The sequence below is a fragment of the Plasmodium berghei genome, assembly GCF_900002375.2.
Source record: "Plasmodium berghei ANKA genome assembly, chromosome: 14".
Classification (NCBI taxonomy): Eukaryota; Apicomplexa; class Aconoidasida; order Haemosporida; family Plasmodiidae; genus Plasmodium; species Plasmodium berghei.
Genome location: NC_036172.2, coordinates 87,598 through 532,899, shown reverse-complemented (window position 1 = coordinate 532,899; position 445,302 = coordinate 87,598). Strand labels below are relative to the sequence as shown.

The 445,302-nt window shown below is 22.9% G+C and overlaps 118 protein-coding genes and 2 non-coding genes across 120 annotated transcripts; 63 read left to right on the top strand and 57 right to left on the bottom strand.

Moving 5' to 3' along the window:
* Nucleotides 1-1,035: 1,035 nt before the first annotated feature.
* Nucleotides 1,036-3,093, bottom strand: PBANKA_1412500 (conserved Plasmodium protein, unknown function; the record flags this gene model as incomplete). The annotated part of the gene is made up of 1 exon (XM_034567453.1): nt 1,036-3,093. The coding sequence occupies one exon, from the start codon at nt 3,091-3,093 to the stop codon at nt 1,036-1,038; it is 2,058 nt and encodes a 685-aa protein (XP_034423948.1).
* Nucleotides 3,094-4,081: 988 nt separating this feature from the next.
* On the bottom strand, nt 4,082-7,681 carry PBANKA_1412400 (conserved protein, unknown function; the record flags this gene model as incomplete). The annotated part of the gene is made up of 1 exon (XM_034567451.1): nt 4,082-7,681. One exon carries the CDS (start codon nt 7,679-7,681, stop codon nt 4,082-4,084), a length of 3,600 nt encoding a protein of 1,199 aa, XP_034423947.1.
* A 1,082-nt stretch (nt 7,682-8,763) lies between these two features.
* On the top strand, nt 8,764-9,963 carry PBANKA_1412300 (ankyrin-repeat protein, putative; the record flags this gene model as incomplete). Its single annotated transcript, XM_034567450.1, has 1 exon — nt 8,764-9,963. One exon carries the CDS (start codon nt 8,764-8,766, stop codon nt 9,961-9,963), a length of 1,200 nt encoding a protein of 399 aa, XP_034423946.1.
* A 1,587-nt stretch (nt 9,964-11,550) lies between these two features.
* PBANKA_1412200 (conserved Plasmodium protein, unknown function) lies at nt 11,551-21,492 on the top strand (the record flags this gene model as incomplete). The annotated part of the gene is made up of 2 exons (XM_034567449.1): nt 11,551-12,055; nt 12,260-21,492. 2 exons carry the CDS (start codon nt 11,551-11,553, stop codon nt 21,490-21,492), a joined length of 9,738 nt encoding a protein of 3,245 aa, XP_034423945.1.
* A 701-nt stretch (nt 21,493-22,193) lies between these two features.
* On the top strand, nt 22,194-22,994 carry PBANKA_1412100 (Maf-like protein, putative; the record flags this gene model as incomplete). Its single annotated transcript, XM_034567448.1, has 1 exon — nt 22,194-22,994. The coding sequence occupies one exon, from the start codon at nt 22,194-22,196 to the stop codon at nt 22,992-22,994; it is 801 nt and encodes a 266-aa protein (XP_034423944.1).
* A 1,415-nt stretch (nt 22,995-24,409) lies between these two features.
* Nucleotides 24,410-30,220, top strand: PBANKA_1412000 (conserved protein, unknown function; the record flags this gene model as incomplete). Its single annotated transcript, XM_034567447.1, has 1 exon — nt 24,410-30,220. The coding sequence occupies one exon, from the start codon at nt 24,410-24,412 to the stop codon at nt 30,218-30,220; it is 5,811 nt and encodes a 1,936-aa protein (XP_034423943.1).
* Nucleotides 30,221-31,415: 1,195 nt separating this feature from the next.
* PBANKA_1411900 (conserved Plasmodium protein, unknown function) lies at nt 31,416-36,209 on the top strand (the record flags this gene model as incomplete). Its single annotated transcript, XM_034567446.1, has 2 exons — nt 31,416-32,517; nt 32,752-36,209. The coding sequence occupies 2 exons, from the start codon at nt 31,416-31,418 to the stop codon at nt 36,207-36,209; spliced, it is 4,560 nt and encodes a 1,519-aa protein (XP_034423942.1).
* Nucleotides 36,210-36,729: 520 nt separating this feature from the next.
* PBANKA_1411800 (DEAD box helicase, putative) lies at nt 36,730-39,123 on the top strand (the record flags this gene model as incomplete). The annotated part of the gene is made up of 1 exon (XM_034567445.1): nt 36,730-39,123. One exon carries the CDS (start codon nt 36,730-36,732, stop codon nt 39,121-39,123), a length of 2,394 nt encoding a protein of 797 aa, XP_034423941.1.
* Nucleotides 39,124-39,581: 458 nt separating this feature from the next.
* On the bottom strand, nt 39,582-40,449 carry PBANKA_1411700 (peptidyl-prolyl cis-trans isomerase, putative; the record flags this gene model as incomplete). The annotated part of the gene is made up of 3 exons (XM_034567444.1): nt 39,582-39,704; nt 39,805-40,078; nt 40,163-40,449. 3 exons carry the CDS (start codon nt 40,447-40,449, stop codon nt 39,582-39,584), a joined length of 684 nt encoding a protein of 227 aa, XP_034423940.1.
* A 423-nt stretch (nt 40,450-40,872) lies between these two features.
* Nucleotides 40,873-42,822, bottom strand: PBANKA_1411600 (methionyl-tRNA formyltransferase, putative; the record flags this gene model as incomplete). Its single annotated transcript, XM_034567443.1, has 1 exon — nt 40,873-42,822. The coding sequence occupies one exon, from the start codon at nt 42,820-42,822 to the stop codon at nt 40,873-40,875; it is 1,950 nt and encodes a 649-aa protein (XP_034423939.1).
* A 686-nt stretch (nt 42,823-43,508) lies between these two features.
* PBANKA_1411500 (conserved Plasmodium protein, unknown function) lies at nt 43,509-52,110 on the bottom strand (the record flags this gene model as incomplete). Its single annotated transcript, XM_034567442.1, has 2 exons — nt 43,509-43,566; nt 43,754-52,110. 2 exons carry the CDS (start codon nt 52,108-52,110, stop codon nt 43,509-43,511), a joined length of 8,415 nt encoding a protein of 2,804 aa, XP_034423938.1.
* Nucleotides 52,111-55,074: 2,964 nt separating this feature from the next.
* On the top strand, nt 55,075-55,427 carry PBANKA_1411400 (ubiquitin-like protein nedd8 homologue, putative; the record flags this gene model as incomplete). The annotated part of the gene is made up of 2 exons (XM_034567440.1): nt 55,075-55,213; nt 55,330-55,427. The coding sequence occupies 2 exons, from the start codon at nt 55,075-55,077 to the stop codon at nt 55,425-55,427; spliced, it is 237 nt and encodes a 78-aa protein (XP_034423937.1).
* Nucleotides 55,428-56,814: 1,387 nt separating this feature from the next.
* On the bottom strand, nt 56,815-60,280 carry PBANKA_1411300 (eukaryotic translation initation factor 4 gamma, putative; the record flags this gene model as incomplete). Its single annotated transcript, XM_034567439.1, has 4 exons — nt 56,815-57,513; nt 57,662-59,882; nt 60,023-60,084; nt 60,221-60,280. The coding sequence occupies 4 exons, from the start codon at nt 60,278-60,280 to the stop codon at nt 56,815-56,817; spliced, it is 3,042 nt and encodes a 1,013-aa protein (XP_034423936.1).
* A 2,594-nt stretch (nt 60,281-62,874) lies between these two features.
* Nucleotides 62,875-69,312, top strand: PBANKA_1411200 (conserved Plasmodium protein, unknown function; the record flags this gene model as incomplete). The annotated part of the gene is made up of 2 exons (XM_034567438.1): nt 62,875-62,939; nt 63,402-69,312. The coding sequence occupies 2 exons, from the start codon at nt 62,875-62,877 to the stop codon at nt 69,310-69,312; spliced, it is 5,976 nt and encodes a 1,991-aa protein (XP_034423935.1).
* A 525-nt stretch (nt 69,313-69,837) lies between these two features.
* On the bottom strand, nt 69,838-71,133 carry PBANKA_1411100 (2-oxoisovalerate dehydrogenase subunit alpha, mitochondrial; the record flags this gene model as incomplete). The annotated part of the gene is made up of 1 exon (XM_034567437.1): nt 69,838-71,133. The coding sequence occupies one exon, from the start codon at nt 71,131-71,133 to the stop codon at nt 69,838-69,840; it is 1,296 nt and encodes a 431-aa protein (XP_034423934.1).
* Nucleotides 71,134-73,382: 2,249 nt separating this feature from the next.
* On the top strand, nt 73,383-73,583 carry PBANKA_1411000 (conserved Plasmodium protein, unknown function; the record flags this gene model as incomplete). The annotated part of the gene is made up of 1 exon (XM_034567436.1): nt 73,383-73,583. One exon carries the CDS (start codon nt 73,383-73,385, stop codon nt 73,581-73,583), a length of 201 nt encoding a protein of 66 aa, XP_034423933.1.
* A 1,172-nt stretch (nt 73,584-74,755) lies between these two features.
* PBANKA_1410950 (apical ring associated protein 1) lies at nt 74,756-74,947 on the top strand (the record flags this gene model as incomplete). Its single annotated transcript, XM_034567435.1, has 1 exon — nt 74,756-74,947. The coding sequence occupies one exon, from the start codon at nt 74,756-74,758 to the stop codon at nt 74,945-74,947; it is 192 nt and encodes a 63-aa protein (XP_034423932.1).
* A 718-nt stretch (nt 74,948-75,665) lies between these two features.
* Nucleotides 75,666-78,896, bottom strand: PBANKA_1410900 (translation initiation factor IF-2, putative; the record flags this gene model as incomplete). The annotated part of the gene is made up of 1 exon (XM_034567434.1): nt 75,666-78,896. The coding sequence occupies one exon, from the start codon at nt 78,894-78,896 to the stop codon at nt 75,666-75,668; it is 3,231 nt and encodes a 1,076-aa protein (XP_034423931.1).
* Nucleotides 78,897-79,550: 654 nt separating this feature from the next.
* Nucleotides 79,551-80,369, top strand: PBANKA_1410800 (mitochondrial ribosomal protein S35 precursor, putative; the record flags this gene model as incomplete). The annotated part of the gene is made up of 1 exon (XM_034567433.1): nt 79,551-80,369. The coding sequence occupies one exon, from the start codon at nt 79,551-79,553 to the stop codon at nt 80,367-80,369; it is 819 nt and encodes a 272-aa protein (XP_034423930.1).
* A 34-nt stretch (nt 80,370-80,403) lies between these two features.
* On the bottom strand, nt 80,404-81,537 carry PBANKA_1410700 (conserved protein, unknown function; the record flags this gene model as incomplete). Its single annotated transcript, XM_034567432.1, has 3 exons — nt 80,404-80,481; nt 80,606-80,687; nt 80,831-81,537. The coding sequence occupies 3 exons, from the start codon at nt 81,535-81,537 to the stop codon at nt 80,404-80,406; spliced, it is 867 nt and encodes a 288-aa protein (XP_034423929.1).
* Nucleotides 81,538-82,468: 931 nt separating this feature from the next.
* PBANKA_1410600 (GYF domain-containing protein, putative) lies at nt 82,469-85,725 on the top strand (the record flags this gene model as incomplete). Its single annotated transcript, XM_034567431.1, has 2 exons — nt 82,469-82,738; nt 82,981-85,725. The coding sequence occupies 2 exons, from the start codon at nt 82,469-82,471 to the stop codon at nt 85,723-85,725; spliced, it is 3,015 nt and encodes a 1,004-aa protein (XP_034423928.1).
* A 946-nt stretch (nt 85,726-86,671) lies between these two features.
* PBANKA_1410500 (malonyl CoA-acyl carrier protein transacylase, putative) lies at nt 86,672-87,865 on the bottom strand (the record flags this gene model as incomplete). Its single annotated transcript, XM_034567429.1, has 1 exon — nt 86,672-87,865. The coding sequence occupies one exon, from the start codon at nt 87,863-87,865 to the stop codon at nt 86,672-86,674; it is 1,194 nt and encodes a 397-aa protein (XP_034423927.1).
* Nucleotides 87,866-89,988: 2,123 nt separating this feature from the next.
* On the bottom strand, nt 89,989-91,824 carry PBANKA_1410400 (V-type proton ATPase catalytic subunit A, putative; the record flags this gene model as incomplete). The annotated part of the gene is made up of 1 exon (XM_034567428.1): nt 89,989-91,824. One exon carries the CDS (start codon nt 91,822-91,824, stop codon nt 89,989-89,991), a length of 1,836 nt encoding a protein of 611 aa, XP_034423926.1.
* A 2,259-nt stretch (nt 91,825-94,083) lies between these two features.
* PBANKA_1410300 (M1-family alanyl aminopeptidase, putative) lies at nt 94,084-97,278 on the bottom strand (the record flags this gene model as incomplete). The annotated part of the gene is made up of 1 exon (XM_034567427.1): nt 94,084-97,278. One exon carries the CDS (start codon nt 97,276-97,278, stop codon nt 94,084-94,086), a length of 3,195 nt encoding a protein of 1,064 aa, XP_034423925.1.
* A 2,130-nt stretch (nt 97,279-99,408) lies between these two features.
* On the top strand, nt 99,409-99,870 carry PBANKA_1410200 (cytochrome c, putative; the record flags this gene model as incomplete). Its single annotated transcript, XM_034567426.1, has 1 exon — nt 99,409-99,870. The coding sequence occupies one exon, from the start codon at nt 99,409-99,411 to the stop codon at nt 99,868-99,870; it is 462 nt and encodes a 153-aa protein (XP_034423924.1).
* A 927-nt stretch (nt 99,871-100,797) lies between these two features.
* Nucleotides 100,798-102,258, bottom strand: PBANKA_1410100 (conserved Plasmodium protein, unknown function; the record flags this gene model as incomplete). Its single annotated transcript, XM_034567425.1, has 1 exon — nt 100,798-102,258. One exon carries the CDS (start codon nt 102,256-102,258, stop codon nt 100,798-100,800), a length of 1,461 nt encoding a protein of 486 aa, XP_034423923.1.
* A 2,365-nt stretch (nt 102,259-104,623) lies between these two features.
* PBANKA_1410000 (26S protease regulatory subunit 7, putative) lies at nt 104,624-106,196 on the top strand (the record flags this gene model as incomplete). The annotated part of the gene is made up of 2 exons (XM_034567424.1): nt 104,624-104,692; nt 105,003-106,196. 2 exons carry the CDS (start codon nt 104,624-104,626, stop codon nt 106,194-106,196), a joined length of 1,263 nt encoding a protein of 420 aa, XP_034423922.1.
* A 1,201-nt stretch (nt 106,197-107,397) lies between these two features.
* Nucleotides 107,398-108,777, bottom strand: PBANKA_1409900 (AP-1 complex subunit mu-1, putative; the record flags this gene model as incomplete). The annotated part of the gene is made up of 1 exon (XM_034567423.1): nt 107,398-108,777. The coding sequence occupies one exon, from the start codon at nt 108,775-108,777 to the stop codon at nt 107,398-107,400; it is 1,380 nt and encodes a 459-aa protein (XP_034423921.1).
* Nucleotides 108,778-110,581: 1,804 nt separating this feature from the next.
* Nucleotides 110,582-111,856, bottom strand: PBANKA_1409800 (ATP synthase subunit gamma, mitochondrial, putative; the record flags this gene model as incomplete). The annotated part of the gene is made up of 3 exons (XM_034567422.1): nt 110,582-110,635; nt 110,801-110,890; nt 111,050-111,856. 3 exons carry the CDS (start codon nt 111,854-111,856, stop codon nt 110,582-110,584), a joined length of 951 nt encoding a protein of 316 aa, XP_034423920.1.
* Nucleotides 111,857-112,849: 993 nt separating this feature from the next.
* Nucleotides 112,850-114,430, top strand: PBANKA_1409700 (alternative splicing regulator, putative; the record flags this gene model as incomplete). Its single annotated transcript, XM_034567421.1, has 1 exon — nt 112,850-114,430. One exon carries the CDS (start codon nt 112,850-112,852, stop codon nt 114,428-114,430), a length of 1,581 nt encoding a protein of 526 aa, XP_034423919.1.
* A 582-nt stretch (nt 114,431-115,012) lies between these two features.
* PBANKA_1409600 (meiosis-specific nuclear structural protein 1, putative) lies at nt 115,013-116,467 on the bottom strand (the record flags this gene model as incomplete). Its single annotated transcript, XM_034567420.1, has 1 exon — nt 115,013-116,467. One exon carries the CDS (start codon nt 116,465-116,467, stop codon nt 115,013-115,015), a length of 1,455 nt encoding a protein of 484 aa, XP_034423918.1.
* Nucleotides 116,468-118,408: 1,941 nt separating this feature from the next.
* Nucleotides 118,409-118,946, top strand: PBANKA_1409500 (protein ISD11, putative; the record flags this gene model as incomplete). The annotated part of the gene is made up of 2 exons (XM_034567418.1): nt 118,409-118,513; nt 118,788-118,946. The coding sequence occupies 2 exons, from the start codon at nt 118,409-118,411 to the stop codon at nt 118,944-118,946; spliced, it is 264 nt and encodes an 87-aa protein (XP_034423917.1).
* A 355-nt stretch (nt 118,947-119,301) lies between these two features.
* On the bottom strand, nt 119,302-120,204 carry PBANKA_1409400 (mitochondrial ribosomal protein S15 precursor, putative; the record flags this gene model as incomplete). The annotated part of the gene is made up of 1 exon (XM_034567417.1): nt 119,302-120,204. One exon carries the CDS (start codon nt 120,202-120,204, stop codon nt 119,302-119,304), a length of 903 nt encoding a protein of 300 aa, XP_034423916.1.
* Nucleotides 120,205-120,857: 653 nt separating this feature from the next.
* PBANKA_1409300 (tetratricopeptide repeat protein, putative) lies at nt 120,858-124,458 on the top strand (the record flags this gene model as incomplete). The annotated part of the gene is made up of 3 exons (XM_034567416.1): nt 120,858-123,971; nt 124,090-124,208; nt 124,347-124,458. 3 exons carry the CDS (start codon nt 120,858-120,860, stop codon nt 124,456-124,458), a joined length of 3,345 nt encoding a protein of 1,114 aa, XP_034423915.1.
* A 1,278-nt stretch (nt 124,459-125,736) lies between these two features.
* On the top strand, nt 125,737-126,201 carry PBANKA_1409200 (RNA-binding protein, putative; the record flags this gene model as incomplete). The annotated part of the gene is made up of 1 exon (XM_034567415.1): nt 125,737-126,201. The coding sequence occupies one exon, from the start codon at nt 125,737-125,739 to the stop codon at nt 126,199-126,201; it is 465 nt and encodes a 154-aa protein (XP_034423914.1).
* A 1,848-nt stretch (nt 126,202-128,049) lies between these two features.
* Nucleotides 128,050-129,293, top strand: PBANKA_1409100 (ras-related protein Rab-5B, putative; the record flags this gene model as incomplete). Its single annotated transcript, XM_034567414.1, has 6 exons — nt 128,050-128,281; nt 128,434-128,545; nt 128,672-128,795; nt 128,956-129,012; nt 129,119-129,155; nt 129,268-129,293. 6 exons carry the CDS (start codon nt 128,050-128,052, stop codon nt 129,291-129,293), a joined length of 588 nt encoding a protein of 195 aa, XP_034423913.1.
* Nucleotides 129,294-130,532: 1,239 nt separating this feature from the next.
* On the top strand, nt 130,533-131,144 carry PBANKA_1409000 (ER membrane protein complex subunit 7, putative; the record flags this gene model as incomplete). Its single annotated transcript, XM_034567413.1, has 1 exon — nt 130,533-131,144. The coding sequence occupies one exon, from the start codon at nt 130,533-130,535 to the stop codon at nt 131,142-131,144; it is 612 nt and encodes a 203-aa protein (XP_034423912.1).
* A 651-nt stretch (nt 131,145-131,795) lies between these two features.
* PBANKA_1408900 (conserved Plasmodium protein, unknown function) lies at nt 131,796-135,965 on the bottom strand (the record flags this gene model as incomplete). The annotated part of the gene is made up of 1 exon (XM_034567412.1): nt 131,796-135,965. One exon carries the CDS (start codon nt 135,963-135,965, stop codon nt 131,796-131,798), a length of 4,170 nt encoding a protein of 1,389 aa, XP_034423911.1.
* A 3,286-nt stretch (nt 135,966-139,251) lies between these two features.
* On the top strand, nt 139,252-139,992 carry PBANKA_1408800 (zinc finger protein, putative; the record flags this gene model as incomplete). Its single annotated transcript, XM_034567411.1, has 1 exon — nt 139,252-139,992. The coding sequence occupies one exon, from the start codon at nt 139,252-139,254 to the stop codon at nt 139,990-139,992; it is 741 nt and encodes a 246-aa protein (XP_034423910.1).
* Nucleotides 139,993-140,625: 633 nt separating this feature from the next.
* On the bottom strand, nt 140,626-141,237 carry PBANKA_1408700 (conserved Plasmodium protein, unknown function; the record flags this gene model as incomplete). Its single annotated transcript, XM_034567410.1, has 2 exons — nt 140,626-140,954; nt 141,132-141,237. 2 exons carry the CDS (start codon nt 141,235-141,237, stop codon nt 140,626-140,628), a joined length of 435 nt encoding a protein of 144 aa, XP_034423909.1.
* A 715-nt stretch (nt 141,238-141,952) lies between these two features.
* Nucleotides 141,953-144,817, bottom strand: PBANKA_1408600 (conserved Plasmodium protein, unknown function; the record flags this gene model as incomplete). The annotated part of the gene is made up of 1 exon (XM_034567409.1): nt 141,953-144,817. The coding sequence occupies one exon, from the start codon at nt 144,815-144,817 to the stop codon at nt 141,953-141,955; it is 2,865 nt and encodes a 954-aa protein (XP_034423908.1).
* Nucleotides 144,818-145,996: 1,179 nt separating this feature from the next.
* On the bottom strand, nt 145,997-146,767 carry PBANKA_1408500 (ATP synthase subunit O, mitochondrial, putative; the record flags this gene model as incomplete). Its single annotated transcript, XM_034567407.1, has 1 exon — nt 145,997-146,767. One exon carries the CDS (start codon nt 146,765-146,767, stop codon nt 145,997-145,999), a length of 771 nt encoding a protein of 256 aa, XP_034423907.1.
* Nucleotides 146,768-147,792: 1,025 nt separating this feature from the next.
* On the bottom strand, nt 147,793-148,404 carry PBANKA_1408400 (conserved Plasmodium protein, unknown function; the record flags this gene model as incomplete). Its single annotated transcript, XM_034567406.1, has 1 exon — nt 147,793-148,404. One exon carries the CDS (start codon nt 148,402-148,404, stop codon nt 147,793-147,795), a length of 612 nt encoding a protein of 203 aa, XP_034423906.1.
* A 560-nt stretch (nt 148,405-148,964) lies between these two features.
* Nucleotides 148,965-150,065, top strand: PBANKA_1408300 (conserved protein, unknown function; the record flags this gene model as incomplete). The annotated part of the gene is made up of 2 exons (XM_034567405.1): nt 148,965-149,046; nt 149,182-150,065. 2 exons carry the CDS (start codon nt 148,965-148,967, stop codon nt 150,063-150,065), a joined length of 966 nt encoding a protein of 321 aa, XP_034423905.1.
* A 368-nt stretch (nt 150,066-150,433) lies between these two features.
* PBANKA_1408200 (vacuolar protein sorting-associated protein 18, putative) lies at nt 150,434-154,849 on the bottom strand (the record flags this gene model as incomplete). Its single annotated transcript, XM_034567404.1, has 1 exon — nt 150,434-154,849. The coding sequence occupies one exon, from the start codon at nt 154,847-154,849 to the stop codon at nt 150,434-150,436; it is 4,416 nt and encodes a 1,471-aa protein (XP_034423904.1).
* A 1,077-nt stretch (nt 154,850-155,926) lies between these two features.
* Nucleotides 155,927-156,703, bottom strand: PBANKA_1408100 (ribosomal RNA methyltransferase, putative; the record flags this gene model as incomplete). The annotated part of the gene is made up of 1 exon (XM_034567403.1): nt 155,927-156,703. The coding sequence occupies one exon, from the start codon at nt 156,701-156,703 to the stop codon at nt 155,927-155,929; it is 777 nt and encodes a 258-aa protein (XP_034423903.1).
* Nucleotides 156,704-157,844: 1,141 nt separating this feature from the next.
* Nucleotides 157,845-158,447, top strand: PBANKA_1408000 (H/ACA ribonucleoprotein complex subunit 1, putative; the record flags this gene model as incomplete). Its single annotated transcript, XM_034567402.1, has 1 exon — nt 157,845-158,447. One exon carries the CDS (start codon nt 157,845-157,847, stop codon nt 158,445-158,447), a length of 603 nt encoding a protein of 200 aa, XP_034423902.1.
* Nucleotides 158,448-159,365: 918 nt separating this feature from the next.
* PBANKA_1407900 (HORMA domain protein, putative) lies at nt 159,366-162,509 on the bottom strand (the record flags this gene model as incomplete). The annotated part of the gene is made up of 1 exon (XM_034567401.1): nt 159,366-162,509. The coding sequence occupies one exon, from the start codon at nt 162,507-162,509 to the stop codon at nt 159,366-159,368; it is 3,144 nt and encodes a 1,047-aa protein (XP_034423901.1).
* A 2,397-nt stretch (nt 162,510-164,906) lies between these two features.
* On the top strand, nt 164,907-166,946 carry PBANKA_1407800 (U4/U6 small nuclear ribonucleoprotein PRP3, putative; the record flags this gene model as incomplete). The annotated part of the gene is made up of 1 exon (XM_034567400.1): nt 164,907-166,946. The coding sequence occupies one exon, from the start codon at nt 164,907-164,909 to the stop codon at nt 166,944-166,946; it is 2,040 nt and encodes a 679-aa protein (XP_034423900.1).
* Nucleotides 166,947-167,330: 384 nt separating this feature from the next.
* PBANKA_1407700 (protein phosphatase PPM6) lies at nt 167,331-169,692 on the bottom strand (the record flags this gene model as incomplete). Its single annotated transcript, XM_034567399.1, has 3 exons — nt 167,331-167,357; nt 167,556-167,611; nt 167,808-169,692. 3 exons carry the CDS (start codon nt 169,690-169,692, stop codon nt 167,331-167,333), a joined length of 1,968 nt encoding a protein of 655 aa, XP_034423899.1.
* Nucleotides 169,693-173,747: 4,055 nt separating this feature from the next.
* Nucleotides 173,748-174,897, bottom strand: PBANKA_1407600 (60S ribosomal protein L24, putative; the record flags this gene model as incomplete). Its single annotated transcript, XM_034567398.1, has 3 exons — nt 173,748-173,909; nt 174,427-174,576; nt 174,718-174,897. The coding sequence occupies 3 exons, from the start codon at nt 174,895-174,897 to the stop codon at nt 173,748-173,750; spliced, it is 492 nt and encodes a 163-aa protein (XP_034423898.1).
* On the bottom strand, nt 174,030-174,284 carry PBANKA_1407650. Its single transcript, XR_004611908.1, has one exon. It is a non-coding gene; the product is annotated as an uncharacterized ncRNA (non-coding RNA).
* Nucleotides 174,898-177,375: 2,478 nt separating the features above from the next.
* On the top strand, nt 177,376-178,461 carry PBANKA_1407500 (conserved protein, unknown function; the record flags this gene model as incomplete). The annotated part of the gene is made up of 1 exon (XM_034567395.1): nt 177,376-178,461. The coding sequence occupies one exon, from the start codon at nt 177,376-177,378 to the stop codon at nt 178,459-178,461; it is 1,086 nt and encodes a 361-aa protein (XP_034423897.1).
* A 3,024-nt stretch (nt 178,462-181,485) lies between these two features.
* On the top strand, nt 181,486-185,610 carry PBANKA_1407400 (mRNA-decapping enzyme 2, putative; the record flags this gene model as incomplete). The annotated part of the gene is made up of 1 exon (XM_034567394.1): nt 181,486-185,610. The coding sequence occupies one exon, from the start codon at nt 181,486-181,488 to the stop codon at nt 185,608-185,610; it is 4,125 nt and encodes a 1,374-aa protein (XP_034423896.1).
* A 1,878-nt stretch (nt 185,611-187,488) lies between these two features.
* Nucleotides 187,489-190,186, top strand: PBANKA_1407300 (tyrosine recombinase, putative; the record flags this gene model as incomplete). Its single annotated transcript, XM_034567393.1, has 13 exons — nt 187,489-187,864; nt 187,991-188,081; nt 188,196-188,259; nt 188,343-188,401; nt 188,517-188,577; nt 188,664-188,777; nt 188,895-188,955; nt 189,050-189,200; nt 189,343-189,437; nt 189,582-189,618; nt 189,742-189,801; nt 189,894-189,954; nt 190,088-190,186. The coding sequence occupies 13 exons, from the start codon at nt 187,489-187,491 to the stop codon at nt 190,184-190,186; spliced, it is 1,329 nt and encodes a 442-aa protein (XP_034423895.1).
* A 463-nt stretch (nt 190,187-190,649) lies between these two features.
* On the bottom strand, nt 190,650-191,810 carry PBANKA_1407200 (conserved Plasmodium protein, unknown function; the record flags this gene model as incomplete). Its single annotated transcript, XM_034567392.1, has 1 exon — nt 190,650-191,810. The coding sequence occupies one exon, from the start codon at nt 191,808-191,810 to the stop codon at nt 190,650-190,652; it is 1,161 nt and encodes a 386-aa protein (XP_034423894.1).
* Nucleotides 191,811-192,385: 575 nt separating this feature from the next.
* On the top strand, nt 192,386-196,423 carry PBANKA_1407100 (conserved Plasmodium protein, unknown function; the record flags this gene model as incomplete). Its single annotated transcript, XM_034567391.1, has 1 exon — nt 192,386-196,423. The coding sequence occupies one exon, from the start codon at nt 192,386-192,388 to the stop codon at nt 196,421-196,423; it is 4,038 nt and encodes a 1,345-aa protein (XP_034423893.1).
* Nucleotides 196,424-197,809: 1,386 nt separating this feature from the next.
* Nucleotides 197,810-199,180, top strand: PBANKA_1407000 (conserved Plasmodium protein, unknown function; the record flags this gene model as incomplete). The annotated part of the gene is made up of 1 exon (XM_034567390.1): nt 197,810-199,180. The coding sequence occupies one exon, from the start codon at nt 197,810-197,812 to the stop codon at nt 199,178-199,180; it is 1,371 nt and encodes a 456-aa protein (XP_034423892.1).
* Nucleotides 199,181-200,585: 1,405 nt separating this feature from the next.
* Nucleotides 200,586-215,381, top strand: PBANKA_1406900 (conserved Plasmodium protein, unknown function; the record flags this gene model as incomplete). The annotated part of the gene is made up of 2 exons (XM_034567389.1): nt 200,586-209,033; nt 209,235-215,381. The coding sequence occupies 2 exons, from the start codon at nt 200,586-200,588 to the stop codon at nt 215,379-215,381; spliced, it is 14,595 nt and encodes a 4,864-aa protein (XP_034423891.1).
* Nucleotides 215,382-216,027: 646 nt separating this feature from the next.
* Nucleotides 216,028-216,467, bottom strand: PBANKA_1406800 (40S ribosomal protein S27, putative; the record flags this gene model as incomplete). Its single annotated transcript, XM_034567388.1, has 2 exons — nt 216,028-216,109; nt 216,301-216,467. The coding sequence occupies 2 exons, from the start codon at nt 216,465-216,467 to the stop codon at nt 216,028-216,030; spliced, it is 249 nt and encodes an 82-aa protein (XP_034423890.1).
* Nucleotides 216,468-219,226: 2,759 nt separating this feature from the next.
* Nucleotides 219,227-226,077, top strand: PBANKA_1406700 (carbamoyl phosphate synthetase, putative; the record flags this gene model as incomplete). Its single annotated transcript, XM_034567387.1, has 2 exons — nt 219,227-219,254; nt 219,644-226,077. 2 exons carry the CDS (start codon nt 219,227-219,229, stop codon nt 226,075-226,077), a joined length of 6,462 nt encoding a protein of 2,153 aa, XP_034423889.1.
* An 801-nt stretch (nt 226,078-226,878) lies between these two features.
* On the bottom strand, nt 226,879-227,325 carry PBANKA_1406600 (CCAAT-binding transcription factor, putative; the record flags this gene model as incomplete). The annotated part of the gene is made up of 1 exon (XM_034567386.1): nt 226,879-227,325. One exon carries the CDS (start codon nt 227,323-227,325, stop codon nt 226,879-226,881), a length of 447 nt encoding a protein of 148 aa, XP_034423888.1.
* A 1,582-nt stretch (nt 227,326-228,907) lies between these two features.
* Nucleotides 228,908-230,932, bottom strand: PBANKA_1406500 (conserved Plasmodium protein, unknown function; the record flags this gene model as incomplete). The annotated part of the gene is made up of 1 exon (XM_034567384.1): nt 228,908-230,932. One exon carries the CDS (start codon nt 230,930-230,932, stop codon nt 228,908-228,910), a length of 2,025 nt encoding a protein of 674 aa, XP_034423887.1.
* Nucleotides 230,933-233,128: 2,196 nt separating this feature from the next.
* Nucleotides 233,129-235,630, top strand: PBANKA_1406400 (tripartite motif protein, putative; the record flags this gene model as incomplete). Its single annotated transcript, XM_034567383.1, has 2 exons — nt 233,129-233,262; nt 233,437-235,630. 2 exons carry the CDS (start codon nt 233,129-233,131, stop codon nt 235,628-235,630), a joined length of 2,328 nt encoding a protein of 775 aa, XP_034423886.1.
* Nucleotides 235,631-236,597: 967 nt separating this feature from the next.
* On the top strand, nt 236,598-238,438 carry PBANKA_1406300 (FHA domain-containing protein, putative; the record flags this gene model as incomplete). The annotated part of the gene is made up of 3 exons (XM_034567382.1): nt 236,598-237,801; nt 237,965-238,184; nt 238,354-238,438. 3 exons carry the CDS (start codon nt 236,598-236,600, stop codon nt 238,436-238,438), a joined length of 1,509 nt encoding a protein of 502 aa, XP_034423885.1.
* A 754-nt stretch (nt 238,439-239,192) lies between these two features.
* PBANKA_1406200 (TOM1-like protein, putative) lies at nt 239,193-242,795 on the bottom strand (the record flags this gene model as incomplete). The annotated part of the gene is made up of 1 exon (XM_034567381.1): nt 239,193-242,795. The coding sequence occupies one exon, from the start codon at nt 242,793-242,795 to the stop codon at nt 239,193-239,195; it is 3,603 nt and encodes a 1,200-aa protein (XP_034423884.1).
* Nucleotides 242,796-245,080: 2,285 nt separating this feature from the next.
* PBANKA_1406100 (DNA-directed RNA polymerase subunit alpha, putative) lies at nt 245,081-247,226 on the top strand (the record flags this gene model as incomplete). Its single annotated transcript, XM_034567380.1, has 2 exons — nt 245,081-245,195; nt 245,332-247,226. The coding sequence occupies 2 exons, from the start codon at nt 245,081-245,083 to the stop codon at nt 247,224-247,226; spliced, it is 2,010 nt and encodes a 669-aa protein (XP_034423883.1).
* Nucleotides 247,227-248,576: 1,350 nt separating this feature from the next.
* PBANKA_1406000 (conserved Plasmodium protein, unknown function) lies at nt 248,577-248,840 on the top strand (the record flags this gene model as incomplete). The annotated part of the gene is made up of 1 exon (XM_034567379.1): nt 248,577-248,840. One exon carries the CDS (start codon nt 248,577-248,579, stop codon nt 248,838-248,840), a length of 264 nt encoding a protein of 87 aa, XP_034423882.1.
* Nucleotides 248,841-249,638: 798 nt separating this feature from the next.
* PBANKA_1405900 (conserved Plasmodium protein, unknown function) lies at nt 249,639-250,862 on the top strand (the record flags this gene model as incomplete). The annotated part of the gene is made up of 2 exons (XM_034567378.1): nt 249,639-250,053; nt 250,249-250,862. The coding sequence occupies 2 exons, from the start codon at nt 249,639-249,641 to the stop codon at nt 250,860-250,862; spliced, it is 1,029 nt and encodes a 342-aa protein (XP_034423881.1).
* Nucleotides 250,863-251,142: 280 nt separating this feature from the next.
* On the bottom strand, nt 251,143-253,110 carry PBANKA_1405800 (ATP-dependent RNA helicase DBP6, putative; the record flags this gene model as incomplete). The annotated part of the gene is made up of 1 exon (XM_034567377.1): nt 251,143-253,110. One exon carries the CDS (start codon nt 253,108-253,110, stop codon nt 251,143-251,145), a length of 1,968 nt encoding a protein of 655 aa, XP_034423880.1.
* Nucleotides 253,111-253,834: 724 nt separating this feature from the next.
* On the top strand, nt 253,835-254,752 carry PBANKA_1405700 (DnaJ protein, putative; the record flags this gene model as incomplete). The annotated part of the gene is made up of 1 exon (XM_034567376.1): nt 253,835-254,752. The coding sequence occupies one exon, from the start codon at nt 253,835-253,837 to the stop codon at nt 254,750-254,752; it is 918 nt and encodes a 305-aa protein (XP_034423879.1).
* Nucleotides 254,753-255,279: 527 nt separating this feature from the next.
* PBANKA_1405600 (U3 small nucleolar RNA-associated protein 6, putative) lies at nt 255,280-257,913 on the bottom strand (the record flags this gene model as incomplete). The annotated part of the gene is made up of 1 exon (XM_034567375.1): nt 255,280-257,913. The coding sequence occupies one exon, from the start codon at nt 257,911-257,913 to the stop codon at nt 255,280-255,282; it is 2,634 nt and encodes an 877-aa protein (XP_034423878.1).
* A 1,125-nt stretch (nt 257,914-259,038) lies between these two features.
* PBANKA_1405500 (exosome complex component RRP40, putative) lies at nt 259,039-260,138 on the top strand (the record flags this gene model as incomplete). Its single annotated transcript, XM_034567373.1, has 3 exons — nt 259,039-259,637; nt 259,828-259,912; nt 260,073-260,138. The coding sequence occupies 3 exons, from the start codon at nt 259,039-259,041 to the stop codon at nt 260,136-260,138; spliced, it is 750 nt and encodes a 249-aa protein (XP_034423877.1).
* Nucleotides 260,139-260,204: 66 nt separating this feature from the next.
* PBANKA_1405400 (U1 small nuclear ribonucleoprotein A, putative) lies at nt 260,205-261,880 on the bottom strand (the record flags this gene model as incomplete). The annotated part of the gene is made up of 2 exons (XM_034567372.1): nt 260,205-260,263; nt 260,533-261,880. 2 exons carry the CDS (start codon nt 261,878-261,880, stop codon nt 260,205-260,207), a joined length of 1,407 nt encoding a protein of 468 aa, XP_034423876.1.
* A 977-nt stretch (nt 261,881-262,857) lies between these two features.
* On the top strand, nt 262,858-263,976 carry PBANKA_1405300 (RED-like protein, putative; the record flags this gene model as incomplete). Its single annotated transcript, XM_034567371.1, has 1 exon — nt 262,858-263,976. The coding sequence occupies one exon, from the start codon at nt 262,858-262,860 to the stop codon at nt 263,974-263,976; it is 1,119 nt and encodes a 372-aa protein (XP_034423875.1).
* A 1,880-nt stretch (nt 263,977-265,856) lies between these two features.
* On the top strand, nt 265,857-267,298 carry PBANKA_1405200 (conserved Plasmodium protein, unknown function; the record flags this gene model as incomplete). The annotated part of the gene is made up of 4 exons (XM_034567370.1): nt 265,857-266,657; nt 266,766-266,821; nt 266,989-267,051; nt 267,232-267,298. The coding sequence occupies 4 exons, from the start codon at nt 265,857-265,859 to the stop codon at nt 267,296-267,298; spliced, it is 987 nt and encodes a 328-aa protein (XP_034423874.1).
* Nucleotides 267,299-268,759: 1,461 nt separating this feature from the next.
* PBANKA_1405100 (V-type proton ATPase subunit H, putative) lies at nt 268,760-270,575 on the top strand (the record flags this gene model as incomplete). Its single annotated transcript, XM_034567369.1, has 3 exons — nt 268,760-268,822; nt 269,099-269,991; nt 270,164-270,575. 3 exons carry the CDS (start codon nt 268,760-268,762, stop codon nt 270,573-270,575), a joined length of 1,368 nt encoding a protein of 455 aa, XP_034423873.1.
* An 868-nt stretch (nt 270,576-271,443) lies between these two features.
* PBANKA_1405000 (MORN repeat protein, putative) lies at nt 271,444-275,217 on the bottom strand (the record flags this gene model as incomplete). The annotated part of the gene is made up of 1 exon (XM_034567368.1): nt 271,444-275,217. One exon carries the CDS (start codon nt 275,215-275,217, stop codon nt 271,444-271,446), a length of 3,774 nt encoding a protein of 1,257 aa, XP_034423872.1.
* A 2,888-nt stretch (nt 275,218-278,105) lies between these two features.
* PBANKA_1404900 (26S protease regulatory subunit 10B, putative) lies at nt 278,106-279,287 on the top strand (the record flags this gene model as incomplete). Its single annotated transcript, XM_034567367.1, has 1 exon — nt 278,106-279,287. The coding sequence occupies one exon, from the start codon at nt 278,106-278,108 to the stop codon at nt 279,285-279,287; it is 1,182 nt and encodes a 393-aa protein (XP_034423871.1).
* A 479-nt stretch (nt 279,288-279,766) lies between these two features.
* PBANKA_1404800 (SAM dependent methyltransferase, putative) lies at nt 279,767-282,886 on the bottom strand (the record flags this gene model as incomplete). The annotated part of the gene is made up of 7 exons (XM_034567366.1): nt 279,767-279,835; nt 279,935-280,025; nt 280,159-280,262; nt 280,422-280,483; nt 280,609-280,819; nt 280,934-282,463; nt 282,677-282,886. 7 exons carry the CDS (start codon nt 282,884-282,886, stop codon nt 279,767-279,769), a joined length of 2,277 nt encoding a protein of 758 aa, XP_034423870.1.
* A 2,418-nt stretch (nt 282,887-285,304) lies between these two features.
* PBANKA_1404700 (conserved protein, unknown function) lies at nt 285,305-286,825 on the top strand (the record flags this gene model as incomplete). The annotated part of the gene is made up of 1 exon (XM_034567365.1): nt 285,305-286,825. The coding sequence occupies one exon, from the start codon at nt 285,305-285,307 to the stop codon at nt 286,823-286,825; it is 1,521 nt and encodes a 506-aa protein (XP_034423869.1).
* Nucleotides 286,826-287,805: 980 nt separating this feature from the next.
* PBANKA_1404600 (conserved Plasmodium protein, unknown function) lies at nt 287,806-288,225 on the bottom strand (the record flags this gene model as incomplete). Its single annotated transcript, XM_034567364.1, has 1 exon — nt 287,806-288,225. The coding sequence occupies one exon, from the start codon at nt 288,223-288,225 to the stop codon at nt 287,806-287,808; it is 420 nt and encodes a 139-aa protein (XP_034423868.1).
* A 933-nt stretch (nt 288,226-289,158) lies between these two features.
* PBANKA_1404500 (conserved Plasmodium protein, unknown function) lies at nt 289,159-292,875 on the bottom strand (the record flags this gene model as incomplete). Its single annotated transcript, XM_034567362.1, has 1 exon — nt 289,159-292,875. One exon carries the CDS (start codon nt 292,873-292,875, stop codon nt 289,159-289,161), a length of 3,717 nt encoding a protein of 1,238 aa, XP_034423867.1.
* Nucleotides 292,876-294,701: 1,826 nt separating this feature from the next.
* PBANKA_1404400 (conserved Plasmodium protein, unknown function) lies at nt 294,702-296,322 on the top strand (the record flags this gene model as incomplete). The annotated part of the gene is made up of 2 exons (XM_034567361.1): nt 294,702-295,281; nt 295,460-296,322. The coding sequence occupies 2 exons, from the start codon at nt 294,702-294,704 to the stop codon at nt 296,320-296,322; spliced, it is 1,443 nt and encodes a 480-aa protein (XP_034423866.1).
* A 1,295-nt stretch (nt 296,323-297,617) lies between these two features.
* PBANKA_1404300 (conserved Plasmodium protein, unknown function) lies at nt 297,618-298,484 on the bottom strand (the record flags this gene model as incomplete). The annotated part of the gene is made up of 1 exon (XM_034567360.1): nt 297,618-298,484. One exon carries the CDS (start codon nt 298,482-298,484, stop codon nt 297,618-297,620), a length of 867 nt encoding a protein of 288 aa, XP_034423865.1.
* Nucleotides 298,485-299,305: 821 nt separating this feature from the next.
* On the bottom strand, nt 299,306-299,917 carry PBANKA_1404200 (conserved Plasmodium protein, unknown function; the record flags this gene model as incomplete). Its single annotated transcript, XM_034567359.1, has 1 exon — nt 299,306-299,917. One exon carries the CDS (start codon nt 299,915-299,917, stop codon nt 299,306-299,308), a length of 612 nt encoding a protein of 203 aa, XP_034423864.1.
* A 2,040-nt stretch (nt 299,918-301,957) lies between these two features.
* Nucleotides 301,958-303,085, top strand: PBANKA_1404100 (site-2 protease S2P; the record flags this gene model as incomplete). The annotated part of the gene is made up of 2 exons (XM_034567358.1): nt 301,958-302,742; nt 302,878-303,085. 2 exons carry the CDS (start codon nt 301,958-301,960, stop codon nt 303,083-303,085), a joined length of 993 nt encoding a protein of 330 aa, XP_034423863.1.
* A 361-nt stretch (nt 303,086-303,446) lies between these two features.
* On the bottom strand, nt 303,447-305,705 carry PBANKA_1404000 (mitogen-activated protein kinase phosphatase 1, putative; the record flags this gene model as incomplete). Its single annotated transcript, XM_034567357.1, has 1 exon — nt 303,447-305,705. One exon carries the CDS (start codon nt 305,703-305,705, stop codon nt 303,447-303,449), a length of 2,259 nt encoding a protein of 752 aa, XP_034423862.1.
* Nucleotides 305,706-306,278: 573 nt separating this feature from the next.
* PBANKA_1403900 (AAR2 protein, putative) lies at nt 306,279-308,123 on the top strand (the record flags this gene model as incomplete). Its single annotated transcript, XM_034567356.1, has 2 exons — nt 306,279-307,689; nt 307,858-308,123. 2 exons carry the CDS (start codon nt 306,279-306,281, stop codon nt 308,121-308,123), a joined length of 1,677 nt encoding a protein of 558 aa, XP_034423861.1.
* Nucleotides 308,124-309,497: 1,374 nt separating this feature from the next.
* On the top strand, nt 309,498-319,764 carry PBANKA_1403800 (translational activator GCN1, putative; the record flags this gene model as incomplete). Its single annotated transcript, XM_034567355.1, has 2 exons — nt 309,498-319,439; nt 319,600-319,764. The coding sequence occupies 2 exons, from the start codon at nt 309,498-309,500 to the stop codon at nt 319,762-319,764; spliced, it is 10,107 nt and encodes a 3,368-aa protein (XP_034423860.1).
* A 297-nt stretch (nt 319,765-320,061) lies between these two features.
* Nucleotides 320,062-321,054, bottom strand: PBANKA_1403700 (AP2 domain transcription factor, putative; the record flags this gene model as incomplete). Its single annotated transcript, XM_034567354.1, has 1 exon — nt 320,062-321,054. One exon carries the CDS (start codon nt 321,052-321,054, stop codon nt 320,062-320,064), a length of 993 nt encoding a protein of 330 aa, XP_034423859.1.
* Nucleotides 321,055-322,390: 1,336 nt separating this feature from the next.
* On the top strand, nt 322,391-323,587 carry PBANKA_1403600 (protein AMR3, putative; the record flags this gene model as incomplete). The annotated part of the gene is made up of 1 exon (XM_034567353.1): nt 322,391-323,587. One exon carries the CDS (start codon nt 322,391-322,393, stop codon nt 323,585-323,587), a length of 1,197 nt encoding a protein of 398 aa, XP_034423858.1.
* Nucleotides 323,588-324,506: 919 nt separating this feature from the next.
* PBANKA_1403500 (MCL1 domain-containing protein, putative) lies at nt 324,507-328,340 on the bottom strand (the record flags this gene model as incomplete). The annotated part of the gene is made up of 1 exon (XM_034567351.1): nt 324,507-328,340. One exon carries the CDS (start codon nt 328,338-328,340, stop codon nt 324,507-324,509), a length of 3,834 nt encoding a protein of 1,277 aa, XP_034423857.1.
* A 1,046-nt stretch (nt 328,341-329,386) lies between these two features.
* On the bottom strand, nt 329,387-330,496 carry PBANKA_1403400 (DNA-directed RNA polymerase II subunit RPB11, putative; the record flags this gene model as incomplete). The annotated part of the gene is made up of 4 exons (XM_034567350.1): nt 329,387-329,437; nt 329,620-329,791; nt 329,914-330,000; nt 330,426-330,496. The coding sequence occupies 4 exons, from the start codon at nt 330,494-330,496 to the stop codon at nt 329,387-329,389; spliced, it is 381 nt and encodes a 126-aa protein (XP_034423856.1).
* Nucleotides 330,497-332,802: 2,306 nt separating this feature from the next.
* On the top strand, nt 332,803-337,641 carry PBANKA_1403300 (NLI interacting factor-like phosphatase; the record flags this gene model as incomplete). Its single annotated transcript, XM_034567349.1, has 9 exons — nt 332,803-336,105; nt 336,265-336,351; nt 336,471-336,519; nt 336,621-336,691; nt 336,806-336,885; nt 337,001-337,067; nt 337,144-337,199; nt 337,309-337,375; nt 337,567-337,641. 9 exons carry the CDS (start codon nt 332,803-332,805, stop codon nt 337,639-337,641), a joined length of 3,855 nt encoding a protein of 1,284 aa, XP_034423855.1.
* A 1,150-nt stretch (nt 337,642-338,791) lies between these two features.
* PBANKA_1403250 lies at nt 338,792-338,913 on the top strand. The gene has a single exon (XR_002688191.1). It is a non-coding gene; the product is annotated as a small nucleolar RNA snoR16 (small nucleolar RNA).
* Nucleotides 338,914-339,266: 353 nt separating this feature from the next.
* Nucleotides 339,267-340,697, bottom strand: PBANKA_1403200 (cyclin, putative; the record flags this gene model as incomplete). Its single annotated transcript, XM_034567348.1, has 6 exons — nt 339,267-339,307; nt 339,431-339,515; nt 339,618-339,714; nt 339,863-340,065; nt 340,164-340,343; nt 340,476-340,697. The coding sequence occupies 6 exons, from the start codon at nt 340,695-340,697 to the stop codon at nt 339,267-339,269; spliced, it is 828 nt and encodes a 275-aa protein (XP_034423854.1).
* A 584-nt stretch (nt 340,698-341,281) lies between these two features.
* Nucleotides 341,282-344,788, bottom strand: PBANKA_1403100 (conserved Plasmodium protein, unknown function; the record flags this gene model as incomplete). Its single annotated transcript, XM_034567347.1, has 1 exon — nt 341,282-344,788. One exon carries the CDS (start codon nt 344,786-344,788, stop codon nt 341,282-341,284), a length of 3,507 nt encoding a protein of 1,168 aa, XP_034423853.1.
* A 2,108-nt stretch (nt 344,789-346,896) lies between these two features.
* PBANKA_1403000 (small heat shock protein, putative) lies at nt 346,897-347,343 on the top strand (the record flags this gene model as incomplete). Its single annotated transcript, XM_034567346.1, has 1 exon — nt 346,897-347,343. One exon carries the CDS (start codon nt 346,897-346,899, stop codon nt 347,341-347,343), a length of 447 nt encoding a protein of 148 aa, XP_034423852.1.
* A 2,254-nt stretch (nt 347,344-349,597) lies between these two features.
* Nucleotides 349,598-351,405, top strand: PBANKA_1402900 (PUB domain-containing protein, putative; the record flags this gene model as incomplete). Its single annotated transcript, XM_034567345.1, has 2 exons — nt 349,598-351,046; nt 351,202-351,405. The coding sequence occupies 2 exons, from the start codon at nt 349,598-349,600 to the stop codon at nt 351,403-351,405; spliced, it is 1,653 nt and encodes a 550-aa protein (XP_034423851.1).
* Nucleotides 351,406-351,607: 202 nt separating this feature from the next.
* PBANKA_1402800 (conserved Plasmodium protein, unknown function) lies at nt 351,608-352,159 on the bottom strand (the record flags this gene model as incomplete). The annotated part of the gene is made up of 1 exon (XM_034567344.1): nt 351,608-352,159. One exon carries the CDS (start codon nt 352,157-352,159, stop codon nt 351,608-351,610), a length of 552 nt encoding a protein of 183 aa, XP_034423850.1.
* A 2,035-nt stretch (nt 352,160-354,194) lies between these two features.
* PBANKA_1402700 (CorA-like Mg2+ transporter protein, putative) lies at nt 354,195-355,870 on the top strand (the record flags this gene model as incomplete). Its single annotated transcript, XM_034567343.1, has 2 exons — nt 354,195-355,536; nt 355,734-355,870. 2 exons carry the CDS (start codon nt 354,195-354,197, stop codon nt 355,868-355,870), a joined length of 1,479 nt encoding a protein of 492 aa, XP_034423849.1.
* A 1,652-nt stretch (nt 355,871-357,522) lies between these two features.
* Nucleotides 357,523-360,349, top strand: PBANKA_1402600 (DNA ligase I, putative; the record flags this gene model as incomplete). The annotated part of the gene is made up of 2 exons (XM_034567342.1): nt 357,523-357,713; nt 357,844-360,349. 2 exons carry the CDS (start codon nt 357,523-357,525, stop codon nt 360,347-360,349), a joined length of 2,697 nt encoding a protein of 898 aa, XP_034423848.1.
* A 1,615-nt stretch (nt 360,350-361,964) lies between these two features.
* PBANKA_1402500 (condensin complex subunit 2, putative) lies at nt 361,965-365,201 on the top strand (the record flags this gene model as incomplete). Its single annotated transcript, XM_034567340.1, has 4 exons — nt 361,965-364,544; nt 364,665-364,721; nt 364,831-364,918; nt 365,095-365,201. 4 exons carry the CDS (start codon nt 361,965-361,967, stop codon nt 365,199-365,201), a joined length of 2,832 nt encoding a protein of 943 aa, XP_034423847.1.
* A 456-nt stretch (nt 365,202-365,657) lies between these two features.
* PBANKA_1402400 (conserved protein, unknown function) lies at nt 365,658-366,896 on the bottom strand (the record flags this gene model as incomplete). Its single annotated transcript, XM_034567339.1, has 5 exons — nt 365,658-365,749; nt 365,874-366,016; nt 366,301-366,488; nt 366,572-366,667; nt 366,804-366,896. The coding sequence occupies 5 exons, from the start codon at nt 366,894-366,896 to the stop codon at nt 365,658-365,660; spliced, it is 612 nt and encodes a 203-aa protein (XP_034423846.1).
* A 2,538-nt stretch (nt 366,897-369,434) lies between these two features.
* PBANKA_1402300 (conserved Plasmodium protein, unknown function) lies at nt 369,435-394,163 on the top strand (the record flags this gene model as incomplete). The annotated part of the gene is made up of 1 exon (XM_034567338.1): nt 369,435-394,163. The coding sequence occupies one exon, from the start codon at nt 369,435-369,437 to the stop codon at nt 394,161-394,163; it is 24,729 nt and encodes an 8,242-aa protein (XP_034423845.1).
* Nucleotides 394,164-394,665: 502 nt separating this feature from the next.
* On the bottom strand, nt 394,666-398,210 carry PBANKA_1402200 (tetratricopeptide repeat protein, putative; the record flags this gene model as incomplete). The annotated part of the gene is made up of 6 exons (XM_034567337.1): nt 394,666-397,256; nt 397,373-397,459; nt 397,624-397,689; nt 397,820-397,856; nt 397,968-398,074; nt 398,186-398,210. The coding sequence occupies 6 exons, from the start codon at nt 398,208-398,210 to the stop codon at nt 394,666-394,668; spliced, it is 2,913 nt and encodes a 970-aa protein (XP_034423844.1).
* Nucleotides 398,211-399,176: 966 nt separating this feature from the next.
* Nucleotides 399,177-399,855, bottom strand: PBANKA_1402100 (conserved Plasmodium protein, unknown function; the record flags this gene model as incomplete). The annotated part of the gene is made up of 2 exons (XM_034567336.1): nt 399,177-399,293; nt 399,604-399,855. The coding sequence occupies 2 exons, from the start codon at nt 399,853-399,855 to the stop codon at nt 399,177-399,179; spliced, it is 369 nt and encodes a 122-aa protein (XP_034423843.1).
* Nucleotides 399,856-401,652: 1,797 nt separating this feature from the next.
* On the top strand, nt 401,653-406,940 carry PBANKA_1402000 (sodium/hydrogen exchanger, putative; the record flags this gene model as incomplete). The annotated part of the gene is made up of 2 exons (XM_034567335.1): nt 401,653-406,563; nt 406,785-406,940. The coding sequence occupies 2 exons, from the start codon at nt 401,653-401,655 to the stop codon at nt 406,938-406,940; spliced, it is 5,067 nt and encodes a 1,688-aa protein (XP_034423842.1).
* Nucleotides 406,941-409,068: 2,128 nt separating this feature from the next.
* Nucleotides 409,069-409,953, top strand: PBANKA_1401900 (LisH domain-containing protein, putative; the record flags this gene model as incomplete). The annotated part of the gene is made up of 1 exon (XM_034567334.1): nt 409,069-409,953. One exon carries the CDS (start codon nt 409,069-409,071, stop codon nt 409,951-409,953), a length of 885 nt encoding a protein of 294 aa, XP_034423841.1.
* Nucleotides 409,954-411,642: 1,689 nt separating this feature from the next.
* On the bottom strand, nt 411,643-412,656 carry PBANKA_1401800 (conserved Plasmodium protein, unknown function; the record flags this gene model as incomplete). Its single annotated transcript, XM_034567333.1, has 1 exon — nt 411,643-412,656. The coding sequence occupies one exon, from the start codon at nt 412,654-412,656 to the stop codon at nt 411,643-411,645; it is 1,014 nt and encodes a 337-aa protein (XP_034423840.1).
* A 1,124-nt stretch (nt 412,657-413,780) lies between these two features.
* On the top strand, nt 413,781-415,049 carry PBANKA_1401700 (SNARE protein, putative; the record flags this gene model as incomplete). Its single annotated transcript, XM_034567332.1, has 5 exons — nt 413,781-413,811; nt 413,966-414,080; nt 414,221-414,328; nt 414,426-414,510; nt 414,762-415,049. 5 exons carry the CDS (start codon nt 413,781-413,783, stop codon nt 415,047-415,049), a joined length of 627 nt encoding a protein of 208 aa, XP_034423839.1.
* Nucleotides 415,050-415,716: 667 nt separating this feature from the next.
* On the bottom strand, nt 415,717-416,604 carry PBANKA_1401600 (methyltransferase, putative; the record flags this gene model as incomplete). Its single annotated transcript, XM_034567331.1, has 2 exons — nt 415,717-416,233; nt 416,438-416,604. The coding sequence occupies 2 exons, from the start codon at nt 416,602-416,604 to the stop codon at nt 415,717-415,719; spliced, it is 684 nt and encodes a 227-aa protein (XP_034423838.1).
* A 251-nt stretch (nt 416,605-416,855) lies between these two features.
* On the bottom strand, nt 416,856-417,563 carry PBANKA_1401500 (ATP synthase-associated protein, putative; the record flags this gene model as incomplete). Its single annotated transcript, XM_034567329.1, has 3 exons — nt 416,856-417,038; nt 417,164-417,272; nt 417,502-417,563. 3 exons carry the CDS (start codon nt 417,561-417,563, stop codon nt 416,856-416,858), a joined length of 354 nt encoding a protein of 117 aa, XP_034423837.1.
* An 812-nt stretch (nt 417,564-418,375) lies between these two features.
* On the bottom strand, nt 418,376-420,760 carry PBANKA_1401400 (conserved protein, unknown function; the record flags this gene model as incomplete). Its single annotated transcript, XM_034567328.1, has 1 exon — nt 418,376-420,760. The coding sequence occupies one exon, from the start codon at nt 420,758-420,760 to the stop codon at nt 418,376-418,378; it is 2,385 nt and encodes a 794-aa protein (XP_034423836.1).
* A 2,908-nt stretch (nt 420,761-423,668) lies between these two features.
* Nucleotides 423,669-424,436, top strand: PBANKA_1401300 (40S ribosomal protein S7, putative; the record flags this gene model as incomplete). The annotated part of the gene is made up of 2 exons (XM_034567327.1): nt 423,669-424,087; nt 424,271-424,436. The coding sequence occupies 2 exons, from the start codon at nt 423,669-423,671 to the stop codon at nt 424,434-424,436; spliced, it is 585 nt and encodes a 194-aa protein (XP_034423835.1).
* Nucleotides 424,437-425,149: 713 nt separating this feature from the next.
* On the bottom strand, nt 425,150-430,094 carry PBANKA_1401200 (ATP-dependent RNA helicase DHR1, putative; the record flags this gene model as incomplete). The annotated part of the gene is made up of 3 exons (XM_034567326.1): nt 425,150-425,279; nt 425,373-425,798; nt 426,025-430,094. 3 exons carry the CDS (start codon nt 430,092-430,094, stop codon nt 425,150-425,152), a joined length of 4,626 nt encoding a protein of 1,541 aa, XP_034423834.1.
* Nucleotides 430,095-431,052: 958 nt separating this feature from the next.
* Nucleotides 431,053-432,084, top strand: PBANKA_1401100 (deoxyhypusine hydroxylase, putative; the record flags this gene model as incomplete). Its single annotated transcript, XM_034567325.1, has 1 exon — nt 431,053-432,084. The coding sequence occupies one exon, from the start codon at nt 431,053-431,055 to the stop codon at nt 432,082-432,084; it is 1,032 nt and encodes a 343-aa protein (XP_034423833.1).
* A 1,826-nt stretch (nt 432,085-433,910) lies between these two features.
* PBANKA_1401000 (conserved Plasmodium protein, unknown function) lies at nt 433,911-442,256 on the top strand (the record flags this gene model as incomplete). The annotated part of the gene is made up of 4 exons (XM_034567324.1): nt 433,911-435,839; nt 436,016-438,107; nt 438,329-438,857; nt 439,007-442,256. 4 exons carry the CDS (start codon nt 433,911-433,913, stop codon nt 442,254-442,256), a joined length of 7,800 nt encoding a protein of 2,599 aa, XP_034423832.1.
* Nucleotides 442,257-443,294: 1,038 nt separating this feature from the next.
* Nucleotides 443,295-444,724, top strand: PBANKA_1400900 (conserved protein, unknown function; the record flags this gene model as incomplete). The annotated part of the gene is made up of 9 exons (XM_034567323.1): nt 443,295-443,370; nt 443,450-443,454; nt 443,579-443,672; nt 443,842-443,870; nt 443,969-444,028; nt 444,126-444,188; nt 444,276-444,352; nt 444,478-444,523; nt 444,683-444,724. The coding sequence occupies 9 exons, from the start codon at nt 443,295-443,297 to the stop codon at nt 444,722-444,724; spliced, it is 492 nt and encodes a 163-aa protein (XP_034423831.1).
* Between the last annotated feature and the right edge of the window lie 578 nt (nt 444,725-445,302).

Genomic DNA, 445,302 nt, shown 5'->3' with positions numbered 1-445,302 from the left:
TTAAAAAAAATTAATACACATGAGATATATTGTGCATGCCAAGTTTTTAATATTAATTTAGGGCTAATTAAAAAAATAGCCAATTTATATTGTTTTATTAATATATTGTCATTATACTGTTAATAATGTTTAAGAGGGGTTTTTAAATAGAAACTGTTATTATTTTATAAAATTATTAAGTGTAGCAATGTATATATTTGCAAGGACGTATGTATATACATCGATGTTATATATATGTAAAAGACGAAAAAAAAATAAAAAATTAACAGCTTTTTATGTTTTGTTACTTTTTTCCAATTCCAATGGTATCCTTTAATTGTTGAGAAAGTTAAATACCCCCCTTTAAAAAGAGTCACAACGTAATGTGTAGGATAAAAGAAATTACAGCCTGATAATACGATAGAATATTTTAAATAATATCGGTGCATATGAAATAAAAAAAGCACCATACATCTACCTTCACCCCAAAAAAATGTGAACAAAAAAATTTATTATAACAAATGAAAATTATGAATGAACCAATAATGGGAACATAACTAATTCTATGTTCTGACTGACTTCCTATTAATTTACAATATTCTTTTAATATTGATATGCCCAAAACTTATTATCTATTTTTATAACAAATGGTGAAACAACTATATAGACATTCTAAAAATCGGAAAAGGCGTTTGAAGATAAGTACGGTATTATGAATATATAAAATAGAAAAATGATAAATTATGTCCATAATTAAAATGTATTAATAAAATATATAATTTTTTTTTTAAGAAAATTAAATTCATAGAGAATATATTTTCATATTATCATAAAAATATTGTTCCAATCACTGTATCTGTATAAATATGCATGCATATATATGACTGTATTGAATAAATAAAAGTATGACACATGAAAAATCCCCATAAAAAATAATCACTAAAAGGGGGTAATATGCAAATCAATTAATGAAATACTTATGTATCCATGAGGTGTATTAAATGTCAAAAAATGGGAAAAATAATTAATAATATATATAGCTTTATGAAACAAATTTTATGAGTTATTTTTAATAGATTCGATAGATGTTTCAATATCATTTAATAACATAACAATAACATCTAATTTATTCAAATTAATATCATATGCACTATCTCTTTTCGGATTTGTATTGGCCTTTATTAATGTATCATTTTGTTCTTTTAAAAATACAGATCTTTCTATTTTGATTTGATCATAAAAATATTTTATTTTGTTTTGTAAAAAGCATGTTGAATTTTCATCAAAATTTAGTATATGCTTACAAAAGGGTCTGAAAGATTTATTTAATAATACCATTTTTACAATATTTAATACAACAGTAATTGAATCAGCATATAATAGTACTGAATCTTCACTTATTAGTGTAAAAATTACATTTTTTATTTGAGTTCCCAATTTGTTTATTTTGTTTGTTTTATATTCTAATTCACTAGTTTTATTATTTGATGTAAATAGATCCTCCCTTTTATCTGACATAGATTCAGATAACCCCTCATCAGTTATAGTGAGCAACATTTGTTTATATAATTGATCCTTAAGATAGGAAGCAATAGTGCTTTTAATTCGATCTGATGTAGATTCTATTATCAATTTATTATATAATGAAAAAAAAACATTCCAAGAAAAATTTCTCATAATATTGCTAACACAATTATATATAATTTTTGTATAATTGTGTTGGTCATTATATGTATGAAATATTTCATACATTTTTTTAAGAAAATCAAAGGGCCTCCATTTAAAATTATAGATATTGCCATAATATTCATTATTATATATTTTAATATTTCTTGAGAATATAGTAGAAATAGATATAAAATGACAAGCCTTAATATATAGATTATTTTGCGCATATTTTTTGGCTTTATTTAAACATAAAATTATATTATAGGTATTTCTAATCATTAAATTAAATAAATATAATTGTGAAAATACGAGAGGAAAGGCATTTGTATTTATTCTTTCTACTAAAATTAAATAAGACAATAATGATATTTCCAAAGTTGTATTTTCTAACACACATGATTTTGTATTAGGTATTAAAATATTAACTCTTTCTAAAATTCGATATAAATTGGGGTTAATTATGCTAAGTCTCCATATTAATGATGATAAGCATGCCCTAATAATATGATCAGATTTATTTCGATAGGATACTAGTGGTATAGTTTTGTACACATTTATGCATTCATTATAATCTATAGAATCATATTTTATATAAGGGAAAAGTTTCTCAACATTTTTATTTAAAGGTAGATAAAAATTATGATAACATATTATCCTCATAATAAATGCAACAATAGAATGTAAAGCTACATCTTGTTTATCATCTTCCTGAGATTTAATAGATTTATCACATAATATATTAATAAATTTACACATAGATATTAATGTATCTATATTGTTTATATTATCATTATAATATGGTTCACCATCTATATTATAAAATTTGTCTAAAACTATTGGAAGAATTTGAGCTATATATTTTGCTCGTTCTAATGTAATTTTATTTGCTACATGTGCAAAATATTCTAAAGATAATAATTTATATTGATAATTTATATCTATATTATGAATTATGTTAATAAATAACATATAGCCATTTTGTGGTAATATATTATTACTAACTACATATAATAATTTTAAATAATTTATATGTTTTGTACAATTATTAATTATATCATTTCTATAATCATTTACAATATATTTTTTTAATTTCTCATCATTTATTTTAATTCTATACTCAGCATGGGTAGAACATGTTTCGTCCCATATTAAAGATGAGTTTATTGTTTCTTCATTTTTTTTTAATTCTTCACTATTTTCAATGGTATTTGCTTTTTGTATATATATTATTATATCTGCTAAATAATTACTTATGCTATTATTTATTTGACCCACATTTATATTATCTATAATGTAATTTACTAATTTATTTGTATTTTTAATTAAATCTTCATTTAAATAATTTGTTATCACTTGTAAATTTTTGGGATATTTCGGATCCTCAAGATTAAGAGATATTAAAATGTCTACTAAATCGCTTGGAATATCATGTGCATTACCACCCATTTTATTCACTGTTTATATATAGAGAAATTATATTTGTTAACTCACAATAATACAATCTGAATATGTATGCTTATATAGCCTTATAAATATACTCATACGAAAATATAGTATATATTAAATATTATTATATTTAAAGAAAAATAGATGAATAAGCCTTTGCATAATCAAATGTATTATAAACTGTCACATTGAGGTGAAAACATATGGTGGGAAAAGTGTAAAATTAGAGAATATATATTGTATCTATATATGCTGTAAAACCAAATTTTAAAACTAATATAATAAAAAAATTTCATATAGAACTGTGAATTTTAAATTATGTTTTATTATGATAAAATACAAAATTATTTAACCCGATTAAAGCAAACATGATGGTATAAAAAATGAATTAAAAAAATATAAATAAAATAAAAAAGCTAAATAAAGATGGCCGACTGAAGTAGTAGTATAAAATTATTATATAAGCAGGTAACCAAAATCAAGTTAACAAAACTATCATGCATTGTATACTTATAAAAAAGGATAAATATTCAAATTTATTATGAAGATGATTCCATATTTTTGCCTGTTACTTGCTATTAGAAAAATTAATTAAATCTATTTATTTTTTATTTACCAATAAATTTAAATAAGAATATTTTAATTAATAAAAATTAAATTTAATATATTTTTTTTGTAAAATTTAACACGCAAAAATATTCATTTTTAAGGATGGGCATTGACCTTTAGAACGGAAGAAAAATATTTCTTATTAATTTTCCATCAATAAAAAAATAAATGTTCCTTATAAATATGTTATCAACTTATTTACATTATTTTTTTATAGTATATGTTTTATACCAAAAAATAAATTTCACTAAATGTAAAAAACAAAAAAACAAAAAAATAGTATACAATATTGATACAGATGCGCAGATGATATAAATGTGTATTATGCAACATTAAGAGAGAGAATGCAAATGTATATAGTGTTCAATTTTTTTTGTAGTTATATATTTTTTTTAATAGCCTTAGTTCTGATTTTTAAGTACTTTTTTTTATCCTGATTATTGATAGATCTGTTCGTTTTGTTTACTAGGTATTTTTTGGCGTTTTCCTGAGGCACGTTTTGTTTTTTATACTTTAAATAATTTGCCTGAGTATTAATTTTATTTTTGGTATGATTATATACAAGTGCAGAAGGTGTTGATATATTATTTTTATTGATTTTAATTTTAATGTGTGATTCGGTATATGTTTTAAAACGATCAGCTAAAGCTTTAACGTCATATATATTTTTGTCATGAATGCTGTTATTTGATTGCTTTATAAATTCATTCCACATTCCATCATAAAATGACAAAACCACATAATTTTCATGTCTAAAAACTTTATGTTTTAGTTGTATTTCTCCCATTATATATCCACTCGATTTATGAATAGGTGCCGATGGTAATGGGTCAATAATAACATTATAATCTTTTAATAAAAATGGGATAATATATAATTGCTTAAATTCGATATTTTTTTCATAATTTAATTTTAGATAATTAAAAACTTCTTCATATGGCACATTTGAAGCATATTGATTATTTATTAGCTTTAATTTGTAGTGATAATAAGATGTATTTAATAGATAATGAAAATTTTTTAAAAAATTATTTGTATCATTTTTGTTATTTAATAATGTTTTTGCACTATTGAAATTTATAGAAAATTTTTTAGGCATATTTGTAAAATTATTTAAATCTATATAATTAAATAATATACTACATTTTAATATTTCATATAATAATTCATATTGCTTTTTATTAAATCCTTTAACATCTTCTACAATTCTTTTAATTATAAAAAACCATGATGTTGGACAAAAATAATTTGTTAATAAAAAGCTATATGATAAATACAGTAATAATTTTTTATTGCATGTTAATATTATTTTATGAACATCAACAAATTTCCATAAATTAAAATTATGTCTTCCACTAATTCCAAAGGCTAGTGATATATCAATTAAGCAATTGGGGTCTATATCTGAAAAACTATCTTCTGTTTCATTTGCAGTGTTAGAAATATTACTAATATTATTTTGATTATCATATTCATTAATTGGGATTATATTATTTTCGTGATTTTCATCATGATTATTTATATTGTTTAATTTTTCAATTAATAAACTTTCCAAATATGTGAACATTTGAGTATAATGATAAGGATGTATACTTAGAGACATTATTATGTTTGAGATATTTTGTTGTGTCAATTTATTTTTATTTGTTTTTATTTTTTTTTCAAAAATTTGTATGGTTTTACTTTTTATAACCTCATTTTTAATATATATTAAATATAAATCAAGAATAGATGAAAAACAAGAAATATTATTAATTTGGCCATCACAAAATTTGATTAATTCATAAAGTAATGCAGATCTATCTATATATTTACCATTTATCATGTTATTTTTTATATTTTCCATTTGTTCATAATTTTCTAAATTATTTGTTTCCCTATAATGTATATCTTCTTCATTTATATTTTCATTTGTTTTGTAAGACATTTCGTTATTTTGAAAATTATATTCGTTTTCCAATTTGTAAACAGGTTGATCAGGTATAGTACCATGATTCAATGAATTATTAACATGTGATATATTTTCATTAGTATTTTGATTTTGTGGACTATTAAAATGTTCATATTCTTGTCTATTATTTTTCATATTATTGTTTGTGTTATTAGACAATGGCATTTTATTTACCACATCATAAAGGTTTAAATAAATACAAGCAAGATTGTTTGGAATAATAAGATCATTATCTTTTTTTATTTTATCTATAATTTTGTTAATTATTGATATTTCATTTATATCTTTACTAGTATAATATTTACTGTTCATAAGTATTTTCGTATTTTTGAAATAATCAGTTAATAAAATTAGATTTTGTTCATTCATATTGTCTATATTATAATATAAGACATTTAAAATTTTTCTATTAAATAATTCATCATTATTATTTATATATATATTTAATATAACTAATAATGTCTCGATCGAAAAATTATTCAAACTTTTTTCTAAATTGTTCATAATATTTCGATCATAAAAAAAATTCATTTTGTGATGAAAATTTTGGATATATTTAAAAACTAAAAGAAGTTCGTTATTTTCTGTAATAGTTTCATTACTATTATAACTATATTTTTTATAGCTGGGTAGTGTATTTAATAAATCCGATTGTAAAACATTGATAGATGTGTTATTTTGTTTACTAAGTGTTATGGGGTTTAAATGATTTAGTGAATTTGAATTATTTATAATAATATCAGGATATTTGTTATAATGCTCGTCATTATATTTATAATTTTGCGAATTTGGTACAGCTTCTATACTCGTACCTTTATAACTATTATTTAAATTGGAATCAAATAAAATACTTTTATATAGGTATTTATCATTTTCTTTAGAAATTGTTGAATTTGCATAATTCGAAATATTGCCATTAATTATATTATCATTTATCTGATCTGTTAATGATGAAGTTGTATAAAATTTATGACCATTATTATTATAACTATTTTTAAATTTTTCATCAATAACATATACAAAGAAAGCGTCCGGTTCTTTTAAATAGGAATTTTTATAAAAAGTGTTTATTATATAAAATATTTGAGCAACTTTTAAAGAATCTAATTTGTCTATATGCAAATAAAATTGTTCTTGTAGTAATTCCATAGTATCCTGACTTAGTGGATAATTTAGATAATATAAATATTTATACAAATTAAATATGTCATGTTCATTAATAAAAGAAATGTATTTTATTATATATTTGCTTATATTTATAAAATACTCTTCAAAATAGTTTTTTAATTTTTTTGATATATTCTTACCAGTAATACTATTATTATTTAAATTGTTGATAATTATCAAATTGTCTAAATTGTTATGCGAACTTTTTTTAAAAAATATATTACACAAATTTTTTAAAACATCTAATATGACACTAATAGTTATATTATCATTTCGTAATTTGCTCAAAATTTTGTTTATTCTGATTTTATCACCTTCTGATTTATAAGAAATGTCTAAATAATCATGAAGTTTATTAATATATATATTTGTATTATTCATACTTCCATTATTATTATTGTTTGAATTTAATCTCCCCTTTATTCCATTATTTAACAATATTTTACTACTCCCGCCAAGGAGAGTATTTTCACTTTCATTCACATTTACTATCGTTTTATTATTTTTTATATTGATAAAACTGTTTATTGTATAATTTCTTTTTCCGTTTTGTTTATTCAAGTAAATTTTGGTATTTTCTTCTTTTCCATCTTTTTTAATCCTTATATTCAATAAATGTTCACTACCATTATCACCATTTGAATTTACATTTTTCACGTTATTTTTAATGCTATGTGATGTGTTAAAATCTGTTTTATTTGTGACGTTACTCACATTACTGCTTGCGATATTTCGATTTACTATTCTTGCATTTTCCTGTGCATTTTTTTTTTCAATCTCAATGTTTCGAGCATTTTTTATTTGCTGAAAAAATATTATATTTCGTTTCACCTTATGAAATGTGGTCCTTGATGAAATCATCTCCAAAATAAGTTTTAGATCACAAGTCAAGGGGATACAAAAAGTGGGAATATATAAAAAGTTATATGAAAGCAACCACAAAAAATGTGCAAAAAAATTGTATAAAAAATAAATAGTACATTAAATTTTTAATGCAAATCGCTAGTAAGAGTGATAAGCATTTTCAAAAACTTTGGGGTGTGAAAAAAATTCTCCATGTGGCCAACACTAAATATGTGCCTTTTTATACATTTTGAATAATTTCACCATATATTCAAAGCTAATTAAAAGCACAATTGTGTATATATATAGATAATATCAAAACGCTATATATATAAACATATATGTATGTAACTATGTTTGTTCAATATATATACACTGAATAAAATAAATACCTGACAGGTATTTGGCAATATAATAAAAAAAATATCTACATAAAACTATGGGTTATTCAAATTTTCACAAATAATATGGAATAGTATATAAGGCAATTAATATTTCTATATTAAAAAATAATATATATATAAATAAAATAAAATTCTGTTGCAATATGCTACATACAAAAAGATAATAAATATGCACGTGTATAACATTATGTTTGAAAAAATATTATACAAGTTAATAATTTCTATGAATTTTTCAAAACCGAAGAATGGATATTTAATATGCTGTAACTTTAAAAAAAATTTAAATGGTTAATAAATATATATGCATAATGAATGAAAATAGGGAATATCCCTATATTTTCCGCTCATTTGTTTAACATATTTTTTTCGTCATTTTTATTTGTACTATATTTTATTATATTTTTTTGCACGTTCATATGGTCATACAATTTATGAATACATGTTTTCCGTGTTTGCATTTTGTTTTATTTTTGATTTTATTTATGAAATTTTTTTTTCTATTTTTTTAAAAATTATTATTGAGCATGGCTTTATAATTTATTTTTATTTATTACACAGAGGAGGAAAAAAGCCATATGACATAATTATGTATTATTCTGTTTTCATTCTGTTTTCATTTTTCTATTTTGTTTGAATTTTGGGGGGCATTTTTAGATAACTCAAATAATTCCATTGGCCTTTTTAGTTGCCTTTAAGATGAGTTCTAAGATATGGAAAATTATAATGAAAGATGATTTACCCAAATTTGAACAAATTTTAAAAGAAGAAGATGTAAATTTAAACGAATATAACAAAGAAGGGTTGACTTTGTTATTATATGGCATTGAAAAGGGGAGCATTGAATGTTGCAATTATTTAATAAATGATCAAAATGTAAATATATTTTTAAAAGATAAAAAGACCAAAGAAAATGCATTGATGAAATGTATGGTTATTGGACACGATATAATAAATATAAGTAAGCTATTAATTGAAAAAAATATTAATGTGAATGAAAAAAACAGAGATGGGAAAACTAGTTTGCATATAGCTTGCGAACATAATTATTTAAAAGGCATTGAATTGTTATTAAAAAATAAAGCTGATATAAATGCAATAGATATCCAAAATAATACACCATTAATAACATCCATCAAAAGAAACAATGAGGAGGCTGCTCGATTACTAATTGAAAAGAATGCAGATATTAATGTAAAGGACAAAAATATGAATTCAGTTTTACATATTTGTGCTAAAGAACATTTATGTAATGTAGCTCAATTAATACTAGAAACAAAAAAAGTAGATATAAAAAATTGTATAAATAAAGAAAATAATTCGCCTTTACATATCGCAGCTAAAGAAAACTTGAAAAATTTATGTGATTTATTTTTAAAATACAATTTTGACGAAACATTAAAAAATAATAATAATGAAACATATAATGATATTTTAAAAAAACATGAAGAAATTGCTTCCCATAAAAATGAAGAAAAAGAAAAAGTATATAAAGAAAAAGAATTACGAAAAAGAAAAAATTATGAACAGGAAATGTTAAAAACGGACGTATCTAATTTTTTAAAATTATATAATTTAGAAAGTTTAGCTCCCAAATTTTACAAGCACAATTACATATATGTTGATCAAGCTTTCTTACAAATTCAAACTATCGCACTAAAAAAAATGAACATAAGTAAAGACGAAAGGAAATTATTTTACGAGGCTATTGATAAATATTATGAACAAAATGAAAAAGAGAAAAATGAAAGAGATTTGGAATATCAGCGACTGTTAGAAGAGCAAAAAAAAACGAAAATGTTAAAATACGTGGCTCATGTCGTATTGCTTATATTCATTTTTCTATTTATATATAGTATATTTATATCGATAAAACGACGTAGGCAAATATTTTTTTAGATTATCATATAAAAACAGGTGGATAAAAGCAAAGAAATGATGAGAGATCAAAAACAAGATAGTAAAACAATGTAATACTATCTTTCGATTTATAATTTATGTTGTAGAAACAATTTGCTCATATAAGTTTATAATCATTATTCCCATTTTTTTTATTATTTTAGAAGACTCAACAAATATGCAATAATGCAATCACACATTTTTTATTAACTCATTTATAAAGCATATATATATTCATATACTTTTACGCTAATTCATATTTTTTTTTTTTTCGTTATTTGGTTATTCATTTAAAACGTAATTACTATTATTTCTCTTTTTATTATGTTTTGTCTAATTATTAAATACGCCTATAAATATGGTATGTCATAACAAACTTTAATATTTTTAAGTGTAATTTATTTATGTATATAAAGTTTTTTTTCGTTTAAAAATATTTTATTACAAAATATACATTGCTACCGATTTTGTGTAATCGGTGATAAGTTGGCATTCATAAAAGATGGAAAAGAATAAATTATTAGCACAACATATCACACAAATGTGGTAAATTAAAAATTTTAATTTTACTTCATTTTTAATAAAAAATCGTTTTTTTGTATCGTTACATATATTTTTCTTTATTACCAGCATTATATATATTATTGATTTTATAAAACCTTTTAATAAGTCATGCAATTTGAATTAATATTAAGCGGGCATAAATTAGTTTTGTTTATTCATTTTTAGCTATTTTAAATCGTCTATCTATTTCCATAACATGTGAATAATATGATTAAGATATATAATCCTCAAAAGGTACACATTTTTATTTAAAACACATTTTTTATGTTTGAACAAAATATTATGATAAATATTTATTTATTATGTAAATAAATGCAAAGTAATGACTTTGTTGGTTTGGCATATAATTTAGGATATTTTATATTGCTTTATTTTCTATACATTTTTTTTCTTCTTAACATTTGAATATATCCTATTTTTTAAATGGATAAAACCTTAAATAAATATTTTACGAAATTTTTTTTATTATCATAATATAATAACTCAAGGGAATTATTCTTATTTAACATGTAGTTATTTCAACTAAATATCAATTTATTTATTGGGGATATATAGAATATTTTATATAAACGCATACATAATATATTATATTATATACATATTTATTTATTTAGTAAATTAAATTTTGTAATAAGTTTATACAACCTTTTCAAATTATTATATTTAAATATTCCCTTTTTATTTTTTTATATGAATGTTGAAATTATAAAAGTATTTCAAAATGTATTTTCCCATTTTTGAGTATTTACAAGTTTTGATATTTTGTCATAATACTATGTAAGAATATTTCGAATATTAAATTATTATTTTCATAACTATATAAGCGTGTATAATACATATATATGCAATAGCGCCAATATGGAACCTTAAGTTTCCGATTTTACAAATATAATCTTAGCCATTAACGGTCTAAGTTATTTTGTTTCTACAATTTGATAATACGCCAACTCAATTAAGCTTCCATATATAATTTATCAATTTTTTTGATAATAAAAAATATTAAAAAGGTGAAATAGACTAAAAATGGATTTAAGCCCTAACTCCTTAAAAATGGATAAGAAGTATATCAATAACTATAACAGTTTAGAAAAAAATTATTATTTTATGATAAAAGAGTATGAAACTATATCAAGCTCAAGAAGCAATATTGCAAATTTTAGGATAATGAAAAATTTGTTAATCATAAACAGTATAATAGATGAAGTGAAAAAAAAACACCTTATCGAAATTTTTGAAAATTTGGATAAAAACTTAGTATTAATATTAAAAAAAAATAACCACAATTTTATTTTAAAACTATTAAAAATATGGTATATAAAACTTTATGCATGTACAGACTATAATATCAATAAGCATTTCAATGAAATATTAGAGATCATTTTTTATAAAAGTTTATCTAATTCCGTTTCCGAATCAAAAATCATATATGAAAACTTATCAAAAAATGTAATTTTGCTAACTTCTTTAGTTTTGCCTAAATTCAAGTCAGCGATAATCCCTCACATTCCCTCCTTAATTGAATACTCAAGTAATGACAATAAATGTGTATAATAAAAGATGTATAAATATATTTATGCCTGTGAATATTTTACATACTTATGGCCATATAAAATATGCACTCCAAATGTGTGGGCATAACAAAATATACTTGTTTTTATTACGATTTATTTTACTGATAATTCCTTTTTTGTATTATATTTCTACACGCAATTAACATCATTATTTTTTTTAGAAAAGGTAAAACGATCAAACAATGGAGAATTGAAATATTTTTATTTTTCGTGTATGAATAAAATAATAAAAACACTATCAATAAATTATTTAGACAGTGAAAAAATATATAAATTTATGAAAAGAGAAATAAGTGATAAAGAAGAATTGAGTCAAAGTAAAATAATAAAATGCCTTAGAAATATTTTTATAATTCATCCTGAATATTCTATTATAGAATGTGAATATTTTATAAGTTATATAACTGATAGTATAAATTTTAATAAATATAAAAATATAATAAATGTTAAATACATTATTAAATTTGCTAGCGTTATATTCAGTAATTTGGTTAATATAAAATACAATAAAAGTAATAATTTATTATTAATTAAAAATGGCGCAAAAGAAAATATTGATAGTATAGAGGCTATGCCTGAAATAGTAAACAATAAATTTTATGATAAAAATAAAGATTATTACTCTAAGGAAAATAAAAGAAATAAGCATGATGATGAAAAAAAAAAGGCATATTTTTTTACAGATATTTTAAAAATAGCAACAGATGAAATTATCTCAAAAATAAATAAAATAAAAGTAGAAGAAAAAGATGAACAAAATTATGTTCATCCCGAAAATATTAATGGGTTTTTCTTTCAAAATAATAAAGAATTTAATAAAAAAATTGTAAAAAAAAGAAAGACCCCTTTGTCTATTTATAATTTCCAATCATTCATTAATCATTTCAAAAATATTATATTAAATATTTTTTCAGATACTTATCATGATTATACATGGGTGAAGAAGTTATTTTTTTTAAAAGTCCTCAAAAAATATAATTATTTCGATGAAGTAATATTATATAGTTTTCTTAACGTGGACAATATTAATCGAAAATATCGAAAAACCAAATTTAATAAATATGAATTTTTCAAAACGCAAAAAAACCAAGAAAAATCATCATCTTATTCCTCTACAAATGTTAATCAAGATAATTTTATAAATCACTTGCTAGAAATAGATTATAAGTTTATGATGCATAGAGAAGAAATAAATTGTGATGAATTAAATGTAGCACCTTCTGAAGATAAGCGTATTCTAAAAATATACAACTCTTTGATTCATAATACTTTATTGAGAATAATTTTTCTTGAATCCTTTAAAAATGTATTATTTTGTTCTAAAAAATTTTCTGAAAAATCAATAATAAAAATTATAAAATATTTTATCAGCCTTATAGATACTGTCTGTTCAAATTGTGCAAAAAAAAAAAACATAAAATCCCCTTTATATACAAACAATATTTCAAACTGTTTTGAAATAAAGCATTTGATATTTTATTCAACAAAAATAATAAAACAATTAATTAATCACAGAAAAAAAGACACTTATACAATAATAAAAGAAAAAAAAAAAAGGTTACAACGAAATGAGAAATGTAAAAATAGCTATAATCAAAAGCATGAAAATAATTCGAAAAACTTTTGTGATGAAACTAGCGACGATAATATATTTATAAGCCGAAAAAATGTTGCCACAAATAAATACTTTAATAAGCAATACAACAATTTAGATAATGGAAAAAATACCAAAACTGTAGAAAGAAAAGAAAAGGAATTTGTTTATAAAAACGAAAACACTTCTAATATTTTTCGAGATCAAAAAAGTAAAGATATGCTAGGAAATGAAAGAAATGACTCTTTATGCAATTCTCCTTGCGTTAATAAAAAAAATTTAGAAACACAAAATATAAGTAAAGAGGGAGAAGGCTATTATAGTACTAATGTCAATGAGGAAAATAGTAATTGTAAGAAAGGTATTAAAGCAAATTACGAAAATGATAATGATTTAAAAGGAAAAATAAATAGTGATATATATATGAAAAATTGTGATGAGGAAGACAAAGGAATAATGAAAAGAGAGGCAATAGGAAATAATAATGATTTAGATGAAGATAATGAGGAAATAGAAAAGCAATCACTTGAAGATTTAAAGATCCGTATTTTTTTAGAAAGCCAAATAAAGAATTATCTCATATTAAATAACAACGTAGCAAGTGATGTAAATGAAAGAAAAAAAAATAACATCATATTAAAAGTTTTAATAATTTTATATAATGAAATTATAATAAATGATAATATCGAAAAAGAAAAATATCGAAAGTATGAAAAAATTATTAAAAATATAATAAATAACATGAACGGTATACATATTGATATAGATATAGTAAGATATATTATAAATTTATTTCTAAATATTTTTATAAAATTTCCATATTATATATATAATTTAATATCACTATTAGTTAATTATATAACTATAATTAATGCAAATTTTATGACATCCTTAACATTAGATACATTTGATGATGTGGAAAAACAAGTCAGTATTCTTATAATAAGTTCAATTACATTAAAAAAAATTATTTATCAATCTATATCATTTTATAAAATATATCATTTGGACAATTTAATAGTGTCTATATTTGACATATGTAAATTATTTCTTTCAAAAATTCAAGTACATCCATTAAAAACGATAAATGAATTAAGGAGAATTATCTCATATTCATTAATCCATTCTATAGTTTTCATTATAATAAATCAAGTAATTTTCACTGAGTATAATAATAAGTATTTAGATGAAGGTATGTTAGAGAGAACAAATGTTGCTAGAAAAAAAAGTTTAGAAATAAATAATCCTGTTTTTAGAAACTCTTTTTCAAGTTGTAATAATATAAAATGGTATTGGGTTATTTATCAAATATTATATGGAAATTCTATTTTTCGACTTTTAATTGATATACTAAATGAAATGATGAGTGAGATTGATAAAGCTAGAATAGAGTGCTTTATTAAATCTTATGAAGAGCAGATTAAAAAAAAAAAAATGAACTCGTCAAATTTTTTTCTTGTAGATAATTTATTTATTTTAGTGTACATTTTGAAAATTATTTATATATTTTTATCATCTGAAATTGTTACATTTCTTTTTTTTGGTCATATATACAAAATAGTAAATACGTTATTTGAATTATTTTATAAATTTCATCATATCACTGAAGAATATAACAATAGTGATAACTTGGAAGAAGAGAGTATTGAAGAAAATAATGTTAAATCTACATCTAAAAATGAAGACGATGAAGATACCAAAAAAATAAAAAAATATTTGAGTACAAATGGCGTAATTCAAAAAATGGAAAAAAAAATTTATAATAAAAATGCAATTTCTAAAAAAAAAGAAATAAAAATGTTTTACTTCTATGAATATGGTTTTACACAAATGTGTAGGTTGGTAAATATTGAAAACATTCTTCTCATATTTGCTATATATTTAATAAGAATTATATACAAAATTACAATTTTTATAAAGTATCAAAAATTTGGAATAAACTTAACCCAAGAAAAGGAAATGAAGGAAAAAGACATCGATATTAATATGCAAACTGAAAAAAAGTTGAATAACTATGGAATAACCAAAGGAAATGTGGTAAACTCTTCTAAATCAAATGCTATAAATAATTTTAGTGAGAGTATTGATAAATTAAACTATCCCAAAGCAGGGACTTTGGAATATAATGAAAAGGAAAAGGAATTAATGAACGTAAATGAAGCCATAGCAAAAGTAAAGGAAAGCAAAAATGTCTATTTTTATTTTTTCTTAAACTATATGATTAATTTTGTAAAAAATAAAGATAAGAACGATTTTAGCAATTTGATAATAAATATATTTAAAAAAGAACAAATTAAATGCAAAAAAAATCCGAACAAAACAGAAAATGAAATTCCAAACGATTATAATAACAAATCCCCCTTATTACATGAGAACTTAGAAAAGTTAGACATATTAAATATTTTATCAAACAATTACGATAGATATTACAAATTAACATTAATCAATATAATTGAAATACTCGAATTATATTTGAAAAAATATAATTTTTTCATGAAAATTATTAAAAACATATCTAGATGTATTTTAAATGTTGATTTAAATAGAAACGAAGTAATGGTTTATTTATTAATACTCGATAAATTTTTAAAAAAGCAAATGCATAATAAAAGTAAGGTCAAATTATTTAAACATATATTACCTATAATTAAATTATTAAATAAAATGAATAATAACAATGGTTTATTGAATGTGTTAATCATAAAACTCATGGGATATTTTATTAGTCGTAATAATAGTGAAATAAATTCGTATATTATAAATTTGTCTATAAAGCTATATAACTTTTTTTCGAAACGCATGACTAAGGAGAACAATTTATATGTTATCTTTTCCTTTTTAATTAATAATATAATTTTATCCTACTTTAAAATAAATAGTAAAAAAAATGCCACAAAAGGGAAATCAATAAATTATTATCAACAACCTTTTATCCTTGAAAATGGAAATACTAATATAGAAAAATATATAAACATAAATAATAATGATAAAATTGTGGATAATAATTCAATTCTTGGTATTCCTTTTTTAAATATTTCTTCTATTATAAAAAAAAATGAAAAAGAATTTATTTTTAAGCTCGACATTTCCAACATAAAACATTACGCTACTACTTCTTCAGTGCACATTTATTCAAATGATTTAACATTAAACCCTAGGAAAAATAAAAAAACAAAGAAAGGGGAAAAAAAAAACCTTTTTATTGAACAAAATAAAAATCGCGAACAAATTGATAAAAAGATAAAAACAGAAAATGAATGGAATAATAATGGTAGCATGGTATTAGACGAACAAGAAAATAACAAAAATGCATTAATTAATGAAAAAAAAACTATTTTCAAACTATTTGATATTTTCCTAAATATGCTAAAAATAATTCCACAGGAAAAAAATATGTTTATCTACGTTTTAAGAAATTTTAATTTGGTAATAAAAAAATCCAACGGAAAAATTAGTGTAGACAGAATAAAAGGTTGTTTAGATATCATTCTGGCATATATATTGAAAAATGAAAATATGGATATTTACAATTTTAAAATTAAGAAAGCCAAATGGGTATTGGTGTTTTTCAACAATTTAATGAGGGCTCTTAAAAAGAGGAACAAATGGGATAACATAAAATGGAAAAAGAAAAAAATCCATGATACGACAAAGAATGATACAAATGAAAGTTATAAAAATATTGCAAAACGTGTTAGAAAAAGTAAAAAATATTATAAAGAAATAGAAAAACAAATCTTTACAATTTTTGAAATAATGCTCAATTCTTATGAAAAAAAAATAAACAGGCGTTTTTTTAAGACAATTAATAGCTTATTTGATTTGTACAAAAAAAGTAAGATGAAAAAGTTTATGAGCAAAATATCTATTCTTATACAAAAGAATATTTTTATTTCTAATAAAACTAAATTAATAAAAAATGCAAGTATATCCCTACTAAAACTGGTGAAGAAAAAGATATATATTCCTATGCATGAAAACTTCGATTATTATATTATAGCTCTTTACAATTTTTTTATTAATGATGATGAGAATGACATAAAAATGATAAAGAAATACTTGTTTAATATATTAAAATTTAGAATACTTAAATATTCGTTTTTTAACGTCAATGAATGGATAAATTTATTTGAAAATGTATTAAATGCTAAAAATATAATTCATTATGATATAAAAAAATATGACTTTGAAAATTCTGAATATGATAAAAGTGATTATAACAAAAATTTGGATGATACAAAGCACGAAAAGGAAAATAATTTATTAACAAATGAACAAGTATTAAATGAAAACAAAAAAAAAAACTCTATTTTTTACACGTCTGTATTCAGTGAAAATTTTTACTTTAACATTCATATAGATTTCTTGGATGAAAATTATACAAAAAGGAATTTAAATAATAAAAAATCATTATATTTCAACATATTTGAAACAATGAGCATTCATTATACATTTTCTTATCAAACTAAATTATTTGTTATGAAATTATTATTATTTTTTTTGGAAACAATAACATATTCATCCTATATTTATATTCATAATGATCCCTATTATTCGAATTATTTGAAAAAGCGTCTTAAAGAAATTATAATTTATAAGGATTATCAAAATAAATTGTCATCTCATATTAAAGAAATAAAAATGGTTGCAAAAAATAATCAGAATACAGCATTTCCTGTTGATACAAACAATTTTAATGAAACAATAAATGTCCTTTCTTCTAATGGTAGTGTTGGGCTTTTTCGAAACTCTAGAAAAATTAGTAGTGAAAAAAATAACCTCCGAAATAAAAGCCAAGATAGTGATAGTGATGATCTTGATAATAACACAACTAAAAATCATTTTATCTATAGTGATGAAAAAAAAAACATAAAAAATTATAGTAATATATATGAGAATAAAAATTTGCATGCAAAGAATAAGGATGAAATGATAAAAAGACTTGAAAATATTGAACACATTATTGAGATAAGAGAATGTTTGAGCAATTCCAAAATTATAGATAAAGGAAATTTTAAAAATAATATGAATATTGAAAAAATTATTGATAAATTTTCATTATATGATAATTTTGAGGTATTATTAAAAGTTATATTACATAATATAAACTATGGAATAAAGTTTTATAAATTGTCTAAACTTGCTATGAAAGTATTAATTGTTTATTTAAACATTTTCAAATTTTCTAAAATCATTATTGATGAATTATCTACTAATAATGAGATTCTTTTATTGCAAAATTATGAAATAAATATTTTGGCTTCTTTAAAAACATATTTCGAATCATTTAAATATATATATATTAATGATAATAACAATTATGAAGATGTAAATAGTACCAAAAAAAATGGTGAAGCTCAGCAATTTTCTCATTTCTTTTTATATCCATTATTTGATATATATAATTTATTTTTATTTCTCAATGATATAAAATTGTGTAATTCTAACACTAAACTTATAAAATATTTTTTCCACTTTGCAATAAAAGATAGTACAAATAAAATCAGTACTTCATTTGGAAATAGTTGGAGCTGTGAAAGTGGAAATACCAACAGCAGTGGTTGCCAAAGTAGTATTGATAATTATTCTGAAGGATTTACCGAAATAATAAAAAGTGCTAATAAATTAATAAACAAAAAAAATATAATAAATACATCGCTATTTTTTTCCGAATTTGATGCATGTGTGTATTTTCTATTTATTTATAAATCATTTTGTTATTATATTATAAATAATGAAGAGGCTCAAAATAATTTAGCCAATTTTAACATGAATTTTGTTATAAAAAATCTTAGCTATATTTTATACGATACTATGATTTTATATTTATGGTCATCAGAAGGCAATAATAGTAATGGGCAAAATGAAAGGAATTTTAATTTTATTCATAATTTTTTTACATGTGTAAATGAAAAGGCTCGATCTTTATCTCTTTTTTACTTTTCTGCATTTCCAATTATTATTAAATTTTTAAATGTAGTAAGGAAGAAAATAATATTGGACAAAAAGTATTATTTTTTTTTCAGAACATTTATTTTGTTCATACTTTATATTTTGAAGGAATGTATAAAAAATATAAATGAGAAAACACGAGAAATATATTTTTCCTTTATTTTTAATTACTTAATTATTATTGGATGGTTCAAAGGTGAATATATTAATGAAGTAAATGAAATTTCATCGAGAAATTGTTTATCAACGAAAAGTAACCAAAACAATGATCCGAATTATGACAGTAAGAATAATAATATAAATGAAGAAAAATTAAATAAATGTATTTATAAAAGTGAACAGAATGATAAATGCAATAACGATGAATCTAACAATGAAAATTTCAAAAATAATTGTCACAGAAATATTAATAGCCTTGAAGAAATGAAAAAAAACACATTTTTAAGGACTGCATTGTATTATATATTAAAATATACCGTTTCTTATATAAATGAGAATAATTTACATATAGTATTAGAATTTATATCAGAAGTTCATAATAATATTATAGAAAATAAAATTGAAAAAAGAGATAAAGTGGTAATATATAAAGTATACACCCTAAGTATATATGTTGTAAGCAAATTTTTAAATAATAAAAATATTAATAATGTAGAAAATGCAAAATTATTATGGAATACATTTTTAAATTGTTATATTATTTTAAACGAAATAAATGATAGTAATTTTAAAGACAAAATTATATTATTGTTACAAAAACTATTTTTAGAAAAAATTAATTTATTATTAGACGAAAAATTATTAAGTAAGTTATTAAAATTATTTTTTCATTATTCTTCAATTAATAATATAAATAATTACTTAACAAAAATAAAACAAAATTATAATGAGCGTATTATAGACTTTTTGAAAAAAGAAGATTTAAAAAAATTAAAATTGGAATATATAAAAATAATTGTCTTTATACACTTTGTTAGCTCTACTGATATAATGGAGGATACATATAAGTCCTATTATGACAAGCAAATTTTGGATTTGTTTATATTAATTTTGAAAATAATGAAAAGTATGTATTTTTATGGAACAACATACAATGAAACCAACAGTACTGAAAATATCCCTTGTAATAAAATAAATGATAAAGATATAGACATCAAGCTTTCACATATAAATAATAATAGAAAACATATTATTATATCCTCAATAAATATTATACAAAATATTTTGTCTTTAATAAAAAATAATAAAGAATCATTTATTTTTTATTTTATATGTAATGTGATAAAAAATGGAATGATACCTATATTTATAACAAATTATTCAATAAACAATATTTCACCATATAGTTTAATATCAAGCAATTCCTATATAGAAGATGTTATTTGTTATTCAATAAAAGTATTAAAAACATGTTTTGATGTATTTTTTAGTAATTTAAATATAACAAATAAAATGTTAATTCCATTTATAACCTTTATTTATAAAGTTATAGATTTATGCAAAAGGGAAAATATAGTAATAACAAAAAGTTATTTAATATATGAAACGAATCAGGAAAAATATTGGGATCTTTTAGAATATCAAAACGAAGAGCTAAATAATTTTACAAAGTATGAAATATATATTGTTGATAATAATATGACCTTATATTTTAAAGAATCAATTAACATTTTTAGAAATATAGCATTTAAAAATCCAGAATTCTTTAAAGACATTCTTTCCCTTATAAATGCAAAAGAAAAATTACTCATATATAATTTGATAAAGGAATCTATTGATTTAGAAAAACAAAATGAACAAAAGGACAAAAGCGTTGGTGAGAAATTAGATTTTAGTTTTGTAAATTAATGGGCTAACTTAACAAAAAACGAAGGAAATAAAAAAATCCCCAAATTATACATATATTATCATTACTGTTTATTCCCATTTTAAGCGATTCACATATATTTCATTTTTTTTTTTTGTCACTATAAATAAAGCATTGGAATGTTTTTTCTAAAATTGGTATATTACATACATATAGATAAGATGCATGAATATTTTTTTTGTTATATTTTTTAATAACATTTTACAACTATCAATTCTTTGTAATATAATAGTTATCGCTTTTATGTTCAATACGTAATAACTCCGTCGCTAAAAACCGCAAGGATTAAATAAAAAAATATGCAATTGTTTTGTGAATATATGTGGTGATTTTGTTATTTTTTTCTATAGAATGAAATAATTTTTTTTACCAACCTTAAAAAAATAAAATGGTAAAAACCAATGTATCGACCACACTCATTTACTTTTTCCAGGAACCGTTGGCAAAATAAATTAAAATAAAATAATACTTATATATCATATTTTTCTATACATGGAAATCTGAATAATAGTGCTTATTCTACCAACAATTTTTCTATATATTATTTATTCGTAAACTTATTTGCATATATATTTGATTTCCTATATATTTGGTTACATTCTTTATTTTTATATATTAATTTTTATCCCTATTTTATATTTTACTACGCAATTTGTTTGCTAGATATTTGAAAGAAAACAAAATGGAATGCTCGAGTGTTATAGGGTTGGGAAATATTTTAGAAGATGAAAAAAAATGTTTAATATTATTAGCTAGTAAATCCCCTAGGAGAATAGAGTTAATGCGATTAACAGGAATAAAAAATATGTATATTTGCGAATCCGGATTTGAAGAAAATTTAGATAAAAAATCGTTTCCCACTGCTGAAGAATATGTTAAAGAGAATGCCTTGAGAAAAGGATTTAATGTAGCAGAGCATATTTGGTTTAATAATAACAAAACCGATGATAAGGATAAAAATGAAAAAAATTATAAACAAAATGATAATAATTTTGTTGAAAATGATCTAAAAAAAAACAATAATACAGATCAGACTTATAATTATCAAATAAAATCTATTAATAGCTATTATAATCCATTACCTAATATAATTATTTCTTGTGATACTATTGTTACATTAAATAATGAAATAATAGAAAAGCCTTTGGATAAAAATGATGCTCATAAAATATTAACAAAGCTATCAAATAATACTCATTGTGTATATACAGCTGTGTGCATATTTATGTATAAAACTAAGACACCTATTACATTTGTTGAAAAAACCAATGTATATTTTGATAATTTACATGAGCATGATATTTTAGAATATATAAAAACAAAAGAGCCATATGATAAAGCTGGTGCTTATTCAATTCAAGGACTAGGAAGTCAATTTATTAAAAAAATTGATGGATGTTATTATAATGTTATGGGGTTACCTGTACATAAATTATCCAAAACATTGGCAAAATTATTTATTGAAAATAAAATTTTATATTAACATTTTTACAATATTTATCAAAAACTTTTTATTTTTTTGAAATTTATATGAAAACAAATATATTTATATATGAATGGTTTCTTCGTATGCATTTTTATGTAAATTTCACTAATTTTTTTAATTTTAAATTGAAATAAATAGTGTTTATGAACATTAGGCACTTTATATTTTTTATAACGAACTATATAGTAATCACGCCGTAAAAAAATTGTATACAAAAAAATACACTATCAAAGTAGTGAAACATGCAAAAAAAGGGTATATATAGATATATATTTCTCAATTATATTAAATTTTAATGTCTTAACAATTAGATACAACTTAATATGGAAAGCAACGAAAAACAACATGCACTGTTTTGCAGGCATACTATAAATAATAAAACGGGGGTAATATATAAGTGGTCAAAATGAGAATACTAAAAGAAAGTGAAAATATAAAAAATATGTGCATACGTATTCGCTATATATGTATATAGCGTATGCATGCATACTGTACGGGTGCATGATTATCATTTGGTATTTTCTTTATAAATACAACATTATACAATAAAACATAATTCAAAAAAAGTAAAATAATCATATATGTTCCACCATAAGAACTAATGATTTCGAATTTGTGTATATTTGAATAAATGCATATTGTCTACAAAAAATATTATTATTTTTTTTTCAAAAATAAATGATCACAAAAATTATGTTTTGATTAGAATGCACCTAATTCTTTAAGTATAAATGAAGAATAATTGCTCGAGTATTTTGAATAATTCAATACGCATATGTACGTATATATTATAACATATTTGTATATCTTCAAATATTTTTATGTAGACAGCCTATATAAATTAAAATTTTATAGTTTATTAAATTTTTTTATCATTTTTTTAAATTTAAATATATCATAAATAATATGTAAAATAATATTTGTTCTTAAAATGAACTGAAATTGAGTTTGTACATTAACGAATATATCTTTATATTTTTTTTCATATGAATTTTTAAAACAGATCAACAGTCAATTTGCAGACTTATATAACTTTTCATCGTTAACAAGCTTACACATATTCATTTATTTGACGTAATAAAAATAAACAAATAAGTAAAAGATATATACATAGACTATTAAGAACTAATTTTTGTCAATAATTCTTGTGTATATACATATAAATCAGTATTTTTTTTTGTGTGATTTTACATTTTTAAATAATGTTGTATAAAGATAGCTAAGAGTGGAATTTACCTATTTGTTAAAAAACAGGTATATAATAAAATACAATTTAAAAGACAAAAAAAAACGCATAAATAGAAATACAGTTTCATAGAGGTAAAAAAGAAAGAAGAAAATAAGTTGAAAAGTAAGTAGTCAGAGCAAAATATATATATTTAAAGAGACTTTTTTATCTTCAAAAAATAAATATGGCTTCTCTTTATAGAATACAGGATACAGTAACAAATAATGACTTATCAGGGAGAGATCATAATGGCAAACCCCATAAATTTAATAAATCATCTATAAAAAAAATGGTAAATTCCCCAATTTCAAAACAGCATAACCCCCCAAATAGTAAATTAACAAGTAAAAAACAATTAATTGGGGCATATGTGAACGATAAAGGAGTATTACAAAATATATTAGATAAAACAAGTGAATTATTTAAATACAAAAAATTAAGAAACTTATTATTCAAAAAAAATAATAAGCCTAAAAAAACTAATAATATTGGGATAAAATATAAGTTTATGTATAATGGTACCAATTTAGACAAGTATGATAGTTTTGAAATTCGAAATAAAATTAATAATAACAAAAAAGCAGCGACAAAAATAAAAGAAAAAAACACATCTCATGTTAGAAAAAGTAAAACAAACAATTTTAATAAAAAATTAAATAACTTAAATATAAATAAGACAAACAGCTTGAAATTCGACGAAGAAGTGAATAATGATTTATCAAAAGAGCATAAAGACGAAACAGAAAGTAGTAAAACAACAGAATATAATTACAAAGTAGAGATAGATAAAATTAAAATTCCATATATAATAAAATTATTAGATAAAATGAAGAAAAATGAGAGTAATGAAAATAATCAAATAACAAACTATTCTTATAATAATAACCTTTCACACAGTTTCAGTAATACAACATCAAACGATGCTCAATTTAATTGGGAAACTAATTCTTTAAATAAAAATGATATAATACAAAAAAAAAAGTCAAAATTTTTAAATAATAAAATTAAAATATTTAATAATTTAGTAGAATATGTAAAACCATCAAGGAGTTATAATATTGATGTATGCCATCCTTTATATAATTTGTTGTGTAAAAATGAAAAATCGTATTTAAGTTCTAATTGGCATGATAGAATAAATTATGCTTTTCGAAATATTTGTGGGTTAAAAAATTATATTCATGATGATAAAACAGAAGGGGAGCATGAAAGAATCTTTTATAATGAGTTGGAGTTATTTCACATGTCTAGTAATATAGGAGCATGTGGACTTATATATTCATTATTTTTAACCAATTACAAAGTTAATAATTATTTTCATAACGATCATGACATTGATAATAGTAGTGATAGTGACGATGAAGAAAATGAAAATCGTAGCAATCTTATTAATATGTTTAAAACATGCTTTATTAAAGTAACTAAAGATAATTATCCTCATATTTATAATATATATAAACCAAAATTTGATGACGATTTACTATTTTTATTTGATAGTCTTGTTTTTACTGTAGTTTTGGGAAGTAGAAAAGATAATATTAGTTATAATTTAGCAAGAAAAATATATAGTAATGATCTTAAGGGAAAAAATGTGTTATGTGATTGTATATTTAATTTGAAAAATGATTCAAAATTTTCTTTACCTATAGCTAGCCAAATTGATTTTATGGGGATGCGAATAATTTCAGAACCCTTAATGCCTTTAACTAATGATTATATTCCAATTGATGTAATTAAAGACATATATGAAAATGTTGAAATTACAGATACCTCCAGTAATATAGATAGCGATCAAAATGAATATTACAAAAAAAAACATAATTTAAGAAATAAAAAAGAATGCAATTATATTTATAGTGAGAAAAATAGCTATACAAAATGTTCAGAAAATAATTTGTCAAATAATAGTGGAGATAATTTTAAAAATAAACAAATATTTTATGAACGACTAATGGTAGAAATAGAAAATTATGATCGTACATTATATGACCAATTAATAAAAATGAGTGATTATGTAAACTACAGTTGTTGTATTTTGCCTTTTGGAATGTCAAATTATTTTGAAAGTAGAATATTTAAATCTCAAAATAATGTAAAACTATTTAAATCAGTTATAGATAATTTATATATAATTAGAGGAGCCGAAGAAGTATTACCTCCAATTGTCTCAAACATTAATAAAGATAATTTTATCACACGATTGAGATATGAATATATAAAATATTACCACGAAGGGAATCCTTTATGCAATACAACACTTGCAATTAATATAAAACCTGAAAAAAAATTCGAGGAAAATGATGAAAAAAATAAAAACAATATATATCATTTAAAAAATGTTAGTAAGCAATGTTTTGATAATATTGATAATTATATTTTACCTAAAGTAATAAATTTTATAGCAAATTTTAATGATAGTTATGATATAACTCACGTATATCATTCCCACGGTGTTAACATTCGAAATTTGGGTTATATATTAAATAATAAAAAGACGCCTACATACCTTTCCGAAGTTATATGTAGAGAACTGATTTGTAGAACATTGAAATCTATACATTATGAGAATATACATTATTTTATAACAAATGTGCTAAGTGTGTCTAATTTTTGGAATAACGGAATCCAGAGGGAGGTAAAAAATCGAAACAACCCCAAAATATATAATAATAATGCACAAATAAAAAATATTATTAATATGGAAAATAATGAAAAAAGAGATATTATTTTTTATGACGAATATAACAAAATTGCTGATACATTTGATTTTATCAGAATATTTGAAAATGATGATAACGATCAAATGATGTATAGAAAATGTCTTAAATTAAAAAATGATAAGTTTATATGTTTTTGTAATGATTGTTTGAAAAATTGTAAAAAAAATCCAGAATTAATACCACATAAATTGGTAATTAATTTAATAAATTTAACCTTAAATGTGAATAGTGCTAGTAGTATAAAATTTTGGAATAATATTCTTATACCCCATTGTATTAAAAAATTTCAGATTAATTTAAATGATCATATAAAAATTCGAGAAATAGAAACGTATGGACTATTATCATGCTTAGAATATCATTTAGGTATTTATTTTAAAGAACATTGCAAACAAAATTATAAAGTTCGATTACCAATAAAATTGGATGATATGTCTAATTTTAGTTCAAAATGTGAAAAACATTTATTTCCCAACGTTGATAATTTTATACACATTTTTAGTGCAAATAGTAGTAATGGAAAAATCAAAAATGAAAAAAAAAGAAATAACCATATGAATAAAAGTAAACAACCAAAGTTAGAAAATAATGGTATATATTTGGGGCTACAAAAAAATAATAATTTGAATGTAGATAAAAACAAAAAAAACAAACATATTCATAATTTATCTAATAAAAAACATGACAACGAAAATAATTGTACCGATAAAAAACGAGAATGTAAAGATATTCGAAATTTTATGGAAAAAATACAATATGAAAAAAATATTCTTCTTTCAAAATGTGATGATAAAAACAGGGAAACAATTCAATATGAGAATAATTATATTTCTTTATTTTATTCTAAAAGTAAATCATCTTTTCCAAAATATTCTACATTGTCTTTTAGAATTATAGAAAAGTTATTTTCCAATACAATAAGTCAAGAAAAATTTAAAATAAATAATATACTAGAAGAAAATGTTCCATATATCATTAATATAAAAAATAGTGACTTTTTATATGTAAATAGTATATGCAATGTTGGATTATGTGGAAAAATAAAAAGTTTAATTTATGAATATAACATTCCTTGTCATCCACATTGTATACTTAATAAAAAAATGAAATGTATAAACTATGTAAAAACTAAAAAATGTATATATTTATTATTAAACATTAATGCTAATAAAAATGTATTTGAATTAACAAAAACATTTTTATATTTAGCATATTTACATTTTGAACATGGTTATATACAAAAGTGTTTAAAAATATGCTACTATATTTATAATATGATTCCGAATATAGGTACATTAAAAAGAGATATACTTATTTTAATATTACAATGTAAGATAAAAGAAAAACAGATTGATGATGCTTTAATAATTTATAAACTTATTCTAATATTTAGTGAAAGATATGATGGTAAATATAATGTAAGCGCACTTTTTTCTAATATCTTATTGTCTGATTTTTATTATAACCAATCAAATAGTGTTGAGATAAAAAATAATTCCAATAATAATATTAATACAAAAAATGATAATATAATTAAAAGTAATTACAATGAAGAAACTGATATGTCATATAACATTAATCAACTCAAAAAAACTGATAGCAATCTTGATTTAAAAAGTAAATATTTGTTAAAGGCATTATATTATTCTGAGTGCTGTTATAAGATAATAACATCATTGAGCGATATATGTTTTCACTATATATATATATACTCTTTAATGTTAATGGGTAATGTTTTAATGTCTTTAAATAAGTTTCACAGAGCAATAAAATATTACAGTTTATCATTACAATATTCGATCAGAGGGAAAATGCCAAGTTTTATTATTTTACTAAGCAAGTGCTTGCTAGCAGATTCGCTAAAAAATAATGGAAATTTTGATAAAGCTATTGAACTAGCAGAAGAGTGTTTAAACACGTTAAAAAGTTCAACATTTTGTTCGCACAATCTTATTCTTCATGTCATTTTTCATTTAGCTCAGATGAAACAATTTATTGGGTGTAAAGATTTATTATTTCCAGATATTTTATTAAATAATATTTCTAATGTTCATATTAAAAAAAAAATATCACTTCCTGATTTTATAATTTTAGAAAAAAATTACTTAAATGAAACAAATATAAAGCATAGAAATGAAGCTATAGATTTATATATTAAATTATATTATAAATTAAAAAGTCTAAAAAACTATTCTATGGTTGTTGCAAAAGATATATTTGGAAATTTATATACAAAAAATGATGAATTACCAAATACAGAAAAGTCGAATATAAATCATTTAGAAGATAAAATGGAAAAAATATTTGATATAATAAAAGAAATACTTAAAATAAAAATCATATCACTTAACATGAACAAGCAGTTTATGATAGCTTCAAAACTATTAGCCATAGTTTTATCTAAAAATTCATCAACATTTGTCAGCGAATTAACATTAAAAAAAAAGAGAGATAAAATATATGAACAATTTATACAAAATGATATACAATACAATAAAATGGAAAAAAAAGACAGTAAAAAAAATATTGAAAAAGAAAATCAATTTTATTATTTAATTGATACAATTTATAATAATGATAATAAAATGAATGAACTATTTAACGATGGATATATAAATAACGGATCAAGTAATAATGAAGATAATTTTAATTTAGATTCTATCAATTTCCATTTAATTAAAAACAAACAAAATTTATTTAATCGAAATCGATATACAAAAGATTATGATTATATATCAATTGAAAAAATTTTATTTGACAACACATATTTTAGTATAATAGACATATGCAAATATTGCTACATTATGTGTGATAAATATAATACAAAAAGTTACAAGGAAAGTTGTGTTAGTAGTAAAATGCGTCCAACTGTTGACATAGGAGATAACAACAAAATAAATTACAGAGAAGAAAACCACGCATTTTTATTAAATCCAAGTATTTGGTTTGATGTTTTGTTTTTCAATACAATGAAGGGTGTGTGCAAACATATAGAACTTATTATGCTTATAGATTTGATCAGATTGTTTTTAACCCCAATACAAAAACAATTAATTTTATTTCATATAAAATCTTTAAATAATATTAGAGATAATGAAGAGTACTCTGAGTATGTGCAATATATATTAAATAATGAGAAAAATAATAATTTAAATATATTTAGAGAAATTGACCAAGAAAATAAACCCAATATATTCCATAATATATTATTATCTCAAACTACAAATTGCACTGATGAAGATGAAGAATCAAAATATTTATATAACAAACAATAAAAAAAACAAACCTTTTACCTTTTTCAGAATATTTTTCATAAAACAAAATAATATATTTATTTTCATAAAAATTATGTTTAAATTATGCTTGCAGATAATAACAAGAAACATACACCCTTACTAAACACTATAAAAAATATCGACTATATATTCCAGTTTTAAAGCATAATAAAGTGAGTATAGGAGATAATTAGGATCATAATAAAAACCCTATCCTGCAGCCGTTGATTCTATTATCACTATTAACCTTAAATATAAAATTTGGAGCTTTAAAATGTAAAATATCGAAGAAGGAAATTTTATTGCATATTAAGTTAATTTTTTGCATATGTTTTGTTTTCTTATAATAATTTTGCATTGGCATTCCATTTTGTTTTGTATTAATTGTAATGTAAATTATTGGCTATATATATCCATAAAATTGTGTTACACATTTGAATATATGATAAGTGATTTTTAAAAAACAAATAAACAATAATATAAGGCATATAAAATTATTATTAATTTCATATATTTTTACCATATTAAAGAAATAAAATAAGGAATATTTTCATTTGTGATACTTATTTTATTTTTTAAGCGTCTTTAAAATATGATATATTTTTATGCAAAAATGTGCATACATGGAGAAAAAAAATATTATATATATTAGATTAGTTCTCTCAAAAAATAATATTAATATAAGGAATTTCATATTATTATAAAATGTTCATAATTTTTAATATATTAAATTTTCTTTTGTTTTGTGAAATTTACAAATATCTCAGAGAGATGGAGTTTAAAAAGTAATATGTGAAATATGCTCATATAATAACACTATATTGAATAAATTTTTATATCAATAGATACTTAAGTATTAACAATATCACGATACATGTATATATTTTTATGTATATATAATATATTAGTCATATTATACGTTATGAATAATACCGTGTCTTTTAGTCATTTTGAAAGGACGAAAATTAAGCAATGCCATCGAAATAATATATCTTAACTTCAATACTACAGAAAATTGTTGTAATAAAAAAATTTATATATACGCTATGCATATATACATATTTATGTATCCAAGCATAGACGTATATGCAAAAAATAAAACAAATATCATGATAGGGAACATATACACACGTATATAAAACTTTAATAAATTATCGTAAAATGGAAAGAAATTCAATATAAAGACTTTTATAAAATGGATATAAAAATAAATAATAAAGGAGAGGAAAACCTAAATATTCCAAATGATGATGATTTAAAATTTTTAAAATTTTATTCTAATATATTATTTAAATATGCAGAAGACGAAAAGGAGCATTCTAAATTATATGTGCTGGCAGGGAAATTAGAAAATAAAAAAAAATGGTTAAAAATAAATATTGATTTAATTTTAATAATCCTTTTCTTTATTGTTATATATACTTCAAATAGTGTAGTGAAGGTAAAAAATTTTCAAAATTTTCTATACAATGATATAAATGAATCAAGAACATTTTCAGAAACATTTTATAAATCTATAAGCGATGATATAAAAAAAATAAATAATAATTTTTATTATAACCCTCAAAAAAAGGATTTTTCTATATTTAAAAATATACATAGTAAATTTGAACTGTCTTCATGGATTAAAAATACCTTTACTGAAAAGGTGGCACAAGACAAGTTTTTAAATAATAATATTTTATTTGGAAAATGTTGGAGAATAACTATGAGATTATATAAAAAAAATAATAATGAACCAAAAAATATATACAAAGATAAAAAAATATATGAAATATATCCAGATGATTACTTTTCAGATGAATTAGAAAATAAAGAAAATATTAGTTCTACATACTTTGGAGCAAATTGGAACTATTTATTTTCATATAGCAAATCATACAAAAAATTAGGAGGTTTATATCAAATAATATGTGAAAAAAATAAAGAGAAAATAAATGAGCAACTTTCTCAGGGTACTTATTATTCTACGAATTACCCATATTTTATACCAGCTATTATATTAACAAATTATAATATAGCTTCTGTTTCATTGGATTTTTTATTATATAATCCTTTGTTAAATATTTTATCATATAATATTTTAAAATTTTCTTTTTTACCTAATGCGAAAACGCATAAAGAATTAATAACCTTATCAGCTTCTACTAGCAAATTTAATAATTATATTTTTCTCATTTCATTGTCCATATTTATTATATTGTTTATTATTCAAATTTCAAAAAATGTTCGAAAATTTATGTTGGTTGGATTCCAACTGTATGTTAAATCGTATCCAGTCAAATTTGCCCTTTTCGGTAACTAAAAAGAAATTTATCTTATTTTTTTAATATGTAGAATATATGTATATATTTGAATTGTAATAGTTTAGACAGAGAAATGCTTTATATAAGTATTTTTATTTCAGCATGCCGTTTTTTTAATGATTTAAGCTTGAAAGTCTTTTGCCCATTCAAAAAATTATTCCAACTTTTCCGTCTTTTCATTTTTCATTCATTTATTATTCATTATTTTTTCCTATTTGTTCGTAGTTACCTTTATCATTAATTTGGCTATTCTAGGTATATACATTTTGTACCAGTTTCATCTTCCAATTATTCAAGTGGCGTTTAAAGAAGGAAAATATGAATTTGATGGATTTTATTCGAAGATAGACAATAATAATATTGTAGATTTAATAAATAATATAGGTTCGCAATTATTAAAAATAGAATTCATTCGAAATTTTTTTATTGGATCATCTATAATAAGTTTTATTATATGCTCTTATGTTTTTATAAAACAATTTGGGGTTTTGATACAAAAATATAATAATGTTGAAAAAAGTATAAAAACAGATTTTTTGTATCCATTTTTTATCATAATAATTATAATATTTGGATGTTTGGGTATATTCTCACTTTTTAGCTATAAACTTTTTATCCTTCCAGAAAAGATTAATTCTAACATACTTAATGTATTTATTTTTAATGCGTGTATTATATTTGCAAATTTCCAAAGATTTAATATTTATTCTATAGAAAATAAAGATAATTTTATTTCTTACTTTTATTCTGTTTCGCTTTTAATTTTTATTATTACTATAAGTTATTCGTTTATATTTTTTCTAGCCATTAAATCGTTTTTTAAAAGAAACCAAAAGTTGCGCGATATGTTTACTAATTTATATTCCAAAAATTTAATAAAACATGATAAAAAAAATGAAGAAAACGAAAAAGACGATAGATATATTAGGAGAAGTAATAGCAAATATAATAATGACGAACATGATATAGAACCACTTAACAATGAGATTGTACAAAACAACAAAAAAAATATATATATGCTCGAAAATCGTGTCTCAAAAAATTATAACATAAATAATTATAATATTCCAAAGGAACAAAAAGAATATTACAATGAAAGGTATGAATATCCCAATAAAAATTTTAACAATGTAATATACGAAAAATCGTTAGAAACTCATAATAATGATATAAAAAAATATAATTCTGAAATATTAAGTAGTGATAGTAGTAGTGATAGTAGTAGTAATAGTAGTTATTTATCAAATGGTTCAACTATTTATGAAATAGATCCAAACAATTTGAATTATTCAAATTTAAATTATAAAGATATATTAGATATAGGTAGAAATCAAAATAGTCATAAAATGTTGAATGATAGAACAAATTTGGAAGAAAAAAAAAAAAATATTTTTTTTAATATCGAACAAATTTTAGACACATTTTTAAATATGAACAACACAATTATGTCTTTATCATATAAGGAAAAAAAGAGTATTTTGAAAAAATACAATAAATGTAAAACGAAACATAGAGGAACCATAATTTCGATATATTTATGCACATTAATCATTATGTTTATTTTATTATTTTTGATTAATGATTTTAACAAAGGTAAAGAATGCGAAGACTTATTAAGATATCAAATAGAAAATATAATTTATCCACCAAACAGAAATTTAGTAGATACTATGAAATATTATAATCTTAACAAATTTATAAATGTTAGCATACGTAATGAAAGTTTAAATTTCAATAAAATAAAAAATAAAAGTGACATAATTGAATGGATAAAAAATACATTTGTAGGTTTTTTAAAAAATGGGTCTAATGATGCAGAACATAATAATAATTCTCATTATAAAAAATTTAAATGGATAGACATTTTCAATATTCGAAATGAAAATGTAAAAATAAGGATAAAATTTAGAGAAAAAATAAAACCTATAAATAATATTCTTACTTGTGATTACACATTAAAAAATTGCTATACAAATATGAAAAAAAGAGAAATATTTGAGCATAATTTAAATAATATATCGTTGCTAATTAATGATTCAACTGAAGAAATTAAAATATTTTTTATTTTATATGATAATATTGATCAGCATAGTGTTTTAGTAAATATATGTTTTATTATAACACCTAATGGACACATAAAAAAGAATATAAATTTTGATCATTTATTTTTTAATTCTTTTAATATTTTCCATATCAAAGGAATAATAATCAATATAATGTTTGCAACTATATTAATATCATTATTTATAAATATATATTTGCATTTTTTTAAAAGTTTTTCCTACTTCAAAAATATTTATCTTTCAATTTTATATAGTTCTAATAATACCAATACTACCCCAGGCGGTTGCATGTTTCGAGATTTAAATAATTTTTCTGGGCCGGAAGAAAACATACATGCATCATATGATTTTAATAACTATAATTATAATAGCCAGCAGCCAATAGATTTTTATACCGCTGATCAGTATGGTAACTATCCCGATTATTACACCCCTGATAACTTTGGGGGTAATTACGCGGAAAATTATGCGAATAATTATGGAGGAATTTATCCGAATAATCAAAACAGAGTTGACACACATATATATCAAAAGGATTACAAAACTAGAGCTGGAATACTATTAAAATTAAAAATTTTTTTGATATATATTTTTGAATGCGATTTATTAAATTTGATCATTTGTCTATTTCAACTTTCAACCATTGTACTATGGCTAGTTATGAGCATTTATATTAACAAGATAGAATACTATCATAATTTTATGGACATATATTATGATATATATATAACTTTATTTGGGATATTTTCAAAATTTATAAGTCTATTTTATTTAGTTATTTTTTTTCTCATAGTTAATATGTTTATTTTTTTGTCTGATTTTGTTAAAAAGGAAAAGTTATTCGAAGCATTGCGTCTTAACAAAAAACAAATAGTGAAATTTGGGTTTATATTATTATTTGTTTACCTGAATTTTTTTTTATTTAATTATTTTTTTTATGGATTAGATGGATTTAATGATATGGCAATATCTCAGAAGTTTATGCATTCATCTTTAATATTATCAGGACTAGCTAACATTGAAATTTATATGAAATGTAAAGTTTTTTATTTTATAATGTTCATATTACCACACTTAATTTTTGTACGTTTTCTTTTTATATATTCGTTATTGTCTCCAATTTTAGTTAGTTATTTAATTTTAATTAAAAAGCCAACATACAAAAAAAAAAGAAAAAAAAATATAATCAATAAAAAAGATGAAGATTATTCAAATTTTACACTAACGCATTTAAGTAATGAGCAGTGGAAATATTTAAATGAAGACATAAAAAACTTTTCTGAAGATGAAACGCAAAAAATGCTGATGTATTTTGAATATTTTAAATCTAACTTAGAAAATAATAATATCTCTATGGCATTAAAAAAAGAATCAGAACTGTTGATGGAACGAGCAAAAAGACTAAAGTTGAATTTGCATAAAATTGAATTACAATGGAAATTTGGAACTAAGCTTTTATTGTCATCAAATGCATATCTCGAAAAAATGAATAAACAAATAACTGTGAATGAGGAAACAATTTCTTTAGATAAGAAGAAAATATCAACACTAAGGAAGTATGTAGAACTAAATTTGGATTCAGATAATATAAATATGGGAGACAAGAAGCACCAAAAGTAGTGAAAATTAAATAGCATACGAACAAATTTAGAAGCATAAATTTGTTGTATACTCAATAAATTGGAAACTAAAAAAGTTGCATATGCATATATTTTTTTATCCGGAGTTAAAATAAATATAGAGTAATTTACACAATTTTTTAAAAGAGTAATACGCTATATAATATACATATATTTATTTAGTTAATTCTTGATAAGCTTTCAAGATCTGGAACTTTTTTTTATTCATATACTTGATTAATATTATATATCCATAAATATGCATAATATTATTTGTATATTTATGCGCTTCTATTTTTGCAAAAAATAGTACGCCATTGTGCATGCTTTTGTAAACTTGTTATATATGTAGAAAAAAAACAATTAAAAAAGAATTTGATATGCTTGTTTTAATTATTAAAAAAATTGATTCATTTCAATTATTATGAAAATAGAAAATAATTATAAAAAAATTAAGGAAAATGATTGAAGTAAAGGATATAAATATCACATTAAAACAAAAATAAATAAAATATAATTTTATGGAAAATTATATAATTGTATTTTTTTTTTTGTTAAAATGCTTCATATCTATTTTGAGTAAGGCTAAAAATAGTTTTTTCTACAAATATCTAATCTGTTTGTTCTTAAAAAATATTTTATACTCAAAAAAATGTGTAGTTTTGAATAAGAATACTAATATTTCTTATATTTGGAATATTCGCCCTGTTTTAAGAACAAATTTTATTTTAAAAAATGTCGAAAAAACGAATAATGACAACATAGCGCATTTAAATAAAAAAATTGAGAAATGGGGAAAAAACCAAAACATTGTTTTTATTGAAAATACACGTAATAATGATGAAAATAAAGTAAATTACTTAAACGGTGAAATAAAAAATAACAATGGAATACAAGAAATAAAATATTTAAGCAATCTTCAAAAAAATTTCATATACTTATTAGAGCGTAATAATAATGTTATAGTGCATTCTAAGACATCCAGTGGAAAAACAACAATTTCCTTATTTTATTTTGTATTAAAACATTATTTTAATAGTGAAATCATTTTTGATGAAGACATCGAAAGAGAAAAATTCTTAAATCAATACTATTATGATGGAAGATATAAAAGCATATTTAACTTAAATAAACAACAAAATAATAATAAAAGCAAACTTAAATATATACCATTTAGTGAAAAATATTCAGAAATTTATGATATACGTGAAAATAAAGATTTATTGCTTGAAGAAAGCTCTGAAAAAAATGTATTAAAGAAGGGGGATAAAATTCTCATACTATGTCCATCAAAAGAGTTATGTGTACAAACTTCACAAAATATATTATCCTTTACAAATAATGAGAATGGCAGTATAATTAAGCTTTTTATTGATAAGCATGATAACTCCAAAAAAGTGAAAAATAACAATGTAAGTAGTAAAAGTAGAGCGAATCATAGTATCGATCAAGTATATGAAAACATTGAAGTGTGTACAAATAGTGGTAGTAATTTAAAAAAAAAAAAAAAAAAAAAAAAAGGAATACTAAACAATCATAATTTTCTGAACGAAAATACGACGATAGATGAAATGGAAAATATAAGGGGTGCTCTTTTTCTTGTTGGAACGCCTTTGTGTTTTAAAAATTATATGCTAAATTTAGAAAAAAATGATTTAAAACATTTTTTAGAAAGTATTAAGTATGTTTTTTTTGATGAAATTGATAAGTTGCTTCCTTCACAAAAAAATAGATCTTCAAACAACCAAAAAAAATTTATAAAAAAAAAAAAAAAAACAGCTTACATGATACTAGAAACTATTATGTATATGAATCCCAAAAAATTAAATTTTATTGGATGTTCTAGTACCCTAAATAGAGAATTACACAGAAAAATATTTAATCTATTGAGTTTGAATAAGAATAATCTAAAAAAAAAAAATGTTTATTTGTTAAGGGAAAAAAATAATATGCTAGAAGGGGAAGGCATTGTAGAATTAAACGTAACCAAAGGTGAAATAACTGATACAATACTAAATGATATGATGAACCCAAATAATGATAATTCTCATATGAACAAAGAAAAAAAGGATATAGGTAATGATGAACAGAATCGATCATTAATTGATGACATCAATTATAGAAGTGCAATAGAAGAGGAAACCAGTTTAAATGAGGGCAACCAAGATGAAGAAGATATTTATAATATGCTAGAATTAAATAACCCAACAAATTTGCAAAAGTATGTAATAAAAGTTCAACTTCCTAAAAATATACATCATTTTTATCATATAACAAATGATGATTTGTTTAGTAATAAAATTAAAGGTGTTTATGAAATTGTAGAAAGTTTTAAAATGCAGAAAATATTAATTTTAATAAAAAATGGTTATTCATTAATGAATACGAAAAAATATTTAATGGAAAAAAATATTTTTTCTCTTTTATTACATGAAAGGTTAGAAATATCAAAAAATGAAAATAATCACTTTTTGAAAAAAATGTGTAAAAATTACGAAGAAATAAAAAATTTAAAAGAAATTGATATTAAAAATAATGAGGGACTAAAATATACAAATAAATTTCCTATTATTATTAGCTCGTTTGATAGCATTCGAGGCTTTCATATAAATGACTTAGATATTGTTATTTTATGTAATAAGCCGACAAATTTAAACGAATATATTCATTTGTGTGGAAGAGTTGGAAGAAGAAAAAAAGTTGGATATTCAATTATATTAGAAAATGATAAAAATATTAATATTATTAAAAATTGGCTAGTTAATATAAAAACTAATTTTTATAAGTTACACTTAAAAAATAATGCTACAAATAATATAAACGATATTGATGATAATATAATCGAAAAAAAGAAAAACAATATAAATTATATCACATCATGCATACTAAATGAGCTAAGGGATGACATTCTATGAAGAATCGCCGTACTGTTTTGTGACTTGGACAATAAAAATAATAAAAGACTTATGGCCAAGCTCGGCACATTTTTTATTTTTACATAGTAATACCTACAATGGCAATTTTACTAGCAGTTTATTACTACGTATTTAATTTTCTATTTGTATATTTATCTTTTTATATTTTTTATAATTAATATATTTATTCATTTATTAAATTTGATGAAACAAATATGCCTATTTATTTTTAAAGCACATTTGGCTTATTTTATTTTCAGCCATTTCAATAAAAAAATATATAATTAAATAATAAAAAGGGATATATAAAACAAGAGGGTGGAATAAAATGATGGCAAATAAGTTAAACATATTTCTTTCCTTTTCTAAAATTTATGATATTAAAAATAACATACAAAAACAAATAAAATATAAATAAATTAAAAAAATATCCGTTTGGGGTTCTATGTAGCAAAAAACTAAAAGAAGGAGGTTATAGCAGTTCTTAAATAATTAACATTTTTTTTTATTCTTTCAAGCAATGTATCATTTTCTTCTCCCTTTTTTATCACTTTTACTATATCTATTTCATAAATAAGGGGCTAAAGTAAAAAAAAATAAGACAGATAAAGTAAAATAATGATGATTATTAAAACTTTCTATATAATATATTTGATTATTTTTATTGAATTTTTTTTATACTTGATTAGGAAAATGAATAGGATATGCTAAATGGGGAGGGACAATACATTGCCTTCGTGTGTGTTTTTTCATACCAATTACTATTTCATACATAGCCTTTATGTGGTTTTTATCATAAACCCCAGCTTTTATTTTAGGTGGTATAATACTTTTGAATGTTGATTGAATTATTCGAAAATCATTTGTTGTTTTTCCTTGGTAATGAATATAAACAATATCCCCTTCTTCAATTGGATCACCTTCACCGTCTAGTAAATCTTTATATAGTATTCCACTTAGAAATTATAAAAATGAAAATAAGTTTAGCAAAAGTTAATGCTAGTATATATATATACATGTGTGTATGCACAAGTTTTACCTTTTTGTTCTTAAAAATTTAGTATCCGTCCTATACTTTTTTTGTAGGTATGCGTCTCCTCTATCCTCCAAATAAGATATTCGAATGTTTTTTGAAAGTATATATTTCTTCACAATATATAAATTTAATGAAACAAAAAATATATTACAAAAATCGTGAAATTTTGTAAAAATTCGTTTTTTTCTACGGTTAAATAAACATATTTTATGTGAACATTTTTTCATATTATCCAGCTTAAAAAAAATAAATCTATTTATAAGGTTTATCATTTTTAGCATCATTCTCATGGATGAGCTATTTTTACAATATATATCATATGATAAATTTTTGTTTTATTTAACCAAAGAAAAAAGAGTTATATATATTGGAAAGTAGCAATATTTAATGCATTTTATTTAAAATCTAGGAACAAACAAAATAATATTTCGAAAAAAACGTCCAACATGAAGAAATTAAAAAAAAAAGAAATTATTTATATGGATATTTAGGCGAGAAATTAATTTTTAATGCAAATTATGTTTATAAGTTAAACTTTATCCACAATAAAAAAAATAATATTAAATATCAACATACATATGTATTATATGCATTATCGCATACCAAATAAGTTGTACACAAAAAAATTATTAAAAAAGAGACTAAGATTGAGGTGTGTTATAGGGTAATAAAAAAAATAATAATAAAATTATTAAAAAACTGTATTTAAAAGACTAATATAATATAACTCCACGATTAATGCTATTAACAAATGTTATGGCATCCACAATTTGCTTATTTTTTCGTTGTAATTTGTAAATTTTTAGTAAAGTATTATTTTTGCATAAAATGTTTATGGATTCTTTATCGACTATTGCATATTTTCGAGGAATGCCATCAAAACACTTGTGATCATCCATTGTATTAAATGGGGTATGTTCATAAATATTATCATTTTGAGAAATTGGTAAATTATAGGATGTTTTAATTAACTTTGCTTCAATTTTTCGAATTTTATTATCATGTAACAAAAAAAGTGTGCATTCTGCTTTGGGCCAATTTATAAAACTACGTACTTTATTATGAATATATAAGGAAGTAAAACAAAAAAAGCAGACATATTTTTCTTCAACTTTAATTTTAGAAGCATAACAATTATTCGTATAATATTCGTATGACGCATTATTACCATTTAAACATTTTTGTGATAAATTCGTAGAATTATTAAATTGACTTGATTGTGAATGTGGAAATAAGAACAAATTCTCTATCTTGTTTCTTTTCCGTAAATTGATATTTTTGTCATTGTGATTGTTATAATAGTAACTGTGAGGATCGTATTTTTGCTCTGGATATTTAGTATCAGCGTCTGCTTGTGAAAATGAAGTTGAGTCACGTTCATATAATTTAAGATTTGACAAAAAAAATATATTTTTCATAAAATGTAATATTCCATATGTAAACATGATAGTTATTATATCGTTAAAATTAAAATGGGAATTAAATAGAAATTGTTTTTTTATTAAAGAAGTGCCAGAGTCGATTTTTAATTTTGTTAAAAATATAGTATAACCAAATAAAGATTCGTTATTTAATAAGCTTCTTTGAATAGGTGATGCACCTTTATATGATGGTAATAAACTTGGATGTAAAGTGTATATATTAGTATTGATTGTTTTAAAAAATTTAGTATTAAATATTTCCCCAAAAGATATACTTACACCTAGATTAAACTGTTTATTTTTTAACAAATATATATTATTTTTTAACTTATCATAATAAAAAACATTTATTTTATTTTGTTTAGCATCCTCTTCTATTGGAGAATTATTTATAAGTAAATGTCTTCCCTTTTTTTGGGGGCTTTTTGTGATAACATTTTCTATAACAATATCATTTCTTAACACTTTTATAATTAATAAAATTATTTTAAAACATAAAGAACTGAATTCATTGCTTCCAATAAAAAGAAGATTGATTTTATTTTCACTATTATTGCTACATTTTTTTCTTTTTCCATAAATTGTATTTAAATATTTATCTTTGTAAATATCATGAAGCATATCTACAATATCATCTTTCTTTTTATTAAATTCCTCTTTTATATTTATATTATATATTTTCTTATGTAATGTATTTTCTATAATTTTAATTATTTCTAAAAAAATATTATAAAAATACATATTTTGAGCAGAATATATGACTAATTTTGCTAATATATTCTTTTGGTATATTATACTCCTTTTATATTTATCAATATATATATAATACAGTGGGCGCTTCGAGGGTTTAAAAAATGAATATTTTTTTTCTTTATAAAATATATGTGTAAGGCCAATGTTGTGTGTTTGGTCCAGACTGAAATTTTTACTAGAGCATTCAAAACATTTTATAGAGCATTTTGTTCTTATATTTTTTCCACTATTATTTCCATTGTTATCACTATTGTCCTCCCAATTATTCACCCCAAATTTCAGTAAATTTAAATAATTTTTTTTATTTTTTAACGGAAAATGAGATGTTATATTTTTAAGGCTAGTAATTTTTATCAAGTAGCTCACATTTTCAATGATATTATTTTTTTTATGAAAATATGACTTGTTAATATAACTTAATTTGTAAGAGTAGCTTCTTAAAAGGGTTATTAAAAGTATTTGTACAACATATGAAATTCTTATATTCATATTATAAGTATATTTATATTTTTTACTGAAGTATATTCATGTTTATTTGCCTGTGCAACATTCCTAGCGTTGGCTAAATGTGTACTATAACGGTATTATATATCTAATATACTTATTTATATGAATAGCTTTATCATCTTCAGAATGGTTACAATTTGAAACAGCTTATACATTTTTAATTATAGTTTAGCAGAATATTCATTTTTTCTCTTTAATTATCACTATATATATAACAACTATTTCGTATTCTCTTTAATTAAATACAATATAACATTTTTATCGTTATGCTTAATTAAACGTGGCCTTATTATAATTATTTTGATAATTTCAAATATTATTCATGACATTTTACTACGTGTTTTAACAAAATACTAAGTGTATAATGCTAGTTAATATAGTAATTTATTGTTTTGAATTTATGGTATATGCATTATTTGATGCTAACAAATTGCACAAAAAAAACAACAAAAGATGTAAAAAAATGAAATAATGCAAATAATGTAAATAAAAATAAAATAGAGTAGCAACGATTACATCTCAAAGAGATTAAAAAAAATTTTAGCAATATTCTGCCGAACTAATGTAATCAAAGGAGAAAACTGCATATTTATTTTTTTTTTGATATATATATGGATATGCATTTCCCCATATTTTATTTATATTTCCTCATAATGGGCTTGCAATACTTAGCCATTGGTGCAAAACAATACTGAAGGAACAATAAATCTCTCAATGTCATATTTCCTGAAAAATAAACAAATTTATACATAGATAATATGGTAAACGCAGTCATATATATAAGATAAGGAAAGAGTAAGCCGATTTTCAAAACCTTCATAGACGTATACACACATAAAAATGAAAAATATAATTTTGTATAAGGCATAGAATGTGAAATTTATGGTTATAAAAAAAAATATATTGTTGCTACCTTTTATTTCTGTCATTGAGTATGCTAAACGTAAGAATTGCTGTACTCGAATTGAATGCATCAAAATTAAACTGAGGTGATTGCACAACATTTGATAAATCTTCTGAATGAGTTTCAATTTGTTCATAGATTATATTTTGTTTATATTCATTCATATTATGAATAGATGTTTTGGACCCATTTATACAATAATATGGATCGGTTGTAGAAATGTGATTATTATAATTTTGTGTAGATATTAAGTTGTTCGCATTTTGAAAATTACTAATTAATTCAATTTCTAAGCATTTTCTTAAAAATTTTGATTTTGATAAAGATAATTTTTTATGTACTTTTTTTTTAGTTATAGCTATAATTTTTAATTTATATTGCTTAGTGTTTTTTTCCAAAATATATTTAATATTGTCTTTTGAATTAAAATGAGCATTTATTAATGGACTCTCATAATGTATGCTAATAATTAATCGTTTTAAAAATATATTTTTTTTATTTATTATAATAATCTTAAAAAAGAACAAATCATTTAACAAATTTTTTTTAAAAACATCACCGCAAATACTACATAGCATTTTGGGGTTTCTGTGAATACACAAATTATTTTCATTGCTAACCTTGTCATTTGGATTATTAATATTATTGCCATTATTATCTTCATCAAGGTTTTTGCAATCATTACAAATAGATTGATTATACCAAATTAACATATCATTTTCTTTTATATCAAAAATATCATTATACAATTTTGAATGAATTAGCATACTATCATTCACAAAACTACTAGCTTTAGAATACCCTTCACTAATTAAATAAAAAAAATTTGATTTATTTTCAAATAAGCAATACATGTTTAAAAGCCCAGTTTCTTCGTTTTCACATTTTTTATTTTGTTTTCTATTTTTTGAGTCATTAATATCTTCGTTTTTTAATTCTTCAGAAGGTATTGTCTCGTTTGAATATTCTAGGGTATTTTTCGCTGGTATTAATTTTGACTCACCAACTATCTTTTCTTGGCGCGTTAAATAATTGGCTCCATACTTTTTATGTGGAATTTTGTTAGAATTTAGAATTGTATTACTATTATTTCTGCCATGTGTATTATTGAAGATGGTTTTCTTAAGCAAGTTTCTGTTTGCTTTATTAGTTTTGTTAGCTTTATTTATTAAACGTTTATTATATTCCTTTTGAGGGCAGTATTTAGTTAAATTATTTTCTTCCATTTGTCTAATAAAATCAATGCTTCTCGCTATATTGTCCTCATTCATAGTTTTATTATAAATATCACTTTTTGTGTGTGTTAATTTTTTTGTACTTGCAGAATAATTAATACATTTATTTGATTGATGTAAAGAGTTAAGAAACTGCTCCTTTTTATTTTGGGGTGTTTCGTGTGTATATATATTTGGTACGTTTTTTAGTGAGTCTCTTATATCCTTTTTCTTTTTATGCATTTCAATGTTTGATATCAAATAGTTTGACATTTTATTAGTTTTATGGATTTGTTTCATTTCATCTGATTCTCCTGATACATTATTTACATCGGAAAAAATTGTATTTTTATCAAATTCCCTTGTTAAAATATGCTTACACATTAATTTTTTGGGATTATTATTTTTAAAATTATTGTTTGGATTTTCTTTATATATATGTTTTTTTTTATTGTTTTCAAATGCTAAAAATAAGGAGTTTTCTTTTTGTACATTTGAATTATTTGAGTATTGGTCCTCTTCGATGTTATTATGCTCATTTGATAAAGTTCGGGGTTGTTTTTTTATAGCTCCTATAAAGAAATTTTGGTCAATTATATCACTGCTTTTATTTTCATTCTTATCACAATTATAGTCAGTTTCCAAATGGGAAGAATATGTATTAATATTATAATTACACAACGAGTTTTCCAAAAGTGGAATAAAATTTAGTTTACGCATCTTAATATTATTTAAACTTGATATAAGACAATTAATATTTTTTTTAATTGTTTTTTTTTTGGAGTTTTGTCTTTTTTTCCTTTTTTCCAAATACATTATTATGTTAAATTCTTCTTCAGTATAACCAATACTTCTCAAAGGAAATGAATCTTGAAATTTATAATTATTATTTTCGTTGTATAATTCTTGTTCTATAATTTTATTAAATTCATCATTTTTTATTTCGTCCACTATTTGTTTTTCACTTTCAGTTAGTGAATTTAAGGATTCCCTGTTAATATTATATTTTTTTAATAGTTGATCATCTATTATTTTTTTTTTAAATGCTAATTTTTTATTAGCTTTATAAATTATATTATTAAATCTGTTAGTTACTATATTTTGTTTGTTAGTTGAAAAAGATTTACTATTTGTGTTATTGTAAAAATCGTTTTTATCTATTTTATCCTTCCAACTTGCAATTTTTATTTTTTCAGAAATTTTATAACCATTCCCATTATAGCATTGTTGTTTGTCTTGTATATTATTATTTTCAATCAGCATTGTTTCTTTTTTTATTTCAAATTGTTCTGAAGCATTATTCTTATACGGTAGGTCCAAATGCTTACATGTCGTAATAATGCTCTTATATATTTCACTCGTCTCAAAATTTTTATCGTTGTATGTGATATTATTTTTGGAACCACAATTATAGGGTGGGTTATAATTTTTATACATATTGTAGCAATCATCACCAAAACAAATTTCACTTTCATTATCTCCAATATTATTTTTTATGATGTTTAATTTATTTTGTTTACTATTTTGATCGTCATGAGTATTATTTATTTGTATATTTGTTTTGTTTATACAATTTAGACAGTTTATTACCTCGTTATTTCCGATATTATTTTTATTCACTTTTGGTATGTTATGTTCATTACTTAGACAAATAAATTTATTTTCAGTTATTTCATCATTTTGTATGTTTTTATCAATTGTAGATTTATTCAAAATATCATTTGAAGTATTATTTTTTTTTAAAAACGCTTTTGAAAACAGCGTTTTTATTTTTTGTAAAATTATTTTATCCTTAAAATTTTTAACAAAAATAAAATCATTCTTTTTGGAGGATTTTATATCAGATATAACATTATATTTTTTTTTATGTAAATTAATAGAAAAGTTATTTGTAGAATCATTAATGTTTATGTATAGGGAATTATTTTTATCTAAGTATATGTATCCTATGTTTTTACATGTCCATAATAAAATAAAATTGGAATAAAAGCTTTTATATACTTTTTTCATAGATTGTTTAATATTAGTAGTTTTTTTTATATTCAAATTGATATAATCTTGTAATAGTTGATCAGCAAAATTTGGATGCTCGCAATTAAAAGGAACAGATTCAGTGATACTCTCATCTTTTGCCTTTTCATCAGATTTATCAACAGTTCTCAAAAATGAATTTTCAAACATTTTTTTGTCTACATCAGAAACGTCACTATTACATTCGTTTAGGTTGTTTTTATTATTGTCATTACTATTTTGTAAATTTATATTTTTCCAATAATTCTCAAATGGATCATTATTAATATTATATTTATTCAAAGAAATAATATTTGGGCTTATATAACAGTAATTGTCGTTATTAGGGGTATTAATATTTATGACATTATTCTTCCCATTTATGTTTGTATTTATAACTAATGATGCTCCGAAAATATTGTTTTTATATTTTTTAAAATATTTGTTCGTTTTTTGAAAATAAAAATTTATGACTATAGTAGTATTATTCATACTTTTCTCTAAATTTATATCATTTAATACAAACATGAACCTTAAACAATATTGCTTTGTGTTTTTTATTATTCCAACATTTGATGATAAATTTGTTATATTATTATTATTTGATAATTTTTCTTTTCTTTGTTCTAGGTCAGAATTGTCGTTATTAATAGCAACTGTGTTTTGTTTTTTGGGGGTGATTTTTTTTTTAAAAAATTTCAAATTTGGGAACAGAGAATACTGATTCGGGTTAATGGAGTATTCTTTTTTTATATTTTTTAAATATATTTTGTTACTTTGTTTTGAGGACGTATTAAAATCTCTTTCCTTTTCAAAAACATTCAAAGTTTCAATTGTTCTATTTTTTATCCTGTCTTTTACAACATCCTTTGCATTATTCTTATAACTTCCTTCGACACCATGTATATCGTTTAGATTCCCATTATTTTTTTCAGTATCTATAAGTTTACTATTTGTTTGAATTTCTATCCCATAATCGAAGTCAGATATATTATATGTGATTAATACGTTTTCGTTAGAACTGCTTAATTGTGGAATTTTACTTTTATTCAATAAGAATATATTATTATTTCGGAAATCATAACAGGTTTCATCATTATGCTTATACTCTATATTTTCTATTTTTTTTACAATTTGTTTAATTTCCGTGCATTCTTTGTTTTCATTTAAATCTTTTACTATATATTTATTTTTCAGATTATCGCTTTCTTTACGCATTTGACCAAATTCATCATCCCTGATAAAATTTATGTTTTCTGTTAAATTTTTAACTATTGAATAGTCCAAATAATTTAAGCTTTTTGTTATTTCATTTGGATGTACACATCTGGATTTCTCAAGGATGCATTTGTCTGCTATATTTGCTCTTTTATTATTTTCAAACTCTAAATAATTTCTAAAACGTTCTTTTATATTGAATTCATTAAATATCATGTTTTTTACAACATTTTTACAATAAATTATTTTAGTTCGTATTATATTAGAAGCAGAATTATTTTTCGTTGCAAACAATGAATTATCCATTTTATTGATTTTTTTAACAGTGTAGAAAATACTTTTCATAATTTTCCTGACGCTATTAAAAAACATTTTACTAAATTTGTATTCCTTCCTAATATTGGTTTGATCAATTTCATTTTTATTTTCGCTATTAACATATATTATGTTGTTCTGATTGTCTTTGACATCTTTATTTCTGCTTTCATCACTTAGATTTTCCTCTGCATTGGAAATGTTGCAATATTTGATGATTTGATTTTTTGGACAATTTTCAGAATTTATCTGTGCGCTTAATATAATACATTTTTGAATATGTTTTTTTATAAAAGAAACGAGGTATATTATAAAAACATAATAATTATTTTTTATTTTTAGTATGCTTGATTCCTTTGCGTCTTCCATGGGTTTTATGTTGTCCGATATGTTTTTAGTTTCATCATTTGACTTATGTTCATTTTTTAAAGAGTATTTATTCACATTGTGTAACATATTTTCGTTAATATTATTTTCATTGATATATTCGTTCTTTTCATATTGGTTATGATCTTGCGAGGCATTAGTATTACTGGATAGTATTGAACTTCCTTCGATATATTTTATTTTTTTTACTTTTTCCTTTTTTATAAGAGTATAATTCTCTAAAGAGCATATTACTTTTTGTTCATTGATGTATTTTTGAATTTTCGTTTTATGATATATATTAAAAAAAATGAATATAGAATCTATTACATTATTTTTATTATAGACATTTTTATTCAATGCTTTGTTAATAGCATTCTCTATTTTCATTATTTTAACACATGGTGTACAATTAAGAAATTTTAGATAATTTTTAATATTGATACTATGTATTATATCATTCTTTTTTCGTTCTTGTATATAATTACTATATGCATATTTTTTTATTTCTTTTAAATTATAATAATCGTTAAAAAACTTTATAAATTTCAGTAATTTAAATGTGGTGAATATTTGATGCATTCGCTTGATTTTGTTACTTCCATTTTCAATATTGTCTTTAAAATTATTATTATTGTAAAGATTTTCATCAACATTATTCAAATTTGTAATTTCACTATTCTCTCGAAGAGCATTATTTTCGTTATATATTCGCTGATTAATAATTTCCCTTATATAATAAGGGAACTGTTTTATTATGGCTGTAAATTTTTCTTTTTCCAAGTTTCCAAGTATTTCTATAATTTTATTAATAGGCAAATATAGAATAATTTTTGCAGATTTTTTACAATCAATTGGATGGTTGCTAATAATATCTTTAATTTGATTTGCACACAACGGTTTACAAAATATATCATAATTGTTTCCACTTAATTCATTTAATATGAGAAATATATTAGAACTATCTAACATTTTAATTAATTTTTTTTGCTTTCTTTTCTTTTTTTTATAAACTTTGTGATCTTTTATCGATGACTCGACTGGTATTGTTGGGTTTCCATTTTGAATGATTAAATCTATTATCAGATTTTTAGTCGGTATTGTGGTTATTAGTATATTTAATTTTTTGGGTGACAAAGAATATAAACATTCGATTGTCTTATTCTGAGGTAACGAAATAAATATTTGTATAATATATTTCATAGATATATCATTAATAATTTGTTTTAGAAAACTTGTTGGAAATTTATGGATAATGGTCTTAAATTTATTTACAGGTATGTAATTAATATATACAACAATTTTCTTAATATCACATTCTTTTAATAATATTTCTGTATTTTTTTCATTTAAATAAAATAATATATCAACAATCTCTGGTGAATTAAAAGATTTACATATTTCAGCAGCAAAATAAACAGACATATAATTTATATTTATGCATTGTGCCATTTTTTTAATTGATAAATATTTCATAATTTTAATAGATTTATGTAAAGGCAGGTCATTCATAAGTCTATTAGTGGTTGAAATATATAAATCGTTAGTTATTAAACATAAATTTTTAGATGTCAAATTATTATGAAGTATATATAATTTTTCATAAGATATATGATTAGAAAGGGGGCTGATTTTTTCTATAGGCAAGCATTCAATTATATAATAAAATTTGCACAATGAAATTGTATTTATGATTTTTATTATAATTTGTTCTGTCATTTTATTAAATATATATGTCAATTTATTTTGTGGTAAATTTAACAATATACTTATACTTGTATTTATAGAAATGTTTTCTATAATTTTAACAATTTTATCTTCTTTAAATATAAATATAAAACTTTTATAATTGTCTACATCTAATAGTTTTATTATTTTCTCTATTTTTTCTATTGATAACAAATTTAAATACTTTACTATTTTTGAATTTTCGTTAAAAGGGATAGACAATCTAATTATTTGTTCTTCACTTAAATTTTCTAAAATGAATTTTATTTGATCTGCGTTATTTTTCAGGGGAATAGGCAATTCTTTAAAGTTGCTTAGATGAATTTTCTCAAGCTCAATCAAGGTAGCATCTTTTGGTGTAAATTCGAATGCTTCTTTTACCAATGCACTATCTTCAACCGAATTAATGTTTTCAGGTAAAATATTAGAATGTTTGAGATTTTCATTTATATTTTTTTTATCCATGTCTATATCTTTAATATTTTTTGTTTTTTTTATCGCAACTTTTCTTTTAATTTTGTTGTTAATTTCATCAATATCATTGATAATAGTGTGATGAATATTTTTATAAATATCTGATTTACTTACATCTGAGCATTTTTCTTTTTTTAATTTCGTGTTATTCTCAATACTGAGGGTTTTATCTTTCTTTACAGTACAGCACTTACTAATAAATACATTTTTTGTACCATTTCGAATTATTATTGAATTTTGTACTTTTAAGGCACTTCTTTCAGAAATTCCAACACATCTACTACCATAATTATTTCGAATAGAAGGAATAAAACCATTTTTCCAATTTTGTGTTTTGAAAATATTACGTTTTATATTTTGTTCTTTATTACAAATTTGTATACTTTTTATTTCTTGATTTTTTAAAAGGCTATAATTGGTATTACTATCCTCAATGCTTTTACAAGTATCCTTATCCTCTTTAACATTTGTTTTTTCAACATAATTTTGTAATATTCTTTTACATGTTATTTTTTCGTATATATAATTCGAAGATTCATTTTGATATTTTTTTACACCGTTTTTAAGCTCTTTAATGGCATCTAAATTATTACTAATATGGGTTTCATCACACTTATTTGATATATATTTATTGGACGAATTATCAGGAGTTATTGGTTCCTTCTCATTTAAATTATTATTTGTAAATTTTTTTTTGGAAGCATGCTCATTTATAGATTTATCATGATTTATGAAAGATTGAGCCTTTTCACTAATAACTACATTTGAATAGCTAGGGTTCTTTTCTAAATTCGAATCATTCTTTTTATTTAATAGCATGGATGTTTTTTTTTTTTTTTTTTTCGGTTTTTCGTTTTTTTTTTTATACTTTAAAGAATTATAATTTTTAAATTGTTTAACCTTTTTTTTTCGTTTTTCTTGTGATTTTGATTTGTTATATAATTTTATTTTTTTGTGTCTAATGGAGAATTTATGTTTCCCTTCTTTTCCTGTGTGTTTTTTCTTTTCTTCTATGTCTGTTCCAACATTTGTTTCATTCATTGCTGAAACGAATAAAGAATAAATAGAAATGTATTTCCCTGTATATTTCTCACTCTCGTTTTCTCTATATTCCTACGTATCATGCGTCTATGCGTGTCTATATATGAATAAATTTTATGAATAAGCGAGGGAACGTGATAACAATTCTTCAAAGCATAAAATGGAGAGATAACTGTGCATATATATAAGCTTATTCAATGAGTATGTCACTGTATTTTGCTATATATATTTTTTTAAGAAAAATAGCATAATTTTTTTAAAAATATACATAAAAATTTCGTAAATATATGTTTTTTTCGATCTACAAATAATGAATATATATAAATATAACAATATTATTAATCCTTTACACTAAATTGTAGTCACAATATATGCTTGCATCAAATATATACGAATAAATATAATTATTTAAAAATATATATTAATATCAAAAATATGATTTTATAGGTGTGTTGCGTTAGCAACATCCATTAAAAATGCTTGTGAACAAAATTGGTTTAAATAAAAAAAATAAAAATTAAGCAATTGAAATTAATTTATCAGAACAATTCTTTTAATAAGCTCATGAAATAAAATTGCCATATTTTTATGCATATAGATGTATTCATGTATAAATTTATAAAATATTCGAAATAAAAGTAAATTTGGAAATTTTTATTATATATGTTGATTATAACACTTATTTTTTTTTTTTTTAAATACTTCGAATAAATTTTTTTTTTTTTTTTTTTAATTCTACAATATTAGAATATTTCTCATAATAATTTAAGAACAAAAAGCGGGAAGCTATTAAATTTTTGTTTTTATTTATATGCTACTTTTTACAGATGTTTTCAGTATTTTTACAATATATGTATATATATATTTTTTTTTGTGATGATAGCGTGGCGGGCAACCATTTGGTTATATTCTCAATTAATATGAACAATACATTTTATTTTAATTGGTTATAATATCCTTATGTTTCTACACGTGTGCGCGTTTATATCAATAACAATTTAGTTTGGTTTTACAAGTCTTATATTTTTATTTTAAGAAAAATAACAAAAATTAGAGAAAATGTAAATCCCCTTTTAAAAGAAATCCCAATATAATATGCAAAATTCTCTCTATATACAAAAATATATATAATTATAATAAAACAAGGTCTAATTGCATACGCATGCAAATTTTTCCTTTATTAATATTTTTTATGCGTATTTCAGTTCAACTACACACAATATTTTATGCTATTATTTTTATTTCTATTATTGCTATAACCATCATAAATATTATTAGTATTTTCTTTTCAACATAAGTAATTAATTCTGGTATAGGGTTGCATATTTCTTAATTCTAAATGTTGTTTCTATTTCGTTTTCATTAAAATTCTTATTTTTGATTAATATTTCAATTTATCTTGTTTTATGTTTTTTGAATATTATATAGGAACCCACATTTTGAAAATCAACGTGTATATGTTGTATACTTTACCGAATTATAAATAAATTATATGCATATTGTTTAAAATTCAGTGTTTTATATATTTATTTATGAGTTTTCAGCCTTTCATTTATTGCGATATTTTGTGAATTAAAAGAAATATCGTATAACCAAATGCATAGTTATGAACGTGTGTTAAAAGAAAATAACATTCATCGAAATTTAATAAAAGTCCATTTTTTATAATTTTTTTGTGATTATTATTAAAGAAAAATACCGAGACAATCATAATAAAATACAACAATAAATATAAATGCAATAAAGATATATTTTATTGTCTTGCATTTTCAATTATTTTTTGATATTTATTGCATATACATATTGTTCATATCATAGAAACCAAAATAAAAGATAAATAAAATTACAATATAATAGAGCAGACAAAAACAAGTTATTAAAAAATAGTAATAATGTATACAGAAAATATACTGTTTATTGCGCCTATTCTTGAACTATTTATGCTTCAAAAGGAGGCGTTAAAATTAATATTTTTAAAAATTTATAATAAAACCAACAAATATTTATATAAGATATATTACTATAAGTTGAGAAAAATGTAAAAAACAATTATCACATAAAATAGTAAGAATAAATACTTTTTGAAACCCCTTAAAGATCTCCATATATGTGTGTGAATCCGTTTTATTGCAAACACAATGCCTTAAATTTTTTTTTCTATTTTGCATATTTTTTCTTATGAAATATAATGATATTTTTTTAATATATATTTTCATAGAACTTCAAAAAAAGTAATTTATATGCTTTGGTAGAATTCTATATTTTGCTTTTAAACTATATACAATATATAACATAGTAAATGAAAAGAGTATCATGCGCCAAATGTATGCTTAATGTGTGATGGGTATAAAATTCAATTTTTGTATTATATAAATGCTATCACATTATACACATAACAATAAAATAAAAAAAATTATAATTTTCTTTTCTTAATTCTTTTATTATATTCAATTGTTTTTTGCTTTTTTTTTTACAATTTATTCAATTTTTTTATATTCATGTTTGCGATTAATAATACGCAATTGGTATGTGCAATTAAAGCTTATCGAGGAACTTATATTAAGATTTGCCATAAACAATTAAAAGTAATTTAAAATTAAAACTTATAATACCTTGATATTTATTTTTTTTATATTTAGTAAATTTAATTATATATATAGTATACAATTATGCATACATAGGCTATTAGGTATTCTTATATATGCTACTTAAATTGGTATTTAGCATTTATTATAAAAGAGAAATATATTTTTTTTATAAATACAAACACAAAGGAATTACAAAAAAGAAAATTGCAATTAAATTGTATTTTATAAAAAAAAGGCAACATTAAGCCAAAAGAAGAATATATCATACTAAACGTATACACATCATAAAATGTATTATGAAATGTAAAAATAAAAAATAGTCATTATCTTAAATTGGGGATAATAAATAATAATAATTTAAAAATAAATCAAGAAAATGCAAATATTAGTAAAAACACTAACAGGAAAAAGACAATCATTTAATTTTGAGCCTTCTAGTTCCGTTTTGCAAATAAAGATGGCTATTGAAGAAAGAGAGGGCATTGATGCGAAACAAATAAGACTTATATTCTCAGGTTTTAATTTTAATAAAATTTAATAAAACTTTTATATTTCATTTTTTGTGTTTAAAATAATATTTTTGAAATTTTCACTAATTTATTCATATTTTAAATTTTATTTTATTTTAAAGGGAAACAAATGCACGATGATATGAAACTAAGCGACTACAGAGTTATACCTGGCTCAACAATTCATATGATTTTACAACTAAGGGGAGGAACTAATTGAAAAAAAAGGAAAAGCAAAACAAATAGCGAAATATACTCCTTCGGCCTTGGAAATTTGATCAGCAATTTCCCCTCTGATTATTTCTTACGTAGTAAATACTATATATATTTTCTTTATTGTTTAGTTTCTTATTTTTCTTATATTGCTATTATTATTACTTTATTTTTTTGTTATATAAAGGATATCTAAATACCAAATATATTTCCGATTTAGCATTACACAACATACGCTTATTTGTCCAAACAATAACTTTGTAACTTAATTAAATATTCAGATATTCGTCTTTTTTTATATTTAATAAATAAAATTCTGATTATAGACTCATATAAAAAATATATGGCGAGCCATTACAAACGTATTACAATAAAATGATATTAAAAGAAAAATATATAGCTCCAAAACTGTGTGTAGTTTATGCAAAATAAAACATAAATAAATTCGTTATTATATTTGAAAAGAAAAAATTATTAATTATTGCAAATTTTCTTTTTTACTCAATCCAATATATCATAGTAAATAGCTACTAATTATACTTTCTATATCACACTAAGTGTATTACATCCCCTTTTTTAATTACATATATATTTCCATGTTTATATACGTATTTTTTTTATTAAAATTAAATTGTATTATTTAAGTAGAATAAATATACACAACGATATATTAAATTGCCTATAAATATATACTATGTGGGTAATATACAATTTTTAAAACTTTTTTAAAACATGTAAGTTTTATGTTTTGATCATTGTGTATGATCATGTTAAATGAAATCAATAGTGTATAAATTAAAAAAAAATAATAATTTACTATACATTAAATTATTGTATTGTGACAGAATAATTATTTTTTAATATATTTCTATAAGTTATGAAATTTGTTTTATTTTTTTGAATTTATTTATTTTTATATGTTCGTATATAAGCATCTTCAACATAATATATATAATTAGAATTGCACATATGCAACATGTATTGTGTATATAATATGCATAATGAGTTATATATATAAATTCACATAATTGATACATATAATTTTTATTATTTTATATATGATACAACAAATGAACTTTTATTATTTTTTTATGGACGTAATGAAAGCAGTGGCTATCATAACTTTTAATTATATGATATTTTACTACTCTTATTAATAGCATTGCAAATATCGATATTGCAATTATTACTGCTATTATTATAATAATTTGGGGTTTTAAATTAGAATGCGTAAAAAAGTATATACATCTGTATATAATTACTTTGTTTGTAATTTTCTAAGGACAGATTTTGAAAGTACAATTATTATCCATTTCATCCTAAATACATAAACATATGCATCACATATGTTTCTAGGTGTGGTTCCATCCACAGAAACACCTTCTATGCTAATTTTATTTTTTTTGATTTAACTTACTTAATCTCTCTTGTTCTTGCATATATTTAGAGTAAGACTCATTATTCCTTATGTTGTGCCTTTCACCTACGATAACAATATTACCTAATTGCGCCAAATGAATTGACCCTCCCATCATTTCTTCAGTTTCTAATTGTGATCTTAATTCATTTAAGCCTTTTGCTGTATCTTTGTGTGTTTTTTTTCTCCATTCAGATAATCTTAAATCAAAAACATCTTGTATAACAAACTTAATTCTTTTGGAATACATTTTTTTTCTTTGTAATTCCTTTAATCTACCAAACCATGTATCTAACACATTTTTATATTTTTCCATTTTATCAATAAAAAATCCAGTTGAATAAATAAGCTGAAGAAATGCTTCTATACAATATTCCTTAGGTTCATCATATGCTATTAATAAATCATGTGTAATACTTATAACAATAGATATCGATACAATTTGTCTTTGGAATAATTCTCCTATTAATTTTACTATTCCAAATAATCTTTTTTTTTGCTTTTGCTCGGCAAAACTTAATTCTTCTTCGTTTTCATCATTTTTTAATTTTTCTTTCATAGTCGATTCAAAGGTACTAGGTAAATTCTCGTACTCTTCTTGAATTTTTTTAAGCAATGCAATTTCAAAGGATGATTTTTTTTTCATCTCAAAATTAGGGGATCTCCATTTTAGTGCCTAAAACAAAAAAATAAGCATAGAAAAAGTGAATAAAACATATTATAACAAAATTCAGCTTTACTCATAAACATGATAAGAAAACATTCAAATGCGTATATAGGAATAATGTAAAAATATTATATGATTTCGTTTTTTTTCTTTTTACCTGGCAAAGATCGGCATACATTTCTGACCAATCATGTTCCAAAACAGCCTTATTAATAACTTCATTTACAACTGTTTGTATTTCATCAGTATTTATACGTGAATCCATAATTTGGCACATTTTTTCAGTTATAATGGGGAAATTTTCCACAGTTAATTTATTAAGTAAACTTTTGATTTGCCTTTTCATAAATTCAAGAGGATGCATGTTTTCTTTTTTTTTAAATACATATATAGCTTTAGAAGGCTTGATAGCTTCTTCCTTTGGCTCTTCGTTTTTATTTTCAGTATTTTCAATTTCTTTAGCACCTACAGTTTCATTATTTTTTTGGATATGTGATTGAATATTATTAATATTATCTAATTGTTTTTCTTCATTTTTTTGTTGTGTGGAATTATTAGTTGCGTTAAGTGTTTTTTCTATTTTTTTTTTATTAACTAAATTATTGGTATTTTGCTTATTTTTTTCTTTGTCTATCATATTATTATTTTCTTTTGTATTATTATCATTTTTTCCATTTTTGTTTTTATTTTTTTTATTTTTTTTTTTATCGCTAGCTAGTGATGCTGCTGGTATGTTTAAATTATCTGGTGTAAATAGGTTATCTTTCTTCGATTTTATTTTTTTTTTATTTTTATTATCATTGCCTTTTTTTGTCATATCATTTAAATTTGCACCTAGTTGGTTTAATATAACATTTTTTTGTTTAATAATAGAATTAATGTCTATATATTTATCTTCTCCTAATTCTCCCCATTCATCAAATTCTTCATCTCCATTGTTGTTACTTTTATTATTTGACGTATTCATGTGATCAGAATGTTTATCATTAGAATTGTTGTTACTGGAATTATTTATGATATTTTTGTCATTATCATTATTATTATTGTTAGTATTACTATTATTTGTAGAATTATTATTAAATGCTGCGAATGTATTCATAATATATGTACTAGCATCCATATTACCGGTTGTATTTTTTATTATATTATTTTGATTATTATTTTCATTTGTAAATTCTCTCTTTACAAAATATCCGTCATCATTATTATTGCCTCTCATCGTATCCATGTGAGGCAAATTAGATGAATCTATATTTTTTTTTAAATTATTATCATTCATATAATTATTTGATACATTTATATTCGAGTAATTATTTACATCATTGTAATTGTTATTTTGCATGTAAATATTATTTGGTTGATTCATATTTTCATTATTTGGAATGTTCATAAAATCCATCCTATTATTTTTATTCGCATTATCATTAACCACGTTATTCTTTTTATTATTCATAAAAAAAGGATTTCGTGAATGTTCCCTACTGGTGTTATTATTGTGCGCATTGACACTTGGGCTTAAATTATTATTTGAATTGTGATTATTTCCGTAGTATTTTGTATTTTCTTCTCTAAAAGACATATCATTTTTTATTACATTACTATTATTACTATTGTCGTATTTTGATTTGTAATTAGGTGAATTATTCATTCCACTATTATTTTCATTTTCCATATTACTATAATTCATGTTTTCATCCATGCTTATATTTCGGTTCATTGGATTATTATTAGATTGCTTCTTATAATTAATATTTTGTTTGTTATCCTTAAAATTTATATTATTAAAATTATTAGAAGAATCAGTATTATTTTGAGAACCAAATTTATTAAATTTATTGTTTTTAAAAAAAACTTTGCTATTCATATTGTTATTGAAATTGCCATCAGGCAAATTGTTGTAATTGCTGGTATTTCCCATTTTGGGATTATTTGGATTCATTTCACTATTTGCATAGTTGCTTAGATTGTTCATGGACAATATGTTATCACTATTATTATTGTTCGTTTCATCTCCTAATCCGATTGTTGTATTTGTATTCCCGTATTTCATGTTAAAATTGTTTCTATTTTTATTGTAGTTATTTTTAAAATTTCTGTTAAAATTATATTTTTGATTTTCTGAATTATTCATATTTTTATTATAATTAGATTTGTTAAATTCAGTGTTATTATTCGCATTATTTATTTCGTTGTTAAAATAATTTGTTCGGAAATTTCCTAAATTACCATCTTTATCCAATCTCCTATTATTTTCATCTGTTAAGTTATCTCTTTTATTATTATTGTCATTTAGCTTATTTGTATTTCTAAAAATTTTATTAGATTCATTTCTCAAACCACCCCACTTATTTCCTGTATTTTCATTGTTTTTGTTGAATCTAAGAGAAAAAATTAACAAAAAATATATGTACATATAATACAAAGCTCGTAAATATATATAGGTATATGTGCGTATCTATAGCATGTCAATGAAAAAGGCGTGTGATGTATATGTTGTATCAATTCATGTTTTTATTACCTCGTTCCGTTTTCGTTGTTTCCTTCTTTTTTATTAGTATCGGTTTTTATATCATCTTTAATCTAAAAGGGTGAACAAAAATAATATATTTATATATAAAAATAAATGTTATAATATGAAAATACACAATACACACAACACATTGAACAAATATTATGAGCATGAATGAAAAATAGCCAATTATAATTTAAAATTTACTTTATTTACGTTTTTATCAATATTTTGTACATTCTCTTGCTTCACATCTATACAGCTCATTTTTTTATATTTTTATGCTTTTTGCGTGTATTTAGAGTTAATGTAAAGGGTATTATATGATTATGATATGTTGAAACATATATTTTATTTATGTAATAATGTATAATAGTTTCTATGTAATGTAATTTATTCTTTGTACAAATATTTAAAGCACATAAACATAGAAATTGTAAAAAAATAATAAAAGATATAATAATAATATATAAGAGTATGTATAAAGTTATTATAAATATATAATTTCTATACAATAAATAATAATATGCATTTGTTTGGAAAAAAATAAATTATATCATATATAGATTTAATATGATATACTTATTTAAAAGGTTTAAAATCCAAACAAATGTAATTAACACATGAAATAAAAGGTTAATCACTAATTTTAAATAAAATAGTGATATTGGAAAAATTGGGTATTATATGTATAGATTTATATGTACAATGAACATATGTTTTCTCCTATTTCCATCTTATTTTTTATTTTTTCCTCAATAAATTTAAAAAATATATAAAAACGCTAAAGCATTCTTAATATGAATATATTTATATATATCATAAACAATATATACAAAATGCATATTTACTGCTTATACATTTATATATGTAAATGTAAATACGTATAATGTTTTTTTATTATATATAAAAAAAGAGGTGTACGTATATAAATAATAATTCCATATACTAGTTTATTTTTTATTGATTATTTATTATTTTTTTTTTAATAAAAAAAATGTATAAATTTGTAAAAGTTGATCATCAAATGACGAAATTTGTTTGAATATTTATATATGCACGTTTGAAAAATATATTATATATATGTAAAAAAAAATAAATAATACCCTTTTATTATTTATACATTTATTGCCATTAAACACAAATACGCTGCTAACTTGAGAATATTAAAGTAAAAATATTTCAAAAGCATGTATTCAAAAAAATAATGTTTTAATAAATGGGATTAAATAATAAAGTTTTATTAAAAGCTCATTTTAATGTTTTTTATTTGTGTTTAACAAAATTCGGCTTACATTTTTATTTTAAAGAATATAATGCATAAATCATCGTTTTTCAATATTATCGCATAATATTTATTTATGTTACCCATTACAGTTGCAATATACTATATAAATAGATTGGAAGCTTTTATATTGTCATTATAATTGTAAATATGTATGAATTTTTTGTTTCATTGTATCCAATTTTTATGGCTCTTATTTAAAGATAAAAAATATATATTAAATAATATATACGCTTTTTTGTTAGTTCTTTGAAAATTAAAATTTTATATAAGTGTAAATATATGGACGCATTTATTCAAATATTTATTTGGGTATATTTTTTATTCCTATATGAATAGTTTGTCCTCATTAATACTTAAAGGCGATTATATTATTTTTATATTCAAAAATACGTATACAATGAATGCTTTTAACATTGTCATTTTTTTAAACGAATATGGAAATATAGACTGTTCAGTAGATCATATTATGAATGCTTAATGTTAATTAAATATATATGCACATATGTAAATATATGAAATATTTATATTTATATTTATTAACAGAATAAAATGATAAAATGAGGTAAAACAAGTATGCTAAGTTAAAAAAGTGAAAAATCATAAAAATAAAATAGCAATACAAAACCACATCGTTTTTCTGATACGATAAATTTAAAGTAGTATATAATGTATTAAATTATGTTTTTTATGGGTACACAAAATAATAAAATTTTTATACCCCTTAAAATGAAACAAATATTAATATATTTAAAAAAAATAAAAATAAGGAATGTATTTGGAAACATTATACTTAATTATTAATTTATCAAAGTTTTTTTGATTATTATGGCACCAAAAAAATTCATAAAATGGTTCAAATAAAACATAAATTTCCGTCTGAGTATAATTAAATAATATTGCTGAATATATCTCGGGAAAAATACCGTCTGCAAAAAAAAATTATTATAACATTCTATAACTTATATAATACTTATGTAACATTTTTATGCAGATTTATAAATTTTTGTTAATTTAAAATAGTTTTGTTCATTTTTTTATCATTTAAATATTTTTACGTCATTTACTATTATTTTATTATCATATTTTTTTGTGTGTGAAGTAATACCAAATCAAAGCATAATCAATATATTTTTGCATAATTTTATATAATTTCTTTGATTAGGCAATATTATATATATATATATATATATATATATATATATATATATTAAGGTATGTATGAATTACAGTGTTTTTGTTAAATAATAATTGACATTCAATTTTATTTATATGTAGGAAAATAAAGAAAATATAAAAATGATACCTATATTTATATATGTTATTAATAGCACAATTTTCAAAATGATTAAAGAATAATATATAGTCAATTAATGCACAAAACATATTAGTTTTAAGGCATTATCACTATTTAAAAATATAAATATATATTTAAATTTTAATATTGTTATAAGTAATAAATTGATAAAAGGGGGTAATTACATATGTGAATTATCCACGTTGTGGTTAATCCCTTTACAAATATAAATACACAATTGTATTTAGAGTATTATAACAAATAGGGGGGGAAGTTAAAATGACTGACTCTATGAACTTGAGAGATTCCACCAAATCTCATGAACTTTTCATAGGAAGTAATATGTAAGCATAAAAAAAGAGAAAAAGGAATAATACATCCATAGAATTCATACACATGTCAATATTAAATTATACCAGCTTTAACGATGCATCTTTGTAAACGTATAATTTTTAACGCTTATTTGGTTTTAAAATGTTCATGATTTTATAAAATTCATTATAAGATCTATATGCATACATATACATGCAAATAGAATAATAAAAAAAAAGTACACACGAAAATTTTTTTATTATAAAATGTGTAATTATTTGAAATTGTAAATGTGTCAAAATGAATGTATTTGAAAATTGTTGTCGTTTCAATGAACACAATAAAAAAAATAAGCAATGTGAAACATGCGTAAAAAATAATGTATATATAAATGTGTGTATGCAATTTGTTCATTCATCGAATGTCTTTGTTATGGCTATTGTGTTAAATAAATGAATAAATTATAATATTTATATTTTTCCATTGTTTTTCAGAACAGAAAATGTGTATGAGAACGAAATAAACGCTATGAAAGAATTAACTAGCTCAAATGATGTTGGAACGGGAATCGAAATAAAAAAAGCAATTCTTAATGATGAAGGAGAAATAAAAAAGAAGCATACAAAAAAAAAAATCGATATTATGAGCTTATTAAAAAAAGAAAAAAAAATATATAAAATGGAAAAAGGGTCCATTTCCGATATATATGATTCTTATTTACTATCTAATCCAGAACATGTAGATCAGCAAAAATATTATTTGTCCTTTAGTGAATTAAATAAACATAATTTTTCTGATAAAAATGCAAATACCAATGCTAAGCATAGCGATAAAAGAAATTCCAAAAATGTAAGGAATGCAAAAAAAAAAATGAGTATAAATGAGAAGAAATCAAAAGACGATAATAATAATGTAAAGAGTAAAAAAAAAAAAAATAGTAACAATAAAAAAATAAAAAAAAGTCTAAATTATATAGGTAATTCTAATAATGCTGAAGAGGAAACAAAAGCACAAAACAGTATGGACAAGAATTTAAATTTTGAACCACATGAAGATTTAAAAAGAGAAATCGAAAAGATAAAGGAAGATATAGATAAAATAAAAAAAAAAGGAAATGTAAAAAGGATTTATGATGATTTAAAATATATTTTACTTTTTCAAAATGAAATAATTGATATATTAATAGAAGATATAAGAAAAAATAAATTAAAAACAAAATATGAATATTTAGAAGATAGTACAATTAAAGATGATATAAATAAAGTTATTCTAAACCAAATAGCATTTGATCTTTTAAAATTTAAATATATTAATACTAAGTTAAAAGAATTAATTTTGTGTGTTTATGATACGAAAAAATTTAATAATTTAATAAAAGAAATTATATATAATAAAATAAATGAAATGAAAAGGATTGGAGACCAAGACGGAGAACTTACTTTTGCTAAAACAATGCTATCTTTTTTATATAAACAATTAAAATATTCTTTAGAAGATGAAGTACAAAGTTATTATACCAATATAAAAAATCTAAATGATGATATACATAATATAAAAAAAAATATGATGAACTTAATTTTTAATTCAATAGATAATATGACAACTATTCCAGCTCCTGAAAAGGTTTACAGCGTTTTAGGAAATGAGCAAATAGAAAAAAAAAAAGAATACGAATATAAAGCTGCTCAAAAAAAGCAATTAATATGCCCGCCTTATTATAGAGATTTGAATGATTTTTTTTATTTATACGACTCTATTTATACTGATGATAAAATAAATTCTGCTAAGGCCAGCGTAATATCACAGTATATGAACAAATTTAAGAATTATTGCATTGTAGATAAAATAAACAAAGGGATAGAAGATGTCCCCAATGATGATGCAACTCCTCATCGAAATGTATCAAATAAAAATAGTGAAATTAATTTAGTATCAAAAGTTTTAAATACACCCCAATTATGTAAAAGCTCTCATGAAACGAAAATCCAATCATATCCTGCTCATTTACCACATCAAAATATTTACATTAGCTTGCCAAATAATTTGACTAATAATTCAATTGATATGTCTATAAATGATAATGTTATTTTGAATAATAAAGATAATAACCATAGTTCTTTAAATTACAACAACGATAACAACACTTCAAGTATGCAATTTGGTATTTTACCTAATATAAAACCATTAAATGAATACAATATTGATGAAATAAAAAATGGGTACATAAATATGAATACTCAGAATATTAATAAATTTTATAATAATTATAGGTTTACACATAATTTAAATATAGGTAACCGGAGTATGCATAATAATATTCCTATCAATAATAATAAAAATAATAATACAATGATGTCATTGTCATTTAGAAATAATCCAGAATGCAATTTATTTTGTAATGGAGATACAAGAATTTCAAGCGAACAAATTAATTGTAGTAATTTTATAGGTAATTGCAATAATATACAAAATGAAATATATAATAATAATATTCTGAATAAATGTTTAGACAATAATCATAGTAATAAAATAGCCATAAGAAGGGTTGAAAATTTGTATTATGATCCAGATAATATGCAAATTATAGCAAATAATAATTTTATACCTTCCAAATTTTCTGTTGATATTGATCATAGTAAAAATATAAATAGTAGTCAGCATGGATCTAACATAGAAAATGTAAACAATGGGATTCATGTTCATGACAATAATAATGATAAAAATACATACGTAAATAACAACATTCATTTGAGAAATGATGCAATTAGGAATATGGATATAAATGTGGATAATGCTCATGCATACACAGGTTTTGAAATATTGTCTAATAAAGAAGATTTTAAAAAAATAGAAAGATTTTTAAATGATAAATGGGGTAGCTTTAAACTTTTTGAGAAATGGTTAAAAGATTGTTCAAAATGGCAATGGATAGATTTAAAATTACAAAGAGAGTATATTAATAATAATATAGAATTAGAAAAATTAAAAGAAGAGAAAAAAAAATATTTAGAAAAATGTATAAATAATAAAATAAAAGAATTATGGTGCGGTCGCGTAAAGGGTTTAATGAATGTAAAATTGTGTAATATGGAAAAAAAAATAGCAAATGAATTTTCATTAAACAATATAGTTAAAAATAATATTCATGAGGTTACATTAGATTATGAAAGAAGTTCAATGTGTTATCAGGACTTATATGCCCAACTTTATGTAATTGGTTTAAATAGTAAAAAAATAGAAATGATAAAAAAAATTAATGAATTTAAAAATAATAATATTGATGGTGAAGTCAATGCTCAAGAGAATGGAAGCGACTTAAAAAAAAAAAAAGATTCATCAAAAAAGAAGGGATATGTGCACTCTTTAATTTATAGTTTCAATAAAAAATCACACAAACAAAATAAGAAAAAATATAGCATTAATAAGGATACAATACAAACTACTGAACCTTCTAAAAAAAAAAACTTAGCAAAAAAAGCAGAGAATAGAGGAATAACTGCTAACAATAATAATGAAGATGGAGGAGAGATAGAAAATAAGCAAAAAGAAAACAGTATAGAAAATACTGTTACTACTAATAACAATATAAATGAACAATACAAAAAAAGGAATAGTGAGGAGACAGATAAGCGAAGTAATATAAGAACGGATAAACATAATAATCCAAATCTTGGTAAACGAAATAGTTACAATGAAGAAACTGTTGAAGATAAGGAAATAAAAGAAACAAATAAAAGTAATGACGAATATTATGGTAACAATTCATACGAAAATAATATGTCCTACTTAGATAATAATTCCTTTAAAAATAACAATTTAAATAAATATGAAATAGTTGAAAAGAGTAATAGTAATATAAAAAAGAAAAAAGGAGATAACGCTGGTGGATCTTTTTTGGGCAGTTTCTTTATGTTCAAAAGTGATTATAATAAAAAGGGTTCTCAAATTGAGTCAAATAATGGGTCTGCAATTATAGAAGGCAAATCGTATGACTCAATTGAAGGGTCTGATTATTCGTTCAAATATAATAATAAAGAAGATAAAAAAAGGCACATGAAAAAAAAAAATAGTAAAAAAAGTAATATGAGTGCTTTTAAAAAAATATTTAATTTAAGCAGAAAAAAAAAAAAAAAAAAAGGAGATAAATCCCCATCCCTAAAATCAGAAGACAAAATTAAAAAAAAAGACAATACAAATGGAAGTAATGTTGAAAATAATGAGGATAAATATAACAACGAAAACAGTAATCAAAGTAGCAATGAAGAAGATGATCATATTAATAATTATAAAAAAAATGATGCAAACAAAAAAAAGGTTAATAAAAGTGATAGTGATGGAAATTTAAATAACAAATCAAGCTCGTTAGAAGAATTTAAATTTGATGAAGAATTTGAATTTCAAATTTTAAAAAAAGAAGTAGGTGATCATTTGCATATTGAAGATGACATTGAAAAGAGTATAATATTTGAGAGATTCGACGAAGAAGACGAGTTTGATATTGATACAAATAAAATCAATAGCTCTTGTTCAAATTCGAATGATTCGAATAAATCAATTCGCCAATCTGATCAGATTGAAACCAAAATTAAAACTAAAAAAAGTAGTAGCGATAAAAAAAAAACGATTGGACTAAAAAATTTACCAGGGAACAAAACGGACAACCTCCAAGAAAAAGAAAAAATTGCTGAAAAGGTGAATCAAAAAGATGAATTTAAGAGCAAAAAAAAAAATTCGGTAGCATCTCATGAAAATAGTGAAATACTTGAAGAATATACGAATTTGTCTAAAGTAATTGCAGAAACAAAGAAAGTAAAATCAGATGATAGTTCGAAAAGTGAACAAGATAAAAATAAAGTAGTATCGTTAGAAAAAAGTGATGAAAATATGGAATACAATGCTTTGAATATTGTAGATAAAATAGAACACGATGAGGTAAAAGAGATGATCGAAAAAAATATTAAAGAAAATGAAACAGAAAAAGGTTCAACGAATAAAAGTAAAAGAAATGATTCTATTGCAAATTCATGTGCATCTTATTATTCAAATGGAAATGAAACTTATTATGATAAATATTCAAAAATAGGAATTATCGAAAAAAAAAATAAAAATAAGTTTAATAAGTTTTTAACAAATCTGGGCAAATTTGGTTTTAAACACTCAAAGAAAAAGGGAGAAGAAAAATCAAATTATAGCCAAAGTGTTGTAACAGATAATGATGATAATGCTTCTTTAAATAAAATTGATGATCATAAAAATAATCCAGACTCATTAGAAAAAGAAGACTATATTTTAGATGACCCTCATCTAAATTGGGAAACTGAAAAACAGATTCTACATAGTGATGCAAGTGAAAAAAGTTATAAATATCATGGTAAGAATAATAAGGAAAACAATAAAAATGAAGAACCAGCCAAGAAAAAAATGAGTAAACAAGTTGATAAATTATATTCATATATAAATAAATTAAAGGAAAAAAAAAAAAGTGCAACAAATATTGATATGCATAATCAAAGCTTGAACATATCAAAATATAAAGAAGAAGAAAATTCGAAAGTAGATATAAAAATTATGGAGAAGAAATACGATAAAAATAATGTTAACAATATCAATGAAACAAATGAACATACCAGCAATACTAATAAATATAAAATGAAAAATCCTGGTGATAATATTACTATATTGAAGAAAGAAAATAACGAATGTAAAATAAATGAAATAGAAGTAAACTATAACATAAAAAAATTGGACAGTGAAAATAGTAGTATGGATGAAAATTTATTAGGAAAAAAATATAAAAGCAGCTCTTTTGATAACTCTAAAAAGTCACCAAGATTTGGAAATAGTTCTAATGATACAGAAGGTATAAAATGCGATGAAGATTTACCTGAAAAAATTTTAATTGATTCTTATTTGGATCAGTATTCTAAGGATAGTAAGAGTAGTGGTGGGAATAAAAAAAAGAAAGAGAAGAAGAAAAAGAGCAAACAAAACAATGAACGAAATAATTGGGGAAAAAGTAAAAGCATAAAAGAGGAAAGCTCCTTTTCTATGCTATATTATGAAATAAATAGCAATAAAAAAGAAAAAGAAAATCATAATGAGATCATACTTTCAGATGATATGATTGATAAGAAAAATGTCCCTAATAATATGTATAATGAAATATATCTTCATAATAACACATATTTAGACGAAAATTCAAATAAACCTCAGGATGACCAAGATTGTCTTGATTCCTTTTCGCTGAAAAAAAAAAACAATGATGATAGTGCTTCATCAAATTCATTAAATGTTGTAAAATTGTCGAGTTTTATATCGGTACCAGATAGCCAAAATGAAGATAGTAACCAAAATTGTAAGAATATATTAAAAAATGAAACCGATATGAATATATATTTGTCGTAAATAAGGAAAACTTATGAAACATTGTGAACAATTATAAATAATGCATATTTTCATTTAGTTATATTTTTTACATAATATTTTATCATGTATTAGCTTGTTTTATTTATTGTTTTTGTTGATTTGTCCTTGATATACCTTATCAATAAATAAAAGATGAATTATACTTTATCCGTTGATTAATTATTTTACTGTAATTTTTTATATTTTCTTATGTTTTTGTTTATAAAAATTTGCATTTACAAAAAAACACGATTTTTTAAATATATATAATGGTATATGCATATATATATGTATATAATTTTATTATTAAACAAATTGTGGAAATAAAATTAATGAGTATCCGCATTTGCTCTCCCATATATTTTATTTTTGGGGGAGCTGTAACAGGATTATAAATATGAGAAAATAATTGGTTTTCTCATAAGCTCGAGCATATATCGCCACAGTGTTTTAATGTGTTTTTCACATTATTTTTTTGTGGACTTAAAAATTAGTGTGCAAAAAACAGTATCAAGGGAATTCAAACTAATTTTCAAATCTTGAAGTGTCATAATTATTTTTATTTTCCTTAAAAAATTCCTCAAACTGTTCTCTTTGTTCCTTAAGGTTCCAATCTTCTTCATGATATACATTTTCAAATAATCCTCCTACAATATTATATCTTTTAATATTTTCATATTTTTTTAATTCTTTTAATACCTTTTCTTTGACACTTTTTCTGTGTAGTTGATCTTCGTTATCTGTGTACAAATTTTTATTTTTTAAATACAAGAATAATCTGCTTATTGGATGAACTCCTTCTTTTTTCCATGCATCATTTTCTTCTTTTGGTCGATACAAACTCGAGTCGTCCGAAGTACTATGATGCCCATACCTGTAGGACATAAATTCCATAAAAACTGGCTTAGATTCTTGAACACAAATATCTCTCATTTTTTTGGTAGCTAAATAACTAGCGAACAAATCATTTCCATCGACCCTGATAGATTCCACACCTAATGATAATGCTCTAGGAGCAATACCGTCTCCTCTATATTGATCTTTTATAGATGTTGATATAGCGTATAAATTATTTTTACAAATAAACATAGTTTGGGATTGTCTTACAGAGGAAAAATTTACAGCAGCATAAAAATCGCCTTCAGATGACGATCCGTCACCACAGAATGTAGCAGCAACTGCTTTTTTGTTATCTAACTTTAATGCATAACCACAACCAGCAGCATGAGACAGTTGCGACCCTAATGGTGTAGTAATTGAATGAATGTTTAAATCTTTCTTAGTATAACATATACACATTTGTCTTCCTTTGCCTTCATCATATTTCGTTCCAAAAAGTTGATTAAGTATATCTTCATAAGTAAAACCTCTACTTAATAAAATACCAGTTTCTCTATATTGGCAATATAAATGATCATCTACAGTTAAGGCTTTACCGATTCCATATTGTAAGCCTTCTTCTCCATCGTTTACTATATAAAATGATATTCTTCCTTGTCTTTGAATACCATAAAATATTTCATCCCATATCGAAAATTCCACCATCTGTTTATACAAGTTTAATACTTCTTCATCTTCAAACGGTGCAGTGTGGCCATCTAATAAATTTCCATTCGTATCCAAAATACGAAATATTGGAAGTTTTGCAACTTCATTTACTGTTTTTAAATCTGTAGAAAATTCGGAATGAATTAACCCATCTGTGTAAATTTTATACCCTGAAAATTTATTTTGTTTAGTTAAGTTACATATCTTTCTTTTGGAACATAACTTTAGGAGTTTATTATTCCTGCATACAAATTTTTGCAAAGTGTTCATCATGATTTTAAACAATAAAAAATATTACACTTTTTATTCAATTCAATACTTTTTGTTATCCCTAGTATTATTATTATATTATTACATATGCACGTATTATATATAATTACACAGTATACATAGTTTATTTGTTTAACACAGTTTACATTTATATATATGCGTACATATATTTATCATAAATTGCTTAATTAAATAAGGTTCCAAAGAAATAGATTAACAAGCGGATATTTTTTTCCTTTTTAAATGTAAAAAAAAAAATAATTAAATATAAATAGCTAACAGAAGAAAAAAATATATGATCAGATAAATAATATTTTTATCGTATATGAATGTGTTTTAAAAATTACTTGTTTATATACATACGCAACGTTTTCCTTTGTTGTTTTTTGATGTGTATATATTTTTACTTAGTATATCATTTCGTACCTTGAAAATATATGGATGGATAATTTTTTAATAAAAAAAAAGATATATATTCTCAATATTGTGTTATATATTATTAATATATGTAAAATTATATTTTGTTATAATAAACACCAAAAAATGTAATAATATCATAATGTGTAGTATGTTGCTATTTAATGCCCTGAGTTATGTATATATATACATTTGATTTGCTTATGTTAAAAAAATATTGAAATTTATATGGTAGAAAATGCTTAATATTGTTTTTTTAAGCTTATAAAATAAATTTAAAGTTAAGAAAAGTGAAAATAATTATAATGAGAGAAAATAATATATATAAAGGAATACAGGATCACACTTGCTAGTTATATTTAGTAAAAACAATTAAAATGCAATATACTTGGATTATATTCGTTATTTTTCATCGATTTTACAATTGTATCAAACAAGCTTAGTAATCGCATACTATTATGAACAGTACACACATACAATCATATGCTACTTTGTAATAATATGTAAACGCCGTTGAATATCATATTCCTCACATATGATATAATATTGGGCGTCCTCAAAGATATATTTTTTTGGGTTTCCCATTGTGTTTAGTTATGGCTTGTGCCTTATTTTTTTAATTTCTTGGTGAGTCATGAACAAATTTTATAGTTAATTATGCTTTGCAAAAATGTGTAATTAAGTTAAAAAGGGAAAAAAGATAAATATTGAAATTTTTACCACAAAATAAATAAAAATATCATTTAAATATTTTACACACGATGATTATCGGAAATTACATCATTATACAATTATAAAATGGCTTGTTGTGTAAGTGATGCTTCGATATATAAAGAAAAGGCATTATATAATAACTTCTGATTATATATTATTGTGTTTTTTTTTCTAGCTAAAAAACACATATTTAAAGGTACATGCACAGATTAAAAATTATATAAAATTATAAAACCGCATTTTTCTTTATTTCTGAATTTGAATGCCAAACTTGAACAAAGAAGGCGGCTTATATTTTAAAAGACAGTAATGTTACTCCCTTTTAAAAATATGTTTTCACACATATGTAGTATTATGTACATAAATGTCTTTGTATATATTTATTTACTTTAATAAGCAAAAAACAAATAAAAATCATAAATAAATTTTAGCAATATCAAAAATACAAGTTTACAAAAATAAATATTATTTAATTTTGTTCTTTAATTAATGAAAGCTTGGGTTAAATAAATAATAATGGTTTTATAAACACGATTTGTTGCTATATATATTTTTATGCTAATATGTAAAATTTACAACTGCAAATTAATTTATTCAAGCTTTGTTTGATAAAAAATTATAACTCTTGTTGTATTTTTACTACTTTTAACATTTAAATTTTATTAACATATAATATTACATTATTGTAAATTTTACATCGCGCGCGTGCAATTTAGCTTTTAAAATAACAATTTTATATATACAAAAGTTGAAATTCCATTAATTGTCCTTTGGATTCTTGCGCAGCAAAATAACAAATAAATCATATATTAATCTAATAGAAGGCATTTAACACTTTTAACATTTAATGCCAAATTAAGAAATTTAACCACAACATTTTTTTAGATTTTTATATTTGTATGTGCTTAAAATATGAAAAATGCATAGGAAAAAAAGAGAAAATGTATATATTTTAATACTCATATTTTGATTGTAAATAGAGAAATATGCATATTTTATATATATTTTTAAGACAATTATGCATAATATATTTTAATACTTCATCAAATGTATTAAAGTGTATAAGTTAAAGATTATTTTTTTAGTTGTAACATATGAGATATATTTTTTTCTTTTAGAAAATGATTACAACAGTCGTATCACCGATGGTTACATTACAGTCAGCCCCAGTTGTTTACACAACTACATATAATGTAGTACCGCAAACGGTTGTCTATACTTTTCCTCAAAGCATACCAATTATCAAAAACATTCAAGTTATCCCGGCTCCCCAGGTTTGCCTTAGCTATGCCTATACTTCTCCCGTAACAGTAATAATATAACATAACACTATATATACAACATGGAAATCAAAGAATGCAAAATAAAACAAGCCACGGAGAAAATGCGCTTAAAATAGATAAAAATAAAATTCATTAAGATAATAAATATTCCTTATGAAGATATAAACACATTTTTAATGTAAATATGTTGATTTATATAAGCTGCTTATCATATAAATATTTATATATTTATATTTAAAAACACCGTTTACTGTTTTTTTTAATAAATTACAGAATGGTAATATTTTTGTACACATGCATTATATCTTATGTTTTTGTTATTAAATCATATGCTTTATTTGTTACACATTTTTTTCCTTTTTATATTATGCTATAATTTTTTTCATACACATAAAATGCTTTAGTTAAAAAGGCAATAATAAAAAAAAATATTTTTTAACGTTTCTCACAATTTGTATGTACATGAAAACTAGTATAGTTAGATATTGTGTACTATTAGATCTTTATTACACACACTAAAACATCCAAAAAATATTATTGCGTGTTAAAAAAAAATAATTGGAAATTTTTTTCTATATTGTGGGAAATATATATATTAATCTTGGTATTATTATGTCTAAATAGCCAATTTTAATTGGTTACATGGAAAAAATACATATATTGCTGATAATTAAAAAGCTATATATATATAATAAAATATAAATTTATCATAACAATTTATAGGGTGCTTTATGATGTAACGAAGAAAATAGCTATTTTATCATTTGTATAGCTACTGTTATTAGAAAAAAATGTATGCACAACATATTTAAAAAAAAAAAAAAAAACAATAAAGCGAAATTTATTTAGACAATTAAAAATCGTTTTATTTATATTTTTGTAGGTAGCTATTTAGTTAAAAAATAATAAATTAAGTTTCGATATTATTTTAATTATTAAATTTATTTTCATTTAAAATATATATTTTTTTTTCATTCATTATAAGAATTAATTAATTTTTATGCAATTTTCAAATAATTTTAATACAATTTTTTTTTTATTTTTACCCTCAATTTTAATAACATCAATTATAGTATTATTATATAAAATTAACATTTTTACATCAGATTAATATTTTATAACATATTTTTACATTCTCCATATTAGTATTTGCATATCTAATTGCTTATTTCATTTTTTTCTTTTTACTTCAAATTACAAAATTTGCAAAAATGTCTATCCTATATGCCCCAAGTTCCTCATTAATATACAAGGAGTGTATATCTGTCCCAGTTGTGTCAACACCATCCGTATATACCGTATACACAGCACCTTCTCCAACTATCATAACTACACAAATACAACCCCGTCTTCCAGTTGTTTTTATTTCTAATCCAATAGGTGGCAAAACCATAATAATATGAGAATATTGAAAATTTACAGTGATTTGTATTGATCAATGAACCACAAGCACATTGAATAAATAGTATCATTATAGAGATAAATTAATAAAGTTGAGAAGCGCGTACACAATGTAAGAAAGTTAATGAAAGAAACAACTACATAAACAAATCTGGCACATTAGAAAAGAATAATCTATAAGCATATTTCAATACAACCCTACATATCTTCAATGTTGTTATGATTAAAACTATTGCGATTTTAATAAAAATGTTATTCGATATGTAACCTTTTTTGTTTTTTTCATTTTTCAATATATATATGTTATGGTTTTATGTGCATTTTGCTTCACATAATTAATTTTTGCATGAATTCAACAAATTAACATAAATTTACGAATTTTGGAGTTTGCTTTTTATTAAATATATACATACATATAATAACACTTTTTAAAATTTACAAACATCAACATATTTTTATATTTAATTAATTATAAAAAAACAAAAAAAAAATAATATCGTGAATGCACATGAGGATACGCATATATTTAAGAATATATGTGTGAAATTTAATAGAACACATTTAATAAACTATGGTTTTAAAATGGGTAAAATTAAATTTTATGAATAGTAATAATATTCCTATTATAAAAATATTATTCAAATATGTGGTATACTTCTTTGTCGATTTTGAAAGTTTTTATTAAAAATATTGAATATAATTTGTGAAGTATACATTTTTTTATAATCCTTCTTGTGTCCTTTCATTTTTAAGACTCCTTACATACATGTTATGGGCCATTAAAGCTTTTATATTTTTAATCCTTTTAACTATATCATCGATGACATCAGTAAACACGTCAAACTGTTTTATTACAATATTGGAAAGGACAGCTTGCTTTACTGAATCAGGTAATACTTTAACATGAAATGCGTAAATACAACAATACCCATAATTAGTTTCTACTTCAGCATGCACAACATCATTTGGAGTAACAGGCCCTATTCCTCCATGAACAACCGATATTTTTACATTATATTTGTTTTGAATGTTTTCAAATTCATCTAAAAAAATATCAAACATTCCAACATAGTTAGTTCTTATAATAATAGGTATAACAGGAATATTTTTTTTTGGCAGCTTGATTTCTTCTTGTTTTGATGAATTTGAATCAACTTCTTTATTGTGGTCATTATAAAGATAATTGTTAATTTCTTCTTCAGTTAATTGTTTTTCACCTAAAACATTTCTTTTTGTAATTTCATTTTTCAATATCATTTGTTTTTCATAAAACTGTTGCCTTTCCTTTTCTAGTTCTCTTTGTCTGGTTTTGTTTCTCCAAATCTCCATAAGTTCTTCATTTCGTTTTAAAACTTTTTTAGACCATGTATCTTCACTTTCTTCATAATACCAAGGCTCATTTAATTTGTTCGATCTTTCGTTATATTCTTCTTTGGCTATGTTTTCCAATTTTTCTTTATTGAAAGATATATTATTTATAGTATTTTTGTTTTTATAGTATTTGTTTTTTCTACCTATTTTAGTGAATCCTTTTTTTCCATCTATAGCATCGTTTTCAGATTTAGAAGATCGATCTTCAAGCATGTTTTCCATTTTGTTATGTTGTATATTATTATTTGCTTTAATATTTTTACTATTTTTCATTGGCTCATTCTTTTCTTGCACAATATCATTGAGGAACATGTTTTCCTTGGGGTCACTATTATTTTGCGTATAATTATTATTTATTCCATTCATTTTTTGATTTACCATAGAACTTGGACCATCCTCGATACAAATATCCATTTGTGGAAAATGCTGCATATTTGAATTACAATTTTTATTAAATCCGTCATATATTTGATTAATTTGGTCAGAGTAAGCATAATTTGAATGGAGTAATTGGTCCTCTTTATGATCTGTAACTTTTTTGGAATCAGATAAGCTATTTAATAAATTATCATTATTTGCTTGACTATCAAAAAATATAACTTTTTTTTGTTCAGGTATTAAAATGCTTTGATCATCATCATTTTGTAAAAGTACGTTTTTAATGTAATTGCTTTTATCATTTTTGATTTGTTCATATTTATTTTCCTCTTCTAAATGTATTTCTACAAAATTATTTTCTTCTTTTTCAATTTGTGTATTACTTTTATGAAAATCTTTCATTGTTACTTGATTAAAAATATTATTTTCATTTCCTATTCCAAATTCTTCAATAGCTTTTCTTTTTTCTGACATTTCAAGTCTGTTTTCATAAATATCTTCTGCATAAAATTCATTTTTTTTCATATCATTTTCCCATGAAACTTCAATTTCTTCTCCACTAACTTGTAAAGTAGATAATTTTTCTACCATCAATCTGTATTGACATAAACGAAATGCGTCATTTTGTGATAAGGTAAATATTAAATCATCTGTTGTTGCACTACCGTATTTTTTTTTTATCCCTGATATTTGGACAGCCATACCAACTGTTGCATATGTACAATATTCTTTAAAATTACTATTAAATTTATACATTTTTTGAATTTTTCCGTAAGCTGAGCCACATATAAAATAATTTCCTTCAATAAAAAATCCATTTCTTACAATAACATGAAGTATAGTCCCTTTACTTGAGTCTTTAGTTATATCTACAACAATTCCCATGCCAAATGGAGTTTTGTCTAAAGCTAATAAGCAATCAGATTTTCGAATATATTTTTTTAGCAAGCTCAAGCAATATTCTCTTTTTTGTCTTCCTTTAGTTTCATCATTGGTGTTGTAAAAACTATCAATTTCATTATTATTAGCACTATTTATATCTCTTAATTGTGTATTTTTTTTGATCCCATTTTGATTATTGTAAAAAACATTGGCACTGTGATATGGCAAATTAATATTTTGTTTTATAAAATATATTCTATTTATTAATCGGGGCAAATTATATCCAGTTAAAGATGATATGGTTATGGAATTATCTATTTCGTTTGAATAATTGTGTTTTAAAATTCCTTCGTCAAACATTTTATTACATTGATTTTTTAGTTCCGCTTTTACTACTAATTCATTTTCTTTATAAATATCAGCTTTGTTCAAAGCAAAAATAACAGGTATGCTAAATTTATCTGCATATTTAATTGCTTCTTCAGTTTGAATTTCTGCCCCAACTTCTAACGAAATCAATATTATTAATATATCGGAAAGAAAAGCAGCACGACCTCTTAAAATTTGAAAAACTTTATGTCCTGGTGTATCTAAAAATGTGAACTTGTAAGGTTCCAATTCGAAGTGTATAGGTTTTATATTTTGTGTAATACACCCAGCTTCATAATATGCTAAATTATTGTTGGTAACTTTATCTAAAAGTGTTGTTTTCCCATGATTTATATGCCCTATTACGGAGACAACTGTGTAATAGTTATTTCGTTTTTTTTTTGATTCGTTTGATTCGGTATATTTGTTTATTTCATCGACGGGAATAGAGAACGTATCATTATCATTGGTCAAATTGTTATTATTAAATATATTTGATTCACTTTCAGTTTTACTTTGATTTTCATTGTAATTTCTTTCAATTTTATAGGTTTTTTTATATATGTCTTCCAACGAAATATTGGATCTATTTTCTTCTTCACAAAATAATTCTGGTTCAATAAGCTTTGGTTTAAATTTAAATACTTTACTTACAAATGCCGCTACATTATAAGGTATAATTACATTCCTTTTATTTACTGTTTGAAAAACTCTATCATTTGAATCTTTCCATCGATATTTATTACCACACTTATATACATTTGCCACTTTAAAACATATTTCATAATTTATATTTAGCATTAATCGAAGCTCATGTATTGATATATATGGGGGTAATAAAATAATTGGAGATTTCTGCTTTCGGCCTGTTACCAATTTTTCTCTAAACACTCTTCTTCCAACAGGTATATATTTTCCTTTGTAGAACAATTGTCGATTTAAAAAAAACATTTTTTTTAAGCCTTTTTCATGATATCATACCTATTCTATATATGTTCGAAAGGATGAAAATGAAGGTGAATGGAAAGGAGAAAAAAAAATGCGGCAGCATTTCAAAAATAAATCACATTTTTCCAATCAGTAGAAATATGGAGTATACTTTGCTTTTTCTCTCAAAATATACGTATTATTTATACGAAAAAAAAAGATCAGGTTTTTAATAAATTAAAAATATTCAAAAAGGTGAAAGTGATGAAAATTTTATAAATTGAATGGCGTGGAAAAATTAATAAATGGTAGATCTTTGAAATTTTTTTTAACGTGAAATAATAGGATTTCCTTGAATTGCCATGTATATATATATTTTTTTTGATAATAAAAAAATTATTGTGTAAATTTATTTGTGAAAAATGGAATACATCTATACATGCGAAATATATAAGGAGTAAACATTTGTTGTTTTTTTTTATAGAAAAAATACAAATTTAGTAGAATTTCCTAGATTATTGTAAAATTTATGATAAATCACTCCTATTCTATATATAAAATAATATGATAAATCACTATTAATATGAATAAATGTCAGAATATTTATAAGTCATATAATCCAATAAATAAAAAAGCAAAATTATATAGGCAGGTATACATATATCAGCAGAAACGACGATGGTGATACAAACACTTGCAATTAATAGCATAATAAAAAGATATGGTGTAATTAGGCCGAAAAAAATTGTTCCTTTTTCATGGGTTCAAGAGTTTCATAATGGCATCGTTAATGCTGAAAATAAGTATAAACATTTAGATAGTTTGAATAATAAAATGTATTATATGCTTAACCAAATTCGAGGGAAAAAAAATCGTAAAAAAAGAGAAAGAGTAAATTTAAATGCTGAGCAAAAAGCTGTAAAAATAAAAATCCCTCCTATAAGATTAGAAGATCGGACAACAATATGTGAACCCCCAACGGTTATAAGTAAAAATATAAAAAAAGAAATAATGAAAGTGTGTATAGGAAAAGAAAGAACAAGACGACATTTTAAATTCAGAAATAAATATAGGATAAAAAAATTATTAAATATGACCCATGATAAAGAAAATATAAATGATGAAAAATCTAAAAAAAATCCAAGCACATTTATAACACCTTTAACTAAATTGCAGCATGAGTCAGTCTTGCCAAGAACACTAAATCATGACCGATTTAATTTTCCCCATAATTTTCATTATTCAATATTATGGCATGGTTCGTCAACAGTAGATTATGAAGATAATACGATATGTTATTTTAGTTCAAACATAAATGATTTATCTTTAACTCCAAAAGAACAAAAAAAAATAAAAGAAATATTAGGAACAGAGCGAGTAGACTTAAAAAATGATTTAATATATATGGAAAGTAATTTTTTTAATACATATAATCATAATGCTGCATATCTTGGTGATGCAATTCAGTTTTTAATGAAACGAATTAAAAGTTTGTAAAAACAATAAATAAAATAGTTAAACAAATCGTAAATTAAAACAATCGATAATCAATGTATTTATTAAGGGTATCGTTAGAATATTTCAAGTTATCCAAGTTTTTCTTTATGCTCTGCCGTGGATGGTAAAAAATGGTAAAAAAAAATGTATGAGTAATTATTCATATATGAACTAACCAAATAATATTTGAAGGAATATCATGCATATAAAAGTGTGCATACAATACGATCCAATACCTTCAATTCGTCATCTGTGATTTTAGTGGTAGGTATTTGTTTTGCCAGTAAGTCGAAAATTTTGCTGTGCTTAATTTTTACACTGTATAAAAAAAAAATGGAAATTATAATAAAGGGGAAATCTGTTTATTATTTTTTCGAGATTTTCATTATAAATTTTTTAGTTTATCATATTTTATTCAAAAATATAGATGAGTTTTTTTTTTAATTTTTTATAACTCTTACTTCGAATAGGAGTTTATAATTTTTAAAATAATTTTTGGTGACACATTTATGTCAAGATTTAAAGCTTCATATATATATACTGAGGCTGCTTTAAAGAGGTCGATATTTTTGTGTTGTATTTTACTATATGAACCAATTATATGAACATAGGAAATAAATAATTCATTTAGCTGATTTTTAGTTAAATTTTGTATATTATTTTTTTCTTGTTCATATAAATTAATTATTGCTGATGATATTTTGTTTAAAAAATTTTTATTTACTTTGTAAAAATAAGTATATGATAAACATATTAAAGACAAGTCATGTATTGAATAATTATCCAGTGAGGCTAATATTATATCAATACTATTTTCATATATTTTACTATCATTAATTTTCATTTGTTTAAAATGATTGATAATTGATGATAATTCTTTTGGTGTCAGTTCTTTATTTAGTTCATAAAATTTATTCTCTATTAATCTCCAAATATGTAAATCAAAAATTTGATAATTTAATGTTTTGTTACTGAGTTTATATAACATATGTCCACTTTTACAACTTTCTATTGATTTATATAACTCATAAAGGTAACTTAACGAATCTCGATTTTTTAAATTATTATATTGACTATACCAAAGTTGTTTTCTTGATAAAAAATTATAAAACTGATTCTTCAGAATAACGGTATATGACTTACGTGTTTTTATCATATTCCCTAGCATTTTTTTTACACTTTATATTCTTGAACAATTTTACTATTTATTATTAAAAGTAACATCCTTATTTAGTGGGATATGTAATATTCATTATGTGTATTAAGGAGTTTTATTTACCAGCCTATGCTTCCATTATTTTATAATTTTATATTTTTGTTTTTATTGTACATACGTATATAATATAGCATATAGTAGTTAACCAGGATATGCATATTTATATACTTATACATACTTATATACGTGCAATTAATCAAATGGGTGTTTCTCTTATTTTGAAAAATGCTCATAAAAACATAATATATTCCAGCCAAATTAAATAAATAAAAAATTAATAACAATATTAAATAAAGTAATAATTTTATATTTTTCTCAGCAAAACAATTGAATAATTGAAATTTAAATCTAAATTTTTTGTAAACATAAACCGTGAAAATGTTTTGAGGCGTGCTTTATTGATATACGGTAGCGTTGGAAAATAGTAAAATTATATATTTTTTTTTGTGCTTCCAACAGAGGAAAATAATTGAATGCATTTGTTGTGTAATTATTTGGATAATACATACATTTTATAAGTTACATAATTTGAATACGTATATTTATATACATATTAATTTGTTTAATTATTGTATGCATATCATAATTTACATAAAAATGGAAAAAGGGTAAACACATTTTCGTGTATTGTTTTTAATCATATAGTTCTATTTTTTAGTATAAATAAAAATAATATTATTCCTTTCTTATAATGTTTTATCTTTTTTCTTTTTTAAATGTGCCAAAATTTTCGATTTACCCTTTCTTATAAAATGTAATAAATGATTATAGATTAATATAAGATTAATGTGTGAACGATTTTTTCGGTTAAAGAAATTGTTGGAGATTTTATTCGCATATATGTGAATATATTACATATAAATGCGTGATTAAAGCAAAAAAAATGGACATGAATTTATATATTCATAGTATTGAAGTAGAACTAAATGAACTTGAGAAATATACAAACAATGTTCATGAAGAAAAAGAAGATAATATAATTTATGGTTTACATATAAAAGTAGAAAATGATCAAAAAAAAGAAATTGGAAATGAAAAAATATATGAAACACCATGGTACATTTGTATTAAGCATGGACTTAATGAAATGTGTATGATGTCTTATGAAATGAACATTTCTCACGCTTTTAACATACTGGATTGCAATGAAACTGTAATATAAAAATATATATATCCATGAAAAATATGAAAAACGCATAAGAATCAAATCATTGTTTAATACGTAATTATTTTATGATACGTTCTACATGTTGGCAAATATATTTGTGATTCTTATTTCTTATCGGGCTGTAGCATCTTTATAACATGCTTTAATATTTGTGTTCAATAAAATCTTCATAATTTGATTTATATACTTGTTTATATATGTATTTATTCATTTATTATTATTTTTAGCAAACTCTCATTTTGTATATACTTCGAAAAGATATGAAAACGGACAAAGTAGAATATATCCATAGGCACGAGTTAAATATAAAGGATAAGAATTATTATGACAAAAATAATTGTATTTATTTTGAAAATAATACAATAAAGGGGAAAATAAAATTGTATTTAAAAAATGGAATAATATATAACCATTTATTAAATAAAATAAAATCAGACGAATATTATAAGGACATTATTTTAAAAAAGGAAATGCAAGATAAAAATGAGGGGGAGTTGAAAGATGAAAATTGCTCCGAAAATTTTATGGAAAAACCAAGTCAAGATGATAACGATTTTTCAAGAAATAAAAATATAACAAATGATTTTAACGAAATTCTGAATGCGCGTAAAACATTATACTGGGTATATTTAGATGATGATAATAATGAACAGGGGCCATTTAACAGCCAAACTATTTTTAATTGGATTTTAAATGAATATTTTGAAGATAACACATTGATAAGATTACATGATAAAAAAAAGTTTTACAACTTATATGAAATTATTGATTGTATAGAAAAAAATGTATTACTAAATACACAAAATGGGGGTGTTTCAAATAAAGACGTAGATGAACAAATCGTTGAAAATGTAAAGGATGATGATTATGAGAAAGATTGTGAACAAGTAGATGAAAATTGCTCGAAAAAATCCCCAAAAAATGAATATATAGAGGAAAAAGAAAGATGTATTGAGGATTGCAATGATATGCAAATAAAAGAGAATAATAATGGCGCCAAATGCATAAATGATGAAAAAAAAGAAGACAACAATGATAAAAATAAGAAAAGTGTGAAAAAAAAAAGCAAACAAGTAAAAGTTCTAAAAAGAGAGCTAAAAAAAATAAAAGAAGAGATGATCAAACTTAAAAAAAATAATTTAAATGAAAAATATACGATGGAAAATTATGATGAAAATAAGAAAAAGGAAAAAAACAAATCGTATGAAATGCTAAAGAATGAAAAAATATATGAAAAAGGAAAAATGATTTTTAGGCAAAACAATGATATAGTTAAAAATGAGTACGAAAATAAAGAAAATAATAAAAAAAATGATGATTATAATGATGAGAATGAAAATTCTGATATACAAACTATGGTTCAAAGTTTGCTTAATAATACTAATTACAATAATTATGAAAAAGATTGTGATAAAAATGACAATTTTGAAAAATATTTAAAAGAATATGAAAAATCATCAAATAATTTTTATAAAAAAAATGTTGAAAATATAGAAAAACCATTTAACGATTATAATATACAAGATTATTATGAAAAAAAAAAAGGAATTGAAATTGTTATGAGTAGTATAAATCAAGCTCAAGAGTGTATATTAAATATTAGGAAAAAAAAAGTATATTCATATTTAAATAGAATTATTAATTTAACAATTCGTGATCAATCAATTTATATTAACAATGATGAAACAAAATTAAATTATAGTGAATATTTAAATTTTGAAAATAATCCTCAAAATTTTAATATTCAAAGCAATGCTAATTATGTTAAATGTCTTGATAAATATAAACCAACTATGATTACACAAAATAATAACGAGAATGAAAATTGTATATTAAGATATTCAGGGAAAAACCATGGAACAAATTTTTACATAAAATCTATAAACAAATTTGAAGATCATTCAATTGGAAATTCGAAGAATTGTATGTCTAAGATTGGAAATATTGGATTTAAAAGTAAAGATAATATTGATGAAATAAATGGGAATAAAAAAAACAAAAGTAATAAAAGCAAAGTAGAAGAAACAACTACAATGTGTTTTAATATTTCTGGAAATAATTCTGATGTTAAATATTCCTATAATATGAGTTATGGTGAATTATTAAAAAAAATATTATTTATACAAAGTAACATAAAAAATTGGTTAAAAAAAAGGAAGGAATGGAAAATGTATAATCTGAATAAATATGTCAATGAAAACTTGGATAAAATAAAAAATGTTAATAACTCAATACACAACGATATATATCATAAAAAAATGAATTATGAACAACATAATGTAAAAATTGACAAAAATAAAATAAAAAATTGCTTAATTTTTAATAATTATAGGAACAAAAATTCACATTGTGAATTTAAGACAGCAATTGATACATATAAACCATATTATAATGTTTCAGATCGAAAAAAACAGGGGAAAAATAATAAAATTGATCACGAGATTAATTCGAAAGTTTATTCAATTTTACAAAAAGAAAATATTATACCAAATGAATTTATAAACATTGACAACATACGAAGTAGTAATAAAAAAGAAGAGGATTCACGATTTTGTAAATTACGAAACGCTGATTATATTTTTAAAAAAATTCAAGATATTAATAAATACTATATCACAGAAACGAGCAATTCTTACAATGAGAATATTAATTCACCACTTAATAAATATGAAAATAAAAGACAAGAAAAAGAAGAACAAAAAACATTTCTTAAAAGAGAACATGATGAAACGGTTAACGAAGTTTACAATATTAAAAGTGATAATGTAAATATCGATTCAAATCAGACAAATATAAATAAGAGCATGGATTTGCTCAAATTTTCAGACGTTTTAAATAAGTATAAAAATTATTATATTAACGGAAATCATATGAATGAAAATATAGATAATTTTAAAAATTACAAAAATTTTGTAAATAATTTAAACAAATATAATTATACAAAAGATAGAGAAAATATTGATATTGGGTAAAATGGATAAGTTATTCAAAATAACCGTTTAAACAGTACATCAACTTTAATAACACACTGTATAAAATGCATGAACAAATAAATGAAACATAAGTTGTGAATTACTTTATATATGCTATTTTACTTTATTTTTCCTTATTTGGCCATGTCTTACAAATAGTCAAATAGGAATGTCTAAATACAATTTTTATGATATACTCGATATTTTCAACCCGTTAATTTATTTTTTTATTTATTTATTTTTTAGTATAAACATGGTATTTGTATCAATAACGATGTTAACCTGTGTTTCGATGTGCATTTATTTAAACAAAATTATCATCTATATTTTTTTGTTAAATATATATGCATGTTTTTATTTATTCTTATGGTGATTTTTTTTGGTATTTTGCTATAAAAGAAAAAAAAACACAACACCCTTTCAGAAAAAACATCTTTAATATATACATTGTTTTAATTGGTATGCATAGCAAACGAAACTAGTTTGTATAATGCCCCCCAAAATATAAATATTTCTTTTTTAATACGTTTTTTTCCTTTCTCGTTTGCTTTTAGCATTATCGGAATTATAATTGTTCAAAATATAAATGCTTTTTTATTAATATAATTGTATTTCCGATTGAATCTTTTGAATAGTTAATTTATATTATAATTCAAATTTTCTATTAGCATAGATATAGGTGTAAACAATTTAAAAAAGGGACAAATATCAAGCGATATTAAAAATATAAATTAAATATCATATATGAAAGGGATATGAAAAAATCAAAATAATTTAAGAACATAAATATGCACACTATGCAAATATGCAATTTCAAATGTATGACATATATATTAGGTAATTTTGCAAATATGCGCAAAAAATAAATAATAAAAACAATTAAGGAAATATAAATATGTGTGTGAAATAAAATAATAGTGCATCATCTTATTATTATATAACGTGACTATATATATGGCGTTGCTGTTTTTTTTTTTTTTGAAACATCCCTTAAAAGGTTTGTATTAATTGTACCTGGACCCAATTCATAACCAACCTCATATCCATTTTTTAAAACATTTTCTAAACATTCATTGATTTTAATTGGACTAGTTAATTGCAAAAGCAATAGATCCTTAATTATGGAAGGATCATTATAAGCACAACCATCTACATTTGATATTATTGGAACATGTAATTTTTTTAATTGTATTTGTTTTAATATATTTTCTAAAGTTTTTCTTGCAGGAAACATATAAGAAGAATGAAATGGTCCCGATATTTGTAATTTTTTTGTAAAAGGTGCTTTATATTTTTCCTTAGCTAATTTGTTAAGATACTCCATACTTTCAGGTTTTCCACATAAACCAAATTTTTTTTCTGTCATATAACTGACGATCAAAATGTCATCATTCATTTTTTTATTAACATCGTCAATTAATTTATATATATTATCAATAGTTAAACCGACAATTGCTATAGTTGACATATTATGTAATTTAGCACAATTTTGCATTGCCTTTCCTCTTTCTTTTGTTAAATATACTCCTTCTTCAAAAGATAATGAACCAGAACAAGCTAGTGCCGAATATTCCCCTAATGAATAACCCATACATAAATTTAATTTTTGAACTATATCATAATTTTCATTTTTTAATTTTTCATATGCAGCCATAGAAACCGTATAAATAGCTGGTTGTGCAATCTCAGAATCTGTTAATTTTTCTATTGGACCATTTTTAATTATTTCCATTAAATTATATCCTAATATTTTACTTGCCCGTTCATATATTTCTTTTGACTCCTTATAATTATTATAGGTATCTAAACCCATAGATAAATATTGCTCTCCTTGTCCTGGAAAAAAAAATGTATATTTAGAACTATATGTTGTAATTCTATATTTTTTAAATTCATTTAATTTCTTTTGTATATAGTTTTCATTTTCACTAAATTTAAAAATGTTGTCTATAACTACATCATTATTACACTTGTCTTTTATTATAAATTTCCTAATATTATTAAATTTATTTTTTCGATTTTCTATTAAATCGAATATTATTGGATCTTTTTTTTTTAATAGAAAACATTTATATTTTTTAAAATTCAGTATTATTATTTTTAAAATTATTATGAATGAATAATATGTTTTCAAATGCATTTTGATTAATATTTAAACAAGTCTATATAAACAAAAATGTGTATCTTTTTATAATGTAATAATTAATAGGGCAAGTACTATATTGTGCATTTATCATTATATATTGAGTTAGTATCTTTTTATACGTGTATCCTAAAAATATGTATCACGTTTTCGTAAGCCACTTTTATTTGAGATATAAAATGTTTTTTATTGTTGTTACTCTTTTTAATAAATAGGAAATATATTTTTAAATATGTGTGTACGAAACTAAAAATTGCAAAACAAACATCATATTTTTCTAGATATATGTATACACTATAAATGTGAAGTTCTATAAAATTTACATGGATCAATTGGTGTATTCATTCATATATATTCATATTTGTATCATTTTTATTAAGTTCAATTGTTATTTTGTTTACAACTAAATAATTTTAATTTTTTAATATATTTATATATGTACATAGATTAATTAATTTAAAAACCGTATAGAAATACTAAATTTTGTGTTATATATATTCATTATTGTTTCAAATTGGAGTATGCTTATTTTTTATTTTGTGTATAATAAAATATTGTAAAATCATAATAGCAATAAATTGTTATATTTGAATTATTTAAATAATTAATTGTGCTATTTTTTTTACAACTTTTGATTTATTGACAATGAAAATTTGCAGCTATGCACATATGTGTATGCCACTTTCCTGTTCTGGATTTTGTTTAAGCAACGATCTCGACATATCTACGAAAATTAGGGGATGTTTACCCACTTAATAAATAAAAGTAATAAAAATAATTATAATTTGAAAATATAGAATATGTATTTTGCACAATTAAGTTTATTATATAATTATTTTGAAATAAATAATTTTTTCATGTTTTAATCTATGAAAAAAGGGGCATACAAAGAATGTTATAAAAATCATTGATAAAGCATAGCACACATATATATATTATAAGCGTGTAAAACGTATACCTATTTACAAGTTTATAATATTTTATATAGAATCTTATGTCTTTGCATATTCTGTTGATTTAAGAGTATACGAATAAATTTGTGAAAAATTGGAAGTACATATATTATAGTGCATTTTTACTTGCTAAATAAATTCCAATGTTCATTTATGTCTTAAAATTATAAATAAATATATTTATCATAATAAAATGAAAAATATTTATTATAAGGTTTGTTAGTTTTGTTGTATTTATAAAATCATTCTAACAATTGAATAAATAATATTTATATACCTTTCTATATAATGTTGGTATGTAAAAAATATTATTTATGAGTAAATTAAAATAATACATTTTAATATAACAATATTTGCATATTTAATTTACGGATAAATAGAACCTTAAATAATGCAAGGAAATATTATCGGATGAAAAGAAAGAAGTTATAATGGGAAATTACAAATGTATATGCACAAAATAGATGGACATTAAAAAACATAACTAATCATGTAGCCACTAATTAAATATATAATCCTTAAACCGAAAAAAAACAATAAAAAATAATTAAAAACGAGTACCATGATAGTAATATTTTAATTGTCCATATATGTATGTATATATTTGTATAACTGTTGTCAATTTTTTATTGCTTTAATGCATTTGCGCAAATATTTGCGTCAATACATTGTAATTTGTTCTACAATAAATATGTCATATGCATAATATATTACTGCTAGTAAACAAATCAAAAATAAAAAAAATAAAAAATTCAAATATGAAAAATTTCCGAGAAAATAAAATGTAAAGACAAAATAAAAAATATCACCATATGAATTATTTAAAAAAGTATAATAAAATTGGCGATATCATAATAGCTTAGAAATATTTCTCGTTAAAAATATATACACAGAAATATTAAATTGCGCTTCAAGTAACACATATTAGCAATTGTGATGCAGGTATATGTATTATAAACGATTTATTGGTCGTACGTCCTTTTCTGTGAATAAAAATAAATCCACATACATTCCGGATAAAATACGAAATGATACAGATTGGAATAAAGATAACGTAGTCTGAACGGCATAAACTAGCGATAAAACGGCAGTATTCACGTGAAATATAATTGTATTTCTCCAAAAATGTATGACAAAGATATGATCAGCCCACAAACAGTTTTTGGCTTATTTCTCAGCTAAATTCCTCAATCCAGTTGTTATTTCTTCTTCCAAAGCCTTAAAGTATTTCTTAAAATACTCATCTGAGTTTTTTGGAGATTCAAATTTCATGTGAGTAATTTTATTAATGGTAGGACGCAACGTATTGTAAATTGATCCCCATCCTATTTTTCTTTCCCTTGAATCATATTCTTGTAAAGTTCTTAAACATTGCACATAAAAATGACATATAATTCTCATCATACCTACAGTTTTTTGTAATGGACACATGTAATCATAATCACTAAAAGCATTTTGTTGTAAGAAATCTTCTCTGATTATTTTTGCAACTTCCATAACAACTTTTTGGTCTTCTGATAAGGAATCTTTTCCAACTAACTGTACAATATCATTAAGATCACTTTCTTGTTGTAATATATCACTTATTTTTTTTCTTAGAGATAAAAAGTCTGGGTCAAAATTGTCAAAATATTGTTCTAATTGTCTACCATACTTTGAAAAAGATGTTGACCAATTAACAGAAGGGAAATGTTTTCTTTGAGCTAATTTTTTATCCAATCCCCAAAAAGCTTGTACAATTGACATAGTAGAAGTTGTTACTGGATCTGAGAAATCTCCACCTGGTGGTGATACAGCACCAACAATAGTAATTGAACCGCTACGTGAAGGTGATCCAATGCATTTAACTTTACCTGCACGCTCATAAAAAGATGCTAACCGAGCACCTAAATAGGCAGGATAACCACTATCTGCTGGCATTTCAGCTAAACGCCCTGATATTTCTCTTAAAGCTTCTGCCCATCTACTAGTACTGTCAGCCATCATAGTTGCATTATAACCCATATCACGAAAATATTCACATAATGTTATACCTGTATATATACTAGCTTCTCTAGCTGCGACCGGCATATTAGATGTATTAGCCACTAAACAAGTTCTTTGCATAATACCAATATCTTCATTCCCAACTCTAGTAGTTAATTCTGGGAAATCAGATAAGATTTCTGCCATTTCATTACCTCTTTCACCACACCCAACATATATTATAACTTCACTATTCGAATATTTTGACAAGGCTTGTGATACACATGTTTTACCACAACCAAATGCCCCTGGAATAGCACATGTGCCTCCTTGTACTGTTGGGAATAATGAATCTAAAACTCTTTGGCCTGTTAATAATAATGTATCCCCTGTAACTTTTTCTAATACCGGTCTTGGATCTCTAACTGGCCATAAATGTGATAAACCATATGTGTATTTTTTCCCCTGATATTCTAATTCAAATATTTTATCTTTTAATGAATATGAGCCATCTGGTGCAATATAAGTGAGTCGGCCTTTAGCATTTGGAGGGGCCATAATTTTATGTTCTTTAAATAATTTATTTTCATCTACATATCCAAATATATCTCCACCAGTAACTATATCATTAAGTTTTAATTCTTTATTTCCATAAAAGTCCCATTGTTTTTCATGATCTAATGCAGTCATGTCTATACCTTTAAATATATAAACATCACCGCAAGCATTTGCAATTCTTTCTAATGGTCTTTGTATACCATCATATATATTATTTAATATTCCTGGGCCTAACTCTACAGATAAAGCATTTCCTGTTTTAGTTACAGGATCTCCTACAGATAATCCAGATGTATCTTCATATACTTGTATATAAGCATAATTTCCTTCCAATCTTATAATTTCTCCTACTAACTTATTCCATCCTACTTTTGCTAATTCGTACATTCTTGTGCCGCTCATATTCTCGGCTATAACTAACGACCCCGCAACCTTATATACTATTCCCGGCTCTTCATTTTCAGCTACATTCTTCGTCATTTTAATGTGGAATTTAACTAAAAATTGTTTAGGGCTTTTAGCATATAATGATGACGTTTGAAGATATTACTTAACACTCTAACTTATATTGTGACGTATGAAATTGTAAACAATTTAAATATCTATATAGATATATCGAAAAAAAGAAATTGGATACGGAAATACGAAAAGTGTATGTTAATTAATTATTAATAAATATATATAAACATTACTGCATAATATATACAATTCATTAAGTAAAAATTATGCATATATATATATATATGTATGTTTTATATATATCACTAAAAATAAAATGCGACAAAGTATAGCTTATTAAAAATATAAACAATAAAGCTATATAGGGTTCGCTTCAAAGTAATATTTAAAAAAAGAATAATTTAATTTATTTAAAATTATAAATAAATTTTCATAAAATAAAACATATATATATATATATATATATTTATTTATTCCTCATATTAGCATATTTGGTTCATTGGATTAGTATATACTATGAAAAAAGGTATTATATATAACTATGCATGTATGTGCTTTCATTTATTTCCCCATTTTACATAACTCTGGTACTTATGAAATGTTATTTTCCTCTTTTATTTTTCAATATAAATAATTAATAATTATTATTTTTTTTGACAGTTTTTTAATAGATTTATAAATTATTCCTTCTAATTCCCTTATATTATATTATGTTTTTTTCTTTTTATTAGAGCTTTTAAAATATAAATCCATTTTTAATTTGTTTACATTTCTATAACAAAAATTTCATGTAATATAATATTTATTTTCTAGAAAATTTTACGCATTAAATTATCCAAATAATAATTTTTGTATATATAATATTATATGTACATTATAAATATGCAATGTATATAGCTTATGCAACATTCCTGCGTATGTATATATGCAGAATTGCATTATAATTATATAACATATATTTATATGTATAATTTATTTGTGTCATATGTGTATTGCTCTGATGTTTTGGGATTGTTTATTATCCTTTTTTGTTTGTGTAAGTATAGCGGGAACATGCATATATGCTTATATATTTATTTATTTTTATATTTTGGGGAAACTATGTCAATTGATTTTTCGATAAATAATTATTAGTAAAAATGCGAAAGGATTATATATATATTTATTTCATTTATGATATGAAAATAGTGTATTTTTTTAATAACTATTAGTACATATGGATATTATAATATAATGGCCATTTGTGTGTGCATAAATAATAATTTATAGAAAATAAAGCTCTTTTTTTAACCATAATTTTGCGAAAAAAAATCTATAAAAAAACAAAAAGAGGTATATATTTATGGGTTTGTTTTTCCTTATGGATACCCAATTGTAAACCATAGAATTGTATTCATTTAAAAAGCTTAAATAATACTTTATTTTGCCGTCAATGTTGTATTTCTTGTTTATATTTTTCTTATGAAAAAAATAAATATAACATGGGTTTGACAAATGACATGTAAGAACCAACTTAATTCAACACTTTCGGCGAATTAAAAAGTGAAGACATTTCATACAATTATTGGGCTCATTTTTTTTATATACATAAGTGATATATTGTAAAAAATAAAATTAAAAATTTTATTTTCATAAAAAGTAATTATGCCTATTGTTTATGTCACATAGAGAACGACATTTTTTTCTTCTGTGAGACTTTCCATATAAGGAATACAATAACAATGTGTATAAGTGATTGTGCTTATGCTAATATTGTATGCTTCTAAAATGAGTATATCATGTATGAATTTGTCAGAATATTAAATTTATTCTAACTTTGTTAATGACAAATAAAAAGTCGAAGCATTGTTCTTTATCAAAAAAAATAGTACCGATAATTTGATATTCGCCAAACTACGATATTAAGGGAATGAAATGGCGTTTCTACAGTGTGTGTATGTATAAACGATTTCATATAGAGAATAAATGTCATTTTGATAAATCACCTTATTACTATTGTTATTACATTATATTATATTTTTCCCATAAACACAAACGGGAATTTATAGGATAAAGATATTAAGAGTAGCATTTGTTTTCAATATATGTTTGTAAGAACTCAAGTTCATTTTCTTCCATTAATTATAAGAAAAAAAAACACATATACTGCAAAGTGGGAAATACATATATTATAGGGCATATAAAAATGTAAAAAAGTTCAAACGAGCAAAACGATATCCATTGTGAAAACACATGTAAAATGTATTAATGTTACAAATATGAAAAGGTAAAACTTTACTTTCACATTTTATTTGTTAATCTAAGTAAATATTCTTTCAAGTTTGGAGAGATATTTTCCATGTTCAACATTCTGTTCATTTCATCATGCATCAAAGCTTGTCTTTTTAAGTCCAATTTGTTCCATAGTTTGAATGGGTCACATAATTGTGTTGCAACCATAGGATTAAATTTGTCAACTTTCATGATAACATTTGCCATTAATTTGTATCCTTTACCTGATATATCATTAAAGGCTCTTAAGTTAGATGTAAATGGTAAATATACAGCTCTGATATTATTTGGATTTTTACTATCTTTTAATATTTCAACTTCTAATTTTTTGATGATACTGTAAATATCTGATCTATCTGATCTTGAGACCGTTTTTAACCATTCTTGTAAAAGTAATTCGTCATTTTTAGATAGTTTATATGTTTTGTCATATAAATCATAATAATCATCTCCAGAAAAATAGGAAGATGCTGATAAACTAGCTAACCAATTAGATGGATATGGGGAATTAGATTGTTCCTTAATATATTTTAACATATGTGGATATTGAGCTTTACTTAACATCATCAAAATAGAATTTCTTAATTTTCTCATATTTAATTGATCAAAATCAATATATGATTCGTCTTTAAAATGAGTCATATCATTTGCTTTGCTCTCAGTGTTTTGGAATATGCTAAAAAGTACAGGATTTAATCTGCTACCAATTTGTTTATATATATAATCTTTTGTATCTGCTAAAACAATTGGATCAACTTCTTTAATATAGTTCATTATATATCTATCACGTGGTAATGCAATAATGTATGATTTAAATCCTGGATCAGCATGTTTATCTTCTAACAAGTGTTTAATTGCATTAATAAATTCATCATTAACTGGAGTTAAAGAAAGTTCTAATACATTATTCTCTTTAGTTTTTTGAGATATTAATTCATTATAATTTTTAATTATTTGTTTCATATATAAATCAATACACACATTATATCGAACAAAAGCATCACTATCATATTTTAATAATGCTATACGTTCTTCGTCAGTTAAATTATCTTTAATATATACCGGTGCTGAAAATTCTCTAAATAAGGATGGAATAGGTTTTTCTGAGACATTTTGAAATACAAAAGATTCTTTGTCTTTCTTTAATTCCAAAACAGTTTCAGGAATAACATCTTTACCATCTTTTGGGCTAATAAAACCAACTTTGACTGGAATAAATAAAGGATATTTTTCTTTTTGGTTATCATCTGGATATGTAATTTGTGATAAATTTATTGTAAATGTTTTTTCATTTTCATCGTAAATATATTCAGCTGTTACATGAGGAGTACCACTTTGTGAAAACCACAATAAATATTGATCTAAATTTTCATCTGTATTCCCTTTTTTCATTTGATATGCTTCATTCATAGCATCATTAAAATCTTCACAAGTAGCTGTTCCACCATCATGTTTTTTTAAATATATATCGATACCCTTTTTGTAATAATCGTCTCCTAAAATTGTTTGATACATTCTCATGACTTCACTTCCTTTATCATATACAGTATTAGTATAAAAGTTTTCCATACTTATATATGATTCTGGTCTAATAGGGTGAGACAAGGGTGATGAATCTTCTAAAAATTGGACACTTCTTAATAAATCAATATGAGTTAATCTGAATGTAGCTGTTTTAGTAGTTTCTTCAGAAAATAAATTTTCTCTATGTACAGTTAATCCTTCTTTTAAAGTCAATTGAAACCAATCTCTTAAAGTGACTCTGTTACCAGTATAGTTATGGAAATATTCGTGGCCAACAACTGTTAATATTCTTTCGAATGAAAAATCAATGGATGTTTTTTTAGATGCTAATAAAGAGTCTGCATTGAAAATGTTTAATCCCTTATTTTCCATAGCACCTACATTAAAATCAGATACGGCGACTAAATTTAATCTTGATAAATCATATTCTAAACCGAAATAATCTTCATCAAATTTCATAGCTTTCTTTAAGCATTCTAAAGCCCATTTTAATTTTGATACATATTTTGCTTCACTATATACATATAATTCGACAGGCTTTTTAGTATATTTTGTAACATAGTTATCGCTTAAATGTTTTAAGTCACCAGCAACTACAGCAAATAAATAACATGGTTTTAAATGTGGGTCATTAAATCTAGCTCCATGTCGACCTCCTGGTATGTCAAATTCATTAAGCTTATCACCATTACTTAATAATACTGGGTATTTCTTTTTATCTGCTGTTAAAGTTACATCGTATTTAGCCATCATATCGGGACGATCAATAAAAAATGTGATTCTACGAAAACCAGTAGCTTCACATTGTGATACAATTATATCCTTAGATTTATATAAACCAGTTAAGGCATAATTAGTTTCAGGGTGAATAACAACTTCAGATAAAAATACAAAATTTTCTTTTGGCACATTTTTTGCAAATATAGTTAAAAATTCATTATCATATGTATAATCTTCACCTTCAGTTAATTTATTATTGTTGATAGATATTTCTTTAATAGATAATCCTACACCATCAAAAACAAGATCTTCATCAGCATAATTTTCATTAGTACACATATTTAAGGATGATCTAACAATAGTTTCATTATCAAAAATATTTATATTTAATGTAACATTATCAATTGTAAATCCACTTGGTTTGTAATCTGTTCTGTAATGAATTTGTGAATCTTTTGATTTTTTGAAAATTGCTTTTTCTGTGGAGGTATCTTCACCTCCGTTATTATTATCATTTTCACACAACATTCTACCAATATTAGTTTGTTTATTTTCGGTCATATTAATTCCAAAATTTCTTTTAAATCCCTTAAATAATTCAGTAGCTTCGCCAATAAACTCGGTATTTTTGTTACCTGATTTGGCTGTTAAGTGAGATTTTGAAATATGAAATAAATGTGCACCACCAAGTTTATTAATATTATTTAAAATATTTTTTTGTAATGATTCACCAGTGAAATATTTTTCTAATGAAAAATTTTGTATGAAAGGTATGCTTTTTGATATTTTTGAGGAATAATGGTGCGTTTTTTCCCTTAACACACGATTTACTATACAGCATGAATTTGATCGTATAGTATTATTTATCATGCAAGTATTTTTTTTATCAAAGGATAAATTTTCGAAAGTTAGTATTATTATCAAAAATAAATTAAAACACAAAAGCTTCTTCAATACCATCTTGAAATTATATAGAAATAAAAAAAAAAAATCTACATAAATATATACATGTGTATTTGCATATAAATTAAAATAATTCAAAATATATAACTCATTTTAAGTTATTATATGCATACAAACATGCTATGGCAATTTTTTATTAAAAATAACTTCAAAGCAATCATCTTTATATATGCGCATAATTGTGTATAATATTTAGTAGTGCATATATTATAGTATTATGAAGTTATTTATATTCCGTCAACTAAAAAAATGTTATTTTGTACATATCCAATATATGTATGACATTAAAAAATATATATATAATACGGTTAAAATAGCAAATGCCAAGGGATACAATAAGTTAAATAAATTTATTTTTTAATAAATTAGTCCTTAAATAATATATATTTCTATTAAAAAAAATAATGCCGCGGCTTCTAATATATTTTAAAGGTATATCTATTAATTATTTGATGTTTAATTGCTTATTTAATTTAAAAGTTGTTATTAGCATTTCCCCTTTTTTATATTTTTATATAATTATTTTTTTATTTAGCACGCATTTATAAGCACAAATTTATATAATCCGTAATTATAAATATTTGCAAAGTATATATGATTTACTACGCATGAATAGAAAAATTAATATTAATTGTGCTATATTATAAAATATTTGAATTAATTCACCCCTTTATAATACTTTATTTTATTATATTTTTTAAAGCTATTATTATTATATAATTTTTATAAATTTTCCTATACACATTAGGGGGTATATATTTAATAGGCAACATATATATATTAAATTTGAAGAATGGTGGTTATATTATATAATAATTTGTTAAAAGTTAGCATATAATTCCCTTTATACTATTATTATATATTGCTATTTCTTTATTTTTTAATAAAACTATATATATGCGTTAGCTTTAAAAACAACATCTCCGCAAATTCACATATATAATTATTATATTATAAAAGTTAACATTTTAAACCACATATATATATAATATAAAATTACTGAAAGAAAAACTCTTGCGCTTTTAATACAATTCACATTATGATAATATTTTACAGCAGCGTTTTGTTAATAGAGCTATATTGGTGAATGGAGATTTCAATATATGTAAAATGAGTAAAGCGAAAAAAAAATAAAATAAGTTAGTTGCCGATTATATCTTTTCAATTTCAAATAATGAAAAAAATTATATTTTGGAGATATTAAATATATTTAACATGAAAGCAAAGGTATATTTTTTTTTTTGATAATATATTTACATTAGAAAATAATTTGTAATTCTTTGGTGGTTTATAAAAAACAAGTTGGTATGTTGTTCTAAGTATAAAAAGGGAAAACATGTTTTTTTATTTGAATAAAACAATAACTTAGTGCTTACGTGATAAAATAATAAACTTGTAATATTAAATACTAACGTGTTTTACACCCCATTTTTGGTATATAACATGAAAAGGAAAATTATATATTAATCGAACGCAAAATTGGTCTCATAATTTGTGCCATTATTTTTTAGTTAAGATATATAAATTTATTAAAAAGTGTTTTTATACTTTTGAAAGTAATTATATATTTACATAACATAGGATTTAAAATTCGAGAAAATTAATATTCAATAAATGTGTGTACTATTAAAATTTATGAAAAACAAACAAATTGGTATATTGTATGTATGTTTATCTCCATAATATACTATATAAATAGTTTGGTTAATTCTACGATATTGCTATGGATTTTTAATATGTTTTTTATAGCTATGCATTTTGATTATATAACAATCTCAGTGTATGGTTAAAATAAAATGATAACATATTAAACATTATTACAGTGACATTAATTTATTGTAAACATTTTTACATATTTGACCAATTTTATTCTTTTGCTTTAAGATTGTATTTTTCATTTTGTAATAGTACAAAAAGTAAATAGCATATTTTTAATATAATTAAATACCAATAAGAGAAAAAAGTTAATGCGCACATATATTTTTTATTTTTTTAAAATTATACTTGCGAAGTAAAAGAGGAAACGACGTTTTGCAACATATTTAATCGAATATATTAAATTAAAAATAAAAAGATAAAATAAGGCATAAAAAAATTAAATATATATGAAAAGTTATAGAATATATAATGAATTTATTTAAAAATAAAAAGGATATATATAATGATGATTTTCAAGCCAATTTTGTATTGCCCCCGGGAGACAAAGTCAAAGGTGAAAAACTATTCAAAAAACATTGTAAGCAATGCCATTCAATAGCACCAGATAATAGCCAATCTAATTCGGGATTTACCAGTTGGGGGCCTTCTTTATTTAATGTATATAATAGAACAGCGGGGATGAGCAAAGGGAATTCGCCATTTCAAGTTTCACCAGATATGGAAACATCCGGAATTATATGGAATGATGTAAATCTAATGAGATATATGAAAAATCCAAAACAATTTGTTGAGGCAAATATTGGTATGAACTTCAAAGGAATTGCAAATTTTCAAGATAGAGTTGACATTGTTCATTATTTAAAAACGATAACTTATGATGACCCTCATGGGCAAGAAATAATAAAAAAATATTCCAATAAATCGAAATAATAGCTAATTTTCATAAATATAGTATATAGAGAGATAATAATTTATGAGCAGCGATATAATATACCATTTGTTTTATTTTATATATACGTGCGTGCCTATGATTTTATTTTTTTATTCGTTTGATAAGCGCCTAATGCTATCATCTTTAAATGCAAGCATATATGTGTGCTCTTTTAATATTATAAGACTTCATGATCTTCAATAATTTTTTATGTAATATTTATTTTCTTTGAATATTTTGTTTACGCACATAATTTAAAAATATGGTTTTTTTAAGACATATAAATTTGTGTGATATTCTATTATATGCAAAATAAGCAAATTCTGACAGCATATTTTTTCGTATTTAGCCATATAATGTATTATATATATATTCAACTGTTTTTATAAGCATACATAATATACTTGTGGTGATAATTACAATAATAAATTAATAAAATGCAACAGGTTTTTTATCTTTTAATATTCTTATTGACAATAAATTATAAATTGCGATTTAATAACAATAGCTACTTTTAATTATAAGTTTAAACGCATTAAATAAAAATAAGGGTATTTAACTCTTACAGTATGAAAAAAATGTGTAAAAAAATAACAAAATAGAGAATTGTTTTTTTTTAGGACAAAATAAAAATTATCTTGTTTTGTCATATATATTTTTGATTTTTTTAAATAATAACAAAACAAAATGAAGCGGCATTCACATAATAAAATTCAAAAATAATTTATGTTAGATAAAAAAAGTATCATAGTATATTTTATCGATGGAAAACGAAAATAATTTTATGACTAATACTATGATGTTAATTGAATTTATTTATGCATTCTTTAATATTTAACTTTAAATGAACATAGAAAAACAAATATTGAAATATTTTGAATAGTTCGAATATTTCGTTGTATATTGTCTTTCTTATTAAAAAAAAATTACATTATATTGCAACGTAACCTATCAAAATTCAATTCCAGGCTATTGACTTCTACAGTATCATATATATTTTCTTGCCATTTTTCACAATGGAATTGAATATATGCATCAAAGTTTTCATTTTGCCCATATGCAAAGTTTCCATAGTAATAATTTGGATTATCTTTAAATTCTGGAGGGAGGCTTATATTTTCTGCGTTATCATTATTATTATGTTTATCACTTTTAATATTATCATTGCTTTTTCTCATGGTATTGTATGAATTAATTTTTTGTGCGAATTTTTTTATAATCATAGGAGTGCAATCATAAATTGAACATAAATTTTTATTAATATAAAGCATGTAGTAATTTTTGAAAGAAAAATTACTAAATAAGTTGTAAATATTACATTCTTCATTTGATCTCCCTATTCCTTCGTCTAATAAATTATCAATACTTGCATCATCTCTAAAAACCGAGGAATTTGCGCATTCTGTAAACATGCTGTCTACGTCATTATTTATATTAGAAAATGCACGATCAAAAATAAAAAAGTCTTCTATATTTTCATTAGAATCATAAAATTGTTCGTTTTTATCATCTTCTAATAATTTTGAATCGTCATTTTGTTTGTCTTTTAATGTTTGTTGTAACTTATTAATATCATCAATATATAAAAATAATCTAGATATTCTTTCATTTTTTAAAGCATCCATTTTATCAATATCATTAATATAACCAATTTTTATATGCTTGTCTAAAAAATTATTATCATTATTATAATATATAAATGAATTTAATTTTCTTATTTTTTCTCTAAAACGTTTATTTAAATTATTTTTATAATCTTGGCATAAAGCTTTTATTGATTGAATTTTATTATTACCTAATTTGAAAACACTAAATACATTTTTTAAATCTTTATTTTCTAATATTTTTTCGGAGTTCACTCTAGTTGTTTCATTATCGACTGTCTCAAATTTAACCGCATTTTCATCGTTTTTATTTTCTTCACTTAAATTTATATTATCCTTTTCGTTTTCTTCTGTGTCTATAGCGATATTGTTATCATATATATTTTTCTCATCACCCAACTCAGTTTCATTGGTAATAGATTCATTAGATAAATCTTCATCCGAATTATTTTCACCTAGTTGGGGATTTATTGATTTATTTTTAAAATTATCATCTTCCACATTATTACTATTTTTATTTATGCCTTTTAAGTCAATTTTATCTATTTTGAGATTTTCATGAGCTTCAAAATATTCACTATAGGATTTATTTATAACACAGGTACTTTCGTGTGATTTATCTATTGAGACATCGTAACTATTATTTTCTAAAGTTTGAGGGGCAATTTTTTCATCTTTATTGACATAATTTGCATTATCATCATTTTTCTCATTATTTATATCAATAGGGAGCTTTTTATCATCGTAGAAAAAGCTATTTATCATTTTATTATATCCATGCATACATATATTGTGTGTTTTCGCGTTTTTTTATTTTTTTCTTATGCTTTTATTTTATTACATTCGGAATTTTATTTGGTGTTCCATATTATTTTAAATCCTAATACAAATATGATATAACAATGACAACATAACTTTATTGTATATATAATGCAAAAGGCAAAAATTAATAAAATATTTATGTACAAAAATGGTAATGCTAACAAAAGGGCTAAATTATTTTTTTTATGAATTATAACAAATTTATAATATAAAGAAATAAAATTTAAAACAAATATATAATATAACAAAAATAATGAAACAATATATAGAAAAAAGTATAAAATATACAAAATTAATTTATGTTTTAAAAATATATATATATATATATATATATATATATATATATATATATGGGTAATACAGTAAATATTTTCATAAAAAAAAATTTATATTTTTAACGGTTAGCAATTAATAATGATTAATAAAAATATAATTTTATCCAACTATCAATTATTTGAGTACAAAAATTAAATAAAATTTTGCATAAATTAAGATTATTATATTTGTTTTGTTATTAATTTTTTTTAATTTAATTTAATTTAAAACGTATGTAAATTCCATTCTATGAACTTATTATCGATATGAAAATAAAAAGGGGAATTATATTTACAATGATTGTTAAAATTATATAATAATATATTTGTTTATGCTATATTTAAAGGAATATATATTTTTTCTCCAAACATAATTATTTCCTTTGTCATGAATATTTATTGCAGAAAAAATGTCCATATATTTTTGGGTGAGCAATTTACCTATTAAACAAATTATACGTAATTATATTCGTTTAATCAAACATTTATATTAATTATGTCATGGAGATGACGTAAATAATGATTAATATATATTATAAAAAGTAAACAAAATAATTCTATCTTTAAATCGATATAAAATATGGTTTTTCTATATTTATTTGACTGTAGTAAGTCCAACTATTTGTGACATAACAGAAATATATTTATCTCTAATAATGCTCAACTTACATTATATATAAAAAATATATCCCTTTAAAATATAAGTAATGAAGCATATAAACGAAATATATAATGCATGAATGCATTATTTCTTATTAAAAATTATCTTTTCCTTTATGTTTATCCTCTTATGGTAATAGGCAAGCACACCTCATAAGAATATAATATACCGGTAATATATCAAATTCTTAATAGACGCTATTTGAAAAAGGTTATTACATACTTATTAAATTGGGGTGTTTTTTATTTTCAACGTTCTTTTTTCATAAAAAGCATAGGAAAATATATTAAATATAATGTAAATGTACTAGGAAAAGGTGTCATATAATTTATAACATAAACTACTAAAGCCCATATTAAAATCGTATATTTATAAAATTTTATTTAAAATTTTATACAAATCTGTGCTATATTTGTTATGTATATAATGCAACATTATGCTATATTTATATAAAGCCATGATATTATTAAAATGCGGTTTCATTATATACTTTGGACAAATGTTTTTAATATGAGCAATAAACTGTAATAAGAACAAATAAAATGGATGAATAAAAAAATATATGTATATCTTTTGTAAATTTTATAATGATATAAAAAGGAGGTAATAAAATGCTTGAGTGATACAAAATAATAGTAAGTAGTGTTTTTGAAATGTTTGATAAATTCTGTGTTTTAAATTATTTGTTATAATTTAAAAATTATTTTAGATATTAATAAATACGCTGATTTGTAAGATTCCAAATATATATTATAATAATTTATGGATATTGGCACATTTTTTTTTACGCTTTACAATTTAAAGACTTTTAGTATTGTAATTTAATTTTCTTTAAAAAAATATGAATTTACACCTTTTACTACATTTTAATTATTTTTATAATGAAATAATAAACAAATAAAATATGATTACAGCTTATTTCTTTTTTATTACACTTTTAATTTATTTTATTTTTACTCCTCGAATGTGAAATTAAATTACGCCTTTAACTTAAATGATAAATATATATGCAATAATTTATTTTTTTGAATAATAATATGCTTACAATATGTATCAACTGAAACATTTTCTTTAGCTTTGGCTATTATTGTATTTATAGAATATTTATTAGCACATAAATTTTTAAATATTTTTTTTTCTTTTGTTTTTATTTTATTATTTTTTCCAAATAAAATTCCAATGAGTAGATAATAATAAATGCATTGTTCCTGTTTATACTGGATAATATAAACGTAAATTTTTGTTAAGAAAAATATTATAAATCAGTTTATATTTTTATATATTTTTCTTAAAAATATTAAGATAAAATATATTTGGTTTTCAAAATTTACGTGTACCTGTTTAATTGAATATGGAAGAAGAACCAGCTACTCAGTCCAAACCATTAGATGATGAGGATATAAACATTTTGAAATCATATGTAAGGAAAGAGCGAGCTTTTTAATAATTCCATCTATATTTTTACATACTTATATAGATATGCTTGTTTTATTCATTTGTTTAGTGTGTATGTATTTTTTTTTGGATGGAAACTATTCCTTAAGTGAAATGCATATGCATAGAGAAAATGAGAAATGTGTTTGTATATGGGGAGGGTCAATTTATTATACTTTCATCAATTATATCATATCAAATTTATTTAAATTTCCCCAATTCTTTTTTTTCTTTCAATACTCTTATTGTTATGATTATTTATCCTTATGAATCCTTGTTTATTGTTTTTTTTACAGGGTTCTGGACCATATTCTAAAAGTATAAAAAAAGTGGAAAATGACATTACTGGATTGGTTACTAACATTAATAAGCTATGTGGGGTAAGGGAAAGCGATACAGGGCTATGTTTGCCAAATCAATGGGACTTGCAATTAGATAAGCAAATGTTAAATGAAGAGCAGCCACTACAAGTAGCTAGATGTACAAAGATAATAAATTCTGATACCGATCAAACAAAATATATAATAAATGTAAAACAAATAGCAAAGTTTGTTGTCGGCTTAGGCGAGAAGGTGGCACCTAGTGATATTGAAGAAGGCATGAGAGTTGGGGTTGATAGAACAAAGTATAAAATTCAAATTTTATTGCCTCCTAAAATAGATCCTAGTGTTACTATGATGACTGTTGAAGAAAAACCAGATATAACATATAATGACATTGGCGGATGTAAAGAACAATTAGAAAAATTAAGAGAAGTTGTTGAAATGCCTTTATTACAACCTGAGAGATTTGTAACTTTAGGTATTGACCCACCTAAGGGTGTTTTACTTTATGGGCCTCCAGGTACAGGTAAAACATTAACAGCTCGAGCTATTGCAAATAGAACAGATGCTTGTTTCATTTGTGTTATAGGATCAGAATTAGTTCAAAAATATGTTGGTGAGGGGGCAAGACTTGTTAGAGAATTATTTCAAATGGCTAAATCTAAAAAAGCATGCATTTTATTTATCGATGAAGTAGATGCAATAGGAGGATCAAGAGGAGATGAAAGTGCCCATGGAGATCATGAAGTTCAAAGAACTATGCTTGAAATAGTAAATCAATTAGATGGTTTTGACAATAGAGGTAATATAAAAGTTATAATGGCAACTAATAGACCAGATACATTAGATAGCGCTTTAGTTCGGCCGGGTAGAATTGACAGAAAAATTGAATTTAGTTTACCAGATCTTGAAGGAAGAACACATATTTTTAAAATACATGCTAATACTATGAACATGAGTAGAGATGTGAGATTTGAACTTTTAGCAAGATTATGCCCTAATAGCACAGGTTCAGATATTAGAAGTGTATGTACAGAGGCAGGAATGTTTGCAATCAGAGCAAGGAGAAAAACAATTACTGAAAAGGATTTATTACTCGCAATCAATAAAGTTATACATGGTTGTAAGCAATTTTCGGCAACTGGGAAATATATGGTGTATAATTAAGTGTTACTGAATATCCTTGCCCACATATGTATATGCTCATAAAACTAAATAAAAGAGAAAAGACATGCACGATTTGTCCTCGTTCTCACTATTAGTAAACAAAACATAGCTGTGTGAATACACCATATCCAAGCTCATCCCCAAAATTAAAGAGCATATCTGTGAACCATTAAATTTTTATTAATGCATGTATATGGGCACTAGAAAAAGGTTACTCTTTATATATTCCGCTTTATATTGTTAAATAAAAATTAATTTTTATGAATATATGCATATAGATATCATTTATTTTATATTATCGTTTTTATTATTTTTTTATTGTATGCTTTATGCGATAACTTTAAAAAATCAATTTTTTTATAGTATCTAAAAAAATATATATTAAATAATTGGATTGTTCAAACATTTCAGTGGTAGATGATTTTATTAAAAAATTAATCCATCCTCTATATAAATATGTATGCAAAATGTGCCCTAATTAAATTGGGCATATATTGACATAATGCTACTTAATAGTAGTATTCATATTTATTTTGAGATTTGCATAATTGCAAAGAAAGGTAAAGATAAATTAAATTATTAATAAATGTAATAACTTTATAGTAACAAAATTGTATGTAAAGATATCTTGAAAAATGTTCAACTTGTTTGCGCCTCGATGCATTATATATTTGTGCATAGTTTGTGAGTTAATAAAAATTCAAAATTAAGTAAAAGAACCAAAAGTGGTTTACTGTATTTTATTATGTTCAAAAAAAAATTAAGTTTAGAGAAAAAAAGGAGAAAAACTGTTCAATATGCATATGTGGGTGCAAATGATTAGGAAACAATTTTTGGTGCAAAAAAAAAAAACGAACCAGCACAATATTGAAACTTCTCTCTATATATATGTACATCCATATATGTAGAGGGATAATAAATGAATCACATTTTCCATTGGCCCCTTGTTGGTATTATACACATATCAGAGAGAGGTATTTATTTAACGAAAAATTGTAGATACCTGAAATAAAAGGATAATCTCTATTTGCTATTTATATTGTCGGGTTTGTTTCGTCGGGTTAGGTATTACTATCACCATTCCCCACTTACACATTACGAAAAAATAGGTGTATCTTTCTTTCGTCCTGGGTGTATTAGATTTTGATTATTTTAAGGAATAAATTGCTGTCATTATTTTTGATAAATTCCAATTAGCTGATCATGAAATTCTAACTTGATAATCCCCATTTTGTGTGATATATCTAACCCAAGGCAAAGCTTGATAACCACTTTTTTCAATAATTTTTAAATATCGTACAGTTATACCTGAAACAGTAAAATATGGGATTTCAAACTTAACATTTACAGGCCGTTTATAATATATATCTTTATTTTCATTCGATACAATTGATGGTAAACCAAATTGTGCATTCATAATATATTCCTTTTGGCCTTGAAATTGTTTAATTTTCCACAATAATATATCTTTATCAGGGTAATATTTAACAGTACCAATATAAGTTTGGAAATGTGGTGAATCAACATCTGCTGGAACTGGCAAATGAAATTCCACATTATTAGCAATACTTTTATTTTTAAATTGTGATTTAGCTTTAACGATATATTCAATTTTTGTGAGAGATTTTTTTGATATATTTATATCTAGCCAAAACAAGGGTTTTACATGAGTGCTTAATCGGTACGTCATTAAATTAAATATGCCATCAGGAGGTATAAAAGAAATTGTTCGATCGTTTTCAAATTTTGATAATCTTACACATTGATGAAATTTTATATCTTCTAGTTCTACTAATTTTGTTCTATTATTATTTATTGCATTGATATTACTCGAAACAATACCAGAATTTGAATTGTTATTTCCCAAAATATTATTATTTCCGTTATTCCCAAGAGTTGAAAAGTTGGTCAAGTTTTTGTTAAATAAAAGCTTGTCATTTAAACCAAGTTTCAATTCTGGCATTCCAGATAAATACGATTTCATTTTTAAACAACCCATAATTTCACTTCGTAAAACAGTGCCATTAGATGAAATAATAATATTTAAACTTTCAACAACATCTAAAAATATTTCATTTTTTTTATATTTGATTCCTTCATTTCTCCAAGATACAGAATTTGTTATAGCAGAAGGAATTTTTACATTTTTAACAGTTAATTGATGAGCTTTGTTTTTTATGTATTCTCTTAATATTTTAACTTCACTCAATTGTGGAAATCCATTATCTATCATTTCATCTAATAGTTCATAAGTAATGACAAAATTATCTTTTATACTTTCTTCTTCTAATACTTTAAAATAATCTTTTAATACTTGTATTAATTTATATAAAAAAGTAATTATTAACGTTGCATTGCTATTTTTTTTGGTTATTGCTAAAATATATATATTATTATAAGCAACCCAACAATATGTTATACCATTTACATGAAAGATTGGCTTTATCAAATTATCTTCTTGATCTATTACACAGTTATAAAAAACTTCAAGTAAATTTGCATTTATTTCACCTCGGTAATTTCTGCTTATTATCACTTTCCCCTTTAAATCGATAATAAAAATCGCACTAATACACGCCATGATCTTTAGTAGGTATTTGATAATTCTTTTTTTGTGTGTGGATTTTTCTATTTATGTTCCTACTTTTTTTTATAATTTCGTTTATTTTTCTACATACATATATATGTATATATTCATGACTATTTCCTTACATCATATATTTTTTACCTAGCTTATGGACTTATTTCTCAATATGCTAATTAAATATTCTTAATACGCGTGTGCATGTCGCTCAGTATAATCTCTTTGTGCTAATTTTCTAAGCAGGAATAAGTATGTACACCATGCGTGTATATATATGTAAATTTTCCCAACTTCGTTTACTGCGCTTCCCTTTTTGTCCCTTTCCTAATATGGTATATAATATTTTTGTGAGTCAAGATGACTCGTTAAGGATATAATTATATAAAATAAATAAATATCATATATATATTACTTATGCTTCCATGCGTTTTCTCTTTTTGGAAATCACAAGAAACCACAATAAATATTCATATTTATTTATAATTATTTTTTCGTGAGTTAGGAATTAAACTTATTTGGGGTATATGGAAAAAACAAAGGAAAATATTAAAAATATAAATAATTATAAAAAGTAAAAAAAAATAAGAAAAATATGAAAAGGTGTGAAAAAGAGTATGAAAATATATGAAAAGTATAAAGAAAAAAAATAATATGCATATATATATATATATATATATAATATATATAAAATATATAAGTGCAATTAAGCTAAGCAACAATCTAGGAATTTCCAAAATAATTAAATAAATATAAAATTAGTAATAACAATAAAAATTAAGAATGTTAAAATATTATTTATTTGTTTAACACTATAACAATGGATACTTTGTTTATTTTATTTTAATTCCATTTTTCCTATTTTTTGTTTAATACTTTTTTTTTCACACTTCATTATGCCTTATAGTTTACCACAATAAAGCAAAATATTTACGACTAAATGCTTTTTAATTAACTAAAAATATGGCTATACTTGTATGTAATCAATTTACAAAAAATATATTTATACCCTAACACGAGAAAATAAAAATACAATGAACTGTAGCAACCCCCCTATTGGGTCTATACTACTATATTGTATTTGATTTGTATACTCATTTGGCAGTTATTAATTTTTGTTATATTTTGTTAAATTTAAATGCCTTTCCTATTCACTATTTCAGTCTTATCATTGAACTTTTAAAGTCGGTGTTTTATTTTATTTTAGTAATTTCCTCATAAACGATATAAGTGTATCTTTTTTTATAGTACCTTTGTATAAAAGCGTATCCGTAATTTTGAAAATGCAAAATGAACATTCTAAAAGAAATATATGTAAAATAAGAGTAAACTAATGTATTAAAAGTAACATAAAATATGATTTTAATTTGTATACATAAGAAATAGATAGAGCGATTTTTGCTTCATTTTTTTCGTTAATTTATTAATAAACCCCGCTTTAGTGTTCAATACTTGTATACTTTGTGAATATGCATTACACCACTATTTTAAGCACAAATAGCTATTTTTAATTTCATTTATCTATTTGCCTTTTTTTTTTTCGAATTGAAGAGGGGTATATGCGCTCGGTAATTATGGAAATATGGATTTTATGTTTAAATTATGTTTTGTGAAAATTCCAAAAAATATAAAACATTATATACAAAAATAAAAAAAATGAAAAAAAACATAAAAATTAAAGGAATCAGTATATTCCTATCTGTTTTAGTGTTTGGCCGGTCTTTATTTTCTCAACCAAATGAAACAAACTTCACGCGTATGCACATTCTATACATTATTTTTGTCTGAAATTTTCTCTTATAAATTATAAGGCATTGGCACCAGATATAATTTCAATGAGTTCTAGGGTGATTTTCGACTAACGGTAAAGAATAAAGAAAGGAAAATAAGTATATATGGGTGAAAGGATATATGCCAATAGCATAGGCAAAATTATATGTTTGTTTTCTATCTTTCTGCATGCATATTACAATATGAAGGAGTGCAGAGTTATTAAATGGGGAATGCACACATTCATATATACCTGTCTGGCTCTGTTATATCGTAGGGATAGAGCACCGAGCATATCCGTAGCACTCGATGATGCATTGTCCATTGCTGTCATTCTAGCAGACTACAAAGTAGAAATATTAAAAAAATTGTATGAATATTTATATATAGCATTTCACGTGGTGTGTAATTTTTTTTCAATATAATTGTATATATATCCATTAATATTAGTTTGTATACATAAATATGTATTTGTCATTTTTTAGAGCCTTGTTTATATTACTTGCTCAGAGGCGAGGTTTTCAATTATACAATTATATATTATAGATGTAAAATAAAACTCGTAAACATCCTTAAAAATATAATCGAGTTCAGGTTCGAATTCGAAAGTCGCTAACTCTTTTTTGTTAATTTTGTTTAATTGTTTTTGGGAAAAAATACTTAAAATTTTAGTATCAAATGAAATAGCAGATTTAAAATTGTTGTATACAATAAGTAAATTCGTATGATTTTTTTTTAATATAGATTCAGCAATATATGAACAAGTCATAAAATTGATTGGTATCTTATTATATTCACTATAAACAGCTTCAAATTTATCACTATGTAATCTACTTAAAGCCGATTTTATTTTTTCGCCTATTCCGTATAATGATATTTTATTTGGTGAAATGTTATTAACAAGCTCATTGTCTATTTGATCATTTTCTAAAATATTTTTACATATTCTTGATATCGATGAATTTACACTACCACATAAACCTTTATCTGATGATATAGCTATTATAGCTAAATCTTCATTTTTTTTATGGATATCCAATTGGTTTAATCTATTAAATATATCAGCTAATGGAGTTGAAAAATATTTGCAATTTTCTAATCGTTTTTGATCGCCTTTAAATTTTGAAGCAGCAACCATCTTCATAGCCTTTGTTATTTTCTGGATCGACTTAATTGATTTCATACGAAGGGATAAAGACCTTAAGTTGTCACTAGCAAAATTTCTTTTTCCAATTTCAGGGACCATGCTATTATAACCGAAAATTTTCGCACGTATAGCCATTCTGCCTGCTTCCATCATTTTGCTCATAATTATGTTATGTGCGTATGTGTAACAGACTTACTGATTAGGTAAATTGTAAATTGGGGACGCAGAAGAAATCAAAAATACCAAGGATGGCTATGGTACACAAAAAAAGTTACAATTTATTCTTATGCATTAGCATAATGCATTTTCTTTTTTTTATTTTTTCTTTAAATAATAATCAGTGTAAAAAATAATAAAATATCGTTTCTTTCTTTTTCACATGTTTAAGTTAATTCTTTGCGTTGCGTGTATAACACAGGAAACAATAAAAATAAGTAAAAAAAAACATGAAAAAAAAAAGTTAAAATACGTATGTTTATAATAAAATGCATAGTGTGCTGCGTAAATCATGGTACTTGTTTGCATCCGCTATAATTCAGTGTTTATTACATCTTAAAAAAAATAGCGCACAAATTATTTTATACTATTTTGATTTATTTTTCTGGCTTTTAAACTTAATTTTTTTTGGGGGAAACATGAATCTGAAAAATAACATTTAATTTTTTAGTTATTTCTCTTTTTTTTTCATTTATATATATATATATATATATATTTTATTTACTATTTCTTCGACTGTTGAGTGTATTGTATAGGATGGAGCTCAACAAATAATTAAAAGTTTATATATATAAAAAATAATACTTACATGGATACGTTTTTTTGTATTGACAACATGATAATATAAATAAACGTGGAGGAACGTTATTAATCTTTTTTAGCTATAATAAAGTTTGGGGTTTTTAATGCTTATTAAACCACGATTTTAATTATACTTGCCTGAAATGGAAAGGCTATTCAAATAGCGATTTATAATACGTTCATGTATAAATATATTATTTAGATTTATTAGTTTATTTCCATAAGATTAGGTATTCGTGAAAAACAAACTAAATAATCAATCCTATAATTTGTTTTCACCATTTGTTATTTATACCACTTTTATTATACTATATATATTTCATCATATTGATTTACCCAGGATAAAAAGGGAACAAAATGGTGGAGTCGCTAAATGTGTCAGCTACTGATGTAATTAGACTAATACTGCAATACTTGAAGGAAAATAATTTGATAAGATCATTTTATATATTACAAGAAGAAAGCAATGTAAAATTAAATGCAACAAGCAATATTGATATTTTAATAAGGGATATTAATAAAGGGGATTGGAAAAATGTATTATTTAATATAAGTACTATAGACTTATCTGATGATACATTAATGCATATATATGAACAATTAATATGTGAATTAATTGAATATAAAGAAAAAGAATTAGCAGAAAATATAATGAATGAATGCATAATATTTAAAAGGATGGAAAAAAAGTATTCATATAAATATAAAAAACTGGTAGAAATATTGAACAGTGCTAATAGTGGTAACAGTGTAGGAAAAAATATACTCTATGATGGTATGACAAAAGATGAAAAAAGAAATAATTTATGTATGATGATAAATAATGAAATATCATCATGTGCGCCATCAAGATTACTAGCTTTAATAGGTATGGCATTAAAATGGCAAAATGAACATAATATTATTAAAAATAAAAATGGCGAATTTGATATATTTAGAAATGTCGAAAAAAGTGAAATAAAAACTATTGATGTATATCCTGAAAAAATATTAAAAAGTATAAATTTTGGTAATGATTCAAATGTCGAATGTTGTATTTCTTCGTACCAAAAGAATTATTTAATTACTGGAACATCAGACGGGTTTATAGAGATTTGGAATTGGTATACTGGAAAATTAAATATGGATTTAGAATATCAAAAAGAAAATAAAATTATGACACATGATAATGCAATTGTTAGTTTGTGTATAAGTAAAGACGATGAAATATTATTGAGTGGTGATTCTAATGGGGTTATTAAAATATGGAGGATAAAATCTGGCTCATGTTTAAGACAAATTAATGCTCATACTAATGCAATTACATCTATGCAATTTAATACTGATCAAACACAAATATTAACATGTTCATATGATAATACAGTTAAAATACATGGATTAAAATCATTAAATTGTTTAAAAGAGTTTACAAATCACTCATCACTTGTTCATTCGGCTATATATACATTAGATAATTCAAAGGTTATTTGTGGTACAGATGAAGGTAAAATTTTTATATACAATCACAAAAATTGTGAATGTATAAATTCCTTTTATGTATATTATAATATTAATGAAACGATTATATACCCAGCAGTTATTAATATTATACTAATAACCAAAACATTAGACGAATTAATTTTGGTATGTTCTAAATCACCTTATTGTTATATTATGAATCTAAAAGGGAAAATTATTAAGACATATACCAACATAGCGGATAATGATATGGATAGTGAACAATATGTTAATTTTGTTTATGCATGTTTTTCTCCAAATTATAAATACGTATATTGTTTAGGAGAAAATCAATACTTATATTGTTTCGATTATATAACTACAAAATTAGAAACACAGATTAAATTACATGAAAAAGATGCAATAGGTATTATGCATAATCAGACACAAAACTTCATGGCCTCATGGGCTCTTGACGGATCTCTAAACATAATACAGTAATAATGATTTTTTTGAAAAAAAAAACGTAAAAGAATTATAAAAATTCCAAAAAAAAATAAAATCGAAACTATATATCATAAGAAGTAATATGAAAAAAAAAAAACTATATTTTTGAAATTGATAAATAAAAATTTACTCCTTTGGGATGTAATAGAGACGAGAACAGTCAAATTGTAAAGATTAGTAATATGTTTTTTATAAAGAGTAAAACGAAAAATCCATAATAGTATTTATTTTCATATATACAATAAAATTATTTTTTCTATTATACAATTAAAAATTGCAAATATGTATATTCACCTTACACAATGAGGATATTTTACATACGATTTGTGCTAGCCCCACTTTATTGAAACTTCACACGCACGTTCAATTAAGTGCATATATATGCGTGGGTTGGATAAATACACTTAATTTTTAGCTCATTTTTGATGTTTTATTTTGTCCATTCATTTAATTATTATTTATTTTAAAAAAATTAATTAGTTGGCACCTTTACATTTACTTGTTTATATATATCAGTTTTTTATTTAAACTGAAAAAACTTTCTACAAATTGTCTTCCGCCATGTGAATTAATAAATTAATTTGTATTCTTAATTTTGTTGTATTCATGCTCTGGCATTTTTTTTAGTATGTCCTTGCTATACTTATCTAGAAGCTTGACTTTTTCGTGATTTATTAAATTTTCATAATATGCTTGCTCTTGTATAATTTTTTGTTTTTCCTGTTCTTCTTGTATTCTTTCATTTTTAACTGCTTCTTTTTTTTCTTGGAAGGCTTCATAAATCTCCTTTCTGTATTGTAATAACTTTTCTTTCCTTTTTTTATCAGTATATTGATCAATTTTGTCTAATTTTTTTTTCTCTTCCAAAATTTCGATTTTTCTTTGTTCATCCTCTTCTCTCTCATGCTGTCTTTTTTCTTCTTTTAACTTAACATCTTTTTCTAATTGCTTTAACATTTCGTTTTTGAGTTGTAATTTTTTTTCATTTTCTTGAATTTCTTTTTGTTTTTCTTTAAAATCATGTTCATCAATATATAATTTATTTAATAATTCATCTATGTTTTCTTTTTCTTTATGCACTAAATATTCTTTATGTGCTAATTCGTTAACAACTTTTTGTTTTTCTATACTTTTTTCTTCTTTTTTTTTGTGGAAATTTTTCATTTGATTTTCTCTTTCTTTAATATATTCATTGTTTTTTAATTCTTCATTTAATTCGTTTTTTTTTTCTAATTCTTTTTTTTTATTTTTTAATTCGATTTGTTCTTGAAATTCTTTTAACAATTTTTTCTGTTTTATTATACCCTCTTCTTTTTTTTTCCTTTCTTCTTCTTGATAAGATTTCACAATATTATCCATATTACTTCTTTCTTTTAAATTTTTATAGTATTTTTCCTTCTTTTTCTTACTATTTTCATTAATTTGATATTGTAGCTCTTTTTTTGTTTCCATAATTTTTTCTTGATTTATTTGTTTTTTTCTTTCATCATCGTTTTCTTCTTTTTTTAAAATTTTTTCCATTTGTTCTCCTATCCTGTTTTCTTCTTCTTCTTTTTCTCTTATTTTTAATATTTGGGCATCTTTTATTTGATTTTCTCTAACTTTTAATGTTGCAATTTCATCTAATTTTCCTTTTAATCTTTTATATCCCTCATCATTTTGTAAAGCGTGTTGCAATGCTTTTTCTCTCAAAATTTTATCAGCAATTTCTTTTTCTTCTTTCTGCTTTTTATTTAATAATTGACATTTTTTGGTTCGTTCCTCTTTGATTTTTTCACTATCAAAATTAACAGACATAGCATAATCATCTTCTCGTTTGCTACTATATTCATTTGCTTCTACATAGTTTTCTTTTATTAGCTCTTCAGCATTTTTTTTATTTTGAGTGGCTTCATTTTTATCGATAGATATGCCTTGAATCCTACTATAGTTGTCAAGTTTCATATCCGCTCTTATTCTTTCACGAGCATATTCATTTTGTTGCTCTCTCTGGATTCTTGCATTGATATTTTTTTCATTATATCGTTTCATTTAGGAGTATATATGGAGAAAACAATATATAAGTAGGTATATATATATAGGTTAGGTATATGTGTATATGCGTGTGTACAGTTACGTTCTTATGCGCGTATTCACGATTTAGCTATTTTAAACAAAATTTGTGCATAGTTTAGTTGGACTTATTGAACTCTTGCTATTTTTATTTTCTTCAAAACATCGATAAGTATTTTGCTCTTATAATTTGATTTTTTTTTCTTATTAGAATAATTAAAAAAAAATTTGTAAAAATTAAGAAACTAAATTTTTTGCGTAATTAACGAGCTAAATATGGTTTATTTTATTAATGATTAAAAGGGTGATAATATACGTGTGTAAACGGGTGGAAAATATAAATTTTTAGTGAAATAGGATAAAATTTTTAATCATCTATGCAAAGTTTTAAGGGAGAAGAAGGAATGAAAAAAAATAGTAAATAAATTGGAGATCTCTTAATAAAATAAATATATATATGCTTATGAATCAGGAAATTTGGTATCATGCCTGTCTTTTTTTTGCAGAATATTCTCTACATTTTTGTATAAGTAATTAAAATTGAAGGAATATAATATTTCATTGTGAAATAAGTGAATATTAGTAAAAGTAAAGAAAGACAATCTAGCATTTTAATTTTTCAAAATTTTTAATACTGCACAATTATGCGTAATTGTGTGTATATATTAAGCGCATCGAATGGGCTAAAAATGAAGAAGCAGATTCTCGCTATTTATTATCAAAAGAAGTATATTTATTTATCTTCACTTTAAAAGTTACAAAAGGAATATATGTCTTTTAGTTTTTCTTTTAAGAAAATATTTCGAAAAAAATTAATGATAGATTTCTCAAAAAACTACATATATGCATTGATTCCATATGCTTGAAACGACAATAACTCATACACAAAATTTTCTCATTATGTAAAGAGAAGAGAAGTTAATGAATACAATTAAGTTTAAGAATATATATACGCATTATACTTGCACATGCTCGAGTATTAATATGAATGTGCATATTTTTCTTTATTTTTCTTTCTTTATTTATTTATTTAACTGTTATACACCAAAAATGGAATAAATATGGAACTTGGCGACGAATTAACATAGTATTTTCATCTCGTTATTTTCAATCTATTTAAATACTAATTGAACGAAACACCATATTTATTTTCCTAATATTATTATTATTATTAGTTTTCACTGCTATTCAGATATACCTTAATTATAGTTATTTTTTTAATGATATAAAAAACGAAAGCATTTAGTAATTGTTCTTAAAGTTGTGATTATACATACGTAGCCATGTCTTAAATTTTATTATTCAAAAAACTGAATTATATATTACTTAGGATTTATGTAGTTTTTTCCATATGATTGAAGTTATTTTAAAAAATTATAATAAAATAAAATTATTTTAGCAGAATTTATACTTTAATTTTTCCCTATATAAAGTTAGTATATATATATAAGATCATTTTTTATTTGACCCATTTTATTTTTTAATTTGCATTTATTGTTTTATTTTGAATGGTTAATATTATTTTCAAAAATAACTAAATTTAACTTGTTCACCAAGCCTGTTGACTTTATTTCATTCCCCAAAAATAAAATAAATGAATAAATTAAAAAATAAATAAAAAACAAACAAAAAAAAAAGATTTTTTCGGATTATTACAGTCTCCATTCTTATTTTAAGCATATTAATGTAGCAATTTGCACATTGAAATTTTTAAAATAGGGGACATTCCTATATTTCCGTTTTTCTGCAAAATATGTAAAATTGTTTTACAAAAATTTTCTATATAAAACTGTTATATTTATTTGGAAAAAAGGGAAAAAAAATTGTTATATAAGGTAATTATTGCTAACTAAAGCATTTACAAAGATATCAACTTAATGAAAATTTAAAATATTTACCATAAATAATTTGTATTATATAATGAAAATGAACCAAGTAAAAAAAATAAAGCTTTTGTATCGTCAAATATTGAGCGAAGCATCCAAATTTGAAAACATAAGCTATAACGTTTACTTTACTAATAAGGTTAAAGCAAAAAAAATATAAATATATATAATATTAAATAAAATGATTAAAATTCATTAAAAACCATATATACATATTCGCCCATTTGATTGTATACTTATATGTATTGCGTATGTAGACTTATGTATATAAACATGTATCATGGAAAATATTAAGCAGCACATCGTTTGCATTGGGGAAAACATTAAATTATTTCAAAAGTGGGGAAGCTCCTCTTAGTATATATTATTATAAGAAATTATAATTAATTAAAACACTTTTCTACTTTTTACAGGCTAAGGAAAGCTTCAGAGAATTTTTTAGTAATACAAATTATGATAGTGAACAATTAAAAGTTTTTGAAAATGAATATAATGATTATCTCAGCATGCTAAAGAGACAGACGGTAATACACAACTTATATCACGTCGACAAACCATTGGTGTCAAAATAAAAAAAAAAGTGGAAAGTTATTCAAAAAATATTTGTATAATAGGACTTTTATGTTTTCATTTTGTTTTTTTATTGTGTTTTATTTTCTTTATTTATTCCGTTTTATGTATTTATTTTTGTTTAATGTTTTATTTTATTTTTTAACTTTGTATGTAAATTTGATTACATAGATAAATCATTATTAAAAAAAATATATGAATATATAAATTAAATAGCGATTTTCCAAAACACTAAAAAAATGAAAAATATAAATCATAAATAATCATCATTAGAATGACGAAATAAAATTTATGGCTAATTTAAATGAAATAGTTATGGTTGATCACAAAAAAGAAAAAGGAGTGTGGATATAGTTTTCAAAAAAGCATAGGAACAGGGCAATGCCCCAAGCCAGGGGCGGTTGGGTTATAAATAGTATAAACCCCCTTTTGATAACTTTCTTTTACTCCATATGGCCATGAATTAGAAATTTGTGGTTTATATTCTTTTGGTAATGCATAATCAGAAGGTGGTTGTTCTATTGGGTGCCTTGTATATCTTACTGTTTGGCCCTTCGAGTTTTTTAATGGCCTAGGCCTATATTTTCCTTTCCACAATTTTTGTCTAATCAAAAATTTACACCTATCACCATCAACAGCAGCGGCATTAATTGCTTTTGATCTGTCTCTGGAATCAGGAATTGCAAATAAGATACATTTAATTTTTAATAAATTGCAAGTATGTTTGTATAATTCAAAATCGGTTTTATATAAATATTTCATTAATTTTTGCCGTCTAGCTAATAGTATAGACATGGTTTTTTTTTTGGGATGATCTTTACATCGTTGTATTAAATGTGCTCTTAAATTTAAGATTTTTTCAGTTAAACATCCAATTTGAACAGGTGCACTACCCGTATCAAACGGCCTTCTTTGCAATAATCTTCTTATGCTTAACTTTTTAAATTTATGTATTTGTTTATTGTTAGCACAATTTAAATGTAGCATATTTATTATATTCTCCTTCAGGTGTTTTATATCATCATATTGCCATAATCCAATATAACCATTTGGTACTTGATTTCGTTCAGCTAAAAACTCTCTTTCCGCTTTTAAATACCATTCAGTTTTTTGAGCATGTGTTTTTATTGCTGTTATACCAGTATATCTATGAGCTTTCACTCTTGACTCATACCTTTTGGTATTTTTCAAAAATCCCATTTCATTGTTTTTAAAATGTAAAAAATTAGTTCTACCGAATGTTTTGCGAACAAAATTCATGCTTTGTATTTTTCGGTTTATCTATATCCAGTTTAAAAAATATATTTTTTAAATATAAATATATTAAAACATATTGAATGCTGATAATAATACTAAAAATGACAGTAGTAGGAGTAAATAAAGTGACAATACTTGCGAGTGCCTTTTTTGTTACCTTAATAATTATTTTCTTTTGGTTTTATTTAAAGGAAATTAAAAAAATATAAAATTATTTATAATAAATCTGCAGCTATTTAAAAAATAATATCGTGTAAATGTATAAATAAATATATGTATAATTAATATTATAGGTATGTGAAATAATTTTATCTGGGCCGATGGTGATAAATAGCGATATTAATTTTGAATTAAGAAAATATTTTCAGAAAAGATAAAATATTTCTGAGAAAAAATATAAGTGGATAATTATATAGAATTTGTTTCGGCAACATTATTAAAAAATGTTAAGCGATGCAAATGATAATTAAAAATATTATTTATTACATTTCTCTTAAAAAAAAATATTTTTTGAAAGTGACTTCGATTTTGAAATACATTATAGCTACTTTTCATATACATACAATATATGTATATATGGATTTTATTATTATGTAGATTTAACAAATATAAGAAAATTCCAAAAATAGAATAACTAAAATATAATATTTGCATCAATGGATAATTTAAAAAAAGTATTGTGGTCTATAGAAGAATTGATTTATACGAATAATCAAGATGAAGATATTTACGAAAAAAAGGAAAAGAAAATTAAAGAGTATTTATTAAATTTGTATAAAAACTGTTTTGGTAATGAAACAGAAAAATTGGAAGACAATGAAAAATGGCTAAGTGAAAATTCTACAATATTAGAAGAGTTAGTTGTGGAAAATGGAAATTTTTTTAATCTTTTAAAATTAGTTAAAGAATGCAAATATGAAAAATGCATTACTAATTCATGGGTTAGTAGCATATTTAAGTTAATTTTAGAAAAATTTAAAAATGAGAACTATTCAACAATTTACGAAATAAAAAGAGAAATATTTAATTTTATTTCTGCTGAAAAAGAGCAAGTAAAGAAAAGGATAGAAAGGGCAGAGGGATTAAAAAAAGAGGCTAATGGTTTATGTATTTTTAGTTGCTTTTTTTTTTTTTACGAAATGAAAATTTTATTGTGTTGTAATATTTTTTTAAATATGTTTATCCAGTGCAATTGGACGGGTCCATCTCTAATCATTAATAATGAAAAGATCAAAAATAATGAGAAATCTGAAGAAGATAAATATTTTAACGAATTTTTAGATAGTATAAAGATAAAAAATGACGATTTTTTAAATTCATGTTTAGAATTTCTATCACTTGAAGGGGAATATATATACGAATATTGCAACTTGATAAATGCCTTTTGCTTATGCATCATATTTTTAGGGGTTCTAAACAATTTTAGTAAACATGATGATGAAAAAAGTCCGCATGGAAAAGATTACAATAATTTAATGGCTTATTTAAAAAATAATGAAGATAAAAAAATGGAAATACGTGAAGAGAAAAACAATGATGAGGAAAATAGTTTAGATTCAATAATTTTTGCAAAAAGTAAATATTTATGGAAAGCAAGAATTTATTTTATATGGCAGAGATTATTCTCATCTTCAAGCAGTAACTTTATGTATGTATTAAAAGTACATATAATTGATACACCTTTTAATATATTTAAAAACATGAGCATATTACCAAATAATTTTGATTTAATAGAAAGAGATTTTGACTTATCTGAAACAGTAGATATATTTAGTTGTATAAGCGAAAATGCAGATGACAATAAAGCATATTGTGATTTATTTTGTGAAAATTATATTTCTGAAAAATTTAAAATATATATATTATCAAATTATGCAGTTTATCTGTCTTTTTACAATTATACATATGCATATGATAAATTACTAGATATATTATCAGAAAGTAGTAAATTTTATTATACATTTACTGGTCGCATGGGTATAAAAAGAAAATACCAAAAAAATCCAGCTACTATTTTAGTGTTGAAAGTCAAATTGGGAGATGAAGAAGATAATACATCGACTGTTTTTAAAGAAATAGAGCCTCTAAGTGAATATGATATATTAAGAAGCGATTATAAAATTATAGATAACAAGAGTGTGGATAAAGAAGAAAATAAAACTGATTTGATTAAACAAATCACTGACCAAACTAAAGATGAAGCGTTTGAAAATAGAGAGGACAAAAATTGTATGGCTCTCGAAGATGATACATTAAATGGGGTCTGTAATCATGTAGATGAGAAAAAGTTTAATGTTTGTGATGAAAATAATTGTATAAAGAATAATGCCAATAATAGCGAAACGAATAATAGTCTCTCAGAAAATTCACCAATAGAATCTAATGGAAAAAAAACTTGGAAATTGAAAGATTTCGATCCGGATACTGACATATTAGAAGAACCTTATTTTTTTGATTCGCAAAATAACTATTTTAAAATATTATCGTTTGACGAGCAAATAGCGTTAATTAATTACTGTTTTTCTATAATACGTTTTAATCCACATTATGACGAAATAAAATTTGAAAAGCTAAATGCTATAATATCAAGATGCTTAAAAAGCTACGACGTTAATATTGAGAATGGGGAAAATGGTAAAAGAGGAGGAAATCATTTGTTGCAAATAAAATATCAGAACTATCTTTTACATTCGTGTATACTATGGTTCAAATGCAAATGTGAATCATTCAGGTTAAAAACTGTTGACCGCTCTCAAGCTCAATTAAATGAGTTATTAAAAGAATATTGTAATGACGAACCCCCAAATAAAGAAAGAATAAAGTTTATTTATGATATATATTACCCTACTACTTGGGAAATGAAAAAAGAAGTAGGAAATGTTATGACTAAAACAGGCTCTGTGGTTTCAGCTTTTAATATTTTTAAAGATTTAAAATTATGGGAAGAAGCTATTCAATGCTTAATAGAAGCAGATCGAAAAGTTGAAGCAAAAGAATTATTAGATACATTACTTGAAAAAAAAAAAAGTCCACCATTAGTATGTTTATACGGTTTAGTAAATAGAGAAAATTGCCTTAAATATTTTATAGAGGCATGGGATTTATCAAACTATAAATATTCTAAAGCAGCTCGGTTTATAGGGAAACATTATTACAACAAAGAAATGTATTCGGAATGTTGTGATTATTTAGAAAAGGCACTAGAAATATCTCCGTTGTTACCAGATATATGGTTTATATTGGGGTGTGCATATATGAAAATAGATAAATTTGATCAAGCTATAAAGGCTTTTACACGCATGATAAGTATGACTAATGAGAATACAGCTATGGCGTATGGTAATTTAGCATATTTATATATGAAAAATAATGTTTATAAAGCAGCAAAAATATGTATAAATCAAGCAGTAAAAATTAATAATAATGAATGGAAATATTGGGATACTTATCTTAAATTATCTATTGTACAAAATGATGTAGATAGTTTCTGTTTGGCATTAACTACATTATGTCAATTAAATCAAGTCAAACAAATACAACCTTGGGTATTTGATTATATATCTGACCTTATTGTAAATGACAAACAAACCATAATACCAAATAAAACCGGTTTGAGCTATCTCGACAAAATTATTAAAACTATGAATATTATATCTGCGCATATTTCAGAATATGATTCATTCTGGAATGCCTATTCCTTTTTCCTTTTTGTAAAGGGAGAATTTGAAGATTCATTTGAGGCAAAGATAAAGGAAATACGATCAATAGAGGTAATTCTTTCATTTAATATGTTACTATAGTTTACTTATTTTTGCTATCCATCTCAGTCATTTGTTTTGCTCATTATTTTATTTATTTAATGTTTCTTTTGATTTTCTGCATTTGTAGAGTATGATACAGAGGTGTAACGTTATAAACAAAATTGAAGTATTAGTTTCAAAGCAAGTGAGTGCCGTCAAATTTATATATCACTTGATGAAAACCCACTATACCGAAGATAATAAGGGGTATGTGATAATATGCACACATATAAAATTGTGGAATGCGTTTATGCATCATTTTGTTAAGTTCATCGTTTATCTAATTTTCTTTATTATCGATATTTTTATTATGCTATATAATTTTTATTTTCTTCCTTATTTCAGAATATTTATGTATCAACTCAAGAATATTATCGAGTCGATTTTAAGAAAGGAAAAATATATGAACCACAAGGACATAAGTGAATTATCTGAAATTATGGAAGTTTTAAAATGACCATTTTTAAGAATGCTATTTTTTTGTTAAAAAATGATTTTATTACTAAAAATTTGAGGCCAATACTAATTGCGCGCGAGCACGTGCGCATATATATACAAATAGAAAAATACGACATTTGTATTTTTAGAATGCATTAGACAACATATTATAATATTTTGCATAAATTGTTTAACGTTTTAATTATAATTAAAATTTTCATGATAATACGTATACTTCATATATATATGTATATATTGTTATGTTTATGTTTTTATTGAATAATATATTGTTTCAGCTATTTTTATATATTTTAAATATTATATTTTTTTATTTGTTTCCTATTTAATAGGCTTTATAACTATAGTTAAAAATGAAAGGATTTTAATTATTAAAAAAAATTAATTACAATTTAAGTAATATAGAATAAATTAATATGTAGCTTTTTTTTTTCGGAAAACATTTGGCTATTTGTGTGTGGTGTAAAATATATGTATATGGCCATTATTAATAGTGTGCATTTTTTGGTTATTATAATTAAAATAATAGTGCACACAATATTAAAAAAACACTTACTATTTAAGTATAAAAGTTTAAATACCAATTTTACAGATTTTTAAATTTGGCTTGTTTTTACAACATCATTTCCCTTTATATCACAAATGAAATTTTTCAAATATAGAGATTTTATATTAAAAAAGTTGCAAAAAAAACAAAAATTTCATAACAGTTATTTTAATGAGTGTGCATATATGTTCTTAAAAAAAAGTGGTTTTAAAAACTTAAAATAGCTATTATTTTATACCAATGAAATTATTTTTATGACATGTACATAAAAAAAGTAAATTGTTACAGCTAAAATGTGCCATCATTTAGCTAAATTTCCAACAAAACATTTATATTATATATTTTTTTTATTAAAATTCATTTTATATATTTTAATAACTATATATAGTTATTTTTATTATTAATTTTTAAATATTTTTCTCTCACAGCACAATTCTAATATTTTAAAATTAATTTGTATTATGTTATAAATAAATATATACACATAATTTAATCAAAATTTCTCAAATTTTGGAAAATAAAATATATGTAAAATATTTAATGTGTCTTTTAATGGAAAACAATCATAAACTTTAACAATTATTGTAAATTAGTAAAATTAATTCTATAATTTGAATAAATTGCATTATTAGTAAAATTAATTCAATTTTTTCGTTTTTTTGGTATTTACCTATTTAGTTATCGTGCAACTTTTCCATTATTAACTATATTCATTTAATTAAAATATCAAAAATGGCAATTACAAACTTGTGCGGAATGCCAGGAGCCCAAAAACCCTCCACAATGAAAACATTTCTCACAAAAACACAACATGATATCACATTAACATCAGCCGATACAAGAGTGTTTATAAAAAACATAAAAACAGGTGTTACAATGAATCAATTTAAAAAATCCCTAGAGAAATATGGTGCTTTACAAGTTTACTTTTATGAACCAAAAGAAAATGATGAAGGATGGGCATGGGTTGGATTTGAAAACAAAGAAGCCGCAGAAAAAGCAATTGAAGATGCCGAAAAGGCTTTGGAGAACAAAGAATCCTCAGAAAATAACGAAATCAATTCAAATTTAGATAAAAATGAAGATAATGATAATGGCTCAGGTAGTTTTTATGTTGAAGAAAATGATGAATCCGTAGAAAACCTAGAAAATGAAATTAATGAAGACGGAAATGATAACGATGAAGAAGAAGATTAAATTTATTACATTAAAAAAATATATACTTAACTAAAATAATTATAACTGGTTCTAATTCATAGCATTTATATTGTGCAATTTAAATATAAAGATGGTTAATTAAAATAAAGTTTTGATATTATATGCATTTTATTTTTTTATATATTTTTTAGGGATTATTACTATGTTTTGTATATTATTTTTACTTTTTTTACGAGTATTAATTGTTTTATTATAATTTTTGATGAATTTGGAAAATGTTTACTTAAATATATATAAATCATGACTGGGCAACTATGAATTAAATAAATAAAATAATAATAATATACATTAAAACAACTTATGATATATATACCAGTAAATAAATGAAAATGTTTCGGCCGTGCCACTACCATTTTTCGAATTTTTTTTTATAAATAGTAAAACGTTCGATTTTTTATGTGGTATAAAGAGATATTTTATTATGTTTTTAGTTTTTGTGAAATAATTGTTTTTTCAATTTGGTGAGGGCATACAATTTTCTCATATCACTAAAAGTATAATTATACATACATATATATTATAAAGGGGTGTCCATAACTAATTTACTATTTTCATAAAATACAAAAAGATTACAAATATGGATATTTTTAAATATAAAATAAACATATATTTTTCCTTTTTTGCCATTGTAAGCATATGCATAATTTCCGTTTTTAATTATTGAGAAATATGCATTGTAAAATTGACAAGACATAAGCACATTAAAGTTGAAGAAAACATTATTGTCTTTTTGTGCTATTATAATATGTCGATATGTGTTTATATTTCCAAATTATCAGATAGAATTATAAGGTTATTTGTTTCAAAGAAATAAACATATAACTCGTATAATATTTGTTTTTATTTTTACATAATAATGGAATTAATGCAGCTTGATAGCAAAAATTGAAATACAGATTGATAATCCAATTATATATATTTAAAATTGTTAGTTGCTTTGTGCATTTTTTATTTTAAAATTATTCAATAGTTTTCCAAATAAAAATAAAAAAAGAATAGTTGAACCTTATTATTTTTTTCTAATGTAACCAAATTTATTGTATATAGATAAATAATTCACATTCGAAATTAGTATATAATAATATTCTTTAAATATAACATTTTATTATGGAGAGAACTAACCGATTTGTAAATTTATATTATTATGAAGGTTGGGTATAATATTGTATAAGCTAATATATGGAAATTATATAATGGTTAAAAGATTATTATACCTTTTGCTGTTTTATCCTTATTCTTAGAATATATGCTATTATGTATTATATATATTTTTTATATTATTATTTTGTAATATATAATATATGGAAAAACTAATAAAGTAGAAAATAAACACAAAATAGCTTTTTTCAAATTTTAAATGTAGGGCAAACAATATAAAAATAATAATAAAATACGTATGCAATGTTTAAAATTTAGTATTGATAATTTAAGTAGTATATATGGATACAAAGGAAATAAGTCATATGCATATATATAGAAAACCAATATTATATTTTTGGAAAATTGAAGCTATTGAGTTTGAATAAAATAAAAAGGAATTAATAAAGAAATGTGCATATAATAGGTATGTAATGTTTTTTAAGTTAGAATATGCTAATATTGTTCTAAGGGGAAAAATATAATAATAGTAAACCAGGGAAATAATAATAATAATAATACTTATAGTAATAATAGCAGTATAATAAAAATAATATTAATAATATAGAATTAATTTAGATAAAGTGGAACTAAATTAAGGGAAAATAAAAGCTATCCCCAAAATAAATCAGAATATTACCATATATATATATATATATATATATATTTATCAGATTATTATACATAACTATGGGGTGTGGATCAAGTACTCAAAGGCCTCAAACAACAAAAAATATAAACGTTTTAACATCATCAGGAGGGCAGCAAAAGGAAGATAAAAAAGTTAAAGTCGTTTTATTAGGTGATAGTGGTGTCGGAAAATCAAGTATTGCTTTGTATTTATGCCATGGTCGTTTTTCAGATAGTCATCAAGTAACTATAGGAGCAGCTTTTTTGCACCATACAATTCATTTGAAAAATGGTAACCAAAAATAAACAACACTTGAATAAGTTGCTAAAACGTATGAATATGTATTTTATATGAACATTGTTTGCACGGATGGATAACGTAGATATATATAAACTTCTATATGATTATATCATCAAAAAATATTGGTTTTTCTATTATTTAAGGGGAAACAATGAAACTTCATATTTGGGATACTGGAGGACAAGAAAGATTCCGAGCAATGGCTCCCTTATATTATCGTGATGCATATGGAGCTATTGTTGTTTATGATTCAAAGTAATTTGAAAAAAAAATATATGCTATATATTTTTCGTCATAATTTGATATTACATTATATAAAAAGGTGCAAAAATAATCCAACAATTGGAAATGGAAATTTTTTATTTATCAATCCAATTGCAGCAATGTCGATTCATTTAATTCGTTGAAATACTGGATTAATGAAATAAAGTCAAGTGGGCCACGAAATTGTTGTATTATGGTTGTAGCAAATAAAAAGGATTTACCACAAAAAATAAATTCAGAGGTAAAACGCCGTAATAATAAGAAAATTAAAAGAAATATAATTTGTTTCAAAAGACTCATTATATTTTATAGAAACTATGATAATTATATTGAGGCATATCACATTTTATAATTGTTTTCAAAGTCATTAACATATATATATGTATATATTTTTTTTTAAGATGGTAATGAAGTTCTGCAAAGAGCAGCATGTTTCATTTATTGAATGCTCTGCAAAGGTATATACATCAAAGAATACAAATGAAAAATAGTGAACAATATTTTTGGTTGTAGCACACATTGCGCAAATTTATTTATAATATTTTTTTTAATTGCTCTTTTTAGACAGGAGAAAATATTAAAACCTTATTTGAACGACTCGGTATGCATATTACTATTTGGGGTTGCTTTTTAATAATGGAGTTATTAGAGAACATATGCATAAAATTATTATCCACTCATTCATTTATTTGTTTTATTTTCCTTCTTTGCAGCAAGCCACATTTATTCACGGTTTTAAAAGTGTTTATTACAGTGAACCGTTCAAGAATTATTTTTTTTTTTTTTTTAAGTTTTAACTATAGTTAGGTTTCCTATTATTAATATTTTTAGTATATGTTCTTTTGGGATATCATTATGTTTCTTATAATAAATTTTGTAATATAGTAATATATTTTATATTATAAAAGTTATATGTTTTTATATTTTTTGGCTTAACTTTTCACACTAAAGAAATGTTTTAAAAAAATAATGAATTTTGAAAAATAATAAGAAACTTATGAAATAAATTGTTTATTTACATGTTTTAAAAAGTGTAATTAAACTTTAAGTTGATAATTTTTATTTTCCCTTATCTTTTGTATATAGTGCATTCAAAAAAAAATATATTCTAATATATATATCGTTTTATGCATTCGAAGGTATTTTAAAAATTTGGTAATTTTGCAAATCGATATTGTTCTCACATAATTACTTTGTTTCATCATGAATGATGATAAAAAAAATAATTCAATATAAATAAATATAATAGATATATTTTTTACAATATATATTTACTGAATTTTCTATTAAATTTGGCATAACATTTTCCACTGAGAAATTATTCATAAAATTACAAAAAAATAATTAAAAAAATAATCATAATACTATGTACGTATATGATATATATTTTGTTAACGTAATTAATATGCTAAATAATGAATATATATCGTTTTAAAAAATGTTGCATTTTCCATTTTTAGTAAAATACAAATAGGTAAACCATAAACTTGTGTAGTTAAAAAAGGCGCTTTACTAATGGTATTATGCATAATATTGTAAAAGTATTTTTATTTATTTGTAAAAGAAGCAACTTTTTTCTAAAATGAATTAACAATCGCAAGGAGATCGTATCACAAACAGTAGCTATTTCAACACAAGAATATATATCCATATATTTATTTATATCTATATATGGCTAGCTTTTGTATTTTTTTTTCACAAAGGTACACAAAAAGTGAAGAATAGTTGCATATATATAACATAGAAACCTAAGTAACCATTTATACGTACACATCTATGTATAGAATAGTTAGGCATATATACATATATAATGAATGTGGGTATCGTTTCTTTTGATTCCATTATTGGTATATAAAAGGTATAGTTTTAATCTAGTATTATATGCACTGTATCTTTTAGCATTTTTAAAAGCAGATAAGACATTTATAAATTCAGAATTTCTTGCGTAAAGAAAATTTTTCTTTTGAAAATAAACATTATGATGATAAGAGAGAAATTAAATTTTTTGAGCGTCTTTTTTTTGGTAATTTTTTTTTATGTGCACATAACAATATCAGAATGTAAATCCGATTTTATAGAATTAAACAATAATTATGTAGAAGGCATAATAAAGGCGAAATTAGATATTTTAGCCGAAAGTACTGTGTATTTGGATTCAGATATTTTTGTTAAACCGCGAGCCGACGGTTATTTTATTTTTACTAATGTAAAAGAAGGAATATATGATATATTTGTTAATCATCCATATGTTGAATTTAACAAATTTCAAGTTGAAGTAAAAAAAAGTATAACAAAAAATAATGATAAAATATATATAGTAAGAGCGTATGAATACATATCTCCATTTGAGAAAAATAATTTAATGGTGACACAAATTGTTTTTGAAGTTAATAGCATTTTTGAATTCCTTGTCCCTAAAAAGACTTTTTATTTATTTAATATATTAAAAAGTCCAATTTTTTTAATTTTTTTATTTTCCTTAATTTTATTAAGTGTTTTACCGAAAATGCAAAAATTACAAGAAGAAGTAAATGAAGAATCTACGAACACCGTCACATATAAATCTGGTTTTATCGAATCTGTTAAATAACCTTTAATATCGAAAACACGGTATAATAAAATTGTGTGTGTATGCTTATCAATATGAGACTCTATTGTGCTATCATGTTTTGTTACTATTCGTAAATTGCCTGATTGCTCATTCATTCATCAATATATTTTTTTATATGTTCGAATTTATGTCGAACGAAAGTTTATTAATTTGTATTTCCAAGTATCATTGTTTTTGCTTAGTTTTTTAATTAATAAAACAATTAAAATATATATACGTATGTAAAAAAAAATAAAATAATATTAAAACAAAGAAAATGATAATAATCAAAATATATGATAATAATTGAATACATAAGAAAATATATCACATAATCATTAAGAGTATAATGAGTTTTAATCCTTTGGGGAATTAGTACCACGTACAAATTCTCTTCGCCATTTAGTCCATCAAATGATTATATGCAAATGAATAAAGATTTTCATATAACAATATTAAAAAACTGCAGTTATATTATAACAATATGCATGTGTGCATGTTTTACAAAAATTGGCAATGGAGAATTTGTCGCTATTACTTATTATTCAGCTATGTACTAGCAGATTTATCAATCGCTAATTTTTTTAATATAATTATTTTTTAACTCTTAAGAATTTTTTCCGAACTAGATGGTTCTCCTGGAGATAATGGTTAAGAATTAGTCGCATTTGTACTGCTTTCATCGTGTTTTGAGGTATTATTATTTTTATCTGGTTGTTTTTCATTTTTTATTACACTTTTCTTTTTATTTATCTCTTGACAATCGCATCTTTTATTTACTGAATTGTCATTTAGGCGTGATTTTTTGAGACGATTACTTTGTGAATTTATGTTTTCATATTTTTCACTACTGCATTTACTAATTGATTTTTGTGAATTGGAATCGTATGATATTCCTGTATTATTATTTATATGCTTCAACTTTGAAGTGTCTTTGTGCTTTCTTTTCATCTTTGATTTTTTATGACTATTATTATTTTCTCGTGTGGAGCGATTTAGTGAATCGGTATATGAAAAATTGAGTCTTTCAATATTTGGTACTATTCTACTTTGGTGTTTGTTTTGTAAATCTATTTGGGCAATATTATTTGGGGTCTGGGTGATAGTATGCGTATTATTGTTCTGATTATTATTCAATTGGGAAATTATAGTTTGGTGGTTAACAAAATGTGTGTTGTAAGGCTGAGAGTTGTAAAGCTGAAAGTTGTAAGGTTGAGAGTTGGAAGGTTGAAGATTTTTGGGATGACTGTTAGAAGGTTGAATATTTTGAAGATAGATACTAGAAAGTTGAAGGTTCTGAGGATGGATGATAGAAGGCTGAAGGCTCTGAGTATGGTTGTTGAAAAGTTGAAGGTTTTGAGGATGGATGTTAGAAGGCTGAAGGCTCTGAGTATGGTTGTTGAAAAGTTGAAGGTTTTGAGGATGGATGCTAGAAGGTTGAAGGCTTTGAGGATGGATGCTAGAAGGTTGAAGGCTCTGAGTATGGTTGTTAGAAGGTTGAAGGTTTTGAGGATGGCTGTTAGAAGGTTGATGACTTTGAGTATGGTTGTTGGAAAGTTGAAGGTTTTGGGGATGGCTGTTAGAAGGTTGAATATTTTGAAGATAGATACTAGAAAGTTGAAGGTTCTGAGGATTGCTGTTATAAAGTTGAAGGTTTTGAGGATGGATGTTAGTAGGTTGAAGGTTTTGAAGATGGCTGTTAGAAGATTGAAGGTTTTGAGAATGGCTGTTAGAAGCTTGAAGGTTTTGAGGATGGTTGTTAGAAGCTTGAAGATTTTGAGAACGGATGTTAGAAAGCTGAAAGTAGTAAGGATGAATGCAGCCTTGATGTAAAGCAATAGACTGAAAAATGGGATGATTCGAATCAATATGATAGTAGCTTGTTTGATTTAAATTGGTCACAGGCATATTTCCTTGACGCAAATTGTTTTGGTTTAAACTAGTAGAACGTGCCATATTTAAATTTAAATTAGATGGAAATGCACTTCTGGTTTGTAAATTGGAAGAGTTAGCATTTGGTTGTTGTAAAACGTGTGGACGAATTTGTCTTATATTTATATTGCTATTGTTTTGATTGGATTGAGCGAGATTTCTAGGGGGATTATTTCCCAAGGGCGTGCTATTTTGTTGTTCATCCTTGGTTTGTGTTATGATTTGAGGTATATCTGTTATGCACTTATAGCATTGGAGGCTTCTACGAAACTGTATGATGGGTTCATTCATCGAATTTGGCAAACCAACATGATATGTGAATATTTTGTTGATTAATGCGTGCTGAAGAGATTTATCGGCGCTTATAAAAAATTCTTCTGTTGAACTAAGTATTTTAAGTTTATTTTTTTGTTGGATGTGATATAAACACATCTTTTTGCGGGTAGAATTGGATGCGTTTTGCATTATATTTCTATTTTGTGTATTGCTCGTACTCCCTTGCTGCTGTATTTGAGGATTTTGTATGCCTAAACATTTCATAATAGATATACTATACGGATCGAAATTTATTTTAGGCATTTTTTCTGCGTCGTCTTTTAATACCAATAATTTTTGTGGATTTTTTGTTTTAATTGCCTTTGGATTAAAATCTGGATTAAGATTTAGGTAAACTGCTGTGACGATACCAAAAGGGAATTTTAAAAACAGCGAGCATATATAATGATATGGTGATGCAATAAAATTCTTTTTAAAAACCGCCAAAGCATCTAATATGGATTTGAAAGCGTAATAATAACATGTTTGATCTTTTGAGTTATATACCCAATCTAATAAATAAAATTTATTTAAAAAATCGGCAACTTTCTTCCCTGTTTCTAGATTTAAATATGGGCATGCTATCAAACAATATCCTTTATCCAGCAAAAATTTGTTTATATGTGTGTTGTATACCCGAACTAAAAGGCTTGGAGAACAAACATATTTCGACTTCATCTCGTCTACCTTGTGTATCACGCATATATCCTTAGTAGTTGTCTTAAACAGGTGAACTGACACTCGTTCATCTTTTTCTGCCCTTGAAAATGAAATTATAGAATTTTCGATATTAGTGTTTGGATCATCAGATTGTTCTGATAGTTCATTTGATTCATTTGGGTCATTCAGTTCCGTTTCGGGCTCTTGCGGTTTTCCTATATTTTCCATATAAAATCTTAAGAAACTTATGTCGACATTGGAAAAAATCAGATTCCATATACTTTCTTGTTTAAAATGCTTCTTTATAAGCTTCATCATTTTATTTATTTCTGGGAGCTTATTTTTAATACTAAATAGCAGCTTATTCAACTCGTTATAATTAATTTGCGCGAATAGGGAATCAGGCTGCAAATAATATACAGATGCTTCTATAAATATTTTGAGCCCATTTACGTCAGGCATAAGTTGAATAACTTTTCCATTAATTATAGTTGAAACTTTTGAAAAAACAGTCCAAAATTCTTTAGCATATTTTTCATTTTTAAAATATATTAAACCTAAGGTACCAATGGGGAATTCTTCCGGCTTATACAACTTTTTAGAGATAGAATAAATATTGGATATTACCATTTCATTCTTTGTGTAAGATGGCCCTGTAGTAAATAATATATCAAATTTTATTATGCCTAAATGGCTAGCTAGTAATTCATATTTTCTTGGAGCCTCATCAACAGATGAATAAATTTCCAAAAAAGTATTTATATACTCAAAATCGAACATATCCAATAGATCTAATGTCATATCCCGATTTTTATGTTTATAATACATATCTATTAAAGATTTTAATAAGTATGAGTCCGATACATTTAAAGGAAGATTTAAAACGCATAAAATATTGCAATGGCATATCCATTTTTTGTAATCATGATCGGGACTTTTAAATATTATTTTTTGATATATGCTTAGCGGATATTCCCATTTTCCGTTATAGATATAATCAGCTATGTTTGCATTTTCTCTTTCTGATATAACTTGTTGTTCGCTGATATTACTTTCACCAGTTCGATTACTTTCAGTATTGCCATTTTGAGCTAATGAACTTATATTTGGAGAATTTAATGATTCATCTAAATTATTTGATTCCGGTAGTTTCACAATATCCAAAGCTTCAGCCACCTTTATATCGGTATTAATTTTTTTTGAATTGTTATTATTGGCTGAGTTGACATCAGTATTTACTTTTAGAATTTTTATACCACCATAAAATTTGCTAGCTTCTTCCATATTTCGATTTTCTTCATCATTGGTTTCGTTAAGAAATAATGCATTTACCCATCTAAATGAATTATTATCATCATTTTCATTTTTTCTTTCATTAGTAATATTATTGTTATTTACATTCTCTGGATTTTTCACCTTTTCTTCAGTGTTATTCAGGATTTGTTTACTATGCGTATTTACATAATCATATAGCACCTTTTTGTATTTGTTAGATTCTCTATTTGTGTCTCTATGCGTTGAATCCGAAATTATTTTCAAAGAATGGGTATCATGATTAGTTCCATGTTCATCATAATTCGAAGCTATGATATTTCGGCTATGTTTATTGTTTTCCATAATATTATTGCTTTCATTATTTTTTTTTATGATAGTATCTTTATTAGTTTTATTTTCATTTAAATATTGTTCTATGCCTTTTTCACTTTTCTCATTATATATATCATGTTTTTTTATCTCCTCATGGCATGTACTCTTTTTTTTAGAACTGCTATTGCTATTAAATTCGTCCATATGGGTTATTATATCAAAATTTTCTATGATATTAGCTCTTTTTCTTTTTGAGGTAGAGTTGTGTTCGTTTTGACTTTTCATTTTATTTTCATTGGAGTTTCTTATGTTTTTCTTATCTTCCATCTTGTATTGCGTTTTTTTAAATCGCTTTTTTTTCTTAAAAGTCGTACTAATAAATTATTTCAGTAATATACCGAAAATATGCAAATAAATTAGAGTACTAATAACACGGCAGTATTTAATCTATTTGAATTATTTAATAATTTGTGTATGCAATATGCAATTAAATTGGCGACCAAGCAGATATAATTAATAAAAAGAAACAAATTATGTATTTTAAATAATGCAATTTTTTGTTTATTTTTTCTATTATTATTAATATTATTTTATTTATTTTTTTATTTATTATTTTTTTATTGATTTTCTTTTTCTAAAATAGAGGTAGAGGCAATTTAACACAATTAGAGAAAATTAATTTCACTTTTTTATGATGTAATAAATTATATAATGTATATTTTTAATGTGCAAGTGTGGACTGTATATAAATGAAAAACAAAATAAAGCAGGTTCACAAAAATATATACATACGAAGAATATTGTATGGATTCACAAAATTAATATATATAATACAAGCAAATATATGTAATTCATAAAAATTTATGTATTAATATCCTGAATGGTGTAATATATATTTTGTTGAATAACTTAGGTAAGTTTGTTCAAAAATACAATAAATTAGGAGCAGACGAAACTAAATATAAGTATGTAAATAAACACAAATATATATGCACATGTATATATAATGTGTGTATATAATAACTGCAAATACAAATATAGTAAGGCTATTTTTATATCTTAAAGTTAACTACGATAAAACGTATAAATATATGAAGGCATATGAAAATATAATTTGGTTGCACATGCAATGTAAATAAACAACATTAAATTGAAATAAAAATATTTAAAAGCTATTATATTATTTAATATATGATAATATAGGGGCTCGCAATTAAATTAATAATTCCTTAAAAACGAAAGATATATAATAACATAGAATCCACGGATATATAAAATATGTATATTGATAACTAAATTAAAGGAATGTAACGTATTCCAAGGACAAATAAGTATATTAGTTGGTTTATTAATACAACTATTATATTGTAAGGTTGGGTATATAATGTAGAAGTCCTTCAAAGGGTAAATAAAGATCCAATTAGTATAATATTTCAAAATTAAAAAGAATAAATAGATATACTTTAATTATATGCAAATAAATAAATAGGCGGAATATGTAACGTATATATCATATAGGATTTATATATATATATATATATATATATATATATATGGCGTGTATGCTAAGGTCCTTATTGAGGGATGTTATAATATAGATTATATAAGTATGCATAAATATGACGAATACGAATGGGTATTATATATTTTATTGTTTAAAAAACGTTATATAATATATTTAGTGAATTAATCAAAATTGAAATACAACTATTATAAGCGTTCATAAAGGTATTTTAGTTATATATAATTATTCAAAAGCATTCAAAACAAAGTTAAATAATAACATTAAATAAAGTAATAAACTTTAAAATTGAAAAATGTTTAATTTTTGGAAAAGTGTATAAACTAATTTTATTGTTAGGTTATTTAAAATGTTTAAATAATTGAGTTTATTATGTGTAAATGTGTTTATAAGTTAATGATAATAAAATTTTTGGTTAAAATATTATTTAAAAATAAAATAAATATATAAAATATTTTATTTTAATTTAAAATATTTTTGTATTTTTAATTTATAAATTAAAATATTTGGTGTACTTATTTTGGTTTTGGGGGTATAAAATTAATAAAAGGGGCATAAATCTACGAAAATTCTATCCATTTGGTACTATAATTATTATATTTTAAAAAAATAATAAAATAAAACATGCATAATTTTATAGAAAAAACGATATAAAAGTACATAGACTAACTAAAAAGTATGAAAATATGATACATCCCTAGAAAATGTATGCTAAAATATTTCGTGCCTCCAAAAATACTTAAATAGCAAATCTAAGGCATTACACTATAATTAAAAAATGCATTTCTATGTATATATTACTAATATTCGTAATTTGCTGCATGTCAATATAAAATATATAGAAATTAATAAATTGCAATAATCTAGGAAAATATTTTCTCTATATAGAAATACATAGGGATACATAGACTTAGTGTTCCATTGCATATATATTAATATATAAAAATATCTAGACGATTTTGCGTACACAGTTGCACCGTTATAATAGTTTTATGGGTTATCATAGCGAAAAGATACATAGGAAATATGCATTTTACTAGTATATTTGAGTACTATTAACTGATAATATTCACATTTAATCCCCCAAATTACCGAATGTATGAAATATAGAATGTATATATATTTATATGTATTCCTAAAATATCATATTCTAGAAAAAAATAAACCCCTTTTATTATAATAAAATATGAGAGTAATTTTAAATGAATAAATTATTTAAAGACGAGAACATATTATTATATCATGGGGTGTACTTTTTTTAACCCTGCATATATTTTTTTAATTAGGAATATATTATTTATTTTGTAAATTTTACTTATAATTTTGGTTTATATTATTGACTAATTAATTTTTTTATATATTTTTTTGTACCTTTTTTGGCTTTTAAATTATTTTAAAGTCATTTATAGCGTTGAAATGCAAATTGGTTTTGACCTTTTAGGATATTCAACGAAAATTCAATTTAATAAATTTATAAATTTTATAAAATTATTGGAAAAATATATTGTTCGTAAACATTGTCTGTTTTTTATAGAAAGGTGCTTATATGCATGTATTTATACATTGTGTTTGTATTGCGCCACCCTTTACTGTAGCGAAATATAATGCAAAGGTAAATAAATATATTAAAAATAAATTAAAATATATTAATAAACAAACAAATGGATTAATAAATAAATTAATATATATATATTACAGAACGAAGCACAAAGCAATTGAATAAATGGATGTTTAAGAGAATACGAGTATATATACGTATAAATGATAATCAGTGGATAAATTAAAAAAAATGGGATATTAAAAAATCAGAAAAATGCTAAAATTAAAATATAATACCTATATTATATAAACAATTATATATTTTTTCCATGTTTTTAAAATATTTTGTATATATTATACATTTCATTAAGGGTAGTACATAGGTTATGTACGTCTATGCTTGTAGAAATTCGTTCGCATATACATATCCGCAGCAAATAATTACCCACGCATTGAGTAAATATGTCATTCAATATCATCTTATATGTATAAGTTATTTCCTCAAGTTTCTATATACAAGTATTGAAATTATATTTATCTTTCGAAATAAAAATGGATGATAAAATGGGTAGAGATTTAACCACTCCATTTATGGAGCAAAGAAAACTTGCAAAGGAATTAAATCCAAGAAAAAATTGGCTTAAAAGAATATTAATAAATAACAATTGGTCAGATTTAAAATTATTTATAAAATCTGGTGATTTAAAAAAAAAAATTGGTGATTCATGTACTAATTGTCAAAGAAGTGTTAAACATATATATTATTTAAGTAAAGATAAAATATTTTGTGATATTTGTGAAGAAATATATTGTTTATATTGTACAAAATATATAGATGTTATGAAAGATAATCAATCAAAATATATAAAATTGAAATTATGCAGAGATTGTTTTATATATATTAATGAATTAAAATGTATTATTCATCCAAATTTAACAATTGATAAGGATGCGATTGAACTTGTAAATAATTTTAATGAAATTTCTAACAGATATACAATTACATGTAGTAACATATCACAATTAAATGGACTAATTTTATTATGCCAAAATAATATGGAGTTTTGGGATAATTTTAAATCTGAAATAGACCAACTTCGAGGTATTATACAAACCGATATTAAATTTTTGACCACTATGAAAAAAAGTAAAATTGGAGTAAATAACAATTTTATACTTAATAAAATGGAGAAAAATTTATCCCAGTATTTGAAAATTATTAAAAATAAAATTACCCCTGTAGCTTTTGACGTTCTAAATAATACACAGGAATTGCTTTGCAAAAATAAATGAGTAGACATATAACTTATTTTGGCTATTTTCTATTATTGACTGTTGTCATATTTGATACTTCTTTTTGTTTGCTTTTTTGCTTTGTTATTTTTAATTATCCCGATTTTATATTTATATCCATTTAATCAAATATTTTATTATTAATATAATTAAATATTCCGTTTTTTATTGTTTGGTATATCCTTTTAACTTTCATAAGTATATAATATATATTTTATTTTATTGTTATTATTTTTTCGGTATTTACTATATTATTATTCAAAATTCATTACATTTTTATACCCCCTAAACAAATTATTAATTTATGAATAACGAATTATTTTAATATGCTTTCAAATGATCAGTGACTTTTTTATTTGATCATATTTGCCAGAATAAAAAATGTCATTATTAAATGAATCGAGAAACTAATAATTATATAATTGCCAAGTTATTGCTATTGATTATTTTGTGTGTGCAATAAGCTAACATTCAAAATAAAATAGGGTATCTTATTATGATAAAAGAAAATATATATTGAAGATTTTTTTTTAATTTATTTTTTAATCATTATAATTTTATAAAAAATATATTATAATAGGGCATATAAGTATTTACAGCTTTTTTACTATAGTTACTGGAATAAAAAAACGCTTAGCTGTTTATATATCGTATATGATTTACATGTCTTTTAAAAATAAAATAAAAAATAAAGAATAAAATAGCAAATATGAATATAAAAAAAAGAAGAAAAACGAGCATAGCCCCATTATTTTCATTATGATCATGTACATTATGTACATATCTATAAATATAAGATCCGTGATTTGATGTATTTAAATTTTGCATCAATCGTGTTGACCCTAGTATATCAAAAAACTTCGATGCTTTTAATTGGATATTTGAAAAATTTATATTATCTTTCATTATCTCAAAGTTTAGTATGCCTTTCGCTTGGTATGCATCCGGGTTGTTTTTATTTCCTTGAAAAGGAAAAATGAATAAAATTATGAAAAAACATAAAATAAAGGTATGACAGTATATAAAAATAATAATATAATTGCGTGTACGGAAATCTGGGCAAATACCTCAGCAAAGTAATATAGTAATTTTATATATTTTTCCTTTTCTTTCTTTAAATATATGATATAAACATGTACCTTTTTTTAAATTCCTTTTTAACTCATTTTTCCTAACGGCATTGGTTATTAAATACTGACCATAAACAATAAGGCATAAATATAATATGATTGCATGCGCCTTCATTTCGACGTGAATTTCTATTCATTTTATATATCTGTTAGGTCATTTTCATAAATTTCGATTTTACGTTATTTTCAGCGTGACTGCTGTTGTTATATATAATATATATACTCTATATTTTTACACTATTATTTTGATATATATCGTGATAATATGTATAACAGTAAAAAATAATGTATATGCGATGTTTTATTTATATTTTTCAAAATTTTAATAAATATAGATACATATATATATGCGCATTTATTTATTTTTAGCATTTGAATACCACTGAATATTTATATATACAAATATAGATGTGTATACAACATATAAAAAAATATATATGCATATATTTGTATGTATATTTTAAAATTTTGTTCCTGTCTTTTTGAGTTTGCACCATTTGGCACTAGACAATAAATAGTCATGGTGAATGTATGCTATTATAAAATATATTTTTTAAAGTTGTAACTTTTTTTCACTGCAATATTTTGAAATACAAAAAAAAATATATAATGCCACTACTGAAGTTATGAATACAATTATGGACACTATATTAGTAACATGTGAACAAATTACGCAAGTATCATGCAATTACAAAGTAAACTATAGATAATCAAATTCGAAAAAGTGAAATGACATATAATGAATAAAACATCGACACGCACATGCTATAAATCATATATATGGCTAGATAAATTTTGATAAAAAAAACACACATAGATATATATGTATACTACTCCTGCACGAATCTGGAAAATATTTGAAAATGTTCGGAATGATCTTTAAACTCTTTTGGATGGTGTGCGAAAATACTAATCATTGTATTATATTTGTCTTGGGGCGTTGATGCATAAATGCAATGTAGAATAAGTTTAATCTGTAATAATATTTCGCCCCTATTTTTTTCAATGTCTGTATAATTAAAAAAAAAATTTGATAAAAATATGGTTATGTTATTAGGGATAGCTGATTTTATTTGATCGCTTTGAGAATTGGTTAGATTATTTTTTCGAAAAACATTAAATAATAAATATAATCTATATACTATATCGTAGTTATAGATTTTCATATGCTCCTTATTTATTCTAAATAAAATATATATACATTTTAAGGCGTCTATTATAATACTTATATTATTGGATTCGATTAAATAAAAAATTATGTTGATATATTTGTGTAATAAAAATGGTACTAGCAGTGGATGATAATAAAATGAGGCTAATATATTTATGCAAATGGAAGAACATAATATTTTATTATTTTTTTTTAAGGATAAGGTATTTATTAAATTTTCCAAAGATTCAATTAAATTTATATTTATTTCTTTTTTAATTTTACATTTTATAAATATATATATTTTTATAGCTTCATTTTGAGTATCATTGTCATTATCTTCAGAAATAGCAGCTTCATCCTCACTTATGAAAGAAATCAATGCGTCTATTTTTTTACTAATATATTTAATGTGTGGACTTTTTTCGATATTTATTTTTGATACAATAATTTTAATTATAGATATACAAGTTTTTTGAATATTTTCATTGGGAAAGTTTATCATTTTAAAGCATATAAAAAGTATATCATTAAAAAAAGATTCATATTTTTCTGAAAATTTTATATTTTTGGTGAAATGTATAATATTTTCTTCTATCCATTTCATTTCAGATTCCTTTTCAAATTTGTTTAAATATGACAAGTTCCAGTCAGAATAATTGTCATTAAGGATAGGTTCTGTTTCTTCATCTTTTAGTTTGGTATCTTTTGTTTTGGCATCTTTTGTTGTTTGAACTGGTTCACAAAAAATAACTATCGTATAAATTATCGAGACAATTACTTTTGAAATGGCATTAGAAAACGCATCCACATATTTATAATTCAATGTTTTATGCTCATATGTGCTTTTAAAAAGCATAGAATTATAGACAAAAACATTATATTTTTTATATAAATATTCATTTAGCAAATTTGTAAATTTGTGGTCATTATCATTGTTATAATTAAAAATAAACGAATTGGATAGGTGGAAAAAATTTAATTCGTAAGCATCATCAGAGGATATATATGCCCATGTTGTTAACCATTTCAATTTATTAATAATATTTTCTGTATTTTTAATTAGTATATCATAATCAGGAAATAAACTTTCTGTGTCCACTATGTTTGTACCTATTTTTTTTTGCTGTGTATTCAAAAATACTTCTTCTATTTTTGCCTCAGAAATATCAGTCTCTTCATATTTCAAAATATGCATTACTAATTTGTGCATTTTTTGACGTGGCAAATTATATCTTCTTTTAAAAAAGGAAATATAATTATTTAGTAATTTTTTAATCAAATTGTGTTCATTTGTTTGGTCTTTGATGTTATTTATTTTATCATTCGATATAGATGTGAAAATGCTCTCCAACAACAAAAAAAAGAAAAACAATGATGAAATAGTTTCGTTAATAATGTTATAACTTTTAAAATTATCATATACAAAATAATAATCAAATTTATATAATTCATTTTGTAGATTGATATGAAATACTTTTTGAAAATATTGGTCCACATTTTCTTGTCCTTCGGCTTTCTTAGATATCCACAGTAAAAAATAAGGGGACATAATTTTAAGAAGCAAAAGAAAATTATTTATATTAATATTTTTACTATTATAATTTTGTAAGTATTGATTTTTTTCTAATGAATATATATTTGTATTAAATGGTATATCAATAGTTTTATATAAGATGGATGGTGTGCTGCATTTTTTGTAAATTAATGTAATATTTTTATTTTCATCAACAAATTCAATCCAATCCTTTTCATATTTTTGACTGTGAATGTTTTCTTTTTGTTTGGATAAAAATAATAGCATTTGTTCGCTTGAAATATATTCATTATTTTGATCATCAAGGCATTCAAAAATATCAACAATTTTATACAAGACATAATATATTTGACTTAATCTTTCTTCTCTTAAATTATGGTTATTTTCTATTGGAATGTTATAATATAAATATATCAAATAGCAATTTAAAAATATATAATTGGGTAAGTTAACAAAAAAGTGTAGGTCCAAAATGTTTTTTTCAAGTTCTAGAAAGGACGAATGAACAGTTTTTTTGAAGTGATATTTTTGATTACACTCTTTTTCACTATTACTATTCCTCGACATGTCATTTCCTTCTATACGTATTTTTTTAATCAAGTCCTTGAGGATGGATATCACAAAAGTTTGATCATCATAAAAAATCAAAAGTTTAAACGAAAAATTAACAAATATTTCACATATATTTTTACTTCTTTCGTAATATATTTGATTGAAAAAAAGCAGAACCTTATATAAAAGGTAAATATACAATCTTAAATAAAAACCTATTTGTTCATTGTCCTTTTTTATAATTTCATTTTCAAATTCGTTGAGTATATTTTTATTAAGTAAGTTTATATTTGTTTTCTCATTATTGCATTTTTCTAAAATTTTAGCCATAGTAAAAAGGTGATTATGATGTATGCATTTAGCAATATCATCGATTTCGTTTTGATTTGTATCTATATAGTTGTATAGTTCAAAAAAATTTATATTTTCTAAAAGAAACGTTATTTTTTCTTCCATTTTTATTTTTGTTTGTATGCATGGTATTATGAGAGATGGTTGTGATACATAAGTTGGGAGTAACATTCAAAATAGAAATTTCTCATGCATATTGAGATGATTATATAAAAATGGCTATTTACTATTAACAAAATAGAACTATTTTATGTTTTGCATTTTTTTGTTTAAAAAATATTTCAATATTCATTATTTAAAACAGCTACTTACAATAATGAATGCACCAAAGGTATTGTTATTTGTGCTTATCGGATTTGAGACTCCCCACAAAAAAGGGAAAAATTATATAATAGGAGGTATTATTACGTAATGTATACTAAATTATTCCATTTCGTATACAATATAGAAAAATTTATATTAAAAGTTTATAAATAATTAAAAAACTCTGCGTAGCATAATAATGAATTTGATGGTGATAAACAATTAAGAAAATGTTAGTGGGAAAAAAAACTTAATACTTAAAATGCATTTTGTTTACTTATGTTAATTCAAAGAATAGTATAATTTTATAAAAAATGAAAATAGTTTCCCTTAAAGTTTGTGCTTTAATATTACTATATTTTTTTGAGTATAAAGTGTGCAAAAAAAAGAAATAACAAAGCTTATAGGGCGCGAATAATAAAAGAGCTATAAAAAATGTAAGCACTTTTTGGTACTACAATTTTTGTCATTTTTGTGCAAAATGTACACTCCGCATTATATATGTATAATAGTTTTCGCAGAAAATGGAGTGTTAGTGAAAATTGGATATATCATAGCTTTTTTTCGTGCCTATTAGGAATTGTTAAATTTAGCATCATAAGTGTTGTACAATTTTTTAAAGTTGTATGAACTACATATAATGATTTTATTTTTTTCAAAAATATGTATATACATATATAGCATATCACCACTATAAAGATATACTTTTCTTGAATGCATCAATTAGAGAATATCGAAGTGTGCAGCCAAAAGAAAGCAAATAAAAACAAAATAACAAAAAATTGTAATGTAGGAATAGTATTAAAACAAAATAAAAAAAGAAAAAAAATGAGTTAAAGATATTAATTCACATTGCTTGAGGAATGTACACATACATTGGGCCAATGATGTTTTATAAAAAAAAAAAATACATAAATGCACATATATATATATATATATATATATATATATATATATATATATATATATATGAATAAATGTTCATGATAAGGTGCTTCTAATTTTTTCAATCTTTGACTTTGCGGAAAAATCAAAGATTTGGTTCCCAATTTGGAGTACTAATCCCCCTAATATGTTTTTGTCAATTTTATATTCTATCAATGGATTTAATTGTTTTTTAAGTTTGGAAACAATTGAATCACTAATTTTTTTTTTATAGTTATTGTCTATATCTCTAGCAGTATAAACAATGCATTTTATTTCCTTTCGATCTTTCATTAATAACAATTCAAACTCTTGTATAATTTTTGGTAAAAAGGTTAATCTTTTTGAATCAAATAAAGATTCTAAAAAGTTTCCTGTCATGCTATTAAAATTATTATTATTATGTTTTTTACATTCACTTTTTAAAAAATTTAATTTTTCTTTACTATCTATATTTGGTGTGTGTAAAAATGTTTGAAATGTTTTGTCATTTAAAAAATTATTTTTAATAAATAATAAATCTCTTGTTATTTCATTTAATTTATTGCTTTTTTTCCCTGCATTATATAAAGCTAAACTATATCTTTTTTCTATATTATCTCCCATCGATAAATAATATTCTTCTCCATCTGTTTTTTTCTCTTCCATAGATTTTGTATTGAAATATTTGATTCCTTCATAGTTGCAAGGCTTATTTTTTATTCCAGGATTTATACTTTTATTGTTTAATACTGAAAGAAAGGAATAATCGTTTTTTAAAAAATGTTTCCACTTGACTTGGTTCGGTAAATGAGCAAATTGACGAGGGGAAATTATTGCCTTTTTCATCTTAACAAGGGAGGATACTCATAAATATATATTACTAAAAATTATAAAAATCTTGAATATAATTAGGCAATTTTAGGGGTATTATTTTTTTAAAATGAGAAATATACTTAAAAAAAATTCTAAAAGGGATGTATAAAATTGAATAACATTTTGAAAAAAAAATGCGCTAATTTTTTTCCATTTCTCTCAAAAGGTTAGTACAAATAGGTGACAATTCGTTGAAAGTGTGTTGAAAAAAAATAATTAATTAAAATAAAAATAAAAAGCATAAATATATGTGAAATAATAGTCCCTGTTGTGTTAAAATAACGATAAGCAATTTTAATTTTTTCTACATTTAGTATATGTAAATATTTATGTGTAATTATATTATGTTAAACAATTTGTTAGGGGAATGTATATTTCGAGTTAATAATTGGGAAAATAATGTTTTACCATTTAATTTAACGAAAGTAAAAAAAATATATAATAAGAAAAGAATATTAACATATTATGCACCTTGTATGAAATGCATAATTTAATATCATGTGCATGATTAGTTCGCTATTTTTGTTTGTGTTTTCATTTTTTTTTTGCTTATGGTATGGCGAATAATAGGTTTGTTTCTATTAGGCCTGCCACGATATTTTTTATTTAAAAAATTCTTATATACATGATAAAGATTGGAAAAAAATTTATGATATGTTAAGTTCAAAAAAGTAAGAAACTATTAAATTGTTAAATTTTTGTATTATACAAATATGATATGCATGTAACTACACATTTTGTTTGAATATATTGTATCATTTATCTTGTGTACATTGAAAAAAGCAAACTCACACATCCCCATATTTATGAGAAAAATGTGTGGGAAACAAAAACAGGTAATAATAAAATAACAAAAAAATGTATATATAGAAAGCAAGCTTTCACTTTTAACAGGAAAGTTTATGTTGAAACACAACAAATGGTGATAAAAATGTAATTGAAAAGTTATATAAAAAAATATAAGCATAGGTTTTTCGGAGTATGATGCATTTGATGTTTCAATTTAAAGAAGGATGATTACTATTTATAAACATTAACAATTTTCTTATAATTTTTGCATCCTTATAACAATCTGGCATCAATTCATTTGCACATAAGTAATCAAGAATTTCTTTTTCTGACAAGTTGAGGAAATTATTTAAAATAATAATATCTTCATTCGTTAATTCATTTTTTTCATAATTTATAAATGTAGTTAAAATATATTGTAATTCTATATACCCTAAAGTCGAACTTTTAAAAATTATTCTTTCAATACTTAATTTATCTTCATAAGCTTGTTTAGATATATTATATTTATTATTTTTATAAATACGGGTTTTATTTGTTGGGTATTTTATTATTCTATTAAAAAAAAGTTCCTCCTTTTCTTCACCATTTAAATTCACACTTATCGATCTGTCTCTTTTGCTAAGTGAGTCATTAAGATCTTTGGTTTTATTAAACACTTTGAATAATCGTTTTCTTAAATAAAGTTTTTTTTTTATATCTTTAAATTTTGATGGCTTATACAAGGACACTGTGGCAAAAAAACAAGTTATCAGTTTCCTCGGCGAAGGAAGAGGAATAATGCTGGGGAATTGGTCAATTGGCGAGAACCACACCTTCATGTTATTCTTTCATTATTTAAAAGGCTGGATTAAAATTGACATTCAAACAATATCTATGTAAATTTTAATGACCGGAATAAAATTGTGAAATAGCAGTATATGATTGGGTTATAAACAATTGAAGCACAATAAAAAGGAGGGAAATAGTAAAACAAAATAATTTACTATAAAAAATATCTACATATATATATGGATAAATGGTATTGCCTTAACTATAGTTTTTTATCTCTACAAATTGGTTCCTAAATATCAAAAAAAATTTAATCTAAACATTTATTATATTAATAAATGACTTTAGAAATATTCATAAAAAAAATGGATACGTAGCGATCCTATAGAAAAAAATTACTTACATTTTTGTAAGCTATATTTGTATAAAATTGAAATATATATATTTTATATTCCTTTTAATTTTTTACAATGACCATATAGCATAAATTTGTAGAGCATTTTTTCCTTAACGAAATATATAATTTGTTATAATTAAATTATAGAAGGAACATTTTTCACATTTCGTTGATATATATATATAAGTACGTATGTGCAACTGGTACTTTTTAATGAATAAATTAGTTAATCGAAGTTTCAAGAATGCAAGATTTGTATACACGTCAGCTCCGCGAAGGAATTCAGATGATACAGGTTTGTTGAATTATTTTATACATGATTTAAAGTTTTGACGGTTAACTAGATTTGACAGTATAAGATATTGAATTATTTGATTATAGTCGTGGTTTTTGCATACTGTTATTTTCTATTTCATTTTTACATTTTTAGGTCCATTGATAAAAAAGAAGAGACGATTTTTTGACCTGAAATTGTTCAGGCAGCACCTAAGGAGACAAAAAACGGAAGAGATCGAAAATGAAAAGAGAGAAATATTTAAAAGTTGTGCTAAGGAGGCTCCTGAAAACTGGAGTGTTAAAACTTTTTTAGAGAATATAAAAATCGGTGAAAATATTGATGAAATTGAAAACAGTTTTAAAAACTGGGAAGAATTTATAACAACAACCCCCAGTGAGTTATATAAAATAGAATGTTTAACAAATGAACAAAGAAGAAAAATATGGAAATATGTAAATAAATTTAATTATGGTTTATATCCTGAAGATAGTTATGATGATTTTGTTAAAAATTTTCAAGCACCTCCATTAGAGAATGAAAATAAAGAATGGACTTCAAAAGACGAAGATGAGCTAATTTATTATTTAAATTATTATGATGTTGATTTTGGAGATCCATGGTTATATATTTCATGGAAAATGAAAAGAACTTTTAATGATATACAAAATAAATATATAGAAATATATTTAAAAGGGAAAAATCAAAAAAGGAAATGTGAAATATGCCTAACAAAATGTACCACGCCATTATTAATGAATAGAAAATTTAAATTGGATCCTCCATTTATTTTTTTTATACCATCTTCTCTTAATTTTCCTCCCATGACAATTTATGATTATCAAAAGAAAAAGGAATTGATGGGTTCTAATAAAAATTGGAGTGAATATAATTGGGATGAGGAAATGGACCAAAAGAATAACAGAAAAAATGATTCTCTTTCTGAGAAATCTTTGAAAAATGACCCTTTTTATCCCTCTTATGGGTCGTTGATATTTTCGTCAAAGTTTTTGGTTTTTGTTGATCGAACATGTTTTTAATTGGATATAAATATGTTCGCATATTTGTACATATATTCATGTGCTTATTAAAGGAAATATATGTTTGTTACAAAGTTGATGATAAAGAAATTATTATTATACTTGTAATCATGTGGAATTGTAAAATTATTTTACGTTTTTTTTTAACAAATTTTAATTAAAATCACACTTCTCAAAAAATAAAATAATAAATAATGAAATAAAGGTACGAAAACAACATAATCAGCGCATTAAAATTAGGAGAAATGTTCAAAAATATTCGGAAAAAATACATAAAATAAGAAAAATTATGAAAAATTATTCAAATAGGCAATATACACTTTTATTTATGCATGGGAAGGATACATAAAATTAATGTGTGAAAATGCTTACTCATTTGATATAGCCCAACTATCTGCCAAATCATACTCGCTTTGCGAAATGAAGCTTTTTGTGATTGAGTTGATGGAAAAGGATCCACAAATAAAACATTCTTCGGTTAGAATTTCATTAATTTTTGTTTCGTATAAAAGAATATCATGTTCATTTTGACTAGCAATAGCATTTTTATAGTTAGTAAGTATAGAATAGAAGTGAAATAGATTTTTTTTTGATTTGTGATTGATATAAAGATTTAGAGAACATACGCTATGAAAATAATGATTACATGAAAATACGTAGAATTTTTTATAATATATATTTTTTTTACAAATATAACATATATCATGTTTATTTAGAATAACATATTTTTTTTTTATATCTTTAATATCATTATTTAATAAGTTAATTGTTCTTAAGTTGTCTTTTATTTCTTCTTTTTTTGCTTTAATTTTAATATTATATACATCCAATAGCGAACATATATCTGTTTTTAAACATTCTATAAATGTATTTTCATTAATATAAGGTAATATATCATGTAAATTTAATATTGAATGCGAATCTCGGATTAAATTAATTATTTCTTTTAAGTTTTCATTATTTAAATTTTTGGAAATATGCTTTATTATTTTTAAAAATAATTTTTTTTTCTCTTCTTCATCTTCACATACTAACACGGCATTTTTTGCAGCATCATAATCATTTAACTCTAATGATTTATCTACAGCTTCTTCGAAATATTTCATTAATATATATATGTGTGGAATAAAATTATCTTTTTTTTTTTCTTTTAAAAATCGTATAATAAATAAATAATCAAAATGTATAGCCGAATTTTTTAGTCTATCTAATAAATCTTTAATCTGTTCATCTTTATCATTTTCTATATATAAAATAAGTAAGCAATTTATTATGTGATTATTTTTCCAAATGCATTCAAATGTGTATATATAATTCTCTTTTTTTTCCTCCGAACTTTCTTTTATCAATTTGTTTGCAATATGTTCCAAATATTTTATACATTCATTAGTTCGTTTATCATAGATATCCTGAATATGGTTATGATGCATTTGGTTATCTAACCCATAATTTGATGTCATTTCTTTAGGGATATTTTCAGCATTATCGTTAATTTCACTCGTTATTTCTTTGCCTTGAGGTATATTTTCATTTTTCTTTTTCTTCTTAAAAAAGTAAGTAACTATAAACATGCAAATAATTATATTAGTATAATCTTCAATTAAATTGTCGTAAAAAATTAGCAATTCAACATATTTTTGCGGAGCGTGAAGATAAAGAATAAATGAATGTTCTTGTAAAACTTCTAGTAAGAAGTTTTGTGGGAATATTGTTATTATATTAAGAAGTAAATTAAACTTATTATTATTAATATAATAATTTACTATATATGTATAATCGTTACATATATATTTATAAAGTAATAAAAAATTGATACAATTAAAATTTTGGAATATTTCGAGTATTACTTCATTTAGTTGATAAAAACTTTTAAAATGTTTTAATAAAATTATTAAGTATATGCATACTTCTAAACATTTGTAAGAATAAATACTTTTGTACAATTTTTGTTTTATTTTTACATGATTCTTATGGTGGCTAATATCATTTTTATTGTTATTATTTAAAAGTGTGTATTTCTTCTTGTATCTTTCTATATCACTTACAAGTAAGCTTTTTTGGCATTTTAAAAAATTAAATATTTCCACATTTTTCATTTTATAGAATTTTAAAAAAATATAAAAATTTTCACTTTTTGTTAATGATTTTATATTTACTTTTTTCAAAATTGAAATATCAAAGTTATATTTATTTTCGTGTCTTTCTTCTTTATTAACAAGTGTTTCAAAAAAAAGAAGAAACGAATTTTTGTTATTTTTGTAAATATGTGACTTTTCTCGAAGTGCATCAATCTGTTTAGTGGCATTACTCTTATTTACTATTTTATCAACCTCTTTGATATATGACAAAGCGTTTGCCTTTTTTTTAGATTCTTCTATGTCATTAGATATGCTTCCAATCGAACTTTGTGGTAATTGATTTTTTTTATTATTTATTTGATCGTGTTCAATTTTACTATCTTTATTCTCGCAATCATCATTTTCAATATTACATCTTTTGTTATTTATTTTTGACAATTTTTTTATTGTACTACTTGATGTGTTTGTATTGTCACTTAATATATTTTCTGAATCGCTTGCCCACTCTTCTAACCAAGTTGTCCATCCTTCTTCTTCAGTAGAAGATAGTTGTATCGAATTTGTTAATTCTTTGTTGTGTTTTTCATAAGTGTCGCTAGTACATTCTTCCGATATGTCATCTACATCAGGATTGGCGTCATTTTCGATACTTTGGATTGATTTTTTAGCGGAATATGTAAGCGAAACGGTTCTATATAAATAATAATATAAATATATTGAGTAAACATATAAATGAATAAGCCATATAAAAAGAGATACTCGGATTATATTATTATAGCAATGTATATTATTATATAAAAAATTTGCTATAACAAAATACTGTTTTTTATGCAAAAATGATATTAACATATCTTCTGTACTGATATTTGTATATTTATATTGATCTATATCATATTTATTATTTCGTATTAAATACTTTTTCATTTTAATTTGATCATTATGATTATTCGTTTCGAACATTTTTTGAATATATTTTTTTTTTTTTAAATAAAACATATCATTTTTATTTTTATTTATTAATATTTTAAAAATATGTTTGGATGTACATATCCATATTTGATTGTCTAATTTGTCTTTCATAATTTTTATTGCATGCCCATAAGTTTCGGTTGATAATATTTGTTCATATACTTTTTTAAAATTTACATTATTAATAATTATTAATTTTTCTTCTAAAAGAATAAAAATATATAAATCATTTACACACATATCTACAATAACATAAATGTTATTATTATAGTTACTATAGTTATTTGCAAATTCGTTATTTGATGCATTTGGTTCATTATTCTCTCCGTCCTTCCTATTTTCATTAATATCATCCTTTTCATTATCCTTACCATTTTCATTCGAATTGTAGCATATTCTATTAGGTTTACTATTATAAATAGATTCATAAAAAGATTTGACAAAGGCAAAGCTTTTTAAATTTTCATTTGTATATATACCTATATCTAAGAAATTTACTATAACATAATTATTATTTAGATAAAATTTTAAGTTTAACATATTTTCAGTAATATTACTGCAATCATCATCATGTGCATAATCATCTATATCTTCACTGTTGTCATTTATATTACCAAATTGTGTATATTTATTATCATGATAATTATTTCGTTGTATTTTTTTTTTATTTTGTATTTCTTGCGTTTTTTTTCTACCTTTTTTTATAATTTGGTCATTTTCACTATTTTCAGTTAGAGATACAATATTAATATCGCCATCCGAACCACTTGATAATGTAGAATTGGATATACTATCATCTGTATCGTAAAAATATGTTTCAATTTTATTTTTAATATGCTTATTATGTTTTATATTATATTTAACATTTTTTTTTTTTTTATAATTATTAATTTTGCTAATAAATACACATGATCCATTAACCCAAAATAAATAATTTTTATTCCGAATTTTTTCGATTTTTAAAATAGAGATCAAAGAATCTACAGAGCATTCATAAACTTTTGTTTCGTCTACTAAATTGTTTGATGTAATATTTTTGGTAGGTGTTTTAATATCGTTCGTATTTGTTTCCAGTTTTTCTGAATTATTATTGTTGTCATTGTTATTATTTTTACAATTTTTAATCGTGTAGCTAATTTCATGTAAACTATTACATGTAGTAAAGTAAATAATTCTTAACAATTCATTATTATTTCGGGAATGATGTAAATCGATATCTATCATATTAATATCTAGTATTACTAACTTATTATTTGAATATATAACTTCGTGGTCTTTATAATTTTTTGTTTTATTATTTATGGACATTTCAATAATTTCACCATCTTTAGTTGCTATTAAAAATGAATGTGCATTTTTTATATCAGAATAATCATTAAAACATAAACTTGAAATATTATATTTTTTTAATTTAGCTAGATTTTGCACAATATTATTTTCAAAATGAATATAAACATATTCTTTATTTGCTAAACATATAAACCCATGATAGCAGTTATTATCAAAAAATATAGATCTTATTTCGGCTTTATTATTTGATGCCTTTTTACTATAAAAGTCAATGTAAGATAACTCATTTTCTTCGACATAATATTTTATGAGTGTATTATTACAAAAAACGATATGTATGCATTTGTTGTTAATGCTAAAATGAGTTATTCTGTTTTTTAGAAGATTTATATCCCCATTTTTAATCTTGAATAACTTCAAGACAAATTGTTTATCCTGCTTGTTCATTTTCACCTTTTTTCACTTTGCAAATCTTCCCTATTACCTCTATTTATTTTCTTTTTGGATATATGATACTATATAATAACTGTATTAAGAGAGAAGCTCATAAAACATGAAAACACGATTTGGGCGTGTTGAAGAAAATAATTATTTAGTAATTTTTATTTATTTTAATGCAAAAGAAAAGAAAAAATAGCATGGTCTTGGCCTTAAAAAACGATATAGTATTTATACTACATTTTCTAAACTGATAAATATTTTTTTTTTTTAACTAGCTAACTCCAAAAAAAACATTTTTATATTTTTTTATCATGCATATATTTTACATAGGTATTTTATGCATTTTATAATTATGTATAATAAATCGTTTTGATTTCTATAAATTGAAACAAATCTGCATCCGTTTTTGTATTTATTTATATAACACAGGAACCATTAACATTGAATTGTTATTCGATTAAAAAAACTTGGATTATAAAAATAAATATTTTGATTTTTAAAAAATATTTACAAAACTTTTTGATGTATATATTTTTCTCGTTTTTTTTAAAAATGAAAAATAACAAAATGTAAGATATGAGCTACTGGTATTTGGGGGTAGGAACCAATTTGAATAATATATATGTAAAATATGTGAAGAATTTAAAATTATATTGAATTTTATTTTATAGAATATTATTAAAGTTTTTTTTATATCATAGCAGAAAAAACATGTTTATTTGTGCAAATGAAAAATCCATTACTAAGAATCGTATATATATTTGCATTAAGCTAATAATGCACATATGCAAGCTATATAGCAAAAAAAAGAAAAAACATATTAAAATTACATTAGACAATAAATATATTTTTATATTAAAAAAAAATGCGAAATATGTATTATTTAATTATGCAATATGGATGAATGTGTATATGATTGGAAAAGGGGAAAACAATAAGCGCTCATACATATATATGAATTGAGAGGAAGGTGTTCCTTCCTATAATTTATGTTTAACAAAAAAATAATATATAATTTCAAAAACGTTTATAAAAATATAAATAATTTTTCATATATTAATTTGAAAGGTTTTTCTGCATATTTTAGTAGTATCCTTCTTTGGAGGAAAAGGCACCTTTAATTTGTATATCCTCACTTATTTTTTTTCTTCCTGTAAAATTTCTACAAACTAAGTATATTTCACGCGATTCACTTCGAGAAGCTTTTGGTTTGGCAGTATTGACATACTGAAATATTGTTTTTAAATACGTTTTAAGATTATTTGTTTGGCTACCTAAATACATTTTAACAATATAAACCCCCCCTATATTTATATATTGTTCCATAAAATTTGTTATAGATAATGTGAGTTCACAAGAATTTAAATGATCATCAATTTTGTTACCAATACATGCAACAGCTGCATCACTTAATATAATATCAATTTTTTTATCTTTTAATACTTCTTTTAATTGGTCATCTACATTATCTTTTCCAATTTCTGCTTTTATAAAATGGACATTTGGTAATGGGTCCATAATTTTTTTATCAATTGCAATAATTTCATTTGTATAATTTTTTGTTCTTTCTAAAATAACTTGGCACCAACTACCGGGATACGAACCAATATCTAAAATGGTTTTATTTTTTTTTAAGAAAAGGTATTTATTATCTAGTTCTATTAATTTAAATGCGGCTCGACTTCGATAATTTTCATTTTTTGCTTTTAACACGTATCGATCTGTTATTTGTCTTTGAATCCATTTACTCGAATGACTACTTTTTTTATTATATATTTTTGGCAATGCTTCTTTATATAGCCTTATGTAGGTACTTTGGAACATAAAATTTTTCTTCAGGCACAAGTTTGGCAAAATCATTTTTTTTCTCTAAGTATTTTCTTTTCATCGTAGTTATATATGTATACATATACATGCATATATATATACATATATGTATAGTTTGTATGCAACATATTTTATGTTCTTTTATGTATTTTTGGCATAAATGAACATTCTCAAAGTTTCTGCTTAGCAAATTAAGTAATTCTACAAGTATTTAAATAGTTAAGGCCATCTTATATTTTTTACCTTAAAATTTTTTTTATATGTTTGTACTATTTTTATCTTGTATATTTTCTAAATCTTTCGACGAAAAGTTGCACATGAATTTGTATGTTTTTTAGGCAATAATTTCTGAACCCCAAAAATATATACATGCATAATAATAAAAAAATAAAGAATTTACTTTGAATTTTTTTCCAAAAAAATAATAAACCTTTTTGCATATATATGTACACCTTCTCAATAATATGCAGCATTACAAGCGAAAAATATTTGTAATTTTTATATTTAATTTAAAAAAAAATATATCCAAATAAATTGATAAAGTTAATATTTTTATAAATTTAATGGGGGAATTAATAAATATATAGAAAATTAAATGACGAAGAAATAAAGATAAGCATTTCTATTGTTAAATTGGTTATTGTTATTATTTATATTAGCATAATAAACACAAATGACCTCTAGATTATATTTAAAAATTATAATATAAAATATAATTTAATTAAATAATGTAAAAGAGAGGAAAATAAAACTCGTACATAACTCATAAAAAATCGTATACAATTTTTATTATTTCCATTTTCCATTTCTTTTATATATTTTGTGGCATTCGCCTTTATATCTATATGCATATTTATATAATACATATTAATAATAATTTTATACATATACAATTAGTATACGATAATTCCGATGGATATTGAGTATATACCAAATAAGCATAGACAAAAAAAGAGAGTTTTGTAATACTATATGAAACAAAAAGAAATTTAATAAAAATTTGTAAAGCGAATTTTAGTATCAAGAATAGTAAAATAGGCCATACTTGTATACGTTGCATATAATTTTATGTATTGTATGCGTGGCGATTGTGCATCTACAATTTCAACATTACTTATAATTGTAAGTCAATAGAATATCCCAACAAACTACATAGATTATAATTTAAGATACAATGGGTCAGTTTAAGCATCATAAAAAAAACAACTTTAAAAAGAACTACGATAATGATTTTAAAATGGGAAAAATAATTTTGGGAGGGACATATTTTAAATCTTGTGAAAATGATTTAGTAATAAAAAATTCGTTAGAAAATTTAGTCCCATATTTTAATGGTAGAATATTTTTAGAAAATAAAGAAGAAATAGGAAAGGTTGAAGAAGTTTTAGGGCCAATTAATGAATTCTATTTTTCAGTTAAATTGAAAGAAGGAATACTAGCAAAATCTTTTTCAAGTGATACTAAATTTTATATTGATGAGTCTCAAACTTTACCTTTAAGTAGATTTTTGCCACAAGACAAAAGCGCAGAAAAGAAAAATCCAAAGAAGAAAAAGACAAATAGGGATAAGAAAAAAAACAGCAACAATAATGTCAATAAAAATTTTAATAAGCAAAATAAATTCGGATCAGGAGGAAAAAATCGAAATGATCGAAATAATTGGAATAACTCAGGAGGTAATAATTTTGGTGGGGGAAATCGCAATAAAGGCAATAGCAATTTCAAGAACAGATCGAATAGTGGTCGTAAATTTGGAAATCAACGGGGTAGATTTTGAAAAGAATTTCTACGTATATACATATCTTTTATTTTATATTATTTGATTTTTACTGTTTTTTATGTTTACATATATATATATATATATTTATTCATTTTGTTATTAATTTCTTATTATGAATGTATTATCTTATTTGGGTGGGGCAATGAAAATATACCTGTGCAACTATATGCATAAAAAATATATATATATGGATTGCCCCTTTTTTATTTGTTTTTTGTCGAAATTTAAAAAATTAAAGCTTAAAATAGATAATTTTTTTTCTCTCTTTCTATATATATGAGTATACAAAGGTTTACTTTTTATTTATTTTTTAATGAATAAAAGTAAGCGCAAATTTTTGTCATTCATTATTTATCTCTATTATTATTATCATTTATTTTTTTTAACTTTTTAAATTTTATCATTATTATTTTATGTATTTTTGGGGGCATACTTAAAAAACAATTATGATAAATTGTAATTCAGTTTAATTTATTCGCTTAGCTGTCTTTCAAATTAAAAGACAATGTGGTGTTTTTTTTTGTTTGTAGTGCACCCTTTTTATTTAGTTTATTATATGATTTGGGGTTTCCTTTTGAGACTAAAATGGGATAAGTGTGTGTATACACAGCTTTTTTATTAATTATATTTTGTCATTTTATGTTTTTTTCATCAAACGGGTTTATGATAAAGAAAACATGCATTGACAAATATATATGCATGTAAAAGCAAATATAAAAAATTATTGTGTTTTTTTTTATTACATAAAATAAATAAAGTTACGAAAATAAGTTTATTCCTCTTGCGGTATTAAAATGCCATATGAAAATATATTTCATAAACAAGAAAGCGTGTGTTTTCTCTCAATACATGAGTATATATTAAAATGGGGAATAATATATACAACATATTTAGCATTAAATATAAAATTTGGGTTTAATCAGCTTTTATATTATCACAAAAATCCTTTGAAGGGAAATTTTCATTTTCTGTTAAAACATTCTCGTTTGAATTTGAACTTTTATTTCCCTGAAAAATGTTTTCTATTGGAACAAATATATTACTTTCATATCCTTTGTTTTTTATAAGTTTTTTTTTTAAGACACCTTCTTTCATTAATCTGTTCATTAAAGGCTTAGATAGTAAAGGGTATATTCTAAGTCCCTTTGTAATTATTTCTTTATTTACGTATTTTGTTTTTTGACATAAGCTATAAACGTCATCATACAATTTTTGGATGTCATTATTAATTTCAGCAGCTTCTTCCAATTCGTTATTTTCTGCAATTTTAGCGATTTCATTCGTGTTGCCTTTTTGCATTGATAATTTGTTCAAATTATTGGTGGGTAAATAGGATGGGTTGTCATTATTAGGCGGATTAGTTACATGCTTACTATTGTCATAAACATTAGAAATAGGATATTTAGTTTTGTCTATATCCTTACCCTGTTTTTCTAAATTCTTTGTATCACTTTCTTTCGAAATATCGAAGATAGTATTTTGTTCATTTGAAGATTTATCAATATAATTTGCATCATTGTTTGTGGAATATATATTGAATTTCTGTTGATCCAACATTATCGAAGTGTTATGAGCTTCAGTGCCATTTTGCAAGTGCCCATCACCATTTTGATAATTTAAATCCCTATTTTTTTGTATGCTTGTGCTTTTAATGTTTTGTGAGTTTTTATTTTTAACAAAAATATAAGAATTATCTTCATTTTTTTGAATTATATTTTCGTTAATAAGATTGTTTAATACATTATTAATATCATTAATGGATGCCGTAGGTATTTTTTTTTTAATCCTTGATATATCTAATATTTTATATCGAGTAATATAAATTTTGATTCTTCCTAATAATTTGTTTTTTTTGCTTATTGTAATATGTTCATTTATAATTCGTTGTTTTTCTTTATCTATTCTTCTATTTCGTATTTTTTCTTTGGTATTTATTTGAGATTTTGGTGACGAATTTTGATTAAATTCCTTTGAAAAATTATATCTTCTACCTCTGGTATTCATTTGAATATCATTTTCTTCGCATGTTGCTTCCTTTTCTTGTAATAATTTGTCAGTGGCCATTTTTATTGTAGACGATTGTAAGTCTGTTTCATTTATTGTATAATTATTTTGAGATTTTTTACGGGTTTTCAAAGGGAAAGTGGTATTTATATGTGTGTTGTTAGGATGATAATTTGATGAAATTACTTGAATAGGATTATTTTTTTTTTTATATTTATTTTTTTTGATTTCATAACCTTGATTATCATCAGATATACGATTTTTATTTTTTTTATAATTTTCTATTTCTCGTTTTTCAACTTGTACGCAATCATCTCCATTATCATTATCATTTTCATTTATATTATTTTGAGATATAATTTTTCCTAATTTTACACAACATTCATTGCTTTCAGAATTGCTACTATACTCTGGATAATTATTTGATTTTAATATTCTGGCAAGAGAGGGATTTTTTGTCTTTCTTTTTCTGGTAATGATTGAATCATCAGGATTAGTGTTATTTAATATAGATCCTGCTAATAGTTTATTTCTATTTGTTTTTCTGATTCTTGTATCACGTTCGTTTTTTTTTATTTTATTTAATTGAAGTCTTTGCCCATTTGTAATATATTCATTATTTTGGGTAAAATATTGTTCCATTTTTGGGGCGTGAGCATAGTGTTTAGTTCGTCTGTTTTTATAAATCCTATGTGTATGATCTAAATAGTTTTGTTCGAGTGTTTTATTATTTTCATCATCATCAGTAATTATATAATCATTTTTATCATCATTACGTTTACATTTTTTCAAATAATTTTTTAAATATTCATATTGTTCTTCGTCATGAAATAGTGAGCAACATTTACTTTGTTCAGATTCATACCCATTAGTTTTATGTATATTAGTATAATTTCCATAATATTTATTTATACAACTATTATAATATTTACTGTAAGTACTATTACAGTATTTATGATGATAACTATGAAATGCATCATCAGTATATCCTTTATTTATATTCCTATTATAATTATTAGATAAATGTGTGCCTAAATTAGTTGCGTAGTTATCGGCATGATTATCGATAGCATTATTTTGGTTATATTCATTGTGCATATCTTTTACATTTGTATTTGATTCCATTTTATTAGAATTGCTATAATACTCATATGCACTATTTTCTTGGGTTGAATTATTGCAAGTTGAATTAACAATAATAGATAAAAAATGATGCCCTGTATCGATTTTCCCAACAAAATTTTCTTTAGGCATGCTCATAAATTTTAATAAATCTCTATTCCCTGGATTTCTAAAATAAGGAGGTTGATAATTATATGGAACAATTTCATCATAATACAGTAGCTTCATAGATAAATATGTTTTTTCAGGTAAAGGGCTTAATGTTTGTGTTAATAAAACTAATGATCGTAATAATTCGTATGTTTTTTCTTTTGCATTTTTTTTTAATAATAAAGATGGTTCTTTTTTTTGTTTCGCCCCATTTTTATTTAGTAGCCTATCCTTTATATTTTGTAATCGATTCAAATTGTAATTTTTTCGTCTTTCTTCCATAAGCCCACTATATTCCATCGCACCGTTATCATTATTATTATTATTATTATTATTATTATTATTATTATTATTAGCAGTAGTAGTCGTATTGTTTCCGAGGTTATTTGGATCGTTATTTGCTGACGTTTCTAATGTTATGTCTATTTCTCCTCCCTTTGCTGTGTTATAAGAAAAACTAAATTTATAGCACTCAAGCGTATTATCATATATATCGTTTATATCAAGAATTAATATACGAAGATATTCCTTTTCTATTGCATCAAAAACCCCTTTTTCTAGCCAATTTATTATCATGTGTGATTCTGAATTAATTGGTAATAACCTTTTTAATTTTAACTCTTGTATACAAACTTCTTCATAAGCTTTTTCTTCAAATAAATTGCGTAAATATGTAACCAAACTTATTCCCAATTTAATTATATTTTTCATCATATTTACAGAGTCCTGCTTTGTTAAGGCCTCCACATTGGTATGTGTTCTCACAGACATTCGAGAAATCATTTTCGAAACAATAATAAAGAAAAATAAAACAGTAAAAACGATTTATGAAGCGTATAATGGAAAATACTGAAATATTAAAGTATTTACATGCAAAGGATAAAGCAGATTTATATATTTTTTCTATGTTTTTTGTATTATTATTATATTACAAAAAATGATATAACATATTTACTAAGTTGATATTAGCCCATTTTTTAGTTCATTTTTCATTCATAGTAATTGATTTGGATTTAATTTTTATTCCATTCTTTTGTTTAAAGTGAAATTAAAATACGCTTTGAGAAAATAAATATTGAGGTGACAATAAAAAGACACAAAAAATGGCTATATAACAATATGTTGCAATAATAGGTACAACTAATAAAATGCGCATATATATAAATACCTACATATGTGTAGTATCATAAAAAATATTTCTTAAAATAAACAATTATTGTGTGACAAAAATTTTATTTGTAAAAGCATTAAACAAAAATAATAAACAATATATTTGTAAAACAAATGCTTAATTATTTTATTATTTTGTATATATAGCATACATAAGTATTGCTTTTTTTTCAAAATTTTATAGCATATAAAACAAGATTTCACATATTAACAAAAATACCAAGACAATTACACACTGAATTAAGTATTTTCATAACAATGGAGAATTCAATATAATTGACGTTTATTCGATATGGATGTATCTCTATATATACACTAGTATTTATCTATATCGGTCATATATATAATCTATATATAGGCATGTGTGCAATATACACCCATTATGTCATTTAATACATGCATATTATGCAGTATATATAGGAATCATGTGGAATAAAAAAAAATAATTTACTTTATAAAAAAAATATGAATATTAAGTATAAAATATTTAATAAAGCAAAAAATATAAATATATTATTATGACGATTTCAAAAGACATAAAAGAATGCATATATGTATATATACTGTGATGATAATATTAATAAATTAATATGTATTGAAAAAAGAAGGGAATTATAATCATATAGAAAATTATAAAACGAATATAAAAATAAAATAAACTCGATATGTAATATATAATAATCATAAAATGGTTGGAAAAACAAAATAAGGGCGATATATCAATAGAGCATTATTGGAGTGAGAATTAATTTGTTAGCAAAACAATACATTACAAATAATGATAATTAATATAAAAATAAAAAATAAATATTATCAATAAATATATAGAAATATAAAAAGTATCAAAAAAAGAAAAAAATATATTATAAAGCTTTAATTTTAATTGATATAGTCGTTCATAATATAAAACAATATGTACATCTAAAAATATGCATAAATATTATATAAATAAATGATTCTGTAAAGCTAAAAAAACTATTTATAACGAAATAACCAATACTCAATGAATATTTTCCAATAAAATTGTTTCATTTTTTTAAAATTCCCGTAGTATATTTTTGTACTTAGCTTCTAAAGCTCGCCACCAACTCTAGACATAAGTAAACAAAAAAAAAATAATAAATAAATAATAAAAAATAAAATATTAATAATATACATAAAATAATTAAAAATATATAAATTAAAATAAAATGATAATATAAAACAATAAAAATTTTGTTAAATATATTTTTTAAAATCTAATCATCTAAGAAAATAGTATTTTTATCAGTTTTTTTGTTTCCAAAATAAAATTATATGTATATGCATATATAACTTAAACGATAGCAGCTTTATTTGAAATAATTAAAGTAGCAGATAATCTCAGTATATTAATGTTATCATTTCAAATAAAAAATTGAAAAATGTTTTATTTTTATTATGGTATGATGACACGCTAAAACTTTGAATTTATATATACAAATATATAGAGAGCAAAAGTGCTATATGGGAAGTCTATATTTTATTATTTGGTTTTTCAAAGTAGATAAAATAAGTTGGGATGCATTGCTGTAACATATATGTATTTTTTTTTAAGTTTGATGAATAAACCTGAAAAATACATGGTAAAATAAGTGTGCATAAATATATATGTGGATATAATTGAATTATATATATTCATATAAATTTTCTTAAATACGTTTTATGTATGGATATATATATAATTTGTGATACCTTGAGAATGGTTTATTTTTCCTATGATATAATATGATTGTTTTTTTTTTTTAAGTTGGTGAATTTTTTTCTTCAGTAAATAAAATATATAATAAAAATATTTATGAGACTGAAGCTGTGCCATTTTTAGGTTTTCTTCAACCTAATGTAGATAGCTATATATTTTCTCAACATTTTTTTATCATATGCCTTTAGTTTAATGATATATACATAAACTTATAGCTTTATATTTGGTATGTTTTTACATTTTTTATTATAATTGTATGAATCTTCTTGATTTTTATTATATATTAAAGAATGAATGAAAATCAAAAGAAAAGAAAATCGAGGTGGGGAGAAGCACAAAAGAAAGATGATACAGAAAAAAATGAAAAGGATAATCAATCAGTTAACATTTTAGAGAATTTCGCTTTAAATTCTAAAACACCATTAATTAATAGCGTTGGAAATAGTGGTAACATATTCGCCCAAGGATTACCAAATCCTATTTTAAATTTACCAATATTATCGTCAGCAATCCATTTAAATATATTAAAAGCTACTGAATCTGCGAAACTCGCTATTGAAAAAGCAAAAAGAGCAAATAGACTTAAAGATGATATAAAAAATAATATAAATAAAATAAAATATATACCGAAAGCATTAAAATTTGATGATCAAGGAAGAGAAGTTGATGATGATGGTAACGTAATAAATATAAAACCAATACCATATTCAACTTTAAAAGTGAATATAAATAAATTAAATGAAAATAATATTTTAAAAAAAAAAGAAATTTTAAATGATGGTGATGAAATAATTGAAGATTCAAAATGGTTTGATCCTCGAATAAAAAATAATAATAAAAATGATAATGTGATGAACAAAAAAAAGAATGCTTTAAATTTTATAGTCCCGGGTTCATATATTAAACAACAAGCAACCGCAAAAAAATTTTATAACAGTAAATCAAATATAAATAATGATATTAAAAAAATGTTTGAAGAAAAAAAAAAAAAAGGACAATCTTTTGAAGAACTATCATTAAACTTTTTAAGAAATGATATAAATATAAACCCCAACTTGATAGACATAAATAATATTAACAATGTTGCAAAACAAAAGGAATGGTCTGAATCTGATAAATATGATATTGATGAAAAATGGGATATCGTAATATTTAAAAAGGTCGAGAATAAGGGTAATTTAGAAGAATATATCAGCGGGCAAATAACTAGTTGGAATAATAAAAATATTAATGACGAAAAAGAAAATATACATAATGACAGCGAAAATAACGAAGCAAGTGAAAATGTATTTGATAAAAAAACGCTATATGAAGTTAATAAGAAGCTAAGAAAATGTGAGAATAGCAAAATACTTGTTTTAGGAAACTCTGAATTAATAATTAATAATACCTTATACAAAATAAATTTGAAAAGAATAACAAAATATATAGAACATCCAGTTCCTTTAAACGAGGAAAAAAAAGAAGAAACAATAAATACGCATCATATGTTTTTAACGCCCCTAGAAAGAAAGAAATTAAGAAAAAGAAAAAGACAAGAAAAAGAAAGAGAAAAACAAGATAAAATAAGAATTGGGTTAATCCCCCCACCTCCCCCTAAAATGAAATTATCAAATTTGATGAGGGTTTTAGGAAATAGTGCAGTTGCACAGCCATCAAGAATTGAACTACAAGTGAGAGAACAGATGAAAGAAAGAGAATTAAGACATTTTGAACAAAATCAAGAAAGAAAATTAAAACCAGAAGAAAAAAGCAAAAAAAAAATCAATAAATGGAAATCGAATCCAGATGAAGAAAATGAAGTTTTAGTTATATATATAACAAAAGTAAATAATAAAAAACATATTTTTAAGATTAATATAAATGCTCAACAACTGCATTTAACAGGCGTATTTGTAATGACTGTTCTTTATAATTTTATAATTGTAGAAGGAAAACATATATCAATAGAAAGATATAAACGTTTAATCTTCAGAAGAATTAAATGGGATGAAGACGAAATGGAGGGCGGCGAGGATGAAGAGGGAGGTGATGGTATGGGTAATGGAAATGACGATGAAAGTCGAAATAAAAATAAACCGACCTATGAATTTGATAATAATGATACAAATTTCAAAAATAATGATGATACAGATTTTAGCATTATAAATAAAGAAAGGGAAGTTAATTGTAGTTTAATTTGGAGTGGTACTACTAAAAAAAAAAATTTTTTAAATTGGAAAATTCTTGTGGCTAAAACTGAGATGGAAGTCACAGAATATTTAGAGCAACACGATGCTATGCATTATTTTCACATTATTAAAAAACATCACAATGTATTGGAAATATAGATATGAAGAAAGTAAGCCAACTATGTGAAGCCGAGATGTGCTTGTTTTCGATCTGTTTCCACACATAATTTTCCCTGTTTTCGTTTTTTTACTTTTTCATTTAAACTTGTTTATTGTTCGATTTGCACAATTGCGCAAAAAATTTTACAATTGTTTACTTAACAACTTATCAAATATAGGTAAAAATATTTATTATAGTAATAACTATAGATTATTATTAGCATGCTTTCATTTTTTACTGTTTTTTAAATTTATTAAATCATAAAAGAATTAAAAATAAAATCAAACAAAGAAAATTTCAAAATTCTTGTTAAAAAAAAATTATGAATAAAAAATAACAAGAATTAGATTAATCATCAATACTTCAACATACAAAAAAATAAGTTAGAAATATAGAATAGCAAGAGTCATCTGAAAAGGAAAAAATATATTTTAATGATATCGTTTTGCACATAAAAATGTGTGAAAATATATTGGGGGCATAAATTAGAGAAAATCGGCATCACGATAAACGAAAAACAAGTACGTCCAAAGATACAGATGAGAAGGTTTAGAATGTAAGCACAGCACACGCATAAGATATATTTATTTATTTATTAGCTATGTTACATCGTCGACGGTATCAATTCGTTCCCATCTTCTCCATGACTCTTTAATTATTTCTTCTGCAAAAAAAGAAAAAATATAATAATTTATTGTAAGCGATGAAAATATAATATGTATGAAGAAGCTAAATTGGCACCATGTGATGCTCACGAATCAGCGTAATAATGGGACATTGTGATAATATGGGGGCGCATTCAACAAATTAATTATATAAATGTAAGTTATAGATAATGGTTGATGTTTTGAGAGACATACCCATGGCAACATGAACTTTTTTCTTTCGTTTTCTCGAAACCATTTGGACACATTCCTCACTACTTATAAATTCCCATATGCCATCAGTAGCAACAATAATAAATTTATCTTCATCTGATTTATCGAAAATTTTAATAGTGGGCTCACAAGTGACACCAATAAACGAAGAGGTAATATCCCCTATAGCTCTACTCATAGCTAAACCGGGATACATTTCATTTTTTACAAAAACTCTATATGATACATCTCCTTGTAATTTTTTAACTTCACCACCAAATGCTTGAATTCTATCTTTTTCTAATTTTAAAGAAGGTTTATGATCTTCTGTTATATTATATGCCCTATATGTATTAGTTTTCGCATCGTGTTTGCCCATAACTGCTCTACTATCACCCGTATGAGCAGAGTATATTTTTTTTGTTAAAAAATTATATAAAATAATAGTGCATGTTGTTCCACTTAAATTATAATCAATAAAATTAATATTGATAGGATTTATATTATTATTTATACAATATGAATAATTAACTAAATAACAATTTATCATATAAAATATTGTTTTCATTGTGCGCACAGGGTTTTCAAATATTCGTTCGATATTATATGAAAATATTAATGGAAGAACAACATGGGAAAAATTACTTATATCATGCCCTGATGGACCATGACCATCAAATACCATAATTAAAATCCATTCGTTTGTTTGAATTATTGTAAAATCATCTTGATTGGGAAAATCTAGTTTTCTTCCTTTTTTGCATGCTACCGATATTTCTGCATCACATGAATATGATGGCGACTTATAAAAGAATGTATTTTTATCTTGAAATGGTTTCACATTTTTTTGATAAAAACAATATGCCCCCATAACAACAAATGTGATTTTGATATCTGGTATATTTTGATCATATAGTACTTCCGTAATATCTCTATATGTCGATTCATTTCTATCAACAGATTCTACGATTTTTGAAAATGAGCATTTTTCTTTTTTTATTTTTAATTCATATTTAAAATTTTTCTTTCCATTTTTTTCGTCTTTTTCATTATTTACATTTTCTAAATTCGTTTTATATTTTTTTTTTAATTTATTACATTTATTTTTTATATATTTTTTTAATAATGTGAAATCATTTTTTAAAAAATTATCGATGATTTCTTTTGGAAAAGTTGGAAATTTTATAACATCATGATTAATATTTAATGGATTTTTTAATGCATATCTTTCTCTTTTATTTCTATCTAACATATCAACTATATTGTTAGCATTAAAATAAAGGAAGAGACTAAATAAAAAAGTAACAATAATATCAGTATCTCGTATGTCACTTAATAACATATTGCTATAGTTTATGTTCAAAACATTTTGTTTTGGTTTTTTTTTTGGAACCTTTGGACTAATTATAGTTGTTATATTTGTGGGTGCTACACTTTTGTCATATAATTGACTTGGTTTATTCATCTCACAATTACAAGATATGGAATCACTGTGGGTTTGTGAATTTATAGATTTACATGATTGCGTATTTTTACCATTTTCGGTATTGTTATTATCTTTGGTGTCTTTTTCTTTAAGCTCATTTTCACTATTATTATGTTGAACATAATTTTCAATTTCACTATTTTCATAACTAAGAGGAATATTTCCTTTTGCATTATGACTACATTTTTGGTCGTCTGAATTATTTATATCATTACTAGTCGTTATTCCGTTACTACTATTAGCATTAATGTTGTTATTTATTTTATTTTTTCGAATTTTCTTTTTATATGGATCACTACTATCTGAATCGTACGCATCTTCAAGATATAAATCCAAATTTGTAAATGTATTTTTTTTTTTTTTTAATTTTGAATAATTTATAAATGCCATACAATTACCCATAATTGTTAGATATTCTGAAAATGCAACGGAGTAGAAAGGGGGTATAAACAAACACGTGTGAATACATATGCATATACATATATGTATTATTTATTTATGTTTGATGGAATTATACTATACGAAATTAAATTAAAAAAGATAAAAATATTTTGTTTATATATAGAACACAAATGATGAATGTGAATATCAAGATTGCCTGAATTATTATATATAATAAAATATCAATAAAAAAGAATAGAAAATGCTTTATTATGGCATAGTAAATAAGTAATAATTAAGCATATAAATAATAAAATAGAAGAAAAAATGCAACTCTTTATATATTTACAAAAAATTGATAGTAATAAATAAAATGTCTATATTTAAAATATATAACTAATTTGTGAATTCCCAAAGGAAGTGTAAATAATATAGTGTATATATTACAAGCTATCAATGATTGGTAATAAAGACAATAACAATATAAATCAAAAAAAATACAAATAAAAAATCATAAAATTTGATTTAAAAGCTAAAATGCAGTGGAATAAAAATAAAGTATATACAGAATAAGGTAAGATAAATACAGAATTAATCAACAAAAAATGAAGCATATATTTATTTGTATTTAATTAAACTTTATATAAATAACTGAGGTATATTCTTATTTATTTTAAATAGCACTTCATAAAATAAATAATAAATATGCAATGGCATTCAATTAAATGCAAACACCTAATGTAATTTATAACGTATATTTTACAAAATTTATCACCACGAAAAGTGAAACTAAATAAAAAAAATAATAAATAACATATACGTCAAAAGAAACGGAATTATACTTTAGAACATATATGTCTATCTGTATATATGTATTTCATAAACTATATAAAAATAAATATTTGGTCTTAAGACTTATACATAGTTAGATTTAGCTAATTATAATAGAGCAACTTAACTACGCGGCATATTAATCACATTTAAAACAAAATCATATATAACACAAAATTATTCACACACACATATATGTAATATGTATAAATATTTTATAAAATTAATAAACAATTATAATTTTATAATATTTGATAAAATTTTAATAAAAACGATTTTAAAAATTGCTCTATAATTTAAACATATACTAAAAATACATCATAAATGAGTATTTGGATTTATTAACAGCATCCTTTTTTATTTTTTCCCCTTTTATTTAAGGAAAATTTAAAAAATGTATCAGTTGCAAATAGATAAGCTTCATTATACATTCGTAGTGACGAAAAAAAAACAAATAAATGGATATATAAATAAATATATATTTCATATAGGTTAGCAATTTCATTTATAATTTTAACTAGCATGCTGCACATGAAATTAAGAAAAAAAATATATAGCCATATACTGAAAAAGGTGTTAAATGAAGATAATTTTTAAAGGCATAAAATTAATGGAAATTTTTCATAACATAAAATGTGGAATTAAGTTTATATAGGTCCTTTCCCAATCAAAAATGAAGAGGGAAGTTTATAATAAATTAATAGTTACATCGTATACCTTAAATGAATGCTTCATTCAACTAAAAAAAAATTATATATATAAATAAACATGAATATAGGTATCTTCATGCAATTTCGTAATTATCATACTAGGACGAGTATAATATATATAATATTTAAGTACATAAATATCCAATAATGTTATATATACTCACAATATGCATGCTTACTACTATTATGTTGAAAAAAAGTAATAGTTTTATGATTTATACAAATTATGCTATAAAAAAAAATAATAATAAATATATTAAAACCATCTAACAAAGATCATAGACAAAACTTGAAATAAAATAAATAAAAACATTTGTTTTATGTGTTTACGAGGTCCATTACTTATTTGTACAAATATTGTAACAGACTTTATATGTCCTATAAAACTTCTATATATAGTTTATCACGTCAAAAAAAATAAAGTATAAATTTTTTTTATTTCATAAATTAAAAAAGCGGAAAACGATTACATGATTTATGTATAAATAAATATATTTGTGTGTATTACATGAAATTATAACTTTAAAAACTTAATTATAATGTGTGAAATGTTTTACTATTTTTCTTTTTTTTTTATTTTTGGAGTATTTGTTTTTTTTATATAATGAAATAGAATTATTATGGAAAAAATATAAAAATTATAATAATAGCTGTAAATTAAAAAAAAATATAATAATCTATAATGCGCAGTAAAATGAGTTACATATATATATTTTTCTAAGTTTCGCTATATATGTAATGCATGTTCGAATGTATATAATATATATATATATATATATTTATGCGTAAAATTGCCAATATTCAATTTATTATTAAAAATAAACTAAATTACGCAAAAAATAAAAAGAACCCAAAACTCTGGAATTAAATACATAATTTTCCAACATTACCTAATATTGTAATATAAGATTTAAAATAATTATGGATATAAAATAGGAAAATAGTAATTTATGCGCTAAAGTAACATATTTACATAATTCAAAAATTTATCTTTATTTACAAAGTATAAAATATAATCAAATATTATATATAATTATATAAAAATTTATATTTATGGTAGTAAAAAATAATAACTAAAAAATTAAAAAAGTATCATGTGTATATATATAATAAATTTATCTTAACTAAATATTTGTTCATTAAACATAATGTATTTACTCTTAATATCCTTTGGATGTTATACTTCTATTTATATGTATGCAAAACATATCTCTGCATACAGACATGCTTAAATGCATATGAAAATATATACTTGAAGGTTTTATTTGTATATAATTTTACGTATTGTATCATTTTATCAAAAAACTAATTCATTGTATAGAATACAGTAAAAAATAATAAATATCCAAATAAGTAACTGGAAACTTTATTAAACCCAAGCTTTTTAATACAGTTACAACTATTAAATTATATCGATATATTTAAAATGTTAATTCTCTAAATATTAAAAAAAAGCATTTCAAAAAATTGAAATAAACAATGTACCATATAATTCAATAAATTCTGCTATATGCTTTCTATTAGCATGTTCCATTATTATTATGCATGCATATGTATATATGCTTCTATTGCATGCATTTCTTAATATATTTAATGTTATTTGATTTACATTTGGGGAAATTATTGGAATATAATTGATAATAATAATTTGCATAATGACAATAAATATTACGTTTTAATTGTACATATAAATGTATATATATGTATATTTACATACCAATTTTACCTTTTCGTCATTAAATGCATTTTCTATAAAAAAACTGTATAATTATTAGAAGGAATATACTCCAAGGCGTTTATTAAGTGTCCCTTGTGTGCTTCAATCAATATGAAATTAGGAATATATATAGAAAAGACAATTTTTAATAAAAATGTGCTATAATATAGTTGCACATTAATAATATGTAAATAAAGCATATAAATAAAGGTTATAACTAAATATATTGTTTTAATTTTCCTCATATGAATAGGAGCATATTAACTTAATAATAGTGCAATATACTTATCAAATTTATATGATTAGTCTTATAAAACTGATTATCTATATATGTTACAAAGATATTACTATTTAACAGATACTTTAGATTGATTAATGCTTAAGCAATATTGTGAAGCTATTTGAATTATCTTAATTTTATTTTTTTTACTTTCGTGTTTTTAATATTATAGTATTAATTGAATAGGTACATATATTTAATGCAAACAAGACGTATATATTTTTTTATGAATAACAGTTATTTGCAATAACAACAATGTTAATTTTTGATGTTAAAGTTTTTTGTTCTTAAAAATATATATAATATGTTGTAATTTAAAATGTTTATCAACTTAAATTTATTAGCATATAACATGTTATCAAAATACAATTGATAAATAAAGATAAAAAAAAGGAAAATAAATTTAGAGTGTAAATAGTAATATATATAATAAAAAACATATTATATCTATATATGGGTATACAGCATCTTTAACAACTTTTATATTATATCACAACAGATACATAATAGACGACTTCTTACTATGCATAAAAATAACTTATTTTTTCATCATTTTATGCATTTTGCTTTTGGCTAAATTCATTAGTTTATTACCCTTAGTAAATTCTTTTTTTTGTTGAGCTGGTGCTACACTTTTTTTTTTATCATCTTTACCTTTTTTTTTATCTTCTTTTTCTTTTCCTGCAAAACGTGCTTTATTCTATAACACGTAAAACAAAAAATAATAATAAATATGTGATGAAAAGGATAAATTGCAGTATATTTTTATAAATGCATTAACAAACAATTCATTGATGCATATATATTAGTATTGAATAAATATTTTTATAGGGCTCTATAATTTGGTAGCTTCCTTCATTATTCAAAATGAAAAAAGAAGAAATGAAGCTAAAATATTTTGTATATGCATAAACAATTATCATTTAAAATAAAAAAACAAATAAAACATTTGTCATTATTTAAAAACGATAATGCATATGTATATATATAAACAGAAGCCTCCTTTGCTTTTCGAAGTTTTACTACGTGATAATATGTTTTAATGCCAATATTATCACGACTCTTAAACTTCAACGAGAATATATAATAAAAAGCACTAATTCTTTGTCGTATTTATTTATTATTGTTTTGTTAATATTGCAATATTATCGTCATTATATGGTTATTTTATTTGCATATTATATATGTTTTTGTTCATTCTCTTTTTTAAAACTTACTTTAGCTTCAATACTTTGTACGTAGGCTTTTCTGTTTCTTATATCTTCGACACTTAAACCGCAAACAGCCTTTTGCACTTTGATGGTTTTCTTATATCGTCTTCTTTGCGTGGCTTCGACTTTTGTTTTTTTGTTATTTCTTCTCCAAGTCTATAAAAAAAAAAAAAAATTAAATATTAAGTAGGTAAAGATATTATGTTATATGTCTTAATTCAATAGTAAGAGTTCACATGAGCATGGAATATAATTGTATATTGACTTGCTCATATATTTCTTATTTTTTGTAATTACCTGTGTCCATCTCAACTTAGCGGCTTTCTTTTTTTGTAAGGCAAGTGAAGCGAATTTTGAAGATAAATAGAAATATACTTTACCATCCTTGGCAATATATTTTTGTCCTCTACCAGGATATATCCTATATTCACTGAAGGAGCAAGCTTCCGTTTTTACTGTTGTTTTGATTGATGCCATTTTGTTTTCCTTTTTTTAAACCTGAGAATGTTATAACAAAATGAAAAATGTGAAACGTGACGAATAAATATAGATAGTGGTAGCGGTATATATCAAGGTTTTCACAATATCAAAAATAAAAGAAAGATATACAATATATTATGGCATCATTTTTTAATATATATTTATAAACATGCATATGCATCATATATATCACCACTGCTATTATATCAATATATATTGTGGTTTAAAGTAATATCAAAACTATACAAATTTTATATTTTTAAAATATCTTTTGTATTTATATATTTAAAATTATGTAATATTTTTTCCTATAAAATATGTAGCATTTACTAAAAATTTGATATCGGCATAAACTTTTCAAAGGTGTAATATATGTTTTCAGTAATATATTTTCCTCGTTTTCTTTTTGTTTTTTTATATTTACTAATATGATATATCTGTTAATTATTATATACAGTGGAGTTTTATGCCTTTCTCAAAAAGCATTAAAATGTATATACAATAGCATAATATAAATTGACTATAAATATATTTATATATTTTTTTTGATTATTCAAAAAAGCATAATAAATATATACTAGTTTATATATTATAACATTTATTTATTATTACCTTAAGGTGGTTTTATTGTTTTTTAGGCTTTTTCCGTATAAGAGAATTGTTTATAAAATTATTTACCAATGAAATTCTTAAAAAAATTAATTTTCCTTATTCCTTTTTATTTATAATATATTTTTTCTTATTCTTTATTAAAAATTTTTTTTTCATTATATATAATATTATATATGTAATTTTTTATTATTAATTTGCAGCGTTTCTTTTATTACATTTTCTTATTCTATTGTTAATAAACAATTTTATCGTAAAACATACACTTATTTTTTAATATGTATATATATATGACAATATATTTATAAATAATATAGGGATTGGAAGAGTACCACCTGCAAAAAATATAATATATGCATTTAGGGTTACGGAATTTTTTATATATTAGCAATTATTTTATGCGGCAACGTTTTTTATGGAAATATATTATATAATATATAGGAAATATATTCTTAAAATTTGTAATTCATTCCTCTATATGATTTGCTCTTATATAATAAATAATATATATTTAAATATAATAAATAAATTAAAATTAAAAAAAAATGAAAATACTAGAAATATATTTAATTTTTTTATTTTCTTTTAATATTTGACATTATTGTTTTTTGTATTATTACTATCTATATAATATGATACAAGGATATTTTGTTTTTGAATATGTATCCCCTGAAATATATTTCACTTTGATCCCTAATTTTTTGTCCCACAAAAATAGCAAAATTTATTTTCCGGGATGGTAATAATTTAAATATATAATAATTATTAATGGAAATTATACTTATTTATAAAAAAAAATACAATAATATTTATACAATTTTGTATAATTCTTAATTTTAGCATAATAAATTACATAATTTTTTTAATAAACGGGTTTTTTAAATGTTTTCGGTTTATTACTTCCATAAACAAAAAGTGACAATCTTTTGTGTGTATTGTGCTGGAACATGCATATATAAAGAATATTTTTCTTTTTTTATTATTTAAAAGGTTTTTTATGATATGACTATAAATTTTGGCAATATTATTATTATCATGTGGTATATATATGTACCTTTTATATAATTATTTATGGCAACTCAAGGTTGTAGAGTCCCTCTTTTTTATAGATGTAAATATATATCATTTGTTATTATTACTGCAATGTAGGAACGTGTAGACATATATTAATATCAATATTATTGATTTATGGATTGGATTTATTTGTTAATCTTAAAGATATGTATATAAAAATTATAAAATGCTTTATATATGTTTTTTGGTTCTTATACCTACTTTATATATCAAATTAACTAGGATAATATCTATAATTAAATTTCCAATCGTTTAATAATATAAGGCGCGTATTTTTATCAAAAATCTGTTTAATTCTCACAATTTTTTCAAATAAAAAACGAAAAATAGGGATTCCGATCGTACCGCATTTATATAATATGCAGAAGGCATATAAGTTGCTAAGTTATGAATATGTATGATAAATATGGATATAGAAATATAAATATCCACTAAAAAATATACAGAATTTTTTCTTTATGAATTTCCACATTTTTATTTTTTTATTTTTATTAATTTATTTTTATTTTTTTAACATTTTTTTTAATATAAAAATTTATAAATTTAGTAAAGCTTTTATAGTTATCATTTAATTTTTATTTTATTTCTACAATTCGAATGTATATATTTAAGTTTAATGCATTTAGTTTAATTTAATTATCACCTTTTATACAATTTTTATGACATCTTTCATGTGTATCTTGTAAGAAAAACAGAAAATCGGAGAAAATATTGGGTTATATGTTTCTCTATTTCTCTCCATATACATATAAATAAATATACTCAGAAGAGGAAAAGATAACATTTTTAATAATGGATTTTTTTTCGTGGAAAGAAGATGAGATAAAACCGGATGAGAAATTAATTAAGGAATTAGATGAGGGTTTGATTAAACATGAGGATGTGATAAGAATATCAAATTTATTGAAAGACTTTCGTTTCTTAAAATTTGACAATTTAAATTATCACTCAGACAAATGCATATTAGCAAGAGAATATGCAATTATATACATATCGACATATAAAAAGCATATCGACTTGTTAAAAGACGATAATATACAAATGGTAGTAAAAACAATAAAAAGAACGATATTAAGTATCAAGAATATAATAAGCAATGTGACAGAACAAATATTAAAATGCTTTAATATGATAAGAAATTTATATAATGATATATTAAAATTAAATAATATATATTTATTTGATTATTGTTTATTTTCAATAATTAATGATGTACTAGGGATATTAAATGACGAACAGATATATCAATCAAAAGCATCAATATGGGGTGTTTCAGCTTTTTTAGCATTAATAATTTCAAATTATAAAAAGGCATATTTTATATATAAAGGAATAATGTCTTATAAATGTATTTATACAATCCCTTTATTTATAAATGGCATAGATGAAGTAATGAAAGAAAAAAAAATTTCACAAGACGAATTATATAATATTATCCTTAAAGAAAATGATGAAAATATTTGTTCAAATTATTCAAGAATTGAGGCTTTTGTTAAATTACATTTATCACTTTTTATAATTCTAAATGATACTAGAGAAGTATGGAGTTACATATCAGAAATATTAAATAGCGCTTTTAGACGAAAGACATATATATATTTTTGTTTAATATATTCAGCACTTGATGTTTCTTCATATTATTGTAAAGTTACATTTGGTCCTTTTTTTGATAATTTAATGATATTGCTAAAAAACAAATTAATGCCAATTTTAGAAGAAGAATTAAAAAAAAAACCACCTCCAACTAACTTCGAAAAAATTGTAGATTATTATGTAAAAAAACTACATGTTGAATATTTAAATGATAATCAAAGTTTTCCATTCCCTGAGGAAATAGTTATTATACCTGATGAAAAGTTGTTATATATGGGGTTATAATTGTTTTTAGTTCGAAAGAGACATCTACTAGTTATAGAAAGGGATATGCTATCCCCTTTAAATAGTTGAGGGAGTTATATTACCTACACCATTGTTTCATTTATTACGTATCTTATTAGGGAATGCTTTATCGTTTATTTTACTATACATTTTTCTATGCATTATTCATTCATTTATTTTTTTTTTGTTTTTTGTGTAAACTAAGCTTTGCAAAAATTGACTCATTATGATTAAATAAATTTATTCATTTAAATGGAGCATTAATAGGCATGTCCAAAAATGCATATTAGTGAAATTTATTTCCTCTTTTCCAATTTTTGAACTTTTTCTTTTAATTTTTTAGTACAAAAATAAGGACACAATAATTTTTTTAAAATAATACATATATTATACGCATATTTATAAAATTATATACGAATAAATGTTTGGTATATATTAGGCATTATCCTTACACTGGTATATACATTACATAATATTGGGGGGGATCAGTGGATAAAATGTTTATTTCCTACTTATTTGCTATTTTAACCATTTACAAGTTATATAAATTAATACTTACTTTTTTATTAAAAAAAAGTATACTAAAGAAAAAATATCCTGTACTAAATAAAAAAATTTTACAATTACGCAATATATATTCTATTTCATAAAAAAGGCGACGCTGATTTTTTGGAAAATTATCTTTTAAGAGATTTTCACAATATTACAATTATATTGCAATTTGATTTTTTATAATTTCTTTCCAAACATATTAAAAAATGTGTACAGTAAATGGAAAATGTAAATGGCAAAGAAAAATTAACATAATTTTGGTGATCTACAATATAATTTTTTTTCTTTCTTTTGTCACATGCATAAATATGTTGAAAAAAGCATTCTAGCATATTTTTCAAAATATTTCTATACAATAATATATTACTGTTATATTTTTGATTTATTTGCCAATTTATAGTTTTTTTTCCTGATGAGAGGAATTAAAAAAATAGGCTTTATTTTATGTACTTATTTTAGTTAAAAATAAAAACATTATTAAATTCCAAAAATTAATATCCGATTTAAATATTTTTTAATAAAATTATTCCTAAATTAGTGATTTATTTGATGTATGTACGTGTAAATTTTTATTTTTTAATTTTATTTGAAAGAAATTATTTTTCGCATAAGGGGACGTACAAAAAAAAATATATATTTGAGTAAAGAGAATTGTTTTAGATACATATTAGTAAAAAGGCCTTTTTTATTTTTTTATTTATATGTTATTTTTCGTTTCTTTCTTTCTGTTTTTTTTATTTTTAAATATTAAATGTAAATTGTTTTAAGTCCATACGCCATGTATAATCTGTTTATATAGTTATGCATTTATGAAGAATATTATAACGAATAATAATATGATATATATTTTATATTTTTTTTCAAGCTTCATATAGAAGGAAAAACATATTTATGATAAATAGTTTAATTTTTCAATATAATTATACTTTTCATGTAATGAATTTTTATTTGAAAATCAGTAGTGTACGTATTTTCGGTTTTTTAACTTGAGGAACAAACAATATTCTTAAGAATAGAATATATATAAGGGGTATATTTTCACTCATATTATTATATAATATTAATTTTATTCGTTTCTCACGCATACCTCTAATTTAAAAGATTTTAAATGTTATAAGTTACGCGTATTGTGCTTTGTTTATATATATTCATATTGTGTTTATTTTTTTTTTATATTTATTTTTTTTTTGTTAATCATAATATATATATATAATAATATATATATGTGCATATGCTTATTTTTATTGAAATTTACATTTATATTTCTACAACTATTTACTAAGCGTTAATTTGAATGTTGTATTAGTTTTATATATTATTCATAGTAGTATTATATATATCATTATACATTTTCTATATGTATCCACATTATAAAAAGTAGTACATGATATACACAATTCAAAATGGGAATATAAAATGACTGTTTTTTCTTTTTTTGTTTTTCATCATACTAAAAGTAAAATATTATTAATTTTATCGTTGCATATAGAATATCCTCTCTGTTATTTATATTTTTAATATATATTTATTATCTGTCTTTTGTATTATTTCATACTTTAAAGTTTTATAATAACATATATGCTTTTATTGATTAATGCATATTAATAAAAAAAAAATATATATTAAATAAATAGAAGTGCAGTCATATACACACAGGAACATGTGAATTCAGTTAACTGTTTATTTCATAGTTTAAAAAAAATATTTATAAAAAAATGTAATAATAAATATATCGATATACAATGTGTAAAGTATACAACGTTTTAGTGTTATAGGCGAATACTAAAAAAACAAATTGTTCTATTTGTTTTTTTTATTTACCATAATTTTAGAACATGTAACGTGAAGTTTTATATATATATCAGTATGCACTTATATATTGATTTATTTATAAATATTTAATTTCGTTTTATTACGTCACTTTTTTGATATGTAAGCAAATATATTTAACAGATTTTTGTTTGGTTTACAATATTTTGTTTATTATTATTTTTTTTAATTTAATTATTTATACATTATTTTTTTAAAGGCATATGACCCTGATATATATAGGGGCAAACTAATTAAAGCTAATAAAATATTTACGTATATATGTATTAATTTTTTATATGATAATTAAGGTATTCTTAAATTCCAAAATATGCTTATTGTAGTTAATGATTCTAATCGTATCTTATTATTATCATTTCTTATTTATATTTTTTGATGTTTTGTTAATAACTTTTATCATTATATTTTTCCTGATTTATTAATAATTTTTTTTCTACATACATTTTTAATTTTTTTTTCTATCTTAACACATATTAATACGTAATTACGTAAATATATATATGAATGTGTATGTATTTATATGCGCATATATATGCATGTTTTTAAAGCTTTTTTTAAGATGTAATTAGAATAATGTTATCCTATATATATTGTATTTAATATTTATTATTTTGTTTATATTTATATTTTTTTAAAACCAAAATGTATATGAAAAAAGACTCATATAAACATTATTACAAGAACGTACATAAGTATTCAAACAACACGGGGAAATCAAAGAAACTATTTAGTGCTCAGAGAATTAAAAATTTAGCTAAAGATAAAAAATTATTAGACGATGCTTTATTAGATTGTTATGGGCGATTCATAGCTTTACTTCCAGAATTTTTATTAAAAGACCATGTGCATTTATATTTTCAAATTCAAGAAGCTTATTGGTGGTATGATGATATGTGGCAAGACAAATATCCTGATAAATTACCAAAATTAAGTTTAAAGACATTTGGCTATTTAATATGTGATGATTGTCCAATATTAAAAAAATATGTACCCCCTTCAGCTCATGAAAAATTTTCATTAAATTGGAGACGATATTGTAGAACTATACCTTTAAGAGGAGCAATTTTATTGAATCACAATTTAAAGAAATGCTTATTAGTAAAAGGGTGGAGTACAGATAATTGGTCTTTTCCCAAAGGTAAAATTGATGAACTCGAAGAAGATTCGGTTTGTGCTTGTAGAGAAATTTATGAAGAAATAGGAATAGATATATTTCCATATATAGATGAGCAGGTGTACATAGAAACACATATTGAAGACCAACCAATTAAATTATTTATAATACCTGGTGTAAAGGAAGACACACAATTTCAACCCAAAACAAGGAAAGAAATAGGAGCGATTCGATGGTTTGAAATCGAAAAAATAGAAAAATTTTTCTTTTATAAAAATTATAAAGGAAAAGGATATAATTTATTATTTGATAACAAAAAAGAACGTATTAATGCTTCAGTGGTTTGTCCTTTTATACCAAACTTAATAAAATGGATAGGAATACTAAAAAAATGCATAAATGGAAAATCTTTAGATGAAAATGCATATGTATCAAGTAGTATACTGTCTTATAGGTATCAAATAACTGGAATTGATGCAAATATTATTAAAAGTCTTCAAAAGGTCGACGCAGATTCAACTGAAATGATAAAAACCGCTTTACCTAAAAGTGATGATGAATATTTTGATGGTTATTATGATAATTCTGAATATGTAGCAAAAGATGCGAAAATGATGGAATATAATAACAAAGAGCAAACCGAATTATCAGGAAAAAATGAAAACAATTATAATGAAATAAATGATTTATTAAAAACATGCATGAAAAGTAAGGATAGCAATCGAAATATAGAAAAAAAGGGAGGAAATAATATTTTGTATATGAATGGGGGAAAAAATGTTCAAAGCGATTCGCATCGCAATGATATACATAATGAGACTGTTAATCATACTATTTCCAATGAGCATATTAATGAAAAAAAAGAAACCTTTCCAATTTTATTAGAAAAAAAAAGTATAGGGAATTTAAAAATATATGAACATGTAGAAAGTTATAGTGATGAATCAATGGATTTTTTAAAAAAGGGAGATGGTGTAAAAGATTATCTAAAAGTTGTACATTCTTCTACGGCTATGAATGATATGCTAAAATTTTTAGAAAATGATGAACAGGAAAACAGTTGTAATGATGGTAATAAGAGTGAGATCCCCAAAATTTATAATAATAGAAATATATCCAATACAAATAATACTGATGAGACTGATGACGACTACAGTAATAACAGTAACAAAATTAATGAGAATAAAATGGGTATTAATAAAAATGGCGGTGAAAAAAAATTAATTAAAGATGGAAGTAAAGCACTTGGCATAGGAAACAATAATTATCGTGATAATATGATAGTAGCGAATAATGATTGCAAAAGTACTTTAGTAAAGTATGTTAGCAAAGATGTAAAAGGTATGGATTATAATAAAAAAAAAAAAATAAGTATTAGTAGTAATGGAAGCATTAGTAATAATAAAGGGAACTATGAAAATTCTAGGAATAGCCGAAATGTTAAGAACGGTAGAAACAATAAGCATAATAATATATATGGATATAATTTAAATAATAATAATTATAACTATTATTACAATAATACGAAGGAATATAATACAGCTATGAAAGGTGGCAATTTGGATTATTACGATCGAAAATACCGATATAATTTTAATAAAATAAAAACGGGTCATTTATCAGCTTTACGATTGAAAGAAGTAGGTTTAAGAAGTTTTGATGATCAAGACATAGATAAAAGGAAAAAATTGCATTTACATATATATGGAAATAAAAAAAAATTATATAAAACAAATAAAGATTTATATAGATATAATCAAAAAAGCATGAAAACTGGGTACAAATCATTAGATGATGAATCAGTTCATTATATGCAAATAAAACATAAAACAAAAGATGCGTGTAATGATAAAACTTTTGGTTACAATCATTCAAATGGCTGGAGTCCCGAGGATATGTTTAAATTAAATGAAGAAAAATTCGGTGTCCATTCGACTTATAATATAGATAAATATACTACTCCATTAATATATAATGAAGAATGTGAATCACAAGTTAATAAAATTGCGATGCAAAAAATAAATTTTAATCAGAAATTAAAAATGTGTAAAAATGGAAATGATCATGGAAATAAATTAATTACAATAGCCAAATCTAATAATATAAAACCTACTATCACTATTAATAATCATACTAATGATCAAGAACCAATTAAGGAGGGAACAAATAGAAAGGGTGTCATGGTGAATCGGGACGAGCATAAGCATTCATTAAGTAATGGGAATGGTGCATATGGAATTTTGTCTAAAAACCCTTTGAGTACTGAACCTGATTTTAGCAGCAATAATAATAATAGTATTAGTAATAAAAATTGGAATAATAATGGTGCTGAAGGTAAGGAAGTAGAGTCCCTAAATAATGCTTGCTATAAAAATGAGATAAAAAGAGAAGATACTGACAATAACATACTTAATAGTAATGTATCAATTTTAAAAGACACTTGTGAAAATAGTTATTTTCAAAATAAGAATGAAAAAAATAGTATATATAATTCTAAAATTGGTAAATTGGAATCGTCTTATAATAGTAATGGTGATATTATAAAAGGTCTTAAGCAAAAAAATGAAAAATGCCATATCAATTATGATAATACAGATGAGGATATGGAAAATATGAGAAGTGCTAATGAAATACTCAGAGAGCAATTTATTCAAAAATTTAGAAAGGAAAAAGCTGGAATATTAAACAGAATGGGTTCTTTATATATGAAAAATGATGTAATGAGAACTGTTGGTAGCGAAATGAATAGCAATAAGAGGGAATTAGTCAAGGCTATTATAAATAATTATTATAAAGAAAAGGGGGTAATAGAAGGTAAAGAAATTAGAGAGAAAGGGAAATCAGAAAATTCTGTAGATGCTCGAGTATGTCCAGAAAGCACAGAAGATATAGCAGACAGGAGATACAAATTGAAACAAATTTTGAATGGAGGAATGAAAAATATGAATTTAGAAAACGATACTATGAATGAAATAATAAATAAGAATATAATTAATAAAATAAATCACCATGAAATGAATAAAGGTATTAATAATATTGGAAGTAATATGAACATTGGAGATATTATGACTGTTAATAAAACCGCAATAAATAATGATGAAAATGTAAAAATGGTAAATAGAAAAAATATGAATATACCCAATATAAATGATTATACAGAAAAAATAAAAGAAAAAATAAATTCTCAAAATGTAGAATATATAAAGGAGAAGCTAGAAAATGGGTTTTTAAAGGATAATAATTCAGGTAAATTTTTATTAGACTTAATTAAAGGAACTAAAAAAAAGAAAATGACGGATGAAAACGTTTTCGATTCGATTAATAACTATAATAAGAATTGTATGCCAGAAAATATCAAAATTTTAAGCGAACAAGATATATTAAGTAAATACTACAATAAGGAAGATACTAAGGATGATATAAATAATAATATTGATGCTGTGAATTATGCTATTAATAAAGTTGGTTGGCAAAGGAATGCTAAAGATGAGGAAATAAGGAATAAAAAACATGACGATATTGAATTTGTATCTAAAATCAATAATAGTAAAAACGCACAAGCTTCTTCTATTAATACAAATCATAATTTTAATGAAATAGCTATGATTGAAAAGCTATCGAAGCATTTAAACAGTTATAATCCTTATGAATGATCCGATATTAACTCTCAAATGTCTATGGATATGCATATATCACGGATACGAGAATTAACATTTTATTCCTGAGAAGTTCGAATTTTGTACGAAGTCTTTGTTGCTAATAACAACGATACCTTATATATATTATACTTAGTATTTCAACAAAAGTATAGTTATATAATTTTATATCATGTTTACATTTTTATTTTAATAAATGCAATATATTTCAGTCGCGGTAATTTATATTTAATTAACTTTTTTATATTTTATTTCCACTTGGCCATGTTAATATTTTAAACACATATCTTATACACATGTGTATGAATGTATTTACATACGCAATGTATATATTTGTGTATATACATGGGTGGAAAAAAAATATATATCCATTTATAGATAAGTTACATATATGGGAAAATCTATATATGCGTTTAATTTATTGTGTATATAAATATACATAAATAAATTTACTATATTATCTATATCATTTATATGAGGGCACATTTCGCTGTATTTTATTATTACCTTATCGCAATATTTATATTTTAATAATAATATTGTTTTTTTTCTTTTATTTTATAATTATATGTAGAAACATATATATAATTATTGTATTTTGTTATAACATAATTATATATTATAAATTCACCATTGAATGTTTATATTTATTTAAAAGCTTTAATTTTTTTTAATGAATATTTGTATTTGTGTTTTGTGTTGTCAATAAATTAATAAAAGTAAATAATATAAAATAATTGGACACAAAACAAAACTATAGTAAAATTATCACTGAATAAATCACTAGAGTGATAAAAATAACTTTTTTAATTAATGAATTTTCATTTTAATGTAATTAATACATGCTTACAATTTTATAAATATAATTATTCTATTTTTTTGCTATATACAATTGTGCTTGAATATAGCTACTTCACTAATCATATAAACATGGGTAACATGGGATAAACGCATATGAGCATGCTTTTAAAATTTAGTTATATCTAAGAGAGTAATGTTTTGGTGTTCAAGAGTTTCCAACATAAAATATATTATCATGTGTGTGAAATCTTCACTGTTATTCATATTTATTTTTTTAACTTAAAAAAATAAATAATAAAAAAGAATTACAAATATTAATTCCACTTTAAAAGTAAAATACATAAAAATAATTTGATACCATGAATACTTCAATATTAAAAATGCAAAATAAAGTAAATATGGTGCTAAAAATGTGTAAGGAAATGATTAGTCTATTTATAAGATTTTTTTTGCGAATAAAAAAGCGGTGACATATAAATAAAATATTTGGCAAAAATCGATTATATAAACTATTTTCACAAAATAAAATATATATATTTACAATTAACACATTTTATTCATAATTTAGGTTTATACAAATTGTTGTATATGCATATATATATATATATAATAGCTATAATTTATTAATTTTTATCTATTTAGTATTATATGTATTATTTACTTTCCTTTTTTGGGGATTATTAATATACGTGAAATAAAATGAGATCGTTCACAAAAGTAATGGATTGATAGTTGTTTTAGAAATATATAATAAAAAACACAAATAAGTAAATGAGATAATGTTGTGAAATAAATTTTTAGGCTACTTCATTACATTTTAATTTATACCAAGAAGGATTAATACCTTATCTCTAATTTATTAAATGCCCAATTGGTGGAGTGCAACAATAATAATATACACCAATTTTCAAAAAGATGTTATGCTTTTCATGTGAAATATAAATAGGGATAAAATATATTTATTATTTTCCCTTTTTGTTTATTGATATTGGATGGAAAAAATAAGGGGCATAATAAATAACAGTAATATTAGTTGCAATTAGTACAATATAAGTAACATCAGCAAATGAAATAATGAAGAAGGTAATGGAAGCTATTTTATGTATTTTTTTTGTTAATAACCTGAGGAGTGTTAAGAGTTTTATTGCCAATACAAATCATATATTTGATGTAACCAATTTCAAAAATTATAATAATTTAATAAATCCGAAAACAAAATATTTTAAAAATAAGAGTGTGTCTATAAAAAAAAATATAATATTTTTAAAGGATTATGAAAAAGCAGAAAATGATGATATAGATACCGAAAATACCAGTTCAAGCTGTTCTAATGAGAATGAAAAAACTATTAAAAAAAAAAAAATTAAGAATGTGGGGATAAAAAAGAAAAAGAGAAAAAAAGTTAGTAATGTATTAAAGTGTAAATCATGTACTAAACCCCTAAAGCCCAGTAAGAATATATGCGTTATAATAATGAATTCAATTTAAACGATTCACAATAGTGTATATGTTCATATATTAAAAATATTTTATTAGTTAAAATTAAATTTGAACATTTATTTATTTCCAACATCAGGAGCCAAGTTTTGCGTTCATTGTGGTTCGAATGTTTCGGTTGAAAAAATTAAACTGAAGAAATATATAGAAGATATTTATTTGCCAATAAGGTATGCTGCACACATACACATATATATTCGTAAATTATTGTGATATATTCCAATATAATACCATATATTTAATATTCTTAATATGTTGTTTCGGCGATTTTGCATTTTTAACAGAAAAGAGGAAGTCAGTGCAAACACATATCGCGTTGAAAGAGGATTTTGGAATGATATATTACCAGTAATATAAAAAATTATACATTATCATTTTTTGATATTTTTATTCGATAATTTTGTTCACATTTATTTTTATTTTTTGTAAAGAAATTGGGAAAATACGAACTTCATGAATTAGGATCAAACAATTGGGAAAGCTTTTTAAAGTAATATTTTATAAAGAAAAATATGAAACTCACTGGACTCGGTTTATTGTGATTTATATGTGTGCGCACATACATACATATATATATTTTTATTTATTTTTTATTTTTTGTATAGGTACTTAAAATCAAAGAATTGCTCTCCAAGGACGATGGCCCTATATCAATCTACATACCAGGTAAGTTTGTCTTTTTTTTTTACAATATTTGATTTTCGTATTCATCATATATTTACAACATTGTTATATTGTTTATTTTTTTGAAGCAATCATTAAAATATGCTCTGTATAGGGATTATTTAAAAAGTGTACATAATTTTCGTAAAATAAAAAAAAGTACTATTCCCAGGAGAAAAACCATTCCTTTATCACCGAAAGAGGTACCAATATATTTTTTTTTAGTATAATATTTACACAAAAGGATTATCGCCAAATGCATATATACATTATTTGACTATATACTTTATGTTGATATCGTTTAATTTTGTACACTTCAGATTGAGTTATTGCTAAAGAACAGTGGAGATATGCATAGAGCTATATTTGCCACAAGTATAGGTATTGGATATAAATTATTTTTTATGCATAATATGTATATATCAAATAGTATTCATTGGTATATTTAATACATTAACTTTTTAAAATAAATTAGGCATAGGCTTGCGTCCTTCTGAAGTATTAAGAATTCTATGGGAAGACATAAACTTTGAAAAAAAGGAAATATTTATTAAAGGAGAAAAAACAAAATATAGTAACACTGCTATACCTTTGACAAATTTTGCTTACAATGAGTTGATAAAATGGTATTTCTTCATTTCCACATAATTATATTTTAATAGGAAATATAATTTTCACTCTATATGAGTTATGGTTACTACCTCTTTATATATTATTGGGTACACTATTTATGTTACATATATATATTTTTATTTTAAAATGCAATAGGTGGGAAATAGAAAAAAAGCCATCAAAAGGATTATGCTTTTATCAGGAAACTATCAATAATAAATTTAATTATACAGACACGAAAACTCCATTAAGTACTTAATTATATTTTTTCAAATGCATTTTAAGATTTAATAATTTGGGAGCATAAAAAATTACATATTTTTGTCCCCAAACTAATATACTCTTTCTATATGTAACACCTCATATATAATCATATATTAACTTATTTTTAATAGAGACGTTTAAAACAGCATTAAAGGGGGCTGCTAAAAGGTAGAATTATTTTCACATACATACAAGAAATGGAGGAAAATGGCGAAATTTCATTTAGAGCTATATATATTCACTATACAAATATTTATAAAAAATATAATTACATGAAATTTTATTATACAGAGCTGGAATTGAAATTAGCGAAGATGGAAAGAAACGAAGAATATTTCCTTACTTGCTAAGGTAAAAATATATAAATAATTTTCTTATCATCTTTATATTGGATTATGGACGTTATTTTTAAATAATTATAATAAATATATAAATATTTTTAGGCATTCCTTTGCAACTATTGCTGCAACATCTAACCCTCCAGTCCCATTACCTGTAGCACAAGTAATTTCCCATTTATATATTATATATATATATTACTTAAACATTTACATATATATTATAGTTAATAACAAAAAACATAAAAAAAAGTGTGTACTTATGACTATAATGCATAATGTTCAATTGTTTTTTATAGGCAATTATGAGGCATTCCTCATCAAAAATGTTATTAGATACATACACAAAAGCAGGTAATAACATAATTAGGGATGGATTAGATAATTTTAAAATATAAGGCAAATATTATAGGCATACATATATATAATATTGTTAATTGGGGTGGTTTAATCATATGTCTCTTTGGCATATCAAACATCAGATGTGCGCTTTCAGTATAAATTAAAATCAAATTATATTCGTTATATAATGTGTACATATATATGTGAAAAAATCATTATAATTTTTTGTTATTATTTTTGAAAACGTTCATGCATACTTTTTTTTTCGTTATTTTGTTTTTTTTGTTTTTTTATAATTTTTCAAAATTTTTATTTACATAACTAAGCAGTATTATGTGTATCCATGTTTCACATTTCAGACAGCCACGTAATTATTTGGATTTCATTAATATGACTATAACATTATTTTTTAAATTATTTTTCTATCTGTCTACGTATTATAACCATTTTTTTATATATACATTTTGTGCGATTTTGGCGAAATATTTTAACGTTTTTAATATCATAAACATTATATTTTTAAATATTTTGTTTATTATTTGGGATCATCTCATTTTTGTCATTTTTATTATTCATTTCCTCCTCATTTGTGTCATTTTTATTATTCATTTCCTCCTCATTTGTGTCATTTTTATTATTATTTTCCTCCTCATTTGCACTTAACTTGTTCACATGTGGTGGAAGATTCACATTTAAAATGGATTTTTCCATTCCATTAATAGCTTCTTTATCTACTTGATCATAAGATTCAATAGTATTATTTTTTTCAGATAAATGATCATGCGTTTTATTATCTATAGATGTTGTTTTGTTTACTAAATCATCGGCGAGTTTATGCAGGTTTGAAGATGATATATTGTAATGTTTAATATGATTTTTGTTCGTGATATTTGGATATTTAACTTTAGGCGCAGCATAATCCTTAGGTGTATTAAAAAAAGACTTATTAAGGACATTCGATGCCATGCTGAAAATAGAGTTTATTTTTTCGGTTTCCATTATAAGATTGTAAATATTTTTTTTTGATGAATGATTATTAAAATCCTGAAGATTCTCACAATCTCTTTTATCGTTATGGTTATAGGTTCCATCATAAATATAATTTGTATCCTTTAAATCAATTTCTGGGTCAGATGGATTATTTTTTATATTCACATTTTCAAGATTATTTTCGCAATGTGACTTTTCATTATCATTAGTATATTCTTGAGGTATTAGTTTATTAAGTGCATATTCAGAGAGTTTTTTATCAATTATATTATTTTGATCATCTCTATTTTGATTGCTTTGCCCATACATATTGTTATTATGAATTAATTTGTTTTCATCATTATTCTGAGATTGAATGTTATGCGCATAATTAATGCCATTATTATGAGGGCTAGTAGTATGCCCATGCGGCTTAGTATATTTGTTTTCCGTAAGGTGATTAGGTGAATATTTTGATTGAGTTTGTTTTATCTTATTGATATTTTGAGAATATTCGATTTTAACTTCATTAACAATGCTTTTAATATGATTTTGTAAATTTGCATTTTCTTCATCTAATATTTTATTTCTATATTTCACCACTTCCATGTTATCTGAAATAATGGCAATAGCGTTTTGTAATTCCAATATCCTTCTTATTATTTCATTGTTTGATACCTTTTCTAATTTTGCGTCAGATAAAGGATACATTTTTTACAAACAAAATAAGGATATATCTAAAATATCATTGTTATATAAATTTTAAAATCTTATTATGAAAATCAAAAACAGGAAAATAATATGTACATAATACATACACGTGTGTGTATACAGATATATATTGTATGCTGGGTTTGTATATGTTTTCATTAATATGATGTATACAAAAAAAAGTAAATATTAACAAATCTTTTAAAAATTCTGATAGTTTTATAGGGTGAAAAAAATATTAATAGTATACCCCAGCAATTCGGAAAATAGTTATTCTTAATATGTATACATATTATTTTTTTTTTCTCTAAATTTTAATTAATATATCGAAAAAGGAAAAATATAAAATGTGATTAAATATTATACAAGTTGAAAAAATAATTGGCAAATTAATAAAAAAATAATATGGAAAAAATATAGAAATATTTGAGCATGATAAAATAAATGTAAAGATACAATATTTATAATAAAGGAACATGAAAAAATCAATAAAAATATGTTATATAAAGGCTAAGCACAGGAAAATCATAAAAATTAATATGACGATTGAACTATATGAAGAATTATAAAATATTATGGACAAAATATTACATAAGAACAAGCTTTCTTTTGTATGTTTAAACAAAAGATTTTACATAACGAAATCAAGTGAAGTAATTAAAGTAAAAAGTAATAATAGTAATAATATTAATAAGAAAAAAACACGATTTAAAAATATATATATAGATTTTTCTTTAAATAAATATATAAACATCAATAGCTTAAATGTAGATAAGTTTATAAAAACACCCATACACTATCAATCATTTCGAGAATTAGTTGACACCTTAAAATGTGCAAGTAATGTAAGATTACAAAATATACATTTAGTTCGGAAAATATTAAACTCATTAGAAATATATATAATAAATTATTTAAACAATCGGGATTTATACAACGAGTTCAATAGGTGTAATGAAGACCTTTTGAATATGAATGAAAATGATGATGGCGAAAATGCGATTGTTCCAAATAACATAGTAACGATATTAATAAGTTTATATAAGCTGAAATATAGAAATGTGAATTTTTTAAAGTTGGTCGAAAATTATATTTTTATAAATAAAAACAAGTTTAAAATATCTCATATACATTTAATATTATATATATATGCATATTTTAATAGAGTTAATAAAAAATTTATAAATTCTTTACTTGTTATAATTTTAAATAACCAAAATATATTAAATTCGGATAATATATTGAATATATACACGTCTTTATTTTATTTAAATTGTAAAAATGAGACAACTTTACAATCGTTGTCAAATTATATTATATCAAATAAATTAAATTTTGACATTAATGCTATTATTTTTCTATTGAATAATTTAAAGAAGTTAAACTGTGCTAATACTGATCTTTTAGAATATTTTAGCCATCATATAATTTTAAAGTTAGATCTATTGATCCCCCAAGGGAATATCGAATATGTGGACTCGTTTTTTTTAAAACGAAATATTCAAAATGCGTTAAATGAAAATTATGATAAAATAAGCAAAAACGATGATGTTAAAAGAAATAATATACACTCCCAAAATAATAAATTATCAACAAATTTAGACAAATCAATAGATGGATACGGATCATTACATAATAAATATATTATGGAAAATAAATATGTAGATTACATATATGAATATTACAATAAGAAAGATATAGAAGATAAAAACAAAAATAAAATAAACTTACTAATGGAAGTTTTGATTTATTATAAATACTTTAAAGAAGATATATTAAAAGCTGTATATGAATATTTGTTAAATAATCTAAAAAAATTTAATAATGAAGACATTTATCAGATTTTATCCAATTTATATTTATTTAAAATAAATAATTATGAATATATTAAATTGTTAAATAAAAAATTTCTTTTAAGTATGTGTCATTATTATGTTCCATTTTATAACAAGTCTAATATGATTGTTTTTTTATTTTTAAAAATGTTACTTGAAAAAAATAATTATTGTAACATTTTTATTGATCAAATATTATTATATAAAATCAAGGAAAAAATACTTACACTAAATAAAGAGGAGTTTTTGGCTTTTCTCAATAATCATAAAAATACCAATGTTATAAAATATTTGTGTGATATTTCTTTAATTTATTATGATTTTTTATCACCACACACAAAATTAAGAACAGCATTTGATTCCAATGATGAATGTTATAACACTCATTCTATGGGCCAAACTAACTATACTGTAAACTTTGACAGAATTATAAAAAACAATGAAGAACAAAACGAAGTGAAAAAGAACGAATATTTTTTAAAATTAGGATTGACGAAATACTACAAGAATCCTAATGATGTTAATATATTGAATACACCAAAAATTAATAGCAGCAAACAAAATTCCAATGCATCATATATATTATATGAATTTAACGAAAGAAACAAATTACAATCCTATGATGAAAAATATTTATTAGATCTTTTTTATTTCTATGTTGAAATTGAATATTATGAAGGAATATTTTTATTTTTAAAAAGTTTATTTAATGGTGTGAAATGTTTAAAAAAATTTGATCCTTATATTTATTGTAATTATGAAAATTATTATTCGAAGGATGAAAAAGAGAAATGGGAAGAAAAAAATAAATTTTTAAAAAATATAGACAAGGAAAATAATATTTTTAAAAAATTCAATGCATTAAATATTATACATATTTATGAATATTTTAAAACTGTATTTTTGTCTTATGACGATTTTGTTTCAAAAAATAAAAAATTAATAAACTCGGATTATAAGAAGAGCTTGCATTATTTTTATTTAAGTAACTGCATAAATTCTGAATGTGTAAATTTGGATAATACTTTTTCACCAAATGATGAAAGGAAATGTAGCTTTTATAACAATAGTGGAAATAATATTAGCAATAATTATAATTACCACGATGCAGAAATAAAGCACTTTAGATCTAGGAATAACAAATATTTATTAACCAATTCAAAGATAAATTATATTAGCCATAAAAATAGGAATGAGGAAGCTAGTTATTTTGGAGGGAATAAGATAGCGGAGAATAATTTCAAATTATATGAAATACCCACAAAATCTGTAACCAAAAATAATTCTTATAATATTGAGGAAAATAAATTTGGAATGAACAATATTGATAAATACTATAAAAACAATGAGAGTATAAACAGCAGTGAGGTATTATTTGACCGTGACATTTTTAATATAAATAATTATATTTATAATACTTTAAATAATATATTTATATATACCCCAGTAAATTTATATGCGTTATACACTCATTTCTTTGATTCGAGAAATATATTTTTATTGTTAGAAAATATTGTTTTCAAGCTAAATTATGCAACTGCAAATTTGTTATCTTTAGTAATTGTAAAAATATTTCAATTATTAAATAATGAAGCTTCAGAAGAAAAAGTAAAAAAAAAATATATATTTTTTTTAAATTTGTTCCATGAATATTTATTAGGAAATGAAATTAATAATGAAAAATTTGAATATAAAAATGTATATAATGATAATATCGACGGATGCTATAATTTGAATTGGGAAGACAAGAGACTAATAATAGATCACATTTATCAAAATTGTATAAAAAAAGATAAAGAAATACCAGAAAATATTAAAAAACATATTGCTTATATATTGTATAAAAATAAAAAACATTCAAAATATGTAAATAATGACATAATTTTGAATGAAAATTTTTTAAGTTATTTTTGTGAATATATTTTAAAAAATGAAAATACACTGCACACCCAAAAAACAAACTTTATCAAATGTTTTTATTATACTATGCCAAATAAATCTCTATATCTTATATTGAACTCTTTGTATTTTGGGAAGAAAAATCGCAAATATATTCAATGTTTAGAAGTGATAACAAATATATTTATTTGTAGATATATTCAATATAAATATAATAGAAATGAACGTAGTACAGAAATAATGAGGAAATCCAAACAAGAAACTGGAAATGAAGAAAAAATAAAAAGGGCTGATGATAAAAGTAATAAATATGATTATTTAGGAACAGATAATGATATAAATGATGTTGATATACATGAAAGAAATATGTTCCCTTCTAATTTTAGCGCGGATTCAAATAATTTCGATTTTAGTGAATATTCTTCTTATGACGAAAAAAATAAAAAAGATGCTTGTTCCAATGATATTACTAATGGAATAAATGATAGTAATGAATATACAAACGTAGAACAAGTTGAAGATAATAATAATGATGAAACAAAAATCTATATGCAAGCATATTATTCAATAGTAAAAGTTCGATATTTTCATGAAATTCCAATAAATAAGCATATATTTCGTGAATTATGCATAAACATAGATTATATTGATAAGAAAAAATTCATTAAATTCCTTTTCTTTTTATATAAATATAATTTTGGAGAAATAAAATATATTTTAATGTTACAAAAAAAATGTGCTTTATATATGGACCTATACTATGCGCATTCAAGTTGTCGAATTATCGAGTTTCTTTGTAAAAAATTAAATATTAGTATCGATGAAAATCCCAAATTTGTACCAACAAAGCAAACATCTTATGACTATGAGAATAAGTGACGCTGAAATGTGTATACACATATGAGGAAATTTTACATGTATAATATATTATATCTTTTACAAATTGCCATATTGGGAATATGGAAATTCCTCGCTTATATGCGCTAAAACGTTATATGCTACTGTCCTATTCATACATGTGTACATATATATAGGTAGAGAAGACTAAGTCGAACTTAAAATTATGAAAATATATTTTAAAATGCATAAAAAATGAATTTGTAATTTTTTTCAATTTTATTTGATATGGCAATTTTTTTTTTAATTAAAATTTTTTAAGTTTGTAACTTATTGTTTTAAAAATAAAAATATATGTTATTTATTTTTTATTTAATTATAAAAAATATCGTGTTATATCTACTAATGAGCATTAATTCGCTATTTCGATATTTTCCTACAAAAACTATATTCCACTATTTGTATATTTTTTACTTTGTTATTCATATATTTTAAGTTATTTTGCGAAATATGGTGTAAAAAAAGTATATATATTTATTCTCATGAATTACTTAAACATTCTAAATAAGCCAGCTTTGTGTAAATGGGGCATCCACAAATATATATAATATATTATCTTATTAGGAAAACAAAAATTGTATCATAAATTTATGTCCATTCTGTTATTGGCTGCCAAACTTGTAGAATAAGAAAAGAAAGAAAAAATATTATTCTTAGGAAAAATAGTTTAATAACATAAATGATCCAATAAATCGCAATTATCCTATTAATTAAAAAAAAATTCCCCGTCCATGAGTGATATTTAAGCATAAATATGTATTTACTTGAGTCTCAGAAATACGGAAATAAAAATTGTTAATTTATGAGCATTATATTTATATGTATTGTATATATAATGATAATTTACGTATATCCAACATGCATATAATAATGCGTACAGCATAGTATACTTTTAAGTATAATGGCTATAATATTGTGTGTACGAATTGCGTACATATTTTTAATGTAGAATAGTATGGAAATAATTTTTGTTTTTAAGAATTTTATTTTTAATTTATATTTTTTTCGTTTTTACTAAAATTAGTAATTTCTGCATTATATAAAAAACAAAAAATAAATAAATGAAATAAATTGAATTAAGGAAATATTTAGGAAAATATTACTTTATTAATTTTTTATTGCATTTCCTATGTTGCATATAATAGCTATGAGTCGCAAAAATTCAAAAAGGAAATGAAAAATAAATGTAATTAATATATATACATGACTTGATAATAAATATATTTAATTTTATACTGTTTTTCTTTAAATTAGGTTACTACAGTATATGGAATATTGTGTTTGTATGTGTAAATGACGTTTATATACATTAACATTATTTTTGCTATATATTTTTTTATGTGTTATAATAAATAAAATTTTCACGAAATGAATATCGATTATATGGATGGATCAATTATAAATGATATAATAAGAGCAGATATTGAAAGGAGAAAGAAAACAATAGATGATATAATAAATTTTAAGGAAAGGGTGCCATTAGTTGAATATAATAAAAAGGGCAATGAAATATATATATGTTCAGAATACTACTTTATAAATAAAATATATATTAATGTGATATATGAAAATAATAAATTTAAGTTAAATTTTGTGGACAAAAATTATTCAAGCATTGAAAAAAGAGAAGAAAAAGAGGATCACATCTTTAAAATAGGTGGATTGGAAAATATGGAAAAGACAAGAAGCTTTGAATTAGATATAACAAATATTGAACTAGAAAAGAGTATATTTAATGAGATTGATAAAATTTCAACTAAAAATGAAGATGTAAATGATTCGCAAAGCAATAGTACCACGAAAGATGTTATATATGATGAAATCGGAGTTGTGAAATTTGACAAAACTATAAACACTTATTTAGATAACGAAATAATAAATAAAGAATTAGATGATTGGGTTCGTTATATAAAGGGTGGAGCAAGAAACAATTATATAATAGTATTAAGCGGTACATCAGGATCTGGTAAAAGTACATTAAGTTGTTTGCTAAGTCTATTTTTAAATATTAATAGAATTTTATCGACAGATATAATAAGAGAAATTTTAAGAAAATATGACACAAATGGTGATAAATATCTAAAATTTTCAACATATGAATCATGGAAATTAGTTAATAGTGATGATGAAGAATATGATGAAAATCTAAATATGAAGAAAAATGCAACAAATATAGATAACGGAATAGGATATAGTAGTAGAGTAAACGACGACAAGGCATATGATACTCATCATTATCCTAATTTCAATTTTTCAAACGGAAAAATTAGGGATGAATGTGAAAATTATTCATCCAACTATATAAAAGATAGCATTCCTCATACATTATTAAGAAAGAGATGCATTGAAAATTATTCAAAACAATGCGCCCTTTTGTTTAATTTCATCGATGAAATTATTAATTACCATATTATAAACAATGAGTCTATAATAATAGAAGGTGTACATGTGAATGCAGATTTAATAAATAAACTGAATAATAAATATCCAAATAAAATAATATACTTTTTAGTTTATATTAGTGATAAAGAGACAAGTATTAAACGATTTTCAAGTAGAACTATTGATTCAAATATGGAAGAAAATAAATATATTAAAAATATTAATTATATAAATGATATACAAAATATTTTAATAGAAACTACAAAAAAATTAAAGCATCCAATTAACTATATTGAAAACATAGATATTTATAATTCTTTGGAGCAGGCTCTTAATATAATTTACTCATCTAACTAACTCAGTTAATATAGAGAGGGAAAAAATATATATATATATGTACTAGGAAAAACGAGTATTTCGTTAATTACATTATTTTTAGGTTTTATTTGTCTTGCTGCGCTCGTGTTTGAGCTAAGCCTTATTTATTTTTATTAATTTTTTCAAATATTTTTTGCAAGCATTTGTTATTTATAACATTCCACTGTTATTCCAACTATGTTCATTTTTATTTTTCTGTATTCCTTAATTCGTCATTAAACACATATTAAAGTATTATTCAGCTTGTACATATATATATAAGCATATATGCATGTGTGTAATTTTATACTATTTTACAATTTTTATCATTTTATTATTGTTTTTTCCTATATTTTTATGAAACATGATCGTTTCTGTAATTTATTTTAATATTTGAAGTATATTATTTTTTTTATGTATTCATCCTTATTTACTGTTTTCGTTTTTTTTCCATACACATTAGGAGTGTCGTTTTATTTAAAATTATTCATCCGTTTATTATTTATATATTTTATTTATTATTGTTATTTTTTTAAATATATTTATCAGTTTTTTACTACATAGAATGTAGAATAATAATTAATTTTCATGCACATTCAGTTTTTGCTAGCTTACACCTTTTTATTATATTTTCATATTATTTTGGTGAAAAGTATAATAGTGTGTTACAATAGATTAGTGAAATATGGTTTATTATATTTTTTTCAGTTTTGTTTTATATTTATTTTTTTATATGCAAATATATTAATTCTAAGTTGCGTCAAACACATATATATATTTTTTAAAACGCCCCATAAAGGACCATAAGTAAATAAAACTAAATTAAGCTTAATTTTGCAATAAATAAAATAATAAATAATAAAAGATTCATTGAATAAATGGAATAATAAATCTTTCTTTGTTATATTATTTTTAAATACAATTTTTAATATATTTTTAATGGTTATTTCTTAATATATTAATCAGAAAAATGTATACACTTTTTGATGCATAAATATATGTATTTTTTGCGTGTACTTATAATCTGATTAAAGTGCATAAATTACCTCAACTTTAATAAGCAAATAAGTGAGATGGGGGAAAGATAGAAAATCAAAAAAAAAAATATATATATCCGTATTCACGCATTTATATTTATGCACTTGTTCATGTAATTATCTGCATAATTACTTACGTAAGAGTTTATGTGCAAATGTGTTTTTTATATATGTACTTGATGGGATAATACTGAAAGAAGAACCTTCAAAAAACATAGTAGGTGTATTTACACTCATTAGTGTTTATTACATTTATGTATCTTTTCCATATTGCCCAAAGAAATGTGTTTTGGGCTTGTTATAAAAATTATTTATTAAATGAGGAATGGTTTACTTTGTAAAATTCTATTAAAAACAGAAAAACGAAAATGCAAAAGAAAAAGCATATGAATAAAAAGAAGAGACATATAAAATCTGTGTCAAAATTTCATTGCAACCATATGCAAGATTTATTACTTAAGGAAATATATGAAGGTTATAATGATGAAAACAATGACAATGTTTATTTAGAAAAAAAAAGGCGAAAAAAGAAAAAAACGCAAAATAAATATGTAGAACGATTGAAAAGTTTATACAGTGAAGTTAAATTAGAAAAGTGTTTAAAATATGGTTTGCAAAATATAAAAAAAATAAAAAAGAAAAATTATGCAGCCAAAATAATTTTTCTGAAAATAATAGGGAATTGTTATTTCTATTTTGAGAATTATAAATCCAGTTCTTTGACATATATATTATTGTCAAAATATATGAAAAGAATTGTAAACAAAAATAAAATAGAAATATTTTATAATGCCGGTGTAATATTCACGAAATACTTTTTACAAACAAATAATGTGTCTTATTATTTAAGTGCAAAATCATGTTTTAATTATTCTTTATTATATAATGATAAAGAAAGTACGCGCTTTAATGAACTTATATACAATAATATTCGACGCATATTTAAGAAGTATTTTATAACTGACATGACTAAGAATATTATACAAGGATATAAAAAAGAAACAAATACCAACAACAGTAATAATAAAGAAATTAGTGATTTGTATAACAGTATTCATGATAAAAACAATACTCATTCATATTTGCCCTTATATAGTGGAGAAAAATGGAATGAATATAATTTTTTAGATACAGATTTTCCTCTATGCTTATATAATAGCATTGTGTTTACCGCTGATGTGTTTAATTTGCCAAAAAATAAGAAAAAAACGTATCATCGTAAAATAATGAAAGAGCAAACTTGGTATTTTAATAAAACAAACAAATTTATTGTGAAAAATAGTTTTGAGGGTATGTATGAGCAAAACGGTATGCATGGATACTATAATGATAGTAAAAAAAATTGTATAATAAGAAGGAATCCACAAAATAACGTGAAACATTCATATAATGATAATTCGTTAGAACCATTATCTTTTTTATGTAATGGTAAAAATAAAAAACTCAGCATGAATGTATACAATAATAAATATATAGATTCTTTAAAAAATAGTAATTTAAATGATAAAATATTTAATAATGCAAGTGATACTTCTAGTGATATAGAATCTGGAAAAGACAATTTTACAAATAAATATAATTCGAATATAAAGTACAATAATATTAGAGAAAAATATTCAGGAAATGTGTCTTCAGATTATGATGTTATATACAAGGGAAATAATTTATTTTACAACCATAATTTAGGGGGAATTAACAATTTGAGCGTAGGAAAGAATATGAAAAAAATATATAAAGGATATAAGATGAGTTTAATAGATGAATATTCCGATGTTATAAATAATAAAAATAAGGACATTGGAATAATAAAAGTTCCCAAAAATAAATCATTTGTGGATTTTTTTCGAAGCATGTATGAAGCATCTTTGAAAAATAAATTTGATGTTGTTCTTAAATTTTACGATGAGCCTGAAGATGAATTAAATTGGATGAGTAAAAATGGATCAAATTCTGGAATAAAAAGGGGAAGAAAACGGAAAGACGAAAAAGAAAATTATATGAAAACGCTAGGGGATGATATTCATGATGTACCTATTGAATATAATAATGGAAAAAATATGAGTTCATGGGAGTCGGAAAAAAAAAATTACACCGATTCGTGTAGTGAGGAAATAGATTCGATTGTAATTAATAGGAATGATAGCTTATGTAACTATAATAACTTTCAGAAAGGTTTTCAAAGAAATATGACAAATATTTATGATAATAATATTTTGAATAGAAAAAATGAAAATGTGATAAAAGGAAATAACGGTTATAATGAATTTGTTCACCTTATGAATTTATATAAAGAAATAAAAAACGAAATTAATTATATTCGGTGTAATTATAATACCATGGACAATAATTTTAATGACAAAAAAGAAATAGAGGAAATAATTGTAAATAATATTAATAAATTCAATAAAAAAAGAATAAGAGACAAGGTGAAAAAATTAAGTCTTTATAATAATTATACGCTCTCTGATGCTGCCGATAAAATGATAGATAATATCAACAGTCTATTTGTTATAAAAAATTATTCAAAATTTTTAAAAAGTATAAAAAAAAATAACAACATTAGTCATATATATTATTTATATGAAAATATGTATGGAATAGATAAATTTGATCATATTAACAGTAGTAATATATTTAATATATCTCATTTTATTATCGATATATTTTTATTAAAAAATATTAAGGAAAAGGATTATTTAAAAAAAAAAATAAAAAAATTAAAGTATTCATTTAAAAACATTTTTCAATTTAATAGTTTACCTGTACATTTGAAAAATATCATTAATGATTTATCTACACACAATAGTAAACAAATTAAAAAAAATGAAACTGTAGATAATATATATATTCAAAGTTTACTGAAAAAAAGGAAAAAAGAAACAGATATAAAAAATGTTTCGAGTGATTGTAATGATGGAAATAGTAATAATTCTAAAAAGGGTGTATCAAAAGTAAATGAAAATAGTTATATGGGCAATATCAAAAAAAAAAAAAAAAATTTTAAGAGTGGTATGATGAATGATAGTAACAAAACTAATGAAAATAATCTAAAATATTACTTGAATAACAAATCTGAAATTGAGAATGAATTACAACTAATTATAGAAAAGAGGAAAGATGGAAATTCAGTAAATCATAGTATTGAAATAAGCGAGCAAGTTATTAATATAGAAAATGAGCATAATAATATTAATTGGGATGATAAAAATATTTTAAGAAATGATTTGGAAAGCCTTTCAAGTAGTTCCACTGGTGAATCCCATTTTAACAAAATTCCTAAAGTATCATATAATTACAATATGGAAAGAGAGAAATTATATATTGATATGAGAAAAGAAAATAATGATATGTTTGATGATATAATAGATTTTTATGAATTTTTTAATTCATCAAATGTTAGTTATTTTACTAAGCATCGAATTGAAGAGATTACATTGATATTATTTTATCATTATTGTAATAATAATTATGGTTTTATGCTAAAGGATTTTTTGCTAAAAATATTTATTTTTTTTACATACAATAATATTATAAATAAAAAAAATATTCATGAATATCCAAGTTTTATAAAATTATATGGTTTATATTTATCTAGTATTAATTGTGACCCCATAAAGCACTTTTATCACAATATTGAAAGGGATACAGAAGAAATAAATAATTTTAGAGAAATACATAAAAAATACCGAGAACAAAAAAGTATAAATTTTACTTATGGAAATGATTGGACATCTACTGATGAAAGTGAACTAAAATCTGATGATTATATAAGCGTAATATATTGCCATTTATGTATGCTACAATTATTATATAAATGTTATTTAAAGAAATTACACAAATATACATATTTTCCTAATATGAATTTAGAAAATATTATAAATAATACTTTTGAAATTTTAAATTGCCTATTAATTAGACATAGCTATAATAAACAAATTGGAGAAATAAAATCACACGTTTTAATTATTTTTTTACAATTTTTATATATTAATTCAAAATATTATTTTAAAAATGTTACATTTTTTCTTAATAAATATGATATTAACTATTTAGTAAAGAGTGAGCAAAATAATTTCTATAGTGCTAATACGGAGGAAATTGATAAGTTTGTTATTTATAAAGACATCGCAGAGACTGTGCCTGGCAATGATGGAACTGACATTGGACAAGAGATATCTGAAGAGACAGTTGGGTCGATCAGATGCGAAGATGAACTAGAAAATGAAAAAGACGCAGAGGAGAAACAAGAAGTAGAAGCAGAGAATGAAACCGAAGAGGAAAAAGAAATAGAAGAAGAGGAAGAAATAGAATCAAAACAAGAAATCGAAGAGGATGAAGAAGAGACGGAAAAGGAAGAAAGTAGAGGAGAAGATAGCCAGATGGAAAACAATATATGCGAAGAAAATGGCATAGAAGATGATGAGGAGGGCTATAATAATTCAGGAAGTGGTGATAAAAACAGAGAAGAATCTAATGATATAAATGAAAAGAATAGTAGTAATTCGAGAAGTATTGATGAGGGTAATAATAGAAGTAGTGACGAATATATTGATGACCAAAATGGAAAGAGGGACAATGAAAGGAGCGAAAAAGGGACGGATTATAAAATCATGAATCAAATTGAAAACCGAAGTGAAAAAATAAGTAGCACTAGAAGTAGCTCGAAAAGTGATGAGGAGAACAGTGGAAGAAGTAGTGAATTTAGTAGTAACGAAATGAGCTATTATATTAAAGAAGCAAATAGTTACAGCAATGAGGCTAGCAAAAGCAACGAAGTAAGCAATAGTAGTAGTGTGCTAAGTGTAGAAAGAAATACAATAAATTGTGATAGTAGCGAACATGTCTATAATAAAGATTTTGCAAAAGAGAACATTATTATGGATAATATGAATTATGAAATGACAAAATTTGAAAAATTTCAAAAGTTCATAACACGGCTTGATGAAAATATAAATATAACATTTTCGTCGTTTTTAAAATGCTATAATAAATGTTTTTTAATATTAAATTTAGGCATTCACCAACATGAGATATTAAGGAAAATAATACGTCGAAAAATAAAAAAGATAAAAAACTATTGTAATAGTTTATATAGTATATTAAAAATAAAGAAGTTACCAATTAACAATAATTATAATTTTGTACTTGATGAAATAAATTATAATCTGCTTAATAAAAATATTTTTTCAAAACCATCTTTTTTTAAAGTTTTAAAAGAAGACAAATATGTTTTTGAATTGTATAAATATGACAGCAGTAATTTAAGAAATATGTATGAAGAGAATAAAAATAAATATGGCAATGGAAACCGTAAATATATCCCAGATGAAAATAATTTGTTTAAAATATTACTATTATATAAAAATACAAAAAGGGATAAATACATGAGAAAAAAAGTAAGTATTGCTAAGAAGCGTTATATCGTATTATTGAACTCTTATGAATATATTAAAAAATTGATATGCAATGAATTAAAAAAAAATGATATTTTAAATTTATATAAAAGAGCTAAATCAATTGATGAAAACTTTAATTCAAGCATTGATTATCTCCATTCCTTATTCGATTCGCGTTTGTGTTTTCTATTTTTGAGTTATGAGCTTCAAAATGTTATCATTGATTTTTTGAAAGACTCTATAGATTTTATAATTTCTGGTGTTGAAAAAGATGCTGAAGTAGATGAATTTAGAAAAGTAAGAAAAATATGTGTATCTAAGGGAATACATAAGGATAAGTATAAAAGAAATCGAACTGATAATATTATGCGTTTTTTTTTGGTTAAAAAAATTATGAAAATTTACAATATAATATTTTCATTTTTTTATTTACGCCTTAATTCATTTTTAAAACATAACGCAAATAAGTTATACAAAATTATTGGGAAACGGGTGGAAAATGTTTTTTCTTATGATGACAAAGATACTTGGAACACTTTGAACATGTTCAATTTTATAAATTATAGGTATGGATGTTCATACAATTTTTTAAATGAAATTTTTACTTCATTCCATATTTTTGTAAATAATTTGATAAAAGTTGATGTATATATTCAATTAGACAAAAAATTAATAGGAAAAAAAAAAAGCGTTAAGAAAAAATATAATTTGTATAATTATCATCCTGGTGATAATGATGCATACAAAAATATGAAGACAGCGCCTATGGATTATAACGAAATACCGAAATACCCCAAAATGAGAAAGAATAGCTGCAGAAGTAATATGTGTGAAAAAAACAAAATAAATGGTGTTTATTTTAACAAGAATAGAATATATAAAATAATAAATGAAGTGAAGAAAAATGTGACAATAGGAGGAAAGTTCAAAATTAAAAATGATATATTAGAGAAAAAAATTGGAACAAAAATAAACAAATATTTCGGTTTTTTTATTAAAAATAAAAATTTGAAAAAAAAAGTTATGAACAAATTTGACAATACATATAGAGCACATGAATTATATGTGAAGCCAAAAAATAATAAACCAAATAATAACAACTATACTTCATTTGATTTTGTAGAAAATGCTGTTAGTTATATGAATAACGCATATAATAACAACAAAAATGTGAATATTCAAAAAAAAAAAATCATGATTAAAAAAAGCATTAAGAAAGATACAAATGTGGAAAGAAAAATCTTCAGTTTTCTAAGGGTGTATCCGAGGTTTCACTTATACATAAATAAATACAGTAATGGTAAATATGAAAAGATAAATTTAAAGAGACGAAAAATAAAAAATATAAGTAGAAAAGTGGGAAGACGAGGAAACAATAATATGTACATGCCGCAAAAATTATGGTCTAATAAATCATTAATTAAGCATATGTATAAAAGTAAAACAATTATTGATAATTATAATAAATTAAACAAACTGAAAAAAAAATTTAAAAAAAAATTAAACAATATTAGTCTTTTTAAATATATACCAATAGTTGATAAACATGGTAGTAAAATATATAGTTCTTTATATCGGACATATTCTCATATATTATTTATACTTATTTCAATATTATATATAGAAAACTATAACATTTTACATATTCGAAAAAATCATGACTTATTTATGAATAACGATATATATAATACATATTATATATTTGTGCACATTTCAAGTAGTATTATATTATTATTATCATCCCCTTTGCGTACATATCTACACTTTAATCCGTCTGTTGGATCCAAGAGGATAAATATTTCAACGAAAAGAGGAATAACTAGAAGCATGAACAGCCAAAAAATTTATAGAAATGAATTCCAGAATAGTAACATATCAATAGCGAAAGATGAACAAGAGAAGAAAATAAAAGGGCATATGGAGGAATGTAATATATATGTAAACACTTTACTGTGTTTTAGCTATACTAATATTTTATTGATATCTAAAAAGGGAAATAATAAGGGAAATAAAATAAAAAGAAATAAATATATATACGCATTTTGTAATTTAATAGAAAATATATTACAAAATGTTATGTTTTTTTATGAATTGTATAATAGTGCAAAAAATGGAAATGATATTTTAGAAGTAGATGATAATTTTTCAAAGTTAAATAAAATGTGTAAAGAAAATAACTTAATAGAAAACTATATTCCCATAAAAAATGCATTAATTTTTCACTCATTATTTAAATATATAATACCAGACAAATATTGTAACTATTTCAATATAAGGGAGTCAGAATTATATAATATGAAAAAATGCTCACTTAATTTATTTTATTTTTCTTTAAATATATTATTAACAACATTTAACACAGATATTTCTATAAATATAGAAAGGTGCTTATATAATATTAACTATTTTTGCTATGAAAAATTATATTATGAAATAATTTTGAGTAATGTAAAAAAAGTCATAAAAGGATTAAAACTTGATAATAGAAAATCGTCTTTTAATTGTATATATTCATGTGTGTTGTATTATTTGCATAAATATGGAAAAAATTGTACCAATTCATTAAAGGTGGAAACAAGCCATAACAATATAGAACAACGAAAAAAAAATGATAATAGTAATTGCAGACCTCAAAAATATTCCCAATTACAAGATTCAGTTTCTTCACTATATAATAAAATAAATGAAGTAAATAATATATTGCACGTGTATAAAGATAATAGCATAAACGATGATGAAAGTGATGTAGGACGTGATGTAAAAGGCCAATCCTATTTATGCACATATGGGAAAAAAGAAAACGCAATTTTCGATAATGCTAATACTAATTACGGCTGTAAAAATGGAATACATGAATTAAACAATAGAGAAAAGATGAATCGAAGAGAAGTACTTTCTAAAATAATATATGATATGGTTGAACCATATATTGATATAAAACATATAGAAGTGTATAACAAAATATACAGAAGTCATGATTCTATTAATAGTCTTATTAATATTTGTTTTTCGTTTTTATTTAATAATTTATTATTTTTAAAACCAGTTTATCCTTTTGATATTCCATCTAAGGATAAAAATGAAAATGAAATAAATGAAAAAAAAAATAATAATAAAATAACAAATTATAATTTTGATATATTTAATATCAAAATGGATAAAATGAAAGCATCAGAATTATTTTTATCGTTATACATTCATAAATATATGCATAGCATTTCTTTGGATATCAAAAAGCTAGTTGATTATAACATGTTTATGAACTTATTTTTTTGGATGTCAAATAAAATGCATACTACAATTAATCATAGGAATTATGTTTATCTCAATTATTCATTTTATAATGTCTATTACAAATTTAACGAATACAATGTTTTGCAGTTTCTGGTAAATTTCAAGAGGTCCAAAAGCGAAGGAAAGGTAACCAAAAAATCAATGTCTGATGTGCATCTTGCCACTTATATAGTTATTTTTGTTATTTTTTTGTCAATTCATTATTATGGCTTTTCTTTATCAAATTTCATTTTTTGGCATTGCATTATGTGTCTATATGTGTGTCTATCCATTTGTTTGTTTACTCATTTCCTCAATTTTCTCTTTATTTTATTTTTTGACTATTAGGAATTTATGATGTCGTTTGTGAAGATGTTTGAAAAACTTATTTCTCTAGGTAGCGATTTAAGTTCTGATTTTGCAGATCCGCTAGCATATAACGTATATTTGGATTATATGAATGATTTGTTTTTAAATGATGATTATTACTATGTATGCTTTTGTGACTATATAAAAAATACGTATATAGAAGAAAATGATTTGAATCGAAATGAATTTGAATTTTTTATGACGGAATTAAATGAATTAAATCCATTTAAAATAGGAGAGGATGTGAAGAATAAAATTCATGAGGGTTTTGGAATGAATTACCTAATTTTAGTAGTCAAAAAAAAACTGTGTGAAGATATTTGCAAGTATAAAAATATTTCTAACGATACCAATAATATATTAGAAGATTTAGATCATGTTGATATAAATTTAGATTATAAAAATGAAAACATATATAATTTTGAGAATAAAAATGATTTAATATGGGAATTGAAGGAATTACACGAGGAACAAAAAAACAAAAAAAAATTAATGTTCAAAAGTTTTAAAAATAGATATAAGATTAAAATAAAACTAAACAACAACCCATACTATTTTAAAAATATATATAAATATTACAGAAACAATTTATTTATTTTAATTAACAAAAAGAATATAGATTATTTTGAAATAATAAAGGTTATAAATAAAAAGGGATATAATCATTTTAGTAACATGTTTTTTAGTTACTTTATACATATATTGAGTGAAGTAAAATATGATTACAGTAGACAATACAATTTTAATATTCAGAAAATTATGGATAAATTAAATATAGGTTTAAAGGCGTCTTTTTACAATAATAAAAATGTAATGTTATATTATTATTTATTTCAACAGTATTTTTATTTGTACATATTTTCAGAGTATAAATATTTTTCTGAATTGGTTTGTTCAGAATATTTTTTACTAAACTTATCTATGAAGTCAGTAAATAACTCACTATACAATACAGATGCATATAGAATATATTGTTTTTTGAAATTTTTGTATATTAAAAATATATTAAATCATACAGACACGCTTTTAAATTTTTTGATTTATATATATTATAAATATTTCTGTTATCATTATAAAGAAAAAGACGAGAAGTTTCCTCATTTTATTGACATGTTTTTAAGTATCCATGAGGAATCGTGTAATAGCACCCTTTTGTTCGCTAACTATAAATCAAAGGAGATAAATTTTGAAGCAAATCTGGAAAAAGGAAGTATGGTTACAAAAAATGGGTTAAATAGTTATATTGGTGAAATTATAAAAAATCCAGAAAATGAATCAAACCAGGATATATCTACAGAGTCAAATCCAGCTTACGAATTCAAGCATAATGGTAGTATGATTACAGATTCTATTTCTAATATGTATAAAAATGAAGATATAAATAATGAAGAGAATGAAAAGGAGAACGAAGAAAAATATGTTAAAACCGATGAGAGGCGAAATGAATATAGTAATGCGAAAAATTGTAATTTGGTTTTATTAAATTCTCAGGATAGATTTATAAATATATTGTTTTATAAAATATTAATAAATTTTATAAAATCAAAAGTAAATACATTGAACTCTAAGTATATATTTGATAATGCGAATTTTTATATTTCGTCTTATATTAAATATTTGCTTTTTTATACATTTGAAAAAAAAAATAAAGTTTTTGGTAATGCATTAAAATATAAATATTCCTTTTATAATTTTAAGGCATTAAAAAAAAACTTAAAATTGTGTCTATATATAAAAAATTTATATTTAAAACAGGACTTGTTCAATAGTAATATATTATCCTTCTTAAATCTAGAATCGAATAGAACAAAGAAAATAAAATCAGCAAAACGAATTTCAAAAAACATGAAACAAGTTAGAGGTGAATCAATTGATGATTTAGTTCAAAATATAAACATTTATAAAAATAATAGCACTATTTGCAAAGCTGAGGAGTTTAATTTTAATGATGAAAATGTTATAGAAAAAATATCTGAGAAAAGTGAAGAAAAATATAATGAAAATAAAAATGTTTGTAATGATAATAGCGAGGAAAATAAACAATTATTAAATATACTTGGGTGTATGCAAAATGAAAAAAAATACAGAAAGAGATTAAATATAGAAGATGAAAATGATAATGATGATGTACATATGACAAATAAAAAATTGTGTATAAAAGAGGAAAATATAGAATTCGACGGCGAAATAAAAAATATAGGAGATGGAAAAGATGAACATAAATTGAATCCAACTATTGAGGAGAGAAAAGAAAGCGAAATAATGAAAGCGAAGGAAATTATATCAGGGCAATCAACATATATAGCAGATATTAAAAAAATTAAAATAGAAATCGAGGAAAATAGTAAAAGTGTGGATTATATAAATGCTGATAGTGAAAAGGGGAAAGGAAATGGACATAATGGCGACTTATCAGACAGTACACCTAAAGAAAGGGATAAAGAAAATTTAAATAAAAAAAAGAATGAATTCAATATAGGCAAGATAAAAATAAAAACTGAAAATGTTAATGAGATAAATAAATCACTAAGCAAGTTTAATAAGGGAGATGTTTTAATAAATTTGTTTTTAGAAAAAAAAGAAAATGTACAAAAAAATATATCAATAAAATATTATGTTAAAATTTTTAATTTTTATTTAAAAAATAGAGTTCATGAATATTATATAAATTCATTAGATTTTTCAAAATTTCAAGATAAATCAATTTATTTGGTATTTATATTTTTAGGGAAATTATTTAATTTCTTTGCAAATTCACTTTTATCATATATTGATGATGACAATTTTAAGGCATATAAAAAAAACAAAATTATAGTTCGAAACAGAAATAAAACTGATCCGGATTCACTTGAAAAATATTATTCATATGAATATCTTCTTTTGCATTTTATTCTAATTTCGATTTGTAACTATGCGGATACCTTGTCTTTTTTATGCATGAGTTTTATGGATATTAGTCACCTGAGGAAAGATGAAGAAGAGAGGGAATTTGAGGAAGCGCAAGGGGTAGAAGAAAATAGGAGTATAGAAGAAAACGAAGAAGCCCAAACAGATGGAGAACAGGATAAGGAATGTGATTCATGTGATAAAGAAAATTCTAAAGGAATAAAAAAAATAGAGTTGATGAAAAACTTGAAAAATTTAACGATAAGAAATTATACTGATTTGTGTGAATCTAACAATTTCAAAAAAAATATATTTACTTTGAAACCGAGTTTTTTAGATACAAATATTTATTACATGTTCAGAAAAAAATCTATTGATATAATTAATAGTGATAAAGAAAGTGCAAAGATTATAATACCTATATATAAATTATTAGTAGCACGATTAAAAATATGTTTATACAACCCTACATATTTTTTCATTGCTTCTTTATTTAGCTATAAATATGATACAAAGTTATCAAACGTTTTATTAAATTATATCAAGAGCAGTGATTTTAATATTAAAGACATTAAATATTATATTTGTGAAGAAAATAAAATGGAATCACAATCAGAGTTCCAATGGGATAAACATAAGGAAATTAATAATAATGAAAATTCTAAATGTTTAAACGCATTGAAGGAAAATGATTCTAGAAAAGACAATAATAATTTAGCTAATATCACAAAAGATAATCCCCATTCTAATCGCGAGCAATTTGGAAGTATAGTACGTGGGCTTTTTATGAATATGAAAAAGAGAACCTTCAAAGTGGCATCCTTATGTCGTGGTAATGATAAAGAAGTAGATACATCCAATTCTGAAGCATTAAATAGTTACAATAACAAGAGTATAAATATGAATGCCCCAGATTATGTAAATTATTATAATAATTATCATGAAGATACTGATTTTAATTATAAGAATATACAATGTTATGGAAATCCTTCAAATAATACCGAAAGCGATGATGCTGTAGATAATAAAATGGAATTATCGAGCCAAACGCATGGTGAAAATTTTGCACTAAATATATTAAATATGAATAAGGAAAATTCAGCATCACCTGATATCAATAAAAGCAATATTAATATAAGAAACGAAACAATAGATTTAACTAAGGATATTGAAATAGATGGAAATAAATTAAGAGAAGAAGGAACATATGATATAACAAAAGTAAAAGTGGTAATAAATAATATTGTAATAAAATATAAGGATGTTATTAATGATATAATTGAAGGATTAGATTTTATATCAGAAAATAAAAATTGTGAAAATTATAATTTTCATGCTGCTTATCATGCATGTACATATTATTTTTTGCGAAAAAATTATGATAAATGCATACATTATATGAAAGTTTTTGTTATAAAGGGAGCATTTAAAGTTTGTAAAATCGATTCAATATACCCAGATTATTACAATTTATATTGTAAAAGAATACAAAGACGTGAGTTTTGTATAATTAAATATTGCACTCTTATTTTAGAAGTAAGTAAAAGTGTTTTAACAAATCTTCTGTTAAAAATTAACGATAACATATGCTTAGAATATAAGAAATTGCAAGGAAATATATGCTCTGATAATTTAAATGTCGAAATTAAAAAAATTTTATTAGAGGAAAAGTTATTAAATATTAATAAGGATGAACAAAATAAGGAAAACACGAAAGAGTCAAATTTTGGTAATAATATACCTGACCAAGTAATGGATGATAAAATTGATACGAATATAATTCAAGACGATAGTAATACAGGGAAAGTGAAAGAAAATAACGATGAAATAAATTCCCAGAATAAAGATACAAATATTGAAGAATGTGACACTAAAGAAAACAGTATGAACTTAAATGATAAAAACAGTAGTGATGGAGTATATTGTAAAAAAAAAACAGAAGACTATGAAAACGATCAAAAAGAGAATAAATTATTAAGTAAAGAAAATAAATGGGTGTATTTAGGTTTTGAAAACTTAAACCATTTAAATGAAATTTATGATGTATTAAAAATATTATTTGAAATATATATACATATAGGCAAAAAAATAAAAAGATTTAACGACTTCAAAATATTAGAAGATGCTACAGCTATATATGGATATAATATATCAATTGTTAATGTCCTTTTCACACTTATTATTGAGCACTTATGTTTTATTTTCGAAGTTCTATGTTATTTTACACCACATGTATTAGTATATCCAATTATTTTACTCTTTGGAAGTGAGCTAACAAATGATGATAATCTTGAGGAAAGTATAGTTATTGACAACAATTCTCACTCGAAAATTGAAAACAAAAATAATAATAGTAACAATTATTTTTACTTAAATAAAGCAGCGCATAATGAAGAAATAATGTACAATAATAGCGCATGTGCAACCATGGACTTACGAATTTTTAAATTGTTTAGAGAATTTATAGCAAACAAATCCGCAATTTTTCCGTCTGATTTATCTACAAAAATGCATAGTGTGTTTTTATTACTATGTAAGAAATTGTTATATTATCAAAATAGTGAACAAGACATGATAAAAAACATACATAATTATCATATTAAAGGAAATAAAAAAAAAAAAAAAAGTGTAATGAAATTTGTTACAGACGCAATGAATAATCCTTATAAAACCAAACTTTCAGATTTTCTAAATTTAATGAAAAATCGTAAATTTTTAAATTGTAAAAGTTATATAAAATGTGAAAATATTAAATTTTTATCAGGTAAATTGGTTTATAATAGTAAAGATACTGATATAAATAAAAATTCTTCCGAAATTATTCAATTAGATGTTACAAGCGAAAATAATAACAATCCAAGTATAGAAAACACACTACCTACTTTGGGTAATACAACGAACAATTTAAATAATAAAGTGAATTCAGATTTATTGCAAAGTAATGATTCACTAACTATAGAAAAAGATAATGAAATTTCTATGTACTATATTAAGTTGCATAACGATATGAATATATGCTTATATGACGACTTTGATATTTTTAATGAAATTCGAACCAAGAACGAAGCATTAAATTATGTCAATTCAATGCTAACAGATAAAAACCTAGGATCGAAAAAAATGGATAATAGTAACTTGAAAAAAAAGAAAACTATGGAATCGTCTATTACATATGTTAAGAATTCGATACGAGAGCGAGACTTAAGAAGATTAAATAGGGAAAAAAGTAAAACTTCGTAAACAGTGATAAACGCAAGATGAAGATTAAGCTATATATGTTACACTAATGCATAGATGGTAATGTTTTAATAGGATTGAGATTTTCCTATATATATTTATTTATGTTTTGTCTTATTTAGTGTTTTTTTGTATATTTTACAAGTATATTACATATTTTTTAACGCTATAGAATCAATCATTTTTACAAATTTTTAGTAATACAAATATATATGCACATATTACATATGTATCATATACTTATTAATTTTTTTTTGTGCTATTGTAATCCGCACATATATATGATGATATAATATTTTGATTCTTTTTCTAAGTTTTTTTTGTTATAATATCTAAATTTAAAAAATTGGCAAAATAAAAATATTTGTAAATATTTACATATGCATACACATGTATATATATACAATTTTATGTATTAAAAAAAAAAGTATATTTATTTTTGGGGTGGTCTTATATTTTAATTATTGAATATATATAATAAATAACATTTCTTAATATGACTACAAATTCTATTTCTTGAAGGGTAAAAAAATTCTTTCACAACTCTTATATATTAATAAAATACAATTTGTGTTCCATTATTATCGATCTGTCAAAATCTTACTCTCTCTCTGGTCTTTGTGTTTGGTTAAATTATTTAGCTATCCAATTATTCAATTTTTTTCCTAAAGGAACAACCCTCTGTTAATTTGCATTTTCCCCCTGTTGGTTGACATAACATAATATTACAGCTGCATTATGAGGAAAAAAAAATATGTATTTGTGCAATAATTTATTTAAAAAATAATATCAATAAGTTTAAGCAAGTATATATTATGCATAATGCGTGATATATAATATGCTGAATATACAGATGTTGTGCGCATACAAAGTGTTGCATATTAAAGAAATAACTAAATAATCATTGAGCTTTATGCTTTACCTTCCACATAATACTACATTTTGTGCATGACTGAACAAAGTTGTGATTTGAAGACATCCTGGGCATTTTACATCCATAAAATATGAATTGGGGCTTGGAATTAATCTCTTTAATTTATGTTTCTTGGATTCTTCAATTGGATCACGATTTAATAAATCGACATTCATTTTGAGTTATAAATATTAAAATGTAATGAAAAGTTTAATTTGTTTTAAAAAAATATATATGTTTATTTTTTTTAATTATATAGATTTATTAATTGATTCACAAAAACCCTAAATCTACTCTTTAAATAATGGAGATATGTATTATTATTTTTTAATCTTTTATTTAATGATATATATTTAAAAAAGTAAAAGAATTTTTTCCCTAAAATTTTTTTTTTATTTTTTTTTCTTTATGGAAATTTTTTATTTAAAATATTTTTATTTGTAATTCTTTTTGCGATGAAGAAAAATTATTATATTGTAAAAGAATATGCTACTTGCTAGTATTAGTAAAATTATTTTTCACCCTTATATGCGCTTAATATAGATTTTAAGGGGAACATCAAAATGAAAAAAGGAATAATACGAAATGCACTATTCTTTGGGAGTTAAACACGTAAATAATTTAATATGTATTATGTTATATATTTAAAATTAATATAATTTGTAAGCACAAACTACATAGGAGGCTATACTAGGAAATTTGTTTTTCATATATTTCTCTATATATTATATATGCATATAAAAAATATTTAAACCTTACATTTTAATAGCTTTTTTTTTACTTTGCATACAATAAAATATATAAACCCATTGACGATTTTTTTAACGTGGTAAGCTTTAAAGATGTATATATTTGTATAGCATATACTAGTATATGGTTAAATAATATAATCCCCTATTATGAATAAAATATTATATTGCCAAGGATTTTAATAGTATATATATTATTAATAAAGAAAGATGTAGCATTTAAAGGGGTTGGGTAAGCAATTGCTATTTTATATATGTATATTGTATATATAACGAGAATTATTATTATCGAGCTTATTAAATTTCATATTTATTGTATGCATTATATATAAACTTCATAATGCTATGAATTTACGAAAAACAGCATTATTAATAAATGCGTTTATCCCTATATTATGCATACATGTTTTTTAAGTATATATGTAAATATGGTGGTTTCTATAAATAAATAAATATATATATATATATAGCAAAATAATTAATATAATTTTAATATTAAAAAAAATAATAATTTCGTTTAAAATAAATTAAAAAATTGACTTTATATGATTTTTAGTGGCAAATTATTATTTAACAAGCATTTTTATTGTTATTTTTAATATGAAAAAAAAACTACAATTTCATATTATTAAAGAAATAAATTAGTTTATTAATAATTTTCCAGTTGTTTCCTATTTAAAGATATTTTGTTTTAATAATAACAAAAAATATACTAAGTTACATATGTTTTTCAATAATTTTCCCCAAAAAAAAACAAAAAACGAAACATTAACACTTTATTTAAATAGCTTTGCATGATTTAATTATACTTATATTTAACATTTTATTTTGTTTGTAATTTTGATCTTGTTCTCTCAAATAATTTCAACACAATAATAAATATAGTCTTTGAGTTAATATATCGAATAACTTAAAATGAGAAATGTATAAAAAATTGTTGTGGGCTTTTGGGTAGTATATGTAAAAATAATATTTTTGTAAAATTGGGATTGCCCCATCCAACTGGTTACTATATATTATTCTTTTATTACATATGTTTCGCAGTATTAATAATGTTTATTTATATTTTTTAACAATATTCACACATAGTAGAATTGTTTAACATTTAGTGGGGAAAAGAAACACGCACATATATATATACATTTATGTTCGTATAAAGGTAAATATATTTCTTTAACAATGTGCTCTTATTTAACTCATTCATATATATACGTGTATGCTTACATATATAATATAAAGAAAAATATGAAAAAACATTTATGAATAATATTAAAACAAGAACAATATATTATTCAATATAGCCCATAGTTAATTATCAGTATATAAAAAGTAGTAGTTTGAATATTTTCTCCTAACCATTTATAAATATTTGTAAAAAGTAATAAATTAAAAAAAACGACTCACCATGATCTGTGTATACAGTTATATAAATATATATAATATGTATTTATATATATATAAATACCCTTTGATATGCTGCTATATATACATAATGTGAGAAAAAAAAATTACAACTGGAGAAAACAAAAAATATAAAATATCATTTGAAACAAAGCAATGAATATTTTATAAGAATATCGTTACAAACATATCAAAAAAAAAAAAAATAAAAATAAAAAAAAATAAAAAAAAAAAATAAATGGATCGATGATTAAATATCTAATGCATATACATAGAAAATTTTATTAAAAATAATTAAAAATTATATATCTACATTTTGATATTGCTATAAAAAAATTATAATACATTAAATAGTGGCGACAAAGGAGCAAATAGTAATGTAGAAAAATGAAATAAGTCAATACAAATACTAAAGTGCAAGCATATAAATAGTAAGTAGTAATGAAACAATAATATATTAAAATTTTTGTAAAATGAGGTAAAATATGAATATATGTAAATTTAATATCAACGTGATAATGCAATCTACTTAAAAGTAAATCCTTTATTTTTATAACATTCTGTGTGAAATCGTATATCACGTATGTAAATACCAACATATATTCATATATCTTAAAATAGATATGTATGAAGGCTTTATATATAGAATAAGAAAATAACAATAAGAAGCATGTGCATAGTTCAAATATTTTTAAGCATTTAAATTATATAAATTTCATTTATTTTTTATTAATTTTCTATATTTGCTCAACACTTATAATTAAAAGATAAATTCTTAATACAAAATGGATTCTGAGTTTTGGCCAGACCATGGTACGATAAAATATATAAAACACAAAAAATATATATATAGAGAAAGTTGGTGTATGTATATATAATATGAGTACATATTCATGTGATACACATATATGTAGATGTATAAAATAGTTTAACAAATCAAATTGTTTACTGTTTACATCTATATATATATTGCCAAGTGAAAATGCATGCAATCTATTTATCCCTATGAATATCATACATAGTTAATTATGAGGCAAAATAATGTGGCATGAATGTATACATTAAGTAGATAATGTTCTGCATAGTTTAATAAAATTGTGATTATATATATATATATCGTTACGCAATTTGTATTGCATTTAATTCCTTAAATATGTATGGATATTATTAATTTTTTTTTTTATTAATTTTCTTTCATTTAGAGTACAAAACAGTGGGAAAGCTTATTCTTGAAGATGGAACCGAATTTGTTGGATATAGCGTAGGGTATGAAGGGCATACATGTGAAAAAAAAATACAATGCGATGAAAATGAAGATATTACAGAAAAATGTGGAAAAAATATAAATGATGATATATTATTTAGAGGTAGTAGAATTGAAAATGATGATTATATAGTTACAGGAGAAGTTATATTCAATACAGCTATGGTTGGATATCCTGAAGCATTATCAGATCCTAGTTATTTTGGTCAGATATTAGTTTTGACATTTCCATCAATAGGTAATTATGGTGTAGAAAAAGCAAAGCACAACAAATTTGGTATAGTAAATAATTTTGAAAGTAATAAAATACATGTACAAGGTTTAGTAATATGTGAATATAGTAAACAATCATATCATTATAATGCGTATATAACATTAAGTGAATGGTTGAAAAAATATAAAATTCCTTGTATTGGTGGAATAGATACTCGAGCATTGACAAAAATATTAAGAGAAAAAGGTAGTATGCTGGGAAAGATTGTAGTATATAAAAATAGAAATAATATAAATAATATATATAAAGAAATAAATTTATTTGACCCTGGTCAAATTGATGTTACAAAATATGTATGTAATCACTATATAAGAGTATTTAAACTGAAAAATATTACATTTATAAATAATGAAGGGAGAAATTACATGAATAAAAATTCTAATTACTTATATAAAGAAAATAATAAAGAATGTGATAGTTATTCAAATTTAGAAAATGTCGCATCATCATTTGAAAAAATTGATTATAATAAAAATTCAAATTACCATTCATTGTTAAGAGGGAAAATGAATTTATTAGAATCGTCAGAAGAAAATATTAAGCATTATAGTAACTATCAAAATTTTAATGATAATAATGACGAAAATAACTCTTTTAGAAATTTATATGGAATGTGTGAACATGATAAATATTTAATAGATATTGAAGAAAATAAAGAGTATCATGAAAATAACTTAGATGAATATGGATATTATAACATCGAAGGGACTAAAAAACATGGTTGTGGACAGAAAGAAATTGGCAAAGAATTTAATATGAACAATGACAATAGCACGTATATAAAGAAAACGGTGAGCAATAAAACATTTTTGGATTTAGTAAACAAACGAAATAATGACAAGGAAAAAATTATAGTAATTGTTGATTGCGGTATAAAAAATAGTATAATAAAAAATTTAATGAAACATGGTAAAGATTTACCATTAACTTACATTATTGTTCCATATTATTATGATTTTAATTATATCGATTATGATGCAGTATTATTATCAAATGGGCCAGGAAATCCAGAAAAATGTAAATTGTTAATTAATAATTTGAAAACTAGTTTGCAACAGAATAAATTAATATTTGGTATATGTTTAGGTAACCAACTATTGGGTATATCATTAGGTTGCGAAACTTATAAAATGAGATATGGTAATAGAGGTGTAAATCAACCAGTTATAGAATTATTAAATAATAGATGTTACATAACTTCACAAAACCATGGGTATTGTTTAAAAAAAAAATGTATATTAAAAAGAAAAGATCTAGCTATTAGTTATATTAATGCTAACGACAAATCTATAGAAGGAATTTCACATAAGAATGGTAGATTTTATACTGTTCAGTTTCATCCAGAAGGGAACAACGGTCCTGAAGATACTGGGTTTTTATTTCGAAATTTTATATTAGATGCATTTCATAAAAAAAGAGAATATCGTGAACATCTCCCACAAAATATTATACATATAAAAAAAAAAGTGTTGCTTCTTGGTAGTGGAGGTTTATGTATTGGACAGGCAGGGGAATTTGATTATTCTGGTACACAAGCAATAAAAAGTTTAAAGGAATGTGGTATTTATGTTATATTAGTTAATCCTAATATTGCTACAGTTCAAACTTCAAAAGGGCTAGCAGATAAAGTATATTTTTTACCAGTAAATTGTGAATTTGTTGAAAAGATTATAAAAAAGGAAAAACCAGACTTTATTCTTTGCACATTTGGTGGACAAACTGCATTAAACTGCGCCTTAATGTTAGAACAAAAAAAAGTATTAAAAAAAAACAACTGTTTAGCTTTAGGTACTTCATTAGAATCAATTTTAATAACTGAAAATCGAAGTATGTTTGCTGAAAAATTAAAAGAAATTAATGAAATAATTGCCCCATATGGTAGTGCAAAAAATGTAGAAGAAGCTGTTGAAGTAGCTAATAAAATAGGCTACCCCATTCTAGTGCGTACTACATTTTCTTTAGGCGGTTTGAATAGCAGTTTTATAAATAATGAAGAAGAGTTAGTTGAAAAATGTAAAGAAATATTTTTACAAACTGATAATGAAATATTTATAGATAAATCATTAAAAGGGTGGAAGGAAATAGAATATGAATTATTAAGAGATAATAAAAATAATTGTATAGCTATATGTAACATGGAAAATATTGATCCATTAGGTATACATACAGGAGATAGTATAGTTGTTGCACCATCACAAACATTAAGCAATTATGAATATTACAAATTTAGAGAAATCGCTTTGAAGGTTATTACTCATTTAAATATTATTGGGGAATGTAATATTCAATTTGGTATAAACCCCAAAACAGGAGAATATTGTATTATAGAAGTAAATGCAAGATTGAGTAGAAGTTCAGCACTTGCTTCTAAAGCTACGGGATATCCCCTTGCATATATATCAGCAAAAATTGCTTTAGGATATGATTTAGTAAGTTTAAAAAATAGTATAACTCGAAAAACAACTGCATGCTTTGAACCATCTCTCGATTATATAACAACAAAAATTCCACGATGGGATTTAAACAAGTTTGAATTTGCTTCGAATACAATGAATAGTAGTATGAAAAGTGTTGGTGAAGTTATGTCAATTGGAAGAACTTTTGAAGAATCTATACAAAAGTCATTAAGATGTATTGACGATAATTACTTAGGTTTTTCTAATACTTATTGTATAGATTGGAATGAAGAAAAAATTATTGACGAACTAAAAAATCCTTCACCTAAAAGAATAGATGCTATACACCAAGCATTTCATTTAAATATGTCAATTGATGTTATCCATGAATTAACTAATATTGATTATTGGTTTTTATATAAATTTTATAATATATACAATTTGGAAAATAAATTAAAGTCGTTAACATTAGAACAGATGTCATTTTATGATTTAAAATATTATAAAAAGCATGGTTTTAGCGATAAACAGATTGCTCATTATTTATCTTATAATGCCAAAACAAAAGAAAGTGATGTGATGAAATATCGAGAAAATATAGGGCTTCATCCTCATATCAAAGTTATCGATACTTTATCTGCTGAATTTCCTGCTCTCACAAATTATTTATATTTGACATATCAAGGAACTGAACATGATGTTTTACCATTAAATATGAAGGTAAAGAAAAGAAAAGACCATAAACTAATGGGCAGAGATCATAATGAAATAAGAAATAGTATCCCACAACATTGGCATAAAAATAATGAGAATAATAATAAAGTTGTATATGATGAATTTTCCTTTAATCACGAAACATCCCAACAAAATGGGCTTAATTGTTTAAAAGCAGATATTAATAACTCTGAAGAGGCAATTAAAGTTACCAATAATGATGGAGGAAAGGATGGAATGCAAAATAAAGAACAAAATCCAGATTATACCACAATACCATCATGCAAATATATGAATAATTATGGAAATGGTAGGTATATGGGACATGGGCGAAATGATATGTTTAATTTGAAAAACTTTTTAAAAAATAACAAGAGAGAAGAAGATTTTAGCGATAATAACCAGCAAAATTCGATTGGAGATGACAATAAGAAAAAGTGCCCATTTTCTGGAAACAAAAATGATTACCACAATTTTGGAATGCATCAAGGTATGAAACGCCCAATGAAAGAAAAAAAAGAAAATTGTATTCTTAATAACAAATGCTATCCAAATAGCACAAAAAATGAACAGAAAAATGAAAATGGCAACCCAAATGATGGGAACCATTTGGAAGAGTTTAAATCAAATCGTAGTTCTCATTCAACAAATGATCAATTATATTTAGAAAATTGTAATACATCAGAAGATGAGGAAAATAATGTAAACCCTGATAAATCAATGAGAATGGATGATAATAGAGGAAATATAAATAATATTGCAAATAACTCATATTATATTAGAGATTCTGTATATAATAATGAATACAAAATAAATAAGATGAGGGAATTAATTAATAATGATAATAAGAGCGAAGTAATAAAAAGTAGTAAGAATTTTGCAAATTCCACAAATAGCAAATGTGAATATATTAATAGTAATAAAGAAAAAGCTAAGAAAATTAATTATAATGATGAAAATACAATGGTATATAACACGAACGAACAAGAAGAAAATGAAAACAAAAGCCTCAGCAATAATAATAGAATGATATCAAAAAATAATAATAACTTGATTAACAGCTACAATGATGATAATAAAAGTGACTGTTTTTCAGAATTATCATATATTCAAAATCACAAGAAAAACATTAATGATATAGAAAACGATTATGGATATGAAGATTTATATTCAGGATCTGATAACTGTTATAGTAGTTATAGCATTAGTATGAACGATGATAATAATGATAATAGTGTGCTTGATTATGAAGAAGATGGATTAAACTCGGAATTATCATCTATTAATTCTGAAAATGATAATATATTTTATGAAAAGTTTAATGATATTGGATTTAAAATAATTGATAATAAAAGCGAGATGAAGAAGGAAAAGAAGAAATGCTTTATTGTTTTGGGATGTGGATGTTACCGAATTGGTAGCTCTGTTGAATTTGATTGGAGTGCAATACATTGTGTTAAGACCATAAGAAAATTAAATCATAAAGCAATATTAATTAATTGTAACCCCGAAACAGTTAGTACAGATTATGATGAAAGTGATAGATTATACTTTGACGAAATAACAACCGAAGTTATAAAATTTATACATAATTTTGAAAAAAGTCAAGGTGTTATTATAGCTTTTGGTGGTCAAACATCGAATAATTTGGTTTTCAGTTTATATAAAAATAATGTAAATATATTAGGATCGAGTGCAAAAAGTGTAGATTGTTGTGAAAATCGAAATAAATTTTCTCATTTATGTGATTCCTTAAAAATAGATCAACCTAAATGGAATAAATTCACGAAGTTATCAAAAGCTATACAATTTGCCAACGAAGTTAAATTTCCTGTTCTTGTCAGGCCATCTTATGTCTTATCTGGCGCAGCTATGAGAGTAGTAAACAGTTTTGAAGAATTAAAAAACTTTTTAATGAAAGCTGCAATCGTAAGTAAAGATAATCCAGTTGTTATCTCCAAGTTTATTGAAAATGCTAAAGAAATTGAAATTGATTGTGTAAGTAAAAATGGTAAAATGATTAATTATGCTATATCAGAACATGTAGAAAATGCAGGAGTTCACTCAGGAGATGCAACTCTAATATTACCTGCCCAAAATATATATGTAGAAACCCACAGAAAAATAAAAAAAATTTCTGAAAAAATATCAAAATATTTAAACATCTCTGGGCCATTTAATATTCAATTCATTTGCCATCAGAATGAAATAAAAATTATTGAATGTAATTTAAGAGCATCAAGGACATTCCCATTTATTTCGAAAGCATTAAATTTGAATTTTATAGATTTAGCCACAAGAATTTTAATGGGTTATGATGTTAAGCCAATAAATATATCGTTAATTGATTTAGAGTATACAGCTATTAAATCGCCAATTTTTTCATTTAACAGATTACATGGATCGGATTGTATATTAGGTGTTGAAATGAAATCAACAGGAGAAGTAGCTTGTTTTGGTTTAAATAAGTATGAAGCTTTACTTAAATCTTTAGTTGCTACAGGTATGAAATTACCTAAAAAATCAATTTTAATAAGCATTAAAAATTTAAATAACAAGTTAGCATTTGAAGAACCATTTCAATTATTATTTTTGATGGGATTCACAATTTATGCTACTGAAGGAACGTATGAATTTTATTCCAAATTTTTAGCATCATTTAATATTGATAAAGATTCAAAATTCCATCAAAAACTTATAAAAGTTCACAATAAGGATTCCGAAAATATATTACCAAATATAACGGATTTAATTATGAATCATAAAGTCGAAATGGTTATAAATATAACTGATGCATTAACAACAAAAGTTACTTCGCATGGATATAAAATTAGAAGACTTGCTTCCGATTTTCAAGTACCTATAATAACAAACATGAAATTGACATCCTTATTCATTGATTCATTGTATAGAAAATTCTGCAGAAAAAAAGAAAGAAGACCTTTTTACACTATCAAGAGTTACGACGAATATATTAGTCTAGTTTAATATGAACACCATATATTAGAAACTCAACTAATTTCCTCTTTTGACAATATAAAATTATGGCTATTTGTATAGAAACATTAGTAACCAATTTGTACTCACATATATATGCATTATCATAAGTTAGATGTTAAACCCCTTTATGTATACAAAAGTTTGCGGGAAATTGGTTTGCTGCAAAGAAAATGCTAAGTTTTGCAAACGGTGACCATACTATTAGTATATTTTTTATAATTAGCAAACTCATACTATATTAATTTTGTTCTTAATGCTTTTAATAAAATGTTGGCGCATTTTTTTAAATATTTTTATAATTTTAAACGAGGGTATAGATATAAATATCTACGTTCCGTATTTATATATATGCATGGTTACATATATATCTTTATATGTGAATAAATACCCTTCAAAAGAAGTGTTATATATTTTATGCAGCGACTTTTCGCTTGTTATTTTAAGAATGCATATAAAATTGCTTTAATTTATTTTCCCATTTTTATATTTACGCATAATGTATAAAATTCAAAGAAATACACATTACATATAACTTTTTAATAAAAATCAATTTAATAGTCTTTTAAAAATAGTATTTGAAAAAAATGTACTATGAGTTCATTGCTATGCATAATAATGTTTATGCACATATGAAATTATGTCATTCAAATGTATAATCCCCATAGCAAAGGGTGAGATTATTTATATGATTGGCAGATTAAATAATAATACATAGTATATTTGAATTAATGTTCATCCAAACCATGCCTATTATACAACTTAGCATTGTGAGCATAACTCATTTAGGGGTTATTCTAAAGCTTGAAGTAATATATCAAAATCGTCGTTTTCTTTGGGGTTTTCATTATTTTGTTCACCTTCTGTATCTTTATTTGTGGCATTTGCACCACTATTATTATTGGAAGTAGTTTTTTTATTATTTTCTTCTTGTATAGCTACATGTGTTTTTAATTGATCGTATATATCTAGAAATAATGAATCATTTAAGGAATTTAAAATGTCTCGAACAAAAATTGTAAATCTTTTTTCATTTTCACAATGTTCTAATGCTCCATCAGTTATATACAAAATAAATAAAGATAAACATTTGCTTAAAGTGTTAAGGGCTTCTTTTCTTATTTTATAATTTTTTAGATCTATACTATTATTTATTATTTTTAAAATAACACTGTTCGGCAAATCAAAAATGGTATCTTTTAATAAATTGATATCTGGAATCTCTGCTTGTTCTTTCATTTTGTACTAAGTAAATCTATTAGTCCGTGGAATGGTAAAAAAATATATTACATATTATATATATCTATGCATACCTGAAGTTTATTATTTTTGATTTCACATATGCATATTACGCGAAATTTATGAAAAAAAGCCCAAAAAATTTGTTTAATTTTAATTATAAAAACTATTTCTTCTTTCATACAATATCACAGAATTCGAAAATATGTACATTTAATATATATATTTATATATTCTTAATTTTTTTTTTCATATTTTTAAAATATCTTTAGACAATCAAACACAGGAAAAAAATAACTATACACATGCCATTATATTAAGTTACATATACGCACAAATATAAGATAAAAAATATATATAATATGTATAAATGGGATGGAAATTGTCCAAATAAATATAAGACTCCTTTTATTTATTAATAAATGTAAATTTTTACATAATATATATTTTTTTAATTTTCTTTTTAAAGGGTGTGCCTTTTTAAATACTTGCGATTGCTCAAGGGAGAAAAAAATTTTAAATAATTCAAAAATTAAGAATAAAAATAATCGCATTAAAAGCATCAAAAATTAAAGCAATCATAATAATTTCTTTAAAATAACGTTTATAAATTTTCGAAAAAACTCAAGAGAATAGGAGTTTAGAAATGAAATAAAAATTACAAAATATTTTACTAGGGGAAAGGTTATATTTAAGTACCTTAAAGGCAATAAATGCTACTAGAATATATTAGCATATGAATTACTTAGTGTTCATTTTATATGAAGTTGTTTTTTGCATAATAAAAAATATTTGTAAATAGTAATACACATATGACACTTATGTGTGCATATTTATTTACTTGTGTTCCTTTAAAACTGCACAGCTATAAAAACTTGTATTTTCCATTTGATGCAACATTGCTTCATTTTTTTATTTTATTTATTAAAAATGAGGCATGAAACATTATTATTCACATATACATTGTGTATTTATATTAGTTAAAATTTTCAAATAATTTCCTGTTAAAGGGGAATGTAAATATATATACACATTATTATTTCTTATGCATATAACTTTAATACGATTTTTGATTAATATTAATCATAAAATACATATCATGGAGACTATTCGATAGTGAGGAATAATAAAACTAAAAATAAAGGAACGTATTGAGGGTGTGCAAAATATTGTAAAATATAGAAAACTATATGAAATGGATAAAATTTAGAAACATCTACCAAAATTAGCAAAAATCAGGAAATTAAATAAAATTAAGTCGAATTATACCAAATAATAGCAAATATCAAACTTGAAAATTATATAGATCGACAAAATTAAAAAGATTTATAAAAAAGTATGAATGCAACTTAAAAAATTCGATAATTAAGAAATAAGAAATGATGTTTTAAAAAAATAAAAATACGCATATAATAACAATGTATTAAAAAATATATTTTTAAGTAAATAGGAAAATATGCAAGTATATGTATACAATAACCCGTGCAATGGGAGGTTATGTGTTATTTATTGTGTGTATCGCTTCTAATGTTTTTTTTTTATATGAACAACATTTCGATATCTGAAATGCACAGAAAGTATACTACTTAAATAGTGGATTTCGCATGTTCAAAAGGGATTGTTCATATGTTTTGATATCCAGATTTTTACAATATTGTTTTTGATTTATATCTGTAAACGATAATTTCGTTTTTGCATATTCAAATTGGTGAATTTCATCAATATCAATTTCTCCACAATTTTTGTCTTTACAGCATTTATCATTTAAACAGTGTTTACACTTAAATTTGTTCATACAATTTAATGATAATGATAATTTATCTTCTTCTAATTCATAAAATGTAATAAAATTTTTACAGGTAATTTTTTCATATATTTTGATTATCACATGCTTGATAACTATAGTTGCCATTCTGAGGCAATTGAAGGTGTCATTTATTGTAAAGACAATATTTTGTAATGCATAAAATAACATAAGTAAATGTATATGTATATTATTATATACATAATGATAACAGAAAAAATTAAAACTATGTTCATATATATCTCTATATACATATATATTATAATAAATTGATAAGATATATAATCCCATAACTAAAACATAATGAGCAAATATATAGCAAAATAATTTATAAAAAATACCATACATTGTTAATATAACACTAAATTTGTTATTATCCTTTATAAATAATTTTAATATAAATAATGAAAAGACAATAATTGATATTACAAATAATTCTCCAAAAAATGAATAAACAACATATTTATATATTTTATTCATTTCTATATAAATATAACTCATAACATATGTGTTGTCTATTAAATTTACGATATCCATTTCTCTTATTAATTTATTTACTTCGGTGTTGTTTTTTTCTATCTGTGTAGCACGATTTATCTCGATGTTATTATCAGCATTATTTGCATTGTCATTGTTTTTATTGTTAGTATAGCCATTTCGATTAATGATTACTTTATTGTCATTATACTTTTTGCTAATTTTAAAAAACATATCTAAATAATTTTGCTTATTTTGGTTATTTTTTAACACATCAATATGACCCATACTAAAGAATGTGTTAAAATTCCTTACCATGTTATTTTTACTTTCTAACTTATTTTTAATAACATTTTTTAAATTTTCATATTCCATTAAATGCATATTTTGAACATCAATTCCACTTTCATTACTTTTGGTATGTGGAAAATATGAAATTAAATAAATTCCAATCATTATATTAATAAATAATGACATTAGCCTTAAATACAATGCGAGTTTCTCTTTATGTTTTTTATTATCTTTATATATCATTTCGGATGTATAATAATATGCATCATTATAATAAGACATTTGCCTGGATAGTTGTTTTTCATCTTTAAACATATTTCTTTCGTCATTAAAATTTTCCATTGATAGCATAAAATAAGAGGATATATTATTAATGCTTCTTTTAAGTCGTTCATTATAATTATCGTTTATATTTCTATTATAATTATTATTCATTGATGAAATATTATTCTTTTTTGTTTTCTCTCCTTTTTTATTTTTTTTTTTATTTTTACTATTTGTTTTATGTGTGTTTTTTTTTATTATACTGTTTATTTTTTTTAATTGGAAAGATTGATTTGATTCTAAATTTTGCTTTACAAAATCTTTATCTATATAAGCATCTTCTTCGTTTATTTTTAGAGAAAAATCATTGGTATTCCTTTTTGTATGAATTTCAACGTCATAATTTTCATCATCAGAATAAACATCTTCCTCTTTGTCATCATCGTCATATTCTTTATCTACTTCATCCCATCCCTGTTCATCATAATTTTCCTTGTCGTTTTCGATGTCGCAGTATTTATTATCTGCATAATAATCATATCGTTTTTCATTATACTCACTAAAACTTACTTTTTTGTCTAAATATTTATCTTCTAAATCATGACTTTCTAATAATTCATATCTATTATAATCTTCCTCATAACTAATATCTTCTTTAAGTACATAATTGCTAATAAATGAATATATTGTTAATAAGTTACTTTCATTATTTTCGTTAACTTCTATATGTTTTTTACTATTTTTTTTGTCAAAACTGATAGAATTATCCATTTCTTATCTTCATTTGCTTCGTTATATACATACATAGGCATGCAAACAAATATATTTACTTATAGTGCATAAGTATATATAAATGCATAATATACACATTACACTATGAAATTTCTCCCTTTAGTTTTCATATTTTTTTTATCAAATTTTATATTAACATTATCCAATTTAATATAAATATTGCATTTAATAAAAAAATAGACATAAAAAAAAAATTAAATAATAAATTGATATTAAATTCGCTTTAAATTGATACGAATTAATAATAAATAAATACGAAGCGCAATATAGAATATCGTATAATTTTCTTTCTAAAAAAACGAAAAATATATTGATTTAAATTAATGCACAAAAATGCATTCCAAAATTTACGATCCTATTTTTTTTATATCTATATATATAAAGTATAAATAATTACTAAAACAAAGAAAAAAATATATTTTTATTTATTTATTTTAAAAATATGAGAAACGAATTAAAGTAATATGCAAATGTTGTCTATACATTCCCCTTTCACTATAGTATACATATTTTAATGTTCAAATTATTTTTTATAATTAAAAAAAAAAAGCAGCAAGTAAAAACGACATTAGCTTATTCTACTACACACATATGGGAAAAGATGAAATAAAAAGTAATTACAAAGATTCATATTATTTTTTTATGAGCTGTATAGAGGTGATGCATTGGTAAAATAAGAATGAACATTTTTTCAATACTAGCATAGTTTTTGCTATTAATTTTCATTTTACATATTTTTTTCGTGTTATAATTTTTATATGAAATTGAATTGAACAGTATTTCAAATATATCTACAAGGAATAGTATTACCCATGTTTTAGTGAATATGTGTATAATATATTTGTGCAGTGAGGGAATATACCCACTTGATAAAATCTAATATCAAGGGCATATCAAACATGATTCCTAATCCTTTAAAATTATATATTTAATATCTCCATTTTAAATATTTTTTATTTGTGGCTAGTATATATGGTTTGAATTTTTTTTCAACTGGTAAAAGGATATATATGGTAAATAAATAGAATATAAAAGCTTATGCTAATATATGCAAATATAAAATATCACAGACATAATGTTAAATATTCTTCCTTATAAATGATGTGAATAAAATATTTTAAGAAAAAAGATATAATTTGGAAAAAATTAATTGGCATATATGCAAGCAAGAAAGTAAAATTTGAAATTAGGTATCTTGTTTAACCAAATATAAATTGGCAACATATTATTATATTACCATTTTATTGTGATAATTGTTTGCTTAAAAATAAATACTACAATGACAAATAAAATATTTTTTATCTTTTTATGATGAATGGTAAGCATTTAACTGAAAGAATAATAGATTGTAATCATAATACTAGGAAAACAACAAAAAGACAATAGGGTTCCAATACAAACGTAAATATGTTTGCAGTTAGCATGTGAGGTAACTTTTAATGAATATATTTATTTTTAAAATATATCATAAATCTTTCATAAATAAGAAATATTCCAATAATGGAATATAAAAATTATATATATTTTATACAACATTTATTATTTCATTGTTTATTAAAAACATCACAAATATTCCATAAAAGACAAATAAAAAAATAAGCGTATTCCTATCCTTTATGCACATATAATATGTGCATACAATATATAATATTACTATTTATTATATAAATTTGATTGTATGATTTCAACCCTTAATACACACACAGCCACAAAAAAAAATACACATATCATTTGTTCTTTTTTACACAATGTTACATAAAAAAATATTCATATGTTTTGGAAAAATAAATACGAAATAGAAATATTTTCTATTTATATTTTATAAATATTTTGTTGATAGAAAAAATTGATATATGCATTTTATTTTTTATAATACGATTGTTTTAATGGCACTATTTTTGGAAATTTAGCATTGTATATTCTTTGGTATTTGGAGCAGTAGGCAATTATTTTTTGCGTAAAAAATAATAAAAAAAGATCGACAAATTTTGCCGACAATTTTTTTTGTTCTTCGTAAAATTAAAATAATGGTAATTTATATTTTTATTCATAATTAATTTGTTCAATATTATGATTATTCTCCATTTTGCTTTGTAGCATTATCGTTTGGTAATTTTATCCTAATATTTTAATATCTTATACATTTTAATATAATAATAAATGTAAGCAGAAAAGATGGACATCATTTCCTCATCAAATAATGATATAAATTCAGAGGAAGAAAATGGATTCAGCGATTTTGAAAATGGGAACACCCAAATTTGTAAAGAAGATACAATAAGTGAATCATGCGAAACTCAAAATAATAAGTAAGTTTTATGCAATTATAAAATTATGGGAATATGCGCAAATGATATATTTACGTTTAATATATTCCAACTTTGTTATATATGTTCACATGAATATGTACATATGATAATTCTGTTTCGATGAAAAAATGTTTATTCATTACTGATACATACACATTTTCTCCCATTTTTTAGAATATATAGGTGTGCATACTGTAGCAGAAAAGTGGAAGATGTCCTGATATGCTCATGTAAACATTTAATGTGTCTAACATGCGCAAGTATGCAACTACAAGATAAATATGATAAATTTATGAAAGCATGCTCTAGTGCAAAAATTATAGAAGAAAAAAAAGTAAATTATAAAATAAATGAGAGTTTTAGAAATTGCATAGATATAATAGACAAAATTAATAATGATAAAATAGAAGATATATTAAAAAAGGAAAAAATAGGCTATGTTACATGCAATATATGTAATATTAAAAATAAGCTTACGATAGATACTCTTGAACTTTTGACAAAAGTTGGGTTATTTTCATCTGATGTTTTAAATATTCATACATTTTATTTTAATTTAATTGGAAATAACAATAAAAGAATAAAAGGGTTGACCGAAAATTGTGTTAAACAACTAAGTTTAGAATATGATGAATCATATAGTAATGATATGCCAAATAACAGGATATTAAAAAATGATAAATTAAAACAATTGGCAGTTTCAAATAATAAATATAATTATCTTGAAGAATATGCAGACGACCTTGATAGATATTCATATATATGTAATATATGCTCATTTAGTGAAGCAATAATATACTGTAATGATTGCATTGAATATTTGTGTGAAAATTGTTGTAATAATATTCATGAAATAAATACGCCAAATGGCATGAATAGCAAAATTACACCCCATGATTATTATAAAATAGATAAAAAAATTATAAATCTTAAAAAATTAGTAAAACCTCCAAAAATGTTTTTAAATATAACAAAAGAAGATATTGAAATTATTGATAATACAGATCGAGATAGTTTTGATGGACATTTTTCAGAAGACGATGAAAAAAAGAGAAATAATAAGATAGGGAATTTTAAAGTGGAAGGGGGTGACGATTCTGATTTTGATAATTATGATGAAAAATATTTCTATGAAAAACAGAAAAAACTAATGGAAAAGAAAAACAAAAAAGATAATAATATAAAACTTTCACACAAACTAAATAATTTAGTGGAAAATATGAAAAATGGAAGTAGTTATGACAGTGTGCATTCAACAATAGATGGGACACTTGGGTCTATTAGTGACTTAGGTGCAAATTTTTTAAAAAAAAAAAAAAAAAAGGGAAATAGACGAATGCGCAAAAAAAATATGTATGGATCTAAAATAAAATATGGTGAACATTTAAATGGAGAAACAAAAATGCTGCAAAAGAGGGAATGGACGAGCTTACAAAAAGGAAAAAAAAATAAAATAGGAAATATGAACAAAGAAGAAAGTATATGTGTATTTTCAAATGATGAAACTTCTTCTCGAGTTGATATTAGTTCTAGTGAAAGTTCATTAAATTCGTGTAATAGTGATGATGGAGAAATATGTATAAAAAATATAAAAATGGAATCCATAAAAAAAAAGAAAAAAGAAATAAGAAATCCTTCGTTAAATAATGATATAATTGCTAATAAAACCTTTACAAGTATTGAAAATATAAGATGCAATCATCATTATAATTATCCTATACAATATTTTTGCCATACTTGTTGTACTAAATGTTTTTGCTCAGAATGTGCTATTAACGGTATACATACTTCTCAATGTAATATAGAAAATATAAATGCAGCTTTTATAACAGTTTTAAATAATTATTTAATTCAATGGAATGAAGTTATTAATGAATTAATAAATGATTTAGAAGTAAATTTTTATGAATCTCTTGAAGATACTAGAAATGATTGGTCTTCAATATTAAGCGAATGCTATTATAATATAAGCAGTAAAATAAATTACATAATTAATAACATGCATAAAATGGAAAAGGATATATTTAATCAACTTGATACATATATGGAAAATTTCAAAAAAGACAATTTAGACTATGTCGAACTATTAAATTCCAAATATGATGATATTGAGAATACTATAAGCATAATCAGAGCGAATAAATTTCAAAAAAACCCAATTGATTTAATTAAATTTTATAATAATAATATTAATATAATAGACAGAACTCTTATTCTAAATAAAGATTTTAAACCTATAGAAGATTTATCAAAAATACGAGAAAGTAAAATTTTTTACATGGATTTATATACTTCTCAAATAATTAGTTATCTTAAGCATTTACAAGTTTTTTTATCCTCAAACTTTTTAGCCCCATCTATTAAATAATCTCATTTTTTTAAGAAAAATGAATTATGAAAAATGCGCATAAAATTTCCATATACGCATACGTCATCGTGTGTTTTCTATACATAGAGTTTTATCCCTTTTTCTGAATTTGCCTTCCTGATGTATATAGTTTGTATCGATTTGTTATTTTTCTTTATTTTGTTGGCAAATTTTTTATTCAAATAAATATTTGTTTACAATAATACCTTTATGTGCATGTATGTGGACACAACTTCCACTACAATTTATTAACTATGTATGTGTATACATGGATATTTGTTTCATTAAAATTGGAAATTTATTTGGTAGGTTTATAAAAGTTAAACTTTCAAAAGTAAACCCTTTTATTTTTTTGTAATATGGAAATATAATATAAAATAGTTATGATAAATTTAAAAATAAATGTAAATTTATAACATAAAAAAGTTGAATGAATGCAAAAAAAAAATTAATATTTATTTCGATTGTTTTTTCTATTATAGCTATTGCCACGACTACCGTTACTATTGCTTATTTTTACCATTTTCCAGCTTTATTTTTTTTTTATATCCAAAAATATAAATTAAATTCGAAAAAATATTTATTATAATTTTTTTGTTTTTGCACATAAATCAATGCATTAAAAAAAATAGTAAAAATAAAATGATACAGGCGCAAAATTTTACTGATTTAATAAAGTGAAAAAAAATATAAAAAGGAATGGAAATATAAATGACGATTGGAAAAAGAAAATAAAATATAAACGCCCCCTCTAATTCGATCTAAAGAGCAAATAACCAAGCAAACATATAAAATAAACAGGTAAATATATATTACTATTTATACAATATAAGTGCACACTTTATATATGACATATCCAAATACTGTGCGCGTATTATTGCGCATCAAATTGATGAAAACTAAGGATATGATGACTAAAACTTTTAATAAGATATATAGAGGATAGTTATTGTAATTTGTTTTAAAAATGCATAACGATAACATAAGAAATTCAAATAGTATTGACAATGAACAAATACTTGAAGAGCAAAATAGAAAGATGAAAAAATCTGAAAGCTATGATTCAGACAGTAATAAATCAAAAAAAAGTTCCTTATCAGAATCTTCAAGTGCAGGAGAAATAAAAAAGAATTTGAAAAAAAAAAAAGAATCTTATAATAATCGAAATCGTTTATACGATAAAAGAAAATTATCTCGTGAGAGAACAAATCAAATTGATACTAAAAAAAAAAGTCGTAATGATACTAGAAAATCAAGTATGAACAGAAATTTAGATTATAGGGAAAAAAAAAGGGATATAAGTATAGAATATGGTAAAAAATATACTAATAGTAAATTAAAGAAACATATTAAAGATAGTTCATATAGTGATGAAAATTCCGACAGTCAAAGTATAGAAAAGCGGTATAGTAATAACAGCATCGATAGTGAATATAAAAAACGTCATGTTAAGCGTAAACACTCCCATATTGGCGAAAGAGAAAAAGATAATAATTCGGATTATGAATATTGGAATAATAGGAGGTTTAAAAATAAAAAAGAAAAACTTGATGGGCAACAAATAAACATAAGAGATATACATGAAAGGGAAATAAAGGGAAAATTTGATTATAAATATAAACGATTTGAAAAAGAAAATCGTAGTAAAAATAATTATAAAGATAGTTGTTCAAAAAATAGATATAATGATTTTTATGATGGTAATAAAAAGCATGACAAAGACAATAAAAATAAATATAGGAAATATGATGATAATGTATCAGAGCATGATAAAAGAAAAACTAGCCGATATGATAATAGTAGCGATGAATATTTTAGAAAAGAAAAAAAAAAAAGTTTCAAAGACAGCAATGAAAGAAACGGGGATAAGGATGATAAATACCAAAACAATTATACCAATGATGAATACAACAAAATCGAATATTATGAAAACAATAATAATAATTCAAAAAATGATAAAGAAATGGAAAAACCAAATGAAAAAAAAAATATAACTTCTGATAATAATGTTCGAGAAGGGCAAAATTTCAACCCATCAGGTTTATTAGCACAAAACAAGGATTATAAAAATGGTGTGGAATTGAAATATACAGAAAGCATAGATTCTGAATTTCCAGACAAAAAATGGAGATTATATGTATTTTTAAATACCTCCACGGACGAGCCTCATGGTAATAAAATTAAAAAAATGCATCTTTTACAAAAATAATTGTACCAATTAATGCATATATAATCGTATAAAAAATTAATATATGTTTATTATAAGTTTATTTGAAAAAATCAATTTATTAGTACAAACGCTTATGTTTTTTACTGGGATTTATCACTTTACAGAAATATTGCGTATTCATGAGAAGCCCTACTATTTAATTGGGAAAGACGAATTAGTGGCAGATATAATATTAAGGAATATAAGTATATCAAAGCAGCATGCTGTTATTCAATTTAAGAAACATGAAAATAAAATTTTGCCTTTCCTTATTGATCTCAATAGCACAAATGGATCATATTTGAATAACGAGAAAATTGATCCAAATAAATTTTACGAATTAAGGTGAATTTAAAATTTAGATATAACGGAAATAAAATATGTTTTATATAATTGTGTATATATTCGCACAAACATGAATGTATGAAAAATATTCTTTTGGCACGATTTATGATATTTTATTTTTTAATAAAATATAGTATATAAATATATAATTTTGTTTTGTTTTTCATAGAGAAACAGATCTCTTGAGATTTGGAAGTTCAGGAAGGGAATATGTTTTACTTTATGATTCGTATGAAGCGCCTACAAATGAATAATTTTCAATTTCCTACTCAGACAAAAAATAGGAAAATAATAAAAATATTTTCATATATAATTATAAATATATTAATATGGTATAAATATTTTTTTAAGTATTTTTAATTAGCAGCTTATGAATATTTACTTTTTTGTGTCTAAAATATTGATACATTGCATGCTATATATGTGTTTGATGTTATGGAAAATTTTTACATTTAACAATTGTTATATATTTATGTATATGTAAACTTGTATATTTGATTAAAACAAATCTTATGCTCATACGAAACGCTTGAGTTTATAGAGCGTACGTTATTCTATATTTTCGAGCTAAGTGTAATAACATAAAAAAGGACGTAGGAAACATCATGGCGTTTGAATAATTCCATAAGATTAATAAAAAAAATTGACAACAGTAAGTGTAACTACTAACATTTTTTTATATGTTATTAAAAACCATATTATTATTTTTTTTAATTTGAAAAATGTTTTTTTATACATAAAAAAAATTCAAATAACTTCATCGGAGATAAAAATTATGCACACAAATGGTTAAGCACAATAAATATGAATATAAAAATTTGAACAATATTTAAAAACGTTTTCTTCATACAAAAAAAAGGTAAACATATAGACGAACAAAGAAAAATCAATTAATAACGATGCAATAAATATTTATGTATAAATTGAGAAAAAATTCCACCTCTTTTATTTAACTATTTACAACGCAAAGGAATATATTAAATTATTTTATAAGATATAAACACATAATTAATTATCATATTTATAAATATTCATATTTTCAAAGTTATAATTTAAATCGTCTATAGCTTTTGTTATTTCATCGATATCATCAATATTTATATCGTCTGAGTCTTGATCATTTTTGGAATTTTGTTGGTTTTTATGAAAATTCAGGCTTATATCGTTATCTTCATTATGAATATTGTTACTTTTGTCATTGTGGCCATCTTTGTTCATATTAACACTATTCACAGAATTTTTTTTATTTAAATTGTTAAGAGGTAATTGATTATCATTGTCTAACATATTTTCTTTACTATCATTATTTTTATTTGCTATTTTATTATATTTGTTTTCTTCTTGACTATTTAATATGTTAGATTCTCTCTGTTTTATTTCGGAATTTGTTAATTTGTCTTCTTTTGGGTCATGAATTTGATTGACAGTTTTGCCATTATATTCATCACTAAAAGACGTGCAATCTTTTTGTGTGTTTATTTTGTCATTTTTGTCTTTTTTATCTGTTTTTAACACATTATCATTTTCTTCTGTGCAATTGACATTTATTTTACTCATATCGTCCAAAATATGAATATTTTTATCGGATACATTTGGATAAGTTATTTTATTATCATTCAAATTAAAATCAAATGCTTCAAAAATATCATCATAGTTTTTATTGTTATTATTGCTGTCTCTCTCTTCTTGTATATTATTTATAACATTTTCGGTTTCTTTATCGGGGATAAATCCCATATTATTACTATTTTTTCTGCCTTTACTCTGTTCACTGTTTTTACTTGAAAAAGTTAAATTTTCGTAAATTTTATCTTCAATATCATAATTTACATTACTCTTTCCAATGTTTATCGTATCATTGTCAATATCATCAATAGGAATTGAATTTTTAGAGACAATTTTACTCATACTTTCTGAGTTTTTAATTTTTTCAGGTATATCATTATGGAAAATATGGCTATTGTCATTAATATGACTTTTTTCAACATTTATTGAGCCATTCCAATTGTTCTGTATAATATTGTCAATATTTAGTATGTCCAAGTTATTATTTGTTATTTCTGCACTATTATAATTACTTTTATTACTTTGGTTTTTTTGATTTTGAAGTTTATTTTTATTAATTTCATTTTTATTTGTAAATAAATAATCTAATTGATCTTCTAATATCGATTCCTTTTTATCAATCTTCTTTTTTTCTGAATTATTTTCCCTCATTATGTTAGGAGTTGTGTTGTCAATAATAATGGGCAGATTTTTAATGGCAACTGCTTGTAACTCTTGACCATTTAAAACATTATTATGAATAAAATTATCTTGGTGTAGTTGTGGCATATAATTGTTGGAATTTTTGTTATCGTTATTAAACGTTTCTTGTTCTTTTTCGTCATTAAATTTAAGCTCGTTAAATACGCTATATATATCATCTATTTCGTTACTTTTGTTCGCTTGTGTAGGTTCATTTATTGGTTTTTCTTGGGAAAAAAAAGAAAAAACATTTTCATTACTATTTAAACTGATGTTTGAATTATTCATGGAATTATTATTATTATTATTAATCGTATTAGAACTTCGATTTTCTGGGAAATTTTCAGCAGAAACCATTTTGTTAAATCTATCAACCAAGCCGTTATTATTAAAAAATAATTCATCATTTACTCCTATCATATCATTATTATCACTACCTGGTTTATCATTTGTTGGTATATTTTCTGTATTCCATGGATCAAATTTGTTAAAAATTATTTCATTCATATTTGGTAATGTATTTTTTTTCTTCTTTTTTTTTTCTTTTCTATTTTTGTATTTTTCTTTTGTTGATTGTTTTTCATCACTCATTTGTTGTTCGTTATCTTTTGGGAATTCCGTTTCTTTTTCCCTCTCAATTTTCATTTTTTCAAAAATGCAAATTTGATCATTAATATAAAGTAGTGAATTCAAAGTAACAGAAATATTAATATTTCCTTTGTAATCCGATAATTTATTGATACTGAGTAAAATTTGATCTGAATACTTTGATATGACATTTATACATTTATATTTTTCACTATCATTACTATCCATATTTTTTATTTCTTTTAAAATTCTAATAATATTATTTATTTGTGCTAAATTTAATGGTAACTCATGTAAAATATTATCATCCGAAAAGGATGGTGAATTTTCAGCATTTTTTACAAAAAATTTCTCTGACTTTTTTATTATAGGAAATGTAATTCCTTTTTCTTTTAAATTTCTATATTCCATAAAAAATGTTGTAGCTATATGTTGGTATAGTATAAATGAATCATGCCATAATTGTAGCATAAATAATATTTTTCTTTTTATAAAATGAAGTCTTGGATCTGTGGCGACTCCAGGGTGTATTATTGGAACGATAAGAAATTTTGATAATTTTGATTTAACATTTTTTGTTATTGATTTTTTTAATGTGGTTGTCTTTAATAATGCACTTATCTTTTTCATAAAGCTTTCATCAATAAATCTTATAAAAAATAATCCTAAATTTTTAACACAGAAATTTAAAAATTCTAAGGATATAACTACTTCTTCAGGCACATGTTTTTTTTTTAATTTTTTTCCAATAATTTTAATCGTATAAATTATTATATTTACTTTTTCTTGCATATATGTTAATACATTATATGCTCTATATATATCTAAAAATATTATATCATTTAAACAGTTTATATTTTTATCATTGTATTTTAGCATCTCATTTGAGTCAATATTTCCATGATTTCTTAATAGATTATCAAGACATATATAATATGTTTCATCACTTGTTATATTCCTTAAATTATTTATTTCACTCATGTGATTATTGCCAAATCCTTTTACTTGATATTTTTCATTTAATATTTCTTTATTATTTAAAAAATTTTCTAAATTTGAGCTATTAATGCTATTCGTATTTGATATTTTAGAGCCATTGTTACTATAAGTACTTATGTTACTTTTATTTATTGCATTATTTCCATATGAGTTATTATTATTATTATTATTATTACTGCCATAAGCATTTATTCCTTCACTATTTCTGTTTCTATTGTTATATACATTGTTTTCATAATTACGGAAAAAATTAAAATCATCTTTTCCATTATTGTTGTTATCTTTACCAAAAAAACTTTTGGCATTTGTCATATTGCTCAAATAGCTTACCCCTTTTGAAAAATGCCCAGCTCCTGTTTGTTTATCGTAAGATTTATTATCTAATGAAAATCGTGATGAACCTCTTCCATTAAAACTATTACCTCCATTATAGTTACTACTATTATTTGAATTATTAATATTGCTCATTAAATTATTAAATGATTTAATACAAGCATTTGATAATGCGGTAATATTTGAACTGTTGAATAACTTCATTGACTTTTTTTTTCCAAATTTAAATTTTCCATCAGATGAATTTCTTTCAAGACGTGATGGCATTCCCCCTCCTGTATTTTCATTATATTTCCAATTTGAATTATTTTCCTTTGGGAAATTGCTTACGTTTAAATTTCTATCACTTATTACCACATTATTATTATATATATTATTTTGTGTCGTTAAATTTATTTTATTATCTTTTGCATCCTTTCGCTTTCTGATTCCCCCGATATCCATTCTTTATTTTTGACATATAGATCTAAGTATTTTCTTTTCTTATAATAGTATTGATTGAATTATATATTGCGCATAGGCACAAACTTTCGACAAAGAAATATATGTAATTCAGTCGAAAATATGCATTAAAACGAACAACTATTTATAATAACTCAGGATTTTCAAAATTTTTAATATTTACGATTTGATCGTGTATAAAATAACATTAAATGTTTCCTTAAAATGGAAATACAGGAAATTTATGCTCGTTTTTTGGTACTGCTTTACCTTATTCTTGTGTTTATTTTTTTTAGAAAAACAATTGCTCATTAAAAGTTAAAAATGTATATAAATAAAATTAACTGGTTTCTCTATATGGGATACAGTACTGTTTGTGTATTACTCTGGAATTAAAGAAAACAAAACACAACAATAAATTACATTTGATCATTTCATTGAAGATAATATAATAATTAGCCACTTTTGGGAAAATCTTAACATATTAGTATGGGAATTTAATCATTTCAATCAATAAGAGACATAAATTACGTATATATTCATTGGTGATACGCTTAACAATTGATAATATACATAACATGCATATCATTAAATTTTATGAAAAAAAAACATATATATAAACCCTTAATTCGTGGTCATTAGCAAAAATAATTATATAATTAAAAGGATATATAATATATTTTTTTAATTTAAAATAGGCTTCCCCACGAAAAAAAAAAACTTATATTACATATTTTTAACTATAAACTTTATTCTTTAGGATTTGTGCAAAATAAAATATGTATTATAAAAAATATTTAAGTTTCTCATCGATAGTATAAAACGTTTAAATGGTAAAAATCATTATTTATAAAATATATAAATGGTAAATAAATGAATATGTATATAATAAAGTAATATTCAATTTTCGAAATGGGTTAGCATTAATATAAGAACCCTCAAAACAATAAAATTAATAAATGCATTTGTGTATATATAATTATTTATTTATAAAATAAATAATTGAAATTGTATTTTTTTTATAGTTATTATTTTTTTTATGTTAAAAATAGAAAAAAATAGTAGTCAATTAATAGGTAATAAAATAAAATCAAAAATGAAAGAAAAAAAATAAAAACAATTTAATATTATTTTTTTTTCTAATTTTATGCACACATCCAATATTATAGGGAAAAATATATTATGATGAATAAAAAATAAGGAAAAAAATACATAATAGAATTGTAAAAAAAACAAAACAAAAAAAGCAGGAAAAAGCGAAAATATAACAAAATTAAAATAAAAAGCAAAGTTATAACAATACATGATATAGAATATAAAATTTTGTATTGGGGTGATGGTACATAACAATAATAAACCAATATATAAGTAATCTTAAGACAATATAAAAACAACAATAAACAAGTCCCAAATAATGATAAAATAATAATTGATTGATACAAGAATGGCGAAATGCCAACACAGTCCAAGAAATTTTATAAATATATTAGAAATATAGATATATGTTGCATATATATTTGTAAATAGCATATTGTTATGCTTATAATTTATAACTTTTTTGCAATAATAAAATTTAGAATTGCTATCTTAAATTAATCTTGTTTGAGGATAAACTGTCGTTTCTCATAAATTAAAGAATGCATAATTGATCAAGGGCAGGGAAATAAAATTTATTAAAATCCAATTGAACTTGTAATTTATCTTATCAATTTAGTTCATATATTTAGCTAATTTAATACTTAAGTGTAGTTTGATATACAAATAAAAATTTTTTTTTCACAAATAATTAGAACAAACTAGTTCGTTCTCCAATTGGGTGTATTCACTTGCCACGTAATCATAGTAATAATTGTACTATTATGTATGGCGCAAATACATTAAAGACATCACATATAAACAAATGCAAGATATATTTTATACGTAAGAATGGAAAATAATATATATATTTCTTATGTATTACACTTTGAGCATTTTATAAATTAATTAGTGCTTAATAGCATAATATAAGGTTATGCTTCTGAGGAAAATAAAAATGCTTTGACAGCAAAAGAAGAAAGTATTTTTTTCTTTTATCTTTTTTTGGTATATTTGGAAAAAAAAACAAATAATATGCATTTAGTATTGCCTTGTGTTAATTTATATGTATTTTCTTAAATGCATAGTAAGATGAATATTGTGGATAAATTTTTTAGTCCTAGCATAAAGTGGATATTATTGAAAACATATATATTTAAAATAAAATAATAAAACAAAATAAGCACGAGAGTGAAGCGCATAAGTAAAATATAATGCTATTATTGTTGTTTTTTCTGTTTATTACGGCCTGTAATTATTCGTCTTATTCCTTAATTTCGGGAAATAAAAGACTATCGTTTTTGCCTATCCACAGTGATCATTCGCGCCGTAATAGTGAAAATAAGATAATATAAATATTATGATTCCTCCATGTAGTTTTATTTAACAGCTACATGTTTATGTAGCTATATATTTGCATAGCTTGTGCATTTATGTGATTTACAATTTTTTTTACATTTTTTAGATAATTATACGAGAAATAAGAATAGGAATTTTAGACCTTATTATAAAAATGAAAAGCGAAAAGCGCGAAATTTTGGGAATAGAAATATTTATAATTTAGTTTGGCTAGACAGCGAAAATAAGGATGATAGAAAAACTGAATGGTTAAATAACAAAAATAGTTCTAACAATGATAGCATGAGTAATTCTAGTGATGTTATAAGTGATGATGACATTGAAAATGATATTACTGACAACGAAAATGTGTCAAACAATTTTCATCGATTCAACGCCTTATATGAAGGGGATGGAGACACTGACTATGATAATATAACTAGCGAAGATTCAAATATAACTGATGAAAATTATGACAAATTACTTGATACAGAAGGATTAAATAATGATGACAGAAAAATAATAGAATCGGAAAATAAAGTAACAGATAGACATAGGTACAATGTTTATGATAATGAAATAATAAAAAAGGATTCAATAGAAATAGATATGGATAAAGCTGATAAAATAGAGAGAGAAAAAAGTGGATTACCCCCATATGTATATGAAAGTGGAAATGTATTTGAAGATAAGCCTATGGATTATGAACCAGAAGTATATGATTTTAATACATATAATAAATATTTTGATGAATTATGCAAGGAAACAAAACCAATAATTGATTCGTACCAATTAGATAAAGATTTATTAGATGATACATATTTTGATGCAAAGAAAGGAGGTCCTAAAACATTTGGGTTTAAATTTAAACAAATTCAACCAGTAAAATATCATCAAGGGAGATCATATACATATTTCTTTATGCATTCACACGAAGTTGAATTATCTCCTATTTTTTTAAATGCATTTCGAAGAGTTGCAATAAAACATTTAAAAGGTGGTAGGGTTACAGCTTTAAGAATACCTGGTATGAAACATGAATATTATTGCATAGTTGGTGTTCGAGAAAATTTTTTTGATTTATCACAAAATTTAAGGCAAATAACATTTAAAAATGTCCCAGAAAATGCAGATATGAATAATTATATAATTGGGAAATTTAGAATAAAAGGCCCAATGATAGTTGTAGCAGGTCATATGCAATTACCAAAAAATATTGAGATTATTAATAAAAATCAGTATATATGTTATGTTGCCGCCGGAAGTTATTTAGAAATGGATGTCAAGATAGAAAGTATAGAAGAATATGTAATGCCAGAATATGGATCTCAATCACGAAATAGAGATATATGTAAAGACAATTTTATTCATTTTTGTAGTAGTTGTACACCTGTAGAGTATTTTGGCTTTACTGGGCAAAGACGAGGAATTAATTTAGATATTTTAGGCGAAATTAACATTGTCGAAATGCACACCGATGGATCAATAACTCCGAAAACAGCACTTTTAAAAACTATTGATTATATGTCAGAAAATTTCCAATATATAGAAAATGCTTTGCATAATAATTGTCATTCATGTGAAGATGGATCAGTAGAAGAAGAATTCCGAAATCCTGAATTTTATATGGATAAAGAAAGATATACCGATGTGCCATGGAATAAGTACAAAAGTACTTTAGAGGAAGTTGAAGAAACCAAAAATTGGCTATATAGAAAAGACGTGCATAGGCAATATAACATTGATCCAGAGAGCGAACAATCAAAACAAGAAAGAGAAATTTTATGGCAAAAGAAAAAAAAAATGCAGATGGAAATTAATAAGAGAAGAGAGCAAATCAAAAAAGGTCCTACTACAGAAGAAGGAGAAATTATACCAGATGATGAAAGACATGATTGTTTGCTAGATTGGCCAGTAGACAAATCCGAGAGAAATATGAATCCGCCAAGATGGGTCATAGAAAGGCCACTCGATAAGACACCCCATATAGGCCACGAAGAAATTTATGACGAAGGAATTTGAAACATTGGTGCTAAGCAGAAGTATTGCTTTAATATTGTCCTAATAGAATACCATATTTTTAATTATCACTGAAAATCGGTATTAATTTTTTTGTGTTACTATTTTTAAAGAAAAACAAAATTTTATGTAAATAAGCAAACGATGAAGCTTTTTATTAATTTACATGAAGATACCAATATTTTATTGTTCATTGATAATGACTATAAAATATATCCATTTATATGTGGATAAATTGAGAAAAAAAATGTGTCAAAATAAACAATTTTAAAAAACACACACATATAAATATATTTTTTTATACAGTGAAGGAGGTTATATGTCTACTAATAATTAAAAAAAAATATATATATGCATATAATTTTGTTAATTTAGACCTTTTGTAACATATTTTTTGGTGTTTTATACATAGTTTGTTTTTTGAGACAAATGGTTTTATACTCATTTATGCGAATAAATAAATATTGCCAATCATCAAAATATGCGTATATGTTTAAATTCGCTGTAGCTGTATTGTTTTTCTATTATTGTTTAATTACGTTTTTATTTTATATTTGTTTAGTAATATACTTGAAAGACTTTTAATATGCAAAATTTCAATAAAAATATATTTAATTATTTTTTAAATATATACCAAAATTTTAAACATGTTACAGAGGTAATAAAATTATTTTTAGTATAAAAAAGTAAATAATGTTTATATGTGGGAATTACAACATTAAAAATAAAATAAGAAAAATTATGTATACATTTTAATAATTCAAAATTTAATTTACATGTTATATATATTATATATATAATATGCGATGTAAAAAAAATTATATTTTTAATTTGAATATATATTTTGTTTTTGAGTAAATTATAAATAATTTTGGTTTTTTTCGTTTGTTTATATATTTTGGAAATGTTGAATTAGCATGTGTTGCATTATAATAAAATTGGTTGCGTTATAAAGAAAACACACTGATATTTGCCAAAATATAAATTAATATATACATATAAAATGCATTATAAATATATTTTGTTCTAAATGTTACCTCCTTAAAACTTTTCTTTAGTTATATTCGGGTACAAATGCAATATAAATTTTTTATTATAGTTTAAAGTATCGATTGTAGAAGGTAATTTAAAAAACTCATAAAGAATAGCAATTCTCCATTCATTTGAAAAACGAAAGAGTAATTTGCACATATAAGTTCATGAATAAATGAACAAATAATATCAGTATATATGTGTGTATATGAAGACCTAATGGATGTTATAAGCACATGGATATGTCTTTATCATTGTTTTTGTTTTCAAATTATCGAATAGGAAAAAGGGGTCAACTATAAGTAATATTAATATATAAAAATGTTAACATTGATCTCAGTTTGCTCTTATTTATTTTATACACATAAAGATTCTATATTAAGTTTGGTGGGGTTAAATAGCGAAAATGGGAATGCCGATCACCAAAATGAGGGAAATATTCAGAATAAAAAAAAAAGGAAAAAAAAAAAAAAATATGATGACGAAGTAAGATATTTTTCAGATTCGTATATTCGTAAAAAAATGTATATATTAAGAACATATAGCGATGTTGATTTTCATAAAAAAATATATTATAAAAATTGAAAGACAAAAAAGAGAAAATATATTTTTTTAATTAAATGAGTTAAACCACAATTTTATTTATTATTTCTTATATCGTAAGTTTTTATAATTAATCTAAAAGTGAGACTAAAAATACATTTATATTTTGAATATTATTATTATATACAATTCTTGATATTTTATATTATATATAAGTGCGTGTTATTATATTTTATTTTTGAAGCTTTTAATTTTGATGAATTAAAATATTGGCTTTATGTGACTAATAGTTCGCCAGGATTAATAACAATGTTATATTTTGGAATTCATATAATATTTTGCGTGTGATAATATTCATAGAAATATTATATATATTTTTTTTTTTTACTAATTTGCACCTTTATAATTATAATTAATATCTCTAAAAATACTATTATTACGTCGTTTTTTTCCATAATATTTGGTTATTCTAAATAAGTACAGTAAAAGACAGTAATTAAAAAAAGAAAAAACGTGGAGAAAATATACTGTTAAAGCTAATATTATTATTAGAATTTCTTAGGAATATGAAATAACTTGTACACAGTCGCATGCACCCTATTTAAAATGGGTATTTGAACAATGATTATTGTATTATGATTCAGAAAAAAAATGTAAACATAAGATGTATTATTTGTATCTATCCACTTTTATATATGAAATATTATTTTTGAATATCCTTATAATTGCGGGTCTAAGATTGTGTATGTATATATATTTTTGTTTTTTTTCGTAAGAATAAATTTTAGAATATTACGCAATATAATAATAAAAATATATATTAGGAAACGAATGTAAAAAATGGACAATTCAGATAATATGATAAATTATAATAATTCATTTAATATAGATGATTTGAAAAATAAAAAATATATAAATATAGAAATACTTTATGAAAATGATTATAGTTTGTATTCACCATGTATAGATGTTGAGGGATCGTTATGTGTTACTTCAGATAATGGTGATATGCTTAAGTTTATATTAATAAATTCCAAAAGGGATGATAAAAATAGCAATTTTTCTACATCGTCAGAAGGAACAGTAGATAGTGATGAAGATTATTTGGATGTTGAAAATAATGAAATAATTGAAAAATATGTAAAAAAACATAAGAATAAATTCCATGTACAAAAGGAAGTATACGTAAATATGGATTTAACATCAGAATGTTTATCATCAGATAACGATTATAATTTCTATATATATGACCCAGGTAATTTATACGCTTTTCTGCACACATTATAATATAATATTTTATTATAATATAGATATACATAATATGATTAATACGATTTATTAGATATTTCGGTATATGTATATTTTTATGAGCAATATAGTCGATTCATTATACAATGTTTATATTTTAGCATATATGTTTTTCTTTTGATTCTCTTTTTCGATATCATAGTAACCCGAGGGTTGATGCTCATAAATAAGGACAAAAAAATGGAGATATATACTGACGAGTTTGAAGGCCATATATTTAAAGGAATAAATAATTTGGTGTATGATAAAGAAGATAACATTTTATATATTGTTGATTCAGGAAATATGCAGGAAGAAAATAAAAGTAATTTATATTACATAAATAAAGATATCGAAACAATGCTTCCAATTAATATTGAAAACATTTCATATATTAATAATATTTGTTTATATAAAAAGAACAAAAAAACAATTATATATGCTTGCTTAACTAAAGAAAATCGAATAATACGATTAATAAAAAACGGAAATTCGTATATGAAAGCGTGCTTTTTATATTTAAATGGAAATTATTCACCTGTGTATATTTGTACAAATAATATTAACCTTATAATTTTACTCAAAGATTTAAGTGGGTGTGAAAAAAAAGGGAAAATTTTAGAAGTAAACATAAATGGAAAAATTGTTAATTCGGTTTATATTAATGGAAATGAGTTTAATGGAATATGCTATGATTACAACATAAAAAAATATATTTTTATAGAAAAAAACATTATTTACACATATGGAAATAGCAAACTCAATCGCGCCGCCTAGTGTTTTTCGGAACAAAATAACAAAATGAAACAAATAACGAATTAATGAACAAGAAGCAAAAGTGATTCCATTATTTGAATCCAATCTTTCTATGCATTTTTGATGGCACAAGAGAATTTTCATTTGAGGGATCTTCCATTTCATTTTAACATAATTTAGATTGATGCATTTTTATTTTATTGTTTTTATCATTGTTGTAGTTGATTCGTTTTGCCATTCCTTTGAGTTCTATATTTATTTGATGGATTTTTGGCGGAATCCCTTAATCTTTTTACTTTTTCTACAACAACAAATCGTCCAAATTCTTTCTTATTTTAAGCTTCACATTATTTTGCATATTTAATGTTACAGCCAATTGATTTGAAATATGGGGTTGTTCAGCTAAGCCAGTAGAAAGAAGAGAATTGTTAACTGTATCAATGATTTCATCATCAGTTAATTTAAGTATAGTATGTTTTGTTTTGTAAAATCGCAATAAGGATGAATAATATGCATAAGCTAAATACAATAGCTGTGTATTTGACATCCAGGTGTTTAGATAATTTGATACATTAGCATTTTTTAGGATATACTCATTTGGGTTTAATTTTTGTATATTTAAATCTTTTATTTGCTGATAAAATAATTCATCTGCTTCATTTAATAAAATAATACTAATACCCTCCTTATCGCTTCTAGCTGTACGTCCAACTCTATGTATATATTGTTCTCTTGATATGGCACAATTTATTTGAATAATTAATGTAACATTTGGATAGTTAATTCCTCTTGCACTTATATCTGATGTAAACAAAATTCCGACAGATTCTAATGCGAATCTATTTGATGTTATTTGCCTATATATAGGTTCTTTTTTTCTGTGTATTTCATAAACTGATATTTTTAGCTGATTTTTGAATAAATTAGCGTAAAATGATGTAGCTCGAGCAGTTGGGAAAAAAACTAATATCTTATAATTAAACTTATTTAATCTCATATGCTCAACTAATAAATTATATAAAATTATAGTTGTATCAATAGATTTATGAAAAATAGCATATTGTTTTAATTGATCATTAGTATGTTTTGAAATATCTTTTATACAATTTAAAAAAAAATAATCTGGTTTACACATTTTTTTTCGTATTTCATTAATATTATGACATAGTGTTGCAGATAAAAGAATATTTCTTTTTTTTTGTGGCAAATAGGTTAATATCCTATCTATGTCGTTTTGATATCCATGACTTAATAATTGATCCGCCTCATCAATTATTAACATTTTTAAGTTTTCGAATAAGGTATTAAATAAATACGTGCATTCAAAATGATCTAATAATCTTCCTACAGTACATATAATAATATCTGGTTTAACTCTTCTTATATTTATTTGATCTTCTCTTCTTTTTACACCCCCAATTAATGTCAAAACATTAATATTATTTTTAAAAGTTAATAATAATTTTGTTTCATTATAAATTTGATTTGCTAGTTCTCTAGTTGGAACTATTATAAGTGTATGGACGCTTATAATTCTATTTTTTATTATATCATCAATTACTAAAAGTAAATATGATATAGTTTTTCCAGTTCCTGTTTTGGCTTGAATAAGTAGATCATTTTTTTTTCTTTCTTTTATTACATTTTCATATATGATTTTTTGAACATCTGTAAAATGTTTGTATTTAAAAACTTCTATTAAACTTTTCCTTATATCTTTATCAATCTCGTTTGCTTCTTCTATTGACACATTTTTGTTATCATGATCTGTTTTTTTGTTGTATTTATTTTGTTCTGTGATATTATATTCATCAGATTTATTATTCCATATTAAAGTTTCATTATATTTTTCTTTTTTATTTATACTTCCTTTTATTATATTTGTTGGCTCATTAAGTTTATTTTGTTTCCCTATTTTATCACTTTCCTGTGTATTTGATATACCCTGATTTATAACCGTTTTATTTTCGCATGATAATTCTTCAATACTTATTTCATTTTGCAGTGTATCAATATTTGTGTTACTTTGCTCATTACTAATAGTATTACTATTGCGAATTTTACTGTATGATATATTTTTATTAGTGTAGCCCTTTAAAAATTTGTTTTTATTTTCACAAAATATGCTATTAGTCTTACTCACATTGTGTATATGTTTATTCTCATTATTAGAGAAAATGGAATGTTTAAAATTGGCATTAAAAATTAATAAAATATTCTTAAATTTGTTGCAACTATATTTATTATTCAAAACAACGGAATGGAACATTTTCTGTATTTCCTTATACGTTTTTTTCTGTCTCCCCAATGTAAAATATATAATAATGTTTTAGTTAATCATATAAAAAATCCATAAAAATATGTATTTATATATACTTATGAAAGTTTAATTGTTGTATACATTTTTAATTATATACATATAATATCATTCTTCTACATTTAATATATTTCATCTTTTATTTTTTGCTGTACATATGATAATTACCAAAATATGCATACATTTATACTGCATAGAATATGATTGCTAATCCGTATATTTTTTTTATGATATATATACCGAGTCCTTATAAAATTATATAATACTAATTTATAAGAACATATTTTGACTTTTTTTTTATCATTTTCAATACCACTCTTATATTTATAATTATATTTGTTTTTCTCAAGTTTTATATGAATAGATATGTAATATACTGTTTTAATTTTTGAGTGTTCTCCTATATATGCATATATTTGGATCCATTTAGTAATATGTAAAAAATAAAATAAGCTAAATTTTATTGTAATCGTTTTTTGGGGCATTTCATAGAACCATCATTATTATATAACAATATATTTTTTTTTCAAAAAAATATTATATTTTATAAACCAATTTTATCGAATAAGTAATGTATATATGAATACTGATATGCTGTGTGGAAAATAAAATGAATGAAAAGGAACATATTGAAAATAAAATACAAAATGAAGTATCAAAATTGAATACAATCGATATGGAGAATCAAACAAAGGAAAGTAACCTAAATTCAGAAAGTGACAAACATGATGAAGAAAAAAATGAAAACCCTGCTTCTAATGATGAGGGGGATAATATTAATGACTCTCAACTCGACGAATTATTTGAAGATTTTTTAAAAGACGTTGAAAGCATTTCATCAAATCAAAATATCGCCAAAGAAACAAATAAGCTAAAAAAGGAAGATGCTGAAAAGGAAATAAACAGAATATTATCTAATAAGAATAGTTCACCATTTGAAATACTTGGAATACATCAAAATATAAATATTGATATTATAAAAAATAGATATAGGCAATTATCAATTCTTATTCACCCCGATAAATGTAAACTTGAAAAGGCAAATGAAGCGTTTCATATTTTAAACACAGCATATGAAGATTTAAAGAGAGATGGTATTAAGGAACAATATAAAAGTGTTTATGAAGTTGCAAAAAAAAATATAGTAAAAAAATTAAATTTAAAAAAAAAAAAAAATGATATAAATGAATATCTAAATATAGAAGAAGAATATGAAATTACTAAAGAAATACAGCAATTGATTAATGAAGAATGTGAAGTTTTACTTAAAAAACAAAAAGAAAAATTTGAATATGCTCAAAAATGTAAACTAGCTAATTTGAAATATGTTCAGGAAAAAGAAGAAGAAAAATTAAGAGAAGAACTCAAAAAAGAAGAGGAACAAAAATTATGGGCAGAAAGACGTGACGAAAGAGTAAATAGTTGGAAAAGCTATAAAAATGAAAATATAAAAAATGAAAAAGAATTTCATTTATATAAAAATATTAGTAAAAAAAAAGAAGAACGAACAGAAGAAGAACAAGAACAAATTAAAAAAATGTCTATAAAAAGTAATGTGGAAAATCATACATATAAGAAGCGAAGGAAAAAATGATCAATTCGTTTTTTTAATCAGTACAATGATAAATATAGGTATATGATACCACAAATGATATATTTTTTAGATTTGTTTTTGTAATGCCATGTAAATGTTTTTTTTTAATAGTGAATATTAGATTTACTATTTTTTGATTTAATAAATAAATGAATAATAAATGAACATTATTATCACCAATCTTATTAGGGATAGACATACTACTGTGGCTATTGGCACATTAACATAATGTGCTTATAATTTTGTTTTATCTTAAAATTATTTTAAATTCTTCTCATAAAATGAGGAGCAAACGAGTTTTTTTATATATTCAAATAGTTTTAAACATATTAAAAATAACAAATAGAAGGATAAGTTTAGAAGGAAAACAATAAAATTAATAATATTTTGGTGCGCTTAAAAATAGACACACTGTATGGATATATGAATAAATATAAATATATGAAAAACTCCAAATTTACGAAAAAATATTTTATTTTCGTCTCTTTTTAATTATGAATTTTTTCCGTTTATTTTTATTATCATTATTATTTATTTATTTTTTGGGGGGAATTTTTGTACACTTTATCATACACTTGAACCAGGCTAGCCATCCCCTTTTTGATCATAGCGTTTGTGCTACTTTTGACGTTATGATATTCTTTTGTTATTTTAATGTACAAGTAATTGGCTATTTCATCGTTATTTAAAAATATAATTAACTTTAACACAGTTTTTATGATTGTCATTTTTACGAATATATTGATTTCTCTATTAAGTAATGATAATAATTCGTCGATAATAAAAATATCTTTTTTTGTATCATTATTTTCTGTTTTATTTATATCAACTTTATCAACATCGATACTTTCTTGCTTTTCACTATATACATTATCATGATAAGTACTATTTTCGCTATCGCTATCGTCACTTTTGTCGCTCTTCTCACTGTTGTTACTCATATTATCGCTGTCGCTTTCGAAAATGTCATTTTTATCACTTTTCAGTTTATTTGTGCGATTATTTTGTTTAGCTTTTTTATTTTTTAAACTTCCCAAAGTTGCATATTTGTTTGTGACTTTTCGTTTTTTCGATACTGAATTTATTGAGTCTGGGGGTGTATGTGTGAGGTTATTTTTATTGTTGTTTTTATTTGTATGACTTGTTTGATTTTCTCTAATGTTTCTCATATCAAATAAAAAGAAGTAAAGTAAAGAAGATATAATGTCCTCGTTTTTATTATTTTCTTCAAAGTTATATATGTGATTATTGGGAGGTGTCGATAAGCTTTTATTTTCAAATAAACAGACAGAAGGAAAAAAATTTAATTTTTGTAAAAATTTGTATGTATCTTTATCTTTTTCTTTTATATATTCCATATTTATTTTAAAAAACTTATGGTTATTATCACATAAAAATATTTCATCTTTTAAAAATTTAAATATTTCTAAATTTTTATAATTTGGCAATGAAGGTTCTTTCATATAAAATAGTATATCCTTTTTATTTTCATCGTTTTTATTATTATCTTTATTTTGAAAATGAATAGAATTTTCATTATGTATAATATTATCATTTGGCCATTCTGATATTATATCTGATGATGAATCATTTTTTTTTGGAAGGATGACTGTATTATTCATGCTGTCGATTTTAAAAACATCGGAGATGTCATCATATTCAAAGAATAATTGAAATATATTTTCTAATAGAAGACAAAATAGATAAATCATAAGTTCATTGTCAAAAGAATTGAACAATTCAATTAATAATTGGTTAACTAGAGAATGGTTAAAATACTTTTTAATATTTTCTATTTTGATAAGTGGATCCTTGCCACATTGTGCATAAAGGGATTTTTTCATAAGTATAAAATCGTTATCTTCGAGTGTATCTATATTAAAAATTTGTGTGCATTTATTAATAAATAAATAATAATAAAAACATGGTTGATCAAATTTATTATTTTCAATAGAATTCCAAACAAAATTTTTAAAATCCTCATATTGTAAAACATAATTTTTTACCCACTCATTTTTTTCCATTTTAAAAAGTATATTTAAAAGTAATATTATAAATATGTGTAAATTATATTTATTTTTTTCAAAAATATGAATATATCTTTTGCCTAGAAATATTAGAACATCTAATCCATATTTATCTTCTTCTTTGATGTAATTAAATTCTTCTACTTTTTGTTCCTTTTCAGCAAGTAAAATTTGTTCATTTTTTTCATCGATATTCATTTTTAGTATATCATTCTCAGATTTGGTCGTTTGATCATTTTCACCCAATTCATTTGTTAGGTTCTTTTTTTGATCTTTGCAAAAATCTTCAAACTTATCATTGCCAGTTTTGTTGAAGATGCTGTTTGAGTTATCATTTTGGTATTTAAAATTTGTTAACAATTTAAAGAATATGTCAAATTCGATAATAAAATACAAAGCATTTAAATATAAGCTATTTGGAACAAATAGCATAGCCCTTATATATAACTTTCTTGTATATAATATATTTTTCCTTATATTATAAAAATAATAAAGGTAATACATCCATATTAATTCATTATTCATATGATATTTCAAGCTTGTTAATATAGCTTTTTCTAATTCGTCTTTTTTTTTTTTTAAAAAACAAAAATTAAAATATAATAACCATATTTGGATATTATTATAATTTTTTTTTAGACATTTTTGGAATATTTGTATTATTCTTTTTACTAATGAATTATCGGATACACTGTGTTGTAACAATACTTCAATTTTTTTTTCAACTTTTGCTATATTATTTTTATATTGTTTAATATAATTTTCATTTGCATTTATTTTTTTCGTTAGCATTTTAATTTCTTTAGGGTATTTTGTATTTGTAATTTCTTTCTTAAAATTGTTTATATTTGTATGATAAGTTTTTATTAATTTTGTATATTCTGCAATTTCATTTAAAAGGTCTTCTTTTTTTTTTGTTAATCTTTTTACTCTTAAATTTTCTAAGCTCATTTCAAATTCTAAATACAAAATATAATTTACTAACATAGACATTGAACTATTAATTGTGTATTCATGATGCCTTCTTTTATTCAATATTGATTTTATTTCGCCTTCACTAAATAATTCTTTTCTCCTCAGATCGGTAAACTCATATACCATATTTTCAAGAACATTACATACCCTACTTATCATTGTTCCCACACCTTATTCAAATAAATTGGGCATATAATATGTTTGTACCAATGTAAATATAAATTACAAAATAATTTTTAATATTTATTATATAACCATACAAAGGCCTTAATCGTATATCTTCCCAATATTCCTAACAATCCATTCCGTAACAACGGTGAGAAATAGTCAAATTACGCGATATTTTAACGTTTTGACGTTGCTTTAGGAAAAAGTTGTATATATACATTCCCCAGATAATTTATAATAGTAGAAGTTTGTCTTACAAGTTTCAAGACGATTTATTAAATACTAAGAATAAGGTAATTTGCAAAACTGTTCGAAATTTCCTATTTTATTTATTATTATTGTTACTTCAATGTTACTTGGAAATCGTATGTCACTGTTACAGCTTTGATTATTATAACTATTATTTTTATTTTATTACTTATTTTTTTTTGTGATTGTTTCCATAATTTATTCTGTTATTGATAAGGCAAAACCAATTATACTTGCAACTTTTATGCAAAATCCAAATATCTATATTTTTTCAAAACATTTTGTTAATAATTTTAATATGATTATATAATTAAATGGCTGTAGAAAGCGTAATTTTTAATTATTTTGACAAGAAAAAATATATAATGAAAGCAAACAAAAAAATAAAAAAAATAATAATGTAAAAAAGTAAAAATAATCGTTGAAAAAATATAAAAATTATAGATATATAAAATAAAAAATGGGAAAAAAATTAAGACTGCATATAAAGAACATATATATAGAATGAATATGTACCGTATAAAGCGAGTGAATTTTTTTTACCCATTTGTTTTATATTTCTAAGAATAGTTGCTTATGGTCATATAGCTATTTTTTATTAATATATTTTTATTAAAAATATATACATTTTTAAAAATAAATAACAAATATTATATTAGAAAAATGGGGAAATAAATAAATGCAAAATTTAAGTGTATGCAAACATTATAAATAATTATATACTGGATCATTTGTATGCATATCGAATATGCATTCTTTGAAGCGCCTTTATAAGTTATATGTATAGTATGTATATTCTTACATGAATGAAAATTTTTTTATTGCATTTATTTATATAATTATTTTTGACAAGTAACAACGAGCACAATGAAGAATGGAATTGTGTTGAGTGGAGATTATATAAAGCTAAATAATGATCAGATTAAAAAAGTAAACAAAAGTAATTTTGAACAGATTTATGATAAAGAATATGAAGATTTATACAGAAGTAAATGCTCAGGTATTATGTTAAAAACACCTTATTATCCGTACAAATATGATATTATGAATACTAGTCATAAATACATACCAAAGATTGGCGATTTAGTTATAGGGATAGTAAAATCCAAAAAACTAGACTATTATCAAATGGATATAAATAGTAATTGTGAATGTATTATACATAAAATTGAAAGTTTTAAATATGCTTCAAAAAGTAGTTTCCCAAATTTATTAAATGGTACATTATTATATATGATTATAGAGAAAATAAATTTAGATAACAATATGGTTGTAGCTAGTTGTATAAACTCAGCAGATGTAAAATCGTGGATAAACTATGAAAATTATTTAGGAGAATTAATCGATGGCTTTTTATTTGCTGTTAATATATCATATGCAAAAAGTTTAATAGGAGATAAATGCTACATTTTAGATTTAATCGGGAAGGATGTACCTTATGAGATAGCTATAGGGCACAACGGATGGTTAGATAGGAAAAAAATATATAAGAGCAAGATAAAATAATACGGAATTATTTATATTTCGCTTTTGTTAAATTAATTTACATGTACATATAAAGTATATGCATATCTGTGAGATTTGTAATAAAAATGTAGATAATAATTTTGGTAATATATGATTATATTATCTATTTTCATATTTTATTTTTATTAGGGTTTGGATAAAAACAAATGACCCACAGGAAACAAACATGATACGCAGCGCATTAAAACATTGTTATGGAAAAACAAATATACAGGTTCTACGTGCATACATACAAATATATATACTCATTATATGTACACAGATTGTGGAGCAAATATTTATAGAGAAATCATTCTACATGTATTGTGCGTTTTTTTCTTTTAAGTGTGCACTTTTAAAAATAAAAAAAAAATTTCATTTTAATATTTTTTTAGATGGCCGTATTGTGGAAGTCGATTTATAATTTATACAAAAAAGGGAACGTAAAAAATAAAATATGAAAATATATCGCCAGGTGTTTTTTATTTTTTTGTTTAATTATAAATAATTCCCAAAAACAAAAAAGGTTATCGTTTCGCATATGATATTTTTAATTTGGATCCTTGTAATTCGTAATTTTGCAAGGCTGAAAAAATGGAAAACGAAAATAATATGTGTATATATGTATGCATATGAAGAGAATAAATGATGCATGCATGATCATATGTAAATTATTTCATTATATATATTTTGCATGTGCTTTTGGATGCATAAGCTACGCAATTGTTAATATTTTTCCATTTTAAAATAACTAAAAATTTGTCGTATATCCCAATAGGGAATATGTACATGAATAAATAAAAATAATATATAAGAAAGTGATTTTATCATTCGTGCAAATTTCAAATAATGTACCTTTCATTGCGGATGTTGCAGACGATTCGTCTGTATAATCAACAAATGCAACATTTCTCTGTGGAATAATTCTGGCTTCAACAAATCCTGAAAAGGCTTTAAATATATCATTAAAAGCTTCAGTATTAACATTTTCATCAACATTTTCAACAAATAATATTTTATATGGAATTACAGGATTGTTTTGAATTGGTGCATAGCTATTCATAGCATAAAAATGGGGGGGATGAATACTAGGAATATTGTAATTAGCATTATTTTGTAAGGGATCTTCACCTTTTTTGCGTTTTTTTTCTTCGATTGCTTTTTGCTGAGCTCGGGCTATTAATGTTTCTTTATCCATTTGACTTAAATCAAAATTTTTATTTTTTTCCAATTCATCATTATGCATAGCTTTAATATGGTTTATTTGCATTTCAAAATAATTTTGTTGCATTTTTTCAAAAATTTCTTTTTGTTTTTTTTCTCGTTCAATAATTTGTTTAGGTTTTTTGGGGTCTTTTGATCTTTCTATAAAAGTGCCATTTCTTTTTGTATGCACATCACTTTTATTATGTGAATAATTTATTTGCATAATTTTTCCGAATAAAACAAAACCTTGCAATGAATTTAAAGCTTTAGTTGAACTTTCGATGGTATCATATACAATCCAAGCTTGACCCTTTCTCCAAAAAGATTTCATAACAATTATATCTTCAATTAGCCCATATTGGTTAAAAATGTTTTTTAAACTTTTTTTCATATCTTCACATTTTATTTTATCATTTAAATTTTTTATATACAATGTTTCATTGGGTGGGATATTAGGATCTGCTGTTATTACTTTGTTATATTTTAAAAGTTTTAAATAAGTTTTACTATTCATATAATTCATGGGATTATATAACATATTATGGGCATTTTGATACATTGCTAATGGTAAATTATTTGTCATCCCATCTGCATTGGGAAACATATTCATTGGCGTATTCATATTTTGAGGGTACGAATTATATATGCCCTTTACATTGCTCATCATTTTGTTATTATAATTTGCGTTTGTAAATATGGGATTATTTTGTGAGTTTATAGAATTATTTTTATTACTATCATCGTTGCTATTATTTTCGCTAGGGTATTTTTTTGAATCTGGAGGGGGAGGTATATCATAGCTCCATTTTCTGCTTCCAGCATTATTCAATCGGCCATTATTATTAATTTGTTCTGAGTTATTAATATTTATAGCGCCCGAATTTTCATTATTTGGATTATCTTTGTCTTCATTTAAGTTATTATCATCCGGATTCGGAGCATTTTCCTTATTGTTATCATTGGAACATGTTTCATTTAATGAATCGTTGCTACTCATTTGTTTTAATTTCTCATGCTTTTTTTTTTCAAAAATTTTACATATTATGTATTTCTATACTATTGTTATAGTGAGGATTATCTGAGATATAATTAATACAACTTGATAATATATCACTTTAATGAAATTTGCAAGTAATTTGTAAGTAATTTGCAGTTCCAAATATATCATACAAATACCTGGAGTATCCCTTTGAAATTGTTAACACCAAATTAGGAATTTGCAGTGTATTTGAAACTTAGATATTATATTGTGGTATATATAGTTATAAACTTTGAAATATTAAAGGTTTAATGAAAAAAAAAAATATATTTGTACAAAAACTTTTTCAGTTTAATAATTTGTGTGAAAAAAAATGTAATCAATATATGCATGAATCACAAATATGATGAATATTTTTTCTTATTGTGATACTAATAATATGCATATATAAAATAACGCTAAGAAATTTTAGAAGAAAAAAATTGAATGCGCAACGATTTGTTTTATAGAAATTCACTTTATTTCGTCCCATTTCGTTTTCATTTTGTTAATAAAAAAATTGAAATTATTATATACATTTATAAAAAATTGCCATAAGTATAACATAAATATATATACATATTTATTTGCTAGTTTGTATACTTTTAATATATATTTTTTGTAAATTTCTCATATAATGGTATATATTAATGTAAACTTAAAATTTTTTTTTCATACAAATATTAATGCTATATGAGTTGACTATTATTATTTCCTCTTATCGTCACATATCTATATTTTTTATTTTTTCACATCATTTTCGTTCAATTTAATATTTATTACTTTTAGTTTTTATTATATATATTTTTTAATACTAAAGAATGACCGTATGAATTCTGATAATTACAATCGGTTGACGATATGCATTATATAGTTTTGGCTCATAATAATAGCACATAATAATATATATATGTTACGTGTATTTTTTTGCATATATACACAAATATCCATGAATAATGCCTAGCGAACTCACAAATAGCGATTTCCGTCTCATTTTTGACAACTATGAAAAGGAAAAGAAAGAAAAGGAAAAAATAGTGTTACAAAAAGAGGAAAAGAAATTAAAAAGAAAGCAGAAATATTTATTAAAAAAAAAAAGAGATGAAAAAGAAGAACAAAAATATAGAGACAGAGCTGAGGAGAGAAGAAAGGGAATAATAAAAGATATCGAAGATGCTAGTGTACTATATAATAATGAAAATAATACAATTGATGAATCTAAATTTATGGGTGGTGATGTTGAGCATACTCATTTGGTTAAAGGCCTTGATTTTTTATTATTAAATAAAGTAAGGAATAAATTAATTGACAAAATAAATTCAGAAAAAGAAAAATCCAAAGGAAATAAATTTGTTGAAAAATATAATAATATAAAAACATTTAATCATGAATCAAAGCAAATATTCAAGTATTTTTTTTTATATGAACATCCACACAACATTCATTTTAAAAAAAAAATCGAAAATTTACATAATAATATTATGAATAATATGAAATTTAAAAATTTTAATAAAAGTATCCATTCAATTAACTATAAATTTAATATAAGTTCAGAGATAGAACAAAATGACATACCTATAAAATATATATATGATATAAATGATGTAAAAGTATGTCACACATATTATTTAAAGGACACGATTTTAAAAGAACTTGATATTTGTTTTAAATGGCATATGGAAAATAGAAAAAAAAAAAAAAGCAAAAGATTGCCCAAAAGACCATTAACAACATTTTTTTTTAATGATAAGCAAATTAAATATGAAGATGAAGAAGATATTGATATTTTTAAGAATGATGGTACAGAGATTAAGAAAGATGAAGTGATATCTGAAAATAACAATGATGATGAATCAGATTCGGAAATGAGTGATGCTACTGACGGTAACAATATAGTGACAACTAATGCATCTCAAAATAATAAAAATAATGTAAATTTTGAAAATAATACAAACTTGTTTATGCCCCCTAATATAATTAAAAAAATGAATAACAATGTTACTAATAAAAATAACAACAGTTTAACGGGAAATATTTTTTCAGATACGTACGACGAATGCTACCCTCGATATTAGAAGCGTAGCTATTTTGTATCCAATTTACTTAATTTTCTTTTACTTATTCATTTTTTGTCATAGTATATTTCTCAAAAAAATATATTAACAAAATATCGAAAAAAAATACTAAGATACAGTCTATAACATTAGAGGCATTATATATACAGCGTGTTTCATAAATATTTTGAATGACGCTATATTTATTGCTTCATTTTTATTTTTATAAATTTATATTTTGTTTGATGTTTTAGAATTAACATATATAAGTTATTTTTTGTATGTTCATGTCTATTAAGGATTGTCTTTTTATTTAGCCTTTATTTTTACCTTTTAATTAGTATGATTATTCGAAGTAGTACTAATGGAAGTAATAATATTATCATTGATATTTTTTTATCTACATTTATGTTGTTTTATTATTATTTTTATTTCCCCCACATTTTTTTAGTAATTTTGACCATTATAATATAGCACTATATATTCTTCAAATTTTTTTAAGAAATATTTCAACCGGAAACAATTATATAATGCTGATTTATCACAAATCAATATCTCTTTTAATGTTTTTTATTTAAAAGACAATGAGTAAAATATCCTAACCAAATAAATAAATAGGTTAATTTTTATTAATAAAATGTACTTATATATGCACGAGGATGATTTATAAAAAAGTATATATGATAAATAAATGCGTTTGTTAAAAATAAACATTCCACATATAAATTCCTTATCGATATTATATGGAAAAATTAAACCTTCAAAGAATTATATAATCACAAAAATATAATATTTTAAAACAAATTCGTTTGATAAATTATTTCGTATATATATTTTTTGGCAATGCTAGCTACAGGCACTTTTATTTCCCCCTTTTTCTTTTTTTAGTATTAAATATTAAGGATAAATTAATAATATAAATATATATGTAAATATGAGTACACGAAAAAATATGTTTAAAAAGTAAATATGATATTGAAGAATTTTTATGGAAGGTTAAAATACTTTGATGAAATGTTCTGAAAATTTACAAAAATGTACAATTATAAATATCATATATATGGTATTGATAGTTTAGACTCAATTTGTGAAGAAATTTATTTTTTAAGAAACTGTGTTTACTATTCAAAATGATAAAATATGAATAAAATTGCAAAATAAATTCATAAAAAATGCATTTAAATATAATAATAAAAAATCAAACGCATAAAATATATGAATATATTTATATGTATATATGTGCTTCATTAAATTTATTGCATGTTTATATACTATTTTATATTAAAAATGTATGTAGCATATAAGGCGGCATATTTTATTGTTTTATATTATTATTTTATTATTATCGTACATTTTATGATTGCTTAAAAGGATTAAATAGCGAATAAAATAATATTTATCTTATAAATATTGGTAAAGCTTATCAGAAAAGTCAAAATATATTGGAACTGAAGTGAAGAAAATATGAACTAAATTAAAATAATAAACATTTATATAAAAATATTATTATATGCATTTGTAATAAAACTTATTTTTTCCAGAATGAGTAATTAACCCTATTTGTTTGCTGCTGCCTGATTTATGTTTATACACAAGCTTATCAGTTTAATGCAACTTTCAAAGAATTTTTAATCATTTCATATTTTTAAAATAATTCACACTATTTGGTATAGATTAGTACTTTTATGAAATAATGAATTCAAAAACGTTTGTCGTGTATTGAATAAATAAATATATTTATTATTATTCATTTATTTAGTTAATTTTGTTATATGTGTGTTTATATGTTAAAATGGTCTGATTTTTACCCTTAAGCGAATGTTCATACATACTTACGTCTATAAACCCAGTATAACCTCATACACATGTAAAATAATATTTTGAATAAATAAGTTAGGATAATGCTAGGGAAAAGGAAACTTGGTGATACCCAACCCCAAAAAAAGAAAAAAAAATGGGTTGAAGAATTAGATAGCGATTCAGAAGATATCGATTTAGACTATTTAAATAATTTAGACGAAAATGATAAGATTCAATTAGAAGAGGTAAGTGACAAGGAAAATGAATTGTTAGATCAAGTGGAAAAAGAAGAGAACAAAGAAAATAAAGATGGATCGCAAAATATGGAGGATACAATAAATGATGGTAACAATAATAAAAATAAAAAACGTCGTTATGATTGGATGAGTAGCGATGACGAAGATATACCAAGTGATGATGAGGACGAAGATATTGAAGAAAATGACAATATTGAAGATTTTAATAATAATATAGAGAATCAGAAATATAAAAATGGAAAGGAAGAAAATAATAATGATATTAAAAATAATTATAGTAATCCTATAGATGAACATAAAAACGAAATTAACAAAATTGGTGATATTGATGATATTGAAAAATCGTCAAACGAAATAATTGAAAATATAAATAAATATTCAATAGATCAAATAGACATAAAATTCGAAGAAATTGAACATATTATAACTTATGTTTATTTTCATAATATTCATTTTGATTGTATGACAGAAAATTTAGTTACATTTTTAGAAAATCATACTAAGAATAAGATTATACAAATTAATTCAGATAAATCAACCAATCATGCAGTTATATATAAATATGATGAAAAAAATGATGAAAAAGTTGTCATAAATAAGTTTTCCCATTATGGAAAATTGTTTGTTCATGTTAAAAATTATCAAGTAAATTATAAGCCTATTTATTGTTTTTAATTTTAGTATTTTTTAAGTTATTTTTTGTTATTTGGGTTTAGTTATTTCTTTATATTTTTTTTTGTTATAATTAAAAAGGATGTTCTTAGGCTCCTGAAATTAAATGAAACACAATTCATGGGGAGAATAATAAAGTAATTTTTATATTAAATCAGCAACATATTTAGTATTGCATTTATAATTGTATTTATGTGTGCATTGGTAATTTTTCCTGGAATCAGGATTATATATTTTTTAAATATAATAATTATATGCCCATTATTGAATTAAAATATAATGCATTTTTTCATCCCTACATAAGATCGGCACAAGCTTACCGAAAAAAAAACAGTTTTTTTACTTTGCAAACACCATCTCATTACAAGTAAGAAGGAAAGGCATTATAAGTGTACATGCGTGTGTATATATAGAGATATTAGTTGAAATTCTTTTAAAGCATTATTTTTTGAAAGCGCTGGAGCTTCTTTCTAAATATGCTCATAACAAATTCGAATTTGTCATGTATAATTGTGTATATGCGTAATTTTGCTTATTCTGCCAATAGGTATTTTATCCAGGTTGCAATTAATGAAAAAAATAAAAATAATGCAAGCAAAACATGGATGAGATAAAAAAAAAGGGAAACATTATAGCATCGGAGTAATTATTTAGGAAAATAGGCGCCTTTCCAATTTTTTCGTGAAGTATCATTATAATATATGACACATAAGTATATATATTTATATAACATTTATAAAAACATACATATGGTGCTTTGTGCGCGTGAATATGTAATTTTTTATTTTTTTTTAATTATTCATAATAACATGTTTATATATTTATTAATATTTATGTGTTTTGTTTTAATTTCCCATTTTTTTCTTTAACATTTTCATTGAAAAATTCATACTTTTTTTGTATTAACACATAAAAAGAACTTTCATATTAATAAAGTTATAGCACATTAATGAAATAAAAAAATATGAGACAATTTTTGAAAAAATTGTGTACCTCTATTATGATTCAATATATTTTGGTGTATTGTTTTTTCTTCATATAAAACCTTTTATTTTGGTAAACACATGAACAAGTTTATAAAAAATATATTTGTGTATATAACAGGTAAGCGTGTTACATTTAATAAATAAAATCACGTTTTTTTAAAGAAACAATGTAAGGGTTTAATTAATCCATTGGTTCCGAAGCATTCCATTTAACTAATCATTTATTGCATTTTTTTTCATTGTTTTCTCAAGTTACATGATTTAATCATTGTTTTATTTAACAAATACCGTTTAAAAAATAAATGCGGATACAAGCTAATCAAACAACGGGACAATGTATAACTTATCTGCTATATTAAAAAAAAATAAGGCTACCGTATACAAATAATAAACAAATAAATAAGAACTTTATTGAGAATATTTAGAATGGAAAATTGAAAGGTTTTTTTTTTCAAATAGATTTAAATAATCATAAATATTATATATGTAAAATATAATATATAGGCTTGAATATTTTGTTCCTCATTATTTATTATCCAATATTATTTTATTCTGATAAAAAAAATATATATGGCGCAATAGTATGTTTATTATGTGTTAATTTATTTCATTATTTTGTAAAAAATGTATATTATATATATATATAATATACATACTATAATACCATGATATTCATAGCTATTTGCATATGCTTATCCTATTGAACGCATTTTCCAATTTGTGTAATATTTTATTAATTTTATTTTGTGATATTTACATGTATATATACATATGATGAATTATTTTATATTTTTTATTTGGCTTTACGACGCGATTATAAATTAAATTTCAAACTAAATGAAGTTTATGTAATATAATAAATTATATATAATGATATTATTTATATATAATGTATAATAATTAAATTTAGTGATTTTAATCTTCCCTTTTCTTTTCCATTTCAAAATATTACGAAAAGAGTTTAATTTGTTTACAAAATCATAATATAGTTAATCTTTATTTTACGTCTTTAAAGTTGTTTTATTATTATTATTATTATTATTATTATTATTATTATTATTTTTTAGTACCTTTTTTTTTAAATAAATAATGGCAAATGATAATGGGATAAGCGTTATTAGGAAATTTGTAGAATCTGAACAAAAAAATGAAGTAAGAAATAATTTTTGAAAAAATGAATATGTATCATTTGTGTATAATGAAAAAAAAATGAGAGAAAACTAATATGTGCAATATATGAATGCGTGGTTACATGTTTGTATGAACTGCATTTGTTATATAAGACCGATTTTTACTTTATAGTGTGGAAATGCAGTTTTATTTTCCATAAAAAACAATAAGTATTACATTAATTATTGGGATGAAATAAACTGAGGATTAAAACGTGCATATGCAATATTCATGCTTTTGTTTTTTTTCTTTATGTAGATATTAAATGATTCGATTTTAAATACTATGCCATGTTATGACAAATACAAGGATATCAATATATTGTCCGAAGAAGAAGTCGATTTATTAAAAAAATTTCATGATATGAACAAAAAGGAAAAGTTTGATTATTTCAAAGATAATTCTATGATCGTTAGTGTATTATTTAACTGCTTAAAAAACGATTTTAATGCCCATTTAATTCAATATGTGCTAACAATTTTTTATGAAATTATAAGAAATGATGGAAGTTCTTATAGTTATATATTAAGTATATTGGATTGTAAAGAAGTATATTCTCATTTAATGAAATTGTGCACACATAACGATACTTATATAACTGATAAAAGCTCTTTCTTATTGTCAGGTAGCTTTTGCTATAACAATAATTATTTCACAGATATGGATATAAGAAATTTTATTTTAAAAATTGATTTTTTTAATGTAACTGAAGAAGGTAAATTGGATATATTCATAAATATACTAAAAATAGATGAATATAGAAAAGATATATATGAATTAGAACAATTTTTAACAATACTAAATAAAAACTTAGATGTAGCCAATAATAATGCTAATAAGCAATATAAATCTGTTTTTTGTGTATGGCTACTTACATTTAAAGATTTTTTCATTAAAAAATTATATAAAAATAACATTATTTCAGTTATTATAAATTTATTTAAAAAATGTCGAGTTGAAAAAATATTAAGAGTATCCCTTAATATCATTAAAAATATAATTCATATGGATGATTGTTTTGAAATTGTAGTTGATAACAATATAATACAAACATTAACTGTTTTACAATATGATAAATGGAGAGATAACGACATATATGATACCATAGTTCAGCTTTTACATAAGTTGGATCAGCGTGTTAAAAATTACAGGTAATACTGATTCATTTGTTTTATAGTCCCGAAAAGATATAACTATAGATAATGATAATTTATATTCGGATAGGTTACGATATTAACTAATTTCGATGTTTTTGATATTTAATATTTGTTATTGGCATTATTTTTTAATTATAATTTTATTATGTTTTCTTCTTTTTTGTAGCAATTTCGAGCGATATTGTCATGAGCTCTCAAATGGAAAACTAAAATGGTCTATTTTGCACACAGAAAAATTCTGGCTAGAAAATGTGATGCAATTCGAGAAGGATGAATTTAAATCCATACAGCAATTAGCAGATATAATAAAAAAATATGCACATAGCATACTACAGAAACCGCAATCGAATGAAACAAAAGAAGAAATAGATAATGTAACTGCCGCAGTGGCATGCTTTGATATTGGCGAATTTGCTAGATTATATCCAAACGGTAAAAATATATGCCAGAAATTTAAAATAAAAGAAAATGTAATGCTCTTAATTGCAACAAAAGATAGAGATATTGCTAGAGAAGCGCTATTATGTGCTCAGAAAATTATGTTGAACAACTGGCAAAGTATATCAAACACAAAATAGCCAAATATAAGAGTACTAAAAGGAATTAGCAATATAAAAATGTGGGGATAAAAAATAAAGTACCTAAAAACGATCTAACATATGAATATATTATAAATTATTTCCATTTTCATACTCCCACATATAATTTTTTTTTGAAAGTAAGCAATATAAGTGCTTATTTGAAATTCTGTAATCCCTTAAAATAACAAATTACTATTATTTTATTAAATTACTTTTTTTTATGTATTTTTTTCTTTATATTTAATGTATTAAACCGAATTTATCAATTTTTAAGTTTTATTTAAAAATATATAGATAGTATTGAACATGTGATACCAAATAAAAACATAATAGCGTTTTAGATTGGTGTTTAAAAATGTCACAGGTTTACCCTTCTCTACATTTATTTTTTTATGCATTTTTCAATTTTTAATTTTTCATTTGATTTTTTCCCCTATTAATTTTCAATGAAGTTATTATTAATAATTGAAATTAGTGTACATACATATGTGTCTATATATGCATACGTGTGTCTTGTTTAATGGAAAGAGCTAAACAGTGAAATAATTTTTATTTATTATATTTTTTATGCTATACGTTAATGCCTAATTAAATCGTAAAAACATAGTATATGTTTACACATTATCTTTTAGTCTATGTATTAAAAAATGGCTAATATTAAACTTATTATGTAGATATCAAAAAATGAAATTTCAAAAAAAAAAGTGAAATTCGCGAGAATAATAGTGAACGCGCGAAACATTTCGTTGACAGAAAATAGAAAATTCGAAAAATAAATGAAAGGTCTAAAGTGGAAAAATCGACAAATAAAGAGGCTTCTTAATAAATAAATTTTTAAAGTATTAATGCTGTATTATTATTAATATCATTTCTTCAAGAAATAGTTCAAGTCAAACTTAAAAGGGCGATGCAAATAATTTATAAAACTAGTAGATTGATCAAAAACATCAGACATGATACTTGATAATATATCTGTTAGTGTAACATTTATATAGGCATCATGCTCATGATTTATATGCAATTTGTCCGTTTTAAAAATATCAGGGTTTATTTTTTGTTTACGAAATAATTTATGGCATGCATCTGTTGCTTGTTTTATTTGTTCTTTTTCAAATTGATAAACTTTTAATTTATCATATTCATTATAATATTTTCCCATAGCATGAATTTTATCTTTTTTAAAATATGACAAAATATATCTATTTTTATTTTTATTTGATTTTTTTTTTTTGTATATATATACACCGATACCGTCTTTTTTTGATTGATTAATGTCCCCTTTATATATTCCATTTTTTAAATTACAAGAGCCAAAATGCGAAATTTTATTTTTATTCCAATATCCAATATATATAGTATGGTTAGAATCAAAAGGAACATTAAATGGTATATTTGTATTAATATCGATTCCATCATATGCCTCCAATTTTCTTGCCAATGTCTTAGTATCTGATAGACTTAAATTAAATTCATGTTGATCATTAAGCTTTAATTGTTCTTCATAATATAATTTCCCAAAACCTTTTTTGAAACCTCGTTGTAGGTTACCACAATAAATGGTATTGTCTTTATGTCTTAATATATAACAAAATTTATCAATTACATCATTTTTATAATAGCCATGATATAAAATTTTATTATTAGTGTCAATTAGTATCCCTAATCCATTTCTTTGATATTTTTTGGAAAAATGGCCATAAAATATATATCCATTTCTAAAAAATATTTTCATTTTTTTAAACTTTTTATTTATATTTGATATTTGTATTTTTGATATTTTTTCATCTTTAACATATATATTAATGTTATCATGAATTTGATCTTTTGCAAAATTCCCTTGTATAACATATTTTTTATTCCTAATGTTTAATGTTCCATTTCCTTCTCTATATCCATTTTTCCAAAATCCAATATATGAATTTTTATTATTATCTTTATTTTTTAATATACCATAACCATGAGGTAAAAAATTTTTTAATTCACCTTCATAAAAAAAATGTTCATTATTGAAAAAGCCTTTAGGGAATTTTTCGTTGGTATTTGGTTCTCCTTTATTGTTTATTGGTCCAAAATATTCACTTTTATCAGCATAAATAATTTTTGTTAATCCTATAGTTTTACTTAGTATGGGATAATACAATTTTAATTCATTATTGTTTTTCATACATTCAAAAAAGTCTTTTTGTAATTTCGATGTTTCATTATTGCTGCAAAAAATTTCTTCCGTCCATTTTTTCGTATTTTCATAAAATTTTGGGAAATTTTCACTCGTTAACTTTTTATTTTCGTGTGGTATATACTCATAATAACGTGATTCTTTTGCATTATTAATTTGATCATTTCCTCTATGATTTTGATATTCGGCATTATTTTTGATTTCCATTTTCATATTTGCACCACTATTAGAACGGTACACCTCATCTATTGTTGAATCACTTTGATATTCCTCCTCCTCAGTTTCATTATAGCCACTTTTAAATTCAAAAGATGGATATCCAATTGCATTTTTAAAGTTATATTGGTTGGCTTCGAAAATGTCTTTTTTCTTTTTTATATTTTCTATATTACTTGAACAATAAAATGAGTAGATATCCCATTTTTTTAAATATGGGAAATAAATATCTATAATTTCTTTTTCCCAAAAATCAACATTATTAGTCGAGCTGTAGCTAGCCATAGCTGTTTTTTCTATTTGTAATAATAAGTTTTTATCAAAAGCTGGTTCATCTTGCTTATGCTTAGTTTTTTCATTTTGTTTGTTATTTTTATGTTCATTTTTGTGCTTATTGGAAAAATTGGTTTTAATAAGTAAGGGGCATAATTTATTAATTTTATTTGTTTCTATTCCTTTTACATATTCTTTATCTATTAATGATATGATACCCTTGCCGACTATTTCATCGCGATAAAATTCCCCTTCATATAAATACCAAATGTTAAAATATTTGAATAATAATTTTCCTTTTCCATTTTTTTCTGAATTTAGCCAGTCTCCATCATATATTAAACTATTACATTTGTCATATAATTTTCCTTTCCCATTATATAATTTATTTTTAATATTACCTACATATCTGCAAAACATTTCTTTATTTTTATTATAAAATATTAATTCTTTGTGTACAATTTTTGTGGGGTCTTCACTAGGTTTCCCGCTAAAAAATGTACTTGTTCTCATTCGCTCTATGGTTCTTAATATATTTGAAAATTTATATTTTCCTTCATTTTTATCAGCATTACTATTTTCATTAGAAATGTCTACTTTTTTTGCTTGATTATATTGTTTCATTTCAGAAGTTTTACATGTATTTCCATCGTCTTTATATTCGTTTTCATTATAACCTTCAATTGTTTTTTCATCTGATGATACCTTATATCCATCAAGGTTGCTAAATTCTTCGCTTCTAATATGCCTGTCATCTGTAACAGTACTACTTTGTGATTTTATTGTATTTTCGACATTATTATAATTTTCGATAAGTTCATCTACTTTTTGTTTGTAATAGTAATGGGTAAATATATTTAATTCATACCAATTGTCTTTTCTTGGTCTCATTTCCCTTTTTACATTAAAACTATAACTTGAACATAAGATTTCATTTTGAAAAATATGATTAGAGGGTTTAATATAAAATATAGTTTTATTATTTTCATTTTCTAGATTTATTTGTATATGCTGACTTTTTGCATCGACGTAAAACATGTCTTCTATTATGTTATCATTATATTTGTATATTTTAAATATATTTAGTGAAATTTCTTTTAATTTTTGTTTAATTAAAATCTTATTTGTTTCGTTTAGGTTATTAAATTTGTCATAATTAATAGTTATTTCACCCCTTAGCTTAGGAATAATTGATTGTTTTATTTTTATAACTATTTGGATATTACTTACTTCATTATCACATGAAAAATCATTTTCATAAAGGTATTCTCTTTGACACATATAGAAAATACATGAATTTTTTTTTAAAGAATCTTTTAAATTAAAAAAGCAATCTGAAAAAATATATAAAATTTTTACCAATCCATTTATTTCAGAATTCGTAAAAAGAGAATTTGTTCGTATTTCATCGTTATTAGGCTTCAGCATATCGGAATTGTGCATTTGTTCTTTATTTAGATCTTCGATTTTTTTTTTTTTTTTTTTTTTTTTTCTTCTTCGAATTCTTGCTTGTTCTATCCTTTCAGTAGGCATATAATTGTTATTATCAGCATCGTTCCCTTTATTAAATGATGTAAGCAAGGAACTACTACTATCATCATAATTACTACTTAAATATATGTTTTCAGTAAATGAATATTTATAAAAATCTTTGGTTTTAGATCTTTGATTATATATTATTTTGTTTTTATTTTCATCATAAACATCAGCCGTGTCTGTTATTTTGAGTAAATAATATCCTTTATCGATTTTCCATGATATGCTATTATTATATTTATCAAAAAAATATATAATTAAGTCATTATTTATTATCTCTATATAGCAAGGTAATAATTTATCATCCTTATATTCCTCTTTTTCCCCACCATTTTCATTATTATATTTTTGAATAGGGCTGTGAATATTGTCCAAAATGCAAGTATTATTATAATTGTTTATTTCTAATTCTTTTTGTTTATCTATAAATAGATCCATTACTATGCTGGTTCTTAAAATGAGGAGCCCGTGATATCCTTTCTTGCACACACAAAAAAATAATAGGAAAAAATATTAAAAATATCCGTTTCTTTCCTTGAAATTACTATATGGGATAATTGTTTATGAAAGGAGATATGGCTGCATGGATGAGTATTATCATTTCATTGTTTTCTTAATTGGATGTCTTGATTTTTTTTAAATGCATAGACTTATTATATGAAATTATATTTTCAAATGTAATAATAGAATAATGTATTAAAATAAATTTTAATCAATTTGCATTATAATAAGGCTTTTATAAAAATGGTTCAGGAATATATTTATAATATTTCAAAAAAAATAATAAGACATACATTCAAAAGGAAAAACAAATTCCTTGTTCTCATATTGTGCCATTTTTATTTTTATTTATTTTTTCTCTCACCACTATAATTGATAATTCAATAAAAAAAATGTAGACAAATTCAGGTATTTATCATATTATTTTTAAATGCACATATTATGAGGAGCTTATATTTTTGCATAACTATTTTATTTTTAACATTCATTTTATACACATTCTATATACATTAATACTTATAGTATTGTTAATATTATTTATATTATAGTAGATATAATAATTGCTGCTTTTGGACATTGCACATTTTTAAAGTGTGTTTAAAATGGATTATAAAATCGCAAATTTTTAACATAAATTTTTAAAAATATAGTTTATTATTTCATTTGACTTTTTAAAATAATAATTCCTAATTTTGATATTTAAGTAGTAAGCCTTTTAACATTTTTATAGTTTTAAATGCTTCTATGAAAGGAGACAATAAAAAAATATTATCTTTTTCTTTTTATGTTTTCTTTTTAAGCTTATTTTTAATAAGTATAGAACAAATGTAATTCACCCTAAAAATAAGATTCAATTCCACACTAGCTGCTAAAATAAAGTTATTTAATAGATTTAATATTATTTTTAATGTTAGTAATAATATTGCAAATGTTAAGAAGTGAATATTTTATTTATGGCTAGCTATGTAGAACCATACTCATTGTATGTGCAACATAAAAAAGAATTTCACAATGTTATTCCCTATATTTATAAACAGTGAATATAAAATAGTAGAAATGTGTGGCATTTCGTTATGCTTACTAAAACGAAATGATTTAAAAAAAAATGAAAAATGAAAGTATTAATTTTATCGATACATATAAACTTTGTTGGGCTTAATTAAAAATAGACAATGATATATAACCATTTCGCCTATTAAAACATGAACATAGGAAATTGCTTATATGTCAAACACTTCAAAATTGTAAACGTTATTTATTTGTGAATATAAATGTTTTTTCTACACACCTCATATGAATTCCGATTTCGAAAAAAACATATTAAATGATGGAATAAAGATCCATGTATATAAGTACAGAATTTTCTGTGCATAAAAAAGTTTAGAATAATATGTATTTTCACATAGGAAAATGTTAGTACATGAATTTAGGATTACATAGATTATAAATTTTTATAATTTGTTCTCAACATGCTTTTTCTTTCTTTTGTTGTGTCTAATTTATTATTTTGGGTTATTTTTTTGAAGTGGTTTTACATGCCCCATAAAAATGGTATAACTTATTTTATATAAGTGTTATATATGGGAAATGAAAAATGGTAATATCTTATGCATACATGAACGATAAGAAACTATGAAAAGAATTTTAAGAATGTTCTAATTTTTTAATTGGCTATAATATTTTAGAATGCCCGTTAAATTGCTATTTATTTCGTTTTATTTTGTCTTATGATTTTTATATATTTTGTTGGCACCCTTTAAAATTTTTTATTATTCTTAATCACATGCACCTATTTTTTATACAGCGAAAATAATCCTAAATAAAATAATATAAATAATAAACAAAATAATAGGTATTATATAACAAAAATAACACAAATGTAAAGTACCATTTATGAAATAATTATTGATCGGCATTATACATAAAAAAATCCCTGATATAACTTCGTATTAAGCATTTATGCAAACATATATATACACTATTTATGAAAAACATTACATAAAATCCGGAATTAAAAAAAAATATATTTCGAATAAACTACGTTTATAATATTGAAAATAGCACTTTAAAATTAAAAAATGTTAATTGTATCATCTTTTTTAGCACAAAACTATAAATTATAGTTTTTTAAGCTATGTTATGTATCGTGGATACATGACACACATATAATGCGCATATATGAATCTTATGAATAATATATACATAATTGATGACGATTTTTTTTTCTAATTCTAGAAACTACAGATATTGTACTTATATTGAAAAAAATATATTCATATATAACATATTTTTTATTTTATAATTTCCAAAATAAATGACATAATAAAGAAAAATAAGTGATATATATTACAAAAAATAAGTGACATAATACAAAAATAAATGATTTAATTACGAAAATAAAATAACTGCAAAATATAAATGATACAATCAAAAAAAAAAAATATATATATGACTAAAAGGAAAAGATACAATATAAGTAGAAAAAAAACATATTGTATTTTTTTTAATGATTAAAAACAAAGGAACCGCAAAAAACAAACAAAAAAATAGTGTGGAAGGTATGAAATTAAAGATTAATATGTGTATATTTAGCAATATGCAGTATTTTATGTTGTTAAGGAAATAATTTTTTTTATTACGCATTGTGAAAAGTGATCATTATATGTATGCGTAGCACGAATTAATAATATTTGCATAAACACCTCATGGGTTTGCAGATATAATATATTCAATGTACACTGCTAAGGGTAGCAAGAATTAGAATTATAAACTTTTATTATTTTTATTTCATTATTTTTTATTTATTTTTTTCATGTGTGTGCAGGATGGATAATAAAGAGAGCGTAAGATTGTATGTGAAAAAAGTAATAGAACATAGAGAAATAGAAAGTAAAGTAAAAAAATTAAGGTTAGATATAAAAGAATTGAATAAAAAATATGAAAAAACAGAAGATAATTTAAAAGCCTTACAAAGTGTAGGCCAAATAATAGGACAAGTGTTAAAACAATTAGAAGATGATAAGTTTATTGTGAAAGCATCAAGCGGACCCAGATATGTAGTGGGGTGTAAGTCAAAAATAAATAAAAGTAAGTTAGAGATTGGTACAAGAGTATCACTAGATATGACAACATTAACAGTAATGAAAAGATTACCATGTGAAGTAGATCCATTAGTATTTAATATGATAAGTGATATAGATAAGGGTGAGAATAGTACAAATAAAGTAAATTATAACCAAATAGGTGGATTAAGTGAACAAATAAGGCAAATGAGAGAGGTAGTTGAATTACCAATATTAAATCCATTTTTATTCAAAAGAGTAGGAATTAAAACTCCTAAGGGTGTTTTATTATACGGTCCACCAGGGACAGGAAAAACATTATTAGCAAGAGCTATGGCTTCTAATATTAATTGCAATTTTATGAGAATAGTTGTTTCATCTATAGTTGATAAATACATTGGTGAAAGTGCTAGAATTATCAGAGAAATGTTTACATATGCTAAAGAGCACCAACCATGTATTATATTTATGGACGAAATTGATGCCATAGGTGGACGAAGATTTTCTCAAGGTACTTCTGCTGATAGAGAAATTCAGAGAACACTTATGGAGTTATTAAATCATTTAGATGGTTTTGAAGAGTTGGGAAATGTTAAAATTATTATGGCTACTAATAGACCTGATGTATTAGATCCTGCTTTGGTTAGGCCTGGAAGATTAGATAGAAAAATTGAAATTCCTTTACCAAATGAAACGGCAAGAATTGAAATTTTGAAAATACATGCAAATAAAATGACTAAAATGGGGGATATAGATTATGAGTCTGTTTGCCGATTATGTGAAGGTTTTAACGGAGCGGATTTAAGGAATGTTTGTACTGAAGCAGGAATGTTTGCTATCAGGGCTATGCGTGATTATGTTATTGAGGAAGATTTTTATAAAGCTGCTCGAAAAATTAACGAAGCCAAAAAATTAGAAGGGAAACTAGAATATGAAAAAATATAAAAACAAAAAAAAGAGATAATCTCCTAATTGCTTAAATAAATTAACGAATGAGCTGCTTTTATTATAATAATTTTTGCAATTTTGGGAATTAACAGAGTTATTATTTTATGAAAAAAAATTAAAATAATATTTTTAAGCATAGTAGCAGTTGTTTCAAGGTTTTAAAGAATAAAGATTTTTAAACATTATATGCGAAACAAAATATATACATATGTGTGGACGTATGTATGAATTTATTTAAATATATTCGAAAAGCTTTATTGTGTAGCTAGTTGCTTTTTTAGCATGTATCATGTGTGTGCGTTTTTTTATGTTTATTAGAAATATAAAATGTATTTATTTCATTTATCAATTAAAGCATCTTTGTTTAAATAAAATTTCCATTGAAGTGCTATATGAATAAGTTTAAATATATATATGCATATGTATAAATGCGCATATGTATGTATATATATTCTTAAAAGCTGAACAAAAATTAGCTAACTTTTTTTTTTTTTAATTTCATGTAATTCAAGTTCCATTATCTTCTTTTTTTCATTGTCAACTTTCTACAAAAAATATGCAAATAAATATATAAATATGTATATATTTGTAAATATACACAGACATATATAGATCAACAATTATATTAAAAAGTTTATTTTAACCTTATTATAATCAAATTCTAATAATGCAATTAATTCAAAGTGTTGTGTTCTAGGAAATGTATCAATAGGGATAATTTCCTTTAATATATAGCTGAAAAAACGAGAATAAGTAAAATATCATTTAATGGAGGTAATTGTGTATATAATATTCTTACTTTGGCTTTGTAGCATAACCAAAAGCTGGTATAAAATATATATATGTATGCTTTTGTTTATTTTAGTACCCCAAACGTATTAAATGGTTAATATCCCTTAATTGGCTATTTACATTACATGATATGTAAATAATAAATCTGGGACATAGTCCTCGTATCCATCTTCTGAATAACTAGGTTATGATTATATATAGGATAAAAAATATATGAATTTGTATCGTTTTTCTATATAGTTTTAGTTTTGATGCCGAATTAACAGTATAATATGTATTATATATGTGCATATATATATAAACAAATTTCCTTTTATTCATATTTGTTCACATTCTTACCTTTTCGCATCCTTTTCGAGGGGGATTAATAATAATAAGATCAGGAATTGATATAACAAAATCTGTTTTTTAGAAAAAGGTTGTAAAAGTATCGATAAAAGTGGAATAAGCAATATTATCCGTTTAAAAACTATAAATTTATCATTAGATCATTTTTATTTTATAGTTTATCTTTTTAGTTAATTACCATTTGATGAGATATTCCCATTACTTATCTCATTTGAAGATAATGCATCAGGATTGATGCCCTTTAAATTTTGAGAAGTTGCATTACTCAAATTTTTGTAGAAGTTTTTACCAATATCGTTAGCGGTATTTTTGTTTAATTCTTTAGATTTCCATTCTATTAAAGTTTGATAAACAACATTTGGCAAACTAGTATAAGGGGAATTTGATTTCTGCAAGTGTAGGGGGAGGAATACACATGATTCTATGTGAATATGATATAAATGTATATATTAATAAATGTGTGTGTGTTTTATATGTAGTAAAAATATTAGTGTTTGCTAAACTTGTAGATTTTCCATGAATTCATTTTCGCTATCGATAGAAACGTATTGAGCATCAATTTTGGTCTTGATATTGTTATAAAGGGTGTAGTTTTTATTTTTGATGATATTAACTATATATCGTCGTATATGTAAGTTTATTTGTTTTAAATCATTATGATTAAATAGATTAATATGAATAGGCTTTACATTTTGTATATTATTTAATTTGATATTTTCTTCTAAATTTTTAATATTCTCAATAGAATAATCGACACTAATAACATGATTAAACATGCTTGAAAGTGGTAAGGAGTAAAAACCGATACCACAAAATAAGTCAAATACACATTGCGTTTGAGAACTTATTTTATAATTTTGAATTAATTTAAAAACAATTTGAATAATACATTCATTTAAATACTGATTTGGTTGAAAAAATGTATTAGCTCCTAATTTATACGTATAATTATTATATGTATGATAAATATAATTTTGTCCAAATAATGTAATTTCCTTTTTTATTTGTTTTAATTTATTAGTTTCTACATTGTATAGTATACCTTTAATTGATTTGTTTTTTATAGCTAGATTATTTGCAATATTAATCATGTTTTTTTTTGCTTCATTGGTTAATGTGCATCCAATAAAATTTATTAAAATTTGATTTTCAGAATTAGATACACTATATTTTATATCGACAGATTTTAAATATCCATTATTATTTATTTTGTTAACTATATATATATTATTTTTTTTAAAATTATCAATTATTTCGTTTTTAATGTCTCCATATATTTTTTGTATTTGTTTATCTTGAATATAACATTCATTTATATCACAAATTTCATAACTATGTCTCTTATAAAAACCTATTGATAATTTATCAGTAACTGAAAAATGAAATGTCGATTTATTTCTGTAATGATAACAATCTGAATGTATAATGTCATATATTTTGGTATGGCCATGGTTTTTATTAATTTGGTTATTATTATTTTCATATATATTAGAATTGCGAGTATTACTATTATAGTATATATATGAGTCGCTATAATTTTTTCCTATTGGGGATTTATTATTAAGAGAATTTTCTTCTCCTTGTTCGTTGTCCAAATCATTAGACATATACTCTTGTTTTATTTCGGAAATTGTAATAAAGTCTTCATTGGTTTTTTCATTTTCTTTAACGAAATGGTGATCATTTTGCAAATAATTTTTGTTACTAATTAATATATCTATCTTATATTTTATGCATAAACTAATCAATAATTTTTTTTTCAATTTCCTCTCAAAGTCATAATTAATGTGCTGATACATACACCCTCCACATTTAGAAAAGTGCTCGCATTCAGGTATTATTTCATATTTACTTTTTTTATTTTTGCAAAGAACTTGGAATGTTATTTTTTTTTTTTTTTTGTTTATATCCAATACTTTTAAATTAACCTGCTCATCAGGTATTAATAAAAAAAACTTTAGAAAAAGTAAGAAATAATGTTTAGTGATATATAGGGCTATTTCACCATATCCATGTGGGTCAAAATTATGTACCTGTAATAGTATTGAAGAAAATTGTAAAAATGGGTACGGAATATAATGAAAATTATCATACAAAGCATACACAAAAGACAAAATTTAAAAAAAACACGTGTAAGGGTATTTCATGAAGTAATAAGTTTTATATTTGAAAAAAATACAGAAACATATTATATATACATTTTTTTTGTATAATAATTTGTTTATTTTCCATAAAAAAGTACGAACCTTTACACCTTGAATAATTTGATTTTCATATATGTCGTTATATATGTTATTTCTATATATTTTCAATTTGTCATATTCTTTACTTTTATTAATTGGTATTATTTTTGTTTCACATATATCACTGATTTGTCTTTTAATAATATTGAAATTAAGTGCATTAGCTTTAAACTTATTATAAATAAAAAGTTTGTTATAACGTATAATATACATTATGTTTCCTGTATTCAAGTAACTGTATTGCGCTTACCCATTATGACAAAATAATGGGGTTCTAAGAGATGATGTACAGGCATATATAAATGAGCACGATAATGTAATTCTAGCTAAAAATATAATTTAATATATATTTTTTTCCAAGACGGTTTTAAGATTTTCATCTAGTTTTATGTAATAATTTGGCAATGCGGCATTGTATCACATATTAACCACTGGTTCCATAGCAACATTTATGTTGATAAATAAATAGCTTATTATACACATATACATTAAATTAGTGATTCATCACATGATCAAAAATTATATTAATGTAATAAATGAAGAAAAAATAATCGTACAAGATTAAAATTGAAAAATTGTTATAAAATGTTAAATAAATAGTATAAATATTTATTATTTATATTTTTAATTATTATTTTTTTATAGAAAAAAAATATCCGTTATGATGACAAAGAGAGTAGTTTATTGTTACGCACTAGGAAAAATTATATTATGAAAATATTAAGTATACAACATTGCTAATTATAAGATAAAGGGAATTATAAATAACTGTATGAATTTTAATAGAAATAGGATAGAGTAATGTGTTTCTATTTTAATTACTATTTGTTTCTTAATTGAATACCAGAGAACAAACCTTAAGAGATAAAACTTTAGAGTTTCATATATTTGCATGAAATATCATTTAAACAATACATGCTAAAGAGCAATTATATGATTAATTTATACAATTAATAATGCTATTTTATTATTTTTAATTGTAGCATTTTTAATATATTTGTTTGATGTTAATAAAAACATATTAATTATACATTTTTCGATGGTGTAAATAAGTGGAGAGTTGTTATACTAAGATCCACTATGAAATAAATGTATTTGCGTATGGGTATGCATGGTTATAATATATAAGATACTAAATTTAATTTGGCGCGATTTTTTTATTTACTTAAAAAATAGTATTTATATATTAATATATCTTAAGTTGTGAATAAAATATAAATTACAATTCTTGCAAAGGTGTAAAAGATATAATTTTTCACTAGTATCGCGGAAGGAATTAGCATGTTTTTACACACATATTTACGCATTAATACATAACAAATAAATAATAAATATAATGGATATGCCTTGTTTGGTTTTTAATTTAGTCGTTATGCAACTTTTTAACTATCATAAGCTTAGTACATATCTCTTAATTTAAGAAAATTTGAAAAAAAGAGAAAAAATGGAAGTATATAAATTAAAAAAATAATAAAGAACATTTAAAAAATGGCTAGTATATTAAAATTGCGTGTAATATATATATATCTTTTAGTTTTCTTTTTGGGCTTATAACTGTATATATTTCGGTTTACTTTTCCATTTATTTCCGTTTATATCGTATACTTTTGTTTATTTTTTGATATACTTTCCTCCTTTTGATTTTTCCATTTTTAGTAGCAATATTAATCTTACAGTTTGATGACATAGCTAATTAGTAAGATTTGCTTCTTTATTATTTTATTATTATTTTTTTTATAAAGTATTCATCTAATATTTAAAGGGGTATTATATATTTTTTTCTTTTAAGTATTATTGATGGAAATAAATAATTTTAGCAACGCCTTGTTAAAAATGGCCGTATACTTAATTATATATTGCATATATAATGTTTTTTTCTGATATTTTCTTTCACTTTTTTTTATAGTGTATTTCCATTTCCTTTTTTTTGATAATATAATTGAACACATCCCATATAAAAGCATTTTTCCACTAAAATCAACATGCTTATTCAGAATAAGCTATCATTGATATACCAAATTTCGTATATGTTATGCAATGCATATATTGTATGAATTTATATCTTTATTCCATAATTTATCATATGTTTATTAATTACATATATATATAACACATATGCTTATATCAACACATAAATTAATATTTATGTGACCTAAACATGTAACACGATTTTGTAATTATTTTTTATTTAATTTTTATTCGCGTTTTCCTTAGTGTTTTCCATTTTTTAAGCTCATATTATCATTTATAATGATAATAATAAAAAAATTTATTTATTATACATTTTGTATTTTTAGTTTTTATATTAATTTGTTACAAGAAAGAACAAATACAAGATGCTTTTTGTAAAGCAAACATTTCCTTGCCTTTTATTTTGTTAATTTTTTTCACCCCTCTACCCTCCCAAGAATAAAGCCGAGGATATATGATAACCTTTGCGTATTATTTCTTTTCCTAATACAGAATTTCATTTTTTTTATGGCTTTTATTCCATTACACTTTATTTTATAATTTTGGGGGGTGTAAATACATATAAATATGTATAAATATATATATAAATATATGTGTATATATATTTTTGTGTAAGTTTGTGTGTAGGTATTGTGACCATTTAATTTTTTATTTCAAAAAATGAAATTATTTCATATAATTTTTTTCCTAATCATATTATTTATTAAGGAAAACATTGGTGTTAAAATATATTCAAATGATTCGGTAATATTTGATATAAATAGTGTATTGAAAAATCGACTTGCATCATTATACAGAAAAGGAAACAAGTTAAATAATTATTTTTTTTCATATATCGAGAAAAATGGGAAAAAAAACAAATGCTATAAATACATACAAGACACCTTGTATGACTCGAATACACATATTATGAAAAAGGAAGTTTTTAAGTGCTTAAATGCGAGTAAGAATATATTACAGAAGACATTTCATGATGTTATTAATAAACTATTTTTATATATAAAGAATGTATTTTTTAAAAAATATTTTATATTTTTCCTTCTCTATATAATAAATATTAATTGCGATGCATTAGTTGGCCAAATTAATGACCCATATATATTAAATAATTATAACTTAAAGGAAAATGCTTCACCTGCTATTTATAATATGAAATATGATGAAATAGAAATACCAAATACTAATGACATTAAAGGTTGGTTAATAAGATCAAATAAAAAAACAAATAAGTTATTTTTATTGTTACACGGATACAATAGTAACAGACAGGCATGCTTATTCTTTTTAAACATATTAAAGAAATTAAATGTTCATAATGATACTAATATATTTATACCAGATATGAGAAATTTCAACGAAAAAGGAGTTGACGATATATATAACATATTAAGGTATTTTAAAGATAATATGTCATTAAATGATGTAAATGTATACACCCAATCCTCAACAAATCTCCTCGTCCTTTTATTATCAAAACGTTATAAAAACAAGATCGTGAGTAAATCAAAAACGAATTTGATGGGAAATATTATACCGTATAGTAACGACAAAAAAGCAAATGCTAATCAGGATAATGCAGGAAGTAACATCGAAAACACCAATGTTAGTAATAATAAGAGCAAGGAAGATAATAAGAGTACCAGCATTAGTAATGATAATGTAATTTATATAGACAAGTATATATTTGATTCGCCAATATTAAATTTACACCGAACAATTAATGCTCACTTTAAATTAAATGATATTGAAAAAAAAATCAACGACGAAAAAGTAATGCTAAATGCTGATGGAAGTAATATATATGATAAAAGAAATGTATTGAGCTATCTTATGTCTTTTTTCATGTGGCTATTAAATAATCAATTAAAAGGGCATTTATATGATTTCAATTTTAATAAACTATTAAATGAAAATGATATCAACCCATCGAACATATACATTTTACACTCGTCTAATGATAACATTTCTTTAGTGGATATATTATCATCTGAAGTAAGGCAAAATAGATTAGTGTCGTTAAAAAATATTTATATATTTAAAAATGGAATGCATGCAAATATACATGAGTCATCACAAACAGAGTATAATCTAATAATTAAAAGAATTTTAAAGGGATTTAATATTTTCGACTTCCTTCGATATATACCCTTGAAATCAAAAATGAGCTCTCTGAATTTTTGAAGACAATATATTTTTTTATCTGTTATTTGGAATGTATAGAAAGTGAATAATAAAAGATGTTATGAATTAAATTTAATGGAAAATAAGAAAGGAATATGCAATATTTAATTTTGCAAAGAAAACATGGTATTCATCAAAAAGGGAAACAAGTAATAACAAGACAGTGTACTAATATTATATATGTGTAATTTGCAATATATAATATTATTTTTGTTTTATATGGAAGTCTAAAAAAATATACATTACAAGAATCGAATTTCTAGGCAAACGCATATTGTAAATATGTGTATTTCGTGGGAAGAAGATGAAATTGCAAATATATATGGCTTATCAATTTATATTTTAAAAATTAAATTTATCGCTTTTATATTTAATTACCCTATTTATTAATACATCCACTTGAATGCTCCATACATTCATGTGATATATGCATCACGCATTTTCATGTTTCTGTTTATTAATAATATTTAACATACATATTTTTTATAAAATGACTTTTTTTGCATACTTTCGCTATATATAATTTTTTTTTTAAAGAATGCATTTTAAAATATAACGTGTTTATACATATACACATATAGATGTATATATATGAGTTAATATTATGAATTTTTTTTTCATTTCCTTTTTTTCTTTTTTTATTGTAACAATTTTTAACAAAACACAAATTGATTGTTAAAATAAAATATTTTTTGTTTTTCAAATTATGGCCTTTCCGAAGAACTTATATGTATACTTCATTTGATATAACGTCGAAAAAATAAGTAAAACATAAAAAAAAAAATTAAATAAAAGAGCACGCACATACAATTTAATGTGATGTAGTAAAGTAGATGAGACCGATATTATGTTATTTTTAAAATTAATCATATAAGTGCGTGCATTGTATGGTTTAATCGGGCTTTCCCTTAAATGTACAATAATATATATTTGAGTAAATTTAATTAGGGATATTTTATTTTTCAAATGTATGACCTTTATTATCTATTTTTTTGTGCATACCTTCTTCTTGACTTAGTTGATGGTAAATTAAGGACCCGTTTTTTATATGATTTCCTGGCCTTCCATTTAAAGTATAGTACTTTCCTTGATGTATCTACTTTGCATATATCGTTATTGTATTTTTTATCTGGTATATAAATATAACTGTTAAATAAGTTGTATATTTGAACTGACCTATTTTTATTTGTTGCAATATCCGTTACAAGACAATTTAAAGCGCTACGGCATTGTTTTATCCTATTTAATTTTACTTGTGGTTTTACATTTATTTTATCATCGATTATATTTTCATTAATTTTAAACTTAAGAAAATTAGATAGACTTTTATTTTTTACGTTAATTGATATTTTCGAAAAATTTAAGTTATTCTTCACTAAACTAAAAAACGATGGATACATATTTGCACAAATATATATTGATACAAAAAGGGGATAAAAAAATACGTATATTTATATATGATTCACACTTTCCTGTGGGCTATGAAAAATGTCAAAATTGTGTATATCTAAGAAATTGCTCAATTAATTATTTCATGTTTATATATCCAATTAACACCCTTCTATAGATTATTTGATTTCACACAATACATTTTAACTTGGAGTAAAAATAATAATAATGAATAAAATAAAATATCGATAAATATATAAAATAATAATATATAATAAAGGTATAGAGAATAAATATACATATATATAATATAAATATAGAGTAAGCAATTTTTTTCTACATGCATATTTATACATGGTTAATTAACAATCTCGGGAAAATAACTTCCCACATAAATGATATTAAAATTATATAAATTGTTACAGTAAAGGTATTACTTTATAAAAAAACTGAAAATCACCAAATTATTTCTGGGAAAATGGGCAAGAATAATTATTTAATTTTTTCTTAAAAACGCATTTTATGATATAAAAAAAAATAAGTTATATTCGCGAAAAAAAAGAAAACAAATAAAATAACAAAAAAAATTAATAAAATAAATAAAAATATTAACAAAAGTAAAACGCCAACAAATACAAAAAAATGAGAAGCAATGTGTGTTGTTTATTGGATCTTCGCTTTTATTTTATCTTTAAAGATAAAAGATAAACTCGAATTAATTGTTGGTAGGTTTGATATGCCATATTAGCAGCACCAAAGAAAAATATATATATATATATATATATGCTGTTATTTTAATGACAGACTTTATGAATATACGGATAAATTCCCCAAGCTAGCATATCTTTCATGGGCATTATTTGACATCAATAAAATTACTAAGAATAATTATATTTTCTATTTCCTGTTCAGTGTAACTAAATGTATGATCATCCATATGAAGGTTAATGTATACAACAAAAATCGGTATTCATTTCATAATCTAAATTTTTAATTCGACTATTTAAAAATTTGTTAATTTTTTGAATAAAAATTGTTTTAATTTCTAGGGTTATGCATAAGATAAGCTGAAAAAGTACAATAAATGATATGAGAATGAAAAAGGATGTGTTTGATTGCATAGGGAAATTAAAGAGGTCTCCATTTTGAAAAAAATATATACTATAGATCAATAAAAACATAATAATGATAATTAAAAAATTATAGTATCCCCTTAGTTTTAGGGATAAAAATGTATTCAGTTTTTGTTTTTTTTGCTTTTTTAATATTAAAAATATAAGATCCTTTATATTTTCTTCTGTTGAATTTTTCTTTTCAAGTTTTGTATTAAAATAAATTTGTTCTATATTATTTTTTTGTTTCATTAATTCATGTCTAGCTGTATCACTAAATTGTGAAAAATTATAGTTTTTATTTGCATTGATGCTGCTATATATATACGCATTTGTGCTTATATCTTTTCTATTTGAATGCACATTGTGAATATCCATCGTTTCCTTTTTTATGTATGGGAAAGGTATATTAAAAAAGAGACTATTATTACTTACTTTATTATTATTTTTATTTCGGATTAACATATCCGTTAGGTCTCCTTCTACCTGTTTTTTATTCATAACATTTGAAACATCGCATATATAATGCAAAGGTGGGTTAGTGTTATTTGAGTTATTATATAGTTCATTTATATTGAAGATGTTGCTGTCATTTTTATTATATTCTTCATTATTTTTAGAATCCACCTTTTGTTTATTCTTAACTTTATAGTTACTATTTTGTATTTTTTTTATATATTGTATAATGCTAATTTGTTCTTGACTATTTTCATATTTTTGTATTTCTTGAAAAAATAAATTATATGTATTTTTGTTTGCAAACAATATTTGTTTAAAAATGGAAGTATATTGTGGAAATACCTTATCTAAGGCATAAACTAAATTGGCTTTATCAAGAGAAAAAATAATTTCTCGTATATGACATTTAATGAAAAAATAATAAAAATTATTTAAAAGGAATATATACAATTCCACAACAATAAGATACATAACATATATCGTTGTTTTTTCAATATTATTATTGTCTTCAAATAATGTTTTGTTTTTTAATAATTTATAAAATGAAAAAATATTTAAAGTATAAAGAAAAATATGAAATAAAAGAGATATTTTTTGATATTTTAAAATATTGAATATAGTTTGGTTTATATTATCAGCTATATTTGTATATATTGAAATTCTTTCATTTACATGAATTTCGTTTTTGTGGACGAAAAAAAAGACAGAAAAAAATAGTTTTATTTCGGTTTGCTTTATTTTATTTTTGAAATAATTAGTGTAATTGTTCAGGTCAGTTGAATATGGTTCACTATTAAAATTTCGTTTAACTGTTTCAAAATTTTTTTGTTTAATCAATGCACTATAACTTGAATAGGATTTAGCATTATTTTCATTTCCCTGAAAATTTACAATGCGATTTGGCATTATATTTTTTTCATTTTTATTTAGATGTATATTCCTTTTTTCTGTATGATTTTTTCTGCATGATTTATTGTTTTCTATTTTTATTGAAATATATTCTTTTGAATTGAGTTTTTCAAGTTTTTTAATTATTATTTTTGATTTATTTTTCACAATATTTTTTTTATTATTATTCAAAATTATTTGCCTTTCTTCCTTTTTATTATGATATTTTTCATAAGGACTATTATTTTTCTCAGTTTTTGTGGTTAAATTCGGAAAGTTGCCATTTTTTGAATTGTCTTCATTTTTTGTTACCTTTTGTAGTGTGCCCTCTTGTACCTCCTTTTCTTTTATAATAGCATTTTGTAAATTATTAGGATTTGTATTTAACGAATCTGCTAGATTATTAAGTTTGGAGTTATTTTTATTTATGTTACTACTATTGTTATACTTAATTTTTGCTTCATATTTTTCTAAATATATTATTTCACTTATGCCGTTGTCTAGGTGTTTTAATTTTAAATTATCTGGGTGTAATGTATTGTTGTAATTTTGATCTTCTACCAGTTTTGTGTCAATATTGAAATGGGATATATTTTTTAGGTTGCTTTTTTTGTTATTTGTGTTTTCTGATTTTGCAAAATCTTGCTTTCTTTCGAAGATGGTGCTGTATATATCATTTTTTAATTCTTCAACTAAAATGTTTTTTATATCATTTTGTTTTTCTTGATGTATTTTTTTTAATTTGTTTATAACTTCCTCATGTTCCTTTTTATGCATGTCTGTTTTAATATATGAATCTGATCTCTCAACATTGTTTGATTTTTCTATAGACTGATTACGTAATTTTTTTTTTTTTTTTTTTGTTTTTGTTTTTTTTTTTGCATTTTGTTTTATTTTTCTATTGAAACTTGGGTAAAGTGAAAATGTGTTTATTTTGGGGTATTCATTATCGTTTTTTTCAAATTCTTTTTGTACCAATTTAGCATTCTGTTTGTTTATATTATAATTATTAATAAATGAATTTGCATTTTTTCGAATTATATTTACATTACTAATGTTTTTTATGTTATTATTTTGGTTAATATTTTGAAAAGACAAAATATATGGTTTGTTTTCTTGTGTATTGTGTAAATTTTTTATATGCTCGCTTGTATTATTTTGCTGTGAATGTAAAATATTTGAATATTTAATAATTTCACGAATACTAATAATATTTGCATCGAGGTTATATTTTTGGTTCAAGTTATTTTTTACTATATCATTTTTATAATATTCTTTATTGATAAGTTTGTTTACATTATTTGAATTAATATTAGATAGGTTATGGTCATATTTGTCTATATTTGATTGTTCACTATATCTGCAAGGTGATTTTATTATACAATTTTTAGAAATATTTTGAAGATATCGATGCTTATATATTTGTAATAAATTTTTAGAACTTGAATCGTATTCCTCTATATAATTTTTATTATTTTTAATATCGTGACATTTTTTTATCAACTTCGGTTCTTCTTTGGGGATAGATGCATGCATTGCATCTTTATCTGAACAATAATATTTTTGCTTTAATTCGTTTTCAATTATATTAGATTTCATGTCCATGCAATTATTTTTTCTATTCGATTTTATACCGTTTATATTTGGAGAAATGTTTTCAGAAGAATGTATATATTGTTTTTTATTTTCCACAAAACAATTTTTATTATAATTTATAGAATATAGATAAGAATTGTTGAATTTATTTACTTCATACTTATTGTTTTTTATGATTTTATTCAAAATGATCGATTTATTTGCTCTTGGCTGTTTTTTTTTTCCTGGAGGTGACTGCATAATATAGTTATAAGACAATATTTCTGGTTTAATGGACATGTTGTTTAAATTTTGTGCATTCATATTTTTATCATAATTTTCTGGAGAATTGAGGTAGAGCGAGGTTCCATGATACGGGTATATCTTTTCTTCATCATTAACATGATCATTATTATTATATACTTTAATATCCTCTCCTATTTTTGAATTGGTAATTCGTTTTATTTTTGTTCCATCTTGTAAAAGATAATTAATTTTTGATTCATATTTTAAATAAAATAAAATTTTATTATTTTTTTTTTTTTTTTTTTTAATATTAATTGGATGCTTGACTAACTGTATGTTTTCATCTTTTGCTAATGGTGTATGTGCAGAAGAAACTTTCATTCTCTCTTATTAATTTTTTTAAAGATATTATAAAATTTTATGATTTTTATTATGCTCAATTAAAATAAAATGGTGTATGGTAGGTTTAGACATTATATATCAGTGTCAAAAAATAAAATTAAGATAGAATTATCGAAATTTTCCATACAAAAAAGGGAAAATATTAAAATGTTACACTTGTATTTTCACGGGAAAATTAATAATTCCTTTAAAAATAATTTTTTCATTTTTTTTTAAATACGCATTTTTGGTATATGCATATAAGAGAAAGGAAATGGGAAAACAGTAACAAAAACGAAAGAAAAGTATTTCCAAAGTTTATTAAAATTTATATCGGAAAAAATTGCTAAATGTTTGTGTGTAGCAAACAAAATATATAATATACGTTTTATATTATTTTTTTAGTTGTTTTAGAACAAACAGAACGATTATATTATTTACAATATTGATTGCTTAGGTGTTACCAAATTATTGAAATTTTCATAACCTTTTTAATATTCGTAAAAAACATTTTAAAAAAAAGGAGAAAAGGAGAACTATTTTATTGTAAAATTAAAAAACAATTTTTTAGCACAAAAAATAAAAATACCATTCGATTTGTTCAGATGCCTACCTTTTTCTGCCATTTATATATTTTACATTTTTATTATTTCACCACTTAGGTATATTTTTATTTTTTTTATGTAATTATACATATAACAAGAATTATTAGGAATTTGTCTGAAATCAATTTCCTAGTTATATGATTATATTTAGAATATAGGAAAATAGAATATCTTATCAATATCGAGCAATATATAGACATGTATATGATTGTGTAGATATATGGATAATACAAATATGCATATCCATAAATGGGCGTTGTGCTTTCTTTATCAATAACATGGTAAATAATATTTGCAAAAAAAATAAAGCAAAGTTAATCATATATATAAAGGGGGGGGAGTGGTGATTTTTTCATTTTGAATGATATAATAAAACCATAAAAAATATTTGATTAGATGGTCATATTGAAATTGCAATATTATATTTAGAACAATTTTTTTTATGCAAAAAAAGTAAGTCATTGTATTTACCATTTAAAGTACGTATATAAGCTGAGTATTCCATCGTAATTTGTTAAAATTGTATTAATGAGTCGTAGGATAGGAGGAAAACGTACATTATATGCACATACTCAACAGAAAAGGAATATTATATATCATATATAACATAAAAAAAAATTCAAAAATACATTATATGCAATTTGGGAAGGGACTTATATATCCTAATATTAAATAAAAAAACTAAAAAAAATTTTAATACGTATAATTATAATATATTTGATAGTGGTTGGAGACGAAAAAATTAATTAGCATTTGCAATAGCGAGTTCTTAATTTTGAATGGCTTTTTTTTTTTTTTTTTTATTATGCGTATACAGAATATTGATAAATGAAGCAAAGATATAAGGCGAATTTTTTTTTATTTCCAATAGCTGTTTATTATTTTTTTTTTACGCACTTATTTTACATTTCATAAGAAGATACAATATATATTTTATATAAAGCATTTCTTGTAGATATATAAATTTGGTATTTTTTATAATAATCACAAAATATATATTTATATAATGTAACTTCCAATATATTTCCCCCTTTTATATATAACATGTTTATTATTTGCCAAAAAAAGGCATAAATGAACGATAAATAAAAAAAAAAATTTTGAAATAAATTTGTATAAAAAGCCTTAAGTTATCCTCAAAAATATATTATATATGTCTAATGTGGTATATTAGAAAGTAAATTATATAGAATATAAAATTATTTGTTTTTTTTAAATCAAATGAAGTATTTTGAAAAAGATGCCCATGATAGCAGACCATACTACGAAAATAGGAAACATGGATTGATAAGAAGCGATTTTAAAAAAACTTATAAAAAAATAATATGGCCAATTAACGCTGGATTATATGATATTGATGATAAAAATATAAAAAGGGAATTGTGTGTTGTAGTAACAAATATCCCAGTTTATTGGACAAAAGATGATATTTTATGGTTTTTTCGAGAATATTTTTATAAGCTAGCTATTGATAAAAATATACAATTTCCATTAATAGAGCATGTATATTTAATAAAAAATGATAAATTGGCAGTTTTGGCTTGCCATGATGGATCATCAAAAGAAACAATTGAGAGTTTATCTACTTGTAAGTTAAAAAGTGGCAAAGATAAAAAAAAAATAGTTTTATCCATTAAACCATACCAAAAAAAAAATGATATGGAAAATAATGAAAGAAATAAAAATAGTGAAAAGGAATACACATATGACACTGATGATAATTCAGACAAGGAAAAACAAAGTGACGAAGAAAATAAATCTAATAGTAAAATCATGACTCGTTCTTTAACTCCGCCAAAAAGTACGAAAAAAAGGAGAAAGATTATTGAGTACATATAGCGTAGTTATTTCATATTGATACTTGTGCATATAATATATTTATAAATATGTTTGTTTGTTTTATGGACTTCTTTATTTTCTTTTTTAAGTACCTATAATGCATAATTCGATATGCATTTCCTTATTTGCACAATTTTTAGATAACGGAATTGAATGGCCAAATGATACAGATTTAAGAAGTTGTAAAGATATGGAAGTAAGAAAAAGACTTTGCGTTTTTGGAAGAAATAAACCGTTGGATTGGGGTGTAAAGGAGTTATCAGAATTTTTAACTAATTATTTTGATATCTTAAAAAAAGAGCATTCGAATTTTGAAATTCCTCAAATATCAGATATATGGGCAGATAAAGGGACGCATTTAATTACTTTGGCATGTAAAGATGAAAAATCTAGGTATAATATATTATTAATTAGAGCGTGTTATTTAAATGAAGAAGATGCAAAAAACAATTTAAAATCATCTTTAAGAGTTTGGTTACAATTTGAAAAATGGAGTTCATTTAGAAATACATTTAATAATAAATACAAAGCAAATAATAATATTATAAAAAATTATTATAATAAATATTCTTATATTAATGAACGTATAATAGATAAGAATAATTATAAAAGAAAAACTTTTAGAAAACCAACATATGATGAGTTTCCAAGAAATAAAGTTAATTCATTTAGAAATGATATTAATAATCAGTCAATGAAATTAAATAATATATCTAATAACAACAATTATTATTATAGAGAGGATAGAGGTCGAAAAAATTATGATAATACGCATGGCTCTTTTTCAAATAATGGACACTCTGGGAATTTTAATAAATATAAAAAAAGAACTTCCCGTTCTCGATCTCCACAAAATTATTATAATAAAAAAAGATTCGAAAAATCACAATCCATGGAATCAAGAAAGAGACCATTTAATAATCATTGGAATAAAAATAACAAACCATACAATCACCATTTGGGGGATAAATTCAATAGAAAATCATCTTATTTTGAAAAGTAAAATTCGGATATAAGATGGAAATGTATAAATATATTATATATATTTTGAAGTCAGTAAATTTGTCCAAGAAATGATAAGCTAAATATATGCTTGGCAGTTTTACTATTTCCCCCTTATTTATTTAACTTTTTAAATATATCATAATCGCTCTTTTGGATTAAACCCACTTCATTATATTGTGTATAATAGCACGTGTGAAGTTATGCGAATAAAATTTCGCGCTATTTAACCACAACTCTTATTTTTATTATTTTTTTCCTACTCTTATCCCTCATTTATTTTATGTAAGAACATAAACACAGATTATTTAGGTGTAATTTATATGGCGTTTTGTTTATACAATTATTAGCATAATTATTTTATATGTTTGAGGTTGATATAAATTATAAAGATATTAAAATATGGAGTAATTTATTTAAAGAAAACACCCTTGTTACCTTTAAAAGATTCACACATATAACAATTTTACAATATATAGTGTGCATTTATAAGCAACTGTATATATCTTTACATATATTTTATTGAAAATAAAAAAATAAGTTTTCAGAAATGTGAATAAAAATATTTAAATTATATATAGATTAAAAACACATGTAACATTTTTAAAAAAGTGAAAAATAAATAATTAAATTGCAAATATGTAAATATAAAATATCCAAATATTATTTTTAAATTATTATGAATATCAAGAATAACAAGTTAATAAACCATTCGACAATTAAACAATGTATCATCAAAATAGTCTTATAAATATGTATGCATATTTTATGATTCATTCATAATTATACGCAGAAAAATAAAAATATATATAGTTATTACAGTTCGGATTTTCAATCCGTTTTAACAATAAAAAAATATTTAATAATGTTTGGAATATAATTTATTCGTTTGTTAATAATTAAATAAATATGATCATCCTTTACATTTTGCATAATTCATATTAATAGCTTTTTTATTTTGCCGCAATTAATAAAATTTTATACCGGTGTTAGTATGAAATAATTGTGCCTAATTTTCATTTAATTTATGAATTTTTTTGTAAATTAAATTTTATCTTGCTTATATTAAACTTTATTTTTCTTATTTTTATGTCTAAGTAATTTATTGCTTATATAGATGTTTGGATTTATGCATATTTATAATCTGTATATTTTTTTGTAATTAATGTATTTCAAATAATGCTATTCGTATAATATAGCATGGTAAGTTATTACTATAACTAGTTTATTTTAATTCATTTGATTTATCTTATTACTTTCTTTTTTTTTAAATGAAATAAGACAGGAAAAAAGTCGCTATATAAAGTTTTCAAATTCTATAAATTCTTGAGTATTTAATTCAATACCTAACTTTGGTTCATCATTATTTATGTAAGATATATGATTTTTTTTTTGTTCCTTTCCTATAATGTTATAAAAACCATATGGTATATCTCGGTTGTTTTTTTTGTGGTTTTCTTCACCCTCGTCCTCCTTTTGTTTTTCAATTATTTTATTAACTATTTTTAAGTACATCATTGGATCGAAATTTCGATCCAATTTTTGATTTATGGCGGTATTCGATCTAATTAATTCCTCTAAATAATTTTGAATTATATAAAGACTATAAAGTATTTTACTGTCTAATCTAATGATGTTTCTATGTAGTAAATCAATGGTTTGATTTATTTGATTAATTTTAGTTTTTACAATATTTTTTTTATATTCTTGTTTATTAAGTAATGATGCTAATTCCTTGGTATTTTCTTTTTTTTTTGTGAGGAAATCATTTAAAATTGATATAATATCATTCTTTCTTTCATCATACATATCATATTTTTTATTTATGTTGCAACATATATTTTCAATAGTTAAGGTATTTTTATTAATTTGTATTTTTTTTTTGTTTAACTCATGAAAGATGCATTTCATTTTTACATTCATATTATTGATTTCTTTTTCTGTATCGATTATTTTTTTTTTTAATTTATTTGTTTTTAATTCTGTTAATATATTATTTTCCTTTTTTTTTAATAAAACATCTTGTTGGTTTATCAATTGCTCATAAATTAGATTGGAGGAATGTTTTATTTGTTTAATTTCATTCTCTATGTTTTTTATTTCTTTTTCCTTAATCGAGATATTGTCTTCTATATGCTTAATTTGACTTTCTATATTGCACATTTTTAGAGTAACTCAAAATGTGTAAGATATATAAATACTATTGTGTTATTGAAATTGTGTACTTATTGATTTTCATAGCCATATACTACTTTGGACTTTTTTATGAGAATTAATGAGGAAATTAAGTTCACACTTGAATTAAAAATTGTTTGTATGGGAAAAGATATTATTATTTTGATATTCTTAAATAAATATAAAGTTATTTATGTATATACATTATATGTATACACTCCTTCATATAAATATTTCTTATTTCTTTTTTAATGAGTATACATTTATAGAATGTAATTATTTTCATTATATAGAATAGACCATTTTATATATATATGTAGGAAGCTATATGAAAAAACAAATTATTTAGCATATTTTATCTTTTAATATGCTTATTAAAAATCAATATATATACATGTATATTTTTGCTCTTTGCTATTCCAATAGGATTAATTATAAATTTATCATTTCCCATGCTTTAAAAAAACGTAATAATAAAATAATAGTGCATGTTGTGAAATTGTGTGTAAAAATTTTTTTTTTTTACAAATGGAATATAGCATATGGTGCTTTTAAAAAGTATTTTAATAATGTTAGCTTTGTAAAAATAAAAAATATATACTATTTTAAAAATAAAATGTAAAAGTCAATAGTTTTAATTTACAAACCTTGTTAAGCAGGTGTAGACTTTGAGAAAAGTGGCGAAAAAGACATTGCTCATAGTATTCACAAACGAATGAATATATAATAAAAAGTGGGAAACGCTAAATGCATAAACTTAAAACAAGTTGATTGCTGTTAAAGTTTAAAAAAATATGGTTGAAAAAAAGTCATATTTTTGTATCACCCAAAAATGAGCTATGAGAACATTCACTATCTGGTGATGATTTTTCATAAAATATTGGATTTAATTTTTTCCTATTAATTTCTTCCATTATTACGTCTTCATTAATATCGAATTTTGGATTTTCAGTGGGTGTATTATTAGTAGAATAATTATTATTGTTGTCTATATTTTGGCCATAAGTGGAATTTTGATTAAAAATATGTTCTTGATTTTCGAAATTTGGAGCTTGATAATTTAACTCCTGTGCATTTGTTAAATCACATTGGGGCATTTTATCTGCTTTTGTGCATTCTTCGGTTTCTTCGAAAACATTATATTTTTTATAAAAATCCCAAAATGATGCAAAGAAAGGGGCAAAAAATGGAGCAATAAATGCCATTGAACTTGTTAATATTGGGCTTGAAGACACAGCACCTTGAGATGCAACTACACCTGGTATTACTGTGTTTGGTATGGCTGCTGATAAAGGAGCAGTCGAAGAGGCTATTGCAGGGGTAACAGCTGGGGAAATAGTAAATGGTATACATCCACAGCATGTGCCTGAACTAATCGATCCTGTTATGGCAGCAACGAACGAAGTTAAGTGGTGCGGCATATTTACAAAATAAAGAAATGATGTGTTGGGTATGTACTTATTTATATATATATGTGTATTCCACAGAAAAAATGATAAATACGGAATTTTATAAAAAATATTTAGGAAATAATTTGAAATAATTTAAAAAAATGATAAAAATAAACTAAGTATATCAAATATAATTATAATTATGTTTTATTTCTATAACTGTATTATGATACCTTTTTTAAATAAAAAAAAATCATAAAATTTGTAATGCATAATATTTTTAAAAAAACGAGATAACGAATAAATCTCAAGAAAAAATTAAGGTTACATTGATATAATAAATATAAATTTTTTAATAAAAAATTGTCATATTTTTATTTTAAAAAAATATTTTGTTTGAATAAATAGAAATACAAGACGTATTAGAGAATGTATTAATTCTGTTAGGACAATGAATATATATGTATGTATATATTGTATACTCATGCATTAAATAGCATACTCTGCTTTTTGTTTGCACTTTTTTTACTTAATATAAGAAATATATGCCATGTCATTAGCAAGGAGGATACCCAGATTTACAACCTTAAAAGAAAATGCTAAAGTATATATTAATATGGGAATCTGTATTATATATAGTACTATATAAAAATGAAAAAAATATTATATAATTGTTCTTTCGTTTTTTTAATTCGATATGAGAAACACATAATTGAAAAAGAGAGAAAAAAAATAATATTAATTTTTAATTTAACGTAGTAATGCTAGATTTTTTAATAGCCATAAAAACATAGGAAATAAAATGCAATGCTTATGCATTTATTTAATTTTGAATGGAAAGATAGAAATCTTAGATAGGGAAAATTTTTGTAGAAATGGCATATTGGAATAAGTTTGGGCTTATGGCACAATAATACATGTAAACTCCAACATTCTTGAAATTTTCAAAATAGTAAATTTTTTATATGGTTTAAAAATTTTAAATAGTCTATTAATTAAATTCTACACATGAATAAATTGATAAATCAATAAGCTTGGACATATATAAATATTGTATGCTAAAAATGATGAAAAATACACTATAAAATAAGAGGGTTATTTTATTCCTACATTTCTTTAGGTTATTAACTTAAATTTTGTGAGAGATTATATAATTAATAGTTTTTTATAGTATTAAATGATGGGTATTCAAGTGAATAGTTAATATCATATTATTTAGCTATTTTGTGTATATGTTTTTTTAGTCTCACTTCAAGGATAATATAAATATATACGAATGAATTTAAAAATGAATTGCTCTACTTATTTTAATTCACAAATATGTGTAAGAGGATAGTGCTTCGTATTTTTATATCTATTAATATGATTACATATAAAAGGCCCAAAAAATGTGTAATGATAAAAAATTATTTATAATCGGCAAAAATTGTATTAATAATAAAAAGATAATAAATAAAAATAAATATCCAAAAAATATATACATCAATAAATGTATTTTTAATATGAAATAAAAACGGGAAGAATATACTATATATTGTAAGCATAAATTAAAATAAAAAATGAGTTCGTTAATATATTAATTTAAAAAAAATAAAATATATCGATATCAAAACAGCGCATTTATGTATAAATATAAGAAAAAGTCGCTTATGCATAATATAACAAAGATATTGTATACGTTAATAACAAAATTAAAATTAAATGGTAACTTGTGTATTGTTAGTGTATAAGAATGGAATGTAGCTATGAGTATACAATCTTATGCATATTGTATATGTACTGATATATATTAAGTAAATTATTGTAAAATAATTTAAAATATGTTAAGGGTAATAACCAGGGTGAGCATAAAACTGTGGAAATAAATAATAATAATAAGAGTAAAAAATAAGAATAAAAACATTGTTATATGTGAAACCAATGATTGATATTTTTAAAAAAATAAAAAAACAAACATATTTGGCGAGTGTAATTGAAGATATCATTAAAATGATAAATTTATAAACATGAAGTATAATATGTAGGAAAGAAGGAGGAAAAGGATAAAGAAAAGAAAAAAGGGGAAGAAAGATGACTTCAAGAAATATAATATCATATTTTAATGATGTTCAAACGGAGAAAAAACAATTATCAAGTAATTGGTTGTTAATACATAATGAAAAAAGTTATTGGGATCATAAGGATCAAAGTTATTTATCATTTATATTGTCATTACTACCATTATTTTTGATAAGTGTAATACATTTATCAATTATACTGAATGGTTATTATATTGGGCATTTATTCTTAACAATATCATATTTGCTTTCCATTTGTTTTTTTATTATATACTTTTACAATTCTTATACTATATTTATTTTGTTTGTATTTTTTTCATTTATAATATCCTTGTGCTTACATGAGTTTGCTCATGCTTTAGTTGCTTACAAATATGGCGATATTACCATGGTTTATAAAGGGTATTTATATTTGGACATTTTTAATTATTTGGACATATTCCATACATTGATAATACCATTAATAACATTATTTATAACAGGATTTGGCATACCAGGAAATTTATATTGGTTACAACTGCATTTTATAAGAAGTAGATTTCAGTTATCTTTTATATTTTTGTCTGGTCCAATATCAGATATTTTATATATTTTACTATTTGTTTTTTTTTATAACATGTACACTTTTTTTAAAAATAATATAAAATTTAATGTGAAGCCACATCCTGCTTTATTCATATCTTTAGCAACATCAATATCTTTCCTAGTAGAATCATTTCTTTTAAATATTTGTCCTATTCTTGGATTTGATGGATGGGGGGTTATCGAGCCATATTTGCCTTATTTCTTAAACGATATGTAAAAATAAAATAAAAAATATGAAGGAATTATTTAACCGTTTATATAATTGAATGTTATGGATTTGTATTAACAAAATTATTTAATAGATGCAAATGTGCATTTTGCACATGTTTTTTTTTGTTTTTTTTTTAGAATCAACGAAGAGATTGTGTACAACTTCTTATCTTACGTGTGTCCACTTCTTGTTTTTATATATTTTAATTTTATTGAGACAAAATTTTTTTTTTTCACAAAAATTACAAATTATATATTACAAGATCTTTTGGGAATTGCAATAGATCATGCAGCCTTTGGCGCCGATTCATTTCCAACATTGTATTCATATCTCAAAAAAATGTGATGTTTTAAAAATATATACACAAATGTGTGCATTATTATATGCATATATATCCTTTACTTTTTATTTTTAAATAATATATTTTTCTGTTTAAAAGTCTTTGCTATTTTTTCATTTTTTGAATATTTAACGTAAAAAAACAAATTTTTAAATAATAGTAGTATAATATTGATATATAAACAATAGAAAAAATAATAAGCAATAGAAATCATATATTAAAACTTTATATTTGTATATATATAACAAATTAAATTTTCTACAATAAACCAACTTTTGGTTAAAAAGGGGAATGGGATAAAAGACTATTATGGAACTTCAAAATGAATGTTGGGATAAAGTGTATATGTATTTGGATGATTTGGATTTATTCGAGGTAATTGGTGATTATAATAAATGGCCTTAATATATCGGAAAGGTAAAGTGGCAAATAATCAAAGGGGCATACTTGTGCCTTATAATTATCAGTTATAAATGAGTTAATATTTATATTAAAAATAGAATAATAATAATCTGCGAATTTATCAACTTGTTGCAATGTATTATAAATTTGGTCTATATATGAAGATTTTTTTTTCGAAATAAATGGATAAAGATAAAATTGGAAAAAAACACTTAATAAATATTTTAATGATAAAAATATCATATAAATATTTTTATCAATAAATTTATCTTTTAATTCCTGAGATGTAATCTTTATCGTTAATTCGTATTCTTTTGAAGCTATTTTAAAATTACAATTATTTTCATAGTTATATATAATAAAATCAATACATGCAATAATACTATTACATAATATGGAAAATATATCAAATTTGATATTTGTATACGATTCATATTTTATTTTTTCTGTATTTTCGAACTCAGTCGAATTTTCAAAATTAAGAATTTTACATAAGCTTATTAAAATTAATGAGCAATAAGGGAATTTATATGAGTTGTCTATTTTATTATTGCTATTGATGTTTTTTAATAGTTTTAATACAATGTTTATTTTATCATAGTTTATATCCTGCTCCTTTTTATTATATATGTAATATAACAAAGATTGAATTAAATACTCATAATAAGTATATTCAATTTCTTGAGCCTTTTCTTCAATTATTTCAATATCTTCAATTATATACTCTCTATTTATATAAACAGCATATTCCTTTGAATAGTCTAGTAGAACATGGGAAATATTTACTTCATATTTTTTAATTAAGTTAAGAAGTTCTTCATTTTTTAAAGCATTTATTACCATTGATTTATTTGAATTGTTAATTTGTGGTTGCTGTATGTCTCTGTTATTATTGTTATTGGGAAGTTTACCCTTAGTACTAATAGAAGAGTCTTGAAAGTTCTCAATTTTACATTTTCGATTATTTATATTATCCTTAGAAGATGAATTTATATGTATATTAAAATTAATTCGTACTAAGTAGTTGTAAAAATTTTGTAAAATAGTTCGGGTTTGGGAAGCTATATTTAGATTATTGCATATTTTAATCATATAAGCAATTGCTAAATTAAGGTTATACTTTTTACTATATATAATATAACACATCGAAATTATTAAGCTAATACTATTAATTTTTTGTTTATTTGATTCATCTTTTATTCCATCATTACATATTATTAAAATATTTTTTTTTAAATTATTAGGCTGATACTTATTGTTATTTATAATAGCATTATTTTCTAATATATTTTTTCCAGACTCGTTTATAGTATTATCAGAATTATTTTCAATTTTTACGTCTTCTATATGATCAAAATTTATGTTTAAAACCATACTACTTATAATGTGAGAAATCATACAATTATCTAAAAAATTAGTATAATTTATGGAAGAATCTTTTTGGAAGTTTTTATATTCAAGTTCTCCTTTTGCAGTATTGTACCTTAAATATTTGATCCCTTTATTATTTTTCATAACAAAACCAGAGGAAGTCAAATCATATATGCATAATATTTCTAAGTATTTATATACAAGCGCATTATTAATATGGATCAAATTTCCTACATAGACGTTGTCACATATTTTTATGGGATAGTTAATATATGAAGCCAGAGAGTCGATACTGCTAAGACTATTAATATGATTAGTTGTGATATTAAGAGTAGTATTTACAATAATAGAAGGAATGGCAGCACCTTTTTGATCACCCTTTAAGCAAAGAAAATAAAATTCTTTTTTCCAATTTGCATAACCTCCTTTTAAAAAATAAAAATCAGCTTTAAGATCTGAAAAATGAAAAACCACAATATTATGATACTTATTTAAATCCTGAGTATCTTCATTATCATAAAATATAATTTTAATATTTTCATTTTTTTTTTTTATTATATCATTTTTAATTGCATTTATTTTGTTAGCATCACTTATGTGTATAGAATTTTTAATATATCCCTGATTATGGAAGTTTTCATTTCTTATATCTACGATAAATATACTTTTATTTTTCCCCTGGTCTAAAAGGAGTTGCATATAATTATATAGGTAGAAGGGATTTATTATTTTAAATTTTATTTTTGCATTTGATAATATATTATATTGATTGCCAGTTCTGACGCTGTTATTTTCCTCTTCGTTTTTGATTTCCTTTTTCAAAGCTTCAAAATCGATGGGATCATATATCATGTTTTGCAAGAAAAGACTAAACAAGTTTGAAATAAAAACAGAGGGACGTAGGAAACGTTTATTCCTTAAAATATATATTATAAGCGTTATATTCGAATAAAAATGGAAAAAATGCGACAATTATATAAAATAATATTCTTATTATATGATATTAATGTATTGCATTATATTGGCGTGATAATTCATGCATCCTTAGTATATGGCCATTTTGGGAAAATAAAAAAAAACAACAATAAGGAATAAAAAATAGAGATTATATTTGATATGCATATATATTTTGGGATGCTTCTGTTCGTTTTATTATTTATTTATTATATTTTTTTATGCATTTTTTTTATATATTACATTTTAAATGCACAGCTTAGTAAATATATTTAAATAATTTTAGGAAGTAAAAAAATGTGTTACGAAAATAAATGAAGAGTAAGCAATTTTGTAAAAAATAGTGCAACGGTAAAAATTATGGGAAAAAAATAAATGTTTTATTAAATTTTTTAAAGCAAAGTGATAATAAAATATATTCGATTTTTAGTATTTTTGTCATTAGCAAATAAAATAAAATAAAATAACAGAATGATTGGAACAGGCGTTTCAAATGGAAACCCGAATGATGGAGACAATTATTTTTTGTATAACGACAAATGCTCTCTTGTTTTGGTAATTGATTATGAGGCGAAAAATGAAAAAGATGTCTATAAGAGTGCAGATAAAAATGCTGAAAGTAATGTAATAAGTTTGTTGGATAATATAAATTGTGAAAAAGAAAATGAACTAATGAGTGAAGAGTTGAATAATAGAATAATTAATGAAGCAAATTCTGGAATAAATAGTAAAAATTTAACTGATGAAAAATTTGAAGAAATGATATTAAGTACATTCAAAAAGAATAATTTTGGAAAAATAAACAATAGTAGTAAAGAACATGGTTCATTTAAAGAAAGTATAAAATTGAATGTAGGATTAGATTATTCTAATTTTTCAATTGATACACAATATAAAATTATTAAATTTATAACAAAAGGAAGTCATTTTCTTTATTGGAGTGATGATGTATTAGTTGGTACTAGAAATGATATAACTAAAGAATTTAAAATGAATGAAATGAAAAAAAATAATTGTGAAGAAATGAGAAATAGTAGATTTGTTTACTTTGATGCAGAAAATAAATTATTAGTCTTAAAATATAACTTAAAAGATAAGAATTTTCAATATTTAAAAGAAGAAAATAGTATTTATAAATATTTTTTTGATCTTCATAAAATTGATTTTATGGATGATAATTTAATCAAATATAATAAAGACTCTATTATGATTTATCCATACACATATACAAAAATATGGAAAAGTGTAACTAGCTATATTAATGATGAAGTAATCAATAAAATCGAACCTGTTAATAAAACGTTTTCTTCTTCTTTTTTAGAAGAGGGCAAAAAAGATAAGGATAGTGGAAATAAAGGTGAAATAAATTTTTATAATCAGCCATACATGTTTTATTCTGTAATTCCAAAATATCCTACAAATATAGCAAGTAAAAAGGAGTCTAAGAAATATGAAGAAAAAGAAGAAAATGACGAGGCATATAATGATAAAAACAATAAAAAGGAAGATGGTGTTTCAGAAGAAAGCAATGGATATAAAAATAATGAAATAGATAATTACACGAAGAATACAGCTTATTTCGAATGTATTAATATTGATAATAAATACAACAAGTATATTCCCTCAAATTTAACTTTGATAAATTTAGAAAGATATTGGATACTGGAAGAAATAATTAAACAAGAATATACATACATATATTATAACGATGAAAAAAAAGAAGCGTTCTATAAATATTCAAATAAACTTTTTTACATTTTGGGGGAATTTCAATTTTCTTTTATACTATTTCATATAGGGTTTAATTATCAATCTTTTATACAGTGGAGAAATTTATTTGAACTTTTTTCGAATTCTCAAATTTTGGTGACTAAGCATGCAGGTAAATTGTGTCTCTATTTTTTTTCCACTGCATGATTATAAAATTGTGCATATGAATTAAGAAAGGAATATATATATATGGTTGGCTATAGTGAGTGAATAAGTGTAGATATATATTTTACATGTTAAAAAAAGTACATATTGGTCCGTATTTTTTCTTTATTTATAGATTTCTTTGAAAAGTTATTAAAGGTTGTAAGTATTCATTTAAGCTATTTGAGTGACGATTTTTTTGATAATAAAGAAAATAGTTTCATTCTTTTTGGAGTTTATAATATTTTTGACATAATTAGCAATATAGAAGATACTCATGAAAATATAAAAAGTGCTGTTGATTCAATAGATATAATTATTTATAACAAGTTAGGTCTGCATATCCCAGATCTATCTTTTGTATATGAGGAATATCAGCCAACGTATGTTAATGATGACTAAAAGTGATAATTCTATGATCCTACAAAAAATATAAAATCATAATAAAACTTTTAAAACATATATAAATTTCTTTATGATCCAAAACGTAGAGATGCCAACAATTGGCATTTGCCATTTTTAACTATATTGTTAGGATTTGCTGCATATGCCGTTATATATTTTTTTTCCTTTTTCATTTTGAATATACAAACTCTTTGGAACATTTATAGAACAAATGAGAGGTTCTCATTGAAGGCCAGGTTTTATATAAGTATTAATAAAATGATTATTTAAATATATAAATTATTATAAAATATATAATATATAGAGATAATTATTTGATAATTTTTATTTTGTTTTTGTATCCTTATATATTCCGTCACTTTTTCTTTTCAATTTTTTTATTCATTTTTTTTATAAAAAAAATATCCATGAATAAATGTTATGTGATAATGTAGAAAAATCGCCATAAACTTTTATACACATTGTTTCCCCTACTTTTCTAAAGTTTGGGATATGCATGTTATTTATATATGCGCATGTATTCATTTATATATGTATAATATAATTTTTCAGAAAATAATATAAATTTTTTATTGAGAGCAAATATTTTATATTTTTGAACAAAAATTGAGATATCTACTAGTACAAAATACATGCACTTAATATGTTTATTAAAGAATATTACTCAAATTATATTCTGCATAAAATATTATTACAATAAAAATATTTTAGTTGAGCAATGATGTTAAAAAAAATATATTAAAGATAATGCTGAAAATATTTTGTTTAAAAAAATATGAATTAAGCATAAAAAACAACTTTCATGCTTTTTTACATTTAATTTTTTTAGATTTTATAGATAAAAATATAACAAAGAAAAACGCTAAGAAATAATACAAAACCGTTATAATTAATACATAAAATATTACTTTAATTATACACAAACGTGTGAAATTTTTTAAATAAACAATATTTTACATATATATGTATATATGCTTGTATTTTTACATACATTTGTGAGGACCATCAAATGAGGCTTATCAAATTGTAGGGCTTGGTATTAGCTAGTATAAATATATGCATAAAAATATACAACTCCTACATTTTTAATTAACATAAATGAACAAAAAGCTGTATATGCATATATAAAATCACAATTGTGTTATAGATATAGAAGAATGAACTTGTGAGCATAATATGCTATATATATAGTACCTTTTCTTTTATTTATAATATTTGTGCTTATCATTCAATTATACTTCTCTATTCTGATTTATTATTTGTCATTTGCATTAAACATCAAAAAAAATATTTCAAAAAGTTATATAAGTTATTTCATTAATGTTTTAAATATTACATTAATTATAGCTTTTTGATACACCATTTTGTAAAATGGAAAAAGAACGTACTGACATAGAGGAAATATTTAATTTTATATATTTTAAGGATAAAATAAAAAGAGACAAATTTGAATATTACAAAGATGAGATTAAGAGTATATTATCCAACAACAATGAAGAAGAAATAGTTGAGCTTGTTAATTTGCTATTTTTTACTAAAGACATAAATTATATAAAAAACAATTTATCTATATGTTTACATTTACTATCAAAAGTCATAAATGAATTAGATAATGAAAATTTGAAAAATAATTTGTATATATATGTATTGAAAAGGATAAATAGTAAAATACACTTTATTGACAATTTTAATAAAGCATTAGTCTGTAAGAAAATATTTTTCTTTTGTTCAGAATATGAGAATTTATTAAAAGACATAAAAGAATTAACATCATTTAATAATTTATTTATAAGTTGTTTCGAGTTTTTAGATAATTTATTTTATAGTAATGATAAATTAGAAGAGTTAAATACAAAGTATCGTTTGATAAAAAAAAATATAATAAAACAATTGATACGTATATTTGTTAATATAGGTAAAAATGATGATATAGAGAATGACTCCAAAGGGGTATACAAATTAGGTGGTGATGAAGAATTATTAGAAGGCGCAGATAAACGATTTAATAATTTTTTACAGTTGTGTAATTGTAGTACGAATGGAAAAGGTATTTATTACATTGTTGTAGAAGCCTTTGGACAATTTTTAAATAGATATAATAATAGTTATAATTATATAAACGATAATAAAAGATATATAAAAATATTATCGCAAGGATTTATTAATCTTTTAAATTCAAATAAAGAAATACTATTAAAAATAAATAAATCATTTAAATATATATTTCAAGCATGGAGTGATGAAAATATTTTTGGTACAATACTAAATAATTATCATAGATATGACGAAGTAGCCTTAAAAAATGCATCTGCTTTTTATTATTATTGCGAGTTATATAATAAAGACCATTTAAATAACTTGCTAGAAATAGTTATAAATTTGAAAAAAAATAAAAATTTGGATAATTGTGATATATTATATTTTATTATTTTTTATAAATTCCACATAAACAATGATAACGATACAATATTAAAAAAGATGTTTGAAAATAGTGTCAAATTAAACTTAGTAAAATTTAATGAGAAAATAATTTTTTTAAAAAGTATAAAATATCTTTTATCTATGGAAAAGAGTAAAGAAATAAAAGGCATTATTCTATCAAATAAAAATATGATAATAAAATATTTAAAAAACGATTTAAATGAAGATGTACAATTAGAAGCTTTATCATTTTTGAGAACTGTTTCATGTGTTTTGAAAAATGATAAAGACATATATTCATCTTTTTCTAATTCAGTTTTTGAGATTATGGAAAAATTTGGGAAAACAAATGAAAAATTTTTGTATGAAGCATTGTTATATTATATTGGTTCTGTTAATATTATAGACACAAATGAAAAGTTTTTAACTTACATAAAAAATTTATTAAATTTATGTTTAACAAAACAAATATTGAAATATATATTTGGTACGAATTTATTTCTTCTTTTGTTAATTAAAAGTAAGCATCTATCATCTGTGAAGAATATTAATTCTTATATTACTGAAGGTGTGAATAAAAGTATATATAACAAAGATGTTATATTTTACCTATATGATATAAATGAGATTAAGAATATTCCTTCGAATAAGTTTTTCTTTTATTTGTATTCCCTTTTACTATTGCTTGAGCAAATGGTTAACGACGATAAAAGCCTATGCGTTGAGTACATGAACAAGGTGAATAAAGATTTTTTAAAATATATTTGTTTTGATGAAATAAATTCAATGCATTTTCAAAATGTATTGTTCAGGGAAATTAATAAGAAAAATAAGATAGAGGATTCAGTAAAACAATCATCATATAAAGTAATTGGAGCTGGTTCTCGAGTTGAAAGTAAAAAAAGTGAGAATAATTCTCAAATAGAGGGCAAAAAGAGTGTGCCTATATCACAAATAGGAAGCAAACAACTTGAAGATAAAAATAAAAAATTAGATAACTTGCATGTGTTAATTTTTGGAATTATTTTGGGGTTTCTTAATTATTTAGAAAAAAATAAATATGACAAAAAAAGCGATATATACAGAAAAACAGAAAAAAGTTTCCAAGGCTATACATTGAGTTTAAAAAATGGCAAAATAATTAATGAAGGTAATAACGAATATCAAAATTATGTCGAAGATTTTGAAGTTTTATTAGATATATTGTTAATGAAAAAGGAAATATATGAATTATTTGTTTATCATTTTTATATATACCTATATATGTGTTGGGATACAGATAAATATCGTAATAATAATACATATGTTTTAAAGAAATTTATTTACATATTATTTTCTTATGCCGAAAACGTTGAAATGGATCAGATTGAAAAAGAGAATATCTACATGTTATTATTTTTATGTTTTTGTCATGAAAAACTTTATTATAAGAGTATGAAATGTTATTTAACGCGAAGAAGAATGAAAAATGTAATTTCAAGAAAAATTTTAAATAAAGTTAATTTAGATACAGTATTAGCTTTTATATTAAAAGGCTCAAATTATTATAATAATAAAATACACAAAAAGGTTTGCTTCAACATGATTGAATCGCTTTTATTATTGAAAGATGCTGAAAGCAATGAAAATGGATTTGCAAAAGATAGAAAAGAAAAGACGGTAGATGATTATGCATTAAACCATGATAATAAAATTGGGATAAAAAAAAAAGAAAAAACAATATGCCATATTTCGAAAAAGAACATTGTAGGGGCAGATCATGATGCTAGATCAAATGGTCGAATGTTGATCACAATAAACGATGATAATATAAAAAACAAGTTAATAGTATTTACAAGTAACTTAATTGATATACTAGATGAAAAAAGTGTAAAGAATATTAATGAAGATGAAATCGAAATATGCAAATGCCAATATAATACGTTATATTCTGATAGAAATGTATATCAAGCAACAATTGAAGTTGAAAATAAGAACATAAAAAGAAACAAACATTTATTTTCAATGTATGATGAAGAGACTGCTGAATTAATTATGGAAGAAGAATTAAATAAAAATAAAAAACAGACCAATACAAATTCTCCTAAAAATAAAAAGGGTGTAAAAGGAAAAGGACTAACAAAAGAAGATCTTGAAATTGAAGAAATAAAAAAACAAAATACCATACGTAAAAGGGTCTATGAAATAATTGAAAGGAATAAATATATATTAAATTGTATTAAAGAAATGAGTTATATTAGTGACATATTTAATGCAAGCCATATAAATATTTTTATAAAAAAAATAATGGTATTTTTAAAAAATGATTTAACATCTAGATACTCTCAAAAGTATCTAAATGTAATTATTAATAATATGATTAGTACTAAAATGTTAATATGCAAAAATAAGATTACTAGATGCTTGTATAATATAAGTAAATATAACAAGGGTGATGATTCAGCTATATTGATATTTAGTTCTTTTAACATTAACAAAAAAATATCCTATGTATTGACATTATTTTTATTTCCTATAATTCTTAATAGTATTAATATTATTAATGATAAAGATTCTACATTAAATATATTAAAAACACTGGATATTTTATTGCATTCTAAAACTAAGATAAATGATGGGGATATTATCAAATGCTTACAAATATGTTTTGATAAATATCCAGATTTAGATACAGAGCTTGAATCATTTTTATACAATTTTAATTCATATTTATTAAACCAAAAAAATATAAAGCAATTTTTACAATTATGTATAACGGATAATGAGCAACGCCGATTTGTTATCATCAAATCGTTGCATAAATTTGTAATAGATAATTTTTGTTCGAACATTGAGGTAGATATATATAATGATAAAAGTAAGGAGTCTATTGTGGAAATGTTTAATGATGAATTTATACACTTATATATTAATATATTTAAAAATGATTATAATAAAGATACACAACAGATGTGCATAGAAATAATATCAAAGTTGAATATTGCACCTGTTTCTGATCAAAGTAAATTAATAGATTCATTACAAAAAGAATGTTATGATTTTCAAGATATGGTATGTAAAACAATAGCATTTTCGATCGATAAAAAAAGCACCAAAGATTTAACTTTGCAATTGACATCTAAATATATAATTTTTAAGGAGTATGGTAAGATTGGTATTTTAAAAACTATAAATCAGCTAGCGAAATGTTATTATATTAATGTTATTGATAATGTCGAATTTATTTTAAACTTTTTATTGGGTTTATGTTTAGAAGAAAAGTCGGATATAGGCAAAATAAAAGATTATGTAATTTTATGTGGTACTTCTGTTATTAATAAATACAATGAATATTTGTTAAAATGTATGAAGAAATACCAACAAAATGGAAAGAGGAATAAATCAGGTTTTATTAGGCGTACTAGAGATGAAATGAGCATAATTGATGATTATAGCGATGAAGAAAATAGTTGTGGATCGGATTTCTTATATTCTGACGATGATATGGAAATTCTATCCAATAGTAGAAATAATAATGGATCGAGCAAACAGAAAAATAACAAAAATATCAGTAAAGAATTATTCGAAGAATCATTTAAGAAAATATATAACGTTTTGAACAAATATCGAGATAATAAAAAAAGTAAAAATAAAAACACTGTGGATTTAATCGTTGTAATGTTTTACGGATGCTTAGGATCGAATTTAAAAAAAGAATCGTTAGAATTGCTGAACAAATTAATAGAACAAATAGTGCATAGGGATACGGATAATTTTACGCAAATTGAAATTAGCAATATAATACCCAAGTTTATAGAAAATTTAATGCAGGGTAGTAATGACGATGGAGAGGAGGAAAATGAAGACATTGAATATAACATAAATGGCGAAAGTAATAGATCGGAAGGAGCATCTATTGATGATAAAACTGGAAAAAATAACAAAAAAAATAGTAATAATAATGTGGATGGCAAAGATAATAAAACCATTGTGAGTGGTAAAGAGAATAAGAAAAAAGCGAAAAATGCTAAAAAATCGTCAATAACGGGTGTTTCAATAGATAGCTTAATTTATTTAGAAAAATATGATGTTAATTTGCTGATAGAAAATATATTTAACTTATTATTTAGTAACAAAGAATTAAAAGTAAGAAAAGGATGTTGTCTTTTATTAGGTAGTGTTATAAAGGCGCATGGAATGAGTATCCTAAAAAGTTATAATATATTGGATAAGATTAATTCGAATATTAACTCAGAAGATATCGTTAAAAGACAAAGTTTTTATTTAACATATGGGTGCTTGTTTAAAGTATTAAAACATAAATTTGAGCCATATATCTTAAAAAATTTTAAATTGTTATTAGAATGCTATAAAGACAATGTAAATAACATAAGGGTGTTAGGTATAAATGTTGTAGAAGAGATATTAAATGATATAGGGATATATGGTTTGAAAAAGATTATGCCTTTTATTATATTTAATTTAAAAAATCAGAGTATAAAAAGTAAGGATATAATAGCATATTTAGATATACTACATTTAATAATTTCTAAATTTGATATAATAAATAATCTTGATAATGAAACATTAGTAAGTTTAATAAATACAATATGTGAATTAGTTTCAGATACAAACGCAAAAGTAAAAGAAATATGTATTAAAATATTTAATAAACTTGAAAAGAATATAACAAATATGGAAATAAAAAATATTAGTAGGCAATTATTATTATGTATATATTCACCAAATGATAATCATTTATGTGATTTTTTAGATATGTTTGCATCGATATCTTTTGAGTATAAAATTAATAATATATCTTTATGTTTATTATTTCCAATAATTAAAAAGGGTATTAACAATATAAGGTTAGACATAAAGAAAAAATCGCTACAAATATTTTACTTTTTAATACACCTGGTAAATGATCAATCGCTATTTATTATATATTTTGATAGCATATTTAAAACGTTAGCAGTCTTATTAAATGATGCAATACCAGAAATACGATACCTTACAGCGAAATCAGTAGGAAATATTTCCCAGTTTTTAGATATCAATAAAAAATTATATTATATACAATATATATTTAATATTTTATTAACCACTTCATCATTAGTTGAAAAAAGTGGCGCCTCTTTGTGCTTATGTTCAATTTTATCTAAATGCTCTGAAAGCATAGCTTATAAGTTTATTTCAAAAATGGTTCGAATGATTGATGTTAAGAAATATATAGAAGCAAAGAATATTCAGTTGAAAAAAAGTTTGAAGGAAAATAATGAAAAAAGTAGCAAAAGTAAAAAAGATGCAGGAAGTAAAGAGTTGAAAGGAAAGAAAAAGAAAGAAAATGCCACAAATAAATTTAAGATGGAATCTGAATACTCAGAAGACGATGAGGATTATTCTGAAGAAATTGAAGATGAAGAAAACAGCAGTGAGGAGAGTTATGAGTGCATAAGTGAGGAAGATGAAGAATATGATGCTGAAGATGAAAATGAAGAAAATGAAGAGGAAGATATGAGTGATAATTCTTATGAAGAATCCGATCTTGAAGATGGTTATGAAGATGAATTTAGCGAAGAATATGAAAAAGAAGAAGGTAGTGATTATGATGAAGAATATGATGATGATGCAGCATTTACAGATGAAATGAGTGAAAATAATGATGAATTATTAAACAAAGGGGATAAAGATTATTATTTAAATGGATATTATTTAATAGAAAAGAATGAGGATAATAGTTATTGCTTAGAATTCGATGATGATTTAATTAACTGGAAATTAATATACGATAAAAAAGTAATAAATAGTGAAAATTCCAAAGAGGGTTTAATTGGTTTTTTTATTTATATGCCTGAATGTGAGCCATATTACACTGAGAAATTTTTAAAAAAGATATTTCAAAAATTGATGTTATGTTTAAATGATAATAATGAAAAAATACGAGATATTACATTAAGAGCTTGTAAAGTATTAATAAATGCTTATTCAAAAAATAATACGTCATTAATTTTGAAATTTATTGAAAATAAGATATATAATAGATATTGGCGAATACGAAAAGATAGTGTATTATTACTAAATGTATTAATTGAGAAAAATTTAGAAATAAACAAAGAGGAGAAGGATATTGGAAGGTTGCACGTATTACATGAGCGTTTTTATTTTATGCTATCATTAATATGTATAATGAAAAATGATAAAAATATAAATGTTAGACAAACTTCTTATAATATATATAAGAATTTTGTAAACAAAAGAATATTACAGGAAATGTGGCCCATATTATTAAAAAAAATAACTCAAAATTTATCATCAAAAAATAATTCGAAACAATATATTAGTGCATTGGCATTAGGTGATTTAGTATTCAAAACCGATTCTAATTCCTTAAACACAATAATAGAAAATATGATTAAAGATTTTAAAACGACAAAAAATTTATCTATAAAAAAAGGAATTTCTCTTGGATTTTATGAAATATTTTCAAAAGGCAAATTCAATAACTTAATAGTAAATTATATACATGATATTATTTACATGATAAAAGAATTAGCATGTAATAAAAATGCATCAGATATAATTAAATTGTTATCATTATTATTAGTAAATATTGATAAGCATGTTTTGAAAGATATTATCACTGAATTAGTTAACACAATAGTTAATAAGAAGGATGATAAGAATAGTATCAACTCTTCTATTTCTGACGAATTAATAAGTTTCAAAAGTATAAAATTTTTTTTAAATATTCACACAGATTTAGTCATTGACTATCTAGTTTCCAGTGCTTTAAACCCTCCATACAATTTCGGAAAATTGAAATTATTATCATATGTTTCATATGCTAAGTTAGATTCGTATTCTCATTTGTTCATTAAGATTATTCACATTTTTATCGGATTGATATTTTTTAATTTAAAGGATGCAAATAATTATCCATATGATACTAAGAAATACTCAAATGTGGAATTGAGTTATAATAGCAAGGATAGTGATATTCGAAGGAAGATAAATAATAGTGGAAGCTTGAGTGAATTTGAAAAGGAAATAGATAAGTTTGATCCAAATTCAAGTAGTAGTAATGATAGACATGAAAATTCGGAAATTTATAATAATGCTGAAAAGGATCCCAAGTTTAATGAACTATATAAATATAAACAAGAAAATAGTTTAAATTTCGAAGAAATAATAATTTGCTTGAAATTATTTTTGAAAAATATTAATGAAAGAAATATAGATAGCTTAACCGAAATTTTATTTTCTGAGTTGAAAAAATATGACTGTAAAATAGACTTCTCATATAGCAATATCGAAAAATATAAATGTGAAGAAACTTGTGAGGGGATATATGCATTGGAAGAGTATTCAAAGGTTATTTATGAAGATAAATTAAATGAATTAAAAGATAAATGTGAATATGCCAATTTTTATGGAAAGGTACGGGAAATAATTTTATCTATTTTAAAATATTTATTAGATATAATAAATGAAGGGGATATATGTTCAACTAGCAATGAGCATCAAACACAAGTAGAAAGTGTAAATCACGGAAGCACAATTAAAAACGTTATAAATAAAAAAAAACATATTCGAAAAAAAATAAATATACTAAATGAGTATAGAATAGAAACTTATCTTACCGCTTTGTCAAAATACGCATTTGTGGATATAAATAAAAACGTATTAGAAACAGCTTGTGTTATTTATATGTATTTAATCGAGTTAGTTAAAAAAATCGATGGCTCTTATAGTTATATTGATACGTTTTATAGTATTATTAATAAATATAGCACAGATAGCAATTTTAATGAAATTCCTGATGATAAATATGAACTAGTTGGATTAAATTTAAACAAGCCATTATTTTCATCGTTCATAAATTTATTTACAAATGTAATATTGTTATCGCCGAATTTAGATATAAAGATAAAAGCTATTGATACATTGAGAAAACTATTTTTATATACGAATAAAGAGATATCGAGTGGATTTATTCTAAAAACATCGGGGGCATTAATACGTATATTAACAAATAAATATATAGAGCAAGCAAAAATATATATTTTTTCGACTTTTGAAGTGTTAATTAAAAAGGGAAGCAATTATATAAAACCATTAATACCACAATTACAAACCTGCATTATAAAATCATTAAATAATGAAAAGTTAAAAAAAATAATTATACATATATTAAATATTATATCAGAAAAAAAATTAACACGAGGAGATTTATTAGTAAATGACTTATTAAATAATATTAATGTCCAAATTAGTTTACATCAATCTATGACAATATTAATGGTATTATCAAATATTTTAAATAATAGTGATTTAAATATTAAAAACATCTTAAATAAAATTATTACATGTATTAAACCGCTATTTAATTATGCGAATAATGAAATATCTTTTTATTCATGTAAAATTTATGTATTATTGTGTTTATTTCACGCACCAAATAAAAAACAATATTTAGAAGGAATATTACCATTATCCACTAAAGACAATATAGAAGCAACTACATATTATTTTATGTTGCATTTAAGTGAAGTAAATAATTTTTATGATATATTGAAAAAAGATAATTTTTTGGACAATTTCAAAACATTATATATTAATATGTTGAAAGATGGAAATACCAATTTACAAAATATTAATTTCCAGATTTTTTATAACTTATCAAAGTGCGACGATGATTGTTTAATTTTTATTTTTAACAATTTAAATTTGTTAAAATTACCTCCTTTTGTTATGATTTCTATTGAAGTACATCGACATTATTTTAAAGCAATTAAAAATATATTCAAAAAGAAACCAGACATATATATGACAAATATTCCAAATTTTTTGATTGTTGTTGAAAATATTTTAATGTGCATAAGTACTACAATTCATGCTTTCAAGCTATTGGTAAGATATTGCATAATATCATTTGTACATACTATATGAATACATGCATATTATATATTTTTATTATAGCCCAATCGTTGTTTATTTTTCAGTATAAAATTCATAAGCCCATTTAAAAATATTCCAATTCATTTTATCTAATTTTTTTTTTCGTATACAGGGAGAGAGATGCGCCTATCGCTTATTTGATATAGGCAACAAAAATCAGTATGAAGCTAAAATGACTATTTTAAAGGAAAAATTGGAAGATAAAAAATATAGCAATTTAGTTGATTATATAAATACCGTTTTGGTTAAAAAGGGAAATATAACTGATTCGGAATAGTTATACTTCGTTATTCTGTTTATTTACATTTTAAATATTTTTAATTTTTTTCAAAAATGGGCAATATATGCTTGCCACCATTTTATGTATATTTAGAGTGATATATGCGTAACTGCATTGAGAATGTTTGTATTGTGAAATGAAGTTGTAACAATAAAATTACTAATTAACTAGCCATTTTGGCATTTAAATTTTAAATTTAAAAAATAAAAGTAACAAATAAACAAAACAAAATAAAATTAATTAAAAAATATTGGAATATATATGTGCGCATTATGTGTAGAGGAATAAGGAAAGTCATTTTAGGTGTATTCGTCCACTACGCACTCTATTCCTTTGGGAAACAAATTGGTAATTTTTAAAAAGCTTGTATCTTCTGCACATGACTGCTAAGTTATAAGCTTCAAGATAATCGTTATTTTTTATTTTAAAAATTTGGTACTTTCTAATTCCCGCTTCATTATAAGTGCATATATATGCATGGTACGAGGAATCGTAAAAAACTCCTCTATATCCACTTTTATTTTTATCAGGAACGATTTTTACTTTTTTTCGAATATCATAATCATGCCTAACAACTAGATTAGTACTATTATTAATTATCAAATGGTCTTTACTGTTATCTTTTTCGAGATTTCTTTTCCTTGTATATTTTTTATTATATTGTTTGGATAGTATTATAGCTTTATTCCTAGCAGATTCAAATTTTTTTTTTTTTTTACAGCTAAAACTTCGGAAAACCTGAATGCCTTGTTTGTAATAGTAAACCAGAAACCTTTTTAATACATTATCATAGACTATATTTTTTCTGCTATTTTGTATTAAACCAACACGCTGTCTTCTTTTTTTTTTGGGATAAAAAAATTCTAACCTTTTAGCAGAACATGTATTAATTACTCTTTCATCTTTTTTTTTTTTTTTTCTTTTTAATCCTCCACTTCGCCCACTAAAAAACATTTTATCCTTATAAAATATATTCCCATAATATGGGCCTACATTATTATTTATGTTATTGAAAATCCCATTAATAAAAAGCGAATTATACTTAGGGTAAATAAAATAATTATTACTTAAGGCGTAATTATAACAACATTTATGTTTGAATTGATCGTTATTTATTTGTTCCTTTTGTTTTATATCCCCTTCTTTTATCATATAATTTGATACATTGGTTAGGATGATGTTTTTTTTATATGCGTTTAGATCATTTTGTAGAAATTGTTTGCTTAATATTTTATTTCCTTGAAAGTTATGTGTATTAACCATACAATGAAAATATCTAAAAATCATTTTATTTTATGTTACTATTTCCTTTTTTTTTTGAATCTTTATTAATTTTTTACATAACGTGATTTATACAGCATTTTATGCAATAGCCATGACATTGTAAAAAATGGAGTAAAATGCATTTTCTTCAATTAAAAGTATTTTCTAATAGGTATATCCCAATTTTTATCGTATATAAAATGTATTGGCATATAATACATAAATAAAAATATACTTACACATGTATACCATTCAGTATTATCTATAATAAAAACAGTTTTATGCCATATATTATGGACCTTACTAAGCGATTTACAGCATATATTTATACGCTTGCAATTTTTTATTAGCAGATTTATTACACATAATGTCACTTTATTCGTCCCTTTTATTTATTATTTAAAAAACTGAAGTGTCATAAAATTTTTTAATTAATTTATTTATTTATATTTATATATTATGAATAAAGAAATGGCGCATGCCAATGTTTAGTAAAGGGCATGACCAAAAATATTTATAATAAGATTATTTTTTTTTACAAATTTATATATTTACTAATATATTGCAAATATTAATCGCCAAATAAAAGAAGTACAAATTATTATATGGATATATCCGTATAAATGTGTAAACGGTTGAAATAAATCATGATATTAGCCACTTTGATACATATAAATAAGAAAGATTGATGATAAACTCATATATACATATGTTGGAACCTTATAATATATACATGTTGGCAATATAAAATATAATCACCCTGTACCAACGATATATATATATATATATATATATATATATAGATAAACTTATTTTGCAACTAATTTATAATTAATATGTATAGATATAATAGCATATCCTAGTATTATATATATAGAAATATGAATACTTTATAGATAATACGATGGAATATTAAGTTTGTTCACTTGCTCACTTATTATTTTATCTGTTTGTTTTTCAACACATTTTTAGCGCATTATAAATAGCAATTGTAGTTGTGTGTATGGTGACATTAGATATATGTGCATGTTTTAATTTAAGCAAAAAGAAAGAACTACTATTCGTATTTGTACGATGAACTTTGAAATAATTTGTATAGATAAAACGATTTTTAAATGAGAATGAAAATAAAGTGATACTGTTTTTATGAACACCCACGAAAAATTAACATAATATTTTAAATAGAAAAAAATGTATTAAAGTTCATATGGATGTTAAAAAAGTTAAAAAAAAATAAGGGAAAACAAATAGTAAGTTATTTTGAATTACAAGAACAATATATTTTTTACTAATATAACAAGAACCAAATAGAGAAGGAATGCATAAATTTATAAAGAATAGAAGAAATGAATAAGATATAATGAGATGGGCATTAAATATATTTAAACTAATATTAATAATTTTTATAGAGATTCCAAAATATTATGAAAATTTTCCTTTTGTTTTATGCAATATAAGTTATGTGAGTAATAATAAGACAAATGAATATAATAAAATGAATAAAAACGTATTTACATTTTTGAATGTAATCAATAATAATTATTATAAAAATGTTTCAAAGTTATATATGACTAAAAAATTTAAATATAAGTATAAGAATTCACTAGAAAAACGAATAAGAAAAGGAAGAATAAGAAATGAAATAAATCAGAAATTAAAAAAAAAAAATAGTGCATACATGGTTATAACTGAAAAATTAAGTAAATTAGATCCAGATCAAATATATTTTAAATATGACAAAAATATATTAAAAGAATATGAAAATATAAAAAATATATATAAAAATAGAAAATTAGGAAGAAAGTTCAACCAGTTTGATTATTGGTATTCATCAAATAAAAAGGAAGCAAAGTATAATTATAGCAGACATGTCAATTTTACTATAACTGAAAACAATTTAAATTTTAAAAATGTATTTTCTTATTTTCACATTTTAGAAGTAGTCCATGAGCGGTTCAAAAACAACGCTTTTTATATAAATGGTTTGCAATCTTTTATAAATAAATATTATGACCCGGTTACAGGAAAACGAATTAAATCGTATGATAAAATTAAAGAAAAGATAGAAATGATAAAGAGAAATGCTAATGGAAATGAAAATGACAGCAAGCTTAAAAAAAGTGAAAACATTGTACTTTCTAAAGGTGATATATCCATGAATACTATTAAGAAAGACAGTGAAACAAATAATGAAGAAAAACAAAGGAATGATGAAATTAAATCGAAAAAATATATTTTTGAAATGATAAAAGAAAACTTAAATGATTTTCAATGTGAAAATACAGTTAGCGAAGATTCTTCATTTAAACTGTTTGGGTCATCTACAAGTTGCCTTTTAAAAAAAAATGGGCCTATAGCATATGACATTAAAAATCCGTTTATGAAATCAAAATTATCATCAAAAAGGAGGAAATATAAAGAAAGAAAACTTTTTGATATAATTAATTTTAAATGTAAAAATAGACAAGAGCGTTTGATGCAAACCGCAGTAAGAAAACTTGCCAAAAGGAAACTCAAAAACGAAAATTATATACTGGACGGTATGACTCCTGCATAATGCACATGCTTGTAAACCAAGTTCATGTATGTTTATTTGATCAAGTAAAATACAATATTTTTATCATGTTTAGGTTCTATAGCAAATTTGTCCAATAAACATTAGCATTATTAAAGTTAATTTCAAAGCGCATCATATTATATATATTTAGTAGTAATCTTTTTTTCTTTATGTTTAAAAAGTATCTTTATAGAAAAGATTAACAATATATATGTATACACATTTGTGTATTTAACACTTGAAAATTGGGTGCATGCTTTTCCATATATCTTATTTTCTTTTTTTATATTAATTTTTTTTTTATGAATTTATTTTTTCTAGTTATATTAAACTTATAATTATTTATCCTTATTTGTAAACAACTCTATGCATTTATACTAGACACCATATATGTATAAGAAGATAATCCCCTCAAATTAACATGAGAATATGTTAAAATATTAACAATGGAAAAATTCTAATACTGAAATAATTTAAGTTTTTTTATATTATTATTACTATTGTATTGCGCATAAATGCATTTTAAAATGTAATTCAAAGCAAATGGTTAAAAATGTTAAGATATAAGAAAAACGAGTAAATAATAAACTGAATAATGATACATAAACTTGTAGATATGTGTATCGATTTCTATAATTAACATTTTGAATTGTTAACAAAACATAAAGATAATATCTTATAGATCTATGCACAAGCAATTAAAAATAAATGCATACATATATAAGTACGAACTAAAACATTGAAAAAATAAGCTGGTTCAAGCACTTGCTAGCTTTGCTGTGTTATTAAAATTGGCTATGGTTATATAGAGAGAAATAAAAATAAAGTTATTATATTGGTCATGCATATAGACATTGACATTACGTAGTTTTTATTTATTCGATTTTTTGGCGTAGGGTTTTGATTCGTTTTTACATAATCAGTTTTCCTTCAATTCAGTGAAGAAATTTTCTAAGGTGTTTTTTTTTTTAATTTGTGTATTTTTTTTTTCTTGTGTGAAAAGATTATCAACACTTATATTTTTGGTGACTCCGGTAAAGAATTTATCTAAGAAGCGGTTATCTTTTTTATCCTTATTTTCTATATTATTATTTTTAATACTATGGGTACTATATATTTGAGTAGTTGGCTTTATACCATTATTATATTTTGTTTCATTTTCTGAAATATTGTGATTATTGCAATATTTTTCGTATATTTCCTTTCGTTTTTGATCTTCATCTTTATAATCATCTTCATAATTTAAATTTTCTTCATATTTTTTATAATTTTCATCATCAATTTGTCTTTTTAAATATTCATTTGTAATTTCGCTATGTAATGCGCTGTACTCATCATCTACTAAACTTATAGAAAGCATCATGTTTTTAATATTTTTAAATAACCTTGATGTTTTGACAGCTAGTTTTTGATTTTTTGTATGGTTTTTAAGCAAAGCAAACATACGCATAACCCATTTGTCATATAATTTATTAAAGGATTTTAGTGTATCATTAGCAGTTTTATTTTTTCCATCATTCATATAATCATAATATATATTAGCAAATAATTGTTTACAATAAATATCAATTCGAGATCTAAGTTCATCGTATTGCTCCCAAGGTAGGTTAGTGGATTCATTATTTTTCGAATCATCATCTAGTGATAAATTCGGATTTGTTTGTAATAATTTTACAAATTTATCATATTTTATCAAGTTGCATTCATTCATAACAATGTATTTTTTTTCTACATTATACCCTAAGCAACTTTCTATTATATTTGATCTGGGTTCTGTTTCATTTCTATTTAATTTAATAACTGATATTTGTTCATAGTTATCAAAATATAAAGGGTAATAACTACATTTATTGATTGATTCGGCTTCGTTTTCAATAAGATCATAATTGTTAGAATTTTCGTTTTTCTTTAATTCATTATTTTCTTGATTTTTCTCAAGTGAAGTATTTTTTTTTACTGGTTCAGAGGAATTTAAATTATTCATATCAAATACGGGAACCCAATCATAGACAATATTATTATTTTTTTTAAATAATGGGTATAATCCATAAATATAATTCGATGTATCTTTTATATATGGTACACCAAAGTTTGACATATTTATCCAATTTAAATATTGACAAGATGGTAGGGATAAAATATCTTCATACAATATTGTTATATGATATGTATTATATTTATTTGATTTAATATTTGTAAAATTTTCATGTATTTTATAAAGTGTACAATTATAAGTGTTATTTATATTATAGCTAGTAACATTTTCAAAAATATATGGACAAGTAATTATAAAAAGTAAATGTTCATATGCGCTGATAGCTACAGGTATGCCTTTTAATAAAATTGTATTAATAATATAACCGTATACTGAATATATTCTAAGAAAATTGCTTGATGTAACTATTGCAACAAAATTATTTCCATTTGCTACGCCTTTTATTAGCTCGTCATTTGGCAAATACTTATTCCATATAACATTATCCTTTAAATTATGAAATGTTAATATACTATTTGTTTTTAATTGAGATTTTTCATAAGGGTTTGAAGCTAAAGCAAATCCATGTACACTTAAAGAGGCCGATGTAACATTATACAAATCTGTAATTTTTTTTTTCCCTACTTCTTCACCTCTAAATAAAAAAATGTATATATAAGTTTTATTGCCTTCTTTTTTTTTTGTTATATGTCCAATATCGTTCCAAAACATACACCATTGATCATTTATATTTTCAGGTTCTTCACATAATCCAGGAGATAAAACGATAAAATCATATAGGTTAATTTTTGTTAGACTCATCACTTGCTTTTGCAATAAATCTACTTGGGTTTTTAATTCTCGCAATTGATCAAATTTATACTTAACATAACTATTAAAAGCTGTTGGATTTTCTTGTTCTTCTTCATTATTGAATAAGTAATTCACATCTTCCATATGAGTGTCACCGTGCTTATTATTTAGTATGACGCCTTTGTTTTTATTTATAAAATCTTGTAAATTATATTTCTTCGAATTGTATATAGCTTCTTCATTTGTGTTGCTAATATTGCTATGATTGTCTAGATGTTTATTGTGTGTACTAGATTTATCTGAGTTATCACTGTTATAAGCACTTTCTTCATTTTTTTGAGCATTGTTTTTGATTTTAATTTTATTATTATGAATATTTTTATTTTCATAATATTCGACTGGATTATATTCTCTTTTGTTTTTTTCAAAAGTGCTTTCTCTTCTATTTTTTGCAATTTTTTTGTGTAAATGATCGTTAAAAGAAGAATCTTGGCTTTTATCATCATCCAAAATGCGTTTTTTTTTTCTCTTTTTTTTATTACTATTATTATTATGCTCATCCTCAATATTGCTATAATTATTTGATTTTCTGCGTAAATCCACTGAATGAGAATCGCTATAGTCCTTTTTATTATCACCAAAAAGATTTTCATCATTGTTGTTGGATTGGTGTTTTATTTCCTGATTTTTGTTATAGCCATTTGATTGATATTGTGTGTCTTGATCCAAATTTGAGGACTTCTCGATATCATTTTGAAAAATATCACTTTCTTTATCTGAATCGTTAGATTCGATTTTTTTTAAAATTTCACTATCCATTATTTTTAAATTTGCTAAATGTTTTTTTTGTGCTAGTAGCGATGCATGTAAATAATTATTATAATAAAACATGTCAAAATGAGATATCAAATAATCACTTTTAAATTTATATAAACAGTGTTCCAATTCAAATTCCCAAATACAAAGAAGATAATCGCTACAACTTAAGGAAGCTAACAAAGTAATATTGTCCAAGACTGTAATAAATTTGGTTGTATTAATAAATGATTGGTGTATTTCTGGTCCTGAAAAATCATAAACATTATAATTATATATTGTTAAATATCTAACTTTTTTTTCCCCACACAAGGCTATGCAATGATTTTTTGGATGCCAATCACAATTTAATGCATTCTTATAATTTTTTGATAGATTAAAAATGTCTTTAATTTCAAAATAACTTTTATGATCAGAGATGCTTTGTGCACTTGTAGTATTTTCATTACTTTCATTTTCTGGAGGTGCGTTATTGCTAAGCTCGTTTTGTTCGTTCAAGGAATGTACATGTTTAAAAAGATCGCAAATATATATATCTGCATGATTAAAGATTGCAAGATTTTGATAATTATGACTTAAGCAAAAATTGTACACATATTGCTGAATAGGGATTTTAATTGTGTTTTTCATTTTTTCATTATATAATATTAAATTATTGTCTTTATATAGCATTAAAGCATTAATATTATTATTTGAAAGGAATAATTCGATTTTAATTATATCACATATTTTTCTATATATTAATTTTTCATATATAAATAATTTGTTGGGTTCATCTTCTGAACAAAGCCATACATTTCCTTGCTCAAATGCAATGCATGCATAGCAAGTTTTCGTTTTTTTAACAGATTCACATTTTTGTCCTGTATTTGAATTGGATTCTATATTTTGGTCATCATTAGTTTTATCATTTGTACCAATGTCTTTATAATTTCTTTTTGCTATTACACTATTTGAAACATAAACGATTTGCTCATTTTTATCAATGTTCTTTATGCTGTATATTTCTGTATTTTGTGCTCTTACCACATTTTTTATTTCCACATATTTGTAAAATTTAATTTTATTGCCACTAATTAATAGTAACTTATTGTTGTAACTACTTAAAAAGTTTGTAGTGTTAATATCAGCGAAAAACAAATCTTCCATTTTGATACCTATTTTTTATTTTTTTTTAAAATGAAATATTATTCCTTTATCAAAGACGAAAGCACAAATTTTTTTGCGCACGTGATGATATATATACGAGTATGTATGTGTGCGTTTTTATATATTATTTTTTTGGATATGGAGAAATGGATAACTATGTAAAAAGCATACGCAATACGACATGACCAATTGTGGACGGGCGCGTAAAATTGCGTAATTATAAAAAAACGTATAGTTACATATACATGTTTACTCAGATTAATTTAAATATTCTTATAAGTTTTTTTTAAGTTATATCGCTCTAAATTGCAAATATTAAATATGCATTTTAAAAAGTGAATTTGCTGATTTCTGATAATCAAATTGATTGATCTTTCAAGCGTTTTTGTATCATATATGTATGTGTAACATTTTTTTCGCCATTGCCAAAAAAATAAAATATTTTAAATAAAATTAAATAATAAAATAGCTTTTATTATTTTTAATGTAATTTTTTCGTGTTTGCCTTTCAATAAATTTGCAAAGGGGAAAAAAGAAAAAAAGATAATAGTGCTTAATTATGTAAATATATATACCAATACAATGATAAAAAAAAAAAATACATGTAAAATAAATAACTCAAATACAATAAACATAGTAAACTTTTAAGGCTATTCAAGTATCATCATAAAAAATATACTTAAAAAATAATACAGATGTAGTAATAATAGCGATATGCATCTTTTTGCAATAGAATTACATGATTTAAAATAAAAATAAAAATATGTATATAAAGTTCCATGCGCTATATACTCTTAAGCGTGAAAAATAATATGTATATGATATACAATAAAAAAATATAATTATTTTCTACACATTTACGTATTATGTTAAAATACGTAAATTAAGAATGTGAAAATGAACTGTGTAAAAAAGTATTAGTTGCATTGAGGGAAAGGGTAATCATGATTATATATACAGAGATATTTAAAAAATTGTAAGTTACTAATTGTAAAATTTTATTTAAATGCTACAAAAGAAATATTTGTGATATACAATAAAAAATTTTAGCGATTTCCATGACATGCATTTTTTTCCTTATATTTCTGAACTTTATTCTGAAAAGAAAAAAACATAAAAAAAAATATGTAAAGTTAGCGTAAAAATTTTGTATCCTGATAAACCGAAAATATGATGAATCTTTGCAATTTTTACACATTTTATTATATAAAAGAATATAAATACAGTATAAAATATTTAATTTTCCTCGAGTTTTATTTTTTTTCATTAATGTTATTACTACGAACGTCTCCCGTAAAGTGGACACTTGATTTAATATGGTATGAACATTATCTGAAAGTAATTTTACACCAGCATATCCTTTCGGTCTTATAGTTATTTCAATTACATTTTGTAAAGGGTGAGGTTGTCTATATGCGGCGAATGTGACTTTAGGGTCTTGACAAAGAGATCTATGAATAAATATAGTGTGTGAAAAAGGAGATTAAAAAAATAACAGCAATAATAATCTTATTTTTTAAGCATTATATAAAGAACTTCAATGTTTATATATGTTATCATTATTATTTCTTACTGTTTTATTAAATTTCCTATTGTATGATCTTCTAATTTAATTGTAAATATGTTACAGTCCCCTTTATCTGATATTTGACATTTAACTCTATTAAAATAAAAAAAGAAGAAGTTTATTAAGTATATTATATTTTTAATTTGGTTATTATATAATATTCATTTGTTCAAAATATTAAAAAGAAAAACTTAAAAATTTTTAAATAAAAAATATAGCAATGAAATTCAGATATTCGTCTACATATGGATATGCAGGTGCATTTATTTGGATATTTGTAAGAGCGCCCATTTTTAAATACTAAAAATAACCAAACCCTCACAAACTCTGCTCAATATACGCATGTATGTGATAAATAATATTATTATTTCAAATGTTTAAGGCTTTCTTTATAAAATTGCCTTGCATATATTTGTTCATTTCGTTTCTCTCATCCTTTCTCGTGTCACTTCATATATCGATGCATGTAAAACATGTATCATATATATATATATATATATATATATGTATATTGTTACTTTTCTTCTCCGTGTGGTAGAACAAGCAAATCAACGTTTTCTGGTTTATTGGATAATGTTGGCACGGACATTGTTAAATTTTATTTGTTTTTGAAAATTTTTAATTATGGTGTTTTACCACTTGAAGCAATATCGCATTATTTTTAATTACTACTTTTTTTTCGTGTTTATGTTTCGAAAAAAATTCTTAGTTTTTCTTATAAAGTCTTATATGATAATATAATTATGGTGTTGACAATAATATAATATAGAAATTTAATGCAAAAGATGAAAAAAAACATTAAAATATATTAGTATCACATAAATGATATTAATAATCTATTTGTGGTTATTTTTGAAAGAATCCAATAAAAATAAAAATAATAACATTGGAACTATATTTTTTTCAGTTTTTATAATATAGCTTCATGCAAAATTAAATTTATTTTATTACTAAAATAAAATATGATATAGTAGCAGGATATTAAAGGAAAATATTATTCATTATATTTTTTCTTTATACAATAACAAAAATCTACAGAATAATTAAGTAATCAAATACGTTTAAAAAAATATTTCTTTATATTATATATGGTATTTTATTTGGGGAATTTTGAAATTTCAAGGAAATTATGAGCAATATCATAACTTGATTTTAGCTTGTTTTTTTAGTTTTTTTTTGTTATATATAGATAAATATGCATATATCTATGCCATCATTATTATCAAATGTGCATAGGACTGCTATTTTAAAGTTGAGATATCAATTATATTGTATTTATTCTTTTAATATATGTATTGCCTTTTTCTAGATGGTACACATGAGGTATTTAAAAGATACAAAATAATAAAGGAAACCATTAATTCCTATGTTTCATCAAAATAAAAAAATAGTAGATAAATCCTCGACTTTAAATATGATACATTAGAAAAGGTAATAAACTGGGTATATACAATTATTGCTTATAAAATAACTATTATTTTGCTATAAAATGTAATATATACATGATAAGACGTACAAATATGTTATTTATGTATATAATAATTTTTTTTTATTATATAGTATGATTATATTAATTATATGCTTTTGGAAGTTTTAAACCAATATAAAAATATATTTAATGAAAAAAGGGAATAAAACAAAGCATTTATACTTAAGACAATGATTGGCTACTTTGTATAAAGGATAAAACTGAGTTTAATTATTTTAAAAAAGTAATATACCAATTTGTAAAATAACAATTTTTTAAAATTTATTCTTCATGTATGTGGTGTGAATGAATAATTAATTGCAAGGATATAAAATACATATAAAGGGATATGTGATAGTTTCCGCACTTTTACAAAATGATACTAACATGAAAAAATTAACTCATTTATGTTTATATATTGGAAATAAATGTTTAATATGGTTTTATAGGCATTTTTTAAATTGTGGATATAGGAATATGCAGTATTTTATTCCGAATAATATGTGTATGCATGGGTGTATTGTTTTTTGCTTTATTCTTATATGAACATTTTTTTTGAGCATGCATACACATTATATTATAAGAAATATTCCATTGGAAAGACAAAAATTTGTATTTTTCTAATGTATTTGTATACATAAATTTCATATTAAAACATCATATTTTATTTGATAAAGAATCTACAAAATGCTTATATATTTTTAATCATGATTTTATGTGTAATTCAACAAAATTCCTTTTTTTATGTTTTCATTTGAAAATTTTCATATTTAAATAAATAATATAAAAAATATATGTGTTAGTTCCTTTTATAAAATAAACTTAGCAATAATTATTATTTTTATACACATACAATAAGAATGTGATTATTTTTTATTTGTGGTTTTATATAAAATGAATTCGGTTATATAATTTATTAATTTTTTTTGGTGTTTGTTGCATAATCAAAAACTGCGTAGATCTAGAGAATGTTTTAAATTTACCACACATACGATATGTGCACATATATGTATTATGGATTGGTTAAAGTCGGTGTGCAACTATATTATTTATTTTCATTTTGCTTTTTGGTTATTTTTCGTCTTCCTAAATATTGTATATACCAATTTATATATACCCTTTTTTTATCATAAGGACATATATGGATTTATATTTATGGAGATCCACATGTGATGACGTTTCTATATTATTTAAATTATAACTTATGTGTTAATGTATAATATATGAAGAATCAAAGCTTGTTTGCATTTTAATTCATATGAGTAAAGAAAAATAAAATGTGACAGTAAATACATATATTCATATGAAAAGGGGAAAACGTGCATATAAAATAACATTACCAAGTGTTGTATATCTTGTTATTTTTTCCACGAATAAACAAGTATATATATATGTGTTTAACCAACACAGAGAATTAAAAAAAGACAATGAAAAAAAAACAAAATAATTATACCAATATGCAAAAGGGAGAAGAAAATAATATTTCATTAAAATTGAATGACAATCCAATTTCAAAACAGTTAAAATATAAAATAGCTCCTGAATATTTTTTATTAAATAGAAAAGATGAAAATGATAAATATTATATGCTAAACAAAACAGATTGCATTGAAAATAAAAGACTCTCACTGAATATTAAACACACAAAAATAATATTGTGTGAAAACATAAAAAATAGGGCCAATTCTTTAAATTATGGAAATGGTTATAGTAATATTGATAGACGGGGAAGCAACAATATATCCTATTTAATGAAGCACAATATTCCTTTAAAAAATTATCACAAAAATAAAGGCGAACAAAATTGTACTCATCTACAAATGATGAAAAATAAAAATAAAGACCAAATAGAAAATGAGCTCAATAAAAACAATGGTATTTTCTCTACTTTATTAAATAAAAATAAAAAATTTATTTATAGTGATAAAAAAAAAAATCAAATTTTTTTTCCAAAAAAGAAAAAAGACAAGAAGGAAAAGGAGCATTATAAAAGTAATTTTGCAAAAAAAAACATTGTAAATTTATTGAAAAGGTCTTCAAGAAAACTTCTTGGGTCTAGTGAAAAGATCAATATTCTGAAATTCTTATTTTTGAAAATAAAAAAAAAAAATTATCAAATTATAAATAAAAATGATGATTTATCAATTAATTTAAAAAAAGATATCTCAACAGATTCTTATTCCCAAAATAAGGAAAATTCTATTCCTTTGAAAAATAAAGAAGACAAAGATGCTGAAAAAAAAGGAGAAAATTCATTTTTAAAAAGTTATAATGAACACAATAAGCGGCATTCAAAGAACAAGATAAAAATTATTTCTAATATTTTAATAAATGATAATAATACAATAAGTTGTAGAGAAAATTATAAAAATACAAAGGAAATTATAAGATCGGTTTCAAAAATAACTGAAAAGGATTATGAAAGTAAAAAAGTAAGTTCTAAAATTATGAAAAATTATTTTTCACATAAAGATAATAAAAGGAAAGAATATTATGAGTATGGTATGTTATATGATGAGAAGGATGCAGAAATGAATAAAATACCTTTTAAAAGTCGAACACAAAAAATGCATATTAAACCAGAAAATGTTATAAGCATTAATAAAATAAAAAAGAATAATTCAAAAAATAATATTGAACAAAATTATGCTAAAAATAATAATTCAAATTATAATCTAGATTTGTTAGAATATTGCATATTAGACATTAATATCAAAAGAGACGATTTTTTGAATAAGAATAAAAGGAATTTATCTGAAATTATACCAATTAAAATAACTAAAAATTATATAAATTCATATAATGATAATAAGGGGAAAAGCTGTGAATTTGTTAAAAAGGAGAGACGTGGAAAAAGTGATAACAGTCACTTAAGTAGCAAAAACGATCATCACGATTTTGTATATCATGGAAATATAGTTTTAAAAAAAATCCCCAAATCAACAAATGGCGCGAAAAATGTGCACCTCAATGAAGAATATAATACACAATCTCATAAAAAATATAATAGAAAAAAAGAATTAAAACTTTTTAAGTACAAACGGAATAAAGCAAAAATAAATAAGCAGGCTAAAATATATAAAACAGATGAAGTACATGAAAATATAAACAATAACAAGACTCGTACAAGTTTTATAGATGGAGAAAATGACAAAAAATGGAATTACTTCAATTGGTTAGGAGAGGAAAAAAACGATAGTATAAGTCGTAGAAAATCTAATAATTATATTGATTCTTCAGATTATAAAAGAAATGGTAAGGAACTGAAATATTGCAATAAAAATGGCGCATTAGATAATATCATAAAGAACAAATATGAATCTTATTCAGATTCCAATTTTACATATGATAAAAACCAAATAAGGAGACAGAGAAAAAATTTATTTCAATATATATATGAAAAAAATAAAAACAAAAGGGAAAACCAAAAAGGTTTAAACAAAAGTGAAACTCAATCAGATAAGGTTAAAAAAAAAAATATATACCCCATTAGTTTAAGTATAAATAAAGATCTCGAAGGTTCGATAAGAACAAAAAGTAATGCAACAAAAGATGTAAACAAAAAAAAAAAATTTGAAAAAAACAATATGAAAATACAAAATTTTATAACCAAAGATGAATTATTTGATATATGTATAAAAGAGGAAAATTATTTAAAAAATGAGGAGTCATATTTAAAAACAAAAAATGAAGAAAAAAAGAGCGACAAAGACATGACGAAAAGCGATCATTTTGTAAAATCACGTAATTTAAACACCCCATATAAATTTCTAGGTATAAATAATAAAGACAAATCTGAGAATAATATTAAAATAACTGAAAAAGGTATTAAACCTGATATACGAAAAGACGAAATAATAATACCAGAATATTACATATTATCAAATACAAGGGAAATTAAAAATGAAAAACCCAATGGAAACATGAAAAATAAATCGAGATATGAAAAAAATGCAGAAATCGAAAAATGCACTAATAATATAGACCAAAAAATAAACAATAGTGAAGAGTATAACAAAAATATAGATAGTATTATAGCGCATCTCAGCAGAAACAACTCGAGTGATAATATGAATAATGAAACAAAAAAGATCAGTATAATAGAAAAGGACAAACATAATGGTTTAAAATTTTCTGAGAAAATGCCTGATTTATTAAATGTATTAAGTAATGAAAATAAGTTAATTACTAAAATAAATAGGAATGGTATTAACTCAAATAGCTATAATAATGCAAAAGACGATAAAAATTCAATTTATGATGATCATGCATCATACATGAATTGGGAATTTAACATTAATAATCTGATTACTAGCGTTTCTAAAGAGGAATGCGATGTCATTGATGATTATAAACATGAGAAAAGAAACAAGAACTACTTCAAAACAGATAGTGTAACAATTATGGATAAATGCAATGAGAATGCAAAAAATACAAATAAAAGGGATAGGAGAAAAAAACTTTCGTTTTATTTTATGAAATTTAGATATTTTCGATATTTATTTTCGGAATATAAAAAAAAGAAAAACATTGTGATTCCTATTAACGAACATAGATCAAGCAAAGTTTTTAGAAAAAAAAAAAAAAAGTTTAAAAAGATTAGTCTATTAAACTTATATGAAAGGAAAAAAATATTGCAAACTTGTGCAAATGATAGTTGTATGAATACACATAAGGAACATTGTAATTTAGGTGAATTTTTATTGGGTAAACAAAAGGGAAAATATAAAGTATGTTTTAAATTTTCAATAATTTGTTGTGTTTCGTTTTTTTTCCATATTAACACATTTGTGAGGGTGTTTAAAAAGCGTATTTATTTGTTCCTTTCTATCATGTATTATTTTGTTTTATTAATAATTTTATTTTTTCATTTTGGCTTGTTTCAAAAGGGAAGAAAAACAGTTGTTCTCGATTTAGACGAAACACTTATTCACAGTAGTCTACGAAATGATAAAGGGAGTTCTTTTAGAATTAATGTATGGAAGAATGTAATAGTTTATGAAAGGAATAAGAAAATATATAAAATTCCATCCATTTTTATGCCTTTGTTAGCATTTTGTTTATATTTTTGTAATATATATTTTTTCGTTTTTAGATTGAACTGGGTAATGAAAAATGCTTCATTTATGTGAATAAAAGACCAGGTTTGAAAATTGCACATTTAATAATAATTAGAGCGATGACGATGATAATATAATGAAAAATATCATTGCCACATATATACTTATTCATTTTTTATTAAAAGGTGTAGACTATTTCTTTCAAGAGATATCGAAGTATTACGAGATAGTAATTTTTACAGCAAGTATGCCAAAGGTATAAAAATGCAATAAAGCTGTATATTAATAAGAAGCCTGATGATACCAATATGCACATTATATTGCCTTTACTATTTATTAATTTTATTTTATTTTAATTTTTTTAAAACAGTATGCAAATGCAGTTATTGATAAATTGGATGTCAATAGAGTTTGCTCGTATCGATTATTTAGAGAATCTTGCACACTTTGGTATAAAAATTTCCATAATAATGCACATACACAAATACAAATAGTTTGCGTTGCATTAATAGCATGTAATAAAAATAAATAAATATAGATAAATATTTATTTTTGGATATTTCAGGAATAATAACTATGTAAAGGACATACGATTACTTGGGAGAGATTTAAAGAATGTTATCATTATTGATGTAAGAATAAATATATGTTAATATGTGAATAACTACATATATATAAGTAAACATTATTTTTGCGCATATTTTTCAGAATTCCACCTACGTTCAAAAATTTTGCGCAGATAACTGTTTCTTAATAAAAAGCTGGTAGAAATATATTCATACATTTTGCATATATAATTATATCAGGATATTAATGTTAAATTATGGTTTATGGTATTAATTATTATTTAATATGCGCATATATTTATTTTAGGTTTGATGATCCCACGGATACAGAGCTATACAAATTAATACCCTTTCTAAAAGGAATATCAAACAAGGTGAAACATTTTGAATAGCTACTTTTTATATGGTTTAATACGATTTACATCGTGCAAAGTTTACAGCAAATAAATATAATTAATCACGTTTTTAATTATATATTTTTTCGATATAGCGGCAAAAGTTGCGTATTCACAATATCAGTTATTTAATACAAGTTTAAACTGTGCTTTATTTTTCTTTCCTATAGATATCAATTATAAACGAATTGAAGGCATATAAAAAATTGAAAAAGAAGAAAAGAAATGTTATTAAAAATATTTAAAAATATATTATAGCTGCATATTCAATCGTTTGTGTTATTATTAATTTGTTATATTTTAATTTTTAAATTCGATCAATTAGTAAACTATAAATATGATTTTCATTAATTTAATAATGTGTGATTCTTATGAATTTCGCACTCCTTCAAAAAAATATATACATGCCATTTTTTTATTATTTATTTTTTTTTTTGTGTGTATTTAGTTATATAGGAAACATTTTCATGTTGAATTTATTTTATTACAAACGAAGCTTTTATGAATTGTTTATACATATGTAAATATTTTTACTTGTTATAAGTATTGCTATAATTTTATACTTATACGATATTTGCAATATATCACATTTTATTGACTGTATTTTTAATAAATGCTATTTGGTGAAAAGTAATCAAGAATACGAAAAAAACAAATATATAGGTAGCTGAATAGGAAGAAGAATATGCATTTTTTTTGTGAATGTTATACAATTATTCCTTATTTAATATAATTTATTTTTTATAAAATTATAACGACTTGGGGGGAATACCAAATTCCTATGGTTAAAATATTAGTTGTTATGCATATAAAATATATTTGATGCTATATATGCATTACATTATATAAAAATTGTGGCTCTCATTAAATTATAAAAAAATAATAGTGCATATTTAAAATAATTAAAAAAAAAATACTGCATATAAAAAGCATACAAAATTACAATTAGCTTTATATATTAAGAAATTAATTTAAAATTATTTATGTGTTTTATTTATATGTTCCTTTTATTGTATTGCTACATCTTAATCATATATTGCTGAAAATGTAGCTAAATACAGAGCATAATATTTACAGCTATAGCAAACATAAAATTTTAGCTAATTAAAAAAAATGTTAAGTTTGTATTATTAATTTATAATATATTATATTAAACGAATTATAATTATATATTACGCATTTCATAAAAATTTAAGCAATATAAACAATATTAATTTATTTTGTTTGATATCATGTGAATGTTTAAAATATGTTTTGATAATTAATTTTTCCATGCTCTTATAATATAAATATAAAATACATTCGCCCCTCCATAACCAAATTAAATTACATAGTAAAATGGTAAAAAAAGCAAAAAAATTATAAAATATGTTTCAAACTATAATGAGGAAACCTTTTGTATGATGATATATAAATACGATAAATTCTCGAGTCCTGAGAAATCACTGAACTCAAATAAATTCTCAGTTGAGCGAGGGTTTAAACTGAAGTAAAGAAAAATCTGACGAAAGGTTTCTCATATATATTATATATGCTTGTGTATAAGAATGTTCAGAAGTTTTTTAAAATAAAATTTACCATAATAATAATTTATCCGAGTGTATTATATTAAAATTTTATAACATTATAAAAGCTTATGGTCTGTGTATATTGAATTTTTTAAGAAATAAGAATGAATTATTAAAAAAAATACAATTATTTTTTATTTTTAAAACATATATAAAAAGTTTACACAAAAAACAAAAAGATAAAGGACTAAAAACGCGTTTTTTATGCAATTGAATGTTTAAAAAAATATAGGCATTTGTAGAGTATGTATATGCATATAATTATAGGTTTCGGCTTCGTATGAACGGATCTGTTATACCAACTATTTTTCCTTCGCTAAGACATTTATATAATGGCATCGTCCTATTCACAACATTATAAAAAAGGAAATAAACAGGTTTTAATTAAAAATAACTATAATAAAATTTATTATATATAGCTATAACACACAAATGGTATATATATGTGTAATTATATTATATATACCTATTTTGTATAACTGTAAGATTCTAATGCATATATTTTTTATGTCATCATAATCTACATCAAAAAGCTTGAACCAATTAGTTTCCTGTGGGTAATAATATGTATATATCTTTATTGATGTGGATGTACAGTGTATACAATATGTATTATTTTAAAGTTTCATATATGAGATTGTCGTGTATTATACCTTGATTAACGGTATATTTAGTTTATAAGCTGCCAAAAATATGCTAGCGACTGCGATGCAACGTGGTTGATATTCGCAACACAAAGTTGTTCTCATGCTTAAAAAAGAAATATAATGCCGTATATTATAATATAAAATAATACGGATATATGTAATTACACATTTGAATATTTTGCAATGGCAATTAATGAATGATATATTTCGTTTGAACTAAATTATTATTCGAATAAAAAATTTGAGTTTACCTATCATTTAAAAATCCCCATGATATTTGTGCTAACTTCTTTGTCATATCATCATCAAATTGGTTTAAGTTATTAAAAAGCGAATGAATATAAGGCAAAAGAAATGAGTGTGGGTGTTGATTTATTTTATGAATTAAAAATCCGATATCTTTTAGTATCAAAAGTTCATATGTAAAAATTTCAATTTTCATGTCTTTATATTCCTGAAAATTATAATGAAATATTATTATATAGATAATACAAAGGTTTTTCAACAAATATTTCTTCATACAAATGTATAAATTTTTTAATAAGCTTGTACCTGTGATTCGATGTCAATTTTAAAATGGTCTACCTTGATATTTTTCACATCAAAATAATAATGCTTACTTTTTAATTCTTCATATTTATATAAAAAATAAAAAGTATTGATAATTTTATAAACGCTACAAAAGTTTTCTTCTAATTTGCAGGCCAAATATAATGACGAAGGCGCAATAATCTAAATAGAGAATAAATATATAATATATATAGGTACATAGTTTGCTTATATTTTGAAAATGCAAAGAACTGGCAAACATAAAATCCCATGAGAGTGTGTGAAAGGAAAATATAGTTTTTCTCATAACAATACCTTTACATCAAAATCAGTTAATGACTTTTTAAAATAAAAACGGTGAAACAAAACTTGGCTTGTTGCAATTGTAACAGCCTTACGTTTTAAAATAATTCCAGCTTCTTGTAGCAACTGGCATGCATATATTCTTAATTTTATTTCATCAATTTTTGGAACATTTTTTTTTTCACTAGGAGTTTCAATATTTTCTTTATTAATTAGAATTATATCATTAATCATATTTTACAGAGATGTGTTATTTACGTATTATTTTATTTTATTAAATAAAAATTTATTAAATTTTGTTATAACATTTAGTAGATGATATTATAATAACGTTTAAAAAATATGGGAAATAAAAATAAAAAAAAGAGTAAAAAAAATATATAATTACTTTAGTTTACATATGTTTATGTTTATTGAAAGACAAATGGGTATCATAAAACACGAAGAATTGAATGCAAGAAATATTTTAATAAATATTTCCGTAAACAAATAATTTATTTTCATGAAATACCAACATAAAAATATTTATTTAAGTAAAAAATAGAAAAATGATAAAATAAACTAAAAAAAAATAAACTAAAATATCGCATTATATTTTGTAATGTTCACAATAAAAATATTACAGTGTATAATTAAAATTAGTAAAATGTTGTGATATTTCTCTATTGTTAAACTGGTTCTGCACAAATACAAAGAGGTATGCATATGTAAGACTGATTTAAAATTAGCAATATGAGTAACAAATTATTATTTTTATTTTGGTGTATTGAGCATTTTATTCCACTAGTATTCAATACCATTGTTTAATTCTTATGTTATTATTTTTGGTTTTTTTTAATATCTTGAGTATTTAATAGATTCATCATTTCCTTGCGTTTTTCGATGAGAGCCCTTTTTGCTAGTTGTAATTCCTTTAATTTCATAATGTTGTAAATAACAATATTGAAGTTATTATTTTGGAAAATATCAATGACTTTCTCCGAGTTAAATAAATCTGGTTGTAAAAATTTATTTTTATAACATTTTAAATCTTCATATTTTATTTGGCCTTTTATTAATATGTCTTCATAATTAATGTCATAAAACTGGTCGTAAACAATTTCGTCAATTAATTTAATTAATACTTGTATAACGATTATTTCCGAATCTGGAGACAAGTAATTTTCCCATTGTAATAAATTTGTTATATTTATTTTTGAAAGATAATTTATATCATCATAAATAATAGTTCTTATTGTTGCTAATAAGATAGGGTCTACAATCAAATCTGTTCCTACATAGAAATAACTTTTTTTATTTTTTTGATCATGGGACATTTTTTCATCAATATAAAATTTATTTATACGTTCTTTCATTGTAAATATATTATATTCATTAAAGTATTTATTTTTTCTTATATAGTCATTTAATATATATTTTTTTTTTCTGACAATTTCTGCATTTTCTGTTTGGTCAGTTTGAAATCTTTCATATACATTTTCATTATTCGGTAAAACGTTTAATATTTTAAATATGTCTACTTTTTTTCTCTCTAAACTTTCTAGCATGATAAGAGGTAATTTATCATGACCTAATATTTGTAAAATTATCTCTCTTATTATTTTTACATCAAAATAAAAATAAACTTTAGTATTTTTTTTATCGATAAATCCATACTCTAGTAGTAAAAGATCATTACTTAGTTTTCCATAGTTTATAGTAATTTCATCTCCAATGTTTATATTTTCGGAGCTAAGTAATTGAATACTATTCCCATCCTCAAGCATAGTTTCATTAGCATTATTCAAATTTTTAATATCATTATCATCACTATTTGTGTTGCTGTATTTTTTTTTTTTTTTATCCCCTATATCTATAGGCTCAATCTGTTTGTAGACTGAGTTTATTCGATGTGTTTTACTAAAGGCACCAGAATTATTGTTATCAAAAAGTAGATGATGATAACTATAATTTACATCATTGTTATTAATTGAAAAAGAGTATGTGCTTCTTGTTATGTCTTTCGATACGTTTTTAATGAAAGCATTCATTGAAGAGGTTCTATGATTACATACATCAATAAATGGTATTAAACACATATGCTTATTTTCGGTTTGCTTTTCCTGTTTTTCATATTCATTAAAGTCATATTTTGAACATTCATTGGCACTAACTTTTTCTATATGCTTATTTGTTTCTTTTATTGTTATATTGCTATTTAAAATGTTATCTTTTAAGTCATAATAGTCATTTTCGTTTTGCCTATTTGATTTGTCTGCTTTTTGTATATTATTTTCTTCCATTTTTTGAGAGAAGCATGCGTTTGATTTGATTTTTATGGCATGAGATGAAACATAGGAATATATGTGCATTAAAAAAGAGTAATTAAAAAAAATATCAAAATTATCAAAAAGTGATGCATTGTAAATAATTGAGGTAATAGAATCTTTTAAGTTAGAAAATGAAAAGAAGGTTTGAGGATTTTCTTTAAGTGATTGCTCTACAGGAACATAGTTATTATTATCATCATTAGTAATGTTGCTGCTCATATAATTAACGCTTTCGTTTTGTGTAAAACTTTCTTTTTGACAATTTGTATTTTTAGTAGACAAACAAAATTTCTTTTTATTTATCAAAGTAAAATGGTATAACTTATCTAGATCTATAATATTGTTATGGTTTTTATTTGGAGATAAATTATTTGAATCATTTTCATTGTAAATAACATTATTTTTAAAATATTTTTCAATTGTAGAATAATATTTGTTATTGATAAATAAAATTTTGTTAATAATATTTTTATCAATAGAAAAAAAAATTGCATTATTATTATCTTCGTCATTTTTATACATATTTATTATTTCATGAATCATTTGCTTTCTAAAATATATTATATTTTTCATATTCGTATTATTAAACAAAAAAAAAGAGGATTCTTTAAATAGCAAAGGTAAATGGTTTAAAGAAGGGGTATTCACAATATAATTAATGTAATGCTCATAATTATTATAAAAAAAGAATGATTTATGATTTTTAAGAACATTATCTGAATTTTTTCTAAGATTATGACTTATTTCGTCAATATCGTTGCTAAAGATGCTTGGGATAGCCGTAGATTTATAATTTTCATGTATTTCATTATTACAAGACAAATATATGCCATTGATTAAATTTCTGATAGTACTGTTTATCTCTTCAGCATTATTTTTTCTACAATCCCTTTGCTCATTCTTGCACTGGGGTAATTCGGTTGGTGTGAAAGCTTCGTCCTCTTGAGACAAATATTTATTCAACAAAAGAAAAAGTGCATTATTGAAACTATATGCATGCAACAATATGTTCATATATTTTGAGATAAAATATATATATGCAATTAATAAAGTTAACTTTATATCCCAATATTTTAAATATATATTTGGAGATTTCATAAATGATATAAAATTAATATGTCTTTTGTAAATATCATACATTAAAATTATATATGGATCCAATTGACTTATTTGGTCTTGTATATTATTTTTAAATATATATTTGATATAATTTACATTATAAGAATTTGAAAAATCATTTACAAAATTTTGAATTTGGTTCATTATATTATCATAATGTATTATATATGTCTTGGGTATAGATACTATTACTTCATCTTTTTTAATATATTTTTTTGCTTGCATACAAAGAATATTATCATGATAGTCTTGGTGTGTATTACGATTATCGAAAGGGTTGCTATTCGTTGGTTCAATAAATTGACATTGTTTTTTTTCATCCTTTTTTATATGTTTTGTGAATACATTTTGGTACTTTTCGGTAGGTTTTTTATGCACACTTATGTGCTCTTGAAGTTTTCCCTCAACTTTCACATTATTATCATTAAAAAATTCGTGAATTTTATTCTTTGAATATGAATAATTGTTCCTATTTTGTTCAATAAAATTTATATTTTGTAAGCCTGATAATTTATCCTGAAAGTAATTCACTAAATGTTCTATATTATAATTCGAATTTAACATCGTATTTTTGTATTCATTTTTCTTAATTAATATGCTTTCTAATAATTGAGCTAAATTGTTTAACTTGATGTTATTTTTGGATATTTCGCCATTTGATAATAAATTTAATGCATTGTTTTGGGTTTTCAAGAAATGAGAAACATATTCACGTTTTTGTAGTATTTCTTTTCTTTTAGAACCTGATGAATAATTATTTGGTTTTGAAGGAAAGTCATTATTTATAAAATGTGGAAATAAATTTATTTTGTTTGCTTTTCTTCTTTTACATTGATAAAGGGTTGTGTTTATAATTATTATTATGTATTTAAAACATACATAAAATTTGGTATTCATGCTACTAAACAAATATTTGTGTTACTTTATGTGGATTTAAAATGTTCATATGTATATGTGTGTGGCCACATGAGTTTATTTATGGATGTTTGGGGAAATAAATATGCTTGCCATTTTATTTCAGCATTACAAAAAAAGGATAAAAAAAACATAAATGTTTACATCATTTTCTATATAATATAATAACCGTTATAACAGTACCGCCTTCATATTTTAACTAATTCGTTGATAGTATGATAATAATTAAAATATATTGTGCATGTGATATGTATAATATATTTTATTTTGTGAAAAAAGTGAAATTATTAAAGTGTTTCAAAAATATTTGCGCTCGAAATATAATATATTGGTGGTAATATAATGAAAGGGAAAATGAGAAAAAAAAAATAAATGAAGAATATACCCATTCCCATATGACCTAATACTATAAATTTCACCCCGTTTTTTTTTATTTATTACTTATTGGTATTATATGCCATTTTATTGTTATTCTAATAAAACAGTTTGCGAAAGTACTATATTTATTGTGAAGGTAAAATAAAAGATATAGGTGATGAAGAAAACGAACAAAAACAATAATAATTTAGGAAAGTATTATATTTTATAAAATTCAATACTTAAACGCGTGTATTTATGGTTTTTTATTTTGATGACAGTGTATTAAATTAAAAGTCCATTGAATTTATTATATTTTTCCATTTTTTAAAAATTGTGCTGCCTGTAAAGTTATATATAGGAATATTAAATAGCAAAGAATAATATATCCCTTTGGTGGTGTGAATCAAAAATAAAGATATCGTTTATAAACATTTTATATATAGTAAATTCGCAGGAATAATAATAGTATTTTGTAGAATAATGAATTATCACTTTTTTTATTAATTAGAAATATGAACATAATATTTGATATACTATAATATATATTTGTGTGTACTTATTTTCTTTCTACCTTATATATATATATTGGTAGTTTAGAATTTTAAAATTTTACGATGAAAGAAAAAAGCGAAAAACTCATATTATATTATATTAAAACGGGGGAATATAAATTAGTTATGAGATAAATTTAAAATTATATAAGGTGGCAAAGGAGTATGGTTTTATACAGTCAGTATATATGAATGTGATTAAAGGGGAATACATGGCAAAAATCTAAATATTATGCAAGAATAAAAAATACATTTTGATCGGTTTTTAGAACTTTCTAAAATAAAATTTTAACAAATTGCAAGGAACGAAAAAAATAACATCTGTGCTCGTATAGTAGAATATAATATTTATGCTTAACCAAGCATACAAAGTGGTGTAAAATAAATATTTAATCATATTATTAGGGCATGCAACATAGTATTTTATATATTATGCTTAATATTTTATGTGTTATTCTACAATGCTCTAAATAGTATGTTATAAATATGCTAGGTAGTATTCTCTCCATTTGTATCCGTTATGTCCGGGGTGTACTATTAAAATACGAATAAAATAGAATTGTATGCATTTTTTTGATGTGTTTTGTTAAAATATATCCCTAAATACATGACAATAATATAATATTTTTTTAAAAATTAATTAAAAAATATCTTTTAATAAATAAAATAATAAATAATTAATTTATTTATTAAGCCTTTTATTTATAAATTTTATTTTCATGCAATGATTTTCTACAGAATTTCATTATTTTTCTAAATTTTATCTACAAACATATACACCTAATTATTTTTAACATATTTTTGTTTTCTTTATATTTCGAGATTTATATGTTAATTCTTATTTATTCGTAAATAAATATTATAGCATATTTCTATTAATATAATTATATACCTGGGTATGGCTGTTTGCCTTTAGTGTAGTATCCCTTATAATATTATATATATACATAATTAGATTACACGTATTATATATAGAGATATATATATAACAAAGATTCTCTTTTAAAAGCCCTGTATATTTTATAAGGATACAAAGGCTTGGAGATTAACGAAATGATAAATCGCAGTCACCAAAGAAATTCCTACAATTGGAGCCAAATGAGGTTTAACTCCTTCTTTGAGCATATGTATTTACGATAGCATGCATTCCATGGATATGAATATAATTTTGGTAAAATAATGGGTTCAATGAATAGTCACATGTTTAATAATGATTTCTTTAGAATATTCCCCCCATTTAGAGTGCACCATTTTGGTTATAATTTTTCATTTCCTATGTATGATGACTTTTCTTATGTGCAAAATGAGACTACATCTTTGATTCTTCTCGATATGCGATATAAAGGAAAGGGATATGATATAAAAATGTATTTTCCTGGTATAAGTAGGGAAAACCTTCGAGTAACCTTGTTTAGCGATTGTTTGGAGGTTGTATCAGATTCTAAAAAGATAATAGAAAAGATAGATGATTATACTACACGTTATGCTCAAGAAAAAAGAGAATTAGCTCACATTCAAGCTGTGCCTATCCCCAGTAATGTGCGTGTAAAAGATATTAGTGTAAATTTAAAAGATGGTGTATTAAGAATATATATGCCTAAAAAATATGAGGTGTTCAAGAAATAAAGGCAGTATTTTTGAGCATTTTTCCAGTAATTATGAATTGCTTAGAAGTTTGAAGTGGTAACTAAGAAGTAATACATATGTGGTTGAACAGTGATTTGCAGTAATACATATGGAGATAAGCAAATGTTAAGCACTAATTAATATGCGAAATCACATAAACCCCGATGTGGGATCAGTAGTTTAGTAGTATTTTAAATCGTATTTATCATAAGCATGATATGTATTTCTATAGTAGTATCTAAAAATTGTATCTGATCAAGAGTATTACTATTTTGTTTTATTTTATTTAATGGTGTTTTTTGTTTATATTTAAATATATTTTTCTTGTTATGTTTGAACATATATAATGTTTCTTTTTAAATACAAAATACATGCAGTATTTCCTCCACAATGTTTATTATAAATAAAAATTGTTTGTAATATGTGTATGTGGAAATGTACATACATATATTTTTTTAACCACATATATGCATGTGTTAAATGAAGTAGTTTTAAATACAAAAATATATATATAATGCTTTATGCATGTTTTTCCCATGAAATACATTTATATTCAAGAATGAAAATTTATTAAGCATGGGTTGTATGTTGTGCTTTGAAATAGTAATGTGAGCCATTTATGTAAAAAAGTATGAACAAAAATCGTGAAAGTACACAGAAGTTTTTAAGATGTAATCATAATGCACATTAAAAGTTGAGATAATATATATGCATGAGTAATTTTATTAAGTATGCTTTTATTATCTATGTTTCTATTATATAAATTTTTAACCCATATGTTGCATGTTTTATGTTTTTGTATGTTAGTATATGTGAAGCCGTATTTTCTTTATTATAATTTATATTAAAAAAGCAGTTTATTTTATATGTATGCACTCAAAAACAGACAAACCTAGTGTATTATCATGCTGCTGTTTGTATTCAAGAAGTAATGAAAAATGAATGCAGTTTTTTTATAATAGCTGCAGTTTTTCAAAAAAATGGTATGAGAATATGTATTTCAAAATAATAAAATATATTTTAAGAAGAGAAAGGTGATCATAATCACAAGAAAGAAGATATGTTAGTCTAACATTTGAAGATTTAAATTAAAAAGGTATTTATGTGTGTGAAAAGTGCTTACAAAAGCATCTATGTGTTTTATTATATATATTTTTTTTATTGTTATTCATGTAGTCTATAAATATTTATATATTTTTTTAATTATTGCTCATGTAGTTTACAATAATTTGCGTACTTTTTTTATTATTGTTCGCCATATAGTTTATAATCAGTTGTGTGTTTTTTTTAAATTATTGCTCACCATGTATTTTACAATTATTTATGTACTTTTTTATTATTATTTTTATTTATGTAGCCTATAGTCATTTATGTATTTTTTTTAATTATTCTCCTTTATGTAGTCTAAATATTTGTGCACTTTTTTTTCATTATTTTTCTTTATGTAGTCTATAAATAACATATAATAATTGTGGCGTTAAATTACATAATTTTGTGAATAATTTAAAAACTTTTGAAAATAATTTTTTTTAAAAGCCATGTATGCATTTTCAAGTACAATCAAAAGGTACTCTTGAAAATTGTTTAATGGACAGGGAAATATGTATACAAATAAAATACTTTAAAAAAAATTATTAAAAATAGAGATTTTTTTGTAAAATTATAACAATACTATAGAGATACCAAAAGAAGCTTCTACTAAGATATTATTTAAAAAAATTTGGCGATAAGCATGCTATATTTTTCTTAGTGTTTCTATTTTTATAGAAGTATTATTAAAATAAGAAAAAAAAATGAAAAAAAATATATTCAGCAAAAGTGAAAAAATAATATTTTTTTAAATATTTTCTTTGTTTTAAAAATGTAAGCACAAGAGAAAATAGCATAGGCCAAATATAAGTTCGTGGGTAAACATGCATGCCAGGTGTATACGTATAATTATATTATGTATATATACGATCAAGTACTATTTTTTGTTTTTTTTGCAAAATAAAGAAAAAGAATAAAAAAAATAGACATTTTTTAAATAAAACTTTATCTAATAATATTTAATAATAATTTTTTGGGAGAAAAAAAATAAACCTGTAACTTTTATTTTGTGTAATATAGAAAAACATATTTTTATGTAACTGGGAATTATATATAATTATACATACCTACGTGAGTTTGATCTTCTTTATTTATTCTTAAATAATATTATAACCATAACTAAAAAAAGTTATAAAACGGAAAATGCCAAAGTTGTTAAAAAAATATGGATACTGATAATGAGGTCGTAAAATTGTTACTACGTGTAGGAAAGAAAATCAACAAAAATTATGAACAGATAAAGCCATTTATTAAAATAATCGTAGAAGATAATTGGCTAGATTCAATAGAAAGCTTAAAAAAGATAGATGATAATGAATGGCAAAAATTAAAACTTCCCTTACGATTATTAAACGAGATTAAAAGAGAACTAGCAGAATCGAGAGGTGTGGATGAAACAAAAAACGATAAAGTATTAAATGAAAATAATAACTTAGGAAAATGTAAAAAAAATAATATAATGGGATCTATAGTAATGGAGGAAAACGAAGAGCATAGGGATAACTTAACCAAAAAATTTAAAAAAGGAATATCAAATATGTGTGAAAATGAATATATTGGTAATAGTAATAATGCTAATAAAAATAATACTATGCAAAGCTCTTTAGAAAAGGAGCGCAAAAAGGACACCCCATCACATACCTTAAGTATTAATAATCATATTGAAAGAGAAAATTCAGGAAAAGAAATGAATCCTATAGTAAAATGCGATAAAGAAAAATTAGAAAATTTAATTAAAAATAATGTTATAGATATTCAAAAAGACAAAATATTTTATTTTTCATATGTTAATGGTAATTATATGCGCTACAGTTATTCTGAAGAGAAAAACAGAACAATCAATAGTATCAATTACATTGAAAAATTAAAGAATATCGATAAAAATGATTTAAAAAGTATCGTTCCTATTTTATGCAAAATTGTTAAAAATATTTTAATCAATCCAAATATATTAAATACACGAATTTTAAAATCAACTAATGATGTTATGAAGAATAAAATATTAAAATATGATGAAGCCAAACAATTTTTATTATCTATTGGTTTTGTTGAGATATATCATTTTTATGTAATGGAATATATCGATACATTATTGTTATTATGCAGTTATGAAAGCCTACAAAATATTACTAAAGATTTTTTGAAAATTCCGAGTCCTACAAATGTGCCTTTTAACCCATTCAAGGCAACTATAACATCTATAGATACATTAAAGAATAAAATAAAAGGTGATGAACAAATTGATAAATTATTGAAAGAAAAAAAAGAACACATTGAAAAATTAATTAATCAGGAAGTTGATTTAAACCCCAAAATATATTTTTTCCAAAAGACGAATAATGCTATCAAAAGTAAAAATGATATTTTATCTAACTCTGACAAAGATGACAAAGAAGAAGAAGGGGGAGATATAGCATGCCTTATATCAAACATCAAAAATTTAAATAAAGAACAAACTTTTAAATCAAGAACAAAACTAGAGTTAGAAAAAATTAATAGCAGAAAAATTTATTCAAAGACTGTTTTAAAAATTCTTTTTCCTGATTCATATATATTAGAATTATCTTTTTCTTCTGGAACGCTTATAAAACAAGTTAATGAGATCATAAAAACGGTATAAAAAAGAAAAAAGATATAAAGAAAAAATAAAGCGTATTTACATACATACTCATATAATGTATGCAAACTTCTCGATCGTTTTATTTTGTATATTTTTATTATCAATTTGCATATTTTTTTTTGTTTTTCTTTGTTTTTATTGTTTCATAGTTTCTGAACAAGTCGATTGCATCAGGGGAATGGTACATATATGAAACACCGGGGATATGTAAATTTGATATGAAAAAAAAGCTATCTGATTATAACCTCTTTCCATGCACTATTGTACGTTTTAAAGCAGATGATAAAAATAATATTGATGGTAATAATTCATTTTTATCAGAAGAATCTATTGAGAAATATTTTTTAAAATGAAAAAGGGGAAAGTAGTTGCATTGTTAATTGTAGGTATTTAATTAATTCAAAATTTTAACACACAAAAAAAAATAAACATAAATGGAAGCAATTGAAATATGTAATTTATCGAGGTTTCGTTACATATATACATATGTATTGATGCGAATGAACGCGCTTGAAATGCGCATAAGCTTATACTAATTAAAGCGAAAGAATAGGTTTACTCTAAAATAAAATAAAAAATTTTTTTGAAGATATTTTGTGTAGATATAGTTTCATAATTGTTGTTAAATATTTCGTATTTGAAGTATATATCTTTCAATTTTTTATTATAAATATCATTTTTTTGTGAAAATAATTTTTCAAACTCTTTTTTAGATTGCTCAAAATTCATTTGGGTTTTCCATTTATCTATAACAATGTATTTATTGAAACTTTCATCATGATTTTGATCATTATCTAGATCTGAAAATGTCGAGTTTTTAAAAATACTAGTTTCACAATATCCTTGATATTTTTTGTTAACATCATTAATATTTTGGATAAATTTCAATATGTCTTCTTCTTTCAAATCATGTGAACCGTTTAAGTTATTATTTCTTTTCGAATTTATGTTTTTATCTGGAATACTTATTTGTCGTACTACAAGTATATTGTGATTGTTTTTTAGGCCGTATTTGGTCAATTCATTCTTGTTATATAATTTGTTCAAATTCCATCCCATTACACTACTTAATAATGCGGTTAATATAGGGCCTTGGTATTTCACCATTTTATGTGTGCATATTTTATTGGCATGAAGCTGTATTCATATATATATATATATAACGGACAGATGCCTGCATACATAACAAATGCTTGATATATAAATATGAAGTTTGATTTAATTAAGATATATTAAGGATTGAACAATTTTTCCATTTTGCAAAATGCGATGACAATTTTCACCTTAACAACATAGTAGCCTTTAATTATATCCCTTTTTATTTTTACTAGTTTATTTATGGAAAAAAAATATATTATATGTATATCCTATTCCGTGATATTTCGATATTGTTATTTATCAAAAATAGCACAGTTTATGTTGTGTATAATAATACTATTTCGATATATTAAAAAATAGGCTAGTTCCTATAATATTATGAGATAATATAAATATGCCCCTATGTTTTTAAGTGATATATATAAAAATAAAATAAATCAATATAGTTTATACAAGCTTTGAAATTAGTTTTTTGCGCATATGAATGTTATTATTTGGTTATTTTGGATATTCTATCCGTGTTTTCTATTTTTTATATAATGGTATGAATATTGAATAACATTGCATAAGAAAAACATTTGAAGATATCCTTCGCCAAAAAAAAATAAAAAAATATATAAAAAAAATATAATAAAAGAAATATAAGAAAAATAATTCAAAGAAAGTGTATGATATAAATAACGTTGGTATGCAAAAGTACCCAACCCATGAAATAAGCTTAGAATTATAAGTTTAAAATGAAAAGAAAATTTTGTGTATATGTTGCATAAAAACATATTTATTTGTTTCCTAAAAAATGTAAATTTTCTGCTTGTTATTCTTTTTGTCTCTGGGTGTTAAGATTCAGTTTACCTATGTGTTCAATTAAGTGAAATTTTTTATCAATAACACCCAAAAAACAAATAAAATAATATATAATATATGCATAATATCCTTTCCAATTTTATATTATTAGTTTCACATGATAATTATAAATACTGAATTAAACATTTGGCATAACTAATTAAAAAGAGCACTTATACACACATAGTATCAATAAATGTTATGAATAAATCTTAATGTTTAATAAAAAGTGAAAATACATGATAAAATAAATTCAAAATGTGAAGTTATACAATAATGAATGATTGCATTTTAAAGTAATAAGCTTGTGAACTGAATAATTGACCTTTTATAACCATATAAAATATATGAATAATAACATTAACACAAACATATATATAATACATTATTACCATATTTATAATCATTTGATATCTTTGATACGTACTATTCAAGGTAACACATTTTTTATGTTTACTTTTTTATTGACTAATTATATTAATACGCAAGAATATTTGAATTCCTCCCAACTGCATAGAATAATATGTTTATATTTACATAATATGCTTATATATTTATTTAGATTGGAAAGATATATACCAAATATTTTATGATTGAGTATTATGGGAGTACCATTAATATATATTAATCGTTGGTGTTATTACATATGCAAATATAACTATCATATTTCATTTTTCTTTTTATTTATAATACTTCAATCTGCGACACAAGTAGGGATTTAATATAGTTTTTTATTTATAGTTATATTTGTTCTTTTCCCCTTATGTTTGTCTATTTATATATTTAGTTGTGTGTTCATTATATGTTTGTATATTTATTCATTACCATTGTTACCATTAATATTATCATATAAAGTTGAAAAAATATATGTGTTATCTATACATTCAGATTAGCATTATCTGCGTATTATGCTATAGCATAAGCGTGAATATCTAGGATAATGCTTATAAATTGTGTAAACATGCAAAACTAGTTCACACATTTTTTTCTTGGCACTCATATAGCTCTTTGAGTTACTTTATGCGCCTTAAAATTTATGAATATAAAGCTGTATTCGTATATATATTTGCATACATTAATATTTTAGCATGCATATATATTGATTTTATGACATTACTTTATGTTAGGACATGATTTTTTGTGTAATATTTTTCATTCTTGATTTTTTCTCGTCATCCCTTTGATAATTTTTGAAAAAAAAATGCCTTTGGAATCGTCAAAATTAAAGAGTGATAATGACGGCTCGAAAAAACAGTTTGATTGTGGTCAATCATATTATAACAATCCAGATGAGTTATTAAGTAGTAGAGACATGGAAGAGGATACGCGTAGTTATAATTTAAAGAATACATTAACAAATCGTTGTAAAAAAGGGAAAGAAAATTTAGAAGCATTATCAAAAAAGGGCAATTCTGGAATGAGCACAACATTTATGAATAAGGACATAATTACATTAAATGATGAAAATAACGAATTAAAAATGAGGCTAAGAAATTCTTTATGCTATAATAATATAAATTCTGACCAAATTGACACGACTTCACATAATAATAATTTTAATGCTAACAACACTGATAATAATAATAACAATATTAAGAGAGAGTCAAATTTAAAACTAGAAGGAATATTAAATGAAAATGATTATTTAGTTCAACTAAATAAATTAAGAAGGCATGTAATAGTTGAGATATTTGCAGGTAAATGTTTTATAAGAGAATATTTATCTACAGAATTTTTAAAAAGAGTTAAACAGTGTTGTAATTTAAATTATGTAAAAAATAAAAGTGGCTTAATAAATTATCGTGATTGTAAACAATTATTAGCAGAGAATAATAATATCGCAAGTATAGAGGCTCGTCTAAATGCTATATTAGTATCTTTACCACCATTAATTAGTGTTATTTTACATTCTAGTGTTTTTTTAGTAATTAAAGAAGATTTGATAAGAGATGATTTAATTAAAAGTTTATGCAATATATCTAAAAAATATACTAATATATACAATATGAATGGAAACATGATAACAAAAAAACCTTTTGAGTTTTGTGCATTAGAATGTGTTTTTTCTAGTGCAATAGAGCATTTAAATGCGGAAATGCAGTTATTAAATAAAGAATTTTCTAATATTAAACTTTCATTAAAAATAGCAAAATATCAAGATATTTTATCAAATTTACATAACTTAAAAGAGCCAACAAGCATATTAATAAATAAAGTAAATTCATTTATTAAAGCTTTTCGTGAAATTTCTGAGAATAATGTTGATTTAAAAAGAATGGAATTAACCAAATGTTATTTTAATCCAAATATAAATGATGATGATAATAAAGAAGCAACAAATCAAGATCTGCAAATGCTGCTGGAATATTTTGATCAAGAGCTGCATCAATCATATAACCAAATAAAACATTTACATGATGGAATGATTAATTTAGAAGCAAAGATTGTCTCTGATTTATCGCTTACTAGAAATAATTTAATCAGGATGGATATAATTATAAGTTTAGTAAATTCAGGGTTTGGTATAGGCACCTTAATAACAGGTAATATACTGATTAATGCAATACATTTATGTCCTAGTGTATAATAAAAAAGAGCAAACATAAGTGAGACATTTTTCCATGTTAACACAAAATACATAATTATATGTATATGTTTTTGTGACTACATGAATACAACGACAATGAGAAATAGTTAAATGTTATATTTTATGAGTGTGTATACATTTTTCTCTTTTCAGGCGTTTTTGGTATGAATTTAAAAATAAATTTAGAAACAAACGAGGTTGCCTTCCTTTATGTTACTGGGTTAGTCGTCATTTTATGTTTAATAACTGTAATAATGTCTTTTTATTTTTTCAAATGTATTCGAATTTGAATGAATTATATAATACACTAACCTTGAAATCATGAATATGGGGGTATATATAAAGATTCAAGCACCTTTCTATACACGCTAAGTCACGAATAAAATGGGTGTATGAACAGCGAAAAGTATTATTAAATAAATATACATATTTGCGTGTAGATAATTATCACTAAATTAAAGCATATTACTTTTAAAATCACTAAAAATGTAAATTCCTGATTATATATATTATTATGTATAAGATCGAGGATGCCCTTGATAACAGTGCAATATAGAAATAAAATGATATCACTATTATCTTAATTTTTTCAGTAAATATTTTTCTTTTTTTTCTTATGAATTAAATAAATAATCGCTTTTATAAAGCTTCTGTTTCATAAAATTCAAGATGGTAAATTTCTTATTGTATTGAATACTCTCATTTTTTCTTTCCTTTACTCTCTTTTTTTTATTTTATATTTTTTATTTATGTACTTAAATCCTCTTATTAAGGCACCTTTTACATACTTTTACTTTTATTGTTTGTGACTATAAAAATTTTTTAATGCCAAGGAGCAAATTATTTTATTATACATTTTATTTTTTTTTAATGCGTGTTTCTCATTTTCTATTAATTTTGCATTTTTATTTACAATTAATATTCTTATTATCCTTATTTTATTTTGTGTCGTCTTTCTCATTTATTTCGCCATTTTTTATATATTTTTTAATCCTATGTAATTTTTACACATTTCAGCATCTGTGAAAATGAGATGTGTATAGTAAAAAAAATATATACAAAGATCCTATTTGAACTAATTATTTAATAATTTACACAAAATTTTAAAATATAAATTAACAATTTATTCATATATGTTTTTTTCCAATTTTTTAATTATTTTTTACTATAAAATGTAGAAATTTATTAATTTTAATCAACATAATATGATTTAAATAAGCCTAAGGGGTAAATGCATATAATGTAAATACTTCTTATATGTATATTTATGATTTATATACCTTGAGATGTATTTATTTTTTAATACATATATATATATATCAATAAATATAAATAAAATAAGCATATACATATTGTTTATATTTATACTTATTTAAAATTGGCTTATTTTTAATTATTATATGAATTATGGAAAAGCCACTTAAGCAAGTAACCTTAGAGTGAGTTAAATAAAAAAAATTTATGATTACATAAATAATGGATGTTATTGTAAATAATATAGGAAATATTAATGATATTTAATACTTATTATCTTTTTACGTAGCAATTTTTATTGCAAAATCATATTATTTTGGTGCTGATCGAATATGCAGGAAATGCAGCCATATGCATATTTGCATGCGTAGTTTATGTTATTGATTGAAATATTTTTTGGTGTAATATTTTTTCAAATTGGGGGGGAAATGAATGTATATAATGTTGGCATAAGTATTTTTGAATAGTTATTAAAAAATATGATGCATAAGAATAATGTGCATACATGTAACAATACGAATACGCATGGATACATTAATAATATATGTCAATTTAATATGCAATATATTTTTTTTTGTATTTTGCTAATGAAATGCTCTTCATTGTAGCATTAACTAGCGGTTAATATTGAATTATTTGTCTTGTGTATTTGTATTACTTTTATTATTTTTTTTTGGTATGATGTAATATGAAATTATTATTACTGATACTTTTAACAAAAATGTTTTTTTGTAAAATAAAAAGATACATGAGAACTGAATATAATTATGTAACACCATTTATGAAAAGCAAATTATTTCACAATTATAAAAATAAGTTTAATGTGATAATTTTAAAGAATATTAGAAATAACGTGCCAAATAGAAATGATAAATATTTGTATGCATATTTTAAGCTATAAAAAGAAATTAATATGAATAAATGTCTATACATGAATATACATATGTATTTCGATATTATAATGTAAATTTTCACATTTAAAAGTTTATTTTATTATTTTTTTTTGTAGAAAATGCTTATCCTTTCCTAAAAAATTGGATGGGGGCGAGCAATGCGATACTAAAATAGAAGAGACTCATGTTAAAAATGAAGAAAAGGAAGCATCGAAAAGGAAGAATACAAACGATGACAGTGCAAAAACAAAGAAATCGAAAGTAAAGAATGAAAATGAAATAAAAAAGGGTTCGTTATTTAATTGCAAAGTTTATGAGGATGAAAAAATAAGTGATTTAACATCGCCAAAATTTAATCCTGCCAATTTTGATATAAGTAATTTATGCTTATCTGAAAAGGATAAAATAAAACACAAGTTTAAAGATTCCTTATTATTTACATTTCTTACAAATACATTTAATCAAATTGAAGAATTAAAAGGTAGTGGGGCAGGAAGTAAGAAAAATGTAGCTATTATTTTATCAAACGTATTTCGTGTTTTAATATATTATAGTCCTAATGATTTAATTCCGGCAGTATACATAACTTTAAATAAAGTGGCACCAGATTATCAAAATGTCGAAGCAGGTGTTGGTGAGGCATTAATATTAAAAACAATGTCAGAAGCATATAGTAGAACTGAAACTAGTATAAAAAAAGATTTGCAACAAATTGAAGATTTAGGAATAATAGCAGAAAGTTGTTCATGCAAAATGAGAACTATATTTCCTTTACCTAGGTTAACTATTCAATCAGTTTTTAATGAATTAAAAAGTATACCAAATATTAGTGGTTCTAATTCTCAACAAAAAAAAAGAGAAGTAATAAAAAAATTATTAGTTAGTGCAAAAACATCAGAGGCAAAATATATAGTGCGATTTTTACAACAACGTTTAAGAATTGGTGTAAATAGTGCTACTGTTTTGCAAGCTTTGGCATATGCTTTTGTATTAACACGCCCTGAAATTCCAGAAAATATCATAAAAGACGGGAAAATGATGAATGAAAAATTGCTAAATGAGCAAACAATGGTTAAGGGTGATAAAGATAATTGTAATGATGGTACAACAGAAGTAAAAAATGAAAATGATATAAAATTGGAAAAACAAAATGATACAGATAACAAAACAAACATGTTGGACATTGATCAATTTAATAATTTAGTAAAATCAATAAAGATACGTAATGAAAGAATGAGTAAACCCAACTTGTTTTTTAACATAGGAAAAGAAGGAGATACTCGTTTATTACCTATATTTAAAGAATTAAAAAATGCATATTGTGATATAAATAACGATTCAGATATTTTTGAATGCATGGAAAAATCTGTAAAAAGTGCTTTATGTGAATTACCAAATATTGAAATGATTATACAAAATTTATTAAGCGGTGATGATATGAATGTATTAATGAAAAAATGTACTGTTAAAACCGGAGTTCCAGTGCAGCCAATGCTAGCTAAACCAACAAAAGGAATACAAGAAGTTTTAGACAGATTTAATAATGTTACATTTACGTGTGAATACAAATATGATGGTGAAAGAGCTCAAATTCATTATATTGATAAAGATAATATAAAAATTTTTAGTAGAAATTTAGAAACAATGACAGAGAAATATCCTGATGTTATTCAAATTGTAAAAGATCAAATAATGCCAGGTGTTACTGAATCTATTATTGATAGTGAAGTTGTAGCATATGATATTGAGAATAAAAAAATATTACCATTTCAAATATTAACAACAAGAAAAAGAAAGGATGTAGATATAGAAAACATAAAAGTGAAAATATGCTTGTTTCCATTTGATTTAATATGTTGCAATGGGATACCTGTAATAAAAGAACCATTGGAAATTAGAAGGAAGTTATTATATTCCTTACTAAAATGTAAAGAAGGAGTATTAGAATATGCAACACATTCAGAGATGAATAATATTGATGATATAGATATATTTTTACAAGATGCCATTGAAAATAATTGTGAAGGTTTGATGGTTAAAACTTTACTTGACAATGCTTCTTATGAGCCATCAAGACGATCATTAAACTGGTTAAAGGTAAAAAAAGATTACATAGAAGGATTATCAGATTCAGTTGATTTAGTGCCTATAGCTGGATATTATGGAAAAGGGAAAAGAAGTGGGGTTTATGGTGCTTTTGTTTTAGCTGCATATAATTCTGAAACAGAAAACTTCCAGACTGTATGTAAAGCAGGTACAGGTTTTAGTGATGAAATACTTAATGCATTGCATGAATCATTAAGTGATAAAATTATACCTAATAAAAAATCATATTATGAAGTATCAGATAAACTAAACCCTGATGTGTGGTTTGATGCTCATTATGTATGGGAAATTAAAGCAGCAGACTTATCACTATCGCCTGTCCATACTGCAGCTATCGGAGTGTATTCAGATGATAAAGGGATTGGGTTAAGATTCCCAAGGTTTCTTAGATTAAGGGATGATAAGAATCCAGAACAAGCAACAACAGCTCAGCAGATTGTAGAATTTTACGAAGCTCAATTTGCCTCGAAGAAAAATAAAAATAACAATTATAACGACGAAAGTGGAAGCGAATAGTTTTATAACTCTGGGGTGAAGGCGACATATATGTATGCGTATTTTTTATACACTTACATATATGCATGTTTCTATATATTAATATAAGCGCATTCACACCCGAACTGAATCAATTCTTTTATTCGAAAACAAAATCATAATATATATATGTGTACATTAGTATGGAAATGTAACATAATATTTTTTTAATATAGTTTCAAATTTATACCGATAATATCGTCTATATAGACAATGTTTATTTTTATTTAATAGCTCTTTTTGCAACTTTAAAAAATATTTCTTATAAAAAAATAAACTCTGCATTTTTGCATTTTATTTGTTTTTTTTTGTTTTAAAATACCCATAAAGTTATATGTATATATTGAAACAGTTATGTACAACTATATCCACTTTAAATAAACTTTTATGAATAAATAAATCACTAATTCCAAATAGGTGTTAGGCTACGATAATTGAATATAAGAAATGTGATACATATATATATGGAATATATAAGGATTTATTTTATATTGAATTTCGAATAATATTATTATCAATTTATGAGGCAAACATTTTCGTAAGACAACATATACAAAAGTGTGATAATATACAGGGACATGTAGAAATGGATCAAAATAGATGTTAATCATTTAAATATTAATTTTATTTTTTTTCTCTTGTAACTAGAAAGTGAGGCATGTGTTTAGATGCATTTTATAAATTGTTGAAATAGGACCATTAAATTTGAAATGTGTATGAAGTTTGGATATACTTAATGTGTTTATATAATTGATATATGTATTGAAAATCAGGGAATGGTAGAATAATTTTCTACTATTTTTTTTCATTGTATTTTTATATATATAAGAGTGCGCAATTTGCACTGATAAATATATAGTGAAATGAATAAAAATAAAGTATAATAAAATAAACAAAGATAATAACGAATAAAATGGAAATTGCATATTTTATTTATTATGAACATTTTGTGTAAAGAATTAAAACTTTTGGCATATGCATAAAAAATATAATGTACAAATTAAAAAAAAACATATATATGATGGTAATAATTATTGTATATATTTTTTATTATTGTCATTATTTTATTTTTTTTCTTAATATTTTTGCTCTTGCGCTTTATAAAAGGAGATGATTGTGTAAAGCATTTGTAATAAATCGGGATATTAAATATTCACAAAGTGTAAAAAATTATATTATTCCATTTACACTTTTATTGAGATATTTATTTATTTTTGCATTAATTTGTTTAATTTATTTTTATCATATCAGTAAAATCAATATGCACAAGAAATTATGGCATTTTCATCAGTATATCCATAAAAGGTATACACATTTTTTTTAATTTCAAATATTCCCTTAAATTTTTTGTTTCAAAAAAAGTATTGAGTAAATATCAGAGCCTATGAGCAATTTGAAGTTTCGTCTGAAACACCGAGGTGTAAAGGACGTATGTGGAAATTTGTATTATTATAATTGTTCCTGATTAAATGGGAATATATAAATAAATGCATATATTATATATATATGTGAATATATTGTCTAGAGCCAACTAAAAATATTAACTTTGAAAGGAGGGATAAAACAAATGACATAGTAAAATAAAAACGAATAGAAAATGAAAAAACTCGGAGTTAGTAACAAAACAAATACTAATTTTACTCAGATAAAAGGGCCGGACCCTATTTTTAAAAATCCAATAGAATTCAACAAGAATTTAAGGAGGCTAAGTTTTTTAAATAATAAAGATGAAGATTTAAACAAATCTGAAAAAAATAAAGTTAAAGAAATAAATGATGTTTTTAAAAATTGTATGGCAGCATTATCTCATAATAAGATATGCACTAGAAATGCTTTTGACATACGAATTATAGACCATTTAGAAGATTTAGTAAATTTGAATGATGAAGAAATAAATGAAGAATTAAATGATGAACTGTTAGAAACAGGGGATTTCAATTTGTCCTTTACAAGGGCATCCAAAGCTATTGAAGGAGCAACAAAAGTTTATGGTTATAGAGTCGAGGCAATTTATGATCAAACATATAATTTTATATCAAATATGAATATAGCAAAAAAAAGTGAGACAAATGACGATGTTATTGATGAGAAAAAACATGCAAATGAAATTACAAATAAAAAAGTGAAAAAAAGGAAATTGGAATTTTTTCAAGAATCTTCAACATTAGCTAAACCATCAGATATAACTATAGAATCAGTATCCGTATCAAATATATCAGTTGACACATTTTTTTTAAAATTAAATATTACATATGACCATTCATCAGGTATTAGTTATTTGCTACCGAATTTGACTTTAAACAATGACTTATCCATACAATTTGATGGTGACATAGACACGTGTGAATACAAGAAGAAAATGAAATTTGAGGAAAAGTTGGGGAAACAAAATATTGAAAGAAGGAATGAAAAAAATTGTGGATCAAACGATGAACTGAATGATATGCTTCAAAAAAATGAATCGCCTGTCAAAGTAGGGGAGTATGTAACTTTCAATGACAATGATAAGATAATGGCAAGAGAATATAAAAGCAAACTATACACAAATTCTGATATACTTCGAGAAATGTTTTTTGGGAATGAAATTGAAGAGTTTAACAATTTAAATATATGTCCAGAGTTAGATTATTTTAAAGAAGAAATAAAAAACCTTAAATTGAAAAGAAGTGATTCTAAAATATTAGATGATGAAGATATTGATAATTATAATGATGATGATACAGGATTAGATAAATTCTCTAAAAAAAAAAACGAACTAAATTTAGATGGAAACATGTCCATGGATAATTTATTAGGTGACATGGATGGTAATAATAATGACGATGGTAACAATGAACATATGAATGATAATGCAAACTATGGAGATAATAATAAGATATTAGAAAGTTCTTTTAATAATAATTTAAATTTTGATGATTGTAATATTGATGATTTAAACATAGAAAATGTAATGCAAGAATCGATGGTTTTTGACAATATGAATTTAAATGATTCATTAAATAATAATTTGAATTTATCTCAAAATATTTTATCATTACACCACAATAGTAACATATTAGGTAGTAGTATTCCATTACCTGAACTTATGAAAAGTGAAAATAAGGATTTTAGTCTTATAAATTCTTTTACTGGGAATTTTAATTTTTCGAGCCAAAATATGTTATTTAAAAATCAAGATAAAGGCTCACCATCAAAACCTAAAAATATGTTATCAATTATTCCAGATGATGATACATTGTGGAATCGTCAAGCTATATCTTTTGAAAATAGATTAAATGCAATTGATGTTAACAGCAAATTTAACTATCATTATTATAATCCTAGTAAATTAATGATTAATGGAAATTTTGCAAACTTAATGAGTATGGCAAAAGTTGCTTTTAAAAATAAGCAAGGGCCACTCAATGCACTTACTAATAAAAAATTAAAAACGTCTTTTGATATAACTTATATTAATTTTGAAAATCTATATATTGAGGTAAATGATGTAGAATTGTCTGCTTATGATTTATGGAATAAAGAAAAGAAAAAATATATTTCTAATTCGCTTTTTGCTATTGATCAAACATCATATATATTTGAAACGAAAGATAATTGTATTAATTGTGTAAATACAGTTATAGATAGAATAATGAAATTTGCGAGATCCCCATTTATAGAATCTCAAAACTTTAACACTGATATTAAAACAAATGTAATACTAAACGAAATTAATAACGATTACATAGGAAATGATTTGGATCAAATTAATAATTTCGAACGTAAACAATCTGAAAATATGTTTATGGATAATATGGATGACGGACAGGATTATCAAATGCATGAAGGATTGAATGATTCTATAGATAAATTTTACAATATGGATTTTGAAGATATCTGGCAAAATGAAAATAAAAACGATATAACAAAGTTTGGAAGTAAAAATGATAACACTTCTATCTTTCAACTACATCAAAGCATGGGTCATACAAATTCATTAGGAAGTGTAATAGCTCCTGATAATTTGCCAAAATTCGTTGACGTTTCAAAAATAAAGAAAATACTTTTTAACATTGTCAAGCCTGACGAAAATGAGGAAAACGTTGAAAATGGGAAAAGCGAGGAAAATGGGAAAAGCGAGGAAAATGGGAAAAGCGAGGAAAATGAAGAAAACAAGAAAAATAGCGATTCTAGCAAGGTATAATTCAAAGAGAAGAAAATTTTACCATTTGTTTTCAAATTATATATAATTTATTTCTTTCGTATACATTTTTTTATGAAAAATATATTATATATTTTTGGTTTTCACTTTTTATAGCAAATTGTTCCTTATGAAGGAGAAAAAACAACCACCTTCAAAAGCATCATTAATAAGGTAATTATATTTATTGTTTGTTAGTGTGCCATTTAATGTATATGTAATGAATTTGGTTCACTAAAATAAAAATGCATGTATATATAATTGTTTATGTGTTTGGTTTTAGACAAAAACAAAATTAACTGAATCCGAAGTAAACGGGACATCCATTCATATGCTTTTTGTATGCCTACTATATACATGCAATGACCAAGGTAATGGTTTATGAATAAATAACAATATATGGATATACGTATATGGTGAATATGTTCATTTGCTCGTATTTCGATAACATTATATATGCCATACTAATATTTAAGGATGCAAATTTTGTTAACCATGCGCATGAGTTATATATATGCATATTATATATTTTTTTTTAACTTGATAGAGCTGCTTCTTGAAAAAATAGAAAACGAAGAAGATTTTTACGTTCATTATGGGTTGCCTGTAGAATTTCATATTAAGCAAGATGACACTCGGATGCTTAAGAATTGAGATAGTTATATTTCTAGAAAATATTTGCATATAAATATTTTTGTCCACAAGCATTTAAGTTCATATATATGCCAATTATTTAAAACTCCATTTAATTATTATAAAACTGTTATTAGTTTTTTTTAATATAAATTTATTTGTTGTAGTTAAAGAGTTTTATGATACTAGCAAAAGATATAAACTGAAAAATGTTTTGCATGCTTTAATGGTTTTTTTGTTTAATTGAGAAGAAATATATACATGGTTTTAAAACATTTTAAAAGTATTTTTTTAAGTTTAATAATAATTAAAAATAATATTGTAATTTAAGCTGTGGATATAATAATAAAAAGTAATGAAATAAATGTTTAAATCAAAATATTAAACGAATTTATATATATATAATAAATAATTTAACGGGTTTTAAATTTTATTTCGTAAATGCATTAATTTTAGTAATTATTTACGGAAAAAAAATTACAAATCATATTCAAAAAAGTTAAAAATTTTTCTATTGGATTTTGCATTATCTTTATCCATATCAGACCCCTTAAAAAATGAGTTAAACACTGAAAAGTCAAGGAAAAAATATTACAACAAAAATAATTTATGTTGAAATTACATAGGAAAATAAATTAAGACAGGCTTTGTCGAATATAACATGCACACATATATGTAGTTTGTATTAAATACTTTTTCGCTCCATCAAAGTCATTCCTTCTAAATACGTTTGATCGACTTGGTCACTATGTTTGATTAAGTGTGTTCTTCTTCTTATCTCAGCAAATAACAATAACTCTTTTAATTTTTCAACTGGCCATTCATTTTCGGGCAACCTAATATAAAAAATATAATATATGGGATGAAAAATATATATTTTTTAAAGGAGGACCTGCAATATTTAAATTTATAAAAATATTTTCCATATTTTTCTTCATTGAATTATAGTTATTGCATAGCAGAACGTCACATAAAGCGTAAATAATAATATAGAAATTCACTTAAGCTTTTATATACTGGAAAATATATTCGGAATAACTATATTTGATATATGCATTGTACTACTATGTGCATGTTACTATATTTAGTTCATTTGTTTATTCATTTTGTGTATATTAACATTTCACACAATTCATTCCCTAGCTCGAAATAAAGATATGTTAAACTTCCTACACACGCTGCAGTGGCATCAGATAAAAGTGCTCCAGCCATTTCATAGTATTCTGGAAATTTGATTTTTACTAAGTTGTTTTTATGCAACCTCTTTGCATAGAAGTACTCGATAAGTATTTCGTCTGTTTCGTTTATCTTTCAAGAATAATAGGTATGTATTATGTATGAGTGAATTTTATTATTAAGCTTAAAAATAAGGAAAAGGGGGAAAAAATTACTTCATCTGTTCGATATCCATTTTTATACTCTTCCATAGCTCTGGCGCTCAAGAAGGACATACCAGGCAAGATGCAACAAGGGGTACAAGGAACTTTCTAAAGAGATAAATTAAAAAGTTAGAAAGTTTATGCTAAAAAATTATGCATTATCATGTATTTTCAAACACATAAATAAATGTATGCATTTAATAATGAACGCCTATAGAAAATTTAAATAAATTATATTTTTAACCACAAAATCTAGATGATGAAAAGGTGTTTCGTCTATGTATATCAAATCTTTTAGCTCTTCTAATTTATCGTTTAAAATAATTTCATTTTCCATTTTAGAAAGATAAAACACATAAAATGAAACTGTTCATATATATGATATCTGCTTTATAATAATAATATTATCAAAGTATTAAGATAGAAAAGTTATGTCTTAAATATATATATATTTTTTCTTTTGGGGGTTTAATTAAAATATAATTTATAATAAGTTTTCCATTTTTAACACTTAATTTCCATATTTTTCATATTTCATGACTTTGTTTTTTTTCAATATTTATAGAGATTATTTTTTTAATTTCCTTTATTATTATTATTATCATAATTATTTTTAATAGTATGTTTTTAAAATTATTAAATAATTTTTACACACATCTAATATTTTATATAACACTGTCTACATTTATAAAAACGTATTATGTAGTTATTGAAGAGAAAAAGACCTAACAATATATATATATATTTATATTTTTAATAATTGTTCTTTTAAAAAATTTGAATACTCATAAATTCTATATATGTATTTTTTGACTTCTATTTTATATTTTATTTCCTATGTATATATTTTACTTTGCTTTTTTATACCCACACTTTTGTAAGTATATAAAAAGAAATATAGTAAAATTTAAATGAATTTAAAATAGATTCGAACATACTTTATCAAAATCAGCAAAAAAAGCGATAGAAAAAATTATTGTAATGGAAAAGGGCAAGCAATCTCCGCCGTACCATGTTTGGTCTTTATCTATTTAATTATATTGTACTATTTATTTTTATTATTGTATTTTTTTATGGGCAATGATTATATTCTATATAAAGGGTTAAAATTATATTAATAAAAATCTCACACCCAAAAGCATATGATTGTGAAAAAGTAACTGGAGGATATATATTAATATGTTAGTTTTTTCTCATCTTCAGTTTGCTAGAAATAAAAGTGATGATAGCATAAGTACATTTATATGGGATATATAAAATTTAATGTGTAGAAATTTATATTTTAATTTTAATTTATTGTGTATTTTTCATATATAACATAAGAATTTGATTTTTTACTATTTTCATATTATTTTTCAATCTTAATTATTAGTTTTCTATTTGTATTTCACCCTTAATTTTACAATTATTTAAGATTTTTTTGTGATTTTAATGTATACACTTTCAAAATAAAAATATATCCCATTATAACTACAATAGAAAAAATATTGAATTATAATTGTAGTAAATTACCTTTAAGAATTATTTTTCCTCACAATCATATTTTAATTTGGTGTGCTTTTAATATAAATTTAAAAAATATCGTGTTACACATTAATGAGAGCATAGCTTACCCCCTCCACAAAAAAAAAATATATGTATACACATTTAAATATATGAATGTATAATTATATAGATACGCCTGCCTTTAAATGAATATATATAACAATATTCTTTATTAATTTAATATTCATGCTCTTAAAATTTATATTTAGAGAATTGTTTTTTAGCTATACAATAATGAAAAAATATAGTAAAAAACAATGTATCATTTAAATTTTTTTTGATGATTTGTTATTTATATAAATTAAATTTCATGCTTTTCAGGCACTCTTTAATTCATTGTTTGATGGATGATTGACAAAATTACATAAATAATTATATAATAAATATTTTAAAAAAATAATTTATGTATAGGTTATTTAATCATAGTACAAAGGAATATATAAAGTATTAAATATATATGTATATATATATATATACATATATAATATTTATATTATTTAAAAATTGTAATATTTTTCATAATTATTTATATTATAATGTGTAAAGATCGGATTTAATATGATCATATGTACGTATACAAGTGGATTATATGTATATGCATTAATAATATTTTGGTTGCATTATGTGTACACGAAAAGTTTACGTATGATGTGTTTATATTATAATGTCTATATAAAATACATATAGTAACTATCTTTGATAAAATGCGTATGTATACATATACAAGTGTTGTTTATATTTTCCTCGATTTCTAGCATTTTAATAAATATGTATAAAAGACAATAAAATATGTATTAATATTATTTAGTATTTTATTCTTTATTTTTTCATTTAAAATTGGTATTTTTAATTTTGGTTTCTCTTGTTGCTAACCCATTTAATTTTTTCAACTTATATATATATATATATATTATTCTTTTTTCTTTTTAAGTTGTATTCTATTGTTTAAATATAAATGGTATTTTTGTTGGTGCATTTTTTTTCATTTCCCTGGTGATTTTCATAATTCTTAAAATTTTATTTCATTATTTTTCTTGTCATTTCTTGTTATATTTTTGGTTGTTGATTAATTTAATTTTACTTTTGTTAACCTTTTGTTAGGTCTATAATTTTAGTAATTTTTACGATATAAATTTTTGTGGAATTTTATTATGAATTGTGTTTTTATTTATTTTTATTTTTACTCTTTTTTTAATTATGAAAATAATTTTGTAATTTGCACAAAATTATGATTTAAAGAACTGTAGACTGCATGGTTGTTATATACATACAAGAATAGGGGTGACTTATAAATTATTGAATAGGCATAAAATAAATGAATTGATAACTTATGATGGAGAAAGAAATTGAAGATAAATTAAAAGGACGGAATTTTCTATATAGGAATATAAAATTAGGGGAAGATAAGAGTGAAATAAAGAAAATAGAAAAAATAAAAATGGATTTACTAAATATGAGTGATCAGGAAGTGGAGTACTTTTTAATTGATATATATCCATTAATGAAAAAATATATACTAAATCCTATGACATTAGATTATTATAGTAACACACATGTATTTCGTAAAAATATATTAACAGTTTTTTATTCATTAATATATAAATTAAATAAAATAAAATATATCATTGAAATTTTTGATATGTGCTTAAATTCGTTTAGAAATGAGAGCGAAGAGTGTGGTATTATTTGTATAAAAATCATGACGGAAATATGCGTATTGCATAAAAATGATTTAATATCATTTGATATTTATAAATATATAAATATTGTGTCTAATAATATTTTTAAAAAATTTTATAATAAAATAATTAATAAAGTAAAAAGGGGAAAGCTTTTAAAATCAGAAATTAATATATACAAAAAAACCAAATGTCTTCCCCTAAATAATAAAAACTACATACAAAGTACTAAAGACTCATTAAAATTTGTTAGAGAATTAGTTTTGTCAAATTATATTATAATAAAGTTATATCCGAAGTTATTAAATAATAACGAAAATTACATAAAAGCATTATGTAAAATACTTTCAGTTATTAACATTTTTGATTTTAAATGCTATAATAATTTTTTTATAGAAGACATTAAATATTCAAAAAAAACGATTTTAAAAACTGTTTATTATTATCATTTTTCAAATTCCAGTCCATCATTATATGGAAAATTGGGCATTGAAAAAGACAATCATGAAAAATTAAAATTTTGTCAAAATAATAACATAGAAGAACTTTATAAGATTTATTCTGTAAAAAGTAATATATTTAATGCAAATTTCAATAATAAACATAACATAAATTATAGGGGCATTTCATCAAATTGTATCATCGGTAATGAACATAATAATGTGAGAATATCACATAATGAAGATATATTAATGAATAATTTAAAAACTATGAAAAAGGAATTTTATAAAAATGTGAAATACAGCAATTATTATATTGATATGTGTAAGGTTAATGATCTATTGAATTTAAAAAATAGTGTTATTCATATTTTATGTAATTTATTAAAGTTAGATTGTAATAATATGTATTTTGAATATAAAGAATTTTTGGTTCAAAAAATTATACAATCTTTAAAATATGATACACATTATACTATTGAAAGAAAGAAAGTTTTTATTGAAAATATTACATTGCTTTTACATAAAAATTTTGATGAAACATTGAAATATTACATAGATTTTTTGATTGATCCCAAAACATACATGACATACTTAACAAATAATGATAGACATTTATCAGTATTTGTATTTATGAGGATTCATGATATATTTTTATATTTTAAAAATAAAAATGTTTGGAATTATAGTATAATAAAAAGCTGTATATCTAATTATTCCGTTTTTATAATGAATAGTAATAATATTATTTTCATTCAGACTATTTGCTTAATATTGTTACATCACATAGCTGAAATAGTGCTTAAAATTAAGAAAAGAAATTATAGGTATTTTTCCTTCTATTATGACATCTTAAATATATTGTTACATAAAAGTAATTCACTAAAATATGAATTATATAATTTATACAAGAAATTTTTTAATGTTGCTTATAACGATGTCTTATTTTTTAAAAATAAAAGGAAAAAATGGAAAACACTACGTCATCAAAATGCAATTGTACATGATTCAGATAATGTGAGTGTGCCTCTACAAAGAGTTTTTATAAGAAAGATGAATAATAAAAAGGCACTTAATATTAATAATATAAATATTACAGATTTTATGAATAATTATTGTAATCGGAAAAATGGGAAAAAAAGAAAAATAAGGAATTTATTATATGATGAAGATTATTGTAAAATTGAGGGGTATGAAGAGAGTGTTATGGAAATAATAATAGATTATAAATATTTATTATACTCAATTTATTCATGTATAAGAAGTGATATATATTACATTTATTTGTATTTTAATAAAGATATAATAAAGGTGAACCAAATAATAGAAAATAATTATTGTGGCAAATTTTCATCATTGTGCAATAATACTACTTTAAGTAAAAACAAAATATTTGAATCATTGAATAACAAGTTTGAAGATTCCTTAACAAAAAATAATGTAAATGTAAAAATAGGCATAGATTGTAATAATTTGAATAATGATAATAAAGACAGTCATAATATCAATTTAAAAAATAATTTAATTAGTGGCAATCGAGTCGATGAAAGTAATAATGTGCATAATAATATAAACAATTGGTATCATTGCATAAATTTAAACCCTTTTGCTAATAGTGACAATTTTGTTTTAAATAATTATAAGAATGTTGGTAAAGACAATGAAATGGTTCGTAATTTGTGTTTAACGAATCAAGAATGTTATAACTCACAAAACAATTGTTTAGGCATCCATGAAATTGAAAATTGTTTATATAGTTACATATATGATTATAATAGTAAAAATAATAAAAAGTTGGACAGTTTAATATATAACGGAAAAAATAATAAAATGGATAATTCAAAGTGTTTATATGATTCCAAAATAATTAATACTGTGAACGATGTGATAGTCGATGACATATACATTCGAAAAAATAATCAAAAGCCTAATAGTGATACGGGGCATAAAGAAAATAATTGTGATAATTTCAATAGCAAAAGTTTGAATACAAATTGTAAGAAAAATGTTCATCAAAAACATTTAAATAATAATAGTATTTTTGAAGACATGTATGATATAAACGATATTAATTTTTTGTACGAGGATTATATGCAAATGTCCTCATACGAATTGAATGACATATGGTTAAAAATATTGTATAAATTATTTTATCGTATGCTGATATGCTCTATTTTATTTAATTCATGCTTTTCCTATACAGTTATAGATCGGTTAAATATACGAAATAAAATAGCTAAGAAATATCTTAGAATAAAAATTTTAAAAAGTAATATTTATGATAATGGTTATAATAATGTTGCTTATGATGAAAATTGGAACCTCAAAAATATTGGAATTAGTATTAATAATTTGTTAAAGGAAGACAAGAAAAAAATCGTCAATTATATTAATTATATAAAAGGCGAAGAAAGGAAATTAATTTATATGTCAGCAAACATTATAATATGTTTAAATAATAATAATTTTCATGATTTTATGAATTATTCTATTGACGTATTATTTAAATTGACATTTCAATATCCTCAGATATTTTTCATTTTTCAAATTTTGGGGACATTAAGAAATACCAGTATGTTAACTTGTAAAGTTTCTTTAAATTACACAATTTTGAAATTAAAGAAAATTTTAAAGCATAAAAATAATTTAAAACCGTTACTATACTTTAGTAAAAATGCTCGAAATAAACAATTTTGTAATTTGTCGCGGCATAAATTATTTTATAAATTATATTCACGCTTCGATTGTCTAATAAATCGGTGCCATTTAATTAATTCCAATTTAATTTGTGCTTATTGCGGTAAGAAAAGCGGGCGTATTAATAAAAAACTGATTAATAATAAATTTTGTGAAGGGTATAAAAAAATAAAAATGTCTAATAAAAGTTGTAAATATGGTAAAAAGGAAACAGATTCAATTGAAAAAGATTGCGCATATTGTACGAGCGATGAATTTGTTAATAAAAAAAATAATGTATTTATTAATACCAACATTATTAATCGATATCCTACATGTTATAATAATATTAATAAACTAAACGTTAAAAAAAAACGAAGAGCTGAAATATATAACTCAGATATGGGCATGTCTATTGATTGCTTTGATTTACAATTTTTAGACGATTCTAAAAATAAAGTAGAACTTATGAATAATTATTTATGGAATAATTTGAATTCATTTAAAGAGTTAATATATCACGATGGAAATATGTTTTTATGTAAAGAGAATAATAGTATCAATAAATTAAAATTAATTAATTCATGCAACATAAAAAAGAAAAACAGAAAAAAGGGATACTTTTTTCATAATATAAATAAATGTGATGTAATTTACTCGGAAAAGTTTATATTAAAGGATATTAATAAGCATTTTCAATTACAAAAAGAAAAAAGAGAATTGAATACTAAAAAAAAATTAATAGAATTTGGTGATTATAGGAAAAGTGGTTTTTTATCTGATGGAAATGAAAATATGATATATTCAAGAAACAGAAATGAGCGCCTAGAGTCTAATATAAAAAATAATTGTGTTTTATTAAATGATTATAATTATAAAAGTGAAAAGAATGATGAAGATACTATAGAAAATCAATTTATGATTATAACTAAAAGAAAGAACAAGGTTCGTGATTATATAAAGTCGAATAATTGCATAATGGGATATAATTCAATTTCTATGAACGATACGTTTAATAAATATTTAACTACCAATGAATTAATTATAAAGATATTATACTTTATTTTAAATGTTATTAAATATTATCCGAATTATTACTTTTTTTTTTTACACGAATTAAAGGAAATTTCTGAAATATGTTATGATATAATTTCTAAAGACAATAAATGTGTTGAAATTATTAATTTATTAAAATATATTCTTGAAACTGTTTGTTACATAAACTATACTAATTCTATGAAAAATAAAAATGAATCTACATCGTCAATCGATTCTTTGAAAACAATTTTTTCTAATAATTATAACATAAATTATATGGATGGTATTAAATGCGCTAAATATGATCACACTTATGAGAAAGACAACCAAAATTGTAAGAATTTGGAAAGTAGTCTTTTTATAAATAATATTATTAAAAGTGTAAAAGAAGAGAAATGCAATGATAATAACATAAAAATATATTCTTTAAATAACCAGGGTAATCACAAATTAAATATATATTCTGGTAATAAAGAAAGTATTACCAACCATATTAATGATAAAAACAATGATAAAATTTTCAATACAAATTATAACATGTATATTTGCAAAATGGAGAATAAAGATAACATTCATTGTGATGTAAAAAATAATGAACATTCAAATTATAAAATAAAAAAAATTGATATAATTTATAGTTTTATTCAATGGTTTGAAAAATCATATGCTTATTTACCCAAGTTGTATAGAATACTATTATGTGAAACATGTTTGAATTTACCAATTTGCAGCTTTTTGAATGGATATTTTGATTTTTACTTAAAATGTTTATTAGTTTGCTTAAATTCGAAAAGTATGATAATTATCAAAACGGCATTAAAATCGATAGAAGAAATTTTATTTAATGTTGATAATGTTAAAATAAAGAATAATTTGTATTCTTCTGTTTGCTACAAAAATAAAAATGGAACAAAATTTTACATTTTTACATGCTTAATGAAATTACTAAGAAAAAAGGGTAATTTCGATTTTAGCTTTAATAATATATATGAGCAGAAATATTATTTTAATGATATTTTTAGAAACTCATACAATAGTAATATATATTTAGAAGTGGATTCTGTGTATAGAAAAAATATGTCATCAGAAGGAGAAATAAATAAATATTTACATAAACTATATATGGAAAATATATATAAAATTATAAAAATATATTTTAATTTTATTGATAATAATGAATTAATTAAAAATTTTTATTCAGATATGAATAGAAAGGTGTATAAAAAATTTCATTTTAGAGTCGGCTTTTTCCTAAAATGGAAAATAAAAAATGAAAACCCCAAAATAAAACATATAAAAAATAGAATAAAAATATGTAATGAGAATAAGCTTGAAGTAAATGCTAAAAATTGTGTTAATAATAATAGCTATGACGAAAATAATTTAAATATCAAAAGAAAGGTTAATACATTCCTCGAGGGTAGTGCAGAAAATATGTCTATTGGGTTAGACAAAATGGATGAATCAAAAAAAATAAGCAAAACGAATGAAGAAATAAATATTTATGAAAAAAACAATAAACGAAAAAAAATTAGCCATAGTAATGGCAAAATTGGAGGATTTCTGAATAAAGAAGGTAAAAATAGCATAAGTGTTTTTGAAGTAAATGGCGGCAATGCAGATAGAAATGCCAAATGTATAGGTAAATGTGAAAAAGGAAATAAAGACAATTTATCAAAGAATAATGTCAGCAGTAATATAGGTTATGTAAAAATAAGTGATAATGCTTGTGAAAATAATTCGAATATGAATTTATTTCCCTTAGATAGTATATTTATGAATAATAATTATGATAACATTATGGAACACATTGATTTAGAAAAAACAATTGATTATTGTTATAAAGTATTAAAGCGTAGCATGAAAAACAATGGTTTGAAATATTTATATTATTATAAAAATTGTCAGTTTCATATTCCTAAGCAAAAAATAGTTTTCAAAAAAAAAAACGAAAATGTATTAAAAAAAAATATAACAAACAATAAGAAAAAGAATAAAGAAAAATTCATAATCTTTAATTTTGATGAATTTAGAAATAGATTTAAAAGAAAGTTTAATTATGAGAATATTAATACAATAGAAAATAATTGTAAGAAGAAAAAAACAAGTGATGAAATGAGTAATTTGCTTGTATCTGGAAAAGAAAATAATCATAAACATGTTGTCTGTTCAAATTTTTGGCGACCAAAACAGCGTGATAACAATCCTAATTTCAATATGGATAAAATTGGGATAAAAAGAGATGAAACAATAGAAAGAAAAGATATTTCAATTGGAAATAATTTATATGCATTAACAAATAATAATGTGGTTGGTGATAAATTAAAAAATGAAAAAAGCGGTTTGAATTTTCCAAAAAATGCAAGGGCAAACTTTATTCGTAATGACATAAATTACTTCGAAAAATCTGATGTTTGTTATAATTGCATTCAAAGAGATCAGCGAATTAATTGTTATAGAATAATCATTACTGTTTTTATTTTCCTTTTTAATCATTCTATATGTATATCTGATTTTTATGAGTATATGCTTAAGGTGGGGGCAATTAATAACGATTTTATGAATCCTTCAAAGGAGAAAAAGCGTGATACTAAGTTCGATACCAACAACAATGAGGAAAGTGTACCCCTCAATAACGGTTATAATTCTAAAAATGATGTGAATAAAAATAATCAAAATAATTGCAGAAAAAATACGAGTAACAATAGTAATAAAAAGAAAAAAGCGATTAACTCTAAAAATACTGAAGTATGGAAAGAAGAAAAAAACAGAATAAAGAATAAGGAAGAGAACGTTGATAAAAATACAGAAGACAATAAATTTAAAAAAAATGCATATATATCTAGTACAAAGAAAAGGAGAAAATACTCTTTTGAATATTGTACATGCAAAAAATATTTATATAAATGCACATTTATATATAAGGATCCTAACAATAATTTCATTAGGAAGATAATGTATTGCTTTTTAGTAATGTTAGTCGAAATAAACATGAAGAGAAACAAAACACAAGGAGATAAATTAAAAAAATGTGATTCCCAAAGTGCTCATAGAAATGAAGATATGTCATTTATGAAGGTATGCATAAGAAACGAAAAAGGGAAAAAAAAGAAAATATATAAAAGGAATTGTTATGACGAAATACGAAATGATAAATTAAGAGAGTTAGTAAAACATATTATTAGAAGGATGTCTTTAATATTATCAAGTAGATTCGTTTTAACAAAAAAAAATAATATGGTCTATATTATGGCGCATAATAATGAATTAGATATATCATCATTTATTTTTACCTTTTGTAATTTAATTGATTATTGCCCCCGTTTTGTGGAAACAGCAGTACAAGGTCTTTATTTTATAGAAAAGGTTTTAAAAAGTTTATTAAATGTGCAACCTGTAAAAATGAAGAAATTCATGAAATATAATTTTTTTTCAAATTTATGTACATGCATATGTAATATTTGTTATAATTCAAAAATAAAAAAAAAAATATTTGGGTTATTATTATTACTAAAAGCCATAAGAATTTTACACCCATATTGGATTAAATATAATATATATAATATTATACACACTTTACTAATATGCTATGAAAAATATAATTTAAAGTATCTAAAAATTATACATATTTTAATTGAGGAATGCTTAACAATGACATTTGCGTCGTTATATATCGGATATGTTGGTGAAATAAATGCATATATATTGAATAGTTTTTCATCCTCTGAAAGTATATATGTAGATGACATAAACAATTTATATGCATATCTAAATATGAAAGAAGACAATAGTTCAAAAAAATTAATATATTTTAAGGGCTATACAATTGAAAAGATTAAAAAGGACGCAGAAATTGTTAAAAATTTTTTTTCAATGAATGAAAAAGAAGTATACAACAAAAATTGTGTAATTAATTGTGAGGGCATAAAAGACAAACGTGTTTTAAAAAAAAATGAATGTTTTTGGTATAATTATGATGAAATATATACATGGGAAATTTTAACATCAAAAGTAATAAATAAAAGAAATAAAAAAGATGTTTCAAAAATGATGAAGATATTATTTAATGTATTAAAAATGTTTATGGATAATTTGAATAAAGACGAGTACGACAGAGACTTAATTAAAAAGGCGTTTATTATTGTGTCTAAAGTATTAAAAACAAGCATTCGAAATTTATTAACATATAAATGTTCGATTAAAAATAATAAAGATGTATGTTTATATGATATATTTATGAAGGATTTTTCTATTTCAAATTTTCTAACTTCGTCTTTAAAACGAAAAATTTGCTATCTCGATTTGTATTGCTTTTTATTATCACAAAAACCGTATATAAAGTTTGATTTCGTTATAATAGAAAAATTAATAGAAAATATTATAAAAATTATAGATTATTTAAAAAAAATAGATGGGAAAAATAAATATTTTACGTATATTATTAATGGAAATGTAATGCATGTTTCTTCAAATGATGATATAGATCTAGACATACTTGAGAAAGACATGTTCAATATTACGCATATGGAGCAAATAAATGGCAGTAATTTAAAAAATAATAATAGTATTCTCTTTGATCATGGCGATATAAATAGTTCCAATATAAAAGATAAAACAGTAAATCAGTCGCATGGAAATAATACTAATCTTAATGAAAAAGAAGAAAATATCGATATGAAAAAAGTTATAGAATTACAAAATTTGTATAAAAAAATTAAGGAAAATCGTGGCATTTACATGAATAGCAGTGATATTATTAAAAGTCATTTTTGCTCATTGATAGAATATGATGATGTAATGAAAAAATTCCATAATATGGTATCTAATAAAACAATAGATACTAAAAATGATAAAATGTTAAAAACTTTGAATGAATATATTAATAATGTGAAAGAAAATATACTCAATACGAGCTCTATTGTAGATAGTGACAATATAGAAATAAAGCATGAGGGATTTAATTCATTTTCGTCCTTGTGTTACAAAAATAATGTGCGTATTATTAAAGGGTATAATAATTTTAGCAATGATAATTTGAAAGGCACACATATAAATCTAGATAATGAGGTGAACAAACATTTATTAAATATTATGAATAGTAATAAGGATAGTTCTTATGAAAAAAGTGAATGCCCAAAACAATATCTCAATCAAGAAATTGAAACAAAATGTATAAAGACAAGTGGTCAAGATAACAAAATTGAGATGAGGGGAGAAAATGAAATGAATCTAAAAAATTTGACTATTGAAATAAATGGAAATCATACAAATAATAAGAATGTAGAATGTATTAATAATTTAAATTTATGTTTTAAGAAAGACGATGGGTTTTCTTTAGATGGTAAAGAATCATGCATAAAAATATCAAATAATATCATTATGGATAAAATGGAAGAAAACATGATGAGCAATTTTTTGAATGATAAATTTCAAACGATCGATTTTTTAAAAGATCAATTTTTAAAAGAAGAGCGCAATAATGTTATAACATTTTTTTCTTATTTTATGACACTTATAAGAATTTGTTTTACTCACCCATCATATAAGTATTTACTTCCTATTATGAATCCAAGATTAAATAAGAAAAAGGAAATATTATATAATCGTTGTATTCATATATTATTAGATTTTTTATTTAGCGATCAAACATATTTGTGTAATAAAGCAGAGGAGACGATACGTTATTTAATACTGGAAAATGAATGTGACAAAGATACAGGGAAAAGTGGACATTCCAAAATAGGAAGACCTAAAAATTTGAAGCGGGATGTAATTGAAAATAATTTATTTAACATTTTTCAAAAGAGTGATTCATTGAAATTTACATTGAGAAATTATGAGAGTAAAAAATGTTCAATAAATAATTTATTAATAAATAAAAATGGTAATAAAGCTAGTGAAAGACATAATAAATTAACGAATGTGAATAAAAATTCAATAAATAGATTAAAATTAAATAAAGATGATTTTAAATTATATTTGAAATCAATTTTAGGGAATTTGTCGTATGCTTTAAAACATAAATCCTTTATTTTGAAGAAAAATTTTATCATAGGTCTTAGTAAAATATATTACTTATTTCCACATTTATTTTCCCCTTTTTTAATGGAAGGGTTTGTTAAATATCTTATTCTATTTAAAGATATTAGTGTAAATAATAAAGCAGCATATAATAATATAGATCATGTTATATGTATTTATTCAGAATTTTTTAAGACACTAAATTTGTCTTATGAAAAATATAAGGAGATAATGGATATATTTTTAAAAACTTATAATAACTTTAAAAAAGGAAACATAAATTTTATAAATAATATAATTGAATTAGACGAGAATATGTTAGAGCATACAAAAAATAAAACGCTATCTTGTAAAAATAATATCTCACAGGCTATAAATAATTTAAACACCAGAGAAAATTCACGGGGTAATGAAATTAATAATACACAGTTAGATAACATTTCTAATAATATAGAAGGAAAAGGAACTAATAATACAAATAATAAGAAGAAGAAAAAAACAAATGGCAATAAAAAAGATGTAGATAATGAAGGAAAAAGGAAAACGAAAAATAAAGGGAATAACAATAACAATAAATATAATGAAAATGATTCCATAAAACACAATTATACTGATCAAAACATTTCTATAAATGATAATGATATTGAATTAAAGAGGGCGTCATTATCGAGCCAATTAAATATAATTGATGGATTTGATACAAATAATATTAAAAACTGTATTGGAATAAACTATTCTTATATGCAAATTTTATGTTATTTATGTTGTAATAATTATGAAAACACATTTAAATATTTTATGGAAAATAGACACAATAATATAATATTTTCATCCTTTATATCATTATTAAATTTAAAGATGCTATCAGAATTTCGAAAATATATATTTTTAAAATTTAATGTATTTGGAAATATTCTTTTAAAATATTTTTCGAGTTTCAATTCAAATGATATATTGATTCATATATTTAATATATTTGTCTTAAATATAAATACTTCAAAATTGAATAAATTAGTTACATATGATCATGCAAAAATGAAATTATTTGTCGATAATAAGTTTCATGTAAATTTAGAAAAAAAACATGGAAATGAAAAAAGGAAAAATTATTGCACCTTTTTAGAATGTGTCAAGAATAATGCTACCAACAGTAATAGTAATAATAATAATGAAGAATGTAAAAAAAACAATAAAAAAGGTTTAAATGTGAAAATGGAGAACAATAAGGGAGAAGACCCAAATAAGAATATGGAAGAAGAAATGTTTATTGAGTACGATTTGAATAGCAGCAAAGTATTGAGCAATTTATTTATTATTATAAACATTGTTCATGTTATATCAAAATATGAAGCTTCGTGCATATTTTTGAATTTTTATAATCAAAGAATTCGTAATAATGCGATTAGCATTATTGAAAATTTATGCTTATGTATTAGTTATATTATTAGTGAATATATTTCATTGAAGAACAACAATTTTGTCTTATTTTTAAACAATTCTGAATGTAGAAAATGCATTAAGATATTTATAATTTTTTTAAAATTTTCAAAATATTTTCATAAATATATAGAAACAGATTTTTGCAACCGAAAAAAACATAATGAAGAAATGGAGAATTGGTTTAAAGAATTAGAACGGCGAAGTAAATTGTATAAAGGTGTTAACAACAGTAAAAGCAACAATTGCAATAATAATATAATGGATATAATTGGGCATAATGATTATCTTTTTTATTTGAGAACTAATATATTTATAGTACTAATTTTTATAGTATCGATGAGCAAAAATATAGATTATAGTTATACAATTGAATTTATTAAAAAATATGTAAAGAGGAATTTAAAGTATCGAGAAAAGAGATATTTATTTTTTTCTATTATTCGTATTTTAAATCGTTTTAAAATGAAGATTTTAAATAGATTTTATGAAATTTCATTAAGATACATAATTATTCCATTATTAAAGAATTATATTAAAAAGCAAGAAAATAAAAAATACATAACTTATACAGAAAATAGCCTGAATTTGGAAAATGATGCATTTTTAATTGATGATAAAATTTTTATTAATTTATTGTCTAAATCATTTTTGAGATCAGATATTAACTATACTCAAGATATGAATCGCAAATCAAGTTTGAGTAACAATAAGAATTATACTTCGACTTTTAGAAGCATCATTAAAAATAACGACGAATATAATAAAAATAATTTTAATTTTTCATCGCAATGCTCAATTTGTAAGAGAATTACAGTAAGTAATAATATTAGCTGCAATGATATGCTTATTAATTGCGACAATGGGGGAAGCAAAATGTTTATTAATGTTACTGAAGATGCCCATGAGAATACGAATAGAAATTGTCGACGAAATGAAGGAGACAAAAATGAAACGATTAATAATGCTTATGGATATTTACCACTTAATGATGATATGAATAATATGGGAAGCACAATAAGAATGAACAATATGATGAATTCGAATGTTTTGAAAAATAAAAGAAATGGAAAATATATACATCATTTAGACGATTATGAAAGTAATGATAAAGGTCCTAAGAATTATTGTCTATTTTATACTTCAATTCATAGAGGAAAATATAATATGATGCAATACCCTTTTTATAAGAATGATTTATTTCTTAATACGCGAGAAATTTTTTACATTTTAATATCGTTGCTAAATTGTTCTAATAGCATTGAAGTAATTGCTAATAAATTAATTGTGTGTAATGTAATTATAGATATTGTAAGAAGATTAAGCTCAAAAATGGGGAAAAAAAAATTATTTATTTGCCTTAAAAATTTTAATATAATGTTTTTACAACATCATAATGAATATATAAAACAGTTAAGTATATATAACATAATAAGTATTTACAGGTATGGATTTAGAAACAGGGTAAATGATTTGAAATATATATTCGAGTTATTATTTAAATATAAATATGAAGAAGATAATTATTTTCTAAGGAGAAATTTCGAACAATTGATAAGTTTATTTGGTTTAGTCCGTTTAGAAAATAATAAAGTTTCGATGAAAAATATAATTTGGCATTATTATTCAAAGAAGCGTTGTTTTTACATGAAAAATTTTAATCAGGATATTACTTATATCATTGGTGACGAAAACAATGATATTTCCTGGTGCTATCATAATTTAAGAAATATAAATTGTTTTTTCAATTATAAAAATTATATTACGGAATATTTCAAGAAGGGTAAAAATCCTTTCGAAAAAATGCATATAATAATAACGGTTTTAAAGAACAATTATGTCTTTTTCAATGATTGCCCATATATTATAGCGTCTATGCTAAAACATCTTAAAAAATTTGCAAAGCATGCTAACTATAAAAAAAATGGTGATTTGTTAATATTATGTTTGAAGAGTATATCTACTTTTATAAAATTTAATATTTTTTGTAATTGTGTTCATGATATGTTTAATTTGAAAAATGGCCAAGTGGTTATAAAAAAGTTTGAAGTTATGTCAAATTTGGGGGAAGTGGATACGAAAAGATACGAAAGTAGCTTAAAGGAGTGTACCTGCAAATATATTGATAATGGTAATTATTTTGGAAATTCAGAAGGAATACATATAAATTCATTTAACAATGACAATAGAAATTGTTCTGTCTATTATAAGGGCGAAAATTTAAAAAAGACGAAAATATTTGATGAAATAAAACATATCATGTATAATTATTATTATCAAAATAAAAATGATAGCATGAGAAATATATTTTTGATCGGAATTGTAAATATAATTAAAAAATACAAATATGTTTATATAAACTTAAATATATTGAATTTGATAGCAAATTTAATAGTTTCTACTCTATTACAATGGCAGTACGACGTATCTCTAAATAATATAGTGAAAGAAATCCTCATTATTTTTGACGATATATTAAGAATGAAAAACAATACAAAGCTAAAATATTTAAATATGTATAAAAAATTGCTTTACTTTTTTTTCATTAAGTGTGCTAATAAGGAACTACTGACGCCGAGCACATCACAATGTTTCAATATGAGTAATTTAACTAACGGAAACCAAAATTATAATAGTAGTATATTAAATGATTTAGTTTTTAATATAAATCTTTTTGAATCAAAATATGATAAGAATGAAATGAGAAAAATGGAACTTGAAGCGATTATAATGAAAGAGATTGAAAAGGATAATAGCTATCAAAATGGTCAATATAAAATTTCAGATAGTAATTTATACACGCATGGGAAGAATGAAAATAGTAATTTGAGAAAAGACAATTTTAATAAATTAACATATAAAGACAAATTGTTACGTTTTAGTTTAAATGACGAAAATAAAAACAACGACAAAAATGATAAGCATATTGATAATGACAATAAAAGATATAGTAATAGTAGGCATGCTGACGATGCTGAAGATACTATGTGCTCAATTAAAAATTTAGAAATGGGCAATAACCCAGAAAATGGGGCATTAAACAAGGAAATATTTATAAACAAAAATAAAACTACTATAGAAAATGAGGTGTGTAATGACATTAGTAGTATAAATAAACTGAATAAGTTTTACGAAAAGATAAACAACGAATATAATAAGAAATATATAGTCGAAATGATCTATATGATACTAAAAGTGGCATTTAAATATGCGAGTAAAAATAATATTTGCAAAAAATTAAATATTTTTTGTTCTTTTTTTTTTCTTTTAATTAACTGTAATGACATGAATATTGAAAAGAATGTTATTTTACTCATTAATCATTTAATATTAAAACATAAGTTATTTTTACCAAATTTGAGAAATATATTAGATAAGAATTATATTCAGGATAAATGGGTAAATAAAAGTTTTTTTTCATATTTATTATTTGATAATAACTTTGTAAAGGAACACAATTATGAAGAAAACATAAAACTTTTGTATGAAATGCTTATTAGCTTATGTATTAAAGGAATGAATGAATATAAATGTAGAGATAATACATTTTACATGAATAAATGTTTACACATTAAAATAAAATTAGAAACCTCGATATTGATATTCTGGTTTTTTATACAATTATATAATAGTTTTTCATCAGAGAATAATTATAAAGAATTAATTAAGTTTTTATTAACGGAATATTTTGGAAATTTAAAAAATATTTCAAGTTACTGTTTTAGAAAAAATAAATTCCGAATTTTAAAAGAACTAATATTTTTGATGAATAATAATTTGTATTTATTAGACAAAAAAAAAATCCTCTATTTTTTTAAAACCATACTTAAACTCTTACATATGGAAAGAAAGCGCGACTCTAATTTTGATTTATTTATATTAAAAGTTATTCAACAAAATGTTCTAAACAAGTCTACACATTGGAATAGCAACATTATTGGAAAATATTATGATAGTACTTTCGGTTATTCGTCAGATTTCTATTTGGATTATTCCCATTTCTTGAAATTATATGAAGAAAATTGTGATGTATACAAAATATGTAATAAAAAAATCGAAATTAAAAATAAAATCGAAAAATATTTTAGCAATAAGAAAGGATGTAAAATCAATGTTAATAAATATATAAAGTATATAAATAATTTAAGGAATAAGAATGCTAATTTTGTTGGTTATTATTATAATTTAGGAAGATGGAATGGCCAATCTCTTTCAAAGAATAGAATAATATATGATAAAATTTTTAAATTGAATTTTCGAAAAAATTTAATCCATAAAAAATTGAATAATATGAATATTAGTGATGAAATATGTAATATGCTACTAAAAAAAAATGGAAATAGTAATAGTTCTACATGCTATAACGGTGATGCTAATAATAGTTTGAGTAATGCTTACTGTTTTGGAAGTAAATTACAAATATTCATTGATAAGAAAATGCAAAAAATTGTAAAAGATGATATAAAAAAGAGAAATATTTTTTCTAAATTGTATATTGGAAATGTAGTAGAAGACGCTTTATTTAATGATATACTTTTGTGCAGGAAAAAGAAGAAGCTTAAGGAGATATTTTGTATGAAAAATAAAAATGATTATAATAGTAATGTGGGAGAAAATGAAAATTTATCAATTGAAGAAATGGCACATATAATTAGCAAATTAATTTTATTCGATTATTCTGAGGATTATTATAGTTACGTGAAATATTATGATATATTACTATATTTTATTAGGTGTGTAAAAAGTCAATATTCTGAAAAGTATGATTTAATATATTTAAAAAATAAAATTTTTTCTAAACTTTTACCTAATATTTTAAGGGGAACATTTTCTTTTTTACCAAACGTCCAACATGCATGCATCCAAATTTTTCAGAAAATATTTTTGTCTAACGATTTTTTTCAAACAATATGCATATTATTTAAGGATGACTATTTTAAGTATATTATAGACAAATATTTTATATCGCTTTTTGTGCGCATATTCTTTTCGTTTTTTAAGCATAACATTGATATGCATTTATGCTTGAAAAATAAAACTCAAGGATTAATTCCACATTTGTGTAGGCATAGATATTGGAAAAAAGGGAAAGAAGTACATGATACAAATTTAACATTATATAATAGAAAATTAAATAAGGGGAAAAGAAACAATATAAATAAAAATGATAGATCTAAAATCGAAGATTGTAAAAAATTGAGAAAAAAAAATTTTAAAATATACAATTCAAAATTTCATGATTGGAAATGCTATTTAAAAAAATACTGCAATGAGCAAGAAAATTTTATAGATAAATGCAAATACAAATTAATTAAATCTAAATATTTATTTCAACCAATTTTATGTTTGGTAAATATTTTTAAGGAATATTGCAAAGGTATATGGATAGATATATTTTCTCAATTGTTCAATTATTTAAACTATGAACAGATTAATTGTTTAAATTTTTGTGTTGTGCGTTTTTTGTATAACTATATTAATATATATGAGATGAATGGAAATAATGATAATGTGAAAAGGTTTATATACGCAGATGAAAAAACATCGACAAGAAATAGCATTTATCGGAAAAATGTTTATAAAAATGAATACAATATTAACGTTTTAGAAACGATGTTAATATGCATATTTAAAGCTAATATTTGGCCATATGTTCCACCAGAACTTATATTTTATTGCTCAAGCAAATTTTGTGCATTCGAAGTTTCGAAATATATGTTACAAGCTTTACTATTTTATAATTTGAAAAAAATAAAAGAGGCTCAATGCAGAAATGAAACCAGTGATGTTGTTACTACAACAGACCAAGTAAATACATATATGTCTATTAATAAAAATAATCATACATTATGTAATAATGATATGAACAAATTATTAGACAAACAAGAGAATGTAATAAATATGTTAAAAGCAAAAAAAGTTAATTCATTTGAAAAAGTAAATAGTAATAATATATGCTCATTACAGCTTGTTAAAAATAATTACAAACAAACTCTTAATTATTTAATCGAAATAAGCAGACAATTAAATGACCGAGATAGTGTTTATGCATTATATCAATTATATATTAATAATAATGAATTTTCAAAATCGCTATTTTACAATCATTATAATCTTTATCATAAAAATGAATCTAATTATATGAAGAATTTTATGAAATACGAAAATTTAGAATTAACTAATGAAGAACTAAATATAAATAAAAAAAATTGGATCGAAAAACTAAATTATTTTAACAATGTATCTACTATTTCTGAGTATATGGAATTAATGAATTTCAAAAAAGAGAAGGCGTCTAATGACATGAAGAAATATATTAAATTTGGTAATTCAGAATATTGTTTAGAAACGGAAAAGGGTAATGATACAATGCTTTTAAATACAAATTATGAAAGTTTAAGATGTGAATATTTAAAGCGATTAAATAATGTATATTCAATAATAAGCGATAATTTGATAAGTATAAATGAGGATAAAGATTACGAAATGGCAATTAATGATATTAATTTTTCAAATGGAGAGAATAACTTTTTGAATGAAAAAATGAGAAATAAACAAATTATTGATGAAATTGAATTAAAAAAAAAAATAGAATATAGACAAAATTTTGAAAATGTTCAAACTAATACTTTGAAAGAAAAAATTGGAAATTCGAATATGATAAAAAATAATAATGGCAATAAAAGAAAACATCGAAAAAACAGTTTAAGTATGGGAATACCAAATAAAAAGGAGGATACAAAAATTCAAGCAACTACTCATAAATATTTTAGAACTAAAAAGGATATTGAAGAAGTAGTAATTGATAAAAACAATTTAATAAAGAAAAAGATGGACAATTTTAACGGAAATATGAGCATTCATAAGAATTGTAGTTATTCAGTAAAATATGATAAAAATAGTATCTGTAACCATGTTGAGGGTGAAAAAATATATAAAGATATTAATATTGATAATAATAGGAGCATAAACAATTTAAAATTACCTAATGAGTTAAATTGTATGGATAAAAATGATAATATAGAAGATATTTCAAATATGTATCTAAATAAAATAGCTTATATGTTGAAAAAGAAAAAAGAAATAATTATAGAAAATACATATACTAATAACAATAATTATTGGGATGATGGATTTTTAAAAAATGGGAATGAACATTGTGAAAATAAGTTGGACATAAAAAATGTTTTAATAAATAATGACAATGATGAAAATAATAGTAAGGCCTTTATTATTAAGAAATTTAAATTTGATTTAAAAAAAAAAGATATAAAAATGGTGAAGGATAATATAAATAGTGGTATTGAATTATTACTAAATAATGTGAGACAATTATTTAATTATAAAAGTGCTGATTTGAATACTTTATTATTGCATGCACAATTATTTGAACAAACAGAAATGAGCATAAAAATTATTGGAGAGAAATCTTTAAGAGCTAAACAAAATAAAAGAAAAGAAAATGAATGTAACATGTTAAGATTTTTAACTCAACTTTACAGCTTGTGTGATACTTGGAATAAAGATAAATATGTGTATTACTATGATGATATACAAAAAATAAAATACATTTACAAATGGGAATTTCTCTTTTTAAAATTATGTAAGGCGTTTATAGAAGAGCAAAACTCTTCATTATATATTTCCAGTAATATATATAAAGAGCAATTTTGTGGTGAAAACGAAATTAACTCTCATCGTATTTTAAACTCAATTGCAGAAATGAGGAAAATGAATAATATGACATATGATTATTTTTATAAATTATATGAAAATTTTGCACCCAATTCTACTTCCACACCTACAATCTTAACTTCTAATATCAATTTTGCTATGTGTACTAATAATAGTGCATCTAATAATGATAATGTTTTCCATAGAACTAGCAATCATTTGTATAATATAGAAATAATAAAATTGAATTTAAAAAAATTGCTTAAAAGTAGCAGTTCGAATAAGCATACACCAAATAATAATATTTTAGAAAATTGCATTTCAATACGTGAAGATTTTCAGTTAAATAATAACCAAAAAATGTATTCCAATGGAAATGATAAGAAGGAAATAATTTGTCATGGCAAACATCTATTATATATAAAAAATATGGAAAATGAATGCTTTAATACATGTATTAATCTAAAAAAAATCGGACGAAATAATTTTGTTCTTAAAGTTGTAAAGAAAATAAAATGTTATATAAGTTCATTAAATTTGATAAACACATTTGATTTCAATTCATTGCCAATGATTGGATATGAAAATTACAAAAGCCAGTTATTTTTTATGAAAGGAAAAATTTTGTGCAATTTAAATAAGCTTATCATATTTTTGCATAAAAATAATTTCATAGAAAATAATCGAAAGATAACCTTTAACAACTGCAAAGACACATCAAAAAGTATATTAAAATATGGAGAAACTGAGGGAATTGCTTCCCCTGATATATTTGAAGAACATATTTGCCAGACTAGTGCGAATAATAATTTAAATCTCGAAATAAATCGAAATATGTCTGTTTTAATAAATGACATTAATAAAAAGGCATCAATTGGGAATCCAAGAAAAAGGAAAACAACGAAAAACAACACAAATAATTCATCCATTAAAAAGAATGAAAATGGTGAAAAAGAGGATGTAGAAATAAACAAAATAGAAGCATGTAACAAAAATATGGATTTTGATGATAAAAAAAAAAGTAAAAATAGAACAAGAAATAAAGAAGCAAATAATAGCAACAATAATATTATTATGGATAATACCATGATATTTTATGAAAGTAAATATAATAATAATGGCTATTCTAAATGTAATAATAAAAAAAATAATATGTTTGATACAAATTTAATTGAAGATTGCTTTCTTACGTCTTTGAAAGTTAATTCAATAAGTAATGAATCGTGGATTGTCTGGGCAGATTATTGTAATAAAATGTTTAAGGAATATAAAAATATATCATTTGGAATTAGCTCAGTAATATCGTATTTAATATATTCTAGTTTAAATACAAATAAAGGTTTTTATTATTTAAGTAATGTATTTTATTTGTTAAATTATGATGATAATGAAAATTCGATGATGAAAATTTTTAATAAATATAACAATAACATTTCTTCACATGTATGGCTATTTTATCTCCCCTTTTTACTAAACAATGTGAATATTGATAGTAGTAACTATTTATATTTTCACAAAATATTTTATCTCTTGATTCGCGAATTTCCTCAAGATATATTTTATAGCCTTAGAGCGTTTTATATCGATAGAAAAAAATCATCAGATTATATTAAGAGTGGGTATGCTGATAATGGCGTTTCTACGAATCTCTGGAATCAGAATGAAAAATCGAATGAAAAAAAAACTGTGGATAATCTTCAAAGGAATGATATTAGTGATACTAATTTAGTAAGTAAAAATAATAGAATAAAAGCTGAAAATATGGATATAATTAGTAATAAAGGAAACTTAGACATGGAGAATAAGTTGAGTTCCAGGAACCATGACATGAATATTATGCAAATAAACAAGAACAATTTGGTTAGAGAAGAAAATGTAAATTTCACAAAGAGCAATGAAAAGAATAACGTGATTGGAGTAAATTTTGTGAAAAAAGAAAACTCGCACCATGATGAAAATAAAAGTTGTAATGAATATGATAGCATAAATGTGAATAATTGCGATGATGTTGTAAATCCTATGGATGTTCAAAAAGTAAAAATTCGAAAGAAGAATGCTAAAATTAATAAAATTAAATCCATGCCCTTGGAAATTGAAAAAATAGAAAATAATGTAAAGAAAAAAAATGAGAAAAATATTAGTAATTTACTAAATAATTCATATAATGCTAATGAAAAAGACACAAAATATTCTAGAGTTTTTAAAGATGGACTAGAACAAATAATGTATGTATTTAAGAACATGCAATCAGATGTATATTTATCTTTGGATTATATGTGCAATGAGATATTAAAATATACAAAATTTCAAGCACATGAAAAATTACATTATTTAGTAAATAAGATGTTGAATCAATGTATAAATTTTTCATTTTCGAAAATTCATATATCTAAATTCATTCAGAATTTTACAGAAAACAATATTATATATAAAATATATAAATCTAAATTAAAATCAAATCGTACATATAGTAAAAAATATAGTAATATTATTAGAATTATGAAACAGTTTTGGAAAGAATATAAAAAGGACATGAAGTATTTAAAGGAAAAGGGACGATTAAAAAATTTAATTGAAGCAAAAAATGATAAAGCAATAAATTCAAATATTATAAATGAATGTGAAAAACCCGAGAATGAATGTGGTGATATTAAAAGTAATATCAAAAAAATGGATGATTACTTTCTATTATTTGAATTTACGAAAATTGTAAAAAAATGGAAAGATATACTTTTTGTTATTATTTACTCTTTAAAAGAAAGTCCCAAACTTCCATATTTTTCACACTCCTTTTGTGACATGTTTTCCAAATTTCCAATAAAAATTGAAATGCCAGGGTTACGATTAAAATACATTGGAGAATATTTAAATTATAATTATAACTTTAATACATATACCCCATCGTACATTATTAAATTAACTTTGCCTACGTTTTTTACAATTCGAAATAATTTATGTTTGAATAAAATAAATTTTTTAACAAATGATGGAAATGCATACCATTATACTATATATCCATGTAATTTTATTCAATCTAAATCAGAATATAAATACACATTGTTTCAAATTTTGTTAAATAATATAATGTATAAATTTCTAGAAACACAAAAAAGAGGTTTATCTCTAAGAGTGAACATTAACACAATGTTGCATCCTTTTTATAAATTAGTGGAAGATACTATGGAATATATAACGTTGAAAGAGCTTTATAATGACTATGTGCTAATGAATAAAAATGAAAAATATTTGATAGATAATGTGGTGTTATATCATAGAAAGTTGATTAAAGATTCTATATCAAAATTTGTGAAAGACAAAATTAAATTTATTAAAAGTACAAAGGAAAACGAAACTAAAGTGGAGATAAATATTAAATCTGGCGAATCTAATAATAAGAACAATGTGATATTAGAAGATGGTTTGACAAAAGATGCAAACATAGAAGGCAGTATTTCGAAAGAACAATTTGGCGACTATAATAATAATGAAATAGTAGAGGAAATCGGTATGAGAAGGATTGACAATGCATGTGAGAAAAATGCTTTAAATACTTCGATAAATTTATCAATTGATTATAACTCAATGGTATTTGAAAAATTAATACATATTTTAAACGAAAATGAATGGTTTCGTAAATTTATTAAAAATGCTGAGAAGAGAAGCTTAAAAATACATTATAAAGATATTTCTAAAATTGTACCAAAAAGTATAATGAAAGATTACTTTTATTCTCTTCATAACAATTTAGAAAGCTATTATATATTAAATGATAATTTTGTTAAAAATTATTCCATTTTGTGCATGTTAAATTATGTATTCCTACAATCTGACATTTCATTAGATAATATTTTGATCTCAAAATATTCAGGAAGTACAATGTATTTATATGGATTTCCTAGTTACATGAAATCGGGAAAATACAAAGCTAAGAAAAGAAAAAAGGTTCATGATATAATCCCATTTCGATTAACCGCAAACATTCAAGAGTTCATAGGTTTCCAAGGATTAAAAGGATCGTTCCCATTAAATTTCTATGCATCAATTATGGCAATTAAAAAAAATTGGAATTATATTGAAAGTTTCTTAAAGCAAACAATTTATGATGATTTTTGTTCTTTATATATGAATAAAAAAAAACACATGACGAGACGGAGTGATACAATAATAAGCACATGTATGAATATGTTTAAAATAGATAAGTTAGAAAAAAATAAAATATTAACTAACTCAGAAAATTGTGCCAATGATATGTTTTATCGAATGTTATTTTTATATAATAATAAACTAGAAAAAATGAATAACAAAAGTTGTTCTAAAAAAGATGTTATACATAGAAAACAAGTTATGGAAAATTTATATGAACATTATTCAGATGTACACGATGTGTCTCTATCTGAATTATCATCCGATGAAAATATGGAAAATACGAAATTGAGAAAAGGGAAAAACAGAAAAAATTATGAAAAAGACATTCAAAATAAGAAAGAAAATGCAAAGGTATCAGTAAATAAAGAAGATAATCAAGATGAAAAGTACATATGTGACAATAATAATATAGAGCCTGAGGTGAAATTTAAAAAAAGGAAAATACATGTCGCTAAAAATAATGAAAATAAAGACGATGAATATGATGTCCAAAAAGAAATTGATAAGCCTAATAATGGTAGAAAAAAAAAACGAAAAAATAAAAACGAAGCTACTATTGATAGCGTACAAGAAAACCTGAAAGAAAGCACAACTGGAGAATTGGTAAATGAAAGTGCTAGAGAAAATGTTAATGTAAATACAAATAATGATAAGGAAGAAAATCATAATAATAAAACGAAGAAAAATAATGAAAAAAATCCACAAAAAAGAAATACTAACATTCGAATTAAAGGAAATAATGTAAAGTCAGGCGAAAAAGGAAAATCTTCAAGATTAATAAATAAAATAAATGCTAAAGGTATAAATGAAGAAAATATATTAAGTGAAAACAAAGAAAAAATAAAAAACATAAGCCAATACAACAAATCTATAGTAGATCTAATAGAGTTGTCAATGGACAGAAAATATTTACGACAAACAAAAAGTACGTGGTTTCCTTGGTTTTGATATTTACATTGGATAAAAATCCTTTACTATCAATTATACATTTGTTTACACATTTTTTTTCATTATATATATTTTTTTGAGCTTGGTGGATACCCACTAAAGCACTTATCTAAATAAATTAGGAGTTTTATATTTATTTTTTTTGTTAAATATTTGCAGAAATAAACCATGTAAATTCATATAATTTTTTTTGTGTAGTATATTTTTAAGTGGTTCAATTTGAAACAGAATATTATAACTATTATTTTTAATAAAATAATAATATATAATAAAATAATAATATATAATAAAATATTAACAAAAAAAAAACATTATTATTTTATATGAAATTGATAAAGGGAAAATAAATAATAATCTAAAGATAGAAATGATATGCAAAAGTTTTTCGGGAAAATAAAATGATGTTATATATGTATATTTATTTATACATGTTGTGATATAGTGGCAAACAAAAAAAAGATTAAATACTCCTTAGAATAACAATAATTGCTAATATTTTGACTTATTTCTGCCCATACATCCCATAAAAGAGAGAATTAAATTTTGTGTCATGCGCCTTTTTGATCAGTTTAGCGGCATTATACAATTTTGACAAAGAAGTGTTATTTAAGCAAAATGAATTATTTAAATTCTGTAATATTTCATTATGTTTATTCAGCTGTAAATATGACATATTTTTCCAATAAATGGGTTTCACATTTTGTGGGTTTATTATAAGTGCCTTATCTGCAAAATTAATAGATTCATTATAATCATTAAGTTTGTATAAACAATTAGACAAGTTAGTTAATATTTTTTCCATATACATTGTAAATTCCTGAATTTGCTCATCCTGTTGTGAATATAAAATATCTATTTTTTTTTCTTCAAATATTAAATTGTATATTTTAGAAAAACGGAGTATATCAAACCCTTTTTTATAATATATCGAAGCAGCATAATATAAATTAATTTTCATAAAATCATTCCCTATTCTATTATATATTTTTAAATTTTCCACTTGCTCTTTAATATTCATATTCCATGAATCTTTTTTTTTGCAAAGAATTTTAACTATCTTTATTTTTAAAATTGCGTCTTTTTCATAAAAGTTTTTATCAAAGTACACATTCTTTAATGAGTTCATAATAAAAGAAAATTTTGTTTTTCTTTTTTCATCCTTAATATTTTGCCTTATTTGTTCAGACGAATTGTATATATCGCAGTGATGTCCGTTTGTTGTATTTATAATTTGAATAGGCTTAATTTTTTTTTTTTTTTGAATATTAACAATTTTTCTAGATAATATATTTCTCTTAACCTTTTTAAAAGAACGCAAATAAAAAGGGAGTCTGTTTATGTCCTCAGTATAGTTAAATTCTTCAATAAAATGGTTTTGCAAAGAAAAAAAGGATTTACAAAAACGAGTAACTTTTCGTTTCTTTAACCCGTTAATTAGAAAAAACCCTTTTCCTAAATTCCTGTTGGAAATTAGCCATTTTAAGAATTTTTTCTCATGATTAATTGTTTCATTTCTTAAGTTAGTGTTTTTTTTTTTTTTTATGTCGGCGTTTTTTACCGAACTTTCTATGTGTTTTTTTTTTTTCGATGATGTATTAGTCTCCCAAACCTGAATTGGAGATGATACAATGGATTCTCTTTCTTTTACGAGTCCTTCATTGCTTCTTTTATTTTTAATTTCTTTCGTTACACAAGGAGAAGTGGATTTTTGAATTTTGATTGAGTTTTGATCCTTTAGGAATATATCATCATATAAAAGATGATAAATAAAATAGTCTTCCGAGTAAATATTTTTATTTTTTGATAAAGGTATAATTAGCTCATCTCCCTCTTTCATTCCTTTGAAAGATTCATAAAACCAAATAGGTGAAGTAAAGCAAGATCCATAAGAAAAAAGAAAATATGCTTTGGATTTTTTTATATAGCTATTATTACTACTATAAAATTTTATTGGCAAAAATAACTTATCCCTTTTATCTTTATTAATGTTTTTAGAAATGGCCATATGAATAATTAATTCACAATTGACATCGATAATAGGTTTATTATAGTATTTTCGATTGTTTTCATATAAATAAAAAAATAACTTTTCTGTGCGATTCATATTTATTATTGACTTTATATTTACTGTTTTTGACCTTTTAAAATATACTAGTTCTACAATTAGCTCTTTCTTACTTTTTGTAATTTCATCATTTATATTATCCCAATTATTTGAAGATTCTTTCGATTTATTCCATTCAGTATTTATGCTTAAATTATTTTCACTTGTTTCTATATTATTAGTATTATCCCAATTTCCATCACAAGTACTATTATTCTCATGGTTATTTCTGCAAGTTGAACGATCCACATTTACTGGATCTTTATGAATATTATATGGATCCATTTTCTTCGTTCCAGATCCTTTATTTGTGCATATATTTTCCTTTGAATAATGTATATGAAAACATTCTAAGCCTTTAAGGGTTATTTTCGATATTTCTCCTCTTTTCATATTTTGCAAAGCTTTAAATAAACCTCTATATCTTAAATTATTCAGATCAAAGATCATATGCACATATTCTTTATTTAAGTTTTCTTGTATAAAAAAATCGATATAATCGTTTTTTTTAGGGGAAATAACCCCTTCACCCTCTTTTATAACTTCCTTTATTATGGTTTTATCTTCATTTAGCGTATCAACCCTGCAAAACTCTTTTAAATAAATAACAAATGTACAGACATCGTCTTCATTTAAAAACTTATATTTTAAATTGTTTATATCGTCTAATTTTAAATATTGCGTATTTTCATTGAGGTTGCTTTCTGGATTAGTATTTGCAATATGATTGGTAGATTCATGGGTGAAATCATTATAAATTTTAACTGTATTTTTATTTTCATTATTATTGTTACTATAATTTTTGTGTTTTCTTAATAGTAATTTTACATCATTTGAGCTTAGTTTGATTCTTTTAAGCTGTTTAACCGTTGGCATAGCGGAATATTTTTCAACACATTTCTTTTTAAATTGTAACCCCTTTTTAAAAGATACCCTAAAGGTTTCCTTTTTATCATATTTAGATATTTTTTCGGAATTTCGAAATATCTCTGTAAAGAGGTGAAGATATGCAAAGTGTTGTGTACGAATGTAAAAATGTGGAAGTAATAAATATATATGTGTGTGTGCATATGCATTTTTATGGAAAAATATTATAGTTGATTACTTTTGAATATTTTCGGAGCTTGAACAATGCAAACTTCGTTAGGTTTCATGCATTTCAATGCAATTTCACACACATAGGGTATTTGATCTATAAACAAATAAAATTAAGCACCCTTGAATATTTAAGCATTAGAAATATATCCACATATATTATTATTCAACTTTAACAAAATTAAAGTATGCAAGTACACGAAACTAAAGAACAAAAAACAGGGAAATAGAAACAAAATGAAAAAGGTAATTTTGTAGAACCATTTTTTCCTAAATAGGCATCAGCCGCTGTTATTGCATCTTCAAATCCAAGTTCATAGTATATCACTTCAAAAATGGAGGCAAATGGATGAATGAATAAATAAATTTATACGTATATATTTCACGATTTGGGAAAAACTCTACTTATTTTTGCGAATGGAAACATGATTATTATTTTTTTAATATTTTTTTTTACATTTTACTTTATGGCCATTTGTGGGATTATAATAGCTCTTAAAAAAATAATAACATAAATAAAAAGTTCATGAAAAGCAAAGATAAAATAAATACCAGCATGAATGGAATAAATCGATCAATAAATATAATAATGATTAAAAGTTTACATATCCAATTTGTTTTATGATTTTTATCGAAAACGTGTCTTCACTTATAGCGTAAACTTCATTTAAATATTCACATGGGGCTTCATCATCACTATTAAAGTTATAGGCTTAAAAAACGAAGAATTGGAGAATTAAATGTCATGAATGCAAATATATATCATATATACATTAATTTAATATTATACAAATATTTATATAAAAAGTTTGATATTATTTACTTGGTGCTTCCGAGTCTGTTATCATTTTTCCCTTACGAATATGCTTATTCAAGTTTAATAGTAATCGAAAGAATATTATTTGGATAAATATATAGACATCTTTAATCAAAATTTATTTTCACAATTAGCTGTTAAAAATACGTTTAGGTTTTTTTTTTAAATAATTAAAAATATATAAACATACATAGTAGGCGTGAAAAAGAGAAAAAATTAATTTGTAATGTAATTGAAAACCGTTTATCGAAATACTTGTGGTTTTTAGCACAAAAAATTCATAATGTAAAGGGTGGTATAGATATTCTATCAGATATAATGCAATAAAAAATAGCCTATAATATGTGTACTCATAAAGCACAAACAAATGGGTAAATATGAGAATAAGACTTTTAAGAATACGATATATTTTTGATAAGCTTCAAAAAAAAATTTAAGTTACAATTAAAGTTTAAAAAACAAATTAAGAAAGTACATGTAAAACTATAGTAAGATATTTGAAATATAAACACTAAAAAATTAAAAAAATATATATTAAAAAAAATAATTTAATATAAAAAATAAAAGTTTTTGTTTTTATGAAAAAATATAAAAAATAAACCTTAATTTCTGAATTTACATGAAATAAAACAGCATTAAAGTAATAAGTATATTATTTCCCACATACTGATAAATATTTTATTTATTATTATGGGTAATTTCCACAATAAATCACATATATATATACACACGTAAGCATGATTAATTTAAATATAAAAAATATTCTGGGTTTTAAACAATTTGGAGCTAATGAACACATATAAATATTGTATACTTTCCATATTTGTAATGAATTTAATTTATCTTTTTTCATGTAATATAATGTATATATTTTTCTTATTTTGCAAATATTTTTACTAAAAATGATTTACTGGTATGTAAAATATAGGTGAGAGCAGTTAAAGCATACCCAAATTAATTTTCAATATTGTGATAGTATTTTATAATTATGAATTTATTATCCTTTATCATTAATTTTAATGATTTGTGATACCAAAGGTTTCGAATCGAGCTCTAAATCTTTTCTTTTAGCCTTTACAAAAATGTGACCAAAAGCTCTGTTTTGAGCTTCAAACTAAAAAAAACATAACGAATATATTATATAGAAAGAAATATTTAAATAGGAATAGTGTAGACAACTAAATGCAACGATTAATATGTATTAATTTAAAATATTTAATATGCCTAATACACACTAATCAGAGAGAATTATTTGCCTAATAGTTTTTTTAATTAAGCATGTAAATACATATCTCTATATATAGATCAATGTGATGTTGATATATTAATAATTAACATAGTTTGCAGTTTTGGTATTTGATTAGCTATATTATTAATGATATAATAAAATTATAACATTTTATTCTTTTATTTTTTAATTTTACCGGTGAAGATATATCATAATTTTTGCTCAGTTTATTGTAAACTTCATTGTTTAAGTAAAATATGTTCCTATCATACGCTTTGGTGGTTATATATAGAAAAACACCGCTAAACGCAAGTAATGATAATGTTATATACTTAGTTTGTTTTTGTGTTCTATTCTGAAAATATCTGTATACAACTTTTTTCGTATTTTTCTTATTATATATGTTGAATTCACTAAAAAAATTGTTACTATGCTTATCGTTTGACATGGTTTATATATTTATATAATTTTCATTTTATTATATGATGAACTCTTGGATATTTTCCAAAGAAAATTAAAGAAATAGTGTATATAGGAAATTATTATCGTATTCGAAGGTAATAAAATTTAAGAACACACTTCAACCTGATTTGTGTACAACTCCAGATACTTTCTTTCTGACTTCCGATTTGTAAAATAAGAAAAACGAAAAAAAATATATTCGTTAAATGTAAAATAAGGATATATATAAAATAATGGTATTTAGTGGTTTTGTATAAATTATTCATGTTTTAAAAAAATCTATATTTTTTTTATTTTCATTATAAAAAATGTGCTATAGTTGGATATAATATGTATGCATTTTTAAAAGTTTATGAGTTATATATTATTATTATATAGCTATAAAGATTTGGATATTTGGAACATTACGACATAATTTGTATATGGTATACATATTATGGTTGATTATTTTCGTATAATTAATTATAGTGGAAAATTGGGTTATTTTATATTTTTTTCCTTTTTAATATGTTTATTTCATTTTAAATCCATATATAAATACTTTCGTTTTTTTATTATTACCAGCATATAGTTAGTATGTGCATATTCATATGTTAACTTCAGTATTTAATTGAACAAAACTAATATGCATTAAAGATTATTGCATGCTACTATTGTTGCACGACCATTTAAATTATATTATGGTTAAATGTATGTTGTACGCAAATGTTATTTGCAAGTATAACTAAATAATATTTTTTGTAATTATTTTTATTTAATATATTATGTATGCTAATATTATGTTTTTTTTTTTGCAATATATATATATATATATATTCTTTAATATTACATACGACATTTTGAATTTAGTACAAGTTAAAATATTTCATTGTATGCAAACTGATATCGTTGCTACGTAGTTATTACATATGGTGAACATTAAAACATAATGTTTAATATATTTTATCATTTTTAAAATTAGTTTAATTTAAAGCAATTAATTTGTTTTAATAAATATAATTACTAACTAAAAATATTATATATATATATATGCCTATGTATATAGTACATAATTTGCACATATATCATGGCACATCCTCTATATTTGCATAACGTTTAGTGATTAATTGTTAATTTTGATACTAATTTGGCATTTTTAACAATTTTATATATTGGTATGCATCTAACAGTGATATTTTATATTTTTATTAATGATTATTTTTTTTGAGCATTATAAAAAGTAATATATGTGTATATATTAATTTATAATAATATAAGAGAAATTCAAAAACTTCCGAAGTGTGTATGGGGTGAAATTAATACCCTGTAAATGTCTAGAAATGACAAATGTATATATTAATAAAAAGTTGAAATTGTAATAATTGTGATTTATTTATAAGGTATCAATACTTTTTAATAATGATTATAATTGAATTTTATTTTTAAGTAAAATTGTATTCGGAAGCGAACAAATTAATTTATATGTATGTAATATATACTTTTATAAAGAAAGAAATCCTAGTAATTTATTTTTTGATGTTCCCAAAAATTAGTATGATACAATTTCCTTTGCATTAATTTTATTACTTTTATAGTTTGTTCATTATTTCTTTATATTATTTTTAATTGCATTATTTTATTATATTGTGTCTATATTTTCGTTTATTGGCATGGTTTTAGAATACCATTTATATAATTTCATTTAAGTTTTTACAGTACATATATTATGCATATATTTGTGTTTGTATATTCGCAAAAATCTAGATATAAATGCATATAAAGTAGTATCACTCGATAATTGAAAATGCCCAATTTAAAGTTGATTAAATATAACAAAAAAAATAAAAAAAAAAGTCAATATTTTTTTAGTTATATCAAAAAATATAGAAATTTTATATTATTAAAATTAATTTTATTATTTTTTTTATTAAAAGATGGAGGAAATGCAAATGAAGTAAACCCCGATGTTGTAATACAACCAAGGGAGGTAAACAATAGTATTTGCTTTGAGCCACAAAATTGTTATGGAAGGAAAAATTATAATATAATCGAACAAAATTTACATATGGGAGGAAAAAAACAAAATGGAGGCACCAAATGCACAAAGAATGGTGCAAGCTATTATGATAAAATTATTAATAAATTTAAAGTAGTATATGAAGAATTATGGTATTCAGATTTTCACACAAAATATGATATTGGTTTAACAACTTATGTTAATAAAAAGTCAATAAATTATGATGCGTTAAAAAAAAATCGGATTTTAGAAGAAATCAAATATCCACAAAAAATAAAAGTAAATGAATTAAAAGATATATGTAATACTGAAGTTGGTAATTTTGAAGTAGGTCAAAATGGATTATCAACAGTATCCGATTCAATATCAGAAGGTATACTATTTTATTGCTTTATATTTATATCTGCTACAATGATACAATTTTTTTTATCAAAAATAAATAAGTTAAGTATTCCAGTATCTGTGATATGGTTTTTGTACGGAATGTGCACATATGGAATAGCTAAAAATTTTAATATCTTTGAAGATAACGCTTTACACAAATCTATAATTAATGCAAGGAATATTGATGCGTCGGTTTTATATTTTATATTATTACCTATATTATTATACGAAGCTACTCAAGATATTAATTATTATGCTTTTAAAAATTTTTTATATGGAGGTATAGCGCTAGCTGTTGTCGGTGTAGCACTACAAGTGGCCATATTAGGTGCTTTGTTTTATTACACATTTATGTATAAACAAGAGCAATCTCCATTGTCCAGTAGTTTTTTGTTAGCTTCTATATTATCGTCTACAGATCCTGTTGCAGTTTTATCTATTTTATTAGTAGTTGATGCGCCTACAAAAATAAGTTCAATGTTTCATGTAGAATCGCTAATAAATGATGGTAGCTCCGTATTATTATTTCAATTTTTTTTTTATTTAACAATTGGATATAAAGCGAACGCATCTCAATATATTATTCTTTTTGTAAAGTTACTATTTTTAAGTCCTGTATTTGGTATTGGTATGGCAATATTAACATTTATATGGATGAATATGTTTAGGAGATATTATTATAATCAATGTTTGGCTACAATAACGATGTGTTATTTATGTTATTTTATTTCTGAATATTGCTTTAATTTATCTGGACCATTATCTATAGTTTGTTATGGATTATTTATTAATGCATATGGGCATATAGCTTTAGATGAAATAGCACAAAGAAAACATAAAGAAATTGTCGAGGTGTTAGCACTTATGGGTAATTCAAGTATTTTTATTATATCAGGAATAATAACTGTTGGAATGATGGAAAATGTATTTAGAGATCATTTACAATTTTTAGTATATATAATATTAACATATTTATTTTTATTAGTTGCTAGGGCAATAATGATATTATTATTTACACCATTTTTATCAAGAATTGGTTACCCAATAAATTGGAAAGAAATATTATTATTAATATGGGGTGGTTTAAGAGGTGGCATAGTTTTAGTTTTAGGTTTGCGTATAGAAGCTGAAAACAAGATAAATGACAAATTAACAACAGAATTAGCTTATTACATTAGTGGAAGTGTATTATTAATATTAACCATACAAGGCTTGACATTTGAATGCTTATATAAAATGTTAAATATTTATCCCCCAAATCCATTTCGAATTGTATATTTGGAAAAGGTTTTAAAAATGATTGATTATAACTTTTCTATTAGAAAAAAAAATTTGAAAAATTATTGGCTTTTTAATGATACAAATATATTATATTTTTCAAATAAAATTGTTCCTGAATTATATTGGAGAAAAATGAATAAATATGGAGAGTTTGATTTAGGCTTACCAGATATATATGCATGTTTACAAGATATCAGCGCGTGTGACATTTCGGCATGGGAGCGTTACACTGATTCTCAAACGGCAATAGACAATTTGAGCGAACAATTTTCTAAGGATAATATAAATATACCAAACAAGTCTCCTAACAAAACATCGCCTAGCACAATAAATCAAGGGACAGAGATTAATATAGATATTAAAGCGCAAACTAGTCGTAATTTAAAAGAAAAGGAAATGCGTGGAAATGATAATATTAATAATGACCCTAATATTTTAAGAGATGATACAAACATTTTGGAAAATAGTTCAGATGAAAAAACTCAAAAAAAAAATAATAAAAAGGAAAACGAATTTGGTGAGGTAAAAAATACGAAAAATAATTATTTATATATTGAAGATGATGATAATAGTGATGAATACAGTTATACAAATAAAGGCGAAATAAATGGAATAAAAAGTTATTATGGTAATGACATTACTAATAAAGGATTTCATAACGTGATTGGATACAATGATTGGATTAATAATAGTATAAATGATAATAAGAAAGGAAAAATAAGCTCAAGTGTGAAGAATAAAGTAGGGGATTTTATGAATAGACGAAGGAAAAATTATAGTAATATATATAAAAATGAAATGAGAATAAATGTGATTCGAAACAATTATAATAGTAATGACGAAGACGACAACAATTTTAACATGCAAAATAATTCTATATCGAGAAATAATATATATCCAAATTCAAATGAAAATTCAGAAATCGATTCAGTAATTACTGATAAAGTTGAAGCACATAAAAAAATTAAAAACTTAAACGTATTCAATTATGATAAGATTTCAATTAAAACGTATGACCGATTAATAAATAAAATGAATTATAGAGAATTTAAAAGAATTCGCGATAACAGGGATAATTTTACAGTTATCGACAATATCGTTGACAATAAGGATAATAAAGAAGATAAATTTGATCCTAAATATAACCTAAGATTAATTGAGCATGCTACAGATTTGCCCAAAACTTTGAGTGATAATTACCTCGTTAAAAAAAATACATACAACATAAATAAACAAGATAATGATTCAAAAAATCCTGAAAATAATGATAAACAAAAAAAGAAAAACAATTTCCTTATCATTAATAATGATAACAATAAGAGGGGAAACGATAGTAAGAGTGAGCACACAAACGAAAACGAATCAAATAGTCTCGAAGAAGGAACAAATTCCCAAATGGATTATTCAAAGGGAAATATAAACAATGATGATATAAATAAGAAGAAAGAAAGTATATTATCAGATATTAAGGACCTCGGCATTTTACAAAATATAAATAGTGATAGTACTATAAATTTAAGAAATTTACACAAAAGTGAAAATGAATTAATAATGAATGATGATTTTGTTATCAAAATTCAAAAAGATCCTTCGAAGGGTGAAGAAAAAGTTGATTTTAAAGAAATAAACTCGAGAAAAAAAAAAAATCTTGAAAAAGATCAAATTGAAAAATGCAACATAGATGAGCAATCGGATAACTATAGTAATACTAATAATATCATATTAAACGATTGTGATGAGAAATTTGATGATAATATTACAAATAAATCTAAAGTAGAAAATAAGAACAATGAAAATCAAAACGATGAATATTTAACGTATCAAAACTTATTTACCTTAGATACTAATGGTAAAAGGATATCTTCATTTTTTAATAATAATTATCGTAAAGATAGTTATATAATGAATCATAAAAAAAGGACTTTTGGAATTAAGATTTCTACAAAAAACACGAATGAGAAAAGAATATCAATATTTAACAGTGATGTAGATAATAAAGGTGATAAATATAGTAATAAAAAAGGTAGATGTTCAATAGGTAGTGACATATTTAATTTATTAATGTGTAAACCACGAAAAAAACGAAGTGATTATTCTGGCGCAAAAAGTGATTTAAATGAAAAAAATCTTGAAGAAAATGAACCAAATATGGAGAATTGTGATTATATAAATAATAATGATGATAATAATATCGATGATAATTTCATGATATTTAGATATGATACAGACCAAACAATAAATTTTGAATATGTTAAAGATAAATATCATAAAAATAATAGTGCATTTTATCGATTTTTAAGGAGACCAAAAATAAAAATTCAAAGTAAACAATTTGATGAAATAAGAAGATCAAGAAGCCATGAAAATTATCGAAAAAATAAAGATAAATATGGTAAATTAAAAGATGGTGTATTTCATTCTTCTTATAGAAAACAAATCATTAGAAAAGAAAGGGAAGGAGAATTATATATTATGATATTTAATACGTGTAAAGAATTGTACAAAAAATTGTATGTAAATGGATTTATATCTGGTGAATGTTTATTAACACTAAATTCAATCTTGGATTTATCTGCTGATTTCGCTTTAAAAAAAGTCAAGATGAATCCAATAAAAGCCTGGGCAGATGCTTTTAATAAAAATAACAATAATAAAAATAAAAAAAAAGGAAAATACCTTGATCATAGAAATGGCTTTGAATACGAATTTACTGTATTATTATCAAAATTAAAATTTAATAAAAAAAGTTGTTTTTTCTGCTCACCTAAAGTATTAAATATATTTCTTATTTATGAGCATTGTATGAATGATTTACAAATTATATTGGCATATGTGGATGTTCATCAATGCACATTAGATAAAGGAGGAATAACCATGAAATTATTATTAGGGAAAAATTTACTAAAAAGTTATTACAGAAACATAAAGCTTGCAAAAGGCCTTATTCCTCTTCTTGTTAATAAGTATAAAGATGTGGTTAAGTATTGCCTTATAAAAATAGGAGCGGATATGCTTATGCACTTGAAGAAAATGGTAGCATATAGTTTTTCATTTCCCCTATTTGTGCATGATAATCTCGATTTTTAGTTGTTCAATACCATGCATGTACGCTTCTGCTTTGTTACTATCTATATATATAAATATTCGATATATACATTGCTTATTTGGTGATGTATATTATGTCTTAATAACTATAGAGACACAAAACAATATATTGTTTTCATATATTTTTTAATTTTTCGTTATTTTTTCAGATTGTTAATGATCAAGTAGCCAATGGATTATTGTTAACGCAAGATAATGAGAAATTAAATTATATTTTTGATGAACAAAAAGTAAAGATAAATCGATACAGACCATATCTACATTATATTTTTAAAAGGAACTTATTTAAGTTGTTTGTTAAATAATTCCGATGATATCCTTTGCGAACATGTTTCAAAAGCATAAAAAAATAATTTATTATTTACTTATACTATATCGAATTACTATATTAGCATTTTATGTTTAAAAAATCCGTATTAATATATAAAAAACATAAACAAAAAATATATACAGTTTTTACTCACTTATCATTTATTATAAATGGTTGTGTGAGTTTAGATTATATTTTATAAATGTCTTATATGAAGATAAGAATGTATTGTATCATTGTTATTGATTTTTTATAAAATAATATGCACGTACAAATGCATAGTACTGCATTTTTTTTATATTTAATATGTATTGCATAATGAATTTTAAATTAATTTTTATTAAATAAATTTCCCCTATTTAAGAATTCATAATGTATGCATGCATAATAATATCCTTTTCTTCTACTTTAATACATTTTTATTGAAAATGGAAAGAAAAAATCGAAACTTATAAAGTAAACTTATATGTGTTATATGTTTTGTATTTTGTTCATATTCATTAATTTATGTTTAATTTATATATTTATTATATTTTGGGGACGTTTGTTTTATATATTTTTGCCAATTCTTATGTAACGAATAATTATTTATCATATACAAGTATGCATATTTATTATACATGTTATAAATACAAATTAAAAGCGATATCATTTGCTATTTTTTAAATTTTAATATACCGGATAAGAAGTATTTAATTCTTAATTAGCTTAGACTATTGCAATGCATCCTCGATATATATATTATTTTGACTTTATTATAAATATGGAATTGTTCTTATGACTTCACTTCCTTAATGTAACACTTTTTTCTTTCAAAGTATACAATATGAATATTTGTTACCGATCATTATATTTTCATAAGTATATGTATGTTGCCTTGCATATTTATTTACTATTTCAAATGCAATGAGATATAGACTATAAATGTTGGTACGATATAAATAAATACACGTATTTATTCATTTGAACTTTTATATTTTCATTTTAATATTAATTATTAGTAGTACAAAATAGGTATAATAAAAATGTAGGCATATTGTATAAGGAAATAATATAAACCATTGAAAAAATATGATAAAAATGCGTAAAACCAAAAAACATGATGCTGAAAAACAATAAATGATTTATCGATATTATCGAGGTTATGGAAAAACTTCAATGTGCATCATAAGTAAATAAAAATGGTATTTACATATAGTTGTATTATTGCAATATGATATGTTGCATTTTTCAGATTCGTTTTTTCGTGATATCATTGGTAACACAAGGAAACATTCTAATCAAAATAAATATGCATATATTGTGGTAATATTTTATAAAGAATGAAATCGGAAGGACATGTAAATGTGGTGAATCAAAAAAGAACAAATATAGCTATAATTATGATTATTGAATAATAGCTTAAAATGCAATTATTTAAATTGCGGTACATAAAATAAAATTATCTCATTTAAGTAATAAATTGAAGGATTAATAATTCTAAGTTATAATTGTTGAACTTAAATAACTATTTATGAAAATATAAATAATTGTTTTGCTTGTGGTATTAAATAAAATCATTGGAAAAATAAAAAATATATAAAAATAAGCAATGTGAAATTTTCTTTTTTTTTAAGCTTTAGCATGGTTATGTTATTTTCGTTTTTTTTTCGGGAACTTTGTGGTATTATTAGCGTGTTGGGGAAAGGCATATTAATAATATATAATAAATAAATGACTCATTTTTAAGCGGGGGGAAAAATATATGTGATATAAAAATGATATAGCATCACATCACCTTTATTATATATAATATTATTTGCCATATATATAATTATTATAGCATTTTTTTTGGATATATTCATTAAAAAAATATAAAAAAATGAAAAAATAATATATTTTATAAATAATTAAAATTAAAGATTTGCATTTTGAAGCTGAAAAAGAAAAGAAAAGTATATAGATATATTTATACTTATATATATTATAAATAATGAAGTTTACTTCAAAATTCGAGAAAAAATATATATTTGTATATTAATACATATATTTATGTTTTTTTTTAATACTTTTTTGTTTTTGCAATAAAGAAGAAACAAAAAAGGAAAAACGCATAATAAAGGAGTTTTGTTTTTATAATTAAAATGAAAATACATTTATCATCAGATGAAGTTAATCTACTTGTTTATCGCTATTTAGTAGAGAATGGTTTTGTTCATACCGCATATGCATTTTTGAATGAAGGAAATATATCAAAGAATACATATTATGTAAGCCATTGTGATAAGTTGCCCAGTAATGCATTGGTATCATTTTTACAAAAGGCATTGATATATATTTATATAGAATATCATACTGACCATAAAGATGGAAAAAGAATTAGTTGTGAGGAACCATTCTCCTTTTTTCGAAGGCATGAATGCTGGAATGATGAAAATAATTCATCAGATGATGATAATAAAACAGAACTTCAATTAGATGATAAAATTTCAAGTAATAATTTAAACAGTTTTGCAACTAGTAATAATAGTAACAATCGAAATATTGATAATGATGATAGTAATAATAGTAGTAGTAACTACAATAATAATAGCACCAAAAATAATAATAACAACAATAATAATAACGATAATAATAATAATAAGCCGAAGGAAAATACAAATCCCCAAAAACCTAAATCAAGCAGACCACATATTTATAGTAGCAGCTTTTCCAATTTCGCTAGCTTAAACTATAATGATAGTAATTTATCCTTTAAGGATATCAAACGGAATTATGTAAGCATTTTTGCTCAAGCTAAAACTACTAAAAAAAAGTCGTCAAATAAAAAAACAAATAATAACGATGATTCAAAAGAAAAAAATGGGAAAGAAGAATCGAATAGCACTTCGGGTAATCAAAAGAAGAAAGCTAAGGCTATAAAATCATCCGGCAAATCAAATAAAGTGACAGAAAGCGATAATAATAATAATAAAAGTGAAGATGGCGAGGCCAACTTTTCATTTGATAAAAAAAAGAAAAAAACATAATAACACAATGGACACAAATAATGAAATCATGGAACCACACATTCACCATGTTTCAAATAATAATTCTAATATAAATAAGCAAAAAATTTAATTGTTTAAAAAAAAATGATAATAATGGTATTGATAATATAATGATAAATATAATAGCAATAATTATAATAGTTATATCGATATAAAACTGTGTTGTGTTAAAAGGGCTGACAATTTAATTAATTATTTAAAAGAAATAATAAAAATATAGAAGTTATCTAAAATTTGTAGTAATAATAATCCGTGATATTTTCTAAAAAAGGAAATAAAAAAGGGTTATAAGAATGTTGTAATAAATAAAAAAACGAAGATAACAAAAATATGGATTTTAAAAATCACATAATCACAGAAAATGATTGCTTATGAAAATTTAAATGGTGGTGATATGTAATGAACATATACACAATATTTTGATGAAATAAGAGAAATGTATTGTTAATTTGGAATAATTTGGAATAAGCATGTTTATGTAATTGTGTATGTCATCTAATAGAAAGTATATTAAATATGGCTTATTGAGATATTTCCTATAAAAACTAAACTAGGAAATGCTTAATTGACTATTATAGATACATGTGTATATATGTTGATGTATACACATACATATTTGTATATACCTGAAATTTTTTACATTATCCAAATCTAGCTGTTTTAGTAAAAAAGCAATTTAGTGCAATATTGCAATTTTAAAAAATTAAAGCATGCAAATTAGAGGAATTAAATAATTATATATATAATTTTAGTTGCTATAATTGTACAATTTGGATACTATTTTTTCTCATTTATTATAAATATTTTGATCTATTCACAATTAAATGTTTGAATGCTAACAAAAAAGAGAAATAAAAGTTCCATTGTAACTATATATATTAAAAATAATATGTGTTATTATGCACATATGGTTTATATAAAGTTTTAAAAGAATATGCAAGGTGGTAAAACAAAGATTTTTATTTTTTTAGTTAATTGTGTAGTAATTTATTTTACAAAATCAAAAAATTAATACCATATATAAATTAAATTAACAAATAAAGAAATAATTGTACTTTGGAGTTTACCATGAATGAAGATTTCAAAAAATAGACTTTTAAAAATTAAAATCCCCAATATCTATATCTCTTTATTCATATTTTTACAGTACTGAGATAACACAAAAATGAGTGAAGTTAAAATAATTTTTTATTAATATGAGTTTTTAATAAATACAAATATTTCAATATATTGTATATGGAGTATATATAATTTCCCCCTGATAAATATCCATATAAGCATTTATATGTGCATAATGTTTTAATGTGTTTTTACTTTATCATAATTGTTAATTTCAGATATGTTTTATTTTTATCATTCGTTAATAAGATAAATTACACTGTATTTTTTTAATGTTTTAGCTTAAAATATTTTTTACTTTTTATACAAACATCCTTGAATGTATTATTAAACCGGGATTTTGGTGTATATAAATATATGGTGGCATATATATGATGTGTATACAATATATACATGTACATATATTCAAACATAATAATATACACTAATCGTATCCCTTTTTTATATTTTTTGCTTTCCATTTTATGTGGCCATTTGTTTTTAAAAAATAAATTTTTGTTCCAAATTAGTAGTTAAACTAAAATATAATTAAAATAAAGTACAAAAAAATTAATATGCCTCTTTTTGAAAAAGGTTTAACATATAATTGCATTTTTTAATGTTTTCTTCTCTTTCTTTTTCATATTGAACAGCATTTAAATAATTATCTGTGAATATATATTTTTTTTTTACAATAACTATCCAAGCGCTAGATGGATTGGTAAGTAAAAGGTGTGGCCTTTCTATTAAGTTTTCATTAATGTCAACTTGATGCCCGCTTATTTTACTTTTAATTGAATATATATTATTTGCATAAAATATTTTTAATATATTCATGCCATCCGAAATGCAAATTGTATTCCTTTTTCGTTTTCCTGATGTATCAGCATTTAGTAATCTTTGATCGTATTGAATTTTGATATTATCTTGAATAAATTGTTTAAAATCATTGCAATTGCCATTCTTAAAATCATTTAATATATTTAAAAAAATATTACTATATTTACTTATTCCCAATATCGATAGACCATTTTGCTGATGTGATATTTGAAAATCGAAATGTATATCTGTTATGTAATAGATATTTGAAAATATATCGTCATAGAATAAATGTGAATTTTCTAATAAGTGTAAATTGCCTTTCTTTAAAAATACATTCGGTTTTAAATTTTCACTATCGCCATTGATAGGATTGCTACTACTATTGTCAATAGTATTATTTTCAAGTTTTAGTAAAGTTGTGATTTTTTCTATAACTTTATCATCGGATATTATATCACCTGGTGTTGACTCCAATATATTTATTAAATCATCTTCCTTTTTTTTTTTTTTTTCTTTTTTTTTTCGTATTTCAGGATTATTAAAGCATAAATCAAACATTTCACTTTCCTTTAAATTATCATCTAGTTCCAGCATTAATTCATCTCTAAAATTTATTTTTCCTAGTGAATAGAAATTAGAATCTGTGTTATTATGTTTAATTAGAAAATAATACTTGTCGATTTTTTCCTTATAAGCATTTTCTTTTGTTTGTTCTATGATATCTCTATAAGTTTCTTCTGTTTCACTAAAAGTGGTGCACATTTTTTTTTGTAAGTAAATATTAAAATTAGTTTAGTTCTTATGTTTTGGCATATTTGTTCGATTTTTACTACACATTTTAAAATGTAATACTTTGGATGTGAAAAGTTAATCTGAAGAATAATTCACTGAGAAATTATATAATAAATTATAAAACCAAATTCATAATAAAATAATAAAATGTAAACAAATTTACAGTATCATTAAAAGGGAATTTTATTGTAGGAATAGAAATTAAAAGGGATATTTGCATTATATGCAACGAAATGTTTTATACTATATATAAATTGTATGCATATTATTGTCAAGACTAGTTGGTATCAATTCTATTCCATTATTTTTTTTTATTGCAGCAATTTGGCATAATGTTTTATCAAAAATGAAAATTTTGTAGATTGGCTTATTATTTAAAAAGAAATATAATGCCCAATTCATAAATTATATATTTTTTTAATTTTCATATTTTTTAGTTTTTTTAAATAATGATAATATTTTATGCTCATTAATTTCTCGAAATTATACCTATATATAATTTTTTAAACGTCATTATTTTTGTTTAATTTTTACCATGAGAAAGCTTATATAAATAAAAAATAGAATGGCAATAAATTTAAATTTTAACTGATTTATTGTAACTTATTTAATATTACACCTATATATAAAGATAAAATTATATATATTACATACCTATTTGTAAACAATTTATGAGGTATGTATGATTATATGATTACTGTGTATGAATGTAAAATATCCCATTAATTTTATGTATATATATATTATGAGTTATATGTATATTCCACTTTCCTGAATATTAAATATTCACATATTCATTCCTATTTGAATTAATCTAAAAAGTATAACGTCATATTAAATATGCATACACGTATGTTTGATCCATATGAATATATATTTATTCTTCATTTGGCAATTTATTATAATTAAAATAAACTATATAAAAGCGCATATATTTACAATTATTTATTCATGTTGTTCCACAGGAAGAGTAATGATTAAATAAGGGTGTGTATTATGTAATTCGTTTTAAGTTGGTACTTATAAATAAAAAAATATTATTTATATTCAGTTGGGAAAAAGATAAAATAAAAATAAATTTAACACATAACAAAATGTCTATAATATATGGCTTAGTAGCAAAAGGTAAGATAAAATATGAATGTAAAGCTTAAGTTTTATTTTATGGATTTTCGGATGTGTTTTTAGACAATGCTGACGTGGGTGTAAACATCAAATTATGAATATTCCAATCCATTAGTTATATTCTGTTCTATATTATGCTTTATTTATATTTTAGATAAAACGGTGTTGGCAGAATACACAGAATTTGGAGGCAACTTTTCTAACATCGCCAGATTACTTTTGGAAATAATACCGCCGCATTCTTCGAGAAAATCATACATATATAATGAGTACTATTATGAAAGAAATTAAAATTTTAATATAATAATTTAATTTGCTGAAATAAATGATTGACATAATTATATTTATTAAGGCAAAGAAAATCCTTATTTGGTATATAATTTGTTTATTTATTTTATAATTTTTATAGTTATGTTTTTCACCAACTAATGAAAAATGGAATTACATTCATGGCTATGACCGACAGAGAATTAGGGTTTCTAATTCCTTATAGCTTTTTAGAAGAAGTATCAAAAATGTAAGTTTAGCGACTTTTATTATATATTGTATCATTGTTTGTTATGCAAAAATGGAATAGATACATGGGCATGCATATTCCTTTTATAATTTTGCAGTTTTTTTAAGAATTTTAATTATACATCAGAATTTATCACTTTATCATTGGATGAAGAATTTAAATCCATTTTAAAAGAAAACATGGTAATGTTAAAACATTTGTAATCAGTTAATTATTGTTTGGTAGTTATTTTAGAAACCCATTAAAATGACTACAATTGTTAGATAATGAAAAAGTGAAATATCTACATGCATGCATATTTGAATTTTAACTATAATTTTTATTTAGTATTGTAAATGTGCGTCTCTATATACGATCATTAGTGTACATATATAATTGCAAAAATGTGATAAACACGAAAAATTAAATTTATTTTTATTTCTTTACTCTTTAGAGAAAATTCAATGATTACGAGGCTAATGAAGTACATAACTTGAAAAGCCAAATTAGTAACATCCAAAATATCATTATAGAAAATATTGAAAAAATATTAGAAAGAAGAGAAAAGATCGATATACTAGTTAACAGAAGTGAAAAATTACGCCACGAAAACTTTAATTTTAGGAGAGAAGCTATGCGATTAAATTTTTATATGTGGATGGAAAATAACAGATTTCTTATTTACGTTATTTCATCAATGGCTATTTTTGTTCTAGTCATATGGTCTGTTTATAACGTATAAAAGGAAAGTATATAATGATCACATTATTAGATAAAAATTAACATATAGCATTATTTTTTCATAGCTAAAAGAATCGCATTGGATACCTGTTTATGTTTATATCATCATATATGCTTAGACATGATGAACGTGCATAAGCATATGGAGTTATTAGATTGAATAGTATTATTCCAAATTAAAAAAAAAATTACATTAATATATTATGATGCGTTTTACCACCAGTTTCACCATTTTACTTTATTCATTTTATTATTAAGTTTACCGTGTCTCCGTGCATATATTTTTTCATTTCTTAATTTGTTAATCATATTGCATAATTATGCATATCGGTTATTTTGTTTTTCATACTTTTACACTTTTATTCATTATTAATCATTGCTTCGGTTTGTTTATTTTTTGTTTCTTAGCATTTATCAATAACATTTTATATTATATAATAAAATAAGTTGTAAACACATTTTACAAATAGCATGCATGAATATACATGCATATACGTATGTGCAAATTATTTTTTTCAAATAAATTATAAAACAATGATAAAAAGGGGGAAATTTATACATTGTTTAAGAAATGTAATAAAAACTATGTTATACATTAATAATATTTCATGTTTTAAGTATATGTGTGCATATGTTATAGGTAAACATGTGTTTGATTTGAAGATTTATTACAATATTTCTTTTTGAATTTTTTTACGAAGTTTGTATATAAAAATCGTTTCATTTAGAGTTTTCTTCTTTTTTAATTCTGTATAATAAAATTTTTCAGATATAAGAGTACTAGTCATAATTTCATGTGGTATGTTACTTTTTTCCAATAGTAAATATAATATTCCATTATTACTAAGATGATCATATACAGTATGTAAAAACTTTAAAATAACTTCTCTTCCTTGTTTTCCTCCAGCATATGAAGCGACAATATCGGTTTTATTCAATTCATCTTGTTCTGTTTCAACATAAGGAGGATTAAATAAGATTATGTCAAATTGCCCACATGTTCGTAAATTATTAAATAAATTACTATTAATTATTTCAACGTTTGAAATCCCATTTAGACTAATTGCATTTTGTACACAATTGCAAGCATCTCTGTTAATATCAATACAATAAAGAAGATCGATTTTTTTGTTCTTCTTTAATAATAATTCATATAAAAATAGAATAAGATATCCGCTTCCAGTTCTGTGCAATTTTGTTAAAAGTGTTAAGTATATGTATCTGCTAAATAGTTATATATAGAAACTATATACAATCATCTTCACATTTGAAGATTCATAACTACATGCGTAATGAGATTCATTGTGTTTTATGTGCTCCCGAAATGGCGAGAAAATAAATAAATGCATACCATTAGTAAAATATTTTTCGATTTTTTTCATTTATTACCCCATTTCCAAGACCATATTTACATTAGGAGAAATTGCTTCAACATCATCTTCTAGGGCTTCGGCAAACACAAAGGTGTCGCTACTAGGTAGGTATAATTTGCTCTTGAGTTCTTTATTATTATATATGTAATCAAAATTGATTTTACCGTTGGATGAAAATTGCATTGTTAACACGTATTTAAATAAATAAAATAATTATCTACACCTGATATGGTTCTGATTAAGTATGAGCTTCTTATGAAAGCAATGTGATCATGAAGAAGTGCAATTCTGTGACCATTTAATAATATAATTAGAATAAGAATACCATATAACAGTTACACAAATGTGTTGCGTAAAAAAAAGTAAAAATATTTTTAAATATATTAACCAAAAGAATGGGGGAAACATATATAAAAAAAATTGGCGATAAAAAATTATATTTGATTAGGGCCTAATATATTTTCTGGGCCATTATTTTTAAAATTATATGATGGTAATTTATCTAAAAGTGTTTTGTGAACTTCGTCTTCAAGCATTCTTTCATATAGCCAGGTAAATCTATCAGATAATATTTCCTGCTTATTGAGTTGATCATAACGTATGCTCCAGTATATATTCTACAAATAGGAATAAAAAGGCGAGGATATATATATATTACATGTCATTTATTTCATTGTATATTGTGTATACACGTGCATATTCCCTGTTTAGCACTGAAAAATGAAGAATGCGTAAATTGTACTTTTAAACCAGAAATCCAATAAGGTGCCGTGAAAATACCTATGAAAAATGGGCCGACATTTGCTTTAGTCCAAAAATAATCTTCACTAAAAAATTTACGGAATCCAACGCTAAAGGTGAACAAATATGAAGTAATGACAATTATATATGATTAATTTGATTAAAATTATAGCATATTTTTGTTTGTTCATCAAGCTTTATCTATTCGTAACAAAAGTTGTGCAAATATAAGCAGTAACACATCAATTGTATAGATTTATAACTGGGATAAGGTGTGAACTTTATCATTTATATACACATGGAATTATTTTTTGGTATTTAACAAAATATGATTTATACCTTTTACACCAGGAGCATCCGCGAACAAAGCATCCAGAAAATTTTTTTACAAGTGAAAGCATTTTAAATATTTGTTATATTTATATATAAATATATCCAAATATTATATATGTATTACATGCATATAATTAAGATTTTTTCTTTTTATCCACAATGCCTCATTTTCCCTGTTTATCCATATTTTTTTGTATATCTTAACATTTTAAAGTGTAAACAATATTTTTAAATATGTAAAAAAATTATATTAAAATAAAATGTTTCATAAAAGTGTAATTAAAGTATTATCTATAAATTATTCGCATATGCTTATATTTAATAAAAAAAAATTATACTATAAAATGTGCTTAATGATTTCGTTATACTGATGTAACTTACATTTGGGTATGGTGAATTTTTATAAGTGTAATTTTGCGCTTAGCACATATATGTTTTGTGTTTTTTATTATAAATATAAAATTTTTTAAATATTACAAAACTGTTTGTGATAAATTGAAAACTTATTTAAAAAGAATACAAAATTGATTTCCTTTTTTGTATAAATAATTTTTATTATACTTATATCAATATATATTTAAAATATGGCGTGTATTCATGGCAAAAAAATTTAAAAACAAGAAAATTTTATGTAAAATTAGGCTGATTATGATTAATAAGAAATATAACAAGGATATATAATAAATAAACGAATTAACAAATGAATAAACAAGCAAATATACATAATAAGAATAAGCATACATATTAGCCCATTAATAATTGATACTAAAGCTATTTAAGCCTGGGATGAAAAGCAATAGCACAATAAAAGGCGTTAAATTAAAAAAATAAAATAGAGACGGTATATGTATATTGTATATATATATGTACTTAATTGTAGCTAAGGGTGTAAAAACGTTTTAAACTGTTTTATGGAATTAAAGCGCAAGTTTTTGATTATAATATTTCTTTTATGAAAATATAAAAATTGTAAAAGGATTTTTAGTTGTTCAAATTGATCCTTACTCATATAATTATTTTTATTTAAATTAAATAATTTATCAATCAATAATGAAAGCAATTCATTATTTAAATTTAAAGCGTCTAATTCATTTAAACACATTACACAAATAATTAATTCTTCTGAGTTAAATGTCTCAAGCTTTCGAATTATTTCACGAATAAGGCAATTTGTTAATGGTCTATATACTTTATTGGCTTTAGAAAAAGGTAATATATGAGAATTAACTTTATTTAAGTATTCTAGTTTTTCGCGTTCTCCAAAATTTAATCGGACTAATGCGATTAACAGTAGCATAATTGTTCTCCCCCCTAATGCCGGCGTTCTAAAATATATAGAATATAAAAAATTTTTTAAAATTTTAGGGAGTGGAATATTTACATTTAAATTAATGCCGAATTCTTTATCAGGGTGTGAGTGTTTCACATCGTAGTGATTATTATTACTATTTCCATTCTCATTGCTATTATCATTCACATTTATATTTTCGTCAATCTCGGCTCGCTGCGCAATCACTTGTTTTGATTTTTTGATTTTTTCATATGTATTAGCAGGCATTTTTTGATGTTCGTTAGTTGCACACTTTTCCATGCTTAATACATTTTCTTTTACCAAGTTTTGGCAATTTGATGTATTGGCAAAAAAGAAATCATTTGAAAAATTATATTCATTTACATAAAAGGATAAATTCGAACCACTCATTGTTCGGCTATTATTATCAGATATAATACGCGAAATGCTATTTGTATATTTTAATAATAAAGAGGTGTCATATCTATGTGTATTCATACTTATAATTAAATCAATAGGTTTACTATAAAACCTGAACAAGCGAGTTAACAATTCGAACATAATGACTCGATACGGAGGTGTACTGTTATATATGCTTTCATTTACTTTTTCTAAAATCATATTTTCTAGTTTTAAATAAATATTATACAATTCTTCAATAGTTATCATATTGTCATTCATATCAAATTCTGGGTGTGCTTTATTTATAGGCTTCGGATTTATATCATCCAATTTATTTGAATGCAAAAATAATTTTTTAGATCCGAAATCGGTAGTCTCAATTTTAATAGAATTATTTTTTTCGCATTCATCTTTATTAATCATCTCACTAGGTTGATAGGCAAGTTGCTGGTGAGCCAATTTTGTGTCATTGTTATTTCCCCTTTCTATATCACTATTTTTCTGTTTTGTATATATTTCATCTATCTTGTTTAAGCCGTTTTTATGGATATTATATTGCTTTGTTAATATGTAGGCCTGTATGCAATTTAATATTGATGTAAAATCATTAAGTTCTAATTGTGAAATTTTGTCTTTCATTTTTATTATTTGATTGATTAGTAAAGGTAAAGGATAAAAATAATTTAATCGTGAAAATCCATCTGCACACCAAGATAAATATTTTATATTGGTATAATTTATATTTTCTTTAACTGGTTTATATAATTGATATAATATATTTTTATCTGGGTATATTTTTAAATTTGCCAATCCTCTTAATATGAGACCAGAAAAATCGGATCTATATAAATCATTTTTTGATATATTTTTTTTTAAAGTAGTATATAATATGTTTAACAAGTTTTTATTATTACATCCAATTCTCCCAATGACATGTATAAGGAAAGGTAACCTTTTAATTTCAAGTTCATGTATTCTATTAATAATTGTATTATAAAAAGGAATAATTTGACAATGTATTTGGAAATCGTAAAATAAAGCTAAATCATCTAAAATAAGTTGAATATCTCTCATGGATATATGTGCGTGTTTTTTTGAAATTATTTTTGCGATTGAATATATCCATTCTCTATAAACTAAATCTTGGTATTCTGTTAGCACTCTCAATAGTCTATGTATTGATACACCATTCAAGTTAACTGAAGTGTTATATTTCAGAAAAAAATGAAACAATAAGGGCTCAATAGTTGAATAGACATTTTTGTTAGTAATTTTACTTAAATAGTATACTAAATCAATAATTTCGTAGCTATTGAATAAATTAGCATCTTTTTTAATATCATTGCATAATTTTTCTAAATTTTTTGTGTCGTTACTTTTTATCCATTGAGCACTTACTATATATTTCTGTGCCTTTCTATTAAGTTTAAATGCAGGTTTCATAAACCCAACCCTTTTGGGGATATGTACATTGCTAAACTGTTTTACATTTTTACATTTCTTAAGAAAAACTATATTTTTTATATAATAATAATCATAACCAACTTGATTCTTTAATAAATGTGAATTCATTTAATATCGCGACGCTTTGTATATAAATAAATTTAGGTAATTGTTGGCTTGTAATTGCATTACGCATTTATGATTCTACTTAGTAGCTTATATGTTTATTTGTTTTATTTTTTATTCTATTGTTTATTTTTATTTTATTATTTTTCTCAAAAGCGTGTTATTATTGTATGCATTATAGTTAGTAATATGCATTTTGTGGTGCATTCTTCAAAGCAATAAATATACACTTTTAACATGGGGTTATTTTTAAATTTTTATCAAAAAAATATAATTTTGAGAAAAAAAATGTATAAAATTACATTATATTTTATGATATATAATTTTAATTTATTTTGTGTGATATTTATGTAATTTCAAATGTATAAAACAAACAATTCGCAATTCTTATGCGAAGCAAGACTTTTTTCGCGTTATGTTAGCAAATGGTATATAAATAAATATTATATAGAGCCGTGATATAATACCTTTTTTGTTTGTGTAAAAAATTTTGATATGTTCCAAAACGTATATATGGAATGCTCAATCGATATATCTTTAAATATGCAGCTTTTAAATAAATATATATATAATAGAATAAACATCATGTGGTTATTTATTTGTTCGTTTTTCACATTTTAAAGGGTTCAACAACGAAACGTGGAAAAATACGTTAGAAAAAATGTGATTGTTTTAATATGCTATTTTGATTTTTTTATGTAACGTAAAAAATATTAAGCTTTTTCAGAACTAATATAATCTATGGAAATTGGTAAATACATGCGGCAAAATCATTATAAGTGTTAGGTTTTCGTTTTATTGGGAAAATACAAATATTGTAGTTTTATGCATGCCTATAAGAATATCTTTCTAACATTTTCCAAGTTGGATAATTGGGAAAACCTTAAATTGTGTTATTGTCGTTTCATCCAATTTAATACACAATATTTTATTATATTGGTATTGAAAAGAGGAATCAAATTGGAAAAATGTATAGAAGGATGTATAATATTCAATGTGTAATGTATATAATATAAGAAGTAAGAAATGCTGTACAATTTCGTAAATGCATGTTAGAATAATTGTATAAAAACGCGATTTAAAATATTTTTGGTTCTTAATGTTGAGGAGTCATATCTTTAGATTAATCGTTTAATTCCCATACAATTGCTTCTGGAAATGCATCAAGTAAATTATACATATTTTATCATTTATTACGAAAAAAAACGTTTGTACGTATTATAAATCTTATATTATTTTTCATCATATTGTTATTTCATATATTATTTCCTTAATATAACAAATATAAAAATTGATGTATGCTGTATGTCATTTTTTTAAAGTATGAATTTTTAATTTGAATCCCATACAAAATTTTGCTTATAAACTTTTTTATAGGCTCAATATATATAATACATATTATATTTAAATAATTATGAAGGATTTTATTTTTTATTTCGTTATTTTCATGGTTTATTGTATAAAAGAACATAAAATTAAATTAAAATAGCAAAAAAAAATTATTGAACTAAGGGATTTACAATTTTGGAAATATAGTGAATGGCGCGGAGCATATGGTGACTATATTATTATATATTTTAGATATTACTTTTGTGTATACATATATTTTTTTACTATGAATTATTATTAGTAAATATAATATTAACTTTTTATGTATATGCGTATATTGAATATATGCAATTTTGTTTACCTATTGCGCGTTTGTGCTTAATATTGAAACTTAGGTAATATACGTATCATTATGTAGTAATATAGTATATATATTAATTATATATTTTGGGGGCTTCGGTTTTTTGATAAAAAAAATAGGGCTTTAAGTGGTGTACATATGATAAATTCCGCCTTAAAATATTCTATTATATTTAAGCCTTATAAAAATGAACATAATAAAATACGTTAAGTATAAAATGGGAAGAATTAATTTTATTAATAGCCTTTAAAAATAACGTATCCACAACTATTAAGAATAATGTAATTGAAACTAATATAAAATGGTAATTTATTTAATAGTCCTTTATTAGGATTATAATATATATAATATATACTAATCTTTTGGGTGCTTCACAATATGTAACAACGTAAAATAATATTAATAATAAATACCGTAATAAAATAATATATAAAAATGTTATATATTTATAATAATATATGCATTACTTTTTTATAAATTTAAATTTTATGGCTTATATTTCCTATTGCAAAATTATGTAAATTGAGAACAAAAAAATTGAAAATTTACTTTGCATTTATATAACATTATTTTTATATTTTATAATATTTTCAAAAAAAAAAATAAAACTAAGGAAAGAATAATTATAACCATTCCTTAAGAATAATGCTTAATTCCCTTATTATTTCATAAAAGTAAGTCAAAAAAAAAATAAAAACAAAAAAATAAAAAATAATACTATATTTATAGGATATATATATTTGTATCATGATATGATTATGCATAAAATAGTGTTTTAAGTATTATTGTGTATGATTATAACTTCGCAATAAGAACCAATACAAATTCTATATGAACATGCTTGATAATAGTTATAAGAGTATATATAGAAGAAAGTAAAAAATATATATACATATAATAAGCAGATTAAGTTTGAATATATACTTTATATAGTGTACATGCTATATATATGGAAATATGTATGACACTAAAATTCTAATTTGAACATATAATCTATGTTGTATCCTCATACATATATTGAAACATATTGCTTTTTGTAATAAAATGCATTTTTGTTAATTCCTTTTATTAGTATAATTATGTGAAAAAGTGAGTATATTATGCATATACTTATTCCGAAAAAAATTATATGAATGTATATGCTTTTCAAAGATAAACTAAAAAAAAACATTATATATTTTTGTAGGCTATATATAGAAGTAATATAATTTAAACACAAAAATGGTTTCTGTAAAAAGTAAAATTCTTAAAAGCAATCCAAGCGACTTGGAAAGAGAAATTGCACAATGTTTGGTCGACATTGAATTATCAGCCTCCTCGGATATAAAGAATGATACCAAAGAAATAAAAATATTATCATGTGACTTAATAGAAGTTGAAAAAATAAAAAAAAAAACAATTTTAATCTACATCCCATATAAAATATATGCTACCTATGTAAGAAAAATACAAAGAAAATTAATTAATGAGTTAGAAAAGAAAACCAAAAAATATGTAGTACTAGTCGCAAAGAGAACCATATTAAAATCTAGGCAAAAAACAAAATCATTTAAAATATTACCAAGATCAAGAACTTTAACAAGCGTATATGATTCAGTTTTAGAAGATATTGTTTCTCCCAGTGAAATAATTGGAAAGAGGTAATAACCAAACAAATGAATTAATATAAAAACTATTAAATGATATATATGCATCGTTTTTTCTAAATTCATATGCAAATAGTATCCATATTGCATGTATGCACTTTGGGGATATTTTGTGAATTATTTTTAACATTATATATCATTTTCCTTGTTTTATCCTAATTTTTTTTTCATTTTTAGAATAAGTATGAAATCTGATGGGAAAAGAGTATTCAAAATAATGTTAGACCCAAAGGAAAGGCAACGAGATAATATTGACGAAAAACTTATTAGTTTTGCTGCTGTATATAAAAAAATCACAAAAAGAGATACTATATTTTCCTTACCACCATCAAATGAAAAATAAATGAAGAATATATATAATTTTTTTACACGAATTTTAAATTTAAGATCATATTATGAATACGTTTTAGCACCCTGCATATTTTACACATATAAAAATATCGCTAGTTAAATATATATTGAATTTTTTATAATTTTTACTATTTTCATAAATAATACTAACATACAAATAAGTATATTCTTTGCGCTTATGTATATTTATCAATGTAATAGAAGACAAAAAAATTAAAAAAAAACTGTAAAACTTAAAAAAAATTAATTAATTTAATAATTTTAATCAATATAATAAATTTAATATTATCATGAAGTCATTCGAAATATATTATTTTACAATGAATTAATTAAAGATGTTCAATAGAATGGCTATTTGTTTGACTGGTGTATATTTTGGTTTTAGGTTTTTTTATATAAATTTAAATATTAAAAAATATATACAATTAAAAATATGAACAAAAAATATTTTTTTAGACAAAAATGGTGTAATAATATAGATGTAATTAAAAATATTACAAATGTATTATATATACAATATTAATTAAAAAAAGTAAAACAATTTAATAAGGATGAATATTAATTTTATTATACTAATCAAGCACAAATAATTTACAATAGTAACAAATCGTTTTTTTGAATCAAATTAATAAATGGAGGGTGTTTAATTATCCATGCATAGGTATAGCATACAAATATCTGCCTATGTAATAATAACATTGCTATTCAGTCTATAGGCGGCCACGAACTATTAATAAGTTTCTCATCGTATTTGGTAATTTTATTTGCAATCAATGACATAAACTCTTGCTTTAAAAAGCTATTTTTTTTTTCCCATTTGGATATTATGCTCGCCCTGAAAAAAAATGAATATTTATATATAGGTGCGTTCATAAGGGACATAAATACATGCGCAAACACTAGTGTAAAGATAATATATGATCCTTACCTATTATTAATTTTGTTATTTTTTAATTCCACTATAAACCTCTTAATATTTTGTGTACTGCAATTAATAATGTTACTTGCAGTATGTGAATAAAATTTTTGGAACTTGAGCATTTTTGGAAACATTGACCCATTCAATATAAATAAGGCAATATAATTATAAAAGGCAATATCATTTTCATTTAATTCTTTTGTTATTATAGATAAATGATGAGAAGCGAGCAAATATATAGGTCTTGCGCAAACAATAATTTTGTCCTTTTCCATATCGTATGTAGGTGGTGGAATTTTTTCATATCCATTAATGTAAATACAAACATTTCTTATTTTCCCCAAGTCTGAATCACTAATATTTAGGCAATCAAACATGAGATATGAATTTTTATTCTTCATAATATAATTGTATAATATATATTGTGGGTATGGCCTAAATAGAAGGGAGACAAGAAAAATTTTATAGAATATGTAAAATGTGTAAATAAACAGGCTAGGAAGTGTATTGGAATTTACCCAAAAAATGGTATGAATGTAAAATGCTATTAAATTTTTTATTAATTTTTTTTGTATAATAGAATACATATATTTTATTATTTAACAACGCGGATCTTATGAAAACATTATAAAATGACTCAACGAAGATTAAATATTCTTACCTATTTTTATATAAGGCGGAATTCGAATTAATATATATAGGAGTGTTAATATTTTGAGTAAAATATGCTTTTTTATTGTTATAATTTTTTATTTGCAAGTTTCTTGTATACTCATTGTGTATTAAGTCAGAACGTATTGCCAAATGATCTATGAACCCTTGAAAAATTGCATAGTAAATAATTTTTTTTGATACTGGTGATATATCTTTTTCCAACATATCAAAAGTAATATTATGATTAAGTTTAAAATTAATTATTTTCATTAAATGATTTGAAAGTTTAAGTAGTTCATCCATTTTTTTTTTATCTAATTTCATATTATAACAAAATTGATCTCTTTCCTTTGAAAAATAAAAAGTGATACATAAGTTTAAATAAAAATCAATATCATTACTAAAATTGGACTTATATTCTTCAATCATGCTTATGCTTTTTTCACCATTATTCGAATTTTGATATGATGAATTATTATCTTCATGGGAACTATAGTCGTAAGAATCTGAACCATCAGATTGATCCCTTTGGTCATTGTTCTTTTTTAAAATTAAGTTCATTAAAATGTTATTTGATTTGCTAATGCTTCCATTAGCAGATTTATTATTATCATCGTTTCCATTTGTTTGCTTTCTTTTTTTTTTTTTTTTGCTGTTTTTATATTTTAAACTGAGTTTATAGTCATATGAAAAAATTGATTCGAGATACAAGCAAGAGACTAAAAGACAAGCTAACGGAATTGCACTAGTATTTTTTATAGATAATGATTTTAAACAAACATCGGTTAAAATTTTAGCATATCTAATACTGATTGGTGAAGATAAAATAAAATTTCCTACAAGTGTAATTCCTTTTTTATTTTGTGGATTAAACATATTTACATGATTTTGAATTCCTTGTTTTGAAGCTATTTTATCACTTAGATTTTTAAAAAGAAATTCAATATCTTTATACCCAAAATATATACAATTGAAATATATCAATCTTTTTCGAGCTTCTTGAAATTTAGAATGATCTGGTTTATTAATAAATGGAAACTTTTCAACATTTTCAATTTTAAAGCTTAACAAATATAAGATCAATGAATCAAGAGGGTAATTTAAAATTGGGACATCAGTATTATTTTTAAAAAAATAATTATAATAATTTGAAGAATATAGTTTATATACATGCCCCTTTTCCATTTCTATTTTCTTCTTATTTTTTTTATTATTTTTCAATAAATGTAATACTCGACCAGCCCGCCCTTTTCTTTGAAGTGCTGAACTTTTGCTTATGTTATCAATAATATAATAAGAATAATCGTTGACTGCTGAATATATTTTTTTTTTTTCTTTTCCAGAGTCAATAACATAACGAATGTTTGGTAAAGTGAGAGATGTTTCTGCAATATTTGTACTTAAAATACATACTCGTTCGTTATCCTTAGGGTTATTAAATAATTGCATTTGTTTTTTGATAGGTAAATTAGAATATAGTTTATAGACTGTAAGTTTACCTGATCCATCACTTCCTTTCCATATGGTTGATTCTTTTTTAGATTTTTCACTTTTGTTTTCCTTATATGAATTTTTCACGTTTTTTTTGTCATTGCTATTTTGATCGTTCTGATCAGTATCATCGGTGACATTTGAAAGCTCATTATTTTGGTCGTTTTCAGTTTTTCCATATGTTTTTTGATCGCTATCAAAATGACTGTTTTGGGGTATATTTTCATCAAATGAGCAAACTTCTTTTTCGAAAGTTTCAATTTCGTTACGTTCGCTACTTATTTCTTTTTCTGTATATACATATGCATTTGTATCATTGTCACTTGGAATTTTGGGCGAATTTTGATTTTTTGATATTTGTTCAGAAGAATTAAAGCTTATTTCTTCATTTTTCGAAGTTTCTTTCGATTCAAAATTATTTTTGAAATAGTTTTCAGTATCGTTTTCATTGCCATCAACTTTATTATTTGCATCACCCTCCTCACTGTCACTATCTTCATCATCTGATGCATCGAATATAATTGTTTTTTCTTTATTTTCATCTTGATCTTTAACGAAAAAGCTTATTCGCTCATTTTCAGTATTTTTTTCTTCGGGTAAATCGAATATCTCTAAATTTTCATCTGGATTACTTTCTATATGTTTTTTACTATTTTCAGAAAAAGTTGTATTTTCTATAATTTCTTTAGTCATTTTTAAATTATTAAGAGCGTTATATAATTGATAAATTTCTTCCTGGCTTGTTAAGAAAACTAATATACTTCCTGGGGGAAGTTTTTTATGAATTTGTATAATTTTTTTTTTAGCTTCTTCAACATAATTTTTTGGGGTATATGACAGAAAATGATCTACAACTGGGACTTTATCAGTTGGTATATTAATCGAAGTGTAATCTGTGAATATTTTATTTTCAAAAAGATTATTATCAGTAATGGTAGCAGACATTATTATAACTTTTAGGGGAATAATATCTGATTTATATGCAAAATATTTTTCTTTTCTAATTTTACATATTATAGATAAAAACCCTAAAATTAGATCCATATTTATACTTCGTTCATGAGCTTCATCTAATATTATGATACTATATTTTGATAAAACAAAATCGCTCATAATTTCTTTTAACAATATTCCTTCAGTCATAACTTTAATTTTACTATTTTTTAAAAAATTCGATTTTTCAAATCTAACTTGATATCCGGCAACATCTTTAATATTTAATTCTTCGTTTAATCGATTTGAAATACTTTTAACAGCAATTTTTCTAGGCTCTGTTATGCCAATTAAATAATTATTAGTGGAAAAACCATATTCATATGCAAACTGTGGAACTTGTGTTGACTTTCCACACCCTGTATCTCCGCTTATAAAAACAACATCATGGTTTAGTATGGCTTCAATTATTTCTTGTTCATAACCTACAACAGGTAATGATGACCTAAGTTTTTCTATATTTTCATTTCTATTTATGTTTACACGTTCGTAAAGGATTTTTCTTTCGCGAATTTTATCTTTTTCATTTACATTGTCATTCCCTTCATCTATTCGTTCATATTCTTTAATTTCAATACTTTGAATTTCTTTTTGACCACTGCCATTTTGATATAGTATCTTTCCTTCTTCATTGTAAAAGTTGATAGAACTTGTAACACTATCATCTTTAGATATTTCTGTATGATTATCTTCTAAATTCTCATCATTATTTTCGCTTGCTAGATCGTTACTTTTACTTCCTTCACTCTGGTCATTTTGTTTTTTATGATTAAATTGTTTTATCACTTTCGATTTTTTGGGGGGATTGTTTTCTTCTTGTTCAACTATAGATTCTAATTCTTTTTTATTTATACACTTTAAAAGCCTTTTCTTTCGCGCTTCCAGTTTATTTTTTGCGATTTTTAGATTGTTTGGTAAATCGATATTCATTTGTTCATATGCCTTGAGCAATTTATCTAAGTGTTCTTGATTTTTTTCTCTTTTATCTTTAACATTGGTGTGTGTCATAATGTTATGACCCTTATTATTTAAGTTAAATTGCTCTATTTTTTTAAAAAGCAATTTTTTCTCTGATTCCTTGTTTTTTTTAAGTTTATTTTTTAATGTTTTCATTATTTGTTTTTTCGATAATATACCTAGAGATTGCAAATGGCTATTCAAACAAAGACCACTTATATTATTTTGCCCTTTTGATTTACTGTTATTCTTATTGTCAACAGTTTGTTTTCTGTTTAAGTTTTCTGCATGTTCATCTAAGCCATTGTTAAACTTTTGCTTAGTATGTTCTCTTTTTGTAATCGAAGTTGATTGATCTTTATTTTCACAAATCTGGGATAAATCATTGTTATTAATTAATGCATTGTTTTTCAAACCATCCAAAGATTTTATATTACATTTAGTAATTATTTTTTTTATTTTCTTTATTTGTTTTTCTTTTTTTTTTCTATTTCGTTCTTCATATTCTAACTGTTTTCGCTCTTTTCTTGTTAATTCCTTATTTTGTGATAATACATCCGTTTCCAGTTCATTTTTTTCAAAGTTTTCTACTTTATTTATATACTTACTACCTGATTCGCAGTTTTCATATTCCATTTTTCTCCTTTTTTTTATATTAAAATGGACAAAAATATTGGAATGCACAAAAAGTAATTGTAGCTAATTATGTAGCATTTTTATAATAAAAAAGGAGGTATTAAATATAATTGTTAGAAAAAACGTAGTTTTTAATATACGAAAAAAATGATCAAATTTTCTAGGCAACACAAAACATCACTATAATAAAAAAATACATGTAATATAGGTTGAAATATAACATTTAAATGCAACGGATATAGTACAAAAATAAATGCGAATGTGGATATGGGAGTAAAAATAAAAATAATTATGTTTAATAAGCCTATTTAATTTTATGGTGATATAAAAAGTTGACGCGCAAAAATAAATATATTTTTTATTTTGTTGCCATAAATATATATATATATATATATATATATATATAACATGAAATATTTTTATATTTTTCTTAATATATATTTATAAAAAAATTTTACGTATATATTTAATCTTATAAAGGATATTTTTTATTTCTTTGTGTTTGATATTTATAAGGAAAACAACTAGTTTCATAAAATATAGTATGCATATGGCGACTCTAAAAAAGATGTTTCAATGAAATTTAATATATTGATAAATAACTGAATAAATAGTTTAGTAAACCAATAAACGAATAAATGATTACATATCGAGGCACACAAATGTAAGATTTATATAACCATAAAAATTAAAATATATATTAACTGAGAGTAAGACGGTATCATACGCTTTTTGATATTTACTGATATATGTTTTATTCCATAAGAAAAGATAAAAAAATTATTGAAATGTATTGAAATATTGAAGGCTAGTAGATATTAATTGGAAAGTATTTGTGATATATATTTGTACAGACCTCATTTGGGATTGTATATCAAATTATTTTGCCAATCACAGAATAACAGGTTGTACATATACCTTAAATACAAAATAGAAATAGTAAAAATATTAATAAAAAATGATTGAAGGTAAAATAGGACCGCGAGTAATAAAATATGAAGATAGCACAAATAAAAATTTTATAAGGAAATATTTAATAGATGTTAAAAATGAATTTATAGAAAAACAAATGAGAGCATTATATGAGTGTCGAGAAGTATATAAAGATGATGTAGATGAAGTACTAAATATTCTTACTTATGCTTTAGAAAATAATGACAGCGTTTTATTAAGGCATGAAATTGCATATGTAATAGGGCAAATAAGTAATGAAAAATCTAATGATCTTTTAATTAAATTGTTAAGTGATAAAGAAGAAAATTTAATGGTTAGGCATGAAGCTGCTGAAGGGTTAGCCGCAATTGGTAGCGATTCAAATATAGAAGTTATACAAAGATTTATAAACGATGAACAAATAGAAGTTAGAGAAACTTGTGAATTAGCTTTAAGTTCATTAATTGAAAAAAATAAATACACAGTGTGTTCATGTTCTAATAAAAATATTATAAAGGATGCAATAAAAGAAAAAAGAAGTGAAGAATTTGTTTCTAAAAAATTTAATACAATTGATCCAATTGTATTTACATTAAATAGTAATGATAACTTTGTCAAATTAATTGAAGATTTAAATAATGTTAATAATCCTTTAAAATTGCGATATGAAGCGTTATTTAAATTGAGAGACATGGAATCAGAGGATTCTATAAATGCTTTAGGGGAAGCTTTATTAAGAGACAAAAAATCAGCCATTTTTAGGCATGAGGTTGCATTCGTACTAGGGCAAGCATTACGTTTAAATTCTTTAAAATATTTATTGTCATCTTTGAAAAATGACAAAGAGCATGAAATGGTAAGGCATGAAGCTGCTTTAGCATTAGGTTCTTTAGGAAGCTTAAATTTAAATTCGAAAGAATATAAAGATGCGCAAGATGTTATTATAAACACTTTAAAAAATTATTCAAAGGATGGCTGCAGGGTTGTTGCCGAAAGTTGTTTGGTTGGGCTAGATTATATAGCGGAAAATTTGAACATTGCAATAGAAATAAATTAATGTGTGTATTATAACACCACGTGCACATCAATTTATTCGTTCATTAACGTATTTTTTATATCTATTGATATGTTTATTCGTTTATTATTTTTATTTTATGATTGTTTTTTTAACGATACGAATTGCTATATTGGCATTTCCTGATATTTCTAAAATGCTTTTTTTCTTTTACTTTCATTCATGGTTAATTTTAATGAAAGTTTAAACTTTTCAATTGATAAATTTTATACATTATAAATAAATTTGAAAGGGAAAAAACGATGAAGTTTTTATATAAAATAAAACAGAGATGCATATGCGAAATAAAAATGAGGAGCTATGCTTTAAAAGAGTTCCATCAAGTTTTACTTTTTTGTTTTGCAATAGTTGGTTATGCCATATATTTGCACACTTTTTTATATATATTTATTATTGATGTATTTGATTTTTTTTTATGACACATAGATATATGCATGCGTGAAGTATCATGAAAATATCTTTAATTTCCCCACATGTGCCAATTATAAAAAGGATATATAGCAGTCTTTTTTTTTATTAGTGAATGAATAATTTCTTATAACCAAAATAACATTGAAAAAAAAATAAGCCTGCATTTATTTAAACTTAAAGAAATGGGTTCCTAGATATTTTAAAATATAATTGAAGTATAGTGTGAGATTATAAAGTGTACGCATTTTTATAATAATGTAATATAATGGTAATTAATAGCTTACAAAAAAGGGAAAAATAAAATAAAACTTGATTTATAATAAATTTATGTATATGTAAATGTATATATTAATTATATATATAACGTAAGAATATTTGTTGATTTAGAAAAATACATTGAAAGAAATATTATTAAAAAAAATTACCTAAGGTGATCATAAGCTATGTGGAATGTAAATGCGCTTACATATATTACGTATTATATGAATATGCTTATGTGGTGTTTTATGATAATTAGCTATAAAAATAAATAAAGTGTTTTTAAATATATGTTAAAATGTTTTACTGTTTTTATGAAATATAAATAGTTAAATAAATATATATATGTAATCAAGAAAAACGGAAAGCAGCAATAACACTACTACTAATAAACACTATAATTGATTCAATTAATTTACGCTAAAAAAAATTAATGATGCATAATAAAAAATAAACACTATACATATATTAAATAAAAGAGAAATGGCATTATTAGATGTCATAGGAGCGCGTGCTTCCTTTTGCGAATGATATAGATTGAATAATACAAATAGTTATATTAATTTCTTTAAATTATTTTGGGTATTTTTTTTTATTTATTAAATATTCTCAATATATATATACATATATAAAATATAGGAAAAATAGAACAATCAGATGATAAATGAAATGCAATTACGTAGACACTAATAAAGGTGTAAATACGTACCGAATAATGAAAGTTTGTATTTTTATTTGGAACACATAATGTCTTTAATTAAACAAAATTAACTCATATAAAGATATGAATATTACACATAAGTAAAATATTTTCAATTTTTTAAGTATTTAAATAATTTTTTTTGTAATCCGTATACAGTAAACAAATATATTTGTCCACAATATTGACAAATGCCATAATTAGATAAAGATGTTTTGTAAAAATATGAATGCAACACAAATTTTCATTTACCTTTAAAGAATTAATTTTTCATGCTTGACATAAGTATTATAAGCATGCGTTGTGCGTGTGTATATTTAATCCTCATAAAACATATAACACATTTGTCAAAAAAAACATAATTTATGATTATTTCATGCATTCAAAAATAGGGAAACGCATATAGAGTAAAATATATCGATATAAAGTGCGTGTTTAAATGGATAATAATGCAGATGGGAAATCAAAAGGCGTCAAGAACACTAAATTTTTTGAGTTATTAAAAGGATGCATTAAAAGAGTCAATGTTAGTGATTTGTATAAAAGTTCTATTGAATCATTTTTCGAAAAAACAAAAGAACCTAATATTGATATTAATCATATAATATGCAAGAATGCCTATGAAGATGTTGTTTATTTTTTTTACACAAATGTAATTGGTGAAAAACACGAATTTCTCGTTTCCATTCTTGATGATGACGCTTATAATAAAAAAAATAAATTGGAAGATATTAAAGAAAATATAAAAAAAAATAAATTAGATTATTATGAAAAGTTAAATAAATTAAAAAATATAATTCTTGAAAATATAGAGAACTGTCAAAAATGCTTAATGGTATATTACGTTCTTCAAAAGAAATTTATAGAGAGTATTTTTTCAGTTATAAAAAATGATGAAAATTTAATAAATATAATAAAAAATGAATTATTTAAAAAAAATTTTTACCGAGTTATTAATAAAATTGTTTGTCCTATAAATAGTAATAAAGTATATTCAATTATATTAGAACTAATGCTAAATGGGTCGAAAATATTTCAAGTAGACAGTGATTATCAGTTAGATATAAATAAAATAAATAAGGAAAATACGAAATTATTTATTGAAAACTTTTTAAAGTTAGATGATAAAAAAATGTATAATATTATAAAAAAGTATGCAGACGACGAATCATTATATTTTTTCTGTGATATTTTATATAAAGAATTTAAATCCAATAAGAAATTGTTAATAGAAATTAATGAAGCGTTATATAATAAGGCTGGGTGTAGTAAAAATGATGAGAATGAAGATGTTTGCATAATTTCTGATAATTTGGGATATAATGGTAATAATAAAAAAGCAGAGCAAGGAACAACTATTAAACATGCCAAAAATGAAAAAAAAAATGTAAACATATTTCCTTACATTTATTCGCATATATTTCTTCTGTTAAAACACATTGCGGTGGAAGACGGAATCAAGAAGGTTTTGAAGGAAAAGATAATCCTTTATTCCTTAATGTTAAATTCATTAAGATACTCAGATAATTTTATACAATTAATTATTTTTAAAATTATTCATAACACATTTATAAATGACGAAAATTTTTTTTCTAACGACGCAACTAAAAAACTGATATCTTCCATATTTTTATATTGGATAAAATTGTCAGATGGTTGTATTATTAAAATGCTTAACAGCAATTTGTCTGAGGAAATCACTTATTCGAATAAGCCAAAAAAGGAGGATAATTTTTTAAAAAATAGTATTAGAGATTATGATATATTTAAATATATGCAATGCTTATTATGTGGAATACATTTATTATTTCACATAAAAAAAAAAAATGCACAAATTATTGATAATGGCGAAAACAGCAGAAGCAGCAATAATAATAGTAACAGCAAAATAAAAACATCGTCAAATATATTAAAGAATGAAAGTAGTAATAATACGACATATGTATTAGATGAAGAAAGTGCAAAAAGTTTTTACTTAAATAAATTTATTATTAACAATGAAAGTAATGCGTATTTCATATGGGTTTTATTTCAAGATCATATGGAAATAATTAATAATTTACTAAATTTGTCATTCAAAGTTTTGTATTTTTTGAACAATTTTAAATTATATATTGCAAAAAATGCAAATATAAAAAATAAATATTTTGAATTGGCGTCTACTTATGCTTGCATAAACATTATTTATAACATCCTTGATATGAATAAAAAATCATATATTCATTCATTTGAAGTGGATGAATATACAAAAAATTTGTATAAAAAAAAATTAAAAGAAAATTGTGTGATTTTTGAGAATATTGCTATATATTCCCTTTCCCCTCTTATTTATAGCAAGGATTATTACGTTCGTTTGTTTTCAATAAAGGTTCGTGCATTCATTACATATATTATGAGAAGGAGAATAATATGCATGGTCATGAGTTTTTTCGTTGATGTATATTATATGTATGTGTGCATCTATTTATATTTAATAAGTTAATACAAATATATGTCATATTTTCATATTTCTATACACATATGCTTGCATTTCATTTATATCAGGTGTTGTCTATCATTTTATCTGATTCAAATATCCGCGATTCGTTGGAAAAAAATATTATTTTTGGGATTTTTGATTCTTTAGTGAGTATAAAATTTTCCAACGACATACTGCAAAAAAATGAAGAAAAGCTTGTGGTAAACAATTTATTATTACACATATTTAAGGCCAATATAAAAGATAATACATATTCAAATAAGGTAACAAATATAATATTTAGTGATAAAAAAAATGAACTAATAAAATACCTGGTACATGTTTGTGATGAGGATTTTAATTTAATAGAGTTGAAGCATATATTTGAGCATTTCTTCGTTTTATTTATAAAAATAATAAATATTGTGATAAATAGAGTTGAACAAGTATTACCAATTGAAAAATATAAAGATTTATTTATGAATGTTTATAGCGTTATTGAAATATTTATGAACGAATTAAAAAAGGAAAAGAATAAGAAATTAATATTATATTTTTTGCCCCAAACCATATATTTATGTCATTTAATTTCAAATGGTATATATAAAGCAAAAGTTCATTCAGCTATATCTTTTCTTACATACGTTTTTAATACAATTAAAAATATTGAAAGTAGTTTATCATCTATTTATGACGATTTAATTAATTTGAGTCATTTATATGAAGAAATACATGACGAAGAAATATGCTATAGTAGTGATAATGATAAAAAAGAAACCAAAGACATCAATATTTTGTATTTTTATAATAAAATATATAATATTGAACTTGAAGAAAAACCCCAGAATACAAAGGACGTTAATTTTGGTGGTATCATTAGCAGAAACACCAACATCGCTAATGGGGAAACAAATGTAATCACTATTACTAATTGCAGCAATAAAGATGATAATAAAAAAAATATAAACGATATGACTAAAAATAATAAGTTTGATAATCTGCAAAAATTAATAAAAAAATGTGAAAAATATAGAAATATACGGATAATGAAAAACAAAGAAAATGATAAAATGATCTACAAATATATAAATTGTTTTTTTTTTTTATGTGTAAGTAATACAAATAAGAAAACGAAAAAAAATATAATAAAGGCATTCGATTTGATTATTAAATATATTATGAAAGATGAATATAAAATGAATAGATCAAAGAATAAAAGTAAAATTTTAACATTGCCACTTATAATTATTAAAGATATGAAAAATGAAGAAAAAAGATATAATTTAATTATTGGCCCTTATGATTATATATTAAAGTGTTATATAATAGATTTGTTTAAGTGTAAAAAATACTTGGTGCTATTTTTGTTATCTATATTAAATTTTACTAACACCATGATATTGTTTTTAAAAAGAAAGGATTTTATAGATAATAGTGCAAGTGAAAAATTAAACATGTTAGATTGTTTTATATTAGTAAATTCGAAAGCATGGTTTTATTTAAATGTTACAATAAAATGTTTGAGTAAATATATGGACAGAAATAATTGTGATCACATTTTATTACGAATTATTAATTTAATAATTGATAACATTTGGAAAATTATTATATACATTTTTTATAGTGTTAAAATAAAAGATTTTGCTATAAAAATAAAAACGTGTGGAATAAATGTCTATGTAAGAGATGCGCTTTTGCTATTTTTAAAATTTTATTCCACATGGATGTTATTTATAAAAAAATTTGCAAAGGCGGAGAAATACCTTTCTTTAAATAATATTTTACCGGATTTATTTTTCAAAAAATTATCTTTTTTAAGTTGTCAAATATTAAGTTTTTTTCAATTTATTGAATCAAATATGTGTTTAATAACTGACAATGAAACGAATATATTTCTTTTATTTAAGCAAAAGGAAATTATTAATACCATTTTAGAATCATTGATATATTTGATAAAAATGAAAGAGTCAACTAGTTATGAAAGCTGCTTAAATAACATTATGCAATATAAATTAAAATTAAAGACTTTGCAACTTCCACAATGTGCTCATGAAATACTGGCTTTGTGGGAATACAAAAATATTTTTAATAAAACTAAAGAAATTTTATTGAATCAAATTCAAAACAATGATTTATCATTGAGGAGTAAATTGGAAGAAGACGGTCCATTGAAAATAAGTAAGTTGAATATTCAAAAAAAAGGAAAGCTAAAGAAGATAATAGTAAAATTATTAAAATGTAATACTGTAAATAAGTCTTTTAAAGAATGTTTACTGCACGATATTTACTATTGCAAGGAAATGCATTTTTCCATTAATGTGTTCAAACTCATTTGTGTATGTTTATGCGCAAATGTATATAGCGATATATAGATATATTTTTTCTTCCATATTTTTTAGATAAAGAAGTTACTGATTTATCGCGAAAAGATGAACGCGCATTCCATGTTTCCAATTCTAAAAAAATTGATATTAAGGAGGATGTCTTTCTAAATTATGAGCAGGATAAATCAAGATCTGGCATTAAATCCAATTTAACTTGCAGCAATGGTATTTTAAAAAATAAAGGAGTAGCAAAAGAAAATACGGAGAAAGAAACTGGAAGAAAGGAAGATGCTACTACGGGTGTATTAAAAAAAGAAGAAGCATTGGAAAAAGCGAAAAAAATATTAGAAAAAAATGCTTCACTAAAAACACAGAAAAGAGCTATCGTATTGAATGAAAAAAATTCAGAAATAAATAAGCATCAATACTTTAAAGAGATGAGAGAAAAAAGAATGGAAATAGAAAATACTATTAATAAATACTATATTATGTTGCAGGAGTTTCTAGAATGGGACTTTTACGATTTAGAAACTTTGGATAAATACAAAAATTGCATTAATGAAGAAATTCCAACACGCTTTAGAAATGAGGACGAATACCACAAGTATATTTAATATAAATAAAAATAAATAAAGAAAATAAATTATTATTATGGGGAGAGAAATGATCAAGATATAGTGAATAAATATGTCACCTAAGTTGTTTATATATATATAACTATACACATATTCCGTTTTTTTGCTTTTATTTTAGATTTTTTAGGCCGATGGTCTTGGAGGAATGCAGATGCTGTATATTAAACAAGATGGTTGGAGACACATACAAATTTATTATTAATGTTATAGGGAAAAAAAAAACGTCATATTGGTTAATATGGAATATTTCGGCATCTAATGAAAATAAGACAAGTCTTGAGAATTTGAAACCAATGGATCTAATAGTTTTAATTCCATATGAAGGTGGTAGTGATAGTTTACGAAATGATGATAATGGAAATATTAGATATGATGAATTAAAAGAAATTATGAAATCTCAAAAGCACATTCTTGGATTAGTAGATGTTGCTTCTAGCAAGACAGAAAATATTTATGACATAAAATTAATAAACGAAGATAATTTTCCTTTGAAAATCGAAAAGGGAAAAAATAGATTAAATTTAAATTGTATAACATATAATAAATATCATGCATATTTTATTTGTAGCTTAATAACAAATATAAGAGAATTTCAAAGCGTGTACGGAAGTAAGAGTTCACCTTTATTCAATACAATTTTGAATCCTATAGAAGGTAATAATAAGGAGACATCTGAAAAAAAACATGGATATAAAAATGTTAATCAAAATAAAGATAAAATGATTAATGAAAAAAAAGAAAACTTAAATAATTATGAAAAGTTCATATTGGAGAATATGAAACATTGCAATATGTTAAATGCATCACAAATTGATGCTGTTAAATTAGTTTTTTTAAATAAAAATAGCATTTCCCTAATACAGGGTCCCCCAGGAACTGGGAAAACAAAAACTGTCATTGGTATTATATCTGCATTATATGCATTAATGAATGATAATAATAGTGTTCTAAAGAATGGAAAACAAGTAAACATAAAAGAGACGGTTTACAATAATGAAGGGAATGGAAATAATAAAAAGAAAATTTTGGTGTGCTCTCCATCAAATTCTGCTATAGATGAAATTGCTAAAAGAATCTTGAATGAAGGTTTAATAAATTTTATGAGGGAAAATAATGGTAAAAAGAACAGTATCAACAATAGTGACGATAGTGATATTTTAGATGATAATAATGCTAATTACATAAATAAAAAGTATAATAAAAAAAGTGGCACATTGTTTACTGATAAAAGACGCGATAATAAATATCATAAAATCCCATATTTTAAAAAACAAACTATTATACCTAAATGCATTCGAATTGGATTATCGAAAAAAACTGATAAAGAAATTCAACCAATTTCTTTAGATTACATATTTAATAAAAGGAAAAATGCAAAGCAAAATGCTTATGAAGATCATTTTAATAATCGAAAAAATTTTATTTCCTTTTCTCTTAAAGCAATCGATTTTACCTTAAATAAAATGAAAGAAGTAAGAGATAAATTAAACTACAATAGTTCAAAAAAATATTGTATAGACGTTAATGACACAAAATATAATAAAGAATCATGTGAAAAGGTTGAAAATATAAATAATTTTTTTTCAGAAGAAATAATAAATAATGTTGATGAAAAATACTTGGAAAAATTATTGTATTTATTTAATGAATCGCATTCACATTATGAATGGAGTTTCGATAAATTAAATTCAGAAAATAGTATTTTTGAAGAAAGGAAAAAAATACTAATTGAAACAGATAAAGAAGTTGGTGCTTTTTATTCAAATATTAATAAAGATAATATGGTTTTAGAAAGTGATGTTATATTTAGCACATTATCTGGTAGTGCATCGCCAATTTTAGAAAATATCGAATTTGAATATTTAATAATAGATGAAGCTTGCCAATGTGTGGAATTAAGTTGTTTAATACCATTTCGATTGAAAGTAAAAAGTATTATTATGGTTGGAGATCCAAAGCAGTTGCCAGCTACTGTATTTTCCGAAGATTGCAAAAGATATGGTTATAGTAGATCATTGTTTGAAAGGCTATTATTATGCAAAATTCCAAGTGTTTTATTAAATGTTCAATATCGTATGAGACCAGAAATATGTTATTTTCCTAATAAATATTTTTATAATGGATTAATAAAAAATGATGAGAGTTTAATGAATAAGCCATTGTTTTATTTACATTATTTAAATATATTAGGGTGTTATAAATTTATTAATATACAAGGTATTGAATCAATTACACACCATAAATCGTATATTAACTATGCTGAGGCTTATTTTATATTTAGATTAATAGTGCATATTCAAAATATGATGGAAAATAAAGATAATGCTAGTCCAATACCTCGGTGTTATAAATTATCCATTAATTTTAATCTCAAAGATATTGGTATTATTTGCCCATACCAATCTCAAGTGCATTTAATTAGAAAATTGTTTGAAAATAATTTCCCAGATAATGAATATCCAGAAGTGTCAACTGTAGATGCCTTTCAAGGAAGAGAAAAAAATATTATAATTTTTTCATGTGTTCGATCATACTTGCAAGCTATGGAATGTTTAAAAAATAACAATGAAATGAATACTTATAAAAATAAGAAAAATAAATATTTAGATACAAAAAATTTGGATGAAGATTCAGATGATTTACATAAAATAAAGTGGATAAATAACAATTCTATAAATAACAAAAATAGCTTTAAAACAATACAAAAATATGGGAATAATATTGGATTTTTAAAAGATGAAAGAAGATTAAATGTTGCCCTTACAAGAGCAAAAGATTCTTTATGGATAATAGGGGATAAAACAAATTTACAAAAAAACTCTACATGGGATTCTTTAATAAAAAACGCAATTGCAAGAAATTGCTATGTAAATTTGAATTTAAACTTTGATAGAAGCACCAAAGATGAAAACATCGAAGATATAATAAATAATTTTTTTTTAAAAATGGATAACATGACAAAAGATGATCAAAACTGGAAAAATGATGAAAATGATATAAATAACGATACGAATAGTGAAATATTTAATTCGTCTAATTCGGAATATAGCATTAAGAGGAACAAAAAAAATAATGGATATTATGTTAAAGAAAGAATCCACCAAAAAAGTAATGACGAAAATGACAATATTAAAAGCAAACATAAATATAAAAGACAAATGAAATTGAATCATAAAAATGAAATAGAATTCAGTTTTAGTAGAGTATATATAGGTAACCAAAATTATGAAAAGAACCAACAAAGCGATAAGTTAATTAAGGATAATTTATATTTTGAAAAAAAAAATGGAAATAAAAGAAGAGTAAATGATAATTTTAATGAATTTGATGAGGCCAATATGATTTTAAAAAAAACGAAACACTATTAATTGGGATAATATATATATATGCTTAAATATTTGTTTATATATACAAAATCAACGAGTATTGCTTACGTTTAAATTGATAGAGCGTAAAGGTAGGAATAAAGATATTTTTGGACTATTAGAGAAATGAATTTATAAGAGAATATTTATCTTTTTGGATATTTATCAGTGTTTGGCTAATAGAGCATGTCATTTTTTGTTTTATTAAATAAATAAATATCGATGTGTAAACCAAGCATGTGAGCATATGCACATATATTAGCTAATAAAATAGCTCCTTATAACTATTCCCAAGTATAAATTAGATGAATTGCACTGTTTGAATTGTTTTTCCTATTCCTTTGCGTTTCATCTTGTTTTTGTTATATTTTTAATGATAAAAAAACGCTACACTATTTAAATATATGTCATTCCATACGAACGCTTAATGCATCATATGCATTTTTGCTTACTATAAATTTAATATTAAGACATTTCAAAATATAATCAGCATAAGTAATTTTTGCGTATCATTTAAGGCTATATTATGTATGCATTTTGCATTATTATTCCTATTTAGGGCATATTTCCTAAAAATTCATAAATATATATTTTTTTTTACAATGTAAAAATGTCCTACTACATGTTGAATATTTAAAAGTTAAAAAAAATATATAAGTTAAAGTGAATATGAAACCCCCAAGTTAAATATCATTGAATGTTTACTAAATTACGGTAGCAATATAATTTCGCCGTTTTAATTAATTGTTTCTAAATCTGTATATACATGCGTTATAATATATATAAGCATACACGTCATATATAAAGACACGGATATATATATTTAGGAATATCCAATTTATAAAATAAAAATAAGCGTGATAGTAGTATTGAAATAAAATTTAAAGAATATTTGTTTAAAACAACATTAATAATTTTTGTTTGATATTGCTAATACAGCATGGTAAATTTTTGATATCTACATATATTTGCATTATATGCATGCCTATTTAGTGATATATATGTATTTTGCTTTTATTTTATTAATTTTGCACGTACAAAATGGAACAAAATAGTAAGAATGCTCTTGATAGATCAGAAGGAGTGATGAATAATGAAAATTCAATTTTTTCCGGAGGTAATACAGTATATATATATATATATATATATATATATATCATATAAAAAGCATGTTTCCTTTTATTAATAATTTTTAGGAGCGGTATGGAATTATTTTTGTTCCAAATAATTAATTTTACATGTATATTATTAGGAGTGACTAAACAAAGCGCATACTTATACGCTTAAAATTAGTAAACAAAAAGACAATTTTTATAATTTATTAGGGACTATTTACACGAATAATAGTTATATTTGTGGATATCCTAATGTTAATAAATTTACTACTAGACATAAACATAAGTTGTGATGGATATTTACGTAAGAAATAGTTATACACAAATTTAGTAATATGCATAAAATAGAAAGGGGTTTAAAAAATGGACCAAGGAATTTCGTGGAAATGTGTATGCTCACATACGATGTTTTCCTTTAACGAGTATATCCACCTAAACAATTTATATTTTTTGATCGTGTATATTATAAATAGGTACATGGATCATAGGAGCATTAATATTAGTAAAATTTTATATGAATTACATAAAATATATAAACCTTGTTTTAAAGGAAATAACTAAATAAACAAATATATATATACATATATAATATTTTTGAAGAGTTTTTTCTTGATGTCGTTTATAAAAAGAGTCCCAACATTTCTAAAGGAAGATAAAGGAGTAAATATATTGTAGCTTTATAATAATATATTTATTAAAAATTGGATCTTATATGATACGCATAGCTTATTCTTAATAATTTTTTTTGCATATTTAGCTATTTTCAGAGCTTATTTTAATGTTTATATTTTTTATATGGACATATTTTGGGACTATCCAGGTATAGTGTGTTAAGAATTTATATTTGTTAAACTATATACATACGAATAATTAATTAATTGGTTGCTTTTTTCTCTAAATTTTATAGATTAATAAATCAAATGCTTGCCAAAAAATTGCACCACATTTGTTTTGGACAGTGTTCACCTTAGTAACAATGATTTGGTAAAAATATAAATAAAATGTGTATTTATATTATTTTGTTTGCACTGTTTTTATATGGTTCGATATATATATATATATATATATATATATATATAACTGTAAAACATTAATTTTTTCCGATTTAGGTGTTCTATTGTAGGATTGATTTTAAGTTTAATGATTATAACAATAGTAGGAAAAAAAACAAAATACTTTCAAAAAATACGAGAAAATCATTTATTTAAAAAGAAATATTTAAATAAAAATATAGGATATATGTATACATATATAATGAAAGAAAGATATGTCATGGTTAAATTGTGCAAATAAAACACAATTTCATTTCGTTAGGGATCGTTTTTTTTTACAAAACCAAAGAAAGTGAAATTATAATTGGATTTAAATTTTGGGGACTTTATGATTTATTGTTAATTTTTTTAGTAAAAAATTAATTGATCAACATAATGTTATATTACTAAAATGTATAACATTATTTTATAAAAATATATAAATTATACAATTATGACTGTTTTCATGATATGCATTATTTAAATAGTATAAAAACGCATGGCTATTTTATATATGTCTTTCTCGCTAACCCATAAAATATTTTATATATAATTTAACATATTAATAAAAAAATTATAAATTAAAGGGATATGAAATTTAATTTTTTCATAAATATAATTGGGAAAATGAATCATTATATTGTGCTATAAAGCGTATTATGAATTAATATAAAAGGATTATATTTTATAATGTTTCACATAAAAAAATGTATTTGGCTAACTATGCATGTACATATTTAGTGGTTATATCTATAATTACAACCATTTCAGTGATAAAATATATTGAACCATATGGCCAATATTTAAAAACATATAATAATATGGTATAGTAACGATTTACTAAAGTTAAAAGCTAGCATTAGCATAACATCTCATTGGCATGTTCATATTCATTAGAATATA